Source organism: Hemiscyllium ocellatum, chromosome 1 (genome assembly GCF_020745735.1).
Source record: "Hemiscyllium ocellatum isolate sHemOce1 chromosome 1, sHemOce1.pat.X.cur, whole genome shotgun sequence".
NCBI classification, from domain to species: domain Eukaryota; kingdom Metazoa; phylum Chordata; class Chondrichthyes; order Orectolobiformes; family Hemiscylliidae; genus Hemiscyllium; species Hemiscyllium ocellatum.
In genome coordinates, this window is record NC_083401.1 from 135,599,881 (window position 1) to 136,090,176 (window position 490,296).

The window sequence follows — 490,296 nt, forward strand, 5'->3', positions numbered from 1 at the left end:
ATAAAGCCTCGCCCAGAATGCATCTTATCTATAATTGTCAAGCGTTTGCTAAAAGTGTTTTCTATAATGTATCACTCTTGTACCTGACACATTGCTTCAAGATTATGATCAGATTCCCACTAAACATTTCACCCTTTTAACTTTAAGATGTTCACATTGCAAGTACCAATGTGTCGAATATAGAAAACGTCCTCCCAATAAATTGTACGTTTACTAAAATACTTTTAAAAATGCAGAATTGGGGTATATTTTGCTTTATGGATGAAATTTTAATGTAAAAGATGTACAGTTTTTCTCCTTTAGTATTAACTCTACCATTCTTTATAGCCACACAAGGGGTAATATAGTTGTTTTTAAGTTAAGCCTGAAAAGGATTTAGCTCAAGAAAGATGTATAATTTGTTTTTTGAGGTACATCAAAGAAAATAGTTATTTGCTCCCATTTAGTGTGGAGGAAAGCACTGAGAATGTTTTAAAGGAGTGAAATCCTTCAGAAAAGGGTTGAAGGCACGGTGGCACAGTGGTTAGCACTGTTGCCTCCCAGTGCCAGAAACGCAGATTCAATTCCCGCCTCAGGTGACTCTCTGTGTAGAGTTTGCACATTCTCCCCGTGTCTGCTCCGGTTTCCTCCCACAGTCCAAAAATGTGCAGGTTAGGTGAATTGGCCCTAGTGTTAGGTGAAGGGGTAAATGTAAGAGAATGGATCTGGGTGGGTTGCGCTTCGGCAGGTCGGTGTGCACTTGTTGGACCGAAGGGCCTGTTTCCACACTGTAAGTAATCTAATCTAATCAAAGCTTTGGGAACACGTGGATTATGCATCTGCAAGTTATATGTTGCTTAGGTTCTGTTCTCTGTACAATGGTGCAGCTCATCTGTGAGAACAGGACAGCTCAAGGTTGGTCAAAGATGTAGAGTAGCCAGAGACCCGGGTTCAATTCCCGACTCAGGCGACTGACTGTGTGGAGTTTGCACATTCTCCCCGTGTCTGCATGGGTTTCCTCCGGGTGCTCCGGTTTCCTCCCACAGTCCAAAGATGTGCAGGTCAGGTGAATTGGCCATGCTATATTGCCCGTAGTGTTAGGTAAAGGGGTAAATGTAGGGGAATGGGTGGGTTGCGCTTCGGCGGGTCAGTGTGGTCTAAAAAAAGTGGGCGGCATGGTGGCACAGTGGTTAGCACTGCTGCCTCACAGCGCCTGAGACCCGGGTTCAATTCCCGACTCAGGCGACTGACTGTGTGGAGTTTGCACATTCTCCCTGTGTCTGCGTGGGTTTCCTCTGGGTGCTCCGGTTTCCTCCCACAGCCCAAAGATGTGCGGGTCAGGTGAATTGGCCATGCTAAATTGCCCATAGTGTTAGGTAAGGGGTAAATGTAGGGGTATGGGTGGGTTGCGCTTCGGCTGGTCGGTGTGGACTTGTTGGTCCGAAGGGCCTGTTTCCACACTGTAAGTAATCTAATCATTAGTAAATCAAAGGACCATTGGCAGTGGATGTGCTGCATCAGAGTTAGTTGCTTGTTCATGATGAAAAAAAAAATCTGTGTGATTGCTCAGCATTAGCAAGATGCCCGCCCGTAACTGAGGTGGGCTAATTTATCCATGAAGATTTGCAGACACAGACACCACTGGCAGTGCTCCCCTCAATAATTGTATCACAGGACAGGAAGCCAGAGAACTGTGAACCTGACATTGGTGGTGGGCAAGTTGTTGGAGGGAATCCTGAGTGACAAGATGTACATGTATTTGGATAGGTAAGGACTGATTAGGGACAGTCAACATGGCTTTGTGTGTGGCAAATAATGTCTAACAAGCTTGAGCTTTTTGAAAAAGTGACAGAGGATTAATGAAGGTAGAGCACTGGATGTGATCTATATGGACTGAAATCCATATAGATTACTTTCACTGCACTACCCTCATTAAGACATTCAACATGGTAGATTGGTTAGGAAAGTTAGGCCACATGAAATTCAGGGAAAATTAGCCAGTTTGGATAAAGAACTGGCTCGAAGGTAAGAGACAGAAGGTGGTTGTGGAGGGTTGCTTTTCAGACTGGAAGTCCGTGACTAGTGGTATGCTGCAAGGATTGGTGCTGGGTACACTACTTTTCATTTATATAAATGATTTGGATGTGAACATAGGAGGTATAGTTAGTAAGTTGCAGATGACATCAAAATTGGAGGTGTAATGGCCAGTGAAGAAGATTACCTCAGAGTACAATGGGATCTTGATCAGATGGGCCGAGGAGTGGCAGATGGAGTTTAATTTAGATAAATGTGAGGTGCCAGCATTTGGAAAGGCAAATCATAGCAGGATTTGTACACTTATCGGTAAGGTCCTGGGGAGTGTTGCTGACCAAAGAGACCTTGGAGTGCAGGTTCATATTTCCTTGAAGAGGAGTCTCAGGTAGATAGGATAGTGAAGAAGATATTTGGTATGTTTTCCTTTATTGATCAAAGCATCAAATATAGGAGTTGGGGCATCATGTTGCAGTTGTACAGGACATTGGTTAGGCTACTTTTGCAATATTGTGTGCAATTCTGGTCTCCCTCATATTGGAAGGATGTTGTAAAACTTGAAAGAGTTCAGAACACATTTACAAGGATGTTGCCAGGGTTGGAAGGTTTGATCTACAAGGAGCGGCTGAATAGGCTGGGAGTGTTTTCCCTGGAGCATTAGAGGCTGAGGGGTGACCTTATAGAGGTTTATAAAATCATGCGGGGCATGGATATGATAAATAGACAAGGTCTTTTCCATGGAGTGGGTGAGTCCAGAACTAGACAACATAGGTTTAAGGTCAGAGGGGAGAGATTTAAAAGGGGCCGACGGGTCAACCTTTTCATGGAAAAGGTGTTACGTGTATGGAATGAGCTGCTAGAGGAAGTGGTAGAGGCAGGTACAGTTACAACATTTAAAAGGCTTCTGGATAGGTATATGAATAGGAAGGATTTAGAGAGATGTAGGCCAAGTGCTGGCAAATGGGATTAGATTAATTTAGGAGAGTTGGTGGGCATGGACAAGTTTGACTGAAGTGTCTGTTTCCATGCTGTACATCTGTATGACTCTATGACAGCTTTTGGGGACATTGCTTAGTCTGTTGATCTGTCAACCTGTGCTTGATTATAGGGCTTACTGTTCCCCCTTTTATAAATTCAAAACTACTGCAAGTATCTTTGCAGTTATACTGATGCCAGTCACTTAATTGAGCAGTGGATCGGATTGGGTCGGATTTCCACATCTGAAGCACGTGTACACACTTTTAGTCTCTCTCAAGATAAACTGATTTGACACAGGCATTGTGAAGATTGCTTTGAAACATAAACAAGTTTACTTCAGCTGATAAATCACACAGAGCAATGAGGTTAATGAATCATTGTATTCATTTGATATAACTTCTGAACACAGTAAAATACGAAGGGGTTTTGCAAATATGCATTGTTTTGCCTCTGAGAGGAACAATCTCTCATCTTAACATTGAAATCACTATTCATCTACTTAACAAGAAGCAAACAAAAATAGTAATGAAAAAATGTTTTAAAAAGAGATCTTGAACACTGAACCCCTCTTCCTTAATCGAATCATTTAAATGCAATTCAGCAAGGATGAATAGTGGATCAAGATATGTAGCAAGAGACAAAGTGTATGACAGTTGCATTGTGTAGTCTTCCCAATGCCAGCATGTTCTGAACTTGAGGGCTATTGTTTTCTGTTTAAGAACTGATGTATGTTCAGCAGAAGTAAGTATTCAGAGGAGGAATCCCTCTGCATGCTGTACATAACAATGTTGTAAAGTTGTTTGTAAAAATCACATTATGATTTAATTTCAGAAGAAATAAACATTCCACTTTATTATTTGAATGATAAAAGAATTGCAACATATATTCAGTGTAATTGAATGTTACTGTCTTTTATATTTGACGTGAAAAATACGTTATGACTGTGACATCAAACTTTATTTGCTGTTGCGTAAGTGTGATGATTTATAACACGTTTCCCATTTCTGGCATGTATTTTCCATGGATCCAAATGTAATCTAATTTTAAAATCTATGCAAGCAGAAATACTGCACCTCTGCTGAGGCAACACGGTAGCTGCATGGGAGTCAAAGAGGTGTACAGCACCCAAACAGACCCTTCGGTCCAACTCAGCCATGCCGACCAGATAGCCTAACCTAACCTAGTCTCATTTGCCAGCACATGGTCCATATTCCTCTAAACACTTTCTATTCATATACCCATGCAGATGGTGTAATTTTGAATGCTGTATTTGTACCAGCCTCCACCACTTCATCTAGCAGCTCATTCCGTACACGCACCACCCTCTGCGTGAAACAGTTGCCCCTTGGGTCCCTTTTATATCTTTCTGCTCTCACCCTAAACTTATGCCTTCTAGTTCTGTACACTCCCCAATTTAGGGAAAAGAACTTGTCTATTTATCCTATCCATGCCACCCCTAATTGTCACTCCTGCTCAAGTATCTGCTGGAGGACATTTGATGAACTTGCTGCGAGTTCAATTGTTCTTAGGTTCTGTACCTGAATAGTTTGTGAATGGCTGCATCCCGGAACTAGCAATACCACTAAGAGCTAAGTGTTTGCTCTTGTACTCCTGCATCATGTAAAACTGTTCACATGAGACCCACATAGCCTGTGAGCAGTTGCAAACTGTCTTAATCCTGCCCTCATTGCTGCTGCTGTACATTCTTCACACAAACTGAATTCAGTCATGTTTACTGTAAAATCTTCTCCTGGTCAGGATATCAATTGGATGGAGGCAATTTATAATGTCTGAGAAAGCCTGCACCCTGTGATTATTAATAGGATCAAGCAACCCACAAGGCGTGTGGTTTGCAGACACTCATGTATAATCATTTTGTACCATTCTCTCATTTAACCACCAACGTCCATTTATGTTTGACTCTGTGTTTGACCAGTCACATCAAAAAAACATGCATTTAGTTAGTGCCTTTAAACTCAAACATCACCTTCTAAATATTGCATGGTGCTTCTATCTGAGCAATGCACAGTGCTGATGTTTATATCTGCATTTGCTGTAAGACAGCTTGGCTGCTGACATTGCAGAGAAGCAGGATGAACTTTAATTTATATTTCACAATCAGTAAGAACTGAGTTCATAGATGTAAATTAGTTGCCCTGATAACATTGTATCTTTATCTTTTTTGCATGTTCGGAAATGTTTTACCGAATTGCTGCCTTTCCTTCGTTGTTTATGACCCCGACTTCAATTGCTGTTGGATGGTTTCCCAGATTTTATCAATGACTGACAATATCACTTACATACAACTCCAAAGCTTGTACCTTCATTGCATCAAAAGGTAATCATATATCTAACATGGTTCAGGAATCTTGCTTTGTAATTTTGGTTTTGTAATTGGAATGTTTTACTAGAACATGTGAAATTCAGTTTTGTGTATCTTTACAACTCAACAAACAATTTGGATAAAAGATGTTGGCCTTCGTATGATTAACTGACAATTAACACCATTGAGAAATGTTAAAAGCAGGTGAAGAACAAGTGAAAGAGTTGGACTTGTTGGAAATTGGAAACATAATTAGAAACCACTTTAAACATTGGGTATGTGTGTAGAAAACAGGTGAATTCAGTTATGCTAATTAGTGTTTTAAATTCAGGGATCTCGCAAGAGGAATTAGACCAGTATGTAGTGTTTGTATGGGTCCATTCTTTCCTTTCAGGTTTAACTAGCTGATACTGTTCCTGGTATGTACCTCACAGTATTATTGAAGGTAAGATAAACATTTAGGGACCTTTGGGATCTGTGATTTCTATCTTGTTAGTGAGCCCCATTAAGGTAACTTTGTAATCATGTTTTGTGTTAAGGAGGAGACATGGGGCTGATTTTTTTTTTTGATCAGTTTGCATTGTCAAGGTTTTTTTTTTGAAGTTATTTTTGAAGCTGTGAGCCTCAGTGAGTTTTCTTGCTGTATCCTACCAAACTCTCCTCACTAATTATCTGCCTTGTCCTTATGACATCTTGTGCCCCATCATACCATGCAGTGTTTCTGCATGTCACTCATTGGAATTCACCTGAAACACCAGCAATTCTTCCCTCTATTGCCATTTTTGAATGGCTGCCATGCATCTGGATGAATATGCTAACTTGGCATTGCCCCTCATCAATAGTGAAAAGACACAGCAGAGGCAAAGCCACACTGTCTGTAGTGCATGGCTGACATTCTGTCACAATTGCGCTCTCATTTTCTCAGCCAAATTGTTGTTTAACCACCACATTTTAACACATTTTATCTGTCCTTAGCTATATCAGATCTGAACACCCCCTCTCTAAATCAACAATACCCTGCCCCTAATACCCACTGCCCACTCTCATCTTGTAAGTGTCCAGAAGAGGAACATTACCACTTCCTTCATTGGCAGAGGTACAGAATACAGAAGTAGGGATATGATGATGAAACTGTACAGACACTGGTGAGGCCACAACTAGAATATTGTCTGCAGTTCTGGTCACCACATAACAGGAAAGATGTAATTTCTCTAGGGAGAGTGCATACAAGATTTATGAGTATGGTTGCCAGGGTAGAGAACTGTAGCTACAAGGAGAGATTGGAGAGGTTGGAGTTCTTCTGTTTGGAAGAGAAAAGGCTGATGGGTGAACATTATTGAGGTATATAAAATTGTGAGAGGTAGCAATAGAGTAGAAAGGAGGAACCTGCTTCCTCCTATACAGTGTGGCAAGGCAAAACATGGATGGTGTGCACATGCAAGTAGCAAAAAATGAATGAAAGCTAAGAGAGCAAGCAAGCTGCCCTGAGTTGCAGCCTGGTCTATATCATGAGCTGCATGACTGTCTGTCTGTGCATGCAATGTATCTCAGTTGCAGCCAGCTCAGTGTTGGTTACCACTGCACCAGGGAGTTCCATGTCCTGGGATCAGCCTGCCAGTGTATCAGAGAGGTGCCATGATGATCATGATGGGTTGGCAACCAGTACCTGCCATTTGTCTGCAGTGAAATGTGTGGCTGGTATCCATGGATAATGCCCTGAGATGTTGTTGCCCTAAATCCAAAATGGATTTCATTTGGAGCAAGCTGCTAGTTGACTCTGCCATGTACATGCTTTGATTTCTTTGTTGAGTTTTCCTGATGTTATGCTGTTTGGTGAGGTTTATGTATAGCTTGAATCAACCTGTTGAGAGATATTATGACACATCTCTGGAACAGGTAGGAGTTGAACAGGGACTTGAATTACTATATTATTAATCCAGAAATTCAACTAATATTCTGGGGATCCAGGTTCAAATCCCACCATGGCAGATGGGGGCATTTGAAATCATTTTTTAAAAAGGTCTGAAATTAAGAATTCACTATTGACCAGGAGCCCATGGTTGATAGTCAGGAAAACCTATCTGGTTCACTAAAGTTCTTCAGGGAAGGAAATCTACCATCTTTACCTGGTCTAGCCTACATGTGACTCCAGACCCACAGCAATGTGGTTGACTCTCAACTGCCCTCTGAAATGGCCTTGCAAGCCACTCAGTTGTATCAATCACTACGAAGTCTCAAAGAAATGACACCTAACGGACCACATGGCATTGACCTAAGCACTGGGAAAGACAATAATAGAAACAGCCCAGTCAACCCTGCAAAGAGCTTCTTTAGTAATATCTGGGGGCTTAATGCCAAAATTTGGAGAGCTGTCTCACAGTCAAGCAACAGCATGATCTAGTCATACTGGTGGAATTGTACCTTACAGACAATGACCCAGACACCAGCATCACCATCACCATCACCATCCCTGGATATGTTTCGTTCCATCGGCAGGACAGACCGAGCAGAGATGGTATACAGTTGGGAGGGAGTTGCCCTAGAAGTCCTCAACATTGACTTCATGGGGTCCAGAGTCAAATAGGCAAAGAAACCCACTACTGATTACCACATACCATCTTCCCTTGGCTGGTTAATTGATACACCTCCATGTTGAAAAGCTACAGGTGGCAAGGATACAATATATAGATTGGCTGGAGGATCTCAGTGTCCACCACCAAGAGTGGCTTGACAACAGTACTACTGATTGAGTTAGTCTGGCTTTAAAGGACATAGCTGCTAGACTGGGTCTGTAGCAAATGATGAGGGCACCAGCAAGAGGGAAAAGCATGCATACTTAATCTCAACCTTACCAATCTGCTCACTGCAGATGTGTCTGTCCATGACAGTATCGGTAAGTGAGACTACCACACAGTCCTAATGGAGACAAAGTCCTGTCTTCACAATGAGAATGCCCTCCAACATGTGCAGCACTAGAATCAGCTGTAAGTATATGTTACTGATTTAAATAGGTTGTCAGTATTTTTGATGTTCTTAGAAACATATAAACATAGCTTTAGAGCATTGAGGTCGATAATCAATGAGTTGTCTAAGCAACTGTGGGTTGTTTAATTACCTTAACTAGGCCTTGCTATTTTCCTCTTGTATCTTAGTGACATTCAAACTAAAAGCTGATTTAGTTTTATTTTTCTACTGTGACAAAATATGCTTTTTAGAGGGTTTTGTTCTATCCTGTTCCTCTGGTAGAGAGGTATTGTAAACCTGGTGACAAGGCATCTGCATGGAAAATAGAGTAAATAGCTTTGAGCTTTTAATTTAAAAAAGAGACAAAAGAAGCCACGAGTGGGTGGAGTAAGCCTTACAAAGACCCAGGGTTTTAGTTTAGCTTTCAGTTGTTGAAGTTGAGGTTTCCGGAATTGAAGCTTCCAAAAAATGTTGTTCAAAATGATGCAGACAGATGCACAAATGTAGTGCTGTCTATTGCTTTCTATGAATCTGCAATGCTGTACAGCAGTGAGTGAGGAGCTGCATGCATTCACAGCTTAGCATGGAAAGCCAGCCTGCACCTCTTAAAGGCATTGTGCATTCTGATTACAGCTTGGGCCGAAACAACAGTTTGAACCATATTTGAAGACCTTCAGGAACATACAAAATTGATGCAAGACATGAGAGAGTACTCGCACATATTTAGATGTTGTGCTTGAGTTGTAGCTTAGGAGAGAGAGATTCCCTTTCCCCCAGGTGTTCAGAAGCCATCCAGAAAGCAGACCATCACAAAATAGGACTCCTGCTCCATCAGGTGCACAAGGACTTTTTCAGAGCAGCCAAGGCAAATTGAATTGTTTCAGCACACTATATTAATTTGGTCAAACAGAGCACAGCTCTCAGGAATGCTGAAATTTGGTGGAGATGCTGCAAGGAGTCATAAGACTGGCATAGAGTGGCCTTGGAGTGGCATTCTCACTGTGCAGTCACCCTCTGGTTGATGTGAGAGCTGAAAGATGGAGCAGTGAATTAGCACTGGATGAACAAAACATAACTGCTACAGGATTGTGACATTCTGGATGGTTATGCAATAACTGCACTTTGAGGGAATGGTAGCCTTTTGAAGTTATTCTAGCTGAGTATTGCCTGCTCCTAGTTGCCCTTGAGAAGGTGCTGATGAGCTGCATTGTTGAACTGCTGCAGTCCATGTGCTGTAGGTAGACCCACAATGCCATTCAGGAGGGAGTTTAGGACTTTGCTGTCTGGCAAAGCTATGTACATGCTGCATGTAGAAAGAAGATTAGTTATGACCTCTGTCTTCATATGCAGTGTAATTGGACATGTAGGAGGCAGTTATGGGAGACGAATTGCAGGATGTTTACTTTGTCATCTATTCCAGTCCAGAAGGATCTAGTAGCAAAAATGTTCAGGGCAGTGACTGCCGTTGGCGGTGCCATCCTCACCCTGGTTAGCAGCAGGGGCACTTTTTTGTGATCACTTTCTTGGTGAATCACAGTTGTTGAACACACAGGCCTCTGGCTTAAACATACAAAGGAGAAGTGTTAGACAATAGACAATTGACAATTGGTGCAGGAGTAGGCCATTCAGCCCTTCGAGCCTGCACCGCCATTCGATGTGATCATGGCTGATCATTCCTAATCAGTATCTGCTTCCTGCCTTATCTCCATAACCCTTGATTCCACTATCTTTGAGAGCTCTATCCAACTCTTTCTTAAATGAATCCAGAGACTGGGCCTCCACTGCCCTCTGGGGCAGAGCACGGTTGCACAGTGGTTAGCACTGCTGCCTCACATGCGCCAGAGACCCGGGTTCAATTCCCGCCTCAGGCGACTGACTGAGTGGAGTTTGCACGTTCTCCCCGTGTCTGTGTGGGTTTCCTCCGGGTGCTCCGGTTTCCTCCCACAGTCCAAAAATGTGCAGGTCAGGTGAATTTGCCATGCTAAATTGCCCATAATGTTAGGGGCAGGGGTAAATGTAGAGGTATGGGTGGGTTGCGCTTCGGCGGGTCGGTGTGGACTTGTTGGGCCGAAGGGCCTGTTTCCACACAAATCTAAATCTAAATCTAAAGCATTCCACACAGCCACCACTCTCTGGGTGAAGAACTTTCTCCTAATCTCTGTCCTAAATGGTCTACCCTGTATTTTTAAGCTGTGTCCTCTGGTTCGGCACTCACCCATCAGCGGAAACATGTTTCCTGCTGCCAGAGTGTCCAATCCTTTCATAATCTTATGTCTCAATCAGATCCCCTCTCAGTCTTCTGAACTCAAGGGTATACAAGCCCAGTCGCTTCAGTCTTTCAGTGTAAGGTAATCCCTCCATTCCAAGAATTGACCTCGTGACCTATGCTGCACTCCCTCAATAGCCAGAATCTTTCCTCAAATTTGGAGACCAGAACTGCACACAGTACTCCAGGTGTGGTCTCACCAGGGCCCTGTACAGCTGCAGAAGCACTTCCTTGCTTCTATACACAATTCCTGTTAATGAAGGCCCCTTGCTGAGACCCCTGTCCTCTGTGAGCAACTTCTCAATCCTGCTGCCTCTGTTCCATCTCCTTGGGGGCTGTAGCCTAAAGGAGAACTGCAGCTATTTCCACTTTTGACTTGAAGCAGAGAGTATACTTGGTCTCTGAGCAGCTAGAGACAATATCTTCTCAACTTTTCAGCACTTAACAATTTTTCAGATCTCTTTTACCAATCACTACTTCTACAGACTGGGTAAGAGCCAGTCAGTTGTAATAAGGAACTGCAGGTAGAAGTTGACCCCTTTAATTCGTGGATCCCTGTGCCACTGAATGCACTTGTGTGCTAAAGTGAGGAGGTTAACTGGGAGACTGGGGGTTGAAATAGAAGATGAGACAAATTAGCCTTTAGTTAGAGGGTACTGTTATGATCTGCCTACTTAGGTATATCCATAGAACATTCACACTATCAATGTGTTATTAGAACAGAGTGTTCCAAATGTTATTATGAATGCACTGACCCCTCTTCACCTCAGTCAGCTAAGGTACCACCAAAATGACCAGCATTATAGTGCTGGATTTTGTGGTGTAAATTTTAAGAATGCTTTTAAAGGAGAAATAAGATAAAGAGCTGGATACCTTTAGCATATAAGAAATTGGAGCAGGAATAAGCCAATACAACCCCTTAAGCCTGCTTTGTCATTCAACATAACCATGGGGCTGATCTAGAAAATCAATTGGACTCCTCTTTAAATATTTTCAGTAATCTAGCCTATAAAAATTTTTGGAAGAAGAAATTCCCTTCCCTCAATTTAAATGTGTCCCTTTATTCTCTCAATTAATGAATTTTAAATTTTAATGTTACACCCATGTGCATAATTACATCAGGTACACAGGATTTGTCAGCAAATGAAGACTGCTACTGATGGAATACTAGTGTAAAATTTGACAGCCGCAGTCATTAACAGGTTTTATATACTGACGGACAGGAAATTTGCAGACAAAATAACATTATAAATGATGAAGATAAAAAGGTCTCTTTATTTAAGCCTTCACTCAGTAATAAAACATAACTATAAAGCTGAAAAAGGAAAATATTACACTTTGAAAGTAACTTGTTCAGGGTCACACTCCAGTCTATCAGTAATCAAATGATCCGATTGAGATCAGCAGAAAGAACTGAGTCTTTAAAACAAGTGCATTAGAACATAGTGCCCAATATTGAATGTATCTAACCTTAATGAATTGGATGAAAGAACATTATTATGTTCTTCATTTATTTGTAAAATTAGTTTATAGACTTCTGTCTTTATGTATTTAAATTGTTTTAGTAATCTAGAATACTCAGCCTATTGTGCCCTTTTCAAAATCAGTGGTTAAACAAGTGCAGTCAACTGAACTCATTAAGACATAAAATTTATGTCCTTGAGAGAATAATCAGTAATTCAAAATTTTAAATAAATAATTAGTCATTTTGTTATTTGAATGGAGTCTCTCCTGCCAAAACTACTGTCAGATTGAGATTGCCTTACACATGAATACTGTTCAGAGTTAGTGTTTTCCAGTATGCTATTATCAGTTTTGGGATCATTTACAGTTTTTTGATATAAATGAATATAAAACCAATTAATTAAAACACACATCCACATTTTTAAACTCTTAACTACATTTCATGTACACCTAATAAACAGAAGCATGAAGAAATGAAAATAATAGAATACATATAAATGAATATATAATCATTGATAACACCATTACTTACGTTTTTCATTATTTCATAAGGTTTTAGCATCGCTGGAAAGGCTAGCATTTGTTTCTCATCACTAACTACCCTTGAAGTTTCTGGTGAATCATTCTCTCACTCAACATGAGTTTCAGTAGTTGAAGTTCACCACAGTGCTGTCAGCGGAGGATTTTGATCCAGCAAGTATGAAGAAATAGTACAAGTCAAGATAGCATGTGGCTTGAGGATAAACTTCAAGACAAGTGATATTCCAATTACTCCAGCAGCTCTTATCCTTCTAGGTGAATAAGGACTTAGATTTGAAAGTTGCTCTTGAATCAGCCAGGGTAAGTTGTTGCAGAGTTTGTAGAGGAGACATACTGCTGCCACAATACACCAGTGATGGAGGGACTCAATTTGTGGATGGTGTCAATCAAACAGGCCATTTTCCTGAACGGATTCAAGCTTCTGAGTTTTGTTAAAACTGCACTGATCCAGTCAAGTGGAAATTATTCCATCATACTCATGATTTGCAGTTTGGAAGTGATTGATGGGCTTTTGGGAGTAAGGAGTTGGGTTACTCATCATGAAGTACCCACTCTGTTCTTGTAATCTCAGTACTCATGTAAAATTTCAGTTAAGTATTTAATTAATGGGGACCCTAAGATGGTGATGGTCAGCTTTGATGAGAAAAATGTCAAAGATGATCAGTGCTTGCATTCATGCAGTGTGAATGTTACTTACTGCTTATCAATCCAACCCTGTTATATTGCTAAGATCTTGCTGATGTAGGCACAGACCTTTACCAACTGGGGAATCGCAAATGGAACTGAACGTTCCCCAATCATCAGCATTTGATTTTATAGTGGAGGGAATGTCATTAATGAAGAAAATAAAGCTGGCTGGGCCAATAAATGTTTCCTGAGAAACATGTGTGGCAAAGTCTTGTAGAATGGTTACAGCACACTTTGGCCTGTCAAACCTGTGCTGGGTCTCTGTAGGGATTTTCTGTTAGTGCCAGCCCTTCCATTTCTCCATAGCACAATAGTTATTTTCCCCCATGTGTTTATCAGATTCTTTTTTGATAGCCATGGTGGATCCCTCCTCAGGCTGTAAATTCCAGGTCCTAACCACTTGTGCATCAAGAAGTTTTCCTTCATGCTCCCTTTTTGATTCTTTTGTCAATCACATTAAATGTATGTCTTCTTGGTCTTGATTCTTCTGCCAGTGTGAACAGTTTCAATCTATCTACTTGTCTACCACAGGTCCTTGATTTTTAACCCTTCTATCGAATCTCCTCTCAACATTCTCTTTTCTAAAGAGAACATCACCAACTTCTCCAAACTTGATGTAAGTGACATCCCTCATCTGTGGAACTATTCCTATAAAGTTTTCTGCACCTTCTCTTCAGCTTTCACATTCTTTCAGATATGCCAGAATTAGACACCCTAACCTACCTGAGGTCAAATCAGCATTTTTATAAGGGTTCACTAACTTCCTATGTCATCACTTATAATGTCCAGATCCTGTAAATATTTCTTTTTTTGAAAAATTACTTTCTCAGTCTCTCCAAACACCTTCAATGATGCACGCACACACCCTGAGGTCTCAGTTCCTATATAATGGTTAAAAATGTTGCCTTTCATAATTCTTTCTATCAAAATGAATTACTTCACTGCATCATTTCATCTTTCCATTCCACCATATGCCCATGTCCACTTGAATTTATCACTTTCCTACTCGCATTTCACAAGTCATCTACAAATTGTGATCTGTACACCCAAATCTAGAGTCATTGATATACATCAAGAAAAGCAGTGGTCCAAGTACCAACCCTAGAGAACCACACTATTTTCCAGTCTGAAAAGCAATAATTCACTTAACTTCCTGTTCCTCAGTTAACTTTGTATCCATTCTGCCACTATCTCGGTGTCCCTTCTGTTCATCAGATATTGACTTTGTTGGTAAGGCACTCTATTACTTCATGAAAAACTCAAGAAAACTAACACCATTTCCCCTGAATAAACCTGTTTTCCTCTTCCTCAATTATTCACATTTTTGCAAGTGATGGATGTTGGCATCTAACAACTGTCCAAGAATCATCATATATGCTAGGTGTGATCAGGGAAGAAATTTTCCTCTTCTCTCCACGCCCAACATTATCCTGACTGATGGGTAAATGTCTACATTACATTAGGCCCCATGGCTAATATCATGGCTTGTTTTGGGGCACAGGTCTCCATCACTATGGCCAGAGTGTTGTCACAGCCACAATATTTGCTACATCCAGTGTACTCCATTATTTCTTGATATGAATTAAATTGGCTGAAGACTGGCATCTCTCATGATGGGTACCTTCTGAAAACGTAGAGATGGATCATTCATTTGCAGTTCTGGGGGATGGGTGAAAATGTTGTCACACTTGTTTTTCTTGGGTTGGCTTTTTCATTAAGATTTGTCATTTAATTGTCTGCTCCCATTCATGACTGGATGTAGCAGAACTGCAGTGCTCTGGCCTGATCTATTGTGGTGTGATGGCTGAGTTTGTCAAATTATGTACGATATAACTATCACTTGTATAAAAGTGTAGCATGCATTACATCTAAAATTGTTTTACTAATTTAAATCAATAATTACCATACCAATGTAAATAGGTGTTTCTGTAATCTGAAGGAATAATTGTGCATTGATCACCGGTCTTTAATTGGTAGACTACTTTAATTGGGAACTTGTGCATGGGATTTTGCACCTTAATTGACAAAATGAGTCCCTTGCTGATTGAGCTGAGAAACATTCATTGAGTTCCACAATTGCATAATATATTCAGATTCATGCCTTGTGGGTAAATGGAACTGTTATATTTTAGTGTAGTATTGCTAAGTATTTTTAAAATCCAACTTTAAAAATGAGTCGCATGTTTTGAAGAAAATTTGTTTCAGTTAAGGAGTTCTTGCAATTCCTGTGAAAGGTGGCATGCTATACTTTTAACCACCACAAATATAAAGACAAATTAATTCAGACTTAAGTATTTTTCTTTCAAATATATATTTTGAACAGGTTGTTAATTCTTCTTTTATAATATATTACTTTATCTTAGATGTAATCAGACACAAACCACAAAGGAACAGAAGCATGTCTGGCACTTAGTCCATAACCTGGGGACACTATTGTGTAAGCTCGACATGAACATCCCCAGCTAGTAATAGCATTGAACTTGTTCTATTGATGTCATTGTGCACCACATTTTAGTTAGCTAGCATTTGAACAAACTAATCCACACTGCCTATGTTTTGTACTCCATTTTACTTATGCATGCAGTCCACATTCACTCTTTTTCCAGTCTACCTTTTTAATATTAAAAACTTTTATCATTTGACTTGATGGACAAATAGAATCTCTCGCTCTCACTCTGATTGAAGCATTGCTTTTTAACTGCCATTGTAGAAATGGGGAGGGGTTGGTAAAGCAGACCTAGAATCATAATGATATCCGGACACCCATGCCCCAGCTGTTTTGATCAGTGGTTCCTGTGTTCACACAGTTGTGGTCCATTTGCTCATCTTCCCTGCTGTCTTTGCTCATCTACAGCCTACAAGAACTTTGAACCTGTTGAACAAGCATATGCTGGGACCTTGCAGGTCTATCTACCTCATTTGTAATCAAACCTTCTGACCTCACAGGAAGGATGGGACCAATCGGGGATGAAAATGGAAATCTATACATGGAAGAAAAGAATATGATTTGAGGTACTACATGAGTGTTTTGAATCTGTCTTTACCAAGTAAGATGTTGCTGAAATTATCATAGCAGAAGAGGTGAGAGCTGAAACTCTGGATGGGCTAAAGATCGAGAAGGAAGAGGATTTGAAAGGTTGGCTGTACTTTTTAGTTTGAAATTCACCAGGTATGGATGGGATGCACCATCAGCTATTATGGAAAGGAAGGAATTTAGGAAGCCCCTGGCTAGGATTGGAGAATTACAAACACCCCTCATCAAACTACAGATTAGTTAGTTTAATCTCAGTGCTGGATATAGTTTTAGAAATAATAGACCAGAATAAATTGTCACTTAGATGCATGTGGATTGATTGCAGAAAGCCAACATTGATTTGTCAAAGGCATATCTTTTGATTGAGGAGAAATTCAATTTGAAGAATGTTAACTGGCTGGATGTAAAACTCCATCCCTCAATAAGAAGCAATTCCACCATTAAAGTTAGCAGCTATCTGAGTGGAGGACAGTGTGCCTTTATTAACATTAGTGGGGCCTTGGTTTACACTTCCACTATCGGTACTCGCCAAAATCAAAACACCAGAAAAAAATTGGAACAGGAGTAGGCCCCTTCAGCCTGCTGTGCATTCAGTAGGAATCATGGCTGATCTTGTTACGTCTTGGGGTAAACCCTCTTGCTTAATTTTAAAACCAGCAACACAGTAAAGATTTATCTCGTGCAGTAATCTGTAAATATACAAATGGCCAAGAACTATTTAAGGTAAAAACTAACAAATTTATTTCTTAAAGTATAACAGAGAATAATTAACTAATTACTTTTTACAAATCCTTACTCTAAGCTATCTTTTACCTTCCCTTCTACGATACTAGTCTGTTCTGTAAATCATAATCGGGAGTGTTATCAAAGTCTTATCTCAAAACCAGGCAGCTTTCATTCTTCTCAGTATTTTGGTGGTCTTTTCTTCTTGGGGATCCTTCACAGGTTACTGATTGATAAAGGTACCTTTTTTAAGAGAGCTATTTTCTGTGCAGATGTCATTGGCTTGGTAGTTCTCTTTTTTTGGGTATAATTTAAACTCATTGGCGTAATTTGAATGTGTTTTGTCATTTCCAGGCAACCAGCTAATCAAGTTCTTTCACCTAAAAGAGAACTCCTTATCCACACTTGCTTGTTCTCACCTATTATACATCTGTGCAGATATATTACCGCTGATATCATGACTCCACTGGAGATGCAGTAAGGGAATAGGAAAATTTCTAGAACTGTTATATGGGATATTTTGTATAAAATAAAGGTTACAATTTAGAGCAGAAGAAATTGAAAGCACATATGCACAGATCATTTGAAGGTTGCAGGGTAGGTTGGTAGAATTGATAATATATATGGGATCCTGAACTCCATAAATACAGGCATAACTACAAGTGCAAGGAACCAGTGTTAAGCCTGCATACAAAAACATTGATTCAGTTTCAACTGGCACAATGTTCATTTTTGGGCATGATACTTTCGAAAGGATGTGAAGATATTAAAGAAGGTGCATAAAAGGAGACTTGATACCTCAATTAAAAACACAAGGAACAGAATAGACCAGGAAATACTGTTCCTATTGGTGGAAGGACTGAAAATGAAGGTGATAAACAACAACATTGGGAAAATCTTTCATGCAGTGTATGTTTCAGGTCTGGAAAGTATTACATCCATTGGTAGCAACTATTGTTATACATCAGTGTAAGGGAGGCAGATTGAGTTGCAATAGATTTGAAATAGAGGGCTGGGCCATTACCAAGGCAGGGCAGAGGGTGGAATGGAATTAGGGTAAATTTCTCTTGTCAAGATTTAGCAAAGACACAATGGACTGAATAGCTTCTAATGTAAAGTCACCATACTCCCAGAGGAGCATAGAGCTGCTTTGTTATCAGAGAGAAATGACTGGTGGTGGTTTAACCTGAGGGTCACTATGCCTCAGGCAAGGGACAAGCCTCAGTCAGAATGGGAACTGAACTTGTGTTTTTAGCTTCTTTGCTCACCAGGGACCCAAGTTCGATTGCAGTGGCAGGTGACTGTCTGTCTGTGTTTGCACATCCTCTGTGTGGGCTCACCCCAGGTGCTCTGGTTTCCTACCACAATCCAAAGATGTGCAAGTCAGGTGAATTGGCGATGTTAAATTGGCCAAAATGTTCAGGGAGGTGTAGGTTAGGTGCATTAGTCAGGGGAAATGTAGGGGAATGGGTCTTGGTGGGTTACTCTTTGGAGGAATGGTGTGGACTTGTTGGACCAAATGGCCTGTATCCATGCTGTAGGGGATCTGTGATTCTATATTTGCTTCCTCCATCCTCGATTATCTTATAGTAATGGGCAGAGAGCAACCTGATGTAAGATCCACTTAATAAACTAGCTGCAAGGAGGAATAAACAGATGGCTTGGAACAACTTCCCCTTTGGGGAAGTGCCTGCTTCTCTTTCATAGCTCGCATGACCGTTTGTGGAAGGCTGCCAATATACTTGATGGCACAACAGTTCGAATATCAAAATGTTGTCTAGGCTTTTTTAGATTTTTTTTTCTCTAAAATCCCACAAAGTTGGGTAACATTTCCTATTACATGAAATTAAGGGACATATTTTTGCAATGTTCAATTTCTACACTCAGTAAAACCACACTGAACAACTGGAGGAACCTGTCATCATTTTAGAGTCTTTTATCCAAGTTACTTTTTTTATTAAACTTCCATAAAATCTTTAAAATATTTTCCAGTGTGATAGGCAAGGTTTCCATTTGAAGACTACCCTCCTGCTCGGCTTTAAGGAAAAATCACTTCAATTTCTAGAAAATATAGGACTCTCTCTCTTAGTTATGGTGCTTATCAAATTCTGTTCATTTCTAAGCTTTTTAAAATAATATTGTGGATATTTTTCCAGTATTTGCATTAACACAAACAGAAACTGTAATAAATTTACCCCATTCCATTGTCCCAGGAGGGAGCCATTGTCAGATCAGAGAGCCAATGTTAGTGTTGCTTCCCTATCAATAAATATTATGTTCCTTTTGAGTATGACTACCTACTGTGTGGGATTAGTGGATTTACATTTCCATTTTGACATTTTAATGGCACAGAGTAGAAAATTTTACCAATAATTAATTCAGATTGACAGTTGTTATCACTGCAGTACTGTCTGCAAAGACATGCTGAAAATATAACATTTGTGAATCTTTCATGTAGTGATTTAAGGAATATTCTATAGCACTGCTACCTATTATGACATTCATCTTTAATGCAACTTCTGAACAAATGTAGTTATATTTTGAAATCATTTGTATTTTGGTTAATTTTAACTTTCACCAACAGATGAAAGATCCTCTGCCTTTGAGACATCCTCCATGTTTCCACGTCACCCATTTTAAACTAATAAAAAGGCTATTTGTGGGGTGCAGAGCAACAGCTGATCCTCAACATTAGATTAGTATCTGATGGCAAAAGTAAAACTTTGTTTTCATCATTGCAGTGATTTCATGTCTTTTTTTAAAACTAGCCTCTGCCTGTCATGCAAAGAAACCTGCATTCACGTAGCCCCTTTCAAAGCCCTTCAGCATCAAGATGATATTTTAAATTTGTTCCCTACTGATATATAAATTTTAGTTAAAATGCTCTGATTAAAATGTAAAAGGGAGAAGAACTATAACAATAAAGACAGGATTCAGTGACATTAAATAGAATGTTCTTTATTAGTTGAAACAGTGTGATGTGTCATGTAGTAGTCAGTTTTCTCATCACCAATGCAATGATAAACCTTGAACACTACAACTCACTCAGTTAACAAGGTGGATAAGTGCTCACTGAGTGGGCTGATCCTTACTAAAAGAAATGGGACAGCAATTTGTTATTCACAGGTATATAATAGTTTAATTGAAGATAGTGATGTGCTAATGGCTTCCACCAGCAACATTGCTGGGATCCTCATGTGAATACAGTACAGTAATAATGCAATCCAAATATGGTTTGTTTCGCAGTTCCATTAAGCAGTTAAACATAAACCCTGAAGTTTGACTGTACTACTCCATACAGAGGATACAAAACCCAACAATAGATAACATAGTACATAAAATAGTATTTGTTCAAAATAAAACACAAACTTTGATTACACTGGGGATGCTGAAGTCTAAATATTTAAACAATACCTTTCAGTCTGTTCAATTTACCACGAGTATAAAAAATGATAGTTGAAAACAATTTTTTTTCAAGTTTTAACAAAGCCGATGAAAATCATCTTGCGTGTTTCTGAATGATTGGTTATAAGCCTGGATGAACTTTGCCTCTAAACTGGAATTGCACTTAAAGGATATTTACACACCACATCCAGTTAAAAACAAAACTTTTTCATGAACACAAATGCATGGCTGGAAACAAAGCAGTATAACAAGAGTGAAATTTTAAGTGGTTTGATCATTTTCAGGTATTTTTAGACAATTCAGATTATCGTCTTGCCCAGCTATGAAAAAAGAAACTTTCAATATTTAAAAAACATGCACAATCCTTGAGCTACCATCAGAAAAGTATTGAGATTATGAGCAGACAAAAAAGAATTTCCCAAAGGCATCTAATTTTCAAAAGAGTTCAAGAATAGATATGCACCGGTTTAATGAGTACTGTGTTAATGTGGTACGTGTGTATACAGAATGAGGTAGCTCAATTGCAAAAGAATCACACACACAATCATGACCACTCAGACCATATTCCCTTTGTTTACAATATTTTTGTTTCAAGGTTGTTCTCTTTCTTCCCCCATGTCCCACCACAAAAGAATGACATATTTTGTAATAAAATGTCAATCATCAAACCTCTGTACCATCTTGCAAATTATTCTGAAGCTTAACGTTGAGGTTTACCTGTTTAACCTTGACACCCTTTACCCGAATGATATCATTTTTATTTAATATGTTGATATTCTTCTCTGTGCAGTGCTTGCCATTTAAGTTCTTTTCCAATCTATTCAGTGCTTTGTTGCAAATTTCAACTTTTGTGTTCAGTGGATATTCCTCTGGAATCTCCTTAGGTAATTTCTTATGTTTACATTTTCTTGCTAAAAAACAAGCAGTAATGAGAAACAGAAGTAGCAGCATGACAGCAGCGACAGCACCTCCGATTGATGCCTCTTTGTGTGAGGTCAATGCCACAGCCTCAGACTCCAACCTCAAGTTCTTCATGTTTGTGCCATTCTTGACCTGATCATTCTCATTGTCATAAATCAAAGAGTCATCAAGTGTTAACTTGCCATTCTTGTCCACCAGGTCTCGCCTTTGGCGTGAAAATCGATAATTAAGTGAACGTTGAACCCGTGGTCCAGAAAGGGATTCTGGACCAATAATGTAAATGACTTGCAAATACCACTGATGGCCAGCTTCAACCTAAAAGAAATAAAGTCATATACTAATAGAAAACACATAATCAAGACCTAACTAAGACCTGGCAATGTCAATCTTTTATCAAGTGAGACTCTAACCATACCCATTAGATATTCAATGACATTGCCATTGTTGATTCCCATTCCATCAACACTGAGAATTACCATTGAGACTTATCTGTACCCCTGTATAAATACAGTGCTACAACAGCAGGAATACTGCAGGAAGTATCTCACTTCATGACTTCCCAAAGCATATGTATTATCTGGAGGGCACAAATTAGAGTAAACCCCACTTGTCTGTATGAGTGCAACAACACTCAAAGAAGCTTGACACAATTCAGAATAAGACAGTTTTGTTTTACAAACATCGGAATTAGGAGCAGGAATAACATTTGACATAAGCTTGCTTTGCCACTAGGTAATGTCATAGTTGATCTGATTGTGGCCTCTAATTAGTGTCTACTTCGAAACCCATCGATTTGTTTGCCATTTAAGAATTTATTTAACTCAACCTTAAACATATTCAATAACTTTGTCTCCTCTGCTTTCTAGGGAAGTCTATTCCAGAAACTAAAGACCATTAGAGTAAAATAGAATCACATCTCCATCTTACATAGGAGACTCATTATTTTCAAAGTGTCGCCTAGTTCTAGTTCCTACCACAGGAAAAGCATCCACCCTGTGAATCCCCTAACTAGGATTACATCTATTTCAATAGGATCATCTCTCATTCTCTTTTTTTCCCTTTTGTTCCTTTATGGGATGTTGGTGTCAGTGGCAAGACACCCTATTGCTCTTGAATGGATTGGTTTGCTAGGGCATTTCATAAGGCTGTTAGAAGTCAACCTTCTTCCTGCTGGTCTGGAGTCATATGGAGATCAAAGCAAGTTAGGATGGCTGATTTCATTCGCTAAAGGGCATTATAGTATTCAATGATGGTTTTATTGGACCGAAGGGTTTGTACAACTCAATGACTCTTATCATTAAGACTAGCTTTCAATGCCACATAGTTTAATTAAATTTAGACTGCACCCATTGTCATGATGGTATTTGGAACTGTGAAATTAATACTATGGTACTGTCTGGATCTATGGCTACATCTTCAGGAACGGAGCCGAGCGGAGAGCAGTCTGGGAAAGTAATTGGTATATAAACTTACCCCGTGGACTTGGGGGTCTTTACTTTGGGAGAGGGGCTGGGTGGAGAGCATTCTGGGTAGGTGGGTGATTCTGTTGCTGAATCTGAATGGGAAACTGAAAGGTGATGTCACAGAGGGCTGTGATTATTGGCTAACAAGGGCCTGCTAAATTGGAATCTGTGCTAAATTGAATCTTGCTAATTTATTCATTGCAACTTGTATAAGCAGAGATACAAAAACAGTTAAAATAAACACAAATTCAAAACTAATTCAATAAAATAAGAATGGAGGGTCAGATAATGTGTTATTTCTGTGTGATGTGGGAGCTGGTGGATGTTACTATGGTTCCCAGTGATCATGTCTGCAATACATGTTTGTTGCTGGAAGAACTGTGGCTCAGAGTTGAGGAGTTAGAGTCTAAGCTTCAAACATTGCGACACATCAGGGATGGGGAGAGTTACATGGATGCTGTGTTTCAGGAGACAATCACATCCATTAGAATAATTAACAAATTTGGCAAGTGGTCATGAACAACAGATTGTGGCTGTGAGTGAAACGGTCAAGGGATTCAATGGCTCAGCCCTTACCCTTGTCCAACAGGTTCAAGAATATTGCTCCCTATGTGGATGGAGATGGAGATCGCAGGGAGGATGAGCCGACTGACCATAGCACCATGGGATAGGGAGCCGTTCAAGTGGGTAGAGATTGTTGTAATTGGGTCAGTATAGTTAGGGGCATAGACACTGTTCACTGTGACCAGGATCAAGAGTCTTGAAGGTTGTGCTGCCTGCCTGGTGCTTGGGTTTGGGATATCTCTTCTGGGCTGCAGAGGAACTTGGAGTGGGAGGATAAACATGCAATGGTACCAAAGACAGAGATAAAACTAGGGCAGAATTTCTGCTAAGGAAGTATAAACAGTTAGAAGCTAAATTAAAAAGCAGAACAAAAAAGGTAATAATCTTTGGATTACTACCTGAGCCATGAGCTAATTGGCACAGGGTCAATAAAATTAAGTAGATAAATGTGCGGCTCAAAGATGGTGTGGGAGAAATGGATTCAAATCCATGTGACACTGGCACCAGTACTGGAGAAGAAGGGATCTGTTCCAATGGGATGCTCCTCATGTCAACTGTTCTTGGATCTGAGTCCTAGAGAATTGCATAATTAGGGCTGGAGACAGGGCTTTAAACTAAATGGGGCGGGGGTTCAGTTATAGGGGAATTTAGAAAACTCGAATTAAAAGGTAAGAGTGCAGAACTTGGGAGAGGTTATTAAAATCTCCAGCACAGACACAAATAGGACAGAGTATCTGGAAAGCTTTAGCAATCAAACTTCAAGCTCACTGGACAAATGAATGATATTGAGAAGAGGGACAATCAATACAGGACTCCAGGTGCTATGTCTTAATGCATATAAGGAATAGGATAAATTAGCTTGGTATGACGAGGTGGGCATTATGGAGATGTGGCTGCAAGAGGATCTGGATTGGAAATATTCAAGGATATAGATCCTATCAAAAAGATAGGCAGGTGGGCAGAGGGGGAGGGGTTGCTCTATTAGCAAGAAATAAATTAAATCAGATGGTGTAGAATCTGTGTGAGTTGAACTAAGGAACCACAAAGGTAATAAAACCATAATTGGAGTTATGGATGTGCCTCCAAACAGGAGCTGGGGTGCAAGTTACACCAAGAGATAAAAAAGATGGGTAGGAAAGACAAAGTTACAGTGATCATGGAGGATTTCAATATGCAGGTGGACTGGGAATATCAGGTTGGTAGTGGTTTGTGGAATGTCTACAAGATGGCTTTTTGCAGCAGCTTGTGATGGAGGCCACCAGGGAACAGGCAATTCTGGAGTTAGTGTTGTGCAACTTGATAAGGGAGCTTATGGTGAATGAACTCTTACGATGCAGTGATCATAACATGATCAAATTTACTTTGCAGTTTGAGAGAGAGAGAAGACAGAACCAGAGGTAACAATATTTCAGCTGAATAAAGGCAACTACAGAGGCATGAGGGAGGAGCTGGAGAGAATTGACTGGGTGAAGAGCTGAGCAGAAAAGACAGTGGAACGCCAATGGCAGGACATTCTGGGAGTAAGAGCTGAAAATGTGTTGCTGGAAAAGCGCAGCAGGTCAGGCAGCATCCAAGGAACAGGAAATTCGATGTTTTGGACATAAGAAGGGCTTTTCCAGCAACACATTTTCAGCTCTGATCTCCAGCATCTGCAGACCTCACTTTCTCCTTTCTGGGAGTAACTCAGGAGACACAGCAGACATTCACCCTGAGGAAAACATAGCATGGTATAGAGAGGATGAGGCAACCATGGCTGACTAGGCAAGTCAATGACAGTATAAAAGCAAAAGAGAAGGCATATAAAGTAGTGAACCAGAGAATTGGGAAGCTTACGAAGACCAACTGAGAGCAACACAAATGAAATAAGGATGGAGAAGATTAAATATGAGGCTAAGCTAGTAAAGGAAGATAGGATTTCTTTAAATATATAATGGGTAAAAGAGAGGTGACAGTGGACATTGGGCCACTGGAAAATGATGCAGGAGAGATAGTAGCAGAGAACAAGGAAATGACCGAGGAACTGAATAATTACTTCATCTCAGTCTTCACAGTGGAAGACACAAGTAATTTCCCAAAAAAATTGAGAGTGTGAGGGGGCAGAGCTTAGTTTTGTGGCCACCACCAAGGAGAAAGTGCAAGAAAAACTGAATGGCTGAAGATGGATAAATCACCTGGACTAGATGGAATACATCCCAAAATTCTAAGGGAGAGAGCTGAAGAGATGGTGGAGACGTTAGTGGTAATCTTTCAGGAGTCACTAGAATCAAGGAGGGTCCCAGAGCACTGGAAAATCATTAACGTGACACCTCTGTTTAAAAAGGGCATAAGACAGAAGATGGACATTACAGACCAATTAGCCTAACCTCAGTCATGAGTCCTGGACTCCATCGTGAAAGATGAGATTTCTGTATAGTTGGAAGTATATGGTAAAAAGGGCATAGTCAGCATGGTTTCATCATGGTCATGCCTGACAAATCTGCTAGAATTCTTTGAGGAAGTGGCAGATGGAGTACAATGTGGGAAAGTGTGAGGTCATGCACTTTGATAGGAAGAATAGAGACTATTTTTAAATGGTGAAAAATTTCAGAAATCTGAAGAGCGAAGAGACTTGGGAGTTCTAGTTCAGAATTCTCTCAAGGTAAACTTGCAGGTTGAGTCAGTAGTTAGGAAGGCAAATACAATGATGGCATTTATTTTGACAGAACTTGAATACAAAAGCAGGGATGTACTTCTGAGGGTGTAAAAGGCTCTGGTCAGGAGAAGGAATTGCCGATGCTGGAGATCAGAGTCGAAACATGTAGTGTTGGAAAAGCACGGCCGGTCAGGCAGCATCCAATGAGCAGGAGAGTCAACATTTCGAGCATAAGGAATCATTCATCAGGAATGAAGAACTTATGCTCAAAACGTCAACTCTCATCCTCCTCGGATGCTGCTTGACCAGCTGTGTTTTTCCAGCACCACACTTTTCGAGAAGATTCCGGTCAGGCCACATTTGGACTTGTGTGTGCAGTTTTGCGTCACATATCTCAGGAAGGGTGTACTGGCCTTGGACTGTGTTCAGAGCAGATTCACAAAAATAGTCCCAGGAATGATGAACAGCTTAATATATGAGGACCGTTCGAGGACTCTGGGTCTATACTCAATGAGGTTTAGAAGGATGGAGGAACTGGGGGGTAATCTAATTGAAGCTTAGAGTGGATGTGAGGAAGCTGTTTCCATTGCTGAGAGAGACTAAGACCCAAGGGCACAGCCCTAGAGTAAAGGGAAGACCTTTTAAAAAGAGATAAGGAGGAATGTCTTCAGCCAGAGAGTGGTGAATCTATGGAATTCACTGCCACAGAAGGCTGTGAAGGTCAGGTCATTGAGTATATTTAAGACAGAGATACGTAAGTTCTTGACTGTCAAGGGGATCCAGGGATACGGGGAGAAAACAGGAGAATTGGATTGAGAAACTTATCAGCCATGGTTGAATGGCGGAGTAGACTCGATGGGCTGAATGGTCTAATTTTTGTTCCTATATCTTATGGTCTAAACCATACTCCTAACAGATGGAGGCTTGATCAACACTCCACCACAATTGTATAATGACAGCAGATTTTATAATCCTCAAAAAATACTATAACAACTTGCCAGGAGTTCTTTGGCTGCAATTTTTGCAAATGTGAACTCTCTAAAGTTGAGAGAGTAAGAAAAGAAGATTTATTTTAAGCATTTAAATGCATAGACATTGATAAAGTAGATGCAGAATGGATGTTTTCTCATGTAGGGCAATCCAGAGCAAATGATCATAGTTTTTGGAAAAGGAGTAACAGATTTAAAACAGAGATCAATAGAAATCATTTCTCTCACTGGGCGATTCACTTCCAGAATGCAGTGGATGCTGGCATATTGAGTGAACTTAAGGAGGAGAGTTTTGATTAGTTGGATTGATGCATTGAAAGGTTATGGAGAGTGGGCAGAAAAGTGGAGTTGAGGCCAAGCTGAGATCAGCTGTTATTGTACTAAACAGCAGAACAGGCTCAAGGGGCTGAATTGCCTATCCTGTGCCTCGCTCTTATGTCCTGTTCTCACAAGGTCCAAGGTTCCAGCAATATAGAATAAATTAACTAGAGCCACGTCAAGGACAACATAACGTTGGTTAAGAGATGATTAAGTATTTCACCTAAAAAACGATGAATTATATCAAGGTGGATTCAACATTTTCTCTCAATTTCACAAACTGTATTTCTCACCAAGATAAAATGGTTGAGTAAATTTGGCAGAATGAGTTTGGAAGTTAAGCGATTAATCTGAGAAGTAATATGTAAACATCAGGCTCGGCACACTAGCTTAGTGGTTAGCACTGCTGCCTCATGGCGCCAGTGACCAGGGTTTGATTCCAACTTCAGGCGACTGTCTGTGTTTGTACACACTCCCTATATCTGAGTGGATTTCCTCCGGATGCTCTGATCTCTTTTCACAGTCTGCAGTGGCACGGTGGCTCAGTGTTTAGCACTGCTGCCTCACAGCGCCAGGGACCTGGGTTCGATTCCCACCTCAGGTGACTGTCTATGGAGGTTGCACATTCTTCTCACGTCTACGTGGGTTTCCTCCGGGTGCTCCGGTTTTGTCCCACAGTCCAAAGATGTGCAGGTCAGGTGAATTGGCCATGGTAAATTCCCCATAGTGTTAAGTGTATATTAGTCAGGAGTAAATATAGCATAGGGGAATGGATCTGGGTGGGTAACTCTTTGGAAGGTTAGTGTGGACCTGGTGGGCTGAAGGGCCTATTTCCATACTGTAGGGAATCTAAAGTCCAAAGATGTACAGGAATGTGGATTGGCCAGGCTAAATTGCCCACTGTGACCCAGGATTAGCCATGGGAAATGTGGGTTACGGGGATGCTCTTCGAAGGGTTGGTGTGGATTTGATGGGCCAAATGGCCTTCCACACTGTAGATTCTGGGTTCAGGCTCTTGGTGCTTTCCTTTCTATGTGAATTCACAATGTCAGATTGATTATAAATGTTCCAACGCTCCATTGGTGTTAAGCCTTATCAATGCATGTATAGTAGATGCTCCCTAACTTGATGTCAACTGCAGTTCTCCAGTATTAAGTTGTCCAGTTAACTGACAAATAATCTGATATGAAGAACAGTGGCTGAGGGAGTGGTCCCCAATAGTCATTTATCATCAATAACGAGTGAGCTGGGGGGGGGGTTGCTACTTCTGAACTGAAAAGGCTGAGAGAATATTTCCCCTCAGTTAAGAAACTGAATCTAGGGAACACTATTTAAAAAACAAAAGAGCTCCCATTTAGGGTGAAGATGAGGAGAAATCTTTCTCTGAGAGTCATGAATCTGTGAAACTCTATTCACCAGAGCACAGGGCTGGTAGGGTACACACTTCGGTTGTGGTCGACAGGTTCTTGACTAACAAAAGAATTGAATAGTATTGGAGGGTGGAAGTGGGAGTAGGCAGGAAAAAATAGTTCAGGCCACTATCAGATCAATTGGAATATTTTCAAATGGCAGAACAGACACCAGCGGTCAAAGGGTTTTTCTCCTGCTCCGATTGGGTATTTGTCAAAATTCAAACAATAAATCTCATATGGTCTCTTTAAGCCATAATCCTTAATATTTAATGGTTGAGTTCTGTACTGAACTGGTCTTTGTCTGTCTTTCATTTATGCCTGAAATTTAACAGAATCTTGGCACAATTTGTGCCTCATAATGTACTCAGTACTGCAATCAGTGGAGAGTAGACTAGACAGGACATTCTCTGCTGCAGCCACTTAAATATTAACAGAAGCAGAGAATATGTATGTTACTTAGTGTAGTGTGACATTTTAAACTCTACTATGGGCAGAATCTTGTCTCCTTTCAGGACAACCACAAGATAAGACGATTTCCATCTATCCTGCTCTCCAGTGAAAAGGCTGCCTTTAAGACTGCTAATTAAAGATGGCAGCTTCAGGTCCTTTCAGCCAGCCTATTACCATGACAAGATGGCAGTCCTAACAGCTGAACTGAATGTAGGGACTGTCAGAAGGAAACAAAATGATGCCTCCATCTCGTGGTGCCCTCTGAGGTCCTCTCAATCTTTTTAAGAAGCTGTACCCGCAGCTGCCAAGCCTCTCTTGTGGAGAGGAAATCAATCCATAGAGCAGCCTGCAGCCACACCTGTAACCCACTGGTTTCTGCTGTGCTTGTTGGGAGTAAGTATAGGAGGCCTTAGAGACACCCTGGGCAGCTGCCTGCTGCTGCCGCTGGTTTCTGAGAGCAGGGAGCGGGGTGGGAACACTAGCCATTGCTAGTGATGACCAGACTCTGGCAAGATCACTTGGAGAGGGGGATGTGTCAAGCCACAGACCCAACAACTTACTTCTCCCACCTTACCTTGGAGCTCTGCTGTGTAGGATCAGGAAGTTTCCATCCTGATTGCACACATCACTGCTGTGTATTGTTAAAGGTTTTAATGCTGATGTGCATCTTGGCGCAGATTGTAAAATGTACTTCTTAATTAAAAATAAATATCCAATCCAAGTCATTGCTTGCTTTCATTTGAATTGTTTTCAGGCTAAATACTGCAAAAAGGGACAATCTCAGGGATGTTCCATATGAAACAAATTGGACAGCCATGTTTATGCAACAGGAAAGTGCCAATGTAATGCCCCTAATAATGTAAATTAAACAAGCAGACAGACCTTGTATAAAGCATCAACCTTCATAGTGAAACCATCCACTCCGGGCACATCCCTCATTGTGTGAAACTCTGGTGCATCAGATGCAAACTGAGCATCGAAGGGTACATCATGAAAATATTGGTCAGTTACTTCTGGTTGGTTGCGATCCTTTAAAAAGAGCAAAGAAAACTTAATATTCAACCAAGTCTAACATTTCCGAAGCACTCTATATTAGGCAAGCACTGCCTGTTATAAGACTGAATAATCATTACCCAGTCATTGGTAATCAGGATGAATCTTATAACAGAATTGCACAAGTTAGAGTTCAAAACTGGGTTGCACATCAAAGCTATTTAAGAGCCAGTTTATAATACGCAGATAGCATTGGAAATACAAAACAAACTGACAGACAGAATAGAAGGCTAGGATAGGATTAGAGTCTTATTACAAACTTACTGGAAAGATAGTCCTCTTTGCCTGTGGAACCAATATTCTGGGTCTATAGAGAACTTAATAAATAACTATAGATGCTGTGAATCAGAAACAAAAGCAGAAATGGCTGGAAAAACTCAGCAGGTCTGGCAGCATCTGTGGAGAGGAATCAGACTTAACTTTTCGGGTCAAATGACCCTTTCTCAGAACGTAAATAGACCTCAGAGACAGTTGAAAGTTTATGTAATTTCCATTTCACACAGAGTGACTGAAATGCTTTCAGTGTTTTGAAGTCCAAGATGAGGTGGTCTTCGATTTCCACCTGCATGTCTATCATGAGGCCAGTGGAGTATCCAGGTCAGATTCCCATATTCAAAGGCACCTCAGAGGGCAAGCCTAATTAACCTGTTTATTGTCTTCAATACTATAGATGGTAAAACATCCAGCTGATTATTTGAATGTACATTTTGGTTGGCTAACTTCATGATATAAAGGTTGTTATATATTAAAGTTTAAAAATGGGAGAGGTTGTCTCCACAAAATTTTGAAAAGCTATGTTGTAAACATACCAAAAGGAGGAATCTATGTTTCAAGTGTTTGTTGGGTTGAATGCAGCCATATTGTGGACCCTCGTTATAAATAGTTCCAGTTGGATCAAAGAAAGGGACATAACCATCTTTTCCAGTGCAGAGATACACCTTCTCTAGCTGTAGCCTGTAAGCAGAGTTGAGGTTTTGTTCAGGATTCCAAAGCACACGTCCATAGAGTTTCTGACCTATTAAAATGAGAACATAAGTGAATCAGTGTCTCCTGGGCAACATTCCATCATGTGGTTACAACACATGTCTACAGTAATTGACCATGTCTTGTTATATATAAACACACTCTGAGATTACTATATGTTCATATCTCTTCAGGATAGAAATGATTTGATAATACGTACTGCTCCCTGGAAAATAATTACTTATTCTAATTATCCTTCTGCTTGTTTTACTTGTCAGATGCAAAGTTAAAGAGAACAATCTGAAAGTGGGCTAAACAGGAATTGTTTATTTTTTAACCATAGTGCCAAGACAGACTAAAGCAAAGAGCTTTAATTATGGGTACTGCTGTGTAATCTTATACAGAACTTTTAAATAATATGGTACAGAGCAGTTCCTTAAATTCTGCCATGTTAAGAGTCAGAAAAAGAAAAAATAATGAAAGACTGCAGTGAATTGAATGATGTCTAAATATAAAACATGTTCATTTGTTTATTTGTAGTTGAGGAAGTATCTCAAAGTCTTCCAGCTTTCCTTTGGAGTCTAAAGAAAAGATATAGAGTGTTACAAACAGCTCACAGTTGAACTGCTAAGGCAAAAAAAAATTAACAGGCAGGACTGCTGGTTCCTTTAAGTTATGGGAAGCTTGTGAATTCTCTGCTGGTCCACTGGATGGAAAGTCATACAAGGTATTACTTCCAAAGAAAGAACAGTTGCTGACTGATCAGAACTAAATCATACAACTTGCTGTTGGGCAGTGGTGGCAGCTGTAAATTAGTCAATAGTTCTGATAATCCAGTTGCCCCAGGGGAGAGAGAAAAATATGGAACCGAGAACCTCAAATTGGACAAATTTTGGAAAAGCAGGGAAAAAAATTTCAATTACTGCTTCATAACTTTTATAAAAAATGAAAACTGCTGGGAATGGCAATATGTAAATACATCTCACTCCATATTACCATGTAAGTGAGACACTAACTTTAAATCTGTAAAATTTACTATTAGGTCTATAAAACCAGATATTATAGACAAAACCCTTTTGCTCTGGTACAAGATTCCAGACCTACCACAAAGCTCTCCAAGAATGACATGTTCCTTGACTGGGTAACATAACTAGGTAATATGCAATAATCAGTAAGCTCCCTTAGGACTGCCTCATATGGTCAATGTAATCTTCTTTGATTTTGGAAGCGTACTGATTAGAACATTCCATACTGATTTTGTTAAGTATATTTGTGCATTCTTAACCAAAGAGGGAAGGAGTAGGTGAACAGTAGCTGCAGCATATTTATAGATTTCCAGTAGTTAGAGGAATAGCAATTCTTTCACGGGAGACAGGAAGCAACAGTCACCGCTGTGATGCTGACCTTCAGTGCAACGGAACTTCAAACAAATGGTCCTCAACACTTAACATTCTGTGGAAGTTCACTGAAATCCACGAGTTGGTTTGGTCCATTCCTCTTTTGTTAATACTTTTTGGGTGATGCGTTAAGAAATGAGGGAGGCTTTAAGCCCTCTTACCTGGCATTTCCAGGGCAATAGGACCATGATATAGTTTGGTACCATTTCCTACTTTGTTCTGCAAAACGTGGATAATGGCATACAACAAAGGATTGACCATTGTTTGGCCCCTCATTATGGAGTGTTTTTTTTCAAATTTTCAAGGACTTTTGATGGAAGTAGGACTTCGATTACCAGGTTAAATGAATACCGTGCAGAACAGATTGCATGCACAATTAGTACAATCTCAGCAGTTTCCCAGTCACAAAAGGATCTAGGAACTTTGGCTTTAATTTAGTTTTGTAGATCAGAGGGGATGAGTGCTCCTCCAAATGTCCCAACCTGAGCCTTTGTAGCACTGATACCTCCCGTCTCCCGTAAAGAGATCACGTATGTCCCAGCACTGCCTCATCTTGTTTGAGGCCTAAATGCTGACCAGGTCAAATTATTGTGGTGGCCTAGAACCAGCGGGCATGTTTGTTGCTGGAGGTCCAATTAAATGTTTGTGAAGAGGCAATGCATCTCGTATGGAGAAGGGCCACTTAGAATCATAGAGATGTACAGCATGGACACAGACCCTCGGTCTAACTTGTCCATGCTGACCAGATATCCTAACCTAATCTAGTCCCATGTGCCATATCCCTCCAAACCCTTCCTATTCATATATTCATCCAGGTGCTTTATAAATGTTGTAATTTTACCAGCCTCCATCACTTCTTTTGGCAGCTCATTCCATATATGTACTATCCTCTGTGTGAAAAAGTTGCCCCTTAGGACCCTTTTAAATTTTTCCCCTCTCACCCTAAACTTATGCCGTCTAGTTCTGGACTCCCCCACTCCAGGGAAATGACCTTGTCTATTTACCCTATCCATGCCCCTCAAGATTTTATAAACATCTATAAGGTCACCCCTCAGCCTCCGAAGCTCCAGCGAAAACAGCCCCAGCCTGTTCAGCCTCTCCCTATAGCTCAAATCCTCCAACCCTGGCAACATCCTTGTAAATCTTTTCTGAACCCTTTCAAGTTTCACAACATCCTTCCTAAAGGGGGGAGACCAGTTGTGCACACAATATTCCAAAAGTGGTCAAACCAATATCCTGTACATCAACTGTCCATCAGGCACTTTAGTGGCCATCATTGGGTCTTCCCAGGATTAAGGATTCCGAGGGGTGCAATCCCAGAAGCAGTAGTAGCTGTCAGTAACATACCCACGAGAGGTCCAGAATCAATGAGGAGCTCAAGATAAAGGTGAATGTGTGATTTATAGGGATTGTGGATTGGGTTGGGGAAAGGTGTGAATCAGGAAATGGGATAGCTTTCAGCACTGTATCCCCTTTGCCATTTTCTAATGTAGAATGCCTCTGAATATGGGATCCCATTTTAGGAGCCCATTTTCAGATTACTTGCGTCATGACTCTCTCACCCACTTAAGACCCTCAACTGGATTTCAGGTGGAAAGGCCCAAGAGTCTTTCCACTCCAGAATTAATTTGCTGGAAGTGTGGAAGCTGGCAGGGTCTTTTCCCTGCACCATTTTGCTGCCCTGACTCCAAACTTGCCTTTTATTTTCAGTTTTTCAGGATGGTTAGCTTGGCTATAATTCAGTCTGATAACTCATTGAGGCAATTTGGCCAGAGGCAGGTACGAAATTCCCTTTACTATCAGTAAAATAACTTGAAGTGTGCATCTTCAAAGCTCAAATGCAACACCGAATCTAATTAATATTTAAAGATACCCCACCACATGTATAAAAAAATTTTGAACTGAATTGAGTTGACGCCTCATTTGTTTATTGCAGTTTGATCTGGGTCCTTAAAGCTGGGCCTTTTACTGTGGGTGAACGTGAATTTATTTTTATTTTAGTTTGCTTTATTAGATTTTTTTATCTTCCACCTTGTTTCTCGGAATGGGGTTCACAGCCATGATCTGCCGATGCCTGGGGTCAGAGGTAGATAGCATCCAGATTTGGTGTCATCCCTCATTTAGCAGATTGTGTCATTGATTTGAGCGGGTGCTTGAAATTCAGCAAGGGTGATCAATGTGTGCCAACAGGAAATACTGCAAACAGCCTGCATTTCCTAACGTTTCCCACAATAGTAAGAAATACTGATTCATAGCAGGCTGCTGTTAAATGCCATTGCTGCAATTTTGAAGAAGGAAAATGGAATACCATTTTCAAAGAGAGTGCTCCCTAGTTTGAACGTGGCACTGAGGCCTCAGTTGTGGAAGTGAGGCCATAATTCCCCAGTAGGGGAATGACAACTTAGTGAAGGTGATCAAAACTGGCAGCAGTGCCATAAAAAGTTTAATGAACTTACATAGCTGGTCAATATCAATGAAGTTAAAAGTCACACAACACCAGGATATAGTCCAACAGGTTTATTTGGAAGGACTAGCTTTCGGAGCGCCTCTCCTTCATCAGGTGGTTCTGGAGTATTCCACAACCTACTCTGCCATTCTACTAGATCTTCTACCTCAATTCGAGTTCTCTGGTCTATCCCCACATCCCTTAACCTTTTGTAATAAAGGAAATTAATTGACCTATCTTGAAATTCAAACCAGATACTCACTCAGTAGTCCTGGCAATAAGCATTTGAACTGAATATCCAGATATTTCACCTCCCCCCTCTCAGATTCTAATGATGCCTTGTTCGATTCTGCACCTTACCCTCTCACATTTTCCAGTAATTACTTCTTGCTGCTTCCACATATCTCTAGCCATCATCTAAAAGATGACTCATCACACAAACACAACCATTCACTTTTTGTTCTTTCACCTGCATGTCAAGGTGAGGCAAACTGGTGACTGACAAATGCATTTCCTGAGCTCTATGGAGGAAATGGCTGTCTGTATCATGGGTCATAACCTGCAAGATCTGGTATTACTGAGAACACTGAGGATGACAGTACGTTGCTAGTTTGTATCTTCACCACCTTGCAGCTAATTCTTGTCCTGCTGTCTGGCATCATGAATGAGCTACAGATGTGTGACCACAGACATTTTGCTTCTTATTCACTTTCCTTGAACCAAAACGTCTCTTTTCAATTCCTGCTTTCAGACATCAGAGAGCTGCTTGCACAGTAATAGAAGAGCAGAGAGTGTGACAGAAAATCACCTCATCATTCAGTCAGACCATGGAGCCACCTGCTCAGTCACAGGCACTGCCTGCAGTTTGTAGTAAAACACCAGATATGAGGAGCTGCAGACAGGCCAAGGGTAAGAAGTACAGTGGGCCCACTTTACATGGCCTTTGATTTCCATACTATCATCTCAACTGAGGCTTTGGATGCAACTTTTATGGCCACGTGCAGGGAAGAATAATTTACATCACAGCATTTAGGGTATCTGGAATGCCAAAAAAGACTTCAAGTGAATTCTAGTCCAGCATGAGGAGGCTGGGGTGAGGCTATGGTGAATTGGAGGTTCAGTGGATACGTTTAACATTTACTAACTTTGAATCCAGACAACTCACATTCATGAGGGCATACTGTTTTCCTTCGGCAAGGGAAGGCTTGTTTAGGAGCTAAGTTATCAGTAAGCTTGTGTGTTTCTAAAGTAAATTATAGTTTCTTTAGTAATATTTCAATTTTTGGAAGCCATAACGGGCTGAGTGAATATAACAGCAATGGCGTGTCTTATTGGTATATAACTACACATTTTTTTTCTTCTACATCAACAGCAAAACAAATTTCTGCAGGCATTATTAGTGTCAGCTATAGCTCAGGGTGCAGACTTCACATGCAAATAAAAGCAAAATACTGGAACTACTGGATGTTGGAAATCTGAATTAAAGAGATAAATTGCTGGAGAAATTCAACAGGTCTGGCAGCATTTGCAAAAAGAGAAACAGAGTTAATGTTTCAAGTCTGATATGACTTCAATACTTCGGGTTAGAAACTAAATTTGCAAAATCAAACTTAAGTAAGTTTGTGAGAATAGTGCAATGAAAATCGTATATTATTTGATCAACTGATTGACAGACAAAGCAGGTCATGTCCATTTAAAATAAAGCCTTAAACGGTATGTTATGAAAAAAGCAACACACGTTGAGCTTGCCGTATAGAGAGTAAGGAAGGGCATGTCTGACCATATCTAAAACAGGTGGTCGCCAAACAAGGTGTGGAAAGAAATGGAAATAGATCAGGAGAAATATAAAACAGGTAATTGATTTACTTTTGCAAATTTTACACCATCATAGAAAAGCAAAATCCCGTACCTATCCTTGCTGAAAAGTCTAGAATGAATAATACAGCACAAATGGTTCAGTGGTTAGCTCTACTGGCTCACAGCACCCAGGTTTGATTCCAGCCATGGGGCAACTGTCTGTGTGGAGTTTGCACATTCTCCCAGTGTCTGCGTGGGTTTCCTCCTGTTTCCTCCCACAGTCCAAAGATGTGCAGGGTAGGTGAATTGGCCACGCTAAATTGCCCATAGTGTTCAGTGATGTGTAGGTTAGGTGCATTAATCAGGGGTAAATGTAAAGTAATAGGGTAGGAGAGTGGGTGACTCTTTGAAGGTCAGTGTGGACTTGTTGGGCTGACGGCTCTGTTTCCACACTGTAGGGATTCTATGAAATATGAAGGGCATTCTTGTAATTTCTGGAACAAGGAGAAATGCTTCAACTAGGGTCACATAAACTGTTGGAAAGGAGAGATTTGTAATAGTCAAACCTATTACAAAATGAGTTTAGAAAACCACATACCCATAGAGAAGGCTCCCTTATAATCCATTTCAGCCAGGGACATCTCTGTTTTAGATGGATCCATCATAAAGACCTTCTCGTTATTGCAAAGATGAAACTCTGTGTTGAGAGAGTAGACAACTGGAACTGGGCGATTTGTCTGCTGAAATGCAATAGGGACAAGGAACCTTGATGGAAAGAAAATAACAAATTCAATGTACTGACATTCGCTTAGAAGATGGAAAAAGTGAGGTCTGCAGATGCTGGAGATCAGAGCTGAAAATGTGTTGCTGGAAAATCGCAGCAGGTCAGGCAGCATCCAAGGAACAGGAAATTCGACATTTCGGGCATAAGCCCTTCATCAGGAATTCCTGAAGGGCTTATGCCCGAAACATCGAATTTCCTGCTCCTTGGATGCTGCCTGACCTGCTGCGCTTTTCCAGCAACACATTTTTAGCTTAGAAGATATTTACCTTAACAGTTGTATATTCTCTGGCATAGATTTAACCAGCAACTATAGCTAGAAAGCCAAATTTCATCAGAACTGGAAATCTTATAACAATTGGTGCAGTTGGTAAATCTGCTCTCTCTCAGTACTCTTTACAGTAGACATTAGCAATAGACATATTAATATGTCAATGTTAATCTTGCATCAATACCAAGTATAATCACTTCAGAAAAATAAAGGGTCAATTTTCATTCCAGGTGGGAACCAGGGATGCAGTGCCAATTAAAGGTGATCTGTTTGGTTTCCCAACTCTGATTCTGTTAAGGCCAGTCAGCATGATGTCAGCTCTGCTCTTGACATAACACTAACAAAACACAGAGAAAATGCCAATATTTGATGGAAACTACAAACTTAACTGAGCAGAAACATAGTGGAAACAGGAGCTATCCTAGAACTCGCCCATAAAATTACTTATGCACAGCTGTAACACTCCATCTCCCCAGTAAAGCCCAATAATTCAGGACCAATAGATATAAAGCAGCAAAAGCAGCCCAGTACTTCATTTTTTACACGTCATGACAGAATTACAAATTGGTTATTCTTTTCGATAAAACAATACTTTTTGTGCATGAGTTGACTTTGCAAAACTCAAATCCAGGTCTTTAAACTAAGACGGACCCTACTTGTACAGGGAAAGTAACTGCTAATATTGCTGGACCCTACTATGTGCGTAATAAGAACATTTATTCAGATAATGAAGATAAACAGGGTTGTTTTGTTTTCTTTCCTGTCCAACATGTGACAACATAATATTCAGCTATGGTAATAACAATCACTCAGTTTGAAATCCTGGCAATACACCTCTTTTCATTTTTATTGGCATACTTACAAATATGATCAGTGATTATGAGGTACAATGCGAAGGAAGCTGTAATTTTAACTCCAGCTTAGACACTGCAACTGACTGGGCAATCAGAATCCCCAAGATAGGACAGAGCTTACACATCTAAATCTATGCATGTTCAATGATAAAACAGCAAGATGTAATTTTCCATGACAGAAAAAAAAAGGAGAAAAATCCATTTGGAAAATATTTGTGCATTTTGTGCAGAAGTTCAAAAAGTATTTATATAGTGGAATCATAATATGCCCATACTTTTCAGGAGCGTGTGCAGTACAGGCCAATGGCTTATCTCCAGGGTCGATCCAAGGTTGTGTGGGTTGTACAGTGCAGGGGATCAGAAAGATTGTGTACTCTCCAGAATAATCTTTTCTGTGGGTATGAAAAGCACAAGGAAAAAAAGTCATACAAGTTCTTTAAGTTGCTGCCAGCTATAGTTATGAGTTGATTCAAGTCTACAGATACACTGTATCCCATTTAACCTAAATTATTAACAAAATCGCACTAAATTTAACACCAGCTTGAGGAGACCTTTTATTCTAACAGTTGCAATTATTTCCCTGTATGTAATAATTTGTTAAAAATAGAATATCAAATGATAGTTTGCTGAGAAATATACTCACTCAGTTTCAAATTCTGACAGGCTAAAAAATTATACAGAAATAGTCAGTAATGACAAAAAACCACGTCAATTAAAGATAAAAGAGCTTTTCGCAATTCTGTACAAGGCAGGGCAAAGAAATCCAGCAGACTTGTCTCTCTTTCACAGAACTAAATCCTACGTTGCTAGATTCCAAAATGTGTTCTATAGAATTCAATGTTATATCATTGTCGAGTTAACCCCAAAACAAAGTTTTTGGATATTAATTTTGGACTTTTGCAGCCTGAAAGAGCCAAATATTCTTACAAGTTCTAGAATTATGAAGATGCTTGTCTTGCTGAATGTTGTGACATACCTTACATGAATTGTTGGATTCTTATAAATTACAGGTCGTTCTGCTATAACGTGTTTCGTTTATGCAAATTCACTGTAACACAATTGATGAATTGGGGATGTTGTTCTAAAGCACAAACTTTTAAAATGTGCATCAGCTATAACGTAATTACATCACCAATACTTTAGTGCTGTATCCAAAGTACAATTTTTCAATAACACAGTGTTGCACAAGAACACACCCATCACGTTATAGAAGAACTGCCTGTACTCTATGTTCCAACTGCTTACTGAACTGTATTTAGATCATCCTAGTCATTGCACTCAAAAGTTAATCATTCTGTGGATCACTTTTGAGATCTAACATTGACTTTTACTGATTTTATCTGAAGAGTGTTCCATTTATGTAATTTTGCTTGTTCCTTATGTTGAGAAAAGGAACATCAATACATCAGACATTGGTCAACTGATACATCTGACAAAATATTCTCGGCTTATATGAATGTAGCTGTTTTTGTCTCACCAATCTCACATTGCCTGACTTGAAATGGTCTGAATCCTTTCAAAATTTGCATTAAAATTACATCCACTATGAGTACTGAAATATTTTCTTAGCTAAGTCAGCTGATTTTGTTTGATTTCAGCCCCATCTTACCATGCTCTGTTCTGGGACAACTCGCCAATGAATAGATATTCTGGAATTCACTGGCATCCCTTGCATCCATGCAATCTTTAAAATGCTGTTGTGCACCTGGTCAAAACAACATCAATCCCTCCACACTTGCTCACATTTGCCTTGGACATGGTAGATGGGAAAATTGTCACCATGCTTTGTTGGCAGGAATCTGGAGGTCCTATCGGATGGGCTGATGCAAAGGCAGGACTTGCTCTTTCCCCCAGTGGAGGCACCAGACCACATCAGCCCGGTCTCAGGTTGCCAACAGGTTGAAGCAGTCTCAAATGTTTGGAGAAATGATTAGCACTATAAGGAAGAAGATCAATGACATTCGCCACTCCAACCGGATAGATGCAACCATCCTCTCCCCAACTGAAGTGAATAAGTTCTGTAACAGCAAGCAAAAAGCCTGGAGATGTAGCCTGGTCAAGTCCATGAGCTGTTGGTATATGTATCTGAGCATACATTACCCTTCTGGTAACAGTACAACATAGTCACCAGTGCAGAAGCATCCTCTAAATGGATCGAACATTTGCCAGGAGGCTTATTAAACACTGGCACATATTAGATGCTAATGCACATGGCCTGTGCCCATGGAGTGTGCTAAGATGCCAGTACCTGGAGTACAACATACAGATCTTTTGGAACAGGAATTTGGCAAGTACTTGCTTTGCTTTGATTGTTGAGATTTCTCATTGTTCACTTGTTAAGTGCATTTGCATAAGATAAGAAGCTGAATACTAATGAAATGTGTTGAACCATTAACAAGATGTTTAATGAGAAATCATTTCCAGCAATTGGCAACTCACTACTGCATAGCAAGAAACGCACCAAGCTGTTTGTCAAAAACATAAAAGACAGAGCAAGATGCTCTAAATGTAGAGACCACCCTCGTTGGGCTTCTCATCTGATTCTGCCACAAATCTCAGCATAGCATCGCTCAGACCTCCATACGATTCTGCATATTGTCACATTTTACACTTGTCCACTTTGTGTTGGGACCCTACCATTTAACTGAAGAGCATCATGACATATCATTAGTACTGTCTGGAACTGGTTTCAAAACAGAACTGTTGTGCTTTTTGTTGTCCCTAGAACTAATTTATTTTTAAAGTAAATAGATAAATCTTAGGAACACCACAATCAAGAAGGATTTTTTGCATATAAAAAATAATTTAAAATTATTTATTGAACATTCTAATCTGCATGCTGCTGTACGGTGGAATATTACAGTTTTTAATTAAGGCACTCTTACAGCATAAGTGGGGTGACAATGAGGCTCGGGTCTTGGATCATCCACTATACTTTGAGGAAGAATCTGTGGAAACCTTGGTGAAACATGGTAAATTGCGTTGTTGCTTTTTCTCCAGCTTTCCACAGATTTTCTTCTTGAAGTTATGATGAATGCTTGAGAGCACGCACTGGAAATTAATAATGGCTGTCTCCCCTCAAAGGGGTAGGCTGCTTTTTTTTGTGGCTGTGCAATCAAAGAATTTAGACTAATCAGCCAAACAGATATTATATGAATCTAAGTTCAATGAAAAATGTTACCTATTGCTTTAAAATCTTGCATCACAGTTATTGAAATGGATGTAGATAAAAGCAAAATAATTCATAACTATCCTTTCCACAACAAACAATATGAACAGGGCAATGCATCTCATTCCCGCAATGAAATTGTTAGATCTGCATTTGTTTTTTCTAAAATATTGCAGAACACAGTTGAGCACCCTATTTTCATTTATAAAATACTAGCATGGTGTAGCATCCTTGGAAAGCACTAGTCTAGCAAAAAGATAGCTTTATACTTTACCTGTTGTAGGAACTGGTTGCTCGCCAGAGCTGGTATGGGGAATCAAACGTCTGAGCACTCCACAGCAATTGTAAGTCAAATTCAATGCCTCCTAAATGATCAGGAGCTACAATTTGAGACTTTTGCCCTGGCAGTGTGTGGTGATCCATTACAAAGTGACCTGGAGAGGGACATGCACACAAGGTGAGGCTTCTTTCTTAGTTCAGAACAACAGGTTTGTGCCCAAACAGCTATACCTGATTTTGTCCTGTACTGTTACTTGTGTCCATACATACATTTTACTAACATATAATGATGAGGAATCATTTGATATTTGCAGAGTCGAAGCAGTGTGCAGTATTTCTTTCAACTTATACCTCTGCTTTACTACTTTATCATTTCAAGTCCCATTGTCCCTATTGTAATCATTCCTAATCTCTGCAAGTGCCTTTCTCCTCTTGGCTGGCTACTTTCTACCTTGGAAGTGGGAGGAACTTATATTTTTAAAAAGAAATTTCATTGATTGAAAAACAGCCTTAGGACCAGTTTTGAAGTCTCAATGAAAATCTTAAATTGAGAACAAATCGGATTTAATTTCAATGGCTGCTGCATCCACATTATCAAGTTTTATGGGCGTTATGCTCAAAGTAACTAAACAAGCTTTAAACGTAAATCATAACAGAAGAAATAGATACTAAAATAACGATGAGGATATTTTCTTGTAAAAATTATTCAGTGAAATTAGTTCATGGCAGGTTACTGCTGGAACTAGTTGAAACAAGGCATCTATCGGCTGGTCTGAACCTGCTGTAACTCAGTTCTACTGTTCTGCATTTGAATCAATGGAGTATGTAATGGCAGCTTTCCAATGATAACTTCGTTCTTCAGCAGCAGTTAATTGAGTGATTGGGGGGAGGGTTGGGGATGATGAGCAGGCAAGCAGTCAACACTGTCCCTTAACAGTGGAGACAAGTGAATGAGTGTTCTTGGAAAGCTTTTGTTAAGTGGTATGGTGAGAAGCAGCAAAAATCCACAGGCAGTACAGCAAACTGAGGGAAGAAAGGAATGGACAGTAACACCTTTCATATCATTGGAAAGGTATGGAGGCAGAAAAATATTTAAGTTAAGGAAAAGAAACACAACAGAGCAGTCCACATGCCTAGCTACCATCATTCATGCGGTTAGCTAGGCAAGCAAAAGATAGATGGACATGTTATATCTGAAAATGAGCAAATGAAAATTGTGGCTATTTTTATCGGCAGGGAAGACAGGAAAATTAACTACCCAATGACTTCCTGAACCTGTTCTTCTGCATAAAATTCCAGGGCAAGGGCCTAAAATGTATTTTTTGATGCATTAGCAACATTAATCTTTTAGTGTTATTGTATAACTATAGTAACACTGCAATACCCATGGCTGACGTTTATAGTGCAATTGGAGCAAACTAAATCAATAACTAAATAAAACCAGCAAGGATTTCCAGGCAAGAATCTGATGTCAATGTTGAAATTTAAAGAAAAACAAATCTATTGATGTTTTATGGTGGAACAGATGTTTCATACAGTAATTTTTGTGCTGTAATTCTATGTCATGGAGATAGAGAGACAAGTGCAGAATTTGGGCATCAATGTATTTGAAGATCTCTTTAAAGCTCTCTTAGGACCCTTTATTCCTCAATTGCTGTATTCAAAAGTAATGTTACACATTGGGATTCACTGGCCACAGACTGTAAAAACAAACTGTTGAATATGAATTCTTATTGTTCTAGAAGTGATTTATGGAACGTATAATTGTCTCTTGTAAAATATGAAATATAACCAACATTTAATTATTCCATAAGTCCATTACTTTGCCCTTTCTTAACATGCTTCAATTCACAAGGAAATTACCTCTAAATTTTGCATGGGTCTTGAATTCAATGACAAGACGACCATCGTCCCTTATGTAAATCCGTATGATCTGAAGTCGTGCTGACAATACACTGTCAGTTTGTATACCTGCAGTAAGTAACACAGTAAAAATGAAAATGTTCACATTAAATAAAAAACAAATTTAAAATATAATTTCTTTAATATCATTTTTTTTAACCTGTTCTCCAGAGAACGGTGTCATAAAAGAATGAGAATTCCATCTCAGTGTGATGCTCGAGTGATGCCCAGCCTCTTGGTGCTGTCACATAAATGTAAGAGACGTATAGTGGCACTGATACTGTCAGGAATGACTGAGCAGAATCTCGTACCTGCCAATTGTCAGAACATAAAGAAATGTGACACAGGAAAATACATTTTAAGCCCTTTAAACCCTGTGCTGCCCAGTCTATGAACATGATTTGCTTCACAATGAACTCATCACGATTCAAAACCCTTCAAAAAATAATTCTTCAAAGTCTCTTGCTGCTCTCAGCCCTTGTTATGCATATACTGTCCAAGTCTCTTCTAATATTATCACAGGACAAGTCATAACCCAGAATGATATCTGGCTTGATTGATAATATTTTGCTTTTTGGGGGTTTTCTTCCCACTGAAATGTAATAATGCAGTGCTGCAGATTTAGTTTAACAATCAAACAGAAGTTTATTACACAAAAGAATGAAGATAAAATAGAATACATCAAACCATTTACCTATAATACAACAGAACTCCTTTGCAATACACACACCAGAGAGATAATTCCTTTCTCTTCCACTTCAATAAGGCTTAGCTATAGCTTCAACTCCATGTCTTGAGAATCTAATTGAGTTTAGACCTTTTCAGTTTCAAATAACTCTCAGTTTTAATCAAATACCTCTGTTCTACAACTTTAAAGTAAAACTCCATTCACGTGGGTAATCCATTTCAGAACCATTCTAAACAATTTCTCTTCCTTAGGAGCAGCTGTATGAGATATCCAATTTTAGCAAAGACTGCCAAACTGAAACTTCAAGCTATGGATGTTTCTCCTAAACCAAAACCAATTCCAGAATCTTCCAAAATAACCAACACATACTCTGATTGCTTATAAAACTCACTGAATGTAAACAAAATTCCACTAGCCTCCAAGAATTATATTCTCATATTATTTTTAAAATCCAGAAATTGTTAAATCATTAAAACTTTTCAGATACACAGAAATCCCACATGCCACTCATTCAAAAAATCTAATAACCGAAAAAGATATAAATGATATTAAAATATGTAGAAAGCACACTGTATTGTAGACTCATGGCAACGGATACATTACTTTGCACAAGCTAAGGTTTAATCAGAAAAGGGTATGAATAAACTATGTAGCTAATCGAATGAACAATGGTGAAAAATAGTCCAAATAAAGCAAGTAATCGTTCAACTTTGTTTGAAACAGCTTTTTCTGACACAGACTTTAACTGTGTATGTTTAATTCATTAGTTCGCATTCTAACTCAGAATTAGAAGATATGGCATTGATGATGACCTCAGGTGATAGTGTAAATGAGAAAAATCAGCTGAGCCACAATTGAAGACAATGGAAACATATTATAAAAGGTGTATCATGGTAATTGAGCTGATATTGTGCATTACAGTTTAAAGCTAAAACTTATCCCTGTCAGTTCAAATATTAATTTAAGTCTTGAGCACATGACTTAGATTCATATGTCTATGCAGTACCAAGGCCATGCTGCACCGTAGAGCCACCTTTCAGATAAAATATTGAAGTAAGGTTCTGTCCATCAATATATGTAAATGCAATAGATCTAATGATACTATTCAAAAGAGTCATAATTCTTCTGATATTCTAGCCAGTAGTCTTATCTCAAAACTCAGCACCAAAAGCTTTCAGACCACTCACTTAATTTGTTGTTTTTGAGCCTTCCATATTGACCTTTGTAAAAACAGGTCAAATGTAATTAATTGACCTCAAAGAGCTTTGAGAATGTCACTGGATTTTATTCGAATCTCCCTTATGTACAGTGCTTTAAATAAAAATATTCTGAATATTATTGCATCCTTTTTTAGATAGATCAATGGAAAATGACAGAACAAGTTTACCCTTTTCTGACTGTGATTTGATTTAATTGCCAAAGGTAGAATGTGAAGTAACTTATAATTTGGAGCATTGTCAGGAAAGTGATTTTGAACCATAAGGATGAGTATCTCATCAGCTCTTCAACTCTTCTGGATATAATCACCTGGAAGTCAGCTGTCACTGAACCACCGCAGACATCAATCAGTTCTGTCATGTCATAGTAGGCATCGAAAGTCCAAATGCAACTCTTTAGATTGAGATGCTTATACAGCTGAATGGTCTTGGGTTCTCTTACATTCGGGTCAAACTGGAATGGCCGATCATATCCAGGGCCAAGAGTGATGCTATCATAGTTGACATCATCGAGAAATCCAGAATCTGCAAATACAACTCTACTGAATATTTTGGCTATTATAAACTACTAAGCTGATAACAGATAGATTCCAACTCTCTACTAAGAGCAAGGATATTTATTTTAAATGAATGAACAGAAAGGATAGAAAATAAATGAAGTGTTGCTTTATAAGTCTTTGAATTCTGAGGGGTATTAGTTTTAGAATTAGAATTATTTTATGGCGAAGATTAATATTGCAAATTATGGCTAGAATCAAAAGGATGCTAAGTCAAAGGGGTCATCAACATGGATAAAGGTAAAATGTTTTAATATTTTTCTAAAATTGTACTTCTCGCATTTCATAGAATTCCTGCATTTGATATAAAAACATATACATGAATGCATGCAAGATTTATAAAAAAAAAGGTCAGAATAAACATAGCAGAAATATTGATCTGTTTATCAAGGATCATCTATTATAAAGTTTCAGGTTTGACAACATTTCTATTAATAGTGCCAGATACTCATATTCTATACAGACAGTATGTATGTAATTGGAGCATGGTTTTAAAACTGGAGCATTACAACTGTGGGAGAAACGGCCATTGGGAAAGGAACTAGCTGTCACCAAATTAGAACTATTCCATTCATGGAACTTTCATTGAAGTAGCACCTTTGGGTCAATAATGTGGTGAAGGCTCACCTGTTTACTGTGGCAAAATAACTATATGGGTTTTTCTTTTCGGTTTAACATTCAATTTCTTCAGCAGATTATCAGAACTTCATTTCCAGAACACAAACCTCCGTACTTGTTTTTAAGTTTGTTTTTAAAGGATAGGTTGAAGAAAGAAAGTAAACAGAGAGAAACTGTTGTATATATCATCTAATCATGATCTGTGATCAATAATTCTAGTGAGAAACAATTGGCATAGGTATTTCTGTTATGGATTCATGCTGACTTGCCTGCTAAAATATCAAGAGGAAGAATTTTACCCTGTAGAATTATTGGGTAGGTATGTAAATGCTTGCTTACTCTTCAGTTGCCTACTGAAACAACCATAACTTCAAGTTTTAAATATATCAACATTTATGTATTGCAGTTTTTGTCTTTAAGTTATGAAGTTTCCAGAAACTTGGCTGGTGAGAGGATGTGGATCTTCTGACTTCGCTCAGGATTCTACCTGTTATACTCCTGAGGTCCTTGAGTGTCACCAGGTTGGAGCAGATGTGTTGGTGCCTGTAGATGGATTCTGACAAGAGAAAATGCAGGTTGTGTAGTGGCATGGTGGACACGAGAGGTAACATTCCATCCTGGTGAGGAATCTGCACAGAAATGTGGATTCTGACCAAAAAGAAAAGCAGCATTAAAAACCTTTGAATTCTACTGTTTATAATCTAAATTACTAAAATAACATTTCAAAGTACTGCGAAGTATCTTAATCAATGAAGACAAATGGGTCTTTTTACATTGTCACTGCCAATCTTGGCTTTATAACCACTTGCTTGTTTGCTCTTCTTTTCTCCAGGTCTTCAGACCTTAGCACTTCACCCAGGCTAAAACCTTTCAGTCAGGACATCTTCTATGGTCTTGGCCATGCAAAGTCAAGATAAAGCGAATTTGCATGAGCAATGTTGTACATTACCACATAGGTGTAAATGTTTGGCCAAAGCAACATAGAAAGCAGGAACACGAGTAGGCCATTAGGGCCTTCAAACCTGCTCCACCATTCAGGTCGATTTGATTGTCCATCTCATTGCTATATTCCAACTTTCTCTTTATACCTCTTGACGCCTTTAAAATTAAAAAAAATCTCTTTTTTGAACATATTTAGTGAATTGGCCTCCACTGTGTTCTGTGGTAGAGAATTCCACAGGTTCACTACCCTTTGGAGGAAAGATTTCATCATCTCGGTCCTAAATGTCGGTATCCTAAAACACTCTCCCATTTTTAGACATCCCAACCAGGAAAAATCTCCTCCTTGTCTATATCCTGCCAAGAACATTATATATTTCAATGATATTGCCTCTCATCCTTGTAATCTCCAGTAAGTTCTGGCCAGGTTGAACCAACCTCTCCTCATATGACATTGCTGCCAGCCCCAGGATCAGATTAATGGACCTCTTCTACACTTGCTCTATTGCAATTTTTTCAGGAGACCAAAATTACTTGCAATACTGTGGATGGAGTCTTACCAAGGTCCTCTATAACTTCATTAAGACATCCCTACTTTGGAATTAAAATTCTCTTGCAATGAAGACCAATAAACTATATATCTTCCTTACTGCATCTGCTTGTCCATTTTCATTGACTTGGTGCACATGGGCACCCAGATCCTTTCATTCATCTGTATTCCCAATATATCCACATTTAAATAATATTCTTCCTTTCTGTTTCCACACGGAATGCTGGGCCCTCTATTTTTTGTCATTTACATAAATGATTTGGATGCGAGCATATGAGGTACAGTTAGTAAGTTTGCAGATGACGCCAAAATTGAGGGTGTAGTGGACAGCAAAGAGGGTTACCTCAGATTACAATAGGATGTGGACCAGAAGGGCCAATGGGCAGAGAAGTGGCAGATGGAGTTTAATTCAGATAAATGCGAGGTGCTGCAGTTTGAGAGAGCAAATCTTAGCAGGACTTATACACTGAAAGGTAAGGTCCTAGGGAGTGTTGCTGAACAAAGAGACCTTGGAGTGCAGGTTCATAGCTCCTTGAAAGTGAAGTCACGGGTAGCTAGGATAGTGAAGGCGGCGTTTGGTATGTTTTCCTTTATTGGTCAGAGTATTGAGTACAGGAGTTGGGAGGTCATGTTGCGGCTGTAAAGGACATTGGTTAGGCCACTGTTGGAATATTGTGTGCAATTCTGGTCTCCTTTCTATCGGAAAGATGTTGTGAAAGTTGAAAGGGTTCAGAAAAGATTTACAAGGATGTTGCCAGGGTTGGAGGATCTGAGCTACAGGGAGAGGCTGAACAGGCTGGGGCTGTTTTCCCTGGAGCGTCGGAGGCTGAGGGGTGACCTTATAGAGGTTTACAAAACTATGAGGGGCATGGATAGGATAAATAGGCAAAGTTTTTTCCCTGGGGTCAGGGAGTCCAGAACTAGAGTGCATAGGTTTAGGATGAGAGGGGAAAGATATAAAAGAGACCTAAGGGGCAACTTTTTCACACAGAGGGTGGTACGTGTATGGAATGAGCTGCCAGAGGATGTGGTGGAGGCTGGTACAATTATAACATTCAAGAGGCATTTGGATGGGTATATAAATAGGAAGGGTTTGGAGGGATATGGGCCGGGTGCTGGCAGGTGGGACTAGATTGGGTTGGGATATCTGGTCGGCAAGGACGGGTTGGACCGAAGGGTCTGTGTCCATGTTGTACATCTCTATGACTCTATTGAGCCATGTTTTTCTGCATTTGGCATGTGTTTGCCCATTTATTGAAACTGGAGAAAGTGAGGACTGCAGATGCTGAAGTTAAGAGTTGAAGAGTGTGGTGTTGGAAAAGCAGAGCAGATCTGACATCATCCGAGGAGCAGGAGAATCAACGTATTGAGCATAACATCTTCATCAGGGACAGCAGAGTGGCCCAAGGGAGCTAAGAGTTAAATGAGAGGGGTGGGTAGTTGGTAGATAGAGGTGGAGGGTGAGGTGATAGGTCAGAAAGGAGAGTGTTGTGACATTGAACATTTCTTCCATTGCCTCTGCCTCCGGGCTTACTTTTTCCATCAGGACTCCTGTCCACCCTCTGAGGACCACTTCACCTGCCTCCAACACATCCATCCACCTGGACACCCCGTGCTGCTCTGTTACCCTCCCTCAATCTCTTCATCTTGAACTGCCACCGTGACATTTACTACTTCAACGTGCCCACCCCCTCACCCACCCCAACCTCTCACACTTGCAACATGCGGTCCTCTGCTCCAATCCCAATATCATCGTCAAACCTGCAAACAAGGGGGGGTGTGGGGGCACAGTAGTAGTTGAGCGCACTGACATCTACACCGTTGAAGCCAGGTTCCAACTCAGACACCCCCTCCTACTGACCTCTCAACCACGACCTCACCACCAAACTATCACCTCCCAGACCATCCACAACCTCATCACCTCAGAGAATCTCCCATCCACAGCCTCTAACCTGATAGTCTGGAACACTGCATTGCCCAGTTCTAGCTCCTACCTAAAATTCACAAACTAGACTGCCCCAGTCGATCTATCATCTCGGCATGCTCCTGCCCCACCAAACTTATCTCTGCATACATTGACACTGTCCTGTCCCCCTTGGTCCAGGATCTCCCCACATATGTTCGGGACACTACCTGTGCTCTTCACCTCCTCAACTTTTGGTTCCCTGGTCCCCAACGCCTCATCTTCACCATGACATCCACTCCCTGTACACATTCATCTGCTATCACAAAGACTTCCAAACCCTCCGTTTCTTCATCTCCCGCCACACAACCAGCACCCTTCCACTAAGACTCTCAGCCGATTGGCTAAACTTGTCCTCATCCTCATCAATTTCTCCTTCAAATCATCCCTCTTCCTCCAAACAAAAGGGTTAGCCATGGGCATAGAATAGAATAGAATAGAAAAATACAGCGCAGTACAGGCCCTTTGGCCCTCGATGTTGCGCCGACCCAAGCCCATCTAACCTACACTAGCCCACTATCCTCCATATGCCTATCCAATGCCCGTTTAAATGCCCATAAAGAGGGAGAGTCCACCACTGCTACTAGCAGGGCATTCCATGAACTCATGACTCGCTGAGTAAAGAATCTACCCCTAACATCTGTCCTATACCAACCTCCCCTTAATTTAAAGCTATGCCCCCTTGTAATAGCGGACTCCATACGTGGAAAAAGGTTCTCATTTTCAACCCTATCTAAACCCCTAATCATCTTGTACACCTCTATCAAGTCAACCCTAAACCTTCTTTTCTCCAATGAAAACAGCCCCAAGTGCCTCAGCCTTTCCTCATACGATCTTCCTACCATATGGGCATCTTCATGGGCCCCAGTTACACCTGCCTCTTTGTTGGGTACGTGAAACAATCCATCTTCCGCAGCTACACTGGCATCATTCCCCATCTTTTCCTCCGCTACATCAATGACTGTATTAGCGCCACCTCATACTCCTGCAAGGAGGTTGAACAGTTCATCAACTTCACCAACACCTTCCACCCTGATCTCAAGTTCTCCTGGACCATCTCGGACACCTCCCTCCCCTTCCTGGACCTCTCCATCTCCATTTCTAGCAACCGACTCAACACAAACATCTACTTCAAACCCACCAACTCCCACAGCTACCTGGACTACAGTTCCGCTCACCCTGGCTCCTGTAAAAACGCTATCTCTTACTCACAATTCTTCCTCCACATCTGCTCCAATGACGACTAATTCCAGCAGAGAACATCCCAGATGGCCTCCTCCTTCAAGGACCACAATTTCCCCTCCCACGTGGTTGACGATGCCTCCAGCGCATTTTCTCCACTTCCCGCACCTCATCCCATGAACCTCACCCCTCCAAACTGCAACGAGGACAGACTGGTCTTCACTTTCCACCCCAGTGACCTCCAGATACAACGCATCATCCTCTGCCATTTCTACAACCTACAAATAGACCCCACCACCAGGGATATACTTCCCTCCCCACCCCATCTGTGTTCCGCAGAGACCATTCCCTCTATGGCCCCCACTAACCTACCCTCCACTTCCAGCACCTTCCCTTGCCATTGCAAGAAGTGCAAAACCTGTGCCCACACTTCTGTACTCGCCACATTTCAAGGCCCAAAGAATTCTTCCATATCCGACAGAGATCTACCTGTACTTCCACACACACATCATCTACTGTGTCCATTGCTCTCGGTGTGATCTCCTCTACGTTGGGGAGACAGGATGTCAACTTGCAGAACATTTCAGAGAACTTCTGAGGGACACGCACTAAATGACCCCACCGCCCTGTAGCTGAACACTTTAACTCCCCCTCCCACTCTGTCAAGGACATGCAGGTACTGGGTCTCCTCCTCTGCCAAATTCTAGCTACCTGACGCCTGGAGGAAGAACGCCTCATCTTCCACCTTGGCATCCTCCAACCATATGGCATCAGTGTAGATTTCACCAGCTTCTTCATTTCCTCTCTCCCCACCTTATCCCAGAAACGACCTTCCAACTTGTCACTGCCCCCTTGAACTCTCCTACCTGTCCATCTTCCTTCGCACCCATCTGTTCCACCTGCATCTCTGACCTATCAGCATCACCCCTCAATAGATACCTATTGAATTCCTGGCTACCTTCCTCCCAGCCCCACCTTCAACCCCTTTGGGCCACCCCCTCATTCCCGATGAAGAGGTCATGTTGGAAACATTGACTTCCTACTCCTTGGATGCTGCCTGACCAGCTGTGCTTTTCCAGCACCGAACTCTACAATACTCATTCAATGTGTCTAAACAACCATGAAGTTTCCTTGCATCATGAAGTTTCCTTGCATCTTCCTTGCAATTCACAATCCCATCATGTTTCTACCATCAACAAACTTGGAAATGTTGCATTTTGTTCCTTCATCCAGGTCATTTATATATATGGTGGATAGCTGGAGTTCAAGCACTGATCCCTTTAGTACCTCAGTTGTTACTGCGTTATACTCTGAAAAAGATGCATTTATTTTACACAGTTTCCTCTGTCAATGAATTCTCTATCTATGCCAATAAATTACCCCCCATTCCATGTGTTTAACTTTCCCACTATCACCTTATGAAGGACCTCATTAAAACCTTCTGAAAAATCCAAATATACCTCATCCATTGGTTCTCCCTTACGCATTCTACTAGTTACATCCTCAAAATACTCTAATAGATTTGTTCAGCATGACTACCTTTCATAAGTCCATGCTGGTGTTGTCCAATTCTGTTAATGCTTTTAAAGTGTTCTGTTATCACACCGTTTATAATAGACTCTAGCGCCGTCCCCACTACTAATGTTAGATTAACTGGCCTATCATTCTGTGTTGTTTGTCACCCTCCCTAAACTATCCTCCCACTCTAATCTCACTTTTCAGCACTTGGCAGGTTAATGCACTTCAGGTGCACATGCAAATACTTTTGAAATTAATTTAGAGATTCTGCCTCAACCATCAAAACAGGCAGCAAATTCCATGCAGCCACAATTCTGTATGTGAGCAGATCCCTCCTCCTGGCCCGTTCTACAAGTCACCTTAAAGACGTGCCTCCAAACAATCAACTTCTTCACTATGGGAAATAGGTCTTCCCTGTCCACCCTACCCAAACCCCTCATTTTGTCATTACCTCTGTTAAGTCAGCCTCCTCTGTTCTAAGTAAAACAATCTTTGTCTGTTCAAGTTATCTTCATACATATAATTTTGAAGCCCTGGCAACATTTTTGTATGCTCGCTCCAGACTTATGTCCCTCCTATAATTTTGGCGATCAGACTGTACACAAAATCCGAGCTGTGGCCTAACCAGCATCTTAAATTGCTTCAGAATTACATCCCTGCTTTTGTATTCGGTATCCTGCCCAATGAAGGAAAGATTCCCATAAGTACTCGTGGAATAGAATTCTGTTCCAGTAGATTGATGCTGGAACCCTTATAGCTTGTGTAAATTAATGATTTGGATGTAAATGTAAAGGGTATAGTTAAAAAGTTTGCGGATGGCACAAAAATGGTAGCGAGGAGGATAGCTGCATATCATCAAACTCGTGTGCTGGGCAAAGAGCAAATGTAATTTAGCCCAGAGTTGCCAGAGGAAGTGGTGGAGGCTGGTACAATTGCAACATTTAAAAGGCATCTGAATGGGTATATAAATAGGAAGGGTTTGGAGGGATATGGACCAGATGCTGGCAGGTGGGACTAGATTGAGTTGGGTTATCTGGTCGGCATGGACAGGTTGGACCGAAGGGTCTGTTTCTGTGCTATACATCTCTATGACTCTAAATGTGACAGATTGTGCACTTGGATTGGATTAACAAGTCAAAGTAAAATACTATGAATAGTTGGATGCTGGAAAGTACTGAAGATCAGATGAATGTTGGTGTGAAAATAGTAGGACAAGTAAATAAGGCGAGTAAGGTGGTATATTGGATGCTCACCTTTATTAGCTGAGGCATAGAATACAAAGGCAGGAAGATTATGCTGGAACTGTATAAAATGCTGGTTAAGACACAATTGGAGTACTGCAGACAGTTCTGGTTACCATGTTATGGATCAGGATGCTGCCTGATCTGGAGAGTCTGATAGAGAACGCTAAGAGGAGATTGAGGGGAAATGTTTTTACTCTAACAGTGACGGGAGCCTGGAACTCACTGCCTGAAAGGTTGACTCAGATACTCTCATAGCGCTGAAGCAGTATTTATATGCTTATTTGCATTGCCATTGCCACAAGACTATGGACCAAGATTTGTAAAATGGGTTTGGTGTAGTCAGATCTTTGTTGACTGGCACAGATACCATGGGCCAAATGTAAATGTCTTTCAGTTTATACTACCATAGCTAACTGCCCTGTCACCTCCTGAGGTCTCCCACTTTCATCACTCTTCTCAGTAGCCTCCCCTTTAATGTATATTCCTTTGTTTTGTTTGCCTTCCAAATGTATAAACTCACACTTCTCAAGATTGAATTCCATTTGTCATTTGTCTGCTCAGTAAAACCAAACCATCAATATCATCCTGCAGTCATTATCCCACCCATTTCATCATCAACTACACTACAAATTTTTGAGTTGTCTGCAAATTTACTGATCATGGCTCTCACTTTTCAATTTAAATCATTAATTTAACACAAATTGAAAGGGACCCAACACTGAATCTTGTGGAACTCAGGAAACATCCATGGACTATTGCTTTTAGTTTCCTATCACCGAGCCGATGTTTCATCCAATTTGTCAGATTCCTCTACATATACTATGGGTTTTATTTTATGACTGGTCTATATCTAGGATCTTGTTAAACGACCTCCTAAAATCCATGCAGATAACATCCACTGTACAACCCTGAACAATCCTCCTTCTTATTTTCTCAAAAATTCAATTGAGTTTGGACAACCTGATCTTTCCTCCACAAACCATGCTCCTGATCCCTGATTAATCCGTGCCGAAGTTTAATTTTAACATTTAATCCTATTTCTCAATTTTGATTCAGATAAATTGACCACTAGTGAGGTGAGGCTGACCAGCCTATAATTACTTGGCATATCCCTCACACATTTTGAATAACGGTACAGCTTTCAAAGTTGTCAGATCTCCTTTGGTATCTTGCCTGAATTGACTAAGGATTGGAAAATGAATCTCAGAGTAATTGTTTTTTCCTCTCGGACTTCCTTCAACAGCCTGGGATACAAATCATCTGCTTCTACTGATTAATCAAGCTTCAAGGATGTCAGACACTCCAGTACTTCTGTTCTCACAATGCCAATTTTATCGAAACATTCATGCCACTTTAATTGTAAAGTTTGCATTATTCCTCACCTTTATGAAGACAAAAACAAAATCCCCTTCAAGAACTCACATTTTTAAATCCACACACAAGTTAGCACGTATATCTCTTGATAGGCCCAGTCTTTTCCTGAGTCAGATCTTGCTTTTAACATACTAACAAAACATCTTTTGATTTTTGTTTCCTCTCATTGTTTTCCTAATTTCCTTTTTCACCTCTTCCCTGCACTTTCTATATCTTAAGCTTCCTAAAGTGTTACTTCTTTTAAGATTGTTATAAGCTCTATTTTTCTGCTTTATCTTACCCTGTGCGCTTTTGGTTAACCAAGGACCTCTGTATTTTACAATATCACCCTTTTTATTTGTGCAGGCATGTCTAAAATGTCCCTGTAGAATCTCACTTTTGCATTCCTCACACTGATCTTCCTTCAAATAGTTGTAACCAGTCTACATTTACCAGATAATTTCTCATTTTTTTGTAAAATTGGCCTTTCAACTATTTCGTACTATGAATTGTATTCTATCTTTGTCCCCTTTCCATAATATTGAAAAACTAACTGCATCATGATGGCAATTTCTTAAATCATTATCTGTGTTTACCTGCCCAGCTTTATTTCCCATGACTAAATCTAGAATTGCAGCCTCCCTCTTGTTATATGCCGGCCAAAAAATGCTCTTGTGAATGCAATGCAAGAACATTGTGCCTTCTGTGCCTTTCACTGTTGGTATCCCAGTAATTTAAGCAGCACTTACAACCTCTAGATAAGCCAAATATTATATACAAAATATCAGAAAACACTCATTTATACCCAAATATTCTTAATGGTAGCGTTCCTTTCCCTTATTACAAAAATATGCTCTGTCCATTATTGACAAAAAAACATTTTCTCTACTACTGAAGTACTTATGTCATTACGTGGTTCCTTCATCACTCTTTAATTGTATTTGAAAAATGTTTACAGTAATTAATAGGAGAAGACAGTGGACAACATAAATAAAGGATAACTTTGTGCAATTGAAGTGCTGGAGGACAGATGGAGATGCAGTATTGCTTAACTATCTGGAACACTTCACTCTTGCAGTCTGTGATTTTCCACATAGGAAGAGATTTAAAATCTTCTAATTATAACAAAGAAATTACAGCTTAGCATTGCCACTTTCCAAAATTCTGGATACTGCCTTGGATCCAAACTTTTCCCCATTTTTAGAGTCATAGAGATGTACATCATGGAAACAGACCTTTCGGTCCAACCCGTCCTTGCTGACCAGATATCCCAACCCAATCTCGTCCCACTTGTCAGCCTCCGGCCCATATCCCTCCAAACCCTTCCTATTCATATACCCATGCAAATGCCTCTTAAATGTTGCAATTGTACCAGCCTCACCACTTCCTCTGGCAGCTCATTCCATACACGTACCACCCTCTGCGTGAAAAAGTTGCCCCTTAGGTCTCTTTTATATCTTTCCCCTCTCACCCTAAACCTATGCGCTCTAGTTCTGGACTCCCTGACCCCAGGAAAAAGATCTTGTCTATTTATCCTATCCATGCCCCTCATAATTTTGTAAACCTCTATAAGGTCAGCCCTCAGCCTCCGACGCTCCAGGGAAAACAGCACCAGCCTGTTCAGTCTCTCCCTGTAGCTCAGATCCTCCAACCCTGGCAACATCCTCGTAAATCTTTTCTGAACCCTTTCAACTTTCACAACATCTTTCTGATAGGAAGGAGACCAGAATTGCATGCAGTATTCCAACAGTGGCCTAACCAATGTCCTGTACAGCCGCATCATGGCCTCCCAACTCCTGTACTCAATACTCTGACCAATAAAGGAAAGCATACCAAACGCCTTCTTCACTATCCTATCTACCTGCAACTCTACTTTCAAGGAGCTATGAACCTGCACTTCAAGGTCTCTTTGTTCAGCAAAACTCCCTAGGACCTTACCATTAAGTGAATAAGTCCTGCTAAGATTTGCTTTCCCAAAATGCAGCACCTCGCATTTATCTGAATTAAACTCCATCTGCCACTTCTCAGCCCATTGGCCCATCTGGTCCAGATCCTGTTGTAATTTGAGGTAACCCTCTTCGCTGTCCACTACACCCTCAATTTTGGTGTCATCTGCAAAATTACTAACTGTACCTCTTATGCTTGCATCCAAATCATTTATGTAAATGACAAAAGGTAGAGGGCCCAGCACCGATCCTTGTGGCACTCCACTGATCACAGGTGTCCAGTCTGAAAAACAACCCTCCACCACCACCCTCTCTGTCTTCTACCTTTGAGTCAGTTCTGTATCCAAATGGCTAGTTCTCCCTGTATTCCATGAGATCTAAGCTTGCTAATCAGTCTCCCATGTGGAACCTTGTCGAACGCCTTACTGAAGTCCCCATAGATCACATCTACTGTTCTGCCCTCATCAATCTTCTTTGTTACTTCTTCAAAAAAACTCAATCAAGTTTGTGAGACATGATTTCCCATGCACAAAGCCGGCCTGGCTACACATTTCACCATTTTCTCCACACTTGGCTTGTATTAGAAGCCTCAGCTTGTTTCTTATCCTCTCTGCTAACATCTCATTTTTTTAAAATCACCTAATACTCTACTATTCTCCTACTTTTCCTTCAAAATCTATCTTCTCATTTGTCTTCATACCTAGTGTCCTCGCAACTCCCCTCAACCTTGATCATTTTAGTTTTCACCACAATTCACCAATCTCATTTATTTTTCTTTCATTAAGCCTTATTCTCCAAAAGATGTTCCACTCATAAATGTGTTCTAGCCATCTCATCAAGCCTCGCCATGTCTAACATTTGTACATTTGACCAGTTAATCATTTCACTAATAATTGATATTGGCCTTCCTTTACAGATCATATTGATATTGTCTACACATGGCTAGATGGTGCTAGTTCTGGTATCTTTGCAAACACTTTCTCAAACTCACAAACTTTCTCACTCCCAGCCAACAAACGTATTGGCACTGCTGTTTCATATACCCATTTAACAACATTCTTCTTCTACATTATGGTTTTCTCTCTCTCTCTCTCTCTCAGTCTCCCCAAAGGAAAACAGAAGAAAACAGAAGGTGGTCAGCTCTGAATCTGGAACTGACCATTAAAGCAATGCTATACGTAATTCTCTGTGTCCAAGTTACTCCATTACTGCAGAGTTATCCTGGAGAGCAAGATATTCTCTGGTTCCTCTTTTTTTATTAAAAATTGTATTTTTGAACCCCTTCCTCTATTCCCTTCAATAATTCCTCCATCACTTATGCATCTCCATCTTAAACTGAAAGTCTGCATACACTGTAAAGTACAAAGCTTGTACCAGGAGCATAAATTGATAAAATATACATTAGTGAAAGAGCCGATAATGAGAATAGTATATGACATTAATTAGTAACTTTAGATTGTTACAATATGCATTTTCACTGATCTGTATGGAAATGCTGATGCTTCCAGTGAAGCAGTGCATGAAAACAAAGTGCTTCTTGAGATGTCACAAATTCAAATGAATGGAAAATGGTAGGACTGGATTTTTGAGCAGCCTGAACTTTGAAAGTGGCAGATTAGACTGCTTCTGTAATTCCTATCCCATTCCCAGCCTTCCCATTTTTACCAGCATGGACAAAGGGTGTGGGCAGCGATTCTGCTTCCCTTATTCCCAAATTGGCCACCTCTATTGTCTTATCTTAGTCATATCTTAGCCACTCAGTTTTCACGGATATAGACTAGCTTCTCAAGAATTCATGGTTAATGGCATTTTAGAAGTGTCAAAAACTGTGGTTTTTTCCAACTATGCATCAAGCTAATGGAAGCTTGGACTTTCAAAAATCTAATTTTTAGTTATACAATGGAAAGTGGTGTCATGTATTTATAGTTTTCAAGTTTTTTTTAATTGATATTTTTATCAAGTTGCTGTAACAGCACTTTAGGAAAATTATGGAATGGCTTATTTTTAAAACAAGTTTTTCCATTATATTATTATTACTATATGGTTTTGTATTCTGTGCGTACAGATGAATAGCAGGGAAATACTATTATTTGGAGTTCTAAAGAAGGGTCAATTGACCCGAAATGTTAACCTAATTTCTCTCCACAGATACTGCCAGATCTGCTGAGCTTTTCCTGCAAGTTATGTTTTCCTTGAGGCAGATGCGCCATATTTGGTAACTGCTGAATGCTCACTTCCCACCTCTAACGTGAAAATTTGCTCACAGTCTGGAGACTCATAAATTCTCAAGGTGCACACCCTTTGAATGCTACTTCCAAATAGGTGTGCCATGAAATGCCACATAATATAGACTGCTAGATCTTTTATCCCGGTCCATGTACAATTATGAACAATGCAATGGCAGATCGACTCATTAAATTTAAAAAGGTGCAGCACTAAATTGCAGTCATAAAACAGTTTGCTGGAGTAAACTACTAATTCCAAATTTCAGTCACTGTTTAACACTATAATGTGTGTATTGATTACATTGCAGCTTTGTAGCATGATCGCGATGTAAACTAAATTAAAAAGCATTACTTAACTTTCCCAACAAGGGACACTTTCACAATTTACAATCATTTCTTTCCCTTTCATAATCATCATCTGCTGCTTCTTTTCTCAGACTGCCAAGTCATGCTGATATCTTGTTCCACAGGCAGGGGAGTAGATCTCTGGAACATAGACGTAGCCATTTTTCACTTGCCCTTAGACAATGATCCCACAAAAGATCACTGCTGGGACTGGTCCTACCCTCACCTTCTTGAGATCAAGGACTCACTTGAATCCCACTGCATCACCCCGACTGGTCTTACAGCTGAGATTAGCTGTTAAAACAAACCGGATATAGAAATTCATGAATTCTTGATTGGGAAACCAAAGCATGACAGTAGACAGTGGGATGTGTACAGGATGTGTGACTACATAGTTGAGCTGCAGTGAAAATGATCAGATGTTGAAACTAAAATTTACTGCAGCACAGAGGGATTCAGCTGAAACAGAAAATATTGGTAATACTGGAAAACAGTTTATGAATACCTGTCACAATATTTGGGTTTTCACACAGCTTTTAATTTTGTCAATGCATTGTGAAGGCTGTGCAATCAAAGTAATGATCAGCTCTCTGTACAGTACCTGTTAGGATGCTCCTTGTGCTTGACATCTAAGTACCTCAAAGTTGCAATGAAAGATTGGGCCTGGAATCCCCTTGCTGTTCCTGCCACTACAGGTGTGTGACATATAGAACTATCTGTTCCTATGGTGACAATATTGCTCCGCAGTGGTGTTCCAATATGGCCAGCCTTGTCAACCGCCTTAGCAACACACCGGACATGGAATCGCCGGCTGAAATAGATACTATCCAGAACCTAGTGCAAGATGGCAAGATTATGGGAAGAAACATTAGTTTTCTGGATAAGTATTTTAAAAGCTTAGTAACAACATCAAGTATACTATAATACAATGGGGAAAATTCTATTATATATGCTTGGAGACCTGGGATTGGATTGTTGTGTGATAGTCAGGGGTCTCACACACTAATGAAGAGCTGGTGAGAGACTTGTACTGGCTCTTTGCAGGAAGCCCTATCAAACCACACTTTGCTTGGGTAGTATTCTGGAACCTGACAGGCTGGTCAGCTTTCAATCATATACCCACATTACCTTTAACCTCTTCTTATCATCATCTGACTCTGCACCATCTCAGCTCATCTGCAAATAAAACTTTCAATCGTGTCTTTGTGATCTATAGACTTGACTATCCCAATGCACTTCTGGATGATGTCTTACATTCTGAGGTTATGCAAATCCTGAATTCACTCACACCAAATTACATACACACACCACCCCTGCATTGACTGACCTATGCTGGATCCTGGATAAGTAATGCCAAGGTTTTAAAAATGTCATTGTTACGTCCAAATGCCTACAGGTCTCTGTAATACCCTCCGGCTCCACAATGCTGAGCTGTTGGAGCTTCTTAACTCTCACCCCTATTTTAATTTCTGCACTTTTAATGGCTATGATTTTAACTGTCTAGGCCCAAAAACTTTGACATTCTCTGCCTAAACCACTCAAGTTCTCTAATCACCTGCTTTTACTAAAGCTTTTCACATCTGCATCATTATGGGTTTGCTGTCACATCTTGCAATTTCATGAAAAGTATCTTAGTACTTACAAAGATACTTTATTACTTAAAAGTTCAACATGAATACAAATTATCATGTAAACAAGTCTGGTGAATTTGTTTCATCTCTCAAAATCCAAGGAAACAAATTCTAGCATGTTTTCTCCCCACCCCACCCTTCCTCCAACCCCAAGGAAGTGATTAAAACTCCATGGTGCCAGTCAAATGTCACAGCCTGTATCACCCAGCCTGCTTTAGCACATTCTATAGATAGTGCACTGATGGTGCCAAAAGGCCTAAAGCTAAAGCTGCACAAAGAGTATTTGATCATCAATCCCTACACAGTACTTTAGAGACTTCAATCCTTTTTATAATCAGACATCCGTTCAACTATTTTTAAGTTTTAATTAGCATTGCATTAATTATCTTTGATGACAGACTATTCTACCTATTCACTATTCTGAAGGAAAGATTCCTTTAATGTCTGGGTTTGCTTGAAGATTGTAAAATTACCAATCATTTCCTTTAATCAGTGACTGCAGTTTAAAGTTAAATAACTTATTTAAACCACACAATCTATGTCTTTCTGTGTTTTGTTTCCTTTTATAATTCTTCCCTCTGTTTTGGCAGCCCCTCTGTATTCTGTTTAGCCCAAATCAAGAGAGAAGATAAGAGATATTCTCCCAACTTAGGTAAAAGCCACTTCATATGTTGGCTTGTCATTTATTTGGACTTGGTTGGTAGTGTCAATCTGCTCTTCAGACGATTATAGGATAAGAAAGCTCTTCACAATCCCTGGGGAGATGATGGCATTGTAGCAATGTCACTAGATGAGTAATCCAAAACCCCATCACAACAGTGGTGGTGCAACCTCAGTTAAATAAAAGTCTAAAATTAAATGCTGGATCAATGGTTACCATTGCAGATTGTCAAAAACCCATCTAGTTCATTAATGTCCGATAGAAAAGGAAATTTGCCATCCTTACCTGGTCTGGCCTACATGTGACTTCAGACCCACAGTAATGCAATTTATTCCTAACTGCCCATATATTGTTATTTACATGAAATAACCCAGCAAGCTGCTAAGCCCAAGTGTGATTAGAGACAGGCAATAAATGCTGGCCTTATCAGTGATGCTCACATCCATGTGTGGCACACATATATAAAACAATTTTCATCCCAAATTCAGAAAGGTCTCAAATGATGAAGATTGGTCCCAAATGTTTCTTCAGCACAACATCGGCTGTTTATCAGTTTTACAAAGCTTAAGAAGGGACTTAAATTATTGAGAGTCAATCTGACAATTTTGTGCAAAGATTTAGAGCACTGTCTTTTCACCTCGGTTACCGAACAATGTAAAAATCCCTTTTCTGTTTGCTGGGTCTGGTATCAAATCAGTGTAACATCCCAACTCAACTTCCATGGAGTAAGACTCCATGACATAAATCTCCTCAACTACATTTTGAAGGCAGTGCTGAGAAAGTTGACTAAACTAATACCTGGAATGTGTGAGTTGCCTTAAGAGGAAACCTTACACCTGCTTGATTTTAGAAAATTAAGAAGCAATTTGATTAAAACATATGAAATCTTAAAGGATCTTGACATGTTATTTGTGGAGAGAATATTTCCTTTCATGGGAGAATCTAGAAGTAGGGATCGCTGTTAAAAATCAAAGGTCACCCATTCAAAACCGGGATTAGGCGATTTATTTTCTCTCAGAAGTTAATCATCTGAGGAAATCTCTTCCTCATAAGATGGTGAAAGCTGAGCACTTGAATATCTCTAAGGCAGAAATAGATTCTGATTAAGCAAGGGGATGAAAAGTTATCAGAGATTTGAAGTTGCAATCAAATAAATTAACATTTTATTGAAGGACAAAACAGGCTGAAGAGCTTAAAGGAGAAAGTGAAGACTGCAGATGCTGGAGATCAGAGCTGAAAATGTGTTGCTGGAAAAGCGCAGCAGGTCAGGCAGCATCCAAAGAACAGGAGAATCGACGTTTCGGGCATGAGCCCTTCTTCAGGAATAAGGAGAGTATGCCAAGCAGGCTAAGATAAAAAGTAGGGAGGAGGGACTTGGGGGAGGGGCGTTGGAATTGCGATAGTTGGAAGGAGGTCAAGGTGAGGGTGATAGACCGGAGTGGGGTGGGGGCGGAGAGGTCAGGAAGAAGATTGCAGGTTAGGAAGGGGGTGCTGAGTTCGTGGGTTGGGACTGAGACAAGATGGGGGGAGGGGAAATGAGGAAACTGGAGAAATCTGAGTTCATCCCTTGTGGTTGGAGGGTTCCTAGGCAGAGGATGAGGCACTCTTCCTCCAGCCGTCGTGTTGCTATGGACCATAGCAACACGACGGCTGGAGGAAGAGCACATCATCTTCCGCCTAGGAACCCTCCAACCACAAGGGATGAACTCAGATTTCTCCAGTTTCCTCATTTCCCCTCCCCCCACCTTGTCTCAGTCAACTCCCTCGAACTCAGCACCCCCTTCCTAACCTGCAATCTTCTTCCTGACCTCTCCGCCCCCACCCCACTCCGGTCTATCACCCTCACCTTGACCTCCTTCCAACTATCGCAATTCCAACGCCCCTCCCCCAAGTCCCTCCTCCCTACTTTTTATCTTAGCCTGCTTGGCACACTCTCCTCATTCCTGAAGAAGGGCTCATGCCCGAAACGTCAATTCTCCTGCTCTTTGGACGCTGCCTGACCTGCTATGCTTTTCCAGCAACACATTTTCAGCTCTGAAGAGCTTAAAGGCCTGTTTCTGATTCACATTTTTGGATATAAATGAAACATTGTTAATACTAAATTTCTAAGCTCCTTCAGTGTATCATTGTGGATAGTTTCTGTTTTCAACGTAAAATTGATAATCCTTCTGAATTTGGGAATTATGGTAGTAATTCATTTAATATGTATTCAGCAGTTTGGGAGATATTCCAAACAGTCAGTAATGATAGCTATTCATCAATGAAGGTTTCTGTATATTTTTGAGGCCTACAAAAATAAAAATGTGAATACATTTGTCAAGAATTGTTTTAAACATCTCCAAATGCAAATGTAACGCAGCGTGGTAAACATAGCGAATCTCAATTTATATTAAACTACCTGAGGTTTCTTTTAAAGAAATGCCCCACACTAGCTATTACTGCGCATTTGTTTCTTATTACCTGACAGATGAAACATTTAGTATTTACACACAGAGATGCTGTGAATTGCTGTATATTCCCAAACTGCTGTTTTAGCACCATGCTCAATGTTGACAGTAACAGCACAGATTTATCAGTTTTCTTCACAGTAAAGTTATGGCTATAGGGGAATCGTGTCCTGGGACCATAATGTATCAGTTTCCATTGATCTTGTTAATGCTGTGCACAGGCTGAAGGCTCAGTGTTGAGAGTGGAAGAGAGTGTACTAAGTTTAATTTTTCCCTGTGTTGTATTCAGCATTATGTCAGTATAGTCTCCCATCAGAGTGAAATATTCTGTAAGATGAAGCTGTTTGTCTGACTGCAGGTAAAAATTTCTTTTTCAATAGTAAAATAGCATTTGCGACAGAATTGCATTTCCAAAATCATACATTTCAAATGCAATTAACACATCAATAACTGCAAACAGGAGGTCTTTTTCACATCCAGATTCTAACATTTGGTTTCAGCAGGGGTCATTGTTACTTTTGTTAAAACTTATTCAGCAAAGTAACCTACTGACCAAACATGATAAAATGCAGTGGAGATTTTGTTTTGATCACAAACCATACACAAAATATATTTGAAGTTGTGCTGCTTAGGTCTTAATTCAAACTTAACTTGCCTAATCATAAACATAAAATTCTTCCATTAAAGAGCTAAGTATATATTGATATACTTAAGAGTGGTAAATTGATGCAATTTTCTTTCTAGTAAAATATGTCTAATCTTCCATCTATGAGAACTGAATTTGAACTGATAATGATGAAGGGGAAAAAAATGAACCTTTTAATAGTCTCATTGATGTACATTGGTCAATTTATGAAATTACATATTTTATGAGAAAATCTTTCATAACTTTTAAAAATTGACTACTTCGTGCATGCGTAATAATAGTTAGGACAATTTGAAGAATCTTCTCAAACCAATGCAAAGGACAAGCGTTGCCATTTCAATATACACAGCCTGATCCAAGAAAATTAAATCCCGAATTGGCACAAAAGATCATGGCAAATATTAAATTGGCTTTGTGTGTATCCCAGTTTTAAAATTCCCTGGTTCTTTCATGCTTGGTTAACCAATTGCACCTAGACTGTTATTTTTGGTGGTGCAAGCAAGCAGGAATTCTACCCCTTTAATTTCCTAATTGAATGGATTTTAACTGATGAGAACCAATGACACACTCTTCCATTGTCATGGATGGAATTTGATACCTTGCCCTGGTCAACACAACAGGTTCTTAATCTTGGGACTTTACGACTTATTGGCAAACGCTTTATAACAGTAGAGTTCACAGTTTTCCTATCAGTGTTCAGTTAGATATCTGGCTTACCTGATAGAAACCTTCTTTCCAAAAAGTGGCATATGGAAATTTACTTGGAGGTGATATGTCTTAAGTAATTCTGAAAGGCATTTGAATGCATTCTTGATGATTCTCCCTATCAACTATTTTAGTAATAGTTCAGTAAACTTACAGGATTGATGTACAAAAGCAACAATGGATTTCTTTGTGGATTTATGCTTGATTAGCTTCACTTGTTGCAAAAGAAACTCTCAAAAATCACTGCCTGTGAAGCAAATGTTTTAGCTTAAGACTGACAAGAATGTTCCAGAGTGCAGGAAATTGGGTGGTTATGATAGATTCACGTTATCAAGGTTTTAAATATTACAGCAAAATCTGTTTTGCAAAAGTAAAATCAACATTTTGTCATCGGAAATCCATCCCATTGGCTCAACCTGGTCAAACACAGAACATAAATAGATGGATAGAAAATATTAATGGGAATGATACACTGCATACAATTAAAATTCTCATAATATGATTGCTTTTGCCACTTTTTTGGAAAATGTTTTTAAGTTATGTTCAGTTCCTGAAGCAGTTTGCTTTATAAAGAATAAGAGAAGTCAGGAATGAGAGGCCATTCAGCTCATGAAAGTTAATTGCACTAATGGTATTAACTCTCCAACTGACAGGCTGTGCACTTGTTGTGAAACTATTCTATTGGCCATCGGGGAAGGTCATGTGATATTGCTCCAGCAGGAAGTTTTGCAATATAATCTTTTATAGGGTGCTTTGATTGGAGTTGGAGAAATAATCTCACTTTTGCATGGGTAAATTCTGTTAGCTCCTTTGATTTGAGCAGTGAACTGGATGCTGGGAAGCCCAGTTTTAAACCCTGGTAATTTCACTCTTTTTCCTGCTTTTAGGGAGGCATAATGGGTTGATGTTTTATGTGGTGGTGGGTGAAAGTAGATGGGCTTTAGTTCTTACACAATACCGACATCAGTCACATCTGACATTGGCAAAATAAGTTGCAAACAGCACCTTTGCATGTTACTGTATGCTAAAATAGTTTTTATTTTTTCAGATATGGCAGAAATTGCCTAATTTGTGTTTTATGCTTAAAGTTATGTCCACACAACTGAGAAAAATTTTAAGAGGATTAACTTGCACATATTTTTAATTGTAGTATACATGACTTGCATTTCTAAAGCGTCCCTAATATTGTTAATCCTTCAATGTCACCTTTCGAACTTGCAAACTCAGCCACCTCGAAGGGCAAGGGCAGCAGGTGCATGGGATCACCTGTGTGTTTCTCTCCATCCCATGGTGAAACCGTATTGACATTCCTTAAATGTGCGAAAGTGAGATCTGCAGTTGTTGGAGATTAGAGTCGAGAGTGTGGTGCTGGAAAAGCACAGCAGGTCAGGCAGCATCTGAGGAGCAGGAAAATCGATGTTTTGGGCAAAAGCCCTTCATCAGGAATTGTGCACAGTCAAAATCCTGGAGATCTTCCTAAAGCAATGTGCATGTAGCCATGCTACATAGACTGCAGTAGTAAGACAACAGCTCACCACCAGCTTCTTAATGGTAATTAGGAAGGGGCAATAAATGTCGTTCACAAGTAGAAAAATTGTCTCTTCCTTTATTTACTTTCATACTTCACTTTCTTCTCTGTAATCACTGAATATGTTATCACTTCCCTATAATTCCATATCTGAATCTCTCCTGTCAGGACTCCCCACACCTCCTCTGTCATTAACTGGCTCAGTGGCATTGTACACTCCTCTTACCTACCAAATAAATGCCAGAGAGTCTTCAACAATGGATTCTTTTCCTATCCCCTTGGAGATCCCCAAAGAACTATTATTGACTCCTTTTCTTTCTCAATCATGCCTACACTTTAGAAATACTTGATCAGCTATGAAACATTTTGGGATATTGTGAGAGGCCGTCAAGGATGCTTTGTAAACAGAAATTCAATCGTGACACTCTTTTCTCTCAGATTTTCCCTCTCAGACCTTCATTAAAACACATTTTTCAGACTAGCTTTTGTTCACCTTCCTGCTATATTTTCTTCTGTCGCGCTGTTGATTTATGGTTAAACTATGCTTCTGGGAAGCACCTGGAGCTGTATTTTTCCATGTAAAAGGTGTTATATAAATGTAAATTGCTGTAATTGTGGTCTTTCAAGGTTACAGCGCCACCCGTTGGAAGAACTGAGGGTAGCGCACACTAGTACAGTTACTTTATAATTTCATGTGACTCGAAGGGTCACAACTCAGTTTTCACACAAGCCAATGCTTTCAAGTGGTTTCTGTAAAATTCCAAAAGAAGTGTAGAATTTGACTGAGTTTCAATTCAAACCCTGTACTTCCAAAAACAAAATCAGTGATGATACCATTTGATTTATTTATGATCATCTTTTCTCATAAAGTAAAAACTAGCTGTCAATGACATTCAAATGGTTACTTTATGAAGTATGGTAACAGGAAAGAGGAATGAGAGAGTTGACTATGAATTAGTGTTTTCAGGATCAAAGGGAATTGGTTAAAGAAAACCTGAAATCTATACTGTCTAGAGTGAGATGGGCAGAGGTGCATTAGAATACCACAACTTCCCTATTTCACACCAGGCTGACACAGGCATATGCCCCTCACTGAAGTGTACAACTCCCTGCCATGTTGTATGAATGCTTTCACCACATGATTGCAAGATTTTAAAAAGATGGCACATTGTAGCTTTCTCAGGCCAACCGGGGATGGGTTATGAATGCCGGTCTCACCATTGACACCAATATCAAAAGAATGAATTATATAATTTACAAAAAAAAACTAGAGGCAATGAGATTTTAAACTAAAATAAATATTGTACGTTAAGCTTGAAAGCAGGAGAAACAGCGACTCATATTAATCCTACAAGGTCACCAGCTGGAATATACCTATCACTCTTCAGATAATCTCAAGCCCATCAAACTGACTATTTTACTACATTCTTCCTGCTCCTCTCTCTTTACATTGAGCCAACTGTCATTTCTATAATGCCTAATGCATTCATTTTAAATTTTGCACTGCTAAAAGGTTAATAAAATAACCGGGTATCTTAATTTTTGTATGACCTTTTAAGTTGTTGCAAATTCCCTGCTGGTTGTATTGTTTTCAACACTTACCATATGGTTGATGCTAGTAAAGGGAGTAGTATCTGTTACAGTCTCAAAGGGAGACCTGGCTCCACTTGTATCAGTGGGTGTGGCTACTTCCCAGCTGAAACGAACTGTAGACTGATTAATTCCTGCCTCATCACAGCGTTCTTTCATAGCAGAGTACTTCGGAAAATGTGTGTCACACGGTGTCACACACACCAGTGGGTAGCCAGGAGATGGGTTCTTCTTGGTTCCTTCCTTTGTCACTTCTTCAACGTGGTCATAATCAACCAAAGATACAACCTAGAGTAATACAGACAACAATAAACATCCAACCCAAATGTACTGAAGCACCTTATAAATCACATTTCACAAAAAGACTAGAGTGACCCAAATGTAACGTGGTAGCTTTGTGTTTATCCTACCACTGAAAAATACAGGCGTAACACATTCTAACTTTTGCACTCAGATTTTCTATCCAAGCATTTGTAAATTTAATTGTTTCCACATTTATTTTTGATCCTGTCCTGAAACAAAAGAAAGAACATCATGCAATTATAGTTCAACTGCATGTAATGGCCCTGAAAATCCACAGCACCACAGATGAGAAACACAAGTGCCCCTGCAGCATAAGTTTGAAATCTCTTCAAGGTCGTGTGGGTCTGTAGCATAACGTTGAAGTCTACATTAAGTCGAACGGTGATGTGATTACATGCACCCAGATACAGAACCTTTCAAAAAAGGTTTGGGCACCATACATTGAGCAGGACCAGGCCCTGGCATGTTAATAGGAATTTCAGTAGATCACATTAAAAAAATTCCTTTCCGTGACATCCAAAGGAACACTCACAAAAGATGCCTGCCCACACTTCAGGTTAGGCTTTCAGAAGTGGCAAGAATCCAGCAGACCCAAAACCAGCTTCAAAGTCTAATCTTCAACCACTCCAAATGCACTGTCTTGGCACAGAGACAGAAGATGATTTGCAGGAACAATAATTCTAGTTAATTTAGTTCCTGAATGGGTACTCAAGAAAGTTGACCCTATGGGTGCAATTTATTTCTGAATAGCTTAAACAGAAATAATGCTTACCCAAACTGTGCAGTTTACACAATCAGCATATTATCATATTCAGCTCTGGGTGCTGACCTGAATGTCTTCCGAAAGCAGAACAGTTTGTGCAAGTGACATTTCAAAGAAAGTGACAGTTAAAGGGAAATATTTAAAAAAGTGGAAAAATTCTTCATAGTCCTGAAGTACATTTCAATCCATTGACAGTCTTTGCCAAAGGTGAATAGAGACAATGCTAAAAGCAGGCATAAAATTAACTGGACACCAAATGTGCAGGAACAGATCAATGAATAAGTAGCTCATCACCCACAGGAATCTGTACAGAATGAGGTAGATAACTGGAGAACAAATTCTATGAACCACTTCATGGCACCATCCAGATAGGTCAACCCTGGCATCCACTAACACTTTTTTCCTGTGCCATTGAGTCCACAATCGCTGCCTCCATTGGCAACAGCAGCTTTCATCTGCAGTGAATGGCTGCTGAAACTAAGCACAGAGACTTCTAAAAATACTCAAAATATGTACAGACTGAGGAGGAGAAGAACACAGATACATTTGCCTAGTTCACACTTCTGAACCTCTTTTTTTCTCCAAAAAAATGTAAATGGGGATATTTCCATTTGATTGGAAAGTATTGATGACATCATTGGCACTGGTGTCAAAAGTGAAGTTGCAGCAGAACGCCTGGCATAAAGTCTTTATATATGAACTTCTCTCTTCTTCCAGTAGTTGCCAATCTAGTGATTTCATGTCATTGGGCTGTAACTATGAATCATGGGGGTTCACGTGTTGTATGTTTTAATATTTTACTTAAACTGTTCTCTAAGGGCTTTGTGGCACAGTGGTACTGCCCATACCGCTGAGACAGGAGGCCTGAATTCAAGTCCGACTTGTTCCAGAAAGTCAAATGATGTTTCTGAACGGGTTGATTAGAATGTATCTAAGCTGCCATCTCTTTGAGGTGGAATTGCCTGATTTTTCAGATCTCAGCAGCTGGAAATTGGTGAATGATGTAAAGTTGATACATATTCAAAGCAAATCATTTCTGCCCATTTCACTGACCAAGCTATACAATTTCACATCCAAAAATCAAGCAAACCTGATCAGAAAATACTTTCTTAACTGTTTATCACATCAACACATACAGTATCAGCAAATATACAGTAACAACACATCAGTACAGATGGTGGTATTCCAGCAATAATAATAAATGGAGGCTTCATATATAAACTGGAATAAACCCAGGAGATTCAGTACAAATATATCAACTGGCGATTAATATGCCCACTTACAATAGGTGGTGCTGGCAAAATTAGGCTTCCTGCTGCCTCCTGGTCAAGAATGGTCACTGTGGCCATGGTGATGTCACCAAGAATCGCCTCAACTGGATCGTCTGGGCCCAGCACCAGAGAAAATGATTCATGCCATTCTCGATCATCATTGGACAGGATTTCTACTTTAAATAGAATGTGGTCAATGCCTATAGAGAAAAAAATCAATATTGGTAATGAGTGGCTAATGAGTTCACAGCACCTACTGATTGCAGTGTCAGTAATGGTACACTAAATCTCACCTCACAGTGGCAATGCAGTATTTTCAAAACAAAAAAAAAAATTGGACCTCAAAGCTGAAGTACATAGGAGCAAAGGTTTAGCAACATCCTCCCTGATGAAGACTTCCTCAGCATCATAGCATTATTTCCTGGTGTTACATTACAAGGTCACTATTTCTGTATTTGTGATTGGTCCTTGTACATAGCACACAGGGATAGTTTCCAACTTTTGTAGGAACAAAGAAACTTACAGCCCAGGAAAGGGCAGTGCAGCCCTCCAAGCCTGCACTGATCCAGATCCTCTGTCTAAATTTGCCACCTATTTTCTAAGGATCTGTATCCCTTTGCTCTCTGCCATTCATGGATCTTTATAGATACATCTTAAATGATACTATCATTCCCGCCCCCACCACTTCCACGGGCAAAGCATTCCAGGCCTCTGTCACCTTCTGCGTGTCAGGATAGAAAGGGTGAAGCAGGTTAGCTGCCCATCATAGACCTAGTATGATTTCCCTTCCATTGACCTCAATTGAGCCTGTAATATTTACAATGTGCATTAGGTTTAAGGAAAAAAGCAGCTGCGATTCAAAAATTATAAATCATGGTGCAGTTGTAATTCTGAATATTTTCACAATATGGGTATTGGTTCTGGATGGAGATCAGCAGGTAATAAGCCAAAGACTTAAATCTCAGTGAAAATCACAGCTTTATTACAGATTAATTTCTGCACAACTTCAAAACTAATACGGGGACGATAGCGGTCAAAGACAAAAAGGTTTGAAATTTCTGTGAGTTAAAGTATTGTGTATACCTTACATCACAAAGCAGTAAATTCACTGCAAAATGAGGGAATGGAGACTTTAGCATTTTTAGTCATCTGTGGTGAAATGCAAATACTTCTCGGCCAATTCTAACGGCTGGAAATTGGAAAAGTACCTTAAGATGAATGCAGTTTGGCTCTAAATCTATCGGGGTAAAAACAATGACTGCAGATACTGGAAACCAGATTCTGGATTAATGGTGCTGGAAGAGCACAGCAGTTCAGGCAGCATCTAAGGAGCAGCAAAATCGACGTTTTGGGCAAAGGCCCTTCATCAGGAATAAAGGCAGTGAGCCTGAAGCGTGGAGAGATAAGCTAGAGGAGGGTGGGGGTGGGGAGAAAGTCGCATAGAGTACAATAGGTGAGTGGGGGAGGGGATGAAGGTGATAGGTCAGAGAGGAGAGAGTGGAGTGGATAGGTGGAAAAGGAGCTAGGCAGATAGGACAAGTCATAGGGACAGTGCTGTGCTGGAAGTTTGGAACTAGGGTGAGGTGGAGGAAGGGGAAATGAGGAAACTTTTGAAGTCCACATTGGTGCCCTGGAGTTAAAGTGTTCCAAGGCAAAAGATGAGTTCTTCCTCCAGGTGTTGGGTGGTGAGGGAGCGGCGGTGAAGAAGGCCCAGGACCTCCATGTCCTCGGCAGAGTGGGAGGGGGTTTGAAATGTTGGGCCATGGGGCGGTGTGGTTGATTGGTGCAGGTGTCCCGGAGATGTTCCCTAAAGCGCTCTGCTAGGAGGCGCCCAGTCTCCCCAATGTAGAGGAGACCGCATCGGGAGCAACGGATACAATAAATGATATTAGTGGATGTGCAGGTAAAACTTTGATGGGTGTGGAAAGCTCCTTTAGGGCCTTGGATAGAGGTGAGGGAGGAGGTGTGAGCACAGGTTTTACGGTTCCTGCGGTGGCAGGGGAAGGTGCCAGGATGGGAGGGTGGGTTGTCGTGGGGCGTGGACCTGACCAGGTAGTCACGGAGGGAACGGTCTTTGCGGAAGGCGGAAAGGGATGGGGAGGGAAATATATCCCTGATGGTGGGGTCTTTTTGGAGGTGACGGAAATGTCAGCGGATGATTTGGTTTATGCGAAGATTTTGTAGAGTGGAAGGTGAGCACCAGGGGCGTTCTGTCCTTGTTACGGTTGGAGGGGTGGGGTCTGAGGGTGGAGGTGTGGGATGTGGATGAGATGTGTTGGAGGGCATCTTTAACCACGTGGGACGGGAAATTGTGGTCTCTAAAGAAGGAGGCCATCTGGCGTGTTCTGTGGTGGAACTGGTCCTCCTGGGAGCAGATACGGTGGAGGTGGAGGAATTGGGAATACGGGATGGCATTTTTGCAAGAGGTAGGGTGGGAAGTAGTGTAATCCTGGTAGCTGAGAGAGTCGGTGAGTTTGTAAAAAATGTCAGTGTCAAGTCGGTCGTCATTAATGGAGATGGAGAGGTCCAGGAAGGGAAGGGAGGTGTCAGAGATTTTGCCATGTAAATTTAAGGTCAGGGTGGAATGTGTTGGTGAAGTTGATAAGTTGCTCAACCTCCTCGCAGGAGCACAAGATGGCGCCAATGCAGTCATCAATGAAGCGGAGGAAGAGGTGGGGAGTGGTGCCGGTGTAATTACGGAAGATCAATTGTTCTACGTAGCCAACAAAGAGACAGGCATAACTGGGGCCCATATGTGTGCCCATGGCTACCCCTTTGGTCTGGAGGAAGTGGGAGGATTCGAAGGAGAAATTGTTAAGGGTGAGGACCAGTTCGGCCAAACGACTGAGTGGAAGGGTACTGTTGGGGACGTCTGGCGAGGAAAAAATGGAGGGCTTGGAGGCCCTGGTCATGGCGGATGGAGGTGTAGAGGGATTGGATGTCCATGGTGAAGATGAGGCGTTGGGGGCTGGGGGAACGGAAGTCTTGGAGGAGGTGGAGGGCGTGGGTGGTGTCTCGAACGTATGTGGGGAGTTCCTGGACTGGGGGGATAGGACAATGTTGAGGTAGGTAGAGATGAGTTCAGTGGGGCAGGAGCATGCTGAGACAATGGGTCGGCCAGGGTGGTCAGGCTTGTGGATCTTGAGAAGGAGGTAGAACCGGGCAGTGCGGGATTCCTGAACTATGAGGTTGGAAGCTGTGGGTGGGAGATCTCCTGAGGTGATGAGGTTCTGTATGGTCTGGGAGATGATGGTTTGATGAGGCAGGGTTGGGGTCATGGTCGAGGGGGCAGTAGGGAAGAGGTGTTGGCGTTTGGCTTCAGCGGTGTAGAGGTCAGTGCACTACCACTGCGCCCCCTTTATCCGCTGGCTTGATGGTGAGGTTGGGATTGGAGCAGAGGGATTGGAGGGCTGCGCGTTGTGAGGGTGAGAGGTTGGAGTGGGGGAGGGGTATAGACAGATTGAGGCGGTTAATGTCCTGGCGGCAGTTGGAAATGAAGAGGTCGAGGGCAGGTAATAGGCCAGCGCGAGGTGTCCAGGTGGATGCAGTGTGTTGGAGGTGAGCGAAGGGGTCCTCGGAAGGTGGGCAGGAATCCTGATTGTGTAAGTAAGCTCGGAGGCGGTGGTGACGGAAGAATTGTTTGACGTCACAGCATGTATTAAATTCATTGATGCGTGGATGGAGGGGGATGAAGGTGAGTCCTTTGCTCAGGACTGATCGTTCGTCCTCAGTGAGGGGGAGGTCTGGGGGGATGGTGAAAACTCGGCAGGGCTGGGATGTGGTGTGGGTGTGGAGCTGGGAGTGGGGGCAGAACCTGTAACTGGAGTGGGTGTGATGGTGGGGGGAATGGGGGTGGAGTCATGAGCAGGGGTAGTGTTCCACTCGGGGTTCTGGGGGGTGGGGATAGTGAGTGGGGTCTGTGGGGGGCGTGTCAACAGAATGCAGGTGAGTGGCGCTGGTGGGGGCGGAATTGGTGGTGACCACAGCAGTAGGGTGGCGGAAGTCACTGAGTGTGTGGCATCAGCAATGATGAGAAGGGCGGAAGTGATGTCACGTGTGATGCATGAGGAATTGAGAGGGGTGGAAGTGGCTGTGGGAGTGGCCATGATGGGGGCAGAAGTGACATCATCAATCAGCATGGGGGTGGCAGCTGCATCAGCCACATGGCTAATGGAGTCCAAGTAGTTGCAGAGGCCGGGGGAATCTTCTGGAATATTTGAGGAGGGCTGGTGATGGAGGCGGGTAGATAAAAGTTGGTTGTACTTACAGTTTTTGACGTTTGTGATGGAGTTGAAATACTGTTTGTTGAGAGTATGAATTCTCCTGAGGATGTAGTACAGAGTGGGTCCTTTGCAATTCTGAGAGAGTGTGGCCCTCAGCTGAGGCAGGGCTGAGTGTAGAGAGGTTAGGTGCCGGCGCATTGCTGCAAGCGTGGAGCAGAGGATCTTGAAGGAGAACATCTCCTTTTCCACCTATCCACTCCACCCTCTCCTCCCTGACTTATCACCTTCATCCCCTCCCTCACTCACCCATTGTACTCTATACCACTTTCTCCCCACCCCCACCCTCCTCTAGCTTATCTCCCCACGCTTCAGGCTCTCTACCTTTATTCCTGATGAAGGGCTTTCGCCCGAAATGTCGATTTCGCTGCTCCTTGGATGCTGCCTGAACTGCTGTGCTCTTCGCACCACTAATCCAGAATCTAAATCTATCAGTCATCTGTCTGGTGAGGATGCAGATTTAATTTAAAGGAATAAAGGATCCAGCCTGTTGAGAGGTCAAGTGAAGACTTCCTGGCCTTGTTATTGGTGAAGAGTCCCTCTTTTTATCATTTTGTTATTCTGCCTCTCAGTCCCCTCAGGAGGTTGATGTTTCTGCAGCCAAAATTCCCCTGCATGGTGGTAATTGGACAACTCAGAAATAACTGCTCTGGCTCCCTCATGTCACTGGTTCCCTTCTGTTGCCACTGCTGCTCTTCCAATCACTGATTCAGTCTCTGGAGGAAGCCAACCAATCAGCACGATCTACTATAGATTTTCCCGTGCTCTCAACTCCTTCAATCACATTGCTGCAGACAGTGCCTGCTCTTACTGATGGTCAGCAGAACTGCAATTTTTGTTCAGTCCCTTACTAGCCCCAAAGGTCTGAAGGTCCATATATTTAAGGTAATGGATTTCTGAAATGCCAATGATGGAAACCTCCCAAAAGAAAGAATGGACTCATCCCAATAATGTGAGATTGCATTTCATTATGCCATTTTCGAAATGAGTTAATGTCGATTTTTTTCTGCTTCTTCCTAAAAGTATTTGGTAGCTTATGTTTAATGCCTTTGATTTATTCCACTTTGCTCATGGGGCAGTGGAGTGTACAGGAACCTGAACAATCTATCTCAACTTAGAGATCACCGATATCTGCAGTGATTGAGTGTTATCACATAGCTGCAGAGGTCAGGCTTCAGACTGGAGATGTTACAGGCACTCCATTTTAAAAAAGCCAGCAAATTGATTGATAAAGTTCAATCAAATAACAAGTTTACTCAGTTGGCCTAACACAGAAAACCTATTATGGTTTCAAATCCTTTTAAATCCATCAAACTTAAAATCTTTAAAATGTTGTGACATTACTCACTTGGGCTAAACTTAAGGACCCTGCTTTTGGGGTTATAGTCTATGCCTGACTGAGCTGATCCATCCCGGGTGCTGCAGCGAACTTTTGAAGTCCTGTTCTGGTCTCCCTTCCTGATCACTTTGACATTCAGTATCGCAATACCATCAGGGCCTGGGGGCTCATGCACTTGGTATGTTGCTTCCTCAAATTCAATTGTCGGGGCTTGAAAAGAAAATATCAAAATAAAGGCTGAATTAGAATAGCATTCAAGTAAATAAATGATACAATACAAATTAAAACAAATGTCAACATCTCTGATTTGGACAGGAACTTATCGTACTTTATCTCAAGAGATAACTTTCTTTCTACTTGCAGTATTGAAGAACTGCTTACATCTGATTCATTTCTTTTCTGGATAATCTCTTACTGATTCAATGTTTGTGTCAGTTAGCATTTCACACACATTATTCTATTGAATTCTTAACAAATTATAAATGATCTATCAAAATTACACTTTGCACATATTGAACTTATAAGAGAGGCCAATAGCAGTGTAAAATCTAAAGGTTCATTGAAGCTTTTTAGTCAGCACTTTTTAACTCTACAACCACTACCATCTACAAGGACATGTTCAGCAGATACATGGGAAGCTCCAATTCAACATCCTGACTTGGAAATAAATTGTTGTTCCCAATATTGCTGGGTCAAAATCCTGGAATTCCCTCTGTAATGGCATTGTGGGGATCAACCCACACAGCAAATGGACTGCAGTGGTTTAAGAAACAGCTCACCACCACCTTCGCAAGGTTATCTAGAGATGAGCAATAAATTCTGCTCGGCCATGAGAGAATTTTAAAATTATGTATTTTTTAAAATTATCTTATTTACACTCCAAAATGGAGCAACATCACTAAGGAAATAGTCTTGCCTTTAACAGTATTGTGCATAACAAGGCCAAAATACAAGATTGCAGTGATCATGTAAAGCCTTGACAATGCACCTGACAGCTTACACTTTTGAAGCATTGCATTTAATTCTTGCCAGCACATTACAAAACATGCATTGGAGAGAGTGCAGAAAAGTATATAACTCATGCCTCTATTTGATGCCTTTCGAACAAGATCTGAACTTGCCCTTGCCTCTGCCCGTCTGAAATCTGTTCCAGTTTGTCACAGCATCTCAGAGTAAGTTTTACTGAGAAATAACAAGACTATAAAAAACAGAAGGAGGAGTAAGCCTTTCCACCCCTTTAGCCAACTCCTCTCTAAAATAAAATCACTGTGTATCTGGATCATAGTCTGAACTCCATTCTCCTGTCTGCCCGCATAATCCTCAACTCTCTCATAGATCAAAACCTTCCAACATCACCTTGAATATATCCAATGATCATTGTATACAGAATTATAAATATTAAAGAAAAAAATTCTTCCTGCTTTCACCTTAAAGGAGAGACCTCTTATTCAGACCCATATTTCTATTCATTTTATTAATTCTTTTATCCTTATACAAGTGTTGCATGCATTTTGATATAAATTCTTTCATTCTATCCTTTAATCATCTTTCCTTATTTGCTAGAACCCTATTTGCTGATGCTTTCATGTTTCTTAATGCTCTATCCCTTCCTGTCACACTCAGGTCATCATTTCTTGCAGCACTATCATTTGCTATTGTTTTGTCCTTTCTCATTAACCTTTGAATTTTTCCTTTCCCCAACCTACAACTGTTTAGTTTAAAACCTTCTCTACAGCCTTAAGTTTGCTTTGTCAGATTTGCCAGAAAACTTACCCTGGCACTGTTCAGCATAGAATCATAGTATCCTACAATGTGGTAGCAAGCCACTTGGCCCAAAGAGTCCACACGGACCCTATGAATAGCATCTCACCCAGACCCACCCTTGTGCCCTGGAATCTTGCATTTCCCATTGTTTACCCACTGAGCCTGCACATCCCCTAGGCACTATGGGCAATTTAACATTGCCAATCCATCTAACCTATGTAGACAGAGGGAGAATGTGCAAACTCCACACAGACAGTTGCCTGAGGATGGAATCAAACCCAGGGTCCTGGTGCCAAGAGGCAGCTGTGCTAACCACTGAGCTTCCCTTCATGGGAAGGTTGCTCTAAGTTAGCTCCTCTTTCCTAAGTACTAATGACTATGGCCCATGAATTGAAACATACCTTCCTAACATTAATCATTGAGCCACAGATTTAACTCTCTGACCTTATTTATTCAATATCCAATTTACTGGTCACTCTGATTGTAATCCAGCGATCTGGTTCAGCTTGTTAATACAGCTTGTGGCTGTGTATACTTCCTTAACAGAACCTTTCTCTTAGTCCTGTCAATGTTATTGTCCCACATGGACCATGCTGGAAGGACACTTCTTCCTCTATTTCATGTTCCCCTTCAACTTGAGATGTTCCTAGTCCTGGTACTAATAAGGCAATAAAGCCTTTTGGACACATTCCTGGCCAGAGAGAATGGTTTTTTTAAATCACTTTAACCGCACTGTGCACTCTAACGACTACATTCCTCTTTATATCCTATAGTTGAACGTTTGGAGCAGCACCTCTTCCTTCATGCATTTAGGATTCACTCAGTCACCAAATTTCACATGTTAACTGCTCTGGTCTGTTAACTCAAGTGACCTCAGCACTACATCGTTAACACGACTTACACTTGTAGCATAAACGTAGATTCGCGATACTAGATCAAATTCCAAACATCGAAGTGGTGAGCATTTTGGACACACAGTGTTATTTCCTTTACAAAATGAATCTGGACACTACCTGTACTAAAGGTACAATAAAGGTACCAACACATGTTGAGACTGTTAACACCAAACAAATGCATCGAAAATTGATCCCAATACATTTCAATCTTAGTCTTTATATCAATTTGTAGAACAGCCATGTTCTAAGAATCATAATCTAAAAATTACTAGTGATTATAAAAAGGCAAATCTACAACCAGTTAATACGATAAAACAGAAAGCAGCTTACCATCTTCATCATTTGATATCGTTATAGTAGCAACATCATTTTTTCCAACCTTGGCTCCACTCCAGTGATTGCCTAAGGGGTTTCCCAGATGGAGCTGGAACCTTTCCTCAGGTTCAAAGACCGTATCATCATTTATCAATATTGTGCAATTCTTCACCTGTTTATTTGAAATGTGCACATTAGAGAACAAGTGCTTGCTCTTCAAATTGAGTATGTTACTTCCAGTGTACTGTTCAGTTTGGAGTTTAACAAAGAAGACAAAAGAGTGTTGATGCTCTTCACAATTTAATGCTTTCAGAGTAAGTATTATCTGTGTTAGGAAGCAGCGGTCATTCCCATAAATGGAGCTTGAGGTTCCAACCATTGATCAAGAGTACACATTTCTATCTAACACCTACCATGAGGTTTTCAGGGATTTTGGGAGTAATAAAAGCAAAATCAACCTGCTTTGTCTGTGCCCATTGTCATTTATGTGGCAGCATGTTTTGTGGTGACCGGCTGGCCTAATCTGAAAAGGCGCAACTTTAACAGAAGGTATTCAATAAGGTGCCACAGAAAAGGTTTTGCACAGGGTTGGAGCTCACAGTATTGTGAATAAGAGTGAGGATTGGCTAACACACAGAAGGCAGTGTCAATATTAACAGGTGTTTTTCAATTCAGAAAGCCCTAACTCGTAGAGCACCTCAAGGATCAGTCCTAAAGCTTCAACTGATATACCAACTGTACTAATGATTATGAGGAAGTGGCAGAATGTATTATATCCAAATTGCTGATGATACAAAAATAGATGAAAGTTTATATCATGATGAAGACAAAGAATCTGCAAAGGGTTATAGATAAGATGAGCAAATGGTCAAATACATGGCAGATAGAGATTAATGCAGAAGACAGTGAAGGTTTATGCATCTTGGTAAGAAAAATCAAAAGGTAGATTATTATCTAAATGGTTAAGAGACTCCAAAAATGTATAGCACATAAGGATTTGGGTCTTCTTGTGCATGGAACACTAATGGGTAGCATGCAGGTATAGCAAGTAGCTAAAAAGGCAAATGCAATTTTGGTGTTCATTGTTAAGATGTTGGGAATTAAAAATAGTGAGGTCCTGTTAAAACTATATAGGGTCGGTGAGGCTGAACCTGAAGTACTGTGTAAAGTTTTGGTCCCTGTATTCACGAAAGAATACACCGGAATTACAGGCAGTTCAAAAGGTTCACTAGTCTGATTCGTGGGTGAAGGGATTGACTTATCAAGAACGGCTAAACAAGTTAGGGTTTTATTCATCAAAGTTTAGAAGAATGAGGGGCTATCTTGTTAATACATAACAAAATTCTGAAAGCAATTGTCAGGATAAATGTTGAGAAAATGTTTCTACTCGTGGAGGAATCTCAAACTGGGGGATATAATTACAGAATAATGGACCACTCATTGAAAGTGAGATGCAACAGGATTTCTATTCCCAGACTCTAGTGAACGTCTGGAATTCTTTACCCACAGGGTTGTGGAGACTAGATCACCAAGTAGATGGACTTTTGGGAGCTCACACAGAAGAGTGGAGGCCTGGTGCAGCTTATTGAATCGAGGGTAGTCTTGAGGGGCCAAATGGCCTAGATATGTATCTATTTCCTGTGTTCTTCAATATATTTGAAAATAAGTCTCCCACTCTTCAACTACATTTTCCATTTAAACTTTACAGTTGCTGTCAGGATTTGCAAAACCCAATTGTAAAAAGGAAGAGGGGACTGATGGCATCACAAGGAAAGCACTTTTCCCAAAACTCCTACTGGGCCACAAAGCAGCAAAGGACATTCCGTTGGCCTCTCAAAGAACCCTTCTATAATCCCTTTGACAACTGTGGACAATTTCACTCCCAAATGTATAGTTTGGGTATGCAAGTTGATCCCCAAATTGGCTCCTGTTGTATGTATTTGTTGTGCTCCTAAGACATGCACAGTGGGGTCTAAACTAATCCATTACCGTAACATACATTGGAGGGTTGTTTGAAAACCAGTTGCCAAATTTGTTCACTTAACGACTACTTCTACACTTCCAATGCAATTCTTTTGCTGTGAAATGCTTCAGGCAGCTGCTAGCGGAATGATTCAAATTTGTCCTTGCTTCAATGTAGTGCACTTCCTGAAGAAAAGCTTTGGCAGGAGCGAAGACTTTACAAACTCTCATTTAGGAGATATACTATCAAAACATAATGGTTTCTTATTCTGCCACCAACTTCACTGTGCCAACACAGTCTTTCTTTTAATCAGATCACCTGAAGAGAATCTAACTACCTTCTCTTGACTTTCAATGGGGGCACAATTACATCAAATCCTTCACCATCAACATTCTGGAATCACCACTGGTCAATATGCACCAGCTATATAAATACTGAGACGACAAGAACAGGTCAGATAGTGGATATCCTGGAGCAAGTCTCTCACCTCCTAATTCCATTCATGAGGTGCAAGTCAGGATAGAAAACTCTACACTTGCCTGGACAAGTGCAGCTCCAACGACATTCGCAGAACAAAACAATCAGCTCAATCTGAACACTATCCACTTTCAGTGTAGTGTGTCTGCAGTGTGTACTAACTAGATGATGCTGTGCAGCAACTTAGTGATGTTGCTTCAACAATGCCTTCCAAACCCACAGACTGTACCAGTTAGAAGGACAAGTGCAGTAGAAATGTAGAACCACCACCATCACCTGCAAGTTCCCCTCAAGTTACATACAATCCTGAAATGTAAGTATGACACCAATACATCAACATCATGGAATCAAAATCTTGCATCTGTGAAACTACTGTCAACACTTGGGCTGCAGAACCTCTAGAATATAGCTCACAGTCGATATCCCCTGTGTTTTTAAAATGTATTGTTAATTTGTTGAAGTGCATGATGCTGATGCAGAAACTTATAACAGTTGAGTGAGCTCACCTACACAGGAACATACATAGCCATGTAATTGCAGAGTTTTGAGGAAACATTTGCTCATCATTATTTTATCAAGACAATTAGGGACGGGCAATTAATGTTGTTCTTGTCTGAACTGCCCATACCTAATAAATTAAGAGTTCAGAGCTGTGGGAACCTTCAACATCTGGTACACCCACTCTTCCTCCCATTTCAATTGCATTAAGACCATCATTTTTCAACTACTTTCAACACTTGAAGAACATTTTTAAAAATTTGAATAAAGGCAGTTTGCACTCATTTGCCTATCTGAAGGACAGAATGATCAAATTACTGTAAAACTAACGGTTCTGTCAAGTTTGGCAGAAATCTGAAGGAAGCAGATAAATGTGTGACTGGACAAGTAAAAGACAGGTTCACCTTTTCTCCCTTCTGGAAAGTAAGGCGGGAGTCATCTGAATTCCTTCTTTCTTCAAAGTCTTCCATCACTTCTGCAGTCAGCTGTTGAGTGTAGCATCTCACAGAAGACTCGTAGCTAAGATCCCCAGTTCGGATAATGGGAACATGTAATTCATCTTCTTTCTCCTTCACTCTGTAGATATTCTTACCAAACTGCATACTAGGAACTGAAATATCCAGTAAGGCTTAAAATTCTTTTTTATTTATAACAGCAATAAAGTAATTCTGGCTTATTTGAGCTGTATTAAGGACAGCCTCATTTATATTTTTATCAGGCTTTTTTTGCCTGAAATTTTAATATAGTGAACAGAATAGGAACTGATAGTCTCTAATGATATGCCCAATCCAAGATTACTAACTTGTATCTTAGATACAACTTAGATGCTGTCTAACCTTGATGTTTTCAGCTTTTCCATCATCTACAGGTCTTTCCTTACATGATTACATCTGTCACCTCATTGTGATGTGAAAACTGTTAACAACACACACACCAATTCTGGAGTTGAAGAACATCTATCCTGGATTGCCATAACAATATTTTCACATTTATGCTCAGCATGTGTCTTCCCCAACACTAACTAAGTAAGGCTAAATTTCTTCAATCTGTGGAGGATACAGAAAGAAGAATGCCTGCTGATTACCTCCTGAAAAATGTAAGTAAAGTAAGCGTCAGAAAAGAACAGATACATGCAGAGAGAGACGAACAGCTAGACAGAGTGCAAAAGAATGAGACATATGCAAACATTGATAGAGATATATACATGGACAGAAAGAGATGTCAGAAAGAGAGAGACAGAAAAAGAGTAACACAGAGAAAAATAAGCAAATGCAAGTAAATAAGTAAAGAGTTTGTATTTACGTACAAGTCAAATTTGTCCTAAATCTCCAATTATAACATAATGTTGGAAGTTTTTCTGGCTATGTCCCCAATGAACAGAATTTCCCTTTGGAAAATCAGGTAATTGTAATTCCGAAGGAGCAGTAGCTGGGACTTTAATGGTGTCTTAAAGTGTCACATTTGGCTGTATATCCAGTCTCAAAATATCTATAGACTGGATGAACAGGATCATTAGGGTAAATGACCAAAAGCTTGGTAAGATGGTAAGCTTTAAAGTGCATTTTAAAGAAGGGAAGAGGGGTCGAGAAGTCGTGGGATTCTGGGTGAAAGATCCAGAGCTTAGCTTAGTGGCAGCTGAAGGCATGACCACCAATGGAGAAATAAAACTGGGGACAATCAAGAAGTCGAGACTAAAGCAGCATATCTCAAATGATTGTAGGGTCAGAGTAGATTTCAGAATTAGAGAGAAGTGAGGCCATGGAGTGATTCAAAAGCAAAGGTAACATTTTTAAAATTAGTATTGCTTAACCAGCATTGATGAAACCCAATTTCAGAAAAACATCTGAATAGTTTCCCGGTCCAACAAGAACAGGCAGGTTAGATAGATCTTGTGCTACCCTGCAGACATTGGAGGTATGAACTTAGAACAGAACAAAGTGCTGGAGAAACCCAGCTGTTCTGGAGACAGAAACAGATGTCACGCTTCAAGTTGACATTCTGAAAAGAAGAGTCAACTGGACTCAAAATACTCACTTTCGTTTCCCCATATACCCAGTTGCTGAGCTTCTTTGGCACTCAAACAGGTCTAACATTTGTTTTCATAACAAATCAATAATCTGACCACAGTGCAATATTCAAAAGATAAAATACAAAATATGTGACCCCACATTCATTAATGAAACTTCTATCACTGCAATGTTATTTTCACCATTTAGTTAGAAGCACATTGATGTGCAATTAAATTTCTTTCCAACATTTATAGTTAAGATTAATTAACTACTGCAGAATTCGGCAGCAATTTACCATGTTCGTAACCATTGAAGACTTTTAAAGCTATACTGAAAGAGTCTAAGCTTTGAATGGTCAATTTACAAAAGAGTAATTTTAACTTTCTGCCTTATCTTTACTTAAAGCAACCTACCATCTTGATAGGAGTCATTGATAGCGATGATAGCCTGGTAGGGTTTAGTTAGCTCTGCTCCTTGGGCTGAGCTCAGAAATACAATGAAAGTTTCATTCCCTTCAATGATTGGATTCTGCACATCATCCAAAATAGTTAAAGTGCAGGTCTGTAGGGAAAAAAAAGGAATAGGATATTTGAATAACCTCAGCCATCAGGTAACTCTTTTGATATGATATGAAATGATTTTAAAAATGATATGGACACAGAAAATGCCGAACACATTGCACTCAGCAGGTGTGCCAACAACTGTGGAGAGAGAAACAGAAGTTGGTGTTAAATGAAGGAAACAGGGACCTTGTCAGTCAAGTAGAGAACCTCCTACAGCCTCTTTTTGATGGTCTGCATATTAAGTGCCAATCAGGAAGGTCCTGTCCATTGAGAACTGCCAGCCAAACACAGACTGGCAGCTCTTCATTGTGTGAAAACCTGGTGGTTACCACTGACCAGAAAGTGAACTGGACCTGCTATTTGAATATCGTGGTTACAAAAGTAGATCAGTGGCTGGGAATTCTGTGCAGCGTAATGCATCACCTAATTCCCCAAAGCCTGTACAAGATCTACAAAGCTCAAGTCAGAGATGGAATACTCTCCATTTGCCTGGATAAGTGCAGCTCCAACACTCAAGAACCTTGACACCACCTAGGACATAGCAGCCCTTTTGTCTGACACTCCAATTATCACCGTGAACATTCACTCCCTTCTCTACTAACGCACAGTGACAACAGGATGTACCGTTTGCAAGATGTGCTGCAGCAACTCAACAAGACTCCTTTGGCAGCATCTTCCAAACTTATGGTCTCTACTATGTGGACGTACAAGGGCAATAGATATATGGTATAAGCTCCTCTCCAAGCAACATTCCAATTTGAATTGATACTATTTCAAGGTGCTAGATCAAAACCTAAAAATCTCTTCCTCTAGTGTATGCCTAGAACATAGACTGCAGCAGTTCAAACCTGCAGCAAACTACAACCATCTACTCATAGACAATATACATTCACCTAGCCACCAATATTCCATGAATGAATTAAAAAAAACATTCATCACCCAGAGGTGGCAACTCCTATAGGTAACATACCCACCCAAGGCTCAAGATACTCTTGATCTATTTCTGGATATTGTGTTGTATAGTTATATACTTGAATTGCCTTGACCACATTTAGTTGGAAGCATTCTGGTCTCTGATCAATACAGTTGTGGATTTTATTCTTGGTCCAGGCCATAGATCCAGGTATGGTTACGTAATCGGAGCAAGGTTATCCGCAGGTGGAAAACAGCAGCAAAGGCCAGGAAATGAGTTCCAGCAAGGACCTCCATTATGTCTGTGACATTCCTTGTTCAGGCATTGAGTGGATCTTGTATGCAGCAGGTTGGATTGGTCATGAGCTTTCCCACCACAGACTCAATTGGGACTGAGGCAGTAAGGCCTCAGGATAACTACATCCTGCCCTCCTGCCTGATCAAATACTCCTTGCCACCAAACATGCCACAGCAAGATGGACCATTCCCATGAAGCTGCCTTTGCTTGGGCCAATTAAAAGAAAGTAAAGAACCTCAATTTCCTATCACTGCCATATCATGCTCAGCATGGAAGGCAGGCCAGATGGAAGGACATCGTATCAATGTTCATTGAAAAGGTGGGAAGGAGATAATGTTCTTCCTTTGACAAATGCCCTGTATATGTCAGGAACACCACATTCTCCAAAGAGGACATTTTGTGTTTCCCTGAAAGAGTCCTAACCCTAATCCTTACCTTCCCTCGGATATTCAATCCCTTCCTGCTAACAAAGCTTAGGGATAATAGAGGTTTCGTTTGTAAATTCTCTTTATGGAAGTGGTTGTGTGCATGATTAAGCTCTGACACTGCTTAATGCAGGAGAGATGCTGGCCAATCTGATTGATTGCTGACCTCGAAGATGGAACTTCGCTCTCTTTGGGAGACATGTTCAATTGTTGGCTCAATAAAACAACTCGTGTTGAACTACCCTGTTGGAGCAATGGGGTGACATGAGAGTAACTGCCCTTGACATCAAAGTTGCATCTGAGCACAATTTTTCAGACATTGAAGTAGTTCAAATAAAGTAAGACCTGGATAAAACATAGGTTTGTGTTGATAAACAGCAAGTTATATTCATACCACACAAGTGCCAGACAATAACATCTCAAACAAGAGAGAATCTACCCATTGCCTCTTGACATTCATTGGCACTGTGATTGCTGAATCCCCAACTATAAACATCCTGGGATTAATACTGACTAGAAATTAAGTTGAATGAGCTACATAAATGCTATGGCTTCAGCGGCAGATCAGAAGTTAGGAATCTTGCAGTTATTAACTCACTTCCTGACTCTCCAAAGTTTGTCCAATATCTGCAAAGCACAAGTCAAGAGTGTAATGGAATGGTCCCCACTTGTCTGGATGGAAGTGCAGCTCCAACACCACTCAAGAAGGGTGACATCATCCAGGACAAAGCAACCACATTTACTTCCTCTACCACTGTCACTCTGTTGCAGCAATATGTACTCGCCACAAAATGCACTGCAAAAACTCACCATGGCTCCTTAGACAGCACCTTCTAAATCTACATCCATTACACCTAGAAGGACAAGGGCAGCATGTATATGGGGGAGACCACCACCTACCTGATTCTCTCCAAGCCACTCACCATCATGCTTTTGTAATGTATTGCTGTTCCTTCAGTGGCACTGGAAGAAATTTCTGGAATTCCCTCCTTAATGACATTGAGTATGTACCTACCTGGACTGCAGCAGTTCTCAACAGCTCTGAGGGATGGGCAATAAAAGCTGGCTCAGCCAATGATGCCCATGTCCCACGAATGAATACATGACAATCTTTCCCAGAAGGTGCACTGTGTATCCCTTGGCTGTTCAACTATGAATCCTCACTGATGGGACTGATTTAAAAAATTAATTATCAAGTGTCTTTATCCCTCTAAGAAAATCTTTGCATTTTCTTCTACCTATGGATGAGATTGTAAACTTAATATCTAGAAGAATCATTAATATAAAACTTTTCCATATTAATTCTCCTCTCATATATATTGGCACCATACATTTATCAATGCCTTGATTTAAATACAGCTCTGTGCACACTGTGATATACTTTATATGAAGGTCATTTACCTCTTCTGTTTTGCCAGGTGCAAAATCTATCTTCTTCGAACTGGGGATATAGTCAATGCCTGGAGTTGCAGAAGGAGGGTCTGAAGGATGGGTAGCACACCACACTGAAGTGGGGGTGGACAAATCACTGCCATGTCTGATAACTGGTATCTCAATGGTGCCTATAAAATAAATACATCCTAATATGACAATGTGTCCCCACCTGGTAAGAAAGTATTACCCCTGCTCTATGACAGAAAAATTGTATTTTATAAATTACAATTAAACATTTCATCATATTCAGTCTGCTCACAGGCCAGCCCCATTTACTTGTGCAAATTCAACCTTGTGTCCATGTTTTATCAAAATAATAAGCAAAATAATTTGGATTTCTTTTGAAAAAAATCCATAACATATTTATGACTCAGAGTTCATGCTGCTCCAACTAGAGAGCTTAGTGGATTGATGATAATGGGACTAATCAAGCACCTACCTGCATCTTCACTAACAGTGAAAGAAGAGTTCCCAAGAAATACCAGCGAGGCATCATTGGGTCCATTTATAATCACTTTGGCAGTTGCAGCTTCCCCGATTCGTGCATTGTATGATGCATCAGCCAGCATGATCTCAAAGTCTTCTTCCTCCTCATATTCACTGTCATCAATCACCTGGACATCACATGTCGACATGCTAACTCCAGGGCCAAAAATCACACGATTCTCATTTGTCATTCCCCTGGATTTGAAATCGGAACCAGATTCCAAAGCATACAGGCTGCTGCCTTTGGCTGTTTTTGGTATAGTGTAACAGATTGCCGAGACTGTACTGCTGGTGTCTCCTATGCATTGGCAATGTAAAGAGACATAGGATACACTTTTTAATCAAAAACAAATCATATCTATCGTGTAAAAGCACAGCCATAAGTAATTGTTTTTGTGTTTTACCTGATTTTAATTAGCATCTGTCACTTGCGATGATAGTTACTACCTTATTGAAGAAACAGCTAAGACTGTGTACTGCAATATTGCAAAACTCTTTGGATTGAAGTACACAAAGTGCTATGCATTGTCCCATTCAGGCCCACTTCCAGCTCCATGTTAGGGGATGGGTGAGCCTCTGCCTGATGAAGAAAGCGTCCTTCAATGGGTTGGGTTGAATAGAATGGAGGTGGGATTTTAGACCTTGCGAAATAGGGGCCCCCATCTCTGGGAGCTGCAGCCAATCTGAAGATGGCAGCTCTTTATGGACTGGCAGCATGAGCAGCAGTGGTGACCCACCATCATTTCGTGATGAGGGGAGCTGCAATAGAACGGAACTTTGTGCGTGCCCATTTGTTGCCCAGAGTGCTGGGACAAAGTTTTGACAATTCAATGGGAGGATGAGGCAAATGGAGATGAGAATGGGTAGCTGTTTGTGTGAGCCTCTCCTGATGCTATTAAATGGCAGTAATGGTGGGATGAGGCCCTTATGTTGGCATCAATCTCTCCCTGAGGGTGCACCACCAGACTGGCATAATTGCAGTGAGGACAGGAGTGGGAGGGTACGTGGTAGGCTGATGAAGGGCTCTTGCCCGAAACTTCGATTCTCCTGCTTCTCATTCACTGCCTGACCTGTTGTGCTTTGCCAGCACCCCAGTCTCAACTCTGATCTCCAACATCTGCAGTCCTCCCTTTCTCTGGGTAGGTGGTGAACCTCTATTTTTTTTCCCATTAAGCCTGATCCACCCCATCAAATACATTGTTAGAAGAGCATTAAATCCAGTCCTTGGGAAATTAATACAGACGGTGAGCTAATGGTACAACTCTTCTCCACGAGTTCCAAGCATCTCTTTGCATGATTTTACTGCATTACTTACTAATGGTCACATTAAATCCTTCCACACATTATTGCAATTATTAACCCAATTAATTTTAAAATACAAATTGAAAAAATGAATGACATGCATCGAGCAAAGTATTAAAAACCAGAGGAATGTGAAATACTCATGGAATTCTAGTTCTGGTGTTCTTTTTTTATAACTCCATAGTTTTTAATTGTTAAAGTACTTCTGTAAATTTTCCCATCATGTACAACATTATTCAGTGGTCAAATATTTGGCAAAAAATGCTTCTAGATAGACTTATTTGGAAGAGTATTTTACATCACGATTTTTGAATAATTAGATTCCTTACAGTGTGGAAACAGGCCCTTCGGCCCAACCAGTCCACACTGACCCTCCAAAGAGTAACTCACCCAGACCCATTTCCCTCTGACAAATGCACCTAACATTATGGACAATTTAACATAGCCAATTCACCTGATCTGCACATCTTTGGACTGTGGGAGGAAACCGGAGCACCCGGAGGAAACCCACGCAGACATGGGGAGAATGTGCAAACTCCACACAGTCACCCAAGGTTGGAATCGAACCTGGGACCCTGGTACTGTGAGGCAGCAGTACTAACCACTGAGCCACTGTGCCGCCCAATCTGATTTGCAATTCAAAATGGCCGACAGCGACTTGTAATAAGTGATGTTTAGCAGTTGAAAGGCGAAAACAAAAGTATATCTGCTGGCCCAACGGAAAAGTGCATATTATGGCTTGGTCCTATCTTAAAACAAAAAAACGGCATGTTCAGTTCTGCACTTTGTTAATTTCAGCACAAACAGAAGTGAAATGAATGGAAAATCTCCCTAGCTTTGTGTGTATAAATAATCCTATAATAATCTACATAGGCAATGTACACCAACCAAATGCTAATAGAGAAAAGCTACCCCATGCTCAGTTAATGGTGATCGCCTCAAATCTTTTCAAACCTAAATATAGATTGTAACTTTTTTTTCCTCAATGAACTCCATTGTACCAATGACCAATCCTACAGAGTTGATTTGGAAGATACTTGTACCAGACTAAAGATTATATTGATTGATATGCTGTGGTTCTGTTCGCCGAGCTGGAAGTTTTTGCTGCAAACGTTTCGTTCCCTGGCTAGGGAACATCATCAGTGCTATTGGAGCCTCCTGTGAAGCGCTGCTTTGATGTTTCTTCCGGAATTTATAGTGGTTTGTTCTTGCCGCTTCCGGGTGTCAGTTTCAGCTGTAGTGGTTTGTATATGGGGTCCAGGTCTATGTGTCTGTTAATGCAGCACAAACGAAGCTGCATCAGGACACTATTCAAAAGAGCCACAACACACTGCAGTACACCAGAACTGCGAAAAGAGGAAGAGGAACACCTATACAAGGTATTCGCCAAAAACGGATACCCACGCAACTTTATCACCAGATGCCTAACAGATAGACCACGGAACGAGGACATGCCACAACCAAAAGGACTAGCCACACTACCATACGTCAGGAGCGTCTCAAAACTGACAGCCAGACTACTGCGACCCTTAGGACTCATAACAGCACACAAGCCAACTTCCACACTCAGACAACAACTCACTAGAACAAAGGACTCAATAGCCAGCACGAGCCAAACTAACGTAGTTTACAAAATACCATGCAAGGACTGCACAAAACACTATATAAGACAAACAGGAAGACAGCTAACAATCCGCATCCATGAACATCAGCTAGCCACAAAACGACACGACCAGCTATCCCTAGTAGCCATACACTCAGACAACCAGGAACATGAATTTGACTGGGCAAACACTACCATCATAGGACAAGCCAGACAGAGAACAGCCAGGGAATTCCTAGAGGCATGGCATTCATCCACAAACTCCATTAACAGACACATAGACCTGGACCCCATACACAAACCACTACAGCTGAAACTGACACCCGGAAACGGCAAGAACATCCATCAACAGACACATCGACCTGGACCCCACATACAAACTACTACAGCTGAAACTGACACCCGGAAGCGGCAAGAACAAACCACTATAAATATCGGAAGAAACATCAAAGCAGCGCTTCACAGGAGGCTCCAATAGCACTGATGATGTTCCCTAGCCAGGGAACGAAACGTTTGCAGCAAAAACTTCCAGCTCGGCGAACAGAACCACAACAACGGACACCCGAGCTACAAATCTTCAACCAGACTTTTGATTGATATGCCAGAGGTGATGATCCAATGAATAGTGTTAATGCAAGAAATTACAGAAATGTTGTCAAATTTAAGGACAGGGAAAATCTTTTTACTTTTGCCTATCCTTTATCCTTAGAAGAAAAACACAGTAGAACCTCAGCATTAACATAAGAAATAGCAGGAATACTCAGATATTGCATTGGGAACAGCTAAATTCTATACAATATGGCGATTTTCATTTCCACTTGCCTATCCACTCCAGAAAATCTTTAATTCCTCTCCTAAACAACTCTCCAAATGGAGAGCCTTCTCCTCATCTCAGTCTTAAATTTTCAGCCTCGAATTCTGAAACCGTGCACCCAATATTCCAGATTCCCTCGACAAGGAAACAACTCTCTCTCTGACTTTCCTGCCAAGTCACTTCAGAGTATTGCAGGTTTCAATAAATTAAGGGCGTTAAGATCAAAGATCACCAAATTCTAAATTGGTCTTAACCCTGAACAAGCCATAAGAACAGACAATAAAAAAAACTGCCTTTTTTCCCACAGAAGTATTAAAATGCAGTTTTGGATGAATTAATCATTTAACATACGATTTCAGGTGCTTGGACCATTAAAATAGGTACAGGAGGAGGAATTTTAGTCCCTCTAGCCTACTCAGTGAGATCATGGCTGATCTGCAACCTTTCCTCCATATCATGTCATACCTTTGAATGTTAAAAAATAAATAAATCTGTTTTATAGTTAACAAATGATTTAGCACTAATCGTCATTTGCCAATGAGTATTCCAAACTGAAACTATGCAAAGTAACTAAATCTAGTATATGGTAGGGGACACGAATGCAAATTGGGTAAAAGTTACATAGCAAGAAATATTTAAAATTAATCCTAAAGCCTTAAATTTCAAGAATGGAGTATGGCATGGACTAATATTATCTCTGACCTAACGTTGACCTCAGAACTGCAATTACTCACTATTCAGTGTGCTGAATATATTTAGGAGAAAACTGAAAATTTGATCTGTTGCTTGAGGTGCAAGTTGATAGCATTTTAACTGTTAAAAAAAACACAAGATTTCATTATTTCCTTTTTTTCAAATACTGTATCAAAAATTTACACTTATTTTTAATTAGTAATATGATTCACTGAAAAAAAATCAACACAGACCTTTCCTTTCTACTGGGACAAACAAGAATCCAGTACTTTCATTGACTCGATATAATTTCTTGTCAAACTGTAGAGTGGGCTCATCTTCTGTGTCATTGATGTTCACTTTAGCTCTTGTAATTTTCCCAAGCAAGGCATATGCAGGCATGCTCAACTCCACATTAAAACTTTCGAGGTTTTCAAACACCTGATCGTCATTTATTATAATAGTGCAAGCCTTGGTATCCTCTCTCTCATCAAATTGAACCTATTGAAAAAGCAAGCATATAGAGACGGTTTAATGTATTTAATACACTACAAAGGAAATCCAGTTTATTGTTTCTCATCAGGTCATGATGCATTTTCACTGTAAAGTATCACTGCTCCATCAAGGAATGTTAACCTTCACTTAAAATATATTGTGTCCTAGCTCTAGTTTTCTTCCTCATCTGCATAAGGAATTGATAGAGGCTGTTTTTCTTTCCCCCAGAGGATCTATGGATACAGTCCATTTGTACCTCTTCCAAGTTTTAAGTGTTCTCATGTGGAAATATCAAAAATTGAGTGTCAACAGGGACAGTCATATAAAGCAAGAGGGGAGTTGGTGATCTACTCATCCATTGTCCAGAGCCATGCACTTTTCAGTAGGAGTCAACAAATAGCAAATAGCTTCAGGACACTCTCTGACAATTGTGCTCAATTAATTATTATACCAGCTGAAATCAATCAACTTAATACATGAGGAACTGTCAGATCTGTATGGATCCCACTACATACTTGATGATGAACTTCTGAACTGAGCCATCAGGAAATATTCTCTTTTGTAGAATGTAACCTATCAATTGCATGCGCAAACCTTTATCTGACAGGGTAGGTATCAATCATTCTGCTTATAGACCCTGTGAAAAGTTGAATAAGAACTGAAGAGGGAACACACATCAGGCTGGGGGGAGACAAAGAGCTGGAAGAGTTGCAAGGCTGCAGGAGATGGGACGATGGGGTGACCTCAAATGGTGGTGAGAGAGAAAAGGAAAGGGAAAAGAAACAAAAAAGGTGTCAGGACAAGGTAAGACAATGAGATAGCAATTGCAAAGAAGACAGAACAGTTTCAAGCATGGCAATGAAAGGCAAAGTCACCTATTGAGGAGCTTGAAAAACTTGTAATTACTGAGGTCATGATCTGTTTGCAAATATATGTTGCATCTCTAGCTTAAGGGTGCATATATTCAGGATCTATGTGGGGATAAGTGAATGTTTTTGTAATGAACCCACTATTAAATTTAAATCTGAGAATGCAGCAAAGGGGTAGTAACTGCCCTCTTAAAATTTTTCAGCTTTGTACATATGCAATGGAGGCACATTAGCTGCATCCTTCCCAGTCTATGGAAGATATGCTCAGCTTAATAGTTTTTCTTTGTGTGCAGAAGTATGTTTCAGTTATTTTAAAAATAAACTTATGTCTGTTATCTTGTGTCAATTTAAATACCTTGCTACCTCAGAAATTAATCCTATCATTACGTGTTTTGACTTTAAGTTAGATGGCATTGATGATTATTGATGTTCCTGATGCATTATGCTTCTATGCAAGTTGAAATAGTCCAAACATCAATGGAAATTCAGAAGGTAATGACTATGTGAGTGCATCACCTAAAAGAGGTTCATGAGAATGAAAACCCAGCCACTAAAATCTGAAGTGGCCCCTCCAAATCAAAGTACCCCTTAAGAAGAGATCTCCCCCCCCACCGCACAAAAAAAAAGTTGAGCCCTGTTTCCGAGGACTTGCATCAACAAGTGATGTTATCAGGGACTTCCTGAAATAAGGCCTGTGTGATTAAGAGGAAGCATAACCTCATGAGGTGCATATGCCCAGATTTCATCTGTCATAGCTCCATGGTTGCCTTGATCTGGCACTTTAGTAATGTGTAGCAGTCAGCAGAGAACCAGCTGGTACTGCTGCAAGCACAATGCCGGAGCATTCAGTAAAAGATTATGCTGTGCTGTGCCCAGAAATACAGCGTGATCTCACTGCTGGCACACAGTAGAACTGGCTAATGAAAAAGTTGGTGTGGACTGGGGCCAGGGAGCAGTGTGGGATGATGCAAAACCCAATTTATTTCTCCAGCAAACAACTTCAAAATCACATCAGCAGCTGTTGAACAAATGGTAGGGTGTTGGGTTATTCTGTCACTCCCCTACAAATTGATGTCTGCAATTTAGTCTTGCTGACCTTTCATTTTCACCAGTCGCTTTGCGGTCGCTTCCCACTTCAGGCTTGGTAAAGGCTCAAACCAAGTTGAGACATTTTCTGAGTTTGTTAAATTTCATTTAAACACAATTTCATACTCCCATCTCTACTGCATTGCTTATCCCAAAACTGGACATAAAAGAAATTGATCTTCCAGTTAACATCTGGCAACGAAGTTAAACAGATAATATTGGACTGAATGCCTGTTGTATATCCAATTGATTATAAAATTGTAATGTAAAAGAGAATCAATCTAACAGTGATTGCTTCAGTCACCACTATCAGGTGAAATTAGTAAAAAGCTACTACTGCTAAGGTTTAAATACCAACAATAAAAAACCTACATTGACAGATTAACCTGAAGCTGCTTGATTGAACTTTTGTTTTCCTACAGATACATTTTTCTCCATTTGCAACTTCTTATGGGCAAACATTGTTTCCACATCATATTCATGTCTATATTTTCACTAAAACTTGTAACTGGAGGACATATACGATTGGAGCTTTCTGGAACTGCTCCTGAACCAGTGCCATTAACTCACTAGAAACATGTTTGAGGCCCAACGTAAAGTTACAGTGTCAGATCAAAACCAGCTCTGAGAAGATCTCCAGCGAACTTTCCCTTTACATTTTCTGACTTTCTGTATCCACCTTATGTGCACAGCTGACATCCAACCAACTTTGTATCCAAAAGAGAAAAAATTACCTGTCAGTGCAAAGCATAATTTTTTTTTACAATTTAAAGCAACAAGTTCAGACAAGTAACCATTAGCTGTTAGTTCATCCATCACTTATTCTGTTGTCCTAATGTGTAACCAATGCAATACAGGTACGATGCTTGCACGTACCTGCCCTGCATACTCCACATAATCTTGTTGGCCCAGCTTGGAGCCTGCTCCAGATGTAGATGTTGCTGACCCTTGTTCAGTACGGCACAGTACAATGGCATACTGATTGAGATTCCCAGACCTCTTCACTGTGACACTTATAGAGCCGGCCTTCTCACTGACATTGTAACTGCAAACAAGACAAGGGCTGAGATTAGTTTTTTTTAAAGTAAATGTCCTCACTGAGAATATTTATTGGCATAAGGATAAAGAACAATTAAAAGCACCTAGTGCTGGAACCAGATATGAAGATGACAATTGGAAATCCAATCCGGAGGAGGTTAGCAACTGATAGTTAGCCCAGGACTATGTCTATACATACATATATACGTTATAAAGCTGGATGCAAGAAGACCAAATGGAAAACTGAAAGAACAGTGGATGCTGGAAATTAGAAACAAAAATATAAATTCCTGGAAAAACTCAGCAGGTCTGGCAGCATCTGCGGAGAGAAATTACAGTTAATATTTCAGCTCCAGTGAATCTTCTTCAGAAACATTCTCCATAGATACTGCCAGACTGGATGAGTTTTCCTAGAAATTTCTGCTTTTATTGGAGATAAATGGAGGAGGCATTTCCTGTACCATATCCACATGCACTAGGTTACTTGGGAGTTGTTAATATCAAAGTTAGATCGGTCTGAGTGCATGCCTCATATTCCTCCATTTTAAGCCCACCTATCCTGTCTCAGCTTGGTATACATGATTCAGATTCACTCTCAGCCTTCTTTGGCACAAAGGAAAAAAATCCCCAGACTATCTAGTCTCTCTTCACACAGCTCCAGCTTAGGCAACACCCTGGTGAATTTCTTCTGCACCATCTCTTGTGCAATCCTTCCTACAGTGTGGTAACCAGAACTACACACAGTTCCAGCTATTGCCTGACATTATGAACAGTACCATCTTGACCTCCTTGCACTTGTATTTAATGCTTTGACTAATAAAGGCAAGTATCCTTTATGCCTTCTTAAATTTAATTCAATATTCCAGCTCTTTCCCTTAAATCTGAAAATCCGATATCTTCAATAGCTGTCCAAGTGCCCTTTGTAAGTTACTGAAGAATCCAATTCCAGCACATTTTCAGGTAGTGCATTCCAGCTTTTAGCAACGCTCCGAATGAAGAAATTTCTACTCATTTCCTTCTCGTTCTTTTGCAAATATTTTACATCCAAGGCCTCTAGCTGAGCAAATAGGTACAAGCTATTTACCCTATAAAGCTCTTCATAATTTGGGGTACTTCATAATTAAATAATCAAATATAAAGGCCAACCTGGTATATTCAAAGCTGATTAGAGACCACTGGATATGGAACACGTTATCATGGACAATGTTAGGTTTGCTGTCCTTCACCAAAAACTTGAATGTGTCCATAGTTTTTTGAATCATATCTTCATTTAAAATATAGCAGATCAAACCCAAGTTTATATCCTCTGCAAGAAAATAAGATTTGTACAGGGCATATTACACATAAATATACATATTGCATCCACCTTAAATGTTTACAGAAATACATTTGAATAACATTAGATTTAAACAACACTTAATGAAACAAATGAGTTTCAAAATGGCTTCTCCAAAGCACATCTGGAAAGTCTGGATGTACAGTCAGTATGGACTTCAAAAGGCACAATTTCAAAAGAACTTCAATACATATCTCCATATTCTTTGATTCACATAGTATTCAAAACCTATTGATCCCTACTGAGGTTTCGCAGCTCTGTGGATTGGAGAATTCCAAAGATTCATATCTCCTTAAATAAAAAAAATCTTTGTCACAGTCCTAAACAATTCCTTGTTTTGACAGATTGATCCCATGTTCAGGATTTCTCAGCCAGGCAATTATTTTTTCCCAAAGTTTACTCTGTCATATCCCTTCAGAATTTTATATGTTTCAATTGGGTTTCCTCTCAGTTTTGCAAAACCCCCATGAATGTAGGCCGAGCCTAATCAATCCTTCCCTGTAGGACATCCACTCATTGTTGGAATCAGTCTAGTCCATTTTCACGATTCTCTCTTCTTGACTAAAACCTGATACAGCCTCTAATCTGTTTGTGCTGCCACAGTATTTAAATGGCTGCTCCTGTTGAGCGTCTTGTCAATGGTGAACCTCAGGAACAGGATACAAGCTTAAGAATGTGACAAAAGGAAACTGAGTGAGTGAAGGGCAGTGATTTTTGTTTTCCCCGATGTGACAATGAACATGCGCCTTGAGGAATTAGGTCCTAGAATTAAGCTTATTTTTATTTTGGGGCTGACAAGATTGTGGGATTGATACAGACCATCCTGGGCCATGAAAGGGAACAGGTGAACAAGACTAAAGTTGTTGTCACTAACACCTGGAGTAGCAGAACACTGCAAGAGGAAGTACATTGACAAAGATACACAAAGTGATAGATGCTTTATTCTCTACCCTCTTTTAAATTAAAGAATTTCTGGTGACACCCAGTTTCCTCTTAATGTGACTTATCACCAACATCAAACAGGAAGCAGTCTCCAAATTCTTACTCCCAAACAATGTGAAGGATGACTTTAATATGAACGTGACATGTCACTGGCTAATATAACAAGCCATTTTTATAGGTTACAGCATTCCATGCTGATCTTAAATAGCCAATTCCAGATGCATGAGGATTAGTGTGAACACTGCACAAGAACTCACCTTGTGTGAAAGATTTTAGTTGTATTCCAGGCCTTAATTTGTTTTCCAGGTGTCCATGCTTTGGTTCTGTGGTGATCTCATAAATCAGCTGCTTGTCTTCAGTGTCAGGATCTATGGTCAATAACTCCCTCTTAGTAATGAGGTTGATGGCCTGAATTGGAAGGGTTGTTATTTCACAGCATTAATAGATAAGAAAGAATAGGATAGTGCATACAAATGATATAAATCTTGGTATGAAAACATGTTTTAAGTATTTTGGTATAAATAAATCAATGTACAATTATTTCTTTGATTTATTCTCCAGTAATCGTAAGAATTTTATTCAGTGCTTCTCTCTGCTGCCTTGAACTTCAGCAAAGGATAGAGAGTTTGTTTACTTGCTTAACTGTGTTTTTTCTAATTGCAGTTCTGCCAAAGTTAAGGGGACAGAACATGAAGAACTCCAAGAAAATTTCAGTAATATTCCAGAAACTGTCTGAAGCAGAAAGCATAGCAAAATTTAAATATTTAGGACAAAATCTTTTTTCGAGGAAGTGTATGAATCAAAGTTATCAGGAGAAGCAATCTAAATGAGAAATATTTTTGTTGTGGATATTATTTAAATTATTGTCTTCTGAGAAGCCATGACAGTGAATCAGCTGAGCTGGAATTTTCATTGTCCTGTTAGCTGTGGCAGTATTGCCAGACATTTACTGCATGGGACTCGAGCAACTGTACAGGTAGGGCCCAGGACTACATTAAATACTATTTTAAATATTATTTTCTGATTTACTATGGAGTACTTTTTTTGCACCAGTCTAGAAAGAAGATTGAATTTTTCCTTATTCATTCTTCCTATCTTAAAGCCACAATGCACACTTTGGCCACTGGATGGCTCTGTAAGGCAAATCTTATAGCTGCATGTTTCTTTTATTTTCCTGTCAACCTGTTCAGGGAGATTATGACACGCTTCTGTAGCAGGTGGGACTTAAACTCAGGTCTCCTGATTCAGAGGCAGGGACTGTCTGCACGTTCCTATTTCATCCTTTTCAGTGTTCTTACCACTGTCAAAGATTATACCTCAGTTTTCACTGTAAAGCATTAATTTTTATTCAGATGCACCACTCACCAAGGAAAACTTTTTGAGAAAAAGTATACCTTTCTTTGAATTTAACAAGACAAACTCTGTTCAATCATTCTTTTACGGCACTAAAAATTAATCACCTGATTAATTTAAAATTTAAGCATTGCATCAAATTAACATAAACTGCATAATTTTTAATGTTCATTATTTGATTTTTATTTTTCTAATTTCTGGTTCGAAACTGTGAGCTGAAGTTGAGAATTTTGAGCAGCAGCTTGCAGTGCAAAGGAGGACAGAATGAACAAATTAATGTCTGTTTATGGGAACACGCCTGGAAAGATCATTGCGGGTTAATTATTATTCTAAAAAATTAAGGGCTCTGAGATGTTTTAGGCTCAGGACTAGCAATTGGTTGAATGGTAAATTGGTTAGTCAAGGGCGGGCGGGCGGGCGGGGGGGGGGCGGAGGAGGAGAATCAGCGCCAATCACAGACAATGTTGATAAAAGAGATCAAAGAGAAAGAGAACCAGTTATGACTGGGGTTTGAATATATGAGTGTTTTGTGAAAAAGCTTCTGGATGGTGCTGCTGTATTTTGCTTGCTCTCTCTCCTTGTTTTTCACTGCAGTTTTCAAACTGTTGGCTGTACTAATAAGAAAATACCCCACTGTAAGAAGTTGGTAAATAATCCTGGAAGGCCACTGGATCTGTTTGCATGAATTCAGGCAACCCTAACAGTTTACTTGCTTGTGAACAACTCCTTTAACCAAAGATTTCTGAAGGCTTGGTGCCCATTGTGAAACTGCTGAATTGACAAGTTACAATTTTTTAAAAAATTCTCTCTTAACTGTGTCTGTCAGTGAGAGAGTGGGGTCTGGCTAATGATGATTTTGGCTTAGATCATAGACGTTAAGTAGATTGCATTGTTGTTTACTTAAGTTTTGTTAAAGTTACATTATGAATAATAAATTGTTAATTTCTGTTTAAGTTATTATGAATGTTTTAATTTTACTGTGTTGTGAATCCAGGGTTAGGGAAGTTGATTTGGTTTGGCTTGCTGTAACAGTAAGGCGATGCACATATACATTCAGTTATCAATGTTTAATGTTTTTAACCCTCCTGGTTATGAATGCTGGACATTTAATTACTTTGTTATCCATGTATTCCAGCCACTGCAATCCCAGGTTGGTAACAATTCTTGGTGTGCCATCATCCACGGGCAGAATATCAATCTTAAACTTCTGGGGAGCCGCTGTCACAATCTGGTTTCAAACAATCAGAACAAAATTAAGTATTTAGTTAGCAACAGCTCCAAATCATAAGTGATAGTGCAGGTCTGTTACACAGGTTTACAGTTCAATATCCCCACTACCTCACACAACCTTTCCATTGCCTATACATCATCAGACTATTTGTCTGATTACTAACCCAAAGCGCATTCAAAATGAGCACTGCTGGGATTAATGGGGACATTCCACACAGAAGTTGGTTAGTATATTGGATGAACTCTGATACAGGAAAGTGACAACAAGTTTTGGAGGGCTCTGCGACTTGCCAACTGCCATCACACCACATATTCATATTTTATTTCATTGAGTGTCAGGCTCCATCCAGGGTACATGCGTGGAAAGTTCACCTGTGGACAAGGGCAGAGAAAGCAATATTCTGGGGGTGAAATTAAACTGCAGCGGGAGTAGAAATTGCATGGGAGAAAAGTTATGGTCGGCTTGTCAGCCTGTTGAATTTCTGTTTTTTAAAAATTGAACTCAATAGAACAGAACGTTAGCTGGAGTGGAGAAGCACTTCCAATTTGCTAAGGGCCATATTCTGCTTGTGTTGAAACTTATTTCCTCAGTAAGCAGACATACACATTAAGGAAATTAGAAAGTGAAGCTCAAAGTATCAGAAGGACAAACTGGCAATGTTAAAACGAAGCTTTCTGAAAACTTCCTTTCAAATAATAAATACCAGTCACATTTCCAAACAATACACTCACCTCCTTCCCTGCCTCTTCAACAATGAAGAAAGGATTTGTCCCATCAGATACAGAAAAAGAGAAGCGATCTTTGAGAGAATTACTACCATCATGATTGTAGCTGATGTGATTCTGATAAATATCATCCATTGTAAAGGTATTGGTCTGACGATAGTGGTGACCGTTATTAGTACGTTCAATTGTTCCATGGCGTGGTTGTTGTACAATGATAAAAGTTAAAGATTCTGCCTGTAGTGTTAGAGTTGATAGTATTAACCAAGGTATTCAGGTTATAATTCATATTGTCAAATTCAATGTATCAAAATTACCTTAAAATAACAGAAGTTTACAACTTTACTGCCTGAGTGATAAGCTAATGAAATAGGTGCCTCCAGTCCTTTTATATCAACTGAAGGGGTAGCTTGAGGTCACAAAAAGTGTCCCACAAAAGCAAGGTTGCCTTTCTATATATTTTTCCTGTAGTGCCTGCTCTTTTCTCTGATCTATTTAAATCAACAGAATGGAAGTCGAGTGTGTTCTATTAAGGGCTGACTAATCAATCTGCCAGGTTAATGTCTAATTGGACATGTAAATTAATGTCAAAAACAAAAACAGAAATTGCTGGAAAAGCTCAGCAGGTCCGACAGCATCTGAGGAGAGAAATCTGAGTTAACGTTTCGGGTCAAGTGGTCTTTCCTCAGATTAATATGATGCCCGGAATACAGCAGTAAGAATCAGTCTTAAAATGTGAGATTAAAGATGGAGGAAAAGTAAGTTGTACAATGAAAAGAAAATAAACATTTTTAGTTTGAATCTAATAAAGTACTATCAACTTCTCAATAAAACAGAAACAACATTCAAAGTGAGATTAGCCCTCGCCATGAATGACTGAAATTTCAATTTTAAATATTAATGGAAACACGCTGCAGTGTCAAAAAATAAAACAACAAGTGGAAATAGAATTCTCTCCCATTCACCCCATACTATCAGTGACTGTCATGCTAGTTGTTGCCCAGTTGGGTCAGACTGAACTTACAGGTTGCATTCTTTATGGCAGCACGGTGGCTCAGTGGTTAGCACTGCTGCCTCAGTGCCAGAGATCTGAGTTCGATTCCCACCTCGGATGACTGTCTGCACATTCTCCCTGTGTCTGTGGAGGTTTCATCTGGGTGCTCCGGTTTTCTCCCACAGTCCAAAGATGCGCAGGCCAGGTGAATTGGCCATGCTAAATTACCCACGGTGTTAGGTGCATTAGTCAAGGGCAAATATAGGGTAGGGGAATGGGTCTGGGTTGGTTACTCTTCGGAGGGTCGGTGTGGACTTGTTGGGCAGAAGGGCCTGTTTCCATGCTGTAGGGAATCTAATCTCATCTATCCAGTCATAGCCAGAGAATCACCTACAGTATTTTCTCTTTCCACTGTGCTCTAACATTGGAAGAGCAAAACTTTTCTGCAAATACAGAAAGTGAAACCATTGTCTTCATTTCTTGCCACAAACTTCATTTACTACTCATTCAGCCCATCTTGCCAACAACTGTTTAGAACATAGAACATAGAACATAGAAGGATACAGCGCAGTACAGGCCCTTCGGCCCTCGATGTTGCGCCGACCGAGTCCTACCTAACCTATACTAGCCCAATAACTTCCAAATGCCTATCCAATGCCCGCTTAAATGAACATAAAGAAGGAGAGTTCACCACTGATACGGGCAGGGCATTCCATGAACTCACAACCCGCTGTGTGAAGAATCTACCCCTAACATCTGTCCTGTACCTACCACCCCTTAATTTAAAGCTATGTCCCCTAGTAACACCTGACTCCATCATCGGTAAAAGGTTCTTAGTATCTACCCTATCTAAACCCCTAATCATCTTATACACTTCTATCAGATCTCCCCTAAACCTTCTCTTCTCCAATGAGAACAGCCCCAAGTGCCTCAGCCTTTCCTCATAAGATTTTCCTACCATGCCAGGCAACATCCTGGTAAACCTCCTCTGCACTCGTTCTAAAGCTTCCACATCCTTCCTATAGTATGGCGACCAAAACTGCACACAATACTCCAGATGAGGCCTCACCAGAGTCTTATACAACTGCAACATGACCTCAGGACTCCGGAACTCAATTCCTCTGCCAATAAAGCCCAGTACACCATATGCCTTCCTCACAGCACTATTTACCTGGGTGGCAACTTTCAGAGATCTGTGTACATAGACACCAAGATCCCTCTGCTCATCCACACTACCAAGTAGCCTACCATTAGCCCAGTAATCCATCATCTTGTTATTCCTACCAAAGTGAACGACTTCGCACTTAGCTACATTGAATTCCATTTGCCACATTTCCGCCCAGCTCTGCAACTTATCTATATCCCGCTGTAACCTACCACTTCCTTCCTCACTATCCACAACTCCACCGACTTTCGTGTCATCCGCAAACTTGCTTACCCAGCTTTCAAGTCCTTCCTCTAGATCATTTATAAAGATAACAAAAAGCAATGGTCCCAAAACAGATCCTTGTGGTACACCGCTAGTAACTGCGCTCCAAGATGAACATAATCCATCAACTACTACCCTCTGTCTCCTTCCAGCCAGCCAATTCCTAATCCAAACCTCTAATGTATCCTCAATGCCATACCTCCGAAGTTTTAGCATTAGCCTACCATGGGGAACCTTATCGAACGCCTTACTAAAATCCATATACACAACATCTACTGCTTTACCCTCATCCACTTCCTTAGTCACCTTCTCAAAGAACTCAACAAGGTTTGTGAGGCACGACCTGCCCTTCACAAAACCATGTTGGCTATCCCTGATCACGTTATTCCTACCCAGATGTTCATAAATCTTATCCCTTACCATTCTCTCTAAGACTTTGCCCACCACTGAAGTCAGACTCACTGGCCTATAGTTACTAGGGCTATCCCTACTCCCTTTCTTGAACAATGGGACCACATTCGCTATCCTCCAGTCCTCTGGTACTATTCCCGTTGACAATGACGACATAAAAATCCAGGCCAATGGCTCTGCTATCTCCTCCCTAGCTTCCCATAGGATCCTGGGGTAAATGCCATCAGGCCCAGGAGACTTATCTATATTCATCCTTTCCAATATTCCCAAAACCTCTTCCCTGCATATTTCCAGGGCATCCATTCTAATTATTTGTGATTCCATATTCACATCAGCAACAGTGTCCTGTTCCTGAGTGAATACTGATGAAAAGTACTGATTTAATGTCTCTCCAATCTCCTCCGCCTCCACACACAACTTCCCACTACTATCCTTGACTGGACCGATACCTACCCTAGTCATCCTTTTATTCTTGACATACCTATAGAAAGCCTTTGGGTTTTCCCTAATCCTACCAGCTAAAGACTTTTCATGTCCCCTTCTCGCTTCTCTTAGCTCCCTCTTTAGCTCCTTCCTGGCTACCTTATAACTCTCAATCGCCCCTACTGAACCTTCACACCTCATCTTTACATATGCCGCCTTCTTCCCTTTCACAAGGGACTCCAATTCCTTACTAAACCACGGCTGCCTCACAAGGCCCTTTACACCATGCCTGACTGGTACATACCTATCGAGGACACGCAGTAGCTGCTCCTTGAACAATCCCCACATCTCATTAGTGTTCTTCTCTTGAAGCCTGTTTTTCCAATCCACACAACCTAAGTCATGCCTCACTGCATCATAATTTCCCTGCCCCCAGCTATAGCTCTTGCCCTGCGGCGCACGATTATCCTTCTCCATCACTAAAATAAAAGTCACCGAGTTGTGGTCACTGTCCCCGAAGTGCTCACCTACCTCCAAGTCTAACACCTGGCCTGGTTCATTACCTAGAACCAAATCCAATATAGCCTCCCCTCTTGTTGGCCTGTCGACATATTGTGTCAGGAAACCCTCCTGCACACATTGTACAAACACCGACCCATCTAATGAACTCGAGCTATAGCTCTCCCAGTCAATATCTGGGAAGTTAAAGTCCCCCATAACAACCACCCTGCTACCTTCACTCTTTTCCTGAATCATCCTTGCAATATTATCCTCTACTTCTCTAGGACTATTAGGAGGCCTGTAGAAAACGCCTAACAGGGTGACCTCACCTTTCCTATTTCTAACCTCAGCCCAAACTACCTCAGATGGCAAGTCCTCTTCCATCGTCCATTCCACTGCTGTGATACTGTCTTTGACAAGTAATGCCACGCCTCCCCCTTTTTTACCCCCATGTCTGATCCTACTAAAACATTTGAACCCTGGAACGTGCAACAGCCATTCTTGTCCCTGTTCTACCCACGTCTCTGTAATGGCCACAACATCGAAGTCCCAGGTACCAACCCACGCTGCAAGTTCACCTACCTTATTCCTTATACTTCTGGCATTGAAGTATACACACTTCAATCCACCTTTCTGGTTACAGGCACCCTCCTTAGAGATCGCTGCATTATTCCTAACCTCCCTACACTCAAGGTCCTGTACCCTAAAGCTACAGTCCTGGTTCCCATGCCCCCGCGGAGTTAGTTTAAACCCTCCCAAAGAGCACTAGCAAACCTCCCCCCAAGGACACTGGTGCCCCTCAGGTTCAGGTGTAGCCCATCCTTTTTATAGAGGTCCCACCTTCCCCAGAAAGGACCCCAGTTGTCCAAAAACCGGAATCCCTCCCTCCTGCACCATCCCTGTAGCCACGCATTTAACTGCTCTCTCTCCCTATTCCTCGACTCTCTATCACGTGGCACGGGTAACAAACCAGAGACTACAACTCTGTTAGTTCTAACTCTGAGCTTCCAACCTAGCTCCCTGAAAGCCTGTCTGACATCCTCACCCTTCTTCCTACCTATATCATTGGTGCCAATGTGGACCACGATCTGGGGCTGCTCCCCCTCCCCCTTAAGGACCCGGAAAACACGATCAGCGACATCACGTACCCTTGCACCTGAGAGGCAACATACCAAACGTGAGTCCCTGTCGCCCCCACAAAACCGTCTGTCTGTCCCCCTCACTATCGAGTCCCCAAGAACTATTGCTCTACCTTTCTCCACCCTACCCTTCTGAGCAACGGGGCCAGGCTCCGTGCCAGAGGCCTGAACCTCGTTGCTTGCCCCTGGTAAGTCATCCCCCCCACAAGTATCCAAAACGGTATACTTGTTCTTGAGGGGAATGACCGCAGGGGGTCCCTGCACTGGCTTCCTCCTCCCACTCCCCCTCACTGTCACCCATCTATCTTGAACTTTCGGAGTAACTACTTGCCTAAAGCTCCGATCTATGACCTCCTCTGCCTCCCGAATGATCCGCAGTTCATCCAACTCCAGCTCCAGTTCCCTAACACGGGTTTGGAGGAGCTGGAGATGGGTGCACTTCTTGCAAGTGTACTCAGCAGGGACGCTAATGGCTTCCCTCACCTCATACATGTTGCAAGAGGAACATTGCCCTCTCTGCACTGCCATCCCTCTAAAAGTAAGCTTTCCTTAAAAAAAAAACAAAAACCAACTAAATCTAAAGAAACAAACAAGGAAAATGCAGCACTTACCCGCTAGTCACAATTGGTCTTATTATTAGGTTAGAGGAGGTGGAAGGGTGGGAGGCACTACTCGTGTAGTGCCTCGGGTGACTCGCCTGCGCGTTTAAATAAGGGGAGAGAAAAAAAACCTTACCCAGGTAACCTAGCGCGCCTTCCGGGTCTGCTACCGCTTTTTTAAAGGAAAACTTTAAATTTACAACTATTAAATAAACGACCAAACTTACCCACCAGCCGTCGCGAAGTCTTCCGAGAGACTGAGGCCTAAAACTCGGAGCCCGCGTTTAAATAAGGGGAGAGAAAAAAAAAACCTTACCCAGGTAACCTAGCGCGCCTTCCGGGTCTGCTACCGCTTTTTTAAAGGAAAACTTTAAATTTACAACTATTAAATAAACGACCAAACTTACCCACCAGCCGTCGCGAAGTCTTCCGAGAGACTGAGGCCTAAAACTCGGAGCCCGCGTTTAAATAAGGGGAGAGAAAAAAAAACCTTACCCAGGTAACCTAGCGCGCCTTCCGGGTCTGCTACCGCTTTTTTAAAGGAAAACTTTAAATTTACAACTATTAAATAAACGACCAAACTTACCCACCAGCCGTCGCGAAGTCTTCCGAGAGACTGAGGCCTAAAACTCGGAGCCCGCGTTTAGTGTTGAACCAGATTGGTTTGGGCTCCCAAGATAATCTCTAAACACCTATCATCATCAGTAAGATTGTTTATTTCCATCTCCATAATATCACCTGATTCTTCCCTTGTCTCATCTAATGATTATTCCCCTCTCCATCTCCAATGCTTTTGTTACCTCTCCTTGCTAGCCTCCATCTTCTAACTTCTTTAAAATTAAAAGTCATTCAAAACTCTGTTGTCTGTGTCTTAACTTGCGACAGGTCCCTTTCACCACTTGCCCTTATGTTCACTGACTTATATTGGTTCCTACTAAATAATGTGTCAATGTTCAAATTATTATCTTCATTTTCAATGAAATCTTGGCTCAATTCTCTCTATTCTGCACTCAGTGGGGCGGCACAGTGGTTAGCACTGCTGCCTTGCAGTGCCAGTGACCAGTGTTCGATTCCAGCCTCGAGTGACTGCGTGGAGTTTGCACATTCTCTCCCCAAGTCTGCACGGGTTTCCTCCACAGTCCAAAGATGTGTGGGTCAGGTGAATTGACCATGCTAAATTGCCCATAATGATAGGTGCATTAGTAGGAAGTAAGTAGGTGGTTTACTCTTCGGAGGGTCGGTGTGGACTTGTTGGGCCAAAGAGCCTGTTTCCGCACTGGAGGTAATGTAATCTCACCTCTAGTCCCACATAGCAAGGTATCAGCACTCTTCCAATTCTAGTCTTTCAAGTATCCCCAATTTTAAATACTCCACTACAGACAAACAATCTTCAATTACCAAAATTCTAAATTCAGAAAATCCCCGCTTAAACCAATCCCCCTATCTTTCTTTTCTCTTTTGAGATACTTATTAAAATCGACCTATCTGAAGTCTGACTTAATTGGTCCTTTTGTGGCTCATGATGTTTGATAACATAACTGGGAATTGCTCGAGTCATTTTGATATGTAAAGGCTTTTCCTGTAGTTGTGATAGCAACAAAAATATCCTGCACTGAGCAAAAATAATGTGAGCAAAGGTAGACTGGAAGCAGGACAAGTATAGATCAAGTCGGAAGCACATAGAGGTAAAGTCCTTGTTAGAGTAAGGCTGTACTGAAAACTCACTTCAGTGTCTGCATCAGTGGCTTTCAATTCAAATTCAGTGATAGTTTTTCTCACTCCTTCTTGTACTCGCATTCCAGGAATCTGTACTACAGGTAGCGCATCATCCACAGGACGAATAGTAATGTAAAATGCTTGAGACACCTGGTTTAACAAAGAAAACAAGGAAATGTTCTTTTCAGTCAAGTATGACAGTGATCCTTAGGCAGCATAAAACTGTATTCATTAGAATGTTACATAGTTCACAATTTTTACGGAATAAAGTAATAAATAGTGGGCAGGAAGATAAAAGATGAAAAAAAAACTTAAATTACATTTACTAGCTGTTTTTAGAAAATTATTGTTTGTAAATATGTGCATTTGTATCCTTGTGACTTCAAAAATACACTGATGTAACTCAATTTAGTCTTAAAAACATCGGACTTTTCTCAAGGCTTGGAGAATATATATAATTTGATCACATCGGAAACATAATACCTAAAATAATGGCCATTCTTAACTCAAGTATGTCTTTACTGGTGTTACAACTGAACAGGTTTACACCAAAGTTCAGCCGTTATCAAGGTGAGAAACATTGAGGGCTGAATTTTCAATTTCCTGTAGGAGTGGGCAAGGAAATGTATGTACTCAAAAAGTCACTGATTTCCACAACCTCTGTGACACAATGAGATTTTCAAACTAATTGCAGTTTTTGAATAGCAAGTGTGTCAAGCACAGATTCTGGGACATGCTTGAGCACATCTTTCTGGAACACAGCAAGGAGTTACCTCAGTGGTCGTGAAATTGTATAGAGAGGTATTTCAATATCGATTTCTCATACAGTTGGCACAGAGTTGTCATCACTGGAACAGACAGGCATGATGTTATGTGAGAGATGAATGTGAGGGTATGTGTCCCCATGGCCATTTCCAACTCTGCTGTTATTTGGCTGTCTCTGACTCTACTTCCAGATGGAGGGGAGAGTGTAGCTCCCCTGTCCACTGCAGTTTCAATCAGTAAGGCTTCATAAATAAATGGAGCCACCCAGAGCGAGATACCCAAACCACTGGTTGTCTGCACCTCCATCTCATTCACTTGGGAAGACAGTATTAAGCCCAGTCTGGCTGCTGTTCGCTTTTTAAGTGATGTTTGTTTGCTATGCCTGCCCATACATTCAGCTGGGTACCAAATTCGGTCCATAGCAAATCACTAATTTTTGGCTTTGAAGATAGTGTTGTGTCACTGCTCCTGAAATAGTGTGGGGTTGGACACAAATATTCTTTTGGTAATTCATCCTTTTATTTTTCTCTCTCACATTTTGTGATACCAATGCACATAAGTGGAGTGTCTTGGCTGTCTAGACTACTAAGCAAAATAACAACCAACGGAGACTGGATGTCATGGGAGGGAAAGGAAGGCTGATGCTGAAGCCCACAGAGAGGTGTTGGAACGTACAACAGACAGCACAGATAAATAACTCGTGAGTGGGGTGTACTTTAGATGAGGAACAAAGATGGGATTTGAAACCAAAGAGAAAATTAAGACGACCTGGAGAAAGAGTGAGCTCAATGCGCTCTACGATGTTGTCTATAAAGCCTTCAGGAAGATGAGGTTTAAAAAAACACAGGGTTGCTAGAAAAGAAGATTAGGTTCTGGAGCTGGCTGCTGATTTGGGGTAGGAAAGGGCAAAAACAAGGACACCAAGAAAGAACTTCCTGTAAAAGTAGTAATAGAACTGAATTCAATCATTTGGTTTAGATTTGCTTTAAGACAGTGATCAGTCAAATAGCGGGAGACTAAAGTTGACATCTCGCTTCCACAACAAGACTTCACTTCAGAACTGTGCTGCCACCTCTTGCAACATTTCATACTCCCATCTGGCTTCACTACAAACAGGTAGACTTTAACGGTCAACATTATTGTGATCAGTTTTAATCTTTCCTCATTCTCATTCAGATCTATGTTGCCTTAAACACAGTGGTCATTCCATCTGTTGTTATCATCTCGAGTCTGCACTTCAGCTCTTGCTGTTTTCTGAATCTGAAGCAAGTTTCTCCACCTCTGTCTGCATTGATATTTCCAAGGTATTTCTGAGGTCCACCCTTTGTCACCTCATCATTTATATACTATCATCTGCCAGTGCCACCAAATGATGTTAACAATATTCAACTCTGTCTTCATTTACTGAAAGGTTGTTGCTATATTTTGCAACTGCCTTCTTCCTGTCACCAGGCTCAGGAAGGGTGTCCAGCTTTATTTTGTTAAAATCAAAGCTGTTCTCATTAACTTCTGCCACCATGTTGATTTTCTTGATACCATCAAGTGATCAGCTTTCAAATAAGGATTAGGCAGGAAGTACAGACCATCACATCAACAACAATTCAGGTAAAGATTAAGTTTCCCATAACTGTCTGCATTCTCAAATCCCTTTATGATTTCAGTTAACTTAACAAACGCGATGACTTCAATGTTCCAATGTTTGTAAGAAACCTTTGCTCCCCTCACATCAGTCCATTCATATTTACCTCCAATGGAACCAAAGAGATAATCTCTTTTCCTGCTTTCAACAAACATATGAAACATCCAGAGACTCCCGTACCCTAAGCCTTGCTGTTACGCTGTTTTCTGCTTGCCACCCGACTGCAACTATGTTGTTTTATAACATCATGGTACACAGAAGTGTTTTAGAATACAGGTCATCAGTATTAATATGATACCTGCTGTTTAACTGCTCCCATAATAATTTATACTTTACCTCGTTGACACCATCGGACACAGAAAAGGTGAAATCATCGGAATGCTTTTCCTCATCACTAGTGTGAACATACTGAATGCTGCGGGCTGCGAGGTCAGCCTGTGTAAAATAGCTAACCTTTGTTCCTGTTGAAGAGGATAAAATGAAAATATAATGCAACGAAGATTGACTGGTTCAAGCAACATGAAAGATTTGGAATATTTCAGCAGCATTGTTGATTTAACTGTTACCATTAAATACAAAGATGCCCCAAATAACCACAAGAACAGTTTAGAGGTTTCAGTTGATTCAAACGGGACTGCTTAAACAATTTCCAGCTGAAATTCTTATTTCTATGTCCAGTCTGGAAAAGAACGTTTCAAGCTGGATCTATTAGTGCCACTTGTTGTTCTAGCTTCATCAGCAAGGTTAGTAATTTACTCAGACTCAGCTTTCCAGGAGGGTGATGATGAGCCATACACAACCTTTTCTTACCACTGATGGCCATAAATAAATGGTTTTTATACCTAATAATGATTTCCTGTACCATCTGTCTTCCAAAAACAACAGAACTTGATGTAACTTTAACATCAAAAAATTGCAGTGAGCAATCCTACAACCTAATCACAATTTGGGAGAGGAAGACAAACCATGAATTAATTATTTCCAAGTTTCCATTTCAGAATTGCAGAACAAAATAAAAATTATGCATCTGAAAGGGCAAATTTGAGCTGATAACAGTTAAGATCAGAGTTCCAGACGTGTAGAGGGGGCACAAAAAAAACACAAATTAATTTCTCATTTAACTCTCAAGAAGAAATAAAAGCCATCCTTAAAAGATTTCACGTGTCCATTATTTTAAATTTCCCAGATTACATGAGTCTACTGATCCAAATTGTTGCCAATTGTCAATTACTCTCTCACCTCCAAAAGAACATTGGGAGCCATGGAAGGAAGAAAACATGCAAGTTAAAGGCTTTCAACATGGAGATTCCACCTTGTGAATAGTCTTAGTTGAAACCAGCACTTTGTTTGGGCTCCAGCCTAGGAAACTGGATCCTCAAAAAGCACCTAATTCAAAGACTGCAGATGGAATTTGAAACTAGCACAAAATTAAAGCTCAGAACAAATTACTGTGGATACTGGAATCTGTACTGAAAACAACAAATGCTGGATTTCACAGCAGGTTGGACAGCATGCATGGAGAGACAACAAGTGAGTATTTCAAGTCCAGATGACTCTTCATCACAGCAGATCTGAAGAGTCATCCAAACTCAACATTAGCTTGGTCTCTCTACATGGATGCTGTCTGACCCACTGTGATCTCAGACACTATGATCTCCAGCATTTGTTGTTTGCCATACAAAATTAAAACTAACAGTTGTCCTGTCATTTGAGCCATTTATTCCATAGCTACACATTTCTAGATAATAATTTTTGAACTATCACTCCTCTAACCTAGAAGAAACCAAAATGTTATCTTCATTTATTTTACCTGGAGAAGCAACATGCTCAATATGACCCAACTGGGGTTGTTTGGTTAACCTGTACATTAGTTCACCAGGCTCACTATCCTGGTCAGTAGCCGACAGCTGTAGGGTTGTTATCTTTTTCACTGTGTTTTCTTCCAGCACCAAGCCTTTATTAACTACAATGGATGGTGGAAGCTTATCTTCTGCAAAATCAAAAATCAAGTTAATGATAATCATGAGAAAACCGACAAAACGCGATTGTATTGCTTAGCAATTAGGAAACATTTCAAATGTCAAGTTTATTATTACTAAATAATAAAATGTGGGGTTACACACTCAGAAATGACATATCTTCCACTACCCTTCAGTACCGGCTGCACCTGCATCTACTGAAACTTTGCTGCAGGCTCCCTCAAGTTTCCACTTTCTTAGTCTAAAAAAGATCAAGTATAAAGTCACCGAGCGTATGCATGTAGCCAGGATCATGAGTTGTCAAGAAGCCTGTATGATTTCTTGAATATTTATCAGTGATCCTGTATACAGTTATGGAGAGCTCAAAAGCACATCAGCTTGTTAGCCTTGCTGACATTTTCAGCATTTTGTCAGTGCCAGGTCAATCACATGCCATCCCTTTGTCTTTGGTCCTTTCCATTGGCAAATTTTCAAACAAACTTTCACAAATCCCAGAAAGTCTGCTGGAATCAGAGGCTGACTTTATTCAAGGGTAAATCCTGGCAATGATGCTGACTTGTGCAACAATGTCAATTTTAGAGTATTAAGGTTTGTGAATATACAAAATAGCAGAAATGATAAACAAAGTGGACAGTTTACAGCAGCAGTGGTTTGCAACGAAGAACACCATGAAACAGTTATTAGAAGCACAAGGGCACTCTTACCTAGCACACTAATGAAGAAGGACTGATCAATTAATTTATTTCCATCTGTATCAACGACATCAAATTTGAAAGCAAAACTTCCACCAGGCTCTCCTTTTTCATGTCTATATTCTACATATCCTATAAAAGATTGATGGAAAAATAATTGCCATTTAGTTGTTCAATTTGGCTTTGACAATGTTATTATTTCAATTTTAAAATCATTAATACAGGTGAAAAGTTACAACACTAAAGAGTCTAGCTTCCCTTTCAGAGTCTGAGGAAAAGATCACTCTCATCAACACCAAAGCAATTTTCTCCAGAACAGATGGTCGACAAATATTTTGGGTGGTAATCAGTCACAAAGTTGTGGACAGTGTGTCTGAATTCCTACGTCATCTTTGCTGCAGGAAAGTTTCTTGTGAGTACCAAGAATCCAAACATTAATCTCGATGTGATTTATTTTAGTTATTATTACCAGATAAAGATCAAAAGAACTGAAAGCCATCATTTCTTGATCCGAGATTCTGCTAAACAACCATGTCAGTATTTGAAGTCTCACCTACCTTTGTTAATGTCAGCTTGGGTAAATCTTTTAATGGGTCCTCTGATTGAGATTTGAACCAAATTGTCATTTTTAGACATCTGCAAACGTCCAACTGTAGGATCTTTGGTTATGACAAATGTAAGCTTCTCATCATTAGAATCAATATCTGTAGCTTTCAGGTGCTGCTGTGTGATTACCGATACAGAGCCTAAATGCAAAAGATGACTTAATTAAATCCAAGGTTGTCTAATTGACGGTTCATTTATTGGCTTGTATTGCAAACTAAGCCATTCATTATTTGCAATGATAGCTAGTCTATTGCCAAGTTATAATGATTGTAACTTCACCTCTTATTTCTTTCATGCACTGTCCCTCAAAAGCATGCATGTGGCTCTGACATTTCTTATTAGTGAAAAAAAAATGTTGTGGACTCCAAGGCAATAATTCACTTCAAAGGTCAATTTACTTTGCTTGAGATGTAATTGTTTGATTTTCAGTTACACTTTAATATGCTTTCTCCTCGAGTGAAGACCCCCTTTCTGCAGAAGGTTTGAAGTGTTCAGGATTCTCAACAGTATCATATAAGCAAGATATTCAAAGTCAGAGCATCATAGTAGAACCCTATCCTTGGCTCATCTCATGTCATACATCCAACTTCTGGCAGAGCATCTGGTTCTGTGCTTAACCACTGTCCAATGTTTCCCCACCTTCCAACTCCACCAATCCAACTGATGGATGCTCGGTGTTTCCATGGCGATACCTGCACACTTGAATTTGTAGATACAAGTGAAAGCATAATATTATAGAAAGTGACTGAGAGAATCCTTGTGGCAAAATTTAAATACATATTTCTCTGTCTCAAATTTAATGAGATAAATTTGCTGGGGGCTCCTCTGCTCATCCATCATAACTTAAGCACAAGTTGTGAACACTTCAGAAGGACGATGATGGAAGTGCTGTGCCAGGATCCTCCAGGTGCCCACACAGTTAAGAAGAGGGAGAACTTGGATAGAAATGAGCTCCTTAAAGATTTCAGTGATTCACTGGAAGGGCTTAGTGGTTAGCACAGCTGCCTCACAGTGCCAAGGACCTGGATTCGATTCCACCCTTGGGTGAAGTGTGAAGTTTGCACATCCTCAAACTCAATTGCTTGGGTTTCTTCTGGGTGCTCCAGTTTCCTCCCACAGTCCGAAGATGTGCAGGCAGGTGATCATGTCAAATTGCTCATAATTTTCAGGAATGTACAGGCTCACTGGAGTTGCTATGAGAAATGCAGGGATACAGAAATAAGGTGGGGGTGGGAGTGGGGGTGGGGGGGGGGGGCGTCTGGGTGGGATGCTCTTTGGAGAGTTGGTGTGGAATTGATGGTTTGAATGGCCTGCTTCTGCACTGTAAGGATTCTGTGATTCTAATTCTTACCTGCTGAGAACTGTAAACCACGGTTGATTGCTAATCTCGGCGCCTCATTCTTTTGCTTTTCCACAAAGAATTCCATTTTTCCATTTTCTGTGTACAGACCATCTGTAAATGCAAAGCGGAACTCATCGGACTGTACGCTGGTCCCATCGTGGGTGTACACAATGAGCGCATCCAGCACATCCTGATACGTGAAAGAGGAGCCTTGCGTCAATACTCGGCCATTTTCCAGAGGCTCAGAATAAAATTGCCTTTTCCGCAGCTTCCCTATTGTAATCAAGTAAAACAAATAAATATTTAATCAACAGTACTTGCCTCATTTCTAAAAAAAAATTTTCAGAACATTACAGAAGCGCAACGCTTTGAGGTAACCCATGAAATTGCTGCTATGCCAATGATCCTTCATGTAGCACATCCCCGGTATTAATCATGGTTATGATGGCAAAAATCAGCGAGGGGGTGAAAACACTAATTACTCCAGGCAGATACATACAACTCAGAGCAAAAATACCAAGTTGAGTTTATATTAGCACATTTCAAGGTGTTTCACAGATCGGTATGTAGTGAATGACAAAGACAGGAAGAGAGTTATTAAAATCAATGACTAACTGCTTGGAAGAAGGTTTTTGAAGAGGTGATGGGGTTGAGTATCACAATTCCACAGATGATATCCAGGCAGCAGAGACCTCATCATATAGATGGGGAGGGCAATTATAAATGTGAATGGGAGGAAAGGGAGCCAATGAACACAGAAGTGTAGAAGGGAATTAGGAAGGACAGCAATCACAGATATTGGAAGATGAGGTGAATGCGGAGCTGACAAGAAGGACAAGTGATCAAGTGACTGAATTTGGAGATGGTGACTATGCAAATTAGGGTGGATGAGCAATAATGCAGGGATGGCTCAGCTCAGGGTTGAAGGGTTCACAAAGCCATATGTGCAGACTGCTTCAGAATCAGTGAAGGCTGTAAGTGAAAGTTACAACACAGTTAAGAACCTTCCAAGGTTGGTTCTTTTCAGGTGAGGAGACCATTTCTGGGTTCCAACCCTCACTCGTGTGCAGTGTCTGTTCTGAAATGACGTTCAGGAATGTGGCCTCCTCATGGGCAACCTATGCTGTCTAATTATGGACAGCAGCGAGATTCCGGAGGCTGCCATCGCAGTCAGAGGGCCAACATGGGGACAGCTCGCAGCTCCACTGAAGAGGCAAAAACTGCTCAGGCCTGAAAAGGAGCCCCTTAAAATCCAAGTGACCTCAAAAGCATGAATCCAAGTTCAAAACGATAATGAATGAACCCTGGTGGCCCATCAGGACAAAGGGGCAATCCCACTATGGGAATTATTTGGGCTGTAACTACCCTAATTACCATTGGTACATAAACATCTGACTGATGACCATCTATCCTACTATGGGAGCATCCGGGTGCTCCTGGACATAAGTGAACCTGCTCCATCACTGAGAAGATCCTGAAAGAGACCACCCCACCCTCCCCATTTGTCTGCAGATTAATCATTGTTGACCACCTGTCACTGCTGTGAGTAGCTGCTGTACCACAGACAAGATACACTTCAGCAATTCACCACAGCTTTATCAAAGCACCTTCCAAATGGGTGACCTCTGCCACCTCAAAGAGCAAGGGCAGATGGTGGTAAAGACCACATCCTCAACTTGGAACAATACGGCCATTCATTCATGATTATTGGGTCAAAATCCACGCCCCTCCTCAGCTCCAGTGTGGGTTTACCTGCACCACATGGGGTGTAGCAGTTCAAAAAAATCAGCTACCTTAAGAGACATTAGGTTAAGCAACAACTGTTGGCTGAGCAAGTAGCACCCACATCCTGAAAATAATATAAACAACAGGTCACCCAGAGGTCAGAGTGTATTGGTCTGTTGACACAAAATCTCCATATGATATTTGCAGCCAGGCCCATCTTCAAGCAAGCTTCCATCCAATGGGCGAAGTCTTCTGAAGTTTGAAATATTCCTGGCACAAAGACTGATTACATTTCCTCAAACTTGCAGGAGGTCAGAGTTGTGCAGATAGGGAAAGACCTCCACGAGATGGCAAATTCAGCTGCTATTTTTCTGCTTGTCGCCCAAGGAAGGTCAGGAGGGGCTTTCCTGAGTCAGACGGCCCACAGAACTGAACTGATGCAGCCCCCAAGGAGAAGCTTACCATCATGTTCTCAAGAGCAGTCAGGGATGGGGCAATAAATGCTGGCCGAGCATCCTTTGAGTAAATATTTAAATAATTTTTGCTCAGGCTTTCTCACAGGCCAGCCTAAAATCTGACAACATTGAAGGCCCACAGCTCTTAGGGCCATCAGTGTGTTGGGGAAACCCATCTGCAGGAATGGTCATAGCTCAGAATGTGAGTCCCTACCCATTGCTGGGAGACCATCTCCCTATTGTGCAGACATTTATTCAGATGTTGGGGGAATCCAGCCTTGACCTGAAGTTAGTTCTTAAGTTCACCCTAATTGGTTCCTGCAGCTAACAGCCCGTCTTCAACATGATCTCTTGGAGATGGGACTGTATCAAGTCATAGTCATAGAGGCATAGAGATGTACAGCACAGAAACAGACCCTTCGGTCCAACTCGTCCACGCCGACCAGATATCTCAACTCAATCTAGTCCCAACTGCCAGCATCTAGCCCATATCCCTCCAAACCCTTCCTATTCATATACCCATCCATATGCCTCTTAAATGTTGCAATTGTACCAGCCTCCACCACCTCCTCTGGCAGCTCATTCCATACACTTACCATCCTCTGCGTGAAAAACATTGCCCCCGAGATCTCTTTTATATCTTTTGCCTCTCACCCTAAACCTATGCCCTCTAATTCTGAACTCTCCCACCCCAGGGAAAAGACTTTGTCTATTTATCCTACACATGCCCCTCATGATTTTATAAATCTCTATACAGTCACCCCTCAGCCCCCAATCTAAACAACCTCTCCCTATAGCTCAAATCCTCCAGCCCTGGCAACATCCTTGTAAATCTTTTCTGAACCCTTTTAAGTTTCACAACATCCATCCGATGGAAATAGAACTGCACGCACACAAGACCTTGCTGATCTTTGAGGGGCCCTATTCTCTCCTTAGTTACCCTTTTGTCCTTAATGTATTTGTAAAATCCCTTTGGATTCTGCTTAACTCTACTTGCCAAAGCTGTCTCATGTCCCCCTTTTTGCCCTCTTGATTTCCCTCTTACTTATACTGCTACTGCCTTTCTACTCTAAGGATTCTGAGCCAATGGGAAATGTTCATAATTTGCTACCAGTGCCACTCCTAAACCTACTGTAAAGTCATTGAAAAGGCCATTCGGCCCATTCAACTGTTTTAAACCTATCTGCCAACATTTAGCCTATAGCCTTGTATGCCTTGGCATTTCAAGCATACTTTTAAATACTACTTAAATGTTATGAGGGTTTCTGCCTTTACTACCCCTACAGGGAGTGAGTTCCAGATTTCAATCTCCCTCAGACTGAAAAAATATTTCCTGACATCCCCCCAAATCTCCTGATCCTTATCTTAAACCTATGCCCCTGATCACTGATCTCTCCAAAGTCAGAAGTCACACGACAACAGGTTATAGTTCAAAAGGTTTATTTGAAATCACAAGTTTTCGGAGCGCTGCTCCTTCATCAGGTGAAGTGGTATGAAGCACACAGGCACAGAATTTATCATTTGGAGATGCTGGTGTTGGACTGGGGTGTACAAAGTTAAAGATCACACAACACCAGGTTATAGTCCAATAGGTTTAATTGGAAGCACTAGCTTTCGGAGCGACGCTCCTTCACCTGATGAAGGAGCGTCGCTCCGAAAGCTAGTGTGCTTCCAATTAAACCTGTTGGACTATAACCTGATGTTGTGTGATTTTTATCAGAATTTATAGGCAGACAGATCACTGCAAGATAATTCTAGGTAGTGAAGAGTGTCAAAAATTGGTGCAAATGTATAAGTATTTAGTACCATCTTGTTTCTCATGATTTATTTTTTGTAATTATTTCTTTGCCTTAACTAATTAGATCATAGGTCATCCCTTCACTTGCTAGTCAGCTATTGATACTTTACTCACACTGTTTGACATGGTTTGGTCACCCGCAAAGATCTGTTTTAGCCTGTCAACACTCAATTCACACTACCAGTACTATCTTTTGACACCTTTAATCACATAGAATTGTCTTGCCATGTTCTCGCCATGTATAAATTTTGTGCCTGTGAGCTTCCCACCACTTCACCTGTTAAAAGAGCAGCACTCCAAAAGCATGTGATGTCAAATAACCCTGTTGGACTATAACGTGGTGTTGTGTGACTTCTGACTTTGTCCACCCCAGTCCAATGCTAGGACCTCCACATTACTGATCCCTGCACAAAGGGGAAAAGTCTCTTCCTGTCTACCCATACTTTCTGCCCAATGGTTTTGGACAATTGCAAGTTGAGCAGAAGGAAATTTTGACTTTTCTCAGCAGTGTGTCAGACAAACAATGTGATAGTCAAATTCACAGGTCGCACAGAATCAACTGCGAAACTCCCATTGACTTGGAGACAATCTTAAGGTCGTCTTGGTAGATGGGTTTGGTATGGAAAATCTATGAGGGAGGAAGAGATGAGGAAAAAGCAAATAAAGTATTTGCCAAAAAAAGTTTTGATTAAAGAACTTCAGGGTATTGGTGGAAGCAACTCTAAGGGATACTCTTCCTAAACTACAGTGACCCAAGAAGAATGGAGGTTTGACTCCTGGTGTGTGCATATCAATTAATCACATCAGGAGCAGCAACAGGGAAACTACAATTGGCTAGATTATGGGGCACAAGTGGCTCAGTGTTTAGCACTGCTGCCTCATGGCGCCAGGGATTCAGGTTCAATTCTAGTCTTGGGTGACTGAGTGGAGTTTGCACAGGTGGGTGTGTCTGTATGAGTTTCCTCTGGATACTCCAGTTTCTTCCAAAAAATGTGGAGATTAGGATTGGCCATGCTAAACTGCCCCATACTGTCCAGGGATATGCAGGTTAGGTAGAGTAACTACAGTAAAGGCAGCACTATGGTAATGGGTGGGCACAGGATCTGGATCTGGGTAGGATGCTCTTCAGAGGAATAATGTGGACTCAATGGGCTGAATAGATTCTCTCCCTGCACTGTAAGAATTCTATGGTTGGCCATCCCAGGTTAGGGAAGGGGCAAGTGGCTATGGGTGTGCTTCTGCTCATTCTCTGCTGGAAAATATGCAACGTGAGGAGAAAATGCTTGCGACCATTGAAAAGGTCTGTGGCTCTCTGTCAATCCTCACATATGAGCAACACTTATTTGACTGATACCAATACACCAAAGGAATCCACCAATTCCACCAAAGATTCAACACCTTCAGAAAAGAGCAGATTCATTGCCAAATAAACCTAAAGGACATGCAACTCAGTTAGATTGTTCTGAACAAATTAAGTGAGTATTTTCAGAACAAAAAAGAAGTTTGGACAACAGAAGAAGCATTTACTTCCTTAGAGAGGGTCTGCTACCTCATGGGTGACTGATGTCCAGCTAAAGCTCCACGACCTTCCAGCAGGTTTCTGGGGAGCGCTGAGGACTCCTTAGTGATTTCTTATTAATTGGCTGAGATGAATTCCAGCAGCAATAGCTGTCCCCATTGCTACTGCTGCAAGACTCATTGCCTGATTACCAGGACCTGTCCAGTCCAATCGTGGTAAATTCTGAACAAGGGTCACAGACCTCGAAACATTAACTCTGCTTTTCTCTCCACCAATGCTGTCAGAACTGCGGAACTTCTCTGGAACTTTGTCTTTGTTACTGATCTCCATTGTCCATAGTTCATAGTTTATATTTTGAAAAAAATACTGACCTTGGTTTAAATGCGGTCAGCCTGGAGCCTCCCTCCCTTCCTGTAGCCTTCAGCAGTGACACCTCCATCTGTGATGCCGCTGAGCTATCTGGCCCCTTATGAGAGTCTGAGAGGGGACCGACCATCCTCACCTTGACAACAGACCTCAGTAGCAGCTTCCCCATTGGCCAGCAGTGGTAAAAGGCTCCCTTACCCTTGTGAAATCAGCACCCACTTTTGGTGCCAAAGTACCGACTGCTTACATAGAGTCATAGATATCTACAGCTTGGAAACAGACCTTTGGTCCAATTTACTGCCCAGTTTTCACAATTACAGTAGTTCCATTTGCAAACCTCTTGGTAAAATTGCAAAAAAAAATGAGCATTTTAAAACTTAAACTACTGCTTGATTGAGAAACTTGAACCAAGACACTCCGAATGATGCAACTTTCAGATACCTTGTCAAACCCCTCATTAACATCTGTTCATGGACTTACCATGGCTGGGTTTTTTGGTCACTCTTAAAACCAACTCATTCTCTGGTGTGTCCAGGTCCAGGAGACTAAGTGAGGAGTTTCGAATCACGACACCCGCTCCTTCGTTTACGTACACAGCTTCAACATTCATTTTGGGAGGTTCATCATTCTTCCGCTGATAACAGAAACCAGGAAAATGGGTTAATTTCTGGCCTTTAGATGTGTATTTAGAATAACTTTTTCCAGCATTAACCATTGGCAAGATTGATTTTTCACTCACAATATAAGGCAAATATGAAAATTTATGCAAAGTTCATTCAGCCATATATTGTCAACTCAACCTCTACATGCTCTCTGATTTATACAGAATTACACAAAAATAGAATATAATATGGAAACAAACTGTTGGGATATATCATGACACCTGCCAAGGATATTTGTATTTAATTTTGATCAATTTCCATTAATGTCTTGACTTTTTGTTGCAGTGCCCGAGCAGGGACTATCTAAAACAGTATTGTTCATTCAAGAGTGGGAACAAACTGTTCAGTGTGAGGATGTGCCTCTCAGTGGCACCAGGCAGACATTCTCTCATATTGACAGTACAGCGGCAGACCATTTGTTAAAACGGGTCCTATTGTTTTCTGCACCTTGCACAAACTCTCAGTAAAGGCTAAATTTAAGAATTTAGAGACTGCTTGCTGACACCAAGGTGACAAAACTATGGTCCAAGGGGTATGTGAAAGCGTCATAGCCACACACCTGTAGGGGGAGTAACCTACATGGACATGATCCATTCACAGTTCTGTTTGTGATGAACCAGCCGGTTGTGAGCTCACTATGTTATCTAATCAATGTACCTCGACGACTGAGAAACATTGCTTTTATTCCAAACAATAGTTCAAAATGAAATGACCTTCACTGTCAATTCTTGGGTCACTGCTGGGAAACATGGGTATAAAACTCTCTTCATAAATATGGCAACGGGAAGTGAAGGACTGACATCTGCAAAGAGCATCAGGAGAGAGGTCTCAGAAGACGCTGCAGGAACAGTATCATCTACATTGAAGATTGAGAAAATAGGGTGTGAGCATTCAATCACAATCAAGTGTGATGGAAAATTTAAGCACAACAGACAGATGTTGTCCACAATTTACAATGAGATAGAGGAGTGTAAACCCACTTTAGTTGTAATTTTTTACATGATTCTAAACTCTAAATTTGGTAAGTATCATTCATCATAGAATAGTTTCACATTCACATCGAGACTTAACCAGACCTTCAATGCTTTGCTGATTCTTAACTAATGCCCAAGCAAGAACAGAATGTTTTTGAGTTGGAGGCTCAATTTCATGCCCTATTTATTTTAAAAGAGCACAGAATCAGCCTGGTTTAAAGCAAGCATCAGACAAAATGCGGATAATTTTTTCAGGCACTGTGGTCGACAATCTTTTCACGTTCCTGAACTGAATTTTTGGTCAATTCGGTTAAAAATACCTGCCAGTTATAAAGTGTTACTTTTCTAAAAATAGAGGTAAAATCACTGACTGCAGATGCTGGAAACCAGAGTCTAGATTAGAGTGGTGCTGGAAAAGCACAGCAGGTCAGGCAGCATCCAAGGAGCAGGAAAATCAATGTTTCGAACAAAGGCCCTTCATCAGAAATCTAAAAATCTGTTTGTCTCTTTGTGTTAAACATTCTACACAATGAGATTAGAGTGAAATACAATTACCAGTATTTTAATGTTGAAGTTATACACTGGAGACTGAATTGTACCATCGGTCACATAAAAGTCAAAGCTGTCTGAGACTGGTTCGATGTTGCGATGGACACTCTGCACGTAATAAATATTATCGTTGAGAATATCCTGAACCGAGAAAGGCACATCAGGACTGATGATGACAGCTTGATCAGTTCTCCCATCTGTCAGAAACAAATATGAAATCACAACTTCTTATCCTGTTAATTAATCGTCACAAGCAGGTCCTGCACATTAGGTGGTTAAAAATCAACTCAACCGCCTGCTCTCCCATTCTGTCCTCTGGACAGATCAAAGCAGGCCATGTTCCAACATTCACATAAATACATTAGGCAGTAACCTTTGCCAATACATTTCTTTATATTGAGGTTTAAGCCTACAGATGCTCAAAGTTAATTACAGCTGAAATTAATCTGTTTCAAAATTGAGTTTTTTTATATAAACAGCGTGAAAGCATTTCCAACTTTGGCTGAGATTAACTGACTGGCCATTTCCATCAAAAGAAACTTTTCTGGACTGAACCCCAATCTACCGACTGGCTAAGCTCCTTGGTGAATTACAGACCTCAACATTAAAGTTCTCGTTGACTGGAAACTACTGGCCTATCAGAAGCTGGCATGTTTCTAGCTCCTGAGAGATCATTGAGGTGGCCTAGTGTTCAGGGATTCAACAGCAAGAAGGTAGAGACTTTCTTTCGAGTCTCATTGGATGGGAAGTCACAGGATGGGGTTGGTCAGGGTGGGGGTCAGAGACAAGGGCAGGGGCCACCTTCTTGCATGTACCCCCATCCTTGTCCTGCCCCCTAATGATGCTAGATTGGCCATTGGTCATGAAAATAACCTCATTATTCATCCTTCAAGAAGACAGGACATCAGGGCGGTGGCAAGTTGAGGCCTAAATTGAAACTGTTAATTGATCACATTTATTGATGACTTTCTTGACTTGTCAGAAAGTAAGAACCTTTGGATAGCAAGAAATGGGTGAGAATCTCTCCAGCTCAACCTCACTCAATTTATCTTTCTCACCACTTTCCTCATCACCTTCCAGGGTTGGGAGGACTGCAGTCTTGTGTGTAAAAGATCAAACCAACACAGTTTCAAATATAGCACATACACACAACAGCCACTACAGCACAAACCGTACACAATAGTGCAGTGGCAAGCAGAAGTTTAATACACATCTTTAAACAGTTTATTTTAATTGAATTGACAGTTTCTGAAATTTGAACATTCAGTTCTGAATTTGCACTGCATCAGAAGGAAGGGTTGTGTGTCTTAGACATAATGGTGTTGGAACTCTGACACCGGGCCCCTCATCCCTGAACCTGGCACCCACCAAGCCTATGGCAGCCGTTGGGGCTATGGTGAGAAAGAGGATGGACGATGGTAGTTTAGAGTTTGCATATCCACAGAAGGAGCTACACAAATGAAATGCAGCTGCATTCAAACAGATCCAATTCTAAATTTCCAAAAATTACTCTTGGCTTTAGAATATTGGAACAAAAGATCTAAAGCTGTCAGAATTATTAGGACAGGTAAGTTACCCTTTTGGAGAGGCCCAGGCACCCATTTGGTTGTGTCACACTGTGTTTAGAGGAGGTCAAGTGCCCTCTAGGTTGGTTACAAGTAGACATGAATACTCCAAAGAAATTATTTATGTAGAACTGTCAAGCTGTCAAAACATTTAAACTCACCAGCATTTAAATTTTTTTTGAATAAAAAAATGCACCTTATTATCTTTAGGGTCGGTGGGGTGGGTGTTTGTGCCTTGTCAGTTCAATTGACAGCTCTGAGTTTTGAAAGTAGGGCTGGTTCTTTGTGATTTATTTAGGTACTTTATTTTTTTGCTGAGAAAGGTCCTAAAGTTTGAAACACTAAGTTGAAATTCTGTACATTCCCAAATACCTACATATATAAATAAAACAACCTATAGAATAAAACTAAAAATATAAAAGCCACAACACAAATTAAATACTGTAAATAAATATTTAAACATTTCACAGTCGTTTGTTCGAGGCTCTATCTAGTGGCAGAGACTGGTCAGTGCAGGTAGCAGCTGAAGGAGGTATTTATCAGAGAATCTCTGCAAAGTGGAAGCAGGCCATTCAGCTCACCGAGTCCACACCAAACCCACCCAGGTCCACCAACGCCCTCCCACCTAGACCATTCCACCTAGACTATGTACAATTCACCTAACCTGCACATCTTTGGACTGTGGGAGGAAACCCACGCAGACACAGGAAGCATGTCTGTGCGGAGTTTGCTCAGTCACTCAGGGTGGAACGAACCCAGGCCCCTGGTGCTGTGAGACAGCAGTGCTAACCACTGAGCCACCATGGGGGAGAGGTGAGTGGATAGGTGGAGATGGAGCCGAGACACAGAGAGAGGGAGACAGAGAGAGAGAGAGAGACAGAGAGAGAGACAAAGAAAAACAGAGACACAGAGAGACAGAGAACAACAAAGAGACATAGTACGAGAGATAAGGGGTAGGGAAGTGAATGAACTAGTTTATATTTTGCCATTTAAAATTTTCCTCCATTAGACTTCATTTGCTTAGCCAAGGGTTTAGTTTGCTTAATCTCACAAAATTAATTCAAAGGACTTGCTCAATCAGCGGTTGTTGCTCATGGTATTTGGTGACTGTTAAAAGCACAAGCTGTGTTTCTTTTCCACATCTCATTCTACTGCCACTTCCACTCAGGATGAACATTGTATAACCTTTGTTTGACTCATTACCACAGCACACAGAACCTGATGCCATTGGAGCTGTATGTCTGTCAATGCCAGGAATAAAACAGGACGAATTTGATCTAGGTGAGTTAATCATATCCCTGAATATGGCGACAAAATCCACCAGTCCACCTCATTCCATATTCTGGGGATTACTATTGACCAGATACTGAGATGGACTAGCTATATAAATACTGTGATTACAATGACAGGTTGGAGGTAAGGAATGCAGCGGGTAATTTACTTCTTGACTCCCAAAGCCTGCCCACCATCTACAAGACACAAGTCAGGAGTGTGATAGAATACTCCTCACTTGGCTGAATCGGTGCAGCCCATAACAGTCATTCCCTCAACTACTGAGACTCAGTTACACCAGTGTGTACATCTACAAGATGAATTGCAGAAATTCATGAAGGCTCCTTAGATAGCACCTTCTCAACCCATAATCACTATCATCTAGAAGAACAACGGCAGCATATAAACAGCAACACCACCCTTTACAATCTCCTGTCCACAACACTCATCACCTTGACTTGGAAATATAACACCATTCCTTCAGTGCCACTGGGTCAAAGTCCTCGAACTCCCTCCCTAAATGTCTTTTGAGTGTACCCACTCCAAATGGATTGCAGTAGTTCAAGATGGCAGCTCACTGCCAACTTTTCAAGGACAACTAGTGACAGGCAGAAAATCTATGATGCCCATGCCCTGTGAGTGAATGAAAAGAAACGGCTGGCAAGGTGATGGGCAACATGGGATTGGCTGACTGGACGAGTAGGTTGCTTCTTGTCCGTCTCTTTTCTTACGTTCGTAGGAGAAAATAGTTATCATTATTTCCTTTATTTAAATCAATAGTGGGTACAAATACCTCTTTTCAGATTTTCAATGTAGCCAAATGTGGGTGCAGAGGTTATCTTTATTAATAGGTCCTTCTCTGGTGTGTCTGGATCTGTTGCTAGGATACTGTGTGATGACAGCAGTATTCTTCCTCCCTCTTCCACCTACAGCCGATATAAGAATATAATTAATTAAATACACCAGAAGATGACCTGGACTGTCATTTCAGTGGATGGAATGATGTCAGATTTTTCAAATTCCTTCCTGTGTCACGCATCTTCCCAAGCCTTCGTGAAATGGTACAGGCTGTGGAATTCTGATCCAAAGGAGTTTGCCAGCAGACACTGTACTTCTCTCTTTCAATCAACAGTTTCTGTGTTACAGAACTTAACAATGAGAATTAACTTTTGGGGACAATCACACACCTTTCACATCAAGAAAATAGCCAAAGTTCAAAGACAGAGATTACACAACATTTTATTAAGTCATCACCTCACACTGAAAGTTCTTTAATAAGTTATTTTAATAACACAGACCAATGCTATTCCTAACAACATGAGTATTTTCAATCAAAAACAGAAACTTTGAGAGAAACTCGGCAGGTCTGGCAATTCTGTGGAGAGAAAAACAGTTAATATTTTGAGTCCAATGACACTTCTTCAGAAGCATCTGAAGATAGGTTAATGAACTCACAATATTAACTCTACCTTCTGTCCACAGACACAATCAGATCTGTTGAATTTCTCCAGCAATTTCTGGTTTGTTTCAGATCTTCAACATCTACAGTTCTTTGTTTTAGTTTAACATTTCCAAATGTTTGCTATATATCTTTTCATAGTCTATTATTCTGACACTCTTTTTGAGGATATGTAACAAACATAGAAGCTAATTTGGATTACCCAAAATGCATTTGAAGTTGTTTGACATCACAGCATGGGCATGGAAAAGGGTGACATGGCTGGAAACATGTCAAAAGAAATCAGTTCAGGATCATTTCAAATCAGTTCTCATGAAACTCGTGAGCTGTGGATGTCAAGTGTACATTCTACCATATGTCAGTCAGTTCTGGTGTAGGATCTGTAAGTTCAATTTTGTCGATCCCAAACTGAGCTGGTGATGGCGGTGGATACTGGTGGTGTTTCAAAGACAAATCAAAAAGCTGGGTGGGTGCAGGACCAGTGGCAACTTACAATATTGCTATAGGGATATGGATACTGTTTCACTCCTCCCAGCCTCAAATTCAGGTGTAATAAAAAGTTTACTTACCTTATCTTTCAGCTGTCTCTTTCGGGGCTGCTAAAGATGTCTGATAAGCCAGTTAGTGCATTGCACATTCCACCTAGTCTTGAACCAATTTCAGAGCAATTCCTTTAACAGGTGTTATGTCCCTGCTTATATACATGAGGAATCAAACATCTCTCCAAGGTGGCCATGGGAGATGCCCAAATACTACCAAGTCAGCATGATATTCAATGCACTTCCAAACAGGCTAAGGAGAAGTGTGAATCATATTTCAACATTGCCTTCAAAATATTAGATGGCACTATTGGTCAAAATTGAGTCCTATGTCAGCATCGTGAAAGTTAATATCTGCACTGACAGTCAAAGATGAAAATTTAACTATTGCCATTTTTAGCACATCCTTTGAACTGTACACAGGATTATGAGGAGGAAAGTCATTCATTTGTGAGACTGCATATGAAGTTAACAGATATATCAAGTCCAATTTTAACTCAAATTCCATTTAATAAGGGAATTAAAAATCTAATATGGAATCAATTGACAGGTATTCTCTACTTCTACTATTTCTGTACTTACAGTGACTTCATCTCTGACATTAACAAGTGGTGAGTAGTTCTCGGCAGCAGTGATGGTTATGGTAAACATTTGGTTGTCAAGGCGGTTGTTATCAGCATCATAGACAGTAAAATGGAAAATGTCAGTGATGGGTTGATCTTCAATGTCAAAGTCTGTTGTATATCTGTTTAGAAATGTAAATTATGCAAATAGTAAGTTTAACTAAAGATGTTTGTTTATCAGTATATCAATTACAAATGTCTTGCATATGTGATAAGAATGTTACTGAGCATTCTACAGATGTTACATTATGACTGTATAAATTAAGTCTAATCATGGTCAAGATTTAGATCATTAAGAAACAGCCAGTCATACCTAAATCAGTAACTGATAGATAATAGTGTTTTGACTTAACATCATTTTGGAGTAAAGAATAGAACTGATTAAGAATACTTCTCAGTTAGTCAATCATGACACTTCCACAACAGCATAGATAAAGGTCACTCCCATCATGTCTGTTCAGACTCTTTTCTAGAACAATCCAAAGCTAACCCCAGGAAAGAATAGAGCAAACACAAAAGTACAGAAGGGGCTCTTCAACCTATAACCTTTTTGCTGGTTCATTGAAGGCATCCAATTTAGTCCCACACTCCAACTTTGACTCCATAACCCTTCAAATGAGTTCTTTTCAAATGTTTAAGCGACCTTTTAAAGCTGAACCCGATTCCATACCTTTTCAAGGAACATGCTTCAGGCTGCAACAGTTCTCTGTAACATTATTCTCTTTATTTCCCTTGCAGTTTTCTCGTTAATTATTTTACATCTATTTTACTTTGGTTATTGACTTACTTGAGAGATCCCAATTCTATTAAAATGCTTCATAAATTGGAATACTTGTGTCAGGTCTTTCTTTAATGTTGTCTCTTCTCTCCCTACAAAAGTGAAAGCTCTAATCCATGGTATTAAAATGATGGACATTTTCTAAATTGCTTTATCAGTTTTCTCTGGCATCCTTAAGGTTCCTAACACTTGCAGTCACAAAGAAAAATTCCACATTTTGTGCCGCTGTCTGTCCATATTCTTTCACCTGACAGTTAACTCTTCAGCTTTGTCAGCAGAATCTGCCTCTGTAGCACCAGCTATTTTTAACTGGCTCAAAAAATAGTGGAAATTCAATCAAGCTGAGTGTAAATTGCATTTAAAATTATGCCAGTTACAGCAATATCTGGGAAATTGCACCTAACAAACCTGAGCAACTAGGCCAAGACTCTAGGCCTTCAAATACAGTGTTTTCACCATTGACTTTCTTTGTCACTTTCCATGTCCCTTTCCATATCTACAATATACCTAATGACAAGTACAAAGGCAAGGAAATCCTGCTGCAATCGTTTGGACTTTGGTTAAGTCACATCTGACATACAATGTTGGTCTCCAAATGTTTTCAGGAATTTAGAAGAATAAGAATCTTATTGAAATACGTAAGATTCGTGGGTGAACTTCTCAAGGTAGGTACAGTGAGTCTGATTCCCACAGAATCTAGTGGTTATAATCTCAGGATAAGGGGCCATGTATTTCGAACTGAGACTAGGCAGCATTTTTTCAGTGGGAATGGTATATTTGGAATTCTCTATCCAAAACAGCATGGATGTCAGTCATTGAGCATATTTAAGACTGATTAGATTTTTGATCACTAAGGGGTCAGGCAATATGGGGACAGGCTGGAAAAGTGGAATTGAGGTAGAATATCACTCATGATCTTATTAAATATACAAGTAAACCTTTTATTAACCAGCATTTATGCAACCAGGAGTGTGACGAATGATCAACTATCCCACTTGAGCAAGAGGTCCACATAATGAATGTAAAAATCACATACTAAATAATACACAATACTCATACTTTATTTACAGTATAAATCACAAATAATAATGTAAGTTTGCCTTAAATAAAACTAGCAGAGAACTTACTCACTCCTACTCTCAACCAACTACTCAGACATCGCAGAGATCGCGATAATCGTAAACTGCCAATATCTGACATTTTTTTTGGCTTTTTTTTGAGAGTGCAGGTTCGTAAGGTGCTGGTTAAAACAAAGTTTGCTGTAGCAGGGCAGGCTTAAAGTCCATCTGGTCTAATCTTGCTCTTCTTTAAAAAATTTCCTCATGACCACATTTGCCCCAATGTTATCCCATTGCCGACTTCATTCTCTAGAATGAGATCCCAGGACTGCTTTATTCCTGGTTGGGTTAGAAACATACTGATCAAGTTCTCCACTTCATATTTCAGGAATTCTTCATAAGCCTGCCCTTGACATCGTTCCTCCTCTACTCCATGTTACGGTATTACACTCCCTACTAATTCTACTTCAGCATTCTTTTTTACATTTCCAGAAACGCTTGGAGATTTGCTCCTCTCTCCATATCTCACTACTCTGGATCAATAGTAAACACCTATTAATCTTTCTTTTCAGTGCATTCACACTAACTACAGTTTTAGTCTTTTAACACTCTAACACATCATCTCTGTTTAGAGCTGTGTTACAGAATTGGCTATACTGCGATCATCAACACAAACCCAACAACATAATTCCATCTCTCACACAGTGCTAGCTGGAGTCTCTAACTTGTCACACCTAATTCTGAAATTAAGACAGGTGCATACCACCACTGCCAGTCAGCTTTGCTTTTCTCCCTCATGTAATGCATTCTTTCATTGTATTCTTTGTTGTCACTGGCCTTCTTTAGCTAAGCTTAATTCAATGTATTTCATGACCATATACTGTAGTCTATTTCTGTTGCTTTATCTAGTCTTAACAAAAACCATCAAAACCATACTAAAATGTCATTGTTATAATAAATACACAGTAGCAGGACTATGATTATGCTGTTCATGGCAATTCAGAGGCTGTAGGCAGAATCTTTGTTGACTCAGTGTGAGTTTTGCTGAGTTTCATGGAGGGTCTCTCTACATGAGGTTTAGCAAGTTTTCTCATGATATGTTGCCAAGTTTGCACTATTATCGACCTACCCCATCTTTTATTTGAACTAGTCCCACTTTATTATTGACTATACACAGCTACTGCTAGGATGTCCTGAAGTAGACTGGCATTTCTGGCACAGGTGCTATCTTTAAAAGGCTGTTTGAACCCAAACAAGCATTTAGTCTGCAGTTGCCCTCCACAGTTCCTGACATTTTGCCCAGAGGTGGCACACAGGGAAAAATTGGCTTTGTGAGCAAGGACCTGGAGATGTGACATATCAGACTGTACCTCCTCTTCTCTCAGAATGGAAACTGGAAGCCACAACACCATGCCAATTTGATTAGAGTCAGTGCAGTCTCAGCACTCTGGAGGAATGCTCAACACTGAAAGAAGAAGGTCAATGCCATTCCCTACTCTGTCAGCATAAGTGCTACCATCATCTCTCCAATACTGTACACTCACTCCCTCCTTGATACTGCAACCACCTCTATAACCAAGAGTCATGTACTACCCTTCTCTCCATTGTCTGCAACATCTTCCCTTACTCACTATCATCTACCTCAAACCCAACATCACCAACCCTGCATGGCCTCTGTGCTGCTTACTCATTCACTCGGGGCACCTCCGCACTTGCAGCAAAAATACAGCCACGCCATTCACTTTTCCCTCCGTATATATCTGCTCCTGTTCCATTTCAGATGGAAAACAGCTACATTAGGACAGAAGGAGTCAAAATGGGTGGAGGGCCGTACAACACCCAGCTTCTTACCTCTTACAGAAAATCCAGTCTCTGACCTGCCCAAGCTCCTGGACTGGTGTCAGAGACTGCCTTTGATCCACTGACTGTAGGTCATCTCCCACCATGACTGAGGACAGCTGACAGCCATGATGGGCTTTTTGATTTTGTACTTGCACTAAATTATATTGCAAAACAGCAGTACTGTGAACTGAGTAACTCTGACAGAGGGGAAAGGTGAAAAGAGGAAAACTGAGATAAGGCAGAGATGCTGAGAGCATCCAGCTGAACTCAAAGTGAGGGAGCATTACGACAGCAAGCAAACAGCCCGGAGACACAGCCTGGTCCAGTCCACAAGCTCAATGCACTGCCCCGAATCCAAAGCATTCCCATTGCAGTATTACAACGATTGTTATCATATGTAATCTGAGGTACAGCCCTGAAGTGCAGAAGCAGCCTGTAACTGCATCAGAAATGTGTCATGAGGATTCTTAGAGGCTGGCAGAGGTCATTATGCCACCATCTGTGGACTAGTGCTCACAGAGCATTCTGAGATGTTGGTGCATAGTATCAGACATGGTGGTTCCTTTGGAATAAGTAGCAAACTGAAATTACCAGGTACCTGCTCTGACTTCCACATCGAGAATTCCAGCATCTATTTTGCTCATTGTGGATGGTACAACAGAAAACTACATATTAATGAGGCGAGATCTGCAGTTAATAAAGTTGTTAACAAGCAATAATGCCTCTTAATAGATAACTCACTGATGTATAATGAGAATCTCAGCTCGTGTCTAAAACTTGTTAAAAGTTGAAATGAGTTGTTCCTGACATGGAGATAGTTCTCGCTGATTCTGCCACATCTCCTGTCTATCGTCCATGTCATTCAGGTCCATACAGGATTCTATCCTGGGATTTGTTTTTTCTTTTTAGAACATGATCATTTTGTTATATTTTGATTACAGGCAATTCTGATACCAAACAGAGGTGGCTAAGTGTGTGAGGGGTTGTTGTAACCTATTCTGGTTCTTACTAGCACAAGATATTAAAGTTGCAAATAACATATCCTCATATTAACTGGAAATAAATTGGCCTAAAGATGACCTTGACATATAATTAGGGAATTAATGTAGCAGAGGAAGTTTTCATCAACCAACAGAAGGCAATGTTTGTGAAATGTTTTTACATTTTAGCAGATCTTGTTTACAGTATGAAAAACAAAGACATTTCGATGTTTGGGTGCACATGCTCAATACATACATCGGAAAGTCCACTCCACACTATTTAAATGGATATAGTAACATATTTATTTTAAATGGATTCATGTCTCCATTGAAATCGAGGAGAGCAGATTTAAAGAAATACATGAAGCATTTGTTTGCCAGCATCCACAATGTATCATCAGGACCAGCATCCTATAGTTTTGCCAAGGTGAAGGTGTGTTTCATCACTCCCATCTTCTTAGGACCACAGAATCTAATTGCTGTAAACAGGCACCTCCTGAGGATACAGTTAGGACAAACCTACAGATGGTTGTAATGTCTGCTCCTTGGGGAAAGAGAGGTTACTGAAGTGACAGGACCCAGTAGCATACGACACGGTTTTTTTGGTTAAAAAAAAAGAAAAAACAAATCGCCTTTATACCAAAAGGTAATCCATCTAGGTGTGATTTGTTTTATGCATTTAGTAAGACAGTGTATATAAACTTAACTGACTCAAAAGACTTAGTGGGCAGCACGGTGGCTCAGTGGTTAGCACTGCTGCCTCACAGCGCCAGAAACCCGGGTTCATTTCCCACCTCAGGCAACTGACTGTGTGGAGTTTACACATTTTCCCCGTGTCCGCGTGAGTTTCCTCCGGGTGCTCTGGTTTCCTTTCACAGTCCAAAAATGTACGGAGTAGGTGAATTAGCCATGCTAAATTGCCCGTAGTGTTAGGTGAAGTGGTAAATGTAGGGGAATGGGTCTGGATGGGTTGCGCTTCAGCGGGTCAGTGTGGGCTTGTTGGGCCAAAGGGCCTGTTTCCACACTAAGTAATCTAATCTAAAATAACCCAATTTTTCTGGCCTCAGATTTCCTTTTTTTCTCTCTTTTCTTTGTTTTTTTTTCAGCCACACCCTTCTATATTCACATCAATAATCAGCCCCAAATGTTCACCCATGATGGCATGTTTTACTTAGCGCATGCAAGGGATCAAGGATATGACACAGGCTGCTTTAGGAAGATGTGCATCAGTTTAAGACAGGCTCAGTCTTTGCATGGATGTTTTCAGAAATTGACTTATTCATTCACATCAGTGATACTTATTGCCAATCCATGTGAACTCAGCACACAATCTGCAAACCTGACACTTTGAAGTGTGATGTAGTTTTAAAAGTACTGGTTATCTTTGTGTTTAAAATAACTTTAGTCACTAATTTTGCATTTTTATATTATAGTGCACCGACAAATAAGGGGGTAATTTGTCTTTCAATGTGAGCAGGAAAATATAGATTGTCATATTACATATCCATCCAATTTCTATACGAAACCTCACACCTCATCTATTGATCTGTCCAATGTGGAAATGACTCTTAAAACATGACTTCACATATTTCATTCACTGTTGGTGCACAGATACTGGCAGTACAGCTTTTGGCTTGACACAAATAATGTTTTCATCACCAGTAACAGCTTAAATAGAAAATTAGCTCCATCAGAATTACTGGACCATTGGCCCTTCAGGCCATTTTTTTTCCTACTTAGTGCACTCTTCTCAATGACTTGAAGCACCTAATTGGCTCAGTAAAAGGAAATTGCATTTAACATATTTACAATTGTTTGTAGAATATACTTAACTTTTATTCAATAGAGGTATTATCAACTTTGTATCCAATAATCTGATTTCAAAGTCAAAGTCAGTGCCTGTTTCCTTGAAATATTTTCTATAAATTGTTGAGTATGTTGCAAACATATCACATCCAGGGGTTTGATGGGACGGATCAGCCATTGAACCATAGTGATGTACAGCATGGAAACAGACCCTTCGGCCCAACTTGTCCATGACAACCAGATATCTGAAATTAATCTAGTCCCATTTAACAGCACTTGGTCCATATCCCCCTAAACCCTTCCTATTTAAATACCCATCCGGATGCCTTTTAAATGTTGTAATTGTACCAACCTCCACCACTTCCTCTGGCAGCTCATGCCAAACACATGTCATCCTCTACCTGAAAATGTTACGCCTTTAGGCCTCTTTTAAATCTTTCCCCTCTCAATTTAAACCTATGCCCTCTAGTACAGGACTCCCCCACCCTAGGGAAAACAGTTGTCTACTTACCCCATCCATGCCCCTCATGATGCTATAAACCTCTATAAGATGACCCCTCAGCCTCCAAAGCACCAGGGGAAATAGCCCTAGCCTGTTCAGCCTCTCCCTGTAGCTCAAAGTCTCCAACCCTGGCAACATCCTTTTAAATCTTTTCTGAACCCTTTCAAATTTCACAACATCCTTCCAACAGGAGGGAGACCAGAACTACACACAATATTCCTGATGAAGGGCTTTTGCCCGAAATGTCGATTTTCCTGCTCCTTGGATACTACCTGCCCTGCTGTGCTTTTCCAGCAATATTCCAGAAGCAGCCTAACTAATGCTCTGTACAGCTGCAACATGGCCTCCCAACTCCTATGTTCAATGCTCTGAACAATAAGGGAAAGCATACCAAACACTTTCTGCAATATCCTATCGACCTGCTACTCCACTTTCAAGGAACGATTAACCTACACCCCAAGGTCTCTTTGTTCAGCAACATTCCCCAGGACCCCAACATATTCTACAATAATTCACGTCTGTCTCTTTAATTGACTAACTTAGGTTCTGGACTTTGATCATACACATATCAACCAACATCATTCAATGGACTGAAATGTGTTTTAAAGTCTGCATAAGATTATTAAAAATATTAAATTGTAGGCATTACGAAGGATTTCTTTTACAAGAAGAAATGTATCTTGTATATTACATATGTTCTGCATTATATTCAATTATTTTACCTGATTCTTTGGTTATCAATATCTTCCATTGTAAAAGTAGAAAATTCCAGCAGTTCCTCACCATGATTAGTGAGAATACCATACATGGGCAGAGAGATCAGTTGCATCCGGATTTTACTGTCGGGAGAATTATTATCCTAGAGAAGAAAAGGTAAATGTTATGTTCAGCTAGTTGGTTCCTCTTTAATATTTTTCATGATTTCACATTACACAATTGCAAAAATAACGTGAATATTTCAGGAAACTTCAAGAGATCAAATCAAAAGCATTTTTTAAAGCAAAACCTCAAATTGGTGGTGAACCTTGGCAGTTCTACCGCATGAGTTGGGAGAACACAGAGTTAATGCCGAGTCAGTGACTCTTCTTCAGAACTGGTTGTGTTTTATTTTAGCATTTGACAAGGTCCCAGATGGTAGGCTGGTCCAGAAGATTAAGTCACATGGGATCCATGGAGAATTGACAAGTTGGATACAAAGCATGGAAACAGACCCTTTGTGTAACTGGTCGGCACCGACCAGACATCCCAAGCTGACCTAGTCCCACTTGCCAGCACTTGGCCAATACTCCTCTAAACTCCTCTATACCCATTCAGATGCTTTTTGAATGTTGTAATCAAACCAGCCTCTATCACTTCCTCTGGCAGCTCATTCCATACACGCAGCACCCTAGATGTGAAAAAGTTACTCCTTGGGTCCCTTTTAAATCTTTTCCCTCTCACCTTCAAATTGTGCCCTCAAGGTTTGGACTGCCTCACTCAAGAAAAAAGACCTTGGCTATTTAACCTATCCACACCTCTCATGATTTTATAAACCATTATAAGTTCACCCCTCAGCCTCCAACACTCCATTCAGTCTTGGAGGAGTCTATTCAGCCTCTCCCTATAACTCAAACCCTCCAGTCCCAGCAATATCCTTGAAAATCCTTTCTGCACTCTCTCAGCAACATCCTTCCTATAAGAAAGTGACCTTCATTGGTAAGAACATTAAGTAGAGGAGTTGGGATGTCCTGTGCACCTGCGACATGACATCCCAACTCCTATACTTAATGTTCTGACCAATGAAGGCAAGCATGCCAAATGCCTTCTTTACTACCCAGTCTACCTGTGATTCTACTTTCAAACAACAATGCACTCGCACCCTTATGTCTGTTTGGCAACGCTCCTCCAAGGGCTACCAGTAACTAGGTAAGTCCTGCCTTAGCTTGCCTTCGCAAAATGCAACACCTCATTTTTCATTTCATTTAGTTGTGGAGGTATGATTTTCAGAATGGAGATCTGTGAGCAATGCTGTTCTGCAAGGATCAACACTGGGACCTCTGTTGTTTGAAACATGTGTAAATGAATTGGATGAAAATGTATGTGACCTCATTGGTCAGCTTGAAGATAACACGAGCTGTGGAGCTGTGAATATTGAGGAAGGTTGTCAAAGGATACAACATGACATTGATCAGTTGGAACGTTAGTTGGAGAAACGATGGATTAAGTTTAATCTGGACCAGTGAGAGGTAATATATTTTGGGAGGGCAAATGCAAGAGGAAAGTAAACAGAAAATGGCAGGACTGTTGACATAGACAGGGATCTTGGAGTGCATGTCAATTGCCTCCTGAAAGTGAATAAAGTGGTAAAGTAGCCATACAGCTTGTCTTTATCAGTTGGGACACCAAGTATGAAAGTTGGCAAGTTATGTTGCAGCTGCATAAAACTTTAGTTAGGTCACATTGGAGTACTGTGCCTAGTTCTGGTTGCCACTCTACAGGCAAGTTGCTGATGCTTTAGGAAGGAGGCAAAAGAGGTTTACCAGGATGTTGCCTGGACTGGAGCATATCAGCTATAAGAAGAGATTGAACAAACTTTTCGGTTGTTTTTGCTTGAGTGGTGGAGGCTGAGGGATGATCTGATTAAAGTATATAAAATTATGAGAGGCCAGGATAGGGAGGATGGTCAGACTCTTTTTTTCCCCAGGGTGGAAATGTCAAATACTAAAGGGCATAGGTTTAAAGTCAAAGAGAGAAGACTTAAAGGAAATATGTGAAGCACATTTTGTTTTAATATAGAACGTGGCAGGTGCCTGGCATACACGCTAGTAGGGGTGATGGTACAAGTGGATATGACAGGGCGGCACAGTGGCTCAGTTGCTGGCACTGCTGCCTCACAGTGCCAGGGACCCGGGTTCGATTCCAACCTTGGGGGACTGGGTATGGAGTTTGTGTGGGTTTCCTCCGGGTGCTCCGGTTTCCTCCCACAATCCAAAGATGTGCAACTGAGGTGAATTGACCATGCTAAATTGCCCATAGTGTTCAGGGATATGTAGGTTAGGTGCATTAATGATGGGTAAATGGAGGATAGGGGAATGGGTCTGGGTGGTTTACTCTTCGGAGGGTCAGTGTGGACTTGTTGGGCCGAAGGACCTGTTTCCTCACTGTAGGGATTCTATGAACTTCTATAACAGCAACATTTAAGAGGCGTTTAGGCAGACACAGAATCAGGCAGGGAACAAAGGGATACAGACCACGTGCAACTGGTTTACACAGACATGATTGGCAGAAGGGCCTGTTCCTGGACTGGACTGTTCTGTGTTCAACAATTACTACATAAAGTACAGAAGTGGAAAGCCATTGAAAGGTTAGTATTGCATTATCAGACATAGCATTCACATAAAAAGGCTTTCAATTGTGCATTTGGATTTAGATTCGAATCTTCCATTTGGTGAGTGGCCTTGCCTGGTTGTCAGGTTGGGAGAATGGACACAATATTTGGCCCTGTGTGAATAGGGAAAGGATGCTTTGTTTGGGCTGTTCCAGTGAACGCATTTGTTAGAATGATGATACAGCCAGATAATGAAGCTTGGTGCAATTGTGCTTCAAGGAAGGGAAGCAAAAAACAAATCACATTCAATAACATAAGAGCAAACATTTCTCGTGATTCACAGTTTGAATTAGGGTGAAGAATTATGCAAGGTTGGAATCTAATTCAGAATTTTACGTAAGGTGCTATTTCTTCGGATGCTTTACCTGTCTTGGGACATTTTTAAGTAGAAGGATGGAAATAAAAATACAGAAGAAGTGAAAAATAAAAGCAAAATTAAAATTAAAATTAAAATGAGATAAAAAGCACAAAACAGTAAAAACAAATTTCAAGAACATCTGGGAAAAGTGAAATATCACAAAAAAGGCACAGTACAGTAAAAGAACATTCATGAACTGTTAATATTTAACTATGAAAAGATATGACAATTTTAACAAAAGTCTATGAGAATAAACCAACTTCTATCATCTAATAAAGCAGACTGTAGAAATGCATTATTTTTCTGGAAAGTCGATATGTGTAATTAAACTATATTTTTAATGAGTCAAAAATATTTAGAAGAGAACACAATAAGCTAAAAATAAGCTGGCTACTGCTCAGAGTAAAAGAGTTAACATACAGTGTATGCCAGGTGAGATCTTGTTAAAGTTTTGAAGCTTTTTGCAGGCACTGAAATGGTCAACAGAGATTCAGGTGCAAGCCTTGGTCCATCACCATCTATTGCTGAGATGTGAACTTCCAGCAGTGTTGTTGCCGTGGTAACTCCATCTGTGACTAAGATTTGCATACTGTCTTGCGTTGTTGGGGTGCCACCATGAATATAATGAATAGCGTTTCGTGCGACATCATCATGTGTGAAGGTATCTCCTGTAGAAAATAGGAAAGTAATTAAAATAGAATATAATCTGGCATTTAAGCTCTTAACGATGAACCCATAGTTCTTAAAGGCTCTTGTGATACAGTGGTAGTGCCTCTTCTGTGAACCAGATACTCCAGGTTCAAGTCTAACCTGCTCTATCGAATATGATCTCTGAACAAGTTAATTAGAGAATATTACTCAGCAGTAAATACAAAGCAATAACATAATTAAGAAATTCAATTTATGGATAGAATAAATCATAGATAGAGATGTTCTAGTGCAATGATAGTGTCCCTCCCTCTGGGCCATATGGGCTGGGTTCAAGTCCCACCTGCTTCAGTTGTGTGTCCAAACATCTCTGGACAGGTGGATTAAAAACATCTAAACCCATGACTCTTAACTATAAGAATTAAAATGAAGTGTGAACAAGTGGGGTCCACTCATCAGACAACTGCATATATTCAAGTCTAGAAAGTGACACTTATCAACTCTGGTGAAGGATTGTGGGATTACAACTTATAGATTTGTAGTGTCTCATTTTGTGAATAAATTTAAAATGGAGAAGATTGACTACAGGTCTCTTCTTTACCACTTCTTAAATAGATTAAGAACAGAAAATTAATTTGATTTTTGTAAATTATGATGATTGATTTAATTTATTGTCACATGTACCCAAGTGCAATGAAAACCTCTGTTTGTGAGCATGACAGGCAGATCATATTAAGCAAGACAACAGGGATCATAGTGCGTAAAAAATACTGTGACAGAGCAAGGCACACAGGTTACACTGCACAGGACATGCACTAGGCAAGATTAACAATATCAGTATTATTTGAAGTTAGAAATTATTTTCTCATACTTATAAAATAATCGCTCAAATATTGTTTGTGATGTAAATATAATGTTAACTAGAAATAAACAAGTTTTAACAATCCCCGTTTTGGTGACCAACAATCTACAAATCTCATTACATCCATTTAAATTTCAGAAATAAAATCACTTTCTTTCAGATTGGACAATACAAGATTTGTCAATAAGAACATTGCATGCTTTGAGCATAATGTACTTCTTCAACAGAACAATGATTAAACATAGGATATACATTGCTCATGCAATTGTACATTCAAATAGTAACATGCAATGGGAAATAATGCGTTATTTCAAAGAATAAGGAACAATTGTTTCTCCATCGTCATGAGAGTTTGGAACTCAGGTTTCATCTAAGTAACAGGTCACAAATGGTGTATCATTTTGGGATGAAATTCCTCCCACTAATAATTTCAGCCTAAATACTAAATGAGATAGAATCATAGAATCCCTCAAGTGCAGATAGAGGCCAAATGGCCTGCAGGAACTGCAGGTCTGCACGAACTCTCTGAACGTTATCCCCATAAACCCACATTTACCATCGTTAACCCAACTACCCTGCATAGCCCTGGACACAACGGGATAATTTAGCATGTCCAATTCACCTAACCTGCACATCCCTGGACTGTGGATGGAAACTGGAGAACCTGTCAGATACAGGGGGAATATGAAAACTCCACACAGTCACTCATTTCCAACCACATCAGGAAAATTACAGACAGAAAAAAATTTCAGCAAATAATTCAAAATTCAACGATAAACCAAAACGACAAAAGTAAGTTTGTCCTCTGCCATATCATTTTCCATACCAAAAGGTGGAATCCAGGAGGCTGGCAGCTACATATTTGAATAAATGATTTGGAGATGCCGGTGTGGGACTGGGATGTACAAAGTTAAATATCACACAACACCAGGTTATAGTCCAACAGGTTTAATTGGAAGCACACTCACTTTCAGAGCGACACTCCTTCATCATAGGTGATAGTGGAGGGCTTGATCGTAACGCAGAATTTATAGCAAACATTTACAGTGTGATGTAACTGAAATTATATATTGAAACATTGATTGTCTGTTAAGCCTTTCATCTGTTAGAATACAATGAGAGTTTCACTTCTTTCATGTGTAAATCACAAAACCTTTATTTTAAAAAGTTGCATTCTCAGGTTAGCTGTTAACAATGGTGATAGCTAGACCTGTGTTCTCTGTCTATGCCATGATGTTTAGATTGATTCTAATCTAAAAAGTGAGATAACGGAGTTTTACATAAATTCATGCAGTTTTTGAATTCCGAGTTCTACACGAATGCATGCAGTTTTTGAGCAAAATACAATGTAACCCTGCAAGTACAAATTCACCCCACAAAATATGTGTGTGCATGTGGGCCTGTGTGTGTGTGCGTGTGTGTCTGGATTGGGGGTTGTGAGTGTGAGAAAGTGTATGTGTGTAGTGAGTGCAGAGTGTCTTAGGTCTGTGAGGGGATGCATGTGAGAGTGTGGGAGTGTGTGTCTGTAAGGGTGTGTGTGGGTGTCTGTGAGTACGTCTTGTGTCCATGTGTGTATAGGAGTGCCTGTGTGTGTGTGCAAGAGTGTATGTGTGTAGGAGTATCTATGTGTGTGTATAGTGCAATGGTGGTCACCTGTAGTGTGACATGAACCCAAGGTCCCGGTTGAGGCCCTCCCTATGGGTACCGAACTTAGGGTTCCCTCCCAGTTGGGGAACACTTCAGTGGTCCAGGACATTCAGCCTCGGACCTTCGGGTGACCATCCTCCAAGGTGGACTTCGGGACGGGCAGCAGAGAAAAGTGGCCGAGCAGAGGCTGATAGCTAAGTTCGGTACCCATAGGGAGGGCCTCAACCGGGACCTTGCGTTCATGTCACATTACAGGTGACCACCATTGCACTATACACACACACACACAGATACTCCTACACACACACACACACACGCACAGAGACACCCACACACACTCCCACACTCACACATGCACCCCCTCACAGACTTAAGAGACTCACAACCCCCAACCCAGACAGACAGACAAAGACCCACATGCACACATATTTTGTGGGGTGAATTTGTACTTGCAGGGTTACATTGTGCTTTGCTCAAAAACTGCATGCATCCATGTAGAACTGAGTTCAAAAACTGCATGAATTTATGTAAAACTCTGTTATCTCACTTTTTAGATTAGAATCAATCTAAACATCATGGCATAGACAGAGAACAGAGGGGGCCAACACCTTCAACATATTGTCTAGCTATCACCATTGTTAACAGCTAACCCAAGAATGCAACTTTTTAAAAAAAGGTTTTGTGATTTACACATGAAACAAGTGAAACTATCATTGTATTCTAACAGATGAAAGGCTTAACAGACAATCAATGTTTCAATATATAATTTCAGTTACATCACAGTGTAAATTTTTGCTATAAATTCTGTGTTAGGATTCAGCCCTCCATTATCACCTGATGAAGGAGCGTCACTCCGAAAGCTAGTGTACTTTCAATTAGCTAGTGGACTATAACCTGGTGTTGTGTGATTTTTAACTGAATAAATGAACATTTTATTTTTTGCAAAGCCTGCTCAAATTAATATTTGCCACCATCCAGATTTTCAAGCCCATTCAGATTAACAGGGTGAATATATGTTGTAAAGATTTTGTGTGAAATTAATTGATTTCAACCTGGTTCTTAATAGGCCACAATACAATGATAATAAATTGGATCCAGCACTCAGATGCTGTAAACGTGCAAGACTGGCTTTGTTATAAACGAAAATAAGTGACATTTGAAGGACGGGCTGAGAAAGAGGAAGGCGGTAGTTTTTAACTTTACACCTATGATATGCATTTGTGACCCATTGGAGAGTCTTCCAAACTTTCCTGGATCAATGGATCCATTCATTCAAATTACCAAAAAGGCAGCAATCTGAAAATGATCTGATTTGCTGGGAATGAGTAAACACAACTTTGTTGCATAGCTGTTTGTACCAAATTTATTTGACTAGGCTATGCAACTCAAAGACCAGACAACTGTGCTCATCCAAGGAATTATCATCAGAAACAGAACATCATTCCCAGGATTAATGGCGTACAAGTTTTTATCCTTTCCAGTTATACTTTGCTTTCTACTTTTAAACTTGTAAATTGTGGCTTTAACGTTCAATCACCTGCATGCAAACATTTGCATAGCTTTGGTGCAAGCTGAATTAGTTGACTTCAGCCAGAGAAACTGCAGACATGGTGCAGATATTGCCTTTGGAGAAATGAAAATAGCGGTATAACTGCCACTCACCTTTTACCAGTGGCTGTCTGTTGTCTGATTTAATCAGTACCCCAAACTGGGGAGGTTCCAATAGCTCGAACAGAAGGTCATCAGGATATGTATCTGCATCACGAACCGCTAACTGGCTCAAACCTTAGCACAGAAATAAAGCAATGTTCGATTTCATAATTGCTGTAGCTTATCACTTGACAAATTACATGAAAATAGTTTTCTGTGCATATTGTGGCTTCTCTTGGATTTTGCTCAAGCTTTATTCATCACAATACTAGCTCAAATTTTACATTTAGCATTCTTTTGGAACTCTGGGGGGAAGATAATCAAAACAACGGCGCGTGAAAAAGGAGGAAGGGACACAAAGACAGTGACCACATGGGAAGTGATTCGAATGGAGATAGAAACCTACACTGCTGTCAGCCCCAGCAGTAACCTGCGTAGCATCTGCCTTTGCTCTCTGGGTTCAAATGTTTCTGGGCATCGGACTTCATTCTAAGAAAGATAAACAACCAGCGAAATTCACAGCTGACTTTGGTGAACCCTATATGTGGGGGAGTTCACAACAGGCGAGCAGTTAAGTGGCTAGTTTTAAAGTATAACCTTACTTTTTTTTTGTAAATGTACAATATTGAGTAGAGTGGACTCTTTTTTGATTTTATGTTTTTATTGAGATCTGTCTCTTAATTAAGCATTGAAAATATCAAAACATAGGTACAGACCTAGCCTGGAGCAGTGTTTTTAGAGCAGTAAGACTGCACAATTTTCTGGGTCTGTAGATTGTTAAGGAGCAAAGATGGTGTTTAATGAAGTGATGTGCCCTTCCAGTCAGATATGAGAGATTAAGGAGAGTTTCCATGTTACTGATGATCATGTCTGCAGCAAGTGTGTTTGGTTATGAATCCTATCGGATCACATAGATCGGTTAGAGAATCAGTCAGAGGCAATGAGGAATTTACAGGAGCTAGGGGATGTATTAGATGGCAGTTGCAGGGAAGGAGAAAAATCAAAGGTACCATCAGATACATGGGTGTCCTCTAGGAAAGGTAGGAGAGGCAGGTAGTGCAGCACTCTCTGTGGCTATGCCCACCTCAAACGAGTGTGGTCTTTTGGAAAATGTAGAGGGAGATTAGCCAGAGCTGCTCAGGAAGATTTAAACTAGTAAAGGAGAGGTGGGACCCAGAGAGATAGTGAGGTAAGAGATCAGTCTGAGACTGGTACAGTTGGGAAAATAAACAGTGAGTCAAACAAACAGGAACAACACAGAGAACAAGGTACAACTGATAGTTTAAACTGCATTTATTTCAATACAAGAGGCCTAACAAGGTAAGGCAGATGAAGTCAGTGCATGGTCGGGATATCATAGTGATTACAGACACGTGGCTCAGGAACGGACAGGACTGGCAGCTTAATATTCCAGGATATAGGTGCTACAGGAAGGATAGAAAGGGAGGCAAGAGAGGAGGGGGCGTGGCATTTTTGATTAGGGATAATATTATAGCTGTACTGAGGGAAGATATTTCCGGGAGTACATCCAGGGAACTTATTTGGATGGAAATGAGAAATAAGAAAGGGACGATCATTTTAATGGGATTGAACCATAGACACCTCAATAGTCAGTGGGAAATTGAGAAGAAAATTTGTAAGGAGATCTCTGTTATCTGTAAGAATAATAGGGTGGTTTTGGTAGGGGTTTTAACTTTCCAAACATAGACTGGGACTGCCATAGTGTTAAGGGCTTGGATGGAGAGGTATTTGTTCAGTGTGTAGAAGAACATTTTCTGGTTCAGTATGTGGACATACCCACTAGAGAAGGTACAAAACTTGAAACTCTTGAGAAATAAGGTAGGGCAGCTGTCAGACGGAGAGTACTTTGGGGCCAGTGAACATAATTCTACGAATTTTACAATAGTGATGGAAAAGGATATACTGTAGATGGGATCTAAAAATTAAAGTTCTAAGTTGGAGGAAGGCCACTTTTGACAATATTCAGCAAGAACTTTCAAAAGTTGGTTGGGGCAGATGATCGCAGGTAAAGGGATGGCTGGAAATTGGAAAGCCTTCAGAAATGAGATATCAAGAGTCCAGAAACAGGATGCTCCTGTTAGGTGAAAGGCAAGGCTAGTAGGTGTAGGGAATGCTGGGTGTCTTGAGAAATTGAGGTTTTGGTTAAGAAAAGGAAGGAAGCATATGTCAGGTATAGACAGGAGAGATCAAGTGAATTCCGACAAGAGTATAAAGGCAGTAGAAGTATACTCACAAGGGAAGTCAGGAAGGCAAAAAGGGGACATGATACACCTTCGCAAATAGGGTTAAGGAGAATCCAAAAGGACTCTACAAATACATTACGGACAAAAGGATAACTAGGCTGAGAATAGGGTGCCTTAAAGGTCAGCAATAGCATTTGTGTGTGGAACCGCAGGAGATGGGGGAAATACTAAATTAGTATTTTACATCAGTGTTTGTTGTGGATAAGGATATGGAAGATAGAGAATGTGGGAAAACTAATAGCGACATCTTGAAAATGTCCATATTACAGAGGTGGTGGTGCTGGATGTCTTAAAACGCATAAAAGTGGATGAATCCCCGGAACCTGATCATGTGCACCCTAGAACTCTGTGGGTAGCTCGGGAAGTGATTGCTGGGCCCCTTGCTGAGATATTTGTATCATTGATAGCCATTGAGGTGCCGGATTTTAGAAGTTGGCTAACGTGGTGCCACTGTTTAAGGAAGGTGGTAAGGAGAAGCCAGGGAACTACAGATTGGTGAGCCTGACATCAGTGGTGGGCAAGTTGTTGGAGGGAATCCTGAGGGACATGATTTATACATATTTGGAAAGGCAAGGACTGATCAGGGATAATCAACATGGCTTTGTGTATGGGAAATCACGTCTCACTAATTTGATTGAGTATCTTGAAGAAGTAATAAAGAGGATTGATGCGGGCAGAGCAGTGGACGTGATCTATATGGACTTCAGTAAGACATTCAACAAGGTTCCTCATAGTGTACTATATCGCAAGGTTAGATCACACGGAATACAGGGAGAACTAGATAATTAGATACAGGACTGGCTCAAAGGTAGAAGACAGAGGATAGTTGTAAAATGTGGTTAAAAACTGAAGGCCTGTGACAGCATTCTGCCATGAGGATTGGTGCTGGGTCCAGTAATTTTCATCATTTATATAAATGATTTGGAAGTGAAAAAATGAGGTTTGGTTCATACGTTTGTAAATGAGACCAAAATTGGAGATGTGGTGGACAGCGAAGAAGGCTACCTTAGAGTATAACGGAATGTTGATCAGATGGGACCAGAGGGTTGTACACACAGCCTTAAACTAAATGGGGATGGATTCAGTTACAGGGGAAATTAGAAAACCCAGATTAAAAGAGAAAATAAAAGTGCAGAAATCAGGAGAGGCTATTAAAATCTCCAGCACAGAAACAAATAGGCCAGAGTATCTGGATAGGGTTGGAATAAAACTTCAAGTAAACTGGACAAATGAATGACAATGAGAAGAGGGACAGTTAATAGAGGACTCAAGGTGTTATATCTGAATGCACGCAGTAGAAGGAATTAGGTTCATGAGGTTAAGGCAAGGATCAAAGTCGGCAGGAATGACGAGGTGGGCATCACAGAGTCGTAGTTGCAACAGGATCAGAATTGGGAGCTGAATATTCAAGGATATACATCCAATCGAAAAGATAGGCAGGTGAGCAGAGGGGATGGGGTTCTCTTATTACTAAGAAATGAAATTAAATGAGAAATGAAGTAGGGTCAGATGGTGTAGAATCTGTGTGGGTTGAACTAAGGAACCGCAACGGTTAAAAAAAAACCATAGTTGGAGTCATGTATACTCCTCCAAACAGCAGTCAGGAGCTGGATCACAAGATACAACAGGAGACAGAAAAGGTATCTAGGAAAGGCAAAGTCACAGTGATCATGGGACATTTCAATATGCAGGTGGACTGCAAAAATCAGGTTGGTGGTGATTGACTGGAAAAGGAATTTCTGGAATGTCTACAAGATGACTTTTTGCAGCAGCTTCTTCTGGAGGCCACCAGGGAACTGGTTGTACTGGATTTAGTGTTGTGAAATGATGCAGACTTGATAAGGGAACGTAAGGTGAAGGAACCCTTAGGAAGCAGTGATCATAATATGATTGAATTTATTCTGCAATTTGAGAGAGAAGACAGAGTCAGAGGTAACGATATTTCAGCTGAATAAAGGCAACTACAGAGGCATGAGGGAGGAGGTGGGTAGAATTGACTGGGAGAAGAGCTGAGCAGGAAAGTCAGTGGAACACCAATGGCAGGGCTATCTCGGAGTAATTCAGGAGACCCAGCAGAGATTCATCCCAAGGAAAAAGAAGTGTGGTATAGGGAGGATGAGGCAACTATGGCTGACTAGGAAAGTCAGGGATAGCATAAAAGCCAATAAAAAGCATATAAAATAGCGAAAAACAGTGGGAATCCAGAGGATTGGGAAGCTTACAAAATTAACAGAGGGCAAAAAAAGGACAGAAAATATTAAATATGAGGGTAAGATAGCAGTAATATAAAGGAAGATTGTAAGAGTTTCTTTTGATATATAATGGGCAAAAGAGATGCAAAAGTCGACATTGGGCCACTGGAAACCGATGCAGGAGAAATAGTAGTGGGGAATAAAGAAATGGTTGAGAAACTGAATAATTACTTCATGACAGTCTTCAAAGTGGAAAACATGAGTAATTTCCCAAAAAATCAAAAGCATGAGGAGCCAGAGCTGAGTAGGTGCTAGAAAAAATGAATGGCCTTAAGATGGATATATCACCTGAACTAGATGGACTGCACCCCAGAGTTCTAAGGGAGAGCGCTGAAGAGATAGTGGTGGCATTAGTGATAATGAGGACTGGAGGACTGGAAAATGGCTAACGTGACACATCTGTTTAAAGAGGGAGTAAGACAGAAGATGGAAAATTTCAGATCAATTAACCTAATCTCGGTCATGGGTAAGATCCTGGAATCCATCGTGAAGGATGAGATTTCCGTATACTTGGAAGTGTATGGTAAAATAGGGCAAAATCAGCATGGTTTCGTCAAGGGGAGGTCATGCCTGAAAAATCTGCTAGAATTCTTTCAGGAAGTAATGAACAGATTAAACCAAAGCGAACCAATGGATGTTATCTACCTGGACTTCAAGAAGGACTTGGACAAGGTGCCGCATAGGAGGCTACTCAGTAAGATAAGGGCCCATGGCATCAGAGGCAAGGTACTAGCACGGATAGAAGCTTGGCTGTTGGCAGAAAGTAGAGAATGGGGATAAAAGGGTCCTTCTCAGGATGGCATCCGGTGACAAGTGGTGTTCTGCAACGCTCAGTGTTGGGACCACAACTTTTCACTTTATACGTCATTCTGAAAAAAGATCATGTTGGTAACAGAATTGAGGAAGATGGCGAGAGTGGGGGTGTGAGGGAAGAATGCCATACACATTGCCTCTGCTGCAACAACTGAAGTAGTGCAAAGCGGTCTTTGCGCCGACTGACACCATTGACTAAATTAATGGCCTTCTTATCACTATCTCCTCCCTGACTAGCTCCAGACTTGCATTACAGATTCCATCATTGCTCCTGGATGAGGACTCAGCAGTTGCCACTGCTGCTCCCTGTAGCATTACTGGGCCAAGGAGGTGCCAGCCATTCCTCTTGATAGCATTCCAATTTGAAGAGTAGGACTTGTGAATTCATTCATTTTTAAAGAGGATAATGAATGGAGGGTGGAAATGGATGGAAAATGAGTGGAGGGTTGAACCAAGATTGCGATGGGGATTTGGAGTGAGGTGGGGTAATTTAATTGTTTCAGAAGTTTCCTTATAAATGCGTTGAGGGTTTTCCAATGCAGCTCAATATTTGTTGCTAAGTCCATTGAAAGAACGAGTTTGATGTATTTGGGAACAGGCAGGAACAGAGACAGATGTTTTAACTTGCCGCCTCAGGACTTGGCCCACCATCACTCTCGGTGTATTCTGATGAGGTCAGACTCATCTTTAGGTAAGTGAAAGCCTTAACCCAACGAAAACTGCATTTCCCCGTGGACTGGTATGGGAGGTGGGATCATGACACAGGATCGACTCTCCTTCTCACCTCCATTCGGAAAATGTGGCCTCAAATTCTGTCTAACTAATAGAAGTGAAGCCTCCTATTTCACACAGCTGCAGGTGCTACATAAAATGAGCTTTGGCAGTTCCCTGGGCTTGTGGAGAAGCTGCACCAAATAACAATGAGAGTGTTCCCACAATCGAATATCATATCAGAGGGGGAACAAAGAAAATCTAATTAAATTCTGGTGAAACTCCTACTCACGTGTGAGAGAGAATAAATGAAATGCTTACGTATAATTTGTAGCATAATTTCATAATGCCGAGAAATTAAATTCTATATCCCTTTCTGTAACCACATCAATTCCAAAAGTAAATTGTTTGGGATTTCTACACAGAACAGAGCTGGTACTGAAGAATAACTTGTCCAGAGTTATAAGCTAAAACATAAAGTTTCCATATTTGCCAACTGTATGTGGAGGATAATGTAAACTGTGTTTCTAAACTCAGACATCATGGGATTGAAATGGATTCAGACAAACCACTGCCAGCTCACTTGTGTTTCCAAAGGATAGATGATATGAATTTCTGCTCTTGATATAGATTAGATTCTCTACACTAAGGCCATTTAGCCCAACAAGTTCACACCGACCCTCCAAAGAGTAACCCATCCAGACCCAATTCCCTCTGAATAACACTATGGGCAATTTAGCATGACCAATTTACCTGACCTGCACAGGTTTGAACTGTGGGAGGAAACCAGAGCAGCCGGAGGAAACCTATGCAGACATGGGGAGAATGCCCAAACTGCACACAGACAGTTGCTGAGGCTGGAATTGAACCTGGGTCTCCAGTGCTGTGAGGCAGCAGTGCTAACCACTGAGCCACCGTGCCAACATGCTGGAAGTACATCATGAGAATTTGGGCATAAAGGTCAGTGCATCCCACAGGATTTAATGTAATAAACATAATTTAAATTGATTAAAAACCTACAAAGCCTACTGACGCCCAAAATTTCCAATACACAGTGCAATGGACTGCACTGGAAGTATGAATTCATCAAATCTACACATATATGTGGAACACTGATGTATACAGTAATATAAATATTATGTAACTCATCCCAGAGTTTGGAAATTGAATATTCTAGATATTAAACAGGCAGAAGTAGAGACATTCAAACAGGCAACTGAATAAAACAAATGTCTTACCAATGGTTGCTCTTCCTCCTTGGCTGACCTCTAGAAAGGGCTCTGATATTTGAAAAACAGGAGGTTGCTGATTGGTAGATAGTAGATGAATGGTAAATACCATTTCTGGGGATGTATGTTTACCATCAGAAACTGCACAAAGCAAACAAACAATGTAAGGCTCCAGACATCACCAAATAGATATGCTCTCTTTGTGTTCTGAAGTAAAACATAAATGAGCTTCAGATGTCAATAATACAGAACAGTCGTCATATACTGAATATTTTAGTTTGAAAATTCAGTATAATACCCATGGTAACGTGATATATGCTTTACAAAATGGCACCACCCTCTCATGTGTGAGGGTGGGCTCTCCGATATTTTATTTGGGAGTAAATTGCAAAACAGGTCAGAGTTGGTATTTCATGAGTGGTTCTGATTTATCAGAGTGATGAAGTACATTAAATAAAGTAAGCTAATGGAATTATTTTTGATGTTCGAGAAGTTAAGTACATTGGGCTTGGGGTGGAAGAATCATGAACTAAGTATATTGAACTCAAAAGCAAATTTTTCCGAACATGCTTCAGGGCCCTGCCATCAGGCTCAAGTTTGAGACAGGAGCCGATACCATATATACCAGTCACTCATTGGATTTGCCCCAAATTGATCGATTGGACAGGAAGGTTCACAATGTAATTCTATACAGCAGATCTGCTCTCAAAACTGGAAATGGCAGCAGGATGCAATGGCATCTAAGGCATCCTCTCTCAAATTTCTTAAAATTTAACATTTGGACAGTATGGTGGTTGAGTAGTTAGCACTGCTGCCTCAGAGCGCCAGAGACCTGGGTTCAATTCCATCCTGGGGTGACTGCTTGTGGGTGGGACAGTCTTCAGAGGGTCACTGTGGACCCGATGGGTCAAATGGTCTGCTTTCACACTGTATGGATTCCATTTTTCTAAAAAAAAAGGCACAGAAACTGACTGCCAATTGTGAGGAAGCAACATCTCCATAAGACGACCTGCAGCGCAATCCCAGCAGTCAAGGCAATTCTGTCCCTCCTGCACGTGGGGAGCCTGGAGGCCAGCTGGAAGATCCTAGATGCCTTCTGCAATTAGCTTTTAAATCTATCAAGTGTTGTTCATTGGCAGGTGGCCCTGCTGTTTCTCCATCCTGACTCTGGGAAAACAGCTAAAATTCAATCCTTTGCCTTTTGCTCGGGTCAACAGTGAGAAATCTCCGTAGGGTTTTTTTTAAGACCTGAAGAGATTAAATGACCACAAGTTTCTCTTAGTAAACTCAATACATAGCATCCATGGTACCTTCCCACAAAGTGAGAAGTGACACTTCCAGACAGGAAACCTTATGTTATCTTTGTAGATCTTTCGCAATTACAGGCCAATGCTGGAATTATTATGGAAACAGGTCATTTGTCCCTTCTCTTCAGCTAGCAGATGTAATTTACATGAGATTGAAGTAAGAGTGGACCCAAAAAAGGGGCAAGTCAAGACAAGTCTATCCTTCAGCTATGGATGTACTGAGCTTAGTTTGTCAAAGAGAAAATTCTAGCGATCACTTTAATTATTTGGGTCTAAAAATAATTTTCTTTTCCGTAAAATGCAAATACCATTTAAACAAATCGAACATTTTAGTATTAGTAGCATAGCTAACACTGAAATAAAGAAGGTTTTTATAAAATTGTTGCTATTTGGAACCCAGATTTTTACAGCCATGCAGAGAAGATGTTAACAGTAATGGAGATTACATGCCTATAGAATAATTCCCATTCCACCCAATATATATTAAACGCCAGAGGGTATGATGTGTGAATTATTGTGCTACTTTTGTTTTCCAGTAAGTGCGACTTTTGAAATGTAGGTTTAATTTAGTTGGTGGTTATTTTATTGTTACAGTCATAGAAAACTGTCATTTGGTATAAATATGAGATTTGGGATGAAGTATGCAGAGACATGCAGGTAAGTAAAGTTGCTCCTGTATAAGTATCTGACAGCCATTGCCAAAGCTTTCTGTTAGGTACAAGAGTGTTAGGAATCAATTACACCACATTCAAAGCAACCAGTAAGTACTTGGGTGAGGGTGTTAAAAACCCATACACTCAAACCAATTTGAGGAAGATTCATATTTAGGAACGGTATACCTGTGAAAAGGAAGTTCACTGATTCAGGCAGACCTAGGAGAATGAAATCAGGTTCAAATTACATAGTTTAAGGATGCCCACTATTGGAAGTGGAATAAATAAATCCACCTTCACGACTGTACAAACAATGGTTTTCAGCCTGAACACCATAAAAATTGAACTGCATGAAGTTAACAGATTGATAAACACAAATACTGCACATCAGCACAATAATTAGATTCCCTACAGATTAGATTCCCTACAGTGTGGAAACAGGCCCTTCGACCCAACAAGACCACACCGACCCTCCGAAGAGCAACCCACCCAGACCCATTCCCCTACGCCTAACACTATGGACAATTTATCATGGCCAATTCACCTAACTTGCATATCTTTGGACTGTGGGAGGAAACCAGGGCACTCAGAGGAAACCCACGCAGATATGGGGAGAATGTTCAAACTCCACACAGTAGTTACCTGCAGGATCTATACCGTGACGGCTCAAACATCCAGTCATTTAGAAACTGACTTTCACTTCTGAGATCCATCTCAGGCAGCACAGTGGTTCAGTGGTTAGCACTGCTGCCCATCAGTGGTAGGGACCTGGGTTCAATTCCAACATTGAGTGGCTCTATGTGGAGTTTGCACATTCTCTCCATATCTGCTCACGTTTCTTCCCATGTCTCAAAGACGTGCAGGTTTAGTGTTCTGGCCATGCTGAATTGCCCCATAGTGTCCAAGGTTGTGCAGGCTAGGTAGATCAGCTATGGTAAATGCAGGGTTACAGAGATTGTCTTTGGAGGGTCATGCAGACTTGATGGGCTGAATGGCCTTTATCTGCACTGTAGGGATTCTATGATTTTAATGATGTGAAAGTAATATTTGTTAACTATCATTAGTTTAGGTAATCTCTACCTTTTTCTAAGACATTAAAATTACCGGGAGTAGTCCTGCTTGTGTGCAAAATTCAGAAGTTAAGTGACTTTTATAGTGCTATAACTAGACTTAATTGAGACTGATTGGACATGATCAAGATGTAAACACATCCTGCTCCCCAGCACTGACTTTCCTCACATCAATGGGTACAAAATTCATCCAGTAAATTTAAAATAAACGATTAATTAGTTCTGTATGCTAGATGGCTAGTGTGGGATTCACACCCACATCAAAAATGTGGGTTCAATTCCCACACTGAGGTAGACTTGACAGATACCACCTCATTGCCCTCCTTTCTCAGAGATACAATGGAAAACCAGTGATGACAAAAGAACTGTCATGACAAATGTCTCAGGAAGGAACATGAGCAGACAATGAGCTAAGGCACAGTTTCTGACAGAACAGACAAAAAGATGGCAACTTAATACTGTAGTGGATATTCTGCTTGTTTTCATTGGTCAGTGTGTAGATGAAAATTGTTTGGTAGGAGGTGGAAGGGTCCTGGCTGTACTGGCATCCACTTGCTTTCTTTCATCCTGAGAATGGACAAAATATAGGTTTTTGATCTTGTGAATTGTGTCCAATTGACCCTTTATGCTCAACCAAATTCAGTAGAAAGTCTTTTCTTTGACAGTCTTCAATACCAAACATTGTTTTAGTCAAACATACTTTCAGTAATTAGTGTGAATGAAAGTGCTCATGTAATGAACTTTTATTAACATTCCTCCCTTGCAGAAACATGACCATAGTGATCATGGAGTAATATAACGGAAACTCAATTGCGACTCTATGCTCACATAGTTTCCTCATTAATGTTAAAAGCCTAGAATCAGAAACTATGTCATGTGTAAGCTGTGACTTGAATCACCCTGGAAAAGACTGCTTGGAATGTCTTACCACAAAATAGACACACCATTTATTGTAGAATCATAAGATGGCTGACAGAACCGTTAGGTTCAGAGCTCCTCCTGACCACTTACGACACTGTGCAAGTTATACCTTCTCTCAAAACATGTGCTGTACCGACATTGTGGACGATAAAGGTCAACAGGTCTTAGAATAAGTAGCACTAACATTATCCCATGAAACAACTTGCAGAATCTTTCTTACCAGTGAAAGAGAATTTGAAAAAGCCTTGCACATGTGAAAATGATCCTGGAGGACGGTACAGAATCTTCCCATGGTCAATGTCAGCCTGAGTGAAGAATGTGACTGGGAACAAAGAGCTGTCAGAGTGTTCAATAGTGCCTGCAAGAAGACAACACAATATTTATACAACACAAAAACAAATGAGCTATCGGCCACCTATTGTAGTGCTGATATATGTGCACCTTGAGTCAGTGGGTAGAATAACAGTGATGCTAACATTGCTTGCTTTTATCATGAAGTAAATTGGGCAGCCTCCACTAGCATTTGCTCAAATAGAGATACATATGTAGATCCAGAAGTTGCAGTGCATTTTGTCCTGCTCTTGCAAAAGTTCCCCAATACTGGTAACTTGCCGTCAGATTCCATATTCCAGTATACGAAGGGCATAAAGTTGCCATACCTCCTGCTGGATAATTGCTAAACATGCTCCATAATGTTCGGGATTACACATTCAGATATAAGTCAATATTTAACAGGATAAATTTTAACTACCGCTAAACAAGCTCCCTCACCTTAAAAACTTAAAGAGTAGAATCTCATGCCTCAACCCTGGTCTGATTTCAATGGGGGAGTGGGGGTGCACAAAAAATAGAAAGCACGGATAGCCTACTGCCATATGTCAACCCCAAATCAATTCCCCGGCATATCATTGAGAATATGCCCACTTGTCTGCCACCCTGAAGACTATTCAAATCCTTAACTAGCCAATTAATGTACACTTAAGGCATTTAATCTACTTCTACATCTATAATGGATTGAGCAGTGGAAGCACGAAACAGTGGGAAGGCAATTTATAAAAACAAAATTGTTAAAACGGCAGGAAAAAATGTGATGCTGTCATTGTACTCCCCAACTGGCGTCCAAATCTGCAGCTCAACCCAATGTCTATCCTCAATCTCCTTGCAGTCCATGTAGCATCCGCGATAGAGTTTTGGAACTGCCAGACTGCATGATCTGCCAGCTTCCTCTCCACTGAGGAGTGGTCAGATCCGGTGGCCAGTTTTCAACAATGTTTGCTTCTTATTGACTTTTCCTTTGAGAGAGACTGGAATGGAGAGGGGAGGGGAGGGAGTGTGGAAACACTGACTTTCAAACCTTCAGATTTTAACTATTTTTATAGGCTTTCAAAAAAAACTGACTTCCATTTACTTTGTCACTTTATCATTCTGAATCCCACCTTCCCTTCAGTTTGCTTTCTAGGTCATTTTACATTTAACAAAAAATTCCAATTGAAGTTTCCTAGATAAGACTCTGCTGCTATATTTTCAAAGGGTCAAATGCAAATAAGATTAGAAAATTACAGAGGCAGAGGTTGGATCCAAAGATAATTTTAATCAACTTGTCCAGATATACATCTCTGGAACAGGTGGGACTTGAAGCCAGGCCTCCTGGCTCTGAGGTAGGGACACTACAACTGCACCACAAGAGATGTCTTAAAGTGAGAGCTTGATTACTTACATTAAAGGAAATAAATTTGGTTATCCTGCGTGTAGCCCTCTCAAAATCCAGCAATTTTCTCATCATAAATGTGGATTTGCTGTTTCAGTCCCCACCATTTTGTTCATATTTTAAATCAGCCTTTTCAAATGTGTTTTGACAAAAATCCAGAGGAGTTGGGACTTGAACCCCTTGCCTTTCAGGTCAAAGATATGATGCACTACCACTGTACTACAAGATGCTGAGGGAAACAAGGAATGCTCTCACTGCCAGTAAATGGCCTATTAAGCTGAATGAGCTTGTTAAAGGGCCTATGACATTAGAGAGCCAAATGTCCTGATAGCTCCTGAAGTGGTCAAATTCAACTTTGCTGTAAGGCTAATACAGATGTGTATTAAATGCAGTTTTTCTGACATTACTCACACCGTGAGAACAAATATGAAAACAAAATAGCTATTCAAAATTTAATTAGATTGCATGATGAGTAACTTAAGGTCTTAGAAAATTTCTTTTGGACAATTATCCTTTTATGTTTTTACATACAAAGTATTATTTTTTGCATCTGTTTACGTTTACATTCACTGTCACATTTGACAAATTGATTAACAATCTCAAAGCAACAGTAAGGAAGATTTCCTCTCTCTCAAAAATAATGTTTCAAACTATTAAATCTATTTATGAGGAACAGAGGAAATCTTTCCCATTATATGGATCATCAATACTTGCCATATTCTGGGGGTAGTGGAACAGTAATGTTGTAGAATAAATCCTGGTTTGGTGTGTCACTATCTACAAACGACAATTGTGTCGACTGGATGATGGTAACCCGATCTTCAAGTGCCTAGCGAGAAAACATTATTCAAAGGTTTTTCACAAAATGATTATTTATCATGTTGATCAAATGTAATACTTTTTGTTCTACTTCATGACAAGATACAAAAAATCAAATTGGTATAAGTCATACTAACAGTAACAAGCCTAATAATAGATTAAATATCAGAGCACATTTTTATTTACATTACATTTATAATAATAAAGAGTTGTTGTGGTGGTGGCCAGAGCTGGGAGTAGGGACGTTGGCAGGTGGGATGTGCCAGCTCAACAAGGTAATGCTTACTGTTATTTGCAGAGGAGTGATAATGTTTGAAGCTAGCTGTGGACCATTTTCATTTTTTGGTAAGATTCCAATTTCAAATATATGACTTTCAGTTCCAGTATAGCTCCTGCCACCATTTGTAACCTGTAACCAAAAAAAAAGAGAATATGTGACTGAAATTATTTTCTTGGCATCCTCACTAGGTGATATTATTGTATCACTGAAAGTGACACTTTAAAAAGGCTTGCTCCAAAGAAGTGCAATGTGTTTCATAGTCGACCAAAATAAAATCTGCATTTAGTTGCATCTGCTCTTTGTGTGTCCAGTGAACCAAGCTGTAATTAGTACAAGTAGTCTTCGACAAAGTGAGTCCAAGGTTTCACTCTTAAGTGAATCCATGCTGCATTCCCTCCTTTTCTACAACATACTTTGTGTTATTGATATCTTACAAAGCCGGTTTTCTGTCTACATTCTTGCAACGTGCCTGTGACAGCAGTCAACAGAAAGGAGCACTCTTGCGCAAAAATAAAGCATTGTGTAGAATTTCAGGAGTCACATAGCTCATATTAGCTTTATATTTGAGATTTTCTTTTAGTTAGCTGTATTTGAATTCCCCGGCAGCCATTGTGCGCTTTAAAGTCATGGATCTGAATCACTAGACCTGGTGTCTGGATTCTTCATCCAGTAACACAATCACAAAGCTACCATGGAGAGAAATCAGAGTTAATGTTTCAGGACCGTTCTGAGGAAGGTCCATTTGACCTGAAACATTAACACTGGGTCTGATGATTCAGATCCATGACTTTAAATCCCACAATGGCTGCTGGGGAATTCAAATACAATTAACTAAAAGAAAATCTCAGATATAAAGCTAATATGAGCCTGAATTACTGTAAAACAAAACATGGGTATCGCTTAATTGGTAGTATCTCACCCCAGGTCACAAGATTGTAGATTCAAGTTTCATATCAGAGGCTTGAGCGCAAGTAGTCATTAAGTGGATGATAAAAGGAATGTTGGACTTTCAGCTTAGCCATCAAAATCAATCTCCATCAATATAACAAAAGTGAATGAGAGATCCCATAACATTATCTTGTAGAAAAGATGGGGCAAAATCCTTGGATTTTTGACCAATATTTACACTTAATTAACAGTGGAAAAACACAGATGATCTTGCCATTATCAACATTACAGATTATGGAAGCTTGCTGAGCATAATGCAGCTGCCATATTTCTTGCACTATAACAATTGCAATGTTTTAAAGCTACTTCATTGGTGATAAGATGCTTTGGGATATTCTGAGCTAACATGAAAAAATCCACAAAAAGAGGCCACTTTCTCTAACACAGTGCCAACTGGAAAGAAGCTAATCAGCCTAACTCCACCTTCCTTGCTTTTTTTCAGTCCTGTAGGTTACAGTAATTCAAGTAAATATCCAAATGTTTAAAAAATTTTAATGGTGATATCTACTATCCCATTAGGCAGTGAATATGAGAGCTCCATCACTATGTACAAAAAGTCACACTTCAATCCCCCTCTAATCCATCCACCAACAACTTTAACTCTACAATTTAAAGGGAAAAATGTCTTCTTTATCCACTTTGTCTCGGTCCTTAATTTCATATGCCTTACTTAAAATCCCCTCAGCCTCCTCAGTTTCAAATAAACTCTGACTACCCAATCTTTCCTTTCAGCTAAAATTCTCCATTCCTTGCCATATCCTTGTAAATCTTTTCTATGTGGTCTCCAGTGTGATATCATCTTTCTTGGAATTTAGTGCCAAAGCTATATGCAGTTCTCCCAGCAGCACCCATAAGCTATGGTTTAACAAATATTTTGTACGATTCCTAGAAGCCTCCTCCTCTTTAGGTCCTAGTCTTCAATCAGTAAAGGAAACCATCCCAAATGCCTTTTTAATCACCCTAACTATGCCTGACTATCTTCAGTGATCTGTATTATGCAGTCTGAGGTGTTTCTGTTCCTCTATTTTTGTTAGGAACTTACCATTACATGAATTGTTGCCTTGTTAGTCCTCAATTACCTCACAGTTCTCCAGAATAACTTCTACTTGCTACTTGTTTGCTCTACTAAGTTAATGCAATCTGTAGCCTTCTTCCTCACTATCAATGATTGGCCAATTTTCATAACAACTACAAACTTTTGAATCAGGCCCCACTACATGCAAGTCTGAATAATTTTTATACAATGATAAATTGCAAAGGGTCCAAAACTAAACCTTGAAAACCCCAGTGGAAACACTCCTTCAGTCACAAAAATACTCTTCACTTAACCAAAGTGGATTCAACTTGTTATTTAAGCTTCAATCCCTTGAATCCTTGTTTCCTGTTTCATCTACCCTGTGGAATCTTGCCAGAAGCCTTGCTGAAATCTGGTTGCTTAAACAAATATATTTTGACTTCTACTACCCTTGATTCCCCTCGTCTCTCCAAGTTACGATTTATGCTCTCTCAAAATTATTATTTTTCAATTGCTTGCCAATTACCAATGTCACTTCTGAAGAAGGGTCACTGCAATTGAAACATTGACTCTGTTTTCTTTCTGCAGATGCTCCCAGACCTACTGAGTTCCTTCAGAAAATTCTATTTCTGTATCTGTCCTGTAGTTATTTGGAGTATTTCTTTCCCTCTTTTTATACCATGATACAATGTTAGTATCCTTCAGTGTCCCTCCAAAATGTCTATTGTAGGTGATAGATAGGTCTGTGAGACCAATTAATTGGATGCCAAGCAATGCAATACAGCAGTTTCAAAGCAACTTAAGAACACTTTATACTAGACCCTGAATGACAGTACCTGAAACCTGAATGAATCCTCTGCAGAAGTTACCCCTGAGTGTTGATACCATACAATGCCATCATTAAGATCTTGCTGACTAAATGAGTTTGTCACAGTAGCTGTTTTTCCATCAGGCAGTCTCTGCCACCCATCTGCTGGGCCATCAGCTGGCATTGGGACCAAAAGGATCACATCACCTATTGACAATTAAAGTAACAGTAAATGCACAGCAACTTAACATGAAATATGCTCTGTATAACAGGCACTACTGGAAGCACCAGACAAGCACAAAATTTGAATCTGTACATCTGCACAGAACTGAACTTGATTGAAATATACCATTTAATGGCTACATGGATGAGAATGCCATCAGTGGAATAAGTCCTTGTACCTGACTGAAAGTAGGAAAGGTGGTTCACTTCCTGTCTTGCCCTTCAAGTCAAGTACAAATTCAAAACAAGAATTTTCACAACCCTGGCAGTAGCATTTTAAATACTTCTCACCCTCTTCTTGAAATTACCTGATGTGTGAGAGAGTGAGAGAGAGTGAGAGTGAGAGTGAGAGTGTGAGAGTGAGAGAGAGAACTGGTGGTTTAACCAGAGGGAAGACGTTGAGAAGGAGAGTCCTTCATGGTAACCTCAGTCAGTGCAGGAACTCAACCCATTTTGTTGGCACCAATTTGGGCCACAAAATGGACATCCAGACTAGTTATATAATTATGCTAGAAAAAAGCCTTCAAATTGTGAAGCAACTCCCATTTCTTCCCTACCTTTTAGCTTTACTGGTTACATTCTCTGTCACCATGTCCTCTTCCTTGTTCCCTTCCCCTTCTCCCACCCCAATGGGACTGCCTGCTCTTTAACATTTAACGGTCATAAACATCATTATTCTGCCATTTTCACATTTTGATCACTTAACCTGAACAATCAACATCTTTTCTAAAACAGTACTCTACACGCCACCACCCCCACAGACCCCCCCACCCCTAATTAGTTATAAATAACTAAATAAATAAATGCTACTCCCTCCACACTTCACATCAGCTCTGATGAAGAGTCATCTAGACTCAAAACATTAGCTTGCTCTCTCTCTATAGGTGCTGTCTGACCCACTGTGATCCTTACTGTTGTTTTCAGTAGAGATTCCAGCATCTGCAATAACTTCCTCCTTTAATATCTGAAGGATGCTACATTAGATCACCAACACATATTTAATGATTGCAAGAGATATTGAAGCAGATATGAACAACTATTTAAGATAACGGATCATCAGAAATAAGAATTCTTCGATAGAAAAGAGCAATGTTCAGTGAGAAAGTACATGCAAGTTTCAATATAATGATTATGTCTAATATATGGCTATAAAGCTTTATTTTTGAGTACATATTAAAGGAAATAGAGCTCTTTTCATTGCATCAATATGACTCAAGAGTCCTGACGTGAGAATTTTGACAGTATGAATGAAATTAACTGTATTAGAATATAAAAGTACAAGAGTTCAAAGATATTTGGTGAAATGTTTACAAGATCAATCATTAACTACCAAATTTAGGGATTTCTTTTTCTTGTATTAGATTGAAGATGATCTCAGAGTCACTGGCATCTTTGTCAGCTGCCTGCAAGAGTCTGTTGGTAATCTGTAGTAATCCACCCTCAGTGACCCATCCTCGCACATTATTCAGGAGCTGTGGTCCTTTATCGAACTTCTGAAATAAAAATAAACCAAGTTAAAATGCAACACACCGAACAATTTCAATTCAATGGCACTGTGGATTAGAAGAGTATCCATTTACTTTTAAGGGCCCATGTTTCATTAGTGGAATAAAAAACCTTGGCTATTTATCAATTTCAGGATTCCTACATCATACATACTTGAATCACCTATGAGTGCACTAGAAGTATCAGACAGGTGTGAAATATAGAAAGCCACTCAGCCTATCATGTCTCTGTTAGACAACTATCCACATCATTGTTTGCTCTGCACACTCTGCATTTTCCTAACAGGAAACTATGGTTTGAATATTCCAAGGAATGCTAATCGGAGTCAGATTGACACTCCACTCCGGTTATTTATTTTAACATTAGTACTGAGATCCACATTTCTAGCTGGGAGTTTCAATTCCAGATCCTTCAGAAATGCAGAGTGTAAGTGAGATACACACAGATTCCTTTTAGTGCAGCACAGTCGGGGGAAATCAAACCACACCTCACAGCAGTCACTCTGCCACACTGGAGATTTAAATGACTAGCAACACAGTCAGGTGCTTTGAAAGGGTAAGGAGGCAAAGTAAAAGTGGAGTTAGGGTGCAAATTGGTTCAGGTATTAGGTGTTAGGGTCCAAAGTCCACAGGATGCTAGATGTCATTGCCATCACCAACAGGAAATGGGGGGGAATGTATGGTGCTGAGTGGCAGAAGGGTGAAGAGTTGTCGGAGCCTGTGAGCATTTGACAGGAGAACAAATGGGTGTCAGTTCAGAATGGATATAAAGGGTTAGAAGAAGTGTAATGTGGGGGAATTTGTACTAAGTTTGGCTTAACACTTACCATATAGTTGCACTATATTTTTGAATCAGCTGACTTTCGGGGTAACTACTGACAGACACGGAACACTCTGCATCTCCCATCTTTATGGAAGTGTCCAAATGCAGTGGAACGGTCTGTGAAAATCTTCAATTTCTTGAGGAATTCCCACAGAATCTGCTGCGCCTAAACTTTTGCATAGTGAATGCGTGCAGCTCTTATCTGAGTTACTCCAACTCTCTAGCCATTGGAACATCCAGGCCAAAGTAACAAACTTCCAATTGGTACTCTCTCTGTCTCAACTGCGCCCTTGTGTCCAAGTATGTCATTTTTACTGAGTACAGACATTCCTTCCAACCTCTCTTCTCAATCTCAATGACAATTTTAAATTAATGAATCCTCATTAGTGACTCCTGAGCCAGCAGAAATTCTACAGCATAGGATTTGCAAAATTGGAAATCTCACAAGAGCCCAGAAAATTTCATTCTATTGTGGTAGGAATGTTCCTCTCGTGCTGAAATTACACTGTATAAACCACAGAGAGCCTTCCTCAATAAAGCTTAGTTCATCACACTGTGCTGTTCTTCTTTGTCTGAATCTCTGTAGGGAGAGAGAGTGAGTAAATTACAGGAATTGTCTTTCCACTGATTAATCTGTTGAAGGGCTTTGTCAAAACCATTTGACAACAGTTACAATTTTAAAACTTGGTTTCCAGGTTTTATCTTCAAGATCGATAACTAAAAGAAAACTAGGAACTAAAATTGGTACCTAAGGAAATGTGAATTATGCTGTTGTGCCATACTGCGCTGCTTCACGATTTACAATGACTCCTAGTTATCTAACACTTTGCAGTGCAACATAATAAGGTAAAGCTAAATGACAACTAAAAGCTATTTGTACAGTGTACAGATAAAAATTTATGGAGCTGAACACTAGCCCCTAAGGTAATCTAAGTTTCTATGACCATAAAAATCCATAAAATGCTGTCAAACTTCAAAGTAAAATTTATACATTTAGAAGAAAGAATATTCGTGAGTAGATTGCGTCCTTCAAAATGCTGACTAATAAAGGTTGTGTTTGTAGTTCCACACTGCCATCACAGGATCAATGAACACAAATTAATTTCAAGTATGATTTGTGTATGAAATGGTTCATGTTACAATTTAATTTTAAAGTAGCTACCTTTCATGTTACCGGTACCCAGTTTGTTACGTGTATTACTGTAGTCAAGAGAAAGATCCACACATAGATGCCAACATTTACAGGTGTAATAATACACATTTCCTGAATTGATGTTTTTCTTTTGTCACGAAACAATGGGATATTCTTCTCCAATTTAGAAAATTTTTTTGAAATAATTTACATAGTGGAATTTTATTTCATCTGACACATTTTAATAGAGCAGGCTATTCTTCTGGGTTTCCAGATAAGTCCATGGGTGCTATATGGATGACATGCTCAATCTGTCAGAAGAGGGATTGTTAAGTAAAGGGATCCTGCAGGAGTCAGAATATGAATTGTTGAAACTTCAGCAATCATCAGAATGGAAGAGAGATGCAAAGATTGCTCCTTGAGGCATTCACTCTTATTTGGAGATGCTGCTGCAGGATGTGAAAGGCTAGTAATAAGTGATTTTTGCTGATGGTGTGAGAGAGGCCTTTTAAACCTTCTGGTGATAGAAACCTCAGTGGCCACCTGGCCCTCAGAGAAACAGGTCCTTTTGCAGAAGGCTGCAGATATCGGCAACAGTTTGCTGTGAAAATCTGAGCCTCCAAAGACATTGGTGCTCATATATGTCAAGTGTGTTGATCTTCTGGCTAATCCTGTGGAAGCATTTTCACAAGGACTGCAGTGGTTTAAAAAATATGGTTCATCTCTCTCAGGCAATAACTGGGTCTTGCCAGTGAAATTCATATCCTGTGAACCCCACCTTAGTCTTCACTTTCAGGGCGCAGAGTAAAGAAGAGAAAATAGGAGAGAATGATTCAAAAAAAGGAAAAAAAGAATCACACCGAGGCAGTAGCTGGAAAGCACTCTGTACATCCAGCATTCTGCAGTTAAATAACAAACAGCAGGAGTAAGCTAAGATAGTTTCTTTTTTAACATGCAACTACACACTGAGAATCTTTCCACTCGTATCCTCTCTCAAAGTTGGTTTGTCTAGTTTGATTCCTACAACGTGAAACAAGTCATGACTTGATTGCAGTAAGAGGATCGATGGTAAGACTACATTGAATTTTGAATAATTTCAGCACACACTATTCATTCATTATTTCCTTTTCATCTTCATAGGTAATTTGTAAAAGTTTACAGGGAACTATTTTCAGATTTATTGTTAAATCTATCCCTTAATAAAATAAAATCCTATGAAGGGAATGCAATGCTGAGTATCAGTCTGATGGGGTCCATTAAAGTCCTGTTTGTTGCTCACAACCACCCATATGACCACACGCAATGCTCACAAAAAGGGACAGAGGTAGTGTTGAAACGTAAAATAATTTCACTGGATATAACAAGTCCATCCACATTAACAAATGAACAGGTCAGGTTATGGGCTGCAATTCAGCTTTGCATAAAGAAAAAGCTTTTTCCAATAATTGACAATGAGCTCATGGTCGTTATTAGACTCTTCATTTCAGATTTTCTTTTCTTGAAATCAAATTCATCATCTGCCATGCAGGATTCAAATTCAGGTCCTCAGAGCATTACCCAAGTCTCTGGATTAACAGCCCAGCAATAATACCACTAGGCTATTGCCTCCAACTCTGGTTTGAAAATTTGATAAACAAAATTCAGCTTTTTGCCATTGTGTTCTGTAAATTATCATTTTTTTCTTCTATGAAATAGATTTTTCATAGAAACATTCTTCTCTGATAACTCTCCTGTTCAACTCAGTGTGGTGAAGGACAACCAGTGATGGTTCTAGCTATGATGAGCTGTCTGTCTGTAGTTGTCAAGGCACTACAATTACCTGAGGGGCACACGTGGAAAGACTGAATGGATATAAAATAATCAATTAAGATTCCAGCTCACGATTCTCATCTAGTGCCCATGCTATGATATTCATGCTCATTGGTAATGGGCAAGAAAAATAATTACTGTGATGGTGATGGAGCTCGCTGACCCCAAGATAAGATTCTCATGAGAATTCTCCTGATTTAGTACTTAAATTACAGTGGGTAATTGAGAGAATCTAGAAAGAAAGTAATCACTCTGTTGATGCAAATGTGAACAACTGTCACTCTAGAGAAATTATTAGAGCAATAGGGGATATAGTGTACTGTGTATCATCTTCCCAAACATGTGTCGAGTAACTACTCCTCTATCATTTCACTTTCAATACGTTACATTTTCCCAAATCTTTTAAAGAAAAAAATCCTAAGTTCTTTCCTGATCGGTTTGTTGATCCACTTGTTCTCCAAAAGGGGAAAGTGTCTCCCTATCAAATCCCTTCATAATTTCATAAAAATCTCATCAGGTCTCTTTCTCATTGCTTCTCCAGAGAAGAGCCCAGCTTCAGACAGCAAGGCATCATTCTGACTTTATCCACAATTTAAATACCTTCACCAACTAAAAAAGGAAACTCATTTCCCTTCCAATAGCCTAAGTATGATGCAGAGCAATAATGCGATTTCAAGCTGTTATCCACGGTTTCTTCAAATGGACGTGTTTTCCTTTTTAAAGTGTCAAATGTTTTAAGCCAGGAGTAGCTACATGACATGAAATGAATATTGAAAACAGAACAATGAGGCACTTGACTTAACTCCAATAGAGTTTAAAACATAATATGCATTGCAATTACAATATGTCCAGAGGATGGCAGTGCTTCATGTTGTCATCGACAGGAACTGAAATTCAGCATATTAAGGAATTTTGCTTATTCTGTACTGTTGGAGTGAACTAACTCTAAAGTCACGTAATGAGACAGGCATTTGAAATGCTAAAATTAGTGGGCATGAATACATTTTTTTCCCTAACTCCTTAACTTGTCTCGTGTATAGAGAAGCCCGAGTGTTCACCAACAATTCCATATCTGAAACATTTCCAGTACACCTATTGCAGACCTGTCCCATGGCAGGACGTAGCTCTTATCGAAATGATGGTAAAGTCAGAGAGGGTTGTAAATCTCTCTCTAATGTCCTTGGAGGAGCTGTGGGGTGCAGAAAGATCCTGTACACATCAATTCACTTTAATGAATGCAGGCTGCTCAGGACCTCCAACATAGCTGGAGTAGGCCAGAATGTCACTAATCACATGCTAAGGTAACGGAAATTGCTCATGTAGGGAAAGTGATACAAAAGGAAGGCAGGAAATCTACATATGCCTCATTAATTTGTCATATTCTGAAAACCGAAAAATTCCAAATTCTGAAAAACAGCTGCTCCTGAGCGTTTCAGATAAAGGATCTTCTACGTGTATCCACAAATCTATCCAAACCAGCTTGGACCATCTTGCGCAAAGTTGTTTTGTTCACCTCCTACCAATGAAGAACCTTTCAATATATCATCCTTTTAATATATCACTTCGGAATTGTACAACAGTTCAACTGCAGCATAACTATGCTGTACCTCTCCATAGTAATCTTCACCCACTATCTCAGTCCTTTCTTTATCCATCAGTGTTGCTTTATTTATGTTGTTTCATCAAATTCACAGTTAAAACCTGCATAATTATTTTCTTCCCCACAGTGCTAAGATGCATCAGCATTAAAGTACTCCTCTGGCAGCTTTTCCATTTTAAGACAAAATACTGCTCAAGGGTGAGCACATAATTTTATATGTCTCTTGCTGTTATGAAGCTAGTACATTGAGTTTCATGTCTTGTTTCAAAATAAGATGTCTCTGTGAAAGGCTTTGGAAGGTTGTTTTTTAAAAAATCATTTGACGTCATTTGATCCATCTTACCTCTGCTCTCTGTTTGAAAGAGCAGTCTTGCTTGATCCCATCTAATTTGTTTTCAAGTTATTACTTGCTCATCACTTTCAAAATTACCTTCAGAAGCTACTTCGTCAGGCACAGCAATCGGATCCCAACAGTTCTAGGTGAAAACCTTAATGTTAATCATCCTTTCTCTCCCCATACTCATTCTAAGACCCTGATATCATCCCTGAAGGTTGACAAATTCCACCTAAGATCCGACTAGCTTTGGACTCTTTTCAATTTTAAAAATCCTTTAAAATTAGCAGTCTATGTTTAAATACACAATCATTGGACTCAATGCAATCAAAGATTTTGATCTTAAAAATTGAGATGTGTTGTTTTGAATAATAATTGGGGAATACAAAAGTATTAATTACTTTGTACATTTCAGGGCAGATCTAAAACATCAAAAATCTTTATCTGGACCAGAAAAGGACATGTGAAATGAATATCAATGCCTTAAATTAAGGAAAGTAAAGGACTTTTCTTGTTCTTAAGAAGCCAGTAATGAAGACAATGAAGAAAATTGGATTCATTCATCCACCATTTGAAACAAATTCAATGATCTGAATTAACAGCACGAGTTCTCATTGTAATGGGATTTTGCTCTAATTTTCTGTTTTAAAGCGCTGATTACCAAACATTCAGTCTATTAAAAAATGCAATCAGATTGAGCCATTAAAAGGCATAGTCTTTAAACCATGCAATTACCAGTCAAATTGGCATGGTAGTTAGCACTGCTGCCTAACAGTGCCAGGACCAGGGTTCAAGTCAACCCTCGGGTAACTGTCTGTGTGGACTTATACATTCTCCCTGTATCTATGTGGGATTCCTTTGATGCTCCAGTTTCCTCCCAAAGTCCAAAGATGTGCAGGTTAAATGGATTGGTTATGCTAAATTGCCCATTGTGCCCAGGGATGTGTAGGCTATATGGATTAGTTATGGAAAATGCAGGATTAGAACCAAAGGGTAGGGGGGTGGGTATGAGTGGGATGTTCTTCAGAGGATTGGTGTAGACGTCTTCACTCAAAGAGAGGTTCAGTGACTTCTTTGTAAGTTTCACCCCTGTGGGGTGTGGATACCTGGCTGTTCTGCACATATAAGTTGGAGTCAATAATCTTTGGGCTAGTAAGCGAATTAAGGGATATGGGAAGAATGCAGAAAGCTGGAGTTGAGGTAGAAAATGAGAAATGATCTTCTTGAATAGCAAAAAGGTTTGATATGGTTACATGGCAAACCGGAGCACCTATTTCATAAATCATTTCATGATGAGAGCAACAGTATACACAAGGAGAGGGAATTGTTAACAAAGCAGCTATCACGGGAGTCAAAGAGGATCAATAAGGTTAGGGCTAGGCTGGTCAGCAGTTTAATGGAAATTGAACACATTAGCAGGTGGTGGGTCTCATGGACAAGATGAGCTCAGAGACAGAGAGAGAGAGAGAGAGAGAGAGAGAGAGTTCCAGGGGATTGATAGAAACTAAAGAAAGATGTAAGATCATAGCTGGGGTTGGGGAAAGAAGGTATGGGAGGGTTTCTTAAAGGAAATTAAGCTTAATAGTTTCAGGGGAAGGGAGGCATGGAGCACAAGCAATTTATTGGATGATCTCAGTTTAAGTGATGAAGTAGTCCATGAATTCCTCACACTTGTTAAGGGTCGGGATGAACAGACAGAGCTTCTTAAGGTTCTTTGCCATAGGGAAAATAAGCCAGGAGTAATTGGTGCATCCTAGTAAAATAAGATGAGTATAAGCCAGTTTCTTGCTCCAGTTCACAGTCCAGTGATTTGCACATACAGTCAATGGATGGGGATAAAATCAGCACTCACAACTAAATAACTATCATTTAGAATAGTGTATGAACTATGGCCAGCTGTGTGCTGTAACCTAGGACTTTGATACTTAGGAAATCCCTAACCTGACATTTGCATTGGATATTGGTGTCCCCAAGAAATTATGGGCACAGAGATTCATGTCCACTCATTAAAACTAATTACTGTAAAGTTATAGGCTGTAAGCTAGAATCTTCCTTCCATGTGGACCATGTACATTCCACACTTTTTGATCACCTCTATTGTAAATACTTACATGGAAGCGAAACACCATCATAATTTAAATATACACTACCTAATTAAAGTTTAAAGCTAACAGAATGTGTTGAGTAGCACTTTCAGACACAACTTGGTAGAATTTAGTAGGATCATACATGATCTGGGTGAGGTCTCTACATATTCAGAACACTGTTTACACAAGAAAACTTGCCAAGTTAAAAAGATCAAGAACATTTGGATCCAGGTAATTTTAGAAACTGTGGTCAAATTTAAGATTGAGGATAATTTTTCAAGTCAAAGACAAACAATGAAAATGACAAACTGAGGCAATTTTTGTTCATTAAAAGGATGGTACATGGAGCACAGAGCCAGTAACAGATGTAAAATAAGGATCAGCGATCAGGTGTCTGGGAGAAAATAGGATTCAGGGTAATTGGATTCAGAAACGAATCGGGGCGAGAGCAAGGATGAGAGGGCTGCTAGGAAGGTGATTGAAACTATTTTATTTGGGTAGTGTTTGAACCCGAGACACCTCGCACATAGTATCTTCCACCCACCCTCTTCCTCCTCTAACCAAAGAAAAAGTGGACTCTATGGTGAGTTGATCAGGTAAAGTTTCTCGATTGCCTTTTTTTAAAAATTGTTTTATCAGGTGATTTGATGAAAACTTTCCTTTTTGTTTACCTAAGCCAAGACTAAAGTTAAATTTAAGGTTAAAAATGATAGGAGATCTCAGACCCGTGTTATACTCCTCTTGCTCAATGTGGGACCTCAGGGACACAGCTGATGTCCCTAGCTCCTTCACGTGCAGGAAGTGTGTCCAGTTGCAGCTCTTGTTAGACAGCATGACAGTTCTGGAGCTGCAAACGGACTCACTTTGGAGAATACATGATGCTGAGGGAGTCGTGGATTAAACATTTAGTGAATTGGTTACACTGCAGATTAGGATTGCTGAGGGGAAAATTGGAATGGGTGACCAAAAGGCAGAGGAAGAGTAGGAAGGCAGGCAGCGCAGGTGTCCCCTGTGGTCATCTCCCTCCAAAACAGGTATACTGTTTTGGATACTGTTGGGGGAGATGGCCCACCACGGGAGGGCAGCAGTAGCCAGGTTCATAACACTATGGCTGACTCTGCTGTTCAGAAGGGCAGGAAAAACAGTGGAAGAGCTATAGTCGTCAGGGATTAAATTGTAAGGGGAGTAGATACGCGGTTCTGTGGTCAAAAATGAGACTCCCGAATGGTATGTTCCTCCCAAGTGCACAGGTCAGGGATGTCTCGGATCAGCTGCACAACATTCTCAAGGGAGAGGGTGAACAGCCAGTTTTTGTGGTGCACATAGGCACAAACAATGTAGGTAAAAAAACGAAATGAGGTCCTACAAGCACAATTTAGACAGTTAGGAGCCAAGTTAAAAAGTAGGGCCTCAGAGGTAGTAATCTCAGGATTGCCACCAGTGCCACGCACTAGTCAGCATAGGAATGATAGAATAAACAGGATGAATGCATGGCTTGAGAGATGGTGCAAGAGGGAAGGGTTCAGATTTTTAGGATATTGGGACCAGTTCTTTGGGAGATGGGACTATTACAAATTGGACAGTCTCCACCTGTTGGACTGGAACCAACCTGTTAGGGAGGTTTTAAACTAATGTGACAAGGGGTTCAGAACCAAATGAGGTTAGATGACAGTGAGGAAGCAGTATCTAGTTCCTTGCAGGCTTTAGTTAATGAAGTCAGCGTGACAAGGAGAAGAGGAGGCAGGGAGCAGATGATGAATGCAAAGGAACTGATGGTCTGAGGTGCATTTGTTTTAATGTAACAAGTATAGTAAGTAAGGCAGATGAACTCAGGGCTTGGATTAGTACCTTTTAGCATGATGTTATTGCTATTACTCAGACTTGATTGAGAGCTAAACATCCCAGGATATTGATGCTTCGGGCGACATAGAGTGGGAGGTAAAGGGGTGGAGGAGTTGCATTACTGGTCAAAGAAAATATCACAGCTGTGCTGAGGGAGGACACTATGGAAGACTCGAGCAATGAGGCAATATGGACAGAGCTCGGAAGTAGGAACGCTGCAGTAACAATGTGGGGGCTGTTCAACAGGCCTCGCAACATCGAATGTGGGGAAGATGTAAGAGCAACAGGATGGTGGTGATAGGAGATTTTAACTTTCCCAACATAGATTAGAATTCTAGATGGAGCAGAATTTGTAAGGAGCATCCTGCAGGGTCTTTTAGAGCAGGATGTAGTATGTAGCAGTAGTCCAATTTGGGAAGGGGGCCATACTGGACCTGGTGTTGGGAAATGAGCCCGGCCAGGTGGTTGAAGTTTCAATAGAGGATTACTTCAGGAACAGTGATCACAATTCCATAAGTTTTAGAATACTCACAGACAAAGACAAGAGTGGTCCTAAGGAAGAGTGCTGGGGGAAGGCCAACTAAAGCTCAATTAGTCAGGAGCTGGGAATGTGGATTGGAAGCAGTTGTTTGAAGGTAAATCCACATTTGATATATGGGAGGCTTTTAAAGAGAGGTTGTTTAGAGTTCAAGAGAGATATGTTCCTGTGTAAATGAAGGATCAAAATGACACAGTTAGGGAGCCACGGATGACAGGTGAAATTGAGAGACTAGCTAAGAGAAAAAAGGATACATACATAAGGTCTAGGTTACTGAAGACAGACAAAAGCACTGGAAGAATATTGGGAATGTAGGACCAATCTGAAATGAGGAATTAAGAGGGCTAATAGGGGTCATGAGATATTTTTAGCAAACAGAGTTAACGAACATCCCAAAGCCTTTTCTTCATATATAAGGAGCAAGAAGGTAACTAGAGAAATGGTTGGCCCACTCAAGGACAAAGAAGGAAAGTTCTATCTGGAGTCAGAGGAAATGGGTGAAATTCTTAACAAATACTTTGCATCAGTATTCACCAAGGAGAGGGACATGATGGATGTTGACGTTAGGAATAGATCTTTGAGTACTTTAAGTCAAGTCAGCATAAGACGGCACCGTGGCTCAGTGGTTAGCACTGCTGCCTCATAGCACCAGGGTCCCATGTTTGATCCCAACCTCGGGCAACTGTGTATGTGGAGTTTGCACATTCTCCCAGTGTCTGCGTGGGTTTCCTCTGGATGCTCCAGTTTCCTTCCACAATCCAAAGATGTACAGGTTAGATGAATTGGCCATGCTAAATTTCCCATAGTGTACAGTGCATTAGTTAAACGGAAAAGGGGTATGGATGGGTTACTCTTTGGAGGGTCGGTGTGGACTCGTTGGGCCGAAGGGCCTGTTTCCCCACTGAAAATTGCTAATGCTGTCCCCAGGTAATTATGGACTGGAGAGCCTGACATCAGTGGTAGGGAAGCTGCTAAAGAAGATACTGAGGGATAAGATCCATTCCAATTTGGAAGAAAATTGGCTTATCAGTGTAGGGCAGCATGGTTTTGCACAGGCAAAGTCATGTCTTACAAACTTAATAGAATTCTTTGACGAGGTGACAAAGCTGATTGATGGGGGAAGGGCTGTATATGTAATATACATGAACTTTAGTAAGGCGTTTGATAACGTTTCCCATGGTAGGCTGATGGAGAAGGTGAAGTCGCATGGGGCCAGGATGGTCTAGCTAAATGGATAGAGAACTGGCTAGGCAACAGGAGACAGACAGTAGTGGTTGAAGGGAGTTTCTTAAAATGGAGACCTGTGACTAATGGTGTTCGACAGGGTTCGGTGCTGGGACCACTGTTGTTTGTGATATATATAAATGATTTGGAGGAAGGTACCAGTTGCCTGATTAGGAAGTTTGCAGATGACACCAAGATTGGTGGAGTAGCAGATAGTGAAGGGGCCTGTCAGCGAATACAGTAGAATATAGATAGATTGGAGAGATAGGCAGAGAAATGGCAGATGGAGTTCAATCTGGGCAAATGGGATGTGATGCATTTTGGGAGATCCAATTCAAGAGTGAATGATACAGTAAATGGAAAAGTCCTGGGAAAACTGACATACAGAGAGATCTGGGTGTTCAGGTCCATTGCTCCCTGAAGGTAGCAATGCAGGTCAGTGAAGTGGTCAAGGTGGCATATGGGTATGCTTTCCTTCATAGGACAGGGTATTGAGTACAAGAGTTGGCAGGTCATGTTACACAGTTGATGTGGCCGCCTTTAGAATACGGTGTACAGTTCTGGTCACCACATTACCAAAAGGATATGGATGCTTTGGAGAGGGTGCAGAGAAGGTTCACCAGGATGATGCCTGGTATGGAGGGCACTAGCTATGAAGAGAAGCTGAATAGATTAGGATTATTTTGATTAGTAAGACTGAGTTGGAGGGAGGACGTGATTGAGGTCTACAAAATGATGAGAGGAATAGACAGGGTGGATAGCAAGAAGCTTTTTCCCAGAGTGCGGAACTCAATTTCTAGGGGTTACATGTTCAAAGCGAGAGGGGAGAGGCTTAAGGGAGATATGCGCGGAAAGTTCTTTACACAGCGGGTGATGAGGGTCTGGAATGCATTGCCAGCGGAGTAGCTAATGGAACGATAGCATTATTTAAAGATGTATCTAGACAGATACATGACTGGGCAGGAAGCAAAGGGATACAGATCCTTAGAAAATAGGCAGCAGGTTTAGATAAAGGATCTGGATCAATGCAGGCTGGGAGGGCCGAAGGGCCTGTTCCTGTGCTATAAGGTTCTTTGTTCTTCTTCGAGGGTAGGGTGAATGAACAGACAAGATAGATCGATGATCTGCTCCTTCCAAAACAAGTAATATATTAATTACTACGTAAGGATAAGAGGAACAAAAGTGTTACCCTGATAATCAACAAAAGATTGATAAATTAGTTTTGCAAGCAGAGTTATAAACGTTTTGGAGAACTGAGAGACCATTTGCAACTTGGAGATTTTAGTTATCTGCATATGAAATTGCAGGCTGGAGTATTGCTTTAATGGATTGCAACTTGTTTTATTGCATGAAAATCAATGCCAACACTTGTACACGACAGATAATGGTGTTTATCTCCAGTGTGCCATACTGTTATTTCTTTTTAAGTATCATTCATTACATGACCTCTATAATTGCCAAAATGGGGAAGTGACTCCACAGAGAGTTTATGAGAGTAATAAACTCTTTATTGCTTCATTGTTTTTGAATAACAAGGTCAACGGTGTTTTAAAAGTTGACAATATATTACAATTTCAACTTACCATTATAGAGAGCCTTTAATATTTCTTGGAGAGTTATACCGCTGGGAGAATATTGAACACATGGGGTGAAGCCATGGAGGGATTTGAAAACAAGAGCAAATTTCCAAAATTGAGACACTGCTTAGCTTGGTTATTAATCAGAGGGGAGAGAGATGAATGGGAATTGGTGTGATTTCAGGGCTACTGGATTCAGGAATGATTCAGGGGAAGGTGAGTGATTAGACTAGATAGATCAATTAGGTAAAAATGGTCTGCTCCTTCCAGAATATGTTAATTATTACACAACGATAAAAGAAACAACAAAATAAGTGAAATCCTGACAATCAGAAAATTGTTGGTTAATCAGATTCGCAAACCACAGTTTTAAATAGCTTGGAGAATTTAGAGGTAGAGGTAATTTGCAACGTGGAAGAGAGTTTTGGATAACCTCATAAATTTGACCTCAACTTTACAGAGGGTAAAATGTGGGAGGTTGACCAAGAGTGTGTTGGATTAGTCAACTCTCAGGTTAGCAAAGGCATGGCAAAGGATCTCAATGAGGTGAGGCATTAGCAGAGTTGGATGATGTTAAGATGATAAATAAAAGCAGCTGTAATATATTTTTGAAAATTCATCTCAGGATGAATGTGACACCAAGACTGTTAACAATCTAATTCAGCCTCAGTTTTCAGAGACAGATAAAATATGTGACTAGGGAATAGAGCTTGGGGCTGGTTCTGAAGAAAATAGCTTTGACCATCTCAATAATTATTTGAAGGAAGTGTTTGCTTCTCCAGAACTGGATGTCAGACATATCTGTAAGTTACTGCTCAGGGATCCAGAGAAGTGGTGGTAAAGTACCAGCATACTTGGAAAGCTAACACTGTACTTTCACTGATCACATGTATGTAATTAAAATATAGAAGGAATGCAAGCAAAGATCTTTGGGGGATATCAGAATAAAGTGATTGCAAGTGCAATAACAAACATCTGGATACTGGTGGAATGGCAGTGAAACAGAATGAAGTGGCTAGCTGAGAAGGTTGAGAGGCATAGTTGATCATAATCACATCAGATGTCATTTAAGAATTTTCTAAGTCCATTTCATCCCAAGCTTTCCCAAGATATTCCCCTTTTTTTGTTCGAAAAAACAAATGTTTCTTTAGTTTCTCTTCTATTTACTCTCATTTATAGATGCAGACAGTGCAGAAAAGGCCCTTCAGCCCATCGAGTCTGCACTAACATGATTATCACTAAACATGCACTAATCCCAATTTCCTGCTCTTATCCTCGAAGTAGTGAAAATGGAAGCTTGGCCTGCATTAAGAGGAGGAAGGCTGCAGAGGCAACCAAGCAGGTGGTCTTCATGTTAATCTCAAATAAGTTCATGCACTCATTGCATTTGTTGAAGATCAGGATGGAAGAGACAGGGGAGAGTAGTTTATAATGATGGTTTTCAGTGAAGAACAAACAGCTTGGGGCAAGATACATAAACACACACTGCAGAGTATTGATTAAATTGTCATCATGCAATTCAGTAACAATGATGCTATCATTAGGAAAAAGCAAGTGAAATATTATCCAAGATTTCACAAAGGAACACATCAGATAAAACATAAACTAAGGAGTCGATCCTTTATTAATGGTCAGAGTTGAAATGGCTAATACTAAGGAGCTTGCATTTAAGGTGACAGGGGAAAGTTCAACGGAGATGTTAAGGGCAAGCATCTTACACAGAAGGTGGAACACACTGCCTGGGGTGGTGGTGATGGCAGATAATGACAGGGGCATTTAAGGGACTTTCAGATAGACACAGGAATATGCAAGGAATGGAGGGATATGGACCAAAAGCAAACTGAAAGAATTAGTTTAGTTTGACATCATATTCAGCACAACATCGTGGGCTGAAGGGCCCATTCCTGTGCTGTACGGTCTATGTTGTATCTGCACATCAGTTTGTCCATTCCTGCAAAATTCTACTATTCTGCTATTTTTTCAATTAAGAGACTGGAGAATTCAGTCAGTACGTATGATTGACAAAACTCATGCACAGTGCCAAGAAGGGGTCGTCAAATATTTTTAAGATGGTGGTAAATAAATTCTTGTTAGGCAAGGGAAACAAAAGTTGCTGGGTAGTGTTTATGGGAATGTGGAATTTGACAGTGAAGCAGATCAGCTATGATGTTACTGAATGGCATGGCATACTCGAGCAGCTGTGTCTCTAACTTGTGTACTAAGATGTAGGTTTGTACCTGTCAATCCTTCATCATGGTGGGTATCCATTGATGTCAGATGTTGGACCAGCCAGCAAATGGAAGCACCGTCAAAATAGGTGATCTAACATGAGATGCCAATAAAAATGATTTGAGAGTAAATTGAAGTGGAACTTTCCTCCTTACCACCACTAGTGAGGTGCTCAGCAGGTCATGAGTACTCGAGCAGTTGAATGTTTGTGAAGAAATATGTATTTCACAGTCATGAGGACTGGAAAATCTACCCTGAAATAAAGGCTTCTGCAAGCTAAAGGACTTACAGCAAGTAACAAGACAAAATATATAAATTAATACACCCTGACTTTAGGAAATGTAAACAAAAAGCATAATTTGGTGCCAATCTGCAGTACAGACCGAAAATTGTATGTACATAAATTATAAAGATTGCTCCTGACAAAATCTGACAGTGCTTTAAATGAAAGCAGATTCACTTACAATGTTACAACAATCATCAACTATTGAACCACCAATCATTAAGGCTCCTGGAGTGCCTTGTGATTGTTTTACACAGATTGAATGAATCGAGATAAACTTTTATCTGATTGGCCTGTGGCAAAATAATGTGCCATAGCCTTGGAGCCCAGGTCTCTGACAGTATGCAAATGGAAAGGAGGTCATGTATGGTGAAGTGGTATGGCTGTGTTGAGTGTGGTCTTGCAATCTGGCAGCATTGAGGAAAATTCAGCAGCAATAAGGGTGTGGAAACATTGGAGAGCTCTTTATCTGATTGCGCTGATGCATCTCAGATGTTTTATATTTCCACGGCAAGGAAAATCCTGGAGTATAGTACTTTGGGATGTAACAAGTTCTGTTAATACAGGGCGGAAGAGTATGGGGGACAACAGAACAAGAAAACATTGGGTTAGGTGACATCAGAAATGAAGGACAGAGGTTTTTAGCATGCATATGTATGAGGGGGTTGCGTGGTAGGATGTCACAATATAGCAAACTAAGATTGAACATTACAGAACACGGGAACATTGAAAGACCCATTGGATCTGGAAACATTTGGCATAGCTATGAGCATTTGAAATTAACACAATATGTATACCAGTGATATTGATTGTGGTAGGGCCAATTATCGATTTAGACAAATGAGAAATTGTCAAAACCCTTTTTCTCCTGTCGGCCTCTCCCGTCTTTTATCTTACACGAGGTATCACAATGCTTTTCCATTGAAAAGCATGTTATGTTATACGATCTATTACAATGAATTTCCCATTGCCTGTCATGTAATGTGATATGGTCTCAGCTGATGGTCATACTGGACAACAAGTCAAAGTGAAATCTGGTTTGACAGGGCAGAGTACAATCTTTATTTTTGTCATCTGGTTACCATGGTGATCTGTGCCTAAACATATTCTATCATTACATAGTAAACTATTTATAAGATGAATAATTTAGAAAGATTTTATAAAAATAGCAAACAGAACATTTCAACCCTTCTCCCAGCAATATTCTGCAAAGGCACTCAATTTCAGTGAACTATCGCTCCTGTCTCCACCATAAAATTTCTTACCCAGCTGACAAGGTCACAAGTGTTTCCTTTCAGCACCTTTCTGCATTTTCACCAGTCTCTCCAGGAGATACATAGACAGACACTAACTCAGTGAGAAAACTCAATGAGCTGAGTTTTTTTTTAAAGTTACTCAGACTAACTTGAGACTGCTAAATATCACATCTGATTTGGATCTCGCTTTCGAATCAACCTGCTCTGGCTTCTGGTCTCTCCATCCCTAGTCATAACAGCTCTATTTAGTGAGCAACTCAGCTGGTATCTTACAGGCCAGTTTATTCAGTCATTTGGCTTCAGTTGTATGATTTCCTGAAAGTTCTGTTTTGACCCAAAGCTTTAAAAAAAATTTATTTTTTTACAAAAAAGAAGTCACTTTCACAGAAATTGTAAATTAAAATCTCATTTATCTCCATTTTACAACTCAACTTTGCAAATAATAATTATATACACCTTTATCATACATGCTACACAATGGCTAAAGAACACAATAAAGGTTATGTTGTGAGGGATGCAGCAATGATTTCTCTTTCCCAATCTTTGGCAGTAAACACAGTGGAGCAGAAATAGTATGATGAGCCTTTCAGAGCTTTTAGAATTAGTCTGAACCTGGAAAATGTGCTAGGGTCAGGACAAAGGAAGATAAGTAAATGCACAGCTAGGACGATCAAGTGGCAATTTGTAGGATCAGATGACTCGTGTAAAAGAGGGGGGATTTTATACAGAACTGTACAAAAAAAATTATTAATGCATTGCTTTTAGCATTGGGGGAAGCAGTCCACTAATTTTCATGGAATTGGAATATCAGTTGAGTCAAATTAGTACTGTGATCCAAGAATTGATTTCAGTTCTTCATAACTGTAGACCAACAGAATAATTAAAATAATTAAAAAGACCGTAACTTAGTCTAACTTGACAATCGTATACAGAACAATAAGTGAAGGAAGCAGAGTCCTTGAATATTTTAAGACAGAGGTAGATAGATTTTTGTTAAGCTGAACGCAGCTGCAGCTGGAAGTGGAAGGGGTGCCTTATTTAAGGCTCAGAGGACAAAATATTGTGAACATATTCTGGCTACATCCCAGCTAACATAACTCAAGACCCCACTGGATCATGGCTTTTACACATTAGAAATATAATTTGTGAAAGAGTAATTGGGATCAGTACCTGCTCAGTAATTTTGATCTGGAACAGAATATTCAGGATATTGTGACCATCGTTGATCTGTAAAAGCACTTGATCATGCAAGCTGTTGGTTCCATCATGAACATAACGCAGCTGTCCACTTTTGAGATCTTTCAATCGGAACTGCTGTACGCTTACATCTGCTGGGTGCAAAAGGAGGCGGCCATGTTCTGGAGGATCCAAGACTGTTAGTACCACTTCCGAGGGATTGTCATCATCTTGAATATCCAAGATCAGATTAGAGATGGTTCCTAATTCACCTCTACCGAGCAGTAAGACTTTATTATTAAGCACATAGGGCCCCTGGAAAGAGACAGACATCAATTAAAAATCATTTTTCTATCTGTTCAATGACTTGTTTTGAACAGAAGTACTGGATAGATTTTGAAAGTAAATTTGAATTCTCAATAAATGGTTTTATTACTACGTGAGCAGAAAGTTATTGGGATAAAGAAAACATTTTTAAAACATTGTAAAACATTTCACTGAATTACTTCATTAGATGAACAAGGAAAAAATATTACATTATTTTCACGTAATGAATCCAACTGGTGTTGGTGCTGCAATACTGAATCAGTTTAAATCATTTCTAATCCTTCTCATGCAGGCAGCAATCACCTTTGTGCTAGCTTCCAGCCAACATAACTTCCAGTGTGCAGCCATTGTTAACCATGCTCCTGAATGGCTGCTATGTGTGAGCCCAAACTAACAGGACATTTGCAGCACACAATGCTCAAGTGCACAATTTAAAGTCAACTTTCATCTCTTGAAGGGGAGATACAGCATGGCTGAACAGGTGTTAGAGTAGTTGTGGAATTCACTTAACAAGCAATAAAACAGTAATGGGACAATATGAAATAACACAAGAAATTTTCAATGCTGTACTAAAGACTTCAGTTAAAGAGCTGCATGGAAAATGTGTTCTATAAAAAGGGGGACAAAGAGACAACAGACAAACAAAATCCAAGGTGGTGGTAGGACCAAATCATTGCAGCAGTCAACGTTAGTAGTCAAGCTCTGAGGACCTGGATACAAAGCTATGAAAAGCACAATAACCTCCCATGAATGAGTGCACTTAGGGACTACGTCTTCAAATACCACAATCATTCAAAAACAGCAAACAAGTAGCTTGCATATTTAAATGGCAGACTCGCCTGGCCCATTGCATGCAGCAGAACTCATATTCAGGTCAAAGTAGAAGACATTAAATTTGACCTGACAAGCCAAAATAAGCAATTAAAATTTAAGCTTCTTGAGCAATGGGGCTCCTTTATGATCCTAAGTTGAATTGGCAGCTTGAATCATTTGTTGCTCCTCATAACGAAGATTCAGGTCCATGCAAGGGAGGTTTTCTATTTAGCACAAAATTTATGTCTCCTGATTAATTAATGTTCATATTAATAATTAATTATGTTGAGCACCAGTAATTTTGCCCTCCACAAAAATGCTTAAGGATGTCAGTTTAACACATTATGGTGGTAGGTATATCTATGCGAGACATGTAGAGATCAGAAGAGATCTTGTGTCAGTCTGGAAGATAATTTTTGAGCTGGTTAATTATTCAGCAATAATCTACTTGAAAGGATTGACAGAAGATTCAATTTATGCTAAGGGTAGGGCAGAGCCACAGTGGCCACTTTTTTATTTAAATTCTACCAGTCCAACCACACTCCTCTGAATCTTGCTGGCGTTATAAATGCATAAGAAATAAGAGCAGGATGAGGCCATTCAGCCCTTCAAGCCTGTCTGCTAGTAAATAAGATCACAGCTGATTTGGCCCAGACGTCAATTTCTCTTTTGTACCAACTCTTCAAAACCCTGAATTCCTTTATATTTCAAAAATCGATGCAGGTCCTCTTTAAATACTTTGTGATCTTGCCACCAAAACTCTTCTGGACGACAGAATTCCAGACATTCCAGGAGAAGAACCTTCTTTCACTTCTCAGTTATAAATAAGTATCCATTTATCTGTAACTATGTCCCCTAGTTTGAGATTCCCTGAAACGATTCCCAGAATGGTTCAACACTTGAGATGGGCTGATGGCAATCTTCCAGTGAGCCACATAATTAACGATTAGATAGGCTTTCAAAACAAATTGTGGGGAGAAGGGAGCAAATTTGGGAAAATATGGAAATTGGAAAGACAAGGCAAAGGCATGTCAGCAGTGTTAATGGAAATCAAATACTTGCAATTCTGCATTTCAATCGAACATCTTTTTAAATAAAAGACTCTGCAATTAAAATGTGAAGTTTTAATTTCAATTAATTTGGGGAGCAGCTAAAAAAAAAGGTCCCTATCAGTTTGTTTTCCCATTGTTTTCATCAAAAAAATTATCTTTATATTTATCCATGCAATTATAACACCTCCATGTCTTTCTATCTCACAGGTGAACCATCAGGAAAGCAAGCACCCAAAACGAATCCCACAACAAGTTATTTCTACTACTGTGAAAATGCTTTAATTGTCAAGGAAACAAACTGTATGCAAGAAATTTCTATTGAAAATATTACCAGTTTAGGGAGTTAACAATAATTGATGTATAATAGTGTAAATCTTTTTTACTACTTGTATTTTACTCGTTCAGATAAATACTGGGCAAATACCAAACCTTGACTGGAATCCTTTATTTCCAGACAGAAAGCAATCACAATATGAAGCCCTTGTTCTCATGAAAATCATTTCTGCTTCATTAAGATTATAAAATGACAATTAACTTCTTCTAAGGCTAGAATTCAGTTCTGGGAGGTGATTGCCACAGATTATAATTGGTGAAAGACTGCTTCAACAATGCCTGGGCCAACAGTGAAAAATGATCAGTTCAAGTTAACATTTGGACACTGTTGTCCTCCAATTTAGTTCATAGCAAGAAACCTCAATTTCTTTCAGATAGAGGTTGAATATGCTCAAAGCTTTAAAAGGAGAAGCTGAAAATATTTAATTTGATACCTTCAATGAAAGAGCTTGAATAGAAATTGTTTCTGGAAAGGAGTATAGTTGGTGGTCACTCGCTTTCAAGGTAAACTGACCCTTCCTGACAAAAACAGAAAAAAAAGTTACATTAAATTAAAAGAAATGCTCAATTTAATGCTATGAACTTTTACAAAGGATACTTAAGTGACTCATACAAGCTTACTAAGATCATCAGAGGATTTGACTTTAGAGATTTAAGTTGCTGCTTTGAAAGAAAACACATGGTGAGCTTTTTAAGATAGAGATAAAAGGAGCATTATTAGGCCATTCAACTCATCAAGTTAGGACTGCCATTCGATCATAGCTGATATTTTTCCCAATCCCATTCTCCTATCTTCTCTCCATCACCCCTGATCCCCCTACCAATCAAGAATCTATCTCGGTCTTAAATACACTTAGTGACTTGGCCTCCAAAGCCTTCTATGACAATGAGCTACACAGATTAAACATACTCTGTCTGAAAAAAATTCCTCATCTCAGTTCGAAAAGGTCGCCCCTTCAACTTGAGTCTATGCCCATGAGACCAAGTCTCTACTACTGGTCTTGTTCACATCCACTCTATCCAGGCCTCTCAGTATTCTGTAAGTATCAATCAGGTCCCCCCCTTCATCCTTCTAAACTCCATCAAGTGCAGACCCAGAATTCTCAACTACTCTTCACTCCTGGAATCATTATTGCAAACTTCCTCTGGACACTCTCCAATGCCAATGCATCCTTCCTGAGACAGGGCCCAAAACTAACATCAATATTCCAAATGCGCTCTGACCAGAACCTGATAAGCTTCAGTAGTATATTTATGTTCTTTTACTCTCACCTTCTTGAAATGAATGCAAATATTGCATTTGCTTTCCTAAATGCCAGCTGAACCTGCAGGTTAACCTTAAGAGAATCCTGGACTAGGATCCCAAGTCCCTTTGTGTTTCAGATTCCCAAAGAAAATAGTCTACGTCTCTATTCATCCTACCAAAGTGCACATCACACATTCCCGTTTTGTATTCTGTCTGCCACTTCTTTGCCCACTCTCCAAGCCTGTCCAAGATCTTCTGCAGCCTCCCCACTTCCTCAAAACTACCTGTTCTTCCACCTATGTGATCCAGAAACTGATCAAAAATGCCCTCAATTTATAAGACCATAAGACATAGGAGTGGAAGTAAGGCCATTCGGCCCATCGAGTCCACTCCGCCATTCAATCATGGCTGATGGGCAATTCAACTCCACTTACCAGCATTCTCGCCACAGCCCTTAATTCCTTGAGACAACAAGAATCTATCAATCTCGGCCTTGAAGACATTTAGTGTCCCGGCCTCCACTGCACTCTGTGGCAATAAATTCCACAGGCCCACCACTCTGTGGCTGAAGAAATGTCTCCGCATTTCTGTTCTGAATTGACCCCCTCTAATTCTAAGGCTGTGTCCACGGGTCGTAGTCTCCTCGCCTAACGGAAACAATTTCCTAGCGTCCATCCTTTCCAAGCCATGTATTATCTTGTACGTCTCTATTAAGTCTCCCCTCAATCTTCTAAACTCCAACGAATACAATCCCAGGATCCTCAGCCGTTCCTCATATGTTAGACCTGCCATTCCAGGGATCATCCGTGTGAATCTCCGCTGGACACGTTCCAGTGCCAGTATGTCCTTCCTGAGGTGTGGGGACCAAAATTGGACACAGTACTCCAAATGGGACCTAACCAGAGCTTTATAAAGTCTCAATAGCACATCTCTGTTTTTATATTCCAACCCTCTTGAGATAAGAGACAACATTGCATTCACTTTCTTAATCACGGACTCAACCTGCATGTTTACCTTTAGAGAATCCTCGACTAGCACTCCCAGATCCCTTTGTACTTTGGCTTTTATACACCTCTATAAGGTCCCCCATCAATCTCCTATGCTCTAAAGAAGGAAGTCCTACCTTGTCCAACCTCCCCCTATAACTCAGACCATTCAGCCCAGGCAACATCCTTGTAAATTTCCTCTGCACTCTTTCCTATTTAATAATATCCTTCTTATAACAGAGTAACCTAAACTGAACACAATGCATTTCCTAATAATCACTCCTGCTGAACTCAATTAGTCATCAGTTGCCATCCTGAAAAAGACCCCTTTATCCTCACTCTCTGCCGTCTGCCTTCATCTTATTGAGCAGCGTCCCGTGCAGCACCTTGTCAAAGGCTTTCTGGAAATCTAAATAGATCACATCCACAGGCTAACCTTTGTGTAATTTGCTCATTATCTCCTCAAAAGAATTCTAACAGATTTCTAAAATATGATCTATCCTTGACAAAGCCATGCTGACTCAGCCCTATTTCACCATGAACTTCCACACACTCCTCAATCCCATCCTTAATAACCGATTCTAAAAGTTTACCAGTGACTGAGGTCAGGCTAACAAGCCTATACTTTGCTATCTTTTGCCTCCCTCCCTTCTTAAACTGAACAAGGGTGTTACATTAGCTACTTTCCAATCCGCTGGGACTCTCCCTGACTCCACTGATTCATGAAAGATCACCACCTCTACAATCTCCTCAGATACTACCTTCAGAACTTTGGGGAGTATTCCATCTGGTCTGGGTGATTTATCTGCCTTCAGATTGTTCAGCTTCTCCAGTATCTTCTCCTTAGAGATGATCACTGTACTTAGCGTTGCTCCCCAACACTGAAAGTTCTCATATGCTGCTGGTGTCTTCCACCGTGAAAACTGATGCAAAGTATCTATTTGGTTCCTCTATTTCTTTGTTCCCCATTACTATTTCTCCAGGCTAATCTTCCAGGAATGTAATGTCCACTTTTGTTTTTCTCTTAAACTTTTAGATATCTAAATTTAAAAACTCTTGCATTTTTTTTTATATTTCAAGCTAGCTTACTCATATTTAATCTATCCCTTCCTTACTGCTTTAACCATTTTCCAATCCTCTGACTTTCCAACAATTTTCACCATATTCTATGCTTTTGCATTTGTTTCCCTGACTTCCCTTGTTAGCTATGGTTGCCTCGTCTTCCCTTTAGTATGTTTCTTCTTCCTTGGGATGGATTTTTGTTTTGTCTCCAGAATTACCCCCAGAAACTCCTGCCATTGCTGCTCCACTTGTCTTCTTGCTAGACTCTCCTTCCAATCACATCTGGCCAGCTCCTCCCTCGTGTCTTTGCAGTTACCTTTACTCAATTGTAAAACCACCTGATGAAGGGCTTATGCTTGAAACATCAATTCTCCTGCTCCTCATATGTTGCCTGACTGGCTGCGCTTTTCCAGCACCACACTCTTCGACTCTGATCTCCAGCATCTGCAGTCCTCACTTTTCCCATGTAAAACCACTACGTCTGTTTCAATCTTCTCCCTCTCAAACAGCAGGGTGAACTCTGTCATATTATGGAACCTCTTGGGGTTCTTTCATCTTCAGCTCACTAATAAAGTCTGCCTCATTACACATCACCAAAAGCAGAATTGCCTGTTCCCTAGTGCGCTCTACAAGCTGCTCCCAAAAAAAACCCTGGTTAGACATTCATATTTCCTTTCCTTGAGACCCACTACCAAGCTGATTTTTCCAGTCCACCTGCACATTGAAGTCCCCCATGATTATTGTAATCACGCCTGTCCTACATACTTTTTTTTTAAAAAAATTTCCTGATTTATTTTCCTCCTCAGATCCTGACTACTGCTAGGAGGTCTGTACCTACTCCTACAAGTGCCTTTTCTCTTTGTGATTCTTCAAATCTATCCATGCAAATCTGTGCCTTTCACTTCAGTATCACTCTTGTTATTGATTTCATTTCACTTCTTGCTAATGAGACAACACTGCCCCCTTTGCCCATCTCCTGCCCTTTCAATAGGACATGTATATAGGACTTGGATATTTAGTTCCTAGTCCTGATCCCCCTTGCAACCACGTCTCTGTGATACCCACAACATCGTACTTGCTAATTTCAATCTGCGCTGCAAGCTCATTTACTTGTTTCATGTACTGTGTGCACTTAAGCAGAACACTCTCAGTCCTGTGTTGACTGCCCACCCTTCTCATAGTAGCCCCTTAGTGGTGCCTGAAGTTAGATTCTCTTCCTTTTCCACACTCTCTGTCCTATTATTTGTTCTGGGAACTTAAACCTCTGACGAGCTCTTTAACTTTAAACACCTCTTTAACTTTTTCCATAAATGTTCATACAACTGAACCCAATCCCCCTTTGTTTTGTTTAAAGCAGTACAGATTTAAAATAAAAATAAATGAATCAACCTGTTTACGCATATTATGACACAGCCCCAGGGCAGGTGGAACATGACCCTGACCTCCAGCCCATGACCATTGCACCATCTGACCTATTAATGGCTCTCATTATACAGCAGCTTTGTAATTAAAAAGAACTGGGAATTTCTAACAAAGTATGAAATAGTCAAAGAAAAAAAAACAGCAATGCAAAGAACCACTAATATTAATTATTGATAAATGGTCGCTGCATTCTCAATCTATCTGGAACCACCTTTGGTGTATTCGCCAATACAATGAACTTGAGTCTATGTATTCTGGTAATACTTTGTAAAATGCTTTTCATTCTGATTAATTTACTTAGCCATTGTCTAGCCATTGTCTTCTCTTTATTTGTAAATGAATTTAGGATTTAAACATTTATTTATACCCATTTCGTATTTCACTGATATGCATAAGGTTCTCAACAGCAAAATGTTAAAATTGGATTGACAGTTTGACAATTCCTGAAATTAATATTCAAACAGCCCAAGTGAACACTGCCCTTGGTGGCTTGATATCAAGCTGAAGAGAAGAGCAAGTCAGAACCTGGAAATAACATCATAAATTATTTATAGATTAAACCACAAAAAATTTGCACAAGTAGTGTATAAATGAATTTACGCATTCTCTACTGGGGCAGACACAATGAAGCCAGATCCCATGAATTTCTCAGAAACTCACTCAGATACCAGTAATTAACAGGAGCCCAAAGGCTTTTAAAAACTTTATCCTTATGAGAAATTTAAGGTCATTTCCTTTGAGCGTATACTTTCTGATTTCCTTCAGTACTTGCTCCACACTGCCTCAATGACTACTAATCTCTCTGTTGCTCAATCACTTCTCTTGACAATATGTCCCACTAGATTCTGAATGCTGCATCTCAGAATTGAATTGTTGAGATTAGATTCCGACTGTTCCTATGATTCTCCTTTGCCCAATAACCAGATCCATTGAGCTGACAAGACCACTGACCTGCTTTGGATTCTAACCTGCCCAGTTTATCTAAACAATTGTTGGTCTTGAGCCTTCAGACCAAACCATCAGCTGTACCAACCTTTCAACTACTTGAACGCCCTGTCTGATCATCAGCTTTCTTGCAACATTAGAATAAGTGGCAGCATTTCAGCTGCATGCAGCTGCATTTCCTCTAAATCTTCTCCTGCCTCCGTCAAGTCACCGTCTGCATTTGACTGGAGTCATTAGCAAAGTGGGACAGGCAGTTGTCAAACCAGAGTTGAGCTTCATCCTCAACAGTATCAAAGTTAAAAAAATCACACAACACCAGATCATAGTCCAACAGGTTTATTTGGAAGTACAAGCTTTTGGAGCGCTGTTCCTTTATCAGGTTAACTCACTACTTGACGAAGGAGCAGTACACCGAAAGCTTATACTTGCAAATAAACCTGTTGGATTATAACCTGGTATTGTTTGATTTTTAACTTTGTCCATCCCAGTCCAACACCAGCATCTCCACATCATGATCAACAATACCAAAGACAAGTTTGAACTGCAGATTCCCATAGATGTAATAAAGTCCCACAACACAAACAGCACCAATGCAAAAATGCAATTCACATTAAAAAGCAATGATGCCTTCTGCTGACCTCAAAGACAAGTGCCCACAAAGCTCTTTGGGTCTTGATTTCCCCTTGGTCAAAGGCGGTTTACATTTGGTGCCAAGTGAAAAGGGTGCCTTGGTGTGCAGCAGTGGTGATGAATGCAAGAAAGTAAAACAAGAACAAAGGTGCCAAGTGGTCCTTTCAATCTGTTTTGCCCTTCAATGAGGTCACTGTTGATCAGGAATGAAACTTCACAGACCCATTATTAATCAATATATCTTTATTCCTTTGGTTAATAAAATCCCATTAACCTCAGACGTAAAAGGGACAATTTATTTATCAATTCCCATTTGTGGAAGCAAATTCCAAATTTCCAACTGTTCACCTGTTTAAGTATTTTCTAATTTCACTCCTCAAAGATCTGACTATAATTGATAGCTTATGTCTATAGTCTTAAATATTCAAACCAGCAGAAATAGTTCCTCCCAATCATCTCTGTCACCCTAATCTCGAAAATATGAGTCAAATCACCCATCTGACTACCAGGAAATACAATCCTCGCTTGTGTAGTGTCTGTGATGTAACCATTGATTATCTGTTTTTTTGAGATGTTGATATGAAAGGGATGTTCTCAATAATTTATTTCCATGCCTCCAGTCTGGGACGGGTCATGGGGAGTGGGGAGGGGGCTGGGAGAGGAGGATACCCTCTCAAGAAATATGGAATTATTAACAGCAACTTCTGGATTCTGATTGGCTTCGTGCAGATTCCAAAAGTTGCTGTCATTTGCAATGGATGAAATGCTGACAATTACACCATTATTAATAGAGCAAATTCTGAGTCATTAGGGATTGTACTGAACTAATCTTCCTAAATGAGCACTCAAAAACCTGCACTAATGCCCCGATTATAATGCCGGTGACATTCACCTCTCAACAGTGAGAAACATGGTAGATTGACATAATCCAGGCATCTCCTGCTTTTGTGCTATTTCCTAGTTTTCTGTTCAAGTTTTAATAGAAAATGATGAAAACTCTCGAGATTTTAAAATCATAGTGCACAATTATTTGGTTATAATTTTGTTACAATTTGTTTAATTATAATTTATAGTCCAATTGCTCTTTGAAAATTCACAAATGTCTTAGTGTCCCAAATTCTGCTCCCTTAAGATAAAGAGTGTACCAGATTTTCAATTTTCTTGAATTCTGAAATCACCTCCTTTACACAGACTGTCCCTATAGCACATTCTGCACTGATCATTAATGTCATAAAAACAAATGGGTTGGAGATCATACTCGAGTGAAATTGCATGCCTCAAAATCAATAGACACAGAAATACTGAAGATTTAAAAGTTTGATTGGGCAAATGTTTTAAAATATATAAACTGTAAATTGAAATAATTCTTGTAGGAGAAGAGCACTCACTGCGACTGCAATAATGGAGACAGAAAGAGTGAATGGATTTCTGAGCTTCTCCCTGAAAACTGCCTGAAGTAATACACTTGAGATTTTCCTTCCAGTGAAAATGGCAACATTGTATTCAAAGAATAGAGTGGGGCCAGATTTTAACAATGAGTACAAGAATTTGAGTTCTTCAAGGTAGTATATTAGGCCCAGTCATCTACATTTGCTTCATCAATGACATTGCCTCCATCATACAGACAGAAGTGGGAATGTTGGCTGACGATTGCACAATGTTCAGCACTACTCAACTCCTCAGATACCAAAGCAGACATGGTCAAATATAGCAAAGCCTGGACAATATTCAAGTTTGGCATGACAAGCGACAAGTTATATCGCACAGGTACCAGACAATGACCAGCTCCAACAAGAGAATCTAACCATTGCCCCTTGACATTCAATGGCATTACCATCACTGAAGTCTCCCATTATCAACATCCTGGAAGTTACTTTCTATGAGACTCCGAACTGGATGAGTCATATGAGTACTCTGACCACAAGAGCAGGTCAGAGGCTAGGAATCCTGCAATGAGTAACTCACCTCCTGACTCACCGAAGCCTGCTCCCCTTGTACAAGGTACGAATACAGTAATAGAGCAATAGAAGAATACTCCCCAGTTGCCTGGATGAGCACAGTTCCAACAATGCGCAAGAAGCTTGACACCATCCAAGACAAAGTAGTCTGTTTGATTGGCACCTCAATCACAAATACCCACTCCATTCACCACAGACACCCAATGGCAGCAGTGTATATATAATTTAAAAATGCACTATGTAAGTTCATCAAGGCTCCTTCGACAGGACCTTTCAAAGTCAGGACCACTACAATCTAGAAGAATGAGAGCAGCAGATACATTGGAACAATACCACCTAAGTTCTTCTCCAAGCCACTCACCATCCCAACTTGGAAATATATCACCATTCCTTTTAATCCTTTAATGGCATTGTGGGTCTACCTAAACCAAATAGAATGCAGCAGTTCGAGCAGACAGTTCACAAATAGCTTCTCAAGAGCAACTTGGGGGTCAGTAAATGCTGGCCCAGACAATGATGCCAGTGAGTGAAGGTGGCCTCTAACTTGCCATGCTTACATTGCTCCAGGAGCAGTGCCTCAGAGAACATGGCTAGTTTTTGGACAATTCCAGCTTTTGATCAACCAGTTTGAGACAATGTACTTGCATTACACCACAAAGTGTGCATGTAATATTGAGATTAATAACTGTACAATTAGCATCTCATTATTTTGCTTCAGCAACTATTCCAACTACATTTGGTTTGAATATTAGTGTTGAGTGATGCACCAGTTACTCTGCCCCATGTTAAAAGTGTGGTGCTGGAAAAGCCCAGCAGGTCAGGCAGCATCCAAAGAGCAGGAAAATTGGTGTTTTGGACAAAAGCCTGATGAAGGGCTTTTGCCCGAAATGTCAATTTTCCAGCTCTTTGGATGCTGCCTGACCTGCTGTGTTTTTCCAGCACCATATTCTCAATTCTAATCTTATGCATCTGTAGTCCTCACTTTCGCCTATGTTACGTTAGCTGTAATTGATTCACTGTGAACATTTTGACATGTTTTCAGTGAACGTTTGCAGGTCAGGTGAGCACGTTTGGTGGTATTCAGCTATTTATTTATGCAGTCAGATAGTAAATTTCACAAAACGCTCAACCTTTCCTGTGAAAGCAGGAGATGTCTATACAAAGACAGTGAATGATATATGAACCTCTCATTAGGTGCTTAATCCTGAAATGTTGTTACAATTAGAATGCTGAGTGTGCAAAGATGGCATTCATCTACAGGTAGCAGTCAATACTATTGTCTGGCATTTTTCCTTTATTACATTTGCGTACACTTTATTACTAGGGAAGAGCTCACAAACTCTTGGTTTGACTAATGTTGACTTATTGACCTCATTCACAATTACATGCCATGTAGTGATTTTGCATCCCATGTATATTATTAATGTTGTATGATAAGAAAACCATAAAATTGATTGTTTCTCAAATGATTTTCTTGAAACTATTTTGATCTATTTCATTTCCATTATAGTAAAATTAGATGCAGTGTAAAAAAATTAAAGCACACTGAATATAGTCACAAATCATGGCTTTCAAAATTGATTTAAAGAAGTCTAAAAAGCTCTTCAAACATCACATAACACAAAGGCAGGTCACAACCAAAAGCAAATGTATTTTTCAACAGTGCATGCTGATTTTAATAATGCCAAAGACAGAGGGAATAAGCAGGGTACAGTGAAGAGGTGTGCTGTAGTGAACATATTTACCTTGATTTTTTCTTGTCATGAATAAAGAGGATGTTGTGCTTCCTCAATTCTTGCATGGTGAACATATCTCCTTTCTGAAGGTGGATTTGCTTCCCTTTTGCCATTTTAATCAGTCTCCCATTGTCAGGGGGATTAACAATGTGGAGAATGAGATCTTCAGTGGGTGTGTCTGCATCATAAATGTCCATATAGGTAGGGTCCAGTACCTGACTGCCACCTATGCCCACGTTTACAGATCTGTTTGCATGAAGGACTGGTGCATAAATATTAACTGCAAAGATAAAAAATAAGTTTGGTTCACTCAGTAATAGTAAGAAATATTCCTTTGTTATACTGCCCAAAAATTGGCTTTCACAAAGGATAAAACTCAAGGGGTATTGGCTGGAGAAGTCTCCCATCTCCATCTTGCTGTGACCTAGAATTGTTTTCCCTTAGCTTCAGCAATGAAGGCAGTCAGCCACCTAATCACCATTGCTATGTGCGAAAGTTGAAACAGCAGTAAAACCAAGCATCTGGGTCTATTGCCTGCTCTTTCAAAACTGAGATCACTAAGCCCAGAGATCACCAGTAAGAGGGGTCATGGCAATCCCTGGGGCAGCCCATTTAATTGGGAGAGGGCCCAATGGAAACAGTTGCAAAGTAAAATTTCCACATTCAACTTTAACTAAGTGCCTTGTAACCAGGTCAACAGCACTATTACAGCTTCTGTCAGATATTTTTGTTTGTAGTAACCCTTATGAAAAGGTTCAGTAATTTCAAAACCCTTCTACCACCTAAAATATGATTTATATAACACTCATAAGAGTAAAATAAAACATGCAAAGAATATTTCATTAATGGTGTTAAGGAAGCAGGTATTTAATTATTATTTCTGACTGCATAAAATGTAGCCCTTAAATCGATAATATATTCCCTCTCTCCAATAACGTTTAATTGAAGAGGTGCCCACCAGCAGCTGTAATATACGTGGGACCACCTTCTGATTTTGCGCTGTACTGAACATTATTCCATCTCCACTCCACACTTTGGGCAGAAAGCTAACCCACTCTATATTGCATATGTGGCAACTGCATTGTGCTCCCAACACTTGACTCACAACTCTGCCTCCAGCTGCTGCTCCAGTTTTAGAACCACTGCATCAATATGGCATTTATTTTCTACTTCCTGCAGCCAACTTCAGGTCAACCCAAATAATGTTATCAATCAGCACCTCATGGCAGAAGTTTAATGTTGAAGTTTAGTAGAAGCTGAAACACAAGTCAGAGAACTCTAACTTGCCTTATCCAAACAAAGATATATCACTCAAGGAGAGAGTGCAACAAAGGTTTATGAAACCAGTTCCTGGGATGGAGGGATTGTCCGAAGACAAAGATTAAACAGACTGGGCCTATATTCACTACACTTTAAAAGAATGAGAGGAGATTGATTCCAAATTTTTTCTAAAAATTATTGCAGGAATCAATAGGCTGAATGGAGAAAGAATGTGACCCCCACAAGCTATTTATTTGGTGGGAAGGGGGCAAGAGGACACAGTCTCAGAATAAAAAGGAGGCCATTTAAGATTCAGATTAGGAGGAATTTCTGCAGACAATAAAGTATCTTTGGAATTCTCTGTTGTGGAGGCTCAGATGTCAAGTATGTTCAAGATTGAAAAGTGATAATTTTCCACATACTATATGGATATGGGAATTGTTTAAGAAAATAGTATAGATGTAGATCAGCCGGGATCTCACTCAATGGAGGAGTCAGCTGGAGGGCTGAATGGCCTACTCAACTTTTATTTCTTAAGTTTATTTTTCTTTATAATATCAGGGTCCCATTAAATAAAAGACGACTTTTAATCCCATCAGTTTGAATTGCATTGGAAGCCATGTCTCAGGGTGAAAGGCCATTAAGGTATACTTCTTCCAAAATTTAAAATGCAATTTATATTTACACTACTGAAAGAAAAGTTAAATATTTTGAAGTAACCCGCATATGTGACACAACAATAATGAATCTAAGGCATTCATATATCAGAAGGGTTTGCAATGCGAGTTTTAGCAGTTTCATCTCATGCCAAAATTATCTCTGAGGTGGCAAATTCCCACATATTTATACATGCTACAATACTTAAACTGCTTAAATTTCACCTTGCACTGGAACATTTCATCCCACTTGCCACTTGGACTATCTAGGAGACAGACAGTGTCAGCATAGGTTTCACGCCAGAGACTAGAACACAAAATCTAGTCTGATAAACTGAGGGCCAACTTCTTTCCCAGATGAATGTTAAACTCCCATGGTATTATTTTAAAGAATTGGCAGCAAAATCCTCCTCAGTATCCTTTTCTGCCTCATCCAACATCATTAAAAACTGACTATCTGGTCTAAATTTATCACAGTGTTCTTGCCACGCAGCAGTTGACTTCTGTGTTTCCTATGTTACAAATGTGAATATACTTCATTAGATGCAAAGTACTTCAGGACAGCCTAAAATTGTGAAAGGTGATATATAAATTGTACTATAACACAGGTCTGTTTTGTTCCACTTTCTACTCTGGGGCCATTTTCTAAGTAACTTTAGACACAGATTTCAGAATGGAGTCGACAGACCAAATTAACACAAATGACATCCGGACATAAAGCATCTCATTTTTATTTTGTGACTTGGAAAGAAAATTGATGGCTGCAGCTGCTCTTCAATTATGACCCATTTGTTCACAGTTTTTTTTCAAAACAAACCTTTGTTTGTAAAATGCAGTCTTGTATTCAACAGTGCTGACACTGATTGTCATCTGAAACCTAGCTTTACCTCTACCTGGATGTCTGAGGGAAAAGATCTAATCACTATCTGAATTCTGATCAAAAGCTTGCACGTTTCTCTTATATTTTGTCTACTGCATTCATAATCAGTACTAATTGTTCCAAATCTTCCATGGAGTCAATGAAATGAATAACAAATGTTTATCTAGTCGAGTTAACCATGCCATAGCTTGTCATCGTTTTTAGTATTAATACAACCAATATGCTTTGGAAACTAGATGAGAATTAGAAGATCAACTTCCTCAATATCCCTCTTGAGCAAGCTGTTTCATATCCAGTGTGTAAGCAGCCTGGAATCTAAGCATAAGAGACATCACATTCCTGCTTTGGAGGAAGATGATTTTTGATGCCAATGCTGGCAGTGCGCACGTACTCAATGCATTCTCAAAAATATGAAAAATTGCAATTTAACAAATACAACTACAAATGGTTCCCTGCTGGTTCACTCCTACTCAAGTTTTTGTTTGAACAGCTTGATATTTCTGTACCCATTACGGGCACCAATTCATTTCACAGCTGGACTTGGCTGAATTTTTGAAATGCAGGCCTTCGCTTTGCTCAGAACTTCAGCTGTCAACCTTCTCTTGAACACCTGCTCAACAGGGATGTTACATTATGTCCTATGATTTGCAGAGTTGGGGTTAGCATCAAGTTCCAAACAAATCTGAGGCTACAAAAGTCAATAAATTCTGCTATTTTTAGAGGAACAGCCGTTCAAAAGCTGCTGCACTCTACTCCTACCTGCTCATTACCACAATGTTCTATGCATGCCCCAAAAATACAAGGCACCTATGTGAATTGTTCAAATTGACCTAGCAGATCACGAGGTCACCTTACTTAAATAGATTTATGCAGCAGCACACGGATTTCCCACACCATTGCAGAGTCAGCTATTATTTGTTTCTTACCTTTACAAATTCTCTTGGACATATTACCATAGTAACCTGGACCACAATCAGGAACACAGAGTTCATTCTTCAGGAAGTTGCTGCTATCACATAACTTGCACTGCAAGGTTCTGTCACATTCTAAACACCCAGGAGAACAGGCTATAAGTTGAGAGAGAAAAAAAAAAGAAACATGTGAGACATGAAACTGTTGAAACTGAGGAGACCTGGAGCAACAAATGAACAACAGTGATTCAAAACATGCAAAGCCAAGTAAATTGAATGTGACAGGTATGAATCAGTGGGGGCATCTGAGGTAACCATTAAAGGAACTTATTAAATTATTCATCAGTTATTTGGGAAGATCAAATGGTTGAATATCCCGCTACAGGGAAAATAATGCACTATGCTGTACCAAGCAAATTCCTCTATATTCAATGAACCAAACAAGCTTCCACTCATGGATTTAGTTATGAACAGAAGTGTCAACTTGATCTATGTTGACTTTGTGTGAGAAAGATAACTCCTTCATCTACAAAATAATTACCACACAATCAATATCTCTGCAGGATTCTACTTATTTTAAAACATTTAATGTTCCCTGGAAGCATCTGACGTATACAATGGAGATAATTATTTCTTAAATAGGAATAAAAAGCTTGTGCCTCACTGTCCTAAGAGTCTATTGAGGTTGGAACTGGAGGAGTAAATGAAAGGACTGACACAAAAAAACATTTGATAAGGTGCAACAAGGTCATGATACAAAATTAAAGGCCATGGGATGGCAAATGCAATAATAAACACATATGGGTTAAGGTACAGAAAAGCAGACAATAGTGAGTGAGTGGCTAAGTGCATGACGATATGGGGAATTATAAAAGTTCCAGTTTGGTAAACAAAATAGAAAAGCTGAGTATTTTTGAAATCATGACAGAGTAGGAAACATCGACATTCAGAAGAAACTGGATTGCCCTTGTACACAATTACGTGAAGGTCATATGATGGTTGTGTAATCAACGAGAAAGGTAAAATGATATGTTAACATAAATAACAATAGGATTGAAGAACAATGGAAAGTAAGTTTTATTATATAGTTATTTAGGGTCTTAGTGAAGGCACAGTTGGATTACTGTGCAAAGTTTTAGTCTCGTTAACTACAATAGGTTATACATGCTGGAGGAGTGCAACAAAGATCTACTATCTGATTCGCAAGATAAGATTTTGCTATGAAGAGACATGGAGTAGACGAGATCTATATTTTTTAAAAATTAGAAACATGAGAGGTGAACTCATGCAAACAGATTAAGGTGCTTAAAAAGATAGGTGCAGGAACAATGTTTTCCCAAAGTGAGGAATTTGGAACTAAGAATCACAAACACAAAATAAGAGCTCGACCATTTAGGACAGAAATAAGGATTTGTCTTACTCAAAGGTCATGAACCCATGGATTTCTGTATTCCAGACAGGAAGTATAAAAAGACACAGTTTGAGAGATTTGGGAGATTCTAGGCAAATAGTTTATTACGCCTTTTTTTCTAAGAATTGTGATTGAGTGCCTACAAAAGGAGAAATGTCATGATGATGTCAGTCAGCATGGACAGGAACATGCAGTGTCTCAATCAGGCTCACTATTACCATCCCTTGTATATCATTATGTTCAGAAAAACCTGTTAAATGTTTTCCCTTGTGAGTGCAGACTTGATGTTTTCACTAGGTAGTGGGAGCAGTGAAAGGACGTAGAGAGACCTGAAGCAGTCAGAAACAAAGAACCACCTACAGGGATTCCTGGTCTGGAAGGTACAAAAATGTCACAACAGGCAGGAAGTAGGAAAAAAATAATTTTCCAGGAATGGTCCACAGCAGGCTCAGAAAGAAGTGACAACTTGAAAGAGAAGACAAGAGCATCAACAGGCAGCAAATATCTAAACTCAATTGGGCCCATGGTAATTGTCCAGGGAAGCCTTAAGATTACAGCAAAGTACTAGGACTATTTACTTAGACAAGGGAAATGTAGAAAAGCTGCACCAAGGGAGGAAACTCTGGAGACAGTCAACAGAGCTTGCATGAAAAAAAAGGAAAAATATAAAAGGCCACAGGAGGGAAAAGCAGCAAGCCACAGAGCCTTTCAGCTGAAAACCATATGGTAGATGTATATAGGCAGAATACTGCTACACATGGAGATGGGAAATGAAAGGATGCACATAAAGTCTGCCAGAAGAATGTGCAGGAAGCCACAGAGTAGGTCCCTGCCATTAAAGGACCCTATACGGAGGAAAACTGCCCAACCAGTGATACAGGGGGTCACAAATCCCAGGAGGGAGGCCATTTCGGAACTGGACCAGTGACACAAAAAATAAAAACAACCAACATTCTGTTCAAGAATTGGAGGAATGTGATGATTATTTTCCTGGGAGGAAATTTGCTGACCCAATGGATGACTTCTGGTCCCCAGATGTAACAAACACACCACTGGATTTCAGATCTGCTGATTACATTGACTCAACTTCTGGTATGCAGGTATAGTGATTAATGGTTTAAAAAAAAATAAGTTTAAGTGGATTGTCAGCTCTGGTCCATTCTGACAGATCCTTTGTTGTGTTTGATGTGGTGATTTCTTTGACTGTCTTCTATTTAACTCTAAGCACACTGCATTCATTTCTCTCAGAGGAGGAGCCAGAACAGAGGGAGAAACTAGTATATGGAAATAAGGTGACCAACTGTAAGAGGAAATTGTAAAACTGAATTTCAACTTTTAGGAAAGAGTAGCAGAGAACAAAACTCTTATTGATGATCTACTGGTAGAAGATAATGATAAAGGCTTGGATTGTGGAGCAGGAAGGATGTTTCTGAGCTACAGCATAAACTTACAACAATAATTTAAAAAATGAATATTCAGAAAAAAGCTTCAAATAGCTCAACAAGCAGTAGCTCAACAACTGCAAGCAGTTAATGAAAAACTATCCAGGGAATAGAAAAAAAAAGTCCAAATTAGATCAAGTCAATTATGAATCGAATTATTAATTATTATTTTGCGTAAATGTTTACTGAAGTCTACAATCATCAGCAAGCCTCGGAATCCAACAACATATTGTACAGAAACCCTAATCACAGAACCTCTACATTTAAAGTGTATCTTAGCAAAAGTGAAGGTTCAGCACCAAGTTAAGCTTGAACATAATTTTATTCAAGGGCCAAATACGCCCAACTATCTAAAAGAAACTGCTAAATTACAAGTCTAACTACCAATGGTAACACAGGGACATCAAATCTTCGAGAGTGGAAAGTAATTATTTCTTATAGAAATCAATGTTTGCAATAGCTACTTGAAAAGATCACAAAATACAAAGACAACTGCCCCATCATCTCCAACAGAAGTAACCAAATGGCAAAGCTCTAGAACCACAGCAAAGAAACAAATGTGAATGAATAATACTACTTCAAGAATGTAAAGGAATTGTTACCAGTCCATTGGCAAGTGTGATTATAGAAAATCAGAAATTATTGGACCTCAAGAAAGAGACTTTGTGGAGTGCCCAAAGATGGATTCTTAGAGCAGCTGGTGCTGGAGCCGACCAGGGAGAAGGCAATTCTGGATCTGGTATTGTGCAACAAACCAGAATTGGTCAGAGATCTCGAAGTGAAGGAGCCATTGGGAAGTAGTGACCATAATACATTAAGCTTCAATCTGCAATTTGAGAGGGAGAGGGTACAGTTAGAAGTGACAGTACTTCTGTTGAATAAAGGGAACTATGGAGCTCCGAGGGAGGAGCTGGCCAAAGTTCAATGGTGCAATACCTTAGCAGGGATGACCATGGAGGAACAATGGCGGACATTTCTGTGTATAATGCAGACGTTGCAGGATCAGTTTATTCCTAAAAGGAAGAAAGATCCCAGGAGAAGGCATGGGCGACCGTGGCTGACAAGGGAAGTTAAGAAACGTATAAAGTTAAAAGAGAAAAAGTATAACATAGCAAAGATAAGTGGGAAAACTGAGGACTGGGAAGCTTTTGAAGAGCAACAGAGGATTACTAAAAAGGAAATACGCAGAGGAAAAATGAGGTACGAAGGTAAACTGGGCCAATAATATAAAGGAGGATAGTAAAAGCTTTTTTAAATATGTGCAAGGCAAAAAAATGGTTAGGACTAAAATTGGGCCCTTGAAGACAGAAACAGGGGAATATGTTACGGGGAACAAAGAAATGGCAGAAGAATTAAATGGGTACTTCAGATCTGTGTTCACTGGGGAAGACACAAGCAATCTCCCTGAGGTAACAGTGGCTGAAGGACTTGAACTTAAGGGAATCTATATTTGCCAGGATTTGGTGTTGTAGAGACTTTTAGGTCTGAAGGTTGATCAGTCTCCGGGACCTGATGGTCTACTTCCCAGGGTACTGAAGGAGGTGGCTCGGGAAATCGTGGATGCGTTGGCGATTATTTTCCAGAGTTCGATAGATTCGGGGTCGGTTCCTGAGGATTGGAGGGTGACTAATGTTATACCACTTTTTAAGAAAGGTGGGAGAGAGACAGCAGGAAATTATAGACCAGTTAGTCTTACCTCAGTGGTGGGAAATATGCTGGAGTCTATTATAAAGGATGAGATTACGGCACATCTGGATAGTAGTAACAGGATAGGACAGAGTCAGCATGGATTTATGAAGGGGAAATCATGCTTGACTAATCTTCTTGAACGTTTTGAGGATGTAACTCTGAAGATGGATGAGGGAGATCCGTAGATGTAGTGGGGTACATGGACTTTCAGAAAGCTTTTGATAAAGTCCCACACAGGAGGTTAGTGAGTAAAATTAGGGCGCATGGTATTGGGGGCAAAGTACTAGATTGGATTGAAAATTGGTTGGCTGATAGGAAACAAACGGTAGTGATAAACAGCTCCATTTCGGAATGGCAGGCAGTGACCAGTGGGGTACCGCAGGAATCCGTGCTGGGACCGCAGCTTTTTACAATATATGTTAATGATATAGAAGATGGTATTAGCAATAACATTAGCAAATTTGATGATGATACAAAGCTGGGTGGCAGGGTGAAATGTGATGAGGATGTTAGGAGATTACAGGGTGACCTGGACAAGTTAGGTGAGTGGGCAGATGCATGTCAGATGCAGTTTAATGTGGATAAATGTATGGTTATCCACTTTGGTGGCAAGAACAGGAAGGCAGATTACTACCTCAATGGAATCAATTTAGGTAAAGGGGCAGTACAGAGAGATCTGGGTGTTCTTGTACACAAGTCAATGAAGGCAAGCATGCAGGTACAGCAGGTAGTGAAGAAGGCTAATAGCATGCTGGCCTTCATAACAAGAGGAATTGAATATAGAAGCAAAGAGGTGCTTCTGCAGCCCTGGGGAGACCACACCTGGAGTACTGTGTGCAGTTCTGGTCTCCAAATTTGAGGAAAGACATTCTGGCTATTGAGGGAGTGCAGCGTAGGTTCACGAGGTCAATTCCTGGAATGGCGGGATTACCTTACACTGAAAGACTGAAACGACTGGGCTTGTATACCCTTGAGTTTAGAAGACTGAGAGGGGATCTGATTGAGACATATAAGATTATGAAAGGATTGGACACTCTGGTAGCAGGAAACATGTTTCCGCTGATGGGTGAGTGCCGAACCAGAGGACACAGCTTAAAAATACGGGGTAGACCATTTAGGACAGAGATGAGGAGAAACTTCTTCACCCAGAGGGTGGTGGCTGTGTGGAATGCTCTGCCCCAGAGGGCAGTGGAGGCCCAGTCTCTGGATTCATTTAAGAAAGAGTTGGACAGAGCTCTCAAAGATAGTGGAATCAAGGGTTATGGAGATAAGGCAGGAAGAGGACTAATTAGGAATGATCAGCCATGATCATATTGAATGGCGGTGCAGGCTCGTAGGGCTGAATGGCCTACTCCTGCACCTATTGTCTATTAACTGAAAAAAAAAGGTTCAGAGAAGATTTCCACAATCATGCAAAGGATAGCCACAGTTCTTACAAACTGATTCAACAACATGATACTTTGATGGAAGAGAAAGGAAGTCTCTTACTGAAATATTCAGATCAGAAAACATTCATCCACAATCAAGGAGTGATTATCTTATAAATGAAAAGCAAACACTTGGGAGAAAGAACAGAAATCTTCATTCAAATTTTGTAGAAGACCACACTAGTAATTTGAGAGACAAGGTCAATTTCAGAATGGTCATGATCTTTTGAAGAAGGAATTCCAACACAAAATAAAGGGAGATACAAGAGTTTCAACTCTGAACACCTCGCTAGTCCAAATTTTCAGATGAGATTAAAACCCGATATGATGTGATGTTTGATGGTAGAAGAATGCTGCCACCATTCCTCTTGTTTTGACTGGCTCTATGTGTCTTTTTGGTTTACACTGATAGAGAAATTGTGGATCTCAACAAGAGCAGCGTTTGTCTGATGATAGCGAGACTCCAATAGAGGAGTGGCCTTCAGGTGAAACATGTGCCCCAGTCCTCTTCCTCCTTCAGAACTAAATAATTCTTAGGATGGATCCAGAGATGTTGATGTTCATTCTTAGCTAGCTTCAAGTTCATGAATGGAAATGTAATGCCATTTCTTTTACATTCCGATTATCATCAGAGGATGGAATCCCAATCTGCTGATTTACTTTCTTCCTCTTCCAAAGGAGCATTAGTTGGTGTATATCCATCCCCCTATCCTGAAAAAAGGCCTGAGAATATGGCTGGAGACAGAAACCTTGGATGGAAGAAACTTTGAGATGGTTTTGGGGCGGGTGGGTAGAATTAATGAGCTAAAAGGAAACTTGGGGTATATGTAGAAAAAAAAATGTAAATTTATTCTTAAGCATAGCTACAAGACGTGTGTGAAATAGTGTCAGATCTGGTGCTTGAGAATGGAGGGTCTCTTTCATCTTTGTGTACAGGGCAGCATAATGGCTCGGTGGATAGCTTTGCTGTCCCACAGTGCCAGGGACCCAGGTTGATTCCAGCCTTGGGTGACAGTGTCATTCTCCCTCTGTTTGTGGGGTTTTTTTTCAAGATGCTATTGTTTCCGCCCACTGTCCATGGATTGGGCATGCTAAGTTGCCCATAGTATTGAGGGATGTGCAGGCGAGGTGGATGATCCATTGGAAATGTAGGCTTACAGGGATAGGTTAGAGGGGCATTGGTCTAAGTGGGATACTCTCCAGAGAGTCAATGTGGACTCAATGTGCTGAATAATCTTTTTCCATGCTGTAGGGATTCTATGATCATTATGTGAAAATTTATTAAATGTTGACCCTCCTATGTGGAGCATAGACCTGATCATACTACCGGTGCTATTAGATTTGTTTTATCATTTTTACGGACCGAGATATAGTGAAAGGTATTATTTTCATGCGAGTCACACATTACATTAGTACATCAGGGTAACAGAACAGAATGCAGCATTACAGTTCCAGAGGCAAACTGAGCCAATTGTAATATCTACAGCTTGTAAGCACAATAATAGAATTATAAATGGAGATACAGCAAGAGCTTAATTAAGTTTCCATATATATCACTACAAGCAAACAGACTTTATGCATGAAAAAGTATTTATTTCTTTAGGCAACAAACATTAAATCTTACCTATACATTTTTGCTGACTGTGATCAGAGTAATATCTTTTCCCACAATCATGAACACACTGTGTTTCTAACAGTAGGTAAGGTGACTCGCACTGGCTACACACATCGGGGCTGCTACATTTCACACAGCGTTCATCACAACCTACAGAACGTAGAATTAAAACAGTCTTTAATGAAGTTAAACTGCATGTGGTTTCATTTCCTAAGTATAAATATTTTATTAAATATTCCCATTAGCGTTGATAACAAATGGTACGTGGAAACTGTTCAGGAAAGATGAGCAAAACATAAAAATTACTTCAACAATTGGTGAATAAGGAATGCATGAGAAATGTTCAACCACGATTACAAAGATAACAAAATGACCTTACAGTGAGCAAGGTAGGATGAAGCACGCAAGAAGAAATATTGGGTTCTTGTGATAAAGTGATGACAAAAGTCATGACTGATGTTACTCTACGTTTATACTGGAAAAATCAAAGTGCCAATAGCAGGTTACTATTGGGTTGTCAATATGTAAAAGACGAAATGCATTGGAGGAAGTTCAGAGCAGGTTTACTGGATTGTTATCTGTAATAAGTAGGTTGTCCGATGAGAAATAATTCATCAGACAGAGTGTGTTTTCACTGTAGTTTTGAAGAATGACCTGATTAAATAGTATAAAATCCTGAATCGTCTTGACAAAGAGGTGTGTCCAGAATTCGGGGCACTGTTAAATATTAGGGTCCCCAACTCAGAGATGAGGAATATCTTTTTCTCTTGTAAGACTTTGGAGTTCTCTGCCTCAGAAGATGGTGGAAGCAGTGTTTTTGTGCATTTTTGAGGAGGAGGTAAGTCAATTCTTGTTAGGCAAGGGAATCAAAAGTTATTGGGGTAGATGAGAATGTGGAATTCAAAAACACAACACAGTTTATCATACGGAATGTTGAAGCAGGCTTGAGAAACTGAATGTCGTACCTGTACTCCAAAATTTATGTTACATGGATGGGTTGGGTGGTGGAAGAGGGTCAGGAGGAGGGAAAAGCAATATTTTAACCTAATTACGTGGTGATTTGGATTGGGTGGAAATTTAAGGCACTAAAAATATGAGTCCTTTCTCCAATCTGCCTATTTCTGATTTTAATTGAGGTGGAACCACAGTGGGATGCCTCTAAATTAGTACCATGAGATAAGCTGGCAGTTTAAATTTGTTTGCTGAAAATGTGTTACTGGAAAAGCGCAGCAGGTCAGGCAGCATCCAAGGAACAGGAGACTCGACGTTTCGGGCATAAGCCCTTCTTCAGGAAAATTTGGTAACTAGGCTGTGCGCTTCATTGTGATTCGCTATTTGAATTTTAGCACTGCCTTTCTCCCAGCCTTGGAAAATCTCAGGAGGAGGGTTTCCTTTCCACACTGTTAAACACTAAAGGCTAAGTTTTGGTTAGACACTGACTCCAGGCACATGCTTTTCTAGTTAGACTCGCACCTTAATGATTGTTTGTTCCCATCTATACACCTAGTCAAGTTGTCATCCATTAATCCCTCAATAAACATAACCCCATTCCCCAGTTCCATTTGGCCTCAGGCATTTCTGCCAATCTCAACTGGATGATAACACTCACTATCCACTTACTGGCAACTGAATTCCAAAAGGAGAAAGAACGTTACTTTCTGCTCCTGGCCTTTCTTACATTGGCATATAATTTGGTGTAGAAACTGTAATGAACTTACGGATACATTCTTCTCCTGCTTTGTAGAAGCCAGCTGTGCATTGTTCTACACAGGAGCCCTCTTGCAATACATGACCATCCATACACTGCAGGCAGTCGGTTTTGAGGGGCCCCTTACAAGCATTGCAGCTCCAGTCACACTCTATCAAAAAAAAGGGGAGTTGTTAATTTATTTAAAGATGACAAATTCACAAAAAATACTTAATGGAAGAAGAAAAAGAATAAAATGTTCAATTGTCACTGAAGGATAATAAGCCTATCAAAAGAGAAGGTACCAACCATAATGAGATCACAGAAAACACCACTGATCATCAAGGGAAGATATATTTACTGGCTGCTAGCTAACCCGCTCACTCGACTCAGCTTTGACACAGGAGTAACCTCACAAGCCAATTAATGTAAACAAGAAATCAAAATTAGAGAAGAAATACTTCTAATGATGCTCATTTGGCGCAATATGTAATTATTAATTTCCAGAGTACAAGATCAATACTGAAGCAACATTTCTTTCAAAGCTTGTGCAATATAATTGGGCTATATAGTTGTCAAAGATAGCTCCACAACCAGCATACCTTGTACAAATTTATTATTCTGCTTGCACATACACCCAGACTGACTGCTGAAGTTATCATTCAAAAGTCTATAGTGCTGGCATGCAGTTCAGATGTGAAGGCCATGAAATACAGCTACTCTGACAATTCAGATATACAACACAATATAGCAACCTGAACTCTGCTCTGAAACAGGTCATCACATATTCACTCAAATGTTTCAGTAGATAAATGGACTGTCATGTGATATACAGCCAAACAGACTATACAAGTTCCCAGTTTAATTGCTGTTCATGGAATCAAAATGAGAAGTTTCAGTTAACCCACTGTCACTCATGGTGAAATAATGAAGAGGTAAAAACTGTTTAAAAATAAATCACAAGCAAATTTTACAAAGTGTCTCCTATTTGACATAGGATAGGGGCAGTGTGGAAATCTTGCAGACTTGGTGCAAATGCTACTCACACGTTTTCTCAGTATTTCCATGGTCTTCCAAAATTAGAAGTCCAATTGGAGAAACTATGGAGAAATTTGGATAATGTGAGAATGCTTCCAACTTTACCATCAAACTGATCTCAATAAATGGTGATTCTGGCAGTAAGTTTTGGACATTAGGAGAGGGGGTTTTCAGTATCACAATCAATTGGATTTGACACCAAAGGGGGTTTTGATAAAGGCATGTAAGATTTAAAATGAGCTATGCAATTAGGCTTACAGTGAGCAATTGGTAAAGCTGGTAGAATAAGTGAAGATGCTATCAGAAGCAAAGCAAAAGAATTTGCTTTACAAAGAATCATTAGTCAAACCGGTTCAGGTGCCCAATCTAAGATGGATAAATTGGCATGGGTGAAGATCACAGTGTCACATACAATGGAAATTTTGAAAATGCACATAGAAATGTCTGGAGACAACCTATGCTGTAATGCAGGTCAGTTCACCTTGATGCAGTATTCTTATTCAGTAATTTCCACTATGAGTTTTGTTCTGAGTAACTGACATTAGATTTGTAAAGATATAAAGAAATAAAAGGAAATGATCGATAACAAAGACACTGGAGATAAAAATGTAACTAAATAATTAATTAATACTACCATATGTTCAGTCATCTGAAATATCAATAATGACAGAGTGGAGCAAAATAATATCAATCTAATACTGTGCAAAGTACAGTAGCAATAATATTTCAGATGCAAGGATTATTCTGATGTGAATGTTCTCATTAATAGCATTCCATTTACTGACAGAGCCAATACTAAGACTAATTTATCAACCAATCAAACAATCTAATCTTCTAGTTACTGTGCCACACCTCATTCCAATGAGGCAGGAAGCATGCAAACTATCTGTGACCTGCTGATTGACATTACTGCAGCTTGAAATGCAGTTCAAATTGTGTTGATAACTGGTTACATGCCCAAGAAGGGACTTTCAATAGGTGCAGCTTACAAAACATAAAGGAAAGCTTTTTTTTCAGAAAGGTAACCACTTACTGAGAAGCTGAACTCAGCTACTGGAACCTTCTCAGCACAATGAAATGGAACAGCAGATTGGAGAGACAGTTTCCAGTTTCTTTGATGTAGGGTAGGATGCGGAAAGCAAGAGCAATGGATGATGTTTCCACAAGAGGCTAGAGGGTCCTCAAAGTACACACAGTGAAGGGAATTGCAGCATATGGCCACAAATGTCAGTTCATAATTGTGATCTGAGAACCTACATGCAGTATCAGAAAATGTTTCATGATCTCACATCTATACACAAAGTAAGTGAATGCATCTTCAAATCCCAACTCCTGTTTATTAAATCACCAACCTTTCATCCTCTTCAATGAACTACATCTCAATCAATCACACATCAGCCTAACATTCAAAAAGTCTCTTTCACATTCACTTAACTGATTGGAGAAGAAAGTGAGTACTGCAGATGCTGAAGATCAGAGTCGAAGAGTGTGGTGCTGAAAAAGCACAGCCGGTCAGGCAGCATCCGAGGTGCAGGAGAGTCGATGTTTCAGGCAATAGCGCTACATCAGGAATGTTCTTGCAGTTCCCACATACCTCCAGCTATTTGGTTATTGTAAGCATATCATCCAAACAGATTGCATCACCCTCACTGCCATTCTTCTTCTGCCCTTGCAGGACAAATTTGCAATAGCAGTAGCCCTTAGCAAAGAAGTGACAGTGGATAGGTCTGCCTGCATTTTCCTGAGCCATTAAAGGAGATAGCTATCTGCATTATATAGTTGACAGCGACAGAGGTAAGAGCCAAAAAGTGTGGTGACAGCAGTTCAGACAGCATCCAAGGAGCTGGAGAGTCGATGTTTCAGGCATAAGCTCTTCATCAGTAATGTTGTAGGTGGGCCAAGGGGACAGATATAAATGGGAGATGGGTGGGGTTGGGTGTAAGGTAGCTTGGAAGGCAAGAGGTGGATACAGGTGAGAGGTGATGGTGATAGGTCAGAGTGGAGGCTGGAGCGGAGAGGTGGGAAGGAAGATGGACAGGTTGGAGAAGTTCAGGAGGGTGGTGCCGAGGTGGAGGGTTGAATCTGGGATCAAGTGGGTTGAGGGGAGATGAGTGACAGGGGTTATTACATCAGGAGTCACAGAGAAGATTCAGAGCAGCAGTTTGTTCCTATCCTTTCTCTCTTCATAAATCCCGCTGCTCTTCCCTGTATCAGAAGGTCACAAGTTGGGATGTGTGCTGATGAGTACACTATGTTCAATGCCTTTTATCACTTCCGAGGTACTAAAGCAGTCTGTATTCATGTGCAGTGATCCTTGATGCCTCTTGTCCTCTTCATACATCTTAAGAACTCAGAACTTAACAACTAGGAGCAGGCCCCTTGAGCCTGCTCTGCCATTTAATAAGATCATGGCTGATCTTTTCTTGGCCTCAGTTCCACTTATCCGCCCTCACAACATCACCCTTTATTCCTTTAGTGTTCAAAAAAACCTTCTTAGTTTTAAAAACATTTACTAAAATAGCATCAAGGTGGGCACAGTGGCTCAGTGATTAGCACTGCTGCCTCACAGCACCAGGGACCTGGATTTGATTCCATCCTTGGGTGACTGTCTGAAGTTTGCACATTCTCCCCGTGTCTGCGTGGGTTTCCTCTGCATGCTCCGGTTTCCTCCCACAATCCAAAGATGTGCAGGTCAGGTGAATTGGCCATGCTAAATTACCCCTAATGTTCAGGGATGTATAGATTAGGTGCCTTAGTCGGGGTAATAAGGTAGGAGAATGAGTCTGGGTGGGTTACTCTTCAGAGGGTCAGTGTAGACTGGTTGGGCCAAAGGGCCTGTTTCCACATTGCAGGGATTCCATGATTCTATGAACTATTTCACTGGGCTGCGAATTTCATAGATTTCCAATCCCTGGATGAAGAAGTTCCTTCTCAGTCAGTCCTAAATCTGCTTCCCCAAATTTTGAGGCTATGCGCTCTTGTCCTAACTTTGCCTGCCAGTGGAAACATCCTCTCTATGTCTATCTTTTCTATTTGCTTTCATAATTTTATATATTTCTATAAGAATTTCTCCGAAATTCCAATGAATATAATCCCAGTCTACTCAGTGTCTCTTCATAAACCAACCCTCTCAACTCCAGAATCAACCTGGTAAACCTCCTCTGCACCCCCTCTAGTGCCAGTACATCCTTTCTCAAGTAAGGAGACCAAAGCTACATGCAGGTGTGACCTCAGCAGCACCCTATACAGCTGTAACATAACCTCACTGCTTTTAAACTTAATCCCTTTGGCAATGAAGGACAAACTTCCATTTGCCTTCCTAATTACTTGTATCTGCAGACCAACCTTCTGTGATTCATGTACAAGGATACCCAGGTCCCTCTGCATAGCAGCATGGTGCAACCTTTTATCATTCAAGTAATAGTCCTTTTTACTGTTATTTCTACCAAAATGGGTGACTTCGCATTTATTAACATAGCTTTCCATCTGCCAGACTTTTGCCCACTCATTTAAAGTATCTATATTCCTCTCCCAAGTTCCACAGTCCTCTGCACACTTTACTCTGCCACTCATTTTCGTGTCATCTGCAAACTTTGACACACTACACGTGGTCCCCATCAAATCATCTGTGCAACTTGTGAATAATTGCAGTCCCAACACTGATCCCTGAGGCAAATCACTAGTTAGTGACTGCCAACCAGAATAGCACTCATTTATCCCCACTCTTTGCTTCCTGTTAGTCAACCAATCCTCTATCCATGCTAATACTTGACCCGGAATGCCATGCATCTTTATCTTATGCAACAGCCTCTTGTGCGTCACCTTGTTGAAGGCCATTTGGAAATCTTAGTACATCATATCTACTAGGTCCTCGTTATCTATCATGCTCGTAATGTCTTCATAGAATTCCAAAAGATTAGTAAAGCATGACCTGCCCTTCATAAACCCATGTTGTGTCTGCCCAATAAGACAATTTCTACCTAAATGCCTTGCTATTTCTTCCTTGATAATAGAAGCATCTTCCCCACAATAGAAGTTAAGTTAACTGGTCTATAATTCCCCATCTTTTGTCTACCACTTTTTTTTAACAGTGATGTCACATTTGCTGTTTTCCAATCTGCTGGGACTGCCCCAAAGTCCAGCAAGTTATGTAAAATTACCACAAGTGCACTTGCTATTTCTCCCACCATCAGGACCAGGAGACTTGTTTATCCTTAGCCCCATTACCTTGCCCAACATTACCTCTTCTATGATAATAATTGTTTCCAAGTCCTCATCTACCTTTGTCTCTGTCAATTACTGACATGTTATTAGTGTCCTCCACTGTGAATGGCCATTTCATCATATCCCTCGATCATGCCCTTTCTCATCCTCTAAAGGATCAATGTTTACTTTAGCCACTCTTTTCCATTTTACATAGTAAAAGAATCTTTTGCTATCTGTCTTTATGTTCTGTGCTAGTTTTTTCTTATGTTCTACCTTACTTTTCTTTATAGCTCTTTTTGTGGCTTTCTGTTGACCTTCAAAGCTTTCCCAATCTTCTAGTTTCCTGCTTAGCTTGGCCACTTCGTGTGCATTCTCTTTCAATTTGATAACCTTCACTTATTTCTTAGACCCATGGCAAATTAACCCTTTACTTATAATCCTTCCTTTTCACTAGAATATACTTTTGCTGAGCACTTTGGAAAAATTGCTTTAAAAGTCCTGCACTGCTCATCAAGTGTCTCACCATAAAATCTTTGTTTCCAGTCTACTTTAGCCAACTCATCCCTCATTTTATTGTAGTTTCTCTTGTTTAAGCACAGGACCCTGGTTTTGGAATTTACCTTCACATTCGCTATTTGTATTCTAAATTCAACCATATTGTGTTTGTTCCTTCCAAGAGGATCCCTAACTAGGAGGTCACTAATTATTCCTGTCTCATTACACGGGACCAGATCTCAGATAGCTTGCTCCCTCATCGGTTCCACAACATACTGTTCAAGAAAACTATTGTGGTACACTCAATGAACTCCTCAAGGCTACCCTGACTGAGCTGGTTTGACCAATCAACATGAAGGTTAAAATCCCCCATGATAATTACCATACCAATTTTACAGACATTAGTTGTTTCTTTGCTAATTGCCCACCCCAATGTGACGTTATTATTTGGTGGCCTGTAGACTACATCTATCAGTGATATTTGAGGAAAGCGTAAAACAGACGTGGATGTGCTCGAACAGGTTGATATTAAGAAGGAGGATGTGCTGAAAATTTTGAAAAATGTAAGGATAAATAAATCCCTTGGGCCAGATGGGATATACCCTATACACCCTACAGGAAGTGAGGAAAGAGATTATTGTGCCTTTAGCGATGACCTTTGCAGCCTCACTGCCCACTGGAGTAATGGCAAATGTTATTCCCTTATTCAAAAAAAGGAATAGAGATATTCCTGGGAATTACAAACCAGTCAGCCTTATGTCTGTGGTGGGCATTGGAGAGGTTTCAAAGAGATATGATTTATGATTACTTGGAAAGTCATAGTTTGAATAGAGATAGTCAGCATGGCTTTGTGAGGGGCAGGTCATGCCTCACAAACCTTATTAAATTCTTTGAGAATGTGATAAACACATTGATGAAGGTAGATCAGTGGATATGGTGAACATGGAATTTAGCAAGTGACTGATAAGGGTCCGCATAGTAGGCTCATTCAGAAAGTAAGGAGGGATAGGATACAGGGAAATCTGCCTGTCTGGATACAGAATTGGCTCGCCCATAGAAGACAGAGGGTGGTCGTAGATGGAAAGCATTCAGCTTAGAGCTTGGTGACCAGCGGTGTTTGGCAGGGATCAGTTCTTGGACCTCTGTTCTTTGTGATTTTTATAAGTGACTTGGTTGAAGAAGTGGAAGGGTGAGTTGGTAAGTTTGCTGATTAAATGAAGGTTGATGGAGTTGTGGATAGTGTGGAAGGCTGTTGTAGGTTGCAAAGGAACATTGTAAATATGCAGAACCAAGCTGATAAGTGGCAGATGGAGTTCAACTTGGAAAAGTGCGAAGTCATTCACATTGAAGGTCAAATTTGAACACAGAACACAGGGTTAAAGGCAGGATTCTTGGCAGTGTAAGGGAACAGAGGGATCTTGGGGTCCATATCCATAGATCTCTCAAAGTTGCCAACCAAGTTGATAGAGTTGTTATGAAGGCATATGATGCATTGGCTTTCATTAACAGGAAGATTGTGTTTAAGAGCCGCGAGGTTATGCTGCAGCTTTATAGAGCCCTGGTTAGACCACACCTGGAATATTGTGTTCAGTTCTGGTCATCTCATTACAGGAAAGATGTGGAAGCTTGGGAGAGAGGGTGCAGAGGTAATTTACCAGGATTCTGTCTGGATTAAAGGGCATGTCTTATGAAGAAAGGTTGAGGGAGCTAGGGCTTTTCTCATTGTAGCGAAGGATGAGAGGTGACTTAATAGAGGTGCACAAGATAATGAGAAACATGGATGGAATGGATAGCCAGAGCCTTTTTCCCAGGGTGAAAATGTATATCACAAGGGGAGCACAATTTTAAAGTGATTGGAGGAAGGTTTAAGGGAGATGTCAGAGATAGGTTCTCTATGCAGAGCGTGGTGGGCGTGTGGAATGCACTACCAGCAGTGGTAGTAGAGTCAGGTACATTAGGGACATTTAAGAGACTCCTGGATAGGCACATGGAAGGGTATGTAGGTTAGTCTGGTCTTACAGTAGGATAAAAGGCCAGCACAACATCGAGGGCTGAAGGCTGTAATGTGCTGCACTGTTCTACATTCCAAGTGACCACCCTATTTATCCTTTTCGCTGGAACACTGGATCCTGACTGGTTCAGTTGGAGACTGCCCCATCAGTACAGATCCCTCCTGTTTCAAAGCTGACGCCAATGCCCATGAAATGGAACCCCTCTTTCCCTCTTCTTCTTTTTTTCCCTCTGCACACAGATTCCCCTCTCTACTGCCTGTCATGAGCTCTTCGTCATGCTGTAGCCTGAGACAAGTTTTCAAGATAGCAACAGCATGGTAGGTAGCATTTGGACTCATCAGTGCCAATCTTCTCCAAGCCGTTTTCTCCAAGTACTTTTCATTTTTCAAATTTTGTTATCTTCCTTCCTTCTTCATCTTTAAGGCCGGAAAAATGTTGAGTGGGGCAATGGCTGCAGCATCAGTGGTATGGACTGGGACACCGGAAGGTGGTGGCAGTACCCGGAATCTCCTGGTGATGTTGGCAAGGCAGCAGTGATAGCAGGTCTCCTGGGGCATCGGCATTGTCATTGCTATCCCTGGAGTGGGTCTCTTTGAGGATGGGAGCACCTTCCAGATACCTTACAGAAGCCCTGAAGCCTTGCTCGAGACCCCAATTTCAACAGAAAATGAACTCTTATTTAGGTAGTTTCTTTTTATTCTTATTATAACTCAAATGGTGGTGGATTGTGGAGACAAAACATTTTCCACTGTATTTTTAAGACATATGTGACCATAAATCATTCATTCATTCGATTCTTCATTCATTCACTGCCACTACAGTTCCCATCACCAAAGCACACTTTCTACTGGCTCGCTTCCCCCCCTTGTTGACTCCATTCCAGCACCACTTGAGTGTGAATCCAAAATCATTCTGAACCACCTCCAATTACACTGAATGTAGAATTCTGGCCTGCTCTACCTAGCAGAAAACAAAAATAAGCCTCATCACAAACTCCCTTTGTGAATCCTTTTTAGATCACGTGTGGAGAGTTCCTTCTGCTCCTGATCAGATTCGGTTGGCAGTTCTTAAAGATATGTCACGTACATATCGTAAAAACCGACATTTGGTTTGATTTATTTATTGTCACATGTATTTTGTTACAAAATACAATGAAAACTTGTACAGTGTCACTACTCTCCCCTGCCATCTTAAAATGCAGAAAATAAACGAAAAGATAGAATATAAAGGAAGAAAATAAAATAAAAAATTTCAACTTTACAGCCCTTCTCCAGGCCCAGAGCAACCAGCGTCACTGTGTCACCAGAACAAGAGTCGCCACTCTTCGGCGCCATCTCACCTCCTCCGACGCTGCTGCCACCATGTGTCCTCACTGGATCTCACCAATGCAGCCATTACCAATGCCGCCAGGTCTCGTACAGGGTCCAAACCTGCCTTTGCCGCCACCTCCAGGAGTCTGCGCTGGATGCAGATACTGTGGGGAACCAAACTCACCTCCATGGCGCTGGGCTCACCTCCTTGCTGCAGACGCTACCAGGAACCCAAACTTCTGCACCAAATCATTGTAAATGACTCATTGTGGTGCCTCAATGCACCCATTTTCTGCATTCTTCTGACAGTTGCATGACGCACCCATGCTTGCATCTTTACAGCCAGGGCATACACCATTAGAAGTAGATGAAGGTAGTCAAGCTACCTTTTTGTTTTGCATCTGAACAGACATTCTCAAATTAAGTGCCTCCTCATATCATCCATAAATGCACCACCAGCATGTTACAATGAATAAGTCTTTTTAAACTGTCAAAATAAGCCAAACTTATGAGAAAGAATAAACTACAAACTGAGAGAGAAAGTATAATAATGGCTTGTCCTACCTCGGCAAGTTCCTGTCAAGTAATCGATGTAGTACTGCTGGGCGCAGACCTCGTACTGACATTCTCCAAAAAGCAAAACTTTAGTGGGGTCTTTACAGGATGAACAAGCTGAATTAGACTCACAGGTCAAACACTGGCTATTGCAGGCTAGGAAACAAAAACAGGCAATTTATTGAAATATTTTCTCACCCCTCAAAGAAACAAACTGATTATAACATTACAGAACCCATCTTACGTGAAAATGAATCAGCTCGAAAAAAAAGCCTGAAATTGTTAGTTGATTAAAAGCTTTCATTTGTCACTTGGCTGTTAAAATTTCCTGTTCCAGATGAACACTGTTTTGTGGGCACCTCAGACTCAGAGTTACAGAAGAGACAGAAAATGTAATTGACAGGTCTCCAGGTATAGCAGCAAGAAGAATCTGAATACCTCTAAACATTCAGTGTAAAGCTCTGAAGATTAAAACTAATCACCAACTAGTCCTTCTTTTGTCAGACTCCAATCTTCGGAAGACTCTCTAGCCGGTGAAAGTCTGGGGCATGCCACAGTGCTATGAGGTGCCAACTGAGTAATTTTTTTAGGAAATAGTGATGAAAACCCCCAACTGTCTCCTTTTGAAAAATTTCCATTGGTTAAATAGCCTATGCCTACTCTTGCTCAAGCACAGCTCTGCACATCCAGTACTCTTGGCTCGACATAAAATGGAATGCAGACTCTGCAAAATAGTTCTCAGTCTCTTTTAGATTAGATTAGATTCCCACCAGTATGGAAACAGGCCCTTCGGCCCAACAAGTCCACACCGACCCTCCGAAGAGCAACCCACCCAGATCCATTCCCCTACATTTGCCCCTGACTAATGTACCGAACACTATGGGCAATTTAGCATGGCCAATGCACCTAACCTGCAAATCTTCTGGATTGTGGGAGGAAACCGGAGCACCCAGAGGATAACCCCGCAGACATGGGGAGAATGTGCAAACTCCACACAGACAGCTGCACAAGGTGGGAATTGAACCTGGGTCCCTGGCACTGTGAGGCAGCAGTGCTAATCACAGTGACCTGTACAGCTGGGAAAACACATGTTCCCTGGGAATAAAGATCAACAAATAAGCCCTTAAGTATTAAAGTCAGGTGAAAACTTGGCTATGGTGCTTTCAATGCATTCAAACAAAAAAAATACTATTTTACAGCTGCACTGGAGGCTGTTAATGCTGAAGAATTTGTTCACTAACATAAACTAGCAACGTCTGGAAAGTGGAGGGAAAAAAGGAATGTCGATGGAAGGAAAGAATTCAGCAGAAATTGTTGTCTATAACTTGTAAAATTTACTTGAAACAGTGATTTAGTTATGAAACTATAAATTCAAAAATAAAACTTGCACTTAGTACATTATCATAATATAGTTTTCTTTTACGTTATGCAGCAAAAGTGCCTGCTTTATTTAAAACATTACCCAAGATCAGCAGTCGCATACGGTAAGTAATTTTTCCAACTAATACTCCAGCAAAAATCCTGAGTCAAATTTTCGATATGCATTTCTGGTGACTGTAGTATTTTAAGAATACTGTGAAGTTAGGTTTATGCCAGTTGTCTGACTCTGAACAGTCAGCACATGTTGCAACATACAATGGTTGCAGTTGAAGGATACATACCCCGACAGATCTGTTGGTTGTCGCTATAGAAAGCTGGGGGACAGGAAGTAACACACTGGCCAGTTTCAGCCAGAACTAGATTAGCTGCACAGGCAGTGCAGCCATAAGCTCCTGCAGTACTGCAAGATTTACATGAAGAATGACATCCTGGAAAAAGTAAAGACAAGAAGATCTCAGCATTTTTATATTAATCAAGATAAGAATTTAAAGAAAACAAATGGGAGTCCATTTCAAAATACTTTTTTTCCCCTATTGCTTACTTTTGCAAGTGCCTCTGCTCATGAAGTACCCTACGGGACACTGAGAAATACAAGTGTCTCCAAGCAGCATCTCACTGGGATTCTTACAGTAGAGGCAGACACTACCTGTATCTTTAAGATCAGTTGTACAGTGTTGACACTGAGGTTGGCAATCTGAAGTAGAAATAAAAAGAAATTGATATTGGATGTAATATCAGTCTAGAACAGTTGACAGTAATTAATTTGTTTTTAAACCATTAAACTCTAGTTTCATTACAGAAAACAATCAACTGTGATCCAATGGGGTTGTTATGTACCTAGTTTAAGTGTACAAATCATGACAATATGGCATTAGATGGTACAACAAAGAAGATACAGGCAGCTGTATTCTTAATGAGCTACTTCTCATCCACTGGGAACAAGTTTTATGTTTGAGATCTTGCAGCCTACTCCTGAGCTGCCTCAGTGATCTTGGGAAAATGCATGAGAGAGAGAGAGAGAGAGAGAGAGAGAGAGTGAGAGTGAGCAAGAAACCAAGACAGACAGGCAGAGAGAGACTGAGAGTCACAGAAAGAATTCGCACATTGACATCAAAGGTTTGCTGTCCTTCTCCTGACAGCTGAAGAGATCCATTCTGATCCCAGAGGATTCCAATCCTGGTCCTAAAAGCATTTTGGGAAATGAATGCTTTGCCTAATCTTACTGGAAAGGCTAAATACAGCTTCATACTTTTTTTGGAATTAGATTCTGGTGGGGACACTGAAAGCAGTCACAATGGGCTTCTGTTTCATTTCACTTTGAATGAACGCTCTCAAAGTCATGGCTGCTAAAGTATATACTTACCAACACAGTACCCAACTTGATTCAGGTATTGCCCCTCTCTGCAGCTAGTTCTGCAGTATCCATTGAGCAACGTAACATGAGGATGACATGTCAAACAATCGGAGTCTGAGGGGCCATCACACTGCTTGCAGGAAGGATGGCATGCTAGAAACATGGAGAAAATTAAAGATAAAACAGAGGACTGCAGAGGCTGTTAGTGAAAAGCTTAAAAAAAGCTGAATTATCAAATGTTTTCTTGAGTTTTAGTATGTTCAATGTGCTACATAAACTTTGTTAATTTTGAAAGCCTTGGCACATATTTAACTTCTGCCATAATTTAATCCTTACACGTATGCAAGAACACTCAAATTTGTAAAACAGAAATGTATACTTTAGATCTGAAAGGCTACATTTATTAGCCTTCCTTCCTCAGTTATTCAAAACTATGATGACTAGCTTATGCATTGGTTAACGAAAGATTTCTTTTAAAAATTGCTAACTTTTGTTCATGAATTAATAAATTGACAAACACACATTTTGAAAAACTAGTATTTTTGATACATACCCACCAAATAAATAAATGCGCAGTCAAGAGTGTTAGCAGGGTCTGTTTCTACTACACTGACATCCATTTCAAAACACTTGCACATTCATTTGGTCACAGAATCATTGCAATGCAGAAGGATGCTATATCGTCCATTATATCTGCATCTTATCCTCCAAATGTGCATTATGACTCCCATTCTCCGGCCCTTTACCCAGAATCCTGAATGTTGTTTCTATTTAAGTAATCACCTTACCCCTCCCCCCCACCCTTGAATGTCACAATTAATCTTGTCACCACCATACTTCCAAGCAGCTTTTTTGCAAAACACTTCTCTCTATTGCATTCTGTTTGTGTCCTCTTCTTCTTCCTCATCTTATGAAAGGTAACAGTTTCTCGCTAAATATTCTGTCTAGCCCTCATGACTTTGAAAACTTCTATAAGATATCCTTTTAGTGTTCTCCTCTCCAAGGGGAACAATCCCAGTTTCTCCAATCTACCTTCATCATTGAAGTTTCTAATCCATTGAATCATTCTCATAAACCCTTTTTGCATTATTTTTAACGTGCTTGCATGTTTCCAAAAGTCTATCATCATATATGCTCCAAATGAGTTTGAACCAAAGGTCGTATGAGCTCAGCATTCTGTACCTCTATTAATAAAGCCTAGGACACTATGCTTTATCAACTGCTTGTTCTACCTGCCCTGCCACCTTCTGTGACTTATGCACATATATACCCAAATCTCTCTATTCTTGTACTCCATAAGGATTAGGCCCTTTTATTTATACTGTATCCCAACACCCACATCACATCTCTCCACCACCCCCAGCACCAGTTTGAACCTGATCTCTTCAAGTTGCGCAGCCCCCGGGTAAACATGACAAAACCTCTGCCCCAGACACATTGCCCTGACCCGTCATCCACTCTTTTCTCACCCCCACCAACCTTGTTTCTCCCACTCATTCTGACCTACCATAAAGAACTGCAGCACTTACTTTCACACATTGTACTAGAACCCCTTCCCACTTGGCAGTCTCCCCACCTTGTGAGGGTCCTGTGCCTTTAAGAGAGATTTGTTCTGTGTTGTTTCTCTTGCACAGAGATGTTGCCACAGTGGTACAAGAATGTCTGCTTCAGAAGCAGTGGACAAACAACTTTGAGTTCACTGACTGTTTTTATTAAATTAGACAAAAAAAAATGTCAGGCTAACACAGACGAAGGATTTTAGTTTTGCTTTCATTTGGGAGTTTGGAGCTGGCTGTTGAAGCTTATAGATACAGCTCTCTCTCTGCTGCCAAATTGTTTCTTGCTCCTGGAATGGAAGGGAGATGGCTTGTGAAGAAAATCTGTTGTAGTGAATTTGTTTTGCCAAAGCTAGGTTTATGGGAGGCTGCTATACTTAAACAATTGATGATTAGTAGTTCAATAATATATTGTTTTATGAGGTATGCCAATTCTTTTTTTGCTTGTATCTTAACTGTGTTATAAGAATAAAGTTGCTTTGCCTAAGATCTAGTGCTGGATCAATAAATCAGATCTTAAACACAGCACTTTACACTTGCCTTTAAAGAAAATAGCAAGCTAGGGTCTCAGCTTTCTCCTTGACATATTTCAGGTGTGTTTGGACTGGTCCATAACAATCTAGAACTGTATGTCCTAACAAGTTAACACCTTGCCCTCAGGATATCTGGCACCGTAATTTCTACTCATCCAGCAGCCAGTACTGACACCCTAAACCTCTCATAGTTGGCACACCACTTCGCTGGCACTCTCCCACCCACTCATCTGGCATCCTACGCCATCTCCAGTTGACATCTTTGCAACCAGTATTCTATCTTTACTCTATCCTAAATTTTACATGGCTGTAAAATACACAAGTAATACGTGAGAGTAGAAAATGAAGCATTCAAACAGTAGCAATGCAAAAGCAGCAGACATACAGTAACAGGCATCGTCATGACGGTAGAACCCCTCAGGACATGTATGCAGACATTTGTTTTCATACAGGGCTCTTGGTGGAGAACAGGCTGTGCAGTTCTGAGGACTGCTCCCTGTGCAGCTTGTGCAGGTGGCATGACACTCTGTGTGCAAAATAACAGAGATCAGACACAAAAGATTAATATCCAGTACTCCACTTCTTTTGTTGTCACAATTAAGTTATTATCTTTGGACTGAAATAAAAAATAATTCTACTTTATTCATGATATTTATATTACTGATGTTCTGAACAATTTACCAATGTTTTAATTAGAAAATGAACATCTCCATTGATAGCTAATTTGTAGAAAAACTAAATGTTTCCACTTCTGATCATATATAAACCATGACTTCTACATGCTGTAGTCAAACAGGGCTGACTAATGTGCATACACCCATTTTGGATGTGCGCTAGAATTGTGATTTGCAATCTACTGCTGGATTTTACGATTCCCATCAGCTGGCTTGTGGGCAGGGAGTGCGCGAAGTCCAATGGATGGCCTATCGACTTCTTATCCACCTGCGCTGAAGCTGTCTGGAGGCTGCCTGTCAGAACCATTATCTTGCATAAATAATTCAGTCAATATGTACAAGATTTGACAATCATATATTTCTCATGTTCACACTCTACAGAACATTGTGAAAACAAAAAGTTTCATGTCATGGAATGCGTTGTGTCATCACTGTTAGACACTAACGGCAAACTTTCCAGAGCTGAGTCCCAAATTATGGATGTGTTATTCCATATTAATTCATCAAGATTATAATAGATAGGACATCATGAATAACTGATCCCCTAAATTTCTCCCAGCACATAGAGTCATAGAATCATACAGCACAGAAACAGTGCAACTTCGGTCCAACTAGTCCATGCCAACCAAGTTTCCCCAAACTAAACTAGTCCGACTTGCCTGCGTTTGGCCCACATCTTTCTAAACCTTTCCTATTCATACACCTTTCCAGATGTCTATTAAATATTGTAACTGTACCTGCAACTACCAATTCCTCTGGCAGTTCATTCCACATTTAAACCACCCTGTGTGTGAAAACGTTGCCCCTCAGATCTCTTAAATCTTGCTCCTCTTACCTTAAAAATATGTTTGTCACAAAGTGAACAGCCTCATGGTCAGCCTTCCAGACCCACAGTCAATTGAGAATCTTCAGTTCTTCAGGGTACGTGCCATGCATAATACTGGGAGAGCTTATCCTACTGAGTTGCTTGCAAGTTTCCAGGGGAGGTGAGGGAGTCCTGGACTCAAGTCACTTAAAGTCTGATTATAGGACCCTACAAGGGTTATGAAGGAAGCGTAGTGACAGCCCCACAACTACCCTTGCTACTGACTCTCAACCTTCATGCCTTTATGATCATCACTTACCTATAGCCCATCTTCCTTGGTGAGCATGAATCATTGCCAAGTGCATTTACTGCCAGCAGTCCCCATTTTACAGGTGGTACAAAGATGAGGAAATAATCTCCAAATGACCAGCAGTTCTCAGCAACAGTACATTCTCTATCATGGCCCTTTACTTGCAGGGATTGTCCATAACTTCCCAGTTAAAGCAGCAGACCTTCAGAAAATGAGACATCACAGTGCACCCACCACTTCCCTTCGGCAGTTCATTCCAAAAACTAACCACACTGTATAAAAAAGTTGTCCTCTGTGTCCTTTTTAAATATTTCTCCTCCCATCTTAAAAATATGCCCTTTAGTTTTGAACTCCCCCACAATAGGGAGCAAACCTTTATTTACCTTATTGATGCCCCTCATAATTTTATAAACTTCAACTGGTTCACTACTCAACCTCCTATGGTCTAGTGATGGATGTCAGATTTTTTCAATCATATTTTACATTGAAATGACTGCAGAGGACCTGATCAGGTGTGCCCTAGAACTCTGTGGGAAGCTAGGGAAGTGATTGCTGGGCCTCTTGCTGAGATATTTGAATCATCGATAATCACAAGTGAGGTGGCTAACGTGGTGCCACTGTTTAAGAAGGGTGGTAAGGACAAGTCAGGGAACTATAGACCAGTGAGCCTTACGTTGGTGGTGGGCAAGTTGTTGGAGTGAATCCTGAGGGACAGGATGTACATGTATTTGGAAAGGCAAGGACTGATTAGGGATAGTCAACATGGCTTTGTGTGTGGAAAAGCATCTCTCACAAACCTGATTGAGTTTTCTGAAGAAGTAACATGAGGATTGATGAGGGCAGATCAGTACATGTAATCCATATGGACTTCAATAAGGTATTCGACAAGGTTCCCCATGGGAGACTAATTAGCAAGCCATATCTCATGGAATACAGGGAGTCATTTGGATACAGAACTGGCTCAAAGGTCGAAGACACAGGGTGGTGGTGGAGGGTTGCTTTTTAGACTGGAGGCCTGTGACCAGTGGAGTGCCACAATGATCGGTGCTGGAAAGTCCACTACTTTTTGTCATTTACATAAATGATTTGGATGCAAGCATAAGAGGTACAGTTAGTAAGTTTGCAGATGACACCAAAATTGAAGGTGTAGTGGATAGCGAAGAAGGTTACTTCAGATTACAACAGCAGCTTGATCAAATGGGCCAATAGGCTGAGAAGTGGCAAATGGAGTTTAATTCAGATAAATGCAAGGTGCTGCATTTTGGGAAAACAAATCTTAGCAGGACTTATACATTTAATGGTAAGGTCCTATGGAGTGCTGCTGAACAAAGAGACCTTGGAGTGCAGGTTCATAGCTCCTTGAAAGTGGAGTCGCAGGTAGATAGAATAGTGAAGAAGGCGTTTGGTATGTTTTCATTTATCAGTCAGATTACTGAGTATAGGAATTGGAAGGTCATGTTGCGGCTGTACAGGACTGTTGGAATATTGCGTGCAATTCTGGTCTCCTTCCTATCTGAAAGATGTTGTGAACGTTGAAAAGGGTTCAGAAAACATTTAAAAGGATGTTGCCAGGGTTGGAGGATTTGAGCTATAGGGAGAGGCTGAACAGGCTGGGGCTGTTTTCCTTGGAGTGTCGGAGGCTGAGGGGTGACCTTATAGAGGTTTACAAAATTATGAGGGGCATGGATAGGATAAATAGTCAAAGTCTTTTCCCTGGGGTGGGGGAGTCCAGAACTAGAGGGCATAGGTTTAGGGTGAGAGGGGAAAAATATAAAAGAGACCTAAGGGGCAACTTTTTCACACACACAAGGTAGTACATGTATGGAATCAGTTGCCCCAGGAAGTGGTGGAGGCTAGTACAATCGCAATGTTTAAGAGGCATCTGGATAGGTATATGAATAGGAAGGGTTTGGAGGGATATGGGCCGGGTGCTGGCAGGTGGGACTAGATTAGGTTGGGATATCTGGTCAGCATGGACAGGTTGGGCCGAAGGGTCTGTTTCCATGCTGTACATGTCTATGACTCTATGAGTATTCGGAGGGTTTATTCCAACATTAGTTGAACTAAATGTTCACTACAGATTGTTAGTACTTTGACAGATTTAATTTTTCTTCCAGCTCCTCCTCACAAAAATATGATCAATTTCTGTTCTGGCAAAACATAGAAAGATGCTCCAATTATGAACACATGGAACAGTAACCCTCAGCAAAATCACTGTTGGTTCAGTCATGCAGTCACTTTTTTTTTGTAGTTTGCAGAATCTAATCTGCTTTAAATAATTAGAAGCTGAGAATGAGTACCTCAAATCATTTAGATAGGCATAACTTCAATGATAGTACAGTAAAGGCAAGACCTGTGACATGCAATTCAGCTAGGTGAAACTGAAAATTAGTTTGCAAACAGCATTACTATACTATGAAGGAGGATGCCTGAGGAAAACACATTTTTATTTAAAGTACTCCCTACTGCTCACAAAAAAAATTACATATGGCATCTCGCAGCAAATAACCTAGATTCAGCTTGCTTATGCCAGCCATACTGAGAAACAATTTGGGTGTCCATTTTATTTCCAAAGGACCTTAAGTAACATAAATTGGATTGTATACATGCATCTCACGAGAACTCCATTGGCTTTAGAGAGAAACATCACCTCAAATGGATTTGGGAATTGATCTAAAGCTCCATTTCAGAGAGCTCGCTCCATGTAAAACAAAGTAAGCAATAAATAGTGTTTCTTTTTCCCCTCAAGCTCATAGCACCTTCAAGGGATCTCCAATCTTAAGTGTCATTTTTTAATTACATACAAGTCATTTTCTATTAATGGATCTGATTCAGGTCACATATAAAAAGGCAACATTCTTAAGATGAAATTCAGAAACATAAGAAATGCAGATGCCAAGTTATATCTATATTCATAACGTTAAATACAGTAAACTGTCCCAAGATGCTTTGCAGGAGGAGTGCAAAGCAATATTAGGAGACGAGGCATAAAAGGAAAATTTTAAGATGGAATATGAAACAACAAATTGAAAGGCCAATGGAAACAGTTCTAGACTAAAGTGACATAGCTCATTGAAGTTCTTGCCAGAGGTGATTCAACAAATTGAAGAAGGAATTTCGAGACATCGTTTTTTATTGTTCCCATCATCAGAATAATGAAACAAAAAGAAACGCACCATGCCAAGAAAAGCATTAAGTTCAAACCTGATATTTAGGATTTGTATTTCAGGTTCTGTGGAGTGTTCAGAAAAAATGGTTCTAATGTTCTGTCGGCATTAATCATCAGTACAAAAAAAAATCTCACTTTTAAAGGGGGGGCGGGGGGGGGGGAGAGAGAGAGTTGGGGGGAAGAATTGGTCATCACAGGATCTTGCTAGACTTGTATGTAGAATTATGCTAGACAATATGTTTTTGTGTATATACAGGGTGATCTTGCAAAGACTTAAAGAAACCAGCTTTCAACAGCTGCCATTTGTTTCCTTTCATCAAAATTAACACAACCATGAAACTGACACATGATTGGAACATATTAGATTACGTCAAAGCTACTATTAAGAAAATTAAATGTGTGACTAAGGGTTTATCATGTCCCTGAATGAATATTGTGCAATTTAACTTTTGAGGGGTTGATAGCTGTTTGAGAGGTGACCACAGTTGGAAGCTGTGTTCTTGTGTTAAGTACAACTGGACATCTCTCCGCATCAAAAGGCTACTTACAAGCATTGAAACTTCAAGAATCTTAACCTTTTTAATCATAACATCTTTCAAATTTTGAAAACAGCACAAATATTTCAAAACTGGACTATTAAGTATGATTACATTAAAGCTCAATATGCCCCTAAATTCCAATTGAATGAAATGACAGCAACTTACCTGTGCATACTTTTGCACTGTTCATGTAGAAATGGGATTTGCAATCAGCCACACATTCTCCATGCGCTACTTCATGGCTATCCTCTTGAATTTGAATAACTTCTTCTGGTTTGAGGCAATTAGTGCAGTCTGACTGCTTGGGGCCAACACAGGCCCGGCATGGATGGCTACAGGCTTAAAGAGGACAAAATAATAATGACTATCCATTGTTTTATGCTTTAACTATTTTTACACAATTAGGACAATGCTGTTTCATCAAAACTCTCCCATTACTAAATAAGAATCATTGAGAATGAGTTCCCATTTCAGCGCTGACATCGAAAAAGGCAAATGATGGAGATCAGCTTGTTAAAACATGCTTTATTTTAAATCAATAATTTCTTGATTTATTGAGTGGATTGAAGCCGCAAGAAATCTTTTCTTTTTAAAAAGACTGTCCATAGTACTAAGACATCTAAATAGCAGTTTTTCACAAGGCTGGACATTTACTGGACTTCACCTTGAAAATGACAAAGCTATCAAAAAGGAGACAGACTGACAGTGGAGTAATGGAATAACCAGCTTAAATGAGTGTGAATGGCCCATTCCCTGAACTAGTCATAGATATCTATTCATTCAGGCAAGTGCTGATGGATCGCCTTTTTTTTATTAACCCATTTCTCTAATCAACCTGCTCAGCAATGTTATTACACACCTCTGAAGCGGGTAGGACTTGAACCGGGGCCTCTCAGTCAAGGGATAGGAATGCTACCACAATGCCACAGAGGGTTTTCCAATCAGTTAAAGTCATCACTTCGGACGATGGACCCCCGCTGAGAAGGGATTAGACTCTGTCTGGACCATTCAGACAACTCACTTAAGTAAACAATTAATACATTAAAAATAGACTTGCAACAATGGGGTGTTGTGGTGGCCTGGTAGTGTCCCTGCCTCTGGACCAAGACCCATCTGCTCTAGGGTTGTCTAACAACATCTCTGTACAGGTTGATTTAAAAAATACAGACCTGTAAAAACGTAGCAGTGTCCCTGTCTTTGAGCCAGATTCAAGTGCCACATGTTCTAGGTGTGTTTCATAACATGTTTGAACAGGTTGACAAAGAATACCTCGGCCCATAACAAGGGTTCCCAGTTTTTGGTGATCATATTTAGTAACCAGCTCGAGTGTGAAGATGCCCATGGCAAGCTAAGCCTGCACGTATTTAGAAATGAAGAAACCGCTTTTCTAGAACAGATCAGCAGGATATTAACTCAGTGGGTAACAGCAAGAGAAGAACTTGTAGGCTCTTTCTCTCTCTAACTGTTCTGCAAACATGAGCCCTGCCTGCAATGACTGGCAGCATTTCAAATGCAAATCAAACAGTTGCAGTCTTCAGAGGAATGGACAAAGATCATCCAACAAAGGCTTTAGATTATCTGCATAAATCCATAAAAGTCACTGAACAAGGCCTGAAACAAACCAAAGCATCAACTCTCAAAACAATTTAGCCAACCCTTCCTCTTTGCAATCTAATTCTGAGTCCGTATAGACAAGATCAGACTGGCTTTCTGATGTGTGAGCATTTCCTCAGGACTTTCTCCTCAGCCAAAACTCAGCTCATACTTCCTGGTTTAGACACAAGGCTCAATGAGGATTCCTCAGTTCAATTGGGTGAATGACTACTATTCTGCCTGAAATCCCTTAGGAGCAGCAAAATGCTAGTTTAAACGCAGATTTGAGCGAGCCTCTCCAAAAGATAAATGGCAAGAACAATTTCTTCATCACTGATCACAAAATTAGGGGCATCACTTAGAGAGTTGGATTTTGTAAAGGAAAACAGAATCAGTCAGAAATTAGCATGAGCTGACTCGTATCTCATGAACATTCTTCTAACTAAAGCTGCAGTGCTACAGAAATGTATTATAGATGATTCTTTAAAAATCCAATGTAAATATTTGCATGCTGTGAAAATTAGCTCTTAATAAAACCAAGAACAAAAGGAAAGTACAGCAGAGGAACTGGGCCTTCGGTGTCCCATGCCTGTGCTAGTCATCATGCTCTAACTAAACTGAAAAAACAAACCTTCTGGCCTTATTCAGTCAGTATCCCTATATTCCCTTCTTAATCATGTAAACCATCTTGATGCCTCTTAAATGTCAATGCGCCTGCGTCCACCTCCTTTTCTGGCAGTGAATTCTCAGCACCTACCACTCTGTGTGTGCAAAACTTCCACCTTCTCACCTTGAACCTATGCCCACTTCTGGTTGAAACTTCAACCTTGGGTTGAAAAACTGAAGTTATTGAAGGTCTTCAAGGTAACATGTGACACAAGACTACTACCTAGTAATCTGGAACAGACAGTGCTACACAATGAAAACTTGTGCTGCAGAATTGGCATCAAGAAACATCATGGGTGACATGTTTCATAATCAGCTTCAACAACATTATTATTAAAAACACCAGCACAGAGAGAGTGGAAACCTCTTGTGAATAAAATTGTTTCATTCTAACATTTAAAACCATCTCCACAGAGATATCTGGATTTTTGCTACCATGCTTGCAAACATTGTGCAGGTACAATATTTTTTCTTCTTTAATATTAGATGAATGTTGCTGGCAAGGCAAACATTTGTCATTCATCCTGAATTGATCTGAAGGAAGTGGTGATGGCCTGCCATTTAGAACAAATGTAGCCTCTCTGATGTAGGCACACAACTTATTTATTTTTTCATGAATCTAGGCATCACTGCCAAGATCAGCATTTGTTGAACTTCCCTTGAATGGATTTGCATTCATGGCTGTTTCAGAAGACATTGAAGAGGCAATCAAACCACGGGGAGTCTGGAGTCACATGTAAATAAGGATGGCTGATTTCCTTCTTTAAAAACAAGCATCAGCGAACCAGATGAGTTTTTGTAATGATCGATGATAGTTTCAATGGCACCATAGTTTCAATTTCAGTTTTTATTTAATTCATTCATTTTTTAAAATTAGTTGCACTTAAATTCTACCAACGACTATGGTGACATTTGAACCAACGTCCCAAAGGCAATAGCCCAGGTCTTAGGTTTACTAACCCAGTGACAATACTGCTCTGCCACCATCCCCCAACTACAAAGCTGTCAGAAAGGAAATTCTGGGACTTTGTCCCAGTAATGTGAAAAAACTAACGGGTCCAAGCCAGGATTGTGTGGTGCTGCCACTCAGTGGTGGAGGTCACAGTTTTGGAAGACGCTAATGAAGAAACCTTGGTGTGCTGCTGCAGTGAATTTTCTAAATGGTTCCTGGTTGTTGTTCGGTTCCACTTAGAATACTATTTGAAACTTTGTTAAGACCATAAGATGGAAGATCAGAAATAGGTCATTTGGTCCACTGCATGTGCTCCACTATTTAATGAGATCATGGCTGATACGATAATCCTCAACTCAAGTTTTCTACCTTATCCCCATAATTATCGATTCCCTTACCAATTAAAAATCTGTCTATTTCAGTTTTGAATGTACATAATGACCCAGCCTCGACCGCCCTCTTTGATAAAGAATTCCATAGATTCATGACCCTCAGCAAAAAAATCCTCACCTTTGTCTTAAATTGGTGACCCCTGACTCTGAGATTATGCTTTCTGGTCCTAAACTCTCCCACAAAAGGAAACAGCCTCTCAGCATATATCTTGTGAAAATCCCTCATAACATGATCAGTTATTACCTATTATTATAAGATGGTGTCTCAATCTTCTCAACTTGAATGAGTAAAAGCACAACTTACTCAACCTCTCCCAATCGTCTGCACCCAGAAGTTGTGCATTATCAAGCCCTTCTTGCCTCCATTTCACACACCGGTTCCCCAAGTCCCAGTAAATATGCTCAAATTGACTGAAAAGTAAAAGGTCTGTAGAAAATAATGGAAGCATACAGAGTAGGCTCACCCACTTATTTGCCTCAGTTAAAACAGGTATGTTGGGTTCAGAATTTACAACCGTGAACATTTGCACTTCTCATTTGCATCCAAACAATCTGATCGTGTAGATCAAACTTACCCCAAATAAGTCAGTGATAAATGTTTTCTTCCCAGATTCTGTAGCAAAGTTAGGCAATAAGCAGTTCCAGTGAGGTTACCAATTAGAACTGCAACATACAAAAATTCTGAAGAACATGGGACTAATATTCAAACAGATCTCACATGGGACTTACTTTAGTTACTACAAACAAAAATCACTGCATCATACATACTATATTTCACAATATTACGTGTGAACATTCTGCCTACCTTGGCACACTCCATTTTCAGAATAAGATCCCTCAGGACAGGTCACAAGGCATTGGCCTTTGTGCCGGGAAAAGTGGTTGGAACAAGAAGTGCAATGCTCAGACGAACCAGTGCAGGTTGAACATGAGACATGGCAGGCTGAAACAAAGAAGCAGGAATAGCTGTGAATACATAAACAGTGGATTCACACAAGAAAGTAATGGATTAGAGCTAGGAACTACCAAGTGATAGAAGAACAAACAACTCACAAGCACAAGTACACGGTGAGGGAAGCCACCTGTCCAACAAGCCTCTCGCAGTTTTTTGGCAGAGCAATTAGTCCCACTTACTCCCACTCCACAAACCAACACATTTCTAATTTTCAAACAGACCCACTGTTTATCTTTACAATAAGGCTCCAATTTTATATAAATAAAAAGAAAAGGGGTTGAGTCAGGGACATGGTGGAGGGCTCACTTGTGCTGAACATCAAGAGTAGTGACTTCAATATTTGCCTCACATGCTCCAGGCTCTGATTTGGACATACGACAGTGGTTGGTTCGATTTTTGGCGGAAGTCACAAGGTACAAAGTGTATCGATGGAATGTGGACCCATGTCTGTGTGTCTGCAGTCACATGTAGATTAGTTTAGTAATGCACCTATGGGATGGTTTATTACATTAAGAGCGTTACCATGAATAGTAAATTCAGAAAATGCTGGAGAAACGCAGTAGGTCCAGCAGCATTTGTGGAGGGAAAAACAGATATCAGGCAAACAATATTAATCTCATCAGCACAAGTGAGCAGAAAAGCCAGGCGATAGAATCTAAACAGATGACCAAACTAGCAATTCGTAAATTATATCAAGAATTAGAGTCATTGGGTCACTGAGAAGAACAGAAAGAAAATAGACCGTTCGATCCAACTCATCATGCCGACCAGATATTCTAACATACTCTCGTCCCATTTGCCAGCACTTGGCCCCATATCCCTCTCAACCCTTCCTAGTCATATACCTATCCAGATGCCTTTTATTTGTTGTAATTGTATCAGCCTCCACCACTTCCTCTGGCAGCTGCGAAGCACTTGACTAACAAAATACATCCAAACACAGTTTAGCATTAAAATCACTTCAATTCCAAAATCTGCTCTCTACATAACAGTGCACCAAACAATTAACACATCATAATAGAGAATTATAAAGTGTGGCCATCAATCTAATTTCTTGCAGTGTGGAAAAAATTAATCCTAACAAAAATACTTTAATTTTATCCATAATTAAAGAAGTTTCAGCAAAATCACAAATTTAAACGAAGCAATTTCTGAAAACGTAGTACTATTAACAATGATTTGGAGGTGCTGGTGTTGGCCTCAGTTAAAAATTCAAGTGTACAAAGTTAAAAATCACACAACATGACATTATAGTCCAACAAGTTTATTTGGAAGCATAAGCTTTCAGAACACTGCTCCTTCATCATGTGGTTGTGACTCACATTCCTGATGAAGAGCTTATGCTCGAAATGTCAACTCTCCTGCTCCTTGGTTGTGCTTTTCCAGCACCACACCTTTTGATGCCAGTTAGAGAGCTTTGGTAGAGCATTGGTACAACATAGTTTGATATTTGTCAACTGGAATACTGTGCATTGTAGTGTAAACTGAGCAAGGAAAAGAGAATACATAAATATCTCAATGTATGAAAGAATGATTTCCAACTCAAGGTAGCCTCCAACATTGAAGATAGTGGATAACATTATACAAGAAGTACTCCTGTATTTTGCCTCTCACATTTCTATCCATACTTGCCCAATGTTAGAGGAAACTATTCAGCAGCCCATATAATTCTGATTATACCAATAAAGATGACAGAAGGAATTATCATCTATCAACATGTATCAGAAAGCCAGTGAATAGAAAATGCTTCGCATTTGAACATTCCCCAGTGTTCAAAATAGCAGTGATATCAAATTCTTTGTGCATTATTTTCTGGCCCAATTGTCAGAGGGAAATTGAGAAACAAACTTGTAAGGAGATCTCAGCTATCTTTAAGAATAATAGGGTAGTTATGGTAGGGAATTTTAACTTTCCAAACATGGACTGGGACTGCCATAGTGTTAAGGGTTTAGATGGAGAGGTATTTCTTAAGTGTGTACAAGACAATTTTCTGATTCAGTATGTGGATGTACCTAGTAGAGAAGGTGCAAACCTTGACCTACTCTTGGGAAATAAGGCAGGGCAGGTGACTGAGGTGTCAGTGGGGGAGCACTTTGGGGCCAGTGACCATAATTCTATTCATTTTAAAATAGTGATGGAAAAGGATTGACTAGATCCAGAAGTTGAAGTTCTAAATTGGAGAAAGGCCAATTTTGAAGGAATTAGGCAAGAACTTTTGAAAGCTGATTAGAGGCAGATGTTCGCAAGTAAAGGGATAGCTGGAAAATGGGAGGCCTTCAAAACTGAGATAACAAGAATCCAGAGAAAGTATTTTCCTGACAGGGTGAAAGGGAAGGCTGGTAGGTATAGGGAATGCTGGATGACTAAAGAAATTGAGGGTTTGGTTAAGAAAAAGAAGGAAGCATATGTCAGGTATAAACAGGATAGATCGAGTGAATCCTTAGAAGAGTATAAAGAAAGTAGACTTAAGAGGGAAATCAGGAGGGCAAAACGGGAACCTGAGATAGCTTTGGCAAATAGAATTAAGGAAAATCCAAAAGGTTTTTACAAATATACTAAGGACAAAAGAGTAACTAGGGAAGAATAGGGCCCCCCCAAAGATCAGCAAGGTTTCCTTTGTGTGGAGCCACAGAAAATGGGGGAGATACGAAATGAATGTTTTGCATCAGTATTTACTGTGGAAAAGGATATGGAAGATATAGACTGTAGGGAAATAGATGGTGACATCTTGCAAAATGTCCATATTACAGAGGAGGAAGTGCTGGATGTCTTGAAATGGTTAAAGGTGGATAAATCCCCAGTCCTGATCAGGTGTACTGGAGAACTCTGTGGGAAGCTAGGGAAGTGATTGCTGGGCCTCTTGCTGAGACTGGAGGTTGTCAAACATGGTGCCACTGTTTAAGAAGGGCAGTAAAGACAAGCCAGGGAACTACAGACCGGTGAGCCTGACCTCGGTGGTGGGCAAGTTGTTGGAGGGAATCCTGAGGGACAGGATATATATGTATTTGGAAAGGCAAGGACTGATTTGGGATAGTCAACATGGCTTTGTGCATTGGAAATCATGTCTCACAAACTTGATTGAGTTTTTTGAAAATGTAACAAAGATTGATGAGGGCAGAGCAGTAGATGTGATCAATATGGACTTCAGTAAGGCGTTCGACAAGGTTCCCCAGGAGAGACTGATTAGCAAGCTTAGATCTCATGGAACACAGGGAGAACTAGCCATTTGGATACAGAACTGGCTCAAAGGTAGAAGACAGAGGGTACTGGTGGAGGGTTGTTTTTCAGACTGGACACCTGTGATCAGTGGAGTGCCACAAGGATCGGTGCTGGGCCCTCTACCTTTTGTCATTTACATAAATGATTTTGATGTGAGCATAAGAGGTACAGTTAGTAGGTTTGCCGATGACACCAAAATTGAAGGTGTAATGGAAGCAAAGAGGGTTACCTCAGATTACAACAGGATCTGGGCCAGATGGGCCAATGGGCTGAGAAGTGGCAGATGGAGTTTAATTCAGATAAATGCGAGGTAGTGCATTTTGGGAAAGCAAGTCTTCGCAGGACTTATACACTTAATGGTAAGGTCCTAGGGAGTGTTGTTGAATAAAGAGACCTTGGAGTGCAGGTTCATAGCTCCTTGAAAGTGGAGTCGCAGGTGGATAGGATAGTGAAGGCGGCGTTTGGTATACTTTCTTTTATTGGCCAGAGTATTGAGTACAGGAGTTGGGAGGTCATGTTGCGGCTATACAGGACATCGGTTAGGTCACTGTTGGAATATTGCGCACAATTCTGGTCTCCTTCCTTTCGGAAAGATGTTGTGAAACTTGAAAGGGTTCAGAAAAGATTTACAAGAATGTTGCCAGGGTTGGAGGATCTGAGTTATAGGGAGAGGCTGAACAGGCTGTGGCTGTTTTCCTTGGAGCATCGGAAACTGAGGGGTGACCTTATAGAGGTATACAAAATTATGAGGGATATTGTTAGGATAAATAGACGACGTCTTTTCCCTGGGGTGGGGGAGTCCAGAACTGGAGGGCATAGGGTTAGGGTGAGAGAAGAAAGATATAAAAAAGAGACCTAAGGGGCAATTTTTTCATGCAGAGGTTGGTACATGTATGGAACGAGCTGCCAGAGAAAGTGGTGGAGGCTGGTACAATTGCAACATTTGAGAGGCATTTGGATGGGTATATGAATAGGAAGGGTTGGGAGGGATATGGCCCGGGTGCTGGCAGGTGAGACTAGATTGGGTTGGGATATCTGGTCAGCATGGACGAGTTGGACCAAATGGTCTGTTTCCATGCTGCCCATCTCTACAACTCTAAGAAAGTATATCACATCCCATCATTATGTTGGAAGTCAAATAAATATAAATAGAGTTTAGTCTGACAGTATAATAAGCTTTTCCTACACAGTACTTTTCATGAAGATTGCACAAGTAACACAGATGAGTTATTTATTTTCTTGTTGAAATGTGGACCTTATTACTCATTAGCACAGCATTAGTTCTTACCTGCACATCTATTAGCCACATCTTTGTAATAACCCTCAGGGCAATGAGAGGCACACTTCCCATTGTGCATAACCTTTCCTTCAGAACACGTCAGGCATTTTGGGTTGTCATGGTAGCAAGTCAAACAGGATGAGTCACATGCTGCACAAGAGGAGGAAAAAAAGAAATCAAGCAACAAACAGATTAAACGATTTCTAAGTAAAATGATATAAGCCAATTAGCCAAACCATTCACGTATGCAGCTAATCAGTTTAAGTTAATGTATGCTTTTAGTGCCTCAAACAATTGCTCTACTTATAGATACTTCAGTAAAATTTTAGGACTGTTCCCATGTAGCAAAACACTATTTCATGTTGGAGTGTTTTCATATGTTCTGAAAGTAATGTTGAGCGTTCAAGGATAGTCTAAAATAAAACACTGCTTGAGGAACAGGATACTGATTAAGGATGATGAGCCATGATCATATTGATCAGGCTCGAAGGGCAGAATGGCCTACTCCTGCATCTATTGTCTATTATCTAATATACGAAAAGGCCGAGTGGATGTTAACTTCAACTACAGCTGGAGAACTGCCTTCAAATGCACAAGACCAAAAATGAAATAAAATAATCGATATAAATGATATTTGAAGTAATAATTCTCAATCGTGAGTCATACAGCACAAAAACAGACTCTTCAGATTTTATTTTTTTTTAAAAAAGAGAAAGCTCTCTCTACGGCTACCTTTTTAAAGCTCTAAAAAGCAAGCCATGAGGTTCAAGGAAGTTGTTGCCTCTATTTGCCATTAATTCCTCCTGCATCACTTTCTAATGTATACTGACTGCATTTTTAAATTTGAAATTCTTAATGGATCCCTATTGCGCACTATTTCGGTGTTCCTGCTGTGAAGACAAGGACAAAGTTCCTTTTGAATGGGCTGGATTCTGCAGGAGGTACTGCTTTCCTGTCTCCTATGTCAAGTGTGATGATGATGTCAGGTGAGCAAGATAATATTATCACACAAGTCCCTCAGATTATGGAAAGTGAGTTGAATAGAAATTTGCAGATGGTACACCATTTTAAAATTACAATTACACTTGTTAACAACTGAAATCACCTGCAATATTTCATGGTCCACTGGATTTTCATCTGTGAAAATGTCTGAATGGGTTTACAGCAGCTTTGATGAGGCTGCACCAGGGTACAGCAAAAGACCTGACACTAGGGAAACATGACAGCTGACCTAACTATGGGAGGAGCTCCACACTATTCTCCCAGTAATGGGAAAACATCCTGCAATTATGAAGGAGGCAGACCAGGCACATGGGAGAAAAACATCATTCCACTCAAGCTGGGTTATCAGTAAGATCCATCATTGAGCTAATGGACACTATTAACCTCAACATACCAAATGAGTGGTGACTGAAGGATTAAATAAGTGCCTCAACTTTTCTGTTTTTTCAGAATATTGCTACACAAACTCTATCAGGATTGGCGTCAAAGACCTCTTTCAAAGGCACTTAGTGCCCAATTGAAGGACCTGCACTAAGAAAGCAACCATTCTGATTTTACCCCCAACTCCCCTTCAACCTCAGTATTGGCCCCGAGTCCCTAAGCAGTTACTGTCACCATTGCCAGTGGGTCTGCCTACAGTGGAGAGCTGCAGTTTTGAAGTGGCCAACAGCTTTTAATGGGCAGAGTTTCCTTCCTTGGGATTCTGAATTCCGTGCATGCTAACCAGTTGATTGCCTCAGACATTAATTATGCCAGATAACCTCCTGAGAAATGAAAAATATTTACCACCTGTTCTCCAACCACTCAGCTATACCCACATCACTGCCATCAAATTTCATCAACTGTACAAGAAGTTAAATCCTATACATAACCATAACACTATAGATACAATATCATGAGTAGTAAATGATTCATACATATACTTTAAAACATAGATGCATAACTGATTAGCTAACAATGAATGTTTTCGGAAAAACCTAAAAGGAATTGCTGTAAAACATCGTGGCTTACCATGGCAGTGGCCATCTTTTATGAAATAGCCAGGCCCACAGTTGGCAACACAGGCACCAGCTTTCAGCAGATGCGATTGATCTCTACATTGAACACAATCTGTCTCTGAAGGGCCGTGACATATCAAGCAGGACTTGTGGCAGGCTGAGAAAGATAAGTTTAAAAGTAGTTAGACATATTATGCAACTGTAGATATACAAGCCTCCACCTCCAAATTACCTTACAACTTCTTGCAGTTAGTCAACAGCATTACTCACTGGGTCTTGGGAATTTTATCAGAAACCAGTCACTGCCTTCTAAGCCACATGCCAACCATATACTATCCCCACTGAAATGGCAATTTACTCAATGTGAAGATCAAAATAATAAAGTCAGTTTTGTGAGCAAGTAATAGATATGAACATTCAATTGAAGGTACATTCCCCTAAATTTACTTTTTAACACCAAGAACAGTTTGATTTTGAACAGGGGACATCATTTAAAAATAACATTAACATTTATCCTTCTAAGTTATAAATGGTACATCAAGGACACACACAAAAAAAGGCACAAACCAAAATCCTGAAAGTGGACTGGAGTTACATGAAACACTGTATCACAATAGCATACATGAAACTTTACCCATAATTTTGTCACAAAAGGTAGTAAAGTGCCAAGAGTATACACTTAATCTAAAGTTTAAAAAGCTATTTTAAGCTGGATTGTTTGTACTGAACAGAATTAATCCAGTGCTCACCTATCTGTAACAGTGCCACACTTGATTATGTTAACTTGGTTCAACATTACTGCTTTAAACTTGACTAGCAGTATGATCTCTTGTCAGTTCTCTTGAACATTCAATATAACCAAGTGACCTTCATCTTTTACAGGCTGGGTTTACATCTTTAGAATGTTTGCCTTATTGATGATAAGGAAAATTGTAGGTGCCCACTAAATTCTGCTGAGACAGTTTAAACATTTCACTGTGGGATGTAAGCTGGCATAGCTGGCAAGGGCAGCATTTGCTGCTCACCTTACTTGACTTTGAGAAGGCGCCTTCTTGAACTGCTGTAACATATACGGTACAGATACACACACAAAGCTGTTAGCTTTGGAATTTCAAATGTTTAACCTAGTGACAGATGAAGGAACAGCTATATATATTTCCAAGTCAGGATGGTGTGCAACTGGAAAGTAATTTGCAGATGGCGCTGTTCCTGTGGGTCGACTGCCTTTGTTCTCCAAGGCAGTAAAGGTCGCTGGTTTGTAAATGTTATCCCAGGATCCTTGGTGAGTTAACATAGCGCATTTGTAGATAGTATACACTGCTGCCACTGTCTATCAGTGGAGGAAATAAGATGCTGAAGTTAGTGAACTGGGTGCCACTTGAATGGATTGCGTTATCCTGAATGCTGTCAAGCTCCTGGAGTGTTGTTGGAGTCGTAGTTATTCAGGCTAATTTCAACGAGAATTCCAACACACTCCTGGTCTGCACCTTGCAACTGGTGGAAAGACCTTAACAACACAGGAGTTGAGTGTCACACTGCATAAATTTCTAGTCTCTGGCCTACTCCTTGAGCCACACAAGACTGTTGAGTTCAGTTTCTTGTCAATTGTCATCCCGAGTATGTTAATAACAGGCAATTCAGTGCTAGTTATGCCACTGAAAGTGAAAGGAAGATGATTAGTTTCTCTCTTGTTGGAGACAACCAATTTTTCCATTTGGCTGGTGTGAATAATCGGAACATAGAAACAGCAGTAAACAATTCAGTTCCTTGAGCCTGCTCAGTCATTCAACAAGACCATGGTTGATCTGTGACCTGACTCCATGTGCCTGATGTTGCCCATATCCCTTGATACCTTTACTTTATAAGTACTTGTTTATGTCAGACGTATATATAACAATTGAATTAGCACACCTGCTATTTGAGAAAGTGTGTTCCAAAACTCCACTACACTGTGTGTGGAAGTGCTTTGGATCATTTCTCCTGAATGGCCTGGTCCAAGACCTTTTAACCAGTGGAAATAATTTATCTTTATCCATATTTCTTTTCTTGTTAATATTCTGAAAACCACAATTATAACCCATTAACCTTCTAAATTCTGGACAATAAAGGTCTATTATCTCCTCAAGAGTTAACTCTTGAAGTCACCCCTGTAAACCTGTGTCAAACTCCTTCCACGACCAAAATATCCTTACTAAGATGTGGTGCCCAGATTGCTCACAATACTCTCAGTGAGGTCTGACTATGGTTTTGTGTAACTGTGTCCCTATACTCCAGCTATTCAGCCAGTGTTCCATTAGCCTTCTTCACTATTTTCTGCACCTGCTCATGGATTTTCAAGAACTCTGTACTTAAACCCCTAAATCCTGTATTTGACTTATGCCTTATATATTAAAAAAAAACCTGATGTACCCTTTTTTGGTCCAAAATGCATAACCTCACTCCTGCTTATACTTACACTAAAATCCATCTGCCACAGGTTTGCCCATTCACCTAAACTATCAACATACTGTTATAATTTTATGCTATCATCAACAATGTATACAATAGTGCCCAATTTTATGTCACTAGCAAATTTGCATATTTGGCTTTTTATGCCATTATCCAAGTTGTTCATAGATACTGTGAATAATGGAGGACCGAACACAGATCTATGTGGGACTTGACTCGTCATAGAGATGTGCAGCACGGAAACAGACCCTTCGGTGCAATTTGGCTATGCCAACCAGATATCCTAACCTAATGTAGTCCCATTTGCCAGCACTTAGCCCATATCCATCTGAATACTTTTTATTCATGCACCCACCCAGAGGCCTTTTAAATGCTACAATTGTACCAGCCTCCACCACTTCCTCTGGCAGCTCATTCCATGCATGCACCACCCTCTGTGTGAAAAGTTGCCCCTTAGGCCTCACCTTAAACCTATGCCCTCAAGTTTTGGACTTCCCACTCCAGGGAAAAAACCTTTGTCTATTTATCCTATCCATGGCCCTCATGATTTTATAAATCTCTACGAAGGTCACCCTCAGCCTCAGCGGCTAAAGGGAAAACAGCCCCAGCCTACTCAACCTCTCCCTATAGCTCAAATACTCCAAACCCTGGCAATATCCTTGTAAATCTTTTCTGAACTCTTTCAAATTTCACAATATTCTTCCAATAGGAAGGAGACCCTAATTGCACGCAATATTACAAAAGTGGCCTAATCAATGTCCTGTTCAACCGCAACAATACCTCCCAACTCCTCTACTCAGTGCTCTGACCAATAACGGAAAGCATACCAAAAGCCTTCCTCACTATCCTATCTACCTGCAATTCAAGGAACTATGAACCTGCACTCCAAGGTCTCTGTTCAGCAACACTCCCTAGGACCTGACCATTAAGTGTATAAGTCCTGCTCTGATTTGTATTGCCAAAATGCAGCACCTCACATTTATCGAAATTAAATTCCAGCTGCCTTTCCTCAGCCCATTGGTCTATCTGATCAAGCCATCCTGCCAATTACTTTCCCATTCTTCGAACTCTGTTTCCTATCACTTAACCAATTTCCCATCCATGTTAGTAAATAGCCCTCAATTCTATGGGCTTCCACCTTAGCTAATCTTCTTTTGTGTGAGATTTTATCAAAAGCCTTCTGAAAGTCCATATAAATAACATCCATGGACTTACCTCTACCCCCCATCTTTGTCACCTCTTCAAAAAAAAAACTCTTGAGGTTTGTTAGGCATGTCCTCACCTCATGAATCCACGCTGGCTTTCACTGATTAACTAAAATTATTTAAGGTAATCAGTTAATGTACTGTCAATTATAGGTTCCAACAAATTCTCCACGGCGGATGTTAGGCTAACTGGGCCGAAATTCCGTGGTTTCCCTCTAACACCCTTCCAAAAGGGTGGCGTGACATGAGCAAATTTCCAATCCAGAGGTACAGCTCCTCAATCCAGGGAACATTACCAATACCTTAAGCATAAATTGTCAATGTGCTCTCATACCTGTGAGTGGAAGCAGTCAGGTCCTGGGGACTTGTCACTCTTTAGTTCTATTAATTCACCTACCACTGACAATTTACTGAAGCTAATTTTATTTAGACCCTGTCCTTTATCCTCTGTTGATTGCTTTGGCACTTGTAGCAAGCTATCCCCCTTTCAGCTATGAATATTGAAGCAAAGAAATCATTCAGCATGTCTGCTACTTTTTAAGGTCATTGACAATATCCCCACTCTCAGTTTTCAGTGGGCCAACAATACTCTTAAACCAGCTGCTTTCTCTTTATACAACCATAACATTTCTTCTTATTGCTTTTTATGTCCCTTACTGGTCTCCTCTCTTAAGCCTTTTTAGGTCCTTCTGTAAGCAGCTTTGCCATTTATCAGCTTAAGCTTGAATCTTTTCCAGATTTTGCAGCATATTCAGAATCTGAATGATCACAAATAACGCAAAACATTAGCAATCAGCGAACATTCTCACTTATGATGGAGAGAAAATAATTGATAACGCAGCTAAAGTTGGTTAAACCGAGGACATTACATCACTCGGGTGTTAGGGCACTTGTGGTGCAGTGGTAGTGTTCCTGCGTCTAATCCTTGAGGGCTATATGTTCCTGTTCCACAGCCCCTGAGGTGTCACAGCATCTCTGAACAGCTTACTCAAAAAAAAACTACCCTGCAGCATCTTGGAGCTCAGTTGTAGCGCGCCTGCCTCTAAGCCCGGAGGCCAGGGTCAAATCCAATCTTCTCCAGAAGTATGGCACAACATCACTGAACAGACCAATTAGGAGAAAAATAACTACAATATAACAGCTCTCATGTGTAGTGGGAGTATCCCTGAGGAACTTAGAACCAACATGTTCTAGAGTTGGGATGATCAGTCTTGAACTTCATAAATTTTTTTCTTTGTTCTATATATGACTCCAATCTGAGTACAGTGTCTCCTATTTCCATTGACACCAGTTTTGCGAGACATCCTTGATTCCATACTCAGTCAAATGCTGCCTCAATGTCAAGGACAGTCATTTACACCTCATTGCTTAAGGTCAACTCTTTTGTCCATGTTTGGAACAGACTACTATGAGAGAATGAGTCAAGTGGCAGAACCTAAGCTCCAAAACTGAACACTGAGACAGAATATTACTGAGTCAGGGTTTCTTGACAACACTGTCGATGGCATCTTCCAGCACTTCACTGACGATCAAGAGTATTCTGAAGGGGTAGTAACTGATGGGTTCAGATCTATTCTGCTCTATGTGTTCAGGACAAACATGGCAACTTTCCACATTGAGTAGATGGACGTATTAGTAGCTGTACTGGAACAGCTTAGCTAAAGGTGCAGCTAGTTCTGGAGCACAAGCCTTTAACAGTATTGCTGGAATGTTGTCATGGCCATAGCCTAAGCAGATGGGAGGTGGTAGAGAATGTCTTTCATCATTTAATACTATTTTATAGAGCTGGTTTCACGAATGATGACATAAGATACTATCAATTGACATTTAAAACTTGAACATAATTTGTAAATGAATATTTTAATGTAATTTTAACAAGTTTGAATAAGTTATTTTCCTTAACCTTGTTATAAAAAGAACAGACAATAAGATGGCAAAAATGTGCTATATCATCAGGGCAGAGAGTCTGACTGGAATCACGTACAACTTTCTTGCTCATTCATTATGAGGTTCCCACAGTTGTTGATGTAAAGCACCTTGTAAGGAATGCCACCATGTAACGGCTGAACCAATGTCTGAGCATTTTGTTTTACAAGTACAGAGCACTACAACATTATCATGCATCACAGACAACTGAATTCTTCACATTCATCATGGTTCCCCAGACAGGCAGCTAAAGCTGAGGCATAATCTCACTCTCAAATCCTCAGATCGCCTATCATAAGGAGAACAGCTGCTTCAGCATGTCTGATGCAATCACCAACCCATGCCTTCACTAGAGCAGAAACCCATGATATTCTTTCAGAGGAAGAGCTTCCAGACAGTTACTATTCTATGCTGCTAAAACATGAGCTAGAGGAATTGGAAAAAATAGAAAGGGGCATGAAGTTTACAGATATGATCCATTTCAAAGAATTGTGCACCTAACCAAGGCTGATAATCTCAATGCATGACTGTGGGAGTAACTGCCTTGCCAAAAGTCCTTCAGATGACATTTTAACTGACAGCAATGTCAGCTTTGGTGGATATACAAAAAATCCATTTCAGCACTATTCAAGAGAAGGAGAACCCTTTCCTGTTGCTTTGCCAAAATTAATTTTTCAATTAAATTCAGATTAACTAGTTATTCACATCATGTGCTGCTTATAAGGTTTGCTAAGCACTTCTGGCAGTCACATATGCCTACATAATCTTGGCTGGTATTAAAGCAGTATTCGACTGTCGAAAATGTTTTAGATAAGGTGTTCTACCATAGCCTGCTCAGGTGGATGTAGAAGATTTCAAGGCACCATTCAGATAAGAATAGAGCTTTCCTAATGTCTTAAGCTAAGTTTTCCTATTAACCAGTGCAGAATAATTGACTATTTATCTTAGCGATTTAGAAGGAATGCATGCAGTAATTAGCTACAAAGAATATGCACACACGGATTAGACTTCAAAATTAATTTAGTGGCAGTGGAATTATTTATACCTTTACGAGCATGTGAAATGCACTAAAGTCTTTTACTTCGATATAATAAGTATTAATAAAGCAAGTGTAATATATTTCCAATTTAAATGTAATTGTATGATTCTAAAGATTAAAAACATGATTTAAGTGAAGCAAAAATGCTGTGCAAGCAAGAGACTGAAAATAATTAGCAGCCATTTTGAGTCACATGGAAGTATTTATTGAATATTTGACATTGTTTTTTCTTGTACCTAAGCCCAAAATGAGCTATTTCACACTATGTTCAAGGTACATTCCAATTCAACTCAAATTAGATGTGGCATCAGAGTACTCAAAACATTAGACTCCACAAAACTACATCCAGTAGCTTAGAGGTGAAGGAGAAATAACAAAACTGCATTACTACATAAGGCTATCAATTTTTAAGAAGCATCTCAATGTGCTTCAGTTATTTCAAATATCACTGCAATCACTGCTGCTGAACAAGCACAGCACCTGTTTATCACATAACTAGGTCCCACAAACAGTTTTTAGATGAATGACAAATTAGCTTTTTTTGATCACATTGCTTGAGCTGGATGAGTTAACTTACCATAACGCAAAAAGCCACCAGAGTGGGTGGGTGTAGGGGTACAGAAAGGAATGCAGTGGTAGTAGGGAACAGTCAAGTGAGGAGATTGACACTGTATTTCTGCAGTGAAAAGCAAGTAATTGCTGTGTTGTCTTTCCAGTGCTCAGGTTCGATCTATCTGCTTTCGGCTGGAGAACTTCTTGCAGGAGGGAGAGGACATCAATATCAATTACATAGGCAGAAGTAGGAAAGAGGCTCTTCGTAAAACCTCAGAGGTAAACAACTCTGGATTACTAATTGCGTGCTTACCTGCATGTGATGTACCTTACTGGACCATCACAAGGTGCAGTTTCCAGTTGGCACTGGGAAAAGTGTAGCACTGACTTTGAGACAATGTTCAGAAAGGATGTAGCCACAGACACAGGTGTGGTCTGGTGGTTAAACAGCAACTAATGTCAGAGAATGAGATTGGATGATCAACGGAGTACGAGCCATGCAGAGTACAATGGGCACCATGGCTTTACGTTGCCAGTGAGGGGCATTGTCAGATTACTAATTGTTTCCTGGATACACAGCAACCTTTCAAAGATTGCAGAGATATAAAGGATATTGGTGTTTCCACATTGGTAGTACAAAGGTGTTCGCAGATGGAATGGTAAGATGGAGCCAGAATTGGATATCAGTGATGGGACGGGTTGGGAGATAATGGGACGAGAGAGTTTGGTGAAATACAGCAAGAAGGTTTGCTTGGCCTTGTAGTTTGGGATTATGGAAATGAGTGGTATAGTGGTGATATCACCGGATTAATAATCCAGGATTCCAAACTAAAGTTCTGGAGAAATGGATGAAGTGGCATATGGTGCATTGAGTTCGAATCCCACCATGATAGATAATGAAATTAAAAGTCAGTTAAATTCTGGAATAATGAGTTAGTCTGATGGCTACCATATAACCACTATTGATTATTGTAAAACCCAACTGCTTCACTAATGTCCTTTGAGGCAGGAAATCCTCAGTTGGCCCACGTTAGTGCAGACCCACAGCAATTTGATTGATTCTTAAACCATGGCAATTTGACTGCCTCATACCTTCTCTGTGGCTAGTTAGGGATGGCAATTAATGCTGGCCAAGTAAGTGATTGCTCACATCAAATTGATGAATAATAAAAAAAAATTTAAAATTCCCTCCTAAAAACCTGATATGACTCAGATCTACCAAAAGGATGTAAGATTCAGCTTGATGTTTCCATTGTCCATCAGTCTCAAACCAAAGGGCACTATTTTGAAACTAGGAGTCATACCTTTAGGCAGTTGAGTAGAATCTTCATCGCTGAGCATTGTGCAATTTTGGAACTCAAAGGGTAGTGAAAGTGGGGTCACTGGATAATTTTAAAACAGAAGTGTTTACATCCTTGTTGGGAAATAGAATCAAACATAATCAGGAGTAGGTGGGATTACAGAAGTTGAAACACAAAATATCAGCACCGATCTGGTTGAACATTGAAGCAGGTTCAAATGGCTGAACATTCATGCAACATCAACTAGCCACAAAAAGACATGACCCACTCTCACTAGTATCCTTACATATAGATAAGGAAGGACACCACTTCGACTGAGACAGCACATCCACCCTAGGACAAGCCAAACAGAGACACACACAAGAATTCCTAGAAGCATGGCATTCCAACCAGAACTCTATCAACAAACATATTGACTTGGACCCCACTCACCACCCCCTGAGAAAAAGAACAGGAAATGACATCACCAACATAAAGAAACCCAAACATATAAATAGAAAGCAGGAATCACCAGCAGTGCTTCGTCCGGAGGCTCACCAAAGATGTTACCTAGTATGGTGATGAAATGTCTGAAAATGAACCTTCCAGCTCAGTGAGCAAACACATATCCAGGGACCATCTGTATAAGGACCATCCTTATACAAAAAAAATACTTTACATATGGGGAAACCACACCAAAAAAAGTTTGATAATTTCCTTTTGATACTTAATAAATATTTTGTCAAGAGTGACAAAAGGACAATTCAACATGTGCATGAGCACAAGGTAGACATCAGACATCCCCACAATAGTTTGTTAGTGCCTGTGCTTATACAATTTATCAATTCAGTTTAAATCAAAAGGTTTTTAAAATATGATATTTCTACAAAAATTTTGTATTTCTTAGCTCTTTCTTACAACTGGAGAAAATTAGATTCACAAATCTGTATGAAGTATAGGGTAAAAAGTAAATCCAGGAAAACGAGATTCAAATGCCATATTTTCTTGTGAAAATCTTCCGCTTGATAGGCAGCCAAATAGAACCATGTTAAGCAGCTTAAAAACATTTAATGGAGCAAGACTTTTTTTTTAAAAAAGTTACTGACTGCATCTTGGCTTTGTGGAACAATGCCATCGAAAATGACACATGCACATTTCATTTATTGGAGGGTATCTGTGAAGTTGTCGTCTTCTCATATTTCAGTTCCAATTTTTAAAATCTTTTACGGCTTGCAAGAATTAACAGCTTCCTCCCTGAAGAACATATTGTTTTTAATAAATTATAATTTCTAAAGTATCATACATAGCCTTACAGAATTATGAATTGATATCATGGTTTGATGCCTGGGTTTTTTTATTATTTTAGAATTTAAATAAAACAAGGACAATGCAAACATTTGTAGAAATAAAAAATAACTAAGATGCCGTGACAACAATTTTGTACTGAAATGCATATCATTGAACAACAGACAGATGTTTATTGCATCTCACACAACAAAAGCAAACATGTGGTAGCAAACATTGGTTTTCACAGCCATACCTGAGCACTGCAATTGATCCTGGAACAGCCCCTCCCCACAGGAAGGTACACACTGACCAAACTCCATTAGCAGCGGCTCCTTACATGAAATGCATTCAAACTCATTTTGACAAGTGGCACATGTCTTGTCACAAGCTGCATTATAAAAACATAGTAAAGTACAAATTAGATCAGATGTTTCTTTGCAAAGGCCATACAGAAATAATTCAACACTCTTGGATTGGAACTAGTTAATGCCACCAGATCCTGTCCATCATCACAAGGTTCTTGTGAAACTGTATGAACACTATTCAAATCCCAATATGCATGAATCCAATGCAACTTTTTTTTTGGTTATCCTCCCTTGGCCCTAGCTGTGGCACTGAGGGATTTGGATATCCATGTATCTGAACTCAATAAGTTAGCAGTAAATAATTAGGAAGGCAAATATAATTTTTGTCTTTAATCCAAGAGGGATAGAGTATAAAAGTAGTAAAATCTTTCTACAACTATACAGTGCATTTGTGAAGTCACGTCTAGAGTACCGCTTACAGTTTTAATCTCCTTATTTAAGTAGGGACATGATTGCACTGGAGGCAATTCAGGAAAGATTCACAAATGTGACTCCTCGGATGAAGAGGATGTTTGTCCCGGGCTGAAGGAGTTGTTTTATGATGAAAAGTCGAGCAGACTGGCTCTAAAGCTTAGAAGAATAAGAGGCAACCTTATTCAAAAATAAAACATTTTGAGTGAGCTTGATAGAGTGGATGCTGAAAAGAATTTTCATCTTGTTTGTTGTAATCCAGAAAACCTTAAGATGGGAATCACAAGAAGCTATTTTCTCAGAGGGCTATTAATCTTTGTCATTTTCTTCCCTAAAGAGCAGTGAAGGCTGAGTCATTGATCTTTTTCAAGAGAGAGCTCAATAGATATTTGATTTACAAAGAAGGCAAAGATTATGGAGAGCAGGTAAGAAAGTAAAGTAAAGGACACAGCCAGACCTTATTATTGAATGGTGGAGTAGGCTCAGTGGGCCTACTCCTGCTTTATTTTTTTAAGTTCCTCTATTCACGTGGAATATGTTTTTTCCACTTCTGAGAAGATAAATTGCCTCTGCCAGTGTAACCTTGACAGCTTTTATAAACTATTTATGAGCAGGAGGTCAATCTGATTTTGGCTCCAACCACTTACGGAATATAAGCTCTGCAATTTCTTTGAAGAAGTAACAGTGAGGGTTTATTAGGATAGTGCAGTTGGCTTGTATATAGAGACATTCAAAAGACATTTAGCCAACAACAACTTACAAACAACAATCACCAAAAGCAGACAGACTGATTCTAGGGCAACTTTAAGCTCTGTTATTAAAGAAGATAATTCAATAAGAAGACTAATTACTTCACATTCTTGCCTAATCCAAATAACTTTCCGCCCCCTTGCTCATCAAGCAGTTAACTACCTCTACCTTAAAAAATGTTCACAGGCTCTGTCTCAGTCACGTGATCAGAAACTTCCAGGGACTCAAGTGAAGAGAAAATTCTTTTAAATGGGCGATTGTTTATTTGTAAATAATGACCCCATAATTATAAATTCTCCCACAAGACAAACCATCCTTTCCACATACACCTCAAAAAGATCCTACAGATTTTCATGTTTTAATCAAGTCACCTTCTACCCTCCTAAATTCCAGTAAGTTCAAGCCTACCCCCTGCCAACCTTTCCTCATAAGGCAACCCAACCAATCCAGGTATTAGCTTAGAAAAAGTTTTCGGAATCGTATCCAACAAATTAATGTACTTCTTTAAAGCACACAGTACTTGAGATGTCAACAATGACTTGTATCACTGAATAATACTGTTTATTTTCTACTCAATTTTATTCGCTATAAAGCATAACAGTTTATTAGCTTTCCTAATTCAATGTTGTACCTGCACACTAACGTTTTGCGATTCTGTACCAGGACACCCAGATCAATCTGCATTGCAAAGCTTTGTAATCTTTCACCATTTAGATAATATGCCTCTTTTTATAAATCTTTAATTCCAATTTTACATTTTCCACATTAATATACGATTTGACAGATCTTTGCCTATCCATGTAACCTATGTATATACCTTTGTCATCTCCTTTATGTCTTCTTCACAACTGACTATCCTGATTATGGTTGCGTTGTCAGTAAATTTAGCAATAATATGTTCGGTCCTTTCATCAAAGTCACTTGTATAAGTTGCAAACATTTCAAAACTTTTACATCCTTAAGTTTTTATTTCCACAATGGAGAACAATGCCCAATCACTCCATACTGACTTTTATCCATAATATGTATTAATTTCTCAAAAGATCTGTAATAATTTAGTTCAATTTGTGATTTCCATTTCACAAAACCACGGTCTTTCTGCCTACCTTCATTATTTCCTAAATGCTCCCCTACATCATTTTCAATATAACTATGATCCCAGCTATATTATTATTGGACAAGTCCAGTCCCAGACTGACACCTGGCTTGACAGATCACATTTTGTTTCTTTGGTTCTTAACAAGGGGTTCTTAACTTTGGTTTCTTAACTGAAACACAAGCACACAACGTTGCAGAATTAGTTTTAATTATGAAAAATGTTACAATGCAAAATAAATGAAAGTAAAATAATTTTTATTCTATTAAAATAATTAAAAGAACCCAGGCTGACAGCTTTGCAAACAATGGTCATGCTGTAAGAACTATTTACATAAAACACACTAAGATTGCAAAACACATACTAAAGACAGCACTCCATGAACCTCAACAGCATCTCAAATATTCAAGAAAATTTCCTTCTTTATCCCACATGAAATTTGACTGAGTTGTGATTTCAATTCTGCTCCTTAGAATTTGATACCCTTTTGATTCATTGTAAAACTGAGTTTAGATTTTCCTGTTCTCTGTTCTAAATTTCATGCATTTAATATTATATCACTGGCCCATTGCAAGAAATTCCTTAATAAATGGGAAAAATTAACTCCCCCGTTTGTCGTATTTCAACAATTCACAATGTTAAACACTGCTACCATATTGTGCCATAATAGTTCTGGTTTGAAAAAAATTAATAACCAATTTTTCAAGTTTTACTTCATATTTGCATTTTCTCTTATTCTGTCAGCTTCCCCACAGTTTCATCAGTGCAAACCGTTGCCCTTAATAGACCCTTACTATGGACCCAAAATCCCTCAGTCCTTCTAGAGCACCAAATCTAGTATGATCCAGAATATAATTCATATTGTTGATATTTACTGAAATGCATCACATCACATTTGCCAACACTGAAGAATATCAATCACTATTTACATCATGACCTTATCATTTTCACCCTTAGCAGCTTGCTTTAGTCTCATAAAGAACCAATTGTTGTTGAAGCCAAAAATCACACAACACAAGGTTATAGTCCAACAGGTTTATTTGGAAGCACTAGCTTTTGAAGTGCAGTTCACCATCAGGTGACAACCACCTGATGAAGGAGCAGCGCTCCAAAAGCTAGTGCTTCCAAATAAACCTGTTGGACTATAACCTGGTTTGAGAGATTTGTGTCTTTGTACATCCCAGTCCAACACCAGTATCTCCAAATCATAATTATTGTTGAGAATTCTCGATGTCATTCTGTTGAAAAGTATTCTTAAATCAACTATGGTGATTATTTCAAAAAATGAATTCAGTAAATTTTGTCAATAATGATCTGTTCTCTACCTATATGTGTTGCAAGTTCATGTTTACCTAAAAACTGAAATCCCTGTGAGCAAAAATTTTAAAAGCAAGTCTGCAACTACTTAGATCTTCTCTTTTAAAACCACTGCCAACATTACAGCTGTCCAGCACATATCGGCACTAGGTAGAGCTCCGGACTATTCAAGATTTAGTGGCTACACACAAATTAACTAATGGTTCCTACAGAACAAAAGAATGAGTGAAATTTCTTGACAAAGTTGATGCTCATCTTAGACATTTTTGTAAATCACAAAAATAATGAGTTTTCCTGAAATACATAATGAAAAAAGGGTGAAGCTTTACTGTTAAAAACATCTGTTAGATTAGACAACACAAGAGATGAACCAGGTATAAGTAGTATCACCACATATATTCCCATTTTCACAAAGGAGAAACAAAAAATTGATATTAGGAATTCATTATTTTGAGACTCCAACAGCACAGTGGTTTAATTATTATCTTAACCAGGAGAACTTGTTCATTGAACATATGGCTTGGCAAAATATTCCACATTGAGCCATGCAAACTACTTCAGTCAGCATAGGTTCCAGGTGCTTGAAATATCCTCGAGTATTCTCAGTGTTACAAGTGGGAATTTCAACACAAACAGAGGGTTCAGATCTATACATCACATACCTCTACAGAGTCCACCTTCTTTGTAGAACCCAGGCTGACAGCTTTGCAAACAACGGCCATGCTGTAAGAACTTGCTCTTATCAGAGCAGATGTCACAATGATCAGGAGAATGTGTGCATGTCAGGCAATCGGCATGGCACTGAACTGAAAAATAAATATTAAAATCAAATCACCTGAATATTTGCAATAGTTCAACAACATATGCCCACAGAAATTCTGGGGTCAAACATTGCCATGCCAAATTACAGAGAGTAAGGAGTGAGGTAGTTGTAGAGACATTGTTACTGGGAACTAAATTTGGAGAGTAACTTTGTGAGAGTGAGGAGTATTGGATACTGTGAACTGGGGAGGATGGAAGAACAGACTGGGAAACGTCTATGTGAAAAGGAGAACGGGCAATGCCTTTATGAAGAGAAGAGGTACCAGAAAGATAGGCAGTGAGGAAAATGTGTTTCATTGTCCGGTTGAGAAACCAAATATATTTGGTGTGTTTGTAATTTAAAAAGTTATAAATTATGAATTCTATAACTGTCAAACTTAATCAGCCTGCTACTGTGTGTAAATTTTCAATTGCCCCGGAGATCCATCACACTACCAAAGAAATAAACAAAGAATTTGCAAACATATGTTCCACTGCACTTTTACTCTAATTATTTGTGGAAACTCTCCCTATCTATTGCTTGAATAGCATCAGAACGGAACTAGAAACAATATAAATAGCCAATTCTACAATTGCTTAAGGAATTCTGATTTAGTTGCTGAATGGAGATTTGAAATGTCAGGCACCTGCATGCACTGCTATGGGAGATCAACATGAACATTCTCAAGCAGCACAAAAAGGTTGGCGAGCACCTGAAAAACAGGTTCACAATTACGGCAGGACCACATTTGAGAACCCACATGGTCTGGCACAATGGGCCCCTTTTCCAGGGTTAATAAGAACATGCCAAGGTATGTATCATGTACAAAGTGATGGACATACCCACAGGAGCCCATGATGTTGAAACAACCAATTAATCTTGCAGTGAGATAGCTGGAAGGTTGTAAAGGCTAGTGATTTACTGTATAATGATGGGGAAATAAAAGTGCTGTAAACTAGAAAGTCAATTTTACAAATTCCTGATTCTGACATGGAGTTTCACTGGTGGTGGCATATATAGGGAATTAGAGCAACAGATTTCAGTCCAATTTGCAACTTGGTCTTCTGGTGGTTGTCAATCCAAGTTGTGGACACAAATATTTAAGATTTCCGCAATTTCTTTTAAAATGTGAGTTTGCCTTTAAAAATATGCTTTTACCAGATATGCCAATGCTTACGCTCTCTTCTGTAAGATAGGAAGCTCGGCATGGATATCATGGTGTTAACGAATCCAACAGACATTTATTACAACTATCTATTATGGAGAATTATTACATTCCTTAGACATGTGTCTGGGTTAATGTTTAGCTGCTGATTTACATCAGAGGAGCATAAGTCTACTTAAGCGTTATGCTTCAACTGATCCAAGATAAGATGGTTAGCACTGCTGTCTCACAGCGCCAGAGACCCCGGTTTGATTCCAGCCTTGGGCCACTGTCTGTGTGGAGTATGCACATTCTCCCCTCTACTGCATGGGTTTCCTCCGGGTGCTCCCGTATCCTCCCACAATCCAAAGATGTGCAGGTCAGGTGTACTGGTCATTCTAAATTGCCCATCTACGTCATTTTATCTTTGAATTAAATATAAAATTATCTAGATTTCCCATCAGCAGAGTTGTGTTATGTAGATTTTCAACCATTTCTCGAGTGATCCCCTTAATTGCCCAATTTCTAAAATGCATTGGATTTTTTTCATGCATTTAACTTTTAAAGGATTTCTCTGTTAAAGATTAAACTTGGATCCAGTACAACAAGGTAGAATACTGTAACTTATACCAAAAAAACATACTTGTTCCTTGTTCAAGGTATTTGAACACATCTGACCATTTACTTGGGCAGATGTATAAAAATTCCTGGTAGAAAGTGAGATGCTGAGACCAGCACAGCCACTCACAAGGCTGATCGAATGGAGTCCACAGGAATTACACTGACTCCAGTAGGATTTCTAGGTAATTTTTTCCTAGGCCAACATGTCATCATTATTTTAAATCAAAATATAGAAGCATTGACAATCTATTTTACAAGGCTGTCAGGAAAATTATGATTTGAATTTACCATGTTGATTGTCAAATAAAATTCACATGTATTGTCGTTTTTCTATAAAAAACGTATAATTTTGGTCAGTTAAAATGTTCAGTTGCTAAACTCAAACACTTTAAATAGACATAGATAATCATTCTGCTACCATAAGTTTCAATCATAACATCATTTCACATAATTCTGATCCTTCTTTATACCATACCCCTGTAAAATAAATGGCTTTGCACAACATGTAGATGTTTTTAATAACTGAATGACTTAATTTTGTAATCATTCAGCTTCTAAGTAACTTAAACAAACTCAATGTTGAACATCTTGTTTTGGAGCACAATAGTATAACCATGGAACCAAGGCAATACTGTTTTAAACTTGGCATTCACAGCTTTATTTTAGAAGTCTTTATTTACATTATTAAAGGAAGTGACATGCTTGGGTGGTCAGGGACACACACAATGATCTAAGTACAGACTTGCAACATACACTTCTGCCAGCAGTGCTTTTCTTAAACGTAAAAAACAAATGTGGATATTTGCAAATGATGTGGGGCCAGGAGGTAAGAAGGATAATCTGCAGTTAGGTTGTAACCATCTTTCTGAAATGTTTGAAATAAAATTCATATTACAAATTTTTATCATGTAAAATTCTTCACTTATTCATATTTTTCTCCAATCATTCTTAACAAAGTCTCCCTGCCAGAGATATACAAACCTGGTTGGCATTCTGGGCAACATTCTCCCTTTATTTTGACAGCAAGGGTTCCAACAGGGCACAAAGGGCAGGAGCGCTTATAACAGATCACCTGCGAATTTCTGCATTCACATTCTTTACAAGGCCCTTCCTTCCATTTTTCTCCATTCTATTTTTAGGAAAGATTTTTAAAATTATGAAGCATTTTATCAACAAATTATTTGAATCTAAAATTTATCCAGAAGTCAATATGCATAAGAAGTACTGACATGGCAAATGTGTTACTTCTGTTGTGATATTAGGCAATTTATCCCATACTGTACTGCATTAAAAGTAGCAGACCAAACATTAAATGGAATGACATGGATAACATTCTATGCCTATGAGAATCCCCTTAACTACCATATTTGTGACATTACATTTGACTTGTCTTAAAAGAAGAACTGGAATCTTTATTGCTTAGGATATTAAAATGCTTCTCATTTCAATCTCTATTCAGGAGAACTGCTCTCACCTTATATAAAGGCAGCAGATGTCAACAGCTATAAAAGACAAAGATAACTACTCTGAAAGGAAGTATAAATAGATGTGTGGATTTCTTGGTAAAACAGCAATAATCATAAACATAATCCCCACAGTTGCAGCATAAATACTTTGTGATAAAAAGGTATTTGGACTACTTAATCATGGTGAATCTGCAACTGGCTTTTGGTATAATCTCAAAAGAATCTACAGCTCTCTGTTGCCTCTCTGCAGATGGACAGTTTAAGAACCTTCATCCAAACAGCTGCATTGCTGATTAAACAAGTCTTCTTTCACCTCTGATAGTGCTTTATCGTGAACTGCATTTTTACTCAAATACTGAATGACCCAGATTGTGATCCACGTACCTGCAGATGTTTTTCACCTTTCAAATCTGAATGATGTGCCTGAGGCAAAAGAAAGCAATTAGATACAAATTATGCACAGAAGTTAAATAACATTTTCTTCCGTTATAAACATGAACTTCAAGGTGGTCATTTGTCATTTTCAGCAAGTAGTTGCTCATCTGGTGGAATGCATCGTTCACTCATTTAAAAAACCATGCAGTTTTTTTTCTACCAAAATCAATGGAATGTTAATTGGGTGGATTTTTAATCAGACATTGCTGCATTTGATTTGATTACCACTCATGGTAAAAATGAAATCTTACATCTTTACATATTTCATACTTTCAAGACAGGTCTGTGTTTTCAATTATTTTTTGTACATCCTTACACAAAGGCTTTTATATTGGGAGAAATTGGTGACAGGTCACTAAGTACAGAATGTTACTACACTTCTCGACTCAACAAGGTGCATTTGCACAGACTATTTTGTTGTACAATACTTCCAAATTATGCTTTTAACTCTGCTGCATGTTTGCACAGTAATGTGCATTATAAATTGTTTATACGTCAAAAACTTAATTTATTTTTTCTTTCACTGACCAAAGCCTTATTCTGGAAATTGCAAATTTGGCCTCATATAAATCATCAAGTGGATCAACAGGAGGAGAAATTTCAGCAAAATATACGGAACTAATATCACAAACTCAAAATGCCATGTTACAATATTGCTCAGGACAGATTTTTAATAAAGCAACCATGAAAATATTTCTTTCAAGATTAAATATCTGATAAAAATCCTTAATAATGTTTCATTATTAACAAGGAAAATTACTGAAACAAGTCGAGAACCAAACTAGATTTTTTTGGTAGCATTTACCATGACAGATTTCCCTGATTAAAGCATATTTCGCCATATCCAAGCAAATTAAAAATGAGGCAGCAAGGGTTACATTTGATAGGATTTATTAAGGTAATTGATTAAATAAACCAGCCAAAACAGCTAACTTAGAATACGAGGGTTGCTATTTTTTATTGGATTGCATTCAGGACTAACAGCCACACTATATTGTGCCAAAGAACTGCAGAAATTTCCCTTCCTCTGAGGGCGAACACCCTCAACCATTTTCTAAATTGTTAAAATTATCAAAACTGTCCATCTGTGTCCTGGTGGTTACATCTATTTTATTGGATCAACCATGTGACACTGCAGTTGTCCCACAAAAAGTAACTCAACCCCGTACTTCCCAAATTCTATCATGTGCAAGGCACAAATCATGAGTGTGATAGACTACTTTTCACATGTCTGGATGAGTGCAGCTCAAACATTCAAAACAAAATAACCCTCTTCATCACCACCCTATCACTTCATACATTGACTTCCTTTAGCACTGCTACCAACGCGTCAATGTATACCTTGCACAACATAATAATGCATAAACCTAACTAGACTTTTATGATAGCAGTTTCCAAACCTGCAGCCTCAACCACCTTGAAAAATAAACACAGCAGGTGCATGCTAACACCGCGTGCAAGTTCTTCAAGTCAAATGCCATCATGTTTTGTGAATGTAGACTATTCTTTTATTAGCACTTTGCAAAATTTGGACAGGCCTCCTTAACTGAAATACGAATGCAATGATACGACATGAACTGCAGCAACTCAAGAAGCTGGCTCATTACAAATTTGTTAAAAGCAACTTGGAATGCTCAATAAATGCTGACCTTGTCAGCACTACCCATATCTCATAACAAAATAAATGGAAAGCTTTACCAATTTCACGTGAGCAATCAAGGAATATTTTAAAGACCTTCCATTATTACTGCATTGTGGAAATCTGCCTCTAAAGTACGTGTGGAAAAAAAAGTGGAGGTAAAGGCACTTTCCAGTTAGCTTCAGCATTGAACAGCCTATTTCCAAAAGCACTACTAAAACAGGGACAACTCTTGTCATGCTGAGCTGAAAATGTGTTGCTGGTTAAAGCACAGCAGGTCAGACAGCATCCGAGGAACAGGAAATTCGACGTTTCGGGACGGAGCCCTTCATCAGGAAGGGCTCCGGCCCGAAACGTCGAATTTCCTGTTCCTCGGATGCTGCCTGACCTGCTGTGCTTTAACCAGCAACACATTTTCAGCTCTGGTCTCCAGCATCTGCAGACCTCACTTTTTACTCTTGTCATGCTGACCAATGCACATGAAGTGTTAGGTACATTTGTTTAACTGAAGCTGTTTTTGGATTGTTCAATATCTTTGTGCTCATGTGGACTGCCCTTCAGTGTGGTCTCGCACAGCCAGTGGCTGGAAATACCAGTTTCTAGAGGGCTTTCCAGGCTGCCTGTCTTCTTAAACACCAGCAGTTTTATGTTTCCCTTGTAATTGCAGAACAAACCTCGTCTGTCAGGAAAAGCTACATCTCTATCAAGCAACGATGGATGCATCACAAGACATAGATTTCGAAGCAGCAAGATCCTGAAACTGCATAATTATTGCTGATCCAGTATATAGCAATACTGAGCAGCTTTTAATTTCTATATGTAGTTATTGATATGCAGCAGACATTTACCTCACTGCTTACTCCCAAAAGTTAACGATTTTAAGAAGCAAATAACTAAGCAGGAGAAAATATATATGAAGAAGAAGCATCAAAGGAAAGCCTAGTGAGCACAAAGACATCATTCAACATGAGGAGAAAGTCAGGATTGCAGATGCTGGAGATCAGAGTCGAGTGCTGAAAAAGCACAGCAGGTCAGGCAGCTGAGAAGCAATAAAATTGATGCTTCGGGCATCAACCCTTCATCAGGAATTCCTGACGAAGAGCTAATGCCCAAAACATTGATTCTCCTGCTCCTCGGATGCTGCCTAACCTCCTGTGCTTTTCCAGCACAACACTCTCATCATTCAACATTAGTGAGAATAAAATATAATTTAACTGAAACTCCAAGTATCTTGTTTTTTTTTGATGAATCAGAATTAAGCTGCAGTGATAGTCATGGAATTTGAAGACCAGAGAGGACCACTTGAGAGGGTACTTTACTGTCAAGGGGGGTGGGCACATGTAGCTGTTTGACACACTGGTCAACTTGAAGTGATTAAATAAATGTATTCTAGTGTGCTGCTTATACTATATAAGCAGCTCCCTGTGCAAACAAGTGTACAATCTCCTGAGTGACACTCATTTTCCAGTATGCCCCATGCCATGTTGAAAAGGAGAGAGACTCAGCAGGTGACAATAATTTTGGACAACTTTAACAGTTTGTATTGCAGCACTTCCCACAAGGTTCCAGGCATCTAAAACTTTTCTTCAAGATTCTTACAATCTAGCCCATTCAAGCTCTTGTAGTCATGTCTAAGTTGTAATACTGTTCTTCCAGTCTTATGTATTAATCTATCAATTGGGTAAGCTATTATGATGGGTGGAACTTGGGATGAGTAGTCATCCCCTTCTCTTGCTGGGAATGAAAATAATGAGAGGAGCATGGATGGTTGAAAATGAATAACTGCCAGGACAGTGGACGTTCATTGAAAAATTCCATAATCATTAGTCACATATTTGCTGCATCTATATGCGATGGAGTGGCATTAGGATAGGTGATTCTGAAACTACATGTGTTCCATTCATAATATCTCACCAACTAATCAGCCTTAATGATGTTGGTCAAGGGATATTTTGTTGTCCTCCAGTTCTTTCTTGAAGGATGCCATGAGATCTTTTATGGTCAACTGAGAGGAGATTAGGTCTTGCTTTAACATGTCAGCTGAAAGACAGTGCTTACAGCAGTAATGAATTGTTAGCCTATATCATGTGCTCAAATGCACAGCGAGGCTTGAATTCATAACCTTCTCAGTCTGAGACAAATGTGTGACCACTGGACCAAGGTTGACACCTGTGTGCGTGAATACGCTGACATAAGAGGGTGTTAAGAACTAAGTTAGACATTTAACTAACAGAATCAGATGTCAATGGTTTATAATTGTTTACCTGTAGTTAGAAATTATTTGCTTACAATAAATAGTAATTCTTGTTAAGTACAGGAACCTGGCCCATGTTTTCTATTAACCCAAATCAATCAGATAGATAAATTGGGGATTTTGCATATTTTAATAAAATGTTTAACTATTGTGATTACTTCAGGAATGGAGGCTTGATTTCCAGTGTGTTACCTGAATGAGAAGTAACAATAGTTAAATCTACTTCAAGGAGGACTCTGAGTGGCCAGAACGGGAATTTGTAGAGGTTGGGTGTTCCCATGTATCTGCTGCACTTGTCCTTCTAGATGGAAATGGGCATGAGTTTTGAAGGTGTTGCCTGAGGATCTTTGTAGTATTTCTACAGTAGATCTTATAGATGGCATACACTGGTGCCACTGAGCATGGTAGAAGAGGGAGTGGTGTTTGTGGATGTGGTTCCAATCAAGCGGGGCTGCTTTATCCCTTGATGATGTTGAGTTTCTCGAATGTTGTTGGAGCTGCAACATCCAGGCAAGTGGGGAGCATTCCATCACACTTCTGACTTGAGACTGAGAGAGTTGGAATAGCTCAATCAGGGAAGATTCTGAGAGGGTGGTACGTGTATGGAATGAGCTGCCAGAGGAAGTAGTGGAGGCTGGTAAAATTGCAACATTCAAGATGCATCTGGATGGGTATATGAATAGGAAGGGTTTGGAGGGATATGGGCCGGGTGCTGGAAGGTGGGACCAGATTGAGTTGGGAAATCTGGTTGGGATGGACGGGTTGGACCGAAGGGTCTGTTTCCATGTTGTACATCTCTATGACTAGAGGGAGAGGTGATTTGAAATTTTCTTACTGTTTTTCTCTTCCCACTGTACATAGATGGTTATTAATTTTTCTTCTCCTTTTTTAAATAATCTCTTAGCTAAGCCTGGAACTGCTTATTTTCCTGATGTTACAAGCAATCTGACAAATAAAGTTCAATGCTATATAGTTTAAAAATGGCTCAGACAAACTAGGTATTTCAGTCATGTGAATGAGGCACTGGGTTGAGATATTCAGCTGACAATTTGACTTTGATGTTCCTTTATAAGAAACCATTGTGTTTTGTAGTGGATCTGTATGGAAGCATTTGCCCCAAGTCAGGCAACAATGGGTTTCAATGGCCTCCTTTGTTTGTAACATCTGAGCCACACATCCTGTCTAGTAATCATTCATGTTTATTGGCTGTTCATACAAGGACAGTCACATTCCAGGAGGTAATGAGCTCACATCTGATGTGGTATTTCCTTGAAACGTATGGAAGCAGAGAATTTGCTCATTCTGAAATCAACAGCAGTCCATTGTAAAACAGTAATTAAAAAGACAATATAGTTTTTTTTTAAATCATTCTCTTCCTCACCTTGGGCTTAAACCTATAATGTTCTCCTTTATTTCATTTGTTCAATTGTTTTCATGAATACATTGTTTTTACTTAAGGAGACACACTTCGACATTCAATCTTTGGAACTGGAGATTGGATATACATATTAAAATCTCAGATAACGTGTTACTCCCTGTTGCAGGGTCAAGAATGTCAGGGTGCAAGTGCAGACTACTCTGAAAAGGGAGAGCGCCCAACAGGAGGTCGTTGTGCACATTGGCACCAGCAACATTGGGAAAGGGATGGCATTGGTACCAGCAACATAGGGAAAGGGATGGAGGTTCTGTAGAGGGAATACAGGAAACTAGAAAGGAGGTTAAAAAAGTAGGCCCTCGAGGTTGTAATATCTGGACTACTACTAGTGCCATGTGCTAGTGAAAGAAGGAATAGTAGGATACAGCAGATGATATGTGCGGCTGAGGAACCAGTGCAGGGGGCAAGGAGTCAAATTTTTAAACCACTGGGATCTCTTCCGGGGTAGAGATGACTTGTATAAGAGGGACTTTTATAGGTGACTTCACCTGATGAAGGAGCAGTGCTCCGAAAGCTTGTGATTTCAAATAAACCTGTCTGGCGTTATGTGACTGCAGACTTTGTCCACCCCAGTCCAACACAGACACTTCCACATCATGAGTATAAGGGTAGTAGGAGTATACTTAAGAAGGAAATCGGGAGGGCAAAAAGGGAGTACAAGATAGCTTTGGCAAATGGAATGATGAAGAATCCAAAGCAATTTAAGTATGTTAAGGGCAAAAGTGTAGCTAAGGAGAGTATAGGATCCCTTAAAGATCAACATGCCATCTATGTGTTGAATATAGGAAACTGACGAGATACCAAATGCTTTTCATGTCAGTATTTACCATGGAAAATGACATGGAAGCTAGGGAACCTGGGGAAATAAATACTATTGTCTTGAAAAGAGCTCATATTAAGAAGAGGCGGCGCTGGACATCTTAAAATGCATAAAAGTGGATAAATCCCGAGGAAGTGATCAGGTGTTCTCCAGAGTGTGTCAGAAGCTAGGGAATGATTGCTGGGCCCCTTGCAGAGATACTTGCATCATCGATATCACGAGTCAAGTGCCAGAAGATCAGATATTGGCTAATGTGGTGCCATTACCTAACAAAGGTTGGAAGGAAAGGCCAGCAAACTATAAACTGGTGAACCTTACATCAGTGGTGGGTAAATTGATGAAGGGGATTCTGAGGGACAGAATTTACATGCATTTGGGTAGGTAAGGACTGATTAAGGATAGTCAACATGGATTTGTGTGTGGGAAATCATGTCTCACTAACTTGATTGTTACTTTTTCAAAAAAACTCCGAGATTGATGAGGGCAGAGCGGTAGACATTTTATACATAGATTTCAGCAAAGCATTCAACAAGATTCTGAATGGTAGACTGGTTAGTAAGGTCAGATTATATTGGATCGAACAGGAGCTAGTCAATTTGAATAGAAGCATGGACTATTTTCTAAATGGGGAGAAAATTCAGAAGTCTGAAGGGAAGAGACTTGGTTGTTCTAGTCCAGGATTCTCTCAAGGTAAACTTGCAGGTTGAGTCAGTAGTTAAGAAGGCAAATACAATGTTAGCATTTATTTTGAGGGGACTTAAATATAAAAGCAGGGATATACTTCTGAGGCTTTATAAGGCTCTGGTCAGATTACATTTGGGATATTGTGTGCAGTTTTGGGCTCCATATGTCAGGAAGGATGTACTGGCCCTGGAGGAAGTCCACAAGAATGGTCCCAGGATTGAAAAGCTTATCATGTAAGGAATGTTTGAAGACTCCGGGACCATACCTGACAGAGTTTAGAAGGATGATGGGGATTTCTAATTAAAACTTCTAGATTGCTGAATGCATGGAGAGAGTGGATTTTGGGAAGATGTTTCCATTGGTAGGAGATGTTAGGATCCAAGGGCACAGCCTTAGAGTAAAGGGAAGACCTTTCAGAATGGAGATGAGGAGAAACTTCTTCAGCCAGAGATTGGTGAATCAGTGGAATTTCCTGCCATAGAAGGCTGTGGAGGCCAGGTCATTGAGTATATTTAAAACAGGGATAGATAAGTTCTTGATTGTCAAGGGGATCAAGAGTTACAGGGAGCAAGCAGGAGAATGGAGATGAGAAACTTATCAGCCATGATTGAATGGCAGAGCAGACTCAATGGGCTGAATGGCCTAATTTATGCTCCTATGTCTTATGGTTCTGAAATTGGCTTGAAACGTAAGAGGCAGAAAGTGGTAGTGGGGTGTTGCTTTTCAGACTGGAGGTCTGTGCCTCAAGGATCGGTGCCAAGTCTGCTGTTTTTCATCATGTATTTAAATGATTGAGATGTGAATACAAGAGCCGTGGTTAGCAAGTTTGCAGATAACACCAAAATAGATCACTATTTCAGAGTACAACGGGTCCTTGATCAGATGGGCCAATGGGCTGATGAGTGGAAGATGGAGGTTAACTTAGATAAATGTGAGATAATGCATTTTGGTAAGGCAAACTAGGGTAGGACTTACAGAGTTAACGCCGGGGTCCTTAGGAGTGTGGCCCAATAAAGAGACCTAGGGATGCAGGTGTGTGGTTCCTTCAAAGTAGACAAGGTGGCAAAGAAAGTATGTGGCACGCTTGCTATAATTGATCAGAGTGTAGCAGTTGGGATGTCATGTCGCAGCTGTATAGGACATTGATTAGGCCATTCTTTTAGAATACTGCATACATTTCTGGTCACTGTTCTATCGGAATAATGTTGTTAAACTTGAGAGGGTTTTGATAATATGTTATTGGGACTGGAGAGTTTAAAATTATAGGGAGAATAAGTTGGGGCTATGTTCCTTGAAGCTTGGGAGGCTGAGGGGTAACCTTGTAGAGGTTCATAAAATCATGAGGGGCATCAATAGGATGCTGCTGCAAATGTGTTGCTGGTCAAAGCACAGCAGGCCAGGCAGCATCTCAGGAATAGAGAATTCGACGTTTCGAGCATAAGCCCTTCATCATCAATAGGATGAATAGCCAAGCTCTTTTTCCTCGGATGGGCGAGTCCAAAACTAGAAAGCATAGGTTTAAGGTGAGAGGGGAAAGATTTAGAAAGGTCCCAAGGGGTAACTTTTTCATAGGAAGCGGTCGTGCCTGGTATAATTACAACATTTAAAAGGTATCTGGGATGGGTATATGAATAGAAACAATTTAGAAGATATGGGCCAAATGCTGGCAAAAAGGATTAAGTCGGATTGGGATGTCTGGTTGCTGCAGATGAGTTGGACTGAAGGGTCTGTTTCTATGCTCTATGACTACCGACCAGAGATCCAGATACTCAAACTCCAGGAAGCAGTTGCAGAGTTGGATTGTTGGAATATATTAATCAATGCAGCAGCACCACTCACCCAATTGTCAGCAATAATTGTGCAGTTGAGCAAAATGCAATCAGAAAGCCTCCTCTCTTTCTCCCCCGGAACCTCTATCATCCACCTGACTTCAGCCCTTTTTTTCAGTCTGTACATCTCTTCAGTCCTTAGTATGGTTGGCTTTGGTTGGGAGTCCTCCATTCTCAGCTCTGTCTCCTCCTTTGGATATTCTCCATTGCACACTCATTACCTGGATAATTATGGCTCTGAACTAAGTTTTACTCCTCTGAAAACAGAAGCAATGCTATGTTATGTGGAGGAGGAAGGGGGCATGGAGTGGCATATTATGGCAAATCTTGTTGGCTGCTGCCAAAATCTGGATTTCTTACAAGTCAAATTCCTTCCTAAATCACTGGTGACAGCACCAGCATGATCAGAAAGTGTCAATCAGTGTCTTCTGGAATTAAAAAAGAATGTTTGAATACCCTGAGATGCATCAAGTTCCAGCCCAGACCTGCAAGTTCAAAATGTAGACAACAGCTTTGACATTCGGTATGCTTTTATGCAAAGAATATCAGGAGTTTGCAAGCAAAACCAATAAAGTTTGTGCATTTGACCTACATAATCACTCTGGGTTTAATGTAATCTAACTATACCTTCGTTAGGTCTGCTTTACCACAATCAGTTAATATGCATGCACATAACTATACGTGGATTGAAACATCCTCCATTTGGGTTTTTATATACATATTGAAAGGGGCTCACCTCTTTAACTTGCTCTTTATAAGTACAGTAACTGCCAAGTGACACACATTCAGGACAACATTTTCCAGCTAAATGAAGCAACTCCTCACCCTGCAGAAAATAACAAACATTTTCTCAAATCAGATAATAATTTACATATATTATACCATAAGTGTGAAAATGTGGACTGGCAAAGAAACACAGTAATATAAATTATTTAATCCCAAAATCCTTGGAGATCTGCTTCATTGCAGAGTGTGAACATCACTAAAGTATGGGCAGGATAGGTTTTAATCATGGTTTGGGTTAAATTTTATTAAATGAGCTCCAAGCACAAAGATACCACACTGTGGTATCAGTGCTGGGTGAGCTGAGAATAGAATGTTAATTACTGAACAAGTGCCAAGATATATTTTGAAGATGTCCAGAGTCCCAATGAAAAAGACACTTCAGCATAATGAAAACCTAAAGAGATAAAGAAACCAAAATTCCGGAGGCCAATCTTGGCTGATCGTGCATGTGGAAAGGTCAAAGAACAATTAGCATAATATTACGAATGAATAATTCTAAGGGTAATTGAAATGTGGCCTGTGTTGCCCATAATATGTTTGAATATTAACGCTGCATGTTTACACTGTATCTATATGCACTGTAAACGCATTTACTTTCCACAATTTATCATATAAAAAGTGATAGTACATTAGATGTAGGAACTTTTAAGTAGTTTTGATGAAGCCTTTTTAAGCAGTCAGAAGACTATTCATGGTAGTTAACTAATTGAGTGTGCAAGTGACATTAATCTCATAACTTCTGCACGTTTGGCTGGTGTTCGTGAATATATAAATCAAGATTATCAATTCAACATCTTTTATTGAATTCAAGGACCTGTACTGAAATGAAGGATAATGGTTCTCCCAAACCTGAATGGAACTACTCAAAGTGTGTGATTGGCATAATTTAAATTGTTCTGGTGAGCAAACTCCGTCCCATGACATTATCATTGCCTAGCAGAAAATCAGTTCAACATGCTGTTGAGCTAGCCAAATGTTCTTCAATGGCTCAGGAAATAATAACATTATAAACCAATCCACTGTGACTGAATACTTTCTCTTCTTAAGATGATGACACTCACAGCAGCTGAAGCCTCTGTTGAACACTAAAATGCTATAACGGGCATAATTCCCAATTTAGTGCTCACATAGTCAGGAGCAGGTTGGGGGTTGCAGAAGGAGGGTACCAAACCCCCAGCCTTCCAAATATAGCTTAGTCGTGATGATCCAGAAAACAGAATCCATGTTAATTTCAAATACCTGCTCCCTCACAAATGCTCTAAGTATACTGCATTTCTCTCTGATGAGTACTGGTTCTTCAAACATAGTTTCCATCTCTAAATGTGCTCCAAAACACAATGTTCCAGTTTAAAACTATCCACAGGGAATTAAGATTGCACAAAGATAATTTCAAAGTAGTAGCTCATAATTTATTGAGCAAAGATCTTTGTTTGTCTACTGACAAAAAAAACCTTCAACTTCCTTCAAAAACATTTTTTTTTGCTATGAACTGTTATTGATATCAAATCATCGAAGATACTTTTAACCGTTCTTGAAAGATCTTCCTTTGCTTGTTTAACAATGCTTTTGATAAACTAATTACGAAGTTCAAGAGGGAGAAGCTAAACTAAAGTCAGCTGCTTCCATCTATTCTTAACATTTCTGATGCAGAGTTTAAGAATATCTTTTGGATACAAATCATCAGGATTGCTCTGTCCAATGTGAGGTGTACCTATCCTGAATCTACTTGCCTGAGGTTAGACACTCCTTGGCTTTATGGAGAAGGCACTAAATGAATAGTTCTTATTTAAAATAATGATTTTTGGGTCTATGCAAATAAAATCAAATTCTTTAGGTCAAAAGACAGGTTTTCATTAACATCTCTCATTTGTATGATGTTCCTTCAACAAGGCTGAGAGGTAGGGGCAGCACTTCTCACAGCTAGGTTCACTGCATCCTTTGAAGCACCTTAATCTATATTAGTCCTCACCTTTACCCACCTCACACTTATGATTCCTATTGGTTGTTAGTATGAATCACTGGGCACAACCCCATAAATCACTTCAACAGGCAGGGCAAACCAGTGAGGTCAGCTATCAGGCTTTTTTCTCTTACAAACTAAGAAATTGGTTCACCTTGGGTGAGGAAGATCGATTCATGTGAATCGAATGGATGAGACCATTCTAAGCTCCAAAGATCTTGAATGCAGTTAAGCATCTTGTTATGAAATGTGTAGGACACAAAACACAGATCACATCTTGGTGACCTATATGATCTAAATGTATCTCCAGTGGTCTAGACTCATATTCCACTGGACCAAGGTATGTTGGGGTAAGGGCTGATGATGTGCCAAGTCTCTCGCACTCTAATCAATTTACACAAGTTATGCTCATCAGTTGATGTACTTGGTCATCTTCACTTCAAAGGATGAACAACATAACTTCAACTTTACCTATTAAATTTACAGGCTGGAAAACAGTGAAGCTGAAATACTGGTACCAGCTGAACTAATTTTTTAATAGGCCTTTTATAAAAGAAATGCAGTCCTTTCACAAATTACCATAAAGTCACACTGTCATTTTGCAATAGCAACAATAACATAGATTCCCTTACCCATGAGCACTTCACTCTGGCACATTCGGCAGTCTGACAGATGACCTGTCCCCTCTCACACATACAGAACTCGCAGCCAGTTACATTCCACATCTCTCCATGATACCTGGTGACACCTTCATATAGACAGCTCCCTTTCCCAGACACACATTCCTCACAGCAACGGCCAGGTCTTCTGATTTTATTCAGGCCCTGTGGAAATAAATATTAAATATCAAGTGGAAATGAAGTGATCATTCTAACAGATGAAAGTCTCAAGAAACAATCAAGGTATTTTTGAAAGTATAATTGCAGTTACATTACACTGTAAACATTTGCTATAAACTCTGTCTTACAATTGTGGACTCCACAATCACCTGAAGGAGCGGCGCTCCGAAAGGGAGTACTTCCAATTAAATTTGTTGGACTATAACCCAGTGTTGTGTGATTTTTAACTTTGGAGTTAACAGGTATGCTGGAAGGACAGTGTTTGGGCCTGTGGAAGGTCACTCCTACTTCTCTTGACGCATAAGCTGCATTGGAAAGACAGTTACTCAACAGAGCCAGAAATCTTGACCATGTTTCCTCAAGATCCAGGAACACTGTCCAGCAAGAATTAAATGTAAAACGAAATTAAAATTTCCTCAATCTCACTGAAGTATTTAAATGAGCATCTTTCCTCCTCGAACTGAATTGGTCACTCACTCCTGTGTCAGTGATATGGTATGTGGCAGAGGTTCAGGATAGGTTGGGTTCACCTCCCACCCATACATTACCCACCCCATTTCTTGGGACTAATATTTTGTCGGCTGAACAATAATGAAAAATCATAAACTACTGCTGTCTTCACTGCCTCTATTTATTATTTATGCACATTTAGGTATATAAATCAACAAAAGAAAACAGGATTTTAAGTCGGTATCTGAAGAGAAAAAATAATCTTGACCATGACCAAAGAATACTTTTCACTCCTGCTTTTAAAATCACTTCCCAAACAGTTTAGCCATAATTAAATGTCATTGTATTATGGGCTGATTCCTCTCTGGTAACTATGTTACTTTACAACTGTAACTGAGTGTACAATTACAAACATATATTTACAAATAAGTACACAACAAGTGTTATCTTCAGCAGATTCAAAGCACCAATTTATCATCTATCCTTAAGAATAGGAAGCTGGTTTTAATTACATTCATGGTATGCAAGTGGCTTCAAATGAAAAATCATTCAGAATTTCAGTCAGAGGTGTCATTTTGATGGATTGAGAGTTCTTTCTTTCCTGTGAAATTTCAAACTTTTGTTTGGACTATATTTTTCCCTTTGCACTTTAAGTCCTTGAGTTAAACACTCAAAGTTAAAACTGTACATACACAATGCTTCGTAGTGTTCAATAACAGCACCCTTATCTCTTCACACATACTTCAAAAGACCCCACCTACACACACTCTAGCCTTCAGGGCAACAGAAAAGCTCTTTGACAAATACTCACATGTCCCTCATTGAAATTACCTCCTAAACACACAAATTTACGGAGTTTACAATTTCGAGACAGGTGAGGATCAGTTACTTGGTGTATTTTGGGAACACCCAAAAATATTATAAATCTTTAATTACATAAGGTGCATGCATCTGCTGGGCTAGTCATATCAAACAACAGGTGGGAATGTTTAACATTTGCTCACAGCCAAAATATGCCCTTTAATCAGTATTGAAAAATTTTGCAGCATCTGTGAAGTTTAAGCACCCTACTGCTCACAAATCCTTCAAACATGCCACAAGATTTGGTCAGTTGACAGAGAGAAGAACCCAATAGGTTTTATGAAGTATAATTTATGGGAGGCAGGCATCCTGCCACTCATAAAACATAAAAGGTTACATTACATAATAAAACGCATCATCATAAGCACTGTCAAAGTTGTTCTGTATCTGCTGAAAAGGAGGACTAACAAAATGTCCATCTTTCATTGAAGTGGCTGTACTGGTGTGTTAAAAATTTGCCTTTAATCCAGTTTCCAAGAGATCCAAATCTGTAAACCAACATCCAGTACAGATGTTGTCAGCTTCAGCTTCCTTAAAGCAACTGCAGACTTGTCACACCAGTTTTTCATAATTCTGCAGATCTATCATCAGCATGAAGCAGGTAGCTTTAGCAGTATAAATTCTGAATGATGTTTCAATGACACTGTTTTGGTTTGGATTTGACAAACCAGTGTCAAATTAAACCGAACAGCTGAGATACACTTGACTTCACACCACCACAAACTCAATTAACCTGCTCAACAATTAATGCGTACATAATTGGAAAATGCAAATTGAAAAGTAAAGATATATTCAAATTGTTATACCTTCCAACCTGGTCACATGGGAAGTGTCCCAATCAATCAGTCATTGTAACTTCAGCCCTGTTTGTCCCACATAACCAGGATTCGGTGTGGACATTCCAGCTGAATATTTGGGCATTTCCTGACTATAAAGGATTTTACCAGTGAGCTTGTTCATCCAAGCAATAGTGAAGTGATGCTTACACATATGGGGACAACATTTCCAGTTTCTGGGCCTGGGCATTTCAAATTGCCTGGGAACTGCTACAAAGGGGAAGCTGCTCACCTGAATGATCTAATGGGCAGATGATTTTTTTTTCGCCAATTTAAACATACTTTCTGAGCTGCACCAAAGAAACCCTTCTCCATGCAATCCCACAGACAAAAACGTGATTTCTTCCATCTGGTTGATCGGCAATTACCTTTTCACAAGTCAATGATGGACATAGCTGCGCGTGACATCTAATTTCACCACGGTCACAAATACAACTGGTGCAATCATTCTTCTTCCACTGACTGCCATGCTGAAGAAACAAGGAGCATATCATTTTAGTAAACATTCTGGACATAAAGTATTCTCGATAAAGCATTGCTCAATTAACCAGAATGCAATCAATTGATGATTAAGCAATTTTTGAGGATCAGCTAGTGCTAATCAATTCTCTGCCAAGCTCCAACAGATGTCTGATTAATCAATGGGAAATAAATTGTTTGATGACACTTTGATATATCATATCATCCAAAATATTCAAAAACATATGCGTTGCCATAGACTCTGGTTGCTCACAGTGACCTCCTGGTTTCAGGTGAGGAAAACAAGGAAGAGGGAACAGCAGTATGATGTAGGGAGTTGGTAGGGGCAAAGGGAAGCAGCAAAGTGAGGGGGCATCAAGGAGGGAGGTTGTGAATGGGAGACGTGTTGAGCAGAAGATGGGGTGAACAGGAGAGTCATGGAGGAAGGGAGTCTGTCGTGTATGCAGGGAGCTGCAGAGACATGAGCTGCTGTGTTAGTGAGCTGCAGAGTTCAGGAAAGTCAGCAAGTTACAGAGTTGGGAGAGACAGCAAGTTGAAGGTGGGAAGTACCAAGCAGGAATCAAGGTCAAAGAACTAGAACTGAAATTCAGAAACAGTTATACAGGACTCAGAAGGCTAACTCGATGTCTCTTGCCGCAGATCCTGTGAGAGAAGGCTCTCCAGCATTTTCTGCGTTTGTTACATACAAGTAGAATCTTGGAATGGCAAAAAAATTATAAAAAGCACACGGATCAGTGGCCCTTGCAAGTAAATTTTTCAAGGCTCAACTCTCTTTATTTAGCATTATATAAGTGCAAATCTTTCTTTTTTTTTCCCCTCTTCTTTAAACAAACAGCCTTATCACATATTACATAGTAAGGCAAGCATGACTGCCAAAACAGACATCTAAAAATCTGATCCTAACCACATTTAAAAGAGAAACCATGGAACATCAAATAGCAGCTTATCACAGTGTCAGACCTGGAACATGGCCCGCAAGTGAAGAACAAATCTTAACTCAAAAATCTGAAGTTGCGGAGTAACTTCAAGGTTACCTTGTACCGCTTCCCTGCCAATGAACAGGATTTTGGCAGACATTCAGGACAGCAGTTTCCAACCTGCATTACAACATCTTCATCCTAAAGTCAAGAGGGAGGCAAAGTGATAAATTATAAGCATTGTACAATCCATTGCTGAAATTGTAATTTATTAATACTTAAATTCCATAAGATAAAAATAGCCATTTACAGGCATAAACGGACTGTTGTATGATGGAGAAAAGCTCTCATTCATCTCATCTCATTCTGCTATTGTCGCATATTTCAAGTCAAACGTTAAATTCTTTATATCAGCCCAACTGCCACCCATTGGAAAATTTCTAAGTAACGTTATAAGTATTTCTATTGTCTCCAGATCTCTGATGCATATTCTGCCCTGTGAGTGAATTCCAGTGCTTCAGACCATAATTTCCTCATTCCTGTTAATTCCTCCCTGGTCTTGACAGAGGGGAAAAAATATAGGAAACAGAAGTACTTCGCATCGAAAGCAAAATGCTGATGGTGGAAATCCAGAAGTATAAACTGAAAATGGTTCAAATATTTAGTCAGTCAGACAACATTTGAGGTGAGAGAAACAGAAGTTATTTCAGGTCAAAGACCCATTCTAGTGAATTTTCGTCAAGCTGAAATATTAAGTCTATTTTTCTCTCCAAAGATGTCAACTGACTTGCTGAATACTTCTAAGTTTTCCTCTTACCATTTTGATACACCCCCATCTCTTCATATCCCTTATGTATTGCAGGGCTGAGTTTCTGTGGCATTCACTGGACTATCCACCTCAGCTAAAGATCCATGGAAGCCCCAAGGAAGTGGCACAAATGGACACTTTACATACAAATTTATTTTTCAAACCAACAACATTAAAGCGTGCTAGGTTAGACACCTGCTGTGGACACACTCACAAGTAAAACCTGCTGCAACAGAAATAAAAGTCCCAAACATTAAAGACAAAGCTTACTTTTGTAGGCCAGAAGGTTCAGGAGTGCTTCACTGGAGTGCATGAGAAACATGCAAGACTGTGCTGACCCAGACTTTACAGTCCTCTTACCTCATTCTCAAAACCTCCCCAAGTGACTTACTTCAATCCAAGAAAGTGATCACTGACCTGCCCAAACTTCACAGAGTAGCAGCTAGCCCATGCCTATATTGATGGGCAGTAATATAGCAGAATATCAATGAAGTCTGGGATGCCCATGACAATTCAGGGGCAGGAGGCTTGGTGCCTTTTTGCTGCTCACCAATCAGGAATTAACATTTGTTGTAACTTTCAGCAATCACAACTAATGAGCAGGAGAATCCCTGTTTGACCTGTATCTCCATTTCACGTTCAGATCAGGTAGTGAACCTTCAGTTTGAACTAACCTTATAATGTTTTATGTTGGTGTGTGCTAACACACTACCAGAACAAATTTCATTTTTTTTTAAATTAAGATACAGGTAGTTGAAATATATCAATTTATTATGAATAAAAATGTGTAACCATGAAAGAACTCATAATTAACTTCCATTAGTTCCCTACAGATTAAGACAGAAAATTCAAACTGAATCTCGAGAGGTTTCTGTAAAGTCCATCAAATTTACTAACCTTGCAGATTACATTGATTTTGTACTGCCAACAGCCCTATAGTCACTCTACAGAATTAGGGGTGTATTTAAGGCAATTATGTTGAGTTCATGTTAAGGTTTTGTACAATCGGGGTTGGGAGCATGGCTAACTGAGCCAGTATTTATTGTCTATGCTTAACTGCCCTGGAAAAAAGGTGGTGAGTTGTCTTTTTGAATTGCTGCAGTCAATGTGGAGTAGCTACAACTACAATGCTGTTAGGGAGTGCCAGAATTGACCCAGCAAGTGAATATTTCCAAGTCAGGATAATGACCGCCTTGGAGGAGAGGTGGCAGACGATGGTGTTATCATGGTCGTACATTTGGAAGGTGCTATCTAAGGAGCACTGGTCAATGTTTGTGAAATAACCCCACATTGGCTCGTATTCGGTCTCCAAGTTACCTTTTATTTACTCATACATAGTACTTGACACTGGTCCAGCTTCCCCAGAGCCAGCTCTCTGACATTCCTGTTTATATTTGTCAGCTGAGGCTGCCTGATCAGACCAATTAACAGACCGAATCAGGAAACTCATTCTATGAGGCCCACTTGGCTGACCTCCTTAAATTCACTACAGTCTATACTGCATCTTATGGATAGTACACATTATTGCTACTGTATGCCAGTCGTACAGGGAGCAATGCTTTGTAGTTTATAGTGCCACTCAAATGGGCTGCTTTGTTCTAGATGGTGTTGGGCTTCGAGTGTTTTTGGAGCAACACTATTCCAGGCAGGTGGGGAGTATTCTATTACATTCTTCATCAGATTTCTGGCTTGTACCTTCCAAATGAACAGGCACTTGTTTGGAAATTTTTCTTCAGAAAATTGTCCTTTCCTTTATCCAGGCAAAATAGTTTCTCTTTTCACCTCAAATTGAACAGCTTTACTTGCTCTTGCAAGTCACCTATTGAGACAGCAGGATAACCTCACTCATACAATCACCACTTGGAGCACTACAGTTTTATTCCTGCATGTTGGAACTGTTCCTTCTCTCTTTAGTTTTCCAGATTGACAACTAACTTACAAATAATCTGGACAAACTTGGGGGGATGGGGGGTTAAAACACTGAGCTCTGCAAGCCAAATTGCTTAAAATGAAATAGAAGCAAATGTCCTCATTAAAAAAGATTTCATTTCCAAACAGAATCACTTTATTTTACAGGGTCCAGTAAAGACCAACTATAAAACATCAATAATTGAACAATGGCAAATGTAGATCCAAGAAACATTGAAGTGCAGCACTTGGATGTAACTTTGACGGGGAAAGCTTATTATTTATTTAAGCAGCTTTAATAAAGATAAGTTTTCACTTGAAGTGTTCTTTAATCAATCAATACAGCTCTAGCTAATGCAAGAAATATGCTATACTGTATCATGGAGAACAATTTTATTTATTCACATCAACCATATATTTACATATTCCATGACAATGAGATGGAATCCAGAACCTAAGCCTAAGTCTAATCAGTTGTGAACATCATTCTCTCTGGCTTACTCTAAAATGAAGCTATTAACTTTAGCACTCTTAAAAATTAATATCTTACATTTCAAGCTACCATGCCAAATTGAATACAAATTACAAACTCGAGGTATACTGTTTGACTGTGAGCCCAGCTTTCTTCATGGACATACATGGAATAGCGTAGGTTAAATGGGCTTCAGATTGGTATGACTGGTTGGCGCAACATCGAGGGCTGAAGGGCCTGTACTGCACTGTAATGTTCTATGTTCTTCTTGCCAACCTAGTCATTCATGGACAGCACATTCTTTTGACACCAAAACATCATTCACTTCTGTCCCTACCTCTCACTCGGTCACTGAAATCTCAATTCAAACTTTTAAAAACTTAAACATTTTATGAGATTCTTCTAGTCATCATCTTCAAACTTCACTGTCTACAAGCCACATAGAATGCTTGAGTACATACAACAAAGTCCACAAAGCATCACTCTTGACTGAGCTGGTTGAGTCCAAACTAGCATATCTGCTAAACTGGCTCAGCAGTACTTGGTAAGGAAATAACAAAAGGGAAAATATTCTTAACCTCAGTCACCAATCTGCTTGCTTCAAATGGATCTGCTCTCAACAGTATCAAAGTCCATTACTAGTCTTCAGATTGAGAACACCCGCAACTCAGGACTGAACACCCATGAGTATCAGCAACTCAATCTGCAATATCATGGCCTGGTATACCCCCGACTCTACTACATCATCAAGTTTGGGGATCAGGCCTGATTCAATGAGGGGTTCTGAAGGGCATGTCATGAGCAGCACCAAGCAGACCTAAAAATGAAGTGTCAGCCTGGTGAAGCTATAGAACAGGCTTACTTGGATGTCAAACAGCGTAAGTGATAAATTGAGACTGATCAGATCTAAGATCTGGAATCTGGCTACATCCAACTGTGAGTGGTGGAGGACAATTAAATGGCTCACTGGAAGAGGAAGCTTCACATATATCCCAATCCTCAAGTTGGCAGAGTTCAAAACACAAGCGCAAGAATTAAAGCTGATAGATTTGCAATAGTGCCGAATTGATGATGCATCTCCGCCTCTTCCAGAGACTGCAAAGACTATAGATCTTGACCATTCTCCAGCAATAATATAAATAATTGTTCTCCAGAACATGCCTCACCCTACTCAAGCTGTTCTAGTGCAACTACAACATTGGCATCTACCTGACAAGGGCAGCACAGTGGCTCAATGGTGAGCACTGCTGCCTCACAGCGCCAGGAAACCAGGTTCGATTCCCACCATGGGCTATTGTGTGGAGTTTGTCCTCACTTGACAAACAAATGCACCTTGGGATTGTGCAAAGAGTGAACACATTATACTAATATTTTAGAGTTAATTTTGTCAGGTTTTTAATTGTATATTCTCTGCAAGTGAAGAAAGCTACACAAGTGCAAGTTGTTCAATTTTCAAGAGTATGTTGATAATTTTATACAGTAAAATTAATACATGGCTGGCAAACATAGTTATACGCATTGTTTAAGGCAAGCTACAAAAAAAAAGCTGATGTTATGAATTTACTAAGAACCTCACAGTAAAATAAAAGCAGTTTCCTTTTATGAATTAGACTGGCTGTACAGAGTGAATGCAAGCAAGCATGATGAAGAAACTCCATGCTGCAAGTTTTCTAAGTTGCACTTGAGACTAATCTCTTTTGTTTGCCTGTTTAAAATCTTAAATACAATGAAATCATTCAATATTCTATACCAATTAGAACCCAGTGGATTCATTTACAGATGTTTTCTTACTGTGCTGCGTTAAATCCCAGTACATTAAAAACAAGCAGACAATACACATAATATTTTAATGCAATTTCTTTCCATGAATTACCTTGAAAGTATCAATTCCAGAGATTATGACTTGGCAGAGTACTGAAGCAATTCAGTGTTTAGGCAATTGAAATGTTAACAAAAAACACAGAACAGTGGAATATGAAATGTGCTTGTACATGGTGGTAGTGTCTCTATCCCAGAGCCAGGAGGCTTGGGTTCAAGCCCCACCTGCTTCAGAGGTGTGTGATAACATCTCTGAACTGACTGATTAGGAAATAGCTATAAGTAGAATGTATTCAGAATAAAAGAGCAGGCTTTGGTGTGTGCGCAAAGTGGTTGGAACAGAAACATGTGACTAGATTTTATGTCCCAAAATCATTTGGAATTGATTCAGGAATTAAGGAAATTGAGGTGGTTAGGTCATAAATGTGAAAATCCTCTCAAAACAATCACACCACAAACTCCCGACTGATGAGTAAATACTCTCATCAACAGTTCATGACTTCAAAATCAGTAATTTCAATTATGTTTAATAGTACTGGTTTGCTTTAATGAAATTATTTTAACAGCTGATTTCATTATGAATATGTGGCTGAGTTTCAAAAGCTAATAAAACACTTCATATATGTTTGTTTTTCAGTTGTTCAAAGGATTGAGTTTTAATGGGTGTTAAAGAATTATCTGTCTTTGTGATTTGGCTTCTAAAAAAGAATTGATACTTTTCACAATGTAATAACCACTGAAGGAGATTTCATTTTGTTATTTAAACAGATTGCCAATAGAATAAAATGGCTCAATATTTGACAGTTTTATTAAAGCGCACTGAAAGAATTCGGTGTTGCCTTGATTTTCAGAGCCTTTCTTAAAAAATTTTATTTCAAAGCCTTTTCAATGGTGTTACATGCATTGTAGAAATTGAGTGAGTCACTATCAAGGACACACAGGAAACACTAAGGAGGACTGGGTTGGGTGGACAGATGGAGGGAGAGGGTTAGCTGGAGTGGGGAGGGTCTGGGGGCATCATATTGATGTAGGGAGTTGGACAAATGTCCCAGAGAATAAGGCCAGGCCTTTCCATTAACTCCCTTAGTACCACAGGCTTTCTACTCTGCTACAGGCCTACTTAGGGAAGTGACAGATCCAAACCTTGGACACACTACCCCGCCACTTCCCAAAGTCTCTGGGAGACAAAAATATGGAAAAATGAGAGGAAACAATGGGTTCAAATTGCCTTGACTCATATGTCCTTAACTGGCAAAAAAAACCCCAGCATACTGTCTTCCTGAAGTCAAAGCCAAAGCCCAATGATTTTCAGGTTCCAACCTTATTCAAATATAACAGGTAAGCTCCAGGTTCCAAATGGACATGACACTGCAGTTTGTCAATTGTGGAAAGACAGGAATTTGGCTGCACAACATGCCACACTCATCAGCAGGTTGGTGTCTGGTGAGGTTTTATGGTGACCATGCTTCACATGGGCCAATAAACCAATTTGCGTTTGATAATTGCAATCCAGGTCCTGAAATGTATCGAATCCCAAGACATGTGAAGTTCTGTGCTAAAATAAATATAGGCAAGAAATGGAGGTCAGAGCTTGACATCTGTCTCAGGATGGATAACTGAAGATGACTTTTCACTTTTAAATTTAAATACAGTACAAGAATCTGCCACATACCTTCTTACAGTATAACGGCTGGCACTCTGCAATGTAGCACTGCACCTCACCATTACTGCAGACACACTTTGAACAATTGGTTAAGTTCCAGTCTTCACCATCCCTATACATTCTTCCCTCATAAAGGCATGACTCTGTTTGTAGAAGTAATTGATGCAAAAAATTAGCAACATGGAAAAATAAGATGTGAAATTCGTTGCTGCCCTGTTATTTTGATTACACAAGAACAGATTTACATTGTTGGTTCTGCTGCAACACATGTTTCTTCAACGCAAATTGACTTTAACCTGATTGAAAAATTTAGACTGTTATTTGTAGTATGCAAACTTATCTGTACTGGCTATAATGTGATTCCAGCCCCATTAGTTTAAATGCGGCTGTTATGGAATTTTTTTTATAACACAAGATTGCACAAGGATGGAACTATTGCATTCTATTGGAACTGACCATATTTGAAAGCAATTAAATCTAAAATAGGAAAGAATTGCTGTTAAATAACATCCTATTCCTTAGACATCTAAAGAACTTCACAAACAATTTCACGGCCACTTGTGGGCCATGGATGAATGAGGATGCCAATATAAATGCCCAGTTAATTTGTTTTCATGGTGATCACTGAGGATTGAATGCTTGCTATACAACTGGTTAACCTTCTCTATCGTGTACTATGAGGGTCTTTTATGTCAATCTGAACAAGAATACAGGGTCAGTGTTTAATATGCTGACCAAAAGGTGGTAGATCCAACAGTGCAATATTCTCTGAATACTACAATGAGATGTCAGACTACCTCTCTACGTTATATGCTCAAATTCCGAGTGTGGTTTGAACTGATTATCATTTAACTCAGAGACGTAAGTGCTATGAAATCAGACAAGTGGACTGTTAAAGCACACAAAAAAAAATTAGCAAGCTTCTCAGACAGCACCTTCCAACTGCACAAATTGCTACCATCCAGAAGGCAAGGACAGCAGTTACTTGGGAGTACCACCACCTACAAGTCACCCTCTGAGCCACTCACCATCCTGACTTAGAAATACTTCTCCAATCGTTCAGTGTCGCTGGATCAAAATCCTGAAACTCCCTCCCTAACAACATTATAGGTGTATCTACATTAAATTGACTCCAACTATTTAGAAAGACACATTTCTATCAGTTTCACAAGGACAATTAAGGAGGGACAATAACATTGTCTTTACTGTGGCCGGTGAAGCCCACAACCTCAATGAATGACTTTTTAAAATCCTATTGCAGATCACCAAGTGTCTATTCTGGAATAATTTTCATTCATCCTATTGATCTTCACTTTTACAAACACATGAACAAGGAACATTCATAGGCCACTCAGCTCTTTGAGCCTGCTCCAACAATCAATAAGACCATTGATGATTGGATTTGAACCTCTACATTCCTGCATATCTCTACCCCTTGGGAAACAAAAATTTATCTATCGCTGCATTAAATTATTTAAAAATCTGTATCTACTGCCTTTGAAGAGGGTAATTCCAAAGACTCTCAACTCTCAAACAAAAATTCCACTTCTCTGTCTTAAATTGGTGATCACTTAATTTTAAATTGTGACTCTCCCCTCCCCCACCCAATTCTAGACTTTTCTACATAAGGAAACGCCTTTCCACATACACACAGACAATTCCCTTCCAGATTTTATGTTTCAATTAAGTCACCACGACTTTTCTAAACTCCAGATAATATAGGTTTAGCCTGTCTAGACTTCACTCATAAGGCAATTCACTCATTCCAGGTATTAGTCAAGTAAAACTTCTCTGAATTACTAAAGTGCATTAACATCCCTCTGTAAGGACAGTGACCATTCTATGAGCTCTGCTGATTTGCTGTCCCTGCATACTAACCAGTGATCGACACATGAGGACACTCAGAATCTCCCTGTATTCTTTCACCATTTACATCATATGCTGTTTTTTATTATTCTTTCTGCCAAAATAGACATTTATATTCTATTTGCCAGTTCTTTGCCCACTCTCTTAACCTATCTTTATCCCTTCGTAGGCTCCTTACATCCTCTTTGCAACATTTCTTACGTATTTTTGTGTCATCAGCAAATTTCATTACTACACTTGCAGTCCCTCTAATTTATATAAATAATTTGGGTGAAAGAGTTGAGGTGTCAGCACCAACCCCTGTGGCACATGACTCATGACATTCTGCAGCTTGAAAAGGACCCATTTATTCCTGCTGTTTCCTGTTCACCTGCTAATCTACCGTCTACACCAATACGTTACCCACAATGCCATGAGCGTTGAGCTTCTGCTATAACCTTTGATGTGGCACTTTATTAAATTCCTTGTGAAAATTACATACAACATATTTACTGGTTCCCCATTGTTCATAGCATAAGTTATTCTTAAAAAATCTCTAATAAATTAGTTAAGCATGATTTCCCTTTCACAAAACCATATGGCTCTGCCTGTTTACTTTAAGCTTACCAAGAACCGTTATAACCTCTTTCAGAAGAGCTTCTAATATTTTCCTTTTGACCGATGCTAAGCCAACTGGCCTGGAGTTTCTTGCTTTCTGATTACCTCCCTTTCTAAATAAAATGTTTATATTAGCTACTTTCCAATCTCAAGCAACTTTCCCCAAATCTGATGAGTTTTGGAAAATTAAAACCAACGCATCAATTACCTCACTAACTACTTCATTTACGACTCAAGGATGGAATCCATCAGGACCCGAGCACTTATCAACTCGCAGTTCCAACAGTTTACTGAGTACAACTTCCCTGCAACTCTCTGAATATTATCATTTCCTTGAGTTCCTCACTCCTTTTCAATACCTGATTACAGCTAATTCCTATATGTTTCTTCTATCTTCTCTAGTGAAGACCAATGCAACTTACCTGTTCAATTCACCTGCATCTCTTTACTCTGTGTAAGTAATTCCCCAGCTTTACTTTCTATGGACTCAACATTTACTTCATTACCTCTTTTCTTTTTAAATATCTGACAAAACATTTCTGCTCCTTTGTATTTTTGGCTAACTTTCTCTCATACACTAAATTTTCATTTTTTATTCATATTTTAGTAGTTATGGAGTCAAAGTCATAGAGTCAAAGAGATGTACAGCATTGAAACAGACCCTTCGGTCCAATCCGTCCATGCTGACCAGATATCCCAAACCCAATCTAGTCCCACCTGCCAGCACCCGGCCCACATCCCTCCAAACCCTTCCTATTCATATACCCATCCAAATGCCCCTTAAATGTTGTAATTGTACCAGCCTCCACCACATCCTCTGGCAGCTCATTCCATACCCGTAACCACCCTCTGTGTGAAAAAGTTGCCCCTTAGGTCTCTTTTATATCTTTCCTCTCTCACCCTAAACCTAGGCCTTCTAGTTCTGGACTCCCCGATCCCATATAAAAGACTTTGCCTATATACCCGATCCATACCCCTCAATTTTGTAAACTTTCTTTGTTCTTTTTAATATTATGTCCAATCTTCTGACCTGCCACCTCTCTTTGCACAATTATGTTCCTTTTCTTAGTGTTTGACACTATCCTTGAAATTTTCAGTTGACCATGGATGGCCAGTCCGTCCTTAAAATTTTTCCTATTTGGACTATATCTGTGCTTATCATCCTACTAAATGCTTGCTAATGCATCACCAGCACCTAACTGCCCCCTTGGAGAACTTTCACGAGGAGATCAGTAATTAATCAACCTTGTTGGTCAAAACGAGGTTTAAATTCGCCAGTCCTGGTGCCGTATTATGTTAGTCTAGAAACTGGCATGAAAATATTCAATGAATTCTTCATCTAGCCTACATTTTTTTTCCAGTATTCATGAGTTAACATCAAAAACAAAATAAACCACAAAACAAACTTGACAACATGGTTCGAACATGACCTACTTCTGTACTGTACAGTTTCTTTGTCTCCATATGATATCTACAGTCCAACAGATGCACAGAAGCAGCAGTAAAGTTGGCTGTCCTACCTCCAGTTTTGACACACTTTGGACAGCAGTCTCCTTCTGGGGTGTACTCAATTTCTCCTCTCCCACAGGTATTAGAGGGACAATATTTTGGGCCACATTCAACTTTCTTGTTGGCGCAGGAGCAAATAATGCACCTTGAGGTCATCCACTCTGTCTCATGCTGCAAACATTAAAAGCAGAAAGAGCAAGCATCATCACTTCTAAGTAACAACAAATAGCTGGTAAAAATCAATTTAAAAAGCACTTGCTAATATTTGCATATTTAACTTGGAAGTTTGATGTTCTGTGCTTTTCTAATACAGTCGCCACACTTCAACAATGGGCTCCTCTGTCGTCATTTTGATATTGCTTTCATGATTGTTGTCATCTAAGTTTTATTTTTGAATATTAATTTTACAATGGGTGGAATCCAAAACACCGATTTGTACACAGTTCCCCGTAAGCAAAAAATTTAACACAATTATTGAAGGTGTGACAAGGCAGTAAACGCAGTTGCGAAATGCCTACAATGCTCGAGTCTGTTGTGTCACGAAGGTGACAGCACAGAATAATAATTGCCTGTTTCCGAAATGACAACAAACCAAAACGTGAAGCAGTGAAACCTCTGTAACAATTGGTATGGAGTTGTAACATTGCAAGAGTTATATTATTGTACAATTTATATAATGGTTTGCTTCAGCACTATTTACTTTATTAATTATGGTTTCTTCTGTTTATCAAACCAAAGTGGCTTCTGGCTGCTTTTTATTGAGCTATTGCATGTGAATATAAAATAGAGTAAAAAATGAGGTCTGCAGATGCTGGAGATCACAGCTGCAAATGTGTTGCTGGTCAAAGCACAGCAGGTTAGGCAGCATCTCAGGAATAGAGAATTCGACGTTTCGAGCATAAGCCCTTCATCAGGAAGGGCTTATGCTCGAAACGTCGAATTCTCTATTCCTGAGATGCTGCCTAACCTGCTGTGCTTTGACCAGCAACACATTTGCAAATATAAAATAGAGCTCTACATTTATTAAAAATAAAAACAAGAGGCTGGAAATAATCGGCATTTCAGGGAACATCTATGGAGAAAGAATCAAAAGTTAACATTTCAGATTAATGATCTCTCATCAGAGTGGACTTTTGTTTTAAAAATCTCAAGAAAAAACTAGAATTGTTCTATTAGGCCACCATAACTAATTGAGAAAAATGTAAATTTCTGAATTGACATAGGAGAAGCAAACATTTACAGGTAGAGGAGAGCAAGCTAATTTTTGAGTAAGGGTGAAGAATTATCATCTTATAAACTAGAAAGGAGAAGGCATCTTGAATATACTTAATGACCCAGCCTTGAAAGCCCTCTATGCTAAAGAATTCCATTGATTCACCACCGTTTGACATAAGGAATTCTCCAAGTCTCAATTTTAAATGCTGAAGTTAATGTCCTAGACCTCCCAAAAGGGCAAACGATCTGTCAGCATCTATAGTGTTAAGCTCCCTCAGAATTTTTCTGTCAATAAGGTCACATTTCGTTGCTCTAAACTCCAATGATAAAGACCAAGCTATTCAATGCTTCCTTACACAAAAATCTTTCCATTTTCGGGATCAATCGTACGAGCTTTCTCTAGATTGCCTCCAATGCAAGTATCTCTTTCTTCAGATAAACGGACCAAAACTATTCACAGCATTTGAGAAGTGGTCTGACTATTTGTTGAGAATTTTGATGAGTGATCTCTTTTTATGTTCCACCCACTTTGAGCTAAAAGCCAATGTTCCATTTGCCTTTCCTATTACCTGCTGAACACTTTGCTAGATTTTTGTGATTTATGCACAAGGGCCCCCAAATCTCTTCATGCTGTGGCTTTCTGCAGTATTTCTCCATTAAAGAATATTCAACTCCTCTATTCTTCCTGCCACTATCACATTTGCCCACATTATCTATCAAGATGCTTCCCTATTCACTATCTGCAGACATCTGTAAATTACATCACCTTCACCACTCCCCTTCCCATCTATTTTATGTTATCTGCAAACACTTCACTCATCCAAGGCATTAATCTATGTTGTACATAATGTGGCACTCCATCCGTCACAGGTAGTTATTCTGAAATTGTTCCTTTCATCCCAACTCTATTTTCTATTGGTTAGTCAATCCTCTATCCATGCTAATGCACTACTTTTCCAGAATCTAAAGATCCTTGTAACATTACTAGCAATGATTTTACTATCTCTGTAGTGTGTACTCAGCATAATTTCCTATGTAGTATTTTTCAAGTTCCCCAATCAAAAGGCACTCCCAGAATGGGAGCCTTGGGAATGGTGAGGTAATATAGATCAAGTGACAGTCAGGCGACATTTGGGGACAGTGAGCTCTGTATTACAGAGTTTCAGATGATGTAAAATCAAAATTGGTCAATATAGAGTAAACATACATGAAGTTGACAAAGCACTGTGGCTGAATGAGATACGTCCAATGACACTTAAGGAAGTGCGAGTGGAAATTGCAGCACCACTGACAATAACTTTTCAGTCTTCCTGAGACTGGGGAGACTCCAGAGGATTTGGGAAATGGAAATGTTATGCCCTACTGAAAAAAGGTTATACAAAAGACAGGTCCAAACTTTACAAACCAGTCAGTTTAACTTCAGTGGTGGGAAAAGTTCTAGAAACAATTATTTAGGATAGAATTAATAGACATGTGGAAACATTTTAGTTAATTGCAAAGCATTACCACAGATTTGTTAAAGGAAAATAATGTTTGTCTGATTTGGTGGAGTATTCTGAAAAGGTAACAACAGCAGTGATGGGAGGTCAAGGCTGTAAACGTGTTGTACATGGGTTTCCACAAACTTGTGAGGAAGTCTACAGCTCATAGAAAATAAACAATAGTAGCAACCTTGTACAAAATTGGTTGAGTGAAATGAACCAAATATTAATTGTGAATGGGTATTATTCAAGCTAGAGTAACACATGCAGTATAATACTTTCTCTGCTGCATACTATGATCTAGATTTTGGTGCGCAAGTGAAAATGTTAATGTTTGCAGTCAACACAAAATATGAAACTTTTACAAGATACTTTTACATGAAGATGTGGACAATATGAAACTTTAAAAAGACTCAATATGTGGGCACATAGGTGACAGATGAAGTTCAATCTAGAGTAGTGCGAAATGATGCACTTTGGCATGAAGAGGCAATATAAAGTAAAGGATACTTTCCTATAGGTTGGACAGGACCAGAGAGACCTAGGCATATAGATGCCTAAGTCACTAAAGGTAAAAGGATAGGTTACGAGATCTGCTTAAAAAAACATGATGTTTTGCAGGCTTCCTATGTAAAGACAGACCGTACGACAGCAGGAAGAGTATGAAGAACTCCAATAGGATACTAATTAGACTTTAGCTTGAGTATTATATGCAGTTCTAAGTACCAAACTTCATGAATGATGTGAATGCATTTTAGCAAGTCACAAGAATGATTTCAAGGATGAGACACTTTCATTATGAGGATATATTGGAAAATTTGGGACCACTTTCCTTGGAGAGGCAAGGGCAGAGGGGAGGTCTGATCATAGTTTTCAAAATCTTAGAGTACCTAAAGAGTGTAAATTGGGAGAAACTATTACTGCTTGTTAAAGGTTTGGGAACCAGAAGGCACAGTCTTACCACGTTCTGCAAAAGAAGCAAATATAAGATGAGAAAAGCTTTTTTGCTACACAGTGAACCATCAAGTTTGGTGCATACTTTCAGGAAACACAGTGGATACAGGTTAGACTGAGACATGAGGGCATTGGACGGCTAATTAAAGCGAAACAGTAAGCTGGATCACGGGGGGAAATGTTATTTGGCAACTGGCACTAAATTAAAATCCTCAGAGAGCTGGCACAGGCTTGAGGGGCTGAATGACATGCTTCTACACTATAATGATTCTATGATTCTATTGCTGACCCTGCCACACTCTGAGAAGTTAAGGGAATTCAAATTAAATCGTAGCTCCATTTGGAGACAGTTCATCTCAGGTGCCCACCAGCCAAATGAGGCCACAAAATGCAGTGCGAATACTATGAGTTCACAGAATTAGCTTGACAGCCCATGGCAGTCCTGGGACAATGCTGTACTGTCAGAGGTGGAATTTTTTGGATGGGACACTAAGTAAGGTCCCATCCGCCCTCACCAGTGGGTGTAAAAGATTCCTGATGCAATTTCAAAAAACAGCAGGGATATTCTCCATCACAACTAGGCCAGTTTTTCTTATTCAAGCAATATCATAGACATAGAATTTCTGACCATTATCTTTCACAAGGTGGGACCTTGTGAAAACAGTGAAGGCACACCAAAAACATTTAATGGATGGCAATGCATTTGGGATATCCTAATAAGATAAAAATAGATGTGAATATGTCTTCAGTCTTTATCCCACAGAAAGAAAAATATTTTAAAAAATTGAAAGAGTGCATAATAGAATCTTCATGCTTCTCCTTGGTAACATCATTTACAAACAGACAGAAAGTGTCAACTGCCCCACCAACTCTCTTGACCACTTGATGAGAACTGTTCCAAGGTTAGTGATCTGATGATCTGAAAGTCATACAGAAGCCATAATTTCCAGCAACGTTTGAACGTACCACAAACTCCACTGCCTCACCATCAATGCCATCTCATTCCTCGACCACCAGAATGTTTGCAAACTCTACAAAATATTCAATCCTCAGCTGAAGTCTGACCACATTGTCTCTATCAAATAAACAATGACTCCATCTTTGAATATTTCCTGGCTCAGCCTCTGCCAAAGCAGAGCTGCTGCTGAAAGCTTCGACAATGCTTTGGTCAGCCCAAGATCTCATCATTTCAACACATGTTGCTTTAAGATTAACACAGTACTGCCCAACTCCTCAGATGCAACAAATGTTGCTCACCTGCCATTTCTCCATGCCTGATGTCTAAAATCCTCTATTTGAATACATTAATAAATTCTTTATGTTATTGAGAAACGTAAAAACAGCGCCTGACAGATGTGAGGATTTTGCTTACAGTTTATGAACTGAGTCTTAAGAATTCAACAAAGTTTCGCCTGGTAGGATTTGATCACACGGGATCCAGGGAGATTTGGATACAAAGTTGGCTTGAAGGTAGGAGAGACAGAGGGGGATGGTGGAGGGTTGATGTTCAGACTGCAAACCTGTGACCATCAGTGTACCACAATGACCAGTGTAGAGTCCACTGCTTGAGTCATTTATATAAATGGTTTGGATGTGAATATAGGAGGAACGATTAGTAGGTTTCAAGATAACACCAAAATTGTGGGTGTAGTGGGCAGCAAAAAAGGTTATCTCGGAGTACGATGGGACTTTGATCAGATGGGCCAAACGTTGGCAAATGGAGTTTAATTTCAATAAATGTGAGGGTACTGCATTTAGAAAGGCAAATCAGGGCAGGACTTATCCACCTCAGGGTAGGGTACTGGGGAGAGTTGCCGAGAACCTTGAAGTGCAGGTTCATAGTTCCTTGAAGGTGGAGTCATAGGCAGACAGGATAGTGAAGGAGGTGTTTGGTATGCCTACTGAGTATAGGATTTGAGGCAATGTTGCCACTATACAGGACATCGGTTAGACCAGTTTTGAAAAAAAGTGTTCAATTCTGGTCTCCTTGCTAAAGGAAAAATGTTGTTATGCTTGAAACGTTTCAGAAAATATTTAAAAGGGCTGGAGGTTTTGAACTATAGAGAGAGGGTGAATAGGCTATGGCTATTTTTGCTGGAGCATGAGAGCTTGAAGGGTGACTTTATAGAGGTTTATAAAATCATGCAGGGCATGGATAGGGTGAATAGCCAAGCTCTTTTTCCCAAGGTACAGAAGTTCAAAACTCGAGGGCATAGGTTTAAGCTGAGTGCAGAAAGATAGAAAAGGAATCTATGGGGTAACTTTTAATGCAAAGGTGGTGCATGTACAGAATGAACTGCTAAAAGAAGTGGTGAAGACTGGTACAATTACAACATTGAAAAGGCATCTGGAAGGGCACATGAAATGTTTAGAGGGATATGGGACCAGATGAATTTAAGATATCTGGTCAGCATGGACGAGTTGGACTGAAAAGGTCTGTTCTCTGCTGTACAACTCCATGACTCTCATATTAAAAAAATCTTAAATTAAAGCCAATAAGGTAAACTCTCTTCCAGACATGGTGCAATACCATGAATGGTTATGATAAATGGCAATAGATTTTTTTTCACTTAAATGCACACAAAGAGAATATCGATGCAATATATATTTTAAATGTTTCTTTTGTTCAAAATATTTTTTGTTTTACCATGAACACATCTCAGGATATGTGAATGCTTACCCCATGAACTTGTCCTTCATATTCACAGAAGCTTTGGGTCCTCAGGGCACATTCAGGGCAGCAATTGTTTGGGCTTATTTTGAAGACTTCACCCTGACAACAGTAAGAACAAAGCATGTGATATAAAATAGTGTACGTAAAAGTTAAAAGTAGAACAATACTCCAAGATCGTCTTTTACAGTTAAAAGACAACACTTGCTTAACAGCTTAGTAACAGTTTTTAAATTACTTCTTTGCACCACTTTCATGATACATTCTAGATAAACTTGCAATTCCTAAAAACCAAAGGTTGTAAGTAGCACGGTCGTATTACACAATACTTTCAAATATTGTCACTAAAGATTTTAGTAAATCAAAATGTTGATCATGTACACACATCACTAATGTTGAAGTGACATATTATTCCCATCAAGACGCTGGTTGTTGCGAGACAGAATATTTTGACACACAATAAAATCACAGAATCTCTACAATGCAGATATAGGCCATTCAGCTCATCAAGCATGTACTGACCTTCCAAAGAACATCCCACCCCAAACCCACCTATCCACGCATTTACTGCAGTTAACCCACTGAGCCTGCAGGGACTCTACAGGGCAACTTAGCATGGCTAACCCACCTAACCTGCATATCTTTGGACTGTGGGAGAAAATCCAGGCAGACACTGGAAAATATGCAAAACTCCAATATATAGTCACCTAAGGCTGGAATTGAACCCAGGCCCTTATTCTAAGATTCTATGATTGTGAGACATAAAATAGAAAGAACACAAGCAGCCTCTTCTTACAAAGGCATTTTCAAGAAACTTAAATGGTATACCAGACAACTATTCCTTATTCAAGCACCACATCACAAATACCTTAATTCTATAATTTTTTACATATGTCAGCAAGAGTGGTGTCACATTATTTCCTGTTTTACCTCAAGGCATGATTTCAGTTCCCATGTCTGGCAGCTTTGTTCTGTTGAATAAATATTAGTTTCTCCCTAGCATGGATTTTTATTTCATGTATAGGGAATGACATGCTGGTAATTCCATAGCACGGTACAAACCCTGCATTAAATTTAGTCATGCCCAACAATCAATTTTGAAATAACTGCACAGAGGCCAGTATCCCGTCACCAAGTCACCCTTTATTTACAAGTGCATATGGATTCTGGCCAGCTAACTCAAGAGTCAGTCTGTAAAGTGAGGAGGCTCTCTGACACTCCTGTTTCTTTCTGTCAGCCAGGGCTCCTTATGGATTGTTAACCTGGGCCAATCCAGGAACTCTCTCAACTAGGTTCCAACCTGGTTCCAATCACTACAAGTCTAAATGGAAAAAGAATTCTGTGACCCCTGCCACATTGCAACAACCATTAACCTTGTGGATAATAACCATAACTGACAAGGCTCTGGTCTGGATTTTTATTTGCTTTCCTATTTTAGGTTGAGAGTCAGACTGCCAGGTCTCCTTCCAAATGACATTAAGCTATTGATTTGCAAAGAGGGCTCAGACGTGTCAAAGTTCTCTTCAGTACAAACATGCACCTGAGAAAGTCAGTGAAACTCGACTGGCATGGAGTGTGGTCAGGGCGCAGAGGGGGGAACATGGCGCGGAGGGGGCACAGGGCACGGAGGGGGTGCAGAGGGTGGACGGGGCACTGAGGATGGACAGTGCACAGAAGGTGGACAGGGTGAGGAGGGTGGATGGGGTGCAGGGGGTGTGGACGAGGTGAGGAGGGAATTGGTGGCTTTCCCGTAAGGGGGAATTCTTTTGTCCCCTCCTGCCCATCATCCTGGCTTTTGGATACCAGAAAGAAACTGACATATATATTATCTTAGGAATGTAACTGTAGTTTATGGTGTCTGAAATATTAAACCTCTAAGCTGATAATCCAGCTGGTGTTTCAGTCAGCTCATTAGTGCCACATTTTACATTCAATTTTTCAAGTAAGTGCCCAAGATGAAAACAAAATACCATTGGCACCCAACCAAGTTACAGTGAAAGACTGACACTGCCACAACCAGGTAACCTGTTAGAAACGGAGATCAATGGCTCATGATCCATTTCCATGACAGTGCAGATTTTCAGATCTCAAACACATAAATGGTGAGAAGTGAAACACACTTATCCAGGTACAATGCACATTTTTAAACAATGTAATGCACGTTCTAATAATTCTGCAAATTATAGATCACTAGCTTCCATATCCTAGGTTATCACTGTACATCAACCATTCCAAAGGTATGACAATGCATAACTACATAATTACCTTCTGAAAATCACACTGAGGGTTCCGACACTGGGTAAACTCGCACAGGACAATATCACTGTGACAGCTGCAATCTTGGCAAGAGTCTGGCTTCCAAACAGTATTATTCTGCAGGGGGAAAAAAACAGTAGAACAGATGTCACATTCAAGAGGTCAATTTTCTTGGATTGAATTATTTAGCTTTGACTACTTTTGGGATTTGAAAATGTGTTGCTGGAAAAGCGCAGCAAGTCAGGCAGCATTTAAGGAGCAGGAGAATCGATGTTTCGGGCATGAGCCCTTCTTCAGGATTCCTGAAGAAGGGCTCATGCCCGAAACGTCAATTCTCCTGCTCCTTGGATGCTGCCTGACCCGCTGCGCTTTTCCAGCAACACATTTTCAGCTCTGATCTCCAGCAACTGCAGTCCTCATTTTCTCCTACTTTTTGGATTTACATAACATCAACCTCACAATACTCTGCACATTAACCAATCAGCATTTTGAGTTCCAGGCTACATTTTGACATAGGTGAAAGTGATCCCTGATGAAGGGCTTATGCCTGAATCATCAATTCTCCTGCTCCTCGGATGCCGCCAGACCTGCTGTGCTGTGCTCTCAACTACATTTGGACATAACAGATCAAGGGTATTCAGCCAGCAATGCCATTTTTGCCACTGTGGGTTGAAATGATTTCAGCACCCTTCAGGTTATGGGCAGGAATTCCCACTCAAGGGTCAATTCAGGGACTCAGGAAAAAACAGCAGCAGCACAAGGTGAGCTGGAGGAGAAATGAAAAAGGTAACAGGCAAAATGGAATGGAAAAAGTAAGTTAAATAAGAGCAAGAGAGACAAGGACAGATAATGTGGAAGTTAAGGAAGAAACAAAGAAAAACAAAAAAGAAAGGAAGCAAAATATGATCAGGCATTTGGGGAGACAGGAGGTTGAGGAATTGAAAATAAACAGAGTTAGAATGATTAGGGACAAAATGAGCTAAGAGAATGGGAAATTGCATTGTTAATTACTTTTGGTGTCACTAAGTACACACTGAAGAGTCTAGGGATGGTGAAGGAGCATTCAAACTATAAACTAAACAGTGTTAATCTACAGGTCATACCGCTATGACGCACATTTCATCAATCAGAATTTGCTGTAACACAAATGACAAATTGTGGACAATGTTTCGATAATGCAACTTTCTACTGAATGGCTAGAGCAATTTTCTACAGCGCAATTTTCTATAGCAATTTTTCATAACACGATTTTATATAGTATGAGGTTGCAGAGGAACGCAACTGCCACGTTATTGCAGAATGCCCTGTAAAAGATAGAGCACATCAAAAATTTATGGGGGAGGATGGTGTTTGGTGGACTGCTCATTGTAACTAACTCCCTAGCAAATAGCAGTGATTATAAGTAAAGCAAATGTAGTTTTGAATTGTACAGAAAACCAACTCAAGGATGGTGAACCTGTAACAAAACTGCACCTTCATCTGGAATACTGCATGCTTTCCTGGTTAATACTCTCACAGGAAGGACATGAAGGCACTTAAAAAAAAGCAGAAACTCTTGAGAAATGATTATGTACATTATTTCATAGAGTCACAGAATCCCTACAGTGTGGAAACAGGCCATTTGGCCCAACAAGTCCACACTGACCCTCTGAAGATTATCTCATCCAGACCCATTCCCCCACCCTATTACTCTTTGCTTCCCCTGACTAATGCCCTGAACACTATGGGCAATTTAGCATCGTCAGTTCACCTAACCTGTACATCTTTGGGCTGTGAGAGGAAACCGAAGCTTCCGGAAGAAACCCATGCAGACACGGAGAATGTGCAAACTCCACACAGTCACCCGAGGCTTGAATTGAACTTGGGTCTAATGCTGTGAGGCAGAGTGCTAACCACTGAGCCACTGTGCTGCCCTAGATTTCTCCAAGCTTTTCACTGATCTCCCAGCACAGTTACAGCAACAAACTAGGACATTGTTTCTGCAAATTTCTGACAAAGTGATTAATCAAGTGGAAGCAATTTTACTCAGATGTCCATGATACTCAACGACGACATGTTAGGCTTTTATGGTACAGTGCGGTGTCCCTGTATCTGAAACAGAAGGTTTGGGTTCAAGACCTGCCTACTCCAGAGATGGTTTGAAAATACCCACAGAACCCCAAGACCACCATCCTCAGCGTGACAAGTAACTTAAGATGAAGCTCAAAAGGAGGAGGTTAAGCAGGGAGCTGAGAGAACAATTTCATTCTCAAGATTGTGAACATTTGGAATGGACTGTCCCATTTACATCCCTTCCAATTTTTATTCATATTGTTGTTATTTTCTTTGAAGTCAGTGTTGGAAAATGTTTGCTTATGTTCTATTACTTGTCATACATCTGTGACATTCCTGCCAGTGTAATGTTCTCCTTTTCCTGAAATATCATTTATGAGAGCAGAGAAAAAATACAGTAAGTGATTGTAAAACAGCCATGATGTTGTGGAATTTATTCAACACCTTATTTTGTTTGGTATAGAGTGGGTATTAAGAGAGACACAATCTGAAGGTATTAAAAAATTCCAGTGTAAGGAAAGACTATTACGCTCGTGAAATCCACACACTATATGTTGATACAGTAATAACAAAGGTATTAATGCAGAAATTATATCTTTTTTCACAACAGATAAATGACTTTTCCATTTTGTTGATTCTAATTTTTTTCACAGCAATTTTGAAGGAACCCAGAAAATAACAAAATGGAGCAACAAGATGATCAAAGGACAGACAGACATAAACAGCAGTGAATTAAGAATTTTAAAATAAAATGCAAGGACCAGGTGGAGAAAAGTAAGAAAGATAATAATGAAGATTAAACAGAAAAGATGTTTATAGCAGATCTAATACGATAGGTGACAAGTTGGGATTATGATATGAATGCATTAAAGAAGAAATGGAGGAACCAAGAAAGGGTTTTTAATATTTGTTTACGAATCTTCAGAAATGAATGAGAAGAAAATTGAGGATGTGGCAGCATTTATTAAGGATTGTATTATAATTCAAAATTAGAAGCATATTTTAGATGGTTCAGGAACTGAATCTATTTGACTTAAGAATTGTGAGCTGCTAGTTGCTGGAAACTTTTTATTTAAATAGACTTGTGCGTTACAGTAAAAGTCTTAAAACATGAAATCTTGTGTAATCCTTTCAACAATTCTTGAGAAGATGGAATCTCTTTTTAAAAGCTCACAGATTGTACAGGGATCATAACTAAGTGGATACAGCATTGGCTGAGAATTAGAATGCAGAGGACAGTAGTCAATGGATGCTTTCAGACTTGGTGATTTCCAGTGCTATTATCCTAGATTCAGTTTGTCTCTGTTCAATTTCTGTAAAAGACAGATACTTAGATGTAGTAAGCAACATTTTAACATTTTAAGATGGCATACAAGTTGACAACACAACAGACAGCCATAAAGATTGTCATAGATTAGAGGATAACAGATGGTTTTGTAAAAGGGCTAAAACATGACAGATGGAGCTCAATGCCAAGAACTGTGAAGAGATGCACTTAGGGAAGATTAATATTGAAAATAATATGCTATAAATGGTACATATTTGTAAAGTTTCGGTGAATGGAGGTGAACTTCTGTGTCCATGAACAAAAGGTTTGAAGGACAAGTTGTAGTTCATAAATATGTTTGTTGGGCTTAAAAATTGAGATATGCTAAAATTTCACAATTTACTGGTTGGCCTTGGCTGGAATATTGCTGACAATTCTGAATACAACACTTCAGGAAAGATGTAAAAGCCTTATAACGAGGCCAGAGAAGGCTTACCACCATGACGCTAAATTGCCTATAGGGTCCAGGATGTGCAGGTTGAGTGGATTAGCCATGAGAAATGCAGAATTACACAGCTAGGGTAGGGGCTGGGTCTGGGTGGGATGGTGTGGACTCTATGGGCTGAATGGCCTGCTTCCACACTGTAGGGATTCTATGATTCTATTCTATAATTCTATTCTATGATTCTATGAGGGACTTCAATTATAATGAGAGGAAGAAATTTAGAACTGCTTTGCTCAAATCGGTAAAGGTTGAGATGAATTGATGGAAGACTTATTCAGATAGTAAAAGGTTGTTCCCTCTGCCGATTGGATCAATAGATGTCAAATACAAAAATAATTGACAAAATATTCCCAAGGACTTTGAAATGAATGCTTTCACTCAGAGTTGTCAGGATCTGAACAGTAACTGAAAAAATGGTGAGGGACAATTCCATAAGTAAATTTCAAAAGAGAATTGGACAAGAACAGAAACAAGAGGAATATAGAGAGTGTTTATGGACCAAAAAAGTGAAGGTGTGGGATGACTGTTCGCTACTAAGCATGACAGTTTTTTTTATACAACCAGCATAAACATGATGGCGTGAATGGCCATTTTTATGTCTCTTCAATTGTACGAAGTACCCCTATATCAGCTTTCCTCTCTGTAAGGTTCTTTTCTAAATGATAGTGAGCCCAAAGGTGGAAAAAATATTTGTTTTCCTATTTAAAACATAATTTAGGTTTGAAGCTGAATAAACGAGCACCTCAAAAATACTTCCACTGAAAATAAACAAGAGAAGAAAGGGAAATCCAGTGCCTGGATCGAGCTCAGCATTTCACTCTAGCTAATTACACATTGTCTTGGTTTTTCAGCCACATATTTCCCAATTCCTGTTGATAGTGGGAATCCTGCTCATACACTGCATACACAAAACATAGCAAGGGTGCAATCCAGTTCATGCTCCGAGTAGTTAACACTTGCAGCATGTTCTGCAAATTCTGAACCAGTTAAAAACCTGTGTCAAACAGCAATGCCCACTTTACAAACTCATAGGCTACTTGTGTACTCACAGCAGGTTAATTGCAGGTAAAATTCAACTGCTGCAAACTGAAGGGTACATCAGTTATGCCAATTCGTACAACTCATTGTACATGACACTGAATTTTAGCTTCACTGGTCCTTTTCATAATAAGCTAAATTTTATAATTCAAAAAATAATAATGAATATAAACAATCCTCATCCACGTATGCCTCAGTTGTTCAGCTAGATGCATGAAGAACTCATTTTTCGTTTATAACGGCCCCACAGAGATTTGGACGAATGCTTAGTTTTTAAATGCCAGAATTGCTGCCTTATTTCTAGCTATCGAAAGTAACAGGCAGCCACCTGGAAACTAGACCTACAGATTACATCGACCTTTCACAGTCACTACAAAATAGAACTGCCACCACTGATTTGCAATGGTGTCACAAACCGAACGAGTTGCACTGACACTCGACTAAACAGAGAAGTCAGATTACGGAATTGAATTTTAACCTGGATGCATTTTCAGCGACATAAAATGTGAATTTCATGAAGTGTTCTGTCCTTTAAATGTAATACTTGGACAGGTGCTGACAGTGCAAAGATAAGAGCCAATTGATATCATGCTTTACACCATTGATTCACTATCAAACGATCACAAAGGTTTAATAATTATGACACTTAAAAGTTTCAGACAAATAACATATGCAACTTTTAAAAATCTCCATACAGCCCCTCAAGCCTATAATGATCTTTAACATAACCATGGCTGAACTTTGACTGTATAAGTGCACTGCTCCATACTCTTGATTCCTTTAAGGATTAAAGAAATCTGTCGAGCTCAGCATTAAATATATTACATCAGGCTGCATTAATAACTCTCTGGGTTACTGAACTTCAACAAGTCCTTCTCTTAGTCCAAAATGAGCAGTCTCTTTTCATGAGACTATGCTCTGAGGTCATTCATTTTCTAGTCTGTGGAAACAAAATTTCTACATCTACTTTTCAGCATCTTGTTCCATTTCAGCGTGATCTCCTGCCATGCTTCTAAACTCCAGAAGATTGAGGCTGTATTGAGACAGCTTCTCATAATTGGTTCCCGAGATGAGAGGGCTGCCCAATCAATTAAATATTCAATGAATTGCCTTTAATGCAAATTTATTTTTCCTTTAATATGGAGACCAAAACTGCATACTGTATTTCAGGAACAGCCTCATTAAATGCCTATACAATCATAACATGTACGCTTAAATCCAGTAGAGGTCAATATGCCAATTCCTAATTGCTTCCTTTATCTATAGCAGTTCAGGCAATATCCGAGGATCAGGAACAGATTTTACTGCTCCTCGGATGCTGCCTGAACTGCTGTGCTCTTCCAGCACCACTAATCCAGAATCTGGTTTCCAGCATCTGCAGTCATTGTTTTTATCTCCTTTATCTATACACCAACATCCTATGCTTTGTGTACAAGTACACCCAGGGCCCTCTGAAAATCAACATTTACAAGTTTTGTGACTTTTTAAACAAGTTTTTTTTAATGTTTACGACCAAAGTGAAGGCTATCAGAACTTCAAGAGAGTTACAGGTGCATGTAGTAGCCATCACTGAAGAGACAGTGCTGTGGAAGCTGAATGGTCTGAAGGAGGATCAATCACCGAAACAGATGGGACTGCATCCCAGACTTGTGAAGAAGACAGCAGATGAGATTGCAGAGGCACTGGTGGTGATCTTTTACAGATCACTGGAGTCAGGGAGGATTCCAATGGATTGGAAAATGGTGAATGTAATACGCCTGTTCAAAAAGGGAGGGAGGCAGAAGACAGGAAGTTATAGGCCAGTTATTCTAACCTCAATCATTGCTAAGATTTTAGAGTCCATTCTTAAGGTTGAGATTGCAGAGTAACTTGGAAGTGCATTGTAAAGTAGGGCTGAGTCAGCACAGCTTTGTGAAAGGGAGATCATACTTGACAAATCTGTTAGAATTCTTTGAGGAGATAATGAATAAGTTGGATAATGGAGAGCCAGTGGACGTGATCTATTTGGGTTTCCAGAAGGCTTTCGACAAGGTGCTACACCAGAGGCTGCTGAATAAGATGACCGCCCATTGTGTTCGGATTACCTTATTGGCAGAAGGCAAAGAGTAGGAATAAAGGGGTCTTTTACAGGACAACAGTTGTTGCCTCATGAAGGTCTGTATTGGGACTACAACTATCCATGTTTATATGCACAATTTGGACAAAGGAACAGAGGGCATTGTTGCTAAATTTGCAGGTTATACATAGATAAGAGGGAGAGGTATTTAGCATTGAGGAAGCATGGAGACTGCAGAAGGACATGGACAGGCTAGGAGAATGGGCAAAGGAGTGCAGATGGAATGTAATTTGGCAATGTGAGAGGTCATGCAGTTTGGTAGGAAGAATAGGTGCTACAGACTATTTTCTAAATGAGGAAAGGTTTCGGAAATCTAAAGCACACAGGGACATGGGAGTCCTCATCCAGGGTTCTCTTAAGGTTAACATACAGGTTCAGGTTGCAGTTAGGAAAGAAAATGCAATATTAGCATTCATGTCAAGAGGGAAAGAATAGAAGGACAGAGATATATTAATAAGGCTGTATAAGGCTCTGATCAGACCACGTTTGGAATAATATGAGCAGTTTTGGGCCTCATGTCTAAGGAGCAATGTGCTGGTGTTGCAGACGGTTTCGAGGAAGTTTACAAGAATGATCCCGGGATGAAGGGCTTGTCATATGAGGAGTGGTTGAGAACTCTGGGTCTATAGTTGATGGAGTTTAAAAGGTTGAGGGGAGGGATCTGATAAAACTTAAAGAATACAAAGAGATCCGGATACAGCAGATGTGGAGAAGATGTTTTCACTAGTAGGAGAGACTAGGACTCAAGGACACAAACTCAGAGCAAAGGGACAACCTTTAGAATTGAGATGAGGAGGAATTTCTTCAGGCAGATGGTACATAATTTGTGAAACTCATTGCCATAGAAGGCTGGAGAAGACCACATTATTGAGTGTACTTAAGACAGAAATAGACAGGTTCTTGATTGATAAGGGGATGAAGGGTTGTGGGGAGAAGACAGGAGAATGGAGTTGAGAAAGACATCAACCATGATCAAATCGCAAAGCTGACTCAATGGCCAAATGGCCTATTTCTGCTCCTACACCTTATGGAATAAACTCAGATTTCCAACTTCTCTTACATCTGCCACATTGTTGCTACTCACCTAGCTCATCCATATCTCTGTGCAGCCTCCTTGCCTTCTCCTTAGCTCGCACTTCCACCTTCCTCATTATTGACAGTAAATTTAAGATACTTGATTTTGTCTCTTTGTATATATTGTTGGTAAACAGCTGAGTTACTAACACTGACCATTGCAGCAGTTGACAAATTACAGGTTGAGAACTTGAAAATGCCCTCTTTATCCTGACATTCTACTTCCTGTCCATTAACAAATCCCCTATCCATATTGATAGATTACCATATCTCCATGAACTTCCATTCTAAGTATTTTGTGTTTGTGCCTTATCAAATGACATTTTAAAATCAAATATACCAAATTCTGCTTTATCTAATAATTGTAACATCTAAAAACTGTACTAAACATGTCAAATATGATTTATATTTTTTAAAATAAAGTTGACTCTTGGTAATTATTTTCCATTCCATTATTATTTTCTGCTCGCACTGTCAAAATTTCATGAATAACAGATTAAACCATTTCCTGACAACTGATGCACAGTCATGCCATTTTTCTATCAACCACCTTTCTTAACCAATATAATTTCACTTCCAATCCAAAAAGAGTGGGAGAGGAGGAGGAGGAGGAGGATCTGGAAACAGCTTTAGATTAGATTACTTACAGTGTGGAAACAGGCCCTTCGGCCCAACAAGTCCACACCGACCCGCCGAAGCGCAACCCACCCATACCCCTACATATACCCCTTACCTAACACTACGGGCAATTTAGCAGGGCCAATTCACCTGACCCGCACATCTTTGGACTGTGGGAGGAAACCGGAGCACCCGGAGGAAACCCACGCAGACACGGGGAGAACGTGCAAACTCCACACAGTCAGTCGCCTGAGGTGGGAATTGAACCCAGGTCCCTGGCGCTGTGAGGCAGCAGTGCTAACCACTGTGCCACCGTGCCGCCCCAGCAGCTAACAGTACGCAGAGAGAGAGGCAGACAGACAGACACGCCAGACAAAGAGATAGGGAGGAGGGAGAAAGGGGAAAGCAGGAAGATGGGGCAGCAGGTAGGGGGTTGGGAGACTGACAGGGAGGGCTCAGATAACAAATAACAGCATGAGGAGAAGCGAAAAATGTCTCAGAGTGACAGAGCAACAATGTCATGAGTTGATTGATTGTTGAACAGCTGCTTTTAGCTGTGTTTTAACTCCAGGAAGTTTTAAAACAAAATTTCAAAACTAGTACAGGGAAAGAAAAATTAATTGATACAGGAGAGGGAGCTGAAATTTGAGTAAGAGCAAATAATTTCTACTAATCGCCATATTTTAGTTAACAGTGCAACAGTATGGTGAAAGTAATTTAAAAGTAACTAAAATTACAATAAGTGAAATAAAAGTATAACTTAAAGTGTATGGGAGTCGTGATCACATCTCATGACTAGGACAAGCCCATTTGCAGGTAATGTCATGGGCTGTACAAGCTTCTGCTCCTGGTTTCACACCTCAAGCTGTGGTTGGAGTCACCAAGGTACATCAGAAAGTTAGAAAACTAAATGGACAGCATCGTGGGTCACATCACAAGTTCAAGGCAAGCAGGCAGGGAAGGGACTGAAAACTACTATACAGTCCAAGTGAAAGACAGGTCAAGGAAGAGTCATTCGAGGTCCTGATCATTGATTGGTTTTCTATCCTGGTGATGGTAATGGATTATTGAAGGACAGTGCTAAGAGACAAACCAGAGTATCATTGATGACCTAGATACACAGGAGGGGAAGGAAGAAAAGTGGAAGCACTGATAGGGGAGTCTTTAGATACTGGAGCAGATAGACATTTTTGCTACCATCAACTTAACTCCAGGATGGTTTACTTTCCTCTCTGGTGCTAACATCACAAATGTCTCAATACAGCTAAAGGACATTCTGCTAAGAGACGGTGAGCAGTCAGAGGTCAGTGATCCACACATTGGTACTTTCAACATGCTTAGCAAAGGGGATGTGTTCCTGCAATCAGAGCTCAGGGAGCTTGTCAGCAAATTTGCAAGCAGGGTTTCTAAAGTCATAATCTCCAGATTATCCTAATGTAAGATTCAAGTGACTACAGAAACAGGAAGGTAAGATAGGTGAATGTGTGGTTGGAAAGATTGTGCAGGAGGGAGAGTTTCATATTCCTGGGATACTGAGGCTGGATCTGGGGGGCACGCAAGCCTATACAAGCAGCTGCAGCTGAATGGAGCTGGAACTGAGGGGCAGTTTGTTCGCGTTGGTGAGGGTATAAACTGATTTACCAGGGTTGTGGAAAGCAGGAGAAAATAACAAAGTATTAGCAGGATGCCCAAAGTGCTGGAAAGGCTGACAGTACTGAAATGGAGAGAAGTGAATAGGTAGATTTGGTGAAAGGCAGAATTTTAAAAAAAGGTTGTAACCAGCATTACATTGCATGATTGTGAAGGCACAGAACATTGGCAATAGGTACTCGCTACTTTAGGACTGCCAGCTGATCTTCTATCAATGCCAACATGTTACCCACTTATCAATAAAATTTCATTCCAAGTTAGATTGTGGAATTCCCTTTTGGACAAAAATAATGTCAGAAACAGGACTTTTCCAGTCGCGTCTCAGCCAAGTGAGAAAGTTGATTGATATATTACTATTTTAGAATTTACATGAAACATGCATGTACAAATTAAGACTCAAATTAATATCTGTTAATTAAAACATTAACATTTGGGGTGTTTTTTCTCTGATTTAACCAATAGTAACACATTAGTTTTGTCTTAGTTTTCTGTTCCACTGTCTTTACACTAAAATAAATACTTTCTTTTCTGAAACATAACAAGATAACAATTTATTTGATTTAAACATGGGTTTGCACCAGGGCTATTGCTTTTAAAAATGACTTCTTAGCAGGAGTAAACTTCCAAATATCTTGCTTTGCTTCATGTTTTATTCCTACATCCCCACCACCTTCAAATAAAAATCAGCTTCACTGAAGGCTTATACAGTTGCTGACTATACACAAGGCCAAGATATGTTCAGTTTTGGCTCTCTAACAACAATACTTATTTTGTTTCTTGGCTAGCTCATTCCTAGACAGTGACTGGTGAAAGATATTGTTTTCGCTTCACAAGTAGTTTGGGTGTGTGAATTAAAATCCTGAATAGCATATCTTATGGCACCTAAGTTTTAATTGGTAAGATACATAGTTAGTCATTAATTATGGACACTGCCCTTTATGGTACCTAAACATTACAACTCATGCATGCACTGGTCTCTCATTTCCAAAACCTTTGATCATTAAACAAAATAAACATTTGCAAGTTAATTAAAAGTAGAACACTGTACTGTACATTCTACGACCACAAAACTTCATGTCAAGATGAACACTTACAGATCATTCGGGTTCGCTTATTTTTAATGATGATCGTTAATGGTCTGACATACTGAAGTACCAAGCTCGAGAAATTGCAGAATAAGCTCAGCAGGTCTGGCAGCATCAGGAAGAGAAATCAAAGTTAGCATTTCAGATTCAGTGACCCTTCCTCCAGTTATGAGGAAAGATCACTGTACGCAAAAAGTTCACTCTCATTTCTTTTCACAGATGCTACCAGACCTGCTGAGCTTTTCCAGCAATTCCTGTTTTTGTTTCTGATTTACCGCGTCTGCATTTCTTTTGGTTTTTACCAAGAATTCAGCCAAGTCAATTTTTTAAATGCAAAATTGGAAAGTGAGCTAAACCATATCTTGATGAGTGTGCTGATGGAGCCTCGTGTGAAGCGCTGCTTTGATGTTTCTAGCCAGGGAACGAAACGTTTGCAGCAAAAACTTCCAGCTTGGCGAGCAGAACCACAACAACGGATACCCGAGCTACAAATCTTCAATCAGATTTTAAATATCTGCAAGTAATGGAATAAAGAGGTTTCCATAGTAACCAGGATCCTAAGAGAACAAGAGGTGAAAAAAAGCAGATGAAAGGTTATATTTCTCAACTACATATGTTTCCTAACCTTTGCAAAATGTTCCCAAGCTAAACGCAAGTTAAACCTCCCTCTAACTGCTACAACCAAAAAAGGACTGGAGTTTTGCAGGGCCAATGGGGGCAGGTGCACTCCAAGCCTACCTTCCATTTTGCTAAGGTTGGGATAATTGTCGATGTCCCTTCATCCAGAGCCAAACTGAGTTCCTTTAGTGATTGATTAAGGGCCCCTCCTGACATTAGAAGTAAACCATCACCAGTAGAGCTCCAGAAGGAAATAGAAACGTGGAGATTCAATGCAGTGAAGTGAGAGGTGATGCACTTTGGTACGAAGAACACAGGAAAATAACCTGATAGAGGAGACACAATTTTAAGGGACTGCAGGAGTAGAGGGATCTGGATGTATATGCACACAGATCATTGAAACTAGCGTGACAGACAAACAGGTAAAACTCAAGGACAACTAGGGACAGGCCAGTGAAAAGTACTGGCCAGCCAGCAAAGCCCACGTCCCATGAGTGAATAAAAACAAACGTATAAGGCATTGTATTCTCAGCTTTATAAATAGGACCACAAAACTACAAGAGCAGGAAGGTGATAGTGATCTTGTATAAGACACTTGTTAAACCTCAGCAGGAGAATTGTATATAGTTCTGGGCACCACATTGTTGGGAAACTTGGAAACACATTGTAGTAGGTTCCATTGACCAGAAGCCAAACTGGGTCAACCACAAAAATACTGTGGCTACAAAAGCAAGTCGAAGACTAATAAGGAAGTTACCTCCTGACTTGTGCAAAGAATATCCTACACTTGCGTGGATGAGTGCATTTCTCACAACTCAGGAAGTTCAACTCACAGCTCAGCATAGCCTGCGTCATTGGCACCAATCCAGTACCTTAAATAGTCACTCCCTCCACCACTGACACAGTAGTGTGTATCACCTGTAGGATGTACTGCTGTAACTCATGAACACACCTTTGACAACACCTGCCAAAGCCATGACCTCTGTCAACGAGTGTTAGAACTCTCGTTGACTTTTTATTCCTTTTTTTTAAAAAGATCATTTTGTCTTTGGAGTGGAGACCTGGGAGCTGAGAGCTCAACGGTGAACTTTAGAAAACAGCTTGTGTGTAAAAAAGAGACAGAGAACAAATAAACTGTTATTTGTTCATGAAGCCAGGCCTGAAAGTTTATTTCTTGTTTACAAAGTGTTCTTTGGATGCTTCGTCTCAAGAGAGGCCTTATACTTAACCAGATCATAAATGCTTGGTCATTATCATGGTCAGTACCTGAGAATTGGTTACCACCAAGTATGAGAAAGATTATGATATGAGGGAGGAGCACGAGTTTTTGAACCGCTGTTGTGAACTGGGAATTTCTGAAAGGAGGAGTTTGGCTGGTGATGCCACGGAATGAAGATTTGAAAACTTCCTGCCTAATCTCTCACTAACAGCCACTGGAAGCTCAGAGAACAGAAACTAAGATACAAGTTTTATTGACTCCTTCTCAAAGTAAACTCAAAGGACTGCCATTGATTTTCTGAAGCCGATGAATCAAGACTCAATTCCATATACCTGTAAAGCAACGCATTGTGAAAATCATTTAAGTAACCATGCCAGTTTTGACATTTTTCTTTTTTTGAAAAAATATCCTTAACCATTTTTGTTTTTCTCTGTTTGCCTTTTGTGTGAATGGGCTGAAATTAAAATTTATTGAGTTTCAATCTTAGGCATTAATTAGATTAGCTTGTTATTTAATTTTGCTCTGTTACTGTATCGTTAATAAATTATGATTTGGAGGTGCCACTGTTGGACTGGGGTATACAAAGTTAGAAATAAAAATTAAAAAGTTAAAACAGGTTAATAAATTAAGTATTTTTTGGAGTTATAAATCCAATGTCTCATACTTAGTAATTCAAAATGTCTGTTGAGGAGCTACTGCAGATTATTTTGAGGGTCATTGGGCATTTTAATTTTACTGTGTTGCAAATAGAGGTAGGAAGGCTGATTTGACTTGGATGTCTGTCTCAGTGTCACAACACTAGCAGAACAAGGAGAGCAGGGAAATGCAAACACCATCTGAAAGATCTCCTCGAGCCACTCACCAGCTTGACTTGGAAATCCATAGCTATTCCTTCACTGTTGCTGGCTCAAAATCCTGAAATCCTTTCCTCCCAGCACTTTCGCATACCCATATTGCAAACATTACAATGGTTCAAAAAGGCAGTTCACACTGCACTCTACAAGATAATTATGGATGAACAATAATTACCAGCCTATTCAGGAACATCCACATCCCAAGAAAGAATAAAAAGTAAAATAAAATTATAACAAAGCCAATGGAGTTTGAGGCATTGAAAACAAGTGCCTCGGTCACCAAATTCTGAGTCCTCCCACAAATGTAGTTGAGTAGAACGTCTGGTTCTGATGAATCATCATAAACTAAGTACATTAACTCAGTTGTCCTCTCTATGCAGATGCTACCGGACCTGTTTGAGCTTTTTAAGTTTAGAATTGGACAAAAAATCCTGCTTGTCCATGGAGGAAGAGCTGACAGCCTCTCACTCAAAATCCAATGACTCAGCTTAGTTAAACTGTAAATGGGTTGAAATTTAATGGAAATATATTTTGACAAAGTATAAAATGAGTGCTTAATCCAAATATGCCAATTTTTCAGTCTGACTGGTGGTTTTACATCTGAGCAGCTGTGCATTATTACTCAGTATGGACATCAGTTCTAAATTTTCAGGATCCATTATACTCAGCAGCTGGAGCCAAGATCAGACTTAACATAGATGGATTGTTGACTCAAACTTTCTCTCATCTACCTTCACAACATATTTTAATTTCTCAAACTAATCACCCTTAGCCTTTCCATTCTATTGGCCCACATCTGTTAAATACTGGGATTTGGACTGTCCAAAAGTCTATTCACTTTGAAGCCAGTATTATCTTGCTTTCCAGCTGTTAGCAGTGACTACACATTAATCAGCTAGATCAGCTACCAACAAACCTAATTTTTCACTAAGCTTTACAGCTCATCACTGACCAGAATGAACAACAGTGTCATTTGGTGGTCAAATTATCATGGTCAGCCATGATTGTAAATGTAATGTAGGGCCCTTACCATGCAGCCAGTTTACGTGGAGCACAGCTTCACGTTACAAGTTTTAATATGGATATAGGACCTTAATTAGTGGCGTCTTATTCTGTATTTTATATATTTTCCTAATCAACCTGTTCAGAGATGTCATAACATTGTTTTGAAACGTGAACCTGGGCCTCCTGTCTCAGAGATAGGGGCATTACTACTGCACCATGTCATGAGGCTGCTGTCTCAGAAACCCTTCATCATAACTTCAGCTGGTGCAGGAACTGAACCCACGCTGTTGGTGTCACTGACTAGCTATGCAGCTAACTAAGCTAACCGATCAGTAGCTAGTGTGTGCTTGCGAGACTCAATCAGCAATGTAAAACAGCTTTGAAAATACCACAACAGTTTGGGTTGGATTTAATTCTACATTCAAAAGTTGAAAAGACAGTGTGAACATCAACTAAGTGTCCCATTTTTCAATGATCATGGAATAACATGATAAGCTAGGTTTCTTTGACACGATTAATATGTCAGCTCATTTCAAATACAATTCCTTTTACAGAAGATAAAAGCATTAGACAGCTCTAAATAAACTGCAAAACTGAGGTAATCCATCAAGATTTGAGCATTCCCGGTCTACATGATGCATTGTCACATGGGTGTGGTTGAAATTTATTTTGGCTCAGATCAATTGAACTGCAAAGATAAGCTGATAACAAAGCCTAAGGCTGCATGATAACAGGAGAAGCTAAACCTCAGGGAAGCTTTGACACAGAAAGATTCTCCCCTAAATGGACTTAATGTGGAAATATATATTGTGAAATTAGAAACAAACCAAGAGAATTTCTTCCTGTCAGCATTTGCCATACCTTTTTGTTAGTATATGCCAGAATCTGTAATTACATTGCACTGAGATCATTGTGAGTAGTGCTAATTCCTCTCATAGAAATTTCATAAAGTGAGCTTGGGGAGGGACATAGGGATTCCAAACCACTGGCCATAACTAATTCGAACAAGGTTCTGCAGTTTGGTTGGTTCTGCAATACACGTGATGAACTGCTTCTAAAAGCGCAGGATTTGGTGCAAAATAAAGGCAATTTATACAAACCATGTTTCTTAGCAGTACCTACATTAGCTATAGTTTGCAGCTTGTTTTTCCCAATATTAAACCGAGGAGTTGCAGCGTAATGTGTGCATGGAACAAAACATCTTTGAACTAATAGACTAAGTGCCTGGTTCCGATGGCTTGCATCTAAGGATCTAAATCGGAGAAGCTGACAGTGAATGTGGTTTCAATTTTTTCAAAATTTTGGATTCTGTAGAAGTACCAGAGAATTGGAAAACTGCCAGTATGACACTCCTATTCAAAAAGGGAGGCAGGCAAAGACAGGCTGATTAACCTATCATCTACTGTTGGAAAGATGTTGGAATCGGTTGTTAAAGAAGTAATTGCAGTATATTTGGAAAATCACCACGTGATCAAGCAGAGTCAGCATGACATCATGAAAAGAAAATTGTAAATGACAGATTAATTAGAGTGTTTCTTTTGTTTTACTCATTCACAGGATGCGGGTGTTGTTGATCAGGCCAGCATTTACTAATCATCCCTAATTGCCCAGAGGGCAGTTAAGTGTCAACCACATTGCTGTGGATCGAGAGTCAGAAATGGCCAGCATTTTCCTTCCCTAATAGACATTAGTGAACCAGATGGGCTTTTCCTGACAATTGACAAGGTTTCAAGCTCTTCATTAGACTCCTAATTCCAAAAATTACTGAATTCCATTTCTACCATCTGCCATGGCAGGATTCGAACCCAACTCCTCACAGCAATACCAGGGTCTCTGGATTAATATTTTAGTGATAATATACCACCAAACCATCACCTGCACTAAGCAGTTTCGAGGAAGTCTTGACCAGAATGGATAGAAGATAACCGGTAGAGGTGTTCCATTTGGATTTCCAGAAAGCATTCTGGCAACTCACAAGATAACAAGGTAACTCACAAAAGGTTAAGTCACAAAAGTCCATGTTGGAGATGTTACATTGACAAGGATGGAGAATTAGCTAAAGGACAGGAAACAGCAAGTGGGGATAAGGATACTCTTTCAGATTGGTGACCCATGACCAGGGTGATTCTGAAGGGATTCATTCTGGAACCGCAGCTGTTTACAGTATTTATTAACTTGAAGGTGGTAAGCAAATATATTTTACCCAAATATACAGATAATAAAAATCCACAGAAAGGCCAGATGTAAGGCAGATACAACTAGTTTAGAAAGAGAGATTAAGTAGTTAAGTGGGCAAAATTAAGGCAAATGGAGTACAACGTGGGAAATATGAGGTTGTTCATTTTGGAAGAGAGAACAAAAGGACAAAGTAGTATTTGAATTAAGAAAAACTGCAGAAAGCTGTAGCACAGTTATATCAGGTGATCAGGAAAGCTACTGGAATGTTGGCCCTTATTTCAAGTGGGCTAGAGTATAAGGGAAGAGAAGTCTTCCTGTAAATGTACAAGGTACTTGGAGAGATCATATCTGGAGTACTGTGAGCAGTTTTGATCCTCTTATTCAAAGAAAGATATTGTTTCTTTGGTGGCAGTTCAGGGAAAGCTCACTAGAACGATCCCTGGTATGCTGGAATTGCCTATGAGCAAAGACTAAACCAATTGGGACTCTACTCATAGAGAAGTTTAGAAGAATGAGAGGTGATCGCACTGAAACATACAGGACAGAGAAAATGCTGAGGGAAATTTTTCCTTTGTAGGAGAATCAAGGACCAGAGGACATAGCCTCAGAATAAAAGTGTGTTAATTTAAATTGAGATAAGGAGAAATTTCTTCCTTGATGGTTGTCAGTCTTTTAAATTCCTTGCCTCTGTAGAGGCAGAGTCTTTGTGTATATTTAACGCTAACTTACATAGATCTTGATCAGCTGGGGAATCAAGGGTTACAGGTTTAGAAACAGTTAGATGTTAAGTACAAGGTTCATGATAATGGCTTGGTCACAAACAGGTGAAAAACACTGGTCAAAGTCCTTATGTGAACTGGCACTTCATAAAACCAGAAATAAAGTTCTTGACTTCCTGTGCAACCGCAGGAGGTAAGCAATGAGAAGTCATGAGTCTTTGCTAAAATTCCACAGCAACTGTTTTACATTGCCATTGCAAATGTGAAAAGAACCAAGTTTGTCACCTTTTCATCTCAATAGTATAGAGGTGCCATTGAGATCTGGCTATGTTTCTCTTGTAAATTCTCACAGGCTGCTCAAAAAGACTGTGATAATACTTTATTGTGATCTATTTGCTTTGCAAAGTAAAATATCTAATATGCTGATAAGTTATAAATGATCAGAGATTTGTGGTTGTTGCAGGAACCATTTTTTATTAACTGCATTAATTTTTCATGATCCAGAAATAGACACATCTTTTTTCAGCAGTTTATTTTGGAATTGAACTTTGGCAAATGTCTGTGTATGAATATGATCAGGGAATCATATAAGCTTTTCACAAACAGGACTAGTCATTGACATCTCTGTCTTTCCCTTTCAGATTCACCAAGTCCTTATCCCTGCCTTTGTCATCTTTAGACAGAACATCAACTCTTCCTTGTTGCCGCTTAATCTACACCTCCAACAAACATCAACTTATTGACATCTTGGTTGTGTGCAAATTACCACAAGATACAAAACTTGACTAAAGTTTTTGGTGTAGCAACCAAAAGACCCAAGTAATCAAGTTAAGCCTCCCAACTCAATTTGAATATCACTCAATGGAAGTTAGCTACAATTTCAACAAACAGTATGTCAGTCTCTGGAAGTGTCCAGGATTCGATCCTTGTGCACTGTTATTATTCAAAGTTCTGCTAAAGGAGACTTTCAGGGTTGAATTCTCATATAAATTTCTCTCTTTCAAGTTTTGTGGTGTGATATTATTGATGATCCCTTACATTCTTTCATCCCCAATAACGATTACACTTCTGGAGTCCTCAAGTCTGTAGCATGCCTTATCAGAAGTAGCGTTCCTGTTCCTTGTTACATTCAGGTTAGCTGTCTGTTTGAAACGGTCTGTTCTGCAATTAGCGCCTTTATAGTCATAGAATCCCGAAAATGTGGAAGCATGCCATTTGGCCCATCAAGTTCACACTGAACTTCCAAACAACATCTCACCCAAACCCTTACTCGCCACCATATTCCTCAAACCCTGCCTTTCCCATGGCTAATATACCTTGCCTATATATCTTTGGACTATGGGAGGAAACCAGAGCACTGAGGAAACCCACACGAACATGGGGAGAATGTCTGTGTGGAATTTGCAGTCTCCCTATGGTGGAATCGTACATGGGTCCCTGGCGATATGAGGTGGCAGTGCTAACCGCAGTCACCATGCCACCCACTTCAGAACATTCTTCCCGTAGGTAGTCTTAATTGCCCGTTTGTCATGAAGCAGCAGGTTATCAAGCAGTGTTACCACCTTTCTCCCAGGAAACAGCTTGTTTATGTTGGTTTGATCTCTTCTTCCCAGGGATGGTTAATGCTGCTTTTAATTCCTTTATAACAGCTTCTCCTTGCACCTTTCATTTTGGGAAACAATTTATTCCAGAAAGAGATGCTACTGAGTCATGGAATCCGTGAAGTCAATAAAGTTCTGAAGTCTACATTGTCATGATCTACAGTATTTTTGTGTCAAGTCTAACTCATTGGCCCACAATAAATAGCTCCTTCATGCATTCAGTTCCTATTCAAGGTTTGTGCGAAGATTTGTAGCTCGGGTGCTCGTTGTTGTGGTTCTGTTCGCCGAGCTGGAAGTTTTTGTTGCAAACGTTTTGTCCCCTGGCTGGCAACATCATCAGTGCTTTGGAGCCTCCTGTGAAGCGCTTCTTTGATGTTTCTTCCGGTATTTATAGTGGTCTGTCCTTGCCGCTTCCGGGTGTCAGTTTCAGCTGTCCGCTGTAGTGGTTGGTATATTGGGTCCAGGTCGATGTGTTTGTTGATGGAGTTTGTGGATGAAAACATTTACAAGGATGTTGCCAGGGTTGGAGGATTTGAGCTACAGGGAGAGGCTGAACAGGCTGGGGCTGTTTTCCCTGGAGCGTCAGAGGCTGAGGGGTGACCTTATAGAGGTTTACAAAATTATGAGGGGCATGGATAGGATAAATAGGCAAAGTCTTTTCCCTGGGGTCGGGGAGTCCAGAACTAGAGGGCATAGGTTTAGGGTGAGAGGGGAAAGATATAAAATAGACCTATGGGGCAACTTTTTCACGTGTATGGAATGAGCTGCCAGAGGAAGTGGTGGAGGCTGGTACAATTGCAACATTTAAGAGGCATTTGGATGGGTACATGGGTTTGGAGGGGCATGGGCCGGGTGCTGGCAGGTGGGACTAGATTGGGTTGGGATATCTGGTCAGCATGGACGGGTTGGACCGAAGGGTCTGTTTCTATGCTGTACATCTCTATGACTTGATGAATCTATGACTGAGGGGTGCTACATGAACAGCAGAAACTACACACTCATACATGGTATAGTGTGCATAAGAAGTGCAAAACACACAAGTTACAATGTAATAAAAGAATGATAAATAATAGGCATTTTTTGGCAGCAATTTGCAGTTGTGCAAAGAATTTCAGATGGGAAAGAGTCTGATCATACTGTGTTAAGGAGACTGATGGCTTGGGGGAAGAAACTGCTGCACAGTCTGGCCATGAGACACTGAATGCTGCAGTATCTTCTGCCTGATGGCAGGAAGGAGGGGAGTTTGAGTGAGGGGTGTGAGGGGTCTTCCACAATGCTCTTACTCTTTCAGATGCAGCGTGTGGAGAAAATGTTTGTAATTGAGGGAAGAGAGACCTTGATGATCCTCTCAGCTGTCCTCTCTATCAGTTGTAGTGTCTTACAATTTTGATGTCATATTTTAAAATTGAAGATGTAAATGTCACATCCATATATGGTTGGTGGTTGTTGCAAGCTTGCAACAACTTATCAACCCTTTTCAACTCCAACATATGACACTTTTCAGGGGTATATATTCCTGAACAGAAAATGAAGACAGCAGCAGGGATCCAGAGTCAGTGGACAGCTTTAAGTGCCTTTGTAGCTTTGTTGCGGTCCCAAATCCCTGGTTAAAAAAACTATTTGCAAAATTTGAAACCAAAAAAAAACAGATTTCAGAAACACGAGAACAGTGACATCTAAATAGTGCTGTCTGCAGTGTGATACTGAATATTCAGTGTATGTCATGGCATATAAAACTAAAATTAGAGCAGTTGCACTGCAAATGTAGAATTCTGCTTTCAAAACCGGTACATCTACCACATTTAGGTGACTTTTCACCATGTTCATATTCTATACTTAAAATAAGTGTTGAGCCTATTGTCGCCCCTTGAATTAGCAAAGCTACATAATCCAAAAAGTAATGAAGTCATGCATTATTTATGACAGTTATCCTCACCCATGGGATAAAAATGATTTTAATGTTGCTCGCTGCTTTGTCTATATATGTCAAGATTTTAAATATACGCATCTATATTAATAACACATTTTTAAAATGCTTCACATTTAATTTTAGTGGCTACTATTATAAGCACATATGGCACATTAGCTCTACTGACAGTTATGTGAGACAGCTTATCTCTCCCTTCAGTTTGACTGTCATGTGGAAAATTTGCTAAACCAGGATTTAAGGTCAACTAATTGGGATGCAAGAAGCCAAAAGAAAAAAAGGGATGTTGTTGTAAGATGTTGTAGTAATGTATTCCCAGTTCTATGAACAAGAACACATTCAATCCAATGACCACTGCCACCTGAGTTGGGGTGGTGTTTGCCTTAGTCTTGGTCTCTCAGCATGCATTACTCTGTATTCAAGAATTCTCCAACAATATGGCGGCTGAGAAGTGAGGCTGGCATATGATAAGGAAGATGGCAAAAGTAAACATGCAGGATGGGACTGCACTCTGCATCTTTCGCCTCCATCAGGTTGTTTCCACCTTGCCGAATTAAGTTTGCCCCTGCACAAGAGCAAACATCTCTGCAACTCACAAGACGGAAAGGCTCAAACAACCTAAAGTACACAAGGTAAAAGTGGAAGCTGTTGGATTGAGGCCAGATGTCTGATACATGAGCACCTTCGCAACTTTTAGCCCCAATTTACACCCCAAATCAACCATAATTTCAAGTTCATTGCACTTCACCGGTGCAAGTTGAGTGGAAGACAGCTTCAAAATGCAAATGAATAAATATTTGGTTTTATTTAAAATAAGGGGATGTGGCAAGAAATCAAAATTAAAAGGAAAATTAGTTCAGAAAACAGGCACAACAACGTGGGACAGAATAACTAAATAATCAAAATAGATTTTGGCTGTAACGAGATGACGTGTTAAAATTTCATGAATAAGTACAATTATAATTTTAATTTTGCGGGAACAACTTAATGTAAAAGGACACAAGACTATTCACTGGTTATACTGTTAGCTGATATTATTACTGAACAAGTCTGATCCCCAGATTGAATCAGGCTTGAAAGATCTTTTGGTTTTGGGAGGTTTTAAAGAGATGGTCTTTCACTGAAACACAGACATCAGATGCTGCACGTTTGGTTTTATCATAGAACAGAAGATTATTATGCAAAAGAAATTAAGGGAAAAAAAACTAAACTATTTCCATAAGTTTAAAGATTTCAAAACATACCATAACATACAATCCCATTAATTCCAACGGCACTTCTATACAGTACCCACACTAAAGAGAATTCCCTTCTGTACCATCTCTATTGAGCTTAAATAACTGTGGCTTCGATTCCTCATCTTGAGGATCTGATCACCTCTTCTTTGAGTCTTTGTACACCTGAATGTAGATTTTGTCAGATTCAATAACTCTTTCAGGGTTTTCACCCAACAATTCTAGTCTGGAACTTTATAACTAGACTCCTTACGCTGAAGTAACCTGTTTCTTATCTGTTCTAAATCATTTCATTTCATCAGGAACTGCTGTTTTACAGATCCAGTTTTAGCCAAAACTAGCAAAACTGCCAAACTGGAACAAAAAAGCTCTTCTAAACCGAATCTTTCCCCAAGTCAAAATCAGAACAATTCCAAAAACCTCCAACTGAAGCCAAATGAACTTTGTTAAATTCTTCCAAAGTAAATAAATTTCCATTTGTCTCTAAGAACTCTGATTTTGTTTCAGAAATCACCATAGCTACAGAAATACTCCTTCAGTTCCTAATTAAAAACCTCTTCAAAAACACAGAGAACCAAGTTTTCAAAATGCCAAAAAATTCAAAATGTATGACATTGAACTGGATAAAAATCACATCCTTACCTCACAATAGCCTTTGTGCAAAGATTTCAAGGATTCAGATCTGGCAATGTGAACTAAAATTTACAGGAGCAGCTATCTTAAATAAAAACAGAAATGTCCCATTTTTGATAGGAATAGCTTGATCCTGTATTTTTTCTTTATTCATTTATGTGATGAAGGTATTGCTGGCTAAACCAATCTCTAATTGCCCAGAGGGCAGTTAGGAGTCACCCACATTGCTCTGGGTCTGGAGTCACATGTAGTCCACACCAGGTAAGGATGACAATTTCCTTCCCTAAAGCGTATTAGTGAAACAGATGGGTTTTTCTGACAACAATAGCTTCATGGTCATCATTAGACTCTTAATTCCAGATTTTGTTTTTATTGAATTGAAATTGTACCATCTACCATAGCAGGATTCAAACCAGGGTCCCCAGAATATTACTTGGCTCTCTGGATTAGCAGTCCAGTGATAATATAACTAGGTCATTACCTCCCCAGAAGATTATTGAAATGTGTTTACACATTAATCATAGTACATAATTTGGTAAAAATTGGCTAAAAGCCTTTCAGAACATGTTGGCAATACTATAAAACAGATGACATTGGTTCAGCCATCCACTACTGGTTCAAGTGGCAAGATTTATTCAAGAAATAAATCTGAATCTCGCATGGAGTGCTCAGTTAATTGGATCCAACAGAAATATGCTGAATGACAAACCCATTTCTCTCCAATCAACTCTCTTGTTCCATCTCTAAGAGACCATGAATTTTAACAGCATACTGAGCAAATTAACCTTTTTGAGAGTGAAATATCTTTTGAAACTTGCATGTTCAGTAAGTGCTAAAAATTATTTTCTTGTTTGCTAGCCACCTTCTGCTTACTGAATTGGTCAGATACCATCAGGGTACAACAACATATCCACTCTAGTCAAAATACTGATTAACTGAGCAAGAGTGACCTTTGGGATGCTTTTGTCTTTTGCATTTCTTGTGTGAAGTTTTGGACTTAGAGTATACAGTAGGAATACAGGTGTACATTTGAAAACTACAGATGCAACAAACATCTGCAGAAAACAACAGTTAGTTGTGGGTGACCACAAGCTACCAATACATCAAAAATTGTTCAAATGACATCAAATAAGGGTGTGAAACTGAATTAATGTCAAACTCAAAGGCAGATTTTAGCTAGTAATCATGGCAAAGATTAAAACTAAACAATAACTTGCAGATAAGAGAGTTAATTTAACACTACGTTGGCAATAGGTAGTGTATTCACAATTAATTTTATTTACTTCCTCTCGGATACTGGAGGAGATTGCACCGAGTAATTAATGGCATTTAATCTCATTATTCCCCAGTTAATGGAAAATAATTTTTGGCTGATCAGTGGTAAATTCTTACATCTTTAAGAGACTGGATGACCCTTCTGTGGCACTGTGGTAGTGTCCCTGCATCTGAACTGGGAGATCCAGGTTCAAGTCCTACATGTTCCATAAGTATGTAATAACATCTCTGAACAGGTTAATTCGAAAAAATAGGTAACATGTTTGGGGAAAAAATGGTAAGATATTGAGTCAACGAGACACTTTGAACATACTGAAGGGAAGTGTTTTTAAAATAACGGTTTTCATGACCATAGGTTATCACAATGTTCCCAGCTGAGCGCTCCTTGGAAGTTTGGTCACAATTATAAAATCACAGTCAGTTTACATCAAAGCCACCAAGACAACTATTAAAGGTTCTGATAATTACAGGGAGACAGAGAGAGAGAAAAAGGACTATAATTGCCAGTCACAAGGGATTTCTTTTTCTTCCATTTCCCAGCCAAACCAAGAGGAAATTCAGCAGGACTCCACAGCCAGGAGTGCTTGAGAATGAGCCATGGAAACTGGAAGGGATGGAGTGAGTGAATGATCAGGATTTTGTTGAGCAGAAGGAAGAGGGCTGCAATCAATAAGGTAGTAGTGACGGTTCCAACCTGTAAGGAAGAGAGAAATAGGAAGGGTAGCTAGTGGTAAAGAGCAGCAATGCCAACCCACTATGGACTGGTAGCTGATGCTTCCTTTTAAGCCAGATTTCCCAAATCTCAGTTAGCCCTCACAGCAGGTGTAAGGTAGCAAATCTGTTAACATTAACAAGAAAACATTTCAGTACTTTGTTCAATTTTACAAATCACATTAATCATTAGAAAGTGAGGAAATCAAAGTAAACATGTGGACCTGCACTCCCAAATCTCCAACATGTACTCCTCTCGAGCAAAACTCCAAACCCGGAGTGAAAATTTACAGAATTTACCCTGAGATTCCTTACCCAGAACAGCGATTGAAGGCCTCAACATCACTAAGTCAGGGAGGTGACTAACAAAAAAAGTTACGATGTCCATTCCTGATCCTTATCCAACAATGCGTGTCAGGAAGTAGCATATGTAGATATTGAATGAAGACAGAATCGGGTCTGTGATGACTTTCACAGTTGAACATACTAAACATCGAGAGTCGCCTATTAAGAATGCCCATTTGACAGCAGGGCAAAGGGCTGTCAAATCTTGTGTAACTGTTTGCAGAAAAGAGTCAGCACTTGCATAAAGTAAGCATCAAAGAATGAGGGTGAAAACAAAAATGTGCAGGTAACTGAGACTGTTTGCACATATTTATTACATGGATGGAAACCAGTCCTAAAATGTTATATTAAGAAAAGTTAAAAGAATGATTCTGCATCCTCTTTCCAGTGGTGTTATTAGACTTTTCCATGTATCATAATAGACAAATCAGTCATGAATGCAACCCTTCAGGGCATGACTGTACAAAAAGTGCCTTCACTAGCAGTCAATCTCACCATACAATTTAGATTGGAAGTTCATGACTTTGGAGTCTGTTTGCACCTACTCTAATTACAGAATGGTCTGTCATTAACATCATTAGAACATAAGACGAAAGGTTTACTTGTGGGAACATGAAGATAGGCCAACTCAAGTCAACAATTATTGAATACAGTAACTATCTCATCTCCTCAAGCCTATCCCAATAATATGTTGCAGACATTTATGTCACAAGCTTCGATTATCACTCTGACATATTATTGGGCTTTGTTCAATGTAGCTTGTGCTAGAGGTCTGTTTGTAGGAATGGAGCATCATGTATCTTTAGATGAAGTTTCCCCACTGGCTTTGTTGAAAACCTCACACAAAACTGGAAGTAATTATACTACTGGTACATGTAGAGGCAACATCTACATCCAATGAAGTACCTATTCTTGGCAGTTAAACAATGCTGCTTTCAGCTTGAACTCCTGATCACATTACTCAACAAAGAACAGTATTTAACAGAACAAAATTATGTAACAACAAAGTACAGGAATGTTTAGACATTAAAAACTGTTCCATAGAATCACACCAGGAGACATTAATGACTATATGGAAGTAACTTAACCTTAGGATAAAACACAAATTATGGGTGCTGCAATTAATGTTAATGTGTTTTTACAAGATTGTTTCATTTATTCAACATCTAAGTATGCAGGTAAGGAAAATGGCCATCAGGAACCATATTTCTCCATGAAAAACAGTCAACTGCAATTATGGACAAAAACTTTTGAAAAATACCACAGGATGATTATTAATTTAAATCATAGTCAAATAAGACACAATGCTGCCATGATGCCAGAAACCTGTCTCAAGTACTTATGGTTTTGCATTAGCTGATATAATATTTTATGAAGACAAAACAAATTGTATTTATATGCCTCAAGAAATCCCGACCTCATAAAAATACTTTACAGTATATCAAGAAATTTTAAAATTTATTCATTGTAACAATGAAGGAAGTTTAAAAATCATGAATACAAATCATTGTCCCATTAAACAGCAACATTTTAGATGTTGGTAGGAGTCATGGTTTGTTTGGCCAATATTATTCAGAAGAAACAATTCACCCACCACTCCCTGCATGGGACTTTTTATATTCCCTTGGGAAGGAAGTTGTGATTCTGTATGATTGTACACCTGTACTGGAGTTCCAGCCCAAATGATATGCTCAAGTCTCTGTAATTGAGCTCAACCACACAATCTTTTGCCTCAGTAATAACAGCGTGAGTAACTGAGCCACAAGATTATCATTATAATTGCAATACATTTACTTAAAGTCATAGAGATGTACAGCATGAAAACAGACCCTTCAGTCCAACTCATTTATACCAACCAGATATCCTAAATTAATCTAGTCCTTTTTGTCAGCAGTTAGCCCATATCCCTCTAAACCCTTCCTGTTCACATACCCATCCAGATGCTTTTTAAATGTAATAGGACCAGCCTCGACCACTTCCTCCAGCAGCTCATTCCAAAGACGCATCATCCTTTGCATGAATAGGTTGCCCCTTAGATCCCTTTAAAATTTTTCCCCTCTCACCCTAAACCTATGCCCTTTAGTTCTGGACTCGTCCACCTCAGGGAAAAGACCTTATCTATTTATCCTATCCATACGTCTCATGATTTTATGAACAAGACTGTATGAAAAGTGCCTTCACTAGCAGTAAATCTCACTGTACAGTTTAGATTGGAAGCTCATGACTTTTGAGTCTGTTTATGCCTTTGAAGTCGATAAGGTCACCCCTTCAACTCGTCACAGGATATACAATATCCAATCTTTCCTTCACCGTTAATTGATTGCTATCACTGAAATAATAAATACTTAATATTTATATTCATTGGAACATCATTCTTGGATTTAATCAATTTTGTCCTGCAGAATTGTTCCCCTGCTACTCAAAGGAGGAATGGCATAGAATCTTATGACACAATTGGGGGTAACTTGGAGTGTGTTGCTTATTTGAAAAATCTAACCAATTAGTTCAACTCCATTGCTCTTTCCCAATAGTCTTGCGAAAACTTCCTGTTCTAGATATTTCGCCAATCCCCTTTTGAATGTGATTGAGTGGGGATTGATTTGCTGGGTTGGCTAGACGGCTGGTTTGAGATCAAGAGTGTGGTGCTGGAAAAGCACAGCAGCTCAGGCAGCATCCAAGGAGCTTTTCCTGAAACATTGATTTTCCTGCTCCTCGGATGGTGCACTGTTGACACCCAGCGACTATGGCAAGGACTGAATGACATTAAAGGTTCTAAAAAAAGGACAGTGCAAGATAGCAGACGATGACACATCGCCTCAACACCTTTTATGCTGCCTTTGAGCAGAATGTCAGCAGAGATGTAACGCCTATTCTGACAAGTCCTGACAAACCTACCCCAACAGTCACTGCATCAGAGGTCAGATCAGTTTTCCTTCATGCGAATCCAAGGAAAGCAATGGGACCAGACGGAGCACCAGCCATGCTCTCAGAGCATGCGCAGATCAATTGGCAGAGGTCTTCTCAGACACCTTCAACTTCACCCTGCAGCAGGCCACTGTCCCTGCCTGTTCAAGAGGCCCAACATCATCCCTGTGCCGAAGAAGGCTCATGCTTAATGCCTCAATGACTACCGCCCAGTGGCCCTAACTTTGGTGGTCATGAAGTGCTTTGAAAGGCTGGTCACGGCATTAATCAACTCCAGCCTCCCCACTACTCTTGACCCAATTTGCCTATCGGACCAGCCGATCCACATCAGATGCCATATCACTTGCCCTTCACTCCTCCCTAGAACATCATGACACCAAGAACAGCTAGATAAGAATCCTACTCATTCATTACAGTTCAGTCTTCAATACTATTATCCCCTCGAGACGGATTACTAAACTTAGTGATCTTGGATTAAGCCCTACTCTCTGCAACTGGACCCTCTGTTTCCTGACCCACAGGCCACAATCAGTGAAAATTGGGGTCAATATTTCATCCTCACTAACACTCAACACTGGAGCCCCCAAGGGATGAGTACTCAGCCCCCTACTGTATTCACTGTATACCCATGACTGTGTCACCAAATACCAGACTAATGCGGGCGGCATGGTGGCTCAGTGGTTAGCACCAGGGTCCCAGGTTCGATTCCAGCCTCGGGCAACTGTCTGTGTGGAGTTTGCATATTCTCCCTGTGTCTGCGTGGGTTTCCTCCAAGTACTCCGGTTTCCTCCCACAGTCCAAAGATGTGCAGGTCAGGTGAATTGGCCATGCTAAATTGCCCATAGTGTTAGGTGCATTAGTCAGAGGGAAATGGGTCTGGGTGGGTTACTCTCCGGAGGGTTGGTGTGGACTGGCTGGGCCGACGGGCCTGTTTCCACACTGTAGGGAATCAAATCTAATGCCATTCACAAGTTCACTGATGACACCACCATAGTCAGTGAGTCTTAGATGGCAACAAAACAGGTCACAGAAAGGAGGTGGAAGACCTGGAAAAGTGGTGCACTGAGAACAATCTCGCCCTCAATGCCAGCAAAACTTGTGTTAGGATTTTATTCATGCCCGCTACACATTAACAGGACAGAGGTCGAATGACTGGTGTCAAGCTCCTGGGAGCGGTCATCCACAACAAGCTTTTTTGGACTCTTCATGTGAACGCATGCGTCACAAAGGCCCATCAATGTCTCTTCTACCTCAGGCAGCTGAGGAAATTTGGCATGACGGCGAATACCCTTGCCAACTTTTACAGGTGCGCCATCGAGCGCATTCTGTCTGGATGTATCGCTACCAGGAACGGCAGCTGTACCAATCAAGATCGGAGACAGTCACAGAGAGTGGTGAACTCAGCCCGGACAATCACAAAGGTCATCCTCCCATCTATAGAATCCATCTACCAGTCCCACTGTCAAGGAAAGGCCGCCAGCATTCTCAAAGATCCATCACACCCTAGCAATGTTTTCCTACAACTTCTACTATCAGGGAGAATGTACAGAAGCCTGAACACATGCACCAGCCGGTTTCGAGACAGTTCCTCCCCTACTGTTGTTAGAATACTGAATGGAATCACAAACCCTTAGTATTTGCCTGTACCTGTGGTATTGTTTTTGCCTCTGTTTACCTATTAGTTACTCATCTATGCTACTTGACTGTGTGATCCACCTGTATTGCTCACAAGGCAAAGCTTTTCACTGTGCTTCGGTACACGTGACAATAAATTCAATTCAATTCAATTTAAAACCACCGCCAGTTGTCTCTCTCCAATGACAGTGCAGTTTGATTGCCCTATGGGACTATAATAACTACTTTTATATTGAATCTGCTTCAGCTGATCTTTCAAGCAGTCTGTAACTCAATTTAAAAACTCTGACCAGGCTTTCTTTGAAAACTAATTATCTTAAATCTCCAAGTCCCTGCCAACCTCTGATGACTGATCTTCCTACCTGTCAACATTGGTCAAATAGAGGGAGAAACAAAGTATCTCTCACTAGTGTGTTAAATTTCCCTGTAAAATTCTCCTCTCAGAAGAGCAGCCCCAATTTCCCTCGTGGAGTCATAAAACTACTTCATGCCTATACTATTTCTGGTATATGACCTCACTCCCTTCAAGGCTTTGACAACTGTCCTTAACTATGGTGCCCAAAACTGGATCCAAAAGTCCAGTTGAGGTATCTCTCACCTGAATGTTTTTTTAAGTGAATAAACATTTGTGAAGTACAATCCCATTTTCTCCAGGAATTTACTCCTTGAGTTAAGGGTCAAGGTCAAGTATAGCCAATTCATGATTAACTATTAACTGCCAATCTGTGTTTAAATTCTTAAATCAAACAGTTTGACTCTGAGTGGTTAGGGTATGGAACCAGTAAATGGTTGTCCCCTATAAAGTGAACTGGACCTGATGCAGGGTACAAATACGTTCTGTCTGTCTGCGAAAAACACGGCCTTACGTATTAATGTTTCTGGCTTCCACCACACCCAACTGCATGACACTGTGATACTGAGCAGTGTAATTCTTCACATGCTCAATTATCCAGTAAATGCTGTTCAAGTGCAGAATCAAATCTAAATTCAGATGCTGTGTTGAGAACTTTGCAGGTGTGGACAGGGTGAATTATGCAGTTTGTTACGACCAAGGGCCACCTTGCCTTGATACGAACAGCTGAAGAGATAGAGTAAGACAGTCCAGCTGGAGCTCCTCGGTTTGCCAATCTTATAGCCTTTATCTTTCTTTCCCCTCCCCGAGAACAACGAATAACTTCCCTCCGTACCTAGGAGGAATGGAGAATAGAATGGGAAGCAAAGTGCGGCCGGAGCCCAGAGCGGGAGCAGAGCTTGGGCCAGGCTGAGAGCCGAGTCATGGCTGGAGCCTGGAGCGGGAGCACAGCACTCACAGACAGGCTGGGAGTACAAGTCCTAGAGAGAAGTCCAGGACAGAGGTCAGTGGTGGAGGAAGAGAGGCCTTGTATTCTGAAGCCCAGTGAGCATAGGCTTAGTGAGAAAGTACTATAACTTGAGTAGAGTCATAGAGATGTACAGCATGGGAACAGACCCTTCTGTCCAACCCGTCCATACTGACCAGATATCCCAACCCAATCTAGTCCCACCTGCAAGCACCTGGCTCATACCCCTCCAAACCCTTCCTATTCATATACCCATCCAAATGCCTCTTAAATGTTGCAATTGTACCAGCCTCCACCACATCCTCTGGCAGCTCATTCCATACATGTACCACCCTTTGCGTGAAAAAGTTGCCCCTTAGGTCTCTTTTATATCTTTCCCCTCTCACCCTAAACCTATGCCCTCTAGTTCTGGACTCCCCGACCCCAGGGAAAAGACTTTGCCTATTTATCCTATCAATGCCCCTCATAATTTTGTAAACCTCTATAAGGTCACCCCTCAGCTTCCGACGCTCCATGGAGTACTTTAAATATACTTTTCATTATCATTCTGGACTTTTTAAACTCTGTATTCCCACGCTAGTCTATTTTTTCTATTTCAATTCTGTAACAACACATCAAGCATCTGGACCTAAGATTGCACTGAGGTGACATTACAAACTTTTCATTGCACTCAATGAAGTGACAGTAAAGGGTATTTTATCCCACGATATGCCAAAAATCTATGGCCTATATATGTACCATACCATTTGCAAGTTTACAAATTAATTTAAGGTCATCTTTAGCCTGTTTGAATTGTCCTGATGAAACACTTCAATAAACGTGTATTGCTTGTTGCAGTAAACAGTTTCTTGACCTACACCTAGTTAGCAAATTATACAAGGTTGCAGGAATGACAAAGGATGACCAACCACATTCAAATTGGCAGTTTTGAGAAATCAGCAAGGGGATATACAAGTCATAAGTCATTGAAGGTGGTGAAATAGGTTGAGAACACAGAGAGCAGACTAGGCTTCATTGATGGGGAGAGTAGAGCACCAAACAAGGAAATCATGCTAAACTTGCATATAGCACTGCTTCAGTCTTAACAGAGAATTGCATCCTGTTCTAGCACTACACTTTAGGCAAGTGAAAACAATAGAGAGAAGGCATAAAAGATTTACAAAGGCCAAATGAGCTCTTTATGTCTTGCAACTGCGATTTTTTTTACATGGTTTTTGCAAATGTCATTTTAAATTCACATGGTAGTTACTGAATTATTGGTCTTAGAATAACAATTGAAACATTGCTGGCAACATCAGCAAAAGCAGCTACATCATTTCAACACTGCTGCATATATAGCATTTTTATGAATTACCATCACTTTAAATCATTCAAAAGTCATAATATACCAATTTACTGCACATCTTGCTAACTATGCAGATTAGAATGTAGTGACACAAACTTCATGTATGCTACTTGCTTCACCACTGCACATGAAATTAATTCTTACATCACTATCCAAATGTTCTATATTACAGTGATTAATCAAGCACAAGGCACCCCAAACACCGTGGACAATGTTGTCAAACTTAAAGAAATAGTTACATTATTATAAAGGAGAACTGGCTGGCATTAATGGGGAAAATTAATTAAGCAAAACAGAAGCATGTAAGCATTGGCAAAGCTTTACAGAAATAATCCAATATTCTCTGCACTTCCATTGAGAAATGGAAACTCCCCAGGAAAAGTGAGCCATCCGCAGCTGACTGAAGTAGTTAAGGATGAGATTGAATTAAAAGAAGAGACTTGCAATGTTGCGAGGAATATTAGTAAGCCTAAGAATTGGGACAGTTTCAGAAACCAACAAAGGACAAAAACAAAATTATTAAAGGAAAAATACAGAATGAGAGTACGTCAGCAAGGAATAGAAAAGCACTTTTTAAGAGCAAACGGTAAACATCGGTCCCTTAGAGGCTAAAACAAAATAAATCATAATGGAGAATAAGGCAACAGCAATAATAAACAAATGTTTTGAACTTGTCTTTACAGTAGAAAGGACAAAAAATGAAATATAGTGGGGACAAGACACCAATGCGAGTGAGGCACCAAAGCTAATAAATAACAATCAAGGAAAGTCACTATAAAAAAGGGGACTAAAAACAAACACCTATATGATCAAATGGCCTATGTTTTAACGCTTGAAAAGAGGTGACTGTAGTGACACTGATATATTAATTATCTTCTAAAATTTGCTGAATTTTAAAATGGTCCCAGCCAAATGCAAGTTTGCAACTCAAATTCCACTGCTAAAAAAGGGAGAAAGAATACAGTATGTTAAGAGTCTGACATCAGTGAGAAAATGATATGATTTACTCTTAAGTCTTGATCGTGCACTTGGAAATCATAATAGCAGAGCCTATACAGTTTTGTGAAAGGGAAATTGTCTGAAAATCTACTGGAATACAAATAGTTGGAATGTTTTAAGGATGTCATATAAAAGATAGATAAAAGGGAGCCAGTGGATGTAATATTGATTAAATTACTTACAGTGCGGAAACAGGCCCTTCGGCTCAACAAGTCCACACAGACCCTCCGAAGAGCAACCCCACCCAGACTCATTCCCTTATATTTGCCCCTTCACCTAAAACTACAGCCAATTTTGCATGACCAATTCACCTAACCTGCACATATTTGGACTGAGAGAGGAAACTGGAGCACCCGGAGGAAACCCACGCAGACAAGGGGAGAACGTGCAAACTCCATACAGACAGTTGCCTGGAGCATGAATTGATCATGGGTCTCTGGCGCTGTGAGGCAGCAGTGCTAATCACTGTGCCACTATGCCGCCCGTAATATATTTTGATTTATTTATAAAATACATTTGACAAGGTGACAAACAAGACAAAAATTCACACAACTGGAGTAATATATTATTCAGACAACGGAATGGTTAACAAAAGTAAAGCGAAGAGATGGAATAAAATTAGATATTTTCGACAGTGGAATGTCACAACATTGGTACTGTGATCTTAATTATATGCAATCTACTTTTGGAACAGTGAAAACAGAGTAAGTTTGTAGGAGGGGCACAAACAGGTTGCAAAGGGATACAAACAGTTTAAATGAGTTGGACATTAAGATGGCAAATGGAATATGATGCTGAGAAAATTTGATGTTTAGATAGCATAGAAAGGGAGGAGTCTAATTCCTTAAGTCCATAGGCAATTGCCACAAATCAGAAGATCGCACAAGCCTGAATTGCTTGGTAGGTTCTCTAGCTCTTGCACAAGTTGATGTCAATCCCCACAAAAAAAAGTCCAATGTCTTGCTTGAAAGGATTACAGAGAATCACATTTGACCACACAATCCAGAAATCCAGGCACGCTATTCCCTGGGATGATTTGGAGATGCTGGTGTTGTGTGATTTTTAACTTTGTATTCCCTGGGAAAGGAAGACCCAGCAAATATCTTGTATTCCACATCCAAAGCCTCTCAATGCTTCTACATTCTATCTTCAATAGTGTCAAGTGGTATCAATATAATGATTATGAAGATGGTGGAAGTATAGTTATGTAAGGAAGTCTAGGTATATTTGACTGAAGTAGATTTGTTAAATTGTCAAATATGTTCCATGCCTTAACTTGCTATCGATGGTTACAAAATTGTACCGTCAGTGATTCAATTAATAGTTATCTGACTATAAAGGTTACGCTATCATATTTTTGAAATGTTAACAATTACCAGAGAATGAGCCCTACTGTCACACTCGGACTACCAATTTATTATGGGCAGGCCGAGCAAGCATTCAGCGTAAGCTACCTCTATGTTTCAAGGACCATATGGTTCAACAACATTGACTACGTTAAATGTATCATTATGTGCAGACATGACAGCAACTTCGATACAAATGAGACTGTGCTTTGCATCCCTAGTTATCTAGAAACGAAACATAAATAAGCAATTATTCTTGCAGAGGCAAGTCAACATACTGTTTCTAGATCTCCAATTTCATTCCACCAAACCGAGAAATTGACCGTTACCTCAATTTTTAGCTTAAAGTCCCATGTTAAATCACTTCAGGCAATTTCAGTTTGATGCTTGATTGGTGCAATACAGAGCACAAAACAACTGTTAATTATGCACTTCTTTGTTATGGTTTCTGAGCCGTCTCTGAAGACAAGCAATAGGTCATGGCAAATTACTTATGTTCCTGAGGCAGAAGTAGTTCAAACAGAAGATTTCCTTGCAGTAACATGGGAAATGTATTGACAAGCATTTGTTTCAGTTTTATTGCATGCACTGCAAACAAGAAAGTGTTCCCCTCGGTTGAGCAAAGTGAGCCCTGGTTTACATCTAGCTCAAGCTGTTGATCTTTGCTGGAGAGAAAACTTTTTCCAGCTCTATTCTCCAATTCAGTATCGTGGATCACAACATTTATACCATAACTGACAAAAAACAAATGCACTTGAAGATACATTTTGCTGGAAGGTTAAGCGAAAGTCAACTATATAGCTGCTATGTTCTCCTTAAAATTACTTGGATAACTTTTAATAAAATCTGTCCAATATACATTAAATACAAATTCCAGAGAGCTCAACAAATACACGCAAACTTAGGCAAAGACATAGTATTGCACTGCTATACTGTTGGAATGCAAGTTCTGTAATTTTGGCAACCGTGAAATCCACCTAAATACTAACTGAGAAATGAACTAATGGCGACTGTATGCTTCCTGAGTGGAATCCTCATTATTCATGTACTAAAGTGTACTTAGTGTACAAAACAGTTATGAACCCAAAAGATATATTTCTCTCCTAGTGGATCTGTGCAGATGCGATAGGAAATGAATTTTGATTCATTTAAACCAAAATGGGTAAATAGTTCTGATTATTCAACTAATTCGATTATTTTAGTTTTGACAAAAAACATAAGTTCTCGGAGGCAAAACGCTTCAGGCCCAAAATTCATTGCAGACGTACCAGCAGCTGCATGGGCATACTGCACATATGACATCATTCAGTAAAGGATGCACAAACAGAGGTGACCCAGCTGGAGTCAAAGAATTGTGAATGTATGCAAATTCTGACATCTCACAGACAAACTGCTCAACACATAGCCAGGACACCAAATTTGGGAAAGGCAGGTCCAGGCAATGAAGCTCTCAATTACTCAGCTATAAACAAAGACTAAGCTGTAAACTACTTTAGCATTTCTTAAAGAGACCAGCAGCATTTTTAAGAGTTGTGTTCGGCTTCTGGATTTGTCAAACAGTGTTACAGCATCCTCGTAGGGGGCAGAAGTAACCTAACCACACTAAGGCTGCTCACATCAAGTAAGTGAGCAGCATTGGAATTGCCTCTGATGTGGCAGAGAGGGATCAGAGACCACATGATGCGAGGAGCAGTTTCTCTGTGCTTTCATGACAGGAAGCTATTTGACCGGTCAGCCAATTCATCCAACATCGTTGTGTGCAAGTCTCTCAGCTTTCCTATCTGCTTCACATATAAGACTGCAACTACGTCCCCTGCAACAGAACCCTCTGGGGGACCTTGCTCTCTTGTGAGCTGACAAATTAACCATGATTTCCTCTGACTGATTTCCAGTGACTGGGCTGGTGACTGCAAGCATCAGATCAAATGTCAGGGCTTTTTTAAATTAGTGCTATGTGTTGCTCATTTCTTCCTCTTTTCACTGTTATGACTGGGAAGAAGCCAGTTCTTGGTACGAAATCATGAAATCATTGGGGTTAGGGAAGCGATGGGGACAAACGAGTCCATGGTCACATCATCAGCAGCATGTTCGTCACACTAGGTAACAGGATGAGTATTTCCTGGGAGCTGAGAAGATCGGTAAGGTAGGAATATGCTGCCATCCTCAATGTTCTCCACGATATCCCATTTCAAGGACCCCATTACAGAGAATCTCAAAGTCAAGCGCCATTTCCCCAAAACATCTCAGGAAATGCACTCATTCATTTTAAAGTCATCTTAACTGCTTCCTTTGTGTTGAATAGGTCCTTGGCTGGACTTTTATGGTCCCATGAAGAAGGTAGTTTACAGTGGGGCATAACATCAGGCATCACTTCAACAACAAAACACCAACTGCTTACTTGCCTGCACCAGTAGTAGGGGATGCATCAAGTTGTCTATTCACTCATGGGCCAATTGAAGCTCTTAAATAGGCTAATTAATGGGTTTTTATCCATGGTGAGTGTTGCATACAGTAATGATTCTGAAAGATTATTGGTACATTGACTATGATGTCAGAAGAATAAGTGGAGCCAGTGATAATCTATGGATTTGAACAGACATGGAGGTCCACTCTAGCTTTCAGCAGGGAACAGATGTACTGCTCCCTCAGGTCCAATAATTAGGCCTGAGCAAATGCCGTTGCAGTTATTGCTGTCATCAATAAATCTCTGGATACCTCAGAACAGTGCCTCTTCTGTAGACACTCTGTGGTGCAGTATCTTCCACTACAATCACTAGATGGGTCCAAGACAAAGGGAGATTGTTAACAATGCATTACTTCAAACAACCCTTACTTAGTGCCACATACTAGTGGAGGTGGAGATACCACATGGTGCCAGCAGTGGTCATCTGGGAAAATATAACAACAGATCAAGTTGGGTCCAAGTGAAGCCTGGTGGACTAGTGACCAGACAGAGGGAGGTGATGGCTTATCTTCTTTTATGTCACTTAAAGGCTTTTCCCAACCACTCCTTCGCCTCTTTCTCAAGGCCCAACAGCCTGCCCTGATCAAAATCTCAAACTCATTTTGAACTCTGGGGTGAATCAGAGCATGTTTCCTTCTATGGCTCAGTGCAGTCTTAGCAGTGATCATCACTCCCAGGTGACAACATGACTGGGACCAAGGAGTTGCTGGCCATTTGTTTGGACTTCCTCTCCCAAGCCAATAATATTCCCACAGCTGGTTTCCGTCATTTCTATGAGAATATCACTTGTTGTGCAGCGTTGCATTTGGGTTATGTGCTGAATAGATTCTTGAAGGCAGCAAGAGCTAGGTGTGAGGCTTATCATTATTGGAACACAGGTGAAGTGAGGTGGAGTTCCTGTATAGTTATCATGATTTCTGAGTGGCAAGGAATGATTTTAAAAGAGTATTGGGGTTGTGTTGGACTGAGTAGCATGAGGGGTCATGGTAAAGTGCATGTCAGATGTATTCACTGACCTTGACTAACATAGGAGGTATGCTTAATAAGCTTGCAGATGACATCAAAATCGGAGTGTAGTTGATAGTGAAGGAAGTTACCTCACAGTACAACAGGATCATGATCAGATAGGCCAACTGGCTAGGAGAGGCATATGGAGTTTAATTTTGATAAATGTGAGATTCTGCATTTTGGGAAAGCAAATCAAGGCAGGAATTATACACTTAATGATCAGGTCCTGGGGTGTGTTGCTGTACAAAGAGACCTTGGAGTGAACGTTCATCATTCCTTGAAAGTAGAGTTGCAGATACATAGGATAGTGAAGAAAGCGTTTGTTATGCTTGCATTTATTGGTCAGTGCATTGAGTATAGGAATTAAGAGGTCATATTGCAGCTGTACAGGACAATCGTTTGGCCACTTTTGGGTAATGCACGCAATTCTGGTCTGCCTCCTATTGGAAGGGCGTTGCGAAACCTGAAAGAGTTCAGAAAATAATTTGAGCATGTTAGCGGGGTTGGAGGGTTTGAATTATAGGAAGAGACTGAATAGCTGTGGCTATTTTCCCTGGAGTGTCGGAGGCTGAAGGGTGACCTTATAGAGGGTTATAAAATCATGAGGGGCATGGATAGGGGAACAAGGCAAGGTATTGTTCCCAGATTGGGGTAGTCCAAAACCAGAGGCATAGGTTTAGGGTGAGAGGGGAAAGATATAAAAGTTTCCTAAGGGGCACCTTTCATGCAGATGGTGGTGCGTGTATGGAAATGAATTGCCAGAGGAAGTGGTGGAGACTGGTACTATTTCAATATTTAAGGGCATCTGGAGGCGTATATGAACGGGAAGCATTTACAGGGATATGGACCAAATGCTGGAAAATGGGACTAGATTAAGTTAGGATATCTGGTCAGCATGAACAAGTTGGACCAAAGGTTCTGTATCCATGCCGTTTATCTCTGACTCTATGACACCCAAATTCCTAAGCCATCTTGCAGTAACTGCTGCCAGGTGATATTCACATTCTCATGGCCGCCTATTCCCACTTAATGCCAAAGGTGATCCTCATTGTCCTTCTTTCAAACACATCTCCCACCAGACCCTGGTACATAACTTGCTGCCTACCTCCTGTCATTACACCTCCAGAGATGCATCAATCACCATGGACCACTGTGTTTTATGTTCTATTTTTTGAATTCCAGTGATACCATTCAGTGCAGCTTCCAATTAGAGAGGGAGAGCCTATTTTTAATGACAACAGGCTGACTGCACAGTGTGCTGCCTTGACTCCATAAAGGCACTTGATAGCACAAAAAAATACCAGACACAAGGGAACTTGTCCAGCCCAACTCACTATTAACAAGGTATAGTCAGAACAGAAACCTTGCATACTTCCCACCTTCAATGGAGCTGGCTACGTCAGGTCACAAATTATGATACCATTCTCACCACCCCACACAAGACATCAGCCTAGCCCCAATCGTGCCCAAAAATAGGGCAGTTGAATTCTTAGCCCCGAAGGTTTTAAAGATTTGTGACAAGATCAAAAGCCTTTGAATTTGAAACTGCCTAATTAAATCCTATAGAAATAGCCAGGCTTTAAATAATTCATGCTAATAGCATAGACTGCCGTCCCAAATGTCTAACAATTAAAAACATTCCCCTTTTGACTTTGAAAGAGTCTATTACTCTTCTCTAATTTATTCTCAAATGTGCGCCGATGAAAATATATCCAAGGACCTTAAAGGAGAATTAAGTTTTAATATTGAAGTCATTAGTTTTATTGCTTCTGAAAGGTTTTTTCTCCATTTATTAACATGAATATTTCTCATCAATTTCTTACTCCAGTTGTCAGAACATTTTGTGGTGACTTAATTATACCACAAGGATTTCCACAGCATCTTAATTTCTGCCAAACCGCATTGCAGGATGCATGTAAAGAATCTTTTTGACGCACCATCTTTCTACACTGTAAATAAATGTATGGCAGAAAAATATGCTGGTATCATATTTAGAGACATTTGAAAAGTCTGTCTACGGAATGTGGCTGGTTCAGTTTAGACAGAAAAAACATTTAATGGCATTTTTTTTTAAACACAGCATGAAGAATTGAAGGATTCCAGAAGAGATTATAAGTAAAACTGGAGTGTGACGGCAAACTAATGACAATCACATAATATGCTTAGGGATGCAAATCAAAACCACATGTTAAATCTGGTTTCACATCATCTCCTCTTGCTTTAATGGTAAAGCATGAACATTTCTTTGAGTCTTTTGATTAAATTTGCCTTCCCAACTGAAGACAATATGATAAAATTCAGTGGTATCAGCAGCACATAGGCAGATATTTGCCGAAATGAATATTTCAATGTCCAAATTAGCAGGTAATGTGAGACAAGTGATTTCACCCAAGGACTGATGACACTTCACCAGAAGCATCCATCATTGCAAATCAAGTCAGTGCACAAATACAAATACTGGCTTCTTTTCAACAGTCAGTGCACAAATGCTGGCTTCTTTACTATTTATGTAGTCCATGGTGCTGAACAAATTCCAGTACCTAATAACTGCTCGAGCTAAAATACAGAGAAATAAAGTCCTGATTATTTGGCATGGGTCACAATTTGTGACTTCCACCAAGGCAAAACAATGTGCAGGCTGACTGACAAGGAGGAATGCAAGGCTACTGCCAAGGTAGCAGGTATTCACCACTGTTGGTGATTTGGGGATGGTTGCATACCAACTGCAAGTGTTTTTTTTAAGAATAGTAGCCCATGCAGTTCTTGTGCCTCCTCAGAGGACCATGAAAGAGCCTATGCAGGACACCATCGACTGTACAATCAGGAATCCTGGTAAAATTATGTGTTCCCATTCGTCACGCTTGCTGCAGGATAAGACGATGAATAGCCCTCATCTAGAGCAGATAATTTTCTGGACTCTGCAACAGATCCAATGGGATAAGATCAAGAAGCGGCCAACTCCATCAAGAAAAGCCAGGTCATAAATGTTGTGTCTCTGACAGCCATTGTTAAGGTGTCTTCACTCTGGAGTCAGGTTCCATCTCAAGTGGTAGATTGGGGTGGGTGTGTGGAGAGATGAAACATTTTAATACAGATGTCTCTTTGTACCCAAGATATCTTGGGCATAATTCCTGCAGAAGCTAGTCCTGCTTCAGTAAAAGCTGTGTGGTAGAATCTTATGCAGAGAGCTCTCCTCCTGTTCCCTATGATCAGAGCTTCCCCTAGCTAAAATCTTCACTTCACTTGATTGTCATACTTTTAGCCAAAGCTTCCACATTTAGGTTGCCAAATTCTGTGTTCTCCTAGATTTTAAGCATCAGCTCTCGAAAGTTCTTCTGACATACAGAACAGTATTTCTGCATAGTTAGCTGTAGCGCTGAGATCCTTCTTTTCACCCTCAAGTTAACATCTGGCACTTTAAAGCCTCAAATTAATGGCCATAGGCGTATAATGGAAATGGGCAAAGTACCTGAAAATTTTCATCAATTGGAGCAAAAAGTGGACACGTGGATGGTGCATTTCTTCATTCGCAGTTTCCACCAAGTTACTACAAACAGGGCTATGGAGGCCAGATTCAATCCGTTTTAGCAATATCAAGAGCTATATTACAAACTCAGTTGACACTTCAGTAATCAGAAACACTGAAGTAAAATTGAGAAAACAATTATTACATGTTCCTAGAGAGAAGAAAGCTCTACATGAGTAGGAAATGCACTCTTTATCTGGAACACTCTATTTAGAACCAGTTAAGTTAATTTCCTACTCTTAATCTACTCCTTATCAAGCTTCAGGTGAATCGAATCAAAGTGAAAGATCCAAGGCTATATATTTCTATGAATTGTTCTTACATTTACTTAAGTTGAATTAACATTCAGCTGCAGATGGTGGCATCTTTATGTAGAGTACATAGGATTAGTAAACTTTGCATGGTCAGTCAGGAGCAATCACATCCGGATTGAGGCGCAGCAGATACAGAGGAACCTCGATTATCCGGCAAGATCGTAAAGTCCCAATGCTCGGCTAAACTATGTTATCCGGCATTCGATTATCCAGAATTCAATTAACCAAGTGAAATACTCCCCACCCGTGTCCTTCGAATAATCAAGGTTCCTCTGTATTTTGGGGATTTTACAGCATCAGAGTTACTTGCAGAAAGGAAGAGGTACGTTTTGCTTTATTTGGCTCAGATTTTGTAAACTTCTTTTGAACAGGATAAACTGAAACCCAGGATCAGGGGCTTACAGAAAACTACAAGTTTATTTTTTGCTAATAACTAATAATTTGTTTATAGCTTACCTTCAGAAATAAGCTAAATAGGGGAAATATTTACGGATTACAAACTAAAAGACCAGTAGGATTTTTTTTTAAAAAAGAACAAAACTAAATGAAATCAAGATGCATGGCCAGGCGATGTGTTGTAACTGTACGGTGTGGGAGCTGGTGGCCTCATAATGGTTTATAATGACCCCATCTGTAACTAGTGCTGGCTGCTTGAGGAATCTGGCTCAAAGTTGATGAGCTGGAGTCTGAGCTGTGAACAAAGAGAGAGAATTACCTGAACATGATGTTTCAGGAGGCAGTCCCATCCCTTTAATTAACGTCCTCAAATTTGGTCAGTGGCCAAGGACAGGAGGGTGTGACAACGAACGAAGCAGATAGAGAGACCAGAAATCGCAGCCCTTGGCCTTGTCCAGCAGGTTTGAGATCCTTGCTCCCTGTGTGGGTGAGAGTGGGGGCTGTAGAGAGGATAAGCAAACTGACCACAGCACTGTGGGAGAGGAAGCCATTCAGAGGGGGAGAAAAGAGAAATGTAATCATAACCAAAGACTGTACAGACAGGGGAATAGACACTGTTCTCTGTGGTCCGGATTGATCATCTCAAAGGCTGCATTGCCTGCCTGGTGCCCAAGTTCAGAATATTTCATCTGGGCTGCAGAGAAACCTGGAGTGAGATGGGAAAGATCCAGTTGACGTAGTTCACCGAGGTACCAACAATATAGGCAGCAAGATGAAAAAGAGGTCATGCTGAGGGAATATGAGCAGCTAGGAGTGAAGTTAAAAAGCAGAAGCAAAAAGTAATGATATCCAGATTACTACCAGAGGCATGAGCTAATTGGCACAGGGTCAACAAGATTAAAAAGTTAAGCAAGTGGTTGTAAGATTAGTGTGGGAGAAATGGGTTTCAACTCATAGGACACTGGCACCAATACTTGGGAAGAATGGAGCTGGCTTCTGATGGTGGTGGGGTTTAGGTTCAATTGCATGGAAAATTATAAAACCAAAGGTAAAGGAAAAGATAGGACTGTAGGTTAGAGGATAGAGGATAGAGGATCCTCAATGAAATGAGGATAGAGTTAGCAAGAGTGACAATAAGTAAGTAGAGGCAGGCATTTCAGGAGGTAGTTCATGCAAAAATACATCCCAGTAAAGCAGAAAGATTCTAAGGAAAGGACAAACCAATCATGGCTAACCACGGAAGAGAGGGAGAGTATTAATTGAAAGAAAATACAGACAAGGCAGCCAAAGTCGATGAAAGCTCCAAAGACAGGGATAAATTCAGAATCAAACAATGGAGGCCAAAAAAGATAATAAAGTGAGAGAAAATAAATTATGAGGACAAACTAGTGAGGAATATTTTTAAAAGCTGACAATAAAAGCTTCTTTAAATATTTTAAAAGAATAATGTTCAAAGTGAACATTCGGCCCTTGGAAAATGAATATGTGAAGACTTGTTTTGTGGAACAAAGAAATGGCAGCGGTGCTAAACATTAATATTTTATCAGTCATTATAGTGGAGAATACTTCAAACAACCCATTAAAATTCAAGAATATGGGGGAGGAATTAAGTACCATCACCATCACTAAAGTAGTAGTATTAGACAAACTAATAGAGCTAAAGGCAGATTAACCCTCTCTGCCTGATGGCTTGCAAGGATCCAAAAAGTGGATACATTCACTATAATTTTCCAAAGACCCTTGGATTTTGGAGAAGCTCCAGAAGATTGGAAAACTGCCAATGTGACACCCCTATTCAAAAAAGGAAGAGAGACAAAAAGTGGGTGATTGTAGGCTGATTAGTCTAACATCAACTGTTAGGAAAATATTGGAATCAATTACTAAGAAAGTAATGACAGAATAATTGGACAATCACATTGCATTCAGTATAGCTTCACAAAAGGGGAATTGTATCTGATGAATGTATTAGACTTTTTATCAGAAAGTTTCAACTATAGTGGATAGAGGGAAACTAGTGAATGTGTTGCACTTGGTCTTACAGATGGCATTCGACAATTTACCTCTCAAAAGGTCAAGTCGCATGATAAGAGCCCACAGTGCTGGAGGTAGTATATTGCATGGATAGAGAATTAGCTCATGAGCATATAACAGCAAGTGGGGATAGGGGTTAATTTTAAGGTTAGAGACCTTGGACCAGTGAGGTTCAGTGCTGGGATTACAACTGTTTACAATATGTATTAAAAACTTGGAGAAAGGAAATGAATGTACTGTAGCCAAATTCACAGATGACACAATAAAAGATGAAAAGGCAAGTTGTGAGAGGGATACAAAGAGATACAGACAAGTTAAGAGAGTGGGCAAAAAATTGGCAAATAGAAAATAATGTGGGAAAACATGAAATTGTTCACCTTGGAAAGGAAAACTAAAGAATGGAATACTATTTAAATGGAGAAAACTGCAGAAAGCTGAAACACAAAGGGACTTCTGCACAAAACACAGAAACCTAGATTGGAGTATAAGAGGCAGGAAGCTTATTGCATCTGTCCAAAGTGCTGGTGAGACCACATCTGAAATACTGTGAGCAGTTCTGGCTCCTTTATTTAAGGGAAGATATAACTTCACTCAGGCAGTTCAGAGAAGATACACCTGGATGATCCTATATATGGAAAGACTGTCTTATGAGTAAAGGTTAAACAGGTGCGAATTGTACTCACTGGAGTGTAGAAGAATGAGAGGTGAATACAATGGCTCAATGGTTAGCACTGCTGCCTCACAGTAACAGTGTTCGATTCTATCCTCGGGTGACTGTGTGTGGGGTTTGCACATTCTCCCCATGTGTGCATGGGTTTCCTTCGGGTGTTCCAGTTTCCTCTGACCGTCCAAAGATGTGCACGGTAGGTGGATTGGCCATAGAGTCTAGGTGATGGACAGGCTAGATGGATTAGCCACAGGAAGTGCAGGGCTACAGGAATAGGGTGTGATGCTCTTCGGGTGAAGAGCAGTGTAGATTTGATGGAACAAATGATCAGATTCCATGCTGGAGGGATTCTATAAATCTATGATCTTATTGTAACATAGAGGATTCTTAAGGGGCTTGACAGAGTAAATGCTGAAAGGAGGTTGAAATAACTCCACACAGGCTGGTATCTGATCACCAAGTCATGTTGAATGTCCTTGACGTTGATCCAACTTCCTCAAGCCAGCTCTCAGAATTAACAGAATCTGTCAGCCAGGGCTCCCTGATTGGCGCAGATTAACAGCTCCAATCAGGAAATTCATATTCTGTGAGGCCCACCTGGCTGACCTCGTTACAATCACTACAGATGTTTCCCCTCAAGGGAGACTCTTGGAGCAGTTGGCATTGTCTAGGAATAAATGGGTGCCCATTTAAAAATAAGATAAGCAACGCTATCTTTTCTCAGAGGGTTGACTGTCTTTGGCATGCCTTGTCACAAAGAGCTGTTGGGCATATGCAAGGCTGAAATGGATTGATTCTTCATCAGTAGAGAATCAAGGGTACGGAGAAAGGACTAGGAAAATCGATGTGAGCAATGTCAGATCAGCCACAATCCTACTAAGAGGCAGGGAACGTTTGAGAGGCCAAATAGCCTACTTATGTTCCGATTTCTTATAGTAATCCATTGAAGGACTCCACAGACTTCCAGAAATTGCGAGAGGAGAGCTTGGTTGTTCATCAACCTAACCAGGTAGTGTACAACCAGTCTTTGCTCTGAATATGGAGCCTTTAAAAAAAAATCCAAGCTGCTCAGTATAATGGAGCTGAGTCACAGTGAAACGCTGCATGTACAAGATGAGACATTTATTTTCATCAAGATTAATGCATGTCCTATCTTGTAGGTGAGCAGCATATGCAGTTTTTCGTGTAGGTTTGTAAATTTCATTTTGAGTTCAGGAATGGATGCAACTCAAGAAGCTTTAAATGTTTCGAACCAGGGTTTTTATTTTGCAAGAAACTGGTGGAACATATTGGAAGCAAACATTAGTAAATACTGAAATACCACATTGCCTTTTCACATGTAACGATACATTATAATGATTAATGAGTCTGTAGAATGCTCCATTGAGCTCATATGGCTTGAATTTCTAAAACTCACAAATGTATTTTATTGCATTGAAGACTTTATGGTCAGAAAATAATACAAAAAAAAACCCACAAACCAGATCAGGGAATACTGAGAACCCAGTCCAGCTAACGTCAGCTTGGATATCTGTGGCAATGTGTATTCAGTCAGCAATGTTGCATCAGATAATTCAATATTCGAGTGTACCTAATTTATTTTCTTTATGCAGCAGTGATGGTAGACAAAATGATTTGCAGAAGCAAAATTAGACTTTGTACCGCTGATTTAAAATGCAGACTGGAGAGGTAGTTCCAAAGATCGAATTATTCGGTGAAGTGATTCTGTTGCACCAATAAGACCATAAAACATCGGAGCAGAAATTAGGCCATTTGGCCTAACTCGTCTATTCTGCCATTTAATCATAGCTCATAGGTTTCTTAGCCCCATTTTCCCACTCTCTCCCTGCAACCTTTGATCTCCTTGGCAATCAAGAACTTATCTATGTTTTCAATGTACTCGATGACCGGGTCTCTACAGCCTTCTGTTGCAACGAATTCCACAGATTCACCACTCTCTGGCTAAAGAAGTTTCTTCTTATCTCCATTCCAACCAGTCTTCTTTTTACTCTAAGACTGTGCCCTAAGGTCTTCATCTCTCCTGCCAATGCGTATCCATTTTAAACAAAAAGAACCTCCTAGGAAATCTATCTCAGAATTTGCAATCGGAACTTATACCATTTGCCTCTCTGATAGATGCACATAATCACTGGGCACTAAATGGAGAAAATGCAAGTTTCTCCTATAACCTGCACAATAATTATCCCTCCAGTTTCACAATCAAGAAAACAAATTAATTTAACAGTTTTTTTCCCCCAAATTGGTTGCTACTTTTCCAATGATACTACATTGACATTTCAAAATTATGTACTGGTTTAATGGGACATCTGGAAATCACAATATGAAGTTCACTCTTCCATTCTTTATAGCACAATGGTGATATTACAAAAGAAAACACCAGGAAAAGATACATGGAGAACCTAGATAAAACAATTATGGAACAAAACTGTGTAGAAGGAGGACATTTGCCATTTATGTACACATGCTCTCTGAGCATTTTAACTTGGAACAGATCTATAGCCACTTCCTTATAATCCTGAACATTAGGTGATTATTTAAACAGAAATTGTCCTCTTGAATGCCTTGATTGAACCTCCTTCTAACACATTTCTAGGCAATACATTCTGCACCATTCTAAATCACTGAACAAAAAATAAATTCTCACTTTGAACTAGCTTATTTTACAAAATACTTGAACATTGTTTTCACTCTACACGCCAATGGAAAACCTTGGGATTCTTATAATTTCTCTTTGCCTCTCTTAATTGCTCTTATTCTCCCTTCTGAGCTTTCCCTGTGGTTCTCAGCTCTATTTTCACCCTGACCCATTCTCATACACACTTTTTCTTCATATTTTTATTTCAATCTCTTTCATCGTCAGGGAGATCTGCACTTGTTTGCCTGTCTTTCACTTTTTAGGAATTATAAATCATCTCCTCTTGGACAGTAACCCCATTATTCAATTGCAGCTTTTCCCACCAACTTTTGGTTCCATTCTATCCAGCCCCGCTCTGCCCTTGTCCCACTGAGGTCAGCTGATTATTCTGACATTACATTGACCACTGTCCTTCTCCACAATCATCTTAAACCTCGTGAAAAAATTATCACTGTCCCTTAAGTATCCCCCCACTAGCAATAGATCTACTCAGCCCACCTCACTTCCAAAATCTGGGTGCGAGCACTGATTTCTTTCTTGTTGGACCAAACACATACTGCTCTAAGAAATTCTCCTGAACACAGTCCAAGGATACTTGGTCCCCAACATGCTTCACATGAATACTATGCCAGTTTATATTTGGTATTTCAAGTCTCTCACTATAACTGTAATTAAGAGATTCCTATGGCCCTACAGAACCTTGCTCCCTCTCTTCTTCCCTCTGATTCCATCCCCTTCCCTAACCCCATCTGCTGTCATGTATTCATCATCCCTCCTGATCTTCAGCTCTCTGATGGTGAACGTTCTGTACTCAAAGGTTTCAGTTTTATCCCTCGGAGTCCCTAACTTTAATGAATTTTGGGCACAACATGACATTGAAACTCTTCTTCCATTGCCTCCACCTCCATGCCCATTTCTTGGACAAGAGTCAACTCCACGTTCCACAGAGCACTTTGCTCAGATCCAACACTCCCCCTCCACCTGGACCCCTCCCCCTGGCCTTTTACATGCACTCGATTTGTTCATTTAGAACTGTCGGCGTGACATTGGTCATCTCAATTTCCCTGCCTCCCTTATCCATTCCAACCTATCACCCCAGAAACTAACTGCACTCAGTGATCTCAGATCCAATCCTGACTTTGTTACTAAGCCTACTGATAAGAGTGGTGCTGCTATAGTCAGCAGAATGATCTCTACATTGCAGAGGCTGACAGCCAGCTGTCAGATACCTCCTCCTATCTCCCCCTGAACCATGACCCTATGATGGAACATCAGGCCATTGTACCAATTACAGTCACCGAATTCATTTCATCTGGCGATCTCCCCCCACTACATCAACCCAGGACAGCTCAATTCTGCCTCCTCCCCAAGATTCACAAACAGTACTGCACAGGCAGATCCATTGTTTCTGCGCTCCTGCCCCACAGAACTAGTCTCTTCCTACCTTGATTCGGTCTCTTCTCCCCTCGTCTAGTTCCTACCAACTTACTCCGTGATTCCTCTGATGCTTTACGCCAAATCCAGAATTTCCAGTTTGCAGGCTCCAGCTGTCTCATCTTCACCATGGATGTGCAATCCTTTTGGACATTCTTCTCACACCAGGATGGCCTCAGGCCTCTCCACTTCTTTTCTGGAACAAAGGCCTGAACTGTGCCCACCCACCACCACCCTCCTCCACCTGGGCGTGCTCACCCTCACCACTTCTCTTTTAACTCCTCTAATTTTCTTTAAGGACAGAGGGATGGCCAGGAGTATGCGCATGGGCCCCGAGTTATGCCTGTGTCTTGGTGGGTCTGTGGAATATTCCTTGTTCCAGTCCAATTCCAGCCCCAACCCACAATCTTTCTCCAGTATATCAATATTGTTTGCTGCCTCCCTCTCTTGCCCGGAATTGGAAAGGTTTATCAATTTCACTTTCAATTTCCACCCGGCTCTCACATTCACCTATTCCATATATGACTTCTCCCTTCCCTGTCTGGGAATAGACTGGCCACCAACATCCACTATAAATCCATCGACTCCCACAGTTAACTGGACTATCCAAGTGCGCACCTTGCTTCTTGTAAAAGATTCTATTCCGATTTTCCAGTTCTTCTGTCTCCATTGCATTTATTCTGATGACACCAACTTCAACAAGGGAGCCTCCAAAATGTCCATCTTCTTCCTCAACTGAGGATTCCCTAGCACTGTTGTTGACAAAACCCTCAGCCAGGTCTGAAGATCTGCTGCACTTCAGCCCTCAGCCCAGTCTTTCCTGCCACAACAGCAATAGGGTTCCCCATGTCTTCACCTACCATCCCACCAACATCCACACCCAGAGCATCATGAGCTGCCATTTTCACCACCTCCAGTGAGATGCCACCACCAGAACATATTCCCCTCCCCTTGTTGGCCTTCCGCAGGGACCATTCCCTCCAGGACACTGTGATCCTGTTTTCCTTCACTCCCAACATCCTTCCATAGCCTCACAGCACCTTCTGCTGCAACGGCCGAAAATGTGACGCCGGTCCATTTACATCCTCCATCCAATGGTCCAAACACACTTTCCACGTGAAGCTGCACTTCTCACAATCCAGTCGACTGCATATGCTGCTCACAATGTGGTCTCCTCTACATAGGGGAAACAAAGTGTACATTGGGTGACCACTGCACAGGTCACTTGCATTCTCTTCACCAAAATGACCCTGAACTTCCAGTTGCCTACCACTTTAACATACCACCCTGTTCCCTGGCCAACATCTCTGGGGCATTGCAGCAGGCCTGAGACAGAGATACTTAGCAGAAGCTAGAAGAAACCACCTGATTTTCCACCCGGGGTCCCTGAAGCATTCTGGACTCAATATCAAGTTCAATGACTTTAAGGCTGAGCTCTCCCATGTCCTTACTCTAACCCTCACAATCTGGCCTTGGTATCACATAGTCTGCTGTTACACACTACCTATTGTTATCCACTGACAGTCCCATTCACCATCTAGCCAGATCGTCATCCATTCTTTGTCTAAACGCTCTTCTCTCTCCCTTTGGGCTCTATCTCCACCTATCATTTAGTCATCACCCCTGATCTTCTGCATATAAACCAACATTTTCCTAACTACCATCCGTTCTGAGGATGGGTCACGCAATCCAAAACATTAACTCTGATTTCTCCCCACAGATGCTGCGAGATCTGCTAAGCTTTTCCAACAATTTCTATTTTTCTCTGATTTACAGTATCTGCAATCTTTTTGGTTTTGAACTGTTTTATGATGTTTGTGCCATTTAATTCCCTTGAAGATTTGTTTTTCTATATCCTTCTGACGAGCTGGTAGTCTCTTGACACACCAAACAATGTAAACACACCCTTTTTGACACTTAGCTCAAGCTAAATAGAATCTGTCCTTGGATCCACTGAAAGGTCCTATTTCTACATATCTGCAATTCTCTGCTTTACTAATATGACTGCCACTTCTACTTTACTACCTTCCATTTATTTCTGAACACCCTGTAACCAGGAATATTTTAAACACATCCAGCTCATCCTTGAGCTGGGTCTCCATTATCGCAGTAAACACTAGCCTGCAGATGTTTCAATTTACATTTTATATTTATAACTCCTTTTAAAAATGGAAGTAAATCAGTTATTTGTTTTTGGGCCAAATGGCCTGATTCTTTTTTCTTTCTTTTTACCAATGTCATATTCCTACCTGTAGATACTTTTTGAGTTAACAGCTGCTGCAGTATTGAGAAAATCACATTGCATATAACAGATTTACTGCCTGCAGGATCAGGTTACTCAATGCATTCGGATTGTTGAGCTAATATATCCCATTACACGGCAATCATAGCCAAATTAAACAAAATCCAAACTGCTAAACCAGTATAATAATGAACAGTATCAACATCTTAGTTTGTGTAGTATACTTAGGGATAACACAGTAGATTTTCCTATCATTTCACCAAAGGAATGGACATTTGCACTGAATGTGATTAAGCAGCTTTATCTACACACATGGCTGGGCCAATGTCCCTACAAGAAGCAGGTCAAAATTCCTATTAAAATGATGAGGTGGAAGCAAAATCCTATCAAATAATTCATACCTAAATATTTAACTTTTACAGCATATTTCCAATTTAAACTAGCCATAAACCTCCACCCCTTTATGTTAGCTTTTGCTCATGTGAAGACCACAAAAGCGTAACGAGGGAGAGAATAGGTCTCTTCAAAGATCAGCAAGCCGCGGGAGATGGGGCAGATACTAAACAAGTATTTTGCATCAGTGTTTACTGTGAAAAAGAACGTAGAAGATATAGACTGTAGGGAAATAAATGGTGACATGTAAAGCATAGAAGTGAGTCAATCCCCAGGACCTGATCAGGTGTACCCTAGAACTCCGTGGGAAGCTAGGGAAATGATTGCTGGGCCTCTTGCTGAGATATTTGTATCATCGATAGTCACAAGTGAGGTGCCGGAAGACGGGAGATTTGCTAACGTGGTGCCACTGCTTAAGAAAGATGGTAAGGACAGGCCAGGGAACCGTAGACCAGTGAGCCTGATGTCGGTGGTGGGCAAATTGTTGGAGGGAATCCTGAGGGACAGGATGTAGGGAGTGTTGCTGAACAAAGAGACCTTGGAGTACAGGTTCATAGCTCCTTGAAAGTGGAGTCACAAGTAGATATGATGGTGAAGACAGCACTTGGTATGCTTTCCTTTATTGGTCAGAGTATTGAGTACAGGAGTTGGGAGGTCATGTTATGGCTGTACAGGACATTGGTTAGGGCACTGTTGCAATATTGCATAAAAGTCTGGTTCCCTTCCTATTGGAATTATGTTGTGAAACTTGAAAGGGTTCAGAGAAGATTTACAAGGATGTTGCCAGGGTTGGAGAATTTGAGCTGTAGGGAGAGGTTGAATCGGCTCGGGCTGTTTTCCCTGGAGCGTCGGAGGCTGAGGGGTGGCCATATTGAAGGTTATAAAATCATGAGGGACATGGATAGGATAAATAGACAAAGTCTTTTCCCTGGGATGGGGGGAGTCAATAACTAGAGGACATAGGTTTAGGGTGAGAGGGGGAAAGGTATAGGAGAGACCTAAGGGGCAACGTTTTTCATGCACAGGGTGGTACATGTATGGAATGAACTGCCAACGGTAGTGGTGAAGGCAAGTACAACTGCAACATTTAGAAGGCATCTGGATGGGTATATGGATAGTAAGGGTTTAGAGGGATATGGGCCGGGTGCTGGCAGATGGGACTAGATTGGGTTGGAATATCTGGTCGGTATGGACAAGTTGGACAGAAGGGTCTGTTTCCATGCTGTACATCTCAATGACTCTATGACCAATTCAAGCTGATTTCAGTGTTAAATTTACAGCATGCTCATGAATCTGCACAGTGGATAGGTTTTAGGTACTACCTCAGTACATAAGCTGTCGCGGCAACTGGTTCATCACATTTTTAAAGCATTTTATTTCTCTGGCACCTCTAAATTCCAAATCTCTTTGTACTTGCGTAATTGATTTTCTGCAATTTTTCCTCTCGGTCTTTGTTCTGCCATTTGTAGGAATAGTCCTTGAAACTGCATAAAACATCTGTTGCACTTTGCCCTTTCACTTAGCTGCTGTTCACAGGTGCTCTCCAAGAACAGTGCAGCCTTTGTCTCAAATAACATTGAGCTGAATAGTGGGAAAATGCTGGATGGTCAGAACTTAGACCATTATCGCTTTACTCTCAGGGCTACTGATACAAGGTGAAAAGAATGCTACAGTGCTTTAAACAAGGCACAAATAAGAAGTTTTGGTGGTTATAGAGACTCACAACAAGCCCTGAACTTGACAAAGGCCATCATCTTTATACAAAGATTGCAGCTTATCATATTTGCATAACCATAAGTTTTATACAAGTATTAGTGTAAAATGCAAATCTAGGAACAAAATAACTATGCTGTACTGCATTATTTTCATCCAAGTACTCATTCTACCTTTTGCTAATGATTGTCCAAAGGCTCAATGCTAAAGGCAATGGTCACTGTAAGGCTAAGCTAAACAAACCAGGCTGGTCAATGCAGGTAGTGATGTGGTGATCATGGCTACAGTCAAGATTGTAATCCTGATGTCTGTGCTTTTAGCCTCGGGGACAGCAGTGAGTCGCCTAAAATCCTTCTCCTAATTGTAATCCAGTGACTTTTGCAGAATTAGTGCAATGGCATTCTGAACTGGTTCAATTGAAATGCACTTCATGGTCAAACAACCTGACCCATCGACAGACCTGAATCACAACGAGGTAAGGTGTGATAGGGCTGCCAACATCACGAAACAATTCTGCACCAATTAACAGAAAGCCAAGTAACAAAGCAATAATGAACTTGAACCAATGAAAATAGATTGTCTACTCTGAAGTATAATTCAGAGGTACAAAGAAGCCAATAACATTGACAAATATTTCAGATAACCCAAGAATCTCGAAGCACAAGAAAAAAAGAGGCCAATAATCATATTGTGGAATACATTGTTTTAATCTCCTCTATAATATATATAACTTAGAAAATTCAATAATCTCCATTTGGTTTTTGAAAGAAACAGAGTTGATATATATTGGCATTGTAGGGGAGAGATTTTAAAGAAGAGTTTAGTTACTGTGTTCATTTGCACAAATCAATCTTTATTTAGAGCTCCTGACCACACAGCATGGGAGGGGTCTCTAGGACATTACTTATCTCAATGGAGTACAGGATGGTTACATGCAACACTGACATCACTGCTTGCCACATCTCCTCTGACCTTCACATCTAGTCCTGTGAATACACGATCAATGATGGACAACTTCATGGTTAACCTTGTATCCTCCCAACATCTGGTGATGTTTGCCAGATGCCTTATCACCTGTCCTTCGGCTTTACAATAATCTTATTGACCGCATTCCAACACAAATCGTTATGTCCCTTTTTAGACATTTACCAGCTGCATCAAATAATTGCTCATTACTTTTCAAATTCAGTCACGCAATTCATAATCCTTGCTGACTTTAGTACAGATGATTAAAAAGAATGTTCATTCCTACCAATTATTATAATATTTGTAATATCAACACGAATATAAAGTTACTTATAATATTATACAGTTACACCTAATACTATGATTCTGTGATAAAGCTAACAATTTTGGGAGCAGCTTGCTTCTTACCCAACTTGGAAAAGTCTCCATGTCTAGCAGATGCCTTTTCTAACTTCTTCTACTTTGCATGCTATAAGATGTCATAAAACTGAAATTTGATAACAGGATGGACTTCATTGTCATTACGTAAAATATTTTTCATATACCACCTATTCAAATCCCATTGATAGAAACAAAATTCAAGCACTTTTATAGCTCCATCAAGTAGATTAGATTAGATTAGATTACTTACAGTGCGGAAATAGGCCCTTCGGCCCAACAAGCCCACACCGACCTGCCGAAGCTCAACCCACCCAGACCCATTTCCCTACATTTACCCCTGCCCCTAACACTACGGGCAATTTAGCATGGTCAATTCACCTAACCTGCACATTTTTGGACTGTGGGAGGAAACCGGGGCACCCGGAGGAAACCCACGCAGACATGGGGAGAATGTGCAAACTCCACACAGTCAGTCGCCTGAGGCAGGAATGGAACCTGGGTCTCTGGCGCTGTGAGGCAGCAGTGCTAACCACTGTGCCACCGTGCCGCCCACGGTAATAAAATAGTAATAAAAAGCAGCTCATTTGGAATCTCTAGACTGTTTGTTAGGTTTGGAGCAGTGAATGTTTATTCTCTCAGGGTCATAGTGACCCTATTTCACAATTGTTTCTGCCTCCCTTGCTATGTTATTTGTCCATTGGTACTTTTATGAAGTTACCTTGTTTATAATTTATCGTCGCTCTCGTCTTCCACCTGACCAAATTGTGAGATGTGAATTGCTCAAGTCTGAGCTGTCAACGTTGGGGATTAAAACATCCCATTACTCAGGTCATTAACTAAAGTCTAAATTCATACATTCCTTGAAGAAATACAAGGCACAGTAGTACATTTCTTCAAACAGATTTCTTTCCCTCCCTCACACCACCTTCTTCTGAAAGTAGAGACATACCTCGGGGATAGTGTCCCACAATGCAGACTGACTGCTGTCACCTTCGTAAAGAATTTTCTCCCAACTCTGCTGCCCGCTTTGTCTGACAATAATCTATCTACCCGTACCTTAAAAAATATTCAAACACTTTTTTCCCACCCCTTCTGATGTAGAGAGCTCCAAAAAGCTTGATCCCATCTATTCATTTCAGCGTAGGTTCAGTGGTGTGTCTGTGCTGGGCATTAAGTGAGTTGGCACTGAAAACAACAAATGCTGGAGATTACAGTGGGTCAGACAGCATCCATAGAGAGAGAGAGCAAACTAACATTGAGTCTAGATGACTCCTCATCAGAGCTCACATGAAGTGTGGAGGGGATAGCATTTAGGCTATTGTTAGGGTGGGGAATGCAGCGTCGAGTGCCGAGGGTGAAAGGATGTTGTTAGGGCAAGGTGTAAGGTGTTGGACAAGATATGGTTTGATTTGATGTTATCATTAAGTTGGCACTGGAGCTACAGATGGTATGAAGTGGCATTGATGGGTTATGGATAGATCATAGAGTGGATGGCTGGGGGGAGGTGGGAGTTGGAGGCAAATTTTACTTTTTGATGTTAGATACAGCACTGAAACTCAGGGACACAAGGTCTGAATAGCCTGCCTCCTGTTTCTAGCAACCTTCACTGTTCTTTTGGAGATGCACGACCTGAATTAAAATCCAGATTGCAATCCCATTCCCAAAAATCTGATGTGCAGCCATCCATTTTTAAAGGTCGTGTTTGAAAAGCTGCAAACTCTCTCAACTCCATACACCCCATGTGGGAGTTAACATCTGGGCTCAAGTGTCATCTGCAAACTTTAAATGCAACTCTATTCCCTGATTTAAGTAATTAACATTCATGGTCAAAAGTCAGATCTTTGGAGAACACCACTTGTCACATCCTGCCAGAGAACAAACTCTGACTTTACATCTGTTAGCTGCCATCCAATTAGTGGCCTGTGTCAGAGAGTTACCTTCAATTCGACATATTTTCACTTTTGCTAATCATCTTTCACGCAGAATCTGGAAATTCTTATGTAACACAGGCATTCATGTATCAACTGCCCTAGTGAACGCCTTCAACAACTCAACTGGATTAATCAGTCATACATTTTAAAAAAAAATATTCTGAAGAAATGAAGCAGATCTGGCAGCATCTGTAAAGACGGAGAGAAAGTGTTAATGTTTCAAATCTGATGCAACTCTTGCGCAGAACAATCATATTGGACTTGAAACATGAACTTCACAGATGTTGTCAGGTCTACTGAGTTTCTCCAGCACTTTCTGTTTTTATTTCAGATCTCTGGCATTCACAGTACTTTGCTTTTATTGTTCAGTCACTTGCTCTCTGTTGATACCAGTAACTTCTTCAGGAGTATTAGTTAACTGCTTTCTCTTTTACTTGCTTTTTAAATAATGTTCATACCAGTAACTTTCCAATCGGAAAACAATTCCAGAATCTTGAATTTGTAGGGTTTTGACTATTGCATTGGCAATTTTCTCAACTATTTTAGTAGCTTAAGATAAATGATGTGACAATTGTTCAAAACATTCACTGAAGAACTATTATCAATGACAGATTTGCACTACCAATATTTTATCTTCATATGATGCAGTTTTAAATGTTCTGTTGGGCACAACCCAAGTATAAAAAGAACAGAATGTGTAACCATGATACCAATTTATATTCACAGTTCAATTTGAGATAGCACAACAATTTCACATCACGCTTTGGATGTAATACTAATGACAGTGAAATGGAAGAATAGATTTAAGTAGAGATGGCAAGAATTTTAATATGGTAATCTAGTGCAGATGGGGAAGGAGGTGCTGCTTTTCATGGCTACATCGTCTGATCAGGATTACTAAAGATTTGCAGCTGAAGCAGTCTAGTCCAGGGCAGGAATCCATGTAGTGAGCAATGAAGTGGGTCAGCTTTTCTCTTGGTAATTCCTGCTGCATTAAAAAGACCTGAAGCCACTTTCACAGCTACCGACAGAAGGTAACTGTAAAATAGGTGAGATATGATGCTAGGTGGGTGAGAGAATAGGGTAAGAGTAAGTGAGGGAGTGGGATGTTCAGTTTTTGAACATTTGGGGTAGATTAGGGCAAAATGTCTGGGCGGAGCTAGGGGCTGTTGGGTCAGTTTTAATCAGGTTGGGGAGTGGGGACCACAAAAGACACATGGAGTTGGGTTGAATCAGGTCAGGAGAAAGTGAGGACAGCAGATGCTGAAGATCAGAGCTGAAAAATGTGTTGCTGGAAAAGCGCAGCAGGTCAGGCAGCATCCAAGGAGCAGGAGAATCGACGTTTCGAGCATAAGTCCTTCTTCCTGAAGAAGGGCTTATGTCCGAAACATCGATTCTCCTGCGCCTTGGATGCTGCCTGACCTGCTGCGCTTTTCCTGCAACACACTTTTCAGCTTGAATGAGGTCAGGTCAGGTTTCTGTCAAGTGTTCGTGGGGAAGTTGAGAGCACATGCGTTAGGGAGGGGGTCAGTTTAATTGTTAACCAGAGTTTAAGCCAGTTTTCATTCCTCTCAGGTTTCCTGCGTAATCATTCAGGCAAGCCAATCAGAAAACTCAAAAATCTCAGATTCTAACACTGAATTGAAAACATTTTCAGACTTTCCAGATGCCTGGCAATTGCCCAGAGATTTCAACTGCCTTGGCAACAGTCACTGAGTTAACTGCATCGAGACTTCCGTACAGATACAATACACAAATCCTGTGCTCCTGCAAAGACAATCACTCTATTAGAAGATTAGGGCCATTTTCTTTTCAAGCCTCAAGTATGATTAGTTACAAATGTGGTTGCAAAGTGACCACAAAGGAACCTGAATGTTCAAAGATAGTTGACATTTCACAAGGCCAGGAAAGCATGAGCAGGAGGTGGAGGGGGCTGACTCTGAATAAAGAAATAGATCAGAACAGGAATGAGAAATGGTCTCAGTTCAGATATCAAAATGTAGAATCAGTTTCAATAAATTAAGGAATTGACAATACAATCCCAATAAGGTGATCATCCCTTATTTCTCAGTTCCACACAAATAGCTTCCCTCGATGTATTTCCAACAATATCCTCTTTCAGTACAACTGTAATGCTATCCCTTATCAAAAACAGCACTGCCCCTCCTCTTTTGCCTCCCTTTCAATCCTTTGTGTCCTGGAACATTAAACTGTCAGTCCTGTCCATCCCTGAGCCATGTTTCTGTAATTGCTGTTATCCCAGTCCCATGTTCCTAACCATGCTCTGCATTCATCTGCCTTCCCAGTTAGGCCCCTTGCATTGAAATAAATGCAATTTAATTCGTCAGTCCTGCCTTGTTCTCTGCTTTGTCCCTGCCTGTCCTGACTATTTGACTCACTTTTTTCTCAATTGTACCAGTCTCAGATTGACCTCTTTCCTCATCATCTCCCTGGGTCCCACCCTCCTCACCTTACATTGTTTAATCCTCCTGAGCAGCTCTCAAATCTCCCTGCCGGTATATTAGTCCCCTTGCAAATCAGGTGCAATCCGTCCTTCTTGTACAGGTCACTTCTACCCAGAAGAGATTCCAATGATCCAAAAATGTGAATCCTTCTCCCATACACCAGCTCCTCAGCCATGCATTCATCTGCTTTATCCTCCTACTGCCACCCACACTAGCTCGCAGCACCAGGAGTAATCCAGATATTACTAATCTCGAGGACCTCCTTTTTAAATTCCTGCCTAACTCTGTATTCTCCCTTTAAAATCACAACCTTTTCCCTTCCTATGTCGTTGGTTCCAATGTATATGATAACCTCCTTCTGGGCCCTCTCCTCTTCTAGAACATTCTGCACCCTCTCCTTGATCCTAGCACCAGGAAGGCAATACACCATTCTGAATTTTCGCCGTTCACAGAAATGTCTGTGTGTGTCTCGGACTAGCGTGTCCCCTAATATAATCGTTCTTAGGAGCCTGATGTACCCCTCATTGCATTAGAGCCAGTCCCAATAACAGAAACTTGGCTGTTTGTGCTACATTCCCCTGAAAATCCATCACCTCCTACGTTTTCCAAAACAGCATACTTGTTTGAAATGGGGATAGCCACAAAAGACTCCTGCACTACGTGCCTACCTCTCTTACCTTCCTGGAGTTAACCCATCTATGTGGCTGTATCTAAGACTTTTCTCCTATAACTTCCATCCAGCACACCCCCTTGCTCTTGTAAGTACCTCATTGCCCCGAATTTTGCTCCAACTGATTCATTCGATTTGATAGGATTTGCAACCAACAGCACTTATTGCAGATGTAACCCTCAGTAACATGCAAACTCTCCCAAAACTCCCATATCTGACAAGAGCAGCATAGCACTCTACTAAAGGCCATTTTTGTTTCTTCCAATCTGCAGACCCAGGAAATAGCCCTGTCTATTCCTCTACAAAACACTGCTCCAGACTAACTTAATACTTATGGCTTATAAATATAAGTTTAATCAAGAGATATAGCTCAATAAAACATATTATCAAGAAAGAACCCACTCTATTCACTACTACAGTAGTGGGCGGCACGGTGGCACAGTGGTTAGCACTGCTGCCTCACAGCGCCTGAAGACCCGGGTTCAATTCCCGACTCAGGCGACTGACTGTGTGGAGTTTGCACGTTCTCCCCGTGTCTGCGTGGGTTTCCTCCGGGTGCTCCGGTTTCCTCCCACAGTCCAAAGATGTGCGGGTCAGGTGAATTGGCCATGCTAAATTGCCCGTAGTGTTAGGTAAGGGGTAATGTAGGGGTATGGGTGGGTTTCGCTTCGGCGGGTCGGTGTGGACTTGTTGGGCCGAAGGGCCTGTTTCCACACTGTAAGTCTAATCTAATACAGACTTACAGCTTGGCCCCAAGGCCACACTTAAAACTACTCACTTATCTGTGTCTGTGCTATGACCTTTCTGAAATGATCAGTTGTAAATTTCACTGTTTGTGAATTTACCCAGATGCAGTCCGCTTTCCAGCGATACATGAATTAAACAACAAAGGCAGAAACTGCGCAGGTTCACTGCTGTGTCAGGGAGCAGTGTGGGTTTCTTTCTCTCTTGCTCTGACTTCACCATGTGATGCTTTTGTCTGTTGCTCTCCCTTTTAAAAGTGTTGGTGTTTTGACTTCTTTCCCCCACCCCACCCCAGTTCCAAAACAATGCAACATTTCAAACAGTAATTGCTTTGCCTGGAATTCAAGGAAATCACCTCCAACACCTAAAATACCTAAAAAAAAAAGGAGCAGCCTGTTACAGCCAGAAAGTTTTCTGTCCTCCATCTTGGATTACCCAGAATCCTTTGTCATTGGAAAAATTTCAGGATTTATTAGTTGTTAGGTAACAGCACAACATTGAGAAAACCATAACACTAAGATTCACCAGGGTTTTGTGAAAGGAAAAAAATGTTTAGAAAATGTATTTGCTGTTCACTGAGGATGCAACAAACAGGGTTGATAAAGGGGAACCAGCAAATATAGTATATTTGCATTTCCAAATGGCATCCAACAGAATGCCACAAACATTGGGGATGATATTAGTATGCACAGTAGATTGCCTAACTAACAACGAGCAGAGTTCAGATCAAGGGTTGTTTTCAGGCTAGCAAACACTACTTAATAGAATGCCACAGAGATCAGTGGAGGTGCCTCAATAGTTCAACGTCCATGTTCATGTTTTGGGTAATGGGACAGGCTCTAATTTAGACACATTTTAAGTCAATCAAAGGTTTTGTAGGGAAACAATTTTGTGAAGGCTACAAATAGTTTGCAAAGAGACATGGAAGCATTAAACTAAATGGGCAAAAGATTGACCACACATTCAAATATACGTAAGAAAATACAAAGTTATTCATTTGGCATGAAAAATAGTCATGCAGAATGTTATTTGACATAGAAACTGCAGAACACTTGTGTGTCCCCCCCACTTAGACATGAATCATAAAATATTATGCGGTTACAGCAAATAGTTTGGAAGGCAAATGAAATGTTTTATTTTAAAGGGACAATAGAGTATAAAATTAATAAGTCTCGCTGCAGTTGTACAGCTCATTGGTGAGATGACACAATATTACTTAGTTTTGGTCTCCTATATATATTATATATTTGCAAACCTTCAGCAAAGGTTCATTAGGCTAATTCCTGAAATACAGAGGTTAGTTCATGCGGCACGTTTAAGCAGGATGGCTGTATATTCATTGAGAAGGGTTTAGAAGAATCAGAGATGGTCTGACTGAAATATACAAAATTCTGAGGAGGCTTGAGAAGATGGAGGCCAAGAGGACGTTTCCTCTCGATATGTAATGTAGAGTAAGGGAGTATAGTTTGGAGGCAAGGAGTATCCCATTCAGGATAGAGAAGATGATGAAGAATTTCTTCTGACAGAAAATCATGAGAAGATGGAGTTCACTTTGACAGACAGCATTAGAATCTGGGTTTCTGAATTTCCCCAAGGCTGAATCATACCATTTTCTGCCCAATACAGTAATCAAAGGATATGGGAACCAGGCAGGAAACTGAAGTCATACAACAATCAGTCCAGCCCTGATCCTACTGAATGATAGATTAATGAATCAAATGGACTACTCATGCTCCGATTTCCTTTGAGCAAATACTTCACAGAGATAGGATTTGTAAATATTTGCATTTTTGCCGTTATCTCAGCAATCAAGAGGTATTTACCTCGAACTTTTCTTCAAAAGATTAAGTAAGTGAATTGGAATCTATCTGCACGTGGTCTTTGAATTCACGTGGATCAATAGGCTGACTAGCTTTAAAAGAAAGTTGTAATTGCTAAGATTTATTTCAATACTAATGATTTCACAGCTGCATAGTTTGAGTCAGTTCAGTTTTATTTCATACTGTGAACATTGCATAATTAGATTAAAAAATTGCAGAAGAGTGAAAATTCATCTGTCAACTTAATTTATCACTAAGAAGTTGAAAGAGAGAGAGAGAAATTGTCTGTTCAGAGAAACAACACACAGATGACAACTGAGTTTCTTGATACGTGGCAAGAGATTTTCAACTAAATTATTTCAACAAAGAATGATCAAAAACAATTTATGTCACAGAAATTACACATGAAGTAACAGTAGTTAATAATTCAAACTGCAAAGTCAATAAAATCTGGGAAGAACCAGTGGAGTAAACTTTAGGCTTTACCCTACTCTCTCCATTCCCAGGCAGAATTCACAGAATAAATCACATGCCCTTTGTAGAGTCCACTCAATTTTAATTCCATGAATGATCTATTCTGACAGATTACTGCAGATACAAACAACGAGCTAAAGTAGGGTGTTTGGCCTCTTGAACCTGCTCTTCCAACTAATAAGGTCATGGGTGATCTGACTGTGACCTCAAAATCATATTGCTGCCTACCCCAATAACCTTTCATACCAAGAATCCATCGACCTCTGCCTTGAAAAATATTAAACTACCCTCTTCTTGAAAAGGATGGTGAAAACATCCTCTCCACACCCACTTTGTCAAGACCCCTCAGGATCCTGTGTATTTTAGTCATCACCTCTTCCTCTTCTAAACTCCAGCTAGTATAAGTCTAGCGTGCTCAACCTTTACTCATACCTATCTCAGGTAGTAATCTAACAGACCTTCGCTGAACTGGTTCTAATGTATTTACATATGCATAAATATGGTGACCACTACTGCACATAGTACTCCAAATGTGATCTTACCAAGGCCTATATAACTCAAGCATAAATCCTACTTTTGTATTCAATTCTCCTTTCCTTAATACTTTCTGTACCTGCATATTAATCTTCTGTGATTCATCATTAGGACACCCAGACCCCTCCATATCGGAGTAAGAACAGAAGTTTACTCTTGTTATATTTAAATGTGTTGGATAAAGATTACAACCTCTACATAAACTGATGAACAGTAAAGAAATTCATTTCTGTAAAATTACTTGAATAGAAAATGCTCAATCACGGCTTCATCTGCACACACAGGTATTTTATTTTGTGAAGTCCAAGTCATTGACTGTATTTAAAACAGTTTCTTGATTAGTGAGGGGGTCAAAGATGAGGGGGCGAAGGCAGGAGAAATAGTCATAGAGCACAGAAATCGACTCTTTGGCTCTCGGTTCCATGCTGACCAGGTTTCCTAAACTGAACTACTCCATTTTGCCTGTATTTGACAGCACAGACAGCAATTTCAAAGACTAGCAATGGAGGTCTCCTCTGTGGTCTGGCCAATATTTACCCCTCAACCATCAGCATTAACTAGAATAAATTATTTAATCATTGTGACCGAATTGGCTTCTGGTATTTTCTACATTCCAACAGGGGCTTGACACAAAAGTACTTCACTGGCTGAGAGATTCTTTGGGACAATCCACCTGATGGTTTAAGTCCACTTTAAGGCATTAAATAGTCACACATCTTCCATAGTCATATTAAATGCAAGCAGTCAGACAGAGACAAGTCCTGTGGCTGAATCCATTGAGGCTTCATTAAAATAAAGCTGCAGGAAATGTTATCCCATTCAGCTGATCCTAAAGCCTGAGGTTTATCTGTCAGGTTGCCAAGCACTCCTTCAATGCCCATAACTCTGAATCCACATGGTTAAATATAAACCCTCAGAAAAATCTAAAATTTAATTCTTGCTTTATAACAAGTGCATCACAAGAGTGTTACAAAAAAAATACTATACATTCAAAACGGTATACTAAACCGAGATAAGATGGACATACTAAATCCATACATCTGATGAAGAACATATGTCTCCATAATTAATATGACAGTGACAAATATAGTTATGCCAAGAATACCATGCAGCTCACAACTTCTTGTTCAGACGAAGCAAGTTATTTTAGTGTCATGGTTTTCAACAGCTGTTAGATATTGATTGAAAAATGCAAATAAACATATTGTCATAAAATTATTGGGAGTCTAAATCTCTGCACATGCTGCAAGATCCTCAGCAATTTTCTACGGTGATGTACATTTTGTATAATGATCATTTGATTTGCTTTAAAGAAAATATAGGAATTCAATCCCCAAGCCCATCCTCCTATTTGTCTGTATCTTAATACTATTCACATTCCTTTGTTCCATATCCTTTCATATACTTGTCTCACGAAATCTATCAATCTCAAATGATTATTATTATAATTGATAGTATGTTATCTGTGAGAGAGTTTCATACTTCAATTACACTTCAACTTTCCTGAGTGGCTTAGCTCAGACTTTAAGGATAATGGGAGACTATCTTAGTCTCCCACGCAAGTGAGAACAAATCTCTCCATTTCTCCTGTCAACTGTTTTCAAATTCCTAAATAAACTCAATCGATTACCCGTTAACCTATCTTCCCAGTAATGGAAGCCCAGTTTCTGTAATCCCGCTTCACAACCAAGCCTTAGGTTGTATTGGCTTGCATTATATGTACTCAGCCTAAATTTATTTCAAATACTAAACGCTGTGTATATAATCATATGTAACACTTTCAATCTTCACTTCACTTTAAGTCATCCCCAAAAATGAAAATATAAAATAGCTTTGGCCTTGCCAGAGTCTAGTCTGATATGCTATTGATAGCATTTTTAGAATAAATCTTCTTGTTCCCCCTATGAACTTGAAATCCTTGCTATCAGTTACAATTATAAAACAACTGGAAGATGGAAATAATAATTTGCAATGCCAGTGAAGATTGTTTGTTGACCTTCATGTTTGTGATAATAAATATTAATGGAACACAGGGTCTACAATAGAAGTAATCATTCAAACTACCTCATTCACAGCAACGCTCACCTCTGCTATTAACTGGTGCAAAATGTAAAACTTCTTGGTCATGCGAGTTAATAAGGTATAGGAGCAGAAATAAACCATTCAGCCCATTAAGTCTGCTCCATCAGTTGATCATGACTATGTTTCTTAACCTCATTCCAATAGAATTAGAATTAAAATTCCCTGGGACTGGAGGCTCTTATAGAGTGACCATATAGAGGTTTATAAAAACATGAGGGGATTGGTAAGATGAATAGCCATGTTCTTTTCCCCAGTGTAGGGAAGTCCAAAACCAGAGGGAATAGATTTAAGAGGAGAGACGAAAGATTTAAAAGGGACCTGAGAGGCAACTTTTTCACGCAGAGGGAGGTGTGCACATGCAATGAACTGCCAGAGCAAGCAGTAGTACTGAGTACAATTAGAACATTTAAAAGATATTTGGACAGGTACATGATAGGAAAAATTTAGAGGGCTATGAGCCAAATACAGGCAAAATGGAGTAGTTCAGTTTAGGAAACCTGGTCAGCATGGAACCGAGAGCCAAAGAGTCGATTTCTGTGCTCTATGACTATTTCTCCTGCCTTCGCCCCCTCATCTTTGACCCCCTCACTAATCAAGAAACTGTTTTAAATACAGTCAATGACTTGGACTTCACAAAATAAAATACCTGTGTAATATTGAAGGAAAACATTTGTGTTGTATAGTTATGTAAGTATGGGACTATCACTTTAAGAATCTAATTACCTAACATAATGTAACATCATCGCCATTTTGGCTTAGTGGTCTAAGTGTTGTCTAGATGTTTAATAATAAACCTCCTGTAGCTTAATGCTTTAGCCTCTGGGTCCTTCTATTTGGAATCCAAAAATTGTAGGATGTAGTTAATTGAAAATGAATTACTTGACAACACACGATCATGATGAAAGCTGAAATAACATCACAGAAGCTGGTATCCTGTCACTAAGTCACCCTTTATTTACATGTGGAGAGTCCATGACACTGATCCAGTTCCTTCAGAGCCAGCTCTGAGTGAACAGAACCCCTGGCATTTCTGTTCTTATCTGTCAGCCAGATCTTTCTGACCGGGGCTGTTAATCTGGTCCAATCAGGGAACTCATGTTCTGTAACGTCTACCTGGCTGAATTCATTAGAATCACAACATTCCTCCACTTCTGAGTCAGAGGACATAGGCCAGTTTTTGTTTTGTAGCTCCTCCTGGGGAGTTTTAGCACATAGGGTCAGGTTCCTCCAACTCTGCCTCTGACACAGCAGCATGTGATGGACCGTAGTTCACCTCTTGTTCCCAGAGCATATCAGAAAAATTTCTCTTAAGGTGGCAAACGAATTGAGGTGGCAACACCTGCCACGTCCATCTCAGATTCTGAGGTGTCTTCAGTGCTTGACAGAGAGGGAGAACCCTACGGGTTCTGGTACAGTTGAAAGGCTGACGAGGAGCCACATATGTTTGCTCCCACACTGTTTGCAGATTTGCAGCTTTTCTACGGTCCACATGCTTGTTCAAGATCATCACACCTACCCAAACTTTATATGTTACTGGACCTGACTTTGCATCATAGTCACAGAGACCTACAGCACGGAGACAGACCCTTTGTCCAAACTGGTCCATTCCGACAAAACGTCCATCCACGTAACCCCGTTTCCCTGCAATTGACTTATATTCTTCTAAATCTTTCCTATCTATGTATTTGTCTAAATGCCTTTTAAATGTTGTTAATGTACCCACATCAATCAATTCTGCTAGCAGCTCATTCCATATGCATGACACCCTCTGTTTAAAAAAACATTGCCCCTCAGATCCCCTGAAGCAGCCTTGCACACGCACACACACACACACGGCATGGCTTTCAAAATATCCAATGCCTGTGCCCATCAGAGAAATGAGGAGCAACTCTCTTAAAATGACAGTTAACTAACAGGAGAGGTGACTTCATGCAGAAAGGACTGTTTTGATTGGGACAAACTTCCCCTTGTTGCAGCTTTTATTGGAATGTCATAGAAACCCCCGTAACACATCACCTGTACAGACTGTATATGTTGTCCAGTGTCATTTCTAAGTTGCAATTTGATTAAAAGAAAATCTCAATACTTTTGAAGAAGCATCAACCATGCCTCTCATCCGTGAGGGCCATTTCCATGGTTCCTACACCAAACTTCACCCCTGAAGGAAACTGCCTCTCTCGTTGTCCAGTTTTGGCTTTCCTCATCACAAGACAAAACACCTTCATTTTGGACACCACTGGATGACCTTGGTGGAGTTCAGTCAGTATCTGGTGGTGACCTTTGATTGGGACAATCACTCTTGCTCACCATAATAATACCCTATTCCCTACTGTGATCTGGATTCTCCATGTCCAAAAAGGTTTCAATTGTGGTTGTGACATCCTTTGGCTTCCTCCATCACCACCAGCTGTTTCAGTTTTCCCAGGACTGGATCTTTGTGTCCAAGATTGGATATTGTCAGCTGTGACTGGCAGTGTGCCCAGAAAATTTAAAACCATTACAGATTCTTCTCATGGCAGCACTACTGGTGGTGTATCTGCCAGCGGAAGATGACTTTATGCACCCACATTACTACATGAATTCCCAGATAGTGTTCAAAGTTGTAATAATGCACACTTAGTATTAGAGGCCACCCTGAATTCAACCTAAAGCTATGGCTGGCACTGCCTTGTCCTCTTTAAGTAGATTTAGCAGAGATTTGTGGCTCGTTATTACAAATTTATGACTGTAAAGGTATTGGTGAAACGTCCTGACTCCAAATAGGACCACCAAACCTTCCTTCTCTGTCTGGGCATATTTACCCCAAATTGGTCAATTTCCTGGATGCATCCTGGATGCATATTGTGGGCGGCACGGTGGCACAGTGGTTAGCACTGCTGCCTCACAGCGCCTGTAGACCCGGGTTCAATTCCCGACTCAGGCGACTGACTGTGTGGAGTTTGCACGTTCTCCCTGTGTCTGCGTGGGTTTCCTCCGGGTGCTCCGGTTTCCTCCCACAGTCCAAAGATGTGCGGGTCAGGTGAATTGGCCAAGCTAAATTGCCCGTAGTGTTAGGTAAGGGGTAAATGTAGGGGTATGGGTGGGTTGCGCTTCGGCGGGTCGGTGTGGACTTGTTGGGCCGAAGGGCCTGTTTCCACACTGTAAGTCTAATCTAATCTAATCTAATATGCTATCAAGCATTCCTCTCCACTAGTGAGCTAAAATTACCGATGTCATACTGGAAAGCATCCCATGTCATTACCAGATTTCACTTGGGATCATAGTATGTCAACCCCTTGAAAGGTGATAGCTGCTGCTTCTTTTTCCTGAAAGTTGTGACTTGACTAGGTGACCATTTCCAAGGGTGACCCTCTTTAAGGTTGATGGAAAGGTGGCAGGCTATGTATAAACTTTTCATAAAAATTCGCTAGCCAAAACCTAAGCTCCAGTACTGACATGGCAGCCGGGGCACCTTTTGATCAGCCTCACTTTAACTTCCAACTGGTATAACCCGGTCTTGTTGACTCTAGCCCGAGTAGGTCACTACCAGCCTATGAGTTCTCTATGCAATTTAGGTCTAGTAGGACTCTCGCTGACTTGAGTTTGCATACTGGCAGCAACTACAGTGGCTTGTCAGCCAGGATCCTGAAGAAAATTTTAACCATTTGGCTGACGCTTGGCTTTGTTTTAGGGTTCTGCTGTGGACTGACCTAGAGTCCCTCTGTTCAGGACATGTCCTGAGTGAGGCTATACAATCGTCTTTACTCAAGCAGTATTCCCCAAGCTCAGGCAGACTGGCAAGGGTGTCCACTTCCATCAGAATACTCTGCAATTCATATGCTCTACTCGCCACATTTTCCAATGATAAACCCAGCTGTGCTGCTTGTTTGAAGTCTAGTTGGGCTTCAGCTATTAGGTGCTTTTACCTGGTGACATCATTGATCCTACAGTGTCTCAGCATCTCATTAAGGATTAAACCAAAGTCACGTGTCTCTGCAAGTCATCTTAACCTCATCAAAATCCTGATATGGCTACCTCTGGTTTTCAAATTGCTAAGCAAAACCGACAGTGTCTCAGAATTAGAGGAAACTTGGGGTCACAATATTTCCGAACTAGATCCGTAAACTCTTTGGTATCTGGTGCCTTACTCATTACTGAAGAACATGTGCTGCAGTATCATTTGTTTAAAGCTTGAGTGTAGAAAGGCAAAGATTTGGTGATGGATCAGGGAATCATGCAGGCAGATTCAGGAGCAGAGTTCTCCCTCTGGGCTTTAATCAGCTGTTCACAATTCTTGCACACACTAACTGCACTTAACAGATTTGAAAAAGAACATTGGTGTCACTTCTAACAGCAACTGGTGGTGCAATTGGAACATCTGCTAAATGGGTCAAGTTGGTGCTTGCTCTGTGTCTTCTCACTGAAATGCCATCAATTTTCATATCCAGCACTTCTCTGATGCAAGCACTAAAGAACACAAAGGCCAGGCAAAGTTACCTGTAAGAGGATCTGCATGTAGACCTTACAAAGACTAAAAGCATAAACATGCATTTGTATTTTGCTCATGGCAATTCCCACTGATACATATCGAAGACAAAAGTCAATTAAATTTCAGTCCAGGTGGTGAACAGAAAAATAAACATATCGAAGCTAGGTTAGATTTGATGAATGCAAATATTTTAAAATTATATATTTCAGTGGAATTACTTAGGAAATGACATTGCTCAGTACTGTTCCATTTCCCTTTACTTACGCTAGGGTGCACAGCATGTATCTAAGATGATGATGATGATGATGATAATAACTTTAGTTCATTAGTACACAGGTACAAAAACATTATGTTAGCAGTTATGGTGGTACAAGTACAGGAATGGTAGTCATCTTGAACAAAGAATTTTTCTTTTCCTCCAATAGGATTTATGTAGTGCTCTCACAATTTGACCTTTTCTGCAGATCAATTTATCTCAATTTCATTTTTCCTATGTATTTCCAGAGTATGAAAATGAAAACAAATAGGGAAAAGTAATTGAAACAATTTTCATAGCTTTTCTCATCTTTTATGTTGACTTCATCATTACAATCAGGTCCGAAGGTTTCTTCTTGTCACCCTCAAGCTACATCAAAACATTTTAAATTCTTTTTAGCATGCGACTGTTCCTCTCTCCAATTAAAATTTAGATAACCAGTTCTTCTGTAGCAGTAAGAAGCTAGTCATTGAGTCAGAGCTACATAGCATGAAACAGACCCTTCAGTCCAACTTGGCCATGCTGACCAGATATTCTAACTTAATCTACCCCCATTTGCAAGCACTTGACCAATATCCCTCTAAACCCTTCCCATACCCATCTACATGCCTTTTCCATGTTGTAATTGTACCAACCTCCACCATTGCCTCTGGCAGTTCCTTCCATACAAACACCACTCTCTGCATGAAACAGTTGTCCCTTAGGTCCCTTTTAAATCTTTACCCTCTCACCTTAAACCTACACCCTCTAGTTTTGGAATCCCTCACTCTGGAGTAAATACCTTATTCAAGCCCCTCATGATTTTATAAACCTGTAAGGCCATCCCTCAGTCTCCTACACTCCAGAGAAAATAGCCCCAGTCTCTTCAGACTCTCCTGTTAGCTCAAACCCTTCAAACCTGGCAACATCTTTGTAAACCCTTTCTGAACCCATTTCACAACATCCTTCCGATAGCAGTAAGACTGGAATTGCATGCAATATTACATTAATGACCAAACCAATCTCTTGCACAGCCGCATTTGACCTCCCAACTCATTTACTCAATGCACTGACAAATAAAGGCAAGCATACTAAACGCCTTCTTCACTATCTTATCTACTCGGGACTCCACTTTCAAGGAATGATGAACTTGCACTCCAAGGTCTCTTTGTTCAGCAACACTCCCCAGGACCTTACCAATAAGTGTAGAAGTCCTGCTAAGATTTGCCTTTACAAAATGTAGCACCTCACATCTATCTAAATTAAACTCCATCTACCACTCCTCAGTCCACTGGCCCATCTGATCAATAAGCAGTTGTACTCTGAGGTAATCTTCTTTGCTGTCCACTACACCTTCAACTTTGGTGTTATTTTTTGGTTCTTGATCATCTATCCTGACTCGATGTTTCCGCCAGTTCAGAGGCTACTTTGAACAGGCTTTTAGTTTGAATCATTGACAAAACTGGTCTTCTTTCATTTAAGGCTTCTTACCATTCAAATCTTTCAGCTTAGTTCAATGAAATTTGTCAGTTATCAACAGGGATACTGGACCTGCCAGCAAGTTAACATATTCCGTGCGTTTTTTTGGGATTAATTATAAAATGTCAACATGCACTTTATTTTAAAATTTGAATAAACAGTCTATAGTCGACCTCATTTTCCTCTCTATTTTCTTTACTGAAAGATGACATCACGCTGCTCCAATATTTAACTACTTTACAAACCTAATAGCTGAACTGAATAGATTAAAACAAATATTTGCACTAATAAACAGTGCAGATCAAGTTTTATTCCCTGCAGGAGTGGTGAAGTGACTTATTTGCATTTTTAACTGAAGATCAGGTTTTCAGTTGGCTTGCAGTAACATGAACCAAAGGATGTGAATATATACATTTAGATTTATCTCAGTTGAGCTAAATGGAATGCTCCACATTGCATGTAAACTATGTCATATTTTGCTTACACTGAAACCCTGTACTACCAAGCTACAGGGCATAGAACATTGTCGAAAGCAAGAGAGAATAGATCCCAGTTCCCCAGCAGTAATTTAAATGCACATTATGTGGCTTCTGTGTTTAAATACATTTATGAGGCATTCTGGCAGCTTTCACACTGATTGGCTTAGTTTGAAGCACCAACTTGTCAGAGAAAAAAATTACTTAGCTTAAAAATAGCATAATTATTCTATAACTTACTGTTTTTCAAGAGGTTTAGGGTGAGAGGGGAAAGATATAAAAGAGACCTAAGGGGCAACTTTTTCACACAGAGGGTGGTACGTGTATGGAGTGAGCTGCCAGAGGAAGTGGTGGAGGCTGGAGCAATTGCAACATTTAAGAGACATTTGGATAGGTATATGAATAGGAAGGGTTTGGAGGGATATGGGTAGGTGCTGGCAAATGGGACTAGACTGGGTTGGGATAGCTGGTCGGCATGGACGGGTTGGACCGAAGGGTCTGTTTCCATGCTATACATCTTTATGACTATTTAATAGCTTTTTTTTTATTCACTTGTTGGGTATGGGTTTTGCCAGCTGGCCAGCATTTAATACCTACCTCGAGTTGTCTTTGAAAAGGTCGTGGTGAGCTGCCTTCTTGTACCACTGCTGTCCCTCAAAGTGACTTATAATGCCATTGTGGAGGGAATTCCAGGATTTTAACTCAATGACAGTGAAGGAACAGCAATATATTTCCAAGGATGGTAAGTAGCTCAGAGGGGAACGTGTAAGTGGTATTCCTCAGTGGTACCTGCTGCTTTGGTCACAGAATCCTTGCAGTGCAGAAAGAGGCCATTCAGTTCATCAAGTCTGCATCGACCCTCTGAACAACATCACACTCAGCCACCGCTCGCAACTCCCCCACCCTTATTCTTACATTTATCCCGCATTTATCATAGCTAACCATCCTGGCCTGCACATATCTGGATACTGCAGGCAATTTAGCATGGCCAATCCACCTAACCTGCACATCTTTGGACTGTAAGAGAAAACCCATGCAGACCCAGGGATAATGTGCAAACTCTACACTGCCAGTCACCCAAGGCTAGAATCGAACCTGGGTCCCTGGTGCTCTGAGGCAGCAGTGTTAACCACTGAGGCACTGTGCTGCCCTTTTTTCCTTAAAGGTAAAGTTGCCACAGTCCTCCTCTCTCACTAGAGATGTATCTTGTAGATAGTACACACTGCCCAGTGTGACTGAATATGCTTGTGAATGTGTAGCCAATCAAGCTTGCCACTTTGCCTTGGACAATCTCCCTTCTTCAGTGACCACTCTGAAGGGCCCTGTATTCAAAATGTTAGATTTGCTTTCTCCCCACAACTGCTGTGTTTCCCCAGCAATATCTGTTTTTGTTCCTTTTTTTACAAAGTTATTGATTTTTAACAAATTCGAACACTTCTGCCAAATGAAACCACATTCCTGTGCATGACTCTGTTGACATTAGTAAAGGGTGCAGATAGATCTAGATTTTGAGCACTCATACAGTGTTTCCTTCTCCACAGATGCCGCCAGACTGCTCGGTTTCTCTCACATTCTCTGTGCAGTTGGTCAGCTAGTTGACTATGTTTATAATGCAATAGTAATATAAATCAGCACAAATCCCAGACTATATGTCAGTCTAAACTGTTATATTAGTATGCACATTTGGTAGTTAATCAACATTCAGTCATCTGTCTTGAAAATAACCTAACTTTCTGTAATGCATGTTACGGGCACAAACGTAGAAAAGGACATCACATCATGGTGTCAGCAAGAGGTCACAGGAAGCTAGTGACAGTAAAGTGGGTACCAAAGGTTGAAAGAATGATAACAACAGTAACAGTTGTGAGAAGATCTCTTCTTATATCATCAATCACGTGGTTCAAGTTCCCATCCGACTGAAGGCTAGGACATGTTCTGAAGCACATCAGTGGAACAGTTGCATCCATATAACATATTATTTCGCTTAGGAAAAACCTGGAGGCCACAATGTGTCTGATTTTTTTTTTAAAGTGCACAGAAGAAATGCACAGAAGAGACCCAGGAAAGCTCTACATTGGTAAATGATCCAAAAAACAAATTCCAGCCCAAGATGCTAGAAAAATCTGACATAAATATTTTCTTAAGACTGTGTACCTGCCCACAGTCATCAGTCATCAATTCAACTATTGCACTCTCTTACGAAATGGCACAGAAGCAGAAAAAACCCCATGGGTGACCCTACTCCAATACCTTTTTGGCACAAATGTCATATAAAGACACTGCTCAGATATTTCTTTAAAAAGCAGAAAATAGCAAAGCTAGCAGCAACATGGGTGAAAACAATATAGAGAAACGAACAAAATAAAGCAGCCTCACACTGTAACCTAGATCCTTCGTTTTATGGCTAATTATTTTTAATTGCTCATGGGATTTGGATTTCATAGGCATTTATTGCCCGTTCCTAATTGTTCTGGAGAAGCTGGCAGTGAGCTGCCTTCTTGAACCACAGCAGTTTTTGGACTCAAGGGAACATGGGGAAGGAAGAGAAACATCAGGCTACAGTGGTAGGGGATTCAATTTAAGCGAATCAAGAATGTCTGTGGCTGCAAAAGACACTCCAGGATGTCACCAAGGTGCCAGGGTCAGGGATGTCACTGAGTGACTAGAGGGCAAAGGGGAAAGACAAACCAACAGAGATCGTGATACATATTTGATTTAGGGAGAAAAAGGGATGGAGTCCTGCAAGCAGAATTTAGAGAGCTAGGCCTGTCTGACCAGTGGAAAATCCAAGCCAATGACTCTCTGGCCTACACATGACAACATTGTAGTGTTCTCTTAACTGTCCCGAACAGCAACTCTGTTCAATCAACATGCTTCAGGTCAAGGTGGCGGTCTATCAACATCGTCTCAGATTGATAAAGGATGGTTAATACTTGCTGTCCCCAAGCAAAGAACAATACAGGTCATTCTGCTAATGTGAATCTAATGTAACGCAACTGACAAATTGGTGATATTGTGCAAACTTTAAAAAACATTGGGTGTATTACATCGTCAACATTTAAACGCTGTTTCCAAAGTGCAATTGTACAAGAACACAACTATCACATTAAAGAACTAACTTTTTTTAAAGTGAGTCACTATTGCCATCAGCGAAATGTTGACATCTTCTTTGCTGTCAAATACATAGGACCTATGTTTGAAGAGCTTAGAGTCAAGCACCTAAAAGTATGAACAAATTGGTATATTTCAACATCAGCTATATAGCACATTATCTGTGGTAGAGGTATGAGTACAAGCAGTCACATGAAACAGTTCACTTTACTTTTCAAATCTAAGTGGTACCAGACGTGAACTAGGAATATCTTAGATGGAAGCACTGGAAGTTATGACAACTGAGATTTTGGGCAGTATTGAATTCTATCATCATCAGTTACAGGTATCGAAGTGAGTGAGCTGGGATTATCATAAACTGCTTATGATTGCATTAGGCAGATTTAAAAATATGTGATAACAGACTATTAAAAGAAGATTCAAATTGAAGATGTTTCTTTCACTGTAAATCCTATCTTCAACATTGTATGATTAACTGGTACAGTTTTAATCTGTTGGGATTCATTGTTCCTTCCCACACTATATATCAGTATAATTAATCTTCCCAATAAACTTGAACTGATAGACTTTTACCGGCTCTGCTGCCTCTGCACGTCATCAATCATTGTATTCAACAAAACATTGTTGGACAATTTTATTTGATGATCCTTTCACTGAGAAGTTTCTTTTAATCAATGCATTCATTTTGATAAAGCTTTTGATAAAGTTCCACATAGGAGGTTAGTGAGTAAACTTAGGGCGCATGGTTTTGGGGACAAAGTACTAGATTGGATTGAAAATTGGTTGGCTGATAGGAAACAAAGGGTAGTGATAAACGGCTCCATTTCGGAATGGCAGGCAGTGACCAGTGGGGTACCGCAGGAATCCGTGCTGGGACCGCAGCTTTTTACAATATATGTTAATGATATAGAAGATCGTATCAGCAATAACATTAGCAAATTTGATGATGATACAAAGCTGGGTGGCAGGGTGAAATGTGATGAGGATGTTAGGAGATTACAGGGTGACCTGGACAAGTTAGGTGAGTGGGCAGATGCATGGCAGATGCAGTTTAATGTGGATAAATGTATGGTTATCCACTTTGGTGGCAAGAACAGGAAGGCAGATTACTACCTCAATGGAATGAATTTAGGTAAAGGGGCAGTACAGAGAGATCTGGGTGTTCTTGTACACCAGTCAATGAAGGCAAGCATGCAGGTACAGCAGGTAGTGAAGAAGGCTAATAGCATTCTGGCCTTCATAACAAGAGGGATTGAGTATAGAAGCAAAGAGGTGCTTCTGCAGCTGTACAGGGCCCTGGTAAGACCACACCTGGCGTACTGTGTGCAATTCAGGTCTCCAAATTTGAGGAAAGACATTCTGGCTATTGAGGGAGTGCAGCGTAGGTTCACGAGGTCAATTCTTGGAATGGAGGGATTACCTTACACTGAAAGACTGAAGCGACTGGGCTTGTATACCCTTGAGTTTAGAAGACTGAGAGGGGATCTGATTGAGACATAAAAGATTATGAAAGGATTGGACACTCTGGCAGCAGGAAACATGTTTCTGCTGATGGGTGAGTGCCGAACCAGAGGACACAGCTTAAAAATACGGGGTAGACCGTTTAGGACAGAGATGAGGAGAAACTTCTTCACCCAGAGAGTAGTGGCTGTGTGGAATGCTCTGCCCCAGAGGGCAGTGGAGGCCCAGTCTCTGGATTCATTTAAGAAAGAGTTGGATAGAGCTCTCAAAGATAGTGGAATCAAGGGTCATGGAGATAAGGCAGGAAGCGGATACTGATTAGGAATGATCAGCCATGATCATATTGAATGGCGGTGCAGGCTCGAACGGCTGAATAGTCTACTCCTGCACCTATTGTCTATTGTCATTTTCCTTTTCTAGTCATAAAATAGCAATGTACATGGATTCCCACAATGTCCAACCTTTACATTGATCTAAACAGGGGGTAGGCAATTCTAGTACCATGAGTGCATCATGTTCAAACTCAATTCTATTTCATCCACTTTCCAGCAGAGCCTGGTTTGGTTTGCCTAACGTCAATCCAGTTGGAGTTATTTGTACTCTGAGAAAGTGAGGACTGCCAATGCTAGAGTTCAGGGTCGAGAAGTGTGCACTGGAAAAGTATAGCAGGTCAGGCAGCATTCAAGGAGCAAGAGAGTTGACATTTTGGGGATAAGCTCTTTATCAGGAATGAGAAGGACTTATGCCCGGTATGTCAACTCTCCCGCTCCTCGGATGCTGCCTGACCACTGTGCTTTTCCAGCGCCACACTTTTCGACTCTCAATTGTACTATCACCATCTTCCCCTGAGATCAACCAATAGTATGTGCAAAGATTGAGTGTTGGATAGCTGATTTTATACAATTTCTTTATTAACGATGCGTTTAGGATAGTTGGAACATTTTCTTAATTATAAACTGTCTGTTCGCAAAACCTTTTGTGACAATCATATTCAGATATTTTAAAGTTCCATATTTAATGCAAAGCATTGGCTTTATTATAATTAAGTCATGAAAATTGTAATTTTCCTTATGCAGGCATCAACAGCACACAAACAGACCATTTAGCTCAACAGATCAATGCTAGTGGTTATGTTTGACACAAGTCTCTCTCCACGCAACACATTCCAAACATGCCCAATGTCATTCATTCCCTTTTCCTCATATATGTACCAAGCTTCCTTTAAAAATATTTTTAATCCAAAACTTGCTACACATGTTATTACACACCTCTGGGAGCAGGATGGACTTGGGCTGGGCCTCCTGGCTCAGAGATAGGGCACTATCAGTATGTCACAAGAACCCTTCAAGTTGCCCTTTAAACGTTGCAATGCAATCCACTTCAAAGTCTCCTGTGGCAATGAGTTCAATATTCTCACCATCTTGTGTAAAGATGATACGTCTAAACTCTTTCCTCAATTATCATGTAAACTGGAGCTGAGAGACCATTGCTGGCTTCCAAGATAAAATGTCACTATCAATTGGTCCATTATGTACTATACTATTGTACTCAAGGTTACCTGTGGGAAAACGCAGTATTTTGTTTAACAAAGCTTGGCTTTCTGGCTAATTAGAAATGTTATTTATAAATGACAACCTGAGACACTTTAAGCAGAAGTTAACTGTAAAGGTGGCCATCAGAATAGAACAGACTGTACAAATACTTACTTTAGCAAAAGTCAATACACTGTAATTATAACCCCTTTGATCATTTAGCATGCAAAGGATAAGGCAGCAAGTAATGCTTGTCTTTGATTTGCAGCTCTGTCTGACTGTAGTGCCTGTGAAATTCCCTCAGGTGATTGGGTCTATTTCACTGAGCTAACTGGAACTCAAAAGGCAACATTTTACAAAAAAAAGTAAACTACACAAAAGTTTGACAAGGCTCATAACCACTGAACACAAGAAAATATATCAGAGTACCAATGCATAGTATAGGAATGATTGAATCTATATTAGACTTAAGAGTTAGTCTAAGGGTTATGATTAATCCGAACCCTAACTATAACCCTGACCCTAGCCAATACAGTTCAACATTAAGATCCTATTTTCCATTCAAAAACAAAGCACAGGAAGATTTGGGAAACTATTTTCCCTTACATTTTTTCATGCACAACATGGCTTCAAGTTAAGGGTGTGATAAAAACTGTTGACAACTTGCAATATGACATACTGGGACCACAATTATTAACTTGGCACCAGTTGCAATACAAAATGGATAATATATTTATCATCATTTAGGATTTGAATTTTAAAATAGGAGCAGATACACTTCAGTCAGTTCCATGAAGGCATTTATTTTTTAAATGTCAGAAATTAATTTGGGAAGTGACCAAGAAGGTCTTGTGAAATTGTCTCAGCAGTAAAAGGAAAAAGAAAACTGTGTAAATACAAAATTAAAGATTGCAGATAGGTGTTATAGTTCTCTGGAACTGAGTATCCATGAAAAGGTAGTGTTTGAATATAGGTTGAAACTTTGTTTTTGTTGTCTGTATTAAGATATTTCTGGCTTATACATAAAAATTTGCGTTTCTGGGAAATACATTTATGTTCTGTTAGTTAAGAAAACCTGCAAATATTCTTCTGAATATGTTTCAGTGACAATGGCAATAAACAGCAAAAACTAAACATATGATTTATCAAGTCAGGTTTAATTCTGACACCTGTCTTGTCCACAGTGCAAAGCAGGAGCTGACATCACTAAGTGTATAATTATTATTGCAAAACACAGGAAAGTTGATTCACTACTGACAGACAAAATGCACCTCTTCAAGTTTGGAACAAGCAGTAGGAAATCTACCAACTTCTGACATGGAACAAAACAACACAATTATTAACCTCACAGTTCCTAGGTTACCTCGATCAGATGGGCCAATGGGCCGAGGAGTGGCAGTTGGAGCTTAATTTAGGTAAATGTGAGGTGTTGCATTTTGGAAAAACAAGTCACAGCAGGACTTATACATTAATGGTAAGGTCCTGAAGTGTGTTGCTGAACAAAGAAACCTTGGAGTGCACGTTCATAGATCCTTGAAAGTGCAGTCGCAGATAGTTAAGATCGTGAAGGTGGCATTAGGTATGCTTGCCTTTATTGGTCAGAGCATTGAGTAGAGGAATTGTGATATCACGTTGCAGCTGCACAGTACATTGATTAGGCCACTTTTGGAATTCTGGTCTCCCTGCCATCGGAAGGAGGTTGTCAAACTTGAAAGGGTTCAGAAAAGATTTACAAGAATGTTGCCAGTATTGGAGAGTTTGTGCTATAGGGGAAGCTTGAATAGATTGGGGCTATTTTCCCTGGAGCATCAGAGGTTAAGGTATGACCTGATAGAGTTTTGCAAAATCATGAGGGGATGGATAGGATAAATAGACAAGGTCTTTTTGCTGGAGTAGGGGAGTCCAGAGCTAGAGGGCATAGGTTTAAGAGTGAGAGGGGATCGAAGGGGGACATTTTCATACAGAGAGTAATGCATATAAAGGAATGAGCTGCCTGAGGCAGTGATGTAGGCCGGCACAATTACAACATTTGGATGGGCGTATGAATAGGAAGGGTTTAGAACGATCTGGGTCAAATGCTGGCAACGGACTAGATTAATTAAAGGTTTCTGGTCGGCATAGATGATTTGGACCCAAGGGCCTGTTTCCATGCTATACAGCTCTACAACTTGATGTACAATATGAAGCAACCAAAAAACATCGGAAACACTCATCAATTCAAGCAGCATTTCAATGTCAGAAAGAAAGCTAAATTACAAGTTGATGATCTATCACCAGACCGGACAAGAAATGTTCACATTATTTCTCTCTCTGTAGCTGCTGCATGATCATCCCAGCATTTTCTGTTCTTATATAAATAAATGGGTCTTTGAAATTATGGAAGGGAAATTGGTTGCAGCTCTGAAGGAACAAGATATCAGAAGATGGATTGGAGAAGGAGGATGAGCCTTCTGCCAAATATTAGTACAGTATTAAGTTCCAACTCCTCGTTAATTACTTCAAAACAAAGCAACATGTTTGAGAACTGCACTATTGAAAGTATTTTAGGCATTCAACAATTTCTTTAGGGACATGCTGATGAGGTGGCGGAGGCGGGGGGTGGTGGTGGTCCAGAGCCTATGGGGATATATTCCATATTACTCAATATGACATGCGCACCATCTGCTGTTCTCAACCTAAATGAGGTGCTGACAAGTGCAAGAAACTTAAAATGGAAGAAAAGCGTAAGTTTAAAACTCTGACTGAACCTTTGTTTTGAATATGTTGCTTTATCTTCAATTTTCTCTTCACTTTGAAAGGGAGTGACTCATGTTGGGCTAGGTTCCAGTTCCACAGGTGCAACCACAATCAGTACCTCCCGCAAGAAGCTATTCTACACTTTTTATCCAAGGTTGTGACTTTGAACTTCAAACTCATCACAGTCAAGCATATTTCAAAGTTAATTGTCAGTCTTACTGCATTGCTGCATACTTAGGCACAACTCTTACAAAACGCATATGAAAATGTCAGTTCACTAGTGGGTATTCCCACAATGAGGTATTAAATACTGATACTTTTGCCACACCCTCTAAACAACACACCAGTCGCCCTTTCAAATAGTCAAAAGACCCCCCAAAATTGGACAATCCACAAAGAGTAGACTTATATCATGACTTGTTCCTATAAAATTTCCTTATAAGAACTTATAAACATTTTGCATTGACTGGTTCAAATACCAGGCTTTCTTCTGCAAAACCGGTTGAAAATTAACTGGACAATACAGAAGATCAAAATTGTTGAAATAAAGCATCAAGACCAGTCAGTGCAAGTGGTATAAAAATAGGTGAAACACCAGGCAAAAGGAGAAGAAATATTTTGTGTCATACTTACATAGTGCCTTTAACAGAATGAAATATCTCATGAAATTTTATAGGAGCATTATAAAATAAGGGTTAACGCCCATCTGCAGAGAGAATGAGGTGAGATAACCAAAAGTTTGGTCAAAGAGGTAGATTTTAACGGATGTGTTAAAGAAGGAAATAGAGGTAGAGTGATTTACAGAGTGTATGATAGAACCTGAGGTGCAGACAACCGAGAATGTGGTAACGTTGATATACCGACATTAAATGTACTGCAGAGGTTCAAGACACAGCTCACCTCCACCTTCTCAAAAGCAACTAGGGATTAGTAATAAATGCTAGCCCAGCTCGCAATGCCCATGAGGGCAAAATCTCTAAATTTGCAGATGATATAAGCTAGGAGAAGATTGAATTGTGAGGATGATGCAGAGTGACTTCAGAGAGACACTGACATGGTGACACCTAGCAGATGAACTTTAATGCAGAGAAATGGGAGGTAATGCATTGTGGAAGAAAATGGATAGACAATATAGGCTCAATCGTACAACTTTGAGGGATGTAGAGGAGCAGAGGGACCTCAGGGTTCAAGTGAATAATTCTCTGAAAATGGCCAGGCAAGTCAAAACAGTTGTTAATGAGGTTATATGATCCTTGGATTTATAATCTGAGGTATGTTGTATAAAAGTGGTTCTACACCTCCAAAAAATGTAGTGTGACCAATAATATAGAGTAGTGTGTTCAGTTCTGGGCACCCTATTTAAAGAAGGATGTTAAAGCCCTGGAGACAGTTGAGAGGAGTTTTATTAGAGTGATATCAGGAATAAGGGATTTTAGATACAAGGAAAGATTAAAGAAGTTGGGTTTATTCTGTTTGGAGCAGAGAAGACTTTTTTGAGGTGTTCAAACTTATGAACAATTTTGAAAGTTAAAGAAGAATATTGGGTTTCCACAAGTTGGTACATCAGTAACTTGGGGGTCACAATTTCAAAACTGTCAGCAAGAGAACTAGGAGCGAGATGAGGAGAAACTTCTTTACTCAGAATTGTTGAGATTTGGAAAGCACTACCTGGGAGAGTGTTAGAGATGGATTTCATAGGAGGTTTCAAAAGAAAGCTGTATATATAATTAAAGTCATGAATGTACAATGCTACAGAGATAGGACTAGAAAATGGAATTAGCTGGATAGTTCTTCGGGAGCCAGTATGAACACGATGGAACAAATGGCCTCTTTCTCTGCTGTAAAATTCTCTGACTATGATTTTAAGTATGAGAGCTTTCAAATCATAATGTTGCTCAACATGGGAGCCAATGTGAATCAAGTAGTTACAAGCAACACATTCAACATTTTGGCAGTAGGTCTGTAGTCAATGGTGGTAATGGTGTGGATAAAGGTAGAATCCTTTCAATTCTTTTCCTCTTTTGCACTTGTATGTTTGCAGTTGCCAGGTTTTCTTGTCAAACAGGTATGGCCATTAAAATCGTACACTTTTTCTTGAAAATTTCCAGGAGATTGAGTTGTTTTGTTGTATCAAAGTAATAATTATGCTGGAATTAATTGCAAATAAAATGTGGTGGAAGAGATAATAACAAGTCATTCTGCAAATTTCAAAACACCAAGTGCCTATCAGCTAAATTAGCAGTACATAAAAATTTTGCAACAATTCTAGTGTCACTTATTAATCACATCAAAGCCACAGTTTATCAACTTTGAGCTCATGCACAAATGTCAACCTAAATAAGCTACAAAATTATCTCAGTAATTCCTTTTTGCACCTCTCTGTCCTGATCAGGCACAAGCATTTGAAATAGCAGGTTCCCTTTACGCAAGACAAAAATTAACATGCACCTAGAAAAAACACAAAGTGCTCTTTGGAAGTATGTTCACATATTTTCAAGATAACAGAAATTAACAACCTAGGAATAGGATACGGAGCAGGATGAGGAAAAGTTTGTGATTCACTGAACTTCAGACAAAACCAGAGATCCTAGACCTGAAGGCCTTCTCGTAAATGAAGAATAATCTACTGTGTTAGCCTCCTTCTCCCCTCAACAATTTGAACTTCAGTTTTAAACATCTAAATCTGGCAGAAGGCAAGGATTACATCTTGCATGTAGGTCCTGCATTCCATTATTCAAATAAAGGGACTCTTTATTTCAAACAAGGGATGGGAGGAGGAAGATCATGCATCCAGAGAATGACCAAAAGCACAGACTGAAACAAACTTTTAAAAAGATTTTTGCTGGAAGGGAAATAGGTAACTAAATAAAGGTTTGTTGGGAGAGTTCTAAAGTGCAAAGTTACTTGAGGAGGAAAGACAGCAGAGAATAAGCAGTAATAGTATACTATTAAAATCATCCAATCTTACACAAAATATAAATGTGGGTGAACTAATTTCCAAGGGGAAAAATGGGGATCCTGAAATCCCACTTACCTGGAAAGGTCCTAAACCCTGACAGAGCAAAGTGACATTCATTGGTAGATATGTTATGTTTTGTGTGTGTGCATGTGCGTGTATACACACACACACAAACACACACACACACACACACACACACACACACACACACACGATCGTCTGGTGTTACAATTGAGAAAAAGACAAAAAGTGTTTAATGACCGAGATAAAATGAATAAAAATGAATCAGAAGCATATATTTTAGGGCAGAAATTCTGGTATAAAATAGTATGGTTATGCACTGGGAATTGACTGAATAGTGCTGGTGGAGACATTCCTGCACAGAGACATCACAAAATAGAAATTCAAGCACATAGCTTCCAACCAAGTTATGTACTCAGCCAGGCAAGTGACTTTCAGGAAGCTTTAGCTGAAGTCCCTAGTCAGAAGATGATAGCCATGAAGTGCAGTGTAACTGCAGCAGGGCTCAGTTACTTACCAACACTGACTGTGAACCAATAACTCCTGCAAGTCTAGTAACTTCACATTGCATTTTGTGAGAGTTTGCTGTGTGTATATTGGATCCTACAGTATTACCAGAAACAACGATTTTCCTGCTCCTCAAACGCTGCCTGACCTGCTGTGCTGTGCTTTTCCAGCACCACTCTGATCTAAACATTGACCATAGTTCAAACAATATTTCACTGGCTATTAAGGAGGAGAAAGTGAGGACTGCAGGTGCTGTAGATCAGAGTCAAAGAGTGTGGTGCTGGAAAAGCACAGTAGGTCAGGCAGCATCCGAGTAGCAGGAGAGTTGACGTTTCATGTAGAAGGTCTTCATCAGGAAATGTGCTTTTCCAGCACCACACTCTTTAACTTCACAGGCTATTAAGCACTCTGAGACTGCTGTTGTAATGAAAAGCACAGTATAAATGTCTCTCTTCAATTTTACACTTCTGTGGATTTAACCTGTTTTTGGAAATTAGCACCAGTAATTCTTATTGTATTTTGTGAAGGAAATCTGCAGCAACTGTTGTAAACTTGAATTATCCATTTATATTTTAAAAATCACATCATGGACCTTCACATAATCTGTACAAAATAATTTTGATAATTGCAGTTCCTGCCTTCACTGACTACTAACAGTCCCCTCTGAATCCCAGAAAGGAGCAAATTGCTCACTGACACAGTAATCCTTTTGATTGGTGGCATAGCTACAAAGCTTGATAACAATGAGCTTGTTGAAAATGGATGGAATAAATCACAGTTCAGGCAGTGACTAACCCATGCTCAAAATACCCTATTCACTAAACTACAGTCTAATGTAAAGTGACACGATTTTAATTCATATCTTAAACAATTCACATTGATGTGTGCCAGTAGTAGCACTTTGCCAGACAAAAATGGTAACCCAAGACAGATAAGCTGTAACTAACACCTAGTTAAGACACATAAAAAAAACAGTGACTTAATTGGAAACAATTATCAAATCATTATACTGTATTTTACATGCACTGAAATAGATGCTCCATAAATGAAAGATGTCCTTGGCATACAATTTGGTTCTGTATTGCAGAACAGGTCCCATGAGAAAACCTTTTCTTCCCCTACAGGAGAGTATTCAGGACTCTTCAATTAAATTGTAATATATTATCGAGGGATTAACTTTAACATCGACCTTTTTTAAAAAATCTCACCCACGTTTTAAGCACTGTACCCTCTATGTCAAGCTTCAGCCTCAAAAGGCTGATGACCTACTCGTGTGTCTCTGTTAACACCACCTTTTAAGCCAGAAACCAGGCAAAGACATCCTTTGTATAACAAAAATAATGACAATCTTTCTCCAAGAAAGGTGCAGGACATTTCTGTGTAGTTTTCCTACTTTATCTTTAGGCTAATAACTCACAGCTACTTTGATTTGATCCCAGATAGCTTGATGCATACAGACTATAAACATGGCTAATCTGATTTTGCAAGCTGCAGTTCAACTGTCCATTAAATCTCACTCCCCAGTGAATCGAAAAGGAGAGATTTACACTATCATCATGAGAAATTTGAAGTAAAAAGCTCCATGTTGCCATGTCAAGATTGGCCATTTGATATAATGTCCCTTGAAAATTAGATTTTTTTAAAATAATTATGACTTACTTATACAGGATAGAATAAAAGCCAATTTAAATGATGTAAAATATTTCGATAATTTATATTGACTTCAGAAGACAAAACGTAAAAGTAGTTAAGCATTTATTAACGAATAGGAGAGAACAGATGAAACTGAATTTTCTTTTGCTCTGCTGACTAGCTTTGGGCAAGATGGTGGAAATGGATCCACCTGGTCATCATCAATGATCATGGAAATTTAAAAGGCAGTAGTAGTCAAACCAGAGGATACCTTAAGTGCTCAGAGAGAAGTGTGTATGGGTAAGATTGACTTGCTTACATTCCTCTCAGCCACATGAAAGATAAAAATCACACAACACCAGGTTTATTTGGAAGCACTAGCTTTCGAAGCACTGCTTCTTCATCAGATGGTGAAGCAGCAGCACTTCGAAACCTAGTGATTCTAAATACAGTAAACTTGTCGGACTATAACCTGGTGTTGTGGGATTTCGAACTTTGTCCACCTCAGCCGAACACCGACACCTCCAAATCATGCCAAATGATACCAGCTTACATTCCTCTCAACCACATGAAAGATAAAGAGGAGATACAAGAGTGAGAGATAAGGAAACAGTGAAATGATGGGGATTGTGAGAGAGTGACTGAGAGAGAGAGATACATTGAGGGATGGAGCAGAGAGAAGTATTTGAGAGAAATGGGAAGGAGGATCAACATGGTTTCCTGTATAACTGTTTCCCTACATAAAGAATTTAGAACCCTATCAAAATGACAACACTGCATGGCTCATAATGTAATGACATTGACCCAATTCCCCATTCCAAACAAGAATGGATTGAGTGGGTAGGCTGAGTGGCGGTTGTTATAATATTTGCAGTGACCTACTAACCCAAGCTTAGCTCTCATTACACCATTTCAGTATTTGTTTGTGATTAGCCAGTGAGGTTCTCACTCCAGACAGGTTAGGAACTGGCTGATTTTTAGATTCTGCAGTAACCATTTCTGACTAACACATTTTAGATGACTTGTTTGATGCTTGAGTGCAGATACAATTATAAAAATGAATTAGTGCCAGGAACTAGATAGTAAAGTCACCAATCAGACCACAGAACTGCTCTCTCATTAGAGAGAGAGAGAGAGAGAAAAAGAGAGAGAGAGAGAGAGAGAGAGAGAGAGAGCGCTCAGGGTCACTACACCTCAGATGAGGGTTAAGGTTAAGAAGCAGAGTCCTCCTTGGTAAACTTAGCCAGGGTGGAAATTGAAGCCATGCTGCTGGTGTCACCCTGCATCAAAAACCAGCCAAATTAGCTAACAGCCGCTTACTGGAAAGTGAAGGAGCATTCTACATATGTATTACGAAGAAATGCATGGAGTCACAACAGCATAAGGCAAAGTCTTTTCCCTGGGGTCGGGGAGTCCAGAACTAGAGGGCACAGGCTTAGGGTGAGAGGGGAAAAATATAAAATAGACCTAGGGGGAAACTTTTTCACACAGAGGGTGGTACGTGTATGGAATGAGCTGCCATAGGAAGGGTTTGGAGGCTGATACAATTGCAACATTTAAAAGGCATCTGGATGGGTATATGAATAGGAAGGGTTTGGAGGGATCTGGGCCGCGTGCTGGCAAGTGGGACTAGATTGGATTGGGATATCTGGTCGGCATAGACGGGTTGGACTGAAGGGTCTGTTTCCATGCTGTACATCTCTATGACTCTATGACACAACCCTAGCTCAGATTTGGATATTTTTAATTAAGTCACTGAGATTATAAACAGCTGGTTCAGGAAGAGAGTAGTGATGAATTTGGTGGGAAGATTTTGTGGCGGGGACCACAGACAATTGCTTCAATCCTACCAATGTTGTTTTGAAGGAAGTTTAAGGCTGGATCCTGAACAAGCGGTTTGACAACCTCAACGATTTTGATTTTATCGTCACTTGTATCTTACAGTAAAAATCGATTAAAATACAGTGGAAAGCTTTCATTTATCACCACGAAATGGCAGCATTTTGAATAATTTAAGAATGTGGAAAAAATAGCTTGAAGAGAATCCAGCACTCCTGAGCCAGCTCATCACTGTCAACAATGCCTGCGCAATTGCTTCCCTGTCACCTATGCCAGACCCAACTAAGATTCAAGTCATTCATCCTCAGGCACTTTCTTGGCCACAGGTCTAAGACTCCTCCTCCAAGGCCTTGTTGCCTCCTATGCCAGATGACCCAATGGCAGAATCATGTCTCCCATCGCTGGGCCAATCTCACCAACGCTACTCATGATGCCTTCCACCAGTGCAACATTGCTGGACCTAAAACAACAATGAAGTTGCAGATCCTCAAGCAGAGCATCAAAAGATGGCGCCTATCTCACTGATGTTGCTTCTGCCGATGTAGCAGCTGCCTATTCCAGATCCTGTGCTTGCTTCAGAAAATAAAGTAAGGGTTCACTCTCCTCAGCACTGGGCCCGCCAGAGGTCCGTAACCTGTGCCAGCTTAAGCCTGTTCGAGATCCACAGTAGGCTCTCCCTGTTGCCAATACCGTCCAACCTCAGGACAAGGAAAGCAAGTACAAAGCGAGAGCAAAACAAAAGTGGTTGGAGTGAATGGGCTTCAGCACAGGAGCCCTACTTCGCCGTCATGTTGGACTGCAAGGTGTGGCATGGTTGAAAGAGATAGAATGACTCAATCATATATCGGGGACACATGTGCAGAAGCTAATCTCCCACTTCTGATTATACCACTAAGGGACAGCAGGCAGTTGATGAGGAGTGTCAAGGATATTTCCTTAGCAATGGAAATAATGGAGTAAAACAAGAAAGAAAAACCATTGCAATAATTGATCTGAGCGAAGAATCAAGCAAAGTGTAATTTCATCAAATGGAATAATAGAGAGACAGAGAGAGACAGATAGACAGAGACAGAGAGAGACTGGATGTAGGCTCTTTCCAGAGACCCATAATAGCAAAGCTACTATTATTAGCAGAGACCAAACAGTCAGGACTAAGAAGTCCTGAGATGTTTAAAAGTTAGCAAGGTCAAAGCCCCATAAGCAGAAGGCTATGGAGCCTAAGAGGAGATGGTGCATGTTGAGCAAACCCATGTTTAGTAATATTGAGGTAATTAACAGTTTGTTTCAAGGGTCTTATAGACAAACATTAGATTAGATTAGACTCCCTACAGTGTGGAAACAGGCCCTTGGCCCAAAATGTCCACACTGACCCTCCAAAGATCAACCCAGCCAAACCCATTCCCCTCTGACTAATGCACCTAACACTACTGGCAATTCAGCATGGCCAATTCACCTAACCTGCACATCTTTGGACTGTGGGAGGAAACTGGACAGAACCCACATAGACATGGGGAGAATGTGCAAACTACATTCAGACGGTTGCCCAAGGTGGGAATTGAACCTGGGTCCCTGGCACTGTGAGGAAGCAGTGCTCACCACTGAGCCACCGTGCCACTTAACTGAAGTAAATAGCATCAGTGGCTCAGTGGTTAGCACTGCTGCCTCATAGCACCACGGACCCAGCTTCGATTCCAGCCTCAGCTGACTGTGTGAGGAGTTTGCACATTCTCCCATTGTCTGCGTGGTTTCCTCCCTGTGCTCTGGTTTCCTCCCACAGTCCAAAGATGTGCAGGTCAGGTGAATTGGCCATGCTAAATTGCCCATAGTGTTAGGTGCATTAGTCAGAGGGAAATGGGTCCAGGTGGGTTACTCTTCGGAAGGTCAGTGTGGACTCGTTGGGCCGAAGGGCCTGTTTCCACACAGTAGGGAATCTAATCTAATTTAACATACAATTTGCAGAAAGGATGCCATTTACTGTTGGACAGCTGAGCAAGAGCGTTTTCATGGAGATTGGGATGACTCTTTACTGTGGTTTGAGTAGCTGCAAGGTATTGGTGAGATCAAAGGGATGAATCTTTCTTTCTGACATTGGTAACGAGAACATTCTAATGATTCTTGTTTGAATGTAATATCGTTTGTGTTTTTCATTTGTATAATAATCTCTTGTTAAAAATGCATTGGCAGCCTGTTATAAGTACGTTCAGCGACCAACCTCCATGGTAAACAAAAACAAAATAAACGGTCCATGAAGCCAGGTTCCTGTTGGGATCTGAATTACCATCAGCTGTGATCATAACAGAGGTCAACCATGACAAAGGTCACAGAGAAATCAAGGAGGATGTCATTTGTGGTATTGGTTAAGACAATTTCAATGCACATTTCAGTGAAACCAGTGTGTTTGCAAGAAAGTTAATTTCTGTGGTTTCCTGCCAGTATTCTTCCCCATTCTTCCCTAGCTGTCAGCAGTCAGTGCCACTTGTTTGTAAACATTCTGATTATTGCCACTGATTGACTTTGTCGGAGGCTGTATTCCCATCCTTTGTACTATACCTTGATGTTAACAATACATAACAGATTAAACAGGCACAGGCATCTACTGTTCATTCAATACCAGCATATTCTGTACATTTTTGCTTACACATGATTTTGTTCATCTTTGGTGGGATCAGTATCAGCATTTGGCAGCAGCAAATTTTATACTGCCATGTCAAAATCTACACCAAGGTTATTCGGCTAAAATCTAATTCCCACAAACAGGGAGCTGGGATCAAGTGAAAGGGCGAATTGCAAGTCGTCTGATATTTAGACTCAACAGCAAATTGTAGTCAGATAGGATGTTTTATTAGTTAAAAGCCCTAAGTGCTTTAAAAGTTTATGATCAAAAAAATTTGACATTGAGCCACAAAAGGACATACTTGGACAGATGACCAAAGGCCAAGTAAAAGAGGTAGATTTTAAAGGAGAAACTTAAAGGAGAAAAGGGAACCAAGACAGACAGGCAAGGAATTCCAGAGCTCAGGGGCATTAGTTGGTAGCAGCATGTTTAACAAATATTTTTTGAGCCATAAAAATTGAAAACGTTCAAGGGGCCAGAAGTGGAGTAGTGTAGATACCAGGGAGAGGGACTTTGGTCTGCATGTCCACTGGCCTTGTCAAGTATCAGCCAATATAGATAAAGTGGTTGAACAGGCATATGGGATATTGCCTTTATTAGTTGAGGCATAGAGTGTAAGAGCAGGAACATTATGCTAGAACTGTATAGAACATTGATTAGGCCACAACTATAGAGTATTATCTGAAATTCTGGAATCCTCATTGTAGGAAGGATGTGATTACACTGGACAGGGTGATTTACCAGATTGCCTCAGCTGGAGAGTTTTAGTTGTGAAGAGAGATTGGAAATACAGTGCTGGGGTTGTTTTCTTTAGAGCAAAGGAGTTTTGGGGGAGGCATGACTGAGATGTATAAAGTTATGAGGGGCGTACTCGGGCAGACAGAAGGAACTTCTTTCCTTTGTGGAGGGTTCGATGACCAGGAGGATGGTGGTGGTGGTGGTGGTGGGGGGAGTGGTGGAGGGGGGGGGGGGTGGAAAGAGTAGGGAAATTCCATTTTTCTCAAGAGGGTGGATGGGAATCTGGAACTCATTGCCTGTAGGATTGACAGAGGAAGAAAACCTCAAATATTTAACAAGTATTTAGAAGTTTCACTTGCAATGCTAAAGTATACAAGGCTGTGGACCAAGTGCTAGAAAAGGGATTAGAATAGCTAGATGTTTGTTCTTGACTGGTGCAGACTCAATGGGGTGAATGGCCTTTTTCTTGCTGTGGATCTCTATGACATGAGGAGTCTAATGCTATTGTAGGTCCAACAGTCTGAATGTAATGCAGGAGGAAGTTTAATGAACTCACTTAAGTTGACAAAGTCAGGAGGGTATCTTCAAACCAGATACAAATTGGTTCCACTATAACGCGGTAGTTCCGTTCTCATGAAATTCCACATTATAAAGAAAACAGTGTAATAGCAGCACCACTCAAATTATTGGGACCAGAATCATGTTATAACTAATACACGTTTTAAACGTTTATGCTTTTAAAAATGTCCCCAATTCGTCAATCACATTATAGCAAATCAACATTAATGAAATACACATTATAGCAGAACGACCTGTACCCTGTAAAAATTCATACCTAAAATTCATATCCTTCGCCTCATTAGGAGAGGCTTAGCATTCTTCCAAGCTTCACACCCACATCTCACAGCTTAAATATACTGGCAGCTAATCAACCATGGCAGCCACACCATCACAAGGTGTCACATGACACACAGATAGGACAGGGGTGCTTTTTCTGCTTCTTGTTGTGTATTAACAGAAAAGAGAGAGAAAGACATACCTCTATGTTTTAGGCATCATGGATGGACTGTGCTGGTTCAAAGTGATGTACAGCATGGAAACTTTATTAGTTGAGGTGTAGGGTAGAGCAGGGACATTATGCTAGAACTGTATAAAACATTCATTAGTCCATAGCTGCAGAGTATTATGTGAAGTTCTGGAATCCACATTGTAGGAAGGACGTGATTATACTGGACACGGTGCGGAGGAGGTTTACCAGAATATTGCCTCAGGTGAAGAGTTTCAGTCCAACTCGTCACGCCAACTACACATCCTAAATTAATCTAGTCCCATTTGCCAGCACTTTGTCCACATCCCTCAAAACCCTTCCTATTCATATACCCAACCAAATGCCTTTTAAATGTTGCAATCATGTCACCACTTCCTCTGACAGCTCATTTCATACATACACTAACCTCCAAATAAAAAAGTAACCCCTTCAGTCCCTTTTATATCTTTTCCCTCTCATCTTAAACCTACACCTTCTAGTTTTAGACTCCTTTATCCTGGAAAAAAGACGTTGTCTAATTACCCTATCATGTAACCTCATGATTTTATACACCTCTACAAGGTCACCCATCAGCCTTCAATGTTCCAGGTAAAATAGCCACACAGTCTATTCAGCTTCTACCTATACCTCAAACCTCTAACCCTGGCAACATCTCGTAAATCTTTTCTGAACCATTTCAAGTTTCGCAACATTCTTCCTATAGCAGGGAGACCAGAAAGGAAGGAGCTTCTATTAAATGGTTAATAAACCATTTGAGTTACACTAATGGCCCATTGAACATGTTGGTCACTGAACACAGTGAACAAGATTAAGAGATTGTCACTTGCACTTTAAAGGGACTCCAAAAGAGAACTGGTGTAAAATTAAAAACTAGCATCATGATTTCATCTAAACAGCTTGTTAAGCCCAAGAAATTGGTGCTCCAGGGCCATTTTAGCCCTTGTATCGGTTCTTTGCACACGATCATTAATTCTTCATCTATTTAATATTCTTTTTCCTGGCATTTTAACTTTGTGATTCAAATGATTAGGGAGTAACCAGTGTTGACTGGCTCAGAAAGAATGCATTGAGAGTGGAGGTACAGAAATTTGTTGACAGGGAGAGTGTCAAGCATGCAGCAGGTGGTCCAACTTTCACCTAGAAACGGGATTGATTACCTCTGAAATTGGATACATAGATCTGATCAATGTAGGAATTACTGTGCAGCAACAGACATTGTAGCCCAACCTAGATGTTTATCATGTACATAAGGATTAAGTCCAATTCAAACATGCCTGCCTTTTTTTCCCCAAAATCCCTTCATGAATTTCTCCTCAAACTAGTTATCTGACTTATTCTTATAGCTTGACAAGATATCATATGACCAAGTTCAGAAATGCATTCTGTAGTCTCACAATCCACTATGTAAAAGGTTTTTTCATGCCCTTTGTACTATATTACATTATGTTCCTTCATTCTCTATCCATCAACCACTGGAAACATTTGTTTCTGTCTGCTCTGTCTGTTGACTTTGATACCTTTCAGCACCATTAAATTGATGTTTAGTTTCAATGGTTCTAATGGAAAGATTTTCTTCATAATCATGAGGTAACTTTTATCAGAAATCAGCTGACTGTCAATTTTAGCAAATGTTCTAGATGATTTCTCAGTGTGAGAAATCTCGCTAGGCTTCACACAATCTTCCCAAATATGCCTCAGACACCCCTATGGTGGCCACTCATGTATCCTCCCTGTTGCAACAATACTCGCAACTGCTGCAAACTCCAGGGTATCTCAACGCAAAACTTCAGATCCAATTATGTACCAGTCAAGCAGTTCCAGTCCAGAGCTGCAAAGCACATTTCCTATCAATTACCCTGACATGTCGCACAAAGACCAACTGGCACCCTGCACTGTCGATAGGGACCTGGTGGATGCTGTGGTGCAGGTGAGAGTCTTCTTCGTTGCTCAGGGCTGGCAGTGGAAACCATGACACCAGATCATCTGAGGTTACCACGTCAATGTGGAAGACATCATAGCCTGGAAGAATATCAGCAATGCTGAAGCAGGTCAATGACCTATTCTACTCCAGTATGGTGAGCCACCATCTTCTCTCTGCTCTCTCACAATCCCTCTCTATTGTTCATATTTGCGCAAACTTCTCATCGAAGCTCATGTTCTATTACTCTCACTGTTGCAAGCAGCATCTTCCCTCACTCGTTCTCACCCATTCAATTGTCCCACCCTATCAACCTGAATTGATGTTTGTGTGGCCCACTCACTCACTCTGGCACCTCACCATCTTTCCCCTACTCTCGAACAGCTGTTCCAGCCACTTTAATCTCACTTAATCCCTCCCTTCATCTCATACCAGGAGAAAATAGAAAGATGGGTAGTGAGGTGTCTGACATGTAGCTGCGTATCCCGTATGAGGATTCTAGCCCAGACCAGTGAGGGCCTTAACCTTTCATTGTAATACTGAAACTTCCAAGTCCCAACAACTGAGCAAGAAGCATTGGTCATTGCTATGCTGTTATCCAATTTTTGCCACAGTGAATGTACTCTGAACAAACCTGAACTTCCACCTCCAGCTCATAATGCATTCCATCTTTTTGTCTCCTGCAGGTGCAAGTAACATCTTCATGGTCTTGATTGCAAGACTTCTCCAGCTCTAAGAAAGACTCCAAAGATCCCTCAGGTGGTGCAGCAGCAAGGCTGCCTCCTGCACCTTCCACCAGCTCAGACACAGACATTTTGGTGGGAAGTTTGGCTAGATTAAAGACAGGAGCACATGTTGGTGAGCATATCACTACCACAACTTGACATTGGTTGAAGAAGAAATGCTCCACACTGCTGGAAAATAGAACTGTTGGAGGGCAGGCACCTGCTCAGCCCCTGGTTGGGGAGGAGCCCATGCTGACATCAATTAGCAACTTCTTAAAAGTAGACAAAGGAAAAGCAAGCAGGTTTGTTGGATGCACTAGGTTAACTTGGAGGTTGGAAGATCCTGCCACTGTTAATTGAATCATGTTGCCTCAAGCATGAGTGATGAGGTATAGGATGTAAATATATCTATCATTTTCCTTAGGTTTTTGAATTTTGAACTAGTGTTATATGGGTTTTCAATGTGCCTATAATTGCAATTAATGGCTAACTTATAAGGTATTTCTGTATCTATTATGACGTCTTTTAAAACACAGTATTGGAAGGTGCTTGCTAGTTTGGCAACTAGGATCAATTTTTCCAGGCTACAGTTTATTGCTTGCATATCACAGCTAATTAGTGGCATTGAATCCTGATGTTACATGACGGGATCAGGAGTACTTGGGGCCAGAATACTGAGCTCTGAGAAGTAAAAACCAGGGTAGTGCTTACTGTCAATGATCCCCATTCCCATATTACCTCTTTGATTCCCATGCTCTATTACCTTCCCATTTATATTGAATTACCCCCCTTTCACAGAGATTGTACACTCTGCATCTCAGCATGCAACCTGCAATTGTACACTTGAGTGAACCAGCTTTCTTCCTATAGCAGTAGCCGCTGATAAAACTCCACTCCCATCTCTTTTAATGGACTGACATTCAGAATTCACCATGGCATGTCTGGTCATGTCAATCACACACTACAGTCAATTTCAGTGATATCCCTCACAGATATCTATAAAGCTCCTCAACTGACTTACTAGAACTCTTTAGACTGGTTGATCTGGACCTAGAGAGTGGACCATGGTTGATGCCATGCACTGTCAGAGATACAGTCACCCCTCATCAAAAAGCCCTGGACATTCTAATTTAGGAGGCCAATTCACCAGGCCCAATTTAGAGGGTGATATCAGAGGATGCTCTCAACTAGCTACACCAGTACCCCTTGACTAAAGGATATCTCCCTTGACTTGACTAAGAACCTCTTCCCTTAGACTTTGGGAGTTTTACCATTGAGTTGATACACATGCAGTGTGTTTGCTGCATGCTCTGCTGCCACATGAGTAACTGACTGACTGACTGAATGATTTATTGTCACAAATTCTGAAAAGGGGTATGGCAAAGTGGCCTGTAGCCACAATCTGGTGCTGTTTTCAGGTACAAAAGAATAAAAAGAAAGTGCTTAAACAAAGTTCATGTTTATCAGCCAGGATCTCAAACACAACTCCAGGATTCCTGCAAGGTTCATGCTCCGGGATTACTGCAGCCTAGACCCCCTGCTCCAGACACCAACACAACGCTGTGCTACCAGTGAAAGAGTCCACACATGGCACAAGGTGTGAGATCAACAAAGCATAGTCCAGCCTCTTGACTGATCACAGCCAACAACCATGCATGTTTATTGAAGCATCTTGACTCCTTCTCCCTTGTACCTTGCAAGTGAGAACTGGAGATTGTACTGAATTTGAGGGTGTGACCAGAAAAATGAAAAGTTTGATCATGGCTTCCAATGCATTGCATTGTTGTCATTTAGCCAACATAATCGATGACTATTTCATATTAATTGTATGTATTAGGATGAAATTCCTCATTGGAAGGTGTGCAAAATGGGCAACAACACATTAGTGGGAAAATGGTCTATCTGCTAAAGTAATATGGCAAGCTGCCTTGCTTTGTGTCAGTGCTCAACAGCAAGGCAAGATATGCAGTGTGAGCCTTTAATCTCTAGCTGAGGAGACAATGCACAAATGGCATGAATTGGCAAGGCAACGTAAAGATGCTGTGAGGATCAAAGTAGGCATGATGTGAGTAAACACTAAGAGGGCAAGCAAGGAGCCCCCAAGACCAACCCTGGTCCAATCAGTGAAGCGTGTACTTTGACCTGCACGCAAAGTGCAGAACTATATTGTAAGTGAACTGGATGTGGAGAGACTGGTACATGTCCAGTATTGATGCCTATGGATTGGAACTGCATGCTATCACTGTCCATGGAGCATACCAAGGTGTTGGTGATTGCTATCCAAGATGGAAGAGAAAGCAACGAGTTGGAGTTGCAAAATTGCTGTTCCAACTTCCACATCGGAAATGGTCATTGAAGAGAATGGGAAACTGAACTTAACGAGATGAGAGTAATTAATAATGGGACATTCATTCAGATTCAGAGGTCTCTCATCATTCACAAGCAAAAATCACATACAAATCACATGACACTCTATTCAAATGATGTTACAATTTTTTTCTACATATGCACCATCACATATTGATTTTTATTCTCTAGTTCTACTGTCATAAAGCCCCGTTTGCTGACTTTTTCAAAAATATGATTTCATGGACTTGAGGTAGTATTTTTAATAAATTTTGATCTAAACATCACAAGTATCCTGCTTACCACATCATCCATCTTTCCCCCATTCAAAGTAAAATTATTACTTTAGCAGATAGACCATTTTCCTGCTGATGTGTTGCTGCCCTTTTTGCACACCTTCCAATGAGGAATTTCATCCTAATACATACAATTAATATGAAATAATCATTGACTATGCTGGCAAAATGACGACAATGCAATGCATTGGAAGCCATGATCAAACTTTTCATTTTTCTGGTCACACCCTCAAATTCAGTACAATCTCCAGTTCTCACTAGCAAGGTACAAGGGAGAAGGAGTCAAGATGATTCAATGCAAGAAACCAGAGCATTTTAACCTGAATTTGAAGGATCTGAAAAATGAATGTAGAGAGATTTATGAGCTATCTTCGGAGATAGAAAAGTTAAGCACAGATTGTTATTAAATGAAGCAGCAAAACAGGAAATAACCATATGGATTCAAACTACTTTGAGATGATTTTGGGGTTAGGTGATCAATTACAAAATGGATATGGAAGAGTAGTGGAGACCAAAGCTCTGGACCATTTCATAGAGGCATTTGATGATCTAATTTGAATGGATTAACAAAGAGACACCACGAAACCTCCCTCTTCTCGATCTTCATATCCGGTGAACGCAAAATTTTAACCTTTTCATTTCATGCTCTAGTTAATCATCCCAATAAACAATCTGAATGCGTGCACACTTGAGTTAACTCTTGGCAAAAACTTAAAATACATTACAACAATATAAATTATAGCAAAACCTTTATGAAGGTTAAAATAGTGAACTGTTACAATAGACACACATGGCCATAGCATGCAATTCCCATTCTAGATCCAGTTTAAAAAAAAATTAACAGTTGGACAAAACATTGTTAATTGTCAAGATATCAGTGCTTGTACTTCAGAAAAGGTTTCCTTTACATGAAAAGTATCCACCATCTCAATTAATGTCACAGCAGTTGCAACATGACCATTATGTTTTGTTGGCACCTTACAGAAGAGGAGACTTAGAATTATCTTCCTCATAACAGCACTGTTAAAGAAGGTGATTGTGACATGTTTTCAACATGGCTGGCATGAATCAGCAAGAGTATTTTTGATGATGTTGTTAAGAAGATGTTAAAGACCTGTAAAAGAGTTTTAAAAACTAGCAAAACTGCCTAACACAGCACAAAATATACTGAATAAGATAACAATGTAACACATGGTCGAGACAAATACAGAGACAAAAGCAAATTCAAACTTGGCGAATCAGTTTGAATTATGCCCCAAGATAAAAAGTACAATCAAGTTTGAATGTATTAGAGTCAGAGAGTCATAGAGATGTACAGCACAGAAACACACACTTCGGTCCAACCTGTCCATGCCGCCCAGATATCCCAACCCAACCTAGTCCCACCTGCCAGCATCCGGCATATATTCCTCCAAACACTTCCTATTCGTATACCCATCCAGATGTCTTTCAAATGTTGCAAATAAACTGGCCTCCACCACTTCCTCTGGCAGCTCATTCCACACATGTACTACCCTCTACATGAAAAAGTTGCCCCTTAAGTCTCATTCATATCTTTCAATTCTCACCTTAAACCTATGCCCTCAAGTTCTGGACTCCCATACCCCAGGGAAAAGACCTTGTCTCTTTACGCTATCCATGCCCCTCATGATTTTATAAACCTCTATAAGGTCACCCCTCTGTCTCAGACGGTCCAGGGAAAATAGCCCCAGTTTATTCAACCCCTCCCGAAAGTTCAAATCCTCCAACCCTGGCAATATCTTTGTAAAGCTTTTCTGAACCCTTTTCAAGTTTCACAATATATTTCCGATACGAAGGAGAACAGAATTGCACGCAATATTCCAACAGCAGCCTAGCCAATGTCCTGTACAGCCGCAACATGACCTCCCAACTCCTGTACTCAGGACCTGTGATCAATAAAGGAAAGCATAGAAAAATGCCTTCTTCACTATCCTATCCACTTGCAACTCTATTTTCAACGAGCTATGAATCTGCACTCTCAAGGACTCTTTGTTCAGCAACACTCCCTAAGACATTACCATTAAGTGTAGAAGTCCTGCTAAGATTTGCTTTCCCAAAATGCAGCACCTCGCATTTATCTGAATTAAACACCATTTGCCATTCTTCAGCCCATTGGCCCATCTGATCAATATCCCGTTGTAATCGAAGGTAACCTTCTTCGCTGTCCACTACAACTCCAATTTTGGTGTCATCTGCAAACTTACTACCAAAACCTCCTATGTTCATATCCAAGATATTTACATAAATGATGAAATGTGGTGGATCCAACACTGATTCTTGTGGCACTCAGACAGGCCTCCAGTCTGAAAAGCAACCATTCATCACCACCCTCTGTTTTTTTTAAACCTTTGAGCCAGTTCTGTATCCAAATGGCTAGTTCTCCCTGTATTTCATGAGATCAAACCTTGCTAACCAGTCTCCCATGGGGAGCCTTGTCGAACACCTTACTGAAGTCCAAATAAATCATGTCTAACGCTATGCTCTCATCAATCCTCTTTGTTACTTCTTCAGAAAACTCAATCAAGTTTGTGAGACATGATTCCCACACACAAAGTCATGCTGACTATCCCTAATCTGTCCTTGACTTTCCAAATACATGTATGCCGTGTCGCTCAGGATTCCCTCCAACAACTTGCCCACCACCAATGTCAGGCTCACTGGTCTATAGTTCACTGGCTTGTCCTTGCCATCTTCCTTAAACAGTGGCACCACGTTAGCAAACCTCCAGTCTTCCAGAACCTCACCTATGACTATCGATAATACAAATATCTCAGTAAGAGGCCCAGCAATCACTTCCCCAGCTTCCCACAGAGATTTAGGGTACACCTGATCAGGTCCTGGAGATTTATACACTTTTATGCATTTCAAGATATCCAGCACTTCCTCCTCTCTAATATGGACATTTTTCAAGATGTCACCATCTAGTTCCCTACATTCTATATCTTCCATGTCCTTTTCCACAATAAACATTGATGCAAAATACTCATTTAGTAACTCCCCCATCTCCTGCGGCTACACACAAAGGCAGTCTTGCTGATCTTTGCAGGGCCCTATTCTCTCCCGAGTTACCCTTTTGTCCTTAATATATTTGTAAAAACCCTTTGGATTCTACTTAACTCTATTTATCAAAGCTATCTCATGTCCTGTTTTTGCCCTCCTGATTTCCCTCTTCAGTATACTCCTACTGCCTTTATACTCTTGTAAGGATTCACTCGATCTATGCTGTCTATACCTGACATATGCTTCCTTCTTTTTCTTAACCGAACCCTCAATTTCTTTCCCTATACCTACCAGCCTTTCCTTTCACCCTGACAGGAATATACCATCTCTGGATTCTCGCTATCTCATTTCTGAAGGCTTCCCATTTTCCAGCCAACCCATTACCAGAGAACATCTGCCCCCAAACAGCTTTTGAAAGTTCTTGCCTGATACTGTCAAAATTAGCCTTCCTCCAATTTAGAGCTTCAACTTTTAGATCTGGTCCATCCTTTTCCATCACTATTTTATAACTAATACCATTTTGGTTGCTTGCCCCAAAGTGCTCCCCCACTGACACCTCAGTCACCTGCCCTGCCTTATTTCCCAAGAATAGGTCAAGTTTTGCATCTTCTCTGGTATTGAATCAGAACATTTTCTTGTACACACTTAACAAAATCCTCTCCTCCTAAACCTATAACACTATGCCAGTCTCAGTCGATGTTTGTAAAGTTAAAATCCCCTACCATAACCACCCTATTATTCTTACAGATAACGGAGATCTCCTTACAAATTTGTTTCTCAGTTTCCCTCTGACTGTTAGGGGATCTACAATACAATCCCAATGAATGATCATCCCTTTCTTATTTCTCAGTTCCACCCAAATAACTTCCCTGGATGTATTTCCAGTATTATCCTCCCTCAGCACAGCTGTAATGCCATCTCTTATCAAAATTGCCACTCCCCCTTCTCTCTTGCCTCCCTTTGTATCCTGGAACATTAAGCTGCCAGTCCTGTCCATCCCTGAGCCATATTTCTGTAATTGCTATGATATCCCAGTCCCATATTCCTGACCATTCCTTGAGTTCATCTGCCTTCCCTGTTAGGCCCCTTGCATTGACATAAATGCAGTTTAATTCATCAGTCCAAACTTGTTCTCTGTTTTCTCCTTGCCTGCCATGACTGTTTGACTTGTTCCTTTTCTCAACTGTACCAGTCTCAGATTGATCTCTTTCCTTACTGTCTCCCTAGGTTTCCCCCACCCCCCAACCCAACCTTACTAGTTTAAATCCTCCTGATCAGGTCTCACAAATCTCCCTGCCAGTATATTAGTCCCCTTCCAATTCAGGTGCAATCCGTCCTTCTTGTACAGGTCACTTCTACCCCAGAAGAGATTCCAATGATCCAAAAATGTCAATCCTTCTCCCATCCACCAGCTCCTCAGCCATGCATTCATCTGCTCTATTCTCTTATTCCTACTAGTCACTAGCTTGCAGCACCAGGAGTAATCCAGATATTACTACTCTCAAGGACCTCCTTTTTAAATTTCTGCCTAACTCACTGTACTCTCCTTTCAGAATCGCAACCTTTTCCCTTTCTCACTCATTGATTCCAATGTGTACAATGACCTCCTGCTGGGCCCTCTCCACTTTTAGAACATTCTGCACTCTCTCTGAGACATCCTTGATCCTGGCATCAGGGAGGCAACACACCATTCTGATTTTTCGCTGCTGGTGACAAGAATATCTGTCTGTGCCTCGGACGAGAGAGCCTCCTAACACAATCGTTCATTGCATTAGAGCCAGTGTCAATACCAGAAACTTGGCTGTTCATGCTACATTCCCCTGAGAATCCATCACCTCCTATATCTTCCAAAACAGCATAGTTGTTTGAAAAGGAGATAGTCACAAAAGACTCCTACACTACCTGCATACCTCTCTTACCTTTCTTGGACTTAAGTGGCTGTATCTGCGACTTTTCTCCCTTCCTATAGCTGCCATCCATCGCACCCCCTCACTCCTGTAAATTCCTCATTGTCACTCCAACTGATCCATTCGATCTGATAGGATTCGCAACAAACAGCATTTGTTGCAGATATAACCCTCAGTAACCCATAAACTCTCCCTAAACAACCACATCCAATAAGAGCATATCCTTCTACTTTTTTGCCATTTTTGCTTCTTCCAATCTGCAGACCCAGAAAATAGCACCATCTTATTCCTCTACAAAACTCTGCTCCAGGCTAACAAAATACTTATGGCTTTTATTTTTAAGTTTAATCAAGAGACATATCTCAATAAAACATATAATTCAGAAAGAACCCACTCTATTCACTACTACAGACTTAGAGCAAGGCCACCCATAAAGCTATTCAACTGTCCTGTGACCTCTCCCAAACTTTGGATAATATTAAAACCAATGAAACAATGTAATGTTTTAGGATATAAAATCAGACATTTTGAACAGCTAGAGAAAGAAGTGCCAAATGACCAACACGTGTAGACTGCTAGCTCAAGAGCTCTCCGAGAGGTACCTGTCTGTGGGGAGTCTGCGCCGGAGAATGTTGAAACTGACATGGAAAGAAAGAATCTACAGAGGAAACTCAGCAAAGCTGATTGGTTTTGAAACATGATTTTTTTTAGTAAATCTTAATCAGGATTATTTTTAAATCAGACTTGTATTGTAGACTGGGAGGTAAAAGATAGGTTTAAGAGAAATAAGTTGTAAATAGTTGTTAGTTTTAATATTCTCTGTTGGGCTTAAAGAATAAAGTTGTTAATTTTTACTTTAAATATTTATCTCTGGGATAGTTCTTTGCCTCTCGAGTTTAACATATTACAGGACAGAGTGAATCTTTTCCATGTTGCTGGTTAAATTAGCAGAGGGGTTTACCCCATGTCAGAACAGCATGAAACCAAAGTTTGTCATCACCATGTAATTTGCTTTTTACTGATAACGTCTTCATAAATAATAATCTTTTCTCCCCCATTAGACATTCATATCACTTCCTCTGCTGCTGCATAACACAGCCAGCCGAGCAAACATTCCATGTGTACCCACTGCAGTTTTACCAGGTCCAGAATGGTCACTCCTGAAACCTGATGGTTGAAAACAATTATAACTTGCAACTGTTAAGTCATCCATTTAACTTGGCTCAACACAAATGCACATCCATTCAATTTTTCCTTGTCTAAATTTTTCTTCCCAAAGAATCTGAATGCAGACATTTCAACTTAAATCAAATCCCACTAATCAATGCTAAGAAAGTAATTAAAACTTGGCCATGCATCTGCGCTATGGTGCAAGGGAACCAGACCATAAAGTTCAAATGCCTGAGGCTGACTTCAAAACGGCTTTTCAAAAATCAGGAATAGGATATTTATATAAACTTAGGCAATTAGTTGTACATGAATAATAGTTTTTTTGCTGCCAGCAATGTCCATCTTATGTGGAGCAGAACCAAGAGTGGGGGAAAAAAAAAAGATGTCTTTCAGCTCTAAAAGGAGACTTCCACCTTTAAAGACAGGGAAAATAAATCAGAATGGTCTTGGAACCAGCTACAGCTCCAAATTCATGGCTTTCTCAAAGAGCAAATTAACTTCCAATTATGGATATTCTCTGATTTTGACAGCCTTTGCAACGTGAAGTGTGAGGGGAGGGAGGAAGGGATTCAATTTCAGTTTCCAGGTGGTCAACAAATTTTTCTCTGCCCATTTTTCACAACAGAATGGACACTGTGTAATATTATGCTCACAATACCTGTATTTTACAGGATGGAAACCTCTTATTATGATTCAGCTGACCGCAATACCATCAGAAGTCAAACTCCAAATGGATATTGAAACAAATGATAACTTCAACAGTACTTACAAAACAAAATTAAGCCCTTGCTAATGACACAGTCTAGCTCCAGGTTGAAAGAGTATGTTGCTGCCTTTCTCCAATTATTACCAACATGGCTTTACATGTATTGTTTTGCCCAAAACAACCACCCTTATCCATAATGGTTAACTGCAAATGTGATAAACTGCTTTCATCAAGTTCTTCCAGGTGGTATTCAAAATTTATCAAGTCTGCTCATCCAAGAGGTAAAACAATAATTCATCAATCTATATATTCACATTACCAAAGGAAATTGCGGAAAAGTTCAGTGGATGTGGTTGCATCTGTACTGAGTTCAGAAGAAGCATCATCTTTGACTCAAAATCTTAACTGAGTTTCTTCTTTCACAGAAGATCTGCAGCAAGTTCCAAAGAATCATATTTGACTTTAAACATTATTGTGACTCCTCTCTCCACAGATCTGTCAGAGTTGATGAGTTTTTCCAGAACTTTATTTTTATTTCACATTTCCAGGATCCACGGTATGTTTATTTTAATTTATATTATGTCAGCATCATTAATTCTGTTCTCACACAAGCAGGCTGCTTCATTATGTTAAGAGAAAGTAAAGTTCCTTTTCACAAAATATAGCTTTTTTAATTTTGTATTGCTGACTAAACAATCAGAATGAAATCCACCAAGGGTATGAATTTCCTTTAGGTTTTACTAACATAACAGCCTCAGAAACCGGAATTATGCCGAAAAGTAAGGTTGCTACCAAAGATATGGAGCAACAAAGAAAATCTCCAAGGAAATTAATCTCCCTAAAGGTGAGCATATGTTTCATTTACTTGAAAGTGAAATCTGGCTTTGAACATTTCTCAGTACAAACTTAGCTGCATAAAGTCCTGCTTTGCTGAATTTACATACTATGCTATAAATTATATATTTTTCTTTTATACCAGGATGAATAGCTTTAAGAAGAAGATTCAAACTTTCTGTTTGATAAACTCTAGATATTTGAGATAAACACAAAATGTAGCAATCAAAAAGAAAATAGGGAGGAAAGGAACTATAACCATTGATGATATCTCCTTTTCCATGTATCTGTTTGGATCAGGTGATGGTTGTTATAATGCACTTGGGAAAGTGCACTCATTCTCATTCTCCACTGCACCCAGAGTTATTATAAAAGTTAACCATTTGCAAAGCACGCAAAATCCCCAAAATACCTGTATGCTGGAATCAAGTCAATAGAAAAAAACTGACCAGTTGCCCATACTTAACAAGAACCACTGTTTATTACAAATGATTAGTCTAATCACAAGTAGACATCTGCAAACCATCCACATATGGCTCCAGCAGTTAAAACGTTAACCAATCATAAAAGCCAACACATGCAACACAAACAAAAAAAAAGAATTGGCTTCACAGCTGGTAGAGAAAAAAACTAGAAATCCAATTTCAATAGTATCAGTCCACAGCATTCGCTGATTTGGCTCACCAGGACTTGGTGATCTTCAAACTCATTTCTCAAAGTTCCTTCACTTCTCCTCAGGAGGCATAGAACCTTGAAAGGTTCTAACTGCAAAGTCTCTTAGTTAGTGGTTAAGGCCAACAGTTTACAACAACTGGTGGGAGAAAATAACTGGTTTTCTTCAAGTATTTTTACTCCAGCGAGGGAAAAACACCATATACCCTTCCAGAGGTCGAAAGGCTTTTTCCTGCACACTTTATAGCCGCAAGATGTTTGGCTACCCAGAAAGACATCAGAAAATGTCATCAGGCTTTGGCATCCATAATTGATTACAATTTCACAAACTAAATCAGCTACTTGTCACTGACTGAATCTTACTCTGTGTACACACTTTGGTGCCAAGCCATCTATAAATAGCTTCATCCACTGCTTGAACAAATCAGCAGTGTAAACACCAATTTGTTATAAAATTTTCTTTTTAAAAGTGCAGCAAATTCCTTCCACAGTCCTTGGCTTTAAAACAGTCCTTTTCTATTTCAGTCCACAATCAAACATATAGAGAAAAAAAAAATCAGTCTTTACAATATATCTGGTAATGAACTTGTGTCGAGAAAAATGAGAGAATTAGGAAGGATTTTTTTCAAAAATTATATTTACAACTTACCACCAAACTAAGATCTTTTTTAAGCAGGCAATTTTAGAATCAATTTTTCTCATATGACTTCATTTGATGTGTTGCTTCAGTAAATGTAACATTAAAAGCAAATAACAGTCAGTTGCGTGTGCACTGACACCACTGTGAATAGCATAAACTCATTTCTGTACCAAACTATACAAACTTTGCCATCGGTGGTCTAGTAATAACTTTAAAATTTAGTAAATTTTGCATTTGTTAGTAGGTGGATATTTCAAAGGTAGGTAAACAAATTTCAGAATGTTATCCTTGAAAATGCTCAGTGGATTTAAAATCCCAAACAATACCTTAAAAAATGCCATATCAGTGAAAGATCATTGTAGCAAGTAAGCTGGTAAAATGACATAATAGATATATATGGTAATCAATATATGGACTAGTCCTTTCTGACCCCAGCTTCATTTTCACACAAACATTCACTAATGATTTACAAACTTCGTAATGAAATACACATTAAAATCCAAATAGCTGTGGAAATAAGTATGACATGTTTCGCTTTCACATTAGCTCATCTGATTTGATTACAGCCCAATCTGTTGAGATGTAAGTGACCTACCCTGATAATGAACGCAAGTGAAATGAGTTTTGGCCATCACAAATCTAGTTTCTTGTCTGCATGGGATGACAATCACTAATCACTCAAAATGCACTGTGAGAGCTTTAAGATTCATCTGTTCAGAAATGGAAAAATACAAAAATAAATCATCAGGCATGTCCAGATAGGGTTCCACCAGAGTTAGAAGTTAAACCACATTAATTAGAACAATGAAGTTTTTCCATCCAACAAAAATGTGCGAAACTTCTGGCCCTGAACTTAACACATCTCGAGTACCTCTCTTTCCAATGAACTACATGAAAATCTCAATACACATCTTAAATCAACAGGCTCTGGTGAGGGCACCTTCCACAACAACATTCTCTGCACAATACAAATTATACAATTACTTGGAAAGATACACATTCAGAGATGAAAAAAATGTCAAATGTAATCATCAGGAAGAAGGAAAAAGGAGGAATATTTTGTTCTGGCTAACGTATTCACAATCAGACTAGCAACCAATATCACAGAAGACAACTGTGCCTTGGCTTAACTCATTTTCAAAGTACATAGAATGCAGCAAGTTGTATCTTCTTTTACATAATACATTTCAACTATGTACAACTACATCCATATGCAGACATAAAATATTTGGTCATTTTTAAAATGAAAAGGCTAGTCAAGATGTTAGGTCGCATAGAGAATGTTATAAAAATGAGAAACAAAATAACTAGGAATACATCACTGAACTGGGAACAGTTCTGAAAATAATGGTTGGAGAAGACTGATACTGAATAATTGGGTCTTAAATTTACAGTTGCTAGCAGTGTTCAAGCATGAAACCTAACATTTGAATACGCAATGAGTCAAGGGAAGTAGCAATAATTTTGGTTATGTTCTTTTGTTTTGTGCAAATATAGCAATGATGCCAATATTTTACTAGCAGAACTGTTACAATCTCAAATATGATTTTATGCGAATAGTAAATACTATTGTTTGTCACCTTCAGTCCTGTGGCAACCCAAATGTCCTTTTGGCTTCTTGACATGAAAACATGCTTCAAATGTTCTTGCTACCGAAAGAATTGCAGTGTTCTACAACTTCACCTGATAACTGTAATTAAAGTTGTACTCCGAATGCCCCAGACAGCAGAGTTTAAGGCTACAAATGGTGCACAGAATAATCCTGTTCGTGCTTTGGAACATTTCACTACATCAAAGTTGCAGTATAAATGCAAAGTATTATATCAGTACAGCGGAACCTCGAGTATCCAAACATCAATTATCCGAACAAGATCGCAAGGTCCCAATTCTTAGCTAAACTGTTATCCGAACATTCGATTATCCAAACAAAGTACTCCCCGCCTGTGTTGTTCAGAAAATTGAAGTTCCTTTGTACAGTGCAGATCGCACACAATGTCATCAGATTTTAAATCAGATTCACACATTGAAACATTTCGAAGAAACAGATTTTGTTGGGAAAATGTTCATTGTAACTCATGGCACTGAAACTAATCTTTGTTTCAAAATGAGTCAACTGATTAAGCATGTTCTTTTAGAATTTCATCATTTGGGGCCAGTCAACTCTGGGGTTTGTTGCTATTTTGTCAATGGTCTGAATTCATATTGCCTTCTGGCTGTCATCCCAGGCTAATACCACTTCTATTTGTGCTGAGCCATTAGGAAGCATTTTTAAAACAATCTGAGCCACAGAAAATATCCCATAGCCCATTATTTTTATGGAACTCTTAAATAGAAACTCTATACTCATCTTGTTCGCAGCTGTGACATGACTTTGTAGATATGTTGCACCGTAGTGAGAGTTAATCCTTGACTAAGCAAAGAAAAAGTGTCCAAAAGCAAATAAATAAATGGCCTGTTTCACTTCCATTGCCTTCTGTTGCAACTGAAAGGCATGCCAATTGATTGCTTCTGTTAGATTCTATCTTCCAACAAAATGTACGAAATATGGTTTCATTCCAGAACTAGACATTGACTATGGAGTATACAGTCACAAGAAACAGTCTTTGAAGAGTTATGTACTTAGTGTTGAACCTGGAATTAACGCTAAGACTCTGTACAAGAATCATTGTGCATTTATTGTGGTGACAGAAACAGATGGAGTACCTGGAGTAAGTATCTTATTATTGAGGTTCTGTTTGCCGAGCTGGGAGTTTTTGTTGCAAACGTTTCGTCCCCTGTCTAGGTGACATCCTCAGTGCTTGGGAGCCTCCTGTGAAGCGCTTCTGTGATGTTTCCTCCAGCACTTATAGTGTTTTGTCTCTGCCACTTCCGGTTGTCAGTTGCTGTCCGCTGCAGTGGCCGGTATATTGGGTCCAGGTCAATGTATTTGTTGATAGAAACTTTCAACAATGGGAGGGTTGACTGAGGTAGTTCGCTGCAACAAATCCTTCTTTTTCTTGGGCCTATCCAGTCATTAGTGGAAGAGGCTATCCCACCATAGAACATCCAAAGTAGAGGCACTATTCATTGCATTATGACAATAGGTTTAACAACTTTTGTGAGGCATAATTACCAGCAGCTTAGAGAGCTGATACAGGCAGGTATGCTCCCTCTGAAAACTAAAAAAAATACTCCTTATCAAACTGAGTCTGTGGCTGGAGACAGTGAACATTAACCCCCACAAGTCCATTACCTTATAAAACAGCCAAGCCTTCTGCTGCCTAACTTTAGCACTGAACTATCCTTCCTAAAATCTTGTTTATCTCCCCTAAAACATTGAATAAAACCTTCCTCCTGAACAAAATCTTTAGTCACATCCCTGAATATCTCAAAGAAACGAGAAAATTATGGAATTATTTAGCAAGTCAATCAAAATCTTTGTAGAGAGAGAAAGAGAGTCAACAATTTAGTTTATTTTCATTAGAACTGCAAAAAGGTTTTTTTAACCAAATGCAGATGCAGGGGAAGGAGTGAAATGGGTGGAGAACAGACAACAGATCTAACAAGAGGTGAAAGATACAGGAGATTACATTAAAAAAGGAATGATGAATCTAGGCAAAGGAAATTCAAACAGAACCAGTAAAGAATTAAAAGATCACTTCAAAGTATTTCTAAATGGCAGAATTATTGCCAAAAGCTACTGCTAAAATTGTGAGAACAACAGCTATGATCTGAAATGATTGAAATCAATGGTGAAGTCAGAAGACTAAGTTGATCTTCAAAAGATGAGGTGCTGTTCCTTGATTTAACATTGAGCTTCATCAGAACGGGCAGAGTGGGTATTAGGCAAAAAATATTACAGCAACCAGAAGAAAAATGATAGACTTGTGTACTTCATTTTAATCATGATTTTATGTGAAATAGCAGCACTGTCAAGGTCAGTGTTTAACTTCAGGAGATGGTAAGCAGTTGTCTTGTCCCGCTGCAGACCTTTGGTGATAGGTATACTCTCAGTGTTGTGAAAAAGGCAGCCCCTAGTGTTTGAGTCAGCCAAAGCGAGGAATCTGCAGTATGTTTCCAAGACAAGATGCTGCTGTATGACTTGAAGGGAAGTTACAGGAGGTGGTGTTACCATGCTCTTGTCCTTCTACAGAGATTCATAGAGATGCACAGGATGGAAATAGGCCCTTCAGTCCAACTCATCATGCCAACCAGATATCCGAAATTAATCTAGTCCCATTTGCCAACATTTGGCCCATATCTCTTTAAATCCTACCGACTCGTACACCCATCCAAATGCCCTTTAAATAGTGTTAAAGTACCGGCCTCCACCACTTCCTCTGGCAGCTTGTTCCACACATGCACCACCTTCTGTCTGAAAAGGTTGCCCCTAAGGTCCCTTTTAAATCTTTCCCCTCTCACTTTAAACCCATGCCCTCTAGTTCTGGACTCCGTCAAGCCCAGAAAAGACCTTGGCTATTCATCCAACCATGCCCCTCATGATTTTATAAAATCATTCGTCACCCTCTGATGCTCCAGGGAAAATTGCCCCAGCCTATTCAGACTCTCCCCATTGTTCAAACCCTCCAACCCTGGCAATGTCCTTGTAAATCTTTTCTGAACCCTTTCAAATTTCACAATATCCTTCCTAAAGCAGGGAGACAAAAATGGCATGTAGTATTGCAAAAGTAACCTAACTAATGTCCTGCACAGCCGCAACAAAACCTCCCAATTCCTATATTCAATGCACTGGCCAATAAATGCAAGCATACCAAGCGCCTTCTTCACTATCCTGTCTACCTGGGGCTCCACTTTCAAGAAAATTTGAACCTGCGCTTCAAGGTCTTTTTATTCAGCAACTCCCTATTAAGTGTATAATCCCTGCCCTGATTTGCCTTTCCAAAATGCAGCACCTCACATTTATCTAAACTAAATTTCATCTAGCACTCTTTGGTCCTTTGGACTATCTGATCAAGATTCCATTGTAATCTGAGGTAACCTTCTTCGCCGTCCACAATACCTCCACTTTTGGTGTCATCTGCAAACTTACGAACCATACCTCCTACGTTCACATCCAAATCATTTATAAAATGACAAAAAGCAGTGGACCGAGCACTGATCCTTGTAGCACATCACTCGTCACAGGTCTCCAGTCTGGAAAACCAAGCCCCTTTCACCACCCTCTGTTATCCACCTTTGAAGTCAAAAAAATCACATGACACCATGTTACAGTCCAACAGGTTTACTTGAAACCACAAGCTTTTGGAGCCCTCGCACCTACTCTAACTTCGAGCCAGTTCTGTACCTAAATGGCTAGTTTTCCCTCTATTCTGTGCGATCTGTCCTTGCTAACTAGGAACCTTGTCAAACATCTTACTGAAGTCCATGTAGATCATGTTCACCACTCTGCACTCATCAGTCCTCTTCAAACAACTCAACCAAGTTAGCGAGACACGATTTCCCACACATAAAGCCATGTTGATTATCCCTAATCAGTCCTTGCCTTTCTAAATACATGTACATTCTGCCCCTCAGAATTCCCTCCATTGATGCCAGGCTCACTGGTCTATAGTTCCCTGGCTTTTCCTTTCCATCTTTCTTAAGCCAACCTCCAAGTCTTCTGACATCTCACTTGTGGCTATCAACAATACAAATATCTCAATAAGGGGCCCAGCAATATCTTCCCACAGAGATCTGGGGTACACCTGATTAGGTCCCAGGAATGTATCCCCCTTTATCATTTTAAGATGTCCAGCACCACCTCCTCTGTAATATGGACATTTTTCAAGATGTTGCAATTTATTTCTCCATGTTATCTACCTTCCATATTTTTCAGCACAGTAAATACTGATGCAAAATACTCATTTAGTATCTCCCCAATCTCCTACAGATCCACACATTAGGTGGCATTGCTGATCTTTGAAGGGGTGCTATTCTCTCCCTTGTTACTCTTTTGTCCTTAATCTATTTGTCGAATCCTTTTGGATTCTCCCTAACCCTATTTGCCAAAGCTATCTCATGTCCCCTTTTTGCCCTCCTATTTCCCTCTTAAGTATACTCCCACTGCCTTTATACTCTTGTGGGGATTCTCTCAATCTCTACTGGCTATATCTGGCATATGCTTCCTTCTTATATTCTTAACCAAAACCTCAATTTCTCTAGTCATCCAGCATTCCCTACACCTACCAGTCTTGCCTTTCACCCGAACTGGAACACAATGTTTCTGGACTCACTTTTGAAGGCTTCCCATTTTCCAGCTGTCAATCTACCTGTGAACATCCGTCCCCAAACAACTTTTGAAAGTTCTTGCTTAATACCACCAAAATTGGTCTTCATCCAATTTAGGAGGATGGGTGTCATGGGTTTGGGACAATGTTCCCTTTAAGCTACGCACTGCCACTCCAACATTTCCCCATTTGTTGACATAGATCGCAGCATTATCATCTGGCTTCAGAAGTTGCTGTCATGCATGAATCTTAGAGGTCTGCAAGGAAAAACAATCAGAAGGAATGCTAGTTTGGAATGTCACGCAAAAGGAGCCTGGGTTGCTGCTGCAGTGCACAGACAGATGTTACACTGCTGCTTCTGACTAAGTGGTGAAGGGAATGATTGCAGAAGGTTGTGGATGGGGTGCCAATAAAGTAGGCTTTGCACTGAACAGGTTTGAGCTTCGAGTGTTGTTGGAGATGCACTCATTCAAGCAAGTGGACAGCATTCCATCATGCGCCTGATTTGTTGATAGGGGACAGACTTTGGACAGTCACAAGTTGAGTTACTCGCCTCAGAATTCCCAACCTCTGGCCCATTCTTGTAAATACAGTATTTCAATTTTTCATGAATGTATCCCACCCATCCCCAAATACCCACCTGACTTCCTACAGTTATGACACTCATCAACCTAAACCTGAATGTTGTTCAAGTCTTGCTGCATATTGGTCTGGAGCAAGCAAAAAGACTGTGTTGTGGTCAATGTGACCAATATGTCTGTGAAGACAGATTCATTTGCCACAGAGAGATCTATGAGCCTAGATACGGTAGGTCTATTTGTCTTGTTGGTTTCCATACACATGCAGGTTTAATTCACCACATTGATCTTCGTGCCCCAGTTTTAGTGAACCACTTGTGAGAGGCAATGAAATCCTCCCTGTAGAGGGCTGTGTGTGTATCTGTAAGAGTCTGTGGCAATTCCCTCTCAATTCTTTGTGTCACTGTCAACTCTGATAGTTCTGTCAGACTGATGGTACAGGACATAGCCAGGCATGATGATTGTGCTCTAAGTTATGATTCAGCGAGTGTGGCTACATAGGGCTCTTCCTCGACTAGCCTGTGGGGTAGCTCTTCCAAATTTGGCACAAGTGCCCAGAAGTTAAAAGGACTTTGCAAATTCAACAGGGCGATGTGTGCGGTTCTCATTTCCAATGTCTGGATCATTACAGAGTTGTCCCTTTTTTTTGACGATGTAGTGGTTTGATATAACGCAGTGGCTTATAATACGAATTCAAAGGGCAGTTTAGAGTCAAGCTCATTGCTTTAGATCCGAAATCACATGTAGGGCAGAAGAAGCAATGATGTAAGATTTCTCTTCCTAAAGATCATTGTGAACCACATAGATTATCTTTTGCAAAAATTGACAATGGCTTTATGGTGGCCATAACAGACAGTAACCTTTCAATTTCAGATTAATTAACTTTAAATTCCACCAGTTGCCATGATAGCATTTGAGCCATATCCAAAGAGAGTCTGGGCCCCTACATTACTAGTCTAATGACAATACAGACTTTCTATTGAGTGTTGAAATATCTCCCTCCACAGCATTATCATTGTTTCCTGAGATGACACAAAGCAAAGTGCTGGAACATACAGTAAAAAGTGAGGTCTGCAGATGCTGGAGATCAGAGCTGAAAATGTGTTGCTGGTTAAAGCACAGCAGGTCAGGCAGCATCCAAGGAACAGGAAATTCGACGTTTCGGGCCAGAGCCCTTCATCAGGAACATACAGCATACTAAGGTATAGATAAGGACGTAATATTGAGGTTAAACAACTCCTGTAGAAGAGATGACAGGTAGGGTTACAGAACAAAAAACTACAACAAAGAACCCTGCAAAATTCTTTATATATCTGGGTAGGACTCCATATTACAGGGATGTTTCCCTGGACCACACTGATTTCTATTCAATTTATACTGCTCCTTCTTGCTACCACAAAGTTAAGAGTTGTCTTCCTGTCAAATGTAGTCATGCTTGACTTATGTCCAGAATTCAAGTTTGGATCAAATCTGCTCTGAGAACTGGAGTCAAGGAGCCTGCCAAAACCCAAACTGAGCAACAATGAATAGATGAAATAAAATAAAGAACAGCGGATGTTAAAGATCTGAAATGAAAAAGGAAATTGCTGGAGAAATGCAGCAGGTCTCACAGTAAATGTGGAAAAAAGAGCAAAGTTAATGCTTCGAGTTCAGTGACCCTTCTTCAGAACAATGAATAGTTAATTGGCAAATGCCATTTAACAATACATACATATGTACTTATTGCAAATGAAATTTAATTGAAGGAAAATTCTCATTGTTAAAAAGGACACTGGTTTTATCAAATGTCATAAGAAATGACTTACTGATTTGAGAGAGTTGAAAGAAATATCAGAAGCTACAGATACAAATGAATTGCTGTACCATGTTTATCAGCTGACAAACAAACTCCATATGTTTGTTTGGGAAATAATCTAATCAAGTAACAAAATGTTTAATTTCATGTCAGAAATTTGAAAGTAATACCACAAAACATGCTTCAAACTACAAAGAAAATCTTCATCTTAACAGAGTTCAACTTCTGAAGGGAAAACCGTGCTGGACTGAATGGCTTTTAGTCCAAATGATTAATCATTATTGGGGAACCAGCCAGAACTCAAAAAATGTAATCTTGTGATCTAGCTTTGCTACTTAAGTAGCTCAAACTGCTGAGTCACACATTGTGAAAAGCAAGCACAAACTTCAAATAGCTCATTCGTCCTGAATGCATCAAAGCTATAAATGCATGTCAAATAAAATTACAATATGCTTTCCTGCCAAAAGAGAGACAAGAATTAGAAAAAATGTAGTCAAATCAAGCTCTTTGCAATCTGGTGCATTCAGGTTAAACTTTTACTGACCATTTGATTCAAAATCAAGGTCCACAGCAAAAAAAACAAAAATGCCCAGACTGACAACTAGAAATTTGACAAATAGTCCGCATCAGCAAGTGCCTTACAATGCAAGGTGATCTATGATTACTTACTGATTTGTCAAACATGGTATACTGTATCTTAAACTGTAAATCATTGCATAAATTCTGTCACATCAAATGGAAACAATCCAACAATTCCTGAAGCTTCCTAAATAGGTCCTGATTCCTGAAGCGACAGAATTTGGATACAAGAGACACTCCACAGATATTAATTATTGTGGAAAGGTTAAGTACAAATGTGTCATGAAGCATAGAAGAAATTAGTAATGATGAAGAATGTATCTGGGAGCTCATTAGGATATTCAACCTTTGCATAATATTTACAATGACAATATTAATTGTATTTTTCCCACCTTATGTTTAGACTTTCTTCACCACATTCTGCACTGGTAGCTGCAACAGAACTGAGCTGTAAGCCTTTCCAAAGTTTCCATTATAGAATCACAGAGCTGTACAGCACAGAAACAGACTCTTTGGTCCAATTCGTCCATGCTGGCCAGATATCCTAACATAGTCTAGTCCCATTTGCCAGCACTTGGCCCGTATCCCTCCAAACTCTTCTTCTTCAGATGCCCTTTAAATGCTGCAACTTCCTCTGGTAGTTTATTCAATATATGCACCACCCTCTGCATGAAAAATTTCACCCTTGGGTCCCTTTTAAATCTTTTCCTTCTCACGTAAACTTTTGGTGTTGGACTCCCCTACATTGGGGAAAAGTCCCTGGCTATTCACCCTATCCATGCCCCTCGTGATTTTATAAACCTCTATAAAGTTTGCCTCTCAGATTCCAATGCTCCAAGGTAAACAGCCCCAGCCTAATCAGCCCATATGATGTAACCCATTTAGAGAGGCTGAACTTCTAACCAAGGATTGTATTTAAAAAGTAGTTAAATAAATGTTAACAATCCCTTCTTAGAGAAAGAAAACATTTTTCATCAGCAAATCAGGGCAAAATACTAACATTTTAGGTCTGATTTATATAGTTCTCAAATCTTTTTTATGAGAACATGGAATGTGACTGCTTCAACTGTATCCATTTTTATCTCGAAAGCTATTCAAGATGAGACAACCTTATTTGGTTTTGACACTTGTCCTAGTCTGCTTGGCCTCCAGGTAGTGAGTAACACATTGTGCATCAATGACACCAGGCACTCAACCTTAGAATTGTAGTATCAAATCCATACCTTAGGAGTCAGCCTGGTTTCTGTGACACCACTATGTCAGAAAGGGTGGGTTCTTGGCCCCATTTTAGAAACATGACCCTCATAATCTCAGTCAATCCATCAGTGCAGTCAAAACAACTGCTGCAACGTTGGAAGCTAAATCTTTCAAACGAGACGTTAAACCAAAGTCAAGGCTATCTCAAGTAGGCATACAAAATCCTGTCACATTTTTCAATAAGAGCACGTGAGTTCTCTTGCTGTTTTGCCAATATTTATCCCTCAAACTGCAGCACCGAAAACCGATTATCTGGTAATTGCAGCATTGTCTTTTGCTTTCTTAAGGCCACTGTGCCCTAAGTTTACCTTTATCATCATGCTCATTCTTTAAATAAAAACTTTTTGCCAAACTAGTTCCTCGCAACACTAATTCTCTTTTGCCTCAACAATGAGGAACAGTTACCCATACTAATTTTAGAACACAGAAAGAATTATAATTCAAGACTGCTACATACTGAAAGTTGCACGTGAATTATGCTCTTCAGAGAGTTTGCTGAAATACACTGTACTGCCAGGAGGAACTTGAGATCCTAGTCATAGTGCTTAAAGGCCTTCATCTCATTTCCAGCTCAGTCACAAATCACGCTCAGGTCATTAACCTTTCCCATGGCAGTAAAACCCCCTCCACTGGAATTTAATTAACGAACTGTATGGCAGTGTGACAAAGATGTTTTCAATATACCAACATACAAATTAGTCTAACCAGATGCATTCCTTCAATTTATTTTTTTATGAAAGACAAGTGTAAACTAAGGTATACATTTACTAGATAAAAATATCTGTTCCTCATACCTATTAATATCTCATTTTTTAAAAAAAATGTAATCACAGAACAAAGGTTGAGTGCATTTACCAAGAAATAAGTTTCAATAACTTCAATCCGTGTAGTCAGTAATACTTTTTCTTTGTATCTTTAACTATAAACTAATTTATTTGAATTTTACCATATTTTGCCTGAATCAATCCTAAAAATAAAGTAGACAGGGAGTGGCATGTTCTGACAGCAGCTTGACAAGTTGTGTGAATTTATAAGATTGGACTGCACCCGAACATTGGAGATGGGCTAGAAGATGAAAATTCTGAGAGAATAGCTTTGGAAATTACCAGGAGATGAGTCCAATGTAAAAGTCAAGACAGCTCAGGCATTGCCACTCAAGAAGAAACCCTGTGGTCAGAGGGGGCCTGCCTGCCTGCCTGGCCTGAGCAAAATTAAAAAGGAAAAATATTTTCCTGAATTTCTTGGGCACCTCCATTTAGATGCACCTTCTATTTCTTCATCTCACCTCAGCAATGGCTACCTTCAACATGATTGTGTTATCAGCCCTCTGATTAAGCCAGGGGTTGAGAGAGGTGGGTCATAATCCTCAATGGGTTCATGATCCTGATGGTGACCTCTCAACTAACCACCACTGCCTACGTGGGATCAGATACTGCTTTCGATCCCTATGGCAGGACGACTCATCTTTGTTTAAAATTCAGCCATACAAACCATTAGTCAGTGTTTCTTTTCCTAAATGCATTGAACTTCTCTTCGTTCATCACCACAGAAGTGAAGTTGGCACCCAGAAAACTAACTGTATCTGTCTCAGTGGCAGTGATAAATAAAAATGTTCACCTGTGTTTTACTTAACTGTAAACATCCTGCTGTGTGTATGACTGCTGCAAGACTATTACTGTGGCAGATGGCCCAAGGATGTGACCTCTTTGAAAGTGACAGAGATTGGATCTGCTTCATATATATCTCATCGCACTCCAGCAAATGGCAGCAAGGATAAGGAAATGTGGAAATCAATAGCAGGTCAATAGCACCATTTTAAGTGACAGAACAAAATCAAAAAATAAACTATACCTCAAGACTGCCAACCTCTACAGCCAGCATTCAGTCGAAATTGGGTTACTCCTAATGTTGACAGAACTCCTAAATGGGAAAGTCAAGTTGGTGGTTTGTTTTATTTTTGCAACAAAGAAGGGATGTAAGCAAGAGTATTAGGGCAAGTCAGATTTTGAAACTTACAGAGAAAGGAACGGCAACAGAAAAGCTGGTGAGTGAGCAGATAGAAAATCTGAACACTCAAGTAAAAAGACAGAAAACCAGTCAAAAAGTATATGGTCTATAAAGCAACAAAAATATGGTGAAGCTTGGACTTCTGGAAAACATTCAATGAAGCACAACTTTGAAGTTAATGCACAAAAGTAAAATGAGGGAATAAGGCATGATTACCAATGACAATAGATCCAGCCAGTTTGTTTTAATGTCACCCTCCACTCAATCTATTTTCCTGTCATAATCAATCTATGAACCTAAACAGCCCTTTTCGACAACCATCTATTCATTACTTCAATCATTAACCCACGAATGTATTTCACAGTTTCATAATCTTATGTGAATAATATTTCCTCCTGCTCTGCCCAAAATCTTTTCCATCTCATGAGACGACTGTTGGTGGTTCAAGTTGAGGGTCACCAAGTTCCGTTGAGGGGAGAGGCTGAGAAGGGGAGTCTTTCCTGGTAACCTCAGAGGGGTGCTGGAATTGAACCTATGCTATTGGCATCACTCTGCATTGCAAAGCATGTTGTCCAGCCCACTGAGCTAACCAATCACCTAACTCCTGATAAGGGTTCTTGTGGCACAGTTGGTGGTATCACTCCTTCAGAACCAGGAAACCTGGGTTCAACTCCCACTTACTGTTGGGGTACTGTTGATAAACAATGTGATTAGAAAGTATTAGATGATTGCTAATTACTAAGCATGTAGTTCAAAGAGATCTGTTTCTTTCCCTGACAACTTGGACTATTCTTCCTCAATTTTAAATCCATTTGTCAAAAGCTCTGTGGTCTCATTTGGTTTAAAATGTTCTAATTTTCAAAAGAAACTGACATATTTCCTCTTGCTAACAAGCATTTTAGATGCTATCGCTCCTACTATCATGCAAAACATTGTACTTTAGGCAGTGTGCTGTTCAGATCCCTGCACTCAATGGAGGATATGGAGGAAAATCCAGCACAACTAGCTAAAGATTTCTATATTATAACATACAACCACACTGCTTGGGTTATGGCCATTGAGGTTAGAAAGATGAAGGCTTAAAAGAAGTTTGACTGAGGGTTTTAACATGATCAAAGAATGGGACTGTCGGGTAAGACAGGAATGGTATAATTAGAAAAGCAAAAATAGAAAATATTTATATAAACAAAAAGAAAAATAAAGTTAGGGTAGGTGCTTCTCAAATGTTTCTGTCTGACGCAAATTCCCTCATTATTTGGTGAAAATGGATTTGCCACTATCTTTAAAATGGAAATCTGATTCGTTGCCTTTCCTGCTTGTGGCAGGAACGTCACATAATATTTACTAAACTGATTTGAGATTTATTTTCTGTTTGTCTTTTCCCTCTGCCAGGAGATCTCACGGTGAAGGTGATAAAAGGGATGAAGGGGCAGGAATAAGTTAGGTTTTGGACAGATGAGTGCAATATGCAAGGATGAGGTGGGCCTCATTATTCCAACAGTCCTTTCCCATTCTATTTTTCATATGGCAAAAAAATCTTGACTATCCCTATACGATTAAAATAGCTTACATCATATTGTGGACCACAGATGAGTACTTCATTCAAATGAAGCTCCTTTCTGAATTAATTAGTCCATTAATTAAGCTACCCATATTCCATCCTTCAATTCTTGTATCATGCAACAGCAAAAAAAAGCAAAACTAGCCATTTATTAAATTTATTAAATGTCAAGTTCATTATTCTTTGAGATGAAGTGCAAGGAGGAACGACTTAGACCACACACTCGACATCCCCCCGCCTCCAAAATCTAACTCATTTCTCTGTCTCAAGATCTTTTATGATGCATGGTGGAGTTCTCATAATCAAATGGATAATTATGACTAGGACACAACAGAAGAAACAGAAGATCCCTGTCACCTTGAAAATAGCATCAAGGCCCCGTACAGAAGCCTTAGCTGAGACCAAGGCATTCAGCAGCAAGTGCTGGATCTGAATTGGAGGGTCATATCCACATATTGATTGATCTTGGATACTTTATGTTGGTTCAATGCAAGGAAAATTTTCAGTTTTCAGTTTTCTAATAACTTATACCTAATTCTCCAAGCCTCCTCAGCTGCGATTTTGAAAGCTGAAAGAAAAGGAGAAAAGTCCTGGTCAAACCAGTGAGGTGTTGATTGGTTTCACTGCATAGACGACAAGCCACAGGAGCAGAATTGGGCTATTTGGCCCACAGATTTCTGTTCTGCCACTCAATCATGTATGTTGTGCTTCTCAACTCCATTCCTCTGCTTTCTCCCTGTAACCTTTGATCTCCTTACCAATCAGGAATCAAACTACCTTTGTCTTAACTACACCCAAAGGCTTGGCCTCCACAGCCCCTGTGACAATGAGTTCCACAGATTCCCCATTCACTGGCTGAAGAAAATCCTCCTTATCTCAGTTCCTTTACTCTGGGGATGTGCTTTCCAATCCTAGCCTCTCCTACTAGTGGAAATAGCTTCACCATATCCACTCCATAAGATCTCTCACTATTCTGCAAACTTCGATCATATTTCCCCCTCATCCTTCTAGACTTCATTAAGTACAGAGCCAGAGTCCTCAACAGCTCCTCACATGAAAAGTTCCTCATTTTGAGGATCATTTTTGTGAACCTCCTCTCTACCACTCCATTTCCAGCACATCCTTCCTTACATAAAGGGCTCAAAGCTGCTCACAATATTCCCAATCTGGTCCAAGCAGAGCCTTATACAATGTCATGCTCTTGTATTCCAGCCCTCTTGAAATGAATTGTAACATTGCATTTGCCTTCCTAACGGCCAAGAGAATCTGCATGTCAACCAAAGGAAGTGATTTTGAGTCAATGGACAGAAACCAGGCACATGAAACACGTGTAATAATGATCCTCTAACATTTCTTACTAGGTCACTTAAAACAGCTCTGGATTTACTCATAATGGCTACAACATAAAGTCCAGTGAAAACCTGAACTTCGCTCTGCACTGAACAGAGAAATCACAGAATCTTTTTCTTGCAGGAAGATAGTCATTAAAAAGAATATAATGTATCACAATACGTCTGGGGAAATGAAGACATAACAGGAAGTATAAAAGAAGAAATAATTCGAAGGAAAGGCAAGACCTATTGCTGTGAAATAATAGCACATGTTAAAGAAGAGAAAGTTATCCTTCTGAAAATACATATGGAAAAATGTCTGTATGTAGACAGTGTAAGTCAGGGACTGCCAGTGGGATATGCAAATAAAATGGCATGATGCCAAAGAGAATAGTCTGCAAAATTAGTACAAAGGCTCAGAGCACAGAGTGAAAGAAATAGTAGATCCAGATTGTGTATTGTCCAATAGAGTTCTATTCTAAAGTAAATTATGTCTACTGAATGAATTTATAATCATTGGAACTAACGTTTGATTTGTCTGTGTATTTTATTTGAAGGAAATTTCCAATGTTCAGCTAGGTCTACTATTAAACACAAGACAGAAGAAATTAGTATGGACACTAATGAGGAATGACCCCTTAACTCATTCATATGACAGTCTTCGGTCTACCTCAAGATGTCAACCTATTTAACTTAAAAAAAAAGGCATGAAAGACTGCAAAAAGCTGCAGCACAGAGGGTTCTAGAGGTCCTCATTCATAACTCACAAAAAGGTAGTGACCAAGTTCAGCAAGTAACAGGGAAAGCAAATGGAATGCTGGCCTTTATTCTTGAAGGAAATGGAGCCTAAAATTAAGCAAGTCTTGCTAAAACTGTACAAGGCACTAGTGAAACCACAGCACAAAGAACAAAGATCAAAGAAAATTTACAGCCCAGGAACAGGCCCTTCGGCCCTCCAAGCCTGAGCCGATCCAAATCCACTGTCTAAACCTGCTGCCCAATTCCTAAGCACCTTTATCCCTCTGCACTCCACCGACTCCAGCATCTGTCCAGACACATTTTAAATGAATCTGCCATGCCTGCCTCCACTTCCGCTGCAGGGAATGCTTATAGGCACCTACCATCCTCTGTGTAAAGTACTTGTCGCGTGTATCTCCCTTAAACTTTTCACCTCTCACCTTGAAAGTGCGACCTCTTGTTATTGAACTGGTCCCCTTATTGAAGGGGAGATATATTGGCTATGGAAGCAGTCCAGAGCAAGTTCTCTAAATTGACAGAATGCCTGGAAGAAATTTCTCTCGAAAATTGAGTCGTTTGTGCTTGTACTTTTGAAGAATGAGAGGAGACTTTATTGAAACAGATAAGGTTCTTAACGAACTTGACAGGGCATGGGAGGCATGAAGAGATCGCTCCCCTTCCGCGAGAGCCTAGAACCACCGGGAATAATTGAGTAAGGAGTCCCTCATCTAAGGTGTAAATGAGGAGGACTTATCTTCAGCACAGGGTAATGAATCTTTACTGCAGAGCTCTGTAGAAGCTGGAACAGTTTGAGGTGAATAGATTTTTAAGTCATGAAGAGAATTAAGGGTTCTGCAGAAAAGGCAAAAAAAAACGAAGCTGAAGATAATGAAATCAGCCTTAATCCCATGGAATGCTGCAGCAGGTTTAGTAGGCTGGATAGTCCTTTCCTAACCTTTGCAGTTAGAATCTGGAGTAGGGACTGTACCATTGTTTACACAAATTAATTTTTCATCAAGATTAACAGACAGGGAAAAAAAATACAGCCAAGATATCTTCTTATTGATCCAATGCTTCACCTTTCCATTCAGAAATAGAAGTTTCTTCCGGGAAGTAGCTAGTGAATCTTTTTTTCATAACATCATCCCTTGCCATAAATTAAACAGCTGTGGAGTTGAGCAGAAATATTCCAGTGCAGAGAAGCTCATATAGGTATTACAGAAATTGGCATAGCAGCTAGAAACGCTTCAACATTAAAAAAATTACTAATGTTAATAGGCGAATACGTGTTGTTCACTTATGTAGTTTCCTAGAACAATCCGAAGTACAACAAATAATCCTTGATTTTGGTTCTATTGTTTGATCATCTATCTTGTGTTTAGAATCCTCTGCCAACAGATATAACTCATCAATTGATCGGAAACAAGCATTCATCCTTCCACTCGCCTCTGTATCTTTGAACTGGAAAGACAATAGAAAAAAGAAAGGAATTGATCCTCACTGCACCTGCTCCCACTGACTTCAGTTGAAAGGAAAATTAGACTGATGTAACATAAGCGTCTAACCCAACACCAACTGTTTCACGTCACTGCTGATAGGGAAAGTCCACTCATTATCTTCTGTGTGAAAATAGGCCCTCCTAACTAATCTTGAAATGGGCGGAAAGGTAGGATTTCTTTGGGAATATTACCCTTTTACATAGAGATTTGCATATTCCAAGTTTTAAAGTTTCAACAGCTGCCACTAACATTGCCTATTGGCCACAGTATCTATGTTTGTGGGCAGACAAGCAGAATAGACCACTAAGTTCTCTGACTCTAGGGAAGGCAGAATGAAGGGTACAACTTTAATTTGAGTGTCTGTCATTTTGAGTTCATTCATAATTTTAGAACTATTTTTCAAAAGCAATGGAGATTTACATAGAAAAATGTTAGCCCAGTATTACAAGTGCCAATAAAAAGATGCAATATCCCACAGGCGCCTTTTATTCATTAAATCCAATCCAAATGGAAAGAAAAAAAACTAACAGAGTAAGCATGGTAGAACACTGCCTTTTCATTTTTGGAACCTGAATTTTCATGGAGGGACAGTAAAATGCAAGTCAGGTCTTTTTGCAGCTTCTGAAATGGAAGATCACCTTCAAACTCACTTTGTAATATATTTGTGTGATGTGGAAGCCAGGTCAAGCTCCAGGTGCAGTATTAGGTTCCCGAATGGGTACAGGTTTTGGTTCAGGCTAGAAAGAGATGCCAGGAATGGAAGGTGTTACTCCTGTTCTCTGCTCATTAAAAGAGCACGTAAAAGGTCTGCCCACAGACAACCCCAAGAGGCCATTGGAGGCGAACTGTGATCCTTCTATCTAAAGTACTGTTGAGGTAGGCATTGGCAGAAATATTTTTGCCCCATGAAAGCTGGCTGCCCTTTGACTGGATATCTTTTGAGAGGATTGACATCCACTGCTGTGATAATTATTCTAAGCCAATGGTGCCACTTCAACACATCCATCAAGGACCCTGCTACTTTTACTTCTGCTGCTCACCTCTGAAATGAACTGATTTTTAGAGAAGCATCATGCAGCAACTCACACAGCTCTGCAAGTTACCTCAACAGGACTGTTCACCTTCTGCACCTTTTACTCGAATACAGACATGCTCACCATCTCATCTGTTCCAACACACTCCCCTTCACGGTGCAATGAACTGAGGATTCCCAGGCTTACCCCCTAAAGTGGCCACTAAGCAGGAAATGAATATGCCTGGAAGACCTCTGGATTTTACGGTCATTGCAATCTGACAGTTGGCTTGCCATCCATTGTAACACAATGCTTCAGTCATCAAAATTATCCTGGGCTAACTTTACTCCCATGTCCAATACAGAGTAGCACATGCCCTTCCTTACAGTACACCCCATCATGTCAATGACAAGGAAAGCCATGACAACCACATATACTGATTCGTGCGCTGCTTGGCAGTTGAGGCAGAGCCTCAGGAATCATGGCTAGTTGACATCATGTATCCTGGTGGCTAGTTTTCTGCCTGTTTGTCCAATGTAATGTTTGTTACAGTTCTTGCAAGCTATTTTGTCAATGACATTTTAACAACAAAACCTATAGATAAACCAACGGAATACCCATGGGATCTCCAATATCAAGGCTCTTAGCAGAGGCAGTCATGCAGAGACTCTAAGAAAATGAACAGGAAATGACATGACCATGGGAAATGATGTCACCAACCCAAGGAAACCTAAACATGAATAGAAAGCAAGTCATACCACCAGTGCTTCATCCGGAGGCTCACAGATGATCTTACCTAGTATGGTGACGAAGTGTCTGAAAACAAACCTTTCAGCTAAGCAGGCAAGCCGACATCCTTAAACGTGTAATTTTAAGGTTTTTAAACTTGCTACAACAAACAAAAATTGCATGTGTTCAGAAAAGCAGATTTGCTGCAGCTTGTATAATGGTGGTTCTGATGTCATTGGATATCTATGAGGAGTCGCAACCAAAAGCCTTTCGAACCCACATAAAAGGTCACACAAAAACAGCAGAGAGTCAGGAAGGATGTGGAAATCATTATCGGCAAGACCTTAAAGATTTCAGGTTTCTTGACGCCATTCCTACCTCCATCAGGAGATGAAATTCTAGTCCCATGACCTTATGAGTTTTGGCTATTTTAACTGAATTCCAAATAACTGCAAAACAGAAATGTGCTCTAACTTAGCTCTAATTGCTATTTATTCAGATAGACAATAAAATGACTACTATGGAAACTTGTGGTAGTCATATTAATATAATGTACTTAAGTTATGGGAAAAGGCTCCATCCTGGAGAAGGACCAGAAATAATTCTATTAGCTTTAAAATAATGATGGACAAGGATAGAAAAGTTAAAGTTCTAACTTGGAGGAAGGCTAATTTTGATGGTATTAGGCAAGAGCTTTTAAAAGTTGGCTGGGGGAGATGTTCCCAGGTAAAGGGATGACTGGAAAATGAGAAGCCTTCAAAACAAGAGTCCAGAGACAGTATATTCCTGCTAGGGTGAAAGGAAAGGGTGGTGGGGATAGGGAAAGTTAGATGACTAGAGAAATTGAGTTTTTGATTAAGAAAAAGGAGGAAGCATATGACAAGTATTGACAGGTGGGATTGAGTAAATCCTTGGAAGAGTATAAAGGCAGTAGGAGTATACTTAAGAGGGAAATCAGGATGGCAAAAAGTGTATGTGAGATAACTTTGGCAAATAGGGTTAAGGATAACCCAAAGGGTTTTTAGACATTAAGGACAAAAGGGTAACTAGGGAGAGAATAGGGCCCCCCACAGTTCAGCAAGGCAGCCTATGTGTGGAGCCACAGGAGATGGGGAGATATTAAACGAGTAGTTTGCATCAGTATTTACTGTGGAGGAAGACATGGGAAGTATAGAATGTGGGGAAATAGATGGTGACATCTTGAAAAACTTGCATATTACAGGGGTGGTGGTGCTGGATGTCTTGAAATACAAAGGTGGATAAATCCCCAGGACCTGGTCAGGTATAATCTAGAACTCTGTGGGAAGCGATTGCTGGGCCCCTTGCTGAGATACTTCTATCAACGATAGTGACAGCTGAGGTGCCAGAAGATTGGAGGTGGCTAACGTGGTGCCATTATTTAAGAAGGGAGGTAAGAAAAAAAACAGGAAACTATAGTCCAGGAGCCTAACATCGGTCGTGGGCAAGTTGTTGGAGGAAATCCTGAAGGACAGGATGTACATGTAATTGGAAAGGCAAGGACGCATTAGGGAAAGTCAGCATAGCTGTGTGTGTGGGAGGTCATGTCTCACGAACTTGGTTGAGTTTTTTTTTGAAGAAGTAACAAAGAGGGTTGATGACAGCAGTGGATGTGATCTATTTGGACTTCAGTACGGCAGTGATAAGGCTCCTCATGGGAGATTGGTTAGCAAGGTTAGATCTTGAGGAATATAGGGAAAACTAGCCATTTGGATACTGAACTGGCTTGAAGGTAGAAGACAGAGGGCGGTGATGGTGGTGGCTGCTTTTCAGACTCGAGGTGACTGACTAGTCATGTACTGTAAGGATTGGTGCTGGATCCACTACTTTTTATCATTTATAAAAAGGATTTGAATGTGAACATGGGAGGTATAGTATATAAGTTTGCAGATGACACTAAAGTTTTCAGCGAAGAAGGTTACCTCAGACTACATCGGGATCTTGATCAGATAGGCCAATGGGCTGAGGAGTAGCAGATGGAGTTTAAATTTGTTAAATGTGAGGTGCTACATTTTTGAAAAGCAAATCAGAGCAGGACTGATACACTTAATGGTTAAGGTCCTAGGGAGTGTTGCTGAACAAAGAGACCTTGGAGTGCAGGTTCATAGCTCCTGGAAAATAGAGACCCAGTAGATAGAATAATGAAGTTGGCATTTGGTATTAGATTAGATTAGATTAGATTCCCCACAGTGGAAACAGGCCCTTCGCCCCAACAAGTGGAAAGCTGTTAATGTGACTCCCCTTTTCAAAAAGGAAGGGATGGAAAAAGTGAGTAGCTATAGATCATTTAGGCTAACATCTATGTTGAAAATGTATTGGAATCAGTTATTAAGGTAGCAATAGCAGAACACTGGGAAAATCATAATCTAACCAAGCCGAGTCAACATGGTTTCATGAAAGGGAAATCATGTCTGACTAATTTATTACAGTATTTTTTAAAGAAGTCTCAACCAGAACACGCACGGGAAAGCCGGTAAATGTATTATGTTTGGACTTTAGATGGTATTTGACAAGGTACCTCAGAAAAGGTTAAGTGATAAGAGCTCAGGGTACTGGTAGTAGTATATTGTTATAGATGGAGAATTGGCTAATGGGCAGGAAACAGCAAGAGGTCATAGAGGTTCTTTATCAGGTTGGTGACCTGTAACCAGTGGGGTTCCACAGGAACCTGTGCTGGGACTACTACTGTGTCCAATATATACTGTTTACAATTAATGACTTGAAGGAAGTGAATGTACAGTAGCCAAATTTGCAGATGAGATTAAAATAGGTGGAAAGGCCAATCGTGAGGTGGATAAAAACAGTTTACAGAGAGATATTGATTGGTTAAGTAAGTGGGCAAAAAAGTTGGCAAATGGAACATAATGTGGGAAAATGCAAAGTTGTTCATTTTGGAAGAGAGAACAAAATACAGAATATTATTTAAATGGAGAAAAACTGCTGAAAGCTGCAACACAAGAGATTTAGGGATACCCATTCACAAAACACAAAGCTAGCACATGGGTGCTGCAGGTAATCAGGAAGACTAATGGAATGCTTATTTCAAGGTGGTCGGAGTATAAGAGTAGAGAAGTCTTCTTGTAACTGTACAAGATACTGGTGAGACCACATCTCGAGTGTTGTGAGCAGGTCTGGTTATTTAAGAAAAAATATTCATTTCATTGTAGACAGTTCAGAGGTTCACGAAGATGATCCTTAGTATGAAGGGATCATCTTATAAGTAAAAGTTAGACAAGATGGGATTTTACTCAATGGAGTTTAGAAGAATGAGAGGTGATCTTATTGAAACATACAGGATCCTTAAGGGGCTTGACAGGTTAAATGCTGAGAGGATGTTGCCCCAAATGGGAGAGTCAAGGACAAGACTGCATAGTTTCAGAATAAATGGGCACCAACTGAAGACTGAGCTGAGAAAGAACTTATTCTCTCATAGAGATAAATATTTTTGGAACTCATTGCCAGAAAGAGCTTGGAGGAGGTGGGGGGTAAGAGTCCTCACGTACATTTAAGGCTTAGATGGACAGAGATTTTTGATCAGTAGGTGAATCAAGGAATACGGGGAAAGGGCAGCAAAATGGATGTTCGGAATGTTGCATCAGCCAAGATCCTATTGAGTGGTAGAGCAGCTCAAGGGACTGAATGGCCTTTTCCTGTTCCGACTTCTCATGGACTTCATCTTCCCATCACCAGTGCAAAATGTGAACAAAATGTTGGCTGTCAAAAGAGAAGCATGTCCCCCCTTTTCAACACTCAAATTAAGTAGAATGCTTACATTAAAAATTCAAAATATTTTCCTCCGAACAATCTCCTCTACTCTTTTCAGCTCTCAAATTACTTTGCTTCCTGTTTCAGACAAGAGGGAACAAGAATTTGTCCCTGACTCTTTGTACCTCAACACTCAATGCCACTCAGCAGCTGTCTAACAGAAGACAAGTTGTTCGGACTTTGGGAATATTTTTCCTCTGAAATAATCTACTTCACTGCTATAAACTTCACTGGTGGACAATTTAGCAGAATACTCTATGACAACAAAAATAGATACAGCAGTGATGATTCAAATTTGATCCAAGCCTATCTTACTGCTGCTTCTATCCCAGAAAAACACATAATTAAATCATAGCAATAACCTATATACTTCCATTGTTAAATACCTGCATTATACTGTCTATTTAAATTACTATGATCTTAAAATCAATTAGTTTTCTTGACAAAGCTCAAAAGAATGTGAAACCCTGATTGTAACAAACTTTAAGACATATTTGTCCACTATGCTGAAAAAATACAAAAAGCAAAACAAAAGATGTTTTATGCTTTAACTTAAAAAGTCCCAAAAGAGAAAAGAGATGCAAATCTTTTCTTCAAGCTGAAAATTCCCATTTAGTCACCTTACCCACAACTTAGAAGTAACTCACGAGCCCACCATTCTGAAAATCCTTTTCCATCCTGACACAAATTGGAAGTGATGTAGTGGCTGAAACACAACCTTTCAATAAATGCAGTGTCAGCAGCATGTCAGGAATACGTGACTGGAAATCTGAAGTGAATGATTTTAGTTTTTGTGACAAATGGAGCAGCTGGCATTATTGACACTGTTGTAAGATAGGCACAAGAGATGTTGGCGAGGCAATTTCCTTGAGCTTGCATAACTCAATTTTTTGTTCCATAGAAATTAGTTAATGCAAAAGAAGTTGATTTTAAACATAAAGAAATGAATTGCAATAAATTAGATTACTGGAGCAATTTATTAACAAAGTATTCAATTATTAAGACCATTGATTGAACTGTTCAAGGAAATGTGCCATGCTGCTTTTTATCATTGCTAAGTTATAGTGCAGTTTATCAATGGGCTCATTGTAAAGCGAAACATTTAAACTGTTATGTTCTTTGGTTCTACAGCAGACATAATAACCTATTATATTACATATACAAGGAAACAGGAAATGCTGAAATTATTCAGATCAAGCAACACTACAGATTGTGGAAAAGTATCCAATTGTTTTGAATACTTTGTTTTGAATGTAATTTTTAATAATAATATTCAATCTTTCAACAATTGGAGTATCAAGTCTCTAATTACCCAGGCATGTATTTTCATGTCCCTTGCATTTTTGCAAGTCTGCCCTCAATAGTTTGCTCAGTACTTTTTCCCTTGTGATTATTTGAAGTTCCTCTCTTTGTCTAGTCTCTACATTACCTGTCACTATAGGGTTGGTATTCGTACCTTCCATTATGAAAACTGAAGGAAAATATTTATTCAGTGACTCTGCTCTTTCTGCTGTCCCCTATATTAACTCCCGGTCTCATCCTCCAACATTCATTTTTGCTACTCTCTTCCCTTTTATATATTGTAAAAAGCTTTGCTATCCATTTTCATATTTTGCACCAGTTTTCTTCCAAATGTCACCTTATCTATTTCTTTTTTAGTAACCTTATGTTGACCTTTAAAATATTCCCATCTTCTAGCCTGTCATTCACCTTTCCAATATGGTATTCCTTTTTTTTGTCTTTGTATCAACTTTCACTTACTTGCATAAAACCATGGACTTTTTTTAACCCCCTCTTATAATATTTCTTCCTTTCTGGAATATATTTCAGTTGGGAGCAATTGACTATCTCCTTAAACATGTTAAAAAAATGATTTCACCTTAGAAACACTCCACTGGACCCCTGCAGCCACGTTTCACTGACTTTGAATTACTCAAAGTTAGAATTGGTCCCTCCTTAAGAGACTTTGGAGTTTTATGAGAAACTATTGATTATAATGTCAACTCTCAAAAACAAAGAATTGCAGCCTTCCAGCTATTTGTAGTGTATTGCACTACCTTTGTATCCCAATTCAAAATTTCAATTCAATTATTTTTATTGCTTTTAATGAAGGTAATCTTGAAAAATATTTTATCTTGAAGAACAACTTGCATTCTAATGTTCCATAGATGGTCATCACTGTTACCATGGGGAGAATTTATGTCCAACAGTGTATTTTCCCTGATGTGGTAATACTTATGTTATCTCCCATTACAAAGCTGAAGAATGCAACTGACTGTTATTTCTACTATTGTGTACAAACGTTACATTCTTCAGGCACATCAGTGTCTGAGATAATATTAAGCTGTTAGGTTATCACATAGAGGTGTGCTTCAGAAGACTTTCATGCCTCAGGTGACTTGAGGAAAGATGGAATGTGAGATCTTTATACCCTTAGGTTACATGCTATCATACAATGCTATGATATCATAAGCATGTAACTGACATACTGAGTGCGAGACATAACACAGGTTTGCAAACTAGCATAATCCAGTTGATTAGTTCAGAGGTCCAACATTTCTTTACCCTTTCTATTACTGGTATTTACTATTTGATCAGGTATCTCTACTGTCAATTTTGTCAAAAATACCAGACGAAAATAAGGGCAAGGTGACAAATGTTTACTATTAATCTGCCTTACTCTGTTATCAAAGCTTTCATCATTGATGCAGACCATTCATCATTCCATGTGTTGTTCTTTGTTATCCTTCACAGGTTTCACAATATGCCTTCAGACCTCTGAACTCATTTGGTACATTTTTACTGCTTCCCACTATCATACAGCATAAAACAACAACTAGTTTTCACATTGTGTTTTTAATACGCAAAAAAAATTACCAGGGTCCTGTACTTCACAGAAACACTGACAAAACAAATTTTGATATCAAGTCACATTTTAGGAAAGATGCAAAAAAGCTTGGTCAAAGAGCTACATTTTAAAGGAGCTGGAGGGTGGTGGGAGAGGAAAAAGAGTTTAGAGGCCAAATGGAGAGAATTTCAAAATTTAGAGGCTTGGACAGCTGAAAGCATGTTTGCAAATATTTGAGTAATTAAACAGCAGATAGGAAAAGACCAGAATTAGATTAAAACTATAAAATGTAGAAAATTACATTTTTTTCATACTGAAAATGTTTCACGATCATTATTATTTCATGTCTGAACACAATAATATTGTGTTTTCTTTCTGTACACACTGGTGCTCTAAAAAAGCAAGCTAGGAATTGCACTCCAGTCAAAACAATTCTACCTCCCATACAAAGCACTAGGGTCATTTTGTAGATTCTAACAAAGAGGCAATGACAGATGTTGTCTTTGATGTGCAATCACAGGATAGACCCTATCCAGCTTAATTCCACCTTCCTGAAAGCAAAGTGGCTTTCCTTACCTTCATTTAGCTCTTGATTGCCAGTTTCACAAGATGTAACTAGGTGCCAGATTATTTACTAATTATACCCTTGGATGTGTTATAAATATATGGCCTCTTAAAAACAGGCGTTTCAGACAAATATTTGTTACATTAGAGCTGAAAAGCTTTGATCTCAAATCCAAGTATGTTGAAAATATTATAATAAAAATATTCACAACTTGAAATTAAACATTCTTTTAGATTGATGTTTATCTTAACAGTTTGTTACCATTATCAGAAAAATATTTCCTATATATGTGCAGATTATTAAACTATAAAGGTCAGAGGAAGAGAGATCAGAATGTTTCTCTTATAATATTATTTCATTTATTCATTGTTTCAGATTTAGTAAGTCAATGTTGTTGAAAAAGTAAATAAGTATTTTGATTTGTTTAAAAATAAATATTATTTTTAACTTTTCAAACATCACAAACATATACTGTAATCAGTTATCGCCTTAAAATATTTTATGTTGAGGGCCAGCGCTGCTAAAGATAATCAAGAAAAATCAAAAATATTTTGAGACCAAGCAAAACACATGGGCAGTCTTTCGGGCTCTCTCAGAGTCAGCACACTCATTCTATACACAATGTCCTGAGCTTTTATTTTGCAATGGAACTGAAAAGTCTGTATTTCATCTTCAAGTATTAATCACTTAAAAACTAACACATGCAGAAAGTACTCTTGAAAAACTGCAAATACCTCTGTATAGAACATCAGTACCAGTGATGGTGAATGATCTTGGGTTAGTCTTTGAAATGTGCTCACAACCACTTCTCTAGTTATTTGAATGTTTTGCCTTTACGAGTTCACCAACCTTTAAGAACCTATTGACACTATCCAGCAAGTTCCTCATGCATGGCTGTGAAAATTATAGAGGAGTGAGAATGGATATCAGAATGCATTGGGGGAAGACTCCAGAACAAGACGACGATATTCTAAAATTAGGGGTTGCCTCTTCAAGACGAGGAAGAGGGGAGTTTTTTTTTTCTCTCTAAGGGTTGTGCAACTTTGGAACACTCTGCCTCAGAAGGCAGTAAGAAGTCATCATTCTATATTGTTCTCCATCCAACGAAAGGGATTAGCTTCCATCTGAGTATGGTTTGCCCAGCAGTATCTCATCTCAACTATGAATCATTGAGTTGTCAGCCTTGACAGTGAGGGTTGAAATACTGGAAACCAAATAGTCTACATTCAAGAAGGTAATATCTTAGACAGCATGACCATTCCGAACATTGCCTACATTCAACTGAGATCAAGCATGGATTCTTCTGATCAGAATATCTCAGTGAAACACCAAGAAACATCAGTGGAACTGGGTTAGATATTAGAACAGCGCCACACAATAAGTTAGTGAACAAGTCTGAACTTAACTTAAAATAGTGGGTAACATTTCCAGGTAATACATACTTGGCAGGGGCCAGGCATCCATCTTTCAGCTGTTATGTCTGCTCGGTGTGGTGATGGAAGAAAGAGGCTCCAGAACAGACATGAAGAAAGAAAGAAACTGCAAGGAGGGTGGGTGGAGATTAGAAAGGTACAGCAAGCATCAGGGAAAAGGAGGAGAAGGGAAAGGAGGGTGGTGAAAAGAGAGGAACACTGTAGGGGTGTAAGCAGGACTGCAAGATACTAAGGGTCCCTGGACTCAAACATGAACTCTGTTTCCTTTCTACCTGATCATTTTTTAAAAAATAGCTCTTACATAACTAATTTTCTGACTTTAAATTTATCAGCTCATAGTTTTCCAACTGCCATTTAGATTTGTCCCGGATTATTATATCTAAACCGACTCATGCCACAGCTATCGACTGACTGGTATGTTGCTATTTGATTAATTGTTCTGCCTTTTTTGAACAGGGGTCGAATATTTACACTCTTCCGGTGCTCTGAAATTGCTTCTATGTTCAAAGAGGAGTGGGAGATTACAGCTAGATCTTCTTCAGTGTCCCCGACACTTCCGTCAGTAACTTAGAATTTATTTTATTTGGACTGAGCTACTTTTCTAGTTTAAGAACTGACTATCTTTAAGTGCACCATTTATGTACTATTCTCCCACCTCACATTGCTATACCTCATTCTTTACTGGTAGATATGCAGTATCCTTGTCTTTACTGAAGACAGTTCAAAGGGCTCATTCAAAATTTTAGCTGCACCCGATGCCTCCCCACATATTCTGCTTTTTGGTCCATAGTCAGCCCTACTCTTTCTTTGACAACTTTTATCTTGCCATTTGTGTGTTTAAAATCTTTCTCGTTTCCCCTTATTGTTACCTGTTAATCTATTCCTATACTCTCTCTTTGCCCCTTCTTATTCTCTTTTTAAGATCTGCTTTGCACTTAGATATTTCTTAAAATGGTTGATGTACATAAGAGAGAGAATGATAGGACTTTTTGGGTTTTGCTGCACAGTCTAATAAAAGAAGCAATGAAAAACCGCAAAGCTCAACATTACACTGGCCAGAATTGATTTTAAGCTCAGCTGTCAGAGTCAATGTAAAACCGTGTGATTTCACTTTGCTGTCTTCAAGTTATAACTTCAAAGGCCAAACCAAGTTAATTTTCTTGACTTGAATCTTCACATTCTATTACTGCTGTTTTGCTTCAAAAACCCACTTATGTCTAGCAGATCACATCATAATTAAAAGCCAGCAAATACAATATTTTGAGAACTGAAGACAGATCAATAAAAGGACATTATTAAATCTCTTAAGGATTGCTTGGTTCAAAAACTCAATCCCAATATTTTAATGCAATATGAAACAGCAGAACTTGGATCACAATGGTTCTGGCTTTTACAAACATTGCATTCAGTAGGTACTACACTTTGCCTTGCTTCTTGCAAAAATGTTTTTCAACAACTGAAACTCTATTATCTTGACATTAAAAATAAGACTTCCTACTAATACTAATGGAAAACTTCATACCACCTAAATCAATTAATCAATATTTTATCACATTTACTTTGCTACTCACCCACATAATGATTTCAAAGCTTCAGAAATGTTATTATGCTTTTCAAAGATTAATATCAGAAAAAACACAAGCTCTAATTTACTATGAATTTTCTGAACAGCTTGACAAATTTTATTTGTATCGAAAGGAACTGTTTGCATTTAAAAAAGGCTTGTTCAGTTAAAAAATCCCACTCATTATAGCATGCGATTTAAAGTTTGAATACTTACCTGAATAAGAAATAATATTCTCCACTATTTTAAAAAGGTGTTAAGCTGTTAATTCCTCCACAAAAATGATCATTTGCTGCATGCATATTAAATGTTAATAACTGACCACTGTAGCAAAATCTATAAACACCTTATCCATAAGACCATTGATATACCTTACATGGCACCTCCCCATTATATATGAAACACAATGTTTAATAGAACATAGAGAGTCAGGCCAAGGTCAACAGACATCCTCGGCCAGTCTCAGAGTGAAATAGATTGAAACAAGGAAATTACCCTTGATAGAACTGCTCCTTTAAGGCTATAAGACTTCCAGAAGCTTTCCATTTTGCACAACAATATCCTTGTTCATGACTGGAACATAGAATCATACTGCACAGAATACAATACTGAAGGACCCATTCAGCATGTCATACTTGTGATGGCTTTTTGAAACAGCTGTTCAACTCAATCCCAACTCCAGTCTATCCCCATAACCTACTAATTAGTTATCTTCACATACATATCAAATTTAATTTTGGAAGTTTTAATTTACCTGCTTCTCTACCTTTCAGAAAGTACATTCCAACTCATACCAATTGTCAGAGTGAAATAATTCTCCTTGTTCCCCATCTGTTTTTCTTTGCCAAATATTTTGAATTAATAGCATTTGGTTACAACCCCACTTGACAGACCTTCTCTTTACTTGTTCTATGAGGACAAATCCAAATTTTCAATACCTCTCTTTGTACCACCATTAATCTGCTGTGCTCAAAGAGGAATCCAAACTTCTCCAATCTTAGCAGATGGTTCTCATCCCTCGTATCTTCCTGGTCAACCTCCTCCGAACGTTATACGTTCTTACTGAAATTTGCTTTGCAAAATTATGCATAACTGAAGAATATTTAATGGCTCATTAAACTTCCTTGTTATTATATTCAGTACCTCTTATCATGTCGTCAATAATTGCCTCACTTTATTAACTACCTTATCGAATGTCCTACCACTTTCAATGATTTGTGAAAATCTACCTCCAATTGTCGAAACTCGCTCGGGACACAAGAAAATCTGCACACTGGGCCAGTGTGTGACCTCACATGCCATTTTGTCAGAGCAGCAACATTGGTCAAGTTTGCAGTGTAGTTTCTGAGGCATGCTGGAACCCATGTGTGGGAGGCAGTTAGATGACGTGCCTCAATTCCCAGTATAAAACTTCCAACTGCTTAGGAAAGCCTCATATTTCACCATCACCTCCCTCAGTACCCTCAACCACACCTCATTCCAACCCATGCTCCTTTCTTTCACCCATGCCATTCCAGGCATCTTCCATTATCATTCACAAAGTATGCACTGTATAAAATTGCTCACTTTTGCAACATTAACAATTTTTTTAATCATTCACAAACTATACTTCCCATACCTTCTAAAGTCCATTGAATACAGACGCAGAGTTCCTCATGCATTTTGGAAAGGCAAATTAGAGCAGGACCTATGCACTTAATGGTAAGATCTTGGGGAGTGTTGCTGAACAAAGAGACCTTGGAGTGCAGATTCAAAGTTCCTTGAAAGTAGAGTCGCAGGTAGATAGAATAGTGAAGGTGGTGTTTGGTATGCTTTCCATTATTGGTCAGAGTACTGAGTACAGGAGTTGGGAGGTCATGTTGCAGCTATACAAGACGCTTGTTAGGCCATTGTTGGAATATTGTGTGCAATTCTGGTTCTCCTTCCTATCAGAAAGATGTCGTGAAACCTGAAAGGGTTCAGAAAAGATTTACAAGGATGTTGCCAGGGTTGGAGGATTTGAGCTATAGGGAAATGCTGAAGAGGCTGGGGCTGTTTTCCCTGAAGCATCAGAGACTGAGGGATAACCTTGTAGAAGCTTATAAAATCAAGAGGGACATGGGTAGGGTAAATAGACAAGGTCTTTTCCCTGGGTTGGGAGTCCAGAACTGGAGGGAATAGGTTTAGAGTGAGAGGGGAAAGATTAAAAAGTACCTAAGGGGTAACTTTTCATGCAGAGTGTGGTATATGTATGTGCTGCCAGAGGAAGTGGAGGCTGGTACAATTGCAACATTTAAAAGGTATCTGGATGGGTGTATGAATAGGAAGGATTTAGAGGAAAATGGGTCAAGTGGTCTGAACAGAGCCTGATACAGCCTCAGAAGTACATCCCTGTTTTTATATTCATGTCCTCTCAAAATACATGCCAACATTGTATTTGCCTTCCTAACTACTGACTCAGCCTGAAAGTTTACCTTGACAGAATCCTGGACGAGAACACCCAAGTCCCTTTGCACTTCAGATTTCTGAATTTTCTCCCCATTTAGAAAATAATACACGCCCCTATTCTTCAAACCAAAGTGGATGACCTCACACCTTCCCACATTGTACTCCATCTGCCACTTCTTTGTCCACTCTCCACTCTCCAAACCTGTCTAAATCCTTCTGCAGCGTCCCCACCTTCTCAATACTAACTGTCCCTCCAACTATCTTTGTATCATCTGCAAACTTAGCCAGAATGCCCTCAGTTCCTTCATCTAGATCAGTAATGTATAAAATGAAAAGTTGTGATCCCAATACTGACCCTTGTGGAACACCATTAGTCACGAGTTGCCAGCCTGAGAAGGACCCTTTTATTCCCACTCTCTGTTTTCTGCCAGATGGCCAATCTTCTATCCACGCTAGTACCTTGCCTCTAACACCATGGGCCCTTACCTTACTCAGCAGCCTCCAGAGCAGCATCTTGTCAAAGGTCTTCTGAAAGTCCAAATAGATAACATCTACTAGCATCCCTTGGTCTAATTTGCTCGTTGCTTCTTCAAAACATTCCAGCAGATTTCAGGCGTGACCTCCCCTTGATCAAACTATACTGACTTTGCCCTATTTTACCATTCACTTCCAAATATTCAAAAATCTTATCCTTCACAACGGATTCCAAAAACTTACTAACAACCAAGGTCAGGTTAATTGGCCTGTAATTTCCTGTCTTTTGCCTTACTCCTTTTTTAATTGGGGGGGGGGGGCGGTGGTTAAGTTAGCAATTTTCCAGTCCTCCGTGACCATCCCTGATAGCAATGATTCTGGAAAGATCATCACTAATGCCTCCACTAACTCTTCAGCTATCTCCTTCAGAACTCTGGGGTGTAGTCCATCTGGTCCAGATGACTTATTCACCTTCAGATCTTTTGGTTTTTTTTTAAAAAGCATCTTCTCCTTGGAAATGGCCACCATACTCTCTTCTTTCCCCCGATTCTCTTAATGTTTGGGATGTTACTCATGTCTTCCACAAAGTACTTGTTCAGTTCCTCCACCATTTCTTTGTTCCCCATTACTACTTCTCCAGCATCATTTTCTAGCTGCTCAGTGTCCACTTTTGTCTCTCTTTTGCCCTTTATATATCTCAAAGAAACTTTTGCAACCTTCTTTTATATGACTGGCAAGATTACCCTCATATTTAATTTTCTTTGTCCTTCTTTCTTTTCTCATTGTCCTCTGTTAGTCTTTGTATGCTTGCCAATCCTTTGGCTTCTCATTGCCCGTCACCACATTAAATGCTTTCTCTTTTGCTTTCATGCTGTCCCTGACTTCCCTGGTCAGCAATGGTTCTCTCAGGCTCTCTTTAAAAAGCTTCTTTTTTCTCAGGATGAATTTTTATCATTGAGTTCAGGTTAAAGATCATTCACCTTCTTATTGAATGATGGACCAGCCTTAAGAGACTGTATAGTGTGCCTTTTTCTGATGTTCTTTGTCAATCTCTTCTGAAACCTCCACATTGCTTTCATATCCTTTCTATAACACAAAACTTCGCACAGTACTCCTGAGTATGAGAAAGTGAGGACTGCAGGTGCTGGAGATCAGAGTCAAAGAGTGCGGTGCTGGAAAAGCATAGCAGGTCAGACAGCATCCGAGGAGCAGGAGAGTCGACATTTCGGGCATAAGCCCTTCATCAGGAATGTAGGGGTGGGTGGGGGGTGTGCCCACCAAGGGGACAAAGATAAATAGGAAGGGGATGGGGTGGCAGGAAGTAGCTTGGAAGGCAACAGGTAGATGCAGTGGGGGGTAATGGTGATAGTTTGGAGCAGAGTCTGAGCTAACCAAGGTTCACTACAAGTTCAACCTAACCTCAGTTTTTAAATTCTAAATAGCTTTGAGAGAGGAAATATCTTTGTGCTTAGTTTGTTATTTATGGTATCAAATGTCACATACACTATCTTCTTTCATGAAATACATTTTCACTTTGTACATATTGATGACAAGATTTTTAGATTCCCCTTTACAATACCTGCTAATCCTCTCATATTCTCTCTCTGGTCTTGCATTTAATTTTTCAAATGCCCCTGCACATTGCATATTCTGGCTGTATCTTTATTATTATTTTCTATACCTGACATTGGCTTTATAACCATCCTTTTTCAACACAGTCCTGTAACCTGAAGTATCTTACAGTGGGAGGGGTGTGTCCAAAACAATTCAATTAAGCAAGATTAATTGACCTGTGCAGCAAGTTAGAACGATCCCGAAATTTAAATTCTGTACTCAAGGAAATCTTCCTGTTTATACAGCTCTACTTGAAATATTGCATTACATTATATAGGGTAACATAATCTTACAAATCAATAAAACCCTGAACACTTGCATATTCCCAGGTCTTCAATGATGGTTTCTGTTCTGCTGCAGTTATTAACGAAAGGGAGAAGCACATCCTCCTAACAGTAATGCTTTCAACTCGAAACCTGATTATTCATTTCTAATTCTGATTGATATCACCAGTGCAAAAGAACTTTGTCTCTGACATGTTTGCAAATGCTGCTGCTTGATTAAGAAATTAAATTCAAGGTATGTGTGTGTTGACCAGATAATTTCTCTTGTTTTAAGAATTCCACTGGTACAGCACATCTAATGAGGTACGATAACATCAATCTTAAAGACGACAAAACAGCAGTGTTTACTTCAGTCTAACTCCTTAGAGAATTATATAGACCTTCAGATGCATAATTTAATGCGAACAGGTTTCTAATGAGTATCAAAACAGTGGTGGGCGGAGGACAACTTCATTTCAAATCAAATGAAAACCTATTCTGCTTTCCTAATGTTTACATAATGCAGTCTAATATCAAACTAATTTTACTGTGATAGTGAGTGGCTCATTTCATTTCACATTTTACAGCAGTGATAGACTAAAGACAAATTATAATGTCCTTGAAAGTGAAGCAGTCGTGTGCCATCCATAGGGCGGCACAGTAGCTCAGCAGTTAGCACTGCAGCTTCACAGCACCAAGGACCTGGGTTCGATTCCCGCCTGTCTGTGTGGAGTTTGCACATTTTCCCCGTGTCTGCGTGGGTTTCCTCGAACAATTCAAAGATGTGCAGGTCAGGTGAATTGGCCATGCTAAATTGCCCATAGTGTTAAGTGTGTTAGTCAGGGGAATGGGTTTGGGTGGGTTTCTCTTCGCAACGACGGTGTGGACTTGTTGGGCAGTAGGGCCTGTTTCCACACTATAGAGAATCTAATGTAATTATACAAATACAGCAAGTTATAATCTGAAATGTAACATATTAAGCATGATTAATTTTAACTTTTGCATCAAAATACAATTGTGGTTCTCATTGCTAACCCACATTCAAAGTTAGGTCATTTGTTTTAACTGGATTACATTTATAGTTTTCTTTATAATGATGTTGTCCTTTTACACATACTCCACCGCAGGAATTGCAAAACCTGCACCCGTACCTCCCGCCTCACCTCCGTCCAAGGCCACAAAGGAGCCTTCCACATCCAGAGTTTTACCTGCATTTCCACACATGACATTTACTCTATCTGTTGCTCTCAATGCAGTCTCCTCTAAACTAGGGAGATAGGAGGCCTACTCGCACAGCACGAACATCTCTGGGAGACCCGCACCAACTAACCCCACCACCCCGTGGCTGAACACTTCAACTAACCCCCCCACTCCGTCAGGGACATGCAGGTCCTGGGCCTCCTCCATCACCACTCCCTTACCACCCGACGTCCACCTCCCCCCTCCCCACACCCCCATGACCTGTTGTTCATGTCCTACCCAGGCCCACCGCCCTCCCATTTATCTCACCACTCCCTCAGCTGACAGCCTCATTCCTGATAAAGGGTCTTTGCTCAAAACGCTGATTCTCCTGCTCCTCAGGTGCTGCCTGACCACACATATAACTATAATTTCCAGCATCTTGGAAATGCTGCTGCTTGATTAAGAAATTAAATCCAGCAAGTGCAGTCCACACTTTCGCCTATATAATAATAGAAACCTCGAATGTCCTGATGGAAACAGTATTTTTAGCACGGAGATATCTAAATCCCATACTTGTTCAGAAAAAAACTTAATAATTCTGACAGTCATCATTAATGTCAATTTCATACATACATGTAATAAAACACAACTATAACAAAATATAAAGGTAAAGTTTTGACCTACCGCAAAAAGTGACCCCTGATGGATACATGCACCTGGAGAAAGGAAACAGGAAGTCAGTTCATTGATAAAGAATTGTTTTAATTATGGAAAACTGATAAAATAGCTCAATTCTAATATTCATCAAGTAATGCATATGCTATCAATTCTTGTCATTTTTAGAATTGTTTCCTGTACTATACTGAAAGAAGAGAAAAGAAAGAGTACCTACTGCTCAGATGGCTCAATGGGAAAATGTACATGGCCAGAGAAACATATTATCCCTGCCCTGTGTGGAGTTATCTCATTGCAAACAGAATAGTCCCAATACTACAATTAGCCTCTAATATCCATTAATAAAAAAAGAAAGAAAAAATATCGGGGCTCCCTTTGCAAAATTCTCTGTGTATCCAGAAACATACACATCTGCACATCAAGTGAAATCAAGATGGCTCAAATACTGTTCCCTCAAGACAGCAACTACATTTATATTGCACTTTTTGTTGAAGTAATATCTCCCAAGAGGTTGAAAATGAGTAGAACACAATATATTAACAGTAGGGCAATGAAGTGAGCCTTAGGATTATCTTAAATTTCCAACAGTTGAGTAATATACATGTTTGCCCACAAAGATCTCTGTGTTGCACATTTCACCATTCCAAACATGAATTCTAACTTAGATGCAAAGAACGTGAAGCATTCAGCAAGTGACTTCATTAACTCAACTGAATACAATGCCTTAACCAGAATCAATTTGCCAAAAATAAACTTGCAATGAGTATCAAGACACAAAACAAGAGCTTCTTTAAATACATAAAAGGAAGAAAGATGCCAAAATGCACATGGCCCCTGAGAGAAGACGACTGGGGAAATAATAAATGAATAAGGTTAAAAGGACTGATGAAGGACTTTTGCCCGCAACGTCGATTTTCCTGCTTCTTGGATGCTGCCTGGCCTGCTGTGCTTTTCCAGCACCACTCTAATCTAAAATAATAACGGATAGCCAGGAAATGATACAGGAGTTGTTTCAATACATTTGCACAGTAGAAGGCACCCTGGATACTGGATGGGACACATCCTAGAATATTAAAGAAAGTATCAACAGAGATATAATGGATGCACTGGTAGTCATCCTCTGGGAATCCTTAAATTCTGGAGAAGTTGCAAAGGATTGGAAAACTGGCAAAGCAACAAAGAAGAAGGGCTTATGCCTGAAACGTTGATTCTCCTGCCCCTCGGATGCTGCCGGGCCTGCTGTGTTTTTCCAGCACCACATTTTTCAACTCTGGTACTCCAGCATCTGCAGTCCCCACTTTCTCCGAACACTTTGTTAGAGTCTATTACAAAGGACTAACAGCAGAACGTTTAGAAATGCGTAATATAATCAAGCAGTCAGCACGGTTTAATGAAAGGGAAAATCATACCGGACAAATTTATTAGAATTCCTTGAGGTGGTATGAAGCAGGACAGATAAAGGGGAAGTAGTGGATGCAATACATTTGGATTTTCAGAAAGTGTTTGATATGGTTTCATACATTACTTTACTTAATAGAATAAGAACCCATGGGATTGGAAGTAGAATTTAACATGTTTAGAGCTTTAGCAGATTAATGAGAGTCAGAGAGTTGTGATAAGAGGAGAATTTTCAGGATGGTAAGCTGGGATGAATGGTGTGTCACAGGAATGAGTGTTGGGGCTACAATTAATTACAATATATCTATCCATAACTTGGTTGAGGAATGTGAATGGACAACAGCAACATTTGTAGATGGCACAAAAATAGTGGGGAGGCAAGTGGTGAGGATGACACAGAGTCTCCAAGGAACATAGCCAAGTTAAATGAGTGGGCAAAAACTTGGCAGATGGAATATAATGTAACAAAATAGGAGTTTGGCACTTTGGCAGGAAGAATAGAGGACCTGAATATTATTAAAATGGAGAAAGACCACAGAGAGCTAAGAAATAGAAGTAATTAGGAATCTTTGTCGTGAATCACAAACGCTAGCATTCAAGTTCAGTAGGTAATAGGGAAGGCAAATGGAATTCCTGAAGAAGGGCTTATGCCCAAAACGTCAAATCTCCTGTTCCTTGGATGCTGCCTGACCTGCTGCGCTTTTCCAGCAACACATTTTCAGCTCTGATCTCCAGCATCTGCAGACCTCACTTTCTCCCCAAGGCAAATGGAATGTTGACCTTTATTTCAAAGAAAATGGAGGGAGGTCCTTCTAAATGTATGCAAGGCAGTAATCCAAGTACAACTGGAATACCATGAACCATTTTGGGATGCTTATCTCAGGAAGGATATATTGGCAATGGAACAGCCTCGAGAAGGATCACTCAACTGGTATCAGGTAAGGAGGCACCATCTTATCGGGAGAGGTTGAGTAGATTGGGCCTGAACTTGTTGGATATAGAAGAATAAGACCTTATTGAAACATACAAGATTCTTAGGGGACTTGATAGGATAGATGTGGGAAGATTATTTCCCTTGTGGGCTCATTTAGAAACAGCGTGTAATCTCAGAGTAATGGGGTCATGCATTCCGGACAGAAAGGTGGCGATATTTTGCCTCCTCAGAGGAATGAATCGATGGAATTCTTTACCAGAGAGGGCTGTTGGTATTGTGTCATGAAGTATATTCAAGGTGGAGATAGACAGACTTTCAATCAAAAAAGGGAAATGAAAGCTATGGGGACAAAACAGGAAAGTTGAGTCGAAGATTGTCAGGTCAGCCACAACCTCATTGAATGGCATAGCATACCAGATGGACTGTATGGCCTAACTTCTGCTCCTGTGACTTATGTCAACCAATCAGCACACTTTTCTTATGCAAGTAAGTTATTGTTCCCATGGCAATTTTGTACTTCTGTGTCAATCTTGATGAGTGTAAGACTAAAAGCTTCGAACAACCATTTAGTCTTAAATATTATGACTTGATTCATCACTAAAAATCCAGCTAAGCCTCATTCAACAAAACATAACATTTTCCAAATGTTTCATAGAAATTAACAGTGCAAGTGGAATAATACATAATTTCATTAATTTATTATTAATTTCTCTCTGCAAGAAAATCACTAAAATTTAGGAATAAAAGTGGTGATTATGCAATCCAGCAAGGACATGTCGCAGTAGGCAGGATATGTGCAGAAATCAGCTCCTGTGATACATTCCTGGCAGGTCCCAGTGACAGATCCAAAGTATCCCAATGCACCTTCACACTGCAAATCTGCACAATGTCAGATTCTATATGCATAGATTATAGAACTGAAAGAAGTCCAGTTTTTGAGCTTGATTAATAGCCCAAAACATTTTGAAAGCAAACTGGCATCTCCATATGATACTCTCAAACATTACTGGTTTGACTGATTTCAGATTAGGCACCATGGGTGCACTATGTATTATCATCAGCGCCTCAACCTGGAGTAAATTAAAAAGGTTAAAAAATATCTCAAGATTCCAGCCCCTGAAGAGTGCATTTGTCTGGATAAAAGTAGGATCTGACTGATTCATATCCTCCACATTTTGCAACAGTCCATTGCAGTTGTGTAGTCATGATTATAAAGTGACCAAAGTTGTCAAATGAATATTCAAGGGTACGCAACATTTTCAAAAGATACAGAGATGAGAAAAGGAGGAGCAGACCTGTTAGTAAAGGATTACATTTGGACTGCGACTACCGGAAAACATAAGGAAGCACAATCAAAAAAGGCAGATATGACAAACTAAGTGTCAGGAAATGCTGATGAGATTTGTTAATGCACCCCAATAACAGTACCATTATTGAGAAATAAGCAGGATATCATTTAAATTTCAACAAAAGCAATGTATTACTACAAAGGGCTTGAATCATTACAAACTGCTGTGCTCAAAGCAGCAAAGGTGGTCTGAAAGCTGAGTTTGTAAAGCATTTCCTGACTGGTTCTTGGAACAATAACTAGATAAACCAATGAGATATAAAGCTATTGCTGATCCAGTATTGTAAAATGAGTTAGGAATAATTTTAATTTTATAGTTAAGGACCCACTGGAAAATGGTAACAGAATTCAGCAGTACTGAGCCTAAGTTTGGAACTGACATACTCCAGACTTAATAAAAACCTTAAACAAAACAAACTACACACATATAAGGCAAGAGATGGCTACAGTTGACTAGGTAAATAAAATGAAAGGGTATGGCTCTAAATGAGGTGGGAAGCACACAAAGAAGCAAATGTTCAACAGAAATGCATTTCATTAGAAAACAAAGGGAAGATTTATCATGGCTTTCCGAAGAAGTTAAGAATAATATTCAAGAGACTTATAATCTTGCGAAGAATAGAAGTAAGCCTGATTATTTTCTTTCTTGAAGAAACCAGCAATGAATGACCAAAAAGCTTAAGCAAAGATATGAGGTAAATCATAGTAAACTAGCTTGGAAGGGAAAAACAGTTTTTAAGAGATTTTTCAATACATGGAAAACAAAGTAGCTAAATATTAACGTTGGGTTGAATTCTACAAGAAATTGGCCAAGTGTCAATTTTGCTGAGTCCATGGAGATTTCTTTCCATGAAAGCTAGCAAAATTTCTGACACTATTTTCCAAAAGTCACCTCATTACCCATCCACCATGCCTCTGTGGCACCCCAGTGGTCCTTTCCGCTCACAATAGGTGGAAGTACTTACCACAGCTGGGACCCATTGGATTCCTGGTGCTGGTGCCATACTTAAAATGCAATTGTTCACCATGCAAGGGAGCATCAGTCCAGTGCTGCCCTGCACTCTTTATGGACATGTCAGACAGAGGGAAACAGATAGCCTTTTTTTTGTGAGCAGGAGCTGGAGGTCCTTGAGGATGGAATGATGCAAGCAAGAACTGTCACTCCCCCAGGACTAGCAAAGACGACCACACCCAGCTTAGTCCAAGGTTCCCACCTTGGTCAATGCAGTATCCACACTCCAAAAGATCAACTGGCACTGCAGTAACAAGGTCAATGACCTTCTCACCTCCATGCAGATAAATGCTCCCATCATCTCTCTGCAACCTCACATCCATCCTCTGCTATTGCCTTCACATTCCATCAAGACTCATGGTCCCCTACTCTAATTATCATATGCAACTTCTTCCCTCACTTGCTCTCACCAACCCCAGTACCACCCGCCACTCTAACTCTGCATCAACTCTGTGCTGCCAACTCAATCCCTCATGACAGTGCACCTGTATCAATGCGAATAATTTAGCCAGCTTTATTCATTTCACACAATCCCTCCCTTTGCCTCAGTGTATAGAAGAAAACAACCTGTAATAGGGCACCAGCTATTGAGCAACAGGTGAAGTAGTGACCCTGACCTCATTCTTGGTTCCCCTGCCTCACAAGGAGATAGGGTTGGAAGAGGAATCACACGCGGGGCTCTTAGGAAGCTCCAGAGTTGGCCAGCTTTTCCATCTACAACCTAATACCCTCAGCACTGTGGCAGTTCAATCTGAGGAGTATATATCAACCTGTGGGGAGGACACATTCAGCAAGTCCACACCTTCTACCAACAAATATTCTTGGATTTGCTTGACCAAAATTGGAAGATTAACAGGCTCCACAGTAGGGCAGGTTACCTCTACCTTAGTTGGGGACCGTGGGACTGCCCTGAAACATACTGAGAAGGAAAAGAAGACAAGCACCTTCTGAGAGCCCATGGTTGTACTGATGAAGCTTCATTGTAGAGGCATTCTTAGATTTGTAAATAAATGTTCAATTGCCATCATCAGCTATGACAGTGAACGTCTTTCCAGCTACAAATACAATAGTGAAGGTACAAAGTTATACCATCTGATATGTTATGGCCCAATGTGCAAAGTGAGTAACTCCTGCACCATGTTACTATCACGACAGATGCTAACAGACCCACTGAGTTTCTCCAGCGTTTCATGATTTAGAGATTTCCAGCATCTCCAGTATTTTGCTTTTATTTGACCATTTACTTCACTGTTCCTCTCCCCATTTTATTCCCTGAGCCCAAGGCATGTCAAACCATCATGCCAGGAAAAGTTGTGCACTGTTAAAACCAAGGTTCTGTTTACTGTGAATGACATCCCCCACCAACATTTCCATTGTTTCTGCATGTAACTAGAATTATTATTTATTACAAATAATTAGAAATTACCTAAAAGGTAACAGTAAAAACCATCAGCACATAAATCTACAAAGTAAAAATCTAATCCCCTTTACAAACTCCCCGTTACACACATGCACACACAGAGAAATACATTACGGGTGAAGAGAAACTGAAAACATTCATTGGTTCCTCTTGCCAAGTTGTGAGATGATCCCTATAATAGTCAGAATGTTGATTCTCAGTCACTTTTCTTTGTGTCTCTGCAAACCAGCGGAAGCTTTCAATGTGGTTGATGTGCTCTTAAAATGTCTTTGACATATCATCTTCAATCATAGTTTACAATGATTGCTGAAGGAAAATTAAACTGGTTTTCTTCAGGTTAAAAATGGGTTTTGACTGCAGAGAGCAGAGAGAGAGCTCCTGTGTTGGTAGAGATCATATCATTTCTCCATATTTCATTCCAGCCCCAAATTGTTCAGTTAACTAAGCACTGATCACATGGTCACTAGCAGGCAAAATGGTTTTGTCATTGATATAGGAACATAGGAACAAGAACAAGTCATTCAGCCCCTTGAACCTGCACTGCCATTCAATGAGATCATGGCTGAGATGCTGTCAGCATTGAAGTAGGTGCAAAGACTCCAAGTACTATCAGAGCACACTGATCAAATCCATGACATCAGAGTCTGTACCAGCACACCATCAGAACTTTGAGTGCACTCCAAAATGCAGCACTGAAGCACAGAATCATATTGTAAGCAAATCGGAGATGTGCCACGACGGTGCAGTGGAGCTGGTGGTGTCCAATGTCAACATTTGTGGATGGAGATGCATGTGGTTGTTGCCCAAGCAACGTGCCACAAAATTTTGGTGTTTGTTTTCAAAGGAGGAGGGCTGGAGGAGCAAGTGGTAAGCTAGGGTCACCAGATAATCATTCTGACTTCCATGTTGGGAACAGTCACCTCATTTTTCGCTAAGCCTTGGGAGAATGGGAAATTATGCATAATTTTAGCTAAACGTAACACATTTAGCAATGGAAATGGGTGTAAACAGGCCTCTCACTGCTCACCAGCAAAATCTGAATCTTGCAATTCAATGTTTATTTGAAAAATCAGTCACTTTGCCTTCAATATCAAAAATTGGTCAATCTGATATCACTCTATGTTAACAACTTTCTTGTCAATATCCACAGTGGTTAGTGGGTCAAAGCATTCTGCTCATTGATACCATTGAAGACAGTGACAAGAGAAATTATCATGAGGAAAGGCCTGAGAATTGAACTAATATAGAATCATAGAATCCCTACAACATGAAAAGAGGCCATTTGACCCATAGAGTCACAGAGATGTACAGCAAAGAAATAGACCCTTCGGTCCAACTCATCCATGCCGACCAGATATCCCAATCCAATCTAGTCCCACCTGCCAACACCTGGCCCATATCCCTCCAAATCCTTCCTATACATACACCCATCCAGATCATTCCATACATGTACCACCCTGAGTGCAGAAGTTGCCCCTGAGGGCTCTTTTATATCTTTTCCCTCTCACCCTAAACATATGTCCTCGAGTTCTGGACTCCCCCACCCCAGCAAAAATACTTAGTCTGTTTACCTTATCCAGGCCCCTCATGATTTTATAAACTTCTATAAGGTCACCCTTTAGCTCCAAGACTACAGGTTAAACAGCCCCAGCCTGTTCAGCCTCTCCCTATAGCTCAAATCCTCCAATCCTGGCAACATTCTACTAAATCTTTTCTAAACCCTTTCAAGTTTCACAACATCTTTCCGATAGGAAGGAGACCAGAATCACATGCAATATTCAAAAACCAATGACCTGTACAGCTGCAACAGGACCTCCTAACTCCTGTACTTAATACTCTGACCAACAAAGGAAAGTATACCAAACACCTTCTTCATTATCCTATCTACCGATGACTCTACTTTCAAGGAGCTATGAACCTGCACTCCAAGGTCTCTTTGTTCAGTAACACTCCCGAGGACCTTACCATTGTTTGTATACGTCCTGCTAAGATTTGCTTTCCAAAATGCAGCACCAACTTTTATCTAAATTACACTCCATCTACCACTCAACCCATTGGCTTGTGCAATCAAGGTCCCATTGTAATCTGTGGTAACCTTCTTCACTGTCCACTACACCTTCAATTTTGGTGTCATCTGCAAACTTACTAACTGTACCTCATAAGCTCACATCCAAATCATTTCTATAAATGACGAAAAGTAATGGATCCAGCACCAATCCTTATGGCACTCCACTGGTCATTGGCCTCCAGTCTGAAAGATAAGCTTCCACCACCACCCTCTGTCTTCTACCTTTGAGCCAGTTCTGTATCCAAATGGCTAGTTTTCCCTGTATTCCATGAGATCTAACCTTGCTAATCAGTCTCCCATGGGGAACCTTGTTGAACACCTTACTGAAGTCCACATAGATCACGTCAAACCTCTGCCCTCACCAATCTTCCTTGTTACTTCTTCCATTATTTCTTTACATTATTTCCCATGCACAAAGCCATGTTGACTATCCCTAACCAGTCCTTGCCTTTCCAAATACATGTACATCCCGTCCCTCAGGATTCCCTCCAACAACTTGCCCACCACCAACGTCATGCTCACCAGTCTGTAGTTCCCTGGCTTGTCCATACCACCCTTCTTAAACAGTGGCACCACGTTTGCCAACCTGCAGTCTTCCAGCACCTCACCTGTGACTATCGATGATACAAATATCTCAGCAAGAGGCCCAGCAATCACTTCACTAGCTTCCCACAGAGTTCTAGGGTACACCTGATCATGTCCTGGGGATTTATACACTTTTATGCATTTGAAGACATAAAACACTTCCTCCTCTGTAACATGGACATTTTTCAAGATGTCACCATCTACTTCCCTACATTCTATTACTTCTATGTTCTTTTCCACAATAAACACTGATGCAAAATACTCATTTAGTACCTGCTCCATCTCCTGCGGCTCCACACAAAGGCGGCCTTGCTGATCTTTGAGGGGCCCTATTCTCTCCCTAGTTACCCTTTTGTCCATAATATATTTGTAAAAACCCTTTGGATTCTCCTTAACTCTATTTGCCAAAGCTATCTCATGTCCCCTTTTTGCCCTCCTGATTTCCCTCTTAGGTATACCCCTACTGCCTTTATACTCATCTAAGGATTCATGTGATCTATCCTGTCTATACCATACATATGTTTCCTTCTTTTTCTTAACCAAACCCTCAATTTCTTTAGAAATTCAGCATTCCCCATACCTACCAGCCTTTCCTTTCACTCTGACAGGAATATGCTATCGCTGTACTCTCATTTATCTCATTTCTGAATGTTTCCCATTTTCCAGCCAACCCGTTACCTGTGAACATCTGCCCCCAATCAGCTTTCGAAAGTTCTTGCCAAAACAGGAAGAATTAGCCTTCCTCTGATTTAGAACTTCAACTTTAGATCTGGTCAATCCTTTTCCATCACTATTTTAAATCTAATACAATTATGGTCACTGGCCCCAAAGTGCTCCCCCACTGACACCTCAGTCACCTGCCCTGCCTTATTTCCCAAGAGTAGGTCAAGTTTTGCACCTTCTCTAGTAGGTACATCAACATACTGAATCAGAAAATTGTCTTGTACACACTTAAGAGATTCCTCTCCATCTAAACCCTTAACACTATGGCAGTCCCAGTCCATGTTTGGAAAGTTAAAATCCCCCACCATAACCACCCTATTATTCTTACATATAACGGAGATCTCCTCACAAATTTGTTTCTCAATTTCCCTCTGACTGTTAGCGGATCAATAATACAATCCCAATGAGATGATCATCCCTTCCTTATTTTTCAGTTCCACCCAAATAACTTTCCTGGATGTATTTCCAGGAATATCTTCCCTCAGTACAGCTGTAATGCTATCCCTGATCAAAAATGCCACTCCCCCTCCTCTCCTGCCTCCCTTTCTGTTCTTCCTGTAGCATTTGTATCCTGGAACATTAAGCTACCAGTCTTGTCCATCCCTGAGCCACATTTCTGTAATTGCTATGTTATCCCAGTCCCATGTTCCTGACCACGCCCGGAGATCATCTGCCTTCCCTGTTAGGCCCCTTGCTTTGAAAGAAATGCAGTTTAATTCATCAGTCCAACCTTGTTCTCTGCTTTGTCCCTGCCTGCCCTGACTGTTTGACTCGCTTCTGTTCTCAACTTACCAGTCTTAGATTGATCTCTTTCCTCACTATCTCCCTGGGTCCCACGCTCCCACCTTACTCGTTTAAATCCTCCTGAGCAACTCTAGCAAATCTCCCTGCCAGTATATTAGTCCCCTTCCAATCTAGGTATAATTTGTCCTTCTTGTACAGGTCACTTCTACCCCAAGTAGAAGTGGGGTACACGACAAAATCCCATGCAAGGACTGCACAAAACACTACATAGGATAAACAGGAAGACAGCTAACGGTCCGCATCCATGAACACCAACTAACCATGAAACGACATGACCAGCTATCCTTAGTAGCCACACATTCAGATGACAAGCAACATGGGTTCGACTGGGACAACACTACTATTATAGGACAAGCCAAACAGAGAACAGCCAGGGAATTCCTAGAGGCATGGCACTCATCCACTGATTCACAATCAACAAGCACATCAACCTGGACCCAATATACCGGCCACTGCAGCGGACAGCTGGAACTGACAACTGGAAGCGGCAGATACAAATCACTATAAATGCTGGAGGAAACATCACAGAAGCGCTTCACAAGAGGCTCCCAAGCACTAAGGATGTCACCTAGACAGGGGACGAAACACCTGCAACACAAATTCCCAGCTCGGTGAACAGAACCACAACAACGAGCACCCGAGCTACAAATCTTCTCCCAAACTTTGAATGTCCCTAACCTACACAGTTTGAAATGTGGGAGGAAACCGAAGCACTCAGCAGGAACCCATGCAGACATGGGTAGCATATGCCAATTCCACACAGACAGTCACCAAGGCTAGAATAAAACCCGGATCCCTGCCACAGTGAGGTAGCAGGAAGCAAAGAGTCGGCATAAATGTACGTTTCAGGCATAAGCCCTTCATCCAGATGCCCAATTAAATGTTATAATTTTGTTTGTTTCCTGAGCTGGTAATCCATCACATGGGATGCAGTCTCAGAATAAGGACCAATTATTTCCAACAGAGTTGAGGAGAGATTTATTAAATCAAAAGGCATGAACACTTGGACTACTCCAGAGGCTTGTGAATGTTCTGTTGCTCAATGTATTTATAATTGAGACACTCAGATTTCTAATTCCTCAAGGAATCTCAAGATACGGGGAGTGGGCAGGAAAGTGGAGTTAATGCTGAAGATCAGCCTTGACCAAACTGAATGCTGAAACAGGCTCAAGGAACTAATCCTGCTACTTTTTTCTTATGTTCTTCAGGAACATGCGAATACAATAGTCACTTGACTGGGCTTGTTTGGTAATGCAGACACCAAAGGAACAGTACCCCAGCAGAAACCAATACATTCGGGTGCTAAAGGTCAAAACTGGAAACAAATGGTCAAGGCATCTTCATAAATACAACTACTGACAAATGTAAAAACCTATACTGAAACTTAATAAAACTCTGGCTCAGCTTTAACTGGAGTATTCTGTCCATTTCTGGTTACCATAAAACATGAGGGCAGCAAGGGCAGCACGGTGGCACAGTGGTTAGCACTGCTGCCTCGCAGCGCCAGAGACCCGGGTTCAATTCCTGACTCAGGCGACTGACTGTGTGGAGTTTGCACGTTCTCCCCGTGTCTGCGTGGGTTTCCTCCGGGTGCTCCGGTTTCCTCCCACAGTCCAAAGATGTGCAGGTCAGGTGAATTGGCCATGTTAAATTGCCCGTAGTGTTAGGTGAAGGGGTAAATGAAGGGGTATGGGTGGGTTGCGCTTCGGCGTGTCGGTGTGGACTTGTTGGGCCGAAGGGCCTGTTTCCACACTGTAGGTAATCTAATCTAATGAACGATACAACAATCATTAAACTGTGGCAAAGCTGATTTACTGGAACAATTCTGAGGATGAAAACCTTTATTGACAAAATTAGATTTGAGAAGCTGGACTTAGAGTCATAAACTGTACAACATGGAAATAGACACTTCAGTCCAACTCATTCATACCAACCAGATATTTTAAATTAATCTATTCCCATTTGCCACCACTTGACCCATATCCCTCTAAACCCTTCCTTATCCATGTATCCATCAAGATGCCTTTTAAATGTTCTAATTCTACCAGCCTCCACCACTTACTCTGACAGTACATTCCATACGCGCACTACACTGTGTCAAAAATTGCCCCTTAGGTCCCTTTTAAATCTTATCCCTCTCTTCTGAAACCTATTCCTCTAGTTTTGGACTCCCCCACTCCAGGGAAAAAGACCTTGACTATTTACCCTATCCACGCCCCTCATGATTTTACAAATCTCTATTGTCACCCGTCAGCCTCCAATGCTCCAGGAAAAATAGCCCCAATCTATTCTGGTCTCTGTAGCTCAAACCCTCCAACATGGCAACTTCCTTGTAAATCTTTTCTGAACCCTTTCAAGTTTCACAACATCCTTCCTATAGCAGGGAGACTAATGTTGCATGCAATATTCCAATAGTGGCCTAACCAATGTCCTGTACAGCCACAACATGACCTCCCAACTCCTATATTTAATGCACTGACCAATAAAGGCAAGCATACCAAATGCCTTCTTCACTATTGTCTGCCAGGGACTCTAATTTCAAGGAACTATAAACCTGCACTCCAAAGTCTCTTTGTTCAGCAACTTCCCAGGATCTTACCATTAAGTGTCTAAGTCTTGCCCTGTTTTGCCTTTCCAAAATGCAGTACCTCGCATTTATTTAAATTAAACTCTATTCACCAAACGTGGGCTCACTGACCCATTTGATCGTGGTCATGTTGTGCTCCATGATAACTTTCTTCTCTGTTCACTACACCGCCAATTTTGGTGTTATCTGCAAACTTACTAACTATTCCTCCTACATTCACATCCAAGTCAGTGACAAAAAGACAAAAAGCAGTGGACCCAGCACTGATCTTTGTGGCCCACCACTGGTCACAGGCCTCCAGTCTGAAAGGCAACCGTCTACCACCACCCTCTCTTCTAGCTTCAAGCCACTTCTGTATCTCAAATGCTAGTTGCCCCTCTATTCCGTGTGATCTAACACTGCTCACCAGTCTCCAAAGAGGAACTTTGTAGAATGGCTTATTCAAGTCTACATAGACCACGTCCACTGCTCTGCCCTCATCAACCCTCTTTGTTACTTTTTCAAAACACTCAGTCAAATTCGTAAGACACAATTTTTCAAGCAGTAAGCCATGTTGACTATCCCTAATTAGTCCATGCCTTTCCAAACACACATAAATCATGTTCCTCAGGATTCCCTCCAACAACTTACCCCTCTATTACTGATGTCAGGCTCACCAGTCTATAGTTTGCTGTCTTTTCCTTATCACCTTTCTTAAATAGTAGCACCACATTAGCATCTCACCTGTGGCCATCAATGATACAAATAACTCAATAATGTGCCCAGCAATCTCTTCTCTAGTTTCCTACACAGTCCTAAAGTACACCTAAACAGCTCCTGTGGTTTATCCACTTTTATGCATTTTAAGAGGTCCTGCACCTCCTCTGTAATATAGACATTTTTCAAAATAGCACTCTTCATTTCCCCACGTTCACTACCTTCGATATCCTTCACCACAGTAAACACTGCCGCAAAATACTAGTTTAGTACCTCCCCCATCTCCTGAGGTTCCACACACAGGCAGCCTTGCTAATCTTTAAGAGGCCCTATTCTCTACATTTTTTTTTATTTTTAATTGACTTGTAGAATCCCTTTGGATTCTCATTAACCCTATTTGCCAAAGCTATCTCATGTCCCCTTTTTGCTCTCAAGGAGACACCTATTATCTTTAAAATCTTCTCGGGATTCACTTGATCTCTGCTGTCGACATCTGATGTACGTTTCCTTCTTATTCTTAATCAAAACCTCGGTTTCTCTAGTCATCCAGCATTCAGCATTACCAGCCTTGCCCTTCACCCTAACTGGAACATATTGTCTCTGGACTTGTTATCTAATTTTTTAAAGACTTCCCTTTTTCCAACTGTCTTTTTACCCATGAACCTCCACACCTCCCCCAGTATCCCCCCCACCGACTTAATTTTTGAACATTCTTGCCTAATACCATCAAAATTGGCCTTCCTCCAATTCAGAACTTCAACTTTTAGATCCTTCTATCCTTTTCCATCACTATTTTAAAATTAATAGAATTATGATCATAGGCTCCAAAGTGCTCCCCCACTGACCGCTCAGTCACCTGCCCTACCTCATTTCTCAAGAGTAGATCAAGTTTTGCACCTTTTCTAGTTGGTACATCCATTTACCGAATTAGAAAATTTTCTTCATCCCTTTCTTATTGCTCAGTTCTACCCAAGTAACTTCCCTGAATACATTCTCAGGATTATCCTGCCTAAGTACAGCTGTAATGTTATCCAGAATCAAAAGTGCCACTCCCCCTCCTCTCTTGCCTCCCTTTCTATAGCTTCTTTCCAGTCCTGTCCATCCCTGAGCCACGTCTCTGTTATCACTATGATGTTCCAGCCCTATATTCCCAAACATGCCTGAGGTCATCGAACTTACTTGTTGGGCTTCTTGCATTCAAATTAATGCAGTTTAATTTATCAGTCCGACCTCATTCTTTGCTTTGATAAACCAAAGAGATATCTTTTTCACTGTTATAAACCTATGACTCACCTGTGCAGAAATATTGAGTCCTAAAGACCCAAAGGCTTCAGCTTGCATCATCAACCTCCTATGAGGTTGACAATTCAGCTAATCCCATACTGCAGCAGTCCATCATTCATTGTCTCATTTTATGTAAGAAACCTCCAATTTGAGGCCTTCAGCCAAGAAACTGTTTGCATCATGAAATGTCTGTCCATTTACCATTTTAAATACCTCTTTTCAGATTCCTCTACAGCTTCACTTTTCTGAAGAAAACCTAATCTATTCATTTTTTCTCCAATAGCTATAACCTACCAATTCTTCACCAATCCTTAACTATAATTTATAAATAACAGTGGGACCTGCATTTATCCTTATGGAGCACCACTTTCTAACCACTTCCAATCTGAAAATGACCCTTTATCCTGGGTCTTTTTCACTCAATTTGCTACCCATTCTCCAATTATCCTCAAACCACTTGCCCTAATCTTCTCATGAGCTTGACTTATCAAAAAGCACTTTGAAAACCAAAGTAGAAGGCCTTTACTGCATCACCTTTGTCTATTTTATCAACTACCTCTTCAAAGAATTCTCAGGTCAATTAAGCATCACTTAGCCTTTTAGAATCCATGTGAACAAAGTTTTGTTAGGTTTGGTGTTTTTAAATGTTCTGTCACTTATCTGCATGCAGATTCCAGTACATTTCCTATCACTGGCTTTAAACTGTCTGGTTCTCAAGTTTAATTCTTTATTCCCAGATTTAGTTCTACATAATGAGATAGCAGAATGTTTACAATATAGAAGATTGATATGTATTTTACTGTCTTGGAATTTTGGTGCATGCCAAATGGAGAAACACCTTAAGGCCCATTTTTCTGTATAAGCATTTACTACAACATAACATGCACTTTTTATTTGCAAATATGCCTTAAATGTCTGAGCAATATGATTGAGGAAAAGAATTTACAGAATGCAGACATCTATAATTGCTGTTTGAACGACAAAGTTAATTTTGGAGCAGGATGCCTTTGTGTAAATAATATTTGAGACTTTGCACACATGTACAATAATTTCATGCCAGGTGCACTGGTATGTAATGTATTGTAATTAAAGATTAACTACAAAATTCCTTTAAGAAATGTTACTTAGATTAATACCAGCTTTATTTATAAGTTAAACATTCAAAACCTGACATTTACTATACTCATAGACACAAACAAAACATCAATTTCTAAGATATTTATGCAATGTCCCGCCATTGTATATTTACATATATATTTTCATGAAAAATTAGCTCACAGAGAAAACCCCCAAGAAAGGAATTTCCTGTGCATAGAGGAATTCAAGAACCTTGTCTATAATCGTATGGTTGCTTCTCAATAAACCATTATTCATTATAGCAATGGATCTGTACATGAATATATTATCCAGATTCTTTCCCAGTATTTAGGCCATTGACCAAAATTGCAGAGCAAGACTACAAGACATTGGAGTAGAATTAGGCCATTCAGCCCATTTCGTCTCCTGTGTCATTCAATGACAGCTGATATGTTTCTCAACTCCATTCTCATTCTTCTCCCATGACCACTGATTCCCTTACTAATCAAGAACTATCTATGTCTCAAGTAAACTCAAAGACTTGGCCTCCCCACTTCTGCTAGAATCAAGTTCCACAGATTCACCACCCTCTGCCTGAAGAAATTCCTCCTCATCACAGTTCTAAATGATCATCACATCACTTTAAGGCTGTGCCATCAGGTCCTAATCTCTCCTACTAGTGGAAACATCTTCTCTGCATCTACACTATCTCAGCCTTGCAGTATTCTTTGAGTTTCAATCAAATTCCCTTAGTCCTTCATAACTCCATTGAGTACAGACTCCGACCACTCCTCAAATGACAAGCTCTTCATTTCTAGGCTCATTCTTGTGAACCTCCTCCGGACCCTTTCTAAGGAACAATGTGCTTATATTGAAATGGAGCCAAACACGCTACCGTATTCCAAGTGCAGTTTGACCAGAGCCTTATACAGTCTCAGTAATACATCCTAATCTTGTACGCTAGTCCTCTTGAAATGAATGCTAATATTGCATTTGTATTTCTAGCTTCCAAGTCCCTTTCAAATTTCCACAGCCTTTCCCCATTTAGAAAATAGTCTACTCCTCCATTCTTCCTACCAAAATACATAACCACCCACTTACCTGCATTCTTTCTTATCTGTCACTCCTTTCCCCAAACTTTTATAGAATCAGAGTCAAGTAGCATGAAACCCACCCTTCGGTCCAGCTGATCCATGCCAACAACTAAACTAGTTCCACTTGCCTGCGTTTGGCTCATAGCCCTCTAAACCTTTCCTATTCATGTGCCTGTCCAAATGTCTTTTAAATGTTGTAACTGTACCTGAATCCATACTTCATCTGGCAGTTCATTCCACATACAAACCATGGACAAACTCTGAAGCAATGGCCACGACACTCATCTCTGTTCCCTGACTCTCTGAAGTTATGTTATGGTGCTGGTGTCTTCCACAAAGAAGACTGATGCAAGAGGCATTAACATTAGAATAAAATAGAGTGCAGATAGAGGTCATTCAGCTCATTGAGTCTGTACTGACCCTATCCCATTAGCTGAAGATATAAGATATAGTTGCCAAAACGAACAAAAGTTGCAAAATGAACAACAGAATTCAAAGTATGAACAGAAAGTGAGCATGACAATGACAAAGAGAGGCACTTCCCAACCAAAACTTCATCATTGAAATGAATGAAGGACTAAGAGTTTCACACGGACTAAGTAGGTTTGTTTCACGTATTCCTGCACAATTACCCTCATGGCACGGTGTGCACGTTTTTATATAAATGGTCAAACTCAATTTGCCTGAAAAAGAACATATGAATTAGGAGCAAAGTAGGCCCTGGCACCTGCTCCATCATTCAATAGGTCATAGCTGATCTGCTTATGTTTTGAATTCAAAATTTCCATCTGCCCTGATAGCCTTAGACAACAGAATCCATCTACCTCTGCCTTGAAAATATTCGATTTTGAATTACACTGCCTCTGCCGCTTTCTGAAGCAAGGAGCTACAAAAGTCTCGCAAACATTGAGAGAAAGTATTTCTCCAGATCTTTCTCCTAAAAGAGTTAACCTCCATCTTAAAGTAGCACCCAAAAGATCTGGACTCACCTACAAGAGGAAACATCCTTTTCCATATCCACAATGCCAAGACCATTTAGGATCCCATACACTTAACACTCAAGTCATACCTCACTCTTCTAAACTTCAGTGGAAATAAACTATCCAATCTTTGCTCAAATATGGCAACCTGCTCACTTCAAGTATCAAACTGGTTCCCCTCCTCAGGACCCACTCCAATGCAATTACAAGCTTCCTTAAACAACGAGATCAAAACTGGACACAATATTCAAAATGAAAGCTCAATGATGCCCGTAAGACTGAAGCATGACATCATTACTTTTAAGTTCCATGTAATAAAGGACAGTATTCCGTTAGCTTGAACACCTCGCTGTATTTGCTTACTAACATTTTGTGACTCTTGCACTGAAACACCCAAGCTTCTTTACACCTCAGAATTATGTAGTGGAACAGCCATTTTTTTATTCTTCCTGCCAAAGTATGAAGCTTCACATTTTTCCATAACTTGCACTAGCTCATCAGCTACCTCTCTTTAGACACAATGACGAAATCTATCATGACCAGGGGATGTGTCAGGCGAAAGTAAGGACTGCAGATGCTGGTGTCATAGTCTAGATTAGAGTGGCACTGGAAAGGCACAACAGGTCAGGCAGCATCTAAGGAGCAAGAAAATCGACGTTTTGGGCAAAAGCCCTTCATCATCCCTGGGGATGTGTCAGCACACTGCTCCATCAGTGTGCCCATTTGCCATTCCACAGTGATTTCAACTTTACCAAGTTCCTCTCTCCTTTCCATTTTCTGATTTACAGCAATTGCTGGAATGTTTTGTGGATTTTTTATAGTGAAAGAAATAAAATATGGTTGTTAGAGGTTGGTTATCTCAACTGCAAGAGTTTGTTAAGGTCATCTCCCAAGCCCAGCAATCTTCAGCTGTTTCAATGGCATTCCCACCAACATTAGGTCAGAAATAGGGATGTTCACTGAAGATTGAACAATGTTCAACACTATTTACAACATTCAGTTACTGAAGCAGTCCACGTCCTTCTGCAGCAAGACATGAACAGATATTCAGGTTCATGCTGGTAAGCAACTTCCATGCCACACAAAGTGCCACACAATGCCAGTCTTTAAAAAGGGAGAAACTAACAATTGCCCTTAAATGTGAATGCAACACCATCACTCTCAACATCCTGGGGATTATCGCTGACCAGAAACTGAACTGAAACAACCATATAAACACAGTGGCTACAACAGCAAGTCAGGGGCTCAGGATTTTGCAGTAAGTCACCTCCTGACTTCCAAAGCTTATAAACCATCTAGAACATGCAAGTCAAAAGGTGATGGAATACTCTCCATTTGCCTGGATGATTGCAGAAACAGTCAACAAACTTGATACCATCCTTGACACCATGCTTGAAAAAGCAGCCCACTTGATTGGGACCACGTATACCATCTTATGTTACACTTCCTTCACCAGCAACCCACAGTCATAGAAAGCATCTACAAGTAAGTCTCCACTGACCACAGCTTCCAAACCTTAGACCTCTATCACCTAAAAGGTGGTTTAGGGTGGCACAGTGGCTCAAGAGCAGCACGGTGGCTCAGTGGTTAGCACTACTGCCTCACAGTGCCAGGGAGCCGAGTTCAATTCCCACCTCATACGACTGTCTGTGTGGAGTTTCCTGTGGGTGCTCCAGTTTCCTCCCACAATCCAAAGATGTGCAGGTCAGGTGAATTGGCCATGATAAATTGCCCAGGGTGATAGGTGCATTAATCAGGGGTAAATGCAGGGGAATGGGTCTGGGTAGGTTACTCTTCGGAGGGTCGTTGTGGACTTGTTGGGCCAAAGAGCCTCTTTCCGTACTCTAGGGAATCTAATCTAAAAGGACAAGAGTAGTAGGGCTGTGGAAACACCACCACCAAGTTCCACAATCCTAACCTGGGAGGTATCACGGTTCCTTCACTATCACTGGGACAATATACTGGAAATCCCTTCCCTTCCTTGGTCTATATAACCCAAGAAGTACTGCAGTTCAAGGCAGCAGCTCAAGACAACCTTTTCCAGGGACAATTAAGCATGGGCAAGAAATGCTGGCCAAGCCAGCAACGTTCACATCCACAAATGAATAAGTGTAAACGATTTGTGCTCAGGTGTGATCTGATATTCAGATAAAAAAGCCATTTGATTTTATTATTTATGCCGCCTGAGAGATAATTCCTTTATGTTCCTGAAAAGAGGACACAAGTTAGCTGCAAGTTTTTTTTCAAAAAAAAGAGTCATTGTTTTTCAGTTATCCATGTCTATTTCAGTGGCGTAAAATCAAATTCAATTGTTTTCCATTTGTTAATTCCCAGAGCGCTAAAAAAGATAAAATGATATGGGAAAATGAAATGCTGTGAACCCCGAACTTGAGTGATGAGTCGGGTTAAGTCAAAGTGAAACCTTTCTTTTAATTATATGTACTGTTGTAACAAGAGACAACCCTTGCTTACTATAACAGGGGTTGAGGGTCATTGAAACTAATTGAGGATTTGAGCTATAGGAAGAGGCTGAATAAGCTGAGGCAGTTTTCTCTGGAGCATTAAAGACTGAGGGATGACCTTATAGAGGTTTATAAAATCATGATGGGCATGGATAGGATCAATAGACAAAGCCTTTTCCCTGGAGTGGTAGAGTCCAGAACTAGAGGACATAGGTTTAAGATGAGAAGGGAAAGATATAAAAGGGAAAGATATAAAAGGGACCTAAGAGGCAACTTTTTCACACAGAGGATGGTACGTGTATGGAATGTGCTTTCAGAGGAAGTGATGGAGAATGGTACAATTACAGCATTTAAAAGGCATCGGGATGGATATAGGAATAGGAAGGGTTTAGAGGGAAATGAGCCAAGTGCTGGCAAATGGGACTGGATTAGTTTAGGATATCTGGTCGGGATGGAAGAATTGAACCGAGGGGTCTGTTTCTGTGCTGTTCATCTCTATGACTCTAATTGCTACGATACTTCTCTGTAGTTTGTTTTTATGCAACGCAGTTTTCATCCACTGGCCTATTGAAAATTCAACTAGAACATAACAGACTTGCTAAGTGTATTTGTTTGAGAATGGCTTAGGGGTATAGGTCAACAACAATTATTATAACATTGTTGCCGAAACAATCTATCAAATCTGAATAAACATCCGGAATAAAATTCAAACCAACAAGAGTAAACGGTCGTGCAGCATCCAAGGAACAGGAGAATTGAGGTTTCGGGCATGAGTCTTTCTTCAGGCTCATGCCCGAAACGTCGATTCTCCTGCTCTTTGGATGCTGCCTGACCTGCTGCGCTTTTCCAGCAACACATTTTCAGCTCTGATCTCCAGCATCTGCAGTCCTCACTTTCTCCAAGAGTAAACGATCGGCTTGGCGGAGGTGTTCCCATTCCCGACCCACCAACTTCATTTACTGGAAGTTCTGGAGGAGTTGTAGAAGTGTTTTAATATTTTGCAGGATCTAAAGTCAGATCAGCATGACCCATCAGACAACTTATTACAAAATACTAATTGCATAATTTAGTCTAAACATATAGATATATTGTGAAGATATTGGTTATTCATTGTGATTGTCATTTGCGGAATTGCCTTGCAGAGAACAGAGTGGAACCGAGGACCTCTTGATACCTTAACGTATAGGATCAATGAGCAAAATGTACTTAACAACTTCCCTTTTAATATGTGCTGTTTGTGGAGGGACAATAGAGATCTGATCAGATCAGCTCCTGAAACTGGGGCCCGAGTCATATGTCAAAGCATGAGAACTTATTGCTTAAGGTGGTCATTTTCTCTCTGTCTTGGCGACGTTGCAACATTGCTTAATTGTCTTTTATAATTTATTTCAAAGTAGCATTTCCTAAGTTTTCGCTAAAAAAATTAAAATTCTGAAAAGTCACTGAACCCAAAACGTTTAATTTGTTTCCTCTTCACAGATACTGATAGTCCTGTTATTCCAGCTTTTTTTTTGTTTCTGATTTCCAGCATCTGCAGTTCATTTGGTTTTAACATTATTTGTGTAAAGAGGCCCTTGCTAAATTGTGGGTCCCACCAGATTGTGTCAGATTTTGCAAGGTGAACCAATGAACATCGGGTGAAGTTAACATCGAGTAGTTGATTATTTCTAATTCCTGCAATATATCATTCCTGAATGAAAATGTATACCTGCATGAATATATACATTGCCCTTTTAAGATGTGTTCAACAACAACGGCCGATTTATGAATGAGCACCAATGACAAAGTACCAACAGGTTCACAATTCGCTCACTTCGTGGTTGTTGGGGGTGGGGGCTGTAAAGAGTCGAAATGCAAATCAAAATGTAAACACAGATAGGAGCATCGGAGTTACATCAGTATCAGCGCAAGCTGTGATATCCCATTGCAGTACATTTGAAACTTAAGCGATCACAATGTTGCCTCTGAAAAATGAATGAGAATAATTTGTAGTGACTTCTGCTTCTGATCAGCAACCACTGCTGGAACATGTCTGCAGACCATTATTGACAACAAACGGAAGCGCAACAGAATTTCTCATAAATACCAATTTAAGTCAATTGTAACAATTCGTGAAATTATGTAGCTGTATGTAACCGTATTACAGCTTCTCAATTTGCTCGTTTCAGTCAGTTTTGGGAAACTCTGAAGTGTTATTTTTATTCGGTCGCTGTCACTGTTAATTTTAGGGGCTTGCTAAACAAACATACCGAAGAATTCATACTTGACTGAAGTTAAATGTATAGGCGGTAATATAATTAAGAGTAAATAGATGATTTAACCCACAAAGGTTGGAAAGGCAAATACTCGTGTACAATGTTCAATAGATGTTACATGCACCAACCTTCACTCTGCTGCGGCAAGGTTACAAAGCCGATCAACACGGCTGCAATAACCCAAAATGTCAAGTCACTCATGATGGTGATCCAGTTGAAATAAAATGTCTTTGGTTGCTGATATTTTCCTATCAGTCGAAAGTCGGTGGACAGGCACTTCCAAATGGCATCTCACAGATTCCTGGTACCGTTCAAGTTAATGCGTCCGGGTGGCTATAAATGAATCATTGACTTGTTTGAGAGCAGTTGCAAGTTATGACTGAAACAAATGTTTTTGATGTTTCTGCTGGTCCAGATTCCAGCCTGGTGATCTTGCTGGGGGATGGACTGAGCTGCAGTCAAGAGCAGTGCTGAGTTTCAGCAGGAGGGAGAATCGGCGCTGCACTGTTCCCGGAGCTGTGGCTGTGCTCAAACGTTCTTTTTGCACCAGCACGGATTTACCTTTCTGCTCGGTATGTGAACTTCACTTTGACACTATTCCGCCCCTCTCCCGCCCCCAATTTAAACAAAAAAAAACACACCAGGCAATAAAATACGTCTAGCGTTTCTGAGCTGAACTCCTTGCCACCTTCCCTTAAGTCAATCCGAGCAAAATAAAATTCTCCGCGACGTATTTCTCGCGGGAACCTGGTGAACTTTTGCTTTGAAGCGAAAAAAATTATAACATGAAAAATGCCAACGTCCTGAGCAGCAGCTGGTGCCTGAGTTAGTAAGCTGACGGCAGGATTCCTTGCACGAGATACCGGGGAGGGCGGGAGTTCTTTTTTTTTGCCTTGAATGCAGCAAATCCGGCTCTGCACAGCTTCCCAGAGCTGCTGGGGAGGAGTGACCACACTGAACGAGATGACAGAAAAGGGGAAACAAGAAAGGAAAAACCCCCCTTCTAGCAGAGTTTGGAGCAGCGCCGGAGAGTTGTGACAAAACTCACAACTGCTCCTTGGTAACTGGGAAACTCTGGGCCGGGATTCCATCGAGTCACGTGAATGTAACACGATACTCTCCTCCCCACTCGGGGTCTCGCTCTCTCTTCAAGAAGGAGCAGAAAAAAAGTTCATCTCAAGAGCCGACTGTTCCTAACGTTACACTAAATGTGCTGCAGTAATCCAGTGAAATGGAGTGAGTCTCCACAGATCATTCACATCATGTACCGATGTGTGAAAGATCTCAGTTTTAATAATGCACTGATCTTTTATTCACGAGAGCCCATTCCCCTGGAAAGACCCTAATGCAGGCGGCTTGTTTTCTAAACTAGATGGGATGGAAAGGAAAGCGAACGCACTTCCCTGTCTCCAGCCTTCTATTTTGGTGGATGCAGCGTTTTTCCCATTTGTGACTGCTTTCTTTTTTCTTCTTCATTTACTGTTTTTCTTCCTCTCGTGACAACAGATGGCGCCCTCGAGTGTAATTGTTGGGCAGATTGACTTACCACACAGTACCATGAGGAACATGCCTTTTGTCAATTTTAAAACCAGTAAACAGCATCCGTTTGCAAATTTAAAAAAGATTTACGTTTCGGCAATTTGGCTACAGAGTAAACACTAATTGCAGTGACTGTTTACTTTTAAAAATGCAATGCACACAATTCGTTTGGCCATTTCTCAAGTCTGATTCCAACGAGACGGTCGATTAGTCCAAGAGTGAATTGGTGATGGCATAGCAGAAGCGGTGTTACTTTGGGTCCCACAAATTACTGTAGTTTAACATTATCTGTCTACTTGTACACTTCAAAGTTTCCTGGATCGTAATCAGAAGGTAAATTGCTTGGCCAATTTTCCCTGCTATAACCCAGGAATTTTGTAGATCGGGAATAATTAACCCAGTTTAGATAAACTATTTTTAACAATGTCCATGGGTCAAATCAGGTTCCCTGTGGCACGGTACAGAGAATGTTTATCCATCTTCCAAGTTTTTTGCATTTACTGTTCACTTTGTTCACTCCCAGGTCAAATAAAGCACCATGTTGGATAAAGTGACAAAAGTGGTGAGAAGGCTTACAGTACAACGGGAAATCCCCAAAGAGCTAGTGCCTATTCATTTACAGAAACAGACACAAATATTTATATAATGTCTCTCCATTAGCTTTGTATATCATAGCTAGACTCCTTCTATTCTTATTTTAATTAATGTTTTACTTTTAACATGCCTGGAAATAAATATTTACCTGTATATTGCTGGCACCTTTTTACATATTCATTTTTCGTACCTCATCTCTCTCTGTGATGCCACTGTCAAACTTGCTGTAATCTGACAATTTCTTTATTGCTTCAGTTTTTTATGTCTCTTGTAAGTATCCGTTGAGTTTTTAATGCAATAGTAATTCCAAAGTAATTCTTAAAATGTTCCGCCACAATTACAGTGGAAAAGTTGAAAAGGTGGCAGAGCCAAAGTGATGGTATAGAAATTCATTTTAGGAGGGCAAGGGCAGCAGATACATGGGAACATCAGCACCTGCTAGTTCCCCTCCAAGCTACTCGCCATACTGACTTGGAAATATGTCACTATTCCTTCACTGTTGCTGGGTCAAAATCCTAGAATTCTCTCCCTAAGGGTATTGTGAGTCTATCTACACCACGTGGACTACAGTGGTTCAAGAAGGCAGCACACCACCACCTTGACAAGGGCAACTAAGGTCAGGCAATAAATATTGGCCAAGCCAGTGACATCCATGTCCCATGAATAGAGTAAAACTTCTGGTGGCCATCATAACAATTCAAAGGCAGGACAAAATCACAAACAACAAGGTTATTCATCGTGTTATACATAACAGCATGGAGACCAGCTGCCAGAAAATTCAACCTCGTTGGGAAAACCATGACTTCTATAGAAATAGGCAGATATTTCTATAGGGGACTATTTCCTTGCAAACAAAATGGTACTGATAATTACAAATACAACAATAACACTTTCTAATCAAAAACATCAGCATTATAATCCACCTTTCTCATGAAAACACTGCAATCAACTAGTCCACAAGAAACAAGCACTGAAATTTAAATAAGCATGTCTTGATAATTCTAGTAGAAGTCTTCTGAGGAGTTAACAAGCAAGTTAGACAAAAGAGAGCCAGTGGACATGATCTATTTGGATTTCCAGAGGGCCTTTGACAAGGTGCCACACAGGAGACTGCTAAATAAGGTAAGAGACCAAAGGATTGGCTGACTGGCAGAAGACAGAAAGTAAGGATGGCAGCTGGTGACCAGTAGATTTTCACAGGAGTCCATGTTGGTGCCACAACTATTCATGTTATTTGTTAACAATCTGGATGAAAGAACTGAGAGCATTGTTGCTAAGTTTGCAAAGATAGGTGGATGGACATGTAATGTTGACAAAGTAGGAGGCTGCAGAAGGACATGAAATGTGAAAAGAGTGGGCAAAGAAGTAGCAGATGGAATGCAATCTGAAAAGTGTGGAGTTAGGCACTTTGGTAGAAAGAAGTAGGACCTGCAACGGGACAGAGGCAGTGTTACTGAGTGTGGGAGAGGAATGGCTCCAGTGGCTGAAGGAACAAGAACAAAAACCACTGGAAAAGCTATGGGGGGTCCGGTGATCCTTCTTCAGAACAGAAATAGGTTTCAGAAATATCCCGGGGAGGTCGCCGGGCCCGAGCGACATGACCTCGCTCCTGCCCCCGCGGAGAACAGATCGTGAGTCAGGGTAGGATTGGAAACCACAGGAGGAGGGAGACTAGGGAGTTTACAAACTCCTAGGGGAGGCCTGAGGCCTCCAATAAAAACCCCTCAGGCCCAGTGTTTACTTCACCAGCGAAGGAGCTGTCGGGTTTCCCGGGCAACTGGCCGCCATTTTTGTGAGGGTCAGACACATGTTGTTTTGGAGCGGGGTTGTTGGATTGTTAGATATATTGATCTCCTCTGTATTTTTAGTCTTGAATATTTTTAAAATGCACGCTGGCTTCAATTTATGAATTCTAAGTAAAGAAGCAAAATATAAACATCTCCTTGCATGCATTCCAACATGTGCACAGAACCAAGACTGTTTCAAGATTTGCTGAGTTGCTGAATTCATTAGCTCTTTCCCTTTTAATTAATGAAGGTGGTGCCCAGCAGACCCCTGCACACAGCCTGTTCTGTCAACCTATGTGGGCGAGATAGGATGCAAAATCAAGACACCAATGTAGCCAAGTAATTTGAAGTCACACTTTGGAGCCTTAATCCCCTCAAATGCATGCCATTCAGCATAATGTCAAGGCTATAAGGATGCCAGACTCCCTGGGACAGCCAGGATGGATAACAAAGAGGAGAGCTGAAATGTTATCCTCAACAAGCCTGTAACTTCTTCAAAAATCTCTAACAAGTTAGTTAAATGCAATGTCCCAGTCAGAAATCCCACGCAGACTCTTCCTAATCAATCCACCTTTCTCCGTGTGACTACTAATTTTGACCAGAATAACAATTACTGGAAACTTCACCACCAAATTTAAACTGGCTTCTCTAGAACTGCTGAGATTATCTTTACAACCTTTCTTCATCAAGGCTGCAATATTTGCAGTTCCCCAGTCTTCTGGCACCTCCTCCAAGTCCATGTTGTCCCTCCCTTCAAGATCCTTGGATGCATTTCATCAAGTCCCAGTGCTTTGTCAACCTTTAAGTACCAAGAGCTTATCGAAGACTTCTGTCATGTTAATTTTGAACTCTTGGGAGGTCATGTTGCGGCTGTACAGGACATTGTTGGAATATTGCGTGCAATTCTTGTCTCCTTCCTATTGGAAAGATGTTGTGAAACTTGAAAGGGTTCAGAAAAAATTTACAATGATGTTGCCAGGGTTGGAGGATTTGAGCTATAGGGAGAGGCTGAGGGGTGACCTTATAGAGGTTTGCAAAATTATGAGGGGCACGGATAGGATAAATAGACAAGATCTTTTCCCTGGGGTCGGGGAGTCCAGAACTAGAGGGCACAGGTTTAGAGTGAGAGGGAAAAGATATCAAAAAGACCTACGGGGCAACTTTTTCACACAGAGGATGGTTTGTGTATGGAATGAGCTGCCAGAGGAAGTGGTGAAGGCTGGTACAATTCCAACATTTAAAAGGCATTTGGATGGGAACAGGAAGGGTTTGGAGGGATAAGGGCCGGGTGCTGGCAGGTGGGACTAGATTGGGTTGGGATATCTGGTCGGCTTGGACAGATTGGACCGAAGGGTCTGTTTCCATGCTGTACATCTCTATGACTCTAATGGAAGCATATATGATTTTCTAATTGGGGAAAGGCTTCAGAATTCTGAAGCACAGGGCGACTTGGGAGTCCTAGTTCAGGATTCCCTTCAGGTTAACATGCAGTTTCAGTGGCAGTTAGGTGGGTAAATGTAATGTTAGCATTCACTTTGAAAGGGCTAGAATACAAGAAGGGAGATGTATTGCTGAAGCTGTATAAGGCTCTGATCAGACCACATTTGGAATATTGTGAGCAGTTTTGGGTCCCTATCTAAGAAAGAATCTGCTGGCATTGGAGGGCATCTATGGGAGGTTTACAAGAATGGTCCCAGGGATAAACAGCTCATCATATGAGGAATGTTTGAGTAAACAAAAAGTGAAAGATTATTTTCTCCCACCATTGGCTGTAAACTGTTTGCTCCAAGGGATGAATGTATAACTGAAAGATTAATGTGTCAATTTGATGCTGAAGTAGTTCGATTTTTAATTGGTAAGGGAATCAAAGGTAATGAGGAAAAGGCATGAAAGTGATGTTGAAGGTTATCAGATCAATCAAAATGATGGACTAAATTGGCCAATTGCCTTACTTCTGCTCCTATGCCTTATAGTCTTATTATGGTCTAATGGACGCAGCCTCACCAGCTTTCTGAAAGAAGGCCAGAGATGGTACCACATTATTAGTTCCTCCAGACAGCAACCATGACAACATGAAACTAACTTCTGTGGATGTTGTCAATCCACAACAGACTTTCAGTCATGTGAAAACCATCAAATGATGTGAGCTAAGTAAAGACCATCCTTTTATTTTCCTGTATTTTTTGTTGTGGACCGCAACGGGGAAAGGACTGTTTTGAAAACCAAGGATTGTTTCACTTTTTAAAAGAAAGCTACCTGGCATTCAATTAAAGTGAAGTTTACAATACTGCTTGTTCAAGCAGTGGGGGAATGACTGCTGACAGGCAAGAGCCAGGAGAATGTATACAAAGGGAGATTCAGTTGGCGACAAGCAGCTGATTGATCTGTGGAATGGTGATATTTTGCTGATGTCCTTCTACCAGCCATCAATTATGTGATTGATTCCTAGATAGCTGAACACCTTGTGGGTGTGAATGTTTGGTCAGAAACTATTGGACCTCTAAAATGGAAAGTGCAGTCCTTTTCTCTGCTGTAAAAAAAAACTCAGTCCTGAAGAACACCAGTTTATTTTCCACTCGTCATCTATGGTTTTTAACTATTAAGTTAGAAACTATTTTAAGTGTGAACCAGTCACTCTGTGCATCCTGTGAGCAAGTGAAAATATCCAGAGAAAGATGATCAGGGAACAGCAAATCCTGGTATAGCAAACGGATCAGCTCAGTAAAAATGTGGTTAGGGATAATTGAACTTCCTTCTCAGTCTTTTCTTCTATCAATAACATCTTTTTTTGTGTGTGTGGAGGGGATGTTTTATTGATGGCAGGATGGGTAGAATTTTCACTAGTGTAGTTTAGTTATATTCTGATGGTCCATCATTGTTCGCTTATAGCTAGAATATATTTATAATAAATAGTAATCCTTGTTAAGAACAGAAACCTGGTCAATGCTTTCAACTTGAGTCTAAAAGACTAGTAAATTAAGGAATTTTGTGTACTTTTATAAAATCTTTAGCTTTATGAGGGCTTCAGTAATGTTGAGACATGATTTTCATTGCATTAGTCCAGTGAGGTGAAACAACATGGACGTATTTGAACAAGCTCTCTGCCACTCTTGAACAATAAGAAGTCTACTGCTATAATTAAAATCTACCATTTTATTTGATTTTTGCTGTTTCATTTATTAACGTTTAACCTGTTAATGTCCAACTTAATTCCCCATTAAAACAAAAGAAAGAACGGTGATTGCTGGAGATCTGAAACAAACAAAAACAGAAATTACTGGAGAAATTCAGCACGTCTGGCAGCATCTGTGGGGAGAAAACAGAGATCATGTTTCAAGTCGTTTTTCAATGACCCTTCAGAACTAGAAGCAGCTTGGAAAAGGTGTTATTTATGCTGGGACAGTTAGCTGAATTAGCTAGCCTGTGATTCAGAATAATGCCAACGTTATTCCTGTTGAGTTTGACTTTGGATATGCTTCCTCACCCTGCCTCTGAGAGTAGAAGGCAATGGCAAACCCCCAACACTGACTATAACTATCAAGAAAAAAGATCAAAATAAAGCAGCAGCTGACAATGAGCCAAGGTCCTAACTTCAGGCAGAGTACATATGAGTGAATGAAGTCTCTAAATATAGTCATGTATGTTGTAGCTTAATAAAACTATTTAGAATACTTGGACATTTGCTGCTGAGTAAATCATGGATTAATACTATCACCCCACTTCCCATATTTTACCTTTCTGAGGACCAATTCTAATCACCTGTACAAATGAGAGAGAGGTTAAAAATTTGAAATTTGACCCCAGCCCACTCTTATTCAGTCTTGTTGGCTCTGTGTAGAAAGCAAGGAAAAGATAATCAAATGAAATTTTGCCAACAAGTTCAGCATGACTTCTGAATTTGGCACACATACATTTTTCCCAGCCATGACAACCACCCATCTGCCTTTTCTCCCACTCCCCCCATTCTATTTCACAGAATCTCAGAATTGTTATGTGCGGAATGAGGTCATTCTGCCCATCATGCTTGCACTGGCTTGTTAAATGACTATTATTACCCTAAGGGTCCCGAGCTGAAACATTGACTCTTCTGCTCCTCTGATGTTGCTTGACCTGCTGTACTTCCTCCAGCTCCACACTTTATCGACTCATCATTACCTAGTGCCAATCTCCTACAGTTTCCCCATACTCTTGCACATTATTTGAATCCAAATAATCATTCAATACCTTTTTAAATGTTTCAGTTGAACTTGCCTCCACCATACATCCAGGCAGTTCATTCCACACTCTAACTACAAAACTGAATAAAAACGTTTTTGCTCAATTTTTCTTCACTTCAGGCAGAACAGCCCCAACTTCTTCAATCTATCCTCCTAACTGGTTCCTAATCCCTTACAACCATTGTTGTAAATGGATTCCATCTCTCTCCAATGTGTTCACATGTTTCCTACGATGTGGCACCTAGAACTGTCCACAATATTGCAGCTGAGGCCTAACAGGTAGGTTGTACAAATTCAACATCATCTTCTTGCTCTTGAAGCCCTACAGATAAAGTTTAGGATAGTGTACATTTACTATATGCACCCTCTACCTGTCCTTGCATTTTCAATGATCTGTGCACATGTATATCCATGTTCCTCTACTCCTGCACCCCCTTAGAATTCCAGTATACCCTATTTAGAATAATGTGGAGATGCCAGATTTGGACTGGGTGGACAAAGTCAAAAATCAACCTGTTGGACTATAACCCAGTGTTGTTTGATTTTTGACCTTATTTAGAATAAGATCTATATTGTCTTTCAGTGTTCTTCTGAAAGAAATGCATCACCTCATAATTCTCTGCATTGAAACTCATCTGCTGCCTATCTGCTAACTCCACCAATTTGTCTCTGTCCTTCTGGAATTCTATTTTTGTCCTCAAAGGTTTTGATGTGTCCAAGTTTTTAGTTACCTGCAAAATTGGAAATTGCTCCATTAACCAAGACCGAGATAATGATTGTATATCAGGAAAGGCAATGGTCCTCATACCAACCCATGGAGAACTCCATGACAAATCCTCCACCAGCTGAAAAAAACATCAATTGACCATTAATCCCTGCTTCTAATTTTCTATCCATGTTGTTACTGACCCTTTTGTTCCATGACCTATAACTTTCCTCACAAGTCTGACACTTTTGAAAACACCTTTTGAAAGTAAATGTACACCACATAAACAGTGTTACCATCATCAATCCTTTCTGTTACCTTTTCAAATAACTCCAGCAAGTTAGCTAAATATGATTTTCCCTTTAGAAATCATATGCTGACTCTTCATAGTCAACTCACATTTTTCCATACGACTACTAATTCTATCTCAAATAATTTGTCCCTAGAAGCTTCCCACCACTGAAGTTAAATTAACTGGTTTGTAATTGCTGGACATATCCTTACAGCCTTTTTTGGATAAATCCATGATATTTGCAACTTCCCAATCTTCTCGCACCTCGCCTGAGTCTAGGGAAAACTGAAAAACTGTGACCAGTATCCCAGCAAATTCCACTCTTAATTCCTTCAAAATTCTTGGATGCATCTCACCCACTCATGGACTTTCTCTCTGTCTCCCCATAAATGCTAGGATCATTATCTCTCTTGCAAATGTTGTGACTAGGAATATTAAGTTCCCAATCTTGTTCGAACTTGTACCATGGGTCCATTATAGCTGTTATATTATACTTCTGCAAAGTTATTAATGGCTCTGATATTCCAGTTTTCTTTGGAATACCTTCTAGATTTACACACCTACTATTTAATTCTGATACCAAATTTCAATTATGTTACTTTCTTTTGAGCTTTTTTATTTGTGATCTGTTCTTTGTTAATTTCCTATTTTATCTTTCTTGTATTCTTCCATTTTTATAGATTTGCTTAATACTTATTCTTTCCTGACATATTGGACTAACCTTTATCCATAACATAGTTTGTATTCTCAAGTAGAACATTGAAATGCTTCATACAGGCTTTCATACTCTGTTAAGAACTAGCATTTACTGCACCCATAGTCTTTTCACTGCACCCATGGATGCTTAAATCAGTCTTGCCTTTGTATGCCTGAACTTCATCAATTCTTCACTACGAATTCCTTAATATTCTTTAAAAACTAGCTGCTATTATATTATATAAGCTGTTTTCTTCTTGCTGTCATTATGGAATTTTTCCAGTGTTGCAGTGTTGAGTTGAGCAGATTAAATTATCCTCTGCATTATTCGTGTATCAAGTATGGCCATTATCTAATAATTTACAAGCTTACAGTGCCTCACTGACAAAATAGCACTGTCATTGATTGTGTTGAGAGAGGGAGGATATTGTAACAAGCCAGAAATACATTCGGCATATGCCAGGGCTGCACCTTATTTGGGAATACAGCCTTTTTGGGAAGTTGATATTTGAAATGATTTGAGTGGCAGCACAGAAAATGATCATGATCTTAATGTTGTTCATTTGTTTCCATTAGAGTGGTTTTGAGTTTGTTTAGTCGGCTTTTGATGTATCTATGTTCTTGTAAATAGATTTAACATCTGCCTCCACAATTTTCTGACACCTGATAAAGCCACTATATAATAGTCACCAAGGACATGTGTGCATTGTTACTTAACTGCATATTTTGGAAGTAAGGCCATCAATGGTGTGGTGATAGCATGATGAATTGGATGACTTAAATCATTCATTCATCTGATGTTAAATGATCCACAATGCCTGCTTGCAATTATTCCAATCATTATTACAAACCAATCAATATTTTTTTAAAAACTTGATTTTATGAGAACATTACAGTAAAATAATATTCTGGAGTAACAAAATATCATGAATTTACAAAAGTTTCAGCCAGTTGCACAATCTCAAGATCATTTTAATCTTCTTCATATTCAAACTGTAATCTAGTTACTTTAACATTCTCTTTGATTCTAACTCTAAATTGGGACCTGTGTGTAAAAACATTGAGACTTGACAACAAATAAATAATATTAATGCAAGATCTCTTAACCCCTCTCTCGTAAACTATTTTGGAATTTATCATCAGTCGAAGAAAGCACCAATGTCTAAAATTGACTCTTCTGAATCATTGTATCAGTTCCAAAAATATTAACTCCCATCTCAAGCATACAGTGGATGTATAGTTGCAGGATGATGCATTAAACACTTAAATATATGGTGAATATATTCTGAATAGACTATTTTTAATGGCATTGGATATTGTGTCATTTGAGGTCTTGCCCGTCCATTAACATCATCAAATATAACTCCCATATTAGAATTGAGAGCTAATTTAAAACTCACTATTGCAGTGCAGGTATTCCAGGATCAGAGAACCCAGCAGTGAAATGATGACTGGGAGTTAAGTGTTTCACGTTTCCAGTGTGTTTCATGGGCTATGACCGTCAATAACATGTACAGCCTTTCCTCATCACTGACACCCCGTTCTTCTTCCAAATTACAATCGCTGATCTTCAGTCTTGCATTCCAACCTCATAGCTTCCAAGCAGGAAATTGATTTTTTTTTAAAGTCATAATATGATACATTTAATTTCAGCAGCACATCTGTAGTCCAAACTTGCTGTATTTCCATTTGTTGCCTCTTGACACCACCCTCCCCTAGAAATAATAATATCAGGACAAACTTTTGTTTTGCAGAATTCAAGAAATAATGAATTCTGGTTGTAAGGTTGTGGAGAAATTCAGTAATTCATTTATGATAATACAATTATCAACAAATTAATATTAATTTGTCATGATCCTCAATGTGCACAATATAATTGACAGAACTAATATCTCTGTTCACAAAGACAGTTCAATACATCAAAGTAGTTCAGCACCACATAGGTTCTACTTCCTCTAGGTTGATGTACTCAATTGCTGAAAAATTATTGCTGGGAAAGCGCAGCAGGTCAGGCAGCATCCAAGGAGCAGGAGAATCCACATTTCGGGCATGAGCCCTTCTTCAGGTTCCTGAAGAATGGCTCATGCCCGAAACGTTGATTCTCCTGCTCCTTGGATGCTGCCTGACCTGCTGCGCTTTTCCAGCAACACATTTTCAGCTCTGATCTCCAGCATCTGCAGTCCTCACTTCCTCCCTGATGTACTCAATTACCATGACTGGCATAAAGTCAGTCATTTTAATTTAGATTGTAAAAAGCTAATCAGTTAATAGCTTTGAATAAAGCTCACCCGATTATATTACAATCTAGCAAATTCAACCTACTGCTGATAATCTAAACTAAAATGACAATCTTTCCACATTTTCTATAATGTCCTTCTCCTAAGTAGTGTATTACATACCTCCCTTTTGAGCTGCTCGGATTTATCTTCAGGATATCAATGTGGTATATTTCCATCTGCCACCTTTATAGTTCTGTAATTTTATCTATTTCCTTACGCTTTTTGAATCTTACTTCTGTTTCAAACTCTTAACTTGTGTGTCTATTTTGTTTGCTGCTGAAAATGTGTTGCTGGTTAAAGCACAGCAGGTCAGGCAGCATCCAAGGAACACGAAATTCGACGTTTCGGGCCAGAGTCCTTCTGTCTATTTTGTTTAATTATTTCAATATTTCTGTCTAGTAGATCTGTTTACCTTCCCTGAAATCCAGTGAGCCCCCTGAAAAGTCTTCCCTAGTTAACTTGTTTATGATCTTTGGGTTAAAATGTGACATATTTTATACAGTGATAGTCTTTTCCAATTCAGCCAATCTATGCGATGAGGTCACTTGCAACCCACTTGCAGAAATGCTTTTCACTTTATCAGTCCATTTTGGTGCAAGACAGTACAAATTGAAGATGGCTTCCCTTTAGGTTATTATCGACTCTTCTTATCTTAATGTAACCTTCACTTAAACACAGACAAACCTAGGTGTTATTAGCTCCAACCACTGATGGGGACCAGCTAAAGCTATTATCTGTGAACGATCCTTTTGCCCTTGGGTATGCTGATGCCTGCCAGGTCTTCTCACAAACCTACAGCTTTTGCATGACTGACCATTGTTTACCTATGGGGTGCACATTGCAGCTGGAACCTGCAATTGTAGGTCTTAGCTCAAATCTTCAAAGGATTTCACCTTATAGGACTGTAATATAGCCTAAAATGCATTTTTATGGTTAGTTAATGACACCTGCAATGATCTGGGTTTTGAGATAGTTGATGGCAAAAAAGTTTGGGAAGTGCATAAAGCACTGCCTGACCAGCTTCGGCCAGTTTCCTGGTAGATGAGTGAGGTCAAATATCCTCCACTCTTGCTGTTTCCATGTCATTTTGAGTTTAATCATCTTTCTTAGGCTTACAGGTCACAAGGTGTACGTAACAGGAATATTCAGTACTTGCTCTATTTCACAGACACATATGCTATTTATTAATGATCTGTCAGCTGAAACATCCTGACTCCCGTCCTTTTGCGTTTAACAAACATGATTGAAAATCTTTGAGTAAACTGCATACCAAAGTTAGTCAAGGTTTTAATTATTGTATAAATGATGACTTCCAATGGACTATATTGGGATGGGTGTGTGTGTGTGTGTGTAGGGTGGGGGGGGGGGGGGTGGTGGAGGAGAGATTGCTATAAATTTAACTCTATCCCATATTTCTTAGGGTTCACAAAAGTGACCAGCGAAACAGATGAGATTGAGCTACAGGTGTGTATTTAATCTTGTGCTGGCTTTTTTTTTTGACTGGGACTGCCATAGTGTTAAGGGTTTAGAGGAGAGGAATTTCTTAAGTGTGTACAAGACAATTTTCTGGTTCAGTATGTGAATGTACCTACTTGACCTACCCTTGGGAAATAAGGCAGGGCAGGTGACTGAGGTATCAGTGGGGGAGCATTTTGTTTTAAAATAGTGATGGAAAAGGATAGACCAGATCTAAAATTTAAAGTTCTAAGTTGAGAAAGGCCAATTTTGACACTATTAGGCAAGAACTTTCGAAAGCTGATTGGAGGCAGATGTTCGCAGGTAAAGGGACATGTGGAAAATGGGAAGCCTTCAGAAATGAGATAACAAAAATCCAGAGAAAGTATATTCCTGTCAAGGTGAAAGGGAAGGCTGGTAGGTATAGGGAATGCTGGATGACTAAAGAAATTGAGGATTTGGTTAAGAAAAAGAAGGAAGCATATGTCAGGTATAGACAGGACAGATCGAGTGAATCCTTAGACGAGTAGAAAAGGAAGTAGGAGTATACTTAAAAGGGAAATCAGGAGGGCAAAATGGGGACATGAGATAGCTTTGGCAAATAGAATTAAGGAGAATCCAAAGGGTTTTTACAAATATATTAAGGACAAAAGCGTAACTAGGGAGAGAATAGGGCACAAGGGCTTATGCCCAAAACGTTGATTCTCCTGCTCTTTGGATGCTGCCTGACCTGCTGCGCTTTTCCAGCAACACATTTTTCAGCTCTGATCTCCAGCATCTTCAGTCCTCACTTTCTCCTAGAGAATAGGGCCCTCAAAGACCAGCAAGGCGGCCTTTGTGTGGAGCCACAGAAAATGGGGGAGATACTAAATGAATATTTTACATCAGTATCCTGTGGAAAAGGATATGGAAGATATAGACTGTAGGGAAATAGATGGTGATATCTTGCAAAATGTCCAGAGGAGAAAGTGCTGGATGTCTTGAAACGGTCAAAGGTGGATAAATCCCCAGGACCTGATCAAGTGTACCCGAGAACTCTGTGGGAAGCTAGAGAAGTGATTGCTGGGCCTCTTGGTGAGATATTTGCAACATTGATAGTCACAGGTGAGGTACCGGAAGACTAGAGGTTGGCAAACGTGGTCCCACTGTTAAGAAGGGCGGTAAAGACAAGCCAGGGAACTATAGACGGGTGAGCCTGACCTCAGTGGTGGGCAAGTTGTTGGAGGGAACCCTGAGGGACAGGATGCACATGTATTTGGAAAGGCATGGACTGATTTGGGATAGTCAACATGGCTTCGGGTGTGGGAAATCATGTCTCACAAACTTGATTGAGTTTTTTGAAGAAGTAACAAAGAAGATTGATGAGGGCAGAGCAGTAGATGTGATCTATATGGACTTTCGTAAGGCGTTCGACAAGGTTCCCCATGGAAGACTGATTAGCAAGGTTAGATCTCATGGAATACAGGGAGAACTAGCCATTTGGATACAGAACTGGCTCAAAGGTAGAAGACAGAGGGTGTTGGTGGAGGGTTGTTTTTCAGACTGGAGGCCTGTGATCAGTGGAGGGCCACAAGGATCAGTGCTGGGCCCTCTACTTTTTGTCATTTACATAAATGACTGGGATGCGAGCATAAGAGGTACAGTTAGTAAGTTTGCAGATGACACCAAAATTGGAGGTGTAGTGGACAGCGAAGAGGGTGACCTCAGATTACAACAGGATCTGGACCAGATGGGCCAATGGGTTGAGGAGTGGCAGATGGAGTTTAATTCAGATAAATGCGAGGTGCTGCATTTTGGGAAAGCAAATCTTAGCAGGACTTATACACTTAATGCTAAGGTCCTAGGGAGTGTTGCTGAACAAAGAGACCTTGGAGTGTAGGCTCATAGCTCCTTGAAAGTGGAGTCACAGGTAGATAGGATAGTGAAGAAGGCATTTGGTATGCTTTCCTTTATTGGTCAGAGTATTGAGTACAGGAGTTAGGAGGTCATGTTGCGGCTGTACAGGACATTGGTTAGGCCACTGTTGGAATATTGCATGCAATTTAGGTCTCCTTCCTATCGGAAAGGTGTTGTGAAACTTGAAAGGGTTCAGAAAAGATTTACAAAGATGTTGCCAGGGTTGGAAGATTTGAGCTACTGGGAGAGGCTGAACAGGCTGGGGCTGTTTTCATTGGAGCATCGGAGGCTGAGGGTTGACCTTATAGAGGTTTACAATATTATGAGGGGCATGGATAGGATAAATAGACGAAGTCTTTTCCCTGGGGTCAGGGAGTCCAGAACTAGAGGGCATAAGTTTAGGGTGAGGGGGGAAAGATATAAAAGAGACCTAAGGGGCAACTTTTTCACACAGAGGGTGGAACGTGTATGGAATGAGCTGCCAGAGGATGTGGTGGAGGCTGGTACAATTGCAACACTTAAGAGGCATTTGGATGGGTATATGAATAGGAAGAGTATGGAGGGATTTGGGCCAGGTGCTGGCAGGTGGGACTAGATCTGGTTGTCATGGACAGGTTGGACCGAAGGGTATGTTTCCGTGCTGTATATCTCTATGACTCTAAATACTCACTTGCTGCTGTGGTCTCCATTCTCTCTAGTAAACATTTGTCAGATCCAACATTTTCAAAACTTTAAAGGCTTTCAAACTGCTAAGAGCAGTGTGGGCTATGTTTAATGCATTTCAGAAGAGCTAGACTGTTAGCATGCACTGCAACCATAACATGATGTGGTGGGCTCAGCATATGCATGAAAAGTGGAATATAAGAGAGTACTGCAGAGTAGATTGATGCATACAAGAGGGGATTGGTCACAGGAATTACTACCCATGTCATTGGGTTTAGAGTCAGATTCCTTGACACGTTAGAAGAGCAGTAGTTCTGCATGCTGAGAACGTGACATCTGGTGATCACATATCTCCAGCACCTAAAAAAGAATCCAGTCCCTGCTGAACATCAATGACATGAATTGGCTGTGGCTGTGTAGATCATCAATGGGCTCACTTTCTTTGCTTGTGGTTCATTTTAAGGTGCTACCAGATTTATGGTGAGGATCTTGCACTTGTTGCGTGTAAATGTAGAAGGCAAGTGATGGATGGATTGTTTGCTCAGGCTGAAAGCTAGGTAAATCTCCCTGTGGTGACTTGGCTAAAATCTGTATACATCTGTATTCATCTATCTGGCTGGATTATCATTGGGATAAGGTGCTAAAAGCTGCACATAGATGGCAATGCAAGCAACACCACAATGACCAAGAGCTTTTATGAATCATTGGGTATACTTGTCTATTAGTAACCCACAATGTGAACAATATTCATCACAAACACTTTTAATTTCTACATGTTTACTGCCCCTTTAAATACAACAGAGATAACGTGATGTGAATGTACACCTTTTCCACTGCACAGCTTACAGACATAAAATAATGAAGTCAAAATTAATTGCTTCAAGCCAGCATGGATTCTAACTTGCTGAATTGACTTTGGGATTTTGCCCCAAACCAAGAAATAGAGCCCATTAGTCAGGATCAAAATGAAGGTATTACGTGTAGAGTCCATTGCTGTAAGTAACTGCCATTTGAGTCAGGCACATAAATTATTTTATCCAACCATTCTCTGCTGATTGCCTTATGATAGAAACATAATCCCACTTGCTTTAGTTGTATGTGCAAATTGAAATTCCAAGTCTGACCCCACCTTCAATTCATGAGCAGATACACAGTGTCAATATTCATTCCATGTTTTTTAAAAGCACAGGCTTCAGATTTCCTCAGGGATTGGTGTGCTTATCCAACATGCAGCAACTGGGAGTGGGAGAAGTGAAGACAGCAGATAATTGGGTGGGAACTAGAAATGCTAGTTCTTCAAGTCCTTGATCTGATCATGGTGAGTTTGGAATTTCCAGTGTATCTGTCAATGATTGCTTGGACATTAACAAAGTAAAGTACCAATTATTGAATTTGTTATGGGCCCTGCTTGAACTAGGGTAATAATTTACACTCAGGGATGATACAATATTAATTAAGAGGCAACATAGTGCTCATAGAGGTGTTGAGGCCTGACATAGTTCAGACCACTCCCATTAAAGAATGGGATTAGAATTAAGTAGACCTCAAATGAAGAGATCAATATTCAATGGTGACTGAGTTTTCATCAGCCTGGGATTCATTTGACATTTTGCACTTCCTTCTAGTGGATGTCCTGCTGAGCTTTTCCAGCAATATCTGTTTTTGTTTCTGATTTGCAGCATCCGCAGTTCTTTCGGTTTTTAATTTGTAAAATATCTCTTCACCTAGTCTATTGCACTGCCCTATGTTTTTCTTTTCATTGAGTATGTTGTACTCTTTTTATCTTTGTACAAGCAGTTGTACAATTTATTAGAATTTTGAAATACATATTGTAAAATCACAAATAGTTTGATTCTAATGTGTTATGAATTTGTTACAAGGAGTAGATAGGTAATTCTCTTTTTACTGCTTGGAGATGCTTGTAATATCTTTAATATTTGTAAAATGATGAGCACAATAACAAGACACAAATCTATTTTTGACACACATACATACACCAACATATTCACACAGTTCCAGTATTGCCTCCTAGGGAGACTTGTTTTCTCTAGAATTTAGAAGATTAAAGGGTGATCTAATCAAGGTCTTCAAATATTTAAAGGAAATGACAGGGTCGGTAAAAATAAACAATTTCCACTGTTGGAGATTCTAAAATTAGGGGTATTATTCTAAAAAAATAAGGTCAGATAGCTCACAAGAGATGTTAAGAAGCATTTCAACACACAAAGGTTTTAGAATTTTGAAACTCTTTTCCACAAATGACAGTTGATGCTAGATAAGTTGTCAATTCCTGGAATTGAATTACCTTACACTGAAAGACTGAAGCAACTGGGCTTGTATACACTTGAGTTTAGAAGACTGAGAGGGGATCTGATTGAGACATATAAGATTATGAAAGGTTTGGACACAGCTTAAAAATACCGGGAAGACCATTTAGGACAGAGATGAGGAGAAACTTCTTCACCCAGAGAGTGGTGGCTGTGTGGAATGCTCTGTCCCAGAGGGCAGTGGAGGCCCAGTCTCTGGATTCATTTAAGAAAGAGTTGGATAGAGCTCTCAAAGATAGTGGAATCAAGGGTTATGGAGATAAGGCAGGAAGCGGATACTGATTAGGAATGATCAGCCATGATCATATTGAATGGCGATGCAGGCTCGAAGGGCTGAATGGTCTACTCCTGCACCTATTGTCTATTGTCAATTTTAAATTTAAATAGATAATTTTTTGTTGAGGGTTTGAGGGAAAATGGGCCAAAGGCAGGTATATGAAGTTAGGCCACAGATTAGCCGTAATCTCATTGAATGGCAGAAACGGCTCAAGGGGTTGAATGGCCTACTCCTGTTCCTATGTCCCTACACATTATAATTGACTCTCTGAATCTGAGGCCCATAGACCATGAAGATTCTAGTTTTCCTCTGTAGTTTGTGATCAGTTAGCTAATTCCAGGATCACAGTATAAGTTTGCAAATGTTTGTCTGCTGCTAGTTGGGCAAGGAGGGGATAAAATAAATCCACCAAGATTTCTGCTTCCCTTCACTTTCCAGTGCTTACTGATGGTATATTGGCTGAGAATAAGATTGAACTGTAATGGCCCTCCTCCTACGTTACAGCAGTGGCCAAATTTCAAGAATAATTGGATGCAAAACATCTTGAAACATGCTGTGGTTTTGAAAGTGGTATAAATCTGAGTCTCTCTTGCTTTCTTTTCATGTCACCGCCACCCCTTTCGCACCCAACACAGCACACACTTACACACAGAGATGGCAGCTGTGGAAATGTAACTTACTGTGAGGCAGTATCATTAGGAAAGGCATGAAATTCAAGGGAAGAGGAATCTAATGGTTGACAAATATTAAAAAGGATATCTGCATGCTGTACTAATCTATGAAATTAACTATAAAAGTTTATCTGCAGAGTTTTAAAATCTGTGATGAATGATAGCTGCAGATGGTTATAAAGGTGCTACAATTAACAACGTTAACCATTTAAACCATAGTATTATTACCAGAACAATAAAAAACTTACTACCATGGAGCAAAAGTCTCTGACTGGTGTGTTCCTAACCTGAGGCATTTAGCAGCCTGAGGGAACGTATTTGTCAATCCTTCTGCAGTGATATTTACTATTAGGGTGATATTCAGCAGGACTTTCTGAAGAAACAGCTATTGATGATATGTGTACATGTTTACATTTTTAATTGTTGGAACAGACTAAAAAATTTGCAAGTCAGCACATGACCAAAAGCTTTCTGTAGGAATTAGATTATAGGAACTGACAGGAGATTGAAACCAGGTGTTACAATGGTAATACTAGCACTGGGCCAAGTGCTGACTTTCCAAACATCCAGATATGATTACTTCATTTAATTTCTACTCAGATAGTTAACATTTGAAACAAATGAACAGATTGCTTAAAAATTAGAGTTATTGAGTACTTGTCTGTATCAGTAGCTTTTTTTGGTTGTATGATTCTTCCTTTAGTTGCTTATGTTTTTACTAATTTAACAACAAATCTTGCAGCAAAAACTTCTATTTAATGCTGCATGTCAGGACATGTTGTGTCGGATTCAAGAACATTTATAAAAATACAGCCTTTGGGTCGAGTTAAAAATATCCTTTCAAGACTGAAGTGCACTAATATACTGAAGTTATGAACTATTGTGTTACAATCCAGCTGCTTTTAGCCTTGCCTGTCATTTTTCTCCCCTTGGAAATTTGTCACCATCTAGAGGTGAAGAAAGATCAATTGAACCTTCAGACATACTGTAGGTGTTGGCATATCTGCCTTCAGAAATCATTCTAAAATGAGGGTCAGTTTACATATAACAAGAATAAGATGTGAACCACTCATGTAGATTTTGCTGGTTTCAATAATTTAAATGTGGAGTAATTGTTATTAAATTAATGGTGATACAGTTTCTTAAAATAAATTAGTTGTACAAAGATACCTTTAACCGCATTTGTGTGCATGGTCACAACAATCATAGGATGTAGGAGGGTGGAGGGAAGTTTAGCTTATTGGTATGGGACATGTTCAGATCCCATATAATTGATTAGATAAAGAGGTACCTGTAAAGCAATATAACCCACACTGCAGTTATATTAAGAATAAGCTAAACTTCCCTCCACCCTCCTACATCCAATGATTATTGTGAACATGCACACAAATGCTGGTAGGAAAATTGATTTTCAACAAGGTTTTACATTCACAATTACCATATGCTTCATTTTGAATCATCAACCATGCAAGTTAGATTCACTGTGAACTTTATTTTCTTGTGATTTTCACTAGAACTGTCTTTGAACATTTCCATTCCACAGCTTGGTTGTGGGCACATCAAAACTCATTGGTGTTTTAGTCATTTTGCTGATGTCGCAAAATTGGTGCCCATATTTTTACAAGTGTCTGATAATTAATTGTAGGAAACTGGTAATTTTACCATCAAGATAGTCTCTAAACAATCTTGATCTTCTGTCACAACAACTCAATGTTTTTGTTCCGTAAGGAGGATGTAATAATTAGCTTTGAAACCTTTACTGGATTCAATGGGGTTTGAAGTGACCCACTTAATATCATTGCATTTCTTCTGACAATTTTTGTTGACAAGGCCCATTCTGAAACATAATTCTCAAATTTCTTGATGTTAATTTGTTCTCCTTAATGTATAGGCAACCACACTACGAGCAGTGGTCATGCCAAATTGAAATAAGTATAGGTATAGTAAGTATATATAAGTATAAGTATAGGTACACATACACATGCACCAACAGATTTAAGAACAGCTTCCTCCCTGCAGTGAAAAGTTTGTAAAGTGCCATCTTAGGTAGTGGGTAACTAGGTACAGATACTGTAAGTTTTGTCACAGAATTGAAGTAGTTCAAAATAGATTAGCTTGGGAATGCAGCGTTTAAAAATCCAGAATGAGAATAAAATGTCTCTTTAAAGTCTCGAGTTATTGTCCTTTTTAAAGATGAGTCCATGCCTGCTTCAGGATAAAAGGCCCCCATGCTGGCTCCATGTGTTGGCCTCTGTGCACAGCTGCCTTTGCTCCCGCTCCGGGACTCAGTCCGCATTCGCTCTGCTGCCACAACTTGCTCAGCTTCCTGCTCCAGGACTCGGCCTACATGCTCTGCTCTCACGTGGGCTCCAGGTCCCTCTCACCTCCCTTTGCCTCGCCTCCATTTCCAAGTAGGGTAGGGTAGTTTAAAAAGTTCAAAGTTGGGGGGGGGGGGGGGTGGTGAGTAAGAACTGCTGCGAAGAGACAAAGAAAAGGAGAAAGGAAAAGGTATGGCGAACAGTGGAGTTCTGACTGGACCGTCTTACTTTGCCACCATCTTGTCCATCTGTTGAATTTAAAAGGCTGGTGATGTGGAATAGAGGAGAAGGAAATTGAATGGATGTGGTTGCAGACCCTGTCAATCACTGTTGTGAGAATTCTCAGTTGAGCAATAAAGTAAACATTTCATAATGCTGGTAAGGAATCTTGCATTATTGGAAAAACTTAGAAATAGTAGGAGATGTAGTCAAAGGTAGCAATGGTTATCAGTGGATTTATAGAGAATGCTTGGCGACCCAAACAAGAGAAGGCAGGTGGGCAGAATTGAAAGCAAAGTTGACATTAGGACAGTTTGAACTGTTTGTGCGGTTTCTGCAGACTGTTAAAGTATTTCCTTTGACAATGTGTTTTCTACACATAGTTAATCTGGTGTCAAAATTGTTCTGAAAATGATCACTAGATGGTGCAAATTGAGCAGTCCAGACTGAGATGCTGGATCAGTGGTGCTGGAAGAGCACAGCAGTTCAGGCAGCATCCAAAGTGCAGTGAATCGACGTTTCGGGCAAAAGCCCTTCATCAGGAATAAAGACAGCGAGGGCCTCCAAGCCCTCCATTTTTTCCTCTCCAGACATCCCCAACAGTACCCTTCCACCGACACTCTCATTCGTTTGGCCGAACTAGTCCTCACCCTTAACAATTTCTCCTTTGAATCCTCCCACTTCCCCCGGACCAAAGGGGTAGCCATGGGCACACGTATGGGCCCCAGCTATGCCTGTCTCTTTGTTGGCTACGTAGAACAGTTGATCTTCCGTAATTACACTGGCACCACTCCCCACCTCTTCCTCCGCTACATTGATGACTGCATTGGCGCCACCTTGAGGAGGTTGAGCAATTCATCAACTTCACCAACACATTTCACCCTGACCTTAAATTTACCTGGACCATCTCTGACACCTCCCTCCCCTTCCTGGACCTCTCCATCTCCATTAATGATGACCGACTTGACACTGACATTTTTTACAAACCCACCGACTCCCGCAGCTACCTGGATTACACCTCTTCCCACCCTACCTCTTGCAAAAATGCCATCCCGTATTCCCAATTCCTCCGCCTCCGCCGTATCTGCTCCCAGGAGGACCAGTTCCACCATAGAACACACAGATGGGCTCCTTCTTTACAGACCGCAATTTCCCTTCCCACGTGGTTAAAGATGCCCTCCAACGCACCTCCGCCCTCAGACCCCACCCCTCTAACCGTAACAAGGACAGAACGCCCCTGGTGCTCACCTTCCACCCTACAAACCTTCGCATAAACCAAATCATCCGCCGACATTTCTGCCACCTCCAAAAAGACCCCACCACCAGAGATATATTTCCCTCCCCACCCCTTTCCGCCTTCCGCAAAGACCGTCCCTCCGTGACTACCTGATCAGGTCCACGTCCCCCTACAACCCACCCTCCCATCCTGGCACTTTCCCCTGCCACCGCAGGAACTGTAAAACCTGTGCCCACACCTCCTCCCTCACCTCTATCCAAGGCCCTAAAGGAGCCTTCAACATCCATCAAAGTTTTACCTGCACATCCACTAATATCATTTATTGTATCCGTTGCTCCCGATGCGGTCTCCTCTACATTGGGGAGACTGGGCGCCTCCTAGCAGAGCGCTTTAGGGAACATCTCCGGGACACCCGCACCAATCAACCACACCGCCCCATGGCCCAACATTTCAACTCCTCCTCCCACTCTGCTGAAGACATGGAGTTCCTGGGCCTCCTTCACTGCCCTCCCTCACCACCAGACGCCTGGAGGAAGAACACCTCATCTTTCGCCTCGCAACACTTCAACCCCAGGGCATCAATGTGGACTTCAACAGTTTCCTCATTTCCCTTTCCTCCACCTCACCCTAGTTCCAAACTTCCAGCTCAGCACTGTTCCCATGACTTGTCCTATCTGCCTAGCTCCTTTTCCACCTATCCACTCCAGCCTCTCCTGCCTGACCTATCACCTTCATCCCCTCCCCCCACTCACCCATTGTACTCTATACTACTCTCTCCCCACCCCCACCCTCCCCTAGCTTATCTCTCCACACTTCAGGCTCACTGCCTTTATTCTTGATGAAGGGCTTTTGCCCGAAACGTTGATTTCGCTGCTCGTTGGATGCTGCCTGAACTGTTGTGCTCTTCCAGCACCACTGATCCAGAATCTGGTTTCCAGCATCTGCAGTCATTGTTTTTACCAGACTGAGATGCTGTGCAGCTTTCCTGTGCAACACCTTCATGAGCAGAAACAACTGCATCATAACACAAATAAAATCAAGAACTTTTCATGGCAACCGCAAATGGGAGCCCTTTGCCCAAGATATGAACAATACTTGTAATTTTAATTCATGCTGACTTCAAAGACATTCATTCAAATGTTGCAATAATATTGTATACTGAAGTAGTATATGTCAGACATTGGACTGTTGTTAACACTCTTATCTCTAATTCAGAAGATTGTGGATTCAACTCCCTCTCTAGGATTTGAGCATTAAAGTTAAGTTTGATGGCTCTGCTGCATTTTGACAGATTGTTGCATTGTTATAGGAGCTGCAGTTCAATAAAGGCTTCGTCTGTCCACTTTGGTGGAGGCAAACGATTTTATGGTCTTATTTTGAAGAACATTCAGGGAGTTCTGGTCTGAAACCATCCTCATCAATAAAACAGAATATTTAGTCCCGATCACATCTCTGCTTATGCAGTTCACTCAGCACAAACAAGCTGGCCCATTTACTATATCATAGCAGTGCTAATGTTCACTGATGACATAAATGTATATAAATGTAAGTCTTTTGTTTCTTTTTAATCTCCATAAAAATATTATGAATTTCTCGAGTAACTTCATTTTTTTGACTTTTTCCACCTCTTCAATTTCTTTCAAAAAGGTAAGTGTTTGAGCTGCCGATGACTGAGCAGCACAAAATGGCTAATACAGTAGAATATGACTGACAGCAGGAAGAGAGCTTGGCAAATATTTGCTTAATGTAGTCTTAACAAGGAGAACAATACTAGTTCAATAGAATCAAGGTAACAGAACTGAGATAGTATATGCAGCTGCAGCTACACAACCACCTGATGAAGGAGCAGCGCTCCGAAAACTAGTGCTTCCAATTAAACCTGTTGGACTATAACCTGGTGTTGTATGATTTTTAACAGTTGTTTACGTGTAAGATGTAGATAAGAGCATTTCACACTACATTTAATAATTCAAGAGAGATTCACGAATTAAATCAATCTGTTACAAAACTAATAGTAGGTTTTAATTAAGATCCTTAAAATAATCATAAATATAGATTCCGAAATAGTGATAGATCTACCTATATACAGAAAACTCACTAACATGAGGTGTAACCACATAACTTGGTTGGAACTGATATTATAACAATTTTTTTTCAATATTCTTTTGCATTTCCTGTAATGAGGTTACAAAGGAATTTAAAAGGTCCTTAAGTGATAGGGAAGTATCTAATTAAGTGGCAGTTAATATGGTGCAGCTGGCAAACGCTTGGGAAGGAATGTACATGAATACAGTGTCCATTGTGAAAAGACCCAAGAAGGGAGATAAGAGAGTCAAGTAACAGTCCAATCAGGACACAACAGCAAGTAAAATGCTGTATCAAAGATCCAATCACACTTGGATAACTCAGCTCTACTGACCAACTCTATACAAGGGGTTTGTGCGCTATGAGCTTGTGCTGTATAAAACAAGTTTAGAAACTTTTTACTATGAAGACCTGAAGCTGTAACAAAATTGTACAGCACTAAAGGTTGCTTGAAATTACCACCGGACTTGGACTCTCATTGAAAACTATACAATCTAACAGTAGGGAAGGCTGAATGATTAATCTGTTTTCTAGTTCCTGGAGATTTTGTAGTCAACAATCTGCCGTGTGTAAATTTACCTGACTATCTAATATGCTAATAAGACACAATATACATAATTAAAAGGAAAATTTACAATGCCAAATGATCTTGCTTCTCTTGCAGCCTTGAGACAAAATTAAGTCCCAGTAATTTGCATATCAAATAAGGTTCATGTTTTCTTAGGTGGAATCTGCAAACACACTTTAGCAAGAATTTTTTTAACAACCCATTAATTTGCTTCAGTGATTCAGTTAAGGATTTAAATAGACTGTAATGAAAATCCCAGCTTTTCTTTGAATTGTGCCGGGGATCTTTTACATCAACTTGCAGACACTACTTAATGTCTCATCTGAATTAGAGCGCTCCCTCAGTCCTGCGCAGGAGTCGAAACTTGCTTTAATTTATTTTGAAAAAGGCAAATGCATCTTTCCCTACAAGCACACATCTCAAAACAGTATCATATACAGTATATTTACAAGTTGTCAGTTTAGGTTCATCAATAGCAGATCCAAAGTAATACAATTTTAAAAATGTCTAATTTACAAAATACATACATCTATTTTATGTACTCAAGAATATACATTAGGGAAGATCTTGAATGACACTCGCATTTCCAGAATTGATGCAAAAGTAAAAAATTAAAATAATCTGTGGTTGTACTGTGACTTCTGAATCTACAGTTGTTTTATATGGCCTTTCTTTCGAAGGAAATAGAGTATAAAAGTAGAAAGGTTGTGCTAAAGTTGTACAAGGCAGTTCACAATAATACCAGATTTGGACCCTTTATCTCAGGAAAGATACTGACATTGACAGCAGACCAGAGAAGGTTCACTAGACTGACAGCAGGTAAATGGTGGGCTGGGGGCTGTGTTGTGACGAGAGTTTGAGTAGATTGGACCTATACTTATTAGAACATAGAAGAATTGGAAGCAACCCTCATTGAACAGCCTAGGACAAGAGGGCATAATCTCAGAATAAGGGGATCACATTTAAAACAGAAGTGAGGAGGAATTTCTTCTCTGAGGATAGTGATATTGCGGAATTCTTTAGCATAGAAGGTGGTTGAGGTTGGGTTATTTTAGTATATTTAAGGCTGAGATGAACAGACTTTTAATCATTGGAATTAAAGTTTATTGAGAAAAGACAGGAAAATGGAGTTGAGGATTATCAGATCAGTCCTGATCTCACAGGTGGAGCAGATGCAATGAACTGAATGGCTTACTTCTTATGGTCTTATGAAATGAGAATAAGAGAGGCCTTGTAAAATGTATGTAGCAATTTAGCATGGGGCTTATTCACTCCAGGTTTGAAATATCAAATGAGGATGACAATAAAAGAGGGGCAAAAGTTGCACCCAGAGAGGCATAATGATCATGATACAGGAAAGTAGTGCAGAGGAGTTTCCAGACAGCCTGTTTTGCACAGAAGGAGGAAATAAGGCTTAAAGTCTGATGGTCTACTTCCTGTAAATGTCGAAACAGCAGTGTCACTGAAATTTGCACCTCTCCAGGGAGACAGAAACTCAGCTGTGTAGCTATGATGAAGGATGATCTAAGCCTTGAAGGGAACTGGTGGACACCCATTGCCTGTGGCAGTGAAAGTCACAGTGATGCTGAATGTTTTTGTCTTGGGAGCTTCTCAATGCATCCATGGAAAGGATTCCTTGAATTATGGTGTATCCTTGAACTCAGACATGACCATCAACACTTCCAGGTCCAGGCAGTAGCCTTCTCCCACAGGAATACCTTCAATTTGCTGAATGTGCAAATATTTTTGGCCATTGCAAATATTTCCTTCATATCTGCTAAGGCTTCAGGGAAGTATGTTCCAATACCATCATTCTAAGCCAGTCCCAGATTTTCAGACTTAATGTGCCTTCAAGATCGGCACCCCATGAAGGTCTTGAGTAACATGCTGATGTTCTGTGCTTTGAAAATTGTGATATTACAGAGGATAGATATTCCAAATAATGATGCTATCTTAGGCCAGAACACAATGGTTTCTCTGAGGATAAAGATTGGGGGTGGGGGAGGTCTGTCATAATGGGCTATGGTGATTTTTACAACCAGGTTACTTCATAAATACTTCTTTATGGTTACATTTCTCTTAGAAAATAAATTCATGCTTTTAAAGGAGCAAATTTAATCAGGCTTTCTTGAGTTAAATAAAGAATGGATATATTCATTTTCTCAGTGTATGAAGAAATAATTATTCCAAATAAGGATGAGGTGATTCCAAAAATAAAAATATGCAAAAATAGAAATAGCTGGAAAAGCTGATCAGGTCTGGCGGCATCTGTGAACAGAAATCAGAGTTAATGTTTCAGGTCAAGTGACCCTTTCTCAGAATCGAAGAAGGGTCACTCAGCCCGAACTCTTTCTCTATGTTGCCGGACCTGCTCAGCTTTTCCAGCTATTTTTATTTTTGTCTCTAATTTACAGCATCCACAATTCTTTGATAAAAAAAACTTAAAGACGTACAGTTCAGTCTCAAGGTTGTTCATGAAGCATGGGAGTGGAAATTTGATAGTTGAGTAGTGGTTTTGAGATTCTTGGTTTTACAAGCAAATGAAATTATTTTGTTCTATTTCCTTTTGACTGGCTTACAAGCAGCCAGTGACAGTCTCTTTTACCAGCAACACAGAAATGACTAGTCAGTGATAGATTCAACTATTTCTTTCATGGCACATCAGCACTTAACCCACAGCTTTAACCCATAGCTAACAGTTTTAGAGGTGTACAGCATGGAAACAGACCCTTCAGTGCAACTCATCCATGCAGACGAGTTATCGTAAATTAATCTACTCCCATTTGGTAGCAGTTTGCCCATTTCCCTCTAAACCCTTTCTATTCATATACCTATCCAGATGCCTTTTAAAAGTTCTAATTGTATAAGACTTCATTGGCAGCTTATGCCATACATGTACCACCCTCTGCGTGAAAGGTTTGCCCCTTAGATCCCTTTTAAATTTCTGCCCCCTCACCCTAAACCTATGCCCTCTTGTTCTGGATTCCCCCATCCCAGGGAAAATACCTTATCTATTTACCCTATCCATGTCTTTCATGATTTTACAAACCTCTACAAGGTCACCCCTCAGCCTCCAATACTCCAGGGAAATTAGCCCCAAGCTATTCAGCCTCTCCCTAAAGCTCAAATCCACCAACCCTGGCAAAGTCCTTGTAAATTCTTTTCTGAACCTTTTCAAGTTTCACAACATTCTTCCTACAGGAGACCAGAATCACACAATATTCCAGAAGTGGCCTGACCAATGTCTCCATACAGCTGCAACATGACTTCCTAACTCTTATATTCAGTCTCTAACCAATAAAGGGAAAGCATATCAAAAGCCTTCTTTACTATTCCATCTACCTGCAACTCCACCTTCAAGGAACAATTAACCTGCGCTCCAAGGTCTCCGTTGTTCAGCAACTCTCCCCCAGGATCTTACCATTAAGTGTATAAGTCCTGCTCTGATGTGCCTTTCCAAAATCAGCACCTCACATTTATCGAAACTCCACCTGTCACCCCTCCGCCCATTGGCCCATCTGATCAAAATCCCTTTGTACTCTAGGTAACTTTCTTGGCTGACCACTTCACCTCCATTTTGGTGTATCTGCAAACTCACTCACTATACCTCCTATGTTCACATCCAAATAATTTATATAAATTTATAAATTATAAAAGCAGTGGACTCAGCACCAATCTTTGTGACACACTGCTGGTCCCAGGCCTCCAGTCTGAAAGGCAAACCTTCAACACCACCCTCTGTTTTCTACCTTCAAGCTTGTCCTGCATCCAAATGGCTAGTTCTCCCTGTATTCCATATGATCTAACCTTGCTAACCAGTTTACCATGAGAAATGCATGTGTATCTGAGCTTAGTAGCACACCTTCTTCCACGAGCCTGCAGACATCAAGGTCAAACTAGTTTTGAACTCCCATTCTTGTATATTTTGAAAAGGGAAGGCACAAAGCACGTTCTAGCCCAGACTTTGTCTTTTCTCCCATGTTGTTCACAGTCTTCAATAACTCCCAAGAGATTACAATTCAACTTGTAGTGCATTTCTCACTTTTACATTCATTTCTTGACTCGTCACGTAAGACATGAAACAAGCTCCTGCTTTGCAGTTTCAAGTCATTTATGTCATCATTATACAAGAGGAGAACTCACTGCCTACGCTAGTAGCACCTTGACGACTCCCAGTTGCCACTCTCACCCTTTCAGGATATGCATATTGCTCTCCCGAGAGCGTGAGCATCTGGTGATTTTGGCACCTATCACCCAGCTATTGCTCCATAGATCTCAAAGATGATGCAGATTTACTTGCATTTCTGGCAACCAGTCTGATTTGCTGAGTGTTGCCCTTCGCAAGGGTCACCACTTCAGGATGCCTTATGTAGAAAGTTGTGCCGATACATGCTTCACACAGAATCCACCGTTACTCATGCAAAGTTGCTCAAAGCCTCTGGAAATTCGGTCAGCTATTTAGAGACCTTATACTAGAGCTCCAGCACCTGCCACATTGTTGTTGATTGCAGAGGCATGTTATCAGTCTGAAGCTCAGCATCATCATGCCCTACCACAGTCCTAGTATATGTTGGTGTAACTACCACTGTCCCTATCAGATACTGGAATTCATGTGTGTTGTACTGTTGTTGCTGTGTGTGGGATTGCCAATTGACATAACAGTATCTGTGCTGAGGAAGGAATTATGTGGCACTATAGCAGGTGGTGTCATCCTCCGAACTGGAAAACAGCCCAGCAGGATCAGTGGCTGTCTCTTCTTCTTGACCGGTGAGAAAGAGAGGAGAATGATGAGAAGGCACTGCACATTGCACCACATTCTCTGGAGTTTCATACGACCAGTGTTGGCCTGCTCAACTTCAGCAATCAGCTCATTGCTTTCAGGCTGAGTGACTCCACGTCCTCCTTTGTGTTGGCATCAAAACACAAATATATCATAATTACCATATCACTTACCAGTCATCCTCATCATGTGGTTAATGCGTTATCTTCCCAAACCTAAGTTGATGCCATTTGCCCATCATAGACATTTACAAACCTATAGTGCAGTCTCTCTGTCCATGTACCCACAGGGATGTCTGCTGCAGGAGACATTGTTCAATCTGTCACGTCAAACCACCACTGAGGAAATGTGGGAATTTTGCCAATTTCAACATATGTTGATATACGTTACTTTGCATCGAAGAAAATAAGAAAAATATGATAATATAAAATTACAAATATTGAGCTGAAATGATTAGCAGAATCACAAATGATAAAAGAGTTAACCCAATGCATTCAAGAGGTAAAGAAGAGTTTAGTTTTTGTCTAACCCACCTCAGAAACTCTATCATACATGAAGGCCCATTCAGATAACCATTTGAGAGTTCTGAAGACAGCCCTAATCAGGAATTTTAATATATTTTTCCATTTAAAGATACAATTAGGCCTGCTGTTTATGTGCAGAATTTTAACTTTTAATTTTGTTTTCTAGTTCTCCTTTTAACAGTGCAATGTCCACCTGAAACATTTTCACACGGATTCATGTTTATCGTATATTTTGCTCCAGCATTTGTGATTCAATGAAAATTGCATCTTCTAAAGAGAAGGTAAGAGAATCGAACATGTCTTTCTGAATATTGCTCACAAAGGAACATACTAAAATACACTGCCACTAAATAGTTTCATACATGTACAGTGACATCGGAAAATGTGAATTTAATTGGAAATTTGGAAACTGCTTCAGTTTAGAAAGTACTCAGTGGATATGTTAAGTACTATAGAATTTGCCCAATTGTTATACTAGAACTATAACCATGTTGAGTCAAGCCCAGACAGACAGTCTTTAATGTGACAACTATAATTCTTCAAATTATAAATTATCGCAGTACTTTAAAGCAGGGTATACAAGATATGGTCATTTGGAACATTGGAGACATCCAGATATTAGCAGACACCATATGGAAGGTAATCTTTC

At 40.1% G+C, this 490,296-nt stretch overlaps 1 protein-coding gene across 2 annotated transcripts; it reads right to left on the reverse strand.

Moving 5' to 3' along the window:
• Positions 1-19,931: 19,931 nt before the first annotated feature.
• On the reverse strand, positions 19,932-459,123 carry fras1 (Fraser extracellular matrix complex subunit 1). Of its 2 annotated transcripts, XM_060826334.1 has the most exons (74): positions 458,646-459,123; positions 435,800-435,831; positions 292,383-292,490; positions 290,127-290,219; positions 283,808-283,967; positions 279,834-279,967; positions 273,273-273,356; positions 272,127-272,228; positions 269,405-269,596; positions 266,763-266,852; positions 257,315-257,353; positions 256,446-256,593; positions 253,560-253,703; positions 249,212-249,346; positions 239,235-239,378; positions 237,231-237,371; positions 232,574-232,711; positions 228,331-228,504; positions 223,054-223,194; positions 220,589-220,732; positions 219,767-219,919; positions 219,507-219,653; positions 217,855-218,001; positions 208,261-208,401; positions 206,552-206,692; positions 198,974-199,114; positions 195,261-195,531; positions 185,701-185,785; positions 182,736-183,056; positions 164,657-164,819; positions 163,133-163,311; positions 160,340-160,462; positions 159,949-160,063; positions 157,747-157,884; positions 155,722-155,754; positions 153,585-153,716; positions 146,319-146,441; positions 141,920-142,167; positions 138,497-138,633; positions 130,768-130,930; positions 128,981-129,113; positions 125,357-125,547; positions 123,646-123,799; positions 117,312-117,575; positions 115,912-116,100; positions 115,367-115,486; positions 114,494-114,673; positions 113,020-113,144; positions 110,289-110,429; positions 103,077-103,304; positions 102,229-102,342; positions 100,019-100,169; positions 98,630-98,789; positions 97,322-97,490; positions 94,250-94,496; positions 89,558-89,902; positions 89,086-89,246; positions 85,900-86,047; positions 83,882-84,087; positions 80,555-80,711; positions 77,574-77,774; positions 71,958-72,145; positions 69,621-69,896; positions 61,002-61,234; positions 47,623-47,783; positions 46,271-46,485; positions 44,216-44,366; positions 44,017-44,124; positions 42,149-42,308; positions 38,981-39,097; positions 37,398-37,564; positions 31,006-31,211; positions 30,026-30,172; positions 19,932-21,630 (listed from the first exon to the last, which is right to left on the reverse strand). In XM_060826334.1, exons 1-74 carry the CDS (start codon positions 458,716-458,718, stop codon positions 21,058-21,060), a joined length of 12,003 nt encoding a protein of 4,000 aa, XP_060682317.1. In that variant the 5' UTR covers positions 458,719-459,123; the 3' UTR covers positions 19,932-21,057. The 2 variants fall into 2 exon arrangements, with proteins under 2 accessions (XP_060682317.1, XP_060682326.1); XM_060826343.1 differs by lacking the exon at positions 115,367-115,486.
• Positions 459,124-490,296: the final 31,173 nt, after the last annotated feature.

What these genes read in the sequence shown, in the direction of transcription:
- fras1 (XM_060826334.1), bottom strand. Translation starts at nt 458,718, where the DNA reads ATGAGTGACTTGACATTTTGGGTTATTGCAGCCGTGTTGATCGGCTTT. An exon ending in CATGACAAGAAAAAATCAAG is followed by an intron (nt 185,786 to 195,260) that starts GTAAATATGTTC and finishes TGTTTTTGTCAG; the next exon opens with GAAGGGTCAGTTTACCTTGA. An exon ending in CAATGACTCCTATCAAGATG is followed by an intron (nt 84,088 to 85,899) that starts GTAGGTTGCTTT and finishes TGGATATTTCAG; the next exon opens with TTCCTAGTATGCAGTTTGGT.